Raw genomic sequence first — 574,870 nt, forward strand, 5'->3', positions numbered from 1 at the left:
ATTGTGCCGCTCTGGGGTATTTCTGAGACCACTGCTTCTCATTCTTCCCAGAGGAGAGGGCTCACCCACTAGAGCCCACCTGAATGCCAGTCCCTGACCCTGATACAAAGGGCTGTCTGGAAGGCAGGAAATGCTGGAGGACACAAGGGGCCTGGAATCCTGTCCCCAGGAAGCTTCAGGAGCCCTTGAGCTGGGGTGTTTGAGACATAAAGTGGGGGCACAGTTTTGAATTGAGAGGGTAGGAGGTGACTGTAGCAAGTTCAGCATCAATGGGTAGAGGCAGAGCCTTAGGCCTGTGCCTACATGACCCTGGTGGCAGAGGCCGGAAAAGTCAGCAGAGCAAGCTGAGAGGCCTGTGCGCGCTCTCTCTCTCTCTCTCTCTCTCTCTCTCTCTCTCTCTCTCTCTCTCTCTCTCTCTCTCTCTCTCTCTCTCTCTCTCCTTCCTCCGCTCTATAGTTCAAGCCTGAAGCTGGCCTCCTGGGTCAGACCCCAGAGGGTGCTATTGGTTGTTTCTCCAACCTGGTGAGGCCTGGGTTCTGGAGGGTGCTGTCTTTACCTGGTCCACTAGTTATCTTTCCGGGAGCTTGTCAAACCTTGTTTCTGAAAGGTGAGTCAAAAGAGGGGGAGGTGTCTATCGGAGATCTCAGTTTCCAAGGTAGTGCCTGGGCTGAATGAAGCAGGCTTCCTATGGCTAAGGTGACATTTAAAAGTATGTGGAGACATTCCTGGCTAGGTACTGAATGGGGGAGGAGGGAGGAGTTGCCCACTGCCCCCTCCCGGTGCAGATTCCACGTCAATTTCCCAGCGAGGAGCTGTGCTCTGGGTCCAGCCTGGCGTGGCCAGGACAAGTATTTCTACTCCAAGTGCCGGTCACCACTGGCAGCAACTGTCAAGCCCACACACCAGAGCGAAGCGACAGTGGCGTGCACGCTTGCGCGCGACTGTGTCCGTGGCTGCGACTGGCAGGCGGCCGCGCGTGCGCGTGGGTACGCGTGGCGAGGACCCACGTGGGTCACCCAAACAAAGACGGTGCCGCGTGATCGGACCCGCGCGCGCACGAACCCGGCAGGGCGGGCAAGGAGGCGCGGGGCGGGGCGGGGCGGCGGCTGCGCAGGCCCGGCCGGGGGCGCGCAGACTCCGCGCAGCAGGACGTGAGCGCGCGACGCGGCGCCGCCTCCGCGCTCGTGGCCGGCACCCGCGGGGCCGCGTAGTCCCCGCTCCCCGGCGCCGCTAGGCTCCCGGGAGGGCGGCAGGTGCAGCGGGGCCGGGTGGCCGGCCAGGGGGGCACCGCAGCGGCGGGTGGATGAGAGTTGGCCCCGATCTCCCCGCAGGGTAAGCGGCGCGCACGCGGACTCCTACACAGACCTAGGCGACGCTGGCCAAGCTCTGTCCCGGCCGCCGGGCCGCGTCCCTATCTGTACGCTGTGCTGCTCTCACTCGGTGGCCCACAGCGGCGACCCTCCCTTCGCGGACGGGCGCGGGCTCGCTCGGCATACACGCCTCCGGGGCGCGTGTCACGGCCACCCTTCGCGCGCACCTCGGGCACTGTGCGGGTCAGGGTCCTGCTGGGTGAGAGGAGGGGCCCAAACTACTGTGTGTGGGAGTCATTAGATGGGTCACCATGCCTAGGCCGCTAGCGGGGGACAGGATGAGGGCGCAGCAATTGTCGTCCTACTGACCCACTCTTGTGGGGGTGGGTGAACTGGAAAGGGGGAGGGCTCTCCAAGCCGGTGTGGCCCAAGAGATGACCTGGGGGAAAAGTTGTGGACGCTTGCTCCCTTTCCTACGCTCTGCTTTCTGTGTGGCTTTTCCCCTTTTCTTTTGGACATTAGCCTGTGGGATCTGGGGGGACAGTTGGTACCTGGCTGGAGCTTAGGCCTGCGTGTTTATTACAACCGCTAAGGTGGGGTTCTGTGTGGGGGTCCCCAGCCTATGTCCTCACTTGTCCACAGCGGGTCTGGCACCTCCGAAGGTTTAAGAGGGGCCAGTCTGGGTGTTGGTTCCCTTATCCTTCCCTACCTGTGGCCCAGCAGTAGGGTGAGGAGCAGGCTTCCAGGACTAGAGACAAGCCGGTACACCTCGGAGCTTCCCCGTTTCCAGAGGTAGGAGATTCAGTATGGGGGAGACTTTTTAAGGGAACGTTCTCTTCCCTCCTTGCCTCTGTAGATTAGAGACAAATTCAAGTTCTAAGGTCCTAAACTCAGCCCTCCACAGTCTCACTGACGCCCAGCTAGGCTGAGGGATTTGCTTTAGGGTCAGACCCAAGAGGAGGGTCATGGTCTGTGTTCTGTAGGGCTTGAAATAAAGGACAGTTGGAAGCTCCCTTTTCTTATATACCTGCTCTGTGGCATTGGGCAAGGCAGGGAGCATCCCCTACCTCAGTTTCCCCATCTGTGATGAAGAAGAAGATAAGAGGATTAATGGTACGATATAGGTTCCATGCTGGCCAGACACACCCTAGGTTAGGAGTCAGGTCAGGCTGTCCTGCCCTTTGCCTCTCCAGTGACCTTAGTGGACCTGCAGATATCTGAGGAATCTTCTCTCATTCTGCCACCGCCTAACCTGTTCCCAGGCCCGTTTGGGGACACACAGCCTGGCGCTGTGAGGGTTTTATTATCCCTGCCCCATGCTAGGATGAAACCACAACCTACAGATACTCTCTGGGACACCCCAACTTGGGGGTCTCAGTCAGTATGCCTGCTCCTCCCTCCTTCTCACGCCACTTCTGGAGGTTGGAATCCCCTACCTTTGCTGCGATACTAAATACTGAACTCCCAGGGAGAATGGGCTAGGTACCAATGACTGGGGGGTTGGATGCCCAGAACCACATACTTCGTGGACCGTCATTTCCCTGCTCTTCTTGTTTTTCCTCAGCTGTCCTGGCTGATGGGAGGGAGCGTGGCTGTCCTCAGTGGTCCCAGTGATGTGTTCATGCTAGGATTTATATCTCTCAAAGCCGTCCGGGACAGTCTCAGAGTTGAGGTCTGTTTCTACACAGCCTGGGCACCTCTTTAGCCTGTGCCTCCTACCCAGGCAGCCAGAGGGGCTTTGCAGGGGTGCCTCTCCTAGGGAAGGACCAGTGGTCTCTCTCTCCAAACCTCCTGGGCGTCTCTGTTATCTGTTACCCTGGCTTACCCGGACTGGCGCCAGCAGTCAGAGCGGTTGCCAGTGCCAGCAGCGATGGCCTCTGCTGCCCTCATTCTTGCTGGGCTTCACCTTCACCACCTAGAAAGAGGAGACTCAGACCTGTTTCCTGAATCAACATTTCCGCCTCACAGTAGAGAGTGCTCGCACAATGGAAACAGTGCCATTGAAGGCCCTGGGATGCTCTTGGTAGTGCTGGCATGGCCTCAGCATAGCTCCGTAAGGAGAGCACAACAGGGAAGTCACAGATGTTTAGAAACACCAGCTCCAGCTGTGCCACATCTGGACAGAAGCAGAATCCATGTCTGGAGAACCAGAAAGGCTCAGTGTTCTGATATGGGATCCTTGTTGGCTCTTGTGCTACGTGGTGTCCCTTCCTTCTCTGGGGACAATATGTGGAAGCCCCATCCAGTTGCCCATGCTCTGGTAGGGTTTCTCTCTAGAAGCCTGACCAACTGAGTCTTTTACAGGATTGGGGGTATTTAATCTGGGGTGAAGTATTTCCAGCCAGAGGCTCATGTTTGGTGGCCATCCTTACTTGGGGAGCTGGGCAGGTTCTCCTTCTGAACAGCCTTGTCCCCTCCCCTCTGGTGTTTGGAATTCTTTTTGTTTCAGGATGGGGACACTTAGTGTCTGTGGTGGCAACACCTGTTAGTGGGGATCCTTGTCACTGGTGTATGGTTGGGTCACCTTTTCTGAGTCCCTGCATTCTTCACACAAAGTGGACTGCGAGGGGACAGGCAGCCCTGTTAGCAGCAAGAAGCGTGCCTGTGGCCCACTGGTGTAGGGACAGCTGCTGACAGCTTTGCAGTGGATCAAGGGAGTCCTCCGTGGAGAGCCGGTAATCATGAATCCAGGGAGATAAGATGGGAGCCTGTGAACAGAGTCACAGGTGAATGCAGATGAACTTACTCTGAGGTAGATCTTCTTTCCCTGGCCTCAGGTGGCCATTTCCAGGGAGGCCGACACCCCAGAGCACCCCAGGGCAGTTTGACCATAAATGTAGGTTCTGGAAGGTTTGGTATATGAGTCCTGCGAACTATCTGGGGGCTGTGGTGATGCCATAGTGGCTCTGGGGTTGCTTTGGGCAGAACTAGAAAGCAGTGCTTAGAAAGGGGGAGAAAGTCCAAGTCTTCCTCAGCCAGCTGTGGGGAGGAGGCCTGCAGGGAGGAGGCCTGGATTCCATGTGCAGCCCAGCCCAGGTGGGTGGGCCTGAGGCAGCTGTACCTGGCCTGAGTCTGTGGCTGGTGGAGAAATGTCCAATAAAGCAAAAGAACAGATGTGACAGACTAGAGTTTTCTGGGGTGTCTGCGTGTGGCCAGTACTGAAGGCCTGGGAGGGGACTTTAGGCTGTAAGTCACCACTAATAACATTTGACATCGAAAAGCCATTGTTAAGACTGTTTGGTGTTTGAGTTATAACCAGGGTTGTGATTCTACTTAAGCCTGTGATTAAAGTCCCCTGTGGTTCTACAGGAAGACAGGAAGTATTGGCCTATCTGAGAAAAAAAACAGTAGCAGGAGACAGACGCGGCACTGCGTGTCTCCCGGAGTCATCTCACCCCCCCCCCCGCACTTATGCTATGATCACCAGGTGAGGAAACTGAGGCACAGAGAGGTAGGGGCACAGCTTGCTCAAGTGCTGGTGTGGTAGGTCTGTAGCAGAGCTCGGATGTGAGCTTGTATGGTGGCTTGTGGCAGAGCGGCTCCCGGGCCCCATGGTAATCCTGTAAAGCTGAGTTTAGAGGGGTCATGTGGCATTCAAGGCACGCGGCAGTGTCTCTCACAGGGCCTGTTCTCTCACACGACGTTCTCGTGGTTTGTGTCTGTGGCTCCTGAAGCTCGGGCTGTGGTGGGCTCCATCTCACAATAAGGGTTCCTCCAATACAGAGACGTTTGGGGCTTTCCCCAAGATACAAGACTTTGCCTTTTTTCCTGTTTGCCTCCCATGTAGAAAGTGGGCTTTTCAAAGCCAGGGTCTCTCCACACTCATGGAGCGCCATGTTCCTTGTGTTCGACAGCCTCTAGTGAGCTGTCATGGCACTGAGTGACCATTGCACTCTGCCTTCCCTGGGACATTTGGCAGTTCATACCGAAGGGACCCCAGCTTTAGGGTCCATCCGTAGTTGAGCCAGGAGGGACCAAGCGCTTTGACAGCTGCTGCAGGGAGGGAACAAGACCAGGAGAGAGTTTGTTCTTTTTAAGTCTTTGTTAAGTGTAATTCACACACCACACTACCCACCCTTTACAGATACAATTTACTGCTTTTTAAACCGTTCATAATCTCGTCAACCATCACCACAATCTAGAGGATGTTTCCAGAATGAGGCAAGGACCGGATAGCTGATACCCCACTGCCTCTTTCCGTAGCTGAGGCCACAACCATGCTAGGTTAGCTATGGGTTTGCCTTCTCTGGATTCTTCATGTACCTGTAATCACAGGGCAGGCGGACTTTGTGTCAGCTTTCCTTGTTCATTGTGGATGTGTCGTGGTGGCAGTTGTGCCTGTTGCGATGCGACCCTCCCAACTCTCCCCACCCCTTCTAGCCCCTCTCCATCCCTCCAGCCCCTTCAACCCCCCCCCCCGTCCTCCAATCCCGCTGACCATGGTTCACTTGTTACTGATTGGAGACCAGTGTCTTACATTTATTTACGTTTGTATTTGTGGGTACATTCATGTGAAGGCCAGAGGACAACTTTTGGGAGTTACTTCTCTTTTTCTACCATGTGGGTCTCCATCCTAGGGATGGAACGCAGGCCATTAGGGATAGGTGGCCACTTGACCATCAGCCTCTCACATGGTTATTGATGAAGTCCTTTGCTTGACAGGTTGTCTTCATTTTTGCCTCCTGTCCTTGTTTTGGTCCCAGAACCCCATCTGGGTCCCACATATGTCTGGTTGTCACATCTCCTTAGACTCCTCTTGACTGTGACTGTGACCAAATGGAGACATTTGGTAGGCTGCAGGGCCCTGCGTTGAGAATCCTCTTTTGAAATGTAGATGTTTTTGTCATGATGAGTCTGGGGAGACTGATGGCTTGAGAAGGGCAGCATTCTCAGTACCTTTCAGTGTGACTCATTGCTGTTGGTGTACCCCTGGCCTAGGTATATTTGTCAAGAGGCCTCTGTGTCAAGGCCCTCCCTGCCACACTCTTTGGAAAGAATTCACCGTGTATTCCACCACTGAGGAACGAAAGGGGCTCTGTGCTTCCCCCTTAAGGACCAAGGACTTGCGTTATTTGGAATTCGGTGTAGATTTGGCAATTGTCTCTTCTTCATTTAGCCGCTTATTAAGCATTGATTTCTGTTCGTGCCGATTTGTACTTTACAGTTTACCGTGCAATTCCACTTGATTCATTTCCTTGCTGCTCTTTTAGTTGCCCCTGGGTCCTGTAGACACCGCATCTCTGTGTGAGCCTGAACACGTCACCGCTGTTTGGCCCACAGGCTGCTCCAGGTTCAGCCCTAGAGTCTGCCCATTCTATAGGGAGCCCAGGTTCCTTCCCCGGAGACCAGTATCAGAAACCCAGATATGGGGGCAGTGGTTGCTACTGGGGTTTGGTTGCTTTTAGGCCCTTTCAAATAGAAGAACAGGAAGTGCATGTGTGAACTCTGACTCCTGTGTAGCTGCATTGGTCAATGAACACATCCATGCATGGCCATGTGCATATATAACAAGGCATGACCAGCTCCAGTCTGATCACCCCATGGATCGTTCTGGTCTCTTCTCCTTGTAGATAATACCATTCCATTTCAGCATCGTGGAGTTAGGCTCTTTCTCCCTTAGCCCCTCATGCGCTTAATCCTTCAACATCAGTACTCACAGGCAGGATCGGAGCTGTTACCTTGCAGCGTTTAGAGAGAGTTGCCAACCCAGACCTTTCCCAACCCATGCAGTGGGTATGCACTTTGGGCCTGCAGAGCTTAGAGAGGGGCAACCGTCTCTCTGGAGATGCTTCTGTGACTGGTTCTATGATAGGAGGGAGAGACAAGGAGAAGCTGTGGATGGGGACTTCCCTGCTGTGCTCAACAGCCTGACTGTGGGATGGGCACAGATTGGGACGTTCCTTTGAACGTGAGAGTGGGGCTTCACTTTCGAAGGAATCCCGATAGTTAGGCAGGGAGGAGGAAGGCTGCCGGCTGACTGCTTGGAAGCTTCGAGATCTTTGACTTTCAATCCTGGCTGGGTCTGTCTCCTCTCTGCCTCTGAACTTGCCACTTCAGTAGGGAGGAGTCTTTGAATGGTTCTCTGAGCACACAAGGCACACCTCCTTGCCATTCGGGGAAGTGCCACACATGCGCTGTTGCCACTCGTGGCGGGAAAAGGAAACAAAGTGGGCATTCAGCCTTTGCTGACTTGGGCTTTTGCTTGGTTCCATTTCTTTATAGTGGACTCGATGGTAGTCACTGGCCTGTCCCAGCTGGCTGTTCAGGTCATCAGCTGCTGGTGCCTGTGGCAGGGTAGGGGGTGTGCACACACAGAACTGTTTTAGACAGCAATTGTGTAGGTTGGAAGTGTGCTAGGTTCAGGCTGAACGGATGGGCAGGTATGGGGGACAGGTCCCAACAGGAGAAGTCTGGACAGTACCTCTATTTCACATTGCTGTCCCCTTGAACCGAAGAGAGACAGGATACTCAAAAGACTCTGGGCTAGGCTCAATGACAATCTTCAATGGTTGGGATTCTATTTTCTGTGCCATGTAGGCTGAGCCCTGTGTGTCCAGGATTAGATGCCACCCAATCCCTGTTGGACATGAGGTGATAGAGGGGATTCGCTGTGTGTGTGTATGTGTGTGTGTGTGTGTGTGTGTGAGAGAGAGAGAGAGAGAGAGAGAGAGAGAGAGAGAGAGAGATCTGTACTGTCTATACTTGTAGGGAGGGGCGTGTACACTGCTATCTATACATACTGACATCTGGTTTTTTTTTTTTTTTGGATCTTAGAAGGATGTTTTTTTCTCCCACTGTTGAATACTGATATAGGGAGAGAGTTTCTGGTTTCATTTTAATAAGCCCTGGCTCAAAAGATCCTAGCTTCATCTATATACCCAGCCTTTTCTCTGTCCATGCTTATCAAGGACCTGCTCCGTGCTGGACACTAGACAGTGCTGAATGTCCCCCCACTGAAGGGTAGCATGCCTACGTGTTGCCTGAGAAATGAACTGGTAAGCGTGGCTGTTTTAGTGAAGGTCTGTGGTCCTTCGTGGTAACCTGGTTGTCCTACCCTGCAAGCCAGGCAGGTTGCCAGGGTCTGTAGATGGACACTTGAGATGGGACCCATGATGTCAGGAAGGAACACTCCGGATAGTCCATTGAGTTAACGGTCTAAGGACAGGGTGGAGAGGTGGCTCAGTGTTAAAGAGCACTTGCTGTTCTAGCAGAGGACCAGGGTTCAGTTCCCAGCATCCACATGGTAGCTCACAACTGTCTGTCACTCCAGTTCCAGTGGACCTGATGCCCTCTTTTGACCTCTATGGGTACCAGGCATGCATGTAGTGCACACACATGCATGCAGGCAAAACACTCATACACATACAATAAAAATAAATAAATCTTGAAAGAAAGAAACCTCAAACCCCCCCCCCCCTTTTTGTTGTTTCTGATTTTTTGAGTCAGGATTTCTCTGTGTAGCTTTGGAGCCTGTCCTGGAACTCACTCTGTAGATCAGGCTGGCCTTGAACTCACAGAGATCCACCTGCCTCTGCCTCCTGAGTGCTGGGATTAAAGGTGTGCGCCACCAACTCCTGGTGAAACCTCAAGTTCTTTAAAAAAAGGCAGATAACTAGATAACTTCTGTGTCCACAGAAGGCTGAGGCAGGGGGACTGTGAGCTCAAAGTCAGGCTTCACAGGGAGACCCTGTCTCGAAACAAAATCAAAAGAGCCACAAATGTAGCTCAGCAGTATGGCCGTCACTCAGCTTGCATGAGGCTCTGTGGTTCAATACTCAGTACAGACTAAAAATAAATGAATAAATAAAGACATCCACTTCTGTGTTTCAGAACCCATTCTGTTTTCAGGAGAGGCCCACTACAGCTCGCTGTCCAAGGAGTGCCTGCAAAGCCACAGCTGGTAGGGGGTTCTTGGCTTGCTCTGTGCCCATTCTTTTGTTTTCCATAGACTTCTAGCAGGATGGATTAATCCATGCCCTGGCGAAGTTTTCAGTTAAGTACAGGACCCTTCTGGGTTTTGATGAGCCGGGGACTTGGGGAAGGGACCCTGAGCTAGAGGAGATGATTTTATTTCTTCCCTAGCCACTGCTGGGCATAGAAGGAGGTGTATGAGTCACTTCCCAAGTCTGAGAAGTGGAACCTGAGGTTTGAGTGTGTGTGGGCATGGGTGGGAGGTTGGCTGGAAGCCCAGCTGTCCAGAGTGACACCCCTCAGCATAGAAGAAAGCTACACTGTCTGTGCCCTGGAGAGCCTCAGAATATGCCTTTTTGGGGTCCTTTTTCAGCTGGTATCTGTAGTTTGCCCCTTCTTCACCCATTTTACCCAGAGGGAACGGTCAGGGGTCTGATCAAAGAAGGGAGAAGGTCATGTGTCATTTCCCAAGACAATCCTGAGAGGTGTCCAAGGATGAGTGCTGGTGGTGGTGGGGGCTGGAAATGGGGGTGGGATTGAGTTGGAGGTCAGAGGTGGTGTGATCTCAAAGAACGTGTAACAAGCGTTCTTCGTAGATCCTGGATCAAGAAGGGAGGTGACATTTTGCTCAACAGCTTGCTGAAGAGTGCAGGGGTGTGTGAATCACTTCAGAAAGCATTTCCGTCAGAAGGTTTAAATACAGTTGAGAAGGGGGGAGGGTGTGGAAGGAGAGAGGGAGAGTGAAGAGTGGAAGGGAGGGACTCGCAGGTGCTGGAGGTGGAACTCAGAGGAATGCATACGTTAGTGTCTGCTGTTGGTCTTCGGGGCCACTGCCCAACGGTGGGAGCGGCCCACGTGCTACGTTACCACACACATAGTTGTCTTTGTAGAAAGGAAATGAAACATGAGTCAGCCGCCCGCAGCACCAGGGTGGAGCCCTGGGAGGATGGCCTGGATGGCTTCCTACACCCCCTCCCCACCCTGCTGGGAACCCCGCTCCCCTCTGGATTGGAGGCAGATGGCAAGGGACAAGGGCATAGTCGGGGTGGGGGGCGCCAAGGGCAGAGAAGGAACTGAAGTGGGTGGTATCCAAGCTGCTGGATTCAGGAGGTCAGGCTGTGTCAGGTTTGGGCCGGGCCATCTGAGCGTTGCTCTCTGTGCTGGTCTTCGAGAATTGTACCTCGTGGAGTGGATGGCCCGGGGACTAGATGGGATTCCCTAGGAGAGGCAGGCCCTGTCATCCAGGTCTGCCAGTTCTAAATCTGCATAGGACGACGAGTGCCAACAGGTGCCAGGGGCTCGGGAGGCCCAAAGGCCAGCTCCCTGAGAGGAAGGCAAGCACTCCAGCCTCTTGAGACCAGCAAAGCTGTGTGGATGAGGGGAAGACTGGCTGACTCCCAGCATAGCCACGGGTGGGTGCTCTGTGTATATTGATGTATTGGGGTGGGGCAGGGTGGGATGCTGATAGGCAGGAAAGGGGGAGCTGGGCCCTGGCCAACTACTTTCTGGGCTTTTAAAATCCCCAGCTGACCTCCTGCAGCCACATAGCCGGCTCTGCACTTTAGGACTGGCATCTACAGATGGGCCTGGGCATTGGGGTCCTCAAAGCTCTTAAGTTGCTCTTTATTCCTCTGGCCTCCTGCCTAACCTGCTGCAGGTATTCCAGCTCTGGGCCTCTCCCTTCTCCTGACCCAGGGATACCATAGTGACACTTCCCTTAGCCCTACATTCCTGTCACTTGGGCTAGGCCTTGGTAGTCCCATGAGGTGTGGGGAAAGCATTGAATTGGGTGAGTCTGGGTGGTAGTTGTTGGCCCTGACTGACTAGTGTCCAAGCCCTCTGCCCTAAGCCATGCCATAGTGGTGGGACTCGGAGCAAGTGGCTGGGCCTCCCGGAGCGTCTCTCACTTTTTGTCCGGAGTGAGGCCAGTGACCACAGAGTGCTTGCAGGTGCTGAGACGTCATGCCGAAAGGGCCCACCCAAGCAGTGTCAGCTGTGAGACTGAGTAGAGCCTGGGTCTGCATGCTGGTGGTCCATAGCCATCCAGGGCAGCTGCTGGGTAGAGCAAGGTGCCCGCGACGGTGCTATAGAGGGGAGCCTTTCCACAGTATGGGACCTTCTTCGCAGCTACCAAAGCCATGAAACCACCATAAAAGGAGAGTTCTGGATGCTGGGGAGCTCTGGATAGCAGAATCTCTGCCCTAGGTAGCCCAAGGGCAGATGGCAATATGGGAGCTGGGTTGATTGGGCCCAGGGAGAGATACCTGAGGCTGTCCAAGGCAGAGTGAGTGGACCATTCTTTTATAGTAACACCTGCAGCGGGGCAGGGGTGCATCAGGAAGGCTGCCGTCCCCCTACAATAACCTCAAAAGGTACCATGTAGTCTCCACAGTGCAGATGAGGAAGTGGGTATCAGAGAGGTCCCACCTTGCCTTTTGGCAGGGGCCACTCTCTTGCCATCCTGTTACCCACCTGGTTTATGTATTTCCAAAGCTCAGCCCTGTCTTTGCTCTTGTTCTTGGGCATAGGCCTTGAGGAGTAGTCATCAAGTCTTTCAACAACCCTCTCTCCTCAGTCTTCTGGGTGACCCCCCCACACCATATGCACCTCTGAAGGTCCCCTTGTATCTTCCTGAACCTCTTCTTTCCCCTCCCTTCCCCTGGAGAACCTTTTAGCAGACAATGTCTGTATGGTTGTCAGCTGGTCACATAATCTCCCATTCCTTCTTGGGACCTTCCCACCGCTTATTACATACAGCACGATATGTTTGATAGGGATGCCACCGTCTTGTGGATTCTGTGCTGTAGGACTGGTTTAGAGAGGTCAGGTTCCTTCCCCAAAGCCAGATAGCCAGAAAACTGTGAGGCCAGTAGCTCCGAAGCTAGTGTGCGCCCCCACTGCTGACCTGAGTGGCTGAGCCAGAGGCTGGTGTAGACCCAAGGCTGTCATAGACCTTACCAGTGTATGTCACCACTGCTGACCTGAGTGGCTGAGCCAGAGGCTGGTGTAGACCCAAGGCTGTCATAGACCTTACCAGTGTGCACCCCCACTGCTGACCTGAGTGGCTGAGCCAGAGGTTGGTGTAGACCCAAGGCTGTCATAGCCCTTACCAGTGTGTGTCCCCACTGCTGACCTGAGTGGCTGAGCCAGAGGTTGGTGTAGACCCAAGGCTGTCATAGACCTTACCAGTGTGTGTCCCCTCTGCTGACCTGAGTGGCTGAGCCAGAGGCTGATGTAGACCCAAGGCTGTCATATACCTTACTTTGGAGGAGAGGAGGGTTTCTGGGAGATGCTCAGCCACCAGTTCTGGATGCTACCACTGACATGACCTGGGGTAAAAGGACTTTACTGATTTAAACCTGAATTCACTGACCTTCCCAGCACAGTCAGACTGTTGTGAGTTGTGTCCCCACAGAAAGGCCATCCCCACCCCTCACCGTGAGCTAGGCACAGTCAGAAGCATCAGGTGACATTGATAGGCTATCAGGGCTAGCCCTAATCTGAGGACTGGACAGTTTGCCACTCTCTTGCCCATTGCAGTAGGCACCACAAAGGCAGGTACCTCCTCCCCTGAGCCCAGCAGTTGGCTGAGGGCCTGGGACAGACATTGAGGACACTGTAATGTCTGAGGAGAGCCCATTGGTGCCCGTTGCCTGAGTACAAATCCTGTCCCCAGGGCCTGGCTCAGCAGGCCACCGGGGCTTGTCTTGGCTGTGCAACAGGTATGGCGCAGTCTCTGTAGGATCCTGTTGCCAGGGGATGGAGGCCAGCTTCCCCTGTCAAACCCCATCCCCAATCGCTTACTTAATTGACAAATAAGTATTGTTCCTTTAAGGTAGGCGAGGGTGTATTTTTTTTTCTTTTGTAATTGAGTATTTAATAGTAGGATTGAAAATAGTCCAGGGTTTTGCTGCACTGACTCAGAAAATTCAGCGGCTACACTGGGGTCTTGCTCATTCATCGTGGGATTGGCGGGTGTGTAGGCCTGGGGGTGGAGGCGGGGGGGGGGGGGCCTTAGCTCCCTACGCTTGTCAAGGCATGCCTCCCCCCGCCCCCCCCCGCAAGGGACTTAGGGTCCAGCGGTTTACATGGATGCTGTAATTGGTTTTTGCTTCCAGGATGCACCAGGCTGCAGGAGGGGCTGCTGGCTTCCTGCCTGTTGCCACCTCTTCCTGACACGGGAGTTAGTTCTGCTGTGTGGAGTGTGAAGGATTTTAGCAGCAAAATGAACTTGTTGTGACCTATTTATCAAGTATCTCAGAATCACTTACATGAATATTTTGTCCTAAATTCCGTGTAATTAGAAGATAGAAACCCCTGCTCGGCCATTATTTTGGTTCACCAACATAACCTAAATTAGAGCCATCTCTGCATGTGTTTTCAAAAGAGGAAAGCGTTTGAATAACGACATGAAAGGAATTGATTTTATCTACCGTGCTCCCAAATGCCAGAGAATAATGGAGTTGCTTAAGTAACATGGATGCTTGTTACCTCTGTTCGATTTGTTGGTGTTTTCCCTTTACCAGTAACAGAAAGGGAATAAACTGGAGTGTAGGAACTCTGACTTCAGGGACCCAAGATTTCTCATTGGATCCTCACCAGTGTGTTCTTTGTCCCAAGACCTTGAGCAAGAACACCTCCCTTCCTGGAATGCCCTCCCGGCAGACGGCCTCCCGTCTCCACCGCAGTTGAGAGTGAGGGAATATGGTGTGGAAAGGGATGTGTGGTTCTTTCTGCTGTTTTCAGGGGCCTCACACTTGTGGGCCTACCCCATGTGAGGGCAGGTGGCGACTCCTTCCCTACCCTCTGAGGGGTGCCCACAGGGCAGTTGTAGGTGCATCCACCTAGAGTTGCCTAGAGTGGTAGGGCGGGTCTTTAAGAAAGAGATCTGGGTTCGGGGAGAGGGCCCAGTGGGTCAGATGCTTGTCATGCATATGTGAGGATGGAGTTTGGACCCCCAGCACCCACATAAATCGGAGAGGGAATGTAGCCCGCTGGAATTCCAGTGTGCAGGAGGCAGAGACAGGACCTTGAGCAAGCTGGGTGGGGTAGACTAGCCAAATCAGTGAGCTCTGGGTCCACTTGAGCAGCTGAAGGAGACGCCTAGAGTCAAACTCTGGCCTCCATATGCACAGGTACATACCACAGCTTGTCTGGAGAGCCTGGCACCTGCCTGGTCAGCTTTCCTCCCACGTGGCTGGCCCCACTTCCTGGTCCTTCCTACTGGAGAGAGGCAAACATAGTCTTATCAGACAGGGCTGGTTGGGTGGAGGAAGGAGAAGAACCAGGACAGGTGTAGAAAAGCATGCAGGTGGAGGGGCCAGGCATGTATAGGCATGCTTGGGGTGTATGGCTTGAGGCATAAGTGGGCAGGTGAGGGGTCAGAGGGAGGCTTCTAGGTCTTCTGGGGCTCCAGGCAGAGGAAGAGTTATTCTCTGGGTCAGGAGAGACCACGCGGGCAGCTCTAGGCAGGGCAAAGTTAGACAAAGGGCAGTCAGTGCTGATGGGACAAGAGGCCTGGGGCTGGAGATGGAGGCTGTGGCTCTTCTGGTCCCTCATGAGGCAGCATCTCCTGGAAAAAGTAGAGACCCCCTGCAAATGCAAAGGCATAAGCAACCAGGCTGGGAGGGAGTAAGCAGGCTCCCAGGCTCCCAGGGTCTCTACTTCGATCCTCTTGTAGTCTGATGATGTGTGTACACACCACACAACAAACCTTTTGGTGTGGATCCAGCTCCCAGCTCCTTTCTCTTGTGCCCACCTGCTATAGATCACACAGCCAGGGAGCAGAGGAGTGAGAGATGCAGGGTTCTATACTTCCCCATAAGGCCCCAGGCCCAGAAGATGTCCTCTTCCCTGTGTCAGAGTGACACCAGCTCATGGGAGAACCACACTCTGCCGCCAGCCCCTGGAGCAGTCCAGAGGTGATTCGGGCGTGCAGTATCAGCCAGCAGAGCAGGTTTTAGCCTACTTGCTTTCCCCTCTTCCCACTCTGGATTTCTGCTTTGTGACTCTCTTTAATGCAACATGAGATGGGAACACTGCCCCTCCCCCTGCCTCTTGGACACCTGCATGGCCGGTCATGTAGAACACTATGTTGTCAGTGTAACAACCATCATCTTCAGACAGCTGGGGACAACTTGCAAGAGACCCCCGAGATAGGGCCTGTTGACTGTTGGCATTCCCTTATAGAAGGGAGCAAGGAGAGCCATTGGACCCTAATCTGAGATCCCAGCCACTCCTGCACGTCCCAGCCAATGTTGCGTATGATTTTTCCCTGGTTACAGGTGGCCTTGTTGTGGTCTGGGAAGGGACTTTAGTATATTGGGAATAGAAAGCTAACTCCAGGGGATCCCACCTATGCAGCTGTGGGGAAGTCACTATCCATGCTGAGGTAAGACTTTCCAATGTGCGGCTGTTTGGGGGTGACCCATGGCCTGTTGGTGAGACAATAAACTCATTGGTTCATTAAGTTAGACATTGGTGGAGTGGTACTTTGGTCTGTCATTAGTGCCGTATCTGGGGGGAGCAGACATTTGATTATGTCTTCCCTAGAAAAGTCTACCCAATAACCCTTTCTTAGCAACCATGGCAGGCTGTGTACCTGGAAAAATGAGGTGACACCTGCTATTCGGGCCAATGGCCCTTAGAGACACTGGATTCTCAAGAGTGGAGAATTATGGATTCTGAGAGGAAAGGGGGGGCTTCTGATTGAGGCAGCCCAGCCCTTGTGGGGCATCAGCCTCTGCGCAGCCATGGGGGACACCTCTTCCTGCCCCTCCCAGAGTCCCCTCCCAGCATTGAGGGGAATAGCTGTGTCCTGAGGCCAAGACAGAAACGTCTAGAGAATCACAAAGCCTGTACCGCATATCAGGTGACACAGACACATGGCTCTTTAGGGACCCATGGCTAGTGCATTCTGGGTTCTCCAGGTTCCTGGCCTTCAATTCCTCACCCTTTCACTACCCCGACAACCGCACTGCTCATCCAGGGGGTGGCGAAGGTGGACATTAGGAGTGGGCCGGAGCTGGCTGAAGGGTGTACAGAGAGCTCATCCTGTCCCGGCGATAGTTCTGCTGACTTGCACCTTGAGGTGACTTGCTGCCCTCATCATCGTGGCCCCAGGTTGGCACCTTGAGCGGAAGTCAGAGGCCACTAGTCTGAAGTTTCTCTCCACGCCTGTGCCTGGACTGATGACGAGGACATGATACCCTGGTTCAGCTCCGTGCCTCCTCCTCTGAGGAGGGACTTGAGCTGTGCTTTGGAAGCCCAGGGAGCAGAGTTAGCTGGTTAGGTGGCATTTCCGAGTCAGACATCAGTTTCTGCAGATATGCATGTGGCCTGATGACAGGTGTCACCCTTTGGAGTAGGTCCATTGGCATAGGACCATGTGAAGCCTGACAGAGTTTCGTGCCCATCCCCTCTGGGAGCGGAGGCGGGTGCCTTTGTGTACAGCCCAGCTTTTTGCTCTTCCAGTTCATCTAACTGGTGGGCAGGACTTTTTTTTTTTAACCTTTGAAATTGAGAGGTGAGGCTCCACAGAGCTGTTCCTTTAGCACCCTGGGACCTTTCCCTCATGGTGCCCCACCACCTCTTCTTTGAGTTTCCTTGCCTCACATTTGACTCAGCTGCTGTCCGGCTGGTGGAAGACCAGGAGCCTCCCTTCTCTGCATTTCTCATGAACCTGTTCATCCGGCCCGGCTGGGTCTTCACGCCTGCTTTCTTGAGACCTGCCCTCCTCTGGGACTTAGGGCCAGACGTTTGGGCTCTGGGCACTTGGCCTGGAGGGCAGTGAAGTGGCTGTGCTGCGGGAGCAGGAGCCGTCTCTGCCGGATAAAGAGAGACGGCCCCAGTCTGGTGCCAGGTGTGGCCTTGGAGCTGTGGTGTGACTATGGACCGAGACATGCCAGCCAGGAGGCAGGACCATGTTACAGTTGGATTTTCATGCTTCAGAGCTTGGGTTTTCCCAGAGGGAAAACAGTCTTAAAACCCCGAGGCCTGTGGACTTGAGACAATGTGGTGAGTTTGGGAGCTTGCGGAGGTCTCTCCTCCTCTGCCTTCCCCCTTTCTTTTCAGCCTTTTTTTTTTTTTTTTTTTTTTTTTTTGAGTAGTTTTCATTAGGACAAAATAAATGCACTTTTTTAAAATCTGAAATTACTGAATATGACAAGTTCACTTGAGAGGCAAATTTTGTTCTGCTCCAACTGTTGTTTGGCACCTGTCTCTACCTGTAGAATTTGCCTTTTGAAGCAGAGAGTGGTCTGTTGTGGTCAGATGTGTTTATTTATTTGGTTCTTCCCTTTAGTTTACTAAGGTTTGACTGTGGTAGCATTTTTCTGGTAGATGTGAATGACTCATAAGATGTTTGGGGTTCTCTTGTTGCTGTGAAAAGTGGGGCCAGGGGATAAGGTTGTTGGAGGGAGGGGAAATGGGGATGGGTGGGGAGAAAATAGAGTGGAGGTGGGGTGGTAATGGTGGAGGGAGGTGCCACTGGGCTCTAATTATAGAAGGTTCAGGACTGGTCTAGGTAGTCCTGGCCTGGATCTATGAGCTAGCTGCTCTTTCTTTCTTTTTTTAAATTAATTTTTTAATTTTTATTTTATGTGCTTTGGTGTTTTGCCATGGGTGTTGAGTCCCCTGGAACTGGAGTTACAGACAGTTGTGAGCTTCCATGTGGATGCTGGGAATTGAACCTGGGTTCTCTGGAAGAGCAGCCAGTGCTCTTAACTGCTGAGCCATCTCTCCAGCCCTGAGCTGCTCCTTCATCTTTCCTTTGGAACTCTGCAACACTGTATAGCTTCAGATTTGCCAGCTGCTGGGTCTTGGTTTATGGATGCTCTGGGTATGGGGTGAGGTTCCTTGTAGGAACCCATCCCAAAAGCATAGGATAGGAGACCCTATGGTGATATGGCCTTGGTGCAGCGCTGAGCTCACAGAGAGCAGGATTACTTGAGATGGAAACAGGAGCTGAAAGTCAAGGCCACAGCTGTGTGGACTCAGGAGATCTTGAAGCATCAACCCTTGCCAGCTCTCAGGCTGAATTCAGGCTGGGCCTGAGGGAGGAGTGAATGAGCCAGGGGAGGTGTGCGTGGAAAATGCTGGGGACAGGAAATGGGGAAGGTCAGGCTGTGGACTTGGCATTCACCGAGGTGGTGTGAGGTCAGGTCAGCGTGGTCCAACACCTTAGGAGAATCCAGAGCATACAAGCAATAGACCCTTAGAGATCCGTGCCCGTAGGAGTACAGGGCAGGTCTTTCCCCTGTTGAGCTGTGTTGAGTTGCACGGGAGTGGGCCTCAGTTCACTGGGAGCTGTGCACTGTGGGATACCGATGCAGAGCTGGCTCTTGACTTTTCTATCTAGACATTCACATTGTTAAAGAATTAATATCGCCCCAGCACTTGGGAGGCAGAGGCAGGCAGATCTCTGTGAGTTCGAGGCCAGCCTGGTCTACAAGAGCTAGTTCAAGGACAGGCTCTAAAACTACAGTGAAACCCTGTCTCGAAAAACCAAAAAAAAAAAAAAAAAAAAAAAAAAAGGATTAATATTGCCTAGCGCGGGATTGCCTGACAACTCAAATTTAACCAATGAACTCTGTTCTGTTCTTTGACATAAGACTGCGCCTTGGGGAAGGTGGGAGCATTTCACCCATCAGTCCCTTGCTGTGAGATAGCCCGACCTATCGCTGGGTTGCTCCATCCTGGCTTTGGCTGGAAAGAGGTGTGGATGGATGTCTGATAGGCCTTGTTGGGAAGGGATTCCCCATGCAGGGGGGCGGGGCTGGGTTTCTCCTTGCCTCCCCAACTGTGTCTGGCCACCAATGAGCTTTCTCTCCGTAGCCTGGACTGTGCTTGGAAAACTTGCTGCTTATGACATGAATGTCACTGAAGCCCTGACAGAAGAGCAGATTGTTTAAGGAGAGACTGTCTCCTGTGGCTATCCTTCACCTTTGTGTTTAGAATCCACATGTGACAGGAATGGGAGCTAAAGCTGATCTCGATACAAGACGCCAAAGACTTTCACTCCACACATACCAAAGGAAAGGCCAAGGGCCAAAGAACTGCCAGGCTCAGGACAGGTGGGGACCTTACATCCCATAAACCCCACGAAGAGTTTATCTAATTTTTTTTTGTTATTATAAAAACTCAGGAGTCAGAAGTAAAAATTCATCAGAGAAGCATCCAGTGACTTCCTTCCCCTCTCGACTTCCTCTGATTCAAAAGGGCCTGCGAATCTTTCTAAGCTCCTCCTTACTACTTTATGTGTCTCTCTATGTGTATCCTGGGTCCTCCAAAACCTCTGTGGTTAATTCTGGTCAGCTAGTTGCTAAACCCGCTCCTTGATTCAAGGTTAAACTTTATTAACAGTCAGAGTGTCACTGTCACTGTGCAATCAAATATCCTGCAACATTCCCCCATTTTTATCTAAATAAAAAGGAAAGGTTTTTAACTATATACAATAAGAACAGTTATCGGATAAAAATCATATTCATCATGTCCAGTCTATTTGTATTTAGCAAATTTGGGAAAAGTACTCTATTATCTATCTTATCTTGGTGAGTTCAGAATTTTATACCTAAGCCACATTCTATCATAACTTGTATTAATAATCTAAAAAATATTTTAGACTTAAAGCATATTCTTAGATAAATAACTTAAACTTTTATATTTCTCAAACTTATATACTTTACATCTCTTTTGAAAGTTTCTTTTCTAAATTAGTAACAAGGAAAACCATAACTATCTCATCTTTAACCCCTTTAGAGACCCGAGAAGGATATAATGTCACTTGAGTAAATAGGAAGTGCAGATCAAACAACTTCTAAAACTCTAGAAACAACAGAGACATCTGACTGCTTGGATAGTCAACCGAGTTTCCTCTGCAAAGTTGGGGCATCCATCTTTGGCCTACAGGCCTAGAATATCTGATAGACTTTTCTGCGAAGCAGGAATTTTGAGGACTGTCATAACTTGTCTTGGTAAAGTTCAGCAGTCACCTGCTTTTATGTCCTGCTTGTTCAATTTGGACAGCATACTGTCAGCATTCAAGGTAAGAGCAGTTTCTTGCCCAGTGGATAACTTTGCCACAGTGAACTCCATATGGAGGTTCTTTGATGCCCATCATCCTTTTTTTTTTTTTTTAAGTAAATTGGTTCTTCCAGGAGCAGACGTGTCTGACTGTCATAAAAAGCCTTATTTTATTAAAATATCTTAAATGCTATATTCTGTAGGTCTTCGGAGTATTTGAAGACCATCTATCTATGTAGTGATGAGGTGAGCATGGCCCTGCTATCTTTACCCGAAATAATTACACAGAAACTGTATTCATTTAAAGCACTGCCTGGCCTATTATCTCTAGCCTCTTCTTGGCTAATTCTCATTTTCTAATAAATCTGTGTATTACCACATGACTGTGGCTTACCAGCAAGATTCTAGCCTACGTCCGTCTTGGGCCAGAGAGTCATGGCGTCTGCCTCACTGCCTTCTTCCTCCCAGCATTCTGTTCTGTCTACTCCGCCTACCTAATTTTCTGTCCTATCAAAAGGCCAAGGCAGTTTCTTTATTTAACCAATGAAATCAACACAAAACAGAAGACCCTCCTACATCATATCTATCTAAAATATATCTCTCTTTTACCTTGAAAACATACCTAACATAGCCACAAATTTGATTTTTATAGATGACTAACTACTAACCTACATTTCTTAATTATCCGAAATAATTTGTCATAATAATTTTCAAGAAAAATAGAACTTTATATTACATTGTTTAATGTGATGCGTAGGTGCAATACCTGAAACAAGAGTAGAAACATATACAGTACAATAAAACTAACCTTAAATTTGTATCAATATACAAAAATACCTTAAACAAGAGTGGAAACATATATACAGAATAGCAAAAGTAACCTTAAATTTGTATCAGTATACAAAAATTCATACCAATGTAAAATATTTGAAACCAGTAGTTGCTTTTTTTTTTTTTAGTTTAAAAGTAGACTCAGTAATTCACCTTTCTTCCCCTATTATTCCTATATCCCCCTTTTCCTTTCAGAAGATCCCTGAATCTAATCTTTGTTAGTTTCCTCCCTGAGCATGACCATTAACAATTTGCAACCAACTTCCTTAAATGATGATAAACATCTATAACCCACCACATGGCGAAAAACACCCTCCCTACCTTTTAGGAATGTGGGCGTCATGTTCTTAAAATTACTTCCTGTTGTCTGAGGGACGATGACATCTTTGGGGAACTCTGAGGAAATTGTGATCATGGTCAAGTTCTGGGGGAGCTAGCTGTTGTCTAGTCTTGGTGTGATGGGAAAATGTAGTGCTTATCTGAAGTCCGGGCTGGGGTAGTCTCTTAGGCTGGATGGCCATATGGAGAGTTTATCTAAGTTTTTTTATTATTAATAAAACGTGGGAGTCAGATATCAGGATTAAAAACCTCAATGAAGATGAAGTTGGGTTACTGAAGCCCCGGAGGTATCCCAGCTATGTCTTCTTCCCTTTCCAGCAGCCCTTATGCACAGTGACCACAGGTCAGGACAGGGAGGAGCCCTAGCCCTGACGCTTTCTCTACCCCCTTAAGTTTCCATCCTGGTACCACCTGTTTTTGCCCAAGCCACCTGCTAGCCTTCAGGCTAACACCCACCTTTCCTTGGCCTCGCCCCTGGGTGCCAACTTCTCCCAAGCTCTGCCTATCAGTCTGTGCTCTGGACAGTGATCACACTGTGAAGTTTATACAAGGAGCCAACCGCCAGCCTTTACTCTGACTCTTGGGTCCTCTGCAAGGTACATGAGGCAGACTAGAGGTCCTGATATCTTAGTAACTTAGAGATGGATCGGGATATTCTGGCTGTGACTGGAAAGGAGATGGTTGCCCTAGGTGGCCCTGTGACAGGAATGGTGTTCTTGGTCTCCTTTGCCTTCCTACTCTAAAGTGAGACCCTCCTCACACTGGCTCCTCTCCCAGATTATCCTTGTGGGACCCGCTTTAGCCTTCCAAAACCTAGGTGGCGGGTCAGAGGCCACTGGTGAGCTGTCCAGTGGTTGTCTAGTATCTCTCTGGGAGGCCTCTGAGGCTACTTTCCACCCCTCCTGCCTCCCACTCCTTCCTGCTTGGGCTCCACCTTGGCCTTGGTTCCCTTACAGCCTTCAGGGGCTGAGGATATTCCAGGGCTGTGTTTATGTGGCTTGTGTTTGTGGCTACCTCTTGTACCAGAAATTACTTCAAAATATTTATTAACTTATTGAAGAATGTCCACAACAGCCCCATTACATGTTGGCATACACAACACATGTTCACTTACAAAAATGATGAGGAAGACAGTGAAGAGGGGCACCAGCATCGCTGTAGCTCTCCTCAGGGTCCCCTGTGATGGGCAGGGGGAATATGGCCATGCTCGCCTCTGAGGGTGTTTTGCTATGGACAGAGGTATACGGGCACCTCAGCCCCTGTTGTCGTTCTCTTGCACCTGAACTCAGAAATTAGCTTGCTGGGTCACTGGGGCTTTCAGTCTTACAGGGATCTCCTTCCTGATGCTTTCCATGGACCCCTGTGGTTGTGACACACACACACACACACACACACACACACACACACACCACTTACCGTGCCTCACACCTGGGCTCACACCTTGGCTTGGCCCCAGAGGAGTTCTAGAGCAGCAAGGCCAGATTCTATCTTCTGCCTCATGATAACTGTGACTTCCTTCCCCAAATCCTCTCTATTCATTTCTTTAAAATAGTGCATGCCATGTCTGAAGACAGAGAAGAGGAGCCAGGAACACTGCTGCCGTGGGCTTCACTGAGGCATGGCCTGAGAAGTACCAAGCAGGAACTTGTCTCCAGCAGGTTGTAGTTGGCATTGGATTGTTGATGGCTGGATGGCATGATTACTTATGGCTAATTCCTGCTGCCTCTACTGCCCCATGGAATCTGGTTGAGCCTCCCAGATGAACTCTGAGCTGCCTGCTGGGTTCTGTGTCCACCACCTATGTTCCGTTTTGTTTCTTGAATCTTTTTTTTTCCACTTTGGTGCCTGCCTGGAACTAGCTCTTGTAGACCAGGCTGGCCTCGAACTCAGAGCAATCTGCTTGCCTCTGCCCCCTGAGTGCTGAGATTAAAGGCGTGCACCACCACCGCCCAACCCTGTTTCCTGAATCTTGACCACTGCCTTCTCTCCTCTATGGGACACAGGTCACTTGGGGGAACCGTTGCCTTCTTTCTTCTGAGTCATAGGTCACCTGGGGGAACCACTGCCATTTCTCCTCTGTGGGTCACAGGTCACTTGGGGCCCCATGCTGTGCTTGGAATGAGATGATCCTTGACAGAAGTTGCCTCTGCCATTTCCTCTCTGGTTTGTTTTGGGAAGAGGACCCTGGCCATTCCCTTCCCTGCACATCCACCAGCTGGCTCTTTCCCTCGGTGGTGTGGCCTTCTGTAGGGTGGCCCTCCTTGGCTGTCACTGGCTAACCGTCATCCAGGACCACTCTTCTCCTCACTGAGCCCTCTCACCTCGCCCTCACCCCAGCAGCAGAACTCAAGTGTGCTTAAAGCACATGCCTGTACTCCTGGCATTCTGGAGGCTGTGGCAGAAGGATTGCTGCAAGTTTGAAGCTAACCTGGTTTGAAGCTAACCTGGGCACAGAGTGAATTATAGGTAAGCCTGGACTCCAGCATGAGAAGGGCAATTTAAAACAAACGAACGAAGGAACGAACCAACAGCACGCCTAGCATAGCAGGCACCCAGAAGCCCTACTAGGCGGTTGTCTGCAGTGCTCCTGAGCGGTGGCCCTCACGCACCTCATTTGTCTTTTCTGGCTGGCCGGGAGCCGCCCCTGCAGTCTAGCTCTCCCTGGAACAACGTCTTCCTGCCACCTTGCCCTCAGGCCACCAGAAGACTCTGCCTTAAAGCCAGCACCGATTGCATCACGCAGGCTTTAGCTGTGCGGGCTGTAGGTGTCAGGCGTACCTGCAGGGCTTTGTAGCTCGCTTTTCAGTTTTTCTCCTATTTGTGGGACTTGAGTTTTAAAGCAGAGACCACAAGTGAAGGGTGCGAGGGGGTCCCCGGCTGCCAGGCAGGTGGGACTTGTCTCCTTGCCGCGTGTTGTTTTAGACATATAATGTTTGGTAGCAGTTACGCCGGCAGTGCTGGGCCTGTACTTATCAGGGCTTGGTCTGCGTGTGGGTCTAAGCCCCACTGTGTCTCAGGCTGCCATGGCCTCTGGCTACAGCTGAGCCAAGTTGAGAAAAGCAGGAGGAGCTGGAGGGGAAGCTCATTTGGTGGCTCACAGGTTGTTTACCTGGGAAGCTGTTTAAGGCTGGAGTTGGTTCAGTTAGGGACTCACTGGACTAGCTCTCAACTCTACCTGGCTACCCACCCACCTGATGCTAGCTAGCCCTTATTGATAAGTACTTAGAAAATCCCCAGTTGTGGGTTTCTCCACCACTGCAGTTGAGTCCAGCTGAATTAATGAACAGAGCAAAGCAACTCCAAAGATAGGAGAGAAATCACATGACAGGTCTAGAATCTGGGTCTTTTTTTAAGCTAATTTATTTATTATATATGCACATGTCATATATAAGGCTCCAGTTCTTATTATAGATGGCTGAGGGCCATCATGTGGTTGCTGGGAATTGAACTCAGGACCTCTAGAAGAGCCAGTGCTCTTAACCTCTGAGCCATCTCTCCAACCCTAGAGTCTGGGTCTTTAATACCCTGTAGGCATGATCTTGAGCAGCTATAGGGGAGGAGCCACCGCTTGGTGGGCTTTCTCAAAGGGGCAGAGCTTGAGGGGGAGCTTCCAACTCAACACTTGTGTCTGGTTGTATATGGGAGACATGAGCAAACTTCTGTTCACCTCAGATACAGGCATGGACGGTAGATCAAAGAAATGATCTAGCGTAGTGAACCAGTGAATTTATTGGGGTTACTTACAGGAGCAGGGGAGACTCAAAGGCATTTGCACCATCAAAAAGCCCACCCTAGCATGGTGATGACTCAGAAAAGCTACCACGCTGGGAGTTCCCTGCATAGCGCAGACAGCTTGGCCAGTTGGAAAGTCTCCACTGCCCAGAAAGTGCCGCTTATATCACCTCCGGGAGGGGCCTTGTGAGTCTTTTAACTTTTTGAACTGTGTAAGTTTCATTAGCTTTGGGTCTCACCAACCTCCCTCCTCCCTGAGGTCTTACTGTTCATAGATACATTGGTCTGGGACAGAGGTGTATATATCTACCTGCATCCCGCCTGGTTTTGTAAATGTTTATCGACAGGTTTTTACCTGTTGGCACTGTGACAGGTAATTGGGCAGGGGCTAGATGGCCCCCATCCCACCTGGCACTGGGCTTCGCACAGCACCATCTGTGAAGCCCTGTGAGTGCAGAGAGCTGCACGCTTTCAGATCAAGGGTGGTGCTACCGTCTGCTTTCTGGAATGTGGGCCAGGGAAGGGAGGCAGGCTATATCCAGGAACTGTAGAAGGTGTCTCCTCCAGATGTCTCCTTGGTTCCATCCTCCCTGTTCCTGGTTGCTTGGAGGATGACTGGAATTGGTAAAAGAATGCTTCGCTAGTGAGGAATTCTTGCATAGGTTTCCTGCCACCGAGTGTTGTCACTTATGTAATAGGGATTTTTGCTTAATTACCTGCTGAAATGCAGGTTTTCCCGTGAGCTGTGTTTTCTTAAATGAACCCGTGTGTGGCTGCTCTGTTAGGTTCCCACTGAGTTGTCTCCAAGGCCCAGGGACCTGTGGTGGACGTGTCAGTGGAGGGCTATACTGGGAAGAATGTCTGGGCTTGGAGCTCTGGAGTGTGTTGGGATCAACTTATATTGCTGCTGAAGGACCTCTTACCCTGCCTGCCTTCTCAAGCCTCAGTTTCCCCATCTGTCAGTTGGATTAGCAGTAGCAACCGTCAGTGTGGCGACCAGGACTAAAGGAGATCTAATGTATGTGGGGTGGTGGGGGGAGATGGATGGTTGGGGAACTTGTTCTTGTCAACTGAGAATGGGGCCAACGGTGAGATGCTGGCCCTCAGGCAAGGGGGCAGACGTCCTGGAATGACTGTATTTGTCAGCGACATTCCGACCGTAGCTGCTTTGCCAAAGTTGCAAAGAGGGTTGCGTTCTCTGAAAACTGGAAGAAAGCTCCCCACTTGGAGTCAGACCACTTGGTTTCAGGGACTATGGGGGTCTGGGGGAGGTGAGAACAGTGCTGGGATTTCTAAATATGCCATCATCCCCACTGCCTGGCTCAGCCACAGGACTTCTGTCTGGGCTCTGTGCAGTGAGCTTGGAGTGTTTAATTTGGGGCTCATAGTTTCAGAGGGTTAGCCGTGACCATCATGGCTGAGACCACAGCAGCAAGCAGGCAGGATGGCATTGAAGCAGTAGCTGAGGGCTTACATCTTGATCCACAGGCAGAGAGCACTAACTGGGAATGGTGTATGGTTTGGTTTTTGTTGTTGTTATTTAACTTTTATTTTTTTAAGACAGGGTCTCACTATGTAACTCTGGCTGTCCTAGAACTCACTATGTAAGTGAAACTGGCCTCAAATTCACAGAGATCCCAAGTACTGGGGTAAAAGGCATGCACACCACGCCCATATGGTTTGGGCATTTGAAATCTCAAAGCCTGCCCATGTTACACTTTCTCCAACAAGGCCAGCTTAACATTCAGGTCCCGGAGTCGGGTGCGTTTACCGGACCATGGGATGAATCTAGAGTACAGGAGGTGGCTTCCAGATGCACCTTGAGCCTGGGCAGACCTGAAACCCATTAGGTATGAGGCAGCATCCCAAACCTGGTGCTGGAATGACAGTGGCCAGGAGCAGGTGGAGGTGTGTGGACAGGATCTTGGGTAATACCCTAGAGGGGCACTGGCTTCAGGGATGCATGTTGGTTTAGGGAAATGTGCTGGTTAGTAGCTTTGTGTGCATGTTGGTTCTTGTGTCTGTCATCGTCAGGGCAGCCAGCAAGCCATAGGTAGGGTTGGGATGTGGATTAGAATCTGTCTTGCCTATTGATCCTTGACCCCATTTACCATGCAAAGTCTCAGAACCCTCTGTTGCTCCACCCTCTCCTTTCCAGTTGCTTCATGACCTTTTCTTGGAGAGAAATATTACTTGCCTCAGATAGGCCACCAGTGATAAGACAGAATAACAGTTCTGCCAAAGTCCAACCTGGTGAGCCAATGAGTTTACTGGGCTTACTTAAGCATATGGGAGAAGGGTTACTGCCTACAAGAGTGTGGGTGACCTCGAAATAGCTACGCCACCCAAAAGTGAGCTTGAAGCTTGAACACAAGCAGAGTCATTATGTACTTGGCCTTGTTTGCTTTATGTGCATGAGTGTTTGTCTGCATGTATGTCGGTCTGTGCACCGCATTCATCCCGTGCCTCTAGAAACCAGAAGAGGGTGCTGGATCCTCTAGGGGCTGGAGTTTACAGATGGTTGTGAGCTGCCATGTGGGTGCTGGGAATTGAGTCCAGAATAGATGACAGTTTCTCCATAACTGCATAAAAGGAGTCTCCCTTTCAATTAGGCTTTGTACTCTCTATATGCTTACTCTTACCTCCCAAGACCAAAGGACCACCTGCAGCTTGGGCTGAATTACTTGTAGCTAGGGGAGGAGGGAGTTGCTGGAATCTGAGACAAGGCTCTAGGGACCCTCTCCACCCTCTTCTGTGAGGGAAGATCTTTGCAAGTCATCTCAGATACTCTGCTGACAACGGTAATGGCTGTTTTGGTGAGGGGCCGGTGTTTTACACGGCTGACTGATGTGATTGTCTGACCATGGGAAGTCTAACCCCCTTCATGTTCTCGAGGCTTAGGGGCCACCTTCCCAAGAAGACAGAGCTTTGGCTGAGGGCCAGGTGGCCCAGTCTTGCTCTGCAGCTGGCAGCCCCTGGGATTGTTACGCAGGAGCAAGGGTTAGCGTCCAGTGGGAAAGAAGATGTGGTTCATCCCAGGATCTGTGGGAGAGCTACCAGATAAGGAGGGCTGAAGAGTGTGGACGAGCCTCAGCTTGTGGGCCGTGGGTTATAGATCTGTGTATCCAAACTCAGACTCTGAATTCAGAGCGGAGCTTCGGCTGGAGGAAGGTGAGCCAGAGCTGCTCTCAGGCCAAGTGCTGAGACTGGCAGCTGCTTTTATTTTCTTAGTCCTGAGCTTGGAAAGGGAAATAAAGCCCTTTGTGGTTCCCAAGTCCGGGGTTCTCAGACACTGCCTCCTTTGTGTGTCTGGAAGCCATTCAGGGCTTGCCAGAGCAGTGTGTGGTAACACTCCAGGGCTCACTGTGGGTTTGGGCAGCTGGCAGTGTGCCACCCAAGCTGGAGGAGCCTAGAGAGCACCCACTGTCCTTCCCTGCTAGGGCCTGCAGATCCTAGATCATCAAAACCTTTGGTGCCAAGCCTAGCTCTCAGGCTGGCGACTACATGCTTCCTTGAAACATGCCCCTTATAGTTGTAGCTGGGGGTGTGTTTAAACACGCCTCCTTCCAGATAGAATGCAGGAATGGCCCAGCTGATGGCATGGCAGAGTGCACTCTGAGCATGTGTCACTTCCTTGAGGAAGTCTGTGACTTATGGAGGGGCATTGAACTCCAGGAGGCATCTGCTCATTTGAGGCTGCCTTGTCTTGACAGAAAGGCACACGCCCCTCCAGGTCAGTCAGTCAAGACGGAGTCTGGTGCAGATTTGGGAGAAGTCTGAGGAGGGATGGAGAGGCCACCTGAGAACCTAGTGGCACCAAAGGAGCCAACAAAGGAAGTGCCCATCTCAGGAAGTGCCACTTCACTACACAGAATTTGACAGGACGAAGGGTACGGGTGTGAGGGAGCTAGCTGCAAGGAGGGCTGGGGTGCACGTGGGGGGTGTGGGGTACGTGTGGGGGATGTGGGATATGCAGGGATCCTATGGATTCATAAGAGGGTCCTGCCGTAGGGAGAATTACTAGGCTATAGGCCAAAGAGTCACTTCCTTCCATGGTGGTCAGTTGTACACAGTGAGGTTTGGAGGGGCCTGTGGAGGATACATGGCAGCTGGAATCAGGGTAGCAGGGGAGACTTGAGCACAGTGTTGGCTTGGTGGGCAATGCTTCCTTCTGCCCGTTGCATCAACACCCAGCCTTGGAGGGTGGGCAGCCCCAGGTAGCCTTGGTTCAGCCTTCCTCCTGTGTGAGCCAGGTGATGTGTGTAGTTGAACAGTGGCCTCCAAGTTCATGTCATCTGGAAACAGGGCCTTTGCAGCTGTCACTGAGGTGCGGTCACCCTGGGGTGGTGTTCCAGCTAGCAGGGGATGCCAGTGTGGGGGTGGCAGATGTCCCTGAGAAGGTCAGAAGGGACCTGTCTCTGGTGACTTGAGTTTTGGTCCTTTGCCACTGAAGCCTGAAGAGTTCATCTTTTTGAGGGAACTAAGAGGCACCAAAAGGGGAGCAGTGGGGCTGGGAAGAGGCCCTCCGATTCTCCTTACTTGGGGAGAGTCTACACGTCCTGGTTCTCCCTTCAGTACCTGTGTGAACAGCTCAGCAGGACCCCAGGTGTGGAGCTGAGCAGGTGGCTGGGAGCCTGAGCTCCCATGGGTAGCCTGCCTGCCGTGCCTTCTTTTGGGTGGTGGCAGGCTGGATGGGCACCTTTGTCTCCTTTCCTCATTTGCTTGCTGCAGCTTAGTGAAGAAGTTGACCCTAGTTCCAAGGAACTCCGGAGTCTCAGTCCGGGGAACCCTCTTGAGGGAGCCCTCAGGGAGCCAAGAACTCCATGTAAAAACATGCTTCCTGCCTTCTTCAGCCTCTAGGTAGCCCGTGTCCACCCAGGCGCGTACCCTCCTGCATCCATGGCAGTCTCCCCCCATCCCCCTTCTCTGCATCCTCTAGCAGCAGAAACAGGGTTGGGCATTCCCAGAACAAAAGGAGGTCAGTGGCTTTGCTCTCCATCTTCCTTTCACTTTATTTTTATTTGTGTGTGCACCCATATGCTTGTCATGTACCCACACATGTGCAGAAGCCAGAGGAGGACATCAGATTTCCTCTATCACACTCTACCTTAGTTCCTTGAGACAAGGTCTGTCATTAATACTAGAGTTAGGCTGGCAAGCCCCAGTGTGCCTCCTGTCCCCAGTCCCCACAGCACCAGGGTTATGGGTGTGTGCGTGCCTGGGCTTGCCTTTTTACATGAGTGCTTGGAATTCGAACTCGGGTCCTCATGCTTGTTAGCAAGCCCACTTACACACTGGGTTCTCTCCCCAGCCCCTGATCTTAGTTTTCTCAATTAAAGCCATAGGCACCAAAGTTCCTGGGAGTGGGCTGGGGTGCTGGTGTTCACTGAGGGAAGGTGGTTGGAGTTTTACAAGGCAAAGCCTTCTAGGATAGATGGATATAGTTCATGTCTCCGAATGCACCCTTAAAAGTACTTAGTGTGGCGTGTGCATCTTACCATAGTAAATAAACCGCTGGAGCAAAGACATTGGAAGGCACTGCAGGGCATTGGAGAGAGACTCGCTGAAGACACTCTGAGCCAGCACCCTGGTGAAGTTGTGTGTCTTCCCATACCTGTTTGCACAGTGACCACAGGGCTGTGGCTCTTTGCAACTGCTGTCCTGTATGAGGCCACAGTAGATGCCATCTGTTCTGAGCATGGCTGGTAGCAAGCGAGGGTGATACAGTGAGTCTTTCCGCACACAAGGTGGCTCGCTCGTTGTCTTTGTGGCGGGATCAGATCCCACAAGGAGGACCACTGACTTTGTGGACATCTGTGCCCTAGGATCCCGAATCACTTGCAGTATTAGTGTGTGTTGGTTTCCTGTTCGGTAACTCAGCCAGTTTCTGTGCGAGCTAGGAAGTGGTCCCCCCCACCCCGCCCAAGTTTAGTCACGCAGCCCTGGAAAATGTGAATCTCTCACTCAGGTCGGCTGCCTGCGTCCCCTACTGCAGTGTGGATGCTTTCACTTTTAAATGTTTGAGCTTTTTATGGTTTTGTTTTTTACATTTGTCTAGCAGCCTATGCCTTTTTACTTTGTAAATTTTTCAGTCTCTTTAAAAAACTTTTAGACTTATTTATTTTATATTTTGTATAAGAGTGTTTTGTCTGCATGCATGTGTGTGCACCATAAAATTTTTAGACTTATTTATTTTATATTTTGTATAAGAGTGTTTTGTCTGCATGCCCACATGCATGTGTGTGCACCATGTGCATGCCTGGTGTCTGCAGAGGTCAGAAGAGAATACCTGATCCCTTGAAACTGGAGTTCCAGATGGTTGTGAGCCACCATGTGTGTGCTGGAAACTGGTCCCCTAGAAGAGCCGCCCATGCTCTTAACTCTGCTGAACCATCTGTCCAGCCCCTCCTCTCCATCCCTCAATGTAGACCATTATCTCCTCTCTGGTAGCTTGCTGTATATGTTTTTGAGTTTAATATCCCTTTGGTCCCCCCCGAAATCCATAGTTCCGGTATGTGTTATGTTTCCATATGGCTGGCGTGTGCTTCCATCCTGAGTGACTGCTTGCCCCACCCACCACACTGTCTACTGCTGGGTGTAGGTTAAATTCCATTCCGCTGGGGGTCTGCTTGCACTCAGAGGCCCTCAGGCCCTCTGACAGGCTGTTGGTCTCCCCTGTTCTGCAGTTCAGAGCAGAATAAATTATTTTTTCTTTCCTTCTCCCCCACTTCTTTTGATTTGTTTCCTGACAGAATCTCACGTAGTCCAGATTGGCCTCGAACTTGCTGTGTAGCAGAGGATGACTTTGAGTTTCTGATCCTCCTGCCTCCGTCTCCCAAATGCCAGGACGACAGGCAGGTAGCTCCACAGTGCTGGGGATTGAACCCACGGTTCCATCCATGCTAGGCAAGTGTTCTGACAACTGAGCTATTTCTCGCTGACCTCCAGAGCAATATCTGATCCATTCTGACCGAGGTCTTACGGGTTCCTCCATTGGCGAGTCTAGCTGTAGGCTAAGGAGAGCAGGAGCCTTGGGGGCAGGCAGGCTTGTCTGTTGCAAGTCTGTGTCCAGGCTGTGATTTGCCTGTCCACTGAGGGCTTCCGTGCTGCTGCCCCAAACAGGAAGTTCTTCCCGCCTTGCTGCACTGAGTCCACCCAGTTCACTCCCCCGGTTTTCCTTGCGTGAAAACAATCCTGTGGTTGACTGGGCCCAGGCCCAGGCCTGGGGTCAGGCCCTCAGCATGTGTCATCTTGAATTCCCAGAATACTTTGGCCTGGTCAGGATTATTTCTGTTTCAGAGACAAACGTCTCTGCTCGGAAAGGAGGTGACAGTGGAGCAGGTTGGAGCCCAGGTGTTTCACTGTGCTGCACCCTGGGGCCCCAGGGCTCTTGAAGATGCCAGGGTGGGGGTCTGTGGATCCTGACCTATAGCTCTAGACCTGGAGCTGCATGACTGGAACTGGGCCCTCCCCTGCTTAGTCAGCCCTGTTATGGGCCCGGGAATGAAGCCAGCTGGACACTGGGGGAAAACAGCCCTTCCCCCTACCTCCTGGGGATTTTGAGGGTTGCTATGGCTCTCTTGGTCCAGTTAGGATAGAGGGGCGGAGAGCATGCCTCCAGGGGGGTGTCCATCATTTGGTTCATATTCTCTGTTAATTTACATGAACTTTGTATATGGCACACAGCATGTAATGTGACATGGTACCAGGCCTTTGCCTAACTTCTAAGTCCATTTCTGGGAGGGCTTTGTTGTGGGAGCTGAGTCTCCAAGACCAAGCCAGTATTTGATGGAGAGGGGGGAAAGTTGGAAAGACAAAAGAATGGATGGATTCTGTCCCTGCCCATTTTTCTGCAGGGTATCTTTGGAGGCAGAGGTGATGCTCCAGCCCAGCCTTGGTGCTGTTCCAGGCAGTATGTAACCAGTTTCCAATCTTAACTCAGCATTTTGGAGAGTGGTCAACCTTTTCATTCCCAGCTCTCTTTGTCCCTATACCCTTAAGCCTGTCACACTGTGTTGACCCAGCCTAGACCCTCCCTGTGGCCAGGAGGGTTCCCCTGACAGCCTGGGCTTTCTTCTGCTCTGTTAGGACTTTGCACGGCAAGAACCTCAGCAGCTGGCCATGTCGTCTGTGATTGGATGGTGACTGGTCTGGTGATATGTGCCCATTCATTGTAGAGCTAGGTGCTTACCGTCAGCCTCAATATAGAGCTGGAACCAAACATGGCAGGGGCAAGGGGCAGCGGGCAGCCACTGACGTTGCTCCATTCTCTTGCAGGGAACCCTCCCGTCATGTCCAGGTGAGGCCGAGGAGCGCCGTGCTGAACATGCTCAGGAGGCTGGATAGGATCAGGTTCAGAGGCCACAAGAGAGAGGACTTCCTTGACCTAGCCGAGTCCCCAAATGCCTCGGACACCGAGTGTGGAGACGAGATCCCTCTGAAGACACCACGGCCCTCACCCAGGGACAGTGAGGAGCTCAGGGACCCTGTGAGTATGTGCCAGTCCCTGAGTCTTGCATCCCTTGATGTGGACAGCAAGGACAGTATGCCCAGTTCATAGGTGGCCAGGCTGAGTATGGACATGTGAAGGTTCATGCCTGAGCAGGCAGTTTAGACATACACAGAGGCCCAATCCTCTGTCCCCTGGTGCCTGTGTCCTTCAACACGCAGAGTCAGCTGGGACAGGTCCTTATCTCGGTGGGACTTCTGTACCAAGTTTTGTCTAGACACTGCATTGCTTTGTCTTGTTTGTTGGTTTTTCTGGGTGTTGGGGAAGCTTCTCACATAAACACAATGTTGTAGCCTGGCTTGACCCCTTCAGGAACATTGGTGTGGGGATAGGACAGAGTGAGGCTGGTCTAGAAGCTGCTGGCACCCTGCTTGTCTGTCCATGCCAGGATGTGTGTCACTGACCCAGCCACTGGCTGAGCCCTCATTAGCCCACACAGTGGCCAGTGGCAAGGAGCCTTTTGTCCAGGCATCAGATATCACTGGAGAGCCTTAGCCAGGGCGAAGCTTTGGTGTGAACAAACCAAGGGCCCCTGCCTTCCAGAGCTTGTATTTCATGGGTGTCAGGCTGGGGAGTGTAGAGTCTAGCTGGGCCAGTGAGAACCTTGCCGTCTTTCCTCTGGACAGGTCTCTTCAGTCTCAGACTGGCTGTGGTGTGCACATCGACTCAGCCCCCCTCCCTACTACCTCAGAATCCTGAATGTACTTGATGACCATTGGTTTTCCCTCTCGGCCCTGAGCCTGGTACTCTTTCCAGATGTGGCTGCGATCACCGGCCTTCCCCTAGCTCCTATATTATTAATGCTTCATAATAGGATGGTGGCTGTGTACTGCTCCTGGCCAGATTAATAATTTACTAGTGCTGCCTCCTAAGAGCCTGGCTGTGTGCCCTATGCTGCCTGGCCAGGTGGGTGGGGTCATTTGCCTTCCTATTTAACCTCCTGGTGTATTAGACTGGTGCTGTTCCCAGAGTTCAAAGGCCATAGCTAGCCCTTCAGCTTTTGGTCTAGGGGAGGGCCATGCATCTAGCTTGCAAAAAGCCATGCGCCTTTTGCAGGTGACATACAGAGCGATAGAGGACAGAAATCTATATCTTGTCCAGTGCTGGTATGGAATTGTGCAAGTTACAAGTCTGGGTGAGATGAAAGTCTTTGGGCTGAGCATCTCAGGGATGCTCAAGAATTGCCCTGCACCTACACACACGTGTGCACACACACAAATTCACAAGCATGCATACACATGTATACACACATGCATACACACATACACAGAAATATACACAAGCACACATGTACATGTACATGTACATATGTACACAGACATATACACTCACACGTACACACATGCATGCATACCTGAGTGCCTACACACACACACACACACACACACACACACACATGATACAAGATTCATACAAGATTCAGCAGCCAAAGGAACCCATTCAGAGGCTACTCTGGCTGTCCATCTGTGTGTCTAACCAGGATTGTGTAGTAGACTATAGAAGTAGGACCGGTCCTGGGTCCGTCTACTGAGCATGTGCATGAGGTGGCATGGAGAGAAGAGGGTAGTATGTGGAGAGCCACCCCATGTGACAGGCTCACTTGGCCACTTGGCAGCTACAGGGGCTAGCTAGACTGCAGTTAGAGTTTCGTTTTATGCAGACCACAGGTGCTCTTACCCTATGTGGCCTACCTGTGATGTCTGGCCGTCCCTGGACCTCCTGCTGGTGACATAGCTAGGCATGGGGCTAACAGAGATTCTGAGGCCATGGCAAGCCCATGGCTACATGCCATGTGACCCTCATGGCACACATGGGCTTGGTAGTTAGGTAGGGAGTGGCACATTCTTTTAGGCCAGGTTTTTGTGGCAACTTTGGGCGACATTGGTTTGTATTGGGATACCTGGTGAGTGAGTGGACAGGGCAGGTAGGGTGTGACCTTAAAATTTCCATATCATACCTTGCTTATCACAGGGGAAAGGTTCCTGGTGTGTTTTTGTCTCCAGGGGTGCCATGGTGGGTGAGTTGGCCTTAGGCAGAAGGGAGCTGGCTCAGAAGGCGCAGGTTCTGTGCTGACTAGAGAAATGGGAGGAGAGATTGCAGGATTTGGGGGGGTCTTAACTAGAGACAACATCTGGATTTAGGGGCTACTGAAAGGGACAGTGCTGAAGCTAGTTATTTTAGGGTAACTAGCTTGGAAGTATAGTTTGGAGAATGTGGGCTCCTAAGGGAGGCAGAAGAACAAGAAGGGACATGCCAGGGCGCTGTGCTAGTTGGATGGGCCATCTTTGATGTGTAGGAAACTCCCTGTGTGACACGAAGGTCCTGGGAGAGGTGTTGATTTGGGAGGTAGGCTTGGCATCCTGGGCTGCAGCTGAGAGCAGCTACTGCAGAGGTCTTGGCAAGGTCAGACCTGGGACCTAGGCTCTTGTGCCTTCCAGGATTAGGGAGCCTGTGGGGAAACTGCTCCAGGGACCTAGATGCCAGGAATCTGGGAAATCCCTGTATGGCTTCAGCCCTAGCTCAGGGCATTGTGCAGAGTGCCAGCTCACTGGTTGTAGAGGGACCAGGTGATGCTGTTTGGCCTTCACCCACCACTCAGTACCCAGAGTTTTAAAAAGGGACGTGTTGGTGTTTGTTCTGGGCATGCTTTGAGGCTTAAGTGAGCTTGGTAACTAGTTGAATCATTGTTACCATGCAGGTAGGCGTTAGCACCCATAAACGAGTGGCTCAGAGGCTCCTCCCAGGCCAGGTTCTTTTTAGGGCCTTGGTCTTATAATAAGGCCTCTCCAGGGACTCCAGGTCAGGGTGCAGTGGTAAATAGTCTTCCACACCTATGTTACTCCTTCTTGGGGGTGCAATAACCCTTTGCCTTCTATAGCCTTCTGGAGAGATTGGGAGCCCAGGCAGCAGCACAGAGGCCTCAGTGGTTGGTTGATTTAATGCCCTCAAAGGAGCACCCTTGGAGCATTACGGGGGCCATTGTATGAATTCGAGTCAACAGTCTCTAGTGTACACTTTATATTGTGTAGCCCAAGAGGGACTGTGTGTGCTTTAATGGTTACTGATAGATTTCCCAGCCTTAGTTCTTCCTACTGCCAGTCTGCTACATCTCTGTAGCTTGGCATATTAAAAAAAATTAGTGGGGTGGTGGTGGTGCACACCTTTAATTCCAGCACTCGGGAGACAGAGATAGATGGATCTCTGTGAGTTCGAGGCCAGCCTGGTCTACAAGAGCTAGTTCCAGGACAGGCTCCAAAGCTACAGAGAAACTCTGTCTCAAGAAAAAAAATTTTCCCTGGGCAAGGTGGTTTATGTTTTTATTCCCAGAACATGGAGAAGTAGAGGCAGACAGATCTCCATGACTTCAAGAACTGTCTGTATACATCTGTCTACCTGTCTATCTGTCCGTCTGTCCATCCATCCATCCATCATCTATCTATCTATCTATCTATCTATCTATCTATCTATCTATCTATTTATCATCTATCTATCTATCTATCTATCTATCATCTATCTATCTATCTGTCTGTCTATCTATCTATCTATCTATCTATCTATCATCTGTGTGTTCTCTTGTGCTTGTCATGGCGTGTGTATAGAGATCAGAGTACAATTTGTGGGAGTTGATTCTTCTACCATAGGATTCAAACTCAGACTTGGCTGCAAGTGCCTTTACCTAATGAGCTGTTTCACTGGCCCGGTGTTTCCTATTCTGTACATTTTCCTGTAAAATGTCTGGCACAGAGTGTGGCCATTGGTATCTGGCTTTCTTGCCTCTTTGTGACTGAACTGGGTCCTGTGGTTTGGTCTGGGAGTATAGCTCAGTGATGGAGTGGTTGCCTAGCATGTGCAAGAGCCTGAATTCAGCCCCAAGTGTATCTATATGCCTAATCTTCTGGAGTGGTGGCATGTATCTAATTCCAGCACTCAGGAAACCAAAGCAGGAAGATTACCACAAGGCCAGCCCAGGTCATATGGCAAGTACTGGGCCAGCTGTAGCTACATAACAAGACTCTATCTCAAAAACAAAACACAATAACAAACCCCTAAAATAAATAAAATAAGCCACAGGGTTTGGATGGACTGTGCTTGCTTATCCATGCACACACTGGTAGACATTAGGTTTGTTTCCACTTTGGCGCTCTGACAAACAACAGAACACCTGGGAATATAGTTTCTCACATCTGTTTGCATCTGGAGTCGCTGGGTCTTGTGGAGGCCCTGTGCTTCTGAGGGACTACTGTACTGTTTTTCCCAGGTGACAAGGCCATTTTCCATTCCCATGTGTGGGGGTCTGTGGATTCCCCCGGTTGAGGTGGCCCAGATGCCCCATTCACCCGCGCTCCGTGGAGCTCTCTACGGGATGTTGAGCTGCCTCACTTAGCAGGCATTCAAGCTCCCACTGTGGAATCTGTTTCTGCTTCTAGTGACCTCCCCACTGAAGGACACTGGTGCTATGCAATTTGCAGTATTGCTTGGTCTGTGAGTCACATGTCCTCATAGGCCACATCCCACTCCTATGAGAGAGTGACGGGGCCTCCAATGGCTGCTGAGAGCTGCCCTCCTACAGGTAGTACAGTTCTTCCCTATGACTGGCAGAGAGGCCCATGCTCCCTCACCCCCACCGTGGGTTCCCTCCAACTCCAGTGTCTGCTAAATCAGGCAAAAATGACATCTCAGCTTGCCTGACTTCTTATCATGAGAGAGATGATCATCTTTATACTCACTTTATTATGTAAATTTACAGTGGTTTTGTCATGGCCCCAGTTCATGTCCAGGCCCCTGGTTTCCAGGTCACAGTTACTCCTCCTGAGTCTAAGAAAGGGACAGCTAGGGAACCATGATGCCTACAGAAGGATTCAGCTCAGAACTTCGGCACAGTGCCCTGGAGGCTTGTCATCCCTGTTGGACACCTTGGTCACTTGGCCAGGCCCCTTAGGCCTAGTTTCACTGCTGCTGGGGTCAGGGGACTCCCCTGAGCTGTGGCCTCTTCTGCATGGAGGCCCCTCGAATTCACAAGCTGAATGGAAACCCTGAGACCTGGGTGTCGGGATACCCATTCAGGGATGTAAATGGGTGCATCCAAGTGGAACTAGCCATCTAGAGATGAACTGGCTGCTCTTGGCAGGAGATTGCTGAGCTCATCAGGTTGGCCATTCTGTCCCTGCCCCCTCTGCCTTCTCTGCCAGCCTCCGCACCTGCTGCCTGCCTGTTGTGTGGCCACCCTGCTCCCTTCCAGGTTCCTCTCCAAGCTTCCTTCTTGCTCTCATCACTTGGGGTCCACCCTTCCTAGCCTGGCATGCTGAGAATAGAGTGGCATCATTGAGTCTGGTTTCCTGAACTTTGAAAGCTGGTATTACCTGTAGACTCCGTAGCTGTGCCAGCCAGGGATCTGGAGTTGGCTCTGCTGCTAGAGGACTGGCACATACAATCAGGATGTCTGTGCTAGGTGGTGCTTGCTTCTTGTTCATGGGGTCTTCTCTGCTATGTAACTCATAACAATTACCTAACAGCTGGGTATCTCCTGGCAGGGCCTCATTTGTCCTGCATGGGCTGTGCCCATACCTATGGCCTGGCTCCCCTAGGACTCCTGCTGCAGGGCCCCTTGATAAATGTGGCAGCAGACAGGCCTGCCAAGCCCAACACAGTACTCCCGCTGTAAGCCTGCTGGTGCTGTGAGCAGAGCTAGTGAAATATTTAACAGTTTCCTTGTAGGCGAGATCAGACCGCAGTCAGAACATGGGGCATTTCTTAGCGATGAGGCGGGAACAAGGCTGCAGAGTTCCTGGGCTGCTGGATCCCATTTCAATTCAGCATTGATGACCTCCTTCCTAAGACAGGACTTGTCTTAACATGCTGGGGGCAGGGAGGCTAGGCGTGACTCAGACACACAGAGAATGAGGAGAACTTAAGAGAAGGTGCATAGACAAGAGGGCCGGAGAAGAGATGGAGACAAAGAAATCAGGGTGCACATGCTAGCACCAGCCCGGGTAGAAACTCTGAGGGAACGTTTAATTGTTTCCCATTCAGGAGGTGGGTGAAGCCATGAGAGATCAAGAGGGGGCAGAGTTAGGAATTAGGTGCCTACCAGGACCATTGGTCGTGTGGCCCAGAGCTGGGTTAAAGATGAGCACATCGGGGCTGGAGAGATGGCTCAGAGGTTAAGAGCATTGCCTGTTCTTCCAAAGGTCCTGAGTTCAGTTCCCAGCAACCACATGGTGGTTCACAACCATCAATAATGGGGTCTGGTGCCCTCTTTTGGCCTGCAGGCATACACACAGACAGAACGTTGTATACACAATAAATAAATAAATAAATAATTTTTTTTTAGAAAAAAGATGAGCACATTGCATGTGTCCTGAAGTTTGCATTTGAGATTGTGTGATTATCCCTTCACGGACACCTTATTACCCATCTGCCTTTGATGTGTCAGGGGCTACTTGAGAAGATCAGAACTAAAGACAGGCAGCCATGTGGGGTTTTGACTGCCGGTCTCATAGCCTGTGTGTATGGAGTCCTACACACAGAGCACTGCAAAGTCTCATTGGACTCTCCTGGCTCAGTATGTCTAGTCTGGCATTGACTGGGTCTGAGCCACCTCTGGACAGATGTCTGCATGGTGTTTCTGGGCTGGGGGTCTTCCCACCTGATGGTGAGCTTTCTCGGGATCCACTATTATGTGACATAGAACACAGGTAGGGGTGCATGTCTTCTTTGGGAGCTTTCCTGGGCAGGGGTTTTAGAGTGCTGGGATACTCATGAGCTCCTAGCTCTTCTAGAAAAGGTGCCTCTTGGCTGGATTTATTGTACAATAAAATTGACCTGGGGAGTGACAGCCAGAAGACCCCCTTGGGTAGACCACACAGCAGAAGTTACTGTGCCTTCAGCCACCCCAAGCTTTCACCATGCCACTATACCAAGGGACCAAGTCCATATCCCCATAAATGTGTCTTAATAGGCAGACAGCTGGAAGTGCAGTCCAGATGCCCTGGCAGGGTACCCATCAACTGGAAGGACTTTTTTGCAGAGCCTCTGGTCTCTGCCTGCCCTTTCATCCTATGGCCCCCAAAAGGTACACATATCCACGGTGCTCCCCCAGCTGGCTTGTCTATACACATGTCCTGTTGCCTAGGAGAGGTTTGGGGGCCCAGCAAGCTGGTCAGGTCCCCTCTGTTGCTTGCCGGGCTCTAGTGGGCCATTTTTGCCATGTCAATAGCAGGGTGCAGCTGTAAGATGACCACATGAGTTCCCACTGTGGCCTGGGGGGCTGTGCAGTGTGATGGGTGGGGTGCTTTCTTTCCCTATGGTCAGCAGGAGGCATAGCTGTGTCCAGTGTCAATGGCATCGGCAGTGGGAGCTGTGACTACAGCCAGTCCTTAGTCAGTGGGACAGGAGAGTGATAGAATTTGCTCTCTGGGGAGCCAACAGGAAGGGCCTGGTGTGGAGTATGCTCATCTTGGCTCCTCATAGGACCCATTTAGAAGCTGTTTTCCCCTCTGATCTGCTCAGTGTGGAATAGACACCTTTGGGATACCATTAAGAGATCTGTTCTGTTTGAGTCATTGTGTACTCCAAGCACCAGGACAGTGGCATTTTTTTTCCCTCTGTAGAACCACAGTCAGTACTGCTATCATCGCGAGGCTTAGTGCTGGCTGGGGATGATGATACACACTCAGGAGGTGGAGGCAGGAGGATCATGAATTTGAGGCTAGTCTGGACTGTATTATGAGACCATCTCAAAAACAAAATAACATTTAACATTAAAATGACATTTAACACTTTATTTAGTGTTTTAAACCCTTTTCATTTTTAATGGTTATGTGTGATGCGCATGTTTGAGGGTGTAGATGTGTGTGTGGTGTGTGTGTGTGTGTGTGTGTGTGTGTGTGTGTGTGAGTGAGTGAGTGCATGTGCACACGTGTGCATGTGATGGCACAAGGTTGATGTCAGGAATCATCCTCCATTGCTGCGCTGCATTCACTAAGGCAGAATCTCTCAATCAAACCCAGAGCTCAGTGATGGTGACTCTTGCTAACCCATCTGCTCTGCCTTCTTAGGCTGGCATTACAAGTAGGCTACCATGCCCACCTGGGATTTATGTAGGCTCTGGGGATCCAAACTCTGATCTTCATCCTTGTGTGGCAAGTGTCTTGACCGCTGAACAGTATCCCTATCACGTAGGGTTTGATGTTTATGTGTGTTCTTTCTTAAGACCTCGCTTTTGTCAGGTCTGAGGAGATCCACACTGTCTGAGACCCTGAGGTGAGCGGGTGTGCTGGCACACAGTTGTAGAGCCCGTGCCTCTTTGTCCCATATGTTCAGAAAGATGCTCTTGGGGCCCTAGGGCCACTGTATTGACTGTAATGTGCTCTTCCTTGTGATCCATCTGCACTAAAGCACCAGAGGTTGCGACTGCCATCCCAAGGCTCTGGGGCCCCCTAAAACCAACTGGGATCAAGCAAGGCTGCTTTCGTGTGGCTCTCTGAACTCTTGGTGTTTTTCTTCCAGGCTGGCCCAGGGACCCTCATCATGGCAGCAGGTGTCCAGGACTTTAGCAGGACAGAGTTCGATCGGCTGAATGAGATCAAGGGTCATCTGGAAATCGCGTTACTGGAAAAGCACTTTCTTCGTGAGTACAAGAAAGTCCTTATGGGGGATGGGTCACTGCTGAGTGAAGGCCAAACCGGGAGTGCTATGATATGGCCATGGGGCAGGTGTGGGTGGGGGCAGGCATGTGTGAACATAGGTGTGTGGGGGCATAGGTGTGAACATAGGCTGTGTGGGCATAGGTGTGAACATAGATGTATGAGGAGATAAGTGTGAACATAGGCTGTGTGGGCATAGGTGTGAACATAGGTGTATGGGGGATAGGTGTAAACATAGGCATGTGAGGGGATAGGTGTGAACATAGGCTGTGTGGGCATAGGTGTGAACATAGATGTATGAGGAGATAAGTGTGAACATAGGCTGTGTGGGCATAGGTGTGAACATAGGTGTATGAGGGGATAGGTGTGAACATAGGTTGTTGTGGGCATAGGCATGAACATAGGTATATCGGGGATAGGTGTAAACATAGGCATGTGAGGGGATAGGTGTGAACATAGGTGTGTGTGCAGATAGGCTTGGACAGAGATAGACATGGACTTGGCCGTCCCCACACGATACTTCCCTTCTGAACATGTGACTATTGCCTGTTGCCTCACAAAAGCCAACCCTGGCCCATGCTTTGCAGGTGGGATGAGGGAGCATCAGGAGTCTGGGAAAGGAGGGGCCTATCCATGAACTCGGTTGGTTTCCATGACTCAGTTTACTCAGACTTTTCAGAGCTCCTTTGAGGAATCTGAAGCCATCTGTCCTGTTATGCACTGGGTCTGCGGGAGGATCTTGGGACCCTTCCCCTCATGGCTCCTGCTGGCCTGGTTCTGATCTGTGAAGTAAGGAGAAGGTGGTTTTGGCAGAACAGGAGCATTTGGAGTCACCACCCAATAGCATCGCACGTTTGGTCTTTCTCTTGACTTCCGTGTCCTCCTGGCGAGGAAACTGAGGCACAGATGACTGAGTCATCCTACCACATGGTGGGAGTAGTAAGAACTTAAACCAGCCTGGCTAGCTCCAGAGCCCGTGCTCATGGCCCCGATGTGTGATAGTGTTGTCACGATTGACGCTCTGCAGGAGCCGAGGCTTCTGAGAAGCCAGTACAGGAAGAGAGTGCCAGTCCTGCATGCCCAGAGCTGGTCACTGAGAATCTGGAGCAAGTCCAGGCCAATGCCAGGGTGTAGGGCTGCCTGAGCACTTGCCCCACTGTGGAAGAGTTTGAAAGTGCAGGGTGGAACCAGCCAGACCCCCATGGGGATGAGGCAGTGGGGAATTCTAAGGGCAATGGATCATGAGGAAAAATGTCTGAAAGTGTGTCCTTTGCCGTTCCCCTGTAGGACAGCATGGTTGGTATCCTAGGACCGTTCCCACAATCCTTTTCTCAGATTTGCCCAAGGAGCTAGCTCATCCTGTTCCTTGGTCACTCCTAAGGTGTGGTGTGGCATTTACCCTGACAGTGTGGGGACAGCTCTGGGCAGGTTTGTTGTTATTGTTTTAATGAAAGATTTTGAATATACATAGAATCAGAGTAGAGCATGTCAGAGACGCCTGTTGACTCTTACACCTGCTTCTGCAGAAGCAGATTCTAAGCCAGGCTGGCTGTCGCCCCTCCTTCCCTGGGCGTGTTGGGCGAATCCCAGCCAGCACTGTATCGCTTCATCTGTAAATATTTTAGTAGATAGCTCAATATGTTTTAATGACAAAAGCTGAGAGACCAAGATGGCAAGGAGAACGGCAGACAGCTTTCCTTGATTGCAGCCGGGACCGACTGGAGCTCGGATTTCCCCGATAGATAGGCTCATGATTTCTGACAACTTTGAATTGATACTCGTCAGGGTCCGTGGGTGGGAACGGCTGGTGTATCTCCTCAGTCTTTTGGTGCCTTCTCTCTCTGTTCCTGCCTTCACCCCGGGTGGCTAGCTCACCAAAGCTGGAACTCCCCCCTTGACTCAGTGAATAGTGTCCTGTGGACTCCCCATGTCTTCTGTCCCTCCTCCACAGTGGTGGCTGTGACTGGTTTTGGGGGGCAGACCTTGATGGTATTGCTCTGTGTTGCCCTGAGGCGTGCTGTTCCTGAGGTCACAGCAATTGCTAACTGCTGTAGCTGAAGGGACTCTTGCCAGCCAGAGCACAGCAAACATGGCTCTGGCAGGCTTTGTCCTTCTCCCTAATTCCCTCTGCCTTGCTAAAAACCATTAGATTACATTCCTAAAGCTAGTCACTAAGGTGTAGTCCCTTATTTGGCCACTTCCTCCTTCTTAACTGACTACAAAGGTTCACCTATAAAAGTATTGAAGTCCAGCAATCAGAAGCCTCCTTTGGCTCACCTAACTAATATGCCCTCTTAGAATTAAGCTCCTCACCCCAACGTGGGATTTCTCCCTTTACCTTTATAAACTGTTATTTGCCTATGGGTCACTCATGTCTCCTCTCATTCCAGAGGCAGTCCTTTGTCGTCCCCCTCTCCAGTACGAACACCCCTGGTCCTCTCTCCCTTGTTCCCTTCCCCTTCTCCCTCCTCCTCTATTTCCTGTCTTTGTCTCTTTCTACCTGCCCTTTGTCTCTCTAGGGCAATTAGATGTCCTTTGTGCTGAGAGCTTGGTCTTGGGGTGTCCTGAGAGAATACCAGTCCGTTCAGTCAGTCCATCAGAGTGCTCACACTGGTCATTTTGTACATCTGTTGTTCTTGTTCCATTGATTAACCAGTGCGTTTCTGAAAACAAGTTTCTCTTTGCTCTCTGGTTGCCTTGAGGTGTGGTTCACGTGGGAAAAGCTAGATACATGGATTTCCCTGCCTTGTGTCACAGTTTTGAATATGAATAGAACATTTCGCCTGAGACCAGAGGGGTGCCTGCTTTAGAACTGTGTCATCGGGAGCCCGGGGAACAAATTGTGATCATGACCTGTGTATGCGATTATAGTCCTGCCTCTGGGCTGTAGACGCCTCAGCCTTGACTTTTCGGCCTGCTCACAGTAGGACAAGATGTTCGAGCCCCCTCACAAACACTTCTCGCCCTGCTGCTGGCATGAACCATCTTTCAAGGCAGTTCTGGCTCTTTTCAGTGGAAGTCATCCTTAGAGGACAACTGATGGTTGCAGGATGCTCACCATAGCTGCAGCCTTCATGCCTTGACCATTACAGTCACCAGGGCTTGGGAAGTTTGAGTCCAGACTCTGAAGGAGCAGACCTCTAGGACTCCGGGGTGGCTTTTGGACCTCAGGGAGTCTTTACTGTGTCTTCCACTCATGACAGTTGGTTCTCAGAGGCAGGCAGCACCACCTTACTCAGTTGTTTCATCTGACGATGACATATGCAGGTCTCAGGAGCGCTCAGGAGGTAGAGGCAGGAGAACCATAGGATTGGAGGGCCATCCTGGGATACAGAGCTAAAGACTGTCATAACAAACACCAAAATCTACAAACACCCTAGTGTGGCGGTACACACCTTTAATGCCAGCTCTCAGGAAGCAGAGGTGGCTGTGAGTTAGAGGCCAGCCAGAACTACACAATGAGAGCCTGTCTCAAAAATAAACAAAATGCCAGGGTCACCGCCAAGCTTGGGACCACTGAGCCAGTCTGTGTTGGGTTATGCTGGTTTTGCCCCCATGAGGAAATCTCACTACAGAATTATCAGTTCCTCCATTGGAATGCCACTTGCAAGGTTCCTCCCACTTCATGCATGGTCCTGCCATCAAGGAGAGCAGGGCCAGCTTCATTTGTTCCTCCCACACCCAATGTTTATGGAGATGGCCTTTGTTTTGCTTGAATTTATTTTGACTTTATTTCAGACTTGGAGGAAAGTTTCAAAAATAGCACAAAGCCTTTCCACGTGCTCTTCATGCGGTTATTTCCTTTCCTCAAAGGGCAGCTCTTTGCTGCATGTATTTGTCAGTGGTTCTTAGCTGTCAAGCCCCCCTTCCCACCATCTAGCTGTCTATACGTTTATATATACACGTGTGTGCGCCCACCCATTTGTTTACCTCCCACCCACGTGTCCATCCACCTCTCATCTGTCTGTCCATCCTCCCACATATCCATCCATATCTCTTGCTTCTGTTTACCCATCTCTCCACCCACACGTCCGTCCATCTCCCTCCGCCTTTCCATCCATATACCTACACATCTATCCATCTCCTCCTTACCCATTAGTTCTCCCACCTACACATCCATCCATCTCTTACCCAGTCACACATCTATCCACCCACATCCATCTCTTGCCCACCCACCCACCCACCGATCCATCTCTCATCCACCTACCCATCCATCCATTCATCCATCTGCCCGGCTATTTATATGTTTTTTTTTTTTTTTCTGAGCTGCCTGATGGTCTGTTTCATATGCAGTGCCTCTGAGTTTCAAATAGTCTGCCGTGTTCCCTAAGAGCAAGGCTATTCTCTTCTCTAGCCACAGTGTGCAGTGATCAAAGTCAGGAAATAATGTTGCTATGCCATTATCTGGTGTGAGCCTCACCATTGTCTTATTAATGTTCTTTATAACAAAAGAAAGTTCTGGTCACGAGTAGCCTCTCGAGGCTCCTTTTCTCGGCCTTTGTTTCCTGATCCAGGCATTTTTCGAGGCATGAGGGTCAGTTGCCCATAGAATGGGCTCGGGTTTAGATGTCAGCTGTTGCTTAATAGAGACTCGGGTCATGTGGTTTTTGCCTTGAATGTCACAGACATGATGGTGTTTCTTCAGTGCCGGTCAGGAGGGACAAGATATCATCTCATCTCATTCTGCAATGCCAAGAGTTCCTTGTCAAATTAAATTCTTATATCTATCTAAAATTACTGCGCTGAGGGTGTAGCTCAGGGGCAGAAGGCTTGCCAAGCATGCTCAAGGGAGGCTCTGGGTCCCTTCTGCAGTGCTGGGGGAGGGTGGAAACACTCAGTCAAATTAAATAAATAAAAAGAAAATGTTTACAGTGGCATAAGTCTGTGGTCCTAGCACTAGGGAGGCTGAGCCAGGAGGTCCTCTGAGCCCTGGAATCCAACGCCACCCCGGGTAACGCAGTGAGACCCAATCTCAAAAGCAGGCAACACTGAATGGCTTACCTGGCTGCATTATCAAGTTATATCCAGAGAACTTGGGTCCCCTCCCATCCTCTCTGGAGTTCCAATTGTCTTCTACGCTACTAGCTCCTTTACTGGTTTTTGTGTTTGGTCACACCTTCCCCTGTAGATAAATGTTAGCACACTCATACTTTGTGCACACTTGTGTTCTGTTCTGGCAGTCACTCTAGGCTGGTACCAGAGATAATCTCTGGTCTGTTTTCTGTCTGTGTCTCTAGTCAGGGTGTGACTAATCTGGTGGCTTGTTGGTGACTGATTATACCATCCTGAGCCTTCTGTACTGGGTGTTAGTAAGATGCAGCTCTTCCCATCGGCACCTTGTGGATGGGGTGGGACCTATTTTTATACCCCAGGCTTGATGTCTTGGGAGTGGTGGGTGCCGAATGACTGAAGAAATCACAGGAAAGCCTGGCAGAGGTGGAGTTTTCACAGAGAAGCCTGTGCCTCCTCCCAACATGGCATCCATCACATTTCCCAGGGTAATACAGTGCTATATAGAGTCTGGAGACACACAAATGTGTTTCGGTTGTTACTCAGCCTATACAGCGTGTGCTGGCCTGGTTATTCCTGTTCCTCTTGGTCTGCAGGGGAAATACCGTGTGCAGGGTGGAGAGAGCTGTAGACTGGCCTTGAGACTTAAGCTTCCATCTCTTGTTTCCTCCTTTCCCTAGCAGCTCAGCTCGAGCTGTTTAGGGCCTTGGGTCTAACCATAAGTGCCTAAGTGATTAGTGTTCAAGTTCTATTTAACTCTCGGCTGTACTCTCTCTCTGACAACAGGCTTTCTTCACCGAGGAGAAAAATAGCCCAAGTGCACAATAGGTTTCTTCAGTGATTAAATATTGAAGGGTACAGATGTTCCCAGGAGGAAGTGACATGCGATGGAGAAGGTACAATGAAATGTACCTTAGCTACAGCCCAGGGCAGGGGCCTGAGCTTGTTAAAGACCTAAGTGACTGAACGGTGTCCATTTGCAGCGAGCCTGAGATGCGGTGCACCGGATTGTCACTTGTTGGACACAAAGGCGTCTCTTCCAGGGCTTCTGTAACTGAGTGTTTATTGTATTTATCGATCTCTCGCTGCATGCAGGCTCTGGGAAGTGGAATTCGCCGTTGTAAAGCCTGCACACAGCCTCCACCCCAGAGCAACTCGCATGGACTTGGATTTGGGGGGAGGGCTGGGGGGGAGTGCTTCAGGCCTTTCAGGGGCCTCCTGGTTTGGGGGCTGGGCTGCAGAGCTTCTGAGTTGATACCTCCCTGGGGTCGCTTCTGCTGACACCTCCCTGATCAGGCTCCAGGACATTCCCCTAGGGGCTTTGTCTCCCAGTCACTGCCACCTGTACAGTATAGTAAGTGGGTTCCCATGGAGGCAGCCAGTGGATAGCAGTGATTCCTGAAGCATGTGACTCGGAGGGAGGGGGCCTTTGCTCCATAGCCCTTGATATTCCTGGCAGCCCCCTTCCTGCTCAACAAATGGCGGCCAGAGTGACTGACTCCTGCCTGACTTAACAGAGGAAGCTGGTTGGGAGGCAGGTGGTGGCTATTTACCCTTCAGGGCATGGATCTTGCACACAGGGAGGTCTGGGGTGGCTGATCCTAGTGATTAGAGGTGAGCAACCTGCTTCACTGTCTGTCAGTCTTGTGAAAGCAGAAGGCCCGGGAGCTGTGTGAGTGCCACCAGTGTTTTGAAGAGTTGAGGCAGCTTTGAAGCCAGCTAGAGACAGAGCTAGTATATCCCTGACAAACGTGCCTGGGCCCACTCCTCCAGACCTGGGCCTGCAGGTATTAGCTGGTGGGGGGGAGGGGGGGCTGGCCTCCTACCTCTACCTCCTGTAAGGTAAGTGTTGTGGATCTCAAAGATAAGCCCCAGGGACAGAGCCTGGATGGGTCTGCATCTGTCCCTAGTGTGGAGTGGAGTGGAGCCGAGCCAGCTGGGAAGAAGTCAGGGGTGAAATGGGGACAGAAGACTGAGATGAGCTAGACACAGCCCTATACACATTTTTCCAGGGAAAAAGATGAAATTGACCTCTAAGGAAAAAATTAAAGATCTGACCTATTAGGTCCAACAGTTTCATATTTTTGTCTGTGGGCATGACTTAGTGCTTTTTTAACATATATGATCCTAGAATCTATACCCAGTATCATAGTGGGGAGGACCCCAAAACCTATGCTTTTCTAGATCATTTCTGTTGCCCAGTAAAATATACTCTGAAGTTGAGATAATTGACCCTAAGACTTCTCATTGCCCAGGATAGAACTTTTTTAGTACAGAGGCTAAGCCACTCACCAAACTCCTGGCTTCTGTCTGTAGCTCATATTTCAGAGGAAAAATTCAAATACCTTGTTGCCATTCCTAGGGCTAGGGCTCGGGCTCGGGCTCCTGCAATATTGGGGCGAGATGGTGAAGTCATATGTGCTCATCTGTTGTGTCATGGTGAGGGCTCCCTGTCCCAGGTCTAGCGGGGTGCTTTGGGCAGTGACAATTGATGTTCATAGGGGTGTTCTATCAGGAGCCACTGTCTATCTCTGTGACCTCTTTTTGGACTCCCACTCCATGAGCACAGTGTCAGCTCCCAAGGTTATGAGAGGGTCATCCTATCCTTCTCTGGATGGCATGAACAAGGGGGTCCCGTGTTTGCATTGAGAGAGAAGTCACTTGGGCTAGCAACCTTCTATCCTTTGCTGCTCCCAGTGGTCCCCTGTGGGGAGCCTCATCTGGCATGAGGGGTGTGTGGTTTAGCCCCATGGGAGGTAGCTGTTCACATTGGCATCCACCAACCAGACTTTATAGGAGGTAGAGAAGGCAGCTGCTCCTCCTCTGTATGGTCCAGAGCCTGGCAACTGCAGGGTGCTCAGTACACATCTGGGTGCCTGGTTGGGTGACTCAGCAGATCTCTGGCTGTATCAACCAGTGCTGAGCACATGGATGGAATGGTGGATAATGGGATGAGTGAATAGCTGGATGGAGGTGCTGCCCCACCCCCAGGCATACCTTTCTGCACATCCTAGGGAGCCTTACTAGCACCTCCCAAAGCCATTTTCCAGTGGTGTTTGGTCCCAGGCATAGTTTCACTTTACTGCCTTGGCTCCCCAGCATGGATACCCAACCAGAGCCTCTGGGGCTCATCTCCCCTTGCTGGTGATGGGAAAGCCCTCCCTGACCTCCTGCCCATACTAAGCAGAAATCCGGATCTAGCAATGAACTTGATGTTCTGAGAAAGTTTGGCTGCTGGTGCATGGTTGGTGGGACGTATCCACAGGATGTGGAGTGGATGGAGCAGACACCTAAATAAAATTGTGTATATGGAATTGTGTATATTTAAGTACCACAGGCGTGCCTGGAACCCATGGAGGCCAGCAGAGGGTATTAGATTCCCCAAACTGGAGTTACAGATGGCTGTGAGCCACCATGTATTTACTGGGACTCAAATCTGGGTCCTCTGGAGTAGCAGCCAGTGCTCTTAGGCATTGAGTCATCTCTCCAGCCTTTGCCCTTCACCTTTCAGACCTTAGGGCAGACACTTTTGAATATTCACATCTCAGCCCAGGTCTAGCCAGGTCCTCCAGGTCCAACTCTTGAGCATCAGAGGCAGTCTGCCACCTCAGTCCCCCATCTCATACTGAAGGGCAGTTATGGGTGGGTCTGGAAGCCAGCCATTCTGAGCAGTAGCTCTTCCTAGAATCACATTTCTTTATTATTATTATTATTATTATTATTATTATTATTATTATTATTTTGCATCCAGGAAGAATAAAAAAACCTCAGGGCACCACCCTAATCCCATAACTGACTCCCTCCACTCAGTAACACGCCAAGCCCAAGCAGCCTGTCATGTTAGAATGTGAAACATCCAGAACTTGGCCGCATGCTGCCTGACTGCAGGAACATTAAGCTTGGCGTTGACAGTTCATCATGCAGTAAATACCACCTCCGTGCAGAGCAGTGGACAACGCAGTGATGGTAAGCGCTAGGAAAACACGCAGGTTGTGGTGGACACAGAGAGCAAGACATCCCTGAGTGGAGTGGCCTCGGGGAGAGAAGAGCTTCCCACAGCTGCTTCTCTGGGGCTCATGGCGAAGGGATGCCCTGAGCTTGGGAGGTGACTTGTACCCGGTCCGTTGTGGGAGGATAAGGCACCGTCTTTTAGAAAGATCCGTCAGGATAACTGGAAGTGTAAATTGGGAACAGTCTGTTCAGGTGCCCAGGTGTGCAGCCCAGCCTGCCCAGATACAGCTTTCTCTTTCCCTCTGGGTAGCTTCTCCTCTCTGTGTGTGCTCCAGCTGGGTGGGAAGAGATATTTTATTTAAGGCTTATCATTTTTTTTTTTTTTTACCTCTGGCTGAGGCTGGAGCTGTTGCATCTTGTGCCAAAGGGACTCCTGCTTGAGAGATCTGCTTTTACAGTTTTAAAAATAGCTTTGAAGTTGTTTTTCTTCCCTGTGGGCCAGGAGCCATGGAGGCTGTGCAGCCTGGGCAGGCTGTGACCATGGGCTGAATTGAGTATCTCCTCTATGTCCCCTTGAATCAGCACGCTAAGAGGGAAGGCATAGGTTTCTTTGAGGTCAGCAGTCCATAAATTACCTGCCCTTTGCCTTCTAGACCCTGGGGAGACCACAGTCTGGACGAAGTGGGTGGACAGGTGGCCCAGCTGTGCCAGGCTCCCATAGTCAGCTGTGCTCTGAGCGGCATACTTTACTGTATCAGGTCCCTCTGACTTCAGGGGCTCACACTCTTAAATTCACTTTGCCTCTTTGCTTTGGCGATGTCTGGCAGTCTCCACATGAGGTTGGGTAGGTGGATCGGAATGTCTCTTCCTTCCTAGGGTCCCTGAAGGTTGCTATCACAGATGACCTGGCATTTTTAGACCCATGTAGATGTAAGGGTGTACCTCGACACAGAAAGAGTCCCCTGGCTTTCTCTCTCCTCCACATGTGTTTTATGCGGGTGGGAATTGAGAGTGGCTCTTGTCCCCCAGGGACTGTCCCTGTTCCCTCTGGTCCACTGCACCCAAGTCATCTTGCTTGTCTTCCTGGTAACTGGGTTGCTGGTTTGCTTGCATGGCTGTTGTGTGAGTAGAAGTCTAGAATTGGGACTTCTAAATTGTGACACTGAACCCTTCTTTTGAGATACACCCTTGGAACTTAGAAATTTTGTGGACTGACTCATCCTCAGCAGCTGTTCTCACTCCCCAGTCTTCTTCAGGCTCCATGGCTATCTCTGCAGCCTGGGTCATTCAGGGGCCCTGAGAAGGAAGTGCCTGGAGTTGGTTATGGCCAGTACTGGGCATGTAAGAAAAGATGGACCCCGGGCTAGGAGCTGTGCCACACCATTGGTGGCATGCGATAGGCCGTCTCACAGCCATGCAGCATTGACTCTGTGGTCTAATGTGCTAGGCTGTGGCTTTTGCCTAAATCCTCACTTGTGACTTAGACACAGGCCCTGTATGGCTTCTTTGCTTGACTGAGCCTTTGCGAGCCCTCTGTGGAAACTGAGGGACAGGACAGTCAGCCACAGCCTGGCCTCTGAGTTTGTATGCATCTCTGTCCTTGGACAGGGGCGTAGGAGAACAGGTGTCTTCCTATTTTACAGCTCAGGGTTGTGTGAGCATATTTTAGGATGGCATACCCGTTGCCGCTGGTGATGCCCTGTTCATTGGATTCTTTCATTACTGGGTGTTGAGAGGATCTATGTAAGCATTCATTGCCTGAACCGCCTTGGAAGGTTACTGGGGAGTCCTGCCTCTGTGTTTGGGGACATAATTGGAGACGACAAGAGAGTTAAGATGGGAGGACTTTTCCAGTTGTGGGGAGTCCCTGCACCCAGGAAGGCCATTATGCCCACCAAAGGAGGGCTTCTTGTTTTGGGATGTTCAGAATGGCTCGAGGCTAGAAAGTCCTCTGTGGGCCTCTGTCTACTGGGGAGTCCTTTGCCCTGTATCATTATCTCAGGGGAGAACATGGTAGCTAGAATCTCAATTTCCCCAAGAGAATTCAATTCCTCATCCCTGGAACCTGTGCATGTGACGATTCCTTGGCAAATGTGACTGAGTTGTCAGCCTGAGATGTGAAGACCCAAGATTCTCTATGGGTGCAGAGCAATCACAAGGAGGAAGCTGGGGGTCAGGCAGAGTTGGGTCAGCATGAAGTCACTGCTCTTTGGGAATCACCAGCCAAGCAGAGCGTGTTCCTCTGGAAGGCAGAAATGATGGGATATATATGATCAGTCTTTCCACCAGCCTCCAGATGGACTGGCCCATAGACGCTTCTGTTCTAGCCCAGAACACCTGTTTGATCTCCTGACCTTTCAACCTGTAAGATAGTGTCCGCTGTGCTAAGTCAGAATGTAATATTAACAGCCACAGGGAATGAATACTCAGATATTCAAGGGGCTCCATTATCCCATCCCTCATACTATGGGAGAGCTTCATCTCCCCCCCCCCCGCCCACTAAAGGATCAGGGGCCACATGGTCTCCATGATTTGTCATGGATGGGTCCAGCATTGTTGAACTCTAAACAGTGGCGGGGGGGGGGGGGGGTGATAGTAGAGCTGAGTGAACCCCAGAGTCGTGGCAGTGACAGACTTACAGTATTGGGTATAAATAAAAGCGGGACCGCTAACAGGCCTCCATCAGAATTCCAAGGCAGAGACCCTGAGGACGGAGGCTGGCTGCCATGGCCGTCATGGACCCACACGACTCCATTCCATGGGGAGGCTGGGCCAGGATGGCCTTACAGGCAGCCAGCTCAGCGCTTTCTGCTTGGCAGGCAGTCAGCCTTCCCCTGCACCTCCTCTAAGGGAGGAGCAGGAGAAACGATGACTGGGTGTATATTGCCTTTGTTCTGTGGAACGACGGCCGGGCACTGTGCTGCCTCTGACCTAAATGTGTCACCGTGGGGTGGAAGCTGGCCCACATTACCAGACACCGGGCCTCGGCATTTAAGTTGCAGAGAGAGGCCTTTGTAGGGAGCCATTAGCCGAGGAAGGACGTGTTCATGGAAAGAAAGGCTCAGAAATCCAGCTCATTCTACATGCTTAGCTCTCTGCACCACCGGGAAAAGGTGCAAAAGCCTCTGGAGCTCTGCCAGGAACAGACAGGCTGACTTGCTAAATTGGCAAGGGCTGCAGTGTACCTGCCCCTGCAGCTGAGCCTCTAATGGCTGGGGAGGGCAGCTGATGTGGGGAGCTGGGCTACAGAGGCACAGCTAGAAGAAGCAGTTGTCTGTCCAATTGCAGGACTGAGCTTTCTGCCCCTGGGGTTCTGGGAGGCTAGAGGTATTTGTCAGGGATACACTAAGGTCCTCAGCTCCTCTAAGGGGCTGCACACATGTCCTCCCACACTGGCAAGAATGTCCCGTGCATCCCCCTCACCTCGGGAAGGGATCTTGGGATCTGTCTCAGCAATGCTAATGGCTGCCCTTGGCTGATCATCTGCCGTGAGTGGAACATGGTGACGAGCCTTCATCATTTAGTGACACTGGGAAGACACAGACCTTCAGGGGAGGCCAATTAAGGAAAGCCCAATTTCCTGTTCCTGGCTGAGCAGCCTGCAGTGGAGGGAGGGAGGGAGGGAGGGAGGGAGGGAGGGAGGGAGGGAGGGAGGGAGAGAAGGGAGGGAGGGAGGGAGGCAGGCAGGAAGGGAGGGAGGGAGAGAGAGAGAGAGAGAGAGAGAGAGAGAGAGAGAGAGAGAGAGAGAGAGAGAGAGGCTTTGATCTTCACATGAGCTGGGATCCAGAGGCCACAGGGTGGTGAAGGTGGCGGGGCATCAGGTGACCAGGCAGGAAAGTATCAACCCCCCAATCTCAGCCCTCCCCCCTCAGTCTCCCCCACCCAGCAATGCCAGCCATGTAAGGTTTCCCAGATCTGCTATCCTGTGCTGGAAGCATCATCTGTATAGAAACAGAGGTGGGAGGTAGAGGTGTTCCAGGAAGAGTCTGCTCACACATCTGGTTCTCTTAATTGTTTTTTTTAAGATTCAGTTATCATTTTTATATGTGCATGTACGTCAACTTGACATAAGCTAAAATCATCTAAGAGGATGGAAACTTAATTAAGAAAAATGCCTCCGTGATATCAGCTGTAGGGCATTTTCTTAATTAGTTATTGATGAGGAAGGACCCAGCCCATTGTAGGTGGTGCCATCCCTAGGCTGGTGACCCTGTGTTCTATAAGATAGCAGGCTGAGCAAGCCCATAAGCAGCACCCCTCCATGGCCTCTGCATACACTCCTGCCTCCAAGTTCCAGGCCTGTTTGAGTTCCTGTTCTGCCTTCCTTCAGGGATGGACTGTGATGTGGAAGTGTAAGCCGTTGCTTTTGGCTATAGTATTTCATCACAGCAGTAGGAGTACGTGTGTGCCCGTGTGAGCTTATGCACACCACGTGAGTGCTGGTGCCCAGAGGCCACAGGGCATCTTCCTCCCTGGGACTGGAGTTACAGGTGGCTGTGAGCTCTCTGATGTGGATGCTGGGACCAGAACCCGGGTCCTATACAAGAGCAGTAAGTACTCTTAACTGCTGGCCCATCTCCCCAACATTCTCACCCCCTCCCCTTTTAAAAAAGATTTATTTTTATACTTGTTTCTTGAGCTGGCCATGTGCAGTTCTTGACTGCCCGATTGCCTGCCCTGAGTTGGTTGAGCCAGGTAGATTTCTACCTTGGGGAGAAAGCTCATTGGTCCATTCAGTGGAGGCTAGTAGATGGTTGGTCTATCCACCTGTCATTCAGTGTGCCCCAGTATCTCTTCTGCTGTATCTATCCCAGGCAGCAGGAGAGGCCAGGCAGCTGAGAGTTGGGTCCTGTGGAGGAAGTCTCCTGGCCTGTTCATCTCAAGTGATCATACAAACTCTATGTTGCTAAGAGACCCAAACTCTCTTAGCTTTCATCCATCTCTGTGACCCTCTCAGGGAAGGGGCTAGACCAACATAGTCTCCCCTTGCATTATAGGCAAGGCTCTGCCTACTAGGGGTCCAGGCAGACAAGGGCTAGCATCTAGGCCTACCCACTGGGCCTATTCATATGCCTGAGGCTGCTCTCCAGGACCCACCTAGATGTGTGCTCTGGGCAGCATATCCTCCCCAGTTAGTGTCCCTGGAACTCTGACAGAGGCTAAGGCATAGGAACTCAGTGAGTGTCTACCACTGAAGCTGTGTGTAGCTCGGTCCTCACAGCTGCACCAAGAGGCAAGGGGGGATTGAGGCAGCCTTTTCCTACAGTCAGGATTAGCTTTGGGATGGGTAGGGTGCCCTATGAAACCTAGGGCTTATGGGCTGAGAACCCCCCAAAAGCCCAGAGCCCTCTTCTGCCTCTGTGAGCAACAAGTGTCATGGACAAGACTCTTAGCACTCCAATTCTTCTATGTCAGTGTCCGCAGGAATCTCAGTACAAGACCAGGGTCAGCATGCTTGACGTCTAGAGCCCTGGCAGTGCTGTATACATGTGCCCTTCGAGTGATCAGGGCCTTGGCCCTTGTGGAATTCACATCATCCCCCACTCTCCATCACTGCCCTCTTCTAGGCCCTGGCCAGTCAGTCCAGCATGTGTATCCCTGTAACCAAATCACCTGTTTACGTTGCTAGGCTCTCACTGAGTTGTCTGTCCCCACCTATCATCCCTTTACTGTGTCCTTGACATATTGAGCTGGCTGGGCCCTGCAACTGAAGACAGTGGTAGTAGGGTCCTCCCTCTAGAATCTTCTGGGATAGCGGGGTGGAGTCAGAAAAGCCTGTGAATGGGTTGGAGATAGGCACGTGTCTTGAGTCCTGCTCTTAGGAAGGCTGTTCTTGCTGTGTTCTTCTCAAAGGCTTCTCCAGGTGGTCTCTGGCAAACTTCACCCAGAACCCCAAGGAGTGTCACAGCCTCCCTTCCCTAAAGTATTACCTTGCCTGGTCAAGTTAAGGGAGAGTGTGCAAATGTCTCTCTACATGTGTGACAGATCATGGAATGCTGTGGATGCCTATTGAGCAAGCACACCTTAGGACTCTGCTCCTGGTTCCATCCTGCACTGTGTCTTTGCTCTGTAGGGCAAGGTCAGCAGGCTGAAGGAACCTCTGTCCCTCTGTAACTAAGCTCTACCCTCTCTGCTCCTAGATGGCTGTTTCTGTTCCTATGTCCCTTTCTGCTAGGATTCAAGACTGCCCAGAGCAGGGCCAAAGGCTATCACTCAGGACTCCCTCCTGGGGGACCAAGCACAAAAAGTAGTCTATTGAGAGAGATGGTTCTTCACCCCCAGAATCTGGCTGCATTGAACTGAGTGATTCTGGGTGTGACCTAAGAAGAGGGATGATGGGATGCTGACTAGGACCCCTCTTCTCATGCCAGTATAGAAAAATGGAGGGGGTCAAACCTGCACAGTTGTGGGTTGTGCCGTGAGCGAGTTCTCATGTACTCAGAACAAAAGGCAATTCTGCCGCGACTTTGACCTTAGATTTGACCTCTGCAGTTTGAGGCCATTACCCTCCTCAGCTCCTGGCTTCCTTTACCCTCTGAGCTGCCAGGTTTTCTGCCCAACACCCCTCCCCCAGCCATCTGCAGTCTAGCCCCTTAGTTTCATGCAGGGCTTGATTCTGATCTGACCTTCAGGAGGGTCTTTCCAGGGGTACCCCACCCCCTTCCCAGACCTCTTGCTACCCCCAGGCTCCTCTGCATCGAGGTAGCTTGAGGCTTACTTGCCTCTGTTCTGCTGCTGGCACCTGCTGGCACCTTCTGGAGCCTGAAGCCTTTCTGGCACTGTTGGGTTAACCCAGTCACATGGTGGTGTGTGCCCCAGGGTGTCCAGGGTGGTGATGGCTGGGCTAACTGGCTTGTACTTTGCACCATTATTGAGCGAGGAGGGGCCAGAGAGCTGCAAACATCCTCGGGGACAGCAGAATGGAACCAGAGCACACCTGCCTACTGAGCACTCAGCAAACCTCAAGTGCTCCAGCCCCTTTCAGAGTCGGAACCCACCTGCTGTTTGTGAGGTGGGCAGTGTTGTCAGAGGGAACAGTGAGCAGAAGGGCTCATCACTCGGCTCTTCGCTCCACAGAGGAGGAGCTCCGGAAGCTTCGAGAAGAGACCAACTCAGAGATGCTGCGGCAGGAGCTCGATCGGGAGCGACAGCGCCGGATTGAGCTGGAACAGAAAATACAGGAGGTGCTGAAGGCCAGGTGACCCCCACATTCATCTTTTCCTACTACTGTAACGATATTCCTGAAGCTCGGAAAAAGAGAGGTGGATTTAGCTCATAGTTTCAGAGTTTGAAGAATACGGTGCTGGCATTGGTTCAGTCCTGGTGGGGACTCAAGGTGCATGATGGGAGAGTATCTAGGAGAGAGGTAACATCCTGCTGGAGGCTGGGCAGAGTCAAATACATTTAATGACCCTTTGGTGAGAACTGACTAATTCAAGGTCCCAGAGAACTCCATTAATCCCTTCCCAGGGCTGCTCCTTCTATCAGGCTCTACCTTTGAAAGGTCCCCCAACCCCTCCTCCATCAGGCCATGACCCTTTGAAAGAGAAGCAACAATTTAAGCCACAACATTCACCCACTCCTTGGTGGGCAGAGCTTCCTGGACCCTCAACTCACATCCCTGACATGGCCATGGGCCAGGAGTGGTGGGAACTAGGCCATCTGAGAAGTCTTGTTCTTGATCACTGAAGGAGAGCAAGGTGAGTTGTATTGCTGGCCTGCTCTGACTTCCCAGGTTTGAGTTCTGCCTAAGCCAGTCCAAGCCACATTATGGAAAAGTATCTTTCTGGGAGGTGGGGATCAACACAGCTAGCACCAGCCAGGCCTTTGTAGAGAGCTGTGACCCAAGAGGTTCTAAAGACACCAGACCACTGGTTGTCCCCTCCAGTCTTGGCTACAAGATGCTCCCTGACCTGCGGACCCTCTCCGACCCTCTTACTTAGCCCCAAAGGGCTGGCTGAGACTCTTGGCCTCTTCTGGGGATACCCTGACCCTGCTCTGTGTTTTCCTGTACTCATTGCCCTTCCCCAGCAGCTGCTGCAGCCCTGCTCAAGCCCTGTGGCCCACACAGAGGCCTCACTGCTTCTGAAGCTCCAATGCAGGGGTCCTGCACACCCTGCCCCCTCCAGCACCTCACTGCATACGACTCTGTAGAGCTGCCCACCGAGATCACACCCTCATCTTCACAGGCTCACCCTGTGGGTGATGTTGCCACTTCAGCTTCTGCAAGTGATGTTTATAGGTGACAGCTTTTCCTTGGATAAGTCCTCTGAGCACTTGGTCCCCTGGGCACCCACAGTCTCCTTACTCATTCACTCTACTGGCCACCCTCACGAGTGTAGCCTCTGCTTCGACTGCCTCTAGCAGGAGGCTTTTCCGCACAGAGCATCGCACAGGTGACAGTACCGAACTATAGACTCTGGGTCCCTCTGCACAGCAGCCATAGTGCCACCTGGAAGATAAGGTTGGGGACCCAGGACCCCAGCTTTCCCAACTTGGCATTCACCACCCTTACCCCACTGTACTCTCAAGCCCTGTCCCTGTTCCTGCTAGGCCATAGTGAATGACTCTCGGGAGTTTGGGACACACACTCCTGTTTCTGGAATACCCCAACTGGACCATGCTTGTCCATGGGGACTGAGTGTCTGCCTCGTTGGGATTTTGCCCATTGAGTATGAATTACACTGGTCACAGTATTCGCAGCTCAGTTTCAAGTGCCAGGCTCCTGCATGGTCACATCCACTTCCTTCCGGGCCTTAGGTAGTCCACAGTAGCTGCTCTGAGAAGCCCAGGTCTTGGGAAGTGAAGCAGCCTATTCCCTGTCCTGCTATTCTTGGTGACAATTCATATGCTTTATAGCATACGCTGTTAGTCAGGCTACCCTGTCCCCCAGCCGAGACCCCTGTGGCCTGTTTAGAGTTTACCGGGGTCAGGCTCACCATGGGACCTGTTTGGGGAGGAGGATCCTTCCTACCTTACCTTTTAGCCCTGGCTACAAGACCAGTGTTCCCCACACCAGAGGTCTCAGCTAGAATTCTCCTGGGATGAACACTGACCTTAGAGATTCAGAAGTTAAATAATGTCTTCTTATACATAAGATGCCTTTTCCCATGCTGCCTCCCCAGCTTCCCATGAAGGCCAGACTACCCCTGGTGGTCCTACCAGGAGCACTCAGCTATAGGCTGACCCTGCCCCTGCTACCATCCCAGCAGCCTCACCTGTTGCTGAAGTTCAGTTCCATGCGGTGTTGCTTCATGTGTTTGCACTCATAAACTTCGCCTTTCTCCTGTTTCAGGTCGGAGGAGCAGCCGGCACAGCCTCAGCAGCCGCCGAAGGGACAGAGCCAGGCCAGCAATGGCACAGGCACAGGTAGGCCCCTGGGAAGGAATGGTTCTCTCCCCAGCCAGGCCTCGCCCATGTGGGAATCTCCTGCCGTCAAAATGGGGTTAGCGTCTCTCACTGTGAGCTTGTGAGTCATCACACAGGCTCAGGTCACTCCAAAGTGATCTCATTTCCTCGCACAAATGTGTCTAGTTTGGCGTGGCCTCCCGAGGGGCACCAGAAGGCACACTGGTTATACAACGCCAACTTGGTGACCTGTTCTCTGTGACTGGTCATTGCATGTGGGTACTGAATGGACTCTGGCAGGCCATGGCAAGGAATGCCCTGACCTCTCAGGTAGGGAGCAAGCCTTTTCTCTTCCCCTGGCTTCCTGCCTTAGTGCCCACATCATCTTGACACTCATTTCATATTCTAAAGCTGTCCTTCAGAGGAGCCGGGAACTCCATTCTCTGTGCAGTTCTCGTGGGCCCTGGCTGCATCTTCACCGACCGTGTCCCTTCAGTCACAAGGCTCCCCTCCCTGTGCCAGTAAGCCTGGCATAAACCATGGCTTAGCTCATTGGCTTCAGGCTGCCTGCATCAGGAAGAGGCCTCTCCTAAGGTTCTCCCAGATCCAGCCTCACTGCACCCACTGGCCGCTGGCCCCAGTGCAGGTTTGGCAGTTGCATTCCCTGGGACATGGCCTCCTTGGACCATCTGGAGCATCCCTGGCCAGTTCCCAGGCCTAGATGCAGAACCCTTAGCTTGTGATTCTTGGTTACCAAGTGAGAAGCAGCACAAGAGACCCTTAGTGCTTGGTGATAGTGAGGATTAAGGAGCGTGGGATCAAAAGACCCCAGCTCCTTGGTCCTTTGCAGGGCTGGGGACCCCTTATTCTCTTGTCAAGGTCAGACCTAGTTTTGTTTTGTTTTTCTATTTTTTTAAAAGGTATATTTTTATTTTATGTGTATGAGTGTTTTGCCCACACATATGTCTGTGTACCCTATGAGTGCCTGGTGCCCAAGGAGGCTAGAAGGCATTAGATCACTTGAAACAGTAGTGAGCTGCTGTGCAGGTGCTGGGAATTGAACCTGGGTCCTCTGGAAAAGTAGCTGGTGCTCTTAACCACAAAGCCATCTTTCCAGCCTCCCAAACCTAATCTTGATCAACATAATCTCCAGGCGTGTTGGGCTCTGTGGAGCTATGGCCCTTGGTCACCCTCCAAGACAGGATAGGGAGGATGTGACAAGGGAGAGGGACCACACCCTGACTGTCACATCCAAGATAAATGAAGGAAATTAACCATTGTGTATGTTTGTGCCTCAGGCTGTCCCTGAACCTCAGGTGTCAGAATGAAGCACTTCAGGCCTTTCCCTTCCTAGGAGCTGGCCCTGAGGAGCATGGGAGAAAGCATCCCCTGCCCTGGTTATGGAAGTCCAGCAGGGGTCTCAGCTCTTCCCTCCGTGGGTTGGCTTCAGAACTAGGTGAAGACTACCCCCTTTCAGGCAGTTGACCATGTTCCCTGGATCTGGGATCCACAAACCACATACCCTGTCTAGTTTGTCTTTTTTTTATACAAGGTCTCTCTATGTAGCCCAGGCTGATCCTCCTGCATTAGCCTCCCAAGTACTGAGATTGTAGATGTTCCGTACCATGCCAAGCAAGGATTTACTTCTTTTTTTGTTTTGTTTTGATTTTGATTTTTGAGACAGGGTTTCTCTGTGTTAGTTTTAGAGCCTGTCCTGGAACTCGCTCCATAGACCAGGCTGGCCTCAAACTCACAGAGATCCTCTTGCCTCTGCCTCACAAGTGCTGGTATTAAAGGCATGCATCACCACTGCCTGGCATAGATTTACATTTTTAAATAGGTTTTTTTATGTGTTTAAAGATTTGGAAAAAAACAAAAGGAAGATTATTTCTCAATAAGTGAACCTTCTGTGAGTCCAGTGTCCATAAACAGTCCAATGGAAGCACAGGCTAGCCTGTCTTTTGACTGATCTTTAGACTGCCTTTGGCTTCTAGATGAGCTTGCTTGCCCACCTAGATCTACCGGAAAACCTTGTTGGACTGTAATAGAGCCAAATAAGGCCAAAGGATCCCTGCTGCCTGGGTAGAGCCAGCGGACACACACTTCTGCCCCTGTTGGCCTGTGTTTTGCTACTTCTGTCCAGGCTGAGTGACCTTGTATTTATGTTGACTGTTGTCCACTCGCCCTGGGCCCACAACACACCTGGCATGTTTTCTTAAAGTTTTAATGGGCACATGATATCTGTACCTGTTTGTGGCACCACAGGTGTCTGGTGACCATGCGCCTGCCATTTCCACTCTCTTAAATTATTTCTTAAATTATGGTGGGGCAGCATCCCTTGCAGGCAATTCCACATCTTGTTTTCTTTTGTTTAGTTAGTTAGTTAGTTTATTTTGAGCCAGTGTCTCTCTATATAGTCCTGGCAGTCCTAGAACTCAATTTATAGACCAGGCTGGCCTCAAACTCATATAGATCTGCCTGCCTCTGTTTCCCATGTGCTGGGACTAAAGGCGTGTACCAACTCACCTGGCATCCACATCTTGTTTTCTTTAGTATGCAGTTGGGGGGGCAACAGTGGGCTCAGGCCAGACAGCTTTCTCTCTGACTTTCTCCCATTTGGGTTGTCGTCTGTGGTCTCAGCTGTCCATAATGAAAGTGAGCAAGATACAGCCAATCACTGTGAGCTCATCCCAACCAGCAGCTTGGTCTCTGGGCCCTGTACCCCAATGCACACACTGGCTGGTCTTTAAGACCTGGCGTGGTGAGCCCTCTCAACCACTTCCCAGACGAACCAGAGGTAGACAGGGAGTGTGGGACAGACTGCCACCATGGTCTGACATGATCTTGACATAAGCCCAAGGCTGCTGGAAAAATGAGACCTGGAGGTTTCTGGGGTCCACTGTGAGGATGGAGACATTGTGCTTTTGAGGTCTCTGTGGCCTGGGTGGCTCTGGCCTGCAAGGAGCAGGCCCTTCAAAGGCTTCTCTGGCTGGGTCCCTTCACATCTCGCTCCACAGTGAAACCCTCACTCTAAGCATTTCCCATTTCCCTGCCCAGGTTGACATTTTCTGGGAGGCCACATTCCTGATCCAACCTCAGAAGTTGTGTGGACCCTGCAGTTTGCTCTCTGATCTCTGCTTCTTCCCACAGACCGCCGCAGTCAGGGACTGTCGTCCCGTATACAGAAGTGGTTCTACGAGAGGTTTGGGGAGTATGTGGAAGATTTCCGCTTCCAGCCAGAGGAGAACACGGTGGAGACAGAAGAGCCCCTCAGTGCCCGAAGGTAGGGGCGCCTCACCAAGCCCAAGGAGCTGTGTGCTAGGGCCAGGGTCCTATACCAAACTTAGGTGATCTGGTCAGCATTCCTTCTGAAGTTGCTGCCACGAGCTCCTAGAGGTCCCCCGTGCCCCTCTTTCTGGGGTACCACTTGTGGTTTGTGACAGAAGTCACGTGAGGGTCGTGTGTGTGCGGTGCCCACCATAGGGGCTGGATCCCATGATGGTTCATGGTCCTGGTCAGTATACAGTGGCTCCCCTTACCAGACATTCTCATAGACGCGGGGAAAGGGGAGGGAGGCCTCTGGAGAGTCAGCCCGTCCAAGTGCTCATGAGGTAGACGTGACAGATGGGAGGGCTGGTCTGTTGTGGAGTCACCCCTGCCTTCAGAGGCACGCAGCATTGTCCTCTGTGTCACTGTGCATGCGTCTCCAGGCTCCTGAGGGTCCCAGGTATTTGGACGTCCCCCTTACTGCCCGTGTGCTAGTGGTGCTTGCACAGCGGGACGTCCTGAGTGTGCTGGTGACTCTTCACACTGATCCTTATCTCTCTCCCTCTCTCAGGTTAACTGAAAACATGAGACGATTGAGTAAGTACTGTGGGCTTGGTGTGGAAGGGAGGGGAGAGGGAGGAGTGGGGGAGGGGAGCTGAACAGAACTCTCCAGAAAAACATCTAAGGACAACTCCTCCCCTGTCTTCCCTGAGATGAAAGCTTGTAGTGGCTACGCCTGAGTCATTCTACATTTGGGAGCTGATGGAGAACTGAGCGTGCTCAGCATTTAGGGTAGCGGTTCTCAACCGTTAATGCTGTGACCCTTTAGATACAGTTCCTCACGTTGTGGTGACCCGCCCTCCCAACCACAAAATTATTTTTGCTGCTACTTCATCACTGTAATTTTGCCTCTGTTATGATTGTAAATATTTGTGTTTTCTGGTGGTCTCAGGCGATACCTGTAAAAAGGTCATTTGACACCGAAAGGGGTCATTACCCACAGTTGAGAACCGCTGATTTAGGATAAAATACGGCTCAGTTCTCTGATACTCCTCAGGCCCCACAGAGTGCAGATGACAGCGATCCTCACTGCCTCTTCCCATTCCCTTTTTCCTGCTACTTGGGGACCTATGCTAAGAGCAGGTGGCATCTCCCTATGGGAACCATGGTTAAGGGTCAGGAAGGGCACTAGCATCAGGGACCTCCAGCGGGTTGGGTCTTGCATCACCGAGCTGGTTTTGCTTCTAGCTGGGTGACTCATGTGACCCTGCTCATGTGCTAAGAAGCAGGCCAGCTCTGTGCTGACAGTTGCTGTCTGTTCTGTCCCCCAGAGCGTGGAGCCAAGCCAGTCACTAACTTTGTGAAGAACCTGTCTGCCTTATCCGATTGGTACTCCATCTACACCTCTGCCATCGCCTTCACCGTGAGTGTTCTCACAGGCTGGGGAGGGCCAACAGGATGCCTGAACCAGTCTTCCTCGTGAGGCCCCCAGAGGACAGCCCGCAGGCAAAACTCTCCCTTGGGTTTTGAATGTGCTCAGCCTCAGTTTCTCCATCAGCATTATGGGGGTGTGTAGTGGTCTCAATCTTAGATCAAAGACCCGTGGGGACATAATGACTGCTGTCTCTGCATGGCATGTACCTCATGGCAAAGCCTCTTGGCTCATTGTTGGTTGTGACCAGAGGCTTGGCCACATGGACCCCAGTGGTGGGACCAGGGAGGCTCCTGACAAGGTGTGGTGTCAGAAGGCTGCAGGCAACCCATTCACCTGGTAAGGCCTTCTGGCCAGAAGGAAGCCACAGCCTGGGCACCTTCCAAGGATTCACAGATAGTGCCCTCCTGAGGAGGAGGCCATCTGTAGGGGTTGCCCAGTTAGTCTTACCCCAGGAGGGTCCTAAGACAACCCTAACCTTGGGTCACACCTTCTGGTTCTCTCCCAGGGACTCACTGCCCACCAGGGAGACAGGCACTTTGCACACTCACAGCTGAAGCTATGAGTGAGGGCTCCACCCCATCTGGACCTCAAGGTCCTCTTCCCTGCCACCCTCACAGATGCTCTTGAAGGCTTCCCTGTCTGAGGTCCTCATGCTGTCTCCCTAAGAGATTTACTCTTGTTTAGGCCCACCTTCTGGCTTTCTCTGTCTGAGATTACTCAGGGCCTCGGGCTCCATGTGGCAGCTCACCTGCAGTCCACAGCTGTGGTGAGCCTCATCAGCTGGCAGAACCCACACTGGGGACAGGCGAGACATTTTCACTGGGCCCTGCAGTCCTCTTCTGATCCCTACTCATAAAGGGCAGCCTCCCGTGTACTGCCTGACCTCTCTCTTAAACTGGAAGCAGCCTTCCTGATGGCCCCCATCCCACATGCCCTTGTTCAACAACCTGGATGGATGTTTGGGGATATGGGACTGGTCTCCCTGACTAAGAGTCACCTTATTGCTAGGAAGAAGCAGGCAGGATGCATCTTGTGCTAGACTACTGTTTGGCCGGCCTAACCATGTCCCCGACCTTCCACCCTCTCCTCCTCAGGTGTACATGAATGCTGTGTGGCATGGCTGGGCCATCCCCATGTTCCTGTTCCTAGCAATTTTGAGGTTGTCCCTCAATTACCTCATCGCCAGGTAGGTGAGCCAGGCTGTCGTGTGGCTGCATTGCACATGTCTGTGCTGTGTGCCTGCTTCCCATACTGCTGTATGTAGCCCAGGCTGTGTCATGTACTGCTGTTTGTGGGCAGGCCTCTGAGAGGCTCTGGATACTTTAGTGAGCAGACAGGGGGTGGCTGAGCTACAGTATCACCTCCAACCCCCTCCTCCCTGAGGTGCTGTGTGTTTGGCAAGAAGTTCTCCCCAATCCTGGGGTGGGTGGGTGAAGCTGTAGGGCTCTGCACCCCATAAACATCCTCATGATTCTTGGTCATGAAAAGGAAGCAGGTAAAGCTAGAATTCACAGTGTAAGCAACACACACACACACACACACACACACACACCTGCGTGATGGGTGCTTTACTCCACCAAGGCTGAGGAAGTCCTTCCCTCCGTTATTCTGTGTCCTTACTGAACATCCCTTTTTGGAGAAGCTACATCTGGGATGAACCCTTGCCTGTACTCCTGGGTTGGACTTTTCCTATGCTTGATCTTAGGAGTGAACTTTAGCTTTTTGTCCTGGTTTGTGAAGAGCCCTTGACTCCAGATTTCATCTCAGCCCTCAAAAGATTACAAGTCCACACACCAGTCCACTCCATCCCCTTCTGTGCCTGCTGCAGGGATTTATTTGAAAATGATATTTGTAGGAAACACATTGAAATGCCTTTGAAGGAGTCATAAATGCCCATTAGTCCCCAGCCCCTAATCACCACTAATCCACTAGAAGGTATTGTTGTTAATAAAACTTTATTAACAGACCAGTCAGAGGGCACAATGAGTTCAAACAAAACAGTATGGCTACTTTAGCCAATCACAGTGCTAAACTTCCCCGTATCAGCAATGGCTGCTATTGCATATGCCCCAGCAGAGGGGAACCCAGCGTGGATGATCATGACCAATGAGATCTCAGGCGAGCAGCGCAGCTTCAGGAGTCTCTTCTAGGTAGCCAGCCCTAAAGGGGTAGAGACCCCTACTCTAGCTGGTAACTCAGCTGGAGGCTCGACTTTTGTTCCCCAAAGGTGACAGTGTTTTCATGGTTCGGGTGGCTTCTGTTTTTCAGGGGCTGGCGGATACAATGGAGCATCGTGCCAGAAGTGTCTGAAGCAGTGGTGAGTCATGACAACGAATTGTCCCTTTGTCTTAATTGGTCAGGACTCACAACCTGGGGGCATGACATGGGGAGTCCAGATGATCATTTCTGCCCTGGCCAGCCATGCCAGCCCTAAGTTCCAGGAGGCTACCCGTTCAGACACTCAGCTGTCTCAAGTTTCACTGCCCAGAAGCAGATTGCCCTGTCCACCTGTCCTGGGTGATGTTTTCTCTCTGGAATTGATGCAGGGGCAAACAGGGAGCTACTATAGCCCCCATAAAACCTGCTGGGTGGGGAGGCAGACAGGATGCCACACAAGTAGTCGTGTCTCCATCCTGGGTGCTGGAACGGCTGTCTGGCCCCTGCCTGGTGGGACACCCACACATGCTTGTTAACAAGGCCCTGGGTGCTTTTATACTACAGGGGTTTTAGCTGTGACAGAGTCCGCATGGCCCCTCAAATCTGATTATTGGCAGAAGTTTGCTTTAAAGGGACTGTTGGGCCTGTGGGGCAGAGGGAGCCCACCATGCCTGTGGGCACAAGTGACATTCTGTGGAGTACCCTAGGGAATGGGGTGGTCTTCAAGGAGGCCCTTGGAGGCCCTGGGACTGGGAGACCCTTAGGAGACTCTTATTGGAGCAATAGAACAGTACTTCTCAGCCTTCCTAATGCTGTAATCCTCTTAAACAATTCCTCATGTTGTGGTGACCCCAACCATAAAATTATTTTCATTACTACTTCATAAGTGTAATTTTGCTACTGTTATGAATCGTAATATAAATATTTGATATGCAAGGTATCTGATATGTGATCCCTGTGAAAAGGTCATTCGATATCCCCCCCCAAGGGGTCATGACCCACAGGTTGAGAACTGCTATAATAAAGTGAACTTTACACAGACCTGGGCCTTAGTTTCCCAACCTGTCAAGGAGTGGGTGGGGACAATGCTGACAAGACATAGAGTTGGAATGAGCCAGGGCCTTGGTCTGCCACTGTGTCTGCTCGCCCTCTGGGGCCCCACAACCTGCCTGCCCTCTGCACTGGGGCAAGGCAGCAAGCACAAGGGGAGAATCCCCCCCGAGCCCAGCAGATGTCTTCACACCCAGTCCTCTGACAGTACCTGGGGCCGGGAGCCTTCCTGCTGTTTTGTCAGTAATTTTTCTGAACTGTTAAATTTCAGTGGAAAAATTCTCTCTCCCCTTTGACTGAAGGAACCTGCCAAGGAAGATCTGACCGTGTCTGAGAAGTTCCAGCTGGTACTGGACGTCGCTCAGAAAGCACAGGTACCACTGTTGAGCCTGCCCGTCACCCCGGGAGGGGGGACCCCCTCACATGGCTGCTGTAGGTGGGCCTGAAGTTCCATGCCTGTTCTAGTAGATCAGTCTCACTCTGGTGAGGTGGCAGGGGAACGTGGCTTCCTGATGAACCTCTGACCTGATGTGAATGGAGCCTTTCACCACAGGGGATCAACACCCCTAGAATTCAGGGCTGAGCAGTCTCAGAAGCTGGGCTTAACCAGTCTGTTCTGTTGTTATTTCCAGTGGCCTTAATTTTAGACCAGACAACCCCAGACCTGGGAGTGGTAGTGGCAGGCAGGGTTCTGGCAGGTGTGGGCTGTGTATGTCCCTGGAGCCCTCTGGGTGTGTCTGTGTGACTGACAGGTACTCGGGCTTGTGGTCACTGCAGTTTCTTCTTCATATAGAATCTCTTTGGCAAGATGGCCGACATTCTGGAAAAGATCAAGAAGTAAGTGGCTGTCCCCGCAGCGAGGGTGGTGTGCACCACCCTATCTGACCTCCGTCTTCCTTCCAGCCTGTTCATGTGGGTGCAACCCGAGATCACGCAGAAACTGTATGTCGCTCTGTGGGCCGCCTTCCTGGCTTCTTGCTTCTTCCCCTACCGCCTGGTGGGGCTCGCTGTTGGTAAGGAAGAATACCGCTGTCCTGGGAGATGGTGAGTGGAAATGGGCCAGGGTGCTCACCCGTTGTCCGCATGGCTATATCCCTGCTTTCCCCTCAGGCCTCTATGCTGGCATCAAGTTTTTTCTAATTGACTTCATCTTCAAACGCTGCCCGAGACTTCGAGCCAAGTACGATACGCCCTACATCATCTGGAAGAACCTCCCCACCGACCCCCAGCTCAAGGAGCGTGCCGGTGCCACCGTGTCACGCAGGGTGAGTCCCCCAACCCCCACCGCCCTGAGGAAGGTGCAGGCAGAACTGTGAAGCTGGTGGACCCAGATCACCGGCTCTGTAACTTCTGCTCACTTGAAACCTGGTGTCTCCCAGATCTTACAGCCTTTGAGATAGATGGTGGAAAGTGGTTCTCCCTGTCACCGCCTCCTTCATATGGTCAGGCCCAGCCAGCCCTGGGAGGAGTGGGCTGGGGTACTCTCCTCTGGTCTTAGGCGGGTGGGGTGCCCAGGCCCAGCCAGCCCTGGGAGGAGTGGGCTGGGGTACTCTCCTCTGTTCTTAGGCGGGTGGGGTGCTCAGGCCCAGCAGCACTCTCAGGAATGTGTAAGAAGTTTGTAGAGTTTCCATGGGGTTGTTCCCTCCGGAAGGCATGCCCCAGTGACCTCCCCCCGGAGTGAAGCACTTAGTTGAGTTGGGAGGGTCACATTCTGGGGTCCAGGACAGCATAGATTGTCGGGAACCTCAGATCAGCCATAGGCCAGAGCAGCCAGGCCTGCAGTAGCACTGCTGACTCTCTTCCCACAGGTAGAGGTCACCCAGGACACAGCTTAGCCTTTTGGAACAACTTGAGGGCCTATTCTAGCGCTGGAGTGGCTGGGACAGGGACTTCCTAGGGCTTAAGACCATGTAGCACTAGCTAGGATAAGGCTGGTACATCCCGGGGGAGGCCACGCCCTCCTTTTTCTGCTTGTATCCCTCGGGCCTCATACGTTCCGCTCTTTTTGCTTACCAGTTCACGTCACATGTACCCCCTTTTTTCCTTTGTGATGGTCATGTGTGTGTCTGTTGTTTCCTTTCTGGCCAGCTGTCAGGGCATGACGAGGTACTGTGTCCGCGTGGAAGTCCCTTGTCCTGCTGTGAGCTGGTGCTGTGTCACTGCTGTGTTGTGACTGATTTTCTAGAGTTGTGTGTCCAGGTGACTTATGAAATGTCAATTTCAACTGCTTTAGTGCAGAACCTGTGTTAGGCAACGGTGCCCTTGCGTCTTGTGTGTTGGGGCCCAGGCTTGGGTCCAGCACTGTGGGCCTGGGAAGACTGTGAGCATCTCCAGGGGAAAGCACTCCCCTCCCCCGCAGCCAGCCCAGGCAGCAAGGGGACTCTATCCTCACATTCTCCTGAAGGAACAGAGCCTGTCACTCAGTCAGTTCGCTGCTGGTATGGGCAGGGAGGCCAGTACGTTCCAACACCCGCAGCGGCTCCAGCTGCTTCTCCCCAGAGCCTGATCAGGACTGTGTGCTGTTGGCAGCTACAGACAACCTCATCCCGGAGCTATGTCTCCAGTGCTCCAGCTGGTCTGAGTAAGGATGAAGAAGCCGGCCGCTTTCACAGCACCAAGAAGGGCAATTTCCATGAAATCTTCAACTTGACTGAAAACGAGCGCCCGCTAGCAGGTAAGTGTGCGATGAGTCCATGACCCAACCAGTCACGGAGTAGATGGAAGTACATGGGACAGGGTCTGAGCCCATGCAGAAGGCATGACCTGCCTCAAGGACATGCTGAAGGAAAAGGCCCAGGCTTACTTCCCAGGAAAGGTTCATAGGAGTCGGGTCTTGGGTTGTTCTAGGAATCAGGAAGAGGTATGACACCATATTCCCTGCCCTGTTTTATCAGCATAGATTCAGGTAGACCTTCTTGAAGCAGGAATCCCCAGGGAGTAGGGCTCAATTCTGCCCACCTGCTGGGGAGTCCCATATCATTAGCATCAAGGGACAAGCCTGAAGCCTGTTTCCTATCCAGGCGTGTTCTGGCACTTTGACTTGAGTGTACCACCTGCCGCAGGTATCTCAAAGCAGTCAGCCTTCTGGAAAAGTTTTCAGTAAGTGCCTGAGATGCAGGGTCTCAGGGTTGGCCCCCTTTCTTGAGCATCTTCAAGCTGATATGTGGAAAGCTGCCTAAGGCTTGATTTGGTTACCGTGAAAGGAAGACCCTTCCCTCAGACACTAGGTGATCTCACTCCTGGCAGGCCTCCCTTCCCCCACTATGGACTCTGTGTATATTCACGGTGCTGGGAATGGAACCCAGGGCTTCCCCATGCTGGTTGAGCACTGTGCCCCTATCAGCTCACACTTGGACCTTTTCTGGATGGTCCCTCATGGATGTGGGCACATCTTTAACAAGTCAAGGCACCGACGTAGGTCAAGGCCCAGGTATTTCCAGAAGAAGGAAATTCCAGATCCATTTTCTCCATCAGTGTGTGAGAATGGTTGGCGTTGCTGCCTCATAAACCGAGACCGGAAGATGCCCACGGACTACATCAGGAACGGGGTTCTGTATGTGACAGAGAAGTGAGTGTTGCCATAGGCTGAAGCATGACTGTTGGGGAGGAAGTGGGAGAGGGTCCTCCCCAAATCTCAGACACATGCCCAGGTCCAGCACGCTGGCTTTGCAGTTGCTACAGCCTAGGCTCTGTTCCCCACTCTACCCAACTGTCTAGCCTTCCTGACCCCATTCCTGGACCAGCACCCGCCTCCCTTGGGTTAAAGGGGTCTCTCATCTAGGATGCTCATGTGGGGTCGAGGCTATTCAGATGGCCAAGGGGTATAAGCTCTCAGGAATGGGGTTTTATAGGCCTTTGAGTCCATGACTCCTTGCTGTCTGAGGCCAGGCTAAAGGTATCTTTGGCATTTCTTCCCTAAGTGGGACTACATAGCACCTTGTCCTTGCTACACCTCAGCACCCCCATGGGATTTGAGGACAAACATCCTCATGGGGGCCCTTTTCCATCCTGTCTCCCAAACATGCAGCAGTATCCAAAGCCCCAAGTACCTTTTTACTCACCCTGCCAAAGAGGTTGGCCTGGAGAGCCTGGTGGGGCCTTAGGACACCTCCCTGCAGCTCCTGCTGGAATCTTCTGGCAGAGAAAGGCCTAGATGTAGCACAGAGCAGGCTGTTCAGTTTCTACCAGGTGCTAAGTGTAGTGGGTCACTGTCCATCCCATGGGGCTGTGATGGCAGTCCGGGAGGACCCTCCATAGCAGGAGCCCCTGCGCTCTGGCTGCTATCTCGTGCCTCTGCATTTCTTCCCTGTCTAGTTATCTGTGCTTCGAGAGCTCCAAGTCTGGGTCCTCCAAGAGGAACAAGGTGATCAAGCTGGTGGACATCACAGACATCCAGAAGGTGGGTGTGCACCCATCCCACCACTCTCCCAGCCTGGGGTGGAGAGGTTTGCGGATGATTCCCGGATTGGGGGAGATGCTATCTAGAGACGTCTTTGGGTGCCGCTGCCACCAGTGTTGCACCTTGTCTTCTGGAAGTCTCCGTGCAGAGCCCTGTCAACTTCCTTCTGAGAGAGTTGTGTACCTTGGGCCACAGGGCAGTCTCGCTTCTCCCGCAATCCTGGGAGTCAGCAGCTGGGCCGGACACTGTTACACATACAGAAAAGGGTAACAGTGAGGTTCGCCTGACCCACCCCTGCCTGGAAAAAGGATCTCATGTTGCCCAGGCTGACCTTGAATCAGTTTATTTTGTGCTGCTGGTAATCAAACCCAGGATTCATACATGCTCAGCAAGCATTCTGCCAACTGAGCTGCATCCTAGCCCTTGCTGTGTCGTGAAGGCAGAGTTGGAGAAGTTCTGTCAGACTTCCACCTGTGTCTGAGATTACCCCTACCCCGGTCCCCAGACATTGAGCTCCTGTCACAGGTTCTTATGAGTGAGCACACAGACGTTTGTATCCACAGAGTGAGGCTCAGCAGTTTCCCTAGAGGGTTGGTATGCAGAGTGGGCATTCCTGGAGGGGGCATTCAGGGGGCGTCTTCTCTGGAACAGAAAGAATCTCTTGAGTATGGAGCCAATCAGCTTCCCCAACTGAGGAGCCTGGGTGCAGGCCAGCAGCCTAGATGTGAATAGTCCCAAGTACTAGATGGGGTCTTCTCCCTGTTTCCTTGGTTCAGCCCAGGGCTGTATGGTCACTCCTACAGTCAGGGCCACGATCATCCTAGCCTACCCTTAGGGATCAGCCATGCTCACAGGTGGCTTTCTACAGACTCTCAGCCCCTGGGAGTGTGGGGGGGGGCACCTCAGAATCAAGAGACACAGCCCTTTTAGCTCCTGTGGCTGAGATGTTCAAGTCCTCCACAGGTCTTGGTGTCTGTGTGCCTGGCAGAGGAGAATGCCCTGGGCATGTAGGACACTGGCTTCACCCCTGTCCCTGGGAGAGGCTGGTGGTGATGGCTGTGTTTTCCTTTCAGTATAAAGTCTTGTCCGTCCTCCCTGGCTCCGGCATGGGAATTGCTGTATCAACACCATCAACCCAGAAAGTAAGTGCCTGGCAGATGACCTCACCCCTTCCCCATCTGTCACCAGGAACCTGAGTGAACCTCCCTGGGATGTGGTTTCAGTTTGGGTAGAGGCTCCTTTCTCCCTCAGCATAGGAACCTGCTGCATGGAGTCAGGGTCTAGGAAGGTCTGTTTGGGTAGGCACCGTAGTTATAGGATAGACAGGTTGGTGGGTCCCAGGGGGAATGGATCCTGCATCCTTCCAAGGAGGAAAGGCCGGGTCCTCTTATCGGCTGGAGCCTTCCGGGTGAGAGGAGTATCTGGTCATTTGTCTCTGCCAGGCTGCTGTCCTGATCTGACAGGGTCCATTCTAGCCCCAGCCTGGCTATGAAGTGCTCACGCACCTCCCTCCATTTCTTCCCCTCAGCCCCTGGTGTTTGGTGCCATGGTGCACAGAGACGAAGCCTTTGAGACCATTTTCAGCCAGTACATGAAAATCACGTCTGCAGCAGCCTCTGGTGGTGACAGCTAGTATTGACTCCGAGGTGTTGCTGGAACCCTCGCTAATCATTGGATAGAGGATCAGATGGGATGTCCTCGTGATCTTTGGCAATAATTCTCCTGGACTGTGGCTGGTTATGGTGGTCTGGGTCCTGCAGACCTGAAGGGCTGGGACTCATCTGGATGGTGCCGGGCTGGCCCGTGCTGAGCGCGTGAAGCACCTTCGTGTACACCTGTGGACACAGGTGGGCAGAGGATCCTCTTAACCTGATTGAAGGATGGCACACAAGACACTCGTCCTCAGGCCCTGCTAAGCACAGCTCCTCACTCTCTGTCCTGGCCTGGGTACAGACCCAGCACCTGCCATCCTGAGAGACTCCATGATCCCATGACTCCTGTTCTCCAGAGGCTAGAGGCTTTTTTCCATCAAAGCCATAGCTGGGAGTGGTTGTGACCCCTTCTTGCCAGGATGGTAAGACAGAGAGGAGTGGTGGGGAGGCCCCTCTCCAGTGAAGAAGTGGCCAGTGGCCCTCAGACCCTCCTTCCATGTTGGGCCTGCTGTGGGCACTGTAAGACTTTAGGTAGGGCCTCTCTGGGCTTGGTGTGTTTGGGGTTCCTCCTCCATTTTCGGTGTCTGGGCCTGAGCTGTCACTCATCTGGCCCATCTTGGCTTGACACTCCAGCCAAGAGACCAGGCCAGTAGTTGATGGCCAGCGAGGGTCCAAAATGGCGTGTTGGCAAAAGCACACCTTTTTTAACACTTTGCTCTGCAGTAAGATTTTGAGGGCATTCTCCACTCCAGCTGCTGTTCAGTGAGAACCAGTGGGAGTCTGGCTGGCTTTTGGCCTCCAGGTTCCAGCCTCTCTGAGTAATAGGGTGGGTGGTTCAGGGAGCTGGGCTGAGGGGTTACCAGGGAGAGAGGGGAGGGCCCTGTGCCACAGAAGACAGCTGTGGGAAGAGCCTAGGGGTCGGGGGCCCTAGTTGCCCTGTACCTCTAGCATCTGACAGTATTCCTTCCTTCCTACAAGCTCTGCAAGGCCAGGCAGACCCCGCCCTACCCATGCTTCCTGCCCCAACAAAGGTGGAGACTGCAGGGGTGGGTGATCTTGCAGGCCTGGGCCTCTGAAGGGTGCAATCACCACCCCACCTTTGCATTTTCTGGGTGGATCACTCTGGTTCCTTCAGCTTGTCCTGAGTCCTTCAGGTGTCACTGAGATTGTTTTTTTGAAGAAACAGAAGATTATATTTTTTACAGAGAGCAAGCTGTTTTTCTTATTTTTGTATCATTTTTCAAATGTAATTTTTACCTTTGCGCCAATCCTCATTTGCTGGTGTGGGTGTGAGGCCTGGTGGCTTGGGCTCATGACACCCCATTTCCAGGGGCTTCAGGCCACACACTGGGGTTGGGAAAGGCTTGCCAGGTAGCCAGATCAAGCACACATACCACCCCAAATGTGCAACAAAGGCCACATAGCTCCAGGTACATAGATGGAAGAGTCTAAACATGGAGGCAGGACCCTCCTCCACCCAGAGCTGTGGCTTGGGGCTCTGTAATATTCTCATGCTCTGAAGAGCATGGAGTGCGATAAGTGGCGGGGGGACCTGGTGGCACCCCAACGTGCCAGAGGGGAGGAAGTGTGGCCTATGACTTGTTACTGGAGATGGCTGTATGGCTAATACACACATATGGGTGAACCACACATGGTGGTTAACGCTTTCTGGCAGTGCCCAGGTTGGTGAATACCTGTCACTGGGGTGCCACACAGAGACCTTGAATAGGCTTTTAGGGTGGACCAAGCGGTTTAGTTTGAGTCTCTTTCTCTTGGAAAGAGAGATGAAGACTGGCCCATGGTGGACAGGGCTGGGCCAGGGGCCTGTGCAGGCCCTAAGCTGTTAGAGACACAGGGGTTTGTACTGGATTGTGTGATCTGAGCAGATATTTAATTTCTGACTAATCACTGACCTAGAATGTTCAATTTTGTATGTCTGAAGCTTGAGTCTGTTTTGGATCTGTACATAATTGTTATTGGTGTAACTTTTGTTCTACAAAAGGATCATATTCTATAAAGAACTGATAGGAAAAAAATCACTTTTTTTTAAAAGAAAAATCTTGTTTAGATACAAAGTCTTGTATAAATTATAATTTTTATTTAATAAACCCAAAATGCTCTAAGCTAAGGCTTGGGAGGCCTCTGTTTTTTTGGCAAAATGTATAGGTGTTGGTTGTTAGAGCAACTGAGTCCTCGTGGCTACCACTGCAGCAGGGTTCAGCACAAAAACACCTGGGAGAATGAAGGCATGGGGCCTTGGTAGTGGGTGCTGTTTGCTCTACTGCACTCCCTGGTATGAGGGATACTAGGAACAGAAGATAGTCCCTGGGTCCCAGAAGACAGTCCAGAGGAGAGGTGACTCGTCTGGGTGATGCGAGGGGGTGTCTGGACCAAGCAATGCCTTGGGGTTGCGGTATAAGCCTTGGCCCTGTTGAGTGGTGGTCTCTGCCAGCCTGGGGTCCTGAGCAAAAAGGTCTCTGGCAACGCTATGACTTTATTGATTCAGATGCTGACATAGGACACAGGGATATGAGGAAACCTGAGAGTCAAACCTGGAAAGGCATACTGATGGTGCCTGTCCCCACCCCATCCCAAATGAGCTTCCAGTAAGCAGGAGCTGCCAAGACCTCTTTGGAAGGGGACTAGGACCAGTTGCTCAGGAATGTGGCCATAGGAGGTTGGACATTTGCATGTTATGTCCATTCACCCATACATCATCCATCTACTGACCCATCTTTATATCCATCCACCCATCCAGCCTTCCATCCACATCTGTGTCATCCACCCATCCATCCATCCATCCATCCATCCATCCATCCACCCACCCACCCACCCACCCACCCATCCACCCATCCATCCATCCAATTTCTGTCACTTCATCCATAGCTTACGCTGGCTTTGATACTGGGATACAGCACAGTCAAAGTTCCCTGGGAACTTGTCAAATAGATACCCTCAGCTCTCCTGAGAACACACCTACTGTGACTGTCCAGTCACTCTTCACTCGCCCTCCCTGCCCCTCTGCGGTCGTCCTTCCTGCACCCGTGGCGCAGCCTCTCAACTGTAAGGCACCGCCATGCCTGGTCCTGGTTGAGTCCCTCATCTGGTTTCCTTAGGCCAAGTGGAATAGGTGAGGGCGCATGGATGCAGACCCACACATGTGCCACCATGGCTGTATGGAGACAGGTACCCATGCTCAACCTGGCACAGCTGCTGCATGAGCACAGCTGGGTCACCAAGGCTGAGGCACGAAGCCACACCTGGGGCATTTCTTTCAGGCAAATGGCAGAACCTCCTATCTAAAATCTACTGAGGCTCATCCCAGGCAGGGACTCCTCCGAGGCTAGAATGGCAGCAGAGTGACCCATGCTGGGGTGAGGGACGGCCAGATCTCTCAGGGAGAGCACAGTCACTCAGCCTCTTAGCGAGGCTTCTCTGAACTGTTTCCTTAACATTTGTTTTGAAAATAAGAACTTGTGGGGAAAAAAGGAGGGAAAACCGCCAAATTCTGCCCAAAGTTAACTTTATTTTTTTTGTCATCTCGAACATATCAGATCAAATATGCCTTGCTGATCTTGAAGCCAGCAAGATCAGGAAGCATATTGGGCCATCCTCATGCCAGAGCTCCCGGTTCAAGAGATTGTACACGGACTGAAGTAGCTGCGGGGAAGACAGCTGCTCCCCACCCCCGCTGCTTCATTTTCATAAACAAGAAGTTGCTGCATATGACTGCTGCCTAATTGTTGTGCACCAGTGGGCCACAGAGGGAATTAGAATATGGACCAGGCCCAGGCCCCTACAGGATCCTAAATTGCCACTGTCCAATCTTTACTCCTGGCTTGTTTATTTTTTGTTTGTTTTTCTTTCTCTCTCTCTCTCCTAAAATACCTAAGGCCTGGGGTTGGGCTATTGCATCTAAAAAGCATCATGGAGACCATAGCCTACTGCTTGGGAATGTGGGGGGGCTCCCTCCCATCCTGTGTACAAGTGTCAAGGGTTGTAAGTGTCTTGACACTTATGATGCTCCATGATAGTGCCAAAGTTAGATTCTGAACATGGCCTGCAGTGCTGAGCACCAACAAAATATCCTCTACCTGGATCCCCTCCTCCAGAGCTGGCAGTGGCAGGGGTGGACCAGGGCGTGGGCAGCGTGTAACAAGGCCAATGGAGACCTGAATCCTTGCGAGAGAGTTCCTGAGCCAGGAGCACCCACAGGTGCCTCAGGACCTGAGCCCCTCTAGAATGGACAGTGGGGTGGCCACCCCAGTGTCTGCTCTACACTGCTTCAGGGCTACCTACCTACTTCAAAGAGCTGCTAGTCTCACACCTTTGGGTCATGCCTATCCAGGAAGAGACCTGGATAGAAATTGCTAGGTGCATTTCCTCTCTACCCAGCTTTCCACTCGACCATCGGTCATTAACTAGCACCACTACACGATTACCTTTACCATGGTCCCTAAACATGGCCGCCTTTACAGCTGCCCTTTTGTCTGGATGGGACTGAACACTAAACAGAGAATTTCATGTATGGCTTCAAAACAGAAGCCCACGCCAAAGCACCTAGAAACGGGCAGCCTGCAGAACTCTGTAGTGACTGACTAATAGGACCTGCATGAGATGCATTCTTTCCCCAGTACAGAACCTAAAACCTACTCTTGTAACAGTCAGTGCCCCTCCCCCTTCGCAATCCAAGTTTATGCTGCGTATTCTTCTCAGATGCATCCATTTGGAGACACAGCACAGGCCACAGTGTGTGGCTGAGAAGCTCCTGGGTCAGGAATGCCTTCAAAGGAAACTTGTCATGAGCCCAGGGCTTCAGCCAGAGCAGCTAGAAGTCCCCTTGTGGAGACAAAGCAAACAGCCAAGACATGGATTATATACCCTTCTGATAGACAAGGAGCAAACTGTTGATAAGTACATGGAATAGAACCCACAGTGAGGGAAGAAATGGATGTGGACCCTGGAAATAGACACAGGGCTTGCACCAAAGTACCTGGGGGCGACCTGGGATAACGGCCACTCCACTGTTGACACTCAGGTTGAGGGTGGTATAAAATCCCCAACGTACCTTCTGTGCATGCCAGTTGCCCTCTGCCCACCCCCTACCCACCAGAGCCCAGCTGTGACGAGTGCTTTGTTTCCAAATGGAACCTCCTTTTGGCCAGTGATTGACAGACTGCTCTGGCCAGAGTGTGTGGGCTACCAGGGCTGACAGAACGAAACTTCCAGTGGGTACTTTGCTGGATTGTCTCACAGGATGCAGCTGTGGCGGCAGCAGATGTGGGGAATCCTGAGGATGAGACGTCACCCTGGGTGTCTTCTTGCAGTGATGTGGCCCCGCTCTGGAGGTGCAGCTGTGCAGGGGACCTCACTGTGTTGAGTTATGGTTGTGGCATACGACAGGGGCCACATAGCAACATCCTGATCAGAAATGGAGGTGTCAAGTGAAGGCAAAGAGAGCCATCTACTTTCCCAAACCTGGTCACGAACAACTCCAGAGAAAGTCTCACAAAGGGCTCAGAGTGACCGGGTTATTACCCGTGTGTCCAGATGGTGTAACCTGATTCCTGGCAAGTATTCATATTATAATGTCCCTAAAATTATTGCAGTATAGCCACTAAAGGGCTGTCTTGAAGTTTGCGTGGTCAGCGTGGCTAAAATCTAGCAAGCCACGCGCCAAACCAACAAGTGCCTTTGCTGAGAACAAGATATGTGAAAAGCGACTCAAATGCACATAGAACCGAGGTGAGGGTGCCAGGTATGGATATAGAATTGTTGACAAAGCTGTCTTTTCTAAAACCAAGATTTACCTATCAAAAATAAATTTCTAAGTTTAAATGGATGTATCAACATAATTGGTCTGTCGAATTTTTCTTAAGTAGTTTTCACACTCCCCAAGCTCAAGGCAGACGGCTTCTCAGGTTTGGGATTCTTGCTTAGGACTGTTCTTCGATTCCCCGAGCAAAGAGGCGCACCAGCTGGCAGTGGACCCTGCAGAGATAAACAGCTGTATTTAAACTGCACATGTTCCATCGTTCACAGCCGACCTGAGCCCCTCACCTCCCAGAATCCTACGGTTCTACCTTAGTCTCTGAATGTGCACAACCACACTAAATCAATAGCCTGTTTTCAAAAGACAGCTTGCTTTATTCTCCCCATGGAGAAAGACTTCACTTGCTCTCTTCTCTTGGGTTCTATCCCAATACCACATGTTGGGGAAGAAATGCCCCCCACCAGCAAGAGTGGGCATGCAAGCAAGCCTCCCCCAGCCTACTCATAGCTTGGATGCTGGGCACTCAGGCCTAGTCTATGAGTTACAGGGGTAACCTGTGTTCTGAAGCTCGGCTAAGAGTGACTCTGAGCTCCCCTTGGGAACCTAGGTGACTGAATGGGCGAAGTCACTCAGAGCCAGTCACCTGGCTCTGGCCTCTTGCACTTACTGGCCACTCTAGACTTCTGAGGTCCCCAAGGCTGTATGACCTCTCCAGGCCCCTCTGAGACTCCACCTCCCTCTTTTTCTCATAGCCTCGGGATACTCTTCCCAATACCTCAGGCTCCTGCCTGGTGTTTCTTATCTCTACCTTGTACACCTATCCTTGACCATGAAGGCAAGATACTTTGTGAGGGAACTGAGGAGATCCAGGACTTAGGAAGTACCCATGAAGCTAGTTACTTTTTGTTATTTTTCTAACTGGGGTGTGTGTGTGTAAATATGACAGACAGAGACCGAGACCAGGGGCAGAATGCAGAGTATAGGAGAGAAAGAAATAAGAACAGAGGAGCCTGAAAACCCCACGGATATGCCTGTAAAACCCAGCACCACAGAGTCAGCCCTGCCCCATGCAACCTTCAGATCCCGCAGCTTCCACACCCGGCATAAGGCCCTGGGGAAGCAACGCCTCCTGTCTTCTGCCACAAACCACAGCGAGCTCTAGCCGGTGTCTGGCATCCTGCCCGCGTACCTGACCTCGATGGCAGGGCTGTGCAGGATCTCCCCGTCACAGTTCCAGGAGCTCCTAGAGGGCGAGCAGCTGCACGTGGGGTTGTCCGTGCAGATCTGCCCAAATCCCTGCTTCCCGTTCTCCTTCAGGTCGCCGTCCTCGTCGTCCACGTGCTTCGATATGAACTGGAACTTCTTGACTCGATAAACTTCGACAAAAGTGAAGTCAAACTGCCAAGGTAAACATGGTGGGGGCGCCAGCCCATCAGTGAGACCAACCTGCCCAGCCACCAGTCCTCCCAGTGTGACATCTTACTGACAGTATGTACACTGCCCTCCCAGGAGCGTCCGACAACTGCTGATACCTCTGACATCTCAAATCTGAGGCTAGAGAGATGGCGCAGGGGCTAAGGGCCCATACTGCTTTTGGAAAAAAAAGCCAAGTTTGGATCCCAGCTCCCACATCAGGTGGCTCACAGCTGCTTGCAACTTCAGCTCCAGGGGGTCCAATGTTTCTGATCTCTACAGGTAACTGAACTCACATGCTTATACCCACACACGGATAAACAAACAAACAAATACACAAACACACACACACGCGCGCGCGCACACACACACACACACACACACACACTATTTAAAAATCCTCTACAGATATGAGTACTCTAAAGAACCATATAATTCACTAGTGGTGATTTGTAGAAGTCTCTATTTTTAAAAATGAATTATTTAATCATGTTTGTGGGGTTGCTTACATATATGTCTATGCATGATGTGCCTGCCTGGTGCCCATGAAGGCCAGAAGATATTGGGTACCTTAGAACTGGAGTTACAGACAACTGAGAGCCATAATGTGGGTACTGGGAATTGAACCCGGGTCCTCTGCAAGGACTACCAGTGCTCTTAACTGCTAAGCCCCCCTCTCCAGGCCCTAGATTTATATTTTGAAATGAAATTTACATGAAGGAACTGGTAAGGTTGACATGTATGAAATGCACATCCAAAGATGATCTTTCCTTGCAGTTAACAACAGATCTTACCAACTAGCGGGGGGTGGGGGCAGGGATTGCCCAAATGTCAATGACCTTGGGGCAAGAGTACACCTCACCTGATCGTCCTCGTTGGTGTGCCGGACAAGGAATCTCAGGAAGTTGAACCTAGAGCACTTCCGGATGAGGATGAGGTCAGAAGATCCATCTCCCAGATGGGCAGCCGGGGACATGCCCCCAGGGCTCCGGGGACACGCACAGGACATGTTGGTGGCATTGATAGCCAGGAACTTCCCACATACCACTTGCCACTCTTCCACTTCCTCTGTGGTAGACAGTGGATGGGCACCACGGTTAATGTGGTGCAGAGGCAGAGGCACAGCGGCAAGGGACTGTACTGCTCTCCCTCTTGCTCTGGTTCTTGGCTTTCATTCTGACCTGACTACATACCATGGAACTACCCACTCACCTCAGGACCCCAGCAGGTCTTGTGGGAGCAGATCATTTCCCTACTCCCTGTAAGAGCGCTTATGGACAGCAGTTTAACAAGAGTGAGTAGGCTGTTGTGGAATATTATTTTAACTGGACAAAGATGTGTTATATTTGCTTATGCTGCATTTGTTTGGTGATGTAAGGATGTGGGTTTAATTATGTCAAGATGTGTTGCGTTTGTTTCACTTTGCTTGTCTAAGGCACCTGATTGGTTTTTTAATAAGCCGGATAGTCAATAGGTAGGCAGGAGAGATATAAGCAGGGCTGGCAGGCAGAGAAAATAAACAGAAGTCTATGTGAGATGGGGGAGGAGGAAGAGGAGGAGGAGGGGGGGGAGGAGGAGGAGAAGAAGAAGAAGAAGAAGAGGAGGAGGAGGAGGAGGAGAAGAGAACAAGGGAGAAAAAGAGGGGCACACCAGGGCCAGAAACCAGGCAGCAGCCAGCCAGACCCAAGAAGCAGTGAAAGTAAGACAGACAGAGGAAGAAAGGTAAAAAGCCCCGAGGCAAAAGGTAGGTGAAGAGAAGCAGGTTAATTAAGTTAAAAGAGGTAGCCAGAGACATGCCGAAGCTAGGCTGAGCATTCATAACTAATAATAAGTCTCTGTGTCATGGTTTGGGAGCTGGTTGGTGTCCGCAAAGAAAAAGCCTGGTAGAGCAGACCTCTGCGGGGGTTAATCTGGCCTGCCATCTCTCTGTATATGACTTATATAGGCTAAGAATGGTTGCCACAGATTTAAAGAACAGCAGCTCGCATGTGAATACTCCATAAAACTCCAATCTCAGAGGCCATAGGCAGTGCTATGGGCAGGTGACACACCCACTTATCCACATACAGTAGCTGCCATTCTTCAGGATCGGGGTGTAACCAAGTCCTTGTAACTAGAGCAGAAGGCCTTCATTCAGCCAAGCCCAAACAGGGTACCTGCCAATCCATATTCCATAGCAGCTAGAATGGCATGCCTTGGCTCTGGTCAGCCTTGTGACAGCAATCGAAGGCCTTGCCACGAATATCTAGGTGTCCTAGCATCTCCAAAGCTGCAATGACTCGCTGCTGCCTAGAGCTAGAGCTAAAACTAACACAACATAACTAGGAAATGCAGGAGATAAGGCGGACAGCCAGAAGAAGTCATGCCCTGAGAGCCACACTCAAGACTACACTCGCAAATTACCAGCATTCTCCAGGCCGTACAGGGCTTTCTTCTGTTCTTCTTCCAGCTGCTGCTTGCTCTGCCTGCACACGAAGCACCTGGAAGACAGCGTGGTCACTGTGCCTCTAGTGCATGATTGTACATTTCAACAACGGAGCCCCTGGTCCCCACACACAGAAAAGCATTTAAACTCTTTGCAGATAATGAAAAGGATCAAGTTTCAAAGGCGTCAACAGCAATTCTTCAGCAGACTACTATTGAACTCTCAAGATTAGTCCTAAATTCACACCCATTAATCAGCAGTTTCCTTCTCCAAGGCTTGCAGACATCTCTTGAGACTTATTAACTGCCTAGCTTGGGATGCATCAATGGTGACGTGAAAAATCTACCAAGCATCCTTAGAGTGAAAACCCCCTTTCTTCGGGTAACAAGTGTGAGGAGCCTATGCTCCGGGCAGTAAGTAACTCAGAGCTGAGCCACTGACTCAGTGCAAAGTTCTCATCTGGGTGTGGTGTGGTCAGCCTACTCTTGAACCTACACCTTGAGTCTGCACCATTGCAAGGACATAGCTGCTGTGCACATCTCCAGGATGGAACTGTTGAGCCAGCTCTTCTGGAAGCACTGGTGAACTGGGAAGCCCTACACAAACCTGTGAAACTTAGGGGCTTCCCTCTGTGTTTAGAAAGTCCTTCTGCATCCCTGTCCTACCAGAAACAGGATCCCAAACAGCCCTGCACACGTCAAGTCATTTACAATGGGAAACCACGTGGAAATGCACCTGCTTACCCGGCCCGGCAAGGTTTCTTGTCCCGTGGAGATCCCACTGTGTGCTGGGCTGGGAGGAAGGACACTGTCCCTTCATAGTATTGATGAGAGAGAAAGGCCTTCAACCCTGGGAAGAAGAGCAATAAAGAACCATGTGTCACTGCCTGGTTACGAGGGTCCTTATTTATACACTACCACCACCACCACCAAGAGGACCAGGGTCTGGGGAGGTGGCTCAGCTGACAAGAGCACTGGCTGTCCTTCAATAGGACCCAGGTTGGATTCCCAGAACCCACATGGTGGCTCACAACCATATGTAATTTCAGTTCCAGGGGATCTGACGCCTCTTTTGACCTCCATAGGCACCAGACATGTACACAATGCTCAGACACACAAACTAATAATTTCTTTAAAAAGGAAAGACTCCTAGGAAGCTGACCAGGGGTTAGGAGGGACCTTGCATGCGACATTGCTACTGTACCAGAAGGAGATGCAGATTCTGCCCTCTCCACCATGGCCCAAGGAGCAGCACCACAGCAAAGCTGCCGGTGAGAGGTGTGGTCAGAGTTTTAGCCACATATCCAGGTGGCCTTTAAGTTGCCAAAGCAGGGTCCTTGGCAGCAGTGACCTTGCATGAACTCAGTGGTGTGTCCTGTGTGACCTGACGGCTCAGGGTCTCTACCACCTTCATCAATGTAGTCAGCAATGCCCCTGCCTCCTGTGTGCTTAACCCCTGCCAGAGTTGTTATCATCCACAACATTAGGGGTCTCCTGGGTGACCTTAGGACCAAGGTCAGGGTGGTACCGCCTGCCTCCTAAAGGGCCTGCTGTGCCCTGCTATCAATGGTGCCAGTGGCATGGTGCATGTTAGGATGGGCAAGGCTAGAAGGGTGGACCGCTGGGCCTCTGATAGCAGAGAGTGGGCAGAAGGCATGGGACTAGCTGGGCTTGCTGTGGTCCCACACGACCTCTTTGTCTAGTTTATGTGTGTTGGGATGTGATGCTAGCCTTGAGGCATTCACCCCAGCTAACCCCTAGTACACCAAACCCTTCCATTCCACACGGGGGCCAGGCTCCACTTTGTCGTAGCCTCACCTACAAGGCCACAAGCATCTGTCCCCCGGGGAGGAGGGTCCTGGTTCCTTCCACCTTCTTCTGGGTGGCCCTTCAGGTGCTAGTCCCCTATGCCAGGTTCTAGGTCCAAAAGCACGCAAGGGGAACTCTGTGGAGAATGGCTCCAGATCATGGGCTTCTGCTGCCTCTGTCTGCACGCTGGCACTTACCTTCTCTTTCCACTTACTCCCGGTGGGCCCCAGGAGATGTCTAGTGTCCAGCACCCTGGAGGAGCGGACCCACAGTGAGTAGTCCGATAGTTGTGTATGGTGTGCAACACTGAGCTCTAATAGGTCACTGGGGACAGTTGTCTCGTCACAATCAGAAGCCTCTTTCTGAACCCTAGCTTCCCAGCTCAGCTGCAGTTGGCCAGTCCTGGCATGTCCGAGAGTCTAGGAGGGAATTCTCCATTTCACACCTTGCTCTCCTCCATAAAGCTCCCAGATGCCCAGTACAGTGGATATTTTCCACTTCACAGCAGCCAAACACCAATGTCAACGGGTGTGTGCTAACACCCTCAAGTGGCTGGGAAAGGACTGTAATGTGGTAGGGACAAAGACCAGAGCTGCTCCGCCTGAGAGGAAGGATGGGGCTCCTCAGATGTGTTCTGAGAGGACCAAGAAATGAAGGCACTGGCCTGAGGCTCTGGACCATCAGCAGTTCCCCATTCCAGCAGAGGGGGGCAAGCACAGTACCTCAATGTGGACATAGTCACTGTTTGCTCGGCAGCCAGAGCCCTTTTCTTCTGGAAGGGCTGGCTATATGTTGTGCCTCTGCCACCCCACAGTGTCCTCTCATGTGAAAAGGGGTGGGTTCTGGTGCTCAGAGTCATTAAACTTTACACAGTTTTGCCAATGGCAAACTGTACAGAACAGGGTCCAGGCTCGGGAAATGCACTAAACACAGGAAAGGGATTCACCTAGCCCACCAGAAAGCCATGCCCTGCATTTCACATTTTGTCCCTTAAGTTCCTCTCCTTGGCATTTTAAACCTGATGGGGGAGGGAAGAGGACCCACCCACTACCTGAAACCAGCAGGTGGTAACTTTTGGTGTAGCCTGAAGCTGACCTGCATTTCTTGTTCATCGTAGCTTGGTGATCAGAGGGGACATGGCTATTACCGAGGGCTCTATCTGCATTCCTGGGGCACTGTTTCGGGTCTGCCCCATCTCAGATGTACTTTGGGAAGGCCCTGATCTGGGCTCTAGCAAGCCTCCTGGGGACACTGATGCCTCCCTCCTCTGAGACCCACTGACCTGCAGGAAGAGTGTCACCAGACCTCAGCAAGTCATTTAAGCATACTGCCTACTGTCTCAACTGTGAAATGGGGACTGAGTCTCTGCTGCACAATAGGAGGGCAAGGGAGGACGGAGAAGACCTGTCTCGTCCTCCCCCTCCCTGCTGGTGTGCCACTGAAGCAGATGCAGACCTGAGACCTCTCCTGTCCTGGTCAGGCGCATGTTCTCACAGATGTTGCTGAACATGGCTGGCTGATGGCCGCTACTGTAGAAAGAAGCTCGGGAAGACGGTGCTATGGCGGAAGGGAAGGAAGGGAACCTGCGCCTGGAGGGCAGATGCTCAGGGCTGCTGCACTGCTTCACAGAGGAGCTTCCTCCCACTTCACCTGCTATGCTCAGGGCGACCGTAAAAATAACCTTTTCCAGCTAGGCAGTGGTTGTGTGCCTTTAATCTCAGCACTCGGGAGGCAGAGGCAGGCAAATCTCTGAGTTCGAGGCCAGCCTGGTCTACAAGAGCTAGTTCCAGGACAGACTCCAAAACTACAAAGAAACCCTGTCTCAAAAAAACAAAACAAAACAAAAAAATCTTTTCCTGTGAAAACATCTACCTTGATCTCTTGGGTTAATACCACGTCCATGACTGAGCTCCAAATCCACAGGCCTGCCTCAGTCTAGTTCTGACACATGCTGGGACTCTGAGGGGGACAGGATCTGGGTCACAACAGCCAGGGTCATGTCCCCATCTGGAAAGCAAGGCTCCCCCAGTCTGTCCCTGGGGGCGCTGTACGAATTAGCTCCATGTCCGTGGACACGCATACCTGAGAAGTCGTATCTGACGAGGCCCATCCACCGCTTCTTTTCACTGTCCTTGATCAGGTCCCCGTAGAAGCCGTAGCCCAGCAGGGACACCGAGTACCGCAGCAGAGTGCTGTTGTGGTGCACGGAGGACACGTCTATGGCCAGCGAGTCCCCTGTGGGAGAGGAGAGCGGTAAAGGAACCCTGTCCCCCATTTGACCTCCTCTGCCCTGCCTCTGCATATACAGGAGGTGCCTGCCTGTTGCAAACATAAGAAACAGAACTCGTTCAGTGTAGCAACCGGGGTGACAACACTCAGATACGACAATGGTTATCTGACTGTGACATCTGTCACACCACTGCACGCAGCAGGGTAGATCTGGCTGATCTGGCTGGTTAGGTGGGTGTCCCCTTCCTCCTACATTGCTTCATCAGATCCCTCCCAGAGCTGCTCACTCAGTCAGAGAGGATGACCTTCCTGGATAGAGGAAGAGCATTCTTGGGCCCAGGGTATGTGCTGGAACCTCTAAAGGAGTTCTCCAGTGACAAAATTTGGCCCCTGTTTCCAAGCAAAGGTCTGAGAACTGTTCTGAAGGGCGGACAGGATGCGTCCAGGAGGGACGTCCATGGCACCAACAGAGGAAAGTAGGCTTGAGGTTGAAAACAGGTACGCAGCACTTCAAACACAAAGTCTGCCAAGTGTGGTGGCGCACGCGCCTGCAATCCCAGCACCCAGGAGACTGAGGCAGGGGATTGCGAATTTGAGGCCAATCTAGACAATATAGAAAAGGCTTGTCTTGAGAAAAAAAATAAATAGAAGTTACACTTGGGAAGCAGAGGCAGGCAGATCCCTGAGAGTTTGAGGCCAGTCTGGTCAGCGTAGTAAGTACCAGCCAGCTGGCGGTACATAATGAGACCCTGTCTCAAAGAACAGCCAAACCAACAATAAGATCCCAAGTGGTTACTTTGAAATACAGCATTTCCGTGACTGCAAGTAAGACAAGACCCTGTAAAGAGTGATGGGGTGGGCAGAACCACCGGCCATTTCTCAGAAACCGCAGAGCTCCTCCCCCTCCTGTGGGGTTTCTCACCTGGGACTGGAGCAGGGGCTGGGTGTCTGTCACTCACCCTGGAGCCTTGCAGGTGTTTCACAATGGGGATTAGCCCTGGTAGCCAGTTAAGAGAGGAGAGCAAGGGAGAATCTGAGGCAGCAGGGCCACAATACATTAGCAGGGGCCTGGGGTCTGTGCATGGGACACCCACATGTATAAGACAGGACTTGGGGTGCAGAGTCAGCTCAGTGGTTAAGAGTACTTGCTGTTGAGAAAGACCTTGGTTCAATTTCCAGCACCTACATGGAGGCTCACCATCGCCTCAGGCAGCCTCACACATATAGTACACAGATGTACACACAGGCAAAACACTCATACACATAAAATAAAATAAAATAAAATAAAATAAAATACAAAAACCTAGGAGAAAAGCCTGGACTCACCAACAATGATGTGCAGAGCCGACGTCTCTGCATCGTTTGTGCCCACTGTTGAGTAACACACACAATCTGTGGACCCTGCAAAGAGGACAGGAAAGCCCTTAGTGCTAATGGAACTGTCCAAAACTGTAACTGACTTCCAGCCAGCTGATTCTGTCCTTCTCTGACCCTGGAACAGCTGGAGAGTAAAAAGAATCCACTCAAAAAAATGAAGGTTGAAAATACTAAAAACGGCCTTCTGGTAATGTTGCATGGCTCTGTAAAGTGGCCTGCAGCATATCCAGACACAGAGACCACCCTGAACCCTCTTGCAGCTTCTAAGAGATGTCGGCAATGCAAACAGTCACTTCCCTCTCTTGTAAAGCTCTGAAAGGTATGTGGCCCCTCCCACCTCTCTGTAGCTGCCAGCAGTGCCTCACAGCCTCCCCTAGCCCTTAAGAACAAAGGGAGTCCTACACAGAGCACCATTATGGGGAAGTACATGGCAGACAAAGTGAACTGTGAAGGTCTTAGTTCTTGTTGTCAACCTGGCACAACCTACACAACCTGGAAAGAGGGACTACCTCAATCAGATTGACCTGTGGCCATGTCTGGGAGGACTCGGTCCACTGTGGGTGGCATCACCCCTAGGCAGATGGACCTGGGCTGTATAAGAAGCTAGTTAGCAGCGCTCATGGTTTCTGCTTCCGTTCCTGCTTGAGTGAGCACCTGCTCTGACTTTCCGTAGTGATGGGCTGTGACCTGGAAGAGCAGATGAACAAGCCCTTTCCTGCCTTAGCTACTTCTGGTGATAGTGTTTTACCATAGTACAGAGAATTAGCTAGAGCCAGAGCCTGAGATGACCCCAGCTTTGCTGGAGCACCCTCTCTTCTGCTGGGAGCACAGGGGAGGGAGTCGCATCCCAGGCCCCTGGCACCACCTTCCTTGCTCAGCCTAACCAGTGCTAACCCGGGGTAACCGTGACTGTACTCTCCTTGACTTCGAGGACAAAGGTGTCCAGCAGCTCTTGTCCACCGCGACCACCCCCATCCCTGTTGCATTGTCCTGCAGTCCCCACTGTGACGTCAAGCAAGAGTCTGCTGCCTGCCTGCCTGCCAGCCTGCTGCTCAGCACAGGAGCTGTCACCTGACTGCAACAGTTGTGCAGAAGTCAGAGCTGAGCTGGCACCATTCTACCAAAGAAAATCATTTTGTGCTTTAACGAAGTGAAAGAAACATCAGGCTTTTGAACCAGCTGGATCCTGTGGAGGTGACACGAAGCCATTGCTTCAGATCTCATCCCTAGGACAGGCGGTTCACACGTCCGCTTGCTGTGCCTCTGTGAAGAGGCTGGATGTGGCTACAAAGGCTTTCATTCACCACCCTACTGACACGGCCAGGCACGACCTTGGCATTACAGGTCAGGCTGAAAAATAAAAGATGTCTGCTCACAGTAACACTTGGATCCCCTGCACACTGGATGGTGACAGTTCTCTGACTGCTTAGTCTACAGGCCAGCAGCCAACTGGAGCTCACAGTCCTGGTGGCACAGGAAAGATCCAGTTTTGGACACGGACCCTGCTAAGCAGAGGTCAGCTCCCCGAGCTTCTTGAATAACATCACACGTTATTCATGTGGCAACTTCCATAGAATCAGGAGCTTTGCTGTGATCCCATAGGTCACTCTAATGGCCACGGGATGACTTTTAAGGGACCTGCTAACAGTAAGGGCTCTCATCTTTGACTAGGAAACTAACTGGCCTTCAGGGTTTCTCAGCAGCTTGCCTTCATCTCAGAGGACTGGGTATTTGGCGAGCATGCTCATCAAGCCTGCCGATGAAGCTCCTCCCTCAGGTACAGGAAATGTCCCTTCAAAGCTTTTCCCCAATCTCCCGAGCTCTCAATCCACTCGAGGTAAAAGTCAAGATCATCACACTGTGTTTTCTAAGAACTAGGAACTTTCTAAAAAGGCATTTAACACAACAAGCCAGACAGACACCCTCAGGACACAGTCTAGCCCCCACGCTTTCCTCCCATAGTGAGAGAAGCCCTGTCCTGGGTTCTGCCACTGCCTCCCCACCTGGGTCCCCTCCCGAGGTCTCAGGACTCCTGGGCAGATTCCTTCAGCCTTCACCAACCCCAGATCCCAGCTCTCAGGTCAGTTAGAAGCCATGTCTAACAAACAGCCACCCCCAAATCCTGTCTCTGTCTCCAGGTGCCAGGTACCTCCTGACTCCAGGCTAACAGCCCACTGACCCCCAGCTGTTGGCAGGGACTGTCCTGTGTGCTGCTGGACTCTCAGGGCACTGGGATAAGGGTCTTCCCAGACACACAGTCATGGTTTTTTCTACTATTCATACCTTATCTCACAGAAAGGAGTGTAGTAATGAGAAATTATAAAAATCACTTAAAAAACAAACAAACAGGAAAACAGGGTCTAATGTCACCTAGGCTGATCTACTATGTAACAGAGGGTAATCTCGAACTCCTGACCCTCTTCTCTGCCTCCTGATTGTGGAATCACAATTTAAATGAAGGATGAACCAGGAATGATATCTCCCTACTTGAAGCGTAATCCTAAGGAAGCTTTACTAATGAAGGGGGTGGGGGTATGGCCTTATGAGCGGAGATGCCTGTGGCTGTTCGTGGAGATATCCTCCTAACGACAACCATGAAGAGAAAGTCATATATGTGCCATACCTGCAGGAATGATGCCAATCCTGAGGGTGCTGGGCACCAGCACGGCTCTGGGGTGATTGGGGTCAATGCCAGCACTTTGTTGCGTCCTCCCAATCACCCCGTGCAGCACCTCGCTGAACATGCCATCCCCGCCGACACACACGATGCTGCAGGAGGAACACAGGTCTGTCAAGCCCACTAGTCCTCTGCTTGGAGCATCTGGGAGCCTCAAGCATGGGGACAGCTTGTAAGACTGGCCTGTCAGATACCTGGAAACTGGGTTCCTGAACCACTCCCTATTTGATGAGGTCCTGCCAACCTGTTTATTATGCTTTTTCAAACTACACGCTTCTTTACAGACCCTGGCTTCCCTGATAGAGATGTAACATTTTGGTGGTTTCTAAGCAGAGGATATATGTGCGCCCAGCCCTGGTCAGCCATCATCCAAAACTTATGGTTTGGGGGCTCAGTGATCAAGAGCATGTACTGTTCTTCCAGAGGACGTAGGTTCAATTCCCAGAACCCACATGGCAGCTCATAATTTTGTTCTTAAAAACTTAGTAGCTGGGCAGCTGTGCGTAGCTGCGCGGAGACTCGCGAAACACGTGTGACCAGGGCAGCGAGTGAGCACACGTGAACATGCAGCGGCAAATGGCGGCGGCAGCTTAACGGCACAGACACAAAAATAGGCATAAAGCTTTATTAAAGGAGAGACAGGGAGAGAGAGAGAGAGAGAGAGAGAGAGAGAGAGAGAGAGAGAGAGAGAGAGAGAATGAGAGAGAGAGAAGGGGGAAGCAGAGAAGTGGGGAGAGAGGCAGAGGTGAAGCTGCCTCTCTGAGAGGAAGATGGAAAAGAGAGCAAGCTCAGGCCGGAAGCTGAAGATCAGCCTGCCTCAGCGGATGGGGAGGGAATGGGTGTAGCTTGTCTCTTAAACGGACAGGGACCAAAACCATAACACATAACTGTCTACAAATCCAATTCCAGGGAATCTGATCCCCTCTTCTGCCCTCCATGAACTAGGCGCAAACATGGTGCACACACTTACATATATGTAAGCAAACCACCATACATATAAAATAAATAATTAAAAAATAAAACGAAACTATAGCTTGACCTGGGATAGCTTAGTGGCAAAGCACTTGCCCAACACACAAACACCCTGGTTTAGCGCCCAGTGCTGCAAAAAAAGTAGAGATCAAAAGTTAAAAAGCAGAGTATTGAGATGCAAGCTTGCTGGGCATGACTACAACCCAAGTGGAGGAGCATTTCCACCACATGCCTCCTAGACAGGGGATGGCATGCAGTGTCCTCTTCTCTCGATCCAGTTGGTGGCCTTGCTGTGCCCAGCAGTGGGCCTCAGATGAGAGGGGAACAGCTCCTGCTCCTGGTGTCAACCCCCAGCTCGGGGCCCATCTTGGGAACTCAGAAAACGGGAGCAGAGGGGAGCGAGTGGAAGCCACTGCGATAAGTGGGGCCAGGGAAGCTGAGGGGAGAAGAGGGTGTGGGCAGGGCAGGCGTTTACAGTGTGCTGTCAGTGTGGAGGATGGCTAGAGTGGCATGAAGAAGTGTGTGCATGTGTGTGGAGGGCACGTGTCCTGCGACGCTCACAGATCAAGGCAACCCAAGAGCTCCCACAGGGTAGGTCAGGGATAGGAAAGCAGGTGTAACTCACCCATCATAGCCGTCAGTGTTGATCTCATACAAGGTCTCCTTGGCTTGATTGGCATGCTCGGTAACTGTGGGGAAAATATTACACGGGACTGTTCATCTTCACATCTTAGAACTCGTGTTTAAGCTAATTGCCAACTGACGCTATTTTATGAGAGGAAGTCCCACCTCAGACTCGCCTCACCCCTCTTACAAAAGAGTAAGGAGTGTGACAGCCTCTGTGGGAACCAGCCATCTTAGGGTCCGTTCTGCCGGCCGCCCTTTGCACTTGTCAACGTGGATTTATTTTTAACGTATGTGCATGTGTGTCTTCCTACAATTATGTATGAGGACCATGTGTAAGTGGTACTGACAGAAGAGGTCAGTGAATCCCTCCAGAAAAGTGTTACAGGTAGGTTCTGAGCTGCTATGTGGGTGCTGGGAATTGAACCCTGGTCCTCTGCAAGAGCAGCCAGTGCTCTAACCACTGAGTCATCTCTCCAGTCCCAGCAAATGATTTGACAGCCATTAGAATAAGTGCAGCCTCTGTTACACTTATTCCTTAATATACAAGTTACTTTAAACTTCTTAGAATACTCCAGAATGTAAGAAGATAAGGCAGGGGCAGCTGGCGAGATGGCTTGGAGGTTAAGAGCACTGGCTGCTCTTCCAGAGGTTCTGGGTTCAATTCCCAGCAACAACAAGGTGGCTCACAACCATTCTTAATCTATAAGAAGGTGCCCTCTCCTGACATGTAGGCAGAGCACTGTATACATAATAAATATACCTTTTAAAAAACGAAGATAAGGCTAGCTCACAGTCCTTGTACTTAGTGTGATAAAGCAAAATTGTTAGTGAAATTTACTGCTCACAATCTTTTTTTGTTTTGTTTTTGTTTTTCAAGACTGGGTTTCTCTGTGTGACATCTCTGGCTCTATAGACCATGCTGCCTTGAATTCACAGAGATCCACCAGCCTCTGCCTCCCAAGTGCTGAGATTAAAGGTAGGTGCCACCTAGCTATCATAATTTTTCGTGGTTCAGAATCCTCTGAAAAGACCCCTTTAAGCTGCTGTCTACTGTTCCTCTGGATTTACCAGTATTCCATGTTTGCATCTCCTGTTGGGGGCATCTGCATTGTTTCTAGCATCCTGCTACCGTGAAGCATGCTGGGACACCCGAGGGCCTCAGTCTTGGTGTGTATCTGACTGTGCTCAGACTTGGGGAACGTAGGATATTGGGATAACCTTTTCATTTTTTAGACTTTTGAATTGTATTGCTAATTAGTTTTTTCTGGATGCAGAGTCTTATTGGGAGACCAGGCTGGCCTCCAACACCCAGTCCTTCTGCTTCAGCCTCCTGAGTGCTGGGCTCACAGCTAGCGCCAGCTGCACTAAGTGTCTTGCTAACAGGGTTATATCAAGCCCCTGAAGGCCAGCAGGAGCAGTGGACCATGTATGCCTCCTGCTCTGAAGCCAGCACCGCACTGACAGAGTGTGATGACATGGTGTTAGGTCAGGTTGTGTAAAGTGACCCATGCTGTGACATTCTGGGACAGCCATTGCTCCTATCTTTTCCTGTAAGGACTTCCTACCCTCGAACTCTGTTCTTTAATCTCCTTGCTGTTCCTGTGAGCACTTGACCGGCTGAGTACATTAAGTGCATTATTTCTTTTACATTCTTCCAACCAAGAGTATAAAAACTGCAACTGAATTTGAAACGATCAGTTAGGGCTAAGTCCCCTCCAGTGGTGACATGTGAGTCCCTCTCAGGCTGGCCTCTGCACACTTGTCCTGGTGCCCAATACACTTACTGATGATTTCGGTGGTGATGGAAGCCAAGGTGAACAGAGGTGCCACTTTTTTTTCATAGATGCGCTTGCCCTGCCCTTTCCCTCCAAAAGGGTTGATAAATACCAGCAAGTGCTTTGGTCTCGAAGCTGCAAAACAACATCCATACCAGTCAATGGCCAATCGCAATGGGTGCAAGAAATTCAAACTCAATTAGTGCGCTGCTGGTGAAAAGCAAATGGGTTCTGACAAAGAATTCTTGGTCATCAAAGGAGAAAGGCGACCAGCTACTGAGATGAGGGTGGGGCTGTGCACACATGTGGGGCATAAGCAAGGTCGCTGTCCTGGCCAAATCTCATGGGCATGAGCATAGATGCCTGCGTCTGCCCATGGGAAGGACGAGGCTTTTGAAAACAAGAATGAGATGGGAATAGAGAGGAGCAGGAAGAAAGGAAGACAGACACACAGACAGATGAAACAACTGGATGGACGATGGGAAGGGAGGCTCCCACAGCATCCTAGACCTGGCTTCAGCCCTTCCCTCAGTTCCGGCCAGTTGCCTTGGTGTTATGGAATATTGTTATTACTATGGAAAGATGTGTTCCATTTGCTAATGCTGCAGAATATTTCTTTAACCATGTGAAGGTGTGCTGCATTTCTTTATACTGCATAAAAACATTCCGGGCTAGCCTGGGGTACATGAGATCTACTCTCAAAATAAACAGGTAAACACAGACAAATGCAAAAGGAAGAAACTTAAAATATGTCTGCTTCATATTTTATCATTTCTAAGTGTCTCAGAAAAGCCAGGTACAGGGCCAAAGAGATGGTTCAATAAACTTTTCACTGTGTATACATGAGGCCCTGAGCTCTGATTCTCTGCACCCACAGAAAAGCCAAGTAAAGTACCAAGCATGGTGGTACATGCCTTTAATCCAAGCACTTGGGAGGCACAAGCAGATAGATCTCTGAGTCTAACCTGGCTACTATCTATAGTGAGTTCCAGGACTGGTCTACTATCTATAGTGAGTTCCATGACAGCTTGGTCTATTAACTTTAGACCAGGACAGCCTGGTCTACTATCTACAGTGAGTTCCAGGCTAGCCTGGTCTACTATCTACAGTAAGTTCCAGGACAGAATAGCCAGGGCTATGTAGAGAAACCCTGTCTCAAAACACAAAAGACAAAACAAAGCAAAAAAGCCAGGTGGGGTCCCAGAGTTGGAAAGGCAGAAGGATGGCTGGGGCCGGCCGGCTGGCCAGTCAGTCAAATCATTAGAGAGCGACAGAGGAAGAACCCTGATCTGAAGTCAGCCTCTCCTCCACACACGTGCACACACACATAGATAAATGCCTTCCTACTAAGAATTCTCGGACTTAAACAGTTTCTCCACTGAAGTCCCTCAAACAACTTAAGAAACCCAGTCTCCGTCGTGTGTGACCCTTTCCAAGGGACAGGAAGAGAAGTATTTCTGAGTGATTCCTAAGGAGTCACTGTGCCCTCTGAGAGAAGTCAGACAGGGATGTTACAGAAAGGAAGCCACAAGTCTACTGCTCCCGGAACCTAGATGAGAACCCCTAAATGAGGCATCAGGAAGTCAGATGCAGTGACACAGAATGGGGGTGAAGGTCACAGGCAAGATGGCTGCTCCAGCGGGACAAGCATTCATAACCAGACCCTTAGCATGTTTTACTAGCAGTCCTTAAACCCTGTGACCAAACAAACGTCAAACAAGGCCAACTCAGAAAACTAGGTTTCTTAGACAGAATTCCTCAGTGTGATGAAGCTGATGGAGCCTGTGCTCCCTGTGGTATATCCATCCCCAAAGTCAGGACTGAGACATCAGCGTTCGCTGTCACACTGGGCAGCTTGTGTGAAAAGGAACAGGAGAGAGGTTATCGATGACAGCCTTAGAACTAATAAGTAGGTATGACAAGGAGAATCATGAACTTCTATTGATTATCTATACACAGGCAATAAAAAGAAAGGAAGGGAGGAGAAAAAAGGGAGAGAGAGGAAGGAAGAAGGGAAGGAGGGAGGGAGGGAAGAAGGGAGGGAGGGAGAGAGGGAGGGAGAGAGGGAGGAAGGGAGGGAGGGAGGGAGAGAGGGAGGGAGAGAGGGAGGAAGGGAGGGAGGGAGGAGGGAGGGAGATCAATCTGTCAGCCAGATGTGGTCCTTCATTCCTATAATCCTAACACTTAAGAGGCTGAGGCAGGAAGATAATAAATTTGAAACCACCTTGAACTACAGAGTGAGGACACTCGCCAGAGAACACACAACTGGCGTAAGAAAATATATGAAAATATTTCTCAAGCATCAGAGAAATGTAGATTAATACCATAATATAAAGCAACTAATCCCTGCCACACAGGCTTCCGAGCCAGTGGAAGGGACTCAATGGTGGGTGTGTGAAGAGGGACTTGGTAGTGCCCACAGTCCAGTCCTCAGCACACTCTAGAGAGATGCCACAGGCACACAGTGTCACATGCAGGGATGGTCTCTCCACTGTTATCCAGGCTGGCCCAGAGGAAGTCATGAAGATGGGCCTTGGCAGGGAACGACTATACCATCAGGGCCGTGGGTGGTGAGCAGCCACAAGAATGAACAACCACAGCCACCCAGGATAAAGGGACGTGGTTTGCATTCGCGGTGTCCTTCTCAAAGCCAGGTACAAAACAGCTGATGTTTGATGCCGTTCCATTTGAACTTATGAAGCAGGAAAACAAACAAACAAACAAAAGCAAGTCTAGTTGTTTAGAGGTCATGGCCACGGTGACCTCCGGAAAGAAGTGGGGCCTGGGGACTGACTGACTGTCCTGCCAGCCCTGAGTGTTGTTACATATGCTGAGAGTGAAAACACACTCAGAACACAACCACTTCTCTGGCTTATCCCAATAAAACCAGGGATTAATGGGTGGCCATTAAGAGCTTGCAGAAGACTGGGGTTCAGCTCCCAGCACCCACGTAGCTCAGTTCCAGAGGATCCAACACTTTTTTCTGGCCACCATGGGCACTGTGCACAAATGTTATGCACACATAAATGGAGTCCAAGTGCTCATATACATAAAATAAAAATAAAAAATTGAAAATGCTTTAAGGGGTTAGGGTTGACGAGATGGCTTAGAGCACTCGCTGCTCGTGCAGAGGACCTGGCTGCAGTCCCCAGCACTGACATGGTGGCTCACAACTCCAAATCTGGGTGAGGGGGGAGGTCCGACACTTTCTTCTGACCTCCTTGAGCACCAGGCATGCACATGGTGTACATGCCTACAAGCAGGCAAAACGTTCACACACACAAAATAAAGTGTGAAAAGAATTGTAACTACACTGAACACCTGGGGAGATGGTGCACTCAGTAAAGAGCTTTCAAAGCGGGCACCAGGAGCAGTTCAATTGCCAGCATCCACGGTCATAGTTGGTACACACCCATGCAAACCCATGGGTGCTGAGGAGAGGAGACAAGCAGACCCCTGAGGGCCAGCCAGCCTAGCCTACCTATTCGATGAGTGTCAAGGCCCGAGAGACACTGTCTCAAAATACAAACTGGAATATGCCTGAGGAATGACGCCTCAGAGGGGTTGTCCTCTGGCCTCCATAACGACATGTGTCCACACATACTGATACAGAGACAGACAGACTGACAGACAGACAGACAGGCACATGTGTGCAAGAAACAACAGAGCTCGAAGCTAAAAGTAGAGCAGCCGAGAGCAGAGACTGCTGCTGTTTGCTGGCTGTGTGTGTGTGTGGGGGGGGGTCCTGTGAGCTATAGAGAAGTAATAAATCTTCAGCATTCCAGGGGAGTCTGAGCCTGCAGGATCAGCCTCCATGACTCAGTCTCATGGAAACCAGACTTGGTGGGAGGTGGGCCAAGCAGGGAGTAAGGGTAGAGTGGGGTGGGGGTGGGGTGTGTGGGTATGGTGAGGGAGAAGAGTCTGGAGGCCAGTGGAGAAAGTTGAAGAAACTGAGGCAGCACAGAAGGTAGTAGCCACGGGACAGATACTTGAGGTGATCTTAAAAAGGGCAAAAAGTGGGGAACTCCAGTTCCAGGGAAAAAAACAGAATTCAGCAAAACAGTTCTGAGGCTACAGAGATGATGGCTCAGAGGTTAAGAGCACTAGCTGCACTTCCTAGAGGTCCTGAGTTCAATTCCCAGTAACCACAAGGTGACTCACAGCCATCTGTAATGAGATCTGGTGCCCTCTTCTGGCCTGTAAGCAGACATGCAGGCAGAAAACTATACATAATAAAATAAATCTTTAAAAAAAAAAAAACAGAAAAAAGATAAACAGTTCTAATCACCCTCAGGTATCGAGAGATGTGCTTCATGAACAGGTCTGGGAGTTGAGCAGTTTCAAATACCTTATAACCCAATTCTCCCCTCTCCTCTCCTCTCCTCTCCTCTCCTCTCCTCTCCTCTCCTCTCCTCTCCTCTCCTCTCCTCTCCCTCACCCCCTTTTATTATATTATGTACGTGTGGAAATAAGAGGAGACAACTTAAAGGAACTGGTCGTCTCTTTCTGGTTTATAGGCTCTGAAGAAGGAAGTGAGGTTGTCAGGCTTGGTGGCGAGTGGCCGGTCTGGAACTTGAAATCCCCCTGCCTACCTCCCAGGGGCTGGAATCACAGGCATGTGTCTTTAATTATTTGCTTTTAATTTTTTTATTCGTTTTTTATTCCTTTATTTAGTGTGAGCTTGCGCGTGTGCTCAAGAGGTAGCACACTCGAGTGCACACGTGGAATGTGTGGAGGTCAGAGCACAGCTTGAAGGATTTAGTCCTCTCCTTCCACCACAGAGGTCCTGGGAATTGAACTCTGGTCCTGTGTGTTGGGAGTAAGTGCCTTTATCCACTGAGCCATCTCACTGGACCTATAATATACTTTTTAAAAAATGCTTATGTACAATATTGAACCTATAGAATAGGTTTTGGGTTTTGGGGTTTTTTTGTTTTTTTTTTTTGTTTGTTTGTTTGTTGGTTTGTTTTTTGGTTTGGTTTTCCAAGACAGTTTTTCTGTAGCTTTGGAGCCTGTCCTGGAATTAGCTCTTATAGACCAGGCTGGCCTCGAACTCAGAGAGATCCGCCTGCCTCTGCCTCCCGAGTGCTGGAATTAAAGGTGTGCGCCACCACTGCCTGGCTGAATAGTTTTAACCTTTGTACATGAGGTTATAACATGACCCAGTGTTACAGGTGCAAAAAGAACAGGATGCCATGTTCAAGGTGACAGAGAAATAGTCCCTTAGCACAAGCTAATCAGGCAGTGGGCTCTGCTCATTTCAGAGGTCACACTCCCAGAAGGCAAGAGGTAGTTCCCCCACATCCTGCCCACGCCTCATTTGTACCCGGAATGTATTTGCCTCCACTCTGCTTATAGAGAAAGAAACTGAGGCTTTGGGGCCTGAGGGATTTGTCTTCCGTTCCCCTGCTCATAAGCAGGGGCTGCGCGTCTACTCCAGCTACAGCGTCTACACACTTCCACTCCTCCACTGTGGCCCTCTACCTCACAAACATAAAAACAAACCAAAGGGAGCCATCACGTCCACCTGGGTCAGGTCACTGAGTCCCGCGTGCCACCACAGCTGTGCTGCCTGGCAACAAATCCGAAAGCTCGCGCACGTACTCAGGCTCTCCAGCAGTTCACGAAGGGTGTGCAGCCACAGGTGACACAGCTGCTCGTCGGCACTCCAGAAGGTCACCTGTGCCGCCTTCCAGCGGTGATGGCGCGCTCGCTTCACACAGTGGACTGCACAGAAACCAACTCAGGTTAGCAGGGCCGACAGCCACGGCAGTGAGACCTGGCGGGGCTGTGCAAGCTGCAGGGCTCTAGGTGTCCCTGGTCTCCCACTGTCATCTCACGGCAGGAGTGCCGGGATCACCAAGCAACCACCTTGGGGAGTTCAGCTGGGCCCCCTTGCAAAAGATCCGCCCCCTCCTCCCTCCGCAGCTGGGCTAGTTGAGAGTTTACACCCGCTTTACAGAGGCTCAGATTAGGGCTAGAGGTTCTCATCTGATTACCCAGCTGCACTCTACCACCTGGCAGTGCAGCCCGAGGCCAGGGGGTGGGGCTAGAATATATAGAGGCAGGGACATTACAGCTGGGCTCCCTTTACGTGGCAAGAGGGAAGTCCTCCTGGGCTGGGTGAGGTTTTCCAAGGCACAGCCTACTGGGGGAGAGGTACCCACACCCCTGTAAGTTACCCCTCACTTATGTTCTGTAAAGAATCTCAATAAAGTTATTGGTTCCCTCAGAGTGACCTTTGGTGCTAAGTTGCCTGTGTTTGTCCTTGGGATCTCGGGAGGAGGGAGAATTTTAGCAACACATGGCAATCGCTTTACATTCTGAGCCATCTCCCCAGCCCAGAAAGTAGATGTAAACAGTCGCTATCAGAAAGTCTATGGGACTGGAAAGATGGCTCAGTGGTTAAGAGCACTAGCTGCTCTTCCAAAGGTCCTGAGTTCAATTCCCAGCAACCACATGGTAGCTCACAACCCTCTGTAATGAGATCTGGTATACAGGCTTACATGCAGACAGAACACTATATATGTAATTAATAAGTACATCTTTAAAAGAAAAATAAAGTCTATGAAGATAAGCCAATCACTGACCTGACAAGCACCATTCGCTGTTGTCTACATGGAGCTAAAGTGGGGCCTGGCAGGCGCCGAGGCTCCCTCACCTGTGAACGCGAACGGGTTTTCCATTTTCTGCCATCGGCCACTAGAGGACTGCTTCTCGTGAACATGTGTTTCCTCAACCGCGATGATCTCCGACACCGGCACGGAGCAGGCATCTGCAAAGATACCACACTTAGATCCAAGGACCCATCATTAGAGCTACAAAGACAGAGACCTGCAACTCCAAAGGCTGCAGATGCGCATTTCTCTTCTCATTAGACACCCAAACAGAAAGGAAGGCTAGGGCTGGGGAGACGGTTCGGCGGGTCAGAGTGCCTGCCTCCAAGCTTGAGGATCTGAGCTGGATCCCTGGGACCCGCATGGGTGGAAGGAAAAAACTAACTTCTTCAAGTTGTCCTCTGGAAACCACATGCACACCACGGCACCAGCCGACCTCCTGTCACTCCGAGCTAAGTAACAAGAGGCAGCTTGATGTCATCAAAAAAGAGGTACAAGCTGTGACTTTTCACAGGGTCTGCTCAGCATTTAAGCCACAATGCTGGGGGGGTCTCCTCAGTCATTTAAGTGCTGATCTCTTTGAGTCAGCCATTGTACTGTATGTGACATGTGCTCTGGACATGTTCTCTGTTCTGATGGGCAGAAACTGGCTTAGAAACCCAAGTGGAATGGGAGACATATAATACAGGGCCACCAAGTATTTGTGAGTCAGGGTCCAGCCTGTGGAGAAGGGTTCTGTGGAGAGACTGGAGTCTGATTGGAAGCAGAAGACAAGACAGGATGACTTGGATGGGCCCAGACAGAGCAGGGGGTCTCAACCTGTGGGTCTCAACCTTTTGGGGGGTTGCACATCAGATATCCTGCATGTCAGATATTTACATTACAATTCATAAGAGTAGCAAAATTATAGCTATGAAGTAGCAATGAAATAATATTATGGTTGGGGGGACATCACGACATGAGGAACTGTATTAAGGGGTCACAGCATTAGGACCACTGGCCAAGAGGATGACAGCTCCAGACAACCTTTGTGTTTCATCCTGTTGTTTTGAGATACATAGGGTCTCACTCTGCATGCCAGGTTAGCCACGGCTTCTCAATCCTCCCAGCTCAGTCTCCTGGGTGCTGGGATTACAGGTATGCTCCAGCATGCCTGGTACCAAACAATCTCTCAAGCCCAGAAGCCCAGAGAGAGGCCGACTGACCCAAACTTGTTTCAAGCACGCTGCAATTATCTGGCTTGGATCAAAAGGAAATTCTAGGCTGGGCACGCAGCCGTGGGAAATAACAGGCTCTGACAGAAGCTATGGGCTGAAGTAGTGTGGTCAGGAAAATAGAGAAGATTATAGACAGCGACGCCCTCTTTGAACACAGGCTGGACTCCAGGATGCTTCTTTATGAATCCCTCTGTGTTTTTGTACAGAAGAATGTTGCTTGCTATGGCTGGCTCCCTCGGTTGGCTCTGAACCCTGCAGCCTAGCTAAAACCCTTCCATCTCTGCAACAGCTAAATTAGCAAACCGTGTTGGGTAGGGCCTTGATCCTTTTGTGTTAGTCTTCAAGCTGTTGCCGTGGAAACTGGGTCATCAGGACCTGGGGAGGTGCAACCTGACCTGTGAAAGGATGGCAGTCCTGTCCTAGAGTCCTCAGAGGCATACACTCTAAGGAGGGACTGAGCTGAGCAGAATCAAGCCCGGTGCTGTGTGGAGCCTGCTGTGCCAAGCCGGGTCTGGAGCCACCTTCAGCTAGCTACTCAGGCAGCTGCTTCCTGGGGTTCTGATTCTTCCACCAGTGTGTCTCCAAAATTCAGTTTTTACCTGCTTCTGATTCTGCCCTCCCTCCTGACCCCTGCCCACCACATATGTGTGCATGCACGTGCGCGCGCGCGCGCGCACACACACACACACACACACACACAGCCCCTCACCACGCCATACAGGTGAGTGCTGCTGTTCAGGGCAGCCCTTGTGGCAGATATATCTTTCTTCCACAGCTAACCCACCTTCTGCATCTCTGGAGGAGTTAGCTTGGCCCTCATAGAGCGCCCTCCAAAGCTTGCACCGCTTGTAACCTTGCACTCAATTCCCTGGACCACCTGACTTCCGACTGTCTACCTCCTGTGACGTCAACCAGGCTCACAACAGGCCCCCAGGCGTAGGAACAGAACAGCAGCGAGGCAGTGACCAACCCTTCGCTGAAACTGCCTGTGCTTGGAGTCTCAGATCACTGAGAGCAGACCCCAAGGGTCTCCCCATGCCTCTACCTCACAACGGTGACTGTCCATAAGAAAAAGGTGATAGAAGTCACAACGGCTAAGCACAAGAGTGGAGTAAGATAAGCTTCCAATATTCAGAGGACTGAGAGGCAGGCGATGGCCATGTATTCCATCACGAAACAAAAGGTACCAGCTACCCACTGGACAACTCACTTTAAAGAGTGACCATGAGCCAAGCAGTGTTGGCACATGGCTTTAATCCCAGCACTCCAGAAGCGAAGGCAGGTGGATTTCTGAGGCCAACCTGGTCTACAGAGTAAATTCTAGGACAACCAGAAACCCTGTCTCAAAACAAAACAACAACAACAAAAAGTGTCGACAAGCCGTGCTTCGTCAACACATTCAGAGGCTTCAGAAGGAAGAAGGGGGCAGTGTCCTAACGTGTCACATGCTCTGCTGGCCAGACCCCAGAGGCCATGCTGCACCAGGGACACCACAAAGCCACGCAGCCCACATGCATTCCATAGATGCTGCGGCACACAGGCTACACCACGGCTCATGTGATATTGGCACTGTCCCTTTGTAGGAACAAAGCTCCAAAAACAGCATTGCTCAGGCACCCATGAGCATAACCCAAGGGTGGACTGGGAGGCAAAAATTAAAGAACTAGGGTAAGTCACATGAGGTGTCAGGAGGGACAAGCCCCGCGGGGAGGGGCTGGGGAGGTCTTGTGGTCAGGCGGGTGGCCCAGGCGGTTCTGGGAGCTGCAATAGGAAGAGCAGAGACAAAGGCATTGAGGGACAAGGAGCAGGGGATGCAGGGACAAAGGGATTCGGGCCTAAGAGACAGTAGCATCACCCTGCTGGGAACTGGGCTAAGTTGAAAGAAGGTAAGGGGTTAGACACTGTCGGTCATAAAAGGACAGTTCAATGCCAGGTTACTTCGGAAAACTGGTCTAGCCACGGAGCTCTGCCTCCTGCACCCCTGTGTAGCAGGCAAGGCCACCTCTGCACATGATGTCATGTTACAGGAAACCGATACTGTCACAGAGCTCAATGGGACAACTGAGTGAAGGCACTGGAGGAGACGGCAGGCGGTCCCCTCAGGGCAGCCTGCCCCTCCGACACACGCTCTGCTCTGCAGTCTAGACCATAGGGAAGGTGTCCACACACCCGGATGGCCTTGTGGACACCTGATGACATCAGCCACAGCAACTGATAGCGCACGGGGAACATTGGCAAATGACTGACTGAGAAATGGGAATCCCGGGTCCCTTCTGTTCCTATATGTAGGCCCATGTTTTTCTACATGGTATAACAGACAAGTTCTAGGGCCATGGTTAGTTTCCAAGGAGCAGCTATCCTGCCAGACCACCGGTGGCTACCTAACAAAAGGCTCAGGATGAACTGCTCCTTCTCTTTGTTATTATGTAGATCTCCTGGGATGAGCTGTGGATGCCAAGCTGGTGTGACTGTATTCCTGCATTCCCAGAAAGAGAATATTAATGAGCTCCCACCTTAGTTTACCTGGAGGAATAAATGGTGTTTGAATAATAAACACGGGTGATCTTTCAGGAATGAATGAAGCCTGAGACTCCCTTCCGATTTGCTGTGTAAACTGTCTCATTTTTTTCCCACGACTCCACATGGGTCCATTGAGGGAAAAGTAAGTTTTATGTTGGGGCATCGGACCCCGACACGTATAGAGTGCTAATATTTCTCTGGTGGGTGATCTCATACACTGCCAGCAAGGTCAGAAGGTCCACAGAGACTTGAGATGAGAAGCGCAGTTTCCCCAGACTTGGCGGCCCTCAGGCCTGTGTGACACTGGCACTGGTAACAGGCTGCCCTGCAAGGATCTTTTGCTATGAAGGAAAAGGAACAAGAGAGCCAGGGCTAGGCCTAGCTCATCTGGCCCAAGGATGGAGTCCTGTGCTGTCCAGGCAGCAGCTGGGATGCGCCCACAGCTGCTAATACTCTCATGCCTCTATGGTCCATGCTCGGAGCTTGCCAGGCAGCTTCTGTGCTGAGTGGAGTTACTCCAGGGTCCACAGGAGAGCATGGATGCCAATCATTAAACGAGTCCCCTTCCCTTTATAAAGGAATGGCCTGCTATCACTCTGGGCCAAATGTGCTCGATCACTACAAAGGATATTAAACTCCTTTCCAGGGTCCGACAGTCAAACTCAGGGCCAGCCTTAGCGCAGGAGCTGAGTGTCTGAGACACAATCTGATTGACAGATGCTCTGGTCCACAGCCCTCAGGACCAAACCCCCGTTAAGCAGTTCCTACCTGGCCCCACCTCGGTACCACAGTGCCCAGCTAATCCTGTCACTCACTCTGCTGGTCCCACACCTGACCTGGGGACACACAGTGCTGTTCCTGGGGCCCCCATCATTCAGAGAAGTGGCCCTGTTTGTGAGGCTGTCATCCTGAGAACATGAAAGTAGGGCCCCAACCTGTTATAGCGACAGAGCCATTTCACCCTAACCCGGTGCCCAAACACTACCCCGATGAAGCAAGCACCCACAAGGGTCCTTGCCTACCGCATCTGGAACTTTGGATGTATCCCCATCAGCCTGGCCAGTCCTGGGCCCAGCCTTGAACTCCTTATTACCAGCAGTGATTTTCAAATCCTCCACCACACTTGACCAGAGAGCCTAGTCAAAACGATGAGGTCCCCCCCTTGAGTGTCACCTCCTTGCAGATGGCATGAGGACATAAGCCCTTAAACATCACTATCTCATTCGAGCCAGAGCAAGTTTCAGCTCCTGGCACTATCTTTTAAGAAATCTACTAAGCACCCTTTTCTTTCAGCATCTAAGAGGTTAGAGTGCCACCTGCCTCCTCCCACCTCCGCTGCACAGGCCAGGTGAGCTTTGGCCCCTTCCAGTCATCCTTGCCTCATGATCCCTCCACCACTCCAGCTTCTCACCAGCCCACCCACCACAGCAGCGACACAAAGCAGGGTGAGGAAGATTGCCTTCAAGGGGTCTGAGGAGACAGTTCAGTAGACAGAGTGCTTGCTGTAGGAGCATAAGGACTCAAGTTCGATCCCCAGCACTTACTTAAAAAGCCAGTTAGTGTGGCATATACTTGTAACTCCAGGGCTCGGGGTGGGTGGGTAGAGGCTGGAAGACCCACGGGGTTCACTAGCCAGCCAGTCTAGTCCCAGCTCCCAGGAAGAGACACTGTCTCAAAATAAAATGGGGAGGGGGAGCTGGAGAGATGGCTCAGCGGTTAAGAGCATTGACTGCTCTCGCAGAGGACCTGGATTCAATTTCCAGCACCTACTTGGCAGTTCAAAACTTATCTGTATGTATAGTTCCAGGAGATCCAACACCTTCTTTTGGCCTCTATGGGCATCAGGAACCCATGGTACACATACATACATTCAGTCAAAACACTCACGCACAGAAAATAAATACAAAATTTTTTATTTTAAAAAAAGATTGGAGAGTGAATGGGGAAGATGCTTTATGTCAATCCCTGGTCTCTACAGATGCACACGTAACTTCACACACGTTTCCCTCACATGCACACACGAATGCAGACAGCACACACACCCGAACCCCCATGCATACACACACAGAGTCTTTGTTTTCCAAAACACTACTCCAGTTGGGAAGAGGAGCAAATGGCTCGAAGGTCTGGTCTCTGTTTAGGAAGGAGGTAGGCTTGTGCTTATGAGGACACTCTTCTAGATAGCACACCAGGGCGGGCCATTTTACCCGGCCTGGCACATCTTACAAATCTGTAGGTAGTTTGCATGTGTTTGGAGTTCAGTTCAGCAACGTTAGAACGGTCTGCCCTGGTCCCAGAGCTGTTCTATCTCTTTCCTGCCTAGTTCTTCCACCATGATGAAAGGAGCCTCTGCCTGTGACACAAGCTGGGCCCTTTCTCATTTCTAGACAGCAGAGCTAAACCTGAATGCACCTTCGTTCACTTTTTCCATTCACCACTCATCTTCTGACAGTAAAACAACGCTGGGGAGTTGGAGAGATGGCTCAGTGGTTAAGAATACTGACTGCTCTTCCAGAGGACCCGGGTTCAATTCCCAGCACCCACATGGCAGCTCACAACTGTCTTGTTAACTCCATTTCCAGGGGACCCAACAACCATGGCACACCACCAATGCACATAAAATAAAAATTAATTAATTAATTAATTAAAAAACAAGCAAGGCAAGGAGGTGGTGGTGTACACCTTTAATCCCAGCACTCGGGAGGCAGAGGCAGGAGGATCTCTGTGAGTTCAAGGCACAGAGTGAGTTCCAGGACAGCCAAGGTTACACAGAGAAATCCTGTATTGAAAAACAAACAAAGAAAAATTAAAAAAAAAATACTGATTCAAATAAGAAAATGTCATAAGTTCAACACTGTTCCTGTTCAATAAATCTTCCCAAACATGGACTGCAAATCTGTAAGTGAATCTTGGCTAAAACTCTGAATACTTTTGCTGACAATGGACAAATTCTCCTGCCCTTCTGTTCGGGCTGGGGTGACTCATGTGGGTGTGCAGCCCGCCCTGTTACATAGGCCATCGCATTCCAGAAAAGAGTCAGCTGCCCTGGGCAGGGGAGGCTGGCCTGCTGGTTCTTGTCATAGGGGGAATTTGCCAGTGTCTTCTCCACAGCCCGCTGCAGTATTTGCAGTCACCAGCTTGCCTCGTGGAGCGTACAGGCACCAGCTTCTCGCACTTGCTGGTCTGTTCTGTCTGTGTGCACCACGGTCACAGTGAGCTATGACAGAAAGCAGTGTCCTGGATGCCCATCGGTTTCTCACACGCCTCAAGGGCAACAAGATTCATCAGTGATCCACCCAGGTGTGCAACACATCTAAGCCCACACATATCAGACAAGGGCCAAGATAATGGGAATAAGCCACTTAGTAGGGCTGCCCATGGCCACCTGGGACGCCCAGGGCATAGAGATCAAGACAACAAACTGGATTCAGTGGCACACACCTGGAATCCCAGCCTGGGGAACTGGAGACAAGAGGATGAGAAGTTTGTCATCAAAGTCACAACTACTGCCAGTGAGATCTGCTGTGAGTGGGAGAAGAGGAGCCGGAACAAGAGAGCTGCACCCCTAGTGCCCTCTAGCAAAGGTCATACAAAGGCTGAGGCTACCTCCCCACAGAAAACATGTGTGAAGTAGCTCTAAGCACCTTGGCCTGCATGCACCCCTGACACCTGAGCAACAAGGGCGTCCAAGAGAGCTGGATGGGGACCAGGTCTCACTACCCTGCAATTAGACGGCAGTCAAATTTCCCTGGCAACAGGCCACTCCACTGCATTTGCCCCGTGAATACCTGACCTCCATTGAAACTGTGGGTAAGTACTCTGCACACAGGCCTCAGGGAATGCAGACGTACCACACAGGTCCGGCCTCTCTGAGTAACAATTCTCTTTTGAGAGTGGCCAGTCTGTCTGATCCCTTCCTGCTGGGCTTTTCCACGCTGATGCAAACTCCGCCTGTTGCATCATCAAGAGAGCTGACAACAGACAACAAAGGGACCTAGACACAGGAGTCACCAAATGGAAGCTCTGAGGTGGCTGTGGGCCTCCCGCCTGCTGAGGCACGCCTGAAGTCTTTGAGTCAGGTGCACAGAGGCAAGCTCTCAGGAGAGAGCCAATACAGAGCGGAAAAGCTTTGTGTCTGAAGCTAAAGCTGTGAGCTGAGCTCGGCGGGACAGAATATGGAACAATGAGGAGAGGCGGGTCCAAGAACTGGGTCAGTAGGAACAGTCTCTTCGGAAAACACAGGCACCTTTGACTCCTGAGATGGACTAACTGGCTGTGCTCTTCCCTTGCTCTTCCCTCTTGGCTATCAGATATGGAACCCACAGAAGGTTCAGAGAGGCAGAGGGACAAGGCAGCTGCCCAGGGTTTGAGGGCAGGAAAGGGACCCATGATTTCCTTTTGAACCAAACAGCTCTGATCTGGAGTGGAAGAAACCAGCCAGAAATGTCAGTGTGTACAGGCAAGAATGTCACCACGTGCCAGGCAGGGCGTGGCGTGGCAGCACATGCCTTTAATTCCAGCACTCAGGAGGTAGAGGCAGGTGGATCTCTGTGAGTTCGAGGCCAGCCAAGGTGGTTGGTTACACAGAGAAACCCTATCTCAAGAAAGAAAGAAAAGAAGGTCAATACAAGCCAGCCCCCTACAGCCACAGGGCAGGGCAGGGGTGTCCTCTCAGGACAGGCAGAGCCATGAACGAGAACCACCATGCCCCACTGAAAAGGCTAGCCCTCCCTTTCCAATCAAGCCAGCTGTGCTGTGCTTCAAGATGTAAGCACCTAAGAAGGGAAGCTAGAAACACTGTAATCATACCCACTCATACAAAGAAAGCAGGGGTTGTTGTGGGAGCTTGACCCGTTCAGTCAATGACATTTGAAGGTTACCTAACATGGGCATGGCTTTCTCTGCTACGGGAAAGGATAAGAATGGAGGTGGGGATGGGGGTGAGAGGGTGGAGGGCTTCTTCCGTGCCAGTCAGTGAACTGGTTCAGAGCTTTCTCCATCCTTCCATGGTGGATGAAGAGGCAGGGGCTTCGCTTCTCCCACTGTATCTGTGAGTGTGTGTGTTCCCTATTTCATTCCTTAATAAATAAGTTTTCTTCTGAAGCATCCATGGATTTCTCGCAATAGGAGTAGGCATGCTAATACCAGATAGACTTCAAACCAAAGAAACTCCAGAGATGGAGGGCCCATTGTATAAAGAAGAGATGTGGCAAGTCTCTGTGTGTGCATTAAAAACAGCTGTAGAATGTGGATGGTGAAAACCAGTAGAACTGATGGAGAAATAAATAAAATTCTAGCTGTCCCCCACACACAACAACAGAACACTGGAGTGGAAAGCAGAGAGCAGTGTGCAGAACTCAGCGTTGCCGTCACGCTTCAAGGACAAGGACAGTCCTCTAAAGGCGGTGAGGTACATCCTTCCTGAGAGCTAGCAAAACATACACCAAAACTGATACAATCTAGAAGTCTTGATCGGGTTCATTTTCTCGGCCACTTAAAGATTTAAAAGTCAGGAAAACCTTCAAGCAGAACAGGCAACAGCAGAGAAACCTCAAGCACCCTAGACAGAATCAGCAGTGGAAGGTCAGCAATTACTGGGGGTGGAGACACACACACACAACAGATACACACAGAGAAACACCCTCTGCTGCCCCAAATCCAATCTCTTCTCCAGGGCTGGGGTTTTAAAGCCTTTGAAGGGTTTTCCTCCCCTACTTTAGGCTTGGTCTGTTTGAAGAAAGCCGGGCTAGTTGGTTGGCCCAGAACTATTGGGCAGGCGATGTGTCCTGAGCAGGCCTTGAACTTGTTGAGCCGGTCTGTAAGCAGGAGGCCTTCTGCTGTGAGACAAAAGCCTATAGAGTGTTTTGTTTTGTTTTGTTTTAAGCTGCAGACTTTGGTTTCAAGTCAGGAGGGTGAGGAAGAAGCTAGTCATTTTGGAAATCCTTCACTTTTATTACCCAGCCATGGCCCCTCTCCCTAGCTGTCAGCCCAACAGAGTCTACCTCCTAGTCTGTCGAAACCATCTATCTAACCAGGAGACCTCAAAATATATTTCAACTATCTACCTTCCCAGGAGTCCCTGAGTTGTATAGTGTTATCCCCTCCCCTAGCAAAACACCCATCATGGCATCAGCTGTGGCTGCTGGCAAGAATCCATCTGCTATTTCCTCAGAGAAGGAGGGGTGGGGGAGGGTCACTGGAGCCATCCCAGCGATTCCAGCCATTTATATACAATTTCGCCCTAATTGGGGGTGGGGGGTGCTAGAGTGTATAGACTGGGGAAGGCAAGGGGAAGAAGGGGAAGGGAGCCATTATCCATGCTGGGTACAGACCTTCCAGAATGGCTCCTTTGGGGGATCACCCACACTCCTGCCATCTGTCACCTATGCCTTGTAAGTAAGCCTAACAGACTTATTGGTTCTCCAGGGTGAACTTTGGTGGAGTGGACTTGTTTGTAATTAGGGCCTTATGAGGTGGAGGGGCGACATTGCTTCATTCCCCTCAGGACAAAAATACTTGCAGCACCCCAGCAGGCAGACCAGGGAAGACTCTGGCCCTGTGTGTCCTTGCATCTTGATTGTAAACATTGACTGATTTAAATCTATGAACCCAACTGGTCTGAAAGAGGTGTTACGGGGGCTTAAGGCTCCGCCACTACTACTGTTCCTCGGAGGGGCTGAGTCCAGCTTGCCTCCCGCTTGCAGACACCTGCCACAGCTAGAAGGGAACCCCAAGCAGCAATTTTTCTAGGCATCAGTTGTTGGATTTTTTGTTTTTTAGGCTAAATTGTTTCTAGCCGTCTGGATTCAGTGCTTTTACAATTTTACAAGACAGCATGCTGTTAGCCCTTCTTTGCTAAAAAGAAAAGAAAAGAAAAAAAAAAAAAAGACAGGGCAGGGATGGCAGCCTACAGCCAACAGTTCAATTCAGGCTGCTGGCTGCCTTTGCAAATAAAGCTTTAATGGCACACAACCATGACCCTTTGTTGATATAGTGTCTGTGGCTGAGTAAGTAACTGGATGGCCCACGAAGCCAAAGAAGCTTCTGTTATTCCCATTTAGACAATGCTTGCCTTAATGTCACACTTTATTTTTATTGCACAGGGTCTCACAGCTGGTCCCCGGGGGGCCTGGCTCTTTCAAGCCTCTTAGCCTCAGAGAGCTGGGGTCACACCCACTTGCTAACTTGTTTTAGATTACCAAAACGTAAGCACGCAGTCAGAATGATTATAGGTTATGTAATTCAAGGACTGCTAATAGGCTGGTCAGCTCTCAAGAGTCACGGAACCACCAGCAGAGGCGGCTGTGTGGATGCTCCCTCCCAGCCTCGGCCTGACTAGACGTCTCCAATCCAAAGGTCTCCCACAGTCACTGCACTGATCTGGAAGGAGACTGTTTCCCACATGGGCTGACATTATTAGCATTTATCTCCTGTGCAGATTCAGAGGAAATGCATGTCATTGACTTTATGTAAACTGTCTGTTTCTGTTGCTTCTGACCTCATAAAGGGACATGACTGGAGTCTGCACAGCTCTGTTCAGTCGACACCTTATAGGCAGCAATGTACCCCAACATCCTTCCTGCCAGGGCAGTGAAAGGGTTTGCACAACCCTTCAGCCTCCTCATACCTGGCTGGCCTCCAACCCACATTCCTCTAGGGCATGGTTCTCAACCTTTCTAACACTGTGACCCTTTAAGACAGTTCCTCATGCTGTAGTGACCTCCTCACACACACCATAAAATTATTTCAGTGCTACTTTATAACTGTAATTATGCTACTGTTATGAATCGTAAAAAAATATCTGATATGCCGGGCGGTGGTGGCGCACGCCTTTAATCCCAGCACTCGGGAGGCAGAGGCAGGCGGATCTCTGAGTTCGAGGCCAGCCTGGTCTACAAGAGCTAGTTCCAGGACAGGCTCTAGAAACTACAGGGGAACCCTGTCTCGAAAAAACAAAAAAAAAAAATATATCTGATATGCAGGATATCTGATATGTGATCCCTGTGAAAGGGTTGTTTGGCACCTCCCCCCCCAAGGGGTCTCGACCTCTGCTTTAGAGGGAAGGAAAGGTGGGTGGACAACACAGGCACAAAACCCCCTCCTCCCTCTCCTGCTTCTCATCCATGATGACCTCTGTAACCCTACCATGGCAACACTGGGGCAACCTCTGCATCTCCCATCCTGATGAGAGAGCATCGGGGACCAAGTCAGGGGCCAAACCCCCTGGTAGAAGAAGGGCCTGAAGTCTGACTCCACTGCTGAGCAAGGATAGTGAGCTGTCCTTCACATTGCGTCTACTCAGAGGATGGAGGGGCCCTGAGGAGTGAGGAGGCAGGCAGAAGTGGACTCTGGCACGGAGCCTGCCCCAGAGAAGGACAGAGATGAAAGGAACACACCACAAAAGACAACACACACACACACACACACACACACACACAATGCCTAGTAGAGGAAAAGCCCCCTGAAGGGCAAAGCCCATTCTGAATCCTGAAGGACTCTGGGCTGGAGCGAGAGGAAGGCTGACTTGGGAAAACACCTTGGTTAGAGAGGACCACGAGTGAGAAGAGCCAGGGACCCCAGTGTGTCACCCATGGCTCGGCTCTGCTGCAGAGCAGGTGTTGGGGGAGGTGAGCTAAGGTCGGGGCTGTCATAGAAGACGGTGCATGGCATGCAGCCTTGGCAGGTGGGCAGCTGTGGTTACACAGAGGGGTGTCAAACATCCGCAGCACAGACAAGCCAGCAGGACTAACCTGGCAGAATTGTTTCTTCAAGCTTCCCACCCTGATGTCTGGGGTTCATCTATCATAGGAGCGCCCCAAGGGGGGGGGGGGGGATAGAGAACAGAATGTAAAGGATCCAAGGCCAAGGTCAGAGGTCGGAGGACAATGAACTTGTAGGCAGCAGCTGTCTGAACCGTTTTGTGGCCAAAAGAACAGAACTGGACTCGGTGAAAACAGAGAGGAGGTGTGAGACCAGGGAAAACTGACACACAGAGAGCCCAACACAAAAGCAGCCAGCTCACGGGCCTCTGTGTGGTGTGAAATGGTGGCTGTCTCCAGTTTGACAGTTGGAACCAAATCTTAAGAGAGCAGAGGCAGCTCTTTCCTGTAGCTGGCAACATGGAGGCCACATGACGCCTGGAGTCACTGTAAGAGGCTAAACCAACAAGAGTGTCAAAGCTCTGGCAGCCTTCCTCATGTCCCCAGATGGGTAGACGCAGTCAAGCTGTCCAAACATAACGGACTTGCTCCTATGATGAGAACTGGCTCCACACACTAGGCGCTTCCACACCACAGCACCTGTGCCAACAGTACTGGGGGTGGGCTCCATGACCAAGATTTATGGGGCCCACAGAAAACACTGGCAGGTCTAGCCACTTAGAGTGTGGCCTACCATGTCCTTCAAGACCTACAGGGGCTGAAAAATGGAAGAAAAGGTCCAAGATGAGGGTCTCAAGCTAACAGCTCAGGGGCAGATCTGGACAGAAGCACTGGACAGGTGGCAGCTGCCAAAGAAAAGGACTAAAGGATCGGTGTTAAAAAAATTGCTGGAGAGAAGGAGAGGGCTGACAAGATTGAGGGCAGGTTGGGGAAATGTAAAGGAAAAATATCAGCAAGGTCTCAACAAACACAGACATTGTATCTTTTTTTTTTTTTTTTTTTTTTTTTTTTTGGTTTTTCGAGACAGGGTTTCCCTGTAGTTTCTAGAGCCTGTCCTGGAACTAGCTCTTGTAGACCAGGCTGGCCTCGAACTCAGAGATCCGCCTGCCTCTGCCTCCCGAGTGCTGGGATTAAAGGTGTGCGCCACCACCGCCCGGCCAGACATTGTATCTTCAAGAGTAAGGAGCACCCTACAAAATAATGTTTGGTTTCCTTAGAATACATAGTCAAAAATGGAATTGAGGGCGTGGACAGTGGAGTGTGCTTTGTTAGCAAAGCAGGCACTTAGCATGTGTGAGGCCCTAGGTTCCACCTTCAGCACTGAGAAAGGAAGAAACAATTAGATGCTGAGTCAAAGAAAATAATTTTCCTATTTTCAAGCTATTGAGATTGCTTTCCCAAAACAGCAGAGCAGTTACTGCTCTGGTCCTCTCACTGGGGTTCCTGAAGCACCTGCAGCAGGGATGCTCTGCAGCTCAACCTCCCAGTCCACAGACTGGGGACAGCATCCCTGTGGCATCCTCTCAGGTGCATGGCCTCCACTCAGGCCTCTGTTTCCATGAATGGCATCTATCTGCCAATCATCTATTCATTTATCTTTCATTTATCATCTACCCACCTATCAATAATCTATTGTTTACTTGTCTATCAATAACTTAATTATCTATCAGTTATCTTTTTATTAATATGTCTATCAATTATCTACCATCTATCTTTCTACCATATCTCTATTGATAATTTATCAGTCACCTAGATGTCTATCATCTACTCTTTCAATATTTTTGTTTATGTCTTTGTCTTTCAATATTTTTGGAGACAAGATCTCACTATGTAACCCCAGGTGGCTTTGAACTCATGTCCTCCTGCCTCCATCTCTCAAGTGCTGGGATTATAGGTGTGCATTTCCATGCCTGGCTCCACTTTCCTTCCAATTTCATTTTGTTTTGAAACAGGGCCTCACTGTAGAGTCCAAGTTGGCCCCGGTGGTCATCCCTTTCCCTCCCAAGTGCTAGGATTATAGATATGTACCTGATTATGGATATGAGACCTGACTTTAATTTTCACGGATGCTTAAAGCTTTTTAACTTTTTAAGCTTTGCCATCATTTTTATTGCGGGCACACACATACACACACCTTTTTCTTAGTTTTGGTATCTTACCGAAGTTTTTTGTTTATATGATTGGTCGGTTGGTTTTTCAAAACAGGGTTTCTCTGTGTGTAGTCCTGGCTGTCCTGGAACTCACTCTGTAGACCAGATTGGCCTTGAACTCAGAGATCTGCCTCCCGAGTGCTGGGATTAAAGGCGTGCGCCACCACTGCCTGACATCTTACAGTGTTCATGTAGTCACATAGTTTAGCCTTTCCTGTTTCCATTTAGGCTAGGAAGGCCTGCCCCCATCCACAGCATCTTGGGTTTCTTGTAAGAATTTGTTTTATACAATCATCTGGAATCCCTCTTACTAACTTTAAGAAACTCCCTCCAAATAGTCATTTACAAGGGTATTAGCGAGCCCAATAGGGTTCATGCCTCTACTTCCAGAATTTGGGAGGCTGATGGCTGTAAAGTAAGACCTAATCTCAAAACAGCAACAACAAAAGTGTAGTAGTGACTTTTCACATAATAAAACAAATTTATAAAAAAAAAAACATATCTCGACACAGTCCTTTTCCTACATCTGGCTTGATTCTACTTGTTCCTTTAAAGTTGCACACAAGAGAAAGGAAAGCAGATGACCCCAAAGGATCCCAGAATGCTTACTCACACAGACAGCCAAAGACAGAAACAAGTCCAAGAAGTCGGCAACATGTAAACTATGTGTATGCATGCATGTGAACACACACACACACACACACACAAACTATTTAAGCCAAAAGAAGTAATTACAGTTATGGAGCCAGGCAGTGGTGGTATGTGCCTTTAATCCCAGCACTCGGGAGGCAAAGGCAGGCAGATCTTTGTGAGTTCAAGGCCAGCCTGGTCTACAAAGTGAATTCCAGTATACAGCCAGGACTGCTACACAGAGAAACCCTGTCTTGAAAAAAAGCAAAAATAAAGCCAGGCAGTGGTGGTGCACTTCTTTAATCCCAGCACTTGAGAGGCAGAGGCAGGTGGATCTCTGTGAGTTCGAGCCAGCCTGTTCTACAAGAGTTAGTGCCAGAACAGGCCCCAAAGCTACAGAGAAACCTTGTATCGAAAAACTAAAATAATAATAATAATAATAATAAGTTAATTAATTAAATGAAAAATAAAACCAGTAAGGAGAGATGGGAGCTGTGTGTGATTGTGTTTCTATTAACCACTTGCAGAGTGAAAGCCATCCCTTGGAGACAGCTGGGCAGAGAGCTACCTCAGAACAGCACAGGGGGAGGAAGAGGTTCTGGGCTGCGGCTCCTGTGCCCTATCTTGGCTGTGTTTACACAGGTGCAGAGTTATCAAAACACGTCGAACTGTGCCCTTAAAATATGAGGATTTTATTGCAGGAGAGGCAGATCTCGGTGAAGCTGCTCTTTTAGAAAATACCCTTGTTTCACAACAGTAAGATAATATGGAAAACAGGCTGCAGTTATTTACCTAGCTCCCCCCCATACCACCCCCCCCCGTCTCGTGCGTATTTGCATACGCAATCACACCGAGCATTAAGTGCTTTGTATGCATGATAGTAATTTTTCTGCTTTCTAGATTTTTTTACAAGATTTATTTTTTTCTTCCAAAATTATGTCTGTGTGTGGGAGAGTCAATGCAGCTGAGAACAGGCGCCCACTGAAGCTAGAAGCACTGGATCCCGCTGGCGCTGTAGTTACAGGTGGTTGTGAGCTACCTAGATGTGGTTTCTAGGAATCAAACTCAGGTGCCCTGCAAGAGCAGTACACACTCCTAACTAATGAGCCATGTCTCCAGTCCCTGCTTTCAAGGTTTTATTAAATCAGCACTTTTTTTTTTTTTTTGAAAGCGGGAGCTGCTGACCCATCCTAGGGCCTGGTATCTGCTAGGCAAGCACTCTACAGTCCCATGACTTATTTGATGGTGGTGATGAAGATGTAGGCAAAGACAGCAGTGACTTGCCCATGAACTCACTGCGGCACCCAAGTGGAGGCTGGCAGAGGCTGGTAGGAGATAAGGGAGGTTTTCCCTGCAAAGGGGGAGCCCAGGCAGTGGTCCCAATGTCGCCCTTGAGCCCTCAGCACACACAGACACACAGCCCCTACCAATGCAGACTTGATAGTGTGCCTTACTGCAGCCCTGGGGGAGGGGAAGCCCAGACATCACTCCAGGCTGCCTCAAGTTCAACTAGTGACCCACTTGGAGAAACCCCCCCTCATTTCCTGTTTTTAGTCTGCCCCACTTCCGCACAGGCACAGGCTGCGGTCTGAAGAAGTGCTTGCTGGCTCAGCTTCCTCCCGTGTGATCTCCCCCTCCCAAGATTGGGTCCTTATCTCTGTTGCTGGGCACTTGGCAGCGCGCTGTGTGACACCCGCCCCAGAGAGAGTGTGTGCCTGGGTTCAGAGGCTGCTCCTGCTGTGCGCCAGGCACCTAGGGAACAAACCTTCCAGTTCTCATGTCTAAAGCAGGAGAGAATGAAGGAATAAACGAAAATGCTCAGCAGGGCGCACAGCGTCCCTGAGGGCTATCCTGGAGTTCCAGGGCTGCCAGCCTCTCACGGGTCCTACAATCTGTTTTTGCACAATCCTTTGCCCACGGTTCCCGGCCCAGGCAATTCAGGTGTGTCCAGACACACCTGGGGGAGTGGCAGGTTGAAAGTGCCACTGGCTAACTGAATTAAATGTGCCATGACCTGCTCATAGCCCTGCTCTCCTGACTCCAGAGACTTCAAACTCACCTTACTCTATAAAGTAGGCCTAATTCTTTGGGGAGTTAAAAACGGGAAGGGGGGTGTTGGGAGGAGGCATTTTGGCTCTCCCTTCCCCTCTCCCTCCTAAACTAGAGTTTGCCAACTTGTTTTTATATTCACATATAGGTGGAGAGTACCAGGGAAGGGGAAGCGAGCAGGGTACTTTCTGGGGCAGGCTACCAACTGGTCCCTCACAGCCAGTCCTAGAGTGGACGGGGCTGTTGAGCTGCTTTCAGATGGCTCTGGATGAGCCTACACAAAAGTCGCTACACACTTCACAGGGATGACGCAATACTAACTCCACAGAGCTGGCCAGCTGGGGAAGCCACCTGCCAGCAAAAACAAGTCGGCTAAAAGTAGATGCTGCCAGCAAACCAAACCTAGAATGTGAGCACCAAAAACCACAACTGTGCCAACGTTGACAACAGGCAGTGGAGGATGTCCCACCCCACAGCTCATGAAGGGAGGCGGGCCATGTCCGTGCCTTGTGCCTTCCTGGCCTCCCAGCCCCCAAAGAGGCAGGGCTGTCTTGTGGAATTGAGTTTGCTCAGCTTCAAGTCCCAGCTGGGCCAGTAGAACTCCACCTCGGAGCCCATTTGGTATGCACAGCACAGAGCAGGGACCAGCAGCTCCCACACACCGAGCACGAGCACGCAAAGCCACAGCATTCTTATCTGAGCCTAGACTCTAGGCCCTGGAGGGTTACCTGGAATTCAGAACAGTGGTAAAGTCAGAGAACAAGAAAGAAGTGGCTCTGAGAGGCAGCGCCAGGGGCACCTAGGAAGACTTCAGGGTAAGCATGTCCCAGGCACTGGGCCACAGAAAGGGACTTAGAAGACAATGCTGCTTTGATCCCAAGGCCAGAAGCCAGGTTAGTCACCAGTCTGAGGTCACCTTAGCCCTACCTACCTTCAGCTAAGTCTGCAGAGCCTTGCGGCACAACGTCAGAGTACTTACAGCTACCCACAGGATACCAAAAAGCCATTCTGGGTTGAATGAGTGAATGAATGATTGACACCCCAAACTCAGAATGTCCAGCAGGGAGTCCTGACTCCCACCACTCCCACTCTCAACGATTTATTAATAGAAAAATCCATGCATCTCCCACAGGTACTTTTGAAATGTGACAGGCAATCCCCCTACACTCAACCCTGTCTACCTCCACCATCTCCACCCAGACTGGGTCCACTGCCCTTCCACTCTGCTCTGTCTCTCCTCTCTTTGTCCCCCCAGAAGAGATCACCAAGTCTTTGTAAAAAGTTAAGCTGGATCCCACCTTGCAGGGGTTCCCTTTACCCCCACAATAAAGGCCAGTGCTCACCTCAGCCTGCCAGGCCGCAGGAGTCCTAGACCCTATTCTTCAGCTGTTCCCCCATCCACCTTGACCCTGACACACCCAAGTCTTAAGGTTCTTCCTGCCTCCTTCAGCCCCCCTCCCCCACCATGGTACAGCAGCACTCTGGGCAAATGCCACCATATAAGTGAGGCCTGCTTAGCCCACCCTGTACTGGTCAGAGACTATCCTCGAGACCTAATTCTCAGGATCCAAGTCTATCAGACACATTTGTCCCCATGTGTCCCTCTGTGCCTCCTTAAACGGAAAATGCGCCCTCTCCATTGCACCAGAGATTTCATATGTGCTGAGCCCAGGCTAAGATCCCGAGGCCCATCCTTAGCAGGCAGGGCACACAAGAAAGCTTGCCGGCCACGTTTGCTGTTTGTTGGTAGAGCCTGTGTTTAGCAAACCCCAGGCCTTGGATTCCATCGTCCCCAGCAAAGAAAAAGGGAGAGAGAAAACAAACTAAAGTTGGGCTCGGTGGCATCGGTGATCTCAGTCTGAGGCTGACCTGAACCATATAAGGAAAACCAAAAACAAACAAAAAGCAATGAATGAATGAAACTGAATACAGCCACAAGTCCACCCCTGGGGGCCCCCACCCCTGGTGCCCACACACAATCTTTTGTAATCCTCCATTTAAGGAGGACTGAATGACATCTTTATAAACCTCTGCCAGTCAAACAAACCTGCAGCAAAGTCTGGAGAGAGAGGTTCCAGTGTCCTTGTACCACCATCTCAGCCACTGCGGGTGGATTGCATCTTTTTCATGTTTACCTAAGCTACTCTTCTATCAGTCCTGAGGGCCTCTGAGCAGGGTGCATACCCCAACAGAAAGTCAGTCAGAGAGAGCCCCTTGCTCAACTATCTAATCACAGGAAGTCCCTGTCAGGGCTCCTCTGGGCTTCTCCTGTACTTAGGTTCACTGTATTAAAGGAAGGGGGAATAAGACACTAGTCCTGTCCAGGTGTGCCTGAGCATCCCGACGACAGCACCAGCAACAGACTTCCCCTGGGATCCCATGGATGCGCTGGGGGTTGCGGACGCCCGCTCTTCCCCTCCCCCTCCAGCACCTCCAGAGGCTTTGTCATCCCAGTTCCTGGAATGTCTGGGCCCTCAGCGCCGGGACGGTTCCCCGCCAGCGGCCGCGGAATTCTCAGACCGCTCGGCACCAGGGCCCTGCACCTCGAATCCCCCGCGCTTCGGGTGCCCTGGCCACCTCTCCCAGTGCCCCAGGTCTCTTCCTCCCTACCGTGTCCACCCAACCCCGGCCTTCCCAAAGCGCTCCGCCTGCGCAGGCCCCGGAGTGGATGCAGCGCCGGCCCCACCAGCCCCGGACCGCCACACTTACCAGCATCGGGCGCGGAGGGCTCGGTCCCCGGGCTCCGCCACCAGCGTAGCAGCGCCCGCGCGGGCTCCAGGCTGACGGCGCAGCGCTCCTGCTTCACCCACAGCACCGACTGCAGCGGCTCCGCCGCCCCCATCGCGCCCATCGCCGCCGGCGCGGCCTCGTCCGCCGGGCGCGGGGCGCGCGGACGCCGGGGGGCGCGGGACCGTTAGCGGCCCCTGCAGTCAGCCCGGCAGTGTCGCGGGGAGGCGGCGCTGCGTCACCCGGTACGCAGAGAGGGCGGCGGGGACCCGGGGCGGGGTGTGGGGACCCGGGAGGAGGCGACCAGAGTGAGGACTCGAGACGCTGGACTTGGGACCAGAGAAGGAGCAGGAGCCTAAGCTGGGGAGTAGAGAAGGGCGAAGAAGAAACGTGAGGAGTCAAAGGAGGGGACTGAGGGGCCTGAGTGTGGGGAGGGCGGTCGAAGCGGCCGGGTGCGCTGAACGTCGCGAGGCTGTGGCTCTCGCTGCTCCTGGGCGCTGCTGGGTCTGTACGCGCGACGGGCGGGGGAGGGCTGTATTGACAGGCGGAGTCCCCAGCAGCGCAGAATTGCTGCCCAGGAGGTCGTGTGCTGGCGGTGGGAGGCCTTGGAATTGCCTACGTGCGCCCACGAGCGATGTGACCTTGGGCATCCGTCTCTTTTTAGGTCCTGGTCTCCTGGCGGCTGGGAAGAGTCCTGCAGGCTGGCCCCAGCAGGGAAGGGAAGGCGAGAGGACAAGGAGTAAGAGGGCTACCTTCCAAGGGCGTGGAAGCTGAATCTGTGGATGGATGTGGGTCTACAGCCACCAGAGAGACAGGGGGATGGAGTCTTCGTGTCAGTCACCTGACTCTTCCCTCCCTAACAGGCCCAAGGAACCTGAGTTGCTATTCCTGATGCAGCTTAACAAGGGACAAACTGCCTTGGGGAGGTTCTTCCTGGACTCCTCCTTTCCCCCAGCTAAAGGGTCCCAAGGTACAGCAGGGCAGTATTCAGCACTGCCCTCAATGCTTGTCCACCCCTGTCTGTGAAAATTCCATCGGCATATGGGCTTGTCCCTGACTGTCTCCAGTGTCTAAAATAGTCCCTACACATAATGTTATTAATCAAATATTGGTTACATGATGGCATCTATTCGCATGTGACCAGTGAAGAGTCTGCTTAGATGACGTGACAAAGCCAAGCCTCACTGCAGGGTCAGCCTTCAAGAAGGCTGGAGAGCCACCTTCCTCCCCCTCAGGTTGCCTGCTGCTGCAGACTGAAGCATAGCTAGCCAAGGCCACTTTGCTTCACTGCTGTGCCTGGTACCAGTTGTCAGTGCCCTGTGTCCATCTGCAGGGCAGTAACAGCCATGAATCACCTGCTTCCTGAAAGCCCAGCCCAGTTCTAGGCTCCAGGACAGCCCTGCAGTGTTGTTTAGGCCCAGGCAGAATCCTAGCCCCACCCTTGAAAGCAAGCTGGGCCTGATCAAGCTCAGTGGTTGTAGCAAGGGTTGCTCCAGCTCTTTCTTTCCACAGCTGTTGTGAGGAGGCTTGGAGAATGGACAGGAAACTTCTTCAGAAGCCTGGTGTCATTGCTAGGTAAATGATGCCACCACTGTCACACGTAAGGGAAGGCCAGGGCAGAAGGGGCTAAGGACTCTAGAATCCTGGCCTCTTCTTCTAGACTTCCTGACCCTTCACATTTAATCATGCAGTGGTTTATTTATTTTTGATGTTACTGGTTTTTTGGGGTTTTTTTTGTTTGTTTTTCGAGACAGGTTTTCCCTGTAGTTTCTAGAGCTTGTCCTGGAACTAGCTCTTGTAGACCAGGCTGGCCTCGAACTCAGAGATCCGCCTGCCTCTGCCTCCCAAGTGCTGGGATTAAAGGCGTGCGCCACCACCGCCCAGCTTGGTTTTTGTTTTTTAGAGACAGGATTTCTCTGTATAACAGCCATGGCTGTCCTGGAACTCATTTTGTAGACCAGACTGGCCTCAAACTCACAGAGACCCGCCTGCCTCTGCCTCCCCAGTGCTGAGATTAAAAGGTGTGCGCCACCGTGCCCGGAAAATCATTCAGTGTTTTTATAAATGTCCACACTGACCTCAGAATTCTGTAGCCAGACAGAGTTCCCAAGAGGACTTAACCTCAGCCTAGCCCTACAGGAGCTCCTTCTAGGAAGACACAGCCACGCGGACCACAGAGAGCTAGAGAACCTGAAGAGGGTTCCCTTTGTGGACTTACAGCCCACTAGTGAGACCCGGGGTTCCCCAGTGGCTGCTGTGGGCTGAAGTGTACCCTCTATTCGAATTCTGAAGCGCCGTGTTTGTGTGCCATAGATAATGACTTATTTGAAGACAGGACCTTTAAAGAGGCAATTAAATGAGGTTTTTAGGGGATGGGACAATAGCTTAGTCTCTGGACAGAGGGCTGCACTTAACCTCCAAACACATACACCCACATATGTGCACTTACACACATGTGAACACACATACGAACATGTGTACAAACAAGCTAAACCATTAGGGTGGGTTTAATCCAGTTTGAGTGGTGTGCTTAGTACAGGGGAGATTTGAACACAGAGGCCAGGGCTGTGTACACAGAACACGAACTATTAAAAGTACTAGAGGAATGGCCAACTGCAGGCCTCAGGAGATATCAGATATCAGGAGTTGGAACCTTGGTCTTAGCCTTCCAGCCCCTGTGACCCAGAATCAGGAAGCAGTGGCAGGTGTTGAACCTGGTGGCTCTGTAGTGGCCCTGGCCAACTAGTTTATTACACTGCCAGCCTGGGTAGCTGCAGGTCCAGGACTGGCTGGGGAGCCTCGGCCTGTGGGAGGACAGCCTAAAGAGGGCTGTGTTCTGGGAAGACAGGAACGGAATGAACGTATGAATGGGCTCTGACCCTCCAGGCTGTGGGCTATAATGAGCACAACCCTGGGGGTGGAAGGAAGGAGGCTGCTGTGTTCGGAGCAGCTGTTAGGACCCCGTTGCCTGTGAATTCCCTGGGGCTCATCAGTTTTTGGGTGTGAAAGCAGATGATAGAGCAGCTGAGGAGGCTTGGAGACACCCACACAGCCTGGCTCAGCCCTGGGTAGTGGGTCTCTACACTGGGATACACAGCCAGCTCCCCTGTTGGCTTCCCAAGCTCCCTGGCTCCCCTCTTCCCTGACTGGTAATATTCTTCCTTTGCTGGGCCCTGATCCAAACACCTTCTTACGTGTCTATTTGGGAAGTTCTTACCCACAGCCACTTCGTCACAGAACTTTGTCTATGCCTGGCTCGCCATAGCCAGTGATGCCCCAGCTGGCTTCAGGTTTAGAGGGGTCCTGGGTAACTAGGAAGACAAGGGACATAGGCTCAGCCCAAGGAGCCTGGGACGCTCCTGAGCCAGACACTTCCTGCCCCCAGGCCCCTGTCATAAGAGCAGTCTACAATTGGAAACATTCAACTTTTGACCTGATCCGCTGGGTCGTGTAAATCTGGGCACCGGACCAGCTGTGGCCAGCACCCTCTCCTGGGGGTGTTCTCTCTCACACATGGGCTGCCTGGTTCCTGAGGTCCTGTTCAGTCCCACACATTGCCTCTAAACATGAGTGTCCCTCCCACTGGGTCACCGCAGAAGGAATCTTCCGAATCTTCCGCCACCTGCAGCACCTTCCAATTTAGTCCTTTCTGGGCTCTGAGCCCCTCCCTTCCCAGGAGCCCCTGCTCTTGTTTACACTAGGGCCTGACTGCTTATCTTCCCAAGCTTCCTCCCTGATGAAGTCAGCAGCAGGACTGATTGACTTCAGAGACTGGAACACTGCTGGGTGGGGCCAGGGGGATCTGGCAGGTCCTACCCGCAGGCTGCCAGGAACAGCTGCCCTCTATCCTCCACCCTTGAGGAAGAGCCTGTCAAGCATTACCTGTCAACGTGGACTGCCTGGAAGGCACTCAGAAGCTCAGTGTTTGAGAGGCAGGCTCATGATTCACAAAATGCACAACTCTAACCTGCCCTCGGGACCCAGACAATGACTGGAAACACCCATTATCTATTCCATTCTACAGATGGGCAGTGGAGGCTCAAGAAACCGAAATGACCCACTCAAGTTCACAGGAGAGCAGTTAGATGGGCAGGTAATCCCCACACCTCAGAGCTGAAATGAGAAGTTAGGAAGTGGCATAGCCGAGGTCATTGTTGTCAGTGGACAATGCTTGCTCCTTGGGCATCTCACTGGAAAAGCCAGTCCACCTTTAAGGGCAGGTAGGACAGGAATATTCTGGCAGAAGCCTCCTCTACCATGTTAAAAAAAAAAAAAATCAAGACTTGAACTGAAGAGCAGGTGGCCCTCATTGTGGCAGAGCCAGGTAAATCTGAACTGGAAAGGCTTTGGGGTAGATCTGGCCAGAATAATCCTGAACTGGAGACTGAGATGGGGCTGCTTACTCCTCTGGACAGTTGGGGGAGCACCTTGCCTAAGACAGGGGGTGGTGGGCTCAAAGACCAGACTTTGGTTTGCTTTGGGTCTGAAAATTCCCAAGGCCTGTAGGGGTGACCAGTCCTGGGCAGGGACAGGAACTGGATACTCTGCTTAGCTGAAGCTCATGTGATCCCCAAGGGTGCCAGGTCCCTAGGCAAGGCAACAGCTTTGTGAGCTTAAGGGCTGAGCCCAGGATTATGAAGCAAGAAAGAGATCGGGGAAGAAACACAGCTGTAAGATTCAGAGCCTGGCTTCCATTGCCAACGGTCTGTTGACCACTGTCTGCCTTCCTTTCCAGATGTGAGGCTGCCCGGGATGCCAGGCCCTCCCTGCATTCCTTTACCATATGGGCAGCTGCCCAGGATGCCAGCCCCCAAGGAAGGAGGCTTACTCTGTGGTAGCCTCTCTTGGGAAAAAACACCACTTCTTGAAAAGTGAACTCCAGACAGCTCAGGTGGGAGAAAGAGTCCCCTCCCTGTTTATCTCTGGAGCTGGAGGAAAGATAGTCAGCCTTGTGGACCCACAACTTCTGGTCATGTCAGGGGGAGGTCATGACAAAGGGGGCTGGCAGAAAACATTCAGGGAGGGAACAGAATCTGTGCCTCCCTCTCCCAGGTTTCAGTAAGGGATACAATGTAGCCTTGAGTTGTTCCAGAGAGTAAGAGCTGCCACAATGATCAGCTTTAGGAGTTGGGTGAAAATCACCCACCAAAGCGCCCATCCAGTGGCCACCGTGATCCTCCATGAGCCAACTGAGTGGCCTTGACACATTGGGAATTGCTTGGGTAGCCTCAAACTGTTGGGGACCTTGATCTGACGGGAGAGGGGGAGGACCCAGTGGTCATTGGTATACCTTGGTTGGTGCTCAGAGGGGCAGGGAGACCTTCTTCAGTCTGTGTTTGTTTGGCTTGTCTTTTCAAGAGATGGCACAAGGGGGAAACTGCCTTCAGACAAACCCAGAGCCTTTTCAGAGAGATAACACAAGCCGTGTCCAGGCAACAAGCTTTGTCACACGGAGTGTAAAGTATTGGATCCAACCCCAAATCAAAACCAAAAGAAATTTTAAAATTTTAAAAAGAAAAGAAAAAGATCAGTAGAAAACGCTGCTGGACTCAGCACTCATGGATGACAAAGAGGATGTTGTGGCCCCCAAGAAAAGCCACACTAAAAACACTGCTGGCCAGCGTTGGCAGAGGATGGATGACAGCAAAGATAGACGGGAAGATGGGGGACAAACTCTACCACCCTTGGCAGTCTGCCAGAAAACTGAGAGGTGGGGCAATGAGGAAACCTGAATTCACAGGAAGGTGAGAATAATGCTGACCGAGTGAGATCACACACATGTACACACACACGCATGCACACACACGCACACACACATGCACACACGCGCAAACACACACATACACGAGAATAATGCTGACCGAGTGAGATTACACACACGCGCGCACACACACACACACACGCATGCACACACACGCACGCACGTGCACACACACGCATACACATGCATACACACGCGCACACACATACACGAGAATAATGCTGACCGAGTGAGATCTCACACACGCATGCACACGCACACACACACACACGCACACACACTGCAGCTTCAGGAGTCAGTTCTCTTCTATTGTGTGGATCATGGGGATCAAGCTCGGGTCATCAGGTGTGGCACTTTTGCCTGCTGAACTGCTTTGCTGGTCCAGTAACCTTTTTTTTTTTCTCTTCCCCCAGCCACTTCCCTATTAGTCTTCCTCCCAGGGCTGTCACTTCTGACGTCCTCCATCAGCCCATGTCACTCAGCTCTGTGTAAGCCAGGCACTATGGTTTCTGCAGAGAGCAGAGATTTGCCTGTCAAAAGGTGACAGAGCTGTGAAGCTCCAATCACGTGTTGTTAGTTAGGGACAAAGACCTTGTGACTAGCTTGGCTGAGCTTTCGAGAGAAGACAGAAAAACCACACTTTAATGAGTGACTCTAAAATAGCAATGGATTTGGTTCTAAAGTGGAAAGTTTCGTGGCATGGGCTGGGACATCCGGAGAGCAGTCCGTGACTGCCGGATTAGCACCACAGAGTTAAGCTAGGCTTAAAAGGTCATTATCCAGTGGCAGAGATGGATGAGCACACACTAGTGATGTGTGTAAAGGCTCAGACAGGAAGCAAGCACGCAGAAACCCGAGAGAGATGCTGCTGGCAGCGTGTGGAAGACATGTGAGATGCAGACAACAGGACTGCAGAGCATATACTGGGCTCCTTCCACCTCCGAGAGTCAGCAGGGAAAACCTCTTACGGCCGCCTCCAAATCCAAGGTACCCAGCTCCCCCTGGAGACATAGGCCCCATGGGGGAGCTGCAGCCTGGTGCCATTGGCAGGGGGTCATCAGGGATTAGGAAGGTACCAGGGTCAGAGAGACATACAGAAGAGCCCCATCTTGCAACCCACTTCTGTTTTGGTTGCCAATTGAATGAACTGTGACTCGTGTTCCTGGTAATTCACTCGGTGAAGGCTCACGGTGGTCAAGACTTTCATCACAGAAGAAAAAGCTTCATTTCCCATAAAGTGATGGAGGAGGGTCATCTGTCTATGTGTTACTTTCATTGGTTAATAAAGAAACTGCCTTGGCTTTTTGATAAGGCAGGATTTAGATAGGTGGAGTAGACAGAACAGAATGCTGGGAAGAAGGGAAGTTAGTCAGTCGCCATGCCTCTCCTCTCCGAGACAGTCGCCATGAAGCGGGTGGGATGAAAAGCAGGTCTGCTCGTCTCATCACTACAATAAAGGGCCCCTGTACCCCAAAACTGCCACTCTACCCTCTGCCCTGTACCTGTGGTGGGGACTTCTGTCTGGCCTTGCCCGTTCTAGATTTTTCATAAAGTAGAATCTGATTCTATTCCTCCTCCAACACCATACTGAGAACAGAATAAGCCTTGCACACACTAGACAAATGTTTTACCCCAGGGTTACACTTCCGGTCCCACTAAGTGGCCTTTTGCCTGACTCCTTTCATTTAGGTTGCCAGTGTACTGATGCCATAAAATGCTGAGGCCAAAGAATTTCATTCCTTCACTCAGGGTCTCACACTGTAAACCAGACTGACCTGACGCTCACTAGCTAGGCTCCGATTCGCAGCAAACCTCCCGCTTCAGCCTCCTCAGTGCTGGCATGTGCCACCACGCCTGGCATGTGCCACCACGCCTGGCATGTGCCACCACGCCTGGCTGAGACCTAATGATTTGTGAACAACAGGAATTCATCATTCTCGCAGTCTGGAGTCCAGTCAGTCAAAAGTCAAAGTGTTGGCAGGTTCAGCATCCAGTGAAGGACTTTTCCCTCAGACAGGGCAGAGGGTCAGAAGGGCTCAAGGGGCGAATGTTTTGTCCTTACCTGGGGAAGGAACAGGGGAGCAGAGAAGCCCTAAGCCAGTTCCCTCCAGCTCTCAGGGCCACCCATTCACTCTCAAGGGACATCCACTTACAAGTGTCACAACTTCTTCTTTGACGTCCCTGTTTCCACGCCACCGCACAGGGGACTTGGTTTCAGCATCGAACGTCATGTTTTCAAGGCCCACCCACATTTTCTGTCTCCACTTCACCCTTCTGGCTGAAGAGTGTTCTATCATGGCTGTGCTGTGTTTGCTCATTCATCGACTGGTGGACAGTCTGGTTGTTTACAATCTTTGGCTGTAGGAAGGAGGCTGCCATGGACAGTCAGGGATGAATTTTTGCGGGAAGGGGTCTCAGTCTCGTGGGATACACCTGAGGAGTGGGATTGTTTTGTCGTCTGACTCTCTGTGTTCAACTGTTTGAGGAAGCGTAGGCCGGTTTTCCAATGCAACCTCACTGCCTGGTTCCAGCCTTTAGATGTCTGCATTGTTGCTTATGTGTCCCTGTTGGCTGTAGCCATCTGTGAAAAAAAAAAAAGCAGCTGTGCCTCCCACTGACCCTTCTGCAAGGCTAATTAACTGATTGGAACTCCAGTGATTGTGGGCAGGTTGGAACGTTACAGGTTTAGGGCCTGATAGCAACTATCTTGGGCTATCTTTAGCCCTCTATACAGCCATTCCTTGCCCACCTCTGGGTCGAACCTAATATTCTAAGACAAACAGATAAAAGCCTTTTGGAACCTGGCAGATGTCTAGCTTCCACCAACTCCAAAGCCATCAGGCAGCGTCTGAGCCCATAGCCGAGATTCCTCTGCTTTGTGGCAACCGTCTCTCTGATGTCTCCACCAGCGTATTTGGAAAGCACCTTCATATATGACTCTCCATCCTGTGACTGTAAAAACTTCATGAATCTACTTCATACCGGAATATGGAGTTGGGAGCAGCCGAAGCCTGTGTTCCTGGGCCATGGTCACTCAAATTTAGCTTTGGAATCATCTATCTCCTATCCTTTAAGGAGAGAGTTGATTTTGCATCGACATATCCTAATTGGTGTAAATTGCCTCTCTGTGGGGGTTCGCTTGGCTTATCAGTGAGAAAACAGATCTGAACTGTGTCCCTTACACATTTTACCTCTCCTTTGAGCTCCTGTTTATCTATCCTCTTCCCCTGGTCCAACAGCTGCCTCTCTGTCATGCTCCTCCCGCCCCCCACCCCCACCCCCATTTAATTCTCAGCACTGGGAAAAGCAAAACAAAAACAGGTGGTCTCTGCTTCAGCTACAGATTGGTGTATCCTAGACCAATCAGGGCAGTGGTGATGGACATAAACGGATGTGGATCCAGGGTAATGTGTGCAGTGAGTGATTGACAAGGTGTGGGCAATAAGGGTCTGGGTCCCACCCCTGCCTGGTTTCATATCTGGGTGGGCAGGTACCTGCCATTGCGAGACAGGAAGTGTTCCAAGGAGCCAGTGGAGCTGTGTGTCTGGGCCGGAGGTCTTACTGAGACCGCTTAGTGAACATGTGACAGTCCTGATGTCTAGGACAGTCCTGATGTCTACCTACTGTGCCAACTTCATTACAGTTGCCACCCCAGGCTCTCAGAAGAAGCTCTGTGGGTGACTAGGTGCCTTGCCACCCACTGCACATAAGGACAACTGGCACAAGAGGGGATCCTGGAGGGACACTATGGCCCCAGTAGGACAGCAAGGAGGATAGCAGGGGGCATGGGTGATGTGGGATTCCCCTCTGTATGCTGTGAGTACCACTGGTTAATAAAGAAACTGTCTTGGGCCTGCACAGGGAATAGAAGTAGGCTGGGGGAAAACTAAACTGAATGCTTGGAGAAGGAAGGCCGAGTCAGGAGGAGACATGTCTCCCCACCAGAGACAGATGCCGGAACTTTACCCAATAAGCCACAGCCTCGTGGCAATACACAGATTAATAGAAATGGGTTAAATTAATATGTAAGGCTTAGCCAATAGGCTAACATCTAGCTAGAGCTAATGGGTCAAGCAAGGTTTTAAATAATAATACAGTTTCTGCGTGATTATTTCGGGGCTGAGCAACCTGGGACAAACAAGCAGCCCTCTTACAACAAATTGACACCCACATGGCCAACTAAAATCCACTTTAAACCTGAGAGGGCCTTTCAGCTGTGTGTGTGTTAGTGATGAGAATCTGCGCTCATTCCCAAAAGCCTCAGCTTATAAAATAAGCTTCTCTGCTTATAAAATGACAGCCAGCTCACAGATCCAAGTGGGCAAAGATTCTAACTCAAACCCAGGCTCTGCCTGGCAGTGGCTGAGTACCCTCATCGGGTGTGGCAGGGCTGTCTGCAGCACGGAGGAATGCTTCCACTCACGAGATGCCAGGAGTGACTCCTGGAATGAAAGGATAACATCCCCCCCCAGACATTGCCAAATGCACCCCAGAAGAACCTTGCTTCCATGCTCTGTAAATATGGTCACTAGAAACCACCATGTAGGATGCCATGCTGCTGCCCAGTGTGGCCAATACAAAGCAACTGATAAAACATAGAGCTCACTAGATGAACCCATAAAATGAGAGCCCAGGGTTTAGGGCACACAGTGGAGACATTTGGGGGTCATGCAATCATGATTTCCCAAGCCTGGTGTTTGGGGATAATAGAAAGGCCTCAGATTTGACTGCCAGATTGAGCCGGCAGTTTTGGACACTTGCAAGTCCCTTTAACTACCTGGAGTGGGGTGGGGTGGGGGGTGGGTGGGGTAGGACAAGCTTGCTGATACTGAAATGAGGAGCAATCAAAGGACCAAGAGGCTAGTATGTTTGGGGGCCTGGAGAGTGAACTTCTAAGATGTCAGGAGTTCTGACTGGGGAGAGACACATGAGGACAGTTTGGACTGGCTAGGGAGGCCATTCCTCTTGCCTTGCTGGGACATCCCTGGCTTCCTCATTTCAAATCCTACATCCAATACTCAGGAAACTTTTCTGCAGTCGCTCCTGCTATTCGGATTCCAGGTTCCACACTCTCCCTTGGAGATGAAGCTTGCCTGCTGGCCCAGCTACTCCTAGTCTCCTCATCAGCCTCCTTTCAGGCACACCAGGCTGGTGACCTCATTTAGGTATTGAGCAGAAATAGAACAGCAGCCCTAATTAGCTCAGCAGCAGGACTTGCAAATGGGCCACAGCCTCTGACGTTCCAGGATGGGGAAAATTCCATTCACTTGTCCTCCATTGGTGGGCCAGAGTGTGAGGTCCCTTCCCCTGGGGACACATCAAAAACTGTGCCATTGCTCATGAGGCCATTGAGGGTGGGGAGGCACAGCCCTCAGAGATGCTGATTCCGCGGGTTTGGGATTGGATCAGGGGAGAACCTGCATATTTCATGTCACCCTCAGTGACACGATCATCCCAGCTGGTTTTTGAATTAGGCAGTACAATACAGTGGGACCCTACCCTGTGTCACCAGAGGGCGGGGGCCCAAAGCACTTGTTTACAGCTCCCACCTCAAAGGACAGCTGAGGGGTCAGTGTCTGAGTGGCACTCGCCCCAGCGTGGGGCACAGGGCTGCCACTGTAGCCAGCCTCTTCTGCTGTCTACTCAAAACAGTGGCCTCTGTCACGGGTGGGCAGACGGTACAAGAGGTCCCTGACTGGAACCTAAGGGACTTGTGTGATTCAGCTGGGTAATGCTTTCTTTTCTCTTTGTCTTTTTTCCCTGAGAGCAGAGAAAGGGATCCAGGGATCCAGCAGGTCTCTCTGGGTCCTACGTGCTGACCGTGGGGCCTGGGCTATGTTCCCACGTTCAGACTGAAGCTTGGCTCTCAGTGAGCAGAACCCAGGCTGTGGGGCTCCCTGTGTGTAACTGTTTCTGGGCAGTCAGAATGTAGATCAGTCTATGTTGGGGATTCCCTTCTGGCACACTGCCAGTTAGAGCCCCAGAAACCATCCCAGGAACCAGGGCTGAGAGGAGAGATTCAGGAAGTCCCCCGTCCATCTGTACCTTCACATCCTTCCCCGTCCTGTGGCCACCACTCTCTCTGCCTTGCCCCTCTCTCTTTTGTCTTGGCTCCCTGTGGGGAGGAGGGTGCTCACTTTGGCTAGAGTGGAGGGGCAGGGATAGGGTGTGCTCAGCATTAAGCAATCACAATGCCCTGGGCTTCATCTCCACCACTGTGAAAATAAAGGAACAAATTAATAATTAACTAATTGCTTAAAATAAAAACAAAGGAGTAGCTGGGAAGATGGTTCAGTTGTTAAAGGGACAGCCACAAAAACATGAGGATTCAGGTTCAATGCCCAGAACCCACTGAAAAAGGGTTGGGTGAGGTAGTGTGTACTTTTAATTCCAGAGCTGGGCAGGTAGAGACCAGAGGATCCCTGGGGTTTGCTTGTCAGCCAGATTCAGACTCTAGGTTCAGTGAAAGGCTGTGTCGTGTCAAAAGAGACTGAGGTACGCACCTGACATCAACTTTTGTGCTCTATATCCACCCTCTGCCACTTGAGCACACACGTGTAAATGTACACACACATGCACTCACGTGCGCAGAGTAGAGAACTCCAGGCATAACCTCGGCTAGGACTGTAGAGCTAGTTCCTATCTTCCTTGAATGATTCACTGGGCTCTAGGACTTAGCTTGCCAGATGCAAGGAGTACAGTTCAGGATGGAGCAATAGAAGTCCCCACCATCTGTGACTCTCAAGGGCATCTGGTCATATCCTTGGGCCCCAGTCACTTAGTTAAGGCTGTTTGTTGTGTACGTTTTGTGACAATTCTGGCAGCAACATGTGTAGGTAGAGGCAAGGCTCAAGTACATACAGCTTGCTTTGTCTCCTGCCTAAACTTGTACAGAAAGAAGCCCACCCTCTTCCTCTCTAGAAAAGGAAACAGCCTGAAGCAAGCAGGACAGTGTGTCTGTGATGGTGGCCATAGGGAGACATTAGAAAGAGACCTATTTTCCAGGCTAACATCATCCCATGGGGTCAGCAGTCTCTGCATCAGGACAGCAAGGACGGCTGCAGCCAGGGCAGGAGCCCTTGGTGGCCGTTCAGCTTTCCATCCCACAGTAAGGAAGTGGGACTCAGCTTGGCATAGTGCCACCTAATCAGCCATGGACTTGAGGAGGAATTGTGGGGTTTTTGGAGCTCTCGCTCTCAGCAGATCTCAGAATCAGTCTTTGGGAGAGAATTGTTTGCCGAGTTGCCTTTGTGCTAACTAAATCCCGGCCCCTGTGCTGGCAGGAGATTGCTTCTCACCAGGGCAACTCGACACCAACTACAAATAATGGACCAAGAGGCAAAGACACTGCCTGCACCAGTTTTTGGAAGTGATGGGTAGGTGCCAATGCAAGATTGCAGTCAACAATCTAAAGAGCAAGATGGCAACACCAGAACCTAGTGGTCCTACAACAGGAAAACTTGAACAATATAACCCAGAAGTGGAAGAAAATGAATGACCTTAAATATAGCTTTATGAAGATGACAGGGACCCTTAAAGAGGAAATGAAAAATTCCCTTAAAGAAATGGAGGAAAAGATGAACAAAAAAATTGAAAGAAATCAATAAATCTTTTAAAGAAAACCAAGAAAACTAAGAAAAAAACAGTCCAATAGGTGAAGTAAACAGTTCAAGACTTGAAAACTGAAATAGAGGCAATAAAGAAAAACATAAACCGAGGGAATTCTGGAAATAAAAAATCTGGGTAAATGAACAGGAACTACAGATGCTAGCATAACCAACAGAATATGGAAGAGAAACTCAGGAGTTAAAGATATGATAGAGGAAATAGATTTATCAGTCAAAGAAAATATTAAATCCAAAAGACTCTTAACACAAACATCCAGGAAATCGCTTCTTTGATCTCTACCTATGAGGTATGCGAGGTGGAGCTGGTTTCTTCTTTTATAGATAGCGTGGGAAGGCTCAGCGAGAGGGTGGCTAGGACATACTTAGGTTCCATGGAGCTTGGGTCGTCTAAGAGGTAGCTCTGGGACCTCAGAGATGCTGCAGAAAGATACTGCCAAGTCAACAGGCACAGAAGGAAACAGAAGCTAGGGTTGGATGCCCTGTGGCTGTGGGACTCCAGGGGGCTCAGCAACAAGCTGAAAGGGTCCTGAAGTCAATACGGAGAAGACTGGGGAGAGGGAGAAAAAGAGAGACCCTACGAGAGGTCTGAACCTCACAGCCGAGTTCTCCCATAGGCGCTGGAATGAGTCATGCTCCTCTAAAGGATAATGGGCAGCCATAGTGGGGAGGGATCCCTAGAGAAGGCTAATAGGAGTCAGGGTCCTCTTCCTTGGCTGGCAAAATCCCTGCTGTGCCATGGGCAGGACACTTGGCCAGTGACTGACGAGAGTGAAACAGAGAAATAAGGAAGTGGGTAGGGCATGCTCTCAAGCCCGGTTCCTACTCTGTCCCCGTGCCCTCCCTGGCCTGTGAAAGCCAGATTCTACTTCTGACAGCCCTTAGGAATAAACCCTGAGCTGAGAGCACAAAGGGGCAGTCTGGGTTAAGGGACTATCCAGTTGCTCAGCTGGGGCTTTAAACAAGAGGAAGCCAGCTGTGACTCAGCTTTTTTTCCCCCTTTTCCTCCCCGCTCCGGATTCCAGTTCTTCCTCCCCGAGCCTAGATCTCGACAGAAGGTCTGTGGCATGGGCAGGGCAGAAACCATAATCCCCATTTACAAGTGGGAGAGGTGAGACTCAGGCTACTTCCCCACTACCTCCCAACACCACCATACTGTCCCGGGAAAGGACTAAGGTTGGCAATGTGACCCAGCCCTGAAGCTAAGCCCATTCTTCTCAGCATACACCTCGGCCCAGAGTAACCCAAACACTTGGCTCTGCCCTCCCCTCCCTCCCCCCTGCGGTAAAGTAGCTGGTAGGATCAGGAAGGACCAGGAGTGTCCAGGTCTTTAGGACGAGGCTTCCGTGGCCTATAGCCTTCTGGGACAAGGGTCTAAATTCGTTCTAGTTTATTTGATGAGCATGTTCTCAACATCCAGTCTGCTGCTAGTGAAGAAGTGGTTGGTGGCAGTGTGGGGAGGGTTGTCACCGGCTGGGCTATTGGCATAACCAGAAGAGCAGGAATAGAGCAAGGAGTTGGGTTTCAGACATAGGCTGTTCGAGATGCAGAATGGGCAAAGAGGCTCGTAGACAGCATGGCAGCTTCTACTGCAGGGGCCCAGTCCCTGGCTGGAGACTACTCCTTTGCCTGCCATAGCTAGCTAGGCTTCTGCCCTCTGCTGGCCAATGCCCTCCATACAGGGCTTGGCATACAAAGTGGACATGCTTAGCAGTAAGTTCTCCAACCCCCAACCCTCCTGCTGCCCTGTGAGGGCTAGGGGAGGGCAGAAAAGCTGGTTAGGGGAAGAACTGGGTCCCATGTAGGCATCGCAGTCCTGCTCCCATGGGGCTGCTTGACACCATCTAGGCGTGTCATCTCCAACATGATATTTTCTCATTGAGCCACCCCACCCCAAGTGTCCCAAGACACCTATTCTTTCTACTTAAGGCCCTTTGCTGGCAGGCGGCTCTTGGCCCAAGCCCTTGTCTTACAGCAAGGGAGGGCTAACTGTACGTGCTACCCTTGGGCAGGCTTGTGGTGGTAGAAGCTGGATATATCCTGCCTGGAAGCTTGCTCTCTCCTCCAGGACTGGAGATGTGAGGACCACAGTGGCTCCCAGATGTGAAGGGTCGGGGAAGTGGGAAGTCATGGAAAGCTGAAGGTGAAGCCTGCCCAGGCGTCTCCTTCGGTGTCACCAGGCAGCCTTTGGTGTCTCCTCCCAACTGCACTGTGTGTCATCTTTCCCAGGGTCGCTGCCACAGGGGTGGCATGATTTCCTGTGATTAAGAAGAGCAAAGCGATGGGCTCAGGAAGAGTTGGATCCAGGCTGTAAAACCTTCACGGGATGCTTTCTTTTTTTACTTGCTGTGTTTGTGTGCAGCTTTGTTCCGGGTAGACATTCTCTTCTACACAGCAAGGAACCCGTGGTCCCCAGCACCCTGAGCCTCCCATCTGAAAGCTGTTGCGTTTGGGGGCAACTCCTAGTTGTCACTGCTCCTCCAGATGCCACTCTGCAGAGCAGGAGCCAGCGAGAATGGGACAACACTAACGGGTAGCAGGGGGTGTTCACCAGAGCCAGAGGTGTAGTTCCAGGGGCTTCTCTGCTGCCAGGGGACTTTTTCTGACTTATCTGTCCAATTGTGTTATACTCATCCTGAAAGTCCCCTGGTAGTCTCAACTTGTTCAGTGTACCAGATAAGGTCCCCCAGAATCCCTGTTCTGGACCCTCCTTGTTTTATAGTAAGACAATTTAAATATCTCACTAACAGAAAGTAGACTGTCAGGCATCTCAAAGGATGGGACTATTCAAACCCCACTTGCAGAAAACACTGAGAACAAACTTCATCTGGAACGGGAGATGCTGACATGAAGAAATTATAATGGGCTGGAGAGATGGTTCAGCAGTTAAGAGCACTGGCTGCTCTTCCAGAGGACTCAGGTTGGATTTTCAGCACCCACATAGTGGTTCACGTGGTCTGTAACTCCAGCTCCCTGGGAATCCAATGCCCTCTTCTGGCCTCTCCGGGTACTGCATTTATATGGTGCACAGACATACATACTGGCAAAAGACCCACACACATACTATAAAATAAATTTAAATCTAAAAAGAAAGAAAGGAAGGCAAGCATAAACTTTTTTTTTCAAGACATCGTTTCTCTGTGTAACCCTGGCTGTCCTGGAACTCGTGCTGTAGACTAGGCTGACCTCGAAGTCGGAGATCCATCTGCCTCTGCTTCCCGAGGGCTGGGATTAAAAGCATGAGTCACCACCTTCTGACTGAAATTATAAATTTTACTGTGTGAAAGGCATGACTGTTTTCCCCTACGGGAAAGCTTCATATGAGTAAATCGAGTGATTGTGCAAGACAAGCCTTGTAAGATATTTCTTAGTCTGGCAATATATACAACATATCCACGTCCCTAGCTAACTTCCAACCCAGGGGACCATTGTTAGCACCAGAGTACTTTGCAAAGGTGGATTTGAATGGCCATCCATCTCCTACAAAGCCCTGTATTTTAGAGGACTTGGGCGATGAAGAAGGGTTGCCCCTACTCTGTGTCCAAGGTGAGTCATCTAAGCCAATCAAAGTAGGGCTGTACCTCTTCACAGAGTGATTGCTTTAGGGGTGTCAAGTTCAGTCAGCCTTCAACATCTTCCCGCCGCAATTATCAGATGCTCCGTCCATCTGTTTTACATAAAAGAGCATGGCTAAGGGCATGGCTTACTCAGTAAAGCGGTCACTGCAAAAGGATGAGGACCTGAGTTCAGATCCCCAGCACTCATGTAAAAGCTGGGCATGGTGGCCCACATCTGTAACCCAAGGGCTGGGGAGGTAATGGCAGGGGGATCCTAGGTGTTTGCTGGCCAGACTAGCCAAATCAGTGTGTTCTAGGTTGAGAGTTCCTGTCTCAGAAAATAAGGCGGAGAGGGACCGAATAAGATATTTGATACATGTATGTGCACACATGTGATGAGCACCCACATGTATGTGTGCACATGTACACAGAATACAGTATTTGCACAGAGCCTGCACAAACTTTTCCAAGAACTTTAATCATTTCTAGATTATATAACACCCAATACAATGCAAACCTATGTAGATACGTGCCATACTGTACTACTTAGGGAATAATAATAACAACAAAAATCAGATGTGGAACCCACAGAGACAGAGTAACAACTGGCATCTAAGCTGAAGCCAGGCAGTGCAGGGCATTCACCTGGGCGCCATGCTTGGCTTAGGACCGGATTCATCACTTCAAGGCAAGCTTTTGCAGGTGCCAAATGAGAATGCCTGCAGCGCTGCTGGCTACTGGCAGCCATCCTATGATAAGGAGGGAAGTCAGTTTGCAGTTTCGTTATCACAGGAAGGAGGTCAAAGGCAAGAACACAGCCCGCAAGTGGACCTGCAGCCTGGGCTGGCTGTGTCCAAAGCCTGTCTTATTCCCGGTTTTCTCATTACGCAACCAGCAACTTCCCGTAATTGTTTAAGTCAGTGCATGTTTTGTTCATCTGGAAACATCTTAACTAATACCATGGACTTCTAGAATCTTCTTGGTCTACATATAAAACGCCACTCGACAAAAGTTGGAAATAGGCATTTTCAAATATAGTATACTATAAATGACTTTTATTTTTTCCAGTGCTGGGGATTGAACCTAGGTCTTCAAATATACTCAGCTCCTGCTCAGTCACTGAACTACATCCCAGGCCTCTTTTTACTTTTTATTTTGAGACAGTGTCGAATAAACTTGCTTAGAATGGTCTTGAACTCATTCTACAACCCTGGCATGTCTTGTATCTAGGATCCTCCTATTCCATCTTCCTGAGTGCTGAGACTATCTTAACTCCAATGCCTGGCTTAAACAATTTACTTTGTAAAACACAAACAAACAAACAAATATTTGTGCCATCGTCTTGACCGTTGTTACACTGCACTGAGTCAGTAGCTGTGTGTGTCACACAGTTCACTTAACAGTTAGTCATCTGACTGTGAGTTTTCAGTATTCAGTAGTGGTACAGATGACACCCGAAGATGTGTGTTTATTTGTTCAACTCTTTAGGGTAAATGTCTAGAAGTTGAGGTGCAAAAAGTTTGTACAGTGGTAAGGTTCTGAACTCATCCAGTTTGTCAAATGACACTTTAGAAATGTGACCCTGGTTACATTCCCAGTGACTGTGTGCTGATTCTCAGTGGTCATACAGCTATGCCATGGCGTGTGTGTGTGTGTGTGTGTGTGTGTTACTGAGGATTGTTTGTTTAGAGAAAGGGTGTCACTATGTAGCCCTGGCTGTCCTGGAACTCATTATGTAGATCAGGCTGGTCTTGAACTCACAGAGATCCACTTGCCTTTGAGTGCTGGGATTAAATAGGTGTGCACCACCACACCTATTCTGTGACTTTGGCTTGCACCTAGGCTCTCAAGCTAGGTGGGTATAACTTTGTCTTGAGTTATACCCACAGTATAACTTTCATTATTTAAGCTTTAAACTTTTGAGACAGGGTCTTGCTAAGTAGCCCAGGCTGGCCTTGAACCTACAATCCTCTTGCCTCAGCCTCCTGGGAAGCTAGGTTTAAAGGTTTGTGCCACCATACCTGACCACACATCATTCTTTCTCATCTTTGTCAATCTCAAGATGAACTCTATTTCATGTATTTTCTATTTATTTATTTTTAAGTTTCATTTTCTTTCTGAGACATGGTCTCACTTTGTAGCCCACACTGGTCTTGAACTCATTCTGCAACCCTGGCATGCCTTGCATCTAGGTTCCTCCCATCCCACCTTCCTGAGTGCTGAGACTATCTTAACTCCTAGGCCTGGCTTAAAACAATTTCCTTTGTAAAACAAAGGCAGTCCTTGAACTCAGGCTCCTCCTGTTTCTGCTTCCTGGGTGCTGACGTTACAGGTGTGTGCCATATGCCCAGCTTTTATTTGCTAAGAATTTGTATTTCTGGCTTGAATATCTTGCTTGTTTAGCACAAGTCTTAAAATGCATACTTAATTATAAACATCGCATCTGTTTCCTGCTGGGACTCTTTGACCTTCTTACTTACAAGATTTGTGTATATTAACTTCTCTTCAGACGTGGAACATAAATTTTTTTTTCTACCCAGTTGTATTTTTGACAGACCTTTGACACACTGACCAGTCTTCCTTACATGCTTCCTGGCTTTGTTATAGTGAATAGAACACCCAATTTAAGGGGGGAAGAATTGATCTTGACTCATGGTTTGAGATGGTATGGTAAGATTGGCCCTAGACTGATTGCGTGTAGGCAACTAGGAAGTGGAGAGAGCTCAGACCAGGCTAGATCCATAAAGTCCATTCCCAGTGACATGCTTCCCTAAAGCCACCAGCAGCTGGGAGCCAAGGATGCACACACACGAGCCTGTGGGGTGGGGGGCGTATCACTTCCAAACTGTAACATCCTGCTTACCGGGCAGCAGCCGCAGAAGTCTGCCAGCTCCTATGGAGAAAATGCAGGTGCGTAAGTCTCTGAGGGACCTTGGGTGACTTTCCATCTTGCTTGCAATTTTGAGCAGAATGTACAGAGGATACAACAGCCAGAGATAAAGAAGAACTGTTTGAGCATCCCAAGCTTTGTCACAGGTCGACCAGATCTGCCAGGAAAGCTGTGCCCACTCGTGCAATAGTGGCAAGACTGTTATGGGATGGTCAGCCACTTTTAAAATTAGACTCGAGGCCTGCTGCACGGGAGGAAATTCATGCCTGGTACTGTAAACACGGTCAAAGGTCCATGGCTAGGGAGGTCATAGGCCCTAGGGAAAACCTACTACTGCTCTTTTGCTAAATGGACATGTTGTCAAACTGCCTTCTAAATTTTTATGTTTATCACCTTGTTCAGAGAAGCCACTCTGCCAAACTACTCCAAGTGCTGAGAATAAGTGACTATTGAGTACTCAGCCCTAAAGGAGACATCTGTGTTCATCCATTGTCATGGGAGCGAGGGAAGAAAGGATGCCGGAGCTGGAGAATGAGAATGAGCGCCGTATAATGGACAAGAGGTGGCCATTACACTCAGGAAGTCACAGCAGTTATGCTTACCCACACAAGGTCAAAGCCAGGCAACATTGCCGCATGCATGGGATGGGTGCTCATAAAGTTTTACCCTAGCTGAGGAACTACTAACAAAGGAAGGCTGTTGGGAGGGGTTGTCATTTTTCTTTGGGAGTGTGGTTGCTGATAGGTTTCCCATGATCTAGTGGACGACCTGTGATGGTCTGAATGAGAAATGTCCCTCATGGGCTCATGTATTTGAAGACTTAATTCTCAGTTGGAGGTGCAGGCATGCTGGGGAAAACATGTCACTGTGGGTCGGCAGTGGGGCCTTTGAGGGTTTATAGCCTTGGCCACTTCCTGTTCACTGCTTTCTGCATTCAGTTGAAGATATGATCTCTCGGCCCTGGCTTCCTGCTGCTATACCTCCTCCACCATGGTGGACTCTATTCCACTGGAACCATGAGCTGAAATAAACCCTGTCTTCTGTAAGTGCGTTTGGACATGATGCTTTGTCGCAGCAACAAAAGGCAACTAACACATGGTCCTATACCCATGTGCATGCAGGCGGCACTAACTGGACTCAGTGAGCTGCAGGAATAGTAAAGAGGACATGAAGGTAGGTGGGGGACGGGAGGACCCGTGAAGGGAGTAGGAAGGAATTGGAGTGGGTGAGATTAAGATGTACCACATACAGGTGTGAAGCTATCAAAGAATAAATAAAACAATGAGAGAAAGAGGAGAGAGGCACTGAGAGAGGGGGTCAGAGAGAGCGAGCGCAAGGACGAGAAAGAGAGCAAGAGGAGAGAGCTCACAGGGAGAAAGTACAGAGGTGGAGGGGCAGGAGTCATGGGTCATCATCTGTCTTGGCCTGTCTCCAAACCATAAGCTACCTCTATCCTTTTCCAATTACACAAACCATAAAGTCCATTTATGGTATAAGCCAGTCAGGGCTGTACTTTTCCTCCCAAGGACCACCACCTCAGCTCAGGCTGACTTTGGTGGCAATAAATAAGATACTGCTAGAGACTCACCCTGGAGTATGGAAAAGGGTGAATGGAGTCAGGGACAGGTGCAGTGAGAAGAGCCTGTCTCTCACTGTAGGGGACTGAGGACCTTTGCGATGTCCTGAATCTTTGTAATGATCTGATAATGGCCCCAAAGGTATCCATGGTCTAATCCTGGGATCACGGGTGTTCCTATCAGGGATTGAAGGCAGTTTTCAAGAGTGATAAAACTAAGAGCCAAGAGCCGGGGTTGTCTTGGTATTAGTATTGTCCTTGTATGGAGACGAGAAGATACAGGGACAGCTGCAGAGGTGGAGAGAGAGGAAGGGGCAAGGGACACAGGCTGCTCCAGAAGCTGAAAACAAAGCGAAGCAAAACAAAACAAAAACCCCATCAACTGACCAACCAAACACTTGCTGACACCCCCACTTTGTCCCCTTGAGTTGTGACATTTAACTCTGACCTCTAGTGCTGCAAGAAGGCGTGTGTCACACTCAACTAGAAGACCTTTGGGAAGGAGAACAATGCAGGCGCCACAGCATCTCTACCTCAGTGTGAATTCTAAGAGCTGGGTGAGAAAGCCGCTCCAGGACCCTCTGCAGGAAGGCCTTGCCATGTGGAATGTACTAGCTTATTCTCAAGAGCCACCCGAGACAGGGGTGCCATGAGCCAGAACTGACCCATGAAAAACTGGAAGAGGCAGGAAATGCAGCTTTGCTGAAAGAAGTCATTTTTGCCCCTCCTAGGGGCTCTGCAGAGGCAAGGACATATATGAGCAAGCGCAAAGAACACAGCCTCCCCGCTCAGTCTCAGGACCTGACTTAGTTTGTTTTTTATCTATTGCCGTGCTAAAGACCCTGACTAAAAGCAGCTTTGGGAAGAAAGGGTTCATTTCACCTTACAGATCATAGTCCGTCATGAAGGCAAGCCAGACCAGCAACATGAGGCCGGAGCCAGAAAGAAGGAAGTGAGGCAGAGGCCATGGAGGAGTGCTGCTTCCTGGCTGGCTCTCCATGGCTGGCTCAGCCTGCTTTCTTTTACAATCGAAGACCATTTGCCCAGGGTTGACACTGTCCACAGTGGTCTGGGGCCTCTCACACCAATCATTAATCAAAAGAAGGCCCCCTAGACTTGCCTACAGGCCAATCAGATGAAGGTAATTCCTCTATCGAGATTCCTCTCCTCAGGTTTGTCTAAGTTTTGTCAAGATGACAAAACCCAACCAACAACCAACAACCAACCCACCCACCCATCTACCCACCCACCCACCCACCAACCAACCAACCAAATAACTAGTCAGTACAGGACCCAAGCTGGCTGCCCAGAAGAGAATTCTGCTTTGGAAAATTGGAAGCAACCCTGAAGGGCAGAGTCCTTCCCCCTGACATTTGGCTTGTGGGATAAGAGAGAAGAAAGAGAGAAGAGCCCAAGGAAGACAGCGGTGAACACACAAGTTCTTACAAGCACACGAGGAAGTGTGGCTTTCCCCAGAAGGCAGCTGGCCTCTCTGCAGTCTTGTGTAGAGGGAGGCCACATTGAGACCAGATTCCAAGGCCATGAGGATGCGAGAAGGGGAGCTGGAGGCTCCTGGCTTCTGCATTCTCCCAAGCCTCATGGTACTCCTTGTCCTGGGAACCCTTGCTGGGTGCACTGTCTTCCTTTTCTATGATAGTCACACTAATATCCCCATTGCCCAGCTAACACTGATCCTTCCTCTTCAAACTAAACCCTACTTGAATTGGGCTTTCAAAGTCACTGCTGAGAAAGTTACTTTTGAAAGCATTCCCTTCAGTTCCTGCGGGTAAGAAAGTAGAATGGGGATAAAACACAACCTTTTTAAACTTTTTTTTAAGACAGGGTTTTTCTGTATAGCCCTGGCTATCCTGGAACTCACTCTGTAGACTAGGCTGGTCTCTAACTCAGAGATCTGACCGCCTCTGCCTCCCCAGGGCTGGGATTAAAGGAGTGAGCCACCATGCCCAGTTTGTCTTTCTGTCTTCTTTCCTTTTCTCTATCTCTCCTTCCTTTCTTCCTTCCTTCCTTCCTCCCTTCCTCCCTCATTTCCTTTTTTTTCTTCTTCGTCTTTGCCCCTTTCTATCCCTTTCTGCTTGGGACACAGGTATGGGTACATGACAGAGCTGTGGCACACGTTATGAACGTAAGCTAGCCAATCTGGGCTCCAAGACTTCTGCCTTGTCTCAGAAAGGAGTGGGGGAGGCTTTCCATGGGAGCATTGCTAGAGAGGCACCCAGGAAGCAGGTAAGAGACTGAGGAGTGCAGCTGTGGGCAATGAGAGGCTTAGCTGCAATGCAGTCCTGGCAGTGGCCTCAGCTGATCCAGAATGCGACAGCCTGGGACTGGGAGAGCCCTTTGGAGCTGGCCTGAACTGGGGCAGAGGGTTGGGCTTCCGTCTTTTCACTCGGCCCCGTTATGGAGTGCAGGCTGAGGCAGCTCCTTTCAGGCCTCTTCCTGGCCACAGGCTCTGCTCTAAGCCTGTTGCTAACAGCTTAGGATACAAGTGCTCCATTCGACAATGAGGGGTCTGGTGTGCACACAGCATCCCCTCTGTCACTGCACAGCAGCTCAGCCACCAGAGGCCCTCTGTTTCCATGGATGGGGAGGAGACTTGTTTTGTCACTGGGTGACACAGTTGGTCAGGTGTTCTGATATTTTCATTTGAGAATGTGGTCGGGTAACAGCATGTGGGTACACAGAAAAGGGGTACTTGGTGGCTAAAGGGGAAAGTAAGATGGGTGTGCCAATCAGAGAGATGGCCTGAATCAATGGAAGCTGCTGTGGAGTGGCTGTGGCTTGTGTCCCTCTGCTACTCATCTGTGACTGACTCAAAAGGCTGGGCTCTTCCAGCATGTCCCGGCTCAGCAGACACCCTCCGTTTAACTTGTGAGATTTGCTGCTGTGCTTCATCAGCATGGCACAGACTGCTATGGTTTGATGGCAGCCATTCGTCCATTCAACAGGTTTAAGTGGAAACACACACACACCCAGTTTGGAGACTGCATATCCCAGAATCACTTGCACCTCTATGGTAGTTTTGAGATGATTGATTTATTGGCATGGACTCTGAGGGCTTCAGTGTTATCTGATCTACCCATGAGAGTCTCAGTGTAGCCTTGTACTGAACCAAAACACTGACTTTAAATGAAGAGGTGATGGCACTGAGGCCCTAACTATTGGCTCTGTGGCACATTGTAGCGGGGCTCACCTCAAGGAGGCAGGTAAATGATACCTTGGTTCCTGAGTAGTAAACTTGGCAGTGGAAGCCAGGAGAAGAGGTAGGAGTGGCCTCCCTTGTTGTCATTATATTGGTTAGTTTTTGTCAATATGACAAACTAGGAAGAGGGAATCTCAATATGGAGGAATTGCATTCATCAGGTTGACCAGCAGACTAGTCTGTGGACTATTTTTCTGATTAGTGAGTACAGATGAGAGAGGGTGCAGCCCATTGTGTGTGCTGCCACCCCAGGGTTGGTGGTCCTAGGCTGAATAAAAAAGGCAGGTTGAGTGAGCAATGGAAAACAAACCAGGAAGCAGTGTTCCTCCATGGTCTCTGCTTCAACTCCTGCCTTGGTTTCCCTCCACCGTGAACTGACTGGGACATGTAAGCTGAACTCCCTCCACCATGGACTGACTGGGCCGTGTAAGCCAAACCTCCCTCTATCATGGACTGATTGGGACATGTAAGCCAAATCAACCTTTTCTTCCCCAAGTTGCCTTTTGGTCATGATGTTCACCACAGCGATAGAAAGCAAACTAGGGCAGAAATCACCGAAACGTGTGTCTGTCTTCACTGTTCTGGCAGTCTTGAATCCTGAAGGACACAGTGCATTCGCTTCCTGAAGGGAGTCAGGAAGTCTCATAAACTTTTCAGTTACAGATGCTGCTTGCTGAAACCAGGCTCACTGTCAAGCCACCAGAAGGCCAGGAAGAGAGTAACTGTCTTGTCGTGAGGTATCAGGGATGCTAACACATGGGGAGGGAAAGGTGAGGCCTAGCTCTTTTGTGACACTGAGGAAAAGAACATTCTCGCACCCAACTCTGAAGGCCATGGGACAAGCACGGAACTACTCCTGAGAAGGGCCTGGTGACAAGGGGCTCTGGAAACTCAGGATGGAAATGTGGGTCACTCCACCAGATGAGCCGCCTGCAATAGAGGTGCTGATTCAACAGAGGGGTGGGGTGGGAGCACTCATCTGGGGTAATAATAGTGGTGGCAACGAGGGCCTGCTCCTTACTAAAGTGGGTCAACTGGAATCCTGCAAACACTCCTCCCAATGGCTGAGCTTGTTGGAGGTCAAGAGGGGTTGTCATAGATGCTGTGCAGAGCCCATTTTAGGACCCTCAATGCTAGAATGCTGATTACTGATGGCTCATGGATGAAGCCCTCCTTGGGAACTGTCCTTAGCTGAAGGACCCTTCTTCTCCAGATGATATGCCCCTTTCTTTGGGCAAGCCACTTCCAATGACCATCTATGTGCTCTATCGACTGCTGTCAATGTAGACCATCCCTTCTGTTTGGTGGTGTTGTGAGGATTCCATCACAGAAGACTACTCAAGACATGGTTTAAGTCAATAGAAAAGTCTTTATTAGCCAGCTGGCAATTACACTGGGTGTTCAGAATTCTCCCACAAGCACAAAATCCATACCCTGGGTTGACATACTTCAGCTCAATTAGCCAGAGGCAGAACCACAGAAGCCAAAAAGCAAAAGACTTTCCCAGAGCTATGGGCTCTGATAGATTAGGTATTTTTGTTTTGGCAGGTGGTACTGTCTGCATGCTGAGTTTTATGGTAGTGTTGAGGACTTTTACAGTGCCTCCATTGCAGCTGGTCATAGCTCAGCCTTTCTTCTCCAAAAAGCCATCTGCATGCCAGGATCGGTCCCCCCATCTTCCTCTCATGGAATACAGCAAACCCCAGCTATTCTGAGACATTTGTTACCACGAGTTCAGATTCTTCTCTTAAGCAATGACAGTCCTTACATTTTTGTTCTGTCTCGCCTATTCAATTTCAACCTTAAGCAATGGTCACAAGAGTTCCAGTGTGAGCATCCTCCCTTTCCCTAAGCCTCTCAGCAAACCCTGCCCACTCTTGGCTGCATTATTTGAATTTGCCTTCCTTACCCCTAAGTTCAAAACAGCCCAGTGCATAACGGGGTGGGAGCTCAAATGGTCATAAATGTGTAAAAATCATACAGACTGCAACAAACACCTGAATGTAGTTTGTCTTAAGAGAGCACGCACAACAGCACAAGAAAACCTATGAATTTTCTCATTACCGTTGCAACACCCAGAGGCAAACATTTCCCTGAATTTGGCTTTCAGCATTCTCATGCTTTTAAAAAATGGTATTAATAAAACACAATACTACTAAATGGTATTGTGCCATATGATCCATTATAGACTTTTCTCTCAACAGTGAGAAATTAATGTTGATGTATGTAAAAGCAATTTATTTTTTATTACCACGGAGTATTTTACCAGGGAACTGATTTGTCAACTCTCCTGCAGATGACATTTTGATTGCTTTTTTTCCCATCCTCCACCTCCACTGGGCAAGAAGATGCAATGAACCTTCTTTTCTTTGCACAGCTGGGTGCTCTGCTCCAGGGTACATACCCCGAGGGAAACTGCTGAGTTGCAGAATATCTTTATCAGCTAGAACTTTCTAAATGGCCAAAGTTATTGAATGCATTTGATCCCCTCCTGCAGGCCATAAAAGCTTGTCTTTGTTTACAAACCCACATCAGTCTTGGCATTCAGTTTTTTTTTAACCAATCTTTTCCTTGTCAGACAGTATATTGTTGCTTTTGATTTGCACACCTAAAAACCAGTGAACGTGAGCCGCTGATGGCTGCCACGCAACAGCTGTGTCTCACCTACAGTCCCAGATATGTAAGGGGTGGAGTGGGGGGGTCCTCCCAGGAACCCTGTTTCTAACAGACCTTGGAATTTGAGAGATCTGGCAAAGCTAGATTAATAACCATTTCCTAGCAAATCCTAGAGTGTTCCCTGAAAGAAAACTTTAGTGGCTCAGAGCTATAACCCCAGCTTTTCAAGAGGCTGAGGCAGGAGAGTGGAAATGAAAAGTTGGGTGTGCTTACTTCAGAGATTATCATGGCCTTTGCTAAAGGATGACACACAAACTGCTGTGTTCCTGTGTTTGTGCATGTGCACATGCATGTGCACACGTATGTGCAGGCTGAAGTCAGTAGTCAACATCAGGTCTTCCACAACAGGATCAGGAGACCAGCCTGAGGAACAGCCAGGCTCTGCCCTTCTCCCCACACAGATTTCTTACCGCAGGAATGTGGACATCTGACTTGTCTGACTCTTGCACGGGTCCAGTGCTGACTCCACACTGCTATCCCTTTTCAACCTATCCTTCTACATTCTCCCTTTGAGTCCCACATACGCCCTTCCTGTAGCCATTACTGAAGATTCCCTACCTCAGCTGTGTCTTTGTAACTGTCAGTCATGACACTGCTGTCCTCGATCACCAAGGTTTGGCCCTGGCTTCTTTACCAACCCGCTTCATCTATGAACATGTGTTCTCTAACACAGAACCTGATTTATAGACTTGGCCCAAACCAGTCATCAACTTATACGGCAGACCAATGTCATCTCAATGTCACTCCCTGCCCACAAGACAGCATATCGGAAAGCCTGGGGGGTGGGGGTGGGGGGAGTGCGGTGGCAATGACTGGACTTAAGGTGACACTTGCACACCCAATCCGTCACTAACAGCTGTTGAGTCCCACTGTGGTCTTTCTCGGCTTTCCGTTTCTTTCTGCTCTTGTGCTTCCTCCCAGCCCTGCTGGCTCCTTTCTTTTTAAATATTAGTATAAATCAGATTGAACTGGAGAGAACCCAGTCTTTGGTGTTGCCCAAAGGGGTTCCCCGGAGGCTACTGGGATCCCATCTCTGGGAAGATCTCACGATGAGGTTAGAAAGAGATCCCTGGAGTCTTTTTTTTTTTTTCTCTTAAGTCAGGGTCTATGTAGACCAGGCTGACTTTGAACTCACTGAAATCTTCCTGTCTCTGGCTCCCAATTGCTGGAATTAAAGGTGTGTACCGCTATGCCTGGCCCCAGTGGCCCGCTAGAACTTCACCAGGGGAGGAGTCTAAGACTTTTCCCTCTCAGTACTGGGAACAGAACCCAAGGCACTGCACATGTTAGGTAAGCACCATTCCACTTCGTTTCCAGTCTCTTATATGTTAATTCTATTGATAGAGGGCCTGACCATTATAGCCCGAGTTGATTTTGAACTTAAGGATGCTTAACTTGCAGCCTCTGGTGGCCGGGATAATACACCTATGCTCAGGCTCATCTATTTTAAAAACATGAAACATTAGGCTGGTGAGACAGCTCATAGGGTAGTGCTTGTGGTATAAACAAAGACTTGAGTTGGGATTCTTAGCATTCATATAAAAGCCTGGTGTGTTCTAGAACCTTAATGCTGGGTGGGCAGAGAAAGGGAGATCCCTAGAATAGTCTAGGCAAATGATACTGCCAGGTGTAGAGAGAAAATTCGTTGTAGGTGGAGACCGCTTGTTTGTTTCCTGGCCACCCAGACCCGAAATAATCACACAGAAACTATATTAATTAAACACTGCTTGGCCTATTACTTACGCATATTTGCTAGCTAGCTCTTATATCTTACATGAACACATTTCTATTATTCTAGGAGCAAGATTCCAGCGGGCTTCCCCTGGTTGTCTTTCTCCTCCGGACTAGGCGTCTCTTTGACTCCACTTACTCTCTCTCTATCTACATCTCTGTTCAGATTTTCTGCCTGACTTTACTCTGTTAAGCCATTGGCTGAAAGCAGCTTCTTTATTAACCAATGGCAATAAAACATATTAACAGCATACAGAGGGGAATCCCCTTTCCTGTCTAATTAAAAAGGGAAGTTTTAACTTTTACATGTAACAAAACATGAGAAAGATAAGTTGGCAAGCAATAGTGGAAGACATCTGATGTAGACTATCAGTTTCTGTTTACACATGTATTTTTAACTTTTACATGTAACAAAACATGAGAAAGATAAGTTGGCAAGCAATAGTGGAAGACATCTGATGTAGACTATCAGTTTCTGTTTACACATGTATGTGCACATGTACAAACACGAAGGAACACAGCAGTTTGTGTGTCGTCCTTTTACAGAGGCAATGATAATCTCTGAAGTGAGCACACCCAACTTTTCATTTCCACTCTCCTGTCTCAGCCTCTTGAGAAGCTGGGGTTATAGCTCTGAGCCACTAAAGTTTTCTTTCAGGGAACACTCTAGGATATGCTAGGAAATGGTTATTAACCTAGCTTTGCCAGATCTCTCAAATTCCAAGGTCTGCTAGATACAGGGTTCCTGGGAGGACCTGAAGCTATGCTCTAAAGGTTGTGTCCAAAGGGATCACACAGGATCTGTTGACATTGTCCCTGGTGTTTTCTGCCTGTGTCAAACGGGATCCCTGAAGAGCCCTGTGGTTGTCATCAGGCAGCAAACATTCACAGTGTACTATTTCAGGTCCTGAGGCCATCACTGTGCAGGAAATGAAAAAAGGAATAGGTGCCACTCCTTTGTGTGAAGTAAAAGCAGAGTCAGGTAGATGTCGCAGTTTATAAGAAGGTGCGGGAGGCTTCAAAGAATTGGTACAAAGTTGAGAGCTACAGAGTGCAGTGCTGAGTCATTCATTCTGCTCTGAGTACCGAGAATGAGTCTGGCACATGCCTGGGCTAATGTATACAAAAGACTTTAGTGGAATTTCTTGCATCCATCAGGTGCTGATTTAGCACCACTTGCCAGGATGTTTAGAGGTCCGGGTCTCTGCGAATATAGCCAGAGCCTGGGTTAAACAGGGAGACCGCAAAAGGAGAAAAAGGGTGGTAGAGTGCTTGTTTAGCATACAGGAGACCTTAACTATCACCCCTAACAGGGTGCATGCGGGAGGGGGTGGCGTTAAAAGACACCAGGCAGTTGGCACTACCATTGCTACACTAAAGCTCCGGCCTGACATGTCAGCCTCTCACCCCTCAGCCTTGATTCTAAGACCATAGAAATGTAACACCAATCACATAAGTACTTTCAAGCTTTCTGGTAGCTATGTTCCACAGCAAAAAGAAACGTAAAAGTAAATTTAAAAATATATTCTGCGGAACCCAATATATATAAATTATCATTCAATAGGAAATTAGAAAATTATATTTCCATGCTAAGATTTTGGATATTGGATGTATCTCACAATTAAAGCATACTTTACTTCGGACTTAGTTTGAGGGGCACGAGCACCGGCAAGATGACTGATTCCTCATGCCTTCGTGCCTATTCGTTCTTCAGCTGAATCCAGGCGGATGTGCCCCATCGCCTCTGATGTGCTCCGGTGGTAGTTGCTTCCTTCACTTCACCGTGTCGGTGTTTACTGATCTCGGGTCAATGCTAGTCGGCTGCGAGCAAACAATGGCAGGCTCGGACGCCAGACACACGCGGCTCCGGAGTTCACGGCCGGCCGCCCTCGGGGTCGGTGGCCGGGATCCAGCAACCTCAGCCATTGCCGCAAAGCCGGATAGCTCCCAGCGCAGCAGCCGGAGCACACGCAAACCGAAGGCTCCGCTCGCATGACTGCGCAACTTCCACGCGCACTTCCCAGCGTCGCCTTTTCACGGCATCAATGAGCGCAGCAGCCGCGGCGAAGGCGGGACTTCCGGAAGCGCCGAGTCACAACTTCCGGACGGAGGCGGAAGCGCCTCTCGGGTCTACGCTCGGGAGTCCTGGTATCGCCGTGGGGCCACCGGGGCACCGGAGAGGGCTTCCGGGGGTGGACCGGCAGCGCTCGGGTGTCAGGGTTGCGAATCTGAGGGATGAGGAGGGACCATGGCCAGCGACGGGGCCAGGAAGCAGTTCTGGAAGCGCAGCAACAGCAAGGTCCCGGGCAGGTGGGTGTGACGGGGAGGGCCGGGTCAGGGTCAGGGGTCAGAGGTCAGGTGGCTGTGCTGTCCTGTTGGACTGCTGGTGGAGTAGGGGTCTGAGGAGGGGAACCTGGGCTCCGAGGAAACTGGGGCGATGTGAGGGGCTCGGGGGATGGGGTCGGCAGTGGGGGCGTGGGGTCTGGGAGGTGACAGTGGCCGCACCTAGGAGCGAGGAGGACGAGGAACTGACCCCAAGTGTCTCCAGAGCCTGACAGGTTCTCTTCTGCGAAACTCCTTGGCTCCCTGGGGAAGGTGGAAGGAACTGACGCGGGTCATGCCCTGGAGAGTTTGGTGGAGTCAGGAAACTGGCCGGGGAGAGGCAGCTTCTGCCGGGGATGTTGGTCTCTGCAGGGTGTTTGGTGATTTTGACCACTTGATTGGCTTTCTTGTCTCTGGCGGGCTGATGCTTTTGCTTTGAGCGAGGAAGTCCCTTGTGAATTTGTATGTTCCCACCTTCTGGCTCTAGACTCCAATCTTCTGTCAGCAGCAGGAAACAAATATCTGGGTGCAGTCTGGAAGCTATAGAGCTCCAAAGTCCTTCTGCGATTGGTTATGGCCTGACGCCTCTCTAGGTCTTAGGGAATGAAGACACAGTGCACAGAAAATACCTAAGATCAAGTCAGCCACTGACTAGACCGTGTTTCAGACAAACACATTCAAGATTTCAAACGTAGTTTATTTTGTTCCCAAACCAAAGCCTGAGATACTGAAACTTAAGATTCTGACGTTAGCCATCCTTTCAGCCCTTACGATTTTGACATTGAAGTAACTTAAATAGAGCCATTCAGTAGCAAAGAGAATGGGCTGTGCTCCTGTACTTCATAAGAGACGCCATTGTGTGAGTGTTAAAATTGTAAACTTTGACATTCATTGCGTTCAGCCATAAAATGTACTTTCAGAGTGGTTGGGAGGTAGCCGGAGTTACTGATTGAAGGGCCACAGTGATCGGGAGAAGGAGGAAGTCCTGAGAAGTGCCCAGACACTATTTTTTTTTTAACCGTACCAGGACCAGACTTGAACAGTTAAGAACTATTATACAAACCGATGTCCCATAGTTTGAGACAAGTGGAAGATACTGGGATAATAGTGAGTAGGAGGGCCTGCTGTCACAGGGACAAACATGAAGAGCCTAGTGTCTATATAAAAAGAGCCACGTGGCAGTGTGACTTTTGCCTTTACATCTTGAGGCTTTGGTTCTCCTTAAGTGTGAACTAATTCACACTTAACTGAGAGTCAACTGAGATATAAAAACAATGGAGTTACTGTGTGGAGTTATAGAAGCCAATGAACTATAACTTTCCATCAAAGACGTGTGTGTGTGCGTGCCCGTGCGTGCGTGTGTGCGTGTGTGTGTGTGTGTGTTTTGAGATAGGGTCTCTTTCATACTACAGGCTGGCCTTGATCTTCCGACCCTCCTGTGTCAGTCTCCTGGTATACATGTCACTACACCTGGCATGGTAGTTTGTCATATGTTAAATAGTGTTGTCCCTTATACTTGTACAGATGGAACTATGACGGTGACCATGCTTGGAAGTAAGGGTCTTTGTAGATGTTCTGAGCTAAGATGAAGTCATACTTCCATTGGGTATCCCTGATTCAGTCTCTGGTTCCCATAAGAAGGTGGAACTTTAGATACAGAGAGAGACAGAAGTAAGGAAGATGACCCTGCCAAGGCGAAAGCAGAGTTTGGAGTGATGTATTTACAAGTCAAAGCCAGGGAAGGCTGGCAGCCAGCAGAAGCTAGAAGTGGTGGGAAACAGCCCTCACTGACTGCATAGTCTGCTAACACCTTGGTTTCACGACCCAAAAGAGAACGCATTTCTACCTCTTTAAGCTCCTATCTTTATGGTTGTTTGTCATAGGAAACTAATACAGTCCCAGTCTTTTCAGTGTGTCCCCATATTACCAAAGGCAGATTTCTTTCCACCTGGCTTTCTTGCCAAGCTGCCTCATATCATGTACTTTTTAATTTTTTTAAAGATTTATTTATGTTTTATATATACAGTGTTCTGTCTGCATGTATGCCTGCATAACAGAAGAGGGCACCAGGTCTCATTACAGATGGTTGTGAGCCACCATGTGGTTGCTGGGGATTGAACTCAGGACCTCTGGAAGAGCAGCCAGTGCTCTTAATTTCTGAGCCTTGTACTTTTTTTTCCTTCTGTTTTTTTTCAAGACAGGGTTTCTCTGTGGCTTTGGCGCCTGTCCTGGAACTAGCTCTTGTAGACCAGGCTGGCCTCAAACTCACAAGGATCCGCCTGCTTCTGCCTCCTGAGTGCTGGGATTAAAAGCGTGCACCACCACCACCCAGCAATATCATATACTTTTGAGAACAGCTCCCATGTTACAGAATTGATGGGGAATCTTGTGACTTGCTAGAGGCTGCTGTGAGGACAGGGCAGGGGAGAGGCTGGACCCTGCAGAGAACCTGTGCAGCCTCCCCTGTGGCAGTGTCCCTGTTTTGGGTGGCAGTCTGAAAGTCTCCCAGAAGGAGAGTGTGTAGAGGTGTGCCCCGTTTCTTCTTGAATGCACACGCTCTGGGTTTTCACCTGTGTGGTGCAGTGCTGGCAGAGCTAGGCCAGGATCCCGGGTGTCGCCTGCTCTTTCAGTGGGCCTTGTGTTTATTGTCTGCCGCCAGGGAAGCCCTGAGGAGAAGCCCCAGGAGACACAGAATCTTCCCTCAGAGTTCCAGACAGTGAAGGGAGCTCTGCGGATGCAGATGGTGGATGGGGTTCCAGCAAAGACTTGCTGCTCCACCAGTGTTTTGTCTGCCAGGGATTTGTCATTTGCAAAACGTGGCTTTGTCCTCTAAGGGACACTTACCAAGGCAGGTTGGGTTTAAAACCCCTTGGCTGCTTCTGTAGAAATGCTTGTCACACACAGGCGTTTTCTTGTGCTGTCTCTCACCTTTCTAACCTGGCCGCTGCTCAGCTTTTTAGCCCCATCTACTGCTCATTCTCTTTCTGTGCCCCTAGCAGTGCATGATGGGCTTCGACTTTCGGGTCTTCCGCATCCTGTGTGGTACTCGCTTTCCATTTTCATGCTCATGTAGCTGACTGGAATGTTCCTTCCCTCCTTTTCCTCTCCACACTTCATCTGCAGCCTGCTTCCTTGATGCCTTGCTGGTTCCTCTGCAGTTGGGACTCAGGCACCTTTTCACATACTGGCTTCTTCACTAGGCCACAGCTCTGCCTGTTTAGGAAGTAACATTCCCCCCCCCCCACCCCCGTCTTCATTGTTAAAGACTGAAGAATAGTGGCTGATCCCAGCTGTCTTTCACATTAGCCTGGAGTGAGAACAAGATTTGGCCAAGAGAGCTGCATGAGAGATGGTCTTCCTGTAAGAGCTTCTGATATTTGTACTTTCTGGTCTTTGGATGTGTGTTTGAGCGAGCCTTTTTTAGAATTTCCTTTTCTGGATGAGCTCACATACAGAAAGACTATACTTTCTACCAGGATGCTAGGGAGCTGAATGGGTTTTAGCATCTCTTCCTGTGATCTGTGTGATAGTCTCCAATGTATGCCATTCCTGGAGCTATTTGTTTCTGTATCTGTAGTGGGAGGGGGGCTACATTGATCAGGTGGCCATGGGAGCCAAGGGAAAATTTGCTTGATCTGTGTCTTGGTTAGTTTGCTTCAGTTGCTACAGCAAAGCACTATGACCGAAATGCAAGCTGGGGAGGAAAGTGTTTATTTGGCTTATACTTCTATATCACTGTTCATCATTGGAGGAAGTCAGGAATTCAAACGAGGCAGGAACCTGCAGGCACAAGCTGATGTAGAGGCCATGAAAGGGTGCTGCTTACTGGCTTGCTCACTATGGCTTGCTGAGCCTGCTTTCTTATAGAACCCAGTATCAACAGCACTGGGTGTCACCACCCACAATGGGCTGGGCCCTGCCCCTTTAATTACTAATTAAGAAAATGCCCTACAAGCTGGAGTTGGTCATACATTCCTCTAATCCCAGCTGTGAGTTCAAGGACCGCCTGGTGTACAAATGGAGTTCCAGGACAGCCAGGGCTGTCACACAGAGAAACCCAGCTTTGAAAAACAAACAAATGCCCTACAGCCAAATCTTATAGACACATTTTCTTAATTGAGGTTTCCTTTCAAATAACTTTGCTTGTGTGCAAGTGACATAAAACTGTCTAACACACCTAGCTCCATTATTTCAGGTTAAAGAGAGAGATACACAGAGATAGAAATCTCTTTGACTACCTGAGAGCATGGTAAGTTATTCATCCAGTTAATTTCTACTTAACTCATGCTACTTGCCAGCTACAATAGTGATCTCTGTTGGTGCTCCGCCCATAGAGAGCTGACAATTGAAAGGTGGTGACCGCCATCAAAGCTCTGCAGGGAAGAAGGGTGGATAGCTTAGAGCCAGGTGTGGCGGGAGGGTCTCAGGGTGGAACAGTGACCAGGGACCGCTCCCTGAGAGGTGCCTTCTGAGTACAGATCTCTCTCCTCCACCGAGCTGCTGTGAGAGGACAGAGCAAGGAGCCAAGGTGGCCGAGGCCGATGGGATGACAGGGTTATATGGTCAAAGCAAGATGCGGACTATTCCTCTTTCGTTCTGAGTGGGTGGAGAGCCTTCGGAGGACCTGAGTACCTGTGTGATGGGGAGCCCTCTGTGAAATAGGGTTGCTTTAATGAAGAGAGACACAGAGGCTCCAGGTAGGAGGCTCTGGGACACTTTCAGGTAAGGAACCGGAGTGGTGGTTATTTCACTGGGAAAGGCGGTAGGCAGGTGATAAGAATCAGAAGGCCTGGGTCCTTGCCTCTTATGAGCCATTGGCTCAGTTGACTCCTAAAGGACTTTTTGTTTTCTGCCATCATCACTGTTGGAATTCCTGCCACACTAACTTTAAATGCCAAGACCCCGCTCCCCACCCCCCCCACACACATTGGGTTTGCGAACAGAGGCAGCCTTTCAGTGTGGAGCTGAGGCTTAATGTTTTAGCGTGGTTCTGCTTGACTCTGAGCCCTGTTACAGTAGGGAATGCATGTTGCTGGGGTAGGCGAGGGATGGTATTTGGAAGGGCAGTGTTGGCAAGAAACTATGACGAGGTCCTGCATTCTTGGGTCAGGCCAGGGCAGAGGCGCAGCCTCAGTGCTGTGTCCGGAGAGTTTTCAGCCCCTACTGTTGGAACCCTGAGGAGTGTGAGCAAATGAACTGCTCAATAGACCTGTTTCAGGCCCAGCTGAAGTGGGAGGAGGGCTGGGGATAATGGAGCCATTCAGATGTGTATGAGCACCTTTGACATGCTGGACTGGCAGATACAGCCCATGGAGGCAGCAGGAGAAGGGCCCGTACACATGTGAATATGCATGCTGACTGAAGTTCTGTGAAGGTCATAACTTGGACATGTTGGCAGAATTCCAGCATCCTACAAGGGGAAATGATCACATCCCTTCTGAGGACATTCTGTCTAACTTGGGACCTGGAAGTGGTGAAGGAGTCAGGCTGTCCCTCTGAGGTGCAGGGTGGGCTGCAGGGGACACCAGTGTCTGGGAAGGGATCAGAGTAGCTCAAGCATACCAGGCTGTAAAGGCATTTGAGGCATTTGAAGCCATGGAGAAGATCTGGGTTTGAATACAGAGTCTTGAGAGTAAGCAGGGCATGGTGGACAACAGTACTGCTCAGCCTCGCAGAGGAAGCCGGCAGGAAGCGAGGACAAGGGTAGAGGCTGTTGGAGAGGAGTGGACAGGGTCAAGGCTCTGAAAGATGGAACTTGCACATTCCCTGATGGCCTGGATGTTGGGTAGGCAAGATCAACAGTATGTGGCTTAGTGCATGATCTCAAAGGTCTGTGTCCCCATCTCTAGAACCTGTGAATCAGCCGCGTTACCTGACAGAGGGATTCAACATGGTCAATCAGTTGGCCTTGACTGCGGGTTAGTTCTGGCCTATGTGGTGGGCCCAGTGTAACCACGTGAACTCTTAAAAATGGGTGGAGAGAATCAGCGAAAGTGAAACTTGATTCGCAGCTGTTAGCCTTGAACAGGGAGGATGGGGCCAGATGCCAAGGAAGGTGGTGTGGTCTTGAGGAGCCTGGAGCACTGTATTGCTGAGAATGGGAATGTTGGTCCTCTAACAACAAGAATCTGAATTCTGCCCATAGCTAGGATTAGCAGGAAATGGTTCTCGCCTTGAGCTTCCAGTATAGAATGCTGCTGGCTCGCATCTAGACTGTAGTCTGCTGACACCCAGGGCCACGTTCTGACTCCTATTCTCTGTATGGAACATGCTGAGGATATCTGTGGGGAGGAATTTCAGGTGTCCCCCATCACCTCCCTCTGCAGAGTCCTGCTCTTGACTGTGGGCTGGATTATTCTGGTCAGCCTTCAAAGTTGCTGGGTAGCTGCTGCAAAATGCTTTTATATTTCCAGGTGCTGGAAGTGAGCAGCACAATTCCTGTCATGTGTGCTGCTCGTCTGGCCCTGGTGTTAAACAAGCCATGATTCTCTTGTCCTTGTGTCCCTGTGTTCTTAGAGCTCTGTCTCTTGACTTGTGGCTTTGAAATGCTATGTACCTGGTTGGTCCCCACTCTCCTGTTTCTCAGCATCTGGGAAACCCTGGAGTTTGCATCCCCATGGGGAAGCCATGGAGAGTCCATAGGGACTGTGTTCAGGGGAGCGGGTTTCTCTCGACGTCCCTGTTGATATGTGGAGGGTTGTCTTTGTGACTGGGGGCTGTGGAAGCACTAGCAGGTGGTTCTACTGTGTATGTAATTTTTTTCCCTACCCCTCAGTAAGAACTTCATCTTGCCATGTCAAATGTTTCATTTCATCAGCAACATTTTGAAAATAAATGTGAGTCATATTTTCCCCTGCATAGTTAATATAGCAAATTGATACTGGAATTAATTTTAAATGAAGACAAAAATAAAAAAAAAAAATCCCTTGTGCTAGGGTGTTGCTCACAGGTAGAAGAACATTTGCCTGGCTTGGCATATGTGAGACCCTGGACTCTCTCCACTATTCGCAGCAACAAAAGCCTGGTAATGTTTTGATTTGGTGTTATTTGATTATTTGATTTTTATGTAGTTTATAAACCACAAGGATAGCATATGGATTCTCAGCTCCCTGCTGTGTCAGGGAAAAAGAGGGGTAATGGCAGAATGTGGACAGTGAGACTTGTTCTGCTCTCTTCCCCAGATCTCCGTGCTGCAGCAGGACGAAGCTGGGCCAGAGGATGATCTTCCTTTTCCTGCAGCCTAGTTCCCTGTCCCTGTCCCCCTTCACCTCCCAGTCATTCTGTGACAGGGTCTGGCATCAGGGACCAAGCTTTCTGCCAGCTTTAGAGGGGCTGCAAGGACTGCACACAAAAGTGGATGTGGGAAATATCTCTTAGCCTCAGGAGCAGTGGTGGTTGACCATGTCCTTCTTCTAGTGTGGAATCTAGGGGTGGATCCCTAAAGTCCATTCTTAGAGCATGGCCATGCTATGCCTGTGCTGGTGGCAGGGGCCTGGGATTGTTTACTGACTGCTTATCTTGGTCCAGTCCTCATAGTGGTTGGTGGGGGAGGGGTCTGTGGTTTTCCCCTTTACAGTTGAAGCCAACTAAACAAGCCAAGTCACTTGCTCAGAACTGTTTGGTTTGAACTGGAGGAGTTTCTGTCTGCTCTGTGCCCGACTGTCACAGCACATCTCTTCTCATCCCCACCTCATCCCCTAGCTGTGCATCTCTCGGAAAGCTGACTCACCCCAGCCCACTGGAACTGGTGCTTCCAGGGGTAGCTTGGACTTCCACCAGCTTCTCAGAGCCTTCAGGGTATGCTGGGCTCTTTTGAGCCCAGGGAGCACTGAGCCCCTGAGCTGCCAGGCAGCATTTGACTGTGTTTCTGGGGTTGCCAAATTAGCCAAGCAGCTTCTTCCAGGCTCATCCTGGTGTTCACGTTAGAGCTAATAGGCAGAGATATCACAGGGTCCAAGAGAGTGGAACCACTGTCCTACCCATTCCTGTGGCTTGTGCTAGGGACTTCTGCTATGAGTAAGTACCCCAGCCTTTCTGTTCTCCCTTTCTGAAGTGCTGTTTCCTCATTTCTTGGGATTGTGTGGAAGTCTCCCCCTGCCCCATCCCTCCTAGCCCTGAATGTCACAACAGGGCACAGCTGTGGATTCTATCATGTGCTGTGCATCAGGGCCGAGGATGATGATGGGACTGCAGAGACAGTGCGGCTGAGCCTGGCCTTGCAGCGAGTCCCTCGCATACGCTGCGGTGAGGAAGCTGAGCCCTGGCCCCAGGCTGCTGGTCCTCTGTGAGCTGGCTGGACCCTCATGGGTATGTACATTCAACTAGAGCCCTTCTCTACCTCCTGGAAGCATTGGTTCTGTCCCACAGCCCCTCCTGGATGTACTTGCGTATTCTAGGATTCACCCTTTGCCATGCACCTCAGCCATGATGTATGCACAGGACTTGCCCATCGTGCCCTGGCTGCTACCCCTTTCTCTACATTCACACTGTGCCTGCCTAGGCAGCTGTGCACTAGGCAGACCTCAGTGACAGAGGTCCAGAAGCTATGTGTCTGCTTGTTGCCTTATATATGTTGCTGTGCTGGTATGAAGAGGCATCTTTCTTTGAACATTTCTATTCCAGGGCCATACGAATGATGTTGATCCCTGTCATCTGAATAGAGATGAGCTCTCACAGGGTGTTGAGGGGTGCTGACTGTGGACATATGGTGTGCAAGTGGAAAGGCAAAAGACCAGATACTGGATAAGGGCAAGTGCTTTGGTGGACCTTAGCGTCAGGGACAGCTGCCTTTACCAGTCAGGGGAGCTGTCTTCTTGTTGGAACCCGTGATCTTGTCACTGAATTCCTCCTTCACTGTTACTTGTGCTATGTTCGAATGGATTGTCCACCTCATGAAAGTAGCCCAATAACAGGGATGTCGTTTGTTTATTGCTCCCTTTGGGACTAACATTGGGTGCTGCTAGTATGTGGTATTTGATGAACGATTTCAGTGAGCTGGTCCATGCAGAGCAGACAGTATTTATGGTGCCTCTCAAGTGAAGGCCAAGCTGGGGAACTTGGTACTTGGTGTTTTCTTTCCTGACTAGTAAAGACTGCTTTGTCCAAAGCCCTATGGCATGCACCTCAGGGCCTTTTTTCTCTTCAGTGTCTCCAGCCTGTCTTGTCCCACCTTAGCTCCCTAGAGGTACCTCTGATTCTTGGGCTATATTATCACTTTCTGCCCATCCTTGCCCTCTCATTTCTCCTTCTCAAGCTGACCCCCCCATCTCAAGACAGGGTTTCTCTGTGTAATTCTGTCTTGGAACTTGCTCTGTAGAACAGACTGGTCTCTAACTCAGAGACCCACCTGCCTCTGCCTCCTGAATGCTGGATTAAAGGTGTGTGCCACCACTGTCTGGCTTTCTTATCTATATTTGTCTGTCTGTCTTGTCCATCCATCCATCCATCCATCCATCCATCCATCCATCCATCCATCCATCCATCCGTGTAACAGCCTTGCCTGTCTTGGAACTCTCTTTGTAGACCAGGCTGGTCTCAAGTTTTCAGAGATCCACCTGCCTCTGCCTCCTGAGTGCTGGGATTAAAGGTGTGTGCCACTACTGCCTTGTTTTTTTCTTTTTTTGAGCTGACATTTTAATGAAGTTTCCTTGTGCTGAAAAAGAGAAACCTTATCCATCCTGCTAGCGGCTGTGAGGCATCTGCATCAGGGCATTATTTCTTGAGCATCTCTTCTGCTGTCCTTCTCTGGCTCACCCTGTGATCTACTTCCCTCTGTGTGATTTGCCCTGCTTCCATTGGAGAGCTGTGCTGTGGAACAGGGTAGCCACTTGTGGCCTCAGTGATATACTTCTGTCCTGGGGGAGCCCTTCTTGCCTGCTTTGTTCTGGGATCATCAAGCTATATACAGGGTGGACAATGGAGCATGACTAATGGCCCCTCAGTGCATTCTGGTAACTAAGGAGTGTGTTTTAAGTATCTTTTTCTGCTTTGCCGAGCGGTGTGTGTGTGTGTGTGTGTGTGTGTGTGTGTGTGTGTAGATATAAAGTTTCTGTTCTTTTCATGTGAAGTACCCTGATTTTTTTTTCTTTTTGGCCTGTGGTAACAGCATCGTAGCTTATTCCTCCTTCCATTGTTATAGCGATAACATTTGCATACCATACAGTCCACCCATCTAAAATGTCCAGCATGTAAGCAAGTTGTGTGTGGTGCTTTTGTGCATGCAGGTAGGTAGACCACCACACATCTGGGAGGCATAGAGGACAAAGTCTGGGAAGCTGGCTTCCTTCCACCTGGTAGGTTTTGAGATTCAAGCTCAAGTCTACTTCTGTGGTAAACATTTTCCTTACTCAGGGAGCCATCTAGGCAGCCCAGATGTTCAGGATTTTAGAATGTGTATTTAGAATTATCTAATATGACCACAACTAATTTTAGAATACTTTCATTGCAGAAAGAGAAACCATATCTCATTATGCCTTACTTTCCACCCCATTCCCTGGACACCAGTAAGACACTCCATCTCTGTGGTGACCCTCTAGACATTTTACATGCTGTAATCGTACAGCCCTCTCCGTGTATCCCAGACTGTGTTTGACCTGCCACTCTCCTGCCTCAGCCTCGTGAGTCCTGTTTGACCTCCTTTTCGCTTTGCATATTTTTAGGCTTGTCTATGCTACAGTGTAGTGGGGAGCTGTGGGCCTGCTTTTCGTCCTGCCCGGATCCCACATGGTTAGCTTATGCCCCGAAATAACAACACACAAACTGTATTCATTTAAATACTGTCTGGCCCATTATTTTCAGCCTCTTACTCACATCTTGACTAATGCATATCGAATAATCTGTGTAACACCACAAAGTGGTGTCTTACCAGGAAAGATTCAGCATGTCTGACCTGATGGCTGGCTTCATTGCATCTGGCATCTCTGAGGAGAGGCACGGCAGTCTCTCTCACTTAGGAGAGGCGTGGCATCTGACTGAGCCATCTACCTCACTTCCTTCTTCCTGTTCTGTCTACTCCACCCACCTAAGGGCTGGCCAAGGCAGTTTCTTTATTAATGAATGAAATCAACACAAACAGAAGACTCTCCCACATCATTTCCCCTTTTTCTGTTTAAACAAAAAAAGAAGGCTTTGACTTTAACATAGCAAAATTACATTTAACAAAACAGTTATCAAGTAAGAATTACAGTTACAATATTTATATCTACTTTATCTTTTATCATAACTAAGGAAAACTATAACTATCTATCTATTCTTTAACTCCATCGAAGACTCCAGAAGGATATAATATTACCTAAGTAAATGAGAAGTAAGCAACTTACAAAACTCTAGAAATCACAGAGACATCTTGCTGCCTGGACAGTCACCCAAAGTTCCTCAGTACCGTTGGGGCATCCATCTTCGGCCTACAGGCCCATAGTATCCAGCAGACTTTTCCATGAAGCAGGAAATTTCAAAGTCAGTTCAGTCACTATCTGCTGTGTCCTGCAGAATGTCTCGCAGACTCTTTCATAAATCAGAAATCCCAAAGAATCATCTCACCTTTAGGCAAGTTCAGCAGTCCTCTCTCTGCTGGTTCTTTGTGTTCAGTTTATGCAACAGTCCAGGCAAGAGCAGTTTCTTGCCCAAATGGCTGTCAAACTCCATAAGGATCCTCTTTGATGCCCATCTTCCTCTTGAAGTAGATTGGTGCTGCCAGGAGCTGATGTGTCTCATTGTCATGAAAAGCCTTAAGTTATTAAAACATTTAAGTGGAATATTCTGTAGTCTTTGAAAAGATATTAGGAATGCCTATCTAACTGAAATATATCTCTATATATCTAGAAAATCTAACATGACACAAGCTTTACTATTATTGATGACTATCCATTAACAACCTATATACATTACATTTTTAAAATGAACTACACAAAAAAAATAAAATGAACTACACAATCACAATACATTAATCAGTATCAGAAATACATATACATATAACAAAATAGACCTTAAATTTCTATCAATAAGGCAAAATTTATACCAATGTAAATTATTCATATCTGTATCATCTCCCCCTTTAAATGTAAAAGAACATTTATAAACAATATTTGGGAACATGGGCGCAGTTATTTCTCTCCAAACTGCTTCCTGCTGAATGGGGATGCTGTTAATCAGATCTTTCATGTTGTAACCTGTGTGCCAGGTTCATCTCAGTCATCATTTGGGTGAAGTAATTTTTTGAGGGTGTTCATAGCAACCTTTCAGGAGGTCGTGGTCTATCATACCATATTGGGATAGAAGCAATCCAATGGGTCTCATTTTCTGTAAAAATAAAAGAAGAATCTCTTTTCCAAAGTATCATATCCTTAGATACAAATTCTGAAGTCAAGGTATTTTCAAAATATCTTTCTTGGATTAGTTCAGCAGCATTTATAAACAAATATCTTTTAGCATCTGTTGCTTCTTCCTCAGCATTCAAACAATTCAAAGAGAGCATAATAGCATATAGTATCAAGATTTTCTGTGTATTTTCCATCTTTGTGTGGCTTTATTTTAACCTCTATTTCTTTTATTTTTACTTTTACTTTTTGAAACAGGTTCTATGTATATCTTTGTCCTGGAATAACTCTGTAGACCAGGCTGTCCTTGAACTCGTAGAGATCAGTCTGCCTCTGCCTCCCCAGTGCAGGGATTAAAGGTGTGTGTTACAACACCTTGAACTCACAGAGATCTCTGTCTCTGCCTCCCAGGCACTGGGATTAAAGGTGTGTGCTACCACACCTTGAAGTCACAGAGGTCAATCTACCTCGGCCTCCCAAGTGCTGGGATTAAAGGTGTGTGCCACCACACCCAAATTACTCTTTTTCTTTTTTACTTTTAAGAACTTTAACCTTTAGCCTACATATATTTTCAACACATTGTAAACCATTTTGAAGTTTTCTTCAACACTGAATCTTTCTTTTACTGTATATCTCTCTTTTTGTGACCACATGAGTCTTTAATTTACCCACCAATATTGGTAGAACTAAAGCCGTAACTTTGGCGGCTGGATCCAGCCCATGCCTTAGCTTTCTAGCCTCATGGCAGAGGTACCCGCAGGAGCCATGTTTATCGCCACAACTCTATGGCATTTCAAGGTCCCTGCCAGCAAACAAGCTGCAACAGTGTCAAACAGCAATCAAAAGCTCCATAGTCAGGATCTCCTGCTTGAAAGAGTCAGCGTTTGCCCTGGCAGGATGGCCCAGAAAGCCAGCATTTTAAAACAGCGCAACTTTTTTCCTGCTACAGCTGAAAACTGAAAAGCTTTTCATCAACACCATTTAAGTGTTTTGTGGCAGGACCTCTTAATGAGCTGCAGGGTTTTGCAGCTGAAGCTGAGTCAGGAAGCCTCTCTTAGATGAGAGCGCTTGCTCAGACCCGAGAAATTGCTATTATCAGGAAAACATGCTTTACTCTAGTCTTTCCCAAGCTTTCTCAGGCTTTCTGTGGATTCAGTTATCCACGTTGGGCGCCATTCTGTAGTGGGGAGCTGCGGGCCTGCTTTTCGTCCTGCCCAGATCCCACATGGTTAGCTTATGCCCCGAAATAACAACACACAAAACTATATTCATTTAAATACTGTCTGGCCCATTATTTTTAGCCTCTTACTCACATCTTGACTAATGCATATCGAATAATCTGTGTAACACCACAAAGTGGTGTCTTACCAGGAAAGATTCAGCATGTCTGACCTGATGGCTGGCTTCATCGCATCTGGCATCTCTGAGGAGAGGCGTGGCATCTGACTGAGCCATCTACCTCACTTCCTTCTTCCTGTTCTGTCTACTCCACACACCTAAGGGCTGGCCAAGGCAGTTTCTTTATTAATGAATGAAATCAACACAAACAGAAGACTCTCCCACATCACTACAGCATGGGACAGTTGAGGTGTTCCTCCATTTATAGTGGGGTCACATCCTGGCACCTCCTCTATTGTAAGCTGAGAGTGCACATAGCACTGCAGCCTGCCAGACCTAGTCTCGGGGGGTAGTGCACTGTGCAGCATCACAATTTCCAGAAACTGTGGCTCACTGCTGCTGCCCAGTATTGAGAAAAAGTATGGTATCACACACATATTGTGAGCCCGGGAAAGACCACAGTTAAAATGTTGTATGTAAGCCGAGTGGTGGTGGCACACACTTTTAATCTCAGCACTCAGGAGGCAGAGGCAGGAGGATCTCTGTGAGTTTGAGACCAGCCTGGTCTACAAGAGCTAGTTCCAGGACATGCTCCAAAGACTACAGAGAAACCCTGTCTTGAAAAACCAAAAAAAAAAGTTGTATTTTCTGTTGAGTATGTATTACTTTTACACCGTTGTGAAATGTGGAAATTGTGTTGAGCCATTATAAGTTGGGGACCATTTGTAAGTTCTTCACTCTCTGCCTGAGGCAGGGTGTGGCTGTGTAGCACAGGATGACCTTGAACTAAGATCCCCCTACCTTAGCTTCCTGAGTGCTGGGATTCCAGGTATGCAGCACATACCTGGTGTCATTGTTTTATGATTTAATATTCCCTCATGTGAATAAGCCACTGTCATTCCCTGTTCACCAGGTGATAGACTTTGGATCCTTTCTACCTGCTGACTGCTTGTCAAGCTGGGCTTTCTTTTCTCCAGCTCTTTGTGACCTGCATCCCCGAGAACTCTGAACTTTGACCCTTCCTGCTCAGTGAGTCAGCCCCTTAAGAGAGTCTGTCTCGTGTGACCCTAGAGTCTCATTCATTAGAAGACGAGTTAGAGACAGAAAAGAACTGCACAGATTACTATAGCACAAAGTGCACATGAGTCTCCTCCAGCCCAAGAAGAAGCATTACACACAGTGGAGGTTGCTGGGTTCCCTCCTTGCACGCAGTTCCTTCTCCCTGGTTCTAGACAGCCACTGTTCTGAGTTACACCTTCATTCTCATACATGCTGTACCAACTGCTTTTATGACAGCTTGACAAAAGCCAGAGGCATTTTGAAAGAGGGAACCTCAATCGAGAAAATTTCCCCAAGCCTGTGGTGCATTTTCTTGATTGATAATTGATGTGGGAGGGCCCAGCTTACTGTGGGCAGTGCCATCCCTGGGCTGCAAGAAGAAAGAAGTCTAAGCAAGCCGTGAGGAACAAACCAATAAGCGCTGTGCCTCCATGGCCTCTACATCAGTTCCTGTCTCCAGGTTCCTGCCCTGTTTGATTTCCTTCCCTCACTGCCCTCAGTGATGGACTGTTACTTGGAAGCAAAAGATGAAATAAATCATTTTCTCCCTAAGTTACTTTTGGTTATGGTGTTTATCACAATAATAGAAAAGTAGTGGAGACACACGTGGTAGGAATCTTTGCAGTCCTGTTCACGTGCAAAAATGCAAGTGTTTTGCATAAACACAGTTAACTATTGATCAATTAATTGATCTCCTCTTGTTCACTGTGGTTAGTTTCTGCATCTTTCTGTGGTGGCTGGTACCTAATATGTGTATACACGCACATACTTTGCTTTCTGTGTATTTGTTCCTTCGTTGATAATGAGCACCTTGGAGACAGAGCCTGGAGCACTTCTGGGCAAGTGCTTTATCACTGACTCAGCATCTGGGTGTATGTGTGCTGGGGGTGTGGCTCAGTGGTAGAGTGCTGACAGAGCACACAGGAAACCCTAACTCGGATGCCCAACCCTGCTACAAGTTTTTGTTTTTTCTTTTTAGTATCACAAGCTTTGCCCGCTTCTTTCCTTACATATTTTCACAGCATTTTCTGTGTCTTTGTGCCAGGATGAAGCATTCTGTCACGTATCCTTTTCATGACGAGTCCCCAGTGTTCTGGGTTAGTACAGAGTTTTAAAAGATGTTTAATTTGTTCAAAAGCACATTTGTGTACTTTCTTGGGGAGTGGTTGGGGTCATCCCGCAATGCACCTCTGCAGCACATCCCCAGCCATGAATGTTCCTTACAGAAGGGTTTCCTTATCTGAGGTAAGTATGCATGTCACTTGCCACTGCTTTTCAGTGGCTTCGGTGAAGTCTCTTTTTCTTTTTTAGCAATACTAGACCAAATAAATGCAATTTTAATAAGGTAAAAATGAGGTTCCTTTAAGTCTGAGCTTGAACTTTGTTGGAACATTTTTTACTCAATAAACACAAGTGCTTTGCCTATGAAGAATTAATGAGTTTCCCGCTCTGCTGGGAGGGAAAGGCCTGAAGTCTTTGATAACGTTGTAGAGACTTTTATGAAAATGACATGCAAATAGTGCCCTGCAGGCCAAGCTGCCTACTGTTTTGAATATGAATATATGGGGAGGGGGATAAGAAGAAGCATGTGAGCGTTGGCTTCAAGATAGATTGGCAGTGGTGACAGGTGCTCCGTGTGGGCTACTACCACTGTGGCTGCCTTGGCCACAGCATGTGCTTTGTTTCTGTGTGGATGCCAGGTTTCATACTGGCAGCCACACACTGCCACCGCTGCACACTTTCACCCTGTGAAAATTCTCATGTCAGTTTGGTTCCCAGGATGGGGAACTAAAGTACAGAGAGTTGACTTGCCTCAAGCTTTACCAGCCTTACCGGCCAGTAAGTGTTGGTTCTGGAATTGGAACCTGGGACAGTTTGACTCTTCATCCTGAAGGTTTTGGGGAAGGACACTCCAAGTTGTATGTGATCTCAATTGCTATGTATCTCTTTTCTCCCTTGACATACAACACATAGCTGATTCTCTAGGGGTCTGTAGTCAGAAATTCATGTAGTGCACAGGGCTGTGGGGACTTGATTCTTGTTCCAGGATGTTCTGGGAGGACTCGAAGGTTGGGACTGAAATAAAGCTCTTCACTTTCTTGTCTTACTGTGATCAGTGGCTGCTATAGGTTGCCAGTTTGTGATGGGTCAGTTGAGATGGGTATTCGTGGGCACTTCTTGTAACTAGTTTGGGTTTCCTTGTAGAGTATTGTCTGGAGTTGAAGAGAGTCAGGTGGAAGCTGTGGTGTATTAGTTAAGGTTCAGCAAGAATGTTAGTTCTCCCCTTTCATATTCCGTGTGCCTGTGGTCACCCCTTTCAAATTCATGTAACTGGACTTACCCACTAGAAGTGCAAATCTTCCTCCATGGCTCTTCACTTTTCCACTGCGGCAAGGTCTGTCAATCATCCATAAATGGATGGTGTGGTACCACTGGTCCTGCTAGCCAGCCTGCTCTGGGTTTCCTCTGTCTCTGCCTCCTGAGGTTGGAATTACAGGTGAGCTGCCATGTTCACTTACCCGTCTGCTATTTAACTGGGTCCTGGGGTCCAAACTCCTATCCTTTTCCTCGCTTGCATGGCAAGCACTTTAGCCATGAGCCATCTCTTCAGCCCCATCTGTCAGGAATTTTCTGCCTGCCACTATTTTACGTGAGATACCTTTTCAAGGGAAAACCAAGACCGGATTTAATGTGAGCCCATGCTGTGTTCCCACAGTAATTATTATCACAGGGTATTGTAACATTAGGCTGCCAGCTTGGATTGGCACAGTGTAAGAACCCTAACACTTGGACTAGATGATATTGTACCTATTTTTGCCTCTCTTCTGTCTGGTCATATAGTTGCTATCCAAAAAGTGTTTGTTAAATTCCACTAACATTTTTAGGTTACAAAAGCACTTGATATAATTAAGAGATTGTGCTATGGGCCTACAAGGCTGACAACAGACTGCCGTATTTTAGCTTGTCTTAAAGCTGTCCTTAAGCCAGTGAGGAGAGGTTAGACAATATAAGCAGTGGTGTTGGGCAGATTGATTTTTACACGTTTTCTGCTCAAGTGTGTAAGGAGAAAGTGACGGCTGTACTGGAAAGGGTAATATACTCCCAGGTTCTGGACGAGGACATCTTTGGTAGATTGCTATTTTGGCCATACTGCATGAAAGAAGGAGTTCTCATTTTGCAGATCAGTAAGAGGGTGAACTCTTGTTAGCAGATGGACACAGGATATGAAGAGTTTACATGAAGAAAAGGCACCCGTCAACAATATCTGAGGCACGAAGCCAGCGTGGAGATTGCTTCCCTTCTGTCCAGTTAGTGGTGTCTGGCCATCTGCCAGGCCTTGCTGGGGGAAAGGGAACTACTTGACTGTCCTTTGGCAGTGTGACCAACCTCTTTAAGTGCGTGCCTTATGTCCAGGGCATTCCCACTGCAAGAATTTGTCCTCCGGAGGTTATCAAGTGGTGTGTAGGCATTCCTCTCCAGAGGTGTTATTGCTGTCCTTGGGACCACAAACAGTTTTAAATCAGTCTGTGTTTTGCAGTCAGCCTTGGGTAAACTCATTCTGTTGTAGCCATATGGCAGCACAGTGTGAAATTAGAAGTGATACTGTCCAGGGAGGTGGCACAGGCCAGAGATGAGGTAATCGGCGCTCATTCTATTCCTGTGGTGTTTAAAGCGTTTACTGTAGAAATAATTAAGATTTACAGGGAGTTGCAGAGGGATGTGTAGGGAAGTCTATACACTCTCAACCTCATAGTAGGCTTTTAAATTTGCATATGCTACTTCTAGTCTCTGCATATCAAGTCACACATGTGAAGGTAAATGATTTAAGTAAAATGAAGAAAGCGAAGAAGTAATAATATGGGAAAATATTTCACAGCCTATTTCAGAATCAGGAAGGTAGGATAATTTTTAAAAAGATTTATTTTTATTATTTTAAATAATCGTATTACATTTTATTGACTTTTGTGTGTGTGTGTGTGTGTGTGTGTGTGTGTGTGTGTATGAGCCATAGCATGCAGGTAGAATCAGAGGTCAGCTTGTAGGAATTTTCCTCCCACTGTGTGGGTCCTGGGGATTGAACTCAGTTCGACATGATTAGGGGCAAGTAGTTTTATCCACTGATGTGTTTTAGTGATACTAATTTTCTTTCTTTTTTAACTTTTAATTATGTTTATGTTGTGACTATGTAGGGATGTGTGCGTAGGAGTGCAGGTGCCCGTGGAGGCCAGAAAAAGGCATCTGGTTCTTTGGGGATGGAGATATAGGTAGCTTTAAGATACTTGATGTGGATGCTTATTGAACTTGGGTCCTCTGCAAGAATTGTATGTCCTCTTACCTGATGATCCATCTCTCCAACCCTAGGATTTAATATAAAAAATGTTTTCTAAGCTTTTTCTTATAGTAAATGGGAATTAGCACAGAGACCAAGATCAGCATTGGGCAATGTGCAGAGAGTGGGTGAGAGACTTTGGAGCACTCAGTCCTAAATGGGATGTCCTTATCAAGCCCCTCCCCTCAAGGCTCAGGGATCTGTGCGGAAGAGGAGGTAGAAGGATTGTGAGAGCCAGAGGGGACAGCCTCTTCCAGACACAGCAGGACTCCGCACATGAACTCCCAGACACTGTGACAGCAGGAACAAGACCTGACAAAATCCTAGCACTGAGACAAGGGCACTTGGACCTAACCGAGAAACTGTTTGCTGCTGCTGCTGCTGCTGCTGCTGCTGCTGCTGCTGCTGCTACCTGCTAGGGAAGAGCCAATCTGCCTTCTCCAGTGGAGGCTGCCTGGCTGTATCAGCCACGCTCCAGGGCAGGCCCCATGCTCAGGAGCATTTGGCCCACACAAAATGGACTCCATCTTTTTTGTGTTCTTTTTGTTTTGTTTTGTTTTTTGTCTTGTTGTTTTGATTTTTCCTGTTCTTTGAGAGGGAGGTGGCAAGGAACTGGGGGAGGGGAAGAATAGGATCAAAGTATATTGTATGAAAAAGGTTAAAAGATAAAAACACCTTTTAACTCACTTCAGAAATACTACATTTATTTTCATGCATATGTCAGAGCTTAATGGAGATTGGAGAACAACTTTGGGACTCAGTTTGCTCCTTTCACCGTGTAGATGATTAAACCCAGGGATTGAACCCAGGTTGTCCAGCTTGGCAGAAGGTGCTTTTACCAGCTGAGTCCTGTGTGGTCCCAGAATTTCATTAAAACACAAAACAAAACATGTATGTGTTTACCTGAATTGGTCTTCATGTTTCTCTTTGTACACTTCTTTCCTCACCAGGGTCTTGTGTCAAAACCCCAGAGTGTCATGTCTGCCTTGGGACTGTACCAGTTGGGATGTCAGATGACAGTGGCTGGGATTAATAGGGATTCGTTTGCTTACTGTACCCGGAAGTGAAAGGAGGTGGTTAGCTTGGAGCCCTCACACACTGCAGCCATCACAGACAGTTTTCAGAGGTGCCTTCACTCTCGGGACAGAGATACCCAGGCCTCACCTCACCTCTGTTCTGGGACATGCCTGAATGCGAGAAGCCGAGGTCCAAGGGTGCTGGCTGAGCCTGTCTGGTTTTGTTGGAAAAGTTACAGCCTTCACTTCTTTCTAAATCGCTTACACAATTTTTGTCTATAGTTGGGTAATCAGACAGAGCAGCGCCTGGTAGAAATTCCCAGTGACGTTCCCTTGTGAGGTCAGGTTCTGCTTGTAAAACACATTTGCCAGCAGTTGCTCAGGGACCCTAGTGTTGGCAGGGGTCTGAGAGGGCTCCTGGAGAGCCAGGCGTCCTGATCTCAGAAAGGGCCTGAATGTCTGGCCTGTTTGTGGCGGTGGGGCCTGTGTGGCGCCATTCCTCATTGGATTGGCACTTAGCCTGGGTGGCTAGATGTGTAGTTGGTAGAATGTGGCTTCTCTTGGGCTTGTGGCCTAGGAACTGGCGCCTTCCTTGATTCAGTCAGTGTTGGGCTCTCAGTAGAGCTGGGGGAAAGAAAAGCTAATTTTTTGTTTCCCTGTTTTCCTAGCATCCAGCATGTGTATGGAGCCCAGCACCCACCCTTTGACCCACTGTTACACGGCACGTAAGTGGCAGTCAGTGTCTTGCTTGTGCCAACTCATTGGCGTTTCTGAGGGAGGGGAAATGTTCTCTCAGTCAGCAGATGGCTCGTTCACTTGCTTTGTGAGAAATTGCTGTCTGTGCATCGTTTATCCTGTAGCTGGGCAGTGGGATATGGGGGCTGCAGGTCAAAGTACCTTGTAGAGGGTAGAGAGCTGGCACTCCTGGCTTGAGGACAGTATGCCTCCAGACTGTCCTCACAGCTCATGTGAATTCCCCCTCTGTGCTGTACTCTCTCTGTCTTGGGCTTGGCTCCTCCAACTCTTGGGCTCGATGCAGTGCTGGTAGGGCCCTGCAGGCTGTACGTGTCTGTCATTTTTCCTCCCTTATACTGAGGCCAATGGGATGTGTAGTCATGCTTGGAGGGAACTCCTTGAAATCATCTCTCTGTGTATATGCAAAGGCCCTGTTCTCTGCAGGGTCCTCTTGCCCTGGCCCACTCTGCTGCTGCTCTGGAGCTGGGCTGAGATGGAGGGAGTGGGAGAATGTGCTCTCTGGCTTTGGCACATTGCCCTGTACTTCTCTGCTGTTCAGAGCTCTCTTCTGAAATGTCCCCCTGCCCATCGTGCGGCCTGCGCAGTGCCAAGTCCTCTTTTGATGCCTGCACAGTGTGCTTTTCTTGGCACCCTCATCTAGACAAATTGTACTCTCACTGGGATTCTTTTTTGGCTGAATGTGCACAGTAAAGATGCCTTTGCTTTGTAGCTTGCTCAAGTCCACGCCCAAGGTGCCCACCACCCCAGTGAAGGCCAAGAAGGTCAGCACCTTCCAGGAGTTTGAGAGCAATACCAGTGATGCTTGGGATGCGGGCGAAGATGATGATGAGCTCCTGGCTATGGCAACGGAGAGCCTGAACTCTGAGGTGGTCATGGAGACAGCTCACCGTGTCCTGCGCAACCACAGCCAGAGGCAGAGCCAGCCCTCACAGAAGGAGATGCCAGAGCCGGAGCCTCAGCCCATAGCAGAGCCTCCTGTAGCTCCGAGTGGTGACCTCCGCCTGGTGAAGTCTGTCAGTGAGAGCCACACTCCTTGTCCTTCAGGTAGAGATGAAGGGATAGTAGAGCCAAGGATGGATTGGACTGGAATAAGGGGGGCTCTGTGTCTATTTGCAGCAGGACTCTGGGCCATGAGAGCCTATTAGGGCATCTTTCATGTGTCTGTGGTACTCTCAGACCCAGCAAACAACCTCATTGCCCATGGGATCTGATGTGCTTTTCTTTCTTTCTGGAGCTGAGGGCGTCTTTCCTACAAATGAAATGTTAAGGCTCACGGCTTGTCTACGGGCCCAAGAGAGGGCCATGGAGCAGCACAGGAGATGTGAGATCACAGGCTCCTTCAGAAAGGAGCAAAGAGCCCCCAAGCATGTGTCTCCTGGGTAAGGGTGCTTTCCTCTCATTTACAGAGGAGAGAGCAGATCCACAGTAGCCTAAAGCTATCCTGCTAGATTCCAAAAGGGGCTTTGTACCTAGTCTGGTTTTCAGAACTGCCTGCTGGGAGCTGATGTGCTAAGATGTTAGTTTCTTCAGGCGAGAAGCTGCCTTTATTTCATTTGTAACGAATTTAGAATCGCTGAGCTTACCCAGGAACTGCAGTGGCTTTTGAGTTCTGAGAGTTCCACCTCCTGTCTGCTCAGTCTGGGTAGGAGGCCCTCCCGTGGTGGTGTCCAAGGGATGGCTCACTGCTGTACTTGCGAGTCATGGATACAACTTCTCAAGCCCCCACAGAGGTTAGAGCATCTAGGGCACTGTTATCGCCAGCGATGGCCCTCAGCACATAGATGTAGGAGCTGACAGTGGGCAGGACTATATTGTATCTGGCTGGGGGTCCTGACCAGAAGAAAACTCAGATCCAAACATATGTCACATTGTGGCAGCCTCCTTGGCACAAGTAAAGCAACTAGTTCTCTGATTGTCATGTTACTGGAGAAGTGGCTGTGATCTCATTGCTGTGTCCTATGCAAATTGTAGGTTGAGCATTCTGTGTTTGCTTTCTAGGAGAGGTGTTCTTTTTTTTTGAGCACTTAATAGCATGCTGGGGGTGTTCACTGTGTGGCTAGTCTCTTTGACGATGAACTCTTTAAACACCTTAGGCTTTTAGGAGGGAATTGTGTTGTCTCTCTTTACAGCTGTGGTACCAAGAAGACCCTGAACTGCTCACGAGGTGGGCCTGGGGTGTTAAACCCAGGGTCAGTGGTTCCAGGTCCTTGCTGCTAGTGCTGGCTACTGCAGAGACCAGGGGTTCTCGCCCAGAGATCCTGCCCCCAGGGGACATGTGGCGGTATCTTGGGTAGTGTGTTTGAGCTGGAGCAGGGTGTGTTTGTCACTGAACATGGTAGGTGTGGTAGGGATGCTGCTCAAATGTCTACAGTGCCCTGGTGTGACTGAATATCCCTCTGACCACTCCCTTGGGTGAGGCCAGGGAGTCCTGTGCTGGAGTTGGTGGGACTTCTGCCAGGATTGGTTACATTGGTCCTGGGAGCTTCAGGAATGTGTGGAGAAGATGTGGTCCCCTTTCCCTGCTCAGGGCTTGGCCTGTTACCTGTGGACTGTTGATACTTCCTTATATGAAGAAGGAATGTGAAGGCCACTGGATCCCTAACCCAGCCAGGTTCTAGCCACTCCCTCCTGTGCCTCCCAGATAGCTGTGTGTGATTCTGCCTCCATAACGTCTTCTTGTGACCTCTGTCTTGGTCAGTGTTCTCTTGCTGTGAAGAGATGCCATGGCCACAGCAACTCCTATTTATAAAAGAAAGTGTTTAACTCAGGCTTTCTCCCATTCCTGGCAGGCGACATGCAGGCAGACATGGTGCTGGAGAAGTAGCTGAGAGTTCTCTGTCTGGATCGCAGGCTGCAGGAAGAGAGAGACACTAGGCCTGCCTTGAGCATTTGAAACTCCAAAGGCCATCTCCAGAGGCATCTTACACCAGGGCCACAGCTACTCCCAAAAGGCCATACCTCCTACCAAAAGGCCACACCTCCTAATCCCTGTCAAGTAGTTCCACTCCCTAAAATGACCAAGTGTTTAAATATATGAGCCTATGCGGGCCATTCCTACTTAAATCATCTCAGCCTTTTATGGTAGAATATATAGATAATGCAGGATCTCTGGGATGTACTGGCAAGTCTAGCTAAATCAGTGAGCTTCCTACCCAGTGAAAGACCCTGTCTCCAAAAATGGGGTCTTGAGGGAGACACCTTGCTTCTAAATGCAAGTATACATATGTGCACAGACTCTCCCCAGGCCATTCTGCTCTTGAATTCCAGTGCCTGTTCTCGCTGATGGGTGGGGGTTTGTTCTGGATGTTCCCTGCAGGTAAAGGTAGTAGCAGAGGTCCTCAGGTTAACACTTGGACCAGATTCTTCCCAGGAGCTTTACTCTTGCTCCTGGGTTGCCTGTATGGCCTCTTATCCTGACTAGGGAGTGGAGCAGCATGGATGCAGGCACAGGTGGGGTTCTTGACCCCATCATCTGTAGTGCCTAAAGTAGACACCAGCGTGTTGAATTTAGATCTTACCTGTGGCTTGTTTTTGACCGTACACTGGTTTCAGTCTTCTGAAAGTTGAGGCTGCTGGGTGGGAGTTAGAGCTAGCCGTCAGAGGAGTGCTCTGGGCTTTCCCGGCTGTCAGGATGCGCTCAGATGCAGGTGTGTCTGTTTTACTGGTGAATAGCACGGTCAGTGAGTTATGTTTCATGCTGCTGACGGGAGAGGAAAGCTGTGGCCTGACCGTGTTCACAGAGGGCCAGTGAGTGCTGTGGTGAGCATGCAGCCACATGGATGAAGGAAGAAGGTGTGTTTAGGAGGTTAGAGGCTTCTGCTAACCTTACCCTCTGTTCTTCTACCTTTTCTAGAAAGCACCAGCGATCCAGTCCCTCTGCAACGGTCCCAGTCTCTCCCCCACTCAGCTACAGTTTCACTGAGTGGCACATCTGACCCAAATGCACTTGGTGGCCCAGCGCTGAGTAACAGAGAGGCCTCTCGGCTGGACAAGTTCAAACAGCTGCTTGCTGGCCCCAATACAGACCTCGGTGAGTCCCTGAGGGTGGCTTGTTTGTTTCTTACAAGACCAAAGGTGTCACTCCAGGTTGCACGCACGCCGTGTTTTCATGACATTTAGTCTCTAATACGCTGGTAGTTATCTTCCTTTAGCCGTGTTTGCTAACATATTCCTGAACCAGTTTCCTAATATGTGCTTTTTTGTGTGTGTGTAGTTTTTCAAGATAGGGTTTTTCTTTGTAGCCCTGGCTGTTCTGGAATTCGCTCTCTAGAAATCCATCTGCCTCTGCCTCTTGCGTGCTGGGATTAAAGGTGCAGGTAAACACCACCCGGCCTTCCTTTTTAACTAATGCTGCAGAATACTTTTCCTACTGTGGTCCTCGAGGAGCCCCTAGAGGCTGGGCAGGTAGCGATCTGTACTCCATAGGCTATGGTTTGTCAGTGACTTCTGGGGAGAGGGGGAGGTGACTACCATCCTGAACTACTGACTTTGACTTTGCAGATGTGGGCTATGGGTGATATGAGTGTGGCAGGAAAGGCCCAGGTGGGCACTGGGGAGAGAGGACGGTTATCAGGGTGAATCTTTGTGATTTGTCTGGTCCCTTTAGTACCTGTGTAGACACTGGATTGGCTTCCAAGTCACTTGTGGTGGAATTGTCATCTGATTATTTGTTCTTTCATTTCCACAGCCTGTATTTGATGAGTGAACTCAACGATAGGTGTTTCCTAGGTGCTTGAATTTTCTGAGGGCCAGGAGGTGGTCTTGCTTGAGATACTCATAGCAAGGAAAGAAAAATTTGAACAGGTAGTATGCTAGAGAAGCACTTTGAGGGCTGAGAGCCCGGAGGTGCAATGCCCAGTTTGCCCAGGAGGTGGCGAGTGGGGCACACTGATCCATGCTTTTGGGAAACTGTAGGGAGGATGTCTTGACTGGAACAGGGCAACCTTAGGTCTGTACAGTGGACTTTTTTTCTTAGATTAATAACTTTTTTGGTTTTTATTTTTGAGGTGAGGTCTCTTTATATGGCTGTGGCTGTCCTAGAACTCACTATGTAGATTAGGCTGACCTTGAACTCAGATAGATTTGTCTGCCTCTGCTTTCTGAGTGCTGGGATTGAAGGCCTGTACCACCATGAATATCTTATAGTATGTCCAAGCACAACAGGATGAAGATTGAAAGTAGGCCTCGGTGGCCTGTGGACATTGCTTCAAACATTTTTTATGTAATTTCATACTTAGGAAAAGTCTCAAGGATAGTACAAACAACTTCTGTACACAGTGTCACCCAGTTTTACCAATTGTTTGCATTTTGCCCATTCCCCATTCTCTGTGCTGTGTGTTTGCAGAACCAATTGAGAGTCAGTTGGAGACTTCCTTCCATTTACTCCCGAGGGCTTTGCTGTGTACTTCCTAAGAGCACAGGCTGTCAGTTTAAAGAGGTGTAGCCCTGACACAGTGCTGTTTTCCTTGTTGTGAGGATGCGCAGTGTGTGTTCACATTTACCAGTGCTCATTGTATCTCCTGTTTCCTTGTCCACAGTTCAGAGCTCAGTGGCGCCTTCCCCTCTGCTCTAATGTCTCCATGAACCTGAATGCTAGTTCCCCTTCCTTGTGTGCTTTGCCCCTGACACATTGAAGGTGTGCAGAGTTATCTGTCTCTGTGTGTCAGAATCTTCCTTGTGCTTGGGTCTGGGAGCATGATGCTCAGCAGGGGCATCTCTTTGGGATGTGTGTCCTTCTCACCCTTTCCTCCTCTCTGGGAACCTAAGCAGCCGTCTGTAGAGGGATGCCTTGGGCATTTATGCAGGACTTTTTCTTCATCCACACCCCACTTTTTAAATTTATATGTATTTACGGAGTAGCACATAGAGAGCCAGATGCCACTCTTTGGGTGTCCCACAGTTTATTTCACAAGCCCTTTACTGATGGGCATGGAGGATACCCCCGATTTTCCATAATAACAGCCTAGGACCTTGTACAGATGAGGCAAGAGCTCTTGAAGACATCTGCTACTTTGTTGACGGTGACCAGAGAGCAGTTCTCACCTGGGGTGGGGAAGAGACCACAGATAGGGTGGCTTTAGGTTTGACATAGAGCTAGGTAGGTAGATGTTCCTGTCACCAAACTAGGAAATCAGGATTGCTCATAAGAAAGGAGCAGAATCCCCCCTGGTTGAAGCTGGAACCATATTTCTACCTTTCTAGCACACCATGCACCCATGTTTTGCTGTACAGGGGTTGTTAGCTGCTCAGGTTCTGTGCTGGAGCCTAACGGATGTGTAGGGAGGAGGTGGATCCCACTGTGTTTATGGGAGGAGGCTCTGGAGTTAGCAGTCTGGGTTGAGACCTTGAGCAGGCTTGGTAACTTGAGATCCTGGTTCTTAGTGTCCTTGCTCATCTACAAGATGTGCCTGGAGCTGGACTGAGATGATGCATAGGCCACTAGAGTGCTGGCCACAGGTAATGCCCATGGGCAGCCTAGTGTTGTTCTGTAGGCTTTCTATTCTGGTTATCGCAGTATGGCCACTTGTGGTCCATGATGCATCAGAGTTGTTTCCAGACATTTTCCTGGTTATGTCCACTGGTTTACAGCCACAGGCAGGTGGCCAGGAGATAGCTGATAAAAACGGGTTTACCTGATGACAGTCTTGATCTGGTTCAGCTCTGGGCAGCAGCTAGTGTCTTCTTGTGGGTCTTGTCACTAGAGAAGCATTAGAAATCAAATTAAACTTGCAATAAAGCTTCCAGAGTTAGAGAGTCAGTGTGAGCATGTGTGGGTGAAAGGTTAGATATAAAAATCAAGCTCTTTGTCAGGTTGCTGTGATTATTATGGTTTTCTTATTCCTTTTTCTTTAAGAATTCTGTTTGAATCTTTGAAGCCAAAAAGTAAAAGCCATTTACTTTCAAAGATAAACAATTACTGGATTTGTATTTAGTGGCAAGAGAAACATAGCCAGTAAATTACCTGTTTTCCTAAGGCCTTTAAGGTAGCTCTGAGGACAGTGGAATACATTATCCTCCCATTACATAAAAACCAAAGTGGTAAATATTTGTTGAAGTTGGAGAAGCAAATCGCTGATGTGCAAAGGGCCAGCAGAAATGGCTCTACCTGCTGCAGGTCTGTGCCAGCATCCGCTGCTCTTTGTTTAGCTTATGCTCTGTTAGGAGCCCAGGGATGAAAGTAGCAAACAGAACTTAACAGCTCACTCCCCTCCTAGCATCACTCAGTATTTACCCACACAAAGACTGCCTGCGCTGAAGCCTGAGGAAAGGACACTTGGAGGCATTCGTGTTCATACGTGTGTCTGCCGAGCAGGAGCACCATCAAAATGTGCAGAGTATGCCGTTTCCTGAGGGCTGCTGAGTGACTGCACACAGCAGTAGAGCCTCTGTGGGCAGACTCGGTGTAGAGCTCACTGAGGGGCACCAGAGAGCGGTCAGCCAGCAGAACAGAAGGTGTCTCTTTTCCTCTGAGGAGTGAGCCAGGCACACAGCCATGGTCGCTAGTACCTAGGTATAGCCACTCTGGGTTTGAAGATGGAGAATGTGCCTGGATAGACAGAAGGAAGGCATAAATGAACTATGGGGTCATGTTCCCTGGAAGCATGGCCTTGAGCAGATGTTCCCGAGTGCCTTTGACTTGAGGGCCACATTACAGGGCCTATGGTGGTGAGTTCACTCCCAGCATGGGTGCTGGCTGTACCCCTACTCTCTGTGTGACCAACTCACTAAGTGTCTCACCTCAGGGTGGAAAGGAAATCCAGCCTACCTTCCAGAGTTCCTGAGAGGGCAGAAGGTAATTGATGTTTCAGTCATAGGGGAGAAACAGGGATCCAGGCCAACATTAGCCCTGCCCTTCAAGATCTTGCATTCTACTCTGGGGCAGACAGACAGACAGACAGACAGACACATACCCACACTGAATAGCACACTGGTCAGCAGGTGGTAAGCATGTCTTGGGATGAGGTAGTGTTGAGGGATAATGAAGATGCTGCTGGCGAGTAAGTGGTCATCAAAGACCTTTTGAAATGAGTGTGTTTCTGCTGAGCCCTGTGTGCAGAGAGGCTGAGTATGAGGAAGGCCTTCCAGGGAGAGGAGCCAGGGTGCAGAGGTCCTGTGGGGGAGAGCTTCAGCTGTTTGAGGATGGGAAGAAGGTACTGAGGCCGAGGGAGGTGGAGGGAGAGAGGCGCGTAGAGCAGAAGCACTTGGACTCCAGGGCTCTGAGGGCCAGGAGGAGGCACTCAGCTTTTGCTCGAGTGCCCTCTGGACTCAGGCTTGGAAGGAAGCACCCTGAGAGTTTCTATGGTGGCTAGTGGCCTTGAACTAGGTGGGTTTCTGGGCGTTTGGAGGGGAAGGAGAGGGAAGATGGTAACTGGGGGAAGGGAGCCAAGGGTTTTGGGATTGGACCTGGTGGGGTGATCAGTTTCAAGTACTATCTGGTGAGCCCAATGGATGTTCCTGATTGACCGTGAATGAGGCTGGGTGGACCCGGAGGAGAGGGCCACAGCATCTAGCTTGGAGCAAATGGTGTCCCAGACAGCACTTTTCTAGAAGGGTCATTTCATCAGTGGAGCAAACCATGGCCCTTTGATGCCGCTGAAAGCTGCAAACCAGTGCATGGTGCCTCAGGATAGTCTCTGTCCAACTCCACTGCACCCCCTGCCTACCCAGAGCCGTGGGCTCACTGCTCAGGGGACTGCATCTGAGGCAGCCCTTCACTGAGTGGAGCAGGGCAGGATAAGGCCAGGTTGGTTTTGGGCTCTATTTCTAGCCTTCAGTTTCTCTCATTTTTGGTTAATGTAGGCAGCTGTTGTGTGATGTTTTACTCTTTTGACTTTTTGAGGGACCCAGCTCCCCCCAAAAATCGTACACAGAGGCTTATTCTTAGTTATGAATGCCTGGCCCTAGCTTGGCTTGTCTCTTGCCAGCTTTTCTTAAATTATCCTGACTACCTTTTGCCTCTGGGCTTTTTATCTTTCTTTATTTCTGTATACCTTTCTTTACTTCTTTCTCCATGGCTTGCTGTGTAGCTGGCCCCTGGTGTCCTCCTCCCCCTCTTTTCTCCTATTTATACTCTTTGCCTGCCAGCCCTGCCTGTCCTTGCTCCTGTCTCACTATTGGCCATTCAGTTCTTTATTAGGACCATCAGGTGTTTTAGATAGGCAGAGTAACACAGTTTCACAGAGTTAAACAAATACAGATAAACAAAAATCACACTCTTAAAATAATAAAATAATATTCTCCAACAGACAGCAATATTCTTATTGCTCTTCAGAGACCAGAAGAAGTGATTTTCTCTCCTGTGGGTCTTTTTGGAGTAGTTGACGTCTGGTCTAGAACAGGCTTGCTATGAGCTTTGATGGCTTGGAAGAGCTATTCACGTCTCAGGCAGCTGACCAGCCAGTGTCCAGTGCTCCCCTCTAGAAGCCAGAGCCACATAATAGCAGTATGTCCCTAGTTGGGTTGTGTTGAGTGTTAGAGAAGGGTGTGTGTGTGTGTGTGTGTGTGTGTGTCTTTGTTTAACATGTTTACTGAAGGTATGTGAGAGAGACAAAGCAAGCACTAGCTAATTCACTCTTGCTCCAGATCTCATCAGGAAGGGCCGTTTTGAGCTACTGACATGCAGTGATCTGGCATATAGAAGACAAAATCCCCATGTTTTGACTTGGCTTCCTTTCACCTGCCTCTTCGTATATCAATGTAACGTGAGGGCCTGTTTTTTTTGGGTTTCTGTCCTGCCCAGTTCCCACAGTTGGTAAATCCCAAATAAAATCACACAGAGGTCTACATAAGTTATAAACTGATTGGCCCATTAGCTCAGGCTTCGTATTAGCTCTTATAACTTATATTAACCCATTATCCTTATCTATGTTAGCCACATGGCCTAGTACCTTTTTCAGCAGGGCAGGTCACATTTTCCTTCTTCCGTGTCTGGGCAGGACTGGGGAGGAATGGGCTTCCTCCTTCCCAGAATTCTCCTGTTCTCATTGCCCTACCTCTACTTCCTGTCTGTTTGTACTGCCTATACTTCCTGCCTGGCTACTGGCCAATCAGTGTTTTTTTTTTTTTTAAACATAATTGACAAAATACAAAATTGACAGAATACATACCACATCAAGAGCACCAAGCAACACTCAGTTGCTGGTAAATAGTTGTTATGTGTATAGTCCACCTGTATAGGACTGCCTGCCTGTACAGGTCACCTGTACCATACTGCCTGTCTACCACGGGGTTGGTTCGCATGTCAGGCAAGGGGCTGGAGATTGAAACACACACACACACACACATACACACACACACACACACACACACACAGAGAGAGAGAGAGAGAGAGAGAGAGAGAGAGAGAGAGAGAGACAGAGAGAGAGAGACAGAGAGAGAGAGAGACAGAGAGAGGAGTCATCCTTGAAACAAGAATGCCCCCTTTATTGTGTTCCAGGGCAGCTTATATAGGGCTCTCCTTGACTAATGGTTGCACACTAGCTCTTGGGACTTTTTCAGCTGCAAGCCTACCAGAAACCGCCCCCCCTCCTGTATCAGGAACTCATGAGGGTCTCATGCCCAGAGCAAGCACAGGAAAACAAGGTGTTTACTCTGGCAGGCAAGGGGTCACAGAAAATTCAAGGTCTGAGGGTCCGCAGTCCCCAAGAGAATCCCTTGTTCCTTTCTCTCAGCAATATTGTCTAAATGCCCATCATTTGTCTGCCTCTAATAGTATTAGAGTTTGTGTCTGTCTACTTTACAGACTGGGCCTCCTGCAGTCTGTGCCTCTGAGCCTCATGTCCTTATAGTCTAGTGGTCTGTGACAGGAGTATGTGTGGAATAGTCTAAGAAAGTGCCAGTGAAGTAACTGGAGTCATTGCTGTCAGTTTGTCTCCTGCTCAGTGTTTTTAGTGGTTACCAGTATTTCTGGCTCATCAGTTAACATAGACTGCTTTGTGTTACGGGATGCCAGAGAAGAGGGTTTTCAGTACATAGCATGAGAGGAGTCCCAGGAAAACAGGCCTTTACATATATGGCACTGTGTTTCTCTTGGAGGTTCTGGAGATTGGGAGTTGTTGGCATTGGTACAGAGGATCTCAGCTACAAGTCTCTTGTCATCCCATTTATGTTCACAAGGTGGCGATCATTATCCTTTGGTCTGTAGCCTTGAATCAGGGAGGTTTTAGTTATTCAATGTATTTTGTTGACATAGATTCATCGTACACAATGATGGTTTCATAAAGTTGTTTTCACATAAGTACCACTCCCTTCCTTTCCCTCTTATTCCATTCCTTTTCCAAGACAGTCTGACATCTACTGTCACAATGCCGTATGCATATGACTTCATGTATCTATGTGAGATCTGGAATTCACAAATGAAAGCCAATGGCAAAGTTCCCCCACGCATTGACTTGTATTACTTACTGTGACCCTCAGATGTTGACGGACTCTGTACGGATTTGGTAGTCTGGCTGTCGCTAGCACTGCCGTAACAAATGCAGGTGTGCAGTCTCTGAGGTGTGCTGACGTAGAGTCCTGGAGGTCGTCACCCTAGAGCGATTAGCAGATTACACTGTGGTTCTAGTGTCATTTTTCTTTGAGTGATTTTCAGAGTGACTGAACAAGTTACATTCCGCCTCCCCTTCACCATCACCAGCATTCATTGCTATCTTAATGACAGCCACTCTGACTAGGATGAAGAACATCACTGCTATTTAGTTTGTATTTCCCTCATTACTAACGCTTTTGAACTTTGGTTCTCATGTTTATTGGCCAGTACTTAATCTTTTTGAGGACTATTTTACTAGCCCATTTGTTGGTGGCTTGCTTGGCATTTTGGTGCTCAGTCTGTTTAGATCTTTATCTGTCTTAGATGCCATTTTTCTGGCACATGTGTACTTGCAAGGATTTCACTCAGGTTTTGCCTTTGCTGTGCAAACTTTACAATTTTGTGTGCTCCAACTGACCAGGCCTTATTCCCTGAGCTGCTAGAGTCCTGTTGAGAAAGTCCTTGCCTTTGTCTTCTTGCCTTTGCTTCCCCATGTCTACCTCTAACAGTTTCTGAATTTCAGGTCTTACGTTAAGGTCTTTGATCCCTTTTGAACTGATTCCTGCTTCATTCTTTTCCATGTGAATTCTTCATTTCCCCAGCACTGTTTGTTGAAGAGGCTGCCTTTTCTCTGGCATACATTTTTGGCATCTTTATGAAAAATCCTGTGGCCATTGAGTTGGTTTCTGGATTTTCTCTTGTTTTCATTGACCTTTGTGGCAGCCTTACAGTTTTTCTTACCACGGCTCTGTAGTGCATCCTGAAGTGAGGTGTGCTGAGGTCTTTGGCGTTGCTTTTCTTGTCCAGAATTACTTTGGCCTTCTGTGGTCTTTCACATCTATATGCACGTTAGTATTGTTTTCTCCTGTTTCTATAAAGACTTTGCAATTGTGATGGGGACTGCACTAACATTTAACATCTTCATTGTAGAGACTTTTCATTTCTTTGGCTAAGTTTATTCAAATATATTTTATTGTTCCGAAGGTATTGTGAATGGAGTTAATATTTTGATTTCTTTCTTAGATCTTCTTTACAGTATGCTCATTTATGGCATATGGGAAGGCTGCTGATTTTTATAAGTTGGTTTTGTACCCTGATTTGCTGAAAGTGTTTATCAGTTTTAAGAGTTTCCTGTTGGAGTCTATAGGGCTCTTATGTATCAAGTCGTGTGGTCTGCAAGTAAGGATAATCTGACCTTCCCCCCTTTCGTAGCTGTCTTATTCCTCTGTCTTACTGTCCTTTAGTGCGGTTTTAAGCAGTGTACTGCATGAGAGGAGTGGGGACACTTTGTCTTGCTCCTGGTCTAGTGGAGACTTAGTGAGTCTTTCTCCATTTTTCATGATGTTGGCTTTGCGTGTCATAAATACCCTTTATTATGCTGAGAATCAACTCCCTTAATTCCTAGTCTCTTCAGGGCATTTGTCATAGAGGGTGCTAGACTTTGTCAAAGGTGTCTTCTGCATCTATTGCAATGACTATCGATTTCTGTCCTAGAATCTATTTATGTGATGTTTTATATTTATTGATATGTATGTGTTAAACCATCCCTGCATTGCTGAAATGAAACCAAACTGATCAGAATCAATGCTTGTTCTGGCTAATTTATGTCAACATGCCACAGGTTCTGAGAGGAGGGAACCACAATTGAGAAAATGCCTTCATAAGGTTGGACTGTAGACAAGCCTGTATAGCATTTTCTTAATTAGTGATTGGTCAGGGGTGGGCTGGTGGTCCTGGGTTCTGTAAGAAAGCAGCCTGAGCAAGCCATGGAGAACAAGCCAATAAGCAACACTCCACAGTGGCCTCTGCATTAGCTTCTGTCTTCAGGTTCTCACCCTGTTTGAGTTCCTGTCCTCCATTCCTTCAGTGATGGACTATGGATGTGGAAGCATAAGCCAAATAAACCCTTTCTTCCCCAGCTTGCGTTTGGTCATGGTGCTTCTTCATAGTGATAGTAACCCAGACTAAGCCTTCCTTCCTTTTTGTGTGTGTGCCCTTCATCTGGTTTTGATAGAAGGTAATATTTGATTTTGGAGTTAAAATGAGTTTGGAGGCATTCCTCTTTCTTATTTTATGGAATAATTTGAGTAAGATTGCTGTCTTTAAAGGCCTGGTAGGATTCTACAGTGAATCCATCTGTGCCTGAATGTATTGTTTTGGTTGGGGGATTTTTAATTACTGTATCATTCTTGTTGCTCGTTACATATCTGTTTACATTCTTTATCTTATCTCAGTTTAACTTTGGTAGGTAACATGCCTTTAGAAAGATGTCCATTTATTTTAGATTTTCCTAGTTCAGTATTCTGTTTTGTATTTTAAAAAAGTCTTTTACCTTTAATCCCAGCACTCAGGAGACAGAAGTAGGTGAATCTCTGTAGATTCGAGACCATCCTGGTCTACAGAATGAGTTCCAAGACAGCCAGGGCTGCACAGAGAAATCCTGTCATGAAAAATACTTTAAAAAATTAAAAAGGAATTTAAATATTTGTGTGTGTGTTTGTGTTCATGTGCATGTCACAAGAGGTCAGCATTCTCTTCTAACTTGGGTTCTAGGGATTGAGTCCCAGACTGTCAGGCTTGGCTGCAGGTACCTTTATCTTGTGAGCCATCTCTTTAGTGTTTAGTGGAATGTGTTTTGAAGATATGTTCTTATGGTTTTTGTGAACTTTTGTTAGTATCTGTTGTAATCTTTTCCTTTTCATCTCTAATTTTATTTGTTTCTTGTATTTCTTTTGGTTAGTTTGGCTAAGGGTTTGTTGAACTTGCTTATTTTTTTTTTTCAAAGCCAACTCTTCATCTCATTGATTCTTTGACTTTTTTTTTTAGGTTCCCATTTCATTAATTTCTGCCCTGGTAGATTGCCCTTATTTTCTTACAGCTGCTGCTTGAGTTTGGCTGCTTGTTGGTGATTGGGCTGCTGTGTAGAGCTTTTATGTTGAAGCATGCTCCTTCTGTTTCTAGTTTCTTCAGGGTTTGTATCTTAGAAGGATGATGAATGTTGTTGAAGGCCTTTTCTGCATCAATTGAGATGATTATGTGATTTCTGTCCTTGAGTCTATTTATGTGGTGTTTTCCATATATTGATTTGTGGATGTTGACCTGTCTTTACATCCTTGGAACAAGGCCAACTTGATCACAGTGAACAATCTTTTAGATGCATTATTGAGTTGATTTTGTCAATATTTTAGCTTTGTCAGTGTTCTTTATCTAATCTCAGTTTAATTTAGGTAGGTAACATACCTTTAGGAAGTTACCCATTTCTTAAAAAAAACTGTAGTGTGAAGCGGCGGGGCTGCGTCCCGCCACCCGCCGCTGGCTAGCTTTACACCCGAAATAATTACACGGAAACTGTATTCTTTTAAAACACTGCCTGGCCCATAGTTTCAGCCTCTTATTGGTTAACTCTCACATCTTCCTTTAACCCATATTTATTAATCTGGGTAGCACCTCGAGGTGGATCGCTTACCAGGAGAGATCTTAACCTCTGTCCATCTCGGAGAGCAGCAGCATGGAGCCTCACCACGTGACTCCCTGAAGCGTCTCCCCCACTCTACTTCCTTGTTCCCACAATTCTGTTCTGTCTACTCCACCTACCTAATTTTCTGTTCTTAAAGGGCCAAGGCAGTTTTCTTTATTAATTAACCAATGAAAGAAACATAGACAGATAACTCTCCTCCATCATTTCCCCTTTTTCTGTTTAAACAAAAAAGAAAGGCTTCAACTTTAACATAGCAAAATTACATATAACAAAACAGTTAACAAGCAAGTATTACAGTTACAATATTTAAATCTATTTTATCTTTTATCATAACTAAGGAAAGCTATAACTATCTATTTATTTTTTAACTCCATCAAAGCCCGGCTAGCTCAGTCGGTAGAGCATGAGACTCTTAATCTCAGGGTCGTGGGTTCGAGCCCCACGTTGGGCGCCAATCTGTAGTGTGAAGCGGCGGGGCTGCGTCCCGCCACCCGCCGCTGGCTAGCTTTACACCCGAAATAATTACACGGAAACTGTATTCTTTTAAAACACTGCCTGGCCCATAGTTTCAGCCTCTTATTGGTTAACTCTCACATCTTCCTTTAACCCATATTTATTAATCTGGGTAGCACCTCGAGGTGGATCGCTTACCAGGAGAGATCTTAACCTGTGTCCATCTCGGAGAGCAGCAGCATGGAGCCTCACCACGCGACTCCCTGAAGCGTCTCCCCCACTCTACTTCCTTGTTCCCACAATTCTGTTCTGTCTACTCCACCTACCTAATTTTCTGTTCTTAAAGGGCCAAGGCAGTTTTCTTTATTAATTAACCAATAAAAGAAACATAGACAGATAACTCTCCTCCATCAAAAAACCTTCCACTTTAGTGTTTGGTTGAAAGCATAAACTCAACCCCTAACATCCTTATTCAAAAAGTCTGGGATGTTTGGTTGGAAGCCCCAGGCCCCTGACATCCAGTTTGGAATGTTGGGTGGAAAGTTCCAGCCCCCACCCCTGGGAGTTGCCTCAGTCCAAACTCCACTTCCCAGAAAGCCTGCCAAATGGTGACCTCTCCCTAGAGAGGGTCAAGACCACTCCCACAAGCTATTTAAACCGCCCCCCCCCCCCCCCGCCAAAAGAAGAACACATGGTCTTTCAGACTCTCCTTCCCTCTTTCTGTGTTTTCTCTGAGGGCCACTGGGTAATGCTGGCATCCATTAAACCTGGGCTTTTTCTAATTCTGTTTGATTTGGTCTGATTTGTTTATTGTGTTGGCGGAGAGGCTTATCGGGCCGCAAAAACTTTACATTTAGTATTTTTATTTTGTATTTGTTTGCTTGTTTTCAAGACAGGATTTCTCTGTGTAAACAGCTCTGACTGTCCTGGAACTCACTCTATAGACCAGGCTGACCTCAGATGCACAGAAGTCCACCTGCTTATGAGGGCTGGAATTAAAGACATGGGTAACCGCCACCCGGGTTTATTTGATATTTTTTAAAAAACATTTTATTATGTGTGTATGTACATATATATGCCTGCCACAAGAGCAGAAATTCTGATTTCATGTTCATTCACGAAGCTGCTCTTCAAATTTTCTTTTTTTGTGTGTCTTCTGGTGCTAGCAGGATGGCACTGGCTTCATGGAGGAGTTTTGTAGTGTTCCTTCTTCCTCCTTTGCTCAGTAGCAGGAGAAGTATGGGTGGAAGTTCTTTTTGAAAGGTCTGATAGAGCTCAGCGGTGAATCCCCCTGACTTTGGGTTTTATTTATAGTCCTGAGTCTTTTCCTCCTGCTTTGGTCTCACTGTTTATTGAAGATTCATTTAAGTTGTTTATATCTGCTGGGTGTGATTTTTGATAGGCCATATGTGCCTATAGCTACATTTTCTAATTTATTGGAATAGAGGATTTCCAAGTATGACCTGATGACCTAATTTGGTTCATTGGTGTGTGTCAATTTAATGACTCCTTTGTCGTTTCTAATTTTACTAATTTGTGCCTTCTTACTCTCTTGGTTTGTTTATCTAATGGTTTGTTAGTCTTGTTTATCTTTTCAAAAAGCCAACTCTGTCATTGGTAGTATTTTTTATTTCTGTCTTATTGATTTTTTTCCCTCATCTTTATTATTTCTTTCTGTCTACTGTGTTTGGGTTTGTTCTTACTTTCCTAAGTTCTTTAAATTATTTTAATTTTGTATGTATGAGTCTTTTACCTGCATTCTTTTTTTTTTTTTTTTCAAGACAGGGTTTCTCTGCAGCTTTTTTAGAGCCTGTCCTGGAACTAGCTCTTGTAGACCAGGCTGGCCTCGAACTCACAGAGATCCGCCTGCTTCTGCCTCCCGAGTGCTGGGATTAAAGGCGTGCGCCACCACCGCCCGGCTTTATCTGCATTCTTGTGTGACTACCATGTACATGCCTGGGGCCCATGGAGGCCAGAGGGTCTATTGGCACTGGAGTTACAAACACTTGTGAGTTGCCATGTGGATGTTGGGAATTGAATCCATGTCCTCTGGAAGAGTAGAAAGTGCTCTTAACCACTGAGTCATCTATCTACCCACTTGTTTTTCTCTTTCTTTTGAGACAGGGCTTCTCTGTGTAACAGCCCTAGCTGTCCTGGAACTAACTCTGTAGACCAGGCTGGCCTGGAACTCACAGAGATCACCTGCCTCTGCCTCCTGAGTGCTGGGATTGAAGGCGTGTGGTACCACTGCCTGGCAGCCACTTGTTTTTCTAAGTTTTTAACATATATCATTAAGTTATTTATTTGTGATACCTGTGGTTTTTTAAAATAGCTATAAATATCCCACTTGGAATTACTTTCACTGCAGCCCATATTACATGTTGTGTTTTCATCTTTCAATTGTAGGAATTTAAAGATTGCTCTTCTGATTTTAGTGATAAGTGTGTGTCAGTCTCCATGAATGCCAATGCTTTTTGCAGTTTCTCTTGCTGTTGATTTCTGCTCTGTAGTTCATTGTGATCACATAGACTGTAAGAAATTATTTCAGTTTTCTTGATCCAGTCTACAGTCTATTTTCACAGATAGTCTGTCTTCCACTTGATTTGTTTTATTGGTGAGGTCTTCCCTGAGGTTTTTTTTTTCTTTTTTCAATTTATTTTTTCTTCAGTATTTGTTTTAGTGAATTCATCCTTCATTTGCCATATTGACATTCTTATTTCATTCAGCTGTTTGTTTTTATTATTTTGAATCCATTCGGGAATTCGTGTCCTCTTTGAGTTTGCCAGCATTCTTAAAACCATTCCTTTGAATTCTTTGATTTCTTCTTCTTCTTCTTCTTCTTCTTCTTCTTCTTCTTCTTCTTCTTCTTCTTCTTCTTCTTCTTCTTCTTCTCCTTCTCCTTCTCCTCCTCCTCCTCCTCCTCCTCCTCCTCTTCTTCCTCCTCTTCCTTCTCCTCCTCCTCCTCCTCCTCCTTCTCCTTCTTCTCCTCCTCTTCTTCCTTCTTTTCCTTCTCCTCCTCCTCCTTCTTCTTCTTCCTTCTCCCCCTCCTCCTCCTCCTTCTTCTTCTTCTCCTTCTCCTTCTCCTCCTTCTCCTTCTCCTTCTCCTTCTCCTTCTCCTTCTCCTCCTTCTCCTTCTCCTCCTCCTCCTCCTCCTCCTCCTCCTCCTCCTCCTCCTCCTCCTCCTCCTCCTCCTCCTCCTCTTCCTCCTCCATGTTCATTGGTGTTTTGCCATGTAAAATGGCACCGTTCTCCCAGTGGTAAAACGCTGTGGTTCACGGGTCACTCGGGGCAGCAGATCCCAGGCAGGTAGCCGTGTGGTGGGTGAGAGACAGACATGGATAGGCATGCCATGCAGAGAAAGTGGGTATATATTTAGTGGGTTATGGAGGTGAAAGGGAAAGGAGGCAGGGGAGAAGGGAGGAGAGCAGAGAGAGAGAGAGAGAGAGAGAGAAGGGGAGAGAGGGGGGAGGGTTGAAGGGGAGAAGTGGGGAGAAGGGAGCATGGCAGAAGCTGCCTCTTAGGGAGAGAGACACGGAAAGGAAGGACTCGCAGGCTGGAAGCAGAAGGAAGATCTGCTTGCCTCAGGACAGACCATTACACCATGGGTGTCTGGTCCCCTGGAACTGGAGTTACAGACAGTTGTGAGCTGCAATGTGGGTGAACCCAGGTCCTCTTAACCTCTGAGCCACCTCTCTAGCTGATTCTTAGCTGAGGACTATTGTGGAATTAAGGAGTCTGTTGCCTTGATTTTCTGCATTGATTTGCACATCTGGGATTTGGTTGTTGGTTCAATTTTTTTTTTTTTTTTTTAATTTCTTGATGGTGCTGGAGAGCAAACAGGGCCTCCCTGCTAAGCTGCGCGCCCAGTCCCAGGCTTCCATTTAATTACCTTCGTGCTTCCAGTTGAAGTTTGCAGGCAGGTCTGGGGGACTTGCTTATACTCCTGAGGGGCCACCCTCCCCCTGTGCTCTTCAAGCCTGTTTGACCAGACTGGTGTGTATGCAGTGCCTCAGTGCAGAGAATGAGGTTGCCCATGGTGTTGCTTTCTGCCTCGGACAGCAGGGGTCAGCCTTCCCTTAGGAGTTTTCTAGGCCTAGCAAGGGAGTCACTTAGGAGTATTCTTCCCTGTTCCTGTTTCCCTCAGTTTGCTGAGTGGTCCTGCTTTCCCAAGACTCTGCTGTGGCCCCGCCCACACTGGGCTATGTTTGTGCTGGGTGTTTTCTTGTTACCAGTGCTGTCTTAGTTGAGCACAATTGCAGGGTGTCCCATGGCTCTATGGTTCTTTGGATCTCACTTTCTGAGTGGGTGGAGGGGTCCTCACTGAGTTTCAGGACAGGCCAGCTTCTGTGAGGCGGTCATATGACTCTGTTTTGGCTCTCATCTCCCAGTGGGTGCAGGGTGGGTTGGAAAGTGATCACGTAGAATTTTCTGGCAAAGTGATTAGTTTTTAGATTCTCTTGGAATCTGCTACCTCCTTGCCCTGGTGATAGGTGATGGTGTAGTTTATAGTGTTGTATGTTTCCAGTGTGTTTGCTCACAGGGGTTTTTGTTCCTTTTTCCTAGCCCCATCAGGGGAAGGGTGCTCTCCTCTTTTCCTGCTGCAGACCAGCACAGTCTGTTTACGTAAACCAGATTTTCAGTATTTCTGTGTATATCTAATCCCCACAGTCTTCTGTGTACTGTGTTGCTCTCCTTACCTGACTGTGAAGGCTCAGGTCCAGTATTTCCCTCAGATTCATAGGGACATAAGAGAGTGCTGCCTGTCCTACTCTGCCATCCCTACTCCTTAAGAGTAGAGGAAAACAGGGTCTGAGCCAAGTCATGGACGTTCCAGCTGTCAGGAGTGATGTTGGTGATGCTGCTGCTGGTGAGGATCAAGTGTTGATGGTAATGATAGTGAAGAAGAGAATGAAGAAGATGACAGCAGTGCTGCTGCTGCTGCTGACATTGATGTCGGTGACAGTGCTGATGACAGTGCTGGTGGTGACAGTGCTGATGGTGACAGTGCTGATGACAGTGCTGATGACAGTGCTGATAGTGCTGATGGTGACAGTGCTGGTGACAGTGCTGGTGGTGACAGTACTGATGGTGACAGTGCTGATGACAGTGCTGATGGTGACAGTGCTGATGGTGACAGTGCTGATGGTGACAGTGCTGATGGTGACAGTGCTGATGACAGTACTGATGACAGTGCTGATGGTGACAGTGCTGATGACAGTACTGATGACAGTGCTGATGGTGACAGTGCTGGTGGTGACAGTGCTGGTGGTGACAGTGCTGGTGGTGACAGTGCTGGTGGTGACAGTGCTGGTGGTGGCAGTGCTGATGACAGTGCTGATGACAGTGCTGATGGTGACAGTGCTGATGGTGACAGTGCTGATGGTGACAGTGCTGATGGTGACAGTGCTGATGACAGTACTGATGACAGTGCTGGTGGTGACAGTGCTGGTGGTGACAGTGCTGGTGGTGGCAGTGCTGATGACAGTGCTGATGACAGTGCTGATGGTGACAGTGCTGATGGTGACAGTGCTGATGGTGACAGTGCTGATGGTGACAGTGCTGATGACAGTACTGATGACAGTGCTGATGGTGACAGTGCTGATGGTGACAGTGCTGATGGTGACAGTGCTGATGACAGTGCTGATGACAGTACTGATGACAGTGCTGATGGTGACAGTGCTGGTGGTGACAGTGCTGGTGGTGACAGTGCTGGTGGTGACAGTGCTGGTGGTGGCAGTGCTGGTGGTGACAGTGCTGGTGGTGACAGTGCTGATGACAGTGCTGATGACAGTGCTGATGGTGACAGTGCTGATGGTGACAGTGCTGATGACAGTGCTGATGACAGTGCTGATGGTGACAGTGCTGATGGTGACAGTGCTGATGACAGTGCTGATGACAGTGCTGATGATGACAGTGCTGATGGTGACAGTGCTGATGGTGACAGTGCTGGTGGTGACAGTGCTGGTGGTGACAGTGCTGGTGGTGACAGTGCTGGTGGTGGCAGTGCTGGTGGTGACAGTGCTGATGACAGTACTGATGACAGTGCTGATGGTGACAGTGCTGATGGTGACAGTGCTGGTGGTGACAGTGCTGGTGGTGGCAGTGCTGGTGGTGGCAGTGCTGATGGTGGCAGTGCTGATGGTGGCAGTGCTGGTGGTGACAGTGCTGGTGGTGACAGTGATGGTGGTGGCAGTGCTGATGGTGACAGGGCTGGTGATGACAGGGCTTAATGGTGAGTGTGTGCCTGCATGTGTATGTGTGCCTCTGTTATATATAGGAAGGTCAGGAGTGTCTGCCCAGTTCCATTGTGTGGGTGTGATGTCCAGGAGAGGCTTTCTGGCAAAGTCTTAGACTATGCCGAATGGTCTCAGAGGGAAAGCATTCACAGTGCCAGATATTTGAAAGAGATTGTTTTTAGTTGAAGTTTGCAGTGTCCAGGTGGAACTTACTTATACTCCTGAGGTACCGCCCCTCCCCATGTGCTGTCCAAGCCTGTTTGACCAGATTGGTGGTTGACAGAGACAGAGCTAGAAAGAGAGCAAGGATGGAGTGAGGAGAGTTCTGGGGTTACAGAGAGGGAGGAAGAGAGAGCAAGGAAAGAACTAGAGGTAGAGAGAGGGAAGAGGAGGGAAGGAAGAGAGAGCTAGAGTTAGTGATAGAGGGAAATGGGAGGGTGGAAAAGAAGGGGCGAGGGAGAATGGGAAGAGCTAGAATTAGGGAGGGGAAAGGAGAGAGAGCAAGAGCTAGGGCGTAGTGGGGGAGAGGGGATAGAGAGATAAGAGAGGAAAGCAGGGGTGCAAGGATGGAGGAGGGAGGAAATGGAGGAGAGAAGTGGAGGAGGTATAGGAGAGTCAGAGAAAGGAGGGGAGGTAGAAATTGAAGGGAGAGAGAGAGGTGGGGAGGGAGGAGAGAGACAGGGACAGAGAAGAGAGGGAGCCCAGTTAGTGCTAGCAGGTACAAGTGAGTTCCACATGGAGGGGCCAGCACTGTCACAGTGAGGCCACCTTTATGACTTCATCTGGCCCCAGCCTCCCCTTCATGGACCCTGTGTGTAAGTACTATAGTCACCGTGGGAGTTGGGCCTCACTGTGTGCACTTTGAAGGATGCACTTTAATCTACAGCAGCTCAGATCTCCTTTATGATGTTACCCATGTATTTGTTTTAGGTTCTTAGGAATAAATAGATTATAGAAAAGTGTGAAATTGTAACTTTCAGTTCCTGCACACTGGCTCTTAGCATCTTGGGGGACAGGGTGGCATGGGTACTGAGTATGGGCACAGGTCCTAGCTGTACCATGCTGCACACTGACAGGGTGGTCTCGGCATGCTCTGCTTCTTAAAAGCCCCTTAGAGCCTCAGTTCTATCACCCGCAGAACGGGCGGTGGTACTCGCCTGCAGCTCCTAGAGGTTAATGAGGCCCCCTCGGGGAGTGGTTAGTGAGGAACCCTGTGCAGTCACCCGTCTGTCTGTTTTATGCACTCCCCTCCTGAATTTTCCCAGGGACGGTGGGGGGATGCTGTGATTTGCTGTCGGCCCCCCCCCCCCCCGCTAATGTTCTGTCATGAGTCTTTCCATGTTGTCATTTTCTCCATAGCCATCACTTAAGAACTTAAAAATGGAATTTTTATGTTTATATGTTTACTTGTGTGAGTTCATGTACACTGTGTGAATACAGAGGCCCAAGGAGACCAGAAGAGGGTGCCAGATCCCCAGGACCTGTAGTTACAGATGTTTGTGAGCCACCATGTAAGTGCTGAGACGTGAGCCCAGGTCCACTGCAGGAACAGCCAGTGCACTGAACTGCTGAGCCATCATTCCAGCTCCGATAGCTGTCATTTTTAATGGCTGTACAATGTTTTAAAAACGATACTTATTTAAAATTATTAAAATTGCATATCTGTCTGAAGCAATATTATATTTATATGCTTAATCAAGAACTTGACATGCTTAGTGGTCTTCTGAATCGTGACTTAAAAGTCCAGTAACAGGAATGCTGTTCACTGACGTTCTGGAGGGGAAGGGAGGAGGGACGGGCTGGGAATAGTCAGGGCCTGCCACAGAGTCTGGGGACTGGGGATGTTTCCTTTTACTTTTGATTCCCTAATTATTCTAATTGAAAAGCTGCATTGCAATACAGAGCTAGAGAATTGAAGTGCTCCCGAAGGGCCCCCACAGTGACTGCTCTCCCTCCGCCATCCACAATACCTGTGTCTTGTCTCTTCGCAGAGGAGGTGTGGCTAAGCACACTTCGTGCCCTCCTACTCTTTTAAAGAGACAAATGACAGCACGTCGGTGTGATGTACTTATTCTTTCCTTAGAAATAAATGCCGGATGCTGGGAGCCTGAGGACAGGAGGCACCCCACATCCACTTTCCATCATCCCTCCCTCTGCTCACCAGTGTCAAAACGCCACAAGAGCAATCAGTGCATGAGAGAAATACTCTGTTTTCAAAGTTGATGCAACATTAAAATAACACACAACAGGTCATCTTAGGGCAGACAGCTACCCCCCACCCCATACCCAGTGGCCACCTCCTTGAGTGACTTTCTTACAGAAGATTGGCAGCTGCTCTCTCACCTGAGAAGGCTTCTGTAAAATTAGTTTCTATAACAATACAATTGAGCACTTCTTACTTTTTGGTTTTTCATGACAGAGTTTCTCTGTGTAATAGCCTTAGATGTTCTGAAACTAGCTCCTGTAGACCAGGCTGGTCTCGAACTCACAGAGATTCGTCTGCATCTGCCTCCCGAGTGCTGGGATTAAAGGTGTGCACCACCACCCAGCATGACTTCTCATTCTTACTCTTGAATGAAGAGAGGGTCCTTGCAGGTGCTCCCCAGGGTCACGGTGCTCCCCAGGGTCACAGTGCTCTCTTGTTAAGGATCCAGTTACCTCTTTGTTAGTGGTTTGTCGGATCTTTTCTTTCTTATGTAGGGACTGTGGGAACCATGGGGTGCCAGTCACTTATACCACTGACACCTAGGATGACAAGAGACTCAGGGTAGCATTGCACAGCACTAAAATCAGAAGTAGAAACTGGGCATAGTCTACTTGCTCTTCCCTTTGTGGTGGGCAGATGGGTCTTCCTGGAGCATTTTGATGCTCAGCCTGGTACGCCTCCATCTGTATTAGTCACTCTTCCTCCTGCTGTGACAGAATACCCATGAAAGCAGCCTATGGAAGGAAGGGTTTCTTGAGAGCTCAGTCCGTCATGGTCGGGGCACATGGTGGCAGTAAAATGAGGCAGCTGGTCACTTTGCATCTATTAGGAAGCAGAGAACGATGCTGGTACTTAAATTGGCTTCCCCCTTTTCCCCTTTTTATTCCATCTGGGGCCCCAGACCATGGGATGTGTTGTCCAAGTTCAGGATGGGTTTTAGTTAGTCTCTGGGACCACCTTCACAGACATAGCCCAAGATGTGTCTCCTTTGTGATTCCTCATCCAGGTAGCTCCCAAAATGAACCACTATAACCTCCTTTCCAGTTGGCACCTGCAACCCTCCGAGGTAGTTGCTGTAGTTCACATCTTATTAAGATCAGGTTCTTGGGTAGAAATGGGGACTGAAGCCATACCTCTCTGATGCAGAGTCCCTGCATGTGCTACTCTATCAGGCCACCTCTTACTCAGGATTTGGGGCTTAGTGGGAAGACTAAGCATTCTGAGTAAGCCTGGAGTGTAGCTTGTTCACTTGATTTGTGTTGTTTGTGGCCACTGTAACATTGCCTAGTGTTCCCAAGTCCATTGTACCAATTGTAGCAATTCCAGTTTTTAGCTGTTAAAAAGCCATAGTTGGGGGCTTTTTTGGATGGCTCAGAAGTTAAGAACACTTGCTGGTCTTCTAGAGGACTTGTGTTTGAATCCCAGTACCCATGTGGTGGCTCACCACTATCTATAATTACAGTTCCAGGGGATCCAGCTCTCTTTTTTCGGCTTTCTCAGGCATTGCCTGCATGTGGTACACAGGCATTCATGCAGGCAAAATACCCGCATACATAAACTAAAAATAAATAACTCTTAGGAAGAAAAGGCATAGTCGAGAGTGGCTTCACACAGTGTGAGAGCAGGGTTCTTGTCAGGCTCCCTGAACATACCACTGTAGCAGCTATGTGCTGGGCAGAGAGGCGTCTGGGTACTCAAGTGAGCTTGTTTTGCCAGATACTAGGGAGAACTAAGGCTTCTGTGAAAGGCTTTGGTGTCTGGTACTGTGTTGCAAGGCTGGCTGGCTGGAGGGGAGGAGGTGCTGGCCGGATGGGGGCTAGGTGGTATTGTTGTTGAACATGCCAGAAGAAGGCACAGGCTCACCCTGCTTCAATCACTATTCATACGTAAAGTAGCTGCTTGCCCAGGCCTGACCTGAGCTGGAAGGTGATGTGCACACTGAGTGTGTTTCTTGAGGCTGGTGTTCGTGGGTGAATTTCTTGTCTTATGAGCATGATGACAGTGGCTGGAAAATAGGACAAGGCCATTCCCGTGGGGAAGCTGCTTAGGAAAAGGGGGCAGGGGAGGTAGATATCCCAGGGAACAGAGGAGGAAGTAGCCTGGTGGTTTAGAGCTGTGTGCAAGTATGGTGGTGTGCATGGAACCAGTCATTCCTAGTCTCAGGGTCACCCCATTGGTAGAGCAGCCCTTGAGACCAGGTGGTCTTAGCTGACCAGTTTGTGTGGTGCTGGTTCTTTGACAAAAGCCACGGGCAGTGCTCAAAGTGCGGGTGACTGTGGGCCAAGCGTTTGATTCTGAGGGAGCTGGTGTGCCACAAAGAAGCTACTGGAGGTGCAGGGAGGTGCTGACATTTTTCCAGCTCTGCCGCTGTAGCTCAGACCCCCTCACCACTGATACCATGCTTTGTCCCAGTTCTCTGACAGTGACTTAAGGACTTGGTGGAGATAGTTGTGGAGATCGGAAAGTCTCCCAAACTTGGACTTTGTTCTGGAGTTATCTAGGAGCCATGGGATATTTGTGGGTAGGGGAGTAGATGATCAGAACTGTGCTTGGGGGAGGTTAATCAGGCTTTTGTCCCTTTGTGATAGTCCTGCTGCAAGACTGGAAGTAGCAACATGAGGGTGTCACTTTGAAATAAAGCAGCAAGTGAATTAGTTGGGCTCAGAACCACAGCTGTTTGGAACTCCCTCTGTGCCATTTTTGGGTCTGGTGGAAGCTGCTCTCCCCGCCACTGCCTCCTCCTGCCTGCTTTCTCCCTGGCACCAGTCCTTTCTTCTCTGCACACCCTATGGTCACAGCAGGCTCAAGTATAATGAGGCTGTTTGGAGTTGGCTGGTGGCAGAGAGAACTTGGGAGCTGTTCATGAATCATGGGGATCACAAGCCCCAGATGGGACGCTGGCACTTGAACCATACAGGCCCCAGGGCTCACACATGCTGACTACTTAGCCCTGGGGTCTCCTCAGCCCCAGTTCCCAGCTAACTCAAGGGGCCAGCTACTGGCTGTCATTTTGGTGGCTGCCAGGCCTTTGTCTGGTTCTCTGGAATCATTTAGAAATGGATTTCAGGGACTGAGGAGGTGAGGAAATTGTGGCAGGCTTACTGTAATCTGAGGTGACTTTCAATTGGAGGTGTGGGCAAGCTGCTCCAACTTTGGGATGACTTTCCTGAACTTAATGACTTGTCAAATGTGAGGATTGTTACTCCATTTCCTTTGACCCCTCCAAATCCTAGCTGGTCTGTTTGGAGATAACCCTGTGCTTTCTTCATTTTTTTCCCTTTAGATACTTACCAGTCATTTTCTGGTGAGTGTGGGTGTATGGTCTTGCACCTTACAGATTACTTCTTGTGTCCAAGCTGCCCCTGGTGACACATGTGGCCTATTGTCCATTCCCTGTAGTCTTAGTGCAGGGCACTGGCTGTCATTGCTTCTGTCCTCGCTCTAAGGCCCTTCCAGCACAGACCATTAACTGTACAGCAGAACCCTGTCCTTTCTCCCATTTGTTCATGGTTATTTCCTGAATAAATGTCTATGGGATTAGTAAGACACGCACTTCCTTTGTGTGCCAGTTCTCTCAGAAGCTATTAAAACGCTCCTAGTTTTCTATGCTTGAAAACCATCTCCATTACCTAAAGCAAGTAGTAAAGTATAACAGCTACTTAGCAAAGCCATTCTGGTTCTCAATGTGTATGCAGCATTTAATTTATGGTTCTGTCATAGGAGAATTTAAAGTTTCTTTGGTTAGTATGGCTGACTTTTTTTTTCTGAGAGAGAAATCTTATTTTCATCTTCATTTTTTTCTTCATTTTCTTGGGATGGAGGAAAATGCTTCTATTGAGAGTGGAAATCACTTCATTCCGTTATAGTATGCCCTGGGCTCCCAGGAGGCTGGGTATTAGGGATGTAGAGCGCTTCCTGAGGCCGGAAGACAGGTGCGTTGTAAGTGACCTCTGCAGAGCCATAAAGGAAGAGACACGTCCAGGTACATGTCCGGTTCTGGGAACACCTTGAGGGTCTTGGCTGGGAGTGTGACCTGTTGCCAGGATGGCTGCATATATGGTGTCTGTGCTGGGTGGCTACTATTACCAGGTGAGCTACCATCCTCACCTGACTTGAATGAACTTTACCTTGGCCCAAGTTGAGCCCCATCATGACTTGGGTTGAGCTCCACCTTGACCAGGGACTGGAGCAGGTTAGGGGTACCTCCTGGGCCAGAATGAGATCTGAACATGTACAGGTTGGAAAGGTGACGTGACTTGGGTGTCTGTGTAGAGAGGCCAGACGTGGGAACTGGCTTGAGGCTCTTAGCAGAGCCACGATGCTTTATACCTCTGAGCAGCTTTTGCACACGTGGAAGATATTCTGTCTTCTTTCACCAACTGCTGGTACTGCTCCTGCACCAGCTGTTTCTTCTGGAATATTTACTTATCTTTGCTATGACCTTGCACCTCAGTTTCCACACCTGGTTCCCCTTTGCCAGCCTCTCCCTCCCCCAATATTTGGCAGCACTGAAGATGGAACCAGGTAGGCACTCCACTACTGAGTTAACCCTCCAGCCCTTCTTTTATATCTTATTGGAGACAGCACCTCTCTTTGTTTTCTAGGTCAGCCTTGAACTTGAACCCTTGGACCTCAGCCTCACAAGTGATTGGTTTATTTTAGATAACACCCAACTAAAACTAACCTTTGGTCTTTAAATTTAGCCAACACTGAACACACCAACAAGAAATACGTTAGTATTCGATTTTTTTTAGTGCTTACTGTAATCTGGGGCAGTGCAAAGTATTTTATATGCATTTCTACATTACTTCTTACTACACCCTGTTTAAGATGGGAGACTGGGCCAGATGGGTAACAACCTGGGCCAAGGATTTAGATGTGCCTGAGGCTTCTGGGTGTGATCTTGCTTGAGTTCTGTAGCCTTAGAAGGAAAGAAAGAGACTCCTGTAGCTTACTAAGGATGGCCTCTGAGGCTGCCCTGTGTCCTGTCCAATTGGATGTGCCTTTGTAGCCCGTCTTCCTTCCTTCCATGATCTTGGTGTTTTTTACTTAATGGTGCTTCCTGTGGCACTGATATTTTTTGAAAATATGATTGTCAGTGCCTTTGCAATATGCTTAAAACAGCCCTTTCTTTGTTCACTGATAGACTGAAGTTTCTTAAGTCAGCTTACATGGAGACAAGTTGCTTCCAGTATAGCTTGTGGTTACTGCCCTGCCAGGCACACTCTCAAACAGAGTCTGAGGCCGTCCCTGCTTCCTAGAGTGAGTCCTCAAGGGGACTTGCTGTTAAATGGAGGCTTGTTGACAGTCACTTGCTTTCTTATGTGGTAGTGCTCGACCCTGCGGCTCCCTGGCGATCCTGGGGAGGTTGATAACAGCTGTTGACTTGTTGCTCTCTGCCCTTGCACCTCATCTCTGTCAGTGCTCTGAATTGAGGGTGCACAGCAATTTATCTGGACTCTGCTGCTGTGTCCCTTAGTGCTTGTGAGCCTTTCTCCGTGTGACTTTCACTGAGGCTTTCTGCACAGCATTTTCTGGACTCTTCAAAGGTCAGTAGGCAGTTTTAACAAGATTGCAGCCAATTCTCATTTGAATTAATTTATTTACTCTTCACTAATTGATTCATCTGTTTGCTCATTGACTTGTCCCCTCATTTATTTGGAAATATTTCTTAGGCTCCTGCCTGGTTCAGGGTGCTGAGGATGGAGAGATGTGCTTGTGAGCTGGGAGCCTGCCCTGAAGCTGCTGTGCTGGGAGCCACTAGGGAGTCACCACAGAGTCCCTGCTGTGTGGGTGGCAGTACAGGAAGGCTCAGCCTTCTGAGGCTTCCATAGGCGATGGGGGAGGGAGAAAGTTGAGGGTCATAGGGAATGGTGCAGCCTGCAGAGTGCATACACCACTGTGAGTTCTAGGGATAGATCCTGGGGAGGGCTCTATGGATGGGAAGGTAGTTTGGATTTATCCTGCAGGTGGTGACCTTTCCCTCTTTACAGTTCCTCAACACTGCCTTCCTTTACCCGGGCGTGGTGTCAGACCTGTCATTTTAGCACTTAAAGCCCAGACAGAAGGTTCACAAGCTTTGGGCTAGCCTGGGCTATAATAGTGGAATCCTGTTTCAAAAAACAAACAAAACACATTAAAATAGACCACCACCACTACAGACAGTCTTACTTAGTCCCGGGACAGGACAGGGGCTTGGAGTTGGGGTCCTTGTCTTGCTCTTTGTCCCTCATGATCTGGTGTTAGAGAAGGCATTGTCCTGTACTTGTGTTCTGCTCATCTGGTTTTTCTTGCCCAGTGCCTCTCTTGGCTGCTGCTCCTATTTGTCTTCTTTCATTTTTCTCCTCCCTCAGAGCTGCCTTCTGTGCACCCGACCCCCAGCTCTCTCTAGCTTCCCCTCCTTCTCCTGCTGTATGGCTCAGAAAGTGTCTAGGAGGGATTGGGGCCAGGGCACACCCCTTAGCCCTGCTTTCTAACTACTTGGTGATATCTGGTAGATAAGCTCTGCTCTGGGTGGGGTTTGCTCTCCCTTCATCTCAGTCAGATTGTGGTGTGAGAAATTTACAATCTCCCTGAATGTAGAGGGAGGGAGGCCATTGCTTTCCATTGAGACCAGGAAGCCTCTGAGGAGGACCCAGAGGAAAATAGCTCCAAGACAAGCTGCTTGAGGACTGTGTTGAGTCAATAGTGTCAGGCTTCTGTGGGTCCAGTGGTGTCAGGCCTTGGTTGTGAGCAACACTGGGAGGTGGGAGCATGTGCCTAGCTTCATGGGCTGTATAGGGGGAGTCAGAGAGAGCATGGCTCCTCCGTGTCTCTAGAGTGGCATGGCCAGCACTGTCATGGGTGAGCTGAGGAAGAAGATGAGTTGGTTAGAGTGGGCTTGGCAGGCATGGGGCCCTGGAGCTCTGGTAGGGTTCAAGTCAACTGGTGAAGGGATGCTGGGCACATGGGAAAATTGTCTCTTTTCCACCTCAGAATCATGGGTGGAATCCGAACTCTAGAGTGACTTGAAAGGACTGTCAGCACCAGGACCAGTGCTCTTTGGGACACCAAGTAGAAAGGCCTGAGGTGCACTGCTCAGCATGCAGACTGCCTGTGGCAGAGGCATGCTGACATCCTGGCCGAGGTACCTGCAGCCTTGTGCTGAGGACATGGTGCCTCTGGTAATAGTGCTTGGTAAATGTTGACCGTGCCACTGAGTTGCTTCTTGTGGCTGCTTCTCTCTCCTGGGCTCAGCTTAGCTCACCCAGTTCCCTTGCTGTCGAAGGTCTTGGTGCTGTTCCACAATTGGATGCACTTGGGGATTTTGGCAGGGGCCCTCTCCTACCTGATGGCAAAGCCATCATTAGCACAAAAGGAGGGGATGGCATGGGACAGCATGGTAATGAGGGTAGTCCTGCCCCAGGTAAGATGGTGCCTCCTATATATGTGCCATGCGGAATCCCATTTATTTATTCCTATAATTTTAAATTTATTCTTCTCTCATACATTGCACCCCAATTACAGTTTCCCTCCCCTCACTTTTCCCAGTAATGTGGAGTCTTCTAACCATGTTTAGGAAGGGCCTACCTAGAAGCAGGGAGATTTGTTTTAACGTTTTATTAATTAACCCAGTAAATAAAATACCATCATGTGAAATTAGCATAGGAAGCATTCCAGGCAGCTTGCAGTCTTCTTTTTGTATCCTGTCTGTGGAGCCTAGTATGTGTTTCACGTGTAGGGGACATCTCTGGCCCATGTTTTAGGTGGCATCTGTATTGGACAACACAGGACTGGAGTTGGGTGGGTCAAGTGTCTTCTTATGCAGGTGACTTGGTTGGGCTTCCTCCTGAAGTGATGCTTAAGCTTTGGTCGGAGTGCTGGGGAGTCAGCCTTGTGGTTATTTGGGGCAGAGCAGACATGAGAGGAGCTCACTGTGCTGACAGGCTCTGCGAAGAAGTCTACCATGGCTGCAGTGCAGTGTGGGAAAGTTGTGGAGGGAGGCTGTGTAGCTGTCAGGGTTGAGCCACTTGATGAGGGTGTGGGGAGGTTTGCTATCAGGCTGGCTGTCGCGGAGGTTCTAACCATTGTCAGGAGGAGGGCTGAATTTCCTGAAAGTGCTGCTGACTTTTTCACGAAGGTACAATGGTTTCTGAGGAGGGTGCTATGAGGTCAAGGGACAGTGGGGTAAGGAGTGGGCTGTGGAAGGCATTTGGAAGCATGGCAGCCCTGTGGGAGTCTCTCAGAGCTCTAGAGAAGGGACCTGCTATGGATTGGATGTGGGTGGGGAATTGGAGGAGACTCCTTGAGAGTGACTGCCAGTCTGTGGCTGCATGTCGGCCAGTCAGTGTGGCTACTCAATGAAATGGACTCGAGGAGTAGGTTTGGGGAAAAGATCACTTGGTTGGGGTCATATAGAGTTTGGGAAATCAGTGGGGCATCTGAGGTTCAATGGAGGATTAGGTGGGGGGCATAATGGCTTGTCTACAGGACGGGTACCCCAGAGTTCCATCTTTTTCTGCACAGCACTCTTCTTACCCTTGTGTTAACCTCCTTAGGTTACTGTATAGTTCTGTGTTACAAAAATTGGTAGTACTCATGTCTTCCTTTAAAATAAGGCTTCTGTGTATGATGTGGGTCTTACTGAAGTCTGGGGTGTCAAGGACAGCTGTCCTTACAGAAGCTGAGCTGCTTTGTGGTTCCCAACTGTTCCTCTCCCTTTGCTGTTGGTTGCAGAGAGTGCTGGCCTCTCCATTGATAGGAATTATGTGAATCGCAGTGAATGGTTTTCAATAGAATGGCCCTCACATACATATTAACTATGTAATATGAGAAAATATTTTTCAAGCAGAAGTTCGTCTAGGCTGTGAGGCTGTCACTGTTCTTTGTACAATTAATAATAACTCTCCTCTCTCCGCATGATTAGATGCCCTTCTGCAAGCAAACATTTAATAACCACACAGAGCCACCGCTGCAGCTTATAGCGACACCCCCTATTGTTGTGCATTTGTTTTGTCCTCAAGTTTCCCTGCCAGACACTGCCTTCAGCATCCTGGTGCCTGCATCTCTGCTCTGATTGTTTTCCTGGGATAATTGCTACATAGAAACTCGTCGCTTTAAAGGACACCCATTTTTTTTTTTTTTAGTTTTCTTTTTTTAAATTGATTTTTATTGAGCTCTACATTTTTCTCTGCTCCCTTCCCTGCCTCTCCCCTCCCTTTTAACCCTCTCCCAAGGTCCCCATGCTTCTAATTTACTCAGGAGATCTTGTCTTTTTCTACTTCCCATGTAGATTAGATCCATGTATGTCTCTCTTAGGGTCCTCATAGTTGTCTAGGTTTCCTGGGATTGTGATTTGTAGGCTGGTTTTCTTTCCTTTATGTTTAAAAACCACTTATGAATGAGTACATATGATAATTGTCTTTCTGGGTGTGGGTTACCTCACTCAAAATGATGTTTTCTAGCTCCATCCATTTGCCTGCAAATTTTCAAGATGTCGTTATTTTTTCTGCTGTGTAGTACTCCATTGTGTAAATGTACCACATTTTCCTTATCCATTCTTCGGTCTACGGGCATTTAGGTTGTTTCCAGGTTCTGGCTATGACAAACAATGCTGCTATGAACATAGCTGAGCATATGTCCTTGTGGAATGATTGAGCATCCTTTGGATATATACCCAAAAAGGGTATTGCTGGGTCTTGAGGAAGGTTGTTTCCTAATTTTCTGAGAAATTGCCACACTGACATCCAAGGGGTTGTACCAGCTTGCATTCCCACCAGCATTGGAGGAGTGTTCCTTTTATCCTGCATCCTCCTCCAGCATAAGTTGTCATCAGTGTTTTTGATCTTGTTCATTCTTACGGGTGTAAGATGGAATCTCAGAGTTGTTTTGATTTGCATTTCTCTGATGACTAAGGATGTTGAACATTTATTTCCTTAAGTATCTTTTAGCCATTTTAGATTCCTCTGTTGAGAGTTCTCTGTTTAGGTCTGAACTTCATTTTTTTTATTGGATTATTTGTTCTTTTGATGATCAATTTCTTGAGTTCTTTGTATATTTTGGAGATTATACCTCTCTCTGATGTGGGGTTGGTGAAAATCTTTTCCCATTCTGTAGACTGTTGTTTTGTCTTGTTGACTGAGGACATCCATGTTTTAAGACTTTACCATGTCTTTTTGCTTACACAAATTTCTCCATTTGTCATTCGTTTTCCCAATTGATTAATACTATTATATTATCATTGCCATTATTATATTTGAGGTCAGGCTGGCCCTGAATACACACCCTTCCTGTGTCTTAGTTTCTTTTTCTGTTGCTGTGATAAAATGTCCTGACAAAGAGTATTTTAGGGAGAAAGCATTTGTTTCAGCTCACATTTGAAGGAAAGTCAAGACAGTAGGAGCTTGAAGTGCCTGGTCACATTGCATCCAAAATAGAAACAGAAGGAGGAATGCTAGCTTGTATTCATCTTGCTGTGTACATTTTATATAGTAGGATCCCTGCCCAGGGAATGGTCTCATCTGTAGGTAAGACTTCGCACATCCACTAATGTATTGAAGATAGTCTCCCTCAGACATCACCAAGTGGTTCCAGATTCTGTCAAGTTGACAGTTAACACCATCACATTCTGCCTCAGCCTCTTGGGTGCTCAGATTGTAGTGCCTGGCATGGACTGACCATGGAGCCACACCCTTGTTTCGTCTACTGTCTTGTAAGAGGGCATCCCAGTAGAGCTCAGCTCTCATTAGGTGAAAAGTGAATTGATGCCTGAGAACCACGAGCAGTTGGACTCCTGCGAGTGATTTCAGGAGAAGCCCCTGGAGTGGGGGTCCCTAGAACAGAACTGTTCCAGTGTGGCTCAGCACAGTAGGCATTTATCTCTCACAGTGATCCTGGAATGCTGTTACACCCGGTTAACATTAGAGAGCAGGAGAGAGGAGTCAGACCCAACAGAGCAGCCCAAGATTCCCCACTCTTGGGTACCACATACACAAGGGAAGAGTGACGCCTCAGTTGTCACATCTGTTTCACTGACCCTGACTCCAGGGTCCTGTGTCTCTCCCTACTGTTCCTCTGTGTCTCACCCCACACCAAGGTGAGTAGTGACTGGAATGTGCCATCAGGAAGCCCAAAGGTTTGCTTGTAGCTTAGGTTGGTCCATTTTAAAAAGACTTAGCTTCAGACCATACATTTACATAAATGCTTGGGTTGATTCCTGCTGCCTCTCAGCCACCCTTTCTGGAAAGAAAGGCTTGGCCCAAGTCCGACTCTGCCCTTTGAGAGCCACGGCCTGTTGTAGGTGTTGTTTTCTGCAGCGAGGTTAATGAGCACCCTTCACCTTGCAGAGTTGCTGGGAAGCTTAAGTGAGATCAATGTTGCTAGCACACAGAGTGCTGGCCTGGAAATCTGCTCAGTGATTGTGAAGTCTGTACATTTTGATTTTTGAAAAATTAAAATGGTAATCAATGTCATCGTAGCACTGAAGCTGTGCAGTAATAAAGCACCCATGGCTATGGAGCTCCAGGAAGGCCCAGCAGACGCCCGCCCCGCTGACTGATTTCTCCAGCTTGCTGGCTGCTCTATGCTGTGAATAGCTTGAAAACGGCTCCAGAGTGTGCAGTCATTTCCGAGTCAGTTTCCTCAAGTTAGTAGGTGTGTGGCTCTGCCTCCCTGCAGCTTCTCTTGCTTAGAAGTTTTTAATACTTTGTAGCTGTCACACAGGCTCCCCAGCAGCTGCTGTCATGTGCAAGAGGTGGAGCTATCAGTTGTCCTTGCCATCTCTCCACATTGGCCTTCCTCGGAGGCTGCTTCTTCAGGATGTTTCTGGGAGAGGCTGTAGCAAGAGCCCGAAGCTTCTGGCTCTCACCCAAGGTGACTGGGCTGTTGGTTGAGAGCCTGGTCCAGAGTTATCACTTGTTGCATTGCCACCTGTCACACTGACAACCTCTTCCCATGGACAGGAGGCTGTGTAAACCAGCTGTGGGGCCTTGTTAGCTGTGGAGGGGGAGCCTGGGTGTCCCCTGTGTTCATCTGATTCCAGAGTAGAACTCAGGCCTGCCATGTGCAGGATGGTTCCTGGCTCATGGTTAGCATCTAGTTGTTGAATAAATAAGTGAAAGCATGAATCCAGTTCCAGCTTTCATTTTTTTAATTTTTTATTTTAAAGATAGATTAGCTCACTGTAAAATCTTTTTTCTTTCTTCCTTTTTCTTTCTTTCTTTCTTTTTTTTTCATTTGCCAGAAAGCCGTCAACAGAGACTCTTGCCTCTGTTGGGGTGTAGAGTTGATTGACATGCTTCTTTGTGCCTGGAAAGCAAATTATGTTAAAATGTTCTTCACAGTCTATTTATAAGCTTCACAGTTCAGCAGTACCACTTGGTTATAATCTGTGTCCTACAGTGTTCCTGGTGCACAGGCTGCTGTCTCGTAGGTGAGTGCAGCATGGGTGCTAATGAGCACAGCCTCAGGACAGAGAACTGTGGCCTGCTTCCTCTGCAGGGCATGACCTTTTCACTATGAGTGAACGTTATGTTTAAGTGTGAGTACTTCGCTTACCTTGCCCATCCTTAAGATGTTGTGAATCCTCAGTTCCTTTCTCATGGGATATAATTTGTGTATGTGTGTGTCCACACACAGGCACACCTGTGTGGAGGCCAGAGGTGAACCTCCGGTGTTATTTCTCAGGAGACAGGGTCTCTTATTAACATGGTTCTTTCCAAGTAGGTTGGGCTGGCTGGGCGGTGAGTACCAGGGATTTATTTGCCTGTCTCTAGTTTCCCAGTGCTGGATTACAAATCAGTGCTACCATGCCCTCCTCTTTACATAGGGTTGGGAGTTGAACTCAGGTTCTCAGGCTTGCAAGGTAAGCACTTTACTGATGGAGCTATTTTCCCAGCTCTTGTTTTTTTTTTTTATGTTGAAAAAGTGTATATTTAGAATTAGCCGGCAGGACTCAGTTTAGATGATTCCAATTTTGTTGGCAACATCCAGAGCATCATAATCAGGAGCCAACCGGACATACGCCTTCTTCTCTCCGTCGGGCCTTATGAGGGTGTTGACTTTGGCCACATCGATGTCGGAGAGTTTCTTCACAGCCTGTTTGATCTGGTGCTTGTTGGCCTTGACGTCCACAATGAACACAAGTGTGTTGTTGTCTTCTATCTTCTTCATGGCTGACTCGGTGGTCGGGGGAATTTGATGATGGCATAGTGGTCAAGCTTGTTCCTCCTGGGCGCGCTCTTCCGGGGGTATTTAGGCTGCCTTCGTAGCCGCAGGGTCTTGGGCCGCCGAAAGGTGGGCGATGTGCGAATCTTCTTCTTTTTGTGGCTGTGGACGCCTTTCAGCACTGCCTTCTTGGCTTTCAAGGCCTTCGCTTTAGCTTCTGCTTTGGGAGGGGCAGGAGCTTCCTTCTTCGCTTTCGGCGCCATCTTGACGAAAAGGGTTGCCTACTCTCTTTCCCAGCTCTTGGTTTTTTAAGATAGGGTCTTACTTTGTAGCCCAAGCTGTCCTGAAAGTCATTTGGTAATAGGTAAGCCTACATTGGCCCAAACGTAAGCCTTGCCTGCCTCATCCTTCTCAGTTGTGATTTTAGGCGTGTGCCCCTGTGTCCAATTTTAGACCCATATTTTCAGTATATACCAAATGATACTTGGTAAGTGATACTTTGAACCATAGAGGTCTGGCTGCTAGTAAGGACAGCTAGTCATTATAGGAGATGCCCTGCCCAGATGGTGTCTCTTCTATTTGCACACACTCCTTGGCTTGCTTGATCATTGAGTGGGTTCTTTTGAGGGTGACCAACTTGACTATTCTCTCTCATAGAGGTACCTAGAATGGCTGGTACTTTCTATTGAGGAGCAGTGAGGTTTCTTTCAGAGTTTCTTGCCCTGATTTCAAGGAAGGGAAGACAAAGCCATAATCCTGTTTGTGAATTGGAAGGTGCAGACTTGAACCACACAAGGACATGACACCCCACGGCCCTGGAGCCACACTCTCCTTCTTGTACTTTCCCAGAAGAGTCTCTGTGCCTTTCCCACTTGGGGCCTTCTGTTGGTCGCTTAAGGCATTTAGAAGTCTGGTGACAAGGGTTTTTTGGAACACTTTGTGTCTTGTAGCAGCAGAGGCCTTGTGGCCAGTTCCACATTTATTCAGCATGGGCGCTCCCTCAGACTAATAACATGTAAATCTGTGGGAGCTAAGATGAGAGACTGGGACATACCTGAAGAAAGACAATGGAGTGGAAGTGGAGGCAGGAAGACATTTTTATTTCTTAAGTGTTTGTTGTCTTCTTAGGTGCTTTTGTTCTGGCTGATGGTCTCTGGGCTTTAAGTGGCTCTGCATTTTACTCTCTAACCCATGGTTGCTCCTTGAGTCCACATACCTTTGGCCTTGAGCCTCTGTGGATAGTGTTTTCCTGCCTGTCTCTCTTGGCTGGGACAGTATCACATAAGTCTGTTGTCTCAGCTCCTGCCTTATAGCCTTTGCTAGGCCTTGTCTCTGTGTTCAAAGTGAAGTGCAAACTCCTTACCCCAGGGCAGGAGGCCAGACCTCCCTTCCTCTGACCTTCACATAGCCTTTGGCTCATTTTTGGCCGCTCTTTAGTCCTCAGCTCCTCTCTATCTTCTATTTGAATGGGCTGTACATACACAAACACCTGCACATACCCCTCCCTCACTTAGAGTGCGTTTCCTATGTGTTAAGCGTGTCCCAAGTGCCTCACGTATCTTTTTTTCCTGCTTGATGCAGCCTCCCTGTCTCAGACAAGGAACTTGAGGCCTTGACGTTGTAAGCAGACTCCCAGGTCACAGGACCAGGGTTAGCATCTTACCAGCAGTGACCCCCCAGCCTCGAGCCTCTTTGTTTTTGCCTATGTTTCTGGACTCTTCTCCTGTGCTGGCTAATAACTGTCAGTTTGCAGGACAAGCTTCCATCACACCTGTAAGCACATTCCTATGATAAGTTTTCGTTTCTTCCTAATTTTTTAAATTATATTTTAAAACCTACAATATAGTTTGATTGCAGCTTCCCTCTTTCCCCAGCCACTCTCAGAGCTGTAGGTTACTTGAGGTAGGCAGACTCTTTTCTGTTTGTGGGAGGCACCATTCCCTGGGCCGAGGTCCTGGACTGTGGAAGTATAGGAAGCAAGCTGAGCACAAGCATTCATTGTGATCCGCTTCTTGATTGTGGGTACAGTGTGACCAACTGACCCAAGGCTTCTGCCACCAGGATGGACTCTGACCTCAAACTGGGAGCCAAATAAACCTTCCCCTCTCTTAAGTGCTCTGTCCCAGTATTCCACCACCACAAGAAAAATAACTGAGATGTTGACATTGTCACGCTCATGCCTCCTCTCGCTGGTATCTAATAATTAATCAACGAGTTAATTAATTTTGGCCTTCTCCCATCCCAGCAAGTCGTTTGTGCTGTCATGTCGCACATGCTCATAGGTGCATGCGGCCTGGCTTGTGAGCTCCCAAGGGTATCGCTGTTTCTTACATCCCACTGTCCCTGGTGCATAGAGAGAGCTTCACAGTGAACTTGAACATCCTGTGTGGAATCTCACCTTCCTGGTGCCTGAAGATTTGGGGAGGACTGTCCTGTTGTAGCTCCATTGTTTTCTGTGGGCTATGAAGTCAACTCTGGTTTTACCGCTGAGACACAAGTCTTAACAGACTTACCAGCATGGAGTGGATCCGTCTACTTAACATTGCTGCCAAATTAATGCTGCATCTGGAAGGCCAGAAGAAGGCCACTTAAGAGAATCTCCCTGCATAATTTATGAAACACTGAGTCATAAAATAAGCATTTACAATGGCCTGTTTGCCCAAGGTAGAGAATGGTAATTCAGCCATTATTCATTGAGATGGGACAGTGGCGTTCTATGCCTCCCAAAGGTCTCTTGGCTTGTAGTGTCCTCAGTAGGTTTCTGAGGTCATCCTAGCCTCTCTTTCTAAAATGGTCTCTTTTCCTGTTTGAATACCAGAGCTTTGGGGTTGAGTGTTATGTGACAGGTTTTTAGGAGAACCAAGTATGTTAGTGTTTTTGAACAGTGGAAATGTTATGGAAAAAGCAAACCAACAAAGCAAACCCCATACCAGGCAGATCCAGACACTGTGCGTGAACAGAGCGGGAGGCACAAAGGAAAATTAGGCAGACTCTTATCCCTGGTGCTGCCAGTTGGTGGAGAGGCCGGCAGTGCAGCTGCCAGTGAGAATGCAGGCCTTGGGAGAGCCAGCAGGCAGTGGGGCTGAGCATGGAGTTAGGGCGTCAGGAGTGCTTCCCCAGAGGCAGGAGTGTGTGTGGATGCTGGAGAGGCACTCAGAGCCAGCAGAGTTGTGGGCAACTTCTTTGGGAAGGTCCTTGGTTGCCAGCTCCAAGATGCTCATCTCTTGTCGCTTCTGTTTGTTCCCAGTTGCTGACAATTAACTCAAGTCTCCCAAGACTGCAGGGCCACATTTTCCTTGGTTGACAGCAGTTGTTCTACCTGGGAGGAGCAGGGCTCCTTGGAGTCTCCAAAGGTCTGTGGACAGCTCTGTGTGTCTTCTCACTCTGGGCTCAAGTTTGAAGCTGAAGGCCTGGTCTGAGACTGTGTCTCATGGCAGAGGGTAGAAGCAAGGGGATGGTGGAGACTCCCAGTGCCTCTCAAAGCCTTGCCAGGACACCGTGTTTGTCATCACCACCTTCTTTCTGCTACCCAGTGGCCCCCAGCCAAGACCAGCATCAGCAGATGAGAATGCATAATCCTTTTATAGTGAGGCCTGTCCTTCATGACAGGGATGAGGCTACCACCCGGCCTGTCTAAAAGACTGTAATCTCTAAGTGATAATTTCCAGAAAGTTCATTTTGGTATAGTGGTGAGCCAGGTAGTAAGTGCTGAGAATGGAGCAGTGTGTGGTATAGGAGGAGATGCTGAGTGGTCTATGGTGAGAGTCAATAGGATTTGGAAGCTGTTACGTGGGGAACTGCATGGTCAGTAGAGAGTTCATACTTTTGGGTTTAGCATCAAAGTAGATGTCATGGAAGAGGGCATGAGAGGTGGGACAGATTGGACATGCTCAAGGCATTTAGTGCTGGACACTTGGATTCGCGGTAGCATGAGATATTCTAGTGGGTACTGTGTATACTGACATACCTCCCAATGGTAACCTGACACTTGCAGGATCCTGGCCTGGAGGGTCAGTGCTGGACATTGCTCCAGGCTCTCATTTGATGGGCAGTAACTCTCTGTAAGGACTTTATTTTACCACTACTTTGTTTAATAGTTGAGAGAACTGAAGCTCATGAAGGTCAAGAACCTTGGCCCAAGGTCACCCAGGAGTTGTGCCTGCATCTAACCCCCCCTCCAGTCTTGAAGTGCACGTCCCTTCAGTGGGTGGTATCACTTCTCAAGCAGGCCCACTCCCAGTGTCCTTCAGTTCAGGATTATGAATGCTAGATAATGAAATTTTGTTTTGTGCAGTGTTTTTGTGTAGTTTCTAAAGGGGAGTTTACACCCAAGGTCTGATTGAAAAAGTAATTAGTATTCAGATTAGGGCTTTTCAAACAATTCCCTGATATTTGAGCATCAACAAAGGAACAAAGCACACTGTCTGTGGTCTCTGATTTACAGCTGCCCGTGCCCAACGGCTCTGGACAGAAGGCTATAAATAAAATTAAAATAAATGGAAACAATGCACCTATAAATTGTGTAGCAGGAACCTCCAATTGCCTTTTAGAGGAAATCCCCAATAAAATGCTGTTTGGCAATCCATTTGAGGGAGAAGGGGCCGTCCATCATCCTGGCAAAGTCAGTGAAGTGAAGGACAGGCTAACTCGCTGGAATATTTTAAGTATGAAAATTAGCTGATTCCACGGAAACTCACTCCTTGGTGTTAGCTGTGTTAGAAGGTCCTCTTTTTCTTTTTTCTCTTGTTATTAGTGCTATTTTTTTCCCCAGGTGGAATAAAGCTGTCAGTTGAAACTGTAGATTTTATTTTTATTTCAGAGTAAAATCCTGAGCTTTTGGTTGTAGAAAGTGGTGGTGGCCTAGAGGGCTTGGGTTTTGGCAGAAGGTGCATTCCAATGCAGCTTGTATAAATGAGCCTGTGCTCATGGTGGCACCAGAGACCGGGGATAGAGGCGGGTAGGCGGTAAGATGATGGCGTGAGGTGTGATGGTAGAGGAGTCTCCTTGTTTGCCTTAGAGCTTGTGTGTGTAGGGGCTGGAGTGCTGGCTCAGTGATTAAGAACACTTGTTCTTGCAGAAGACCCGAGTTTGGTTCCCAGCACTTTTATTGGGAGACTCTCAACTGCCAATAACTCCAGGTGCAGGGATCTGACTCCCCCTTCTGGCCTCTGTGGGCTCTGCACTCACACGCTCAATTCATACTCAGACATATGAGTACATATAACTGAAAAAAGAAAGAAAAAAGAAATCTTGTGTTCTTAGTTTTTATGATTTATGGAAAAAGATACATTCTTCTAAAATGTTCTGAATTTTAATAAAACATTTTAATACCTTATGGAAAGATTGACTTGAGAAAGATGCGTTCATCAAGACTGCTGCAGTTGATGAGAGTGATTTTGTTAACCTAGATCTAAAGTCATCAGAAAGCTTTTTCACTGGATGGAGACTTTGACAAGCCAGCACGTTACTGCTTCTTTCCTTCAGCTCCCAGTACATCCTGTGTGGTGTGATGCAGGGAGGAATGGGGCAGAGGCAAAGAATGGAAGATGTCTGTGTTTAAATGGGGCCTGAGGAGAACGAACAAAGCCTCATGCAATTTGAGATCTTCTCACACAGAGGATGGGCCCTGCTGCTCGCTGGCATGTGCTGGTTGGGAAGCCTAGCCTCCATGCTGTTTGGAGCTGTCTGGTTAATAGAAGATAATCTGCTTTACGGCCTGGTTTATAGTGTGATGAGTAGGCTCTGATCTGCATTTTCTCGGATTAAAGGGTAATTGTGACTCTTAACTCAGCCATGCTCATGGGACATGTTCGCATTGATGGCCACAGGTCAGGTTCTATCTTAAGGTACTTGACTTGTTGGTTAGTAGCCTCTCAGGAAGACCAGTCATGGGACAACCTGAAGTTGAGTCAAAGCGCTCACTGGCCTTAAAAGGTTGGAAACTAGAGGTTAGCATGGACCAGCTCCTCACAACAAGCACAGCGTCGTTCTACTTTGTCTCATGCATAGCTGTGCTATATTACCTGTCCCAGCCCCAAAGGACTGGAGAGGTGAAGGGGCCCACACCAGTGAGCAAGGCAGTGCTGAAATCTGGGCAGACTGACAAGGAGGGAGAGGTGGTGGTGGGGATCTAAGCTTTGGTGGGTGGAGGCATCAGGGAAGGGTGTTTAAGTGGGGTGGAGGTGTGAAGAGTCTAGTGAAGGAGCAGCTGCCTCTAGCCTGTTGGTTCTGACCATCTCTCTTCATGGGTAAGCCAGGGGACAAGGGTTTCTAGTGGGGGAGCTGGGTCTTCATCCCCTCAGTCTGACCCCTGGGTAGGTTCAGCCCCGGCAAAGGACATCAGACACAAAGCTCACATCTAGATTAAGGAGCATGAGCACAGTCTGCTGACCAAATAAAAGAGAGACCCGAGGGTGTGAGGAAATGACAGAGTAAATGGCATAGGACTGTGACATTGCAAGGTGGGAATCAGGATGTTTGACTCTCATTGCACAGAGGAGACCTTTGTGCTAGTGTGTGAGTCTAGTGGGGAAATCTCAGCACTTGGAGCAATAAATAAAAAATGCGCATTGAAGAAGGGAAGAACCCAAGATATTGTGACCCCAAAGCCTACACTGCCCAATGCAATGAGACACTCCTTCAGCTTTTGAGTTCTGTTTTCTTATTTTTAAAAACATTTTTAAAAATTTAGTATACACATACATGCATATGAGTGTGTTCTGTGGTGTGTGTGTATAGATCAGAGTAGGTTCTCTCTTTCCACCACTTAATCCTGGGGATTGAACTTAGGTTGTTGGACTCCTTTGCCTGCTGAGCTGTCTGGCTGACCCTCGGCTTTGATTTCTTCTCAGAAGGGAAAGTGAAAATGCCTGGAGAAGGGCTAGCTACATGGGCGCCTGTGTTTGCTTCTTCCTCACTAACCTAGAGCACCGAAGGAATCGTGTGGCTGATCTGGGGACAAGGAAAAGAGAATTTTAAGGAAGACACTATTACAACAATCAAATGCCTATAACAGGGGAAAAGATCAGGGCTCCCCAGTGATTGGAACTCAGCAAAGGATTGTGTTTGTAGTAATTGCCTAGAGGACATCCCCAAGAGACCTGCCTTTGAGTCTTAAGGATGTATCATTTGCCGACACTGCCATCTAGCCCACGTGTACTTCCAACAGTCCCTGTAAGCAAGTGTCCTAGGACGTTGTCTTTCCATTTTCTGTATACAGCACATAGGCATTGCAGATGGTGTATGAGCACACAGGCAACTAGCTCTGACTTCACTGGCTTGGGAGACAGAACTTGATTTTGAACACTTAGAAAGACTGCCTTAGGGGTAATAAACAGGAACATCTTAGAGCCTGTGCAGTGCAGGCACCAGGGAGCTATTTCTCCTTTTAGACTTCCCTGGCAGAAGGGGCTACAAGTAGAATGTGTTTTCTCTTACAAGTCAGTGTCCCCTTGTGCTGCTGAGTCTTTGTCAAGTTGATACCAACTATATTCACCTGGTAAGAGGAACCCTCAATTTAGGAATTACCTTCATCAGATTTTCCTGTAGTAAGTATATGGAACATTTTCTTGATTAATGATTGAGGTAGGAGGGCCCAGGTACTGGATTGTACAAGAAAGGAGGCTGAACAAGTCATGGGGAGCAAACAGTGTTCCTCTGGGATTCCTGTTTATGCTCCTGCTTGAGTTCCTGCTCTGACTTCCTAAATCATAGACTGTGATCAGGACATGCAAGGCAACAAACCCTTTCCTCCCCAAGTTGTTTTTGGTCAGAGTGACAGAAGGCCAACTAGGAAACCGGAGGAGAACTTTCTCCTAAAGCTAGTCAGCAAAACTGTATAAAAATAGCAACATAAGATGGCAAGGAAAACAAAGAGAAAAGATTAAGGAAACACAACCAAAGAAAGGTCATGCATGTTCTAGTTACATATCCCAAAGAAATAGAGGCCTACATGAAGGATTCAATTGTTTTATGGGAGTTGAGTGAACGGGGAACAAGAATTCACGAACAGCCGACATAGAAAACAAGGCAGGAACAAAGTGAGCTATTTGACAGAAGGACAGAAGCCACAAGCAAACTGAAATTCTGTAGCTAAAGAATATGACTGAACAAAAAAGTGCACCAGAACCTTCAGCAGTAGACTCTTCCTAGCAGAAGGAAGAGCCAGCAAACTCGGAGACAGGTCAGGAGAAAAAGAATGGCTAGTGAAGCCGGCACTGGGGCTCAGGGGCCTGCTGAATGAACCCGTCTACACACAGAGGAGTTCCAGAAGGAGAAGAGCCACAGAGGCAGAACTTTGTTTAAAGATGCTCACTGAAAACTTCCAGGCTGAGGAGAGACACCGAAACTCAAGCCCGTTGGACTTCACCACATCATTAAAATCCAGAGGAGTTTGAAAGCAGAAGCCAAACGAAGAGAGCTTTATAAGACCCACCAGAAGATTCCCAACAGAAACCCTGACCTGAGACAGGATTATATATTCAAAATATCCAGTGAAAAATCAAGTTGCTAGCCCAGGCTACTCCACCCTGACAAAGTTGTCTTTCAGAGATGGAGGTAAGACCAGGGTTTTCTCAGACAAAGGAAAGCAGAGGAAGTCATCACTCCTGGGCCTGCTTTTAAAAACGAATGCTATAGGGAGTTCCCCTTAAGTCAGTAATGTGAGCGTAGAGGAAGCTAGCTCACTGGTAAAGTTCACCTTCAGATCCAGATAAACTCCCTTGTGGTATAGATTGCCTTTAAGCCTAGTGGAACACTAAAAGACAAAGTAATTGAAGGGTCTAAAGGACTGGAAAGGAATTATGGGACCCAGCCCCTTCCCCTTACTAATGTCAGCTCCCTGGCCATGAGGTGAATTGCTTACATTAAGAAACATGATCTCAGCCTGGCATGGTAGTGCATGCCTTTAATCCTAGCACCTGGGAGACAGAGGCAGGCAGATCTCTGAGTAGGAGAACAGTTTTATCTTCATAGAGAATTCCAGGACAGCCAGGACTGTTACATAGAGAAACCCTGTCTTGAAAGAAAACTACGAAAAAAGAATCATGATCTCAAGTAAACAGATGAACTTTGTATTTTAAGGAAAGAGAGAAGAAAAAACAACTAAGTTCAAAGACTAGGAAGAAATAGAATATACACTTGAAAAAGCAATAGCCAAACTAAGATTACACACACACACACACACACACACACACACACACACACACATTTTGGCTAGACTGACTAGGTTGAGGAGGGGAATGCAAATAAAATTATAGATGAAGAGGAATCGTTACAGCTTATACCACATATACCAGGGATGATGTGATACCACAGTGAATAGGTAGACATTAGATAATAAGAGGAGGGGTTGATTTCTAGAATATACAGCTTCCATGGAGCATAGGAAGTAGGATAAGTAAATAAACAAGCAGTGAGATGGAGAGTTACTCAGGAGTCACAGACTCCCAGCAAATAGCCCCAGACTAGGCGACTATACTAGTGAGTTCTCCCCTTCCTAAATTCCTCTAAAAAATGTAAGTGAGGGGAGCAGTTCTACTCTTGTGTTAGAAGATACAACCTGATGAAAATGCCGGAGAAGAGCACTATGAGACAGGAAAACTGCTGACATCATTCCCGATGAACACTGATACATGCATATCCTCGGAGTCCTAAGAAACTGCATTCAGCAGTACAGTGACAATATCTAACCCCATGATCAGCACACACATGTCATCAAATGCGGTAAGTTTTAGTAGCAGAATGAGGGGGAAATTAGCATAGGACCACCTCAATAGATGCTAAAAAAGTCAGTGTCTTTGCATAATAAATAACTCATTTAATTAAGTATAGAAGTGCACATTAATTTAGCAAGGGGACCGCTCGCCCCAGCGCGCAATGCCTGCTGGGGGCCGGCTGCTGCGGCCAAGATGTCGCTGATCAAGAATTTAGCAAGGGGCTATACAGGACAAGACCACTGTTAGCCCCATACGTGATGATAAAAAAGAAAAGCCTTTCCTCTAGACAGTGATTCTCAACCTGTGGGTTGTGACCCCTTTGCAAATTGAATGGCCCTTTCACAGGGGAGGAGGTCATATATAAGATATTCTTCATATCAAATATTTATATTATGATTCCTGTCAACAAAATTACGGTTATGAAGTAGCAAAAATTTTATGATTGGGGTCACCATAACATGAGAAACTGTCTTAAAGGTTTGTAGCATTAGACAGGTTGAGAGCCATGCTCTAAGATCAGGAACAAGACAAGGATCCACCAGTACTGCTCAACGCAGTATGGAAGCTCTAGCCGGGCAGAAAGCAATGGAAAACAAACAAACAAACAAACAAACAAACAAAGCTTCAACCAAACCCAAGGTCTCTAATCAGAAAGGAAGAAGTAAAATCAAATGGTATATGTGTCTATCCATCTCTAACTAGCCATCACTTGGGGATGCATTTCAAAGTGAGTTGTATATGTTAGTTTATCCCTCTATGTAATATACATGCCATTGGCTAGATATAGATTTTCTGGAGGAGATAAGCATTACACATGGAACACCCAAATCTCTAGTACAATAATTGCTGGAGTTTGCATCAGAAACTGTGTTGTGTGTGTGTGTGTGTGTGTGTGTGTGTGTGTGTGTGTGTATTGAGCCTAGAAGGCCATCACTTTAGGAAGTCCTCTCTTGCAGTGTGCAGACTGTGCAAGCAGAATCCATGAGTATCCTTGGTAGATGGGTGTGGAAAGGAGGGATGAATGCCCTCACAAGCATAGTTGTAGAGAAGCGTGCATAGGCTGTGGAGTATGGATGAAATCTGTGTACTAACAAGACAGAGGAAGCTGGGCGGTGGTGGCACATGCCTTTAATTCCAGCACTCAGGAGGCAGAGTTTGAGGCCTGCCTGGTCTACAGAGTGAGTTTCAGGAGCCAAGGGTACATAGAGAAACCGTGTCTCATAAAACAAGACAAAGCAAAAACCAAAAACTGCCAAAAATAAAGAACCAAAAACAAAAAAAGAGAAGGCAGAGGAAGGAGGTAGAGCAGCGGCACTTAGATTCCTGATCCACTGGACCTAGGTGTGCCTGTGGTTCCTACTACACTCTGTGAGCCAAGGCACTTGGCTGGAGTGCACTCTGTCCCACTTGGGGATATGAGTTTCAGTGTATACTTATCTCAGTTCTTCACCTTTGATCCAGTTCTTAAGCTCTCTAGGCTTTCTCTTCCTTGCTTAGAACATTGTCTACTGAGGTGTTGTGACTAATGGGCCCAGCTTGTTCTGTTACTTCTCACGATGACGAGCCGAAGACAGCAGTTTCTCTTCTCTGTGCTTCATCATCCTCTCATGTCAGATGGGAATAATGGTGCCACAGCTGGTTAGATAAGTTAAAGAGTAGGTAGTGTGTTAGTGGCGATAGCCTTGGTTAGTTGTGTTATGAGCAGTTGTGCTGCTCACTGGCTGGTTGAGTTGGGAACAGGTGGTGTGGCAGTGGCAATGTCCTTGGTTAGTCATGCCAAATAGTCAGTGTCTGAGATGCTGCTGATGTCGCTGACTGGCTGGACTCCTAGCAGCCTCCCACTGCAGGAAGTCCTCAGGGCGACTCTTACTCAGTGCTGTGCTTGGTATATGCAGTGCTTTAGCTCCTTCTGTGGCTGTGGGTGTAACTGTGAAGTTCTCATCATGAGGATGGAGCTGGGCGTGGTGGCGCACACCTTTACTCCCAACACATGGAAGGTAGAGGCATCTGTCAGTTAGAGGCTAGCCCGGTCTACTGAGGGAGTAGGCACAATATGGTTGCCCCATGGTGCTTTTTAAGCTACTTAACTTGGGTGTTGAGTGATAAGGACACTTGACTTTTTTCTCCCCTCTCTGAAGTGCTGGGCTACAAGACCTATACTTGTACATGTTAAGCAAGCATTTTGCCCCAGAGCTATGTCCCCAGTCCTGTGTTTTATGTGAGTGTGTATGTATGTATGTGTGTACGTATGTATTTATGTATATGTGTGTGTGTGTTTGTATGTATTCTTCTCTCATATATTATATCCTGGCAACAGTTTTCCCCTCCCTCATTCCCTCCCAGGCTCTCTCCCCTACTTTCCATCTCCCCGTGTTTTACAGTGTAACTGTGAGGCTGCTTTATGTACTCAGCCTCTGCTGTTACTGAGCCACCCAGGCTGCCTTTGGTATCTGCACACTGGAGTACAATGTGGCCCCAGGATGCCTTTGGTGGAACAAGCTGCTTTTGGAATCGCTTGTTCTGTGCTTGTCCTCTAGGGACTTTTGGAATGCTCTGAGAGGAGGGCTGTAGGGTTCATTATCTGTTTTGAGGTGATTAGGCAAACAGGGCTGTGTTACCTCCTGCTTCTCTGGGATGACAAAGGTCAACTTTCTTTCCTATTAATGACAGTGAGTTGTATCCGTGAAACTAATTCTCCTGCGAATGGACACGGACAAGTAGCAGCGAATTACATCCTATGTTCTCACATGATCTTCAAGGGCAGCTGCTTTCAACTGATCACACAACAGATGCCAGTGCCATACTGTGGTGGGCTGGAATGCATTTGGGAGGGCGTCAAGAAGTCTCAGGCCAGAAGCATGTGGCGTTCAGTAAGACATGATTCCATAATCTCTCTTTGGCCTATCACTTGCAAAGGAGAAGAGTCCTGAGCTAGGTGGAGGGCAGGGTGTGGTGGGTGCGGGGGCTGGACTCTTATTTGTGCTCTGGGGTCCTCTGAGGAAGGGTCCCTCTGAGAATTGTCTCCTTTCTGCATCTCACTGTCATAGGACCTCCCACAGCTGTGCTTCCTGGGTACGCTGACTGCCTGCAGACCCCAAGTGCTCGCCCTCTTGCTCTGCTCCCGTCCTCTCTGGTTTGGAGAGGTGTGTGTGTGTGCACAGCTGTAGTGAGGTGACTGCTGGAGTCTGTGTGGCCCCTTCCGCTTTGTGTGTGCACCTGCAAGGCCTCATAAACACCTCCTCTGTACCAGGGAACACAGGCACAGGACTAAGGCCTGAGATGGAGATGGGATGGGCAAATTGTAAAGGTGGTTGGATCTGAGAAGTGGGAGAGCTGATGGCTGGTTGGGGTAGACAGTCTAGGCATACAGTCCAGGTGGGATGCACAGGCCGAAGCTTCTAGGTAGTTCCTAAACAGGATTGGCTTGAGTTGGGTCTTCCATGTGGGCCCCTTTAGGGTCTGTAGCCAGTCCTATGCTTGAGTGTGACAGTCTCTGCCCCTCCCCCCCAGGTACTGCAGCAGCAGCGGATGGGCAGAACTGCATGCTGGACTGTGGGCTGGAACATATTCTGAGCTTGTGGCCCTGTCTTGATTCTTGAATGGAAAATGTCAGGAGCATTTTGGGGAGAAATGGTCACAGCAAGCCTTGTCCAGGTGTTATCCAGGGGTTCCTTCTGCGGCTCGGTCTTAAGTTCTTGTTGCTTCTGTTCCAGAACTCCAGAGAAGTCAGCTCTGTCTAGTTGGCAGCCTAGGGCACTGTCTGCAGGCCTAGTCACCTGTGTCAGGAGAGTTACTGTGTTGAGAGGAGAGCCATCATTAATTTGCTGATTAGTGAAGAAAAGACCCAAACAGTGGGATATTGAGGCTTTTAATCAATTGTTTCCAGATAAATACCCAACTTTCTCTCATCTCAGCTGATTAGATCCCATCTTTATGTTGCCGACTGACGGATGTCTGCGCTCAGGCGCTGGCTTGTGTCTAACTGAGTCTCAGTCATGTACATGTATTCTGAATAAGCCTTTTGTTCCATTGAGAAGATTAAGGGCAGTATTTGGTTGGGAAAATTTTAATGAAGCACCTAACAGGGCTATTATTCATTTTTGAAACAAGTTGCTCTGGTTACCATAGAGACATTAAACCTTTTATTAAATGTTTTCCTTTCAGCCTTGAGTAAGTTTTTGGGAAATGCTGGTGGGGGAGCTGCAGATCCACGGACTCGACATCTGGAAGGGATTTTCTGGCTCTGCTGAGTTAAATCATTCAGGGAATTTATGTTATAGGAACATAAAGCTTATAAATCTAGTTTATCATATCTATCATTTAATTGTTCATGCAAGCCAGCTCTTCATGTAGCGATTTACAGTAATCTCAGTGAAATAACAGTTTTGTGTCACAAATGAATAATGCATGCAAAGAAATTGTTGAGCTCCTTAAAATCATTATGCTCAAAATATTAGGCTCTTATTTGAAAGTGATAGAATGATGATCATGTCGACGTGGCAGGCCGGGGACTTCGGAGTGGGTCGTCGTCATCGAGTTGGGCTTCAGCTTCAGGGAGGAAGTGGTGCAGAGGCATCTCCAGGATGACCTAGTGTCTTGCCGCAGTTCCTGCCTGCAGCAGCCAGCTGGGAGCTGGCAGTAGCGTAGGGCCTCTGGGAAGACCGGGTGTTGGCTCAGGGGAAGAAATTCAGTGTTTAAAGGAAGAGAGGCTTCTTAGAATCCATCTGTCTGAGACAAGAAGTGGGTGCTATGTTGCCATTAGTGCTGTTGCCAGGCAAAATCTGAGGAGTTTGCCACTGAGGGTCTGCTGCTGGGCGCCTTGCTCTTGCCTTTCCAGTTATGTCTTTCCCGGCAGCACACATATGCCACATGTAAGCATCGCTGTTAGACACTGAGGTGAACGGCAGCCTCTGCTGTGATGTTCCGTGGGGAGGATGATTCTTGTTAGCAGCGACTGCCCATTTGCGTGTGTGCTTACCACTGGGCGTTGGCAGCTTCCTTGTCAGAGCACTAGATCTTTGCGTGGCTACACTAAGAAATGTGGATAATATAGTTCCTTGGGCCCTAGGGGGCCCTGGTGTGAGAAGGGAGGCAGCTCCTCACCAGAAGGAGGTGCCGTCTGCTTCTCAGGAAGCGTAGTTTCCAGAACGAGAGTGCCATCAGTCATCCTCGGAAGGTCTGTGTCTCCTTTACCTTCCTTCATGCCTTAAAAAATGTCTGCGTTATGAAAAATTTCAAACACACACAAAGGTCAGGAGAACATGCAATGAAGCCAGGACGCCTGTCCCCAACATCCAGCAGCTGGCAGGTTGCTGCTACGGTCGGCTCATCTGTCCCCCTTTTTTCCTTTTCTTTTCCTTTGCTGGAGTATTTCAAAGCAAATCCCAGACATCATGTCATTTCACCTTCCTGTACTTCAGTATGCATTAAAAAATTTTCTGTGCCTCCTGCTATTTTCAGAACACGGTGCTATCAGGAGCCCCTCAGACAGGCCTCCTTCAGTGGGGACTTGTGGGGACGCAGCATGCCAGACCTGGGCCTTCAAAGCTTCTGCCTTCCTTACAGTCAGGAACGCATGACCTCTAGCTGACTGGGACTGGGGCTAAGGACTCCGGTTGAAAAAGACCTTTTAGAAGAAATCACACTCAGTTTCTGAGGCCCCACTTAAGCGGCCTGATGACCTCGGGGCATCTGCTGTGTTCTGAGGCATTAGTTTGAAGAAGAGATGTTGCTTGGGAGCTCAGGAGGCAGGCTGACCTGTGCTGGGGTATCCTCAGTCCCGCAGTCTCATCATGGGTCCTGGCTGGGGGACTGACTGGGTGTGTCTTGTGTCTGGTTTCACCTGCCGTGACTGTTTTAATTTTCTTCATGTCTTCTATCTCTCACTCCCTACCATGTGCATACTCCCCTTGATCTCAGGCTGTCCTCCCTACCATGTGCACACTCCTCTTGATCTCAGGCTGTCCTCCCTACCACGTGCAGACTCCTCTTGATCTCAGGCTGTCCTCCCTACCATGTGCACACTCCCCTTGATCTCAGGTTGTCCTCCCTACCATGTGCACACTCCCCTTGATCTCAGGCTGTCCTCCCTACCACGTGCAGACTCCCCTTGATCTCAGGTTATCCTTGCCAGGTTTTAGAGTTTTTATTATAAGGTAAACACATTCACCTTGTTCTCGTGCCTACCAGGCACCGTGGTTCACTGGAGACAACTGCCTCCCACATTCCTAGGAGAGAAAATAGCATTTGTAGTGAAAAAGTTTCAGTTCCAAGTTGACATTTGTAATGAAAACATCTAAAAAGCACGTTCATGGTCAGTTCTGAGGTACCTTGGGAAATAGTTTAAATTCTGCTGGGTGGGGTGGAGAATGCCTGTTAGTGTGTGCTTACTCACAGGTGTGGGTGTCTGTACAGAAAACACCAAATGGGAGCCTCCCTAGGTACCTCCTCAGTGGCAGGCCTTCTTCCTGGGTGACAGTCTTGTTCTAGAGAGAGCTTATTTGTTATTTGAAGGATGGCTTTGTCATTGAGGGCTTTGCTCATTAGAAGTGGCTAGATACATTTCCTGTTTTCAGGGCCTCTAGCATTTTCACTCCCCAGACAGAGTCGAAGAGGGATGTGGCAGGAACTCTTGAAGTATCCCCATGGAGATTAGGGTCTGTCTCACCCTGCAGGTGTCGTCTCAGGCTCGCTGCTTTCCGTCAGGGACCCTGAGAACCGAGGGACGCTGTTGTGGAGAGGCAGTGCTTGTGTAGCTAACTGGAGTTGACTCTAGGCCCACCCATAAATTGGCCTGTGACTACCTGCAGTGGTGTTTAAAGTAGGCTGCATGTGAATTTTAAGTGATGCCTAATTGAGACAGTTGCTTCAGAGCAGGCCATGGGATCCTATAGCTGAGGGGCAACCTGGGCTCAGGGTAGCTAACCACTAATTTGCAGGCTCTCTGCAGTACTGCAGACAGCAGGCCATGATGGGCTCTTTGCTAGATGTTTATCACTTCTTTCCCTGTGACAAGGGCTTTTGGTTACCATAGCTAGAGCTGTAAGATGATGTTTATGCTATTTCTCTATATTACTTTTTTATTATATACTATTTCTGCTGCAAATAGTCATAAATATGCTTACAGTTTTGACTGCATTATGACACGTTGCTGTAAGTAGTCTCACGTATACTTTGGGTTACAAGGCTGAGCAATTCATATTCTTCTTATGGCATTTCTCCTGGTGTGTGTTAGTTCCTGGTAACAGTGTCTGATTCCTTTTTTCTGAACTGAAGGACTTTCCCCATGTGACTTCCTAAATCCCATAATGCTGAGTTGTGGAAGAGACCTTGTGTGGACTATCTTTGCACCTCATTCTGTTTGATCCTTCTTAGGGTGCTGTCTTCAGGTCTTAGAGTTACCCTCCCAGCATCTGTTCACACTGCTTATCTTAACGTCTCAGGTGTGCCAGGGTAGATATGAAATGGGAAACTCTCTCTTCCATTATGGACTCTGCCCTGTGGCCTGGGCCTGGCTGCTTAAGCCAATGTCTGTTTCCATGGGGCAATGGCAGATGGTGCTGTCACTTACTATACCACCCAATGTTGGTGGTAACCTGCCCCTGATATCTGCCAACAGACTTCTCTGGGCATGTTTCTGTGGGTCAGTATTTCTCTGAAATTCTAGACTGAGCAGTAGAGGCAGTAGGCCTGCCCCTTTCATGCCAGGGTCTGTGGCCTCACATCTCATTACTTCCTGGGATCCTGCCTGGTGTTGATTAAGACATGGTCACTGACATCTTTATTAGGGAACAGCTAACCCAGGTCATTTGTCCACCTTGCCTTTCTCTCACCTGAAAGGATTGTCAAGAGATCCTGGGTAGTGGGCAGTAGCCCACTCTACTCCTCACTGTTCTCTTAGATTCATAACACCTGTGGTTATCTGCTTAAGACCAATACACACCACTAGCTGAATTGTACACTTTAAATTGGCGTTATGCAAGTTACATAGCAATGAAAGAGTTTAAAGTGTGTACCTGTTGGCTCTTGTCATGGGCTGTGTCTGAGGAGGTTTCTGTCTGTCGCATGGGAGGGATGGTATTAAATGGTAAGCTCAGGGATGGAAGACTGGTAATAGTTTCAGTGTGTTGCCACCTGATGTTACCTCACCGTTCAGACCTGGCAGGTATCTCTTATGGGCTTCTCTAGTGTCCCTGTGTTGGTCCTAGAGTTCTTCTGTTACCCCAACTGTTTGTATGTGAAGGCTGTCTCGCTTAGGCTGAGTTCGAGCCAGCACAGGAGGACCGCCCTAAACTGGCTGCTTTGCCTCTGAGGCAAAATGAGTCTTCTTTCATGGATTTGGATGTGAGTAGATTAGAACATTGATCAGAAGGCCACAACTCAGCTCAGAGGGGGGCATGATGGCAGCTGGGGAGGAGACACAAGTAGGCTCAGATGTGTCAGAGTTTGTTGCTGTTGGCTGGGGAGAGAAGGGAGTCAGGTGGGATGAGGTCATTGCTTAGCGTAGAGCAGTCTCTGGTTTTAGACCCTTCCTTTGTGCATGTTTTTCCTACCTGATATCAAGTTATAGAAATGAATACTTGAAAGAGACAGTGCTAACAAGCTGATAGGAACTTCCCAGAGTCCCTCATTTTGCGTATTCAGTGTTGGAAGTGCAGGAGAGCCTTGCTCTGTTGGGCTGGCCTTGTCTCACTGTGTTGGGCTCCATGGATGCAGCATCCCCCTCTCCATAGGCCAAGGGTACAGTCAGGGGTCAGATGTGCTTCCTGTACATTGTCCTTCGCTGTTTGCAGAAATAATGTGTGTGCCGTGTGGGCTGGCATTTCTGGCTGGCCTGGCCTGCCCAAGATGAGGAGGAGGTAGAAAAGACAAGGTGCTGAGGCCCTTTGGAGGCTCCATTTTCTTGCAGGGTCCTCTGGGAAAGACAGCTCTGCTTCCCCTGGCCCAGGGCCCAGGCAGCTGCTTCTGCACATCTTTGGCTTGGTTCTTTTGGGGTGATGCTAAGCTCTCACTATTCATTTTCTTGAGGCTTAGCAGTTTTTTTTTTTGCCCAGGTGTGCTGGAGAGCTAAGTGGGAGCTGGAGCCAAGGAGTCAGTTAAGTCAGTCTCCTGCTTCAGAGATAAAGACACTCCCCTCAAGAGGACCATGGATTCCAGCAGACACCAGTGAGTTCTCACTGGAGACCAGAAGTGCTCCCCCAGCTCATCGTCTGCTCTCCGGGCAGTGTTTCTCAGTCTCTTTGTATGCCCTCTGAGGGCCTTTCCTCTTATTCCGCATTCTTGAAAAGCTTTCTTCTAGCTATCTGTGACATGTCTTCTAGGTGTCCCCCACCCTCTGAATGTCCCTGTCATGGTTCCGTTCTCTTCTACCACATTTACTAAAGTGAATCTCTTGACTTTTATTTAGAAACCTCTGTTGATTCTGAGCCAACATTTTCCCACTCTTGAGCTTTGCTCCTCATACCCCACCTTCTGACTTCTGCTTCTCTTCTGACTCACTCCATCTGAAATGAACCCATTGCAGCATAGAGATCATGGACTTGGGTTGAGAGTCGGTGTAGAGCCCTTTCCTCATCTGTACAGTGGGATGGGAACTGTCCTGCAGGGTGCCATGTCATCACTGGGATGATGCCTGCCATTGGCACCATGCCATGGCAGTGTTCACCATGTTAGACTTTCCACCATAGGGACAGATACTCTAGAAAACAACTTAGGGAAGTAGTTATATGTGTTCATGGTTGACTGTTGCACTGAGTTTGCGAACAACATGGCGGTTGAAGCCTGTGGTTATTGGGAAGCAGAGCGGACAGGCAGCCAGAGCAAGGCATGTGTTTTCCTTCTCCAGCATGCACCCCTAGTGACCTACTTCTTCCGCTCAGAAATGCCACCATGTGATGACCCTTTCACTAGAGTGATCCGCTGATTAGGGCAACACCCGTCACTTCCCAAGGCCCACCAGCACCGCACACACCCCCTGCATATGAATCTGCGGGGACTTTTCACATCCAACTGCGTTAGTAGAGGCTCAGGCCTTCCTTCTCTCCATAGGTTCTTGTTTTGTAGTAGCCTAGGTTACAAATCCTCCTGCCTCAGCCTCCCGGATGCTGGAATTAAAGGCGTGTGCTAGCACACCTAGCACTGGCCGTCTTCTTGACCGACTGTTTAGATTTAAGTGTTACTAGTATTTAGGAAAAGCCTGATGGCCTTTGTCAACCATTCCCATGCTTATTATAGTGACAGCCAACCTGGCCCCGTTCTTTCACAGTGCCTGTGTTGGCCCATTGTTCTTTCTGCTTCCCCACGGTCCTGCCTTTGTTCAGAGTTCTTCTCTGTGTCAGCCTGGAGTGACTTCCAGTCAGTACCCTCAGCTTTTTTCTCCCTGTTCATTCCCTGTCCTTGAAGGAGGGGAGTCACACTGAGACCCGATCTTTCTCCGCAGCTTTCATAGTCACCTTTTGCTTCCAGACTGCAGATTCCTGTGAATATTAGCTATTAAGGTTGTGTTTAGATAATAGAAGGCTCTGAGGACACCGTGACAAGAGGGACACAAGAGCAGGAGTTAGCATCTGTTTTCTTCCCCCATTTTCCATGGTCCCAGTGTTACAAGGAAGCCTTATTTTTGTGCCCGCTAGAGTACCCTGTGATGCCTCCACACAGGCTGAGCACTGACCCAAGTGCTTCAGTTTCTGGTTACCTCTTGTCCTGACATGATCACGCACCATACCTCCTTGTTGACTTTGAATAGTGTGTCACATGGTTACCTACCTACAGGTGTGAACGGTGACCTTCCTAGGTCAGAGGCTCCTTGGCATACCTGGAGCCCTGTGGTGGTTTGAATGAAAGTGGCTCCTGATGTGGGAGGTCCTTCTGTATATGTGTTGCTTTTATTGGCTGACAAATAAAGATGTTTCAGCCAATGGTTTAGCAGAATAAAGCCAGGTGGGAAATCTGAACAGAGAGAGTGAGTAGGTGGAGTCAGAGAAACACCATGTAGCCACTAAAGGAGTAACATGCTGTACCAGTAAGCCACAGCCTTGTGGCAATACAAGACTAATAGAAATGGGTTAATCTAATAGTTAGAGCTAACCAATAAGAAGCCTAAGACATTGGCTAAACAATTATAACTGATAATAAGCCTCAGAGTGGTTATTTCATAAGCAGCTGTGGGAACTAACAAGCAGACCCAGTGTGTAAAGAGAAACCAGTCCAGTGGAACCAGGTGAGACCTTCTGTCTACTGGCTCCCATAGGGTCATAGGGAATGGCATTATTAGGAGGGGTGGCCTTGTTGCAGGAAGTGTGTCACTGGGGGCAGACTTTAAGTTTTCAAATGCTCAAGCAAGGCCCAGTGTCACTCTCTCTTCCTGCTGTCTCCTGATTTGGATGTAGAGCTATTAGCTCCTTTTCCAGAACCATGTCTACCTTCATGCCTCCATACTTCCTGCCGTGACAGTAGTGGACTAAGCCTTTTAACCTGTAAGCCAGCCCCAATTAAATGTTTTCCTTTATAAAAGTTGCTGTCCTTATGGTGTCCCTTTATAACAAGAGAAACCCTAACTGAGACAAGCCCCGATTTCTTACCTGTTTCATCAGCCCACATCCTCATGGATGATATGTGAGTGGGGTACACATAGGCTTGGAAGCGGGTCACCTAATACTTGTACAAATGGAAGTGGGCAGAAGGCCCAGGGCTCCAGAGAGAAAGGAATGTTCACTTCAGCATGGGGGAACAGGAGGCCTAAGGCCCCTGAGAGGATGGGGTACTCACTTCAGCACTGCTTCCACTAGGATCATTGTGGAGTCTACAGGATGACTTTCTGGGCTCAGGAGTAGACCTCTGGGTGGGAACCTGGGACAGACTGTTTTAGACAGATGTATGCTGATGCTGTCCTGAGCCAGAGTCTGTCCAGTGATTTATGGACTGGTGGGTGGGGACTCTGGCCAGTTCCTGGCTGCTCCAGCTGTCTCCTTGCCACCCGAGCTGGCTCTCAGAGCGTCACAGGTGACATCGATTGCAGAGAATGAAGGAATATGTTGCTCTGCCTTTGTAATGATATTGAGTACTTATCTGAAGTTAATTGGCTTATCATCGACAAGGTTGTCTCTGGTCTTCAAGTGTAACCAGCTTCCTGCTGGTGGACCCTTCAGGCACATGTGACATCCAGGGATGTGCTCCTGGTCTTTCAGCTACAGAAGGAAAGCAGTCAGAGGGAATCCCTCTAGAGTGCTTGGGCACACCTCTGTCCTCCCATAGTTGTCTAGGGCTCTGGACTGAGGGCCTTCTGCAGATGGTGGTGTTAGGATGCTCAAATGCATGGGAGCTGGAGTGAACAGGTATGAATGGGCTGGAGTCCTGACCCTTTGCACCAACAGGAAGTAAGCAGTGTTTAGGAGCCTGTATCCTGCCTTGTGTATGATGGCATCAGTACAAGGGAGTGACCAGCCACCAGGTGCTGTTGTCAGCAGGTGGTCCACCTCAGTGGGGTAAGACTAAGTATAGCTCTCGGTTCTTGCCCTCCTCCCCCCTTCCTACATACACAAATATTATAATACAGGATATTATGCGCTGAAATTCTAGGAGGCTCAGGGTTTGTCTTCAATGGGTCTTACTGGAAAGCACAAATGGGAGTCTCAAGCTCCTAATTTGTTTGTAAGGATTTAGATTTTTAGCATGAAATAGCAGTAGCCTTTCCTTTAATTAAATGCTATGCAGCATTGGCTGTGAGATCAATGTATTGAAGGGAAAACCAGTGTAATTAGACCTTGTGAAGTGACTAACAGGTGATTAGGGCTCTTGCAGTCTGGGAAGAGGAAGCTGGTTCACAAGGCGCCCATTAGTTGCACTTTGCGTTTCCCTACTGTGGTCTTTGGAAGGCTCTCAGAGTTTCTCCTTAATCATCTTGGGTGTGTTTTCAGATATCCCTTGAGTAGCAGCTTTCACTTAGGATCTTTACGATAAAGAACACCCCTTCAAAATAGAAGTTTCACCTATATAGATCTCTAGGTCAGGCCAAATGGGAGGCCTGGAGATCACAGTATCAAATAGAAAAAACTCTGATTCTGCATTATAATATTTGCATGTGTGTATGTGGGACAGAGGGAGGGGAGGGGAGGTGGGGAGAAGAGAGGAAGGGAAAGAACTGAGAGAGAAACATCTCTTTCCTAAATGTGTAAGCAGCGTTGTGATGGATGTTAAGTGCTTGTTTGCACTGTGCATGATTTCAGAGTCCTAGGAACAAAGCTTCCTGCCCAGGAGTGGGACAATTTTAGATGAACTGGTGTGCGGGTTAGAGGAGCCTTCCACAGAGGTCCACTCAGTGTCACCTGCACCTGCCCTTCACTTGCTGAAGGGTGGAGTGCTCCTTGAGCTCCTCTTGGAACTCTGTACTAGCTGCTCATCGTGTGGCTAGTCCCATCCAGATTCAGATGGCTCTGTCCCCTGTGCAGGGGAAGCCCTCCTGTCTGGATCGAAAGCTGCTTGTCAGAGCCTGGCCTTGTACCCTCTGTTGCAAAGCTTCCATCTTCCAGATCCACCTTCCTGAGAAGGTGGTGTGGCTTGAAGGCTAGATCCCATGCCAGAGAATCTTCGGTTTCTCTAGCGTGTGCAGAGCTGTGCAGCCACTGTAGTCAATCTCCGAACATTCACCACTTCCCCAAGGGGCTGTGTACCTGTGTCATTCCCCACTGTCCCACCTCTTCTTCCCTCAGCTAGGCAGCCACTGCTGGTCTGAATTTGCCTATTGTGAGCATTTTTATGAATGGAACCATAAGCAAATGGCCTTTGCAGACTGGCTTCTTTCACCTAGCACATTGTTTCCAATGGTTTGAATGTATCTTCCAAAGGTTCCTGTGTTAAATGCTTGGTTCCCTCAGCCTGTGGTACTTTTGGGGGAGGGTGTCACCGAACAATTAAGAGATGGTACCTACTGGATCTCATGGTCAGTGGAAGTTATGCCCTCCAAGAGAATATGAGGATTCCAGCTCTTTCCTTTTCCTCTCTCTCAGCCTGGCTGTGAGGCGAACAATTCTGTCATGACCTGCTGCTTTGTTACAGGGTCCAAAGTGACAAGGCCAACAAACCATGGCCTGAAATTGTTAGCTTAAGCCATGGTGACCTTTTTCGCTAAGGAGCTGGTCATCTTGGTGGTTGCCACAGTGGAAAGCTGACCCATGTGGTATGCAGGCTGCAGTCTGTGTATCCATTCATCCTCTGATGGACGTTTGGATGTTTCTGCTTTATGTCCAGTGAATAGCACTGCTGAGAGCATTCAAATGTACATTTCTGTAAGATTTGTTTTCAGCGCTCTTGGATAGGTATTGAGGGTGTCTAATGTGTTGAGGAATGGCAGACTGTTTCCTATTGTGCCATTTTTTTTTTTTTTTTACTCACCAGCAGTGTGTGAGGCTTCTGAATTTGCTGAATTTGGAAATTTTAGCTATTGCGTGTGAAGTGGCTCCTCCTGTCAGTGTGATTTTGAGTGTCTCTTCATTTGCTTTTTTGGCTGTCTATGTGTTTCCGTGGATAAATGCCTCTTCATATTCTTTTCATTTTCGATTGGGTTGCGTGTCTTTCCACTATTGACACCCATGGTGTTTGCTTTATTATTTTCTTTTCAGTACTGGGGTCACAGCTCACACTTTTTGCTTGCTGGCACACTCCATCCCATAGCGCCTGGGCAGCTCTTCTCCAAGGTCCTGACATTTAGTTGTACTCTGGGTTCAGGTTGGCCACTGTGAGGATGGGACTGTAGTCCAACAGGTTGGGGCAGCAGGGACGGTGGCTTTGGGCCAGCAGGTCGCAGGTCATGTGGCACTGCTTCCTGGTCCAACAGCTGTGTGTTGTTTGGGTAGCACCAAGCTGGGTCCAGTGCCACAGGTTGGTGTTCAGCAGTCAGAGCAGGCACTCCTGTGGTGTTCTCGCCAGGACTCCTTCTAGATGCCTCCTTCACTGATTCAGAAGAAGAGCAACAGGGAGGAAGCTCTTAGCAAGGACACTAGAGGGACAGGTTTCCAGGGCTTGCAAGAGATGGCCTTAGCATCCTTGATGACAGGCTGAGGAGAGGCAGGGCACCCAGAAGAAGTGACACAGGAACTGTTTTCCCATGTGCCTCCAAAACACTTTGGTTCAGTAGGATTGCTCCCTACTGCTCAGGTGTATTCTCTCTGTACATTATTAAAAAGTTATTGGAACTGTTCAAAGCAGAAAAACATCAACTAGAACAATAGCAGAGGACAGAAGAAAACTTCTTGGAGCACCTGCCTCGCACATGCCAGCAAGTAGGACAGGCTGGCATGCTTCTAGAGATTTCACCTGAGTCACCATGGTTTGTGACAGTAAGCAGTGTCCCTGCTGTTGTCTGTCCTCCGCAGAGGAGGAGCCTTTTTGTGGGCGGCTTTTTGTGGGTTAGGTGTCTCCCACATTTATGGACCAGTGTTGCAGGAGTTCTGCCATCCAGGGTCACAGAGTCTGAAAGACTACAGAGCTAACAGTCCAGGCTGGGCCGATCTCCAAAGTGACAGGGAAGGCATTCGAAGATGTCACTGAAGGTGGCACTTCAAAGGTGAACCAGGCTTTTCCAAGAAGAGAAAACAGATACATGTCAATATAGTATATTTGATGGTTAATATTGTCAATTTGATGGGATCTAGAATACCTAGAGGACAGACCTCTGGGTGTGCTCAAGAACAAGTGTTTAGACAGATTACTGAGGTGGGGAGACCACCTAAACGGGGGGGGGCATCAGTCTATTCATGGGCTGGGGTCCCAAACTGAATAAAAAGGAGAAAGTGAGCTGAGCCCCAGCATTTTTCTCTTTCTGCCTCCTGACTCAGTGTAACCAGCATGGCATTCTCCTGCCGTTGTGCTTTCCCTGTCATGATGGACACTGCCCTCTCTGTGAGCCAGAGCCCAGCCATCCTTCCGTACACTTCCGTACACTTTGCCAGAGATGGTTACAGTAATGACTACAGTGTGTTGTTGTGCTGCTTAGTTTAGTGTTAGCTTGACACAGGCTAGAGTAATTTGAGAGACAGGAACCTCAGCTGAGAAAATGCCTCTGTAAGATCCAACCGTGGGCAGCGCTGTATAGCATTTTCTTAATTAATGATTAATATGAGAGGGCCAGTCCATTGTGGGTGGTGTCTCTCCTGTGCTGGTGATCCTGGGTTCTATAAGAAAGCAGGCTGAGCAGTAAGCAGTACCCCTCCACGGCCTCTGCATCAGCTTCTGCCTCCAGGTTCCTGCCCTGCCTTCCACTGATTGTAGTAGGATCGGCAGGCCTCTTCCCGCCACCCGGCTAGCTTTACCCGAAATAATTACATGGAAACTGTATTCTTTTAAATACTGCTTGGCCCATTAGTTTCAGCCTCTTATTGGCTAATTCTCGCATCTTGCTTTAACCCATATTTAGTAATCTGTGTAGCACCATGAGGTGGTGGCTTACCAGGAGAGATCTTAACCTGCGGTTTTCTCGGAGAGGAGAGGCATGGCGACTGCCTGAGGCATCTGCCAGACTCTGCTTTCTTTCTCCCACAATTCTGTTCTGTCTACTCCGCCTACCTAATTTTCTGTCCTATTAAAGGGCCAAGGCAGTTTCTTTATTAACCAATGAAAGTAACACATAGATAGATGACCCTCCTCCATCAACTGATGATGAGCAGTGATGTGAAAGCCTAAGTCAAATCAACCCTTTCCTCCAACTTGCTTTTGGCCATGGTGTTTCATCGGAGGAATAGTAACCCTAAGACAGTGACTAAGTGGTATAGGTAGATGTCTTTCTTCATGCTTGGTTCTGTGGATGACCTTGTTTGATCCACAGCCATCCAAGCATTGAGGCTAATGGCACCCAGGATGAACTGGTATAGTAGGTTTCTGGGCAGCTAGACTCTGGTACTTTTATCATTGTATTTATTGTAGTTATGATTGATCTGAGCCCCATAGTGGAATTTTAAAACTGTTCCTGGAACCAAAGGAGCCATGCCATGTATTTTTCCGTGATGTGAGACGTTCAGCACTGTAGTGGGTTTCCAGGCTTGTCTCCTGCTTTCTGTCACTACCCCCTCTCTGCCCCTTTGCGTCACTCTCCTGGGCCAAGTAGTGGCCCGTCTCCCCTGGAAAGCCTTTTCTAGGCCATAGCTGCCTTTCCCTGGACACTGTGTCCACTTCTCCCCACCAGGTCCCAGTTCCACCTGAGCCTGCCTGAGGGACATCTGCCAGAAGGGTTACCCAGAAACCTTCTACAGTTCATCCTGGGGTACCACTAACTTCAGTGACAAAAATTCTTTGAGGATGTTAGCAATCTATGGCTATAACACCCTGAACATGCTGATCTCATCTGAAAATCTTAGCAAATTGACTTTTGCTTAACTTTAGGGTAATAAGTGCTGAAGGATCAGCTTCTGTGTTGCAGACAGAACACTAGGCCAGTGTGTGGGCAGCCATGCTTGGATGGGCATTAGTGTGTGCTGAGCTAAGGCTTGAGAAAAGGGCAGTGAGCAGGGACTGGTTTTCCAGTTGCTCTGGGTGTGGCTGAAACAGTTCCCAGGCTACCATGTAGTAGGGAAAGTTAAATTAATCTGCTGGCATCTTACTGCATTGAGAAATTGGGAATGAGAGTTTGGGAGGTTGAGGCAGATGACAGGAGTCCAGTGCTGGAGAGGAGGAAGCCAGTGTGAGGAAAAGAACACCAGATACCTGTAGAGGACACCTCAGGGTCCCTGGTCTAAGCAGAGAGTCCAGAGCTGTAGGGAACTGAGTGTTGGAGAGAGGAAATACAGAGCCTGGTCAGGAGCCTGTGCCTCCAGCCCTCTGGAGGAGATCATGCTGACTGGCATAGACCTGGTGCTATTATTATATAGGCATTGATTGATACCAGCACATTAAGTATTCAACACGGTAACCAGCATGCAGTGAGACATGAACATGTGACTCACAGGCAGATGAAAAGCCAGGGATTAGAAGAAACAGACTCCCAAGTCAACAATAAAACATTGACGCACCCAGTAAGAGATGGGTAGATGTCAGCGCTTCACAGAAGGTTCAGAAGTGGCCCCGGCATGAGAGTCTGCACAGCGCTCAGGGTGATCAGTCATCACAGAACTGATTAACTCACAGCAGATGCTGATTAACACTCCTGTAACGGCTCAAATGGAAAAGACCAATCATGCTGAATCTTGACCAGGATATTCAGACTCTGGAACTTTGGTCTGTTGTTGGGGGATATGCAATACAGTACAGCACCTTGGAGAACCTTCTTAGGGAAAACTGCTTCCTGGAGAGGGGGCAGGTGCTCATGACACTGCCCTACGGAGCCAGGTTGTCTCCACAGAGGAGGGAAGTGAGTGATGCTGGACACTGTCAGGAGCTGTGTAGATCTGACAGGACTTGGCTGGGCCTGGATAGCTGCAGTTTGCCTCACACACGGCTGGTGCGAATGTAAATTAATACAGCCCCTGTGGATCAGTATGGAAATTCCTCGAAAAATTAAGTGGAACTAGCATGTTGCCCAGCCATACCTGAGTATGAACCTGAAGGCATCTACATCAGCTTACCACAGATAACTGCAAGTCCATGTCCACTGTAGCCCTGTTCACAGTACCCTAGATGCCCATTGACATGCCCATGAATGATGCAGAAAACTTAGGATGGACCCATGGTGGAGTTTGATCAGCATGAATGTTTCTAAGAAAGGGCAATTTGGGGGAAGATAAGGGAGACCAGCAGGGAGGGGGCGAGGTCAGAAGAGGGCAATGTAGGGGTACTGTGGTCAGAGACCATGAAGTGCTTACAGGAGAACATAAAAACATACCATATTGTGTAGTGAATGTGTGTTAATTATAAAAGGCTGGGGATGAGGTGCCTGAGCTACGGAAGTTTGCTATTCTGCAGAGACTGGTAGGGCCTCTCTATAATGGGAGTCTTCTACTGGCCTGACTAGTGCCCCAGCCCTCCCAACACCAGCTGTGCTGTGCTCTGTTCTGTCCTTCACATCTGCTTAGGTGGGCTTATTCTGTGTCCACACAAACAGGGATCTGGTCTTCCTGGTGGCAGTTTTGTGTTCCTCAGTGCAGAGTCCCGTCTCTACCAATGGACACATTGCTTGCTTCTGGTAGTTTGCTCATAGCATTCTCTGCTATGAAGTCCTCGGACATAGCCTTTACTTGGTCTTGGAAACAAAACCATAGGCTTCCTCAGTAAAGTGGCTGCTCAGAGGTTTTAAAAAATCGGATCCAGTAAAAATTACCCCAGTCTGTACTTAGAGCAAACTGTCAGCGAGCAGCTCTGTGCCCAGTCTTTTCAATATTGGATGTCGTGGTTCATTTACAATTTAGACCAACCTTATTTTAGGGGATTTCTTATTTAAATGTGTAGTGCTTTGGTCACATCACAGATTTTCTACCTTGCTTTTTTGTAGTCACAGCCATGTGTTGTGGGAATCTTCATGTTTTCTGTGGGCAGTTTGTCTTTTAACTTGTGTATGAGTAGTGTGAGACTTTTTATACGCTGCAAAAACCTGTCAATTCTGCCACCAGCTGTTTGAATAATCGACTTCTTTACATTGTATAGTTACATCCCAACTTGTATACTTAGTTTATTAATCCTTTCATTTGTAGTTTCTGAGAGTCATGTTTTGGAAGGCCTTTCCCCGTGCAGTATAGCAGAAGATTCTGTTTTCGTCTTGCGCTTTAGTCCTGCCTTTTACACACAGACACAGCCAGGCTGCCCTCATTCAGATTTGTTATCATTCGGACTTAGTTTTCTGGTAAGTCACAGAATCTCGTCTAGAAATGGGCACAGGGTTGTGTGAATGTTGTTTTATCGTTTTATCACATCTCAGTGTTCATGTGTTCACAGGTTTGATTTTTCCTGCCTTGCGGGTCTCTTCCCTTTGTCTCTCATAGAAGGTCTCATCTTCATGTCTGTAATTCTGTCATAGATGACCTTAACTATTGCTGCAAATCTCTTCACAAGCTTTAGTTTTTAAGAAGATTTTATTTTTAAAGACTTACTTTTATCATTTTAAATTATGTGTAGGTATCTGTCTGCATGTGGGTTTGTGCATGCGAGTGCTGGTGGCCAGAGGGACCAGAGGCATCAGATTCTCTGGAGCTGGAGTTCCAGATGGTTGTGAGCCACTTGATGCGGATACTGGGAAATGAACTTGACTCCTCTGGAGAAGCAACATTAACCACTGAGCCGTCTCTCCAGCCCCACAGTTTTTATTTATTGTATGGTGTGTGGTATGCATGTCTTGCATGTCTGTGCACATGTGCATAGAGGCCAGAGGTTGATGTCATATTTTTTTCCTCAAAGGCTCAGGCCCAGGGATCTTCCTGGCTAGCACTCTGGGCCAGCATGCTGGGAATCCAACGCATGCTACTATATAGGTACATGGGTGGTTGGATTGGAATTTGGGTCCTGAGACTTGTGTGGCAATCACTTTATAGACAGCCATCTCCTAGCCCCACATTATTCTCTTTGAGAATTTTACTGGCTCTCTTAGAGCCTTGCTCTTCTAGATGAGCTTGCAAAATTTTCGGATACATCCAGCAGAGCCCATTGCAATTTTAATTCTCTTTGTATTAAAATTACCTTTTTTTTGTGACAATTGATAACTATTTTTCAGTCTGAAACCCACTTATCTATCCAACCTGGTTTGACTTGTCTTGTTCTTTTTTTTTTTTTTTTTTTTTTTTTGGTTTTTCGAGACAGGGTTTCTTTGTAGTTTCTAGAGCCTGTCCTGGAACTAGCTCTTGTAGACCAGGCTGGCCTCGAACTCAGAGATCCGCCTGCCTCTGCCTCCCGAGTGCTGGGATTAAAGGCGTGCGCCACCACCGCCCGGCCGACTTGTCTTGTTCTTATTTAGCATCTCTCTCTCTGGTCCTTGCTTTTCTTTCTTGTTGCCCTGTAGGCTGAGCTTCCTCAGTCTCCTGTGTCCACTCTTGGTCCTGTAGCCTGTTGTCCACACAAGGCCAGGCTCACATGAGCCGTTTGTGGTTTAGAATACTACTCTTGTTGACTCAGCTTTTGTCAGTTGTCCTGTTCTGTAAGGAACCTGCTTGATCTCTGGATGTAACGTTCCCTGCTTAGGTTCGTAGCTCTTCTAGGCCTTTCTTTTGAGTGGTTATGGCTTGATGTTTGCTTTGGCTGGGAGATGATCCCTTCCCAGTGCTGGGCATGGAGGCCACATTTGCTCTTGCTCTTGGCCATGATTTCTTTACCTCTGGCTTCCTGCCTAGCCCAGAGGAAGTATACGTTAAACCTTGCTGAACCTGGTACCTCCCTCTCTCCATGCTCATCTCTGAGGGAAGCCTGCCAGTTAGTTTCCTCACCTGGCCTGCACGGGTTTTAGGCTCACATTCTTCACAGTTTTTACTTCCCTATTACATAGGGAAAAGCTATTGGTTCTGGCAAGTTTGTGTACTGCCCATCCTGCTTAGTATGGACCTGTATCTCCTGCTTGGTTCTTGCTTTTTCTTCTCTAGTTGGCTGTAGGTTGCGCTGGTTGGTGCTTATAATGATCCTTAGTCTCATGTCTAACTAGCACACTGTCAGAGGGAGAAAGACGGTTGCTTCCAAGGATTCCTCAAGAGTGAGACCTTCTTTGCGTTCTGAGCTGTTGTGCTATTCTCCCAGTGTCTAAGATGGAACGCTAGCCCCTTTGCACATTGACCATGGGGAGGGGGCTTAGCTCTGCTTCATCTGAGTGGGGTCTGCTTGACTGGCTGCTCACCACACCTTAGCATTTCAGTGTTGCTGTCGGGAATTACGGGTACTCTGCTCAGGTGGCATTCTGCTAGGGAGGCAAAGTATGTTTGGGACATCTGTCATCACAGAGTGTGGCTTTTTCCCATTAGTACCTTCTTCACACCCATCCCTGCACCCTTGGGTGAATCCTTCAGATACATTACTGTGTTTGTGCCTGTTAAGACTGTCTTTGGGATCTCTGTCTGTATTTATAAGTGGTATTTGACTGTGCTGCAAAGTCTTTAAGAATAGGAGTTAATACAGTGAGAAGAACCTGGTATTAAAGGGCAAGTTACTTAACCTCTGTGAAACCAGTTCTCATGCTTGGACAGGGCTCATAGGCCTGATTAATCCAAGCTGCTTTGAGGAGCCAGTGAGACAATGTATGCAAAGCTCTTTTTAAACACTGAGCTTTGACAAAACGAGAACTTTATCTCATGCTGTATATTCATGATTCTTGACTTGGAACTTTTTTTTTTAAATGTGGCGATGGGGTCAGAGAACATTAACCAAGTATGTTTTCTCAGTGCTTTCTTCATAAACCTCAGCCAGAAACCAGCGCTGCAAGGAGGGAGAGATACTGTGAGCCTGGTTAGCAAACACGGTTATTAGCATTTGGATATTAGGCCCCCATTCTTCATGGCATCCATGGGGAGATGGGGGGAGATTTGATGTTTTCTGAGGTCTTTGTGAATGCAGGTTATTGCTGTTACAGTCACCCAATTACTCTCTACTTATTTTACTTAGACTTTAGTAATTGGAAAAAGATTAGATGTCAGGACTTTGCATTTTGTTGATTATATTACCAAAGTCTTCTCTGTAATCACTTCTCTTATTCCTGGTATTAATCATGAGCTCTGAGCTGTTAGAAGAGTCTAATAGTAGATTTCTAATGGAAGCAAAGGAAGCAATTGGCTTTGTCTTGCTGGAGTTGGAGTGCATGGATGTCCCTGCGCACCTACATGAGCCCTCTAGTCACTCAGGAGATCAATGACAGGCAGAACCAGGGCCCACTGTCCTTCCCTACTATGTCATGTACTTACTGCCTTGGCTGTAGGCCCCTCTCTCTTTGGTCAGTCCTTCTCTGGTTCTGCTCCTTGGTGGTATTTGTAAAGACATCCAGGCCTTGTGTTTGTCCACTGTGAAGCCCTCTTATCCTAGCTGTGTATCTTATGGCTCACCTTTGTCAATGCTGTGTAAAGACAAATTCACTTCCCAGAAACTGGTGCTGAGAAGACGTCTTGGATGGGCATTAAGAAGCAGCAAGTGGGATGGAGTGGGAGGGAGAAGAGAATCAGCTAAGTTGTCCAAATGGAGACTTAGCTTTGTGAGTTCAAGGGGACATAGAGATAGTGGGAGGGGAGGAAGCTGGTACCCTGGATGCTACTGCTTCAGAGAGGAAGGGCCTCCCTGTCCCAAGGTGGCATCAGAGATACCTGGCTACCCTTGACAGAAATGTCTTATCTAAGACATACAAAAACAGACAATGCTCTGTTTTGCTTTAATAGAATGGTAACTCATTGAGGACAGTCACTCTCTGAAATCTTACAATTTAGGCTTACTTTGGTTCCATTTGTGGGGCTCCCTGGCCCCCAGGGACACTGATGGAATATGGTAAGATGCTTTAGAACCATTTGTGACCTTGATTTTCTCTGTTCTGTTTTTTTTTTTTTCTTCCAATAGAGGAATTACGGAAGCTGAGTTGGTCTGGAATCCCAAAGCCAGTTCGTCCAATCACATGGAAGCTTCTCTCAGTAAGTCTGTATGCCAGTGCTCAGCCTAGCCATGTCCTCCTGCATGTACCGTGGTCTGGTACCTGGCTGGAAGAGCATGGCCTGCTGGCCACCTTGTCTGTCTTGGCTGCATAATGACATAGGACTTTGCTGTGGCTGAAATGGCATTGTCTAGTTTTTGTTTAATTTCAAGGTTGGTTTAGCAAGTCTGGCAGAAAGTGAGGACAAGCAACAGCTCGTGACAGCTGTGTTAGTTCCCTCCAACTTCCACCAGTAAAGAATCACTGTATGCAGACTTGTGACTTGGGATCTTAGAGCACAGAAGAACACACAGCTCAGAGGAAATGGGTATGTGCGAGCAAAGAAGTGTTGGTAATGCTGTTATTGAATAAGAACAAGAGGAGGAGAACAAAGAGAAAGAAGAGAAAGAACAAGAAGAGAAGAAAGAGGAAGAAGAGAGGAAAGAAGATGAGGAGGAAGAGGAAGAAGGAGGAAGGACAGGAAAAGGAAGAGGACAAGGAGGTGTGGGGCAGGAGATTTTGGAAATAGTCTGTGTGATGGAGAGTAGGGGCCAGTGCCCAGATCCAAGCTGCCAATCCAAATGTCCTTCTGGAAAAGTTCAGTGGTTGTTGATGGCTGTTTTCATCAACGTAACCCTGGCTTAAGAATGGAAGCGAGCATACTTTATTGACAGCTTTCTTTTCTTTTACTTTTGTTTTAATTTTTGAAGATCAATCATGGGGAACTCTAGGCCCCTACTCTAAATTGAGTCTGACTTTCAGTGTTTAAGAGACTTTTGTGCTAATGAGTCACAATAAATTTTCACTTTCGCACCTTGTAATCCTAAATGCAGGTGCAGCTCTGAACAGCGAATATTTATTGATTAAATATCTCTTGCAATTAAGGCTAGACTCGCTGTGATCCCTTGTGCTCTCTTTTGTGGTTTTCAAGTGTTTATAACCACATTTCTAAATGCCCTGTAAGAGAGGTTACACATTCATGATTGGTTTGTAAGAGGTTATGATGTAAATGCCTGGAAGGCCCCATGTCATGGTCTTGCTTTTCATCAAGCATGGACTGATCTAGGTGAAAAGTTTCATGAGAGGCTCTTGCTCCTGCTCTTTCCTTCCCTTCTGCTCCTGTGCAAATCATAGCTGCACTGCCTTGAACTGCCTACTGTGTAGTGGTTGCCATGTCTATAATACAGAGCATCAGAGGAACAACAGGGGTTGGGGTAGGGTGAGTGGTAGGCAGTTTCACCCTGTTGGTGTCGACCTGGGAGTAGGTACACAGGAGTGCTGGCAGTGTAAACCAAAGAAAATCTGTAGGGACCTGTCTAGAAACAGTAAAGGCTATAGAGACTCTGGGGTGACTTGTAGGAAAATAGCTCTCAAAGGGAGTGGCATTATTAGGAGGTGTGGCCTTGTTGGAGGAAGTGTGTCACTGTGGGAGTGGGCTTTGAAGTCTGTTTTTCTCAAGCTTCTCTCATTATGACTGTTCAGTTGACTTCCTGTTGCCTGCAAGATGTAAGACTCTCAGCTTCAGCACCATGTCTGCCTGCACACCACTATGTTCCCCACCATGATGATAATGAATTGAACCTCTGAAACTGTGAGTCTCCTCAATTTAATGTTTTCCTTATAAGAGTTACCATGGTCATGGTGTCTCTTCATAGCAGTAAAAACCCTAACTAAGGCAGACCCAGATGCCTCTAGGAAGAGGTCAGGGGCTCAGACATGCAGCAGGATAAGTCCAGCACAGTTTGGCATAGTATACCTGTGAGGTATTCAGGGCTTGAGTGTCAGCCAAGAGGAGGGTTGGGATGGTATGATGGAGTAGCCAGTTCCTAGGGTTGGTTTTGAAAGGGGGAAGCTTTACTCTGTGTTTCTAAGGCATCACAAGTGCACAGGTGGGCAGGAGGGTTAGGGCAGGAGGGCTAGACCTGAATTGACAGATGAGAAGGTAAATGCCAGGTTAGTGAGCAGAACTGTGCTTTGCTAAGGGGTAGTTTCAGGGGAGTATAAATAGTAGAGATGCCAGGCAAGGGTCATTGGCGTGGATACATGTTCATTCAGCACCTCTGGAGGATGTCAGTATTACTTGGATGAGGGAGTTGGGAAGGTCATAAGGCTAACAGGTGCATTAGGGATGTGGCAGGTTAGCATCATAGACTAGGCAAGTGCTCCTGTTACCTCTGTAGGAAGTAAGGGAGGAGGGCCAGGGACCAGGAGACCATGTGTATAGTTGACACCGAGGTAACATGGACCTTATCCTGAAGGACTTGAGCTGGGGTATGCAGCTGTTTCTGGAAGGAGAGTAACTGTAGTTGTATTATTTTACTCTTTGCTCTTTACTCTTTGGGGGGCCTGCCACCCAGCTTCCAGATAATCACACTGGGACTTTTTCTTTCTTATGAATGCCTGGCCTTAGCTTGGCTTCTTTCTAGCCAGTTTTTTCTTAAATTATTCTATCTATCTTTTGTCTCTGGGCTTTTACCTTTCTCTAGTCTATATACCTTTCTTTTCTTCTTATTTCATGGCTTGCTGTATATCTGGCCCCTGATGCCTTCTCTCCTCCTTTTACCTCTCTTCCTTCTTTTTGTTCTTTCCTTCTGTTTATTCTCTCTGTCAGTCCCACCTATCCCTCTCCTGCCCCAGTGTTGGCCATTCATCTCTTTATTAGACCAATCACGTGTTTTGGACAGGCAAAGTAACAGCTTCACAGAGTTAAAAAAATGCAACATGTAAGATGCACCACATCTTTGCATCATTAAACAAATGTTCCACATCATAAACAGATATAGCACGTCTTAAATTAATATTCTACAAGAAATAACTAGAAAATCATTGGTGAGTCCATCTAGTTATTTTCTGGAGACGAATTAAACTCTGTCTCAAGCACTGTGTTTGGTGCTTAAAAAGGTCAGGGTAAGCCTGAGACTATATCCTAGCTCTCCTAGGTTCTGCACAACACAGAGAGAATACTTATCCTTCTGTTACTATACAGCACAGGCCTGATGCTGACTGCACAGAAAAGGAGCCATTTTCCTGGGACCTCATTCCTCTGCTTCATTTGCTCTTTATTGAATGCTTGCTGAGTGTAGGACAAGGCCTACTCAGATTTCCTTAGAAGCTGAGTTGTGTTCTCCCAGAGAATGAGCCAGGTGACTGTCACCAAATACTTCTGCATGGTGTCTGGTGGTGATGAGGTGCCTTCCAGGGCATCAGGGAAGCTGGGAGGTGTTCAAGTTGAGGAGGTTCAGTTGGGAAGGGCTGGGAAGGAGTCAGTGGTCAAAGCTACATTGTATGGAGGGAGTCTGGTCACTAGAGCAGGCAGAGAGACTGGCTTTTCTGCAGGGCATACACATGGTTTCTTAGTTTGAGGTTCTATTGCTATGAAAAGATGCCATGACCATGGTAATGCTTAGAAAGGAAAACATTTAATAGGGGCTGGCGTACAGTTTCAGAGGTTTAGTCCATTATCATCATGGCGGGACATGGAAGTACAGGCAGACATGGTACTGCAGAAGAAGCTGTCAACACTGCATAGCTTGAGCATAGGAGATCTCAGAGCCTGCTCCCATAGTGACACACTCATCCAACAAGACCACACCTACTCTGACAAGGCCACACCTCTTAATAGTGCCTCTCCCTATGGGCCAAGCATTCAAAAACATGAATCTATGGGTGTCATACCTATTCAAACCACCCCACATGGGCAGTGACTTTTCTGAGCATTTGAACAATCCAGGTTGGACAAAGGTATCACATATGCATTGAACCTGGTGTCCTGTGAGTCAGAGTGTCCATGGAGTACCTGACTGTAGATAGCAGGAGCAGGACATGGTCAGTGAGTATGGTCTCCTGACCTGGTTGTGTTTTACTGTCACAGGGGACTGGGCAGTGCTGATGCCCAGGCTTGGTAGTATATCCAGGTTGGACCCCAATGTTATAGGACTCAAAGCAGTGTGGAAGACAGGACCAGGATGCTCATGAACCAGTTGGGAAGTTGGTCTCTGGAACTGACCCAATGAGGATAGTTGCCCAGTGGACCTGAGACACTTGGACTATGAGGCTGACCTAGGTGGTGGGTGAGTAGGGACGAGTTCAAGGTCTGGCACATAGTGACCTTTCTCCATCATATACATGGTTTGTCATTAGCACAAGTCTAGTGTTCATGGACGAGAGGAAATTCTGCTCTAGAGAAGTCTGGGTATGTGGCTCTTGTTCTGAAGAAGTAGCAGAGTGCTGAGCCAGAGCACCCATTAAACAGCAGTGATAATATTTTACTTTTAAATTACATACAAGCAGCATAGGACCTTTTTCAAAATTGATCCCGAAGAGAATCATATTTTTGGCTTTTTTTAAAAAAAGTAACTATTTCAGAAAGTGAACAAAAACTAATTAAACATTGAACATTTATGCTACAGAGTATATTGGCTAAAAATGACAATGAGGCTCCAGTATCAATGTATCTCCTTTCAGTGTGTTGCGGTCGGTTTGCATATGAACACAGTGGGAGGGAACACATTGATTTTTGTGTCACCAGGACAGTTTGGATTTAAGTATCTGCATGCATTGTTTTACATTTATGATTAGTGTTTTTATAGCATGCTAATACAGCAATTAAGTCTTCTGTAGTTCTGTCATTTAAAATTCATTGCATACTTGAATGTATTTCATTTGCATAATTTCTAGTCTTGCTTAATTATCAAGAGGCCTCCACTTGCACATGTGTTTTTTTCCTGTAGGAAGGGACTGGCAGGAGAATGGGTGGGCCTTTTATGATGGCATTCTTGCCTTTTAGAATTTCTGTTTTATTAAGTTTATATTCTGGGAGCAGGAAACTTCCTGAGATTGCTCATTCTGTTCCCTAAAGATGCTGTCAGCATTTGTGTGTAGCTGTCTACATTCCCTGCTGACCATCCTGGTGACTCCACTGTCTAGGATTGCAGATGGGGCCTGGGCCCTTCACTCTGGCTGTTGGATGAGGCACCAAGCCTTTCATCTGCTAGGCTCTTCTTTGGTCTTTGCCCAGTCTGGACTTACTTCCTGCACACCTCCAGACTCTGTCTAGTTTTCCATCCTCTACTGCCACAGTCAAACCACGCCAGGAAACTGTGCTAACTTGGTCTCTCCCCGAGACTCGAGGACAATTTCACGCTTCTTTGGGTTGTATTGTGTCAACACCATCCATCCATCCATCCATCCATCCATCCATCCATCCATCCATCCATCCATCCATCCATCCATCCATTTGCTGAATGTCTGTTATGGGGGAACAATGTTCTAAGCCCTTGCGCTATCTGTGAGCTGAAAGTACATTGGGTAGGAGAAGTTGGCAGAGGTGATTGATGGGTGATGGGCAGGGTAAGAGAGAGGTCTGGGTGCTGTTTATGTATGTGGTCCTTGTGGGCCTCACTGAGAGAGGATGTTTGAGCTAGGATTTGAGAGAGGGCTGTGCAGGTGTTTGGGGACGTAGTCTGGTTCTGACTGTTTCAGTGCCATGTTGGGTACATTGTAGACCATATAGTCAGTCCCCTTAATCCCTAGAGTGGGTTGGCATGAGTGATGACGAGGGATGACTGCTCAGTAGCAGAAGCTGAGACAACAGAGGGAGAATGGAGACCATAGAGGGTGTGGCATTGTGAAAGGGTTGCCACTGGCCACAGACAATCTGAGTGGCAGTTATCAGATTTGATCCCTAGGTGCCAACTGGGTCAGTGTTGTAGACCTACTTCACCCGCACAGCCCTGCTTTTCTGCGCTAAAGCAAGCAAGGAATTGGTGTGCGCCGCATGCAGCCGTGTTCTTTGCAGGCTTTATTCACAGACTGGTAAGTTAAGAGTGCCTGGCCTGTGATTGGAGCTGGTGGGCCTCAGAAGAGGAAATAGTGAGTTCAGAGGGAGACCCTGAGGCAGGGAGGTGTGATGTGTGAGGCATGTTTAGCTGCTTAGAAGGCAGAGAATCTGTCACATTGGGAAGTAGGAGCATGTGTGCTCTGGCTGGGGAGGAGGCAAGGCCAGGCGGGGCCCAGGCAACCTGGAATCATATCCTGAGTCTGAGGGGCCGTTGTGGTAAAGTGGTTTTGGGAGTTTGAGTGGCTGTTATGGTAAAGTGTTCTGTTCCGGTCTCTGAAGCCTTAATGCAGAGATAAGTGTTATCAGGACAGAGAGTGGAGGAAGATGGGCATGTATCTCTCACATGGACAGCTCTCTGCAATCTGGTTTCTCCCCAGAGTCACCTTGTTGACAGAGGACACAGGTGTTGCTGTGTGTGAGAGAAGGTCTCAGTGTGGACTGTCCTTAGGTTCTCTGTGAGTTGGGGTCAGCTGGCACCTCTGATGTGGTGGGAAGGCTTTAACTCAAGTCTGACATTATATCCCTGTGGCTCTGACCATGACCCTGAGGTTTGTCAAGTCTGTCTCCCTATCTGAAAGCAAAAACATTGACTACCTCTAAATGGCTAGGACTAAAGTAGCCCTGAGTTGTCCTGTACATGGTGGGGCCTGTAAGTGCAGGCTGCTCATTTGTTTCTGGATGCCTAGACCCAACATAATTGCACAGAAACTGTATTAATTGCAATACTATTTGGCCAATAGCTTAAGTGTATTTCTAGCTAGCTGTTACATCTTAAATTAACCCATTTCTATTATTTTATATTTTATTACAAGGCTTGTGGTTTACCCACGAGTTTCCAGCATGTCTTTCTCCTGTGGTGGCCACATGATGTCTCTCTGACTCTGCCTACTCTCTTTTATTTCTTTTCCAGTCTAACTATATTCTGTTAAGCCACTGGGCAAAAACAGCTTCTTTATTAACCAATGGCAAAATAACATATTCATAGCATACATATCACCTCCCCTTTTCTGTCTAAATATAAAGGAAGGTTTTAACTTTAACATGGCATGATTATATATAACAAAACAGCTATCAAGCAAGAATTATAGATACAATATTTATATCTACCTTATCTTTTATCATAACTAAGAAAACTATAATTATAACTATCTATTTGTTAACTCCATCAAAGACTCCAGAAGGACATAATATTACCTAAGTTAATAGTAAGTGCAGTGTTAGCAACTTCCAAAACTCTAGAATTGACAGAGACACCTTGCTGCCTGGACAGTCACCCAAAATTCTTCTGTAACATTGGGGCACCCATCTTCAGCCCATAGTATCTGGCATACTTTTCCATGAAGCAGGAAATTTCAAAGACAGTTCCACTTATATTGGTAGTTTGTCAGTCACATTCTTCTGTGTCCTGCAAAATGTCTGGCAATTTCTTTCATGAGTAGGAACCCTGAAGGACTGTCTCACATTCTTTAGGCAAGTCATTTTTCTGTGGGTTCTGCATGTCCAATTCATACAGCATAACATCAAGCAGTCCAGGCAAAAGCAGTTTCTTGCCCAAACGGCTGACAAACTCCATAATGAGCCTCGTCGATGTCCATCATCCTCTTGAAGTAGATTGGTGCTGCCAGGAGCAGACGTGTCTCATTGTCATGAAAATGTTCTTAAAACATTTTAAATGCCATATTTTGAAGGACTTTGAAAGATTTGAAGAATCCCTATCCAATCTAAAATATATCTTTGTAGTTTTAGAAAGCAACTAAAATGATTACAAGTTTGACTATTATAGATGACTATTAACCAGTATTTCTTAATTATACATTATATTTTTAAATGAACTGCACAAACACAATACTTTAAACAAGAGCAGAAATACATATAACAAAATAGACTTTAAATTTGTATCAAGATCCATACCAATTCATAATATTCATCTCTATATCATATTTCCCCTTTAAATGTAAACAAACATTTATAAACAATCATTTAGGGAATTTGGGTATTGTTCTCTCCAAATTGCTTCCTGCTTTTTGGTGGATGAAGTAATTTTAGGGGCTTATGGAGACCTTTCAGGGATCTTTCAGGGGGTCTTCTTCCATCGAGCCACATTAGTCTGGAAGGAATCCACAGGTTCTCATCCTTTGTGGAAACAAAAGCAGAACCTCTTTTCCAAAGCAACATATCCTTAGACCCAAATTTTGAAGTCAAGATACCTTTAAAGTATATATGTTGGTTTGGCTTAGCAATCTGTACAATGAAATGTCTTTCTGAACTTAGTTCATTCACAGTCAAAAATTTAAAGAAAACACAATAATATACATAATCCAGACCCTTTGTGTATATTCCATCTTTAGATGGCTTATTTCTCTTTATTCCTTTAATCTATGACGGTCTGTACTCTGTCTTTTAAAAGACTTTGATTTATTTTTAAAGCAATTTGCTTCTTTTTATAACTGTCTATATTCTTCCCTCCCCCCCTCAAGCCTACATACATTTATCCAACACTGTGACCCCTTTAGAATTTTTTCCATTTGAATTTGTCTTTATTGCCTGCCTATCTATAATTATTTTTTGACCAGAAGTGCTTTTTTTTCTTTAAAATGCTAATTGGGTATGACTAGTACCAACTCCGTGGTCTTGCCTGCTTGCTCTACTCTCTGGAGGAGGCCTATTCACTGCCTCTGAGAGCCATGCACATTGCCCCAGTTCCTGGGTGGCAGGGGGTCTATGTTGTTACCATTACACAATTTGTTACATATTGCTCGCAGATCCCCTTTGAGCCGCTCAGCCTCCTGAAAGAGCCAGAGCTGTTGGTGTAACTAGCACGAACCAGGAAGTCCTCATTTGGAAAATGCATGTTTTATTTTGCTACTAATGCTGAATCAGGAAGACTTGGCTTAAAGGAGCTGTGGCTCCCCTGTTTGCCATCAGCAAATAGAGCTTATCTGAAAAAAAAAAAAATGCAGCTACTAAGAAGTTGTGTTTTGCTCCTGTTTTTGTGGGTCTAAAAGTATTTTTCTTTTTGGTAAGATTTTTTTTTTAAGTCTAATATGGATCCATGCCCCAGACAGTGGGTGCCATTCTGTAAGCAGAGGCTGCTTACTTGTTTCCTTGCCACCCAGACTCGAAATAATCGCACAGAAACTATATTATTTTAAACACTGCTTGGCCAGTAGCTTATGCTTATTTCTAACTAGCTCTTCTATCTTAAGTTAACCCATTTTTATTATTTTATATTTTACCATGAGGCTTGTGGTTTACCAGCCAGGTTCCAGTGTGTCTGTCTCCTGCGGCAGCTACATGGTGTCTGAGGCCACCTACTCTCTATATATCTTTTCCAGCCTGGCTATATTCTGTTAAGCTTTTGGACAAAAGTAGCTTCTTTATTAACCAATGGCAATAAAACATATTCATAGCATAGCATACAGAGGGGAATCCCACATCAGGGGCTGCACCTTCCTTAGAGACCCTGTGGATGGGCAGTTATCAGACAAAGAAGATGTATTTTAGGAAGTTGTTGTTCTCTAAGTTTGTATGAACTGGAACTGAGATAGCTACAAGGAGAGAGGAAGTATGGACAAAAGCCTACTGCCTGGATGGGTTGTCTCTGGGGAAGCTTTTAACTGGATGAAGAAATATCTGTCTATACCCTCACCCTTGTAATTTTGTGCCTTTAGCTCAGAGACAGGCCTGTGTCCCTGGCAGTAAGAGCTCTGTTGGGATGTTCACAGGTGTTACCAGGTGGGTGACATTCAGGTTAGTCTGGTCCTGTTGGCGAAACAGCTGGTATGTGAGGCAGACTGCATTGGAGTCGTAGTAGTCTCCTTTCTGTAGGGAAGAGAAGGGAAGGCTGCTGCTTGTGCTTTCTTGTCGGCAGAGTGCTGTGAGCCTTTCCCTCGAAAGCTATCAAGTGAGCATTTTCCAGTTTGTTTCCCTGTGAGTTGTGTTTGACGTGTGTAACAGGGCTGCGTGAGTGTGTCATTGGTCACCTCCTGTGGGCTCTTTGGGAATAAGCATTGGAATTGGGGAGTTCATGTTAGGAAATAACCAGATGTTGTGTGTTTCCACTTGATGATTGGAAATAGTGACTATGTTAGAAATGGGACGGGCTGTGTAGATGTGTGTAGACACATGGTGTGGCTGTGCTGCCTTCTTGATGGTGTCTCAGCAGGGGCTGGCAGGCGTTCTTGTAAGGCTTCATAGTCAGTATGTCAGCGCATGGATCACATGCAGCCATGGAGTTCTGTGGGCGCTGTTACAGAGCAGCCACACATTATTCAACACGCAGGCACAGTGTGTCCCAACAAGATATCAAAGATATCAGTTACAGAAGCAGGCAGGTTTGAGTTCAGCTGGTGGCTTCTTTTGTCAAGTGGCAGTTAATCACAGTGAGAATGTGATTGTGATTTTATATGTCTGTCTATCTATCTATCTATCTATCTATCTATCTATCTATCTATCTATCTATCTATCTATCTATCTATCTATCTATCTATCTTCTGTGTTTTTAGAGACAGGGTCTCACTATGTAGTTCTGGGTCTCCTGGAATTTTCTTTGAAGATCAGGCTGGCCTCAGACTCACAAAACTCCGCCTTCCAAATGCTGAAGTTAAAGGCGTGCGCAGCTATGCCTGGCTGTGATTTTAAAGTGCAGCATATAAGCCTAAATGTTGGGCAGTGGGTGTCTTCCTGAAAGGATCCATTGTTGTAGCACAACTAATAAAAACCCAGATACAGATATTGGGGTTCAACCTGAAGACAAGAAAAGCAAAGCAGGCAGCTACTGGCTACCTCAGTCCGAAATGGCGATCCTGCCTCCAGGAATCCTCAGAGTGAGACTGAGCCTCCAACCTGTCCCCTATCATCTCTCTAATGCTGGGATTAAAGGCGTGCATCACTGCTGCCGAGTTTCTGTGGCAAACTAGTGTGGCTACCAGGACTAAAAGCGTGAGCCACCACTGCCTGGTCTGTAAGGTTTATCAGTGTGGTTGTTTTACTCTCTAATCTTCAGGCTTTATTTATTAAAATGCAAATGAAATATCACTACAAACTATACATCAGTAACTGGGGCTTTCTCCAAGTGAGAGGCTGCTCTTTATCACAGGACAGCCTCACCAGGGCACAGCAGCACCACTCCACAGCGAGGACAAGGATGTTTCCCACAGGCCTCAGCTGCAGACCTGGGAGGAGGCAGTGACCTGACTGGAAAATGGACTGCATCTGTGCTTGTCCCTCAACATTGCCCCTTGCTGTGCCACCCACAGCTCCCTGGGAAATACAGATTCTGGTTCGGATAGATGGCTGCAGAGAAGTCGAATGACCAATGTGAAGCTTTGGTTGGAGCAAGCACATACTGGCAAGGCTGGAGAACAGCTTGTACCTCACCACTGTGGTCGACACACACACACACACACACACACACACACACACACACATTGCATATAATCACCTTGATTCATAGAAGCAATAAAGAAAAGCTCTGGGCTTTGGGTTTCTTCTTGACCTCTGAGCCTCAAGGTCTCTGTGGCCAGAGGAATGATGTACCCATCTAGTGTGCCTCAGTCAGTGCTGGCTGGAGTTGAAATGGTGTTACCTGTTTGGAAAAGATCTGACAGTTTCTTAGAAACTTCTGTCTACATTCTGATGCAGCATCTGTCCTTGCTATTCAGCCCTGAGAAATCTGAGATGTGTGCTTCCAAAGTCTGCAGGCATACCCATTGAGCTTTGTTCATTTGTAAGTAGCTTACCCAAAGTGTGTGTCCTAACATGCCATGCAGCCTCATACCCAAAGGTGGCTGATCTCAGAAGACAGTGTACACAAAATCCTAGGTTCTAAGTGAGTCTGTTTTTGGAGAGTCTCAAGCCCAGTCATCCCTAGGAAGAAACTAGCACTTCTAGGGTACAGGTGGGATGGTGGGAATGGGTTGCAGAGGACACCATCATTTTGGGCAATGGAAAGTTCTTTCTGTCTTTCAGAGAACAATAGTCAACCTGAAGCTCTACTTGAGGCCACAGGTCTATGCTTAAAATTGACAAAGTTTCAAAATGATATCTTATGTATCATATCATAAGATTAATTTAAAATGTAGAACAAGAAATCAAATAAGAAGCCACATAAAATGTCAAGCTCTTTATGGTTGCTGGAGCAACCTACTCCTTTCTGGACATGTGTCCATTTTATGTATTGCATAGTGTCAGAAGCCCCAGGGGCTTCAAAGAGTAGATGCACAATTACCTACACAGCAGCTTTGATCACATAAATGCAATGTGTGTGTATGTGTGCATGGTATGAGTGTGAGACCAGACAGGCTCCCAGTTCCTTGTGGACATGAGCCCTGTGGAGAGGGCTTTTAGCATCTCCATACCATGTGTTAGGAAAGCGTACAGTCCAGGTGTCATCAGATGACTTTTGGTGGATGCGAGTGATGATTTAGACCTGGTTGACGACACTGGTGGGGGTTCTGGTGCTGTGTGCTGTCCTGCCGCTTTGTTCTGTCTGGGCAGCTTTTTCATAATGTCCTCTCTTCTGTGTTAGGTAGGTTTCCATATGCCTGGGTCATTCTGGAAGTGACCGCTTGTTCTTCACGCTCCTGATGCACAGTAACCATGGATGCCTGTGTTTCTTTTGCTCCTCCAGGGTTATCTTCCTGCCAACGTTGACCGGAGACCAGCCACACTGCAGAGAAAGCAAAAGGAATACTTTGCTTTCATTGAGCATTATTACAACTCGAGGAATGATGAAGTTCACCAGGACACATATCGCCAGGTATGTGTGGGGCTTTCTTTTTCCCATGTATCACTCAATACTGGGATTTGGAGCTGGTTTGTAGGGAATGTTTCATCTATCAGGAACCTGATAGGCTTGCAGATTTATATTTTCTAACAATAAACATTTGAAAGCAATTAATGGCAATTTGCTACCAGCAGCAACATCTGGCTTATTTGAGTTCCTTCTCAGAGGTAAAGCATGAGACTCGAGTCAGGTTACAAAACAGATGCTGAGCTCTGTTAGTGACGACCTTCATCTGCCTTGGGTGATGGTGGGCATGTGGTGCCTTGGCCTGTTCCTGGTACTCTCTAGCCTGCTTTTGAGAGGTGGCACCTTGACCTGTGACTGGCATTCTACAGCCTCTTTCTGGAGGGTGGCGCCTTAGCCTGTGCCTGGCATTCTATACCATGCTTCTGGAGGGTGGTACCTAGGCTTGTGGCTGGCACTCTGTAACCTGCTTCTGTAGGATTATAGCTTCCCAAACTATTGCCTTCCTGAATTTGATTATCATATATTTACTGGCCCCTGAAGGTTTATGTCCAGATCACATGCATCTAGTTAGAGATAGCATTTGCATGGTTTGGCTTTCTCTCTATAGGTTAGTCTTGCTAACACTTGTAGCCTTTCTCCTATTTTCCTATTTTCCTATTTTGGCTTGCAATTGATGAGGCAGGCCAGAGGTAGGATATGGGGTATGATGGATGTGCTGTCCTATCTGCATAAGAAATACATTGCCCATGGCTCTTGTATAAGTTGATCCTTGCTGGTAGTGGGCATAGAGGCAGGTCCATCTTCCATGAGTCTAGTGTACAGTGTGGCTCTCTCCACAGGACTGTCACTGAAGGGAGCATTGTACCGAGGGTGGCTCTCCAACCGGTGGATCTTGGCATCCTTATCCCTCACCCATGCCTGGGTTCCTGCATGTGGCCCTCCTGAGTCTTTGACCTTGCTTAACCTTGCTGGTCTATGTGGGTGTCCCTCAGCAGGCTGCTCGTGGACTTTCCTTCTGTGTGCTCTCTGTGTATTTGAATTGCAAATTTATCTTGCCTTGTTCCCCTGTGCTGAGGACCCAGATTCTGACTGTCACCAGGAACCCTTTGAAGGACACAGAGGGCAGGCCTTTTCTAGGTGAGGAGGTTGAATCCAATGGCTTACTGTTGGCCACAGGCCAGCTAGTGTTAGAGTGAAGTGGTGACCCCAGTTACTAGATGTTAGCTGCTTCTCTGCACATGGACAAGATAGAGAGAAATTGTGAGCCCCCTTTGGGTTAAATGGCTCATCTGCAGGCTGTTGCTCTGGACTCCCAGAGTGATGCTAGTGCTGCTGGGATGGGGTGCCCTCCTGGGATGTGGAGCCAGCCTGGGATGCCGGCTGTGCTCAGAATGCTCCTGTTGGGTCACCTCTTGGACCCTGCCCACGGGAGGTGTCTACTGAAGTTCTGGCAAACAGTGGCAAGACTCTCATGTCAGGTGGTGCTCAGGCAGGAATCTGCTGACACCAGCAGAGACATTCAAATGCTTCCTGTAAGGTGTTCTAGATTCCTCATGGACATTGTGCAACAGAGGGAAATATGGCCTGTGTTCCAGATAGTCTTGCACAGCTGAAACCCTAGGCTCTGTCTGTGCCCTTGAATCATGCTCAGTGTTGGGCTGAAAACCAATGTTTACTGATTGCTGTGGCTTATGTTACTGTGGAGCTGAGAGTCCACTCTATTCCTAACCATTCAGCATGCCTTTCACCTGAGGACAGTTGAGCCTTGCTCAGTTGGAGTGTGCTTCTGGGTTCTTCCTATGGAGGAGCCTTGTGACAGTCCTCAGAGCAGGTTAAGGGCAAGTAGCATTTGTCATCCAGGACTTCTCTCATCCTATAAGATAAACATATGTCTCTGCATCTGCAGATCCACATCGACATCCCTCGGATGAGCCCCGAAGCGCTGATTCTTCAGCCCAAGGTGACGGAGGTAAGAGGAGCGCTGGCCGGGGAGTCTCTGCTGATGTCTGTCTCTCTGTGTGACTGTTGCTCACTGCACTTGAGGGGCCTGATCCAGGAGCCCCCGAAGTCCATAATTAGTGGACATGTGAACCACTGATTGTTTTCAGAATGTTATTCTTGTATAACGATTCATGCAAAAGAATATATGTAATATGTGTATGAGTATTTATAACAGAAACTTATGTCCTTGAATTTAGGAGCTAGAATCCCTCCAGTGCTGACCAACTGCCTCTGTGAGCTTGAAGCTGGTAGCATAGAAGCTATTTCTCCATGCTCAGGGTTCTGCTACTCAAGCTTCCTTTCCTCCCCCACCCCCATAAAAAGGAGTAGACTATCCGTCTTTGACTTATATTTGCCATACTTTGTGGCTTCAGCACTAAGGAAGCAGTGTGGTGTTTTTGTTGAGTCTGGAGCTGTGTGTACCATTCTTTGTGCAATTCAGTCTCTGTAACTCCTATTTTCTTCTGTTGTGTAGAGGTCAGGATGCATGTCTGGACACCTCCTAATGTTATGCTGTTGGGACAGTGTTGCTAGAATCCTAATGTCCATTTATGCACGTGTACCTCTGTGAAAATTTCTGAGGCTTTCATGCTAACATCAACATGCTTCCTGGAGGGGTCTGCAGATGATGCTCACCTATAGTGCTGGAAGTCTGGATTTCCACTCCTGGGCAGTTCTTGGAGCATGGCCAGGCTCCCGAGCTCTGTGCATCTGGTGGATATTCTTATCGTGCTCCTGGCTTCACGTTCCCTGGCTAAAGGGCATCTGTGCATATAGAGATGGGTGTCTTTTGTGCCCTGTTCTGGGAAATGCTTGTGACTGTCTATACCACCACCCCTTTTCTTTTTTTCACCCATTAAAAAGAATAAGTTTGTGATCTTTATACATTTGGGATTCTAATTTTTGACAGTTACTTGATGGGCTATGCTTAGCCTTGCTGAGCCCCCTTAGGTTATTATGGGATGCTTACTTTAAGAAATCTTTTCCCTCAACATCTGTCTTGTAAGTCTTCTCTCATCTTCTCATCTGAAAGTTTTTCTTTCCCTGCCATTTGTGTAATTTGTAGCTGATAGCAGCACCTGCAGGAGGCAGTCAGTGGGGACGGTGCAGGAACTTGGTCTCGTCACTGCAGTGTTCTGTCTGTGCCCCATTCGCAGGCGTCCATGAGGACCCTAGTCCCTCCCCTTACTCTTCTGAGTTGACTGGGTGATTTTAGTCTTTACTCATTCATGTTATTTTCAGAATCACCTTGACAGTTTTATTTTTAAAGTCTGTTTGATTTCTGAACGGAATCTAGTCCTATTTTTATTTGTTATTTTGAGATTAGGTCTGTCTAAGTTGCCCACGGTAGCCTTGAACTCTCTCTTGCACATTCCCTGAATTTCACATCCTCTTGGCCTTATCCCACCAAGTATCTGAGATTGTAGGCCTGGGCCAGCAGACCAAGGGAAACCTTTATAAAAGTCCTTGTACATGTTTATTAGATTTATTCCTAACCTTTATATTTTTGTTACTAAAGTAAGTGGTATCGCTTTAAAGTAGACTTACTATCTGAAATACTTTGTTTTTCATCTTTATTTTCCCCCAGTAAATGCATTCTGAACCGTGGACATCTCTTGCCTGCTCAGTAAAGCTACTCAAAAATTCTAACATTGCTGAAATAAAAGGGCTCGTAGATTGTGGGGCATAGAAGGGGAAATGAGTTTCCACAGGAGCGCCGCTCCGAGGCCCTTCTCTCTGATTGCCCTTCTCAGTACTGTGCTCACAGAGTCTGGAAACAAGGCTAATGCACCTCTCCTTTACTTAAGGTTTTCTTTAAAAATGGAAAATAGACTTTGGCTTGTCTTTGTGTGATTCTATTTTTACCCTACAACTTGGCACATTGCTTATAGAGCTGGCCTGTGACCTCTGGTCTCACTTGTGGTCCAGAGTCTCCGCCATTGCTCTGTGTTCAGGCGTTGGCCCTCTTGTTTTGCAGCCTCTCCCTGACTGAGAGTTTTACTCAGCCCCGAGACTCCTCCAGAGCTATGAGGTGTGTATTTAGCAGTTGGCAGGGCTGAGCAGGAATTGTGCAGCCTGTAGGACAGGCAGACCTCTGGGGGAGGAGGGCAGACTATCCAGGCTGCCAAGGGTGGCTGTGGATAATTTGAGTGTGACTGCGTTGGGGAATATGACATGAGGAGCAGGGGCTTGAGGAGAAACACTGAAAGGTGGGTCTTGTGTTGGCCAGTTTTCAGGAGCCAATTAGATTTCTGGCACCTCTGAAGTTGGGCTATATCCATGGTGACAGCAAATCTATTGACATGGTAGCTTCATGAGATAGAAGTTGATTAGCGTCCTCAGAGCTAGTTGTTTGTCGGACGGCTGGTTGCCACTGTGCACTTGACTTTAACCTCAGAGTCCAAGCAGCTGCTTGGTGCTCTTGCTCACATTTGCATCCCACTAGCAGGGACTTAATAAGACACAGATAGGAAGAGCAGGCACATCCCTTTGAAGTCATATGAGTTGGCAGTGTGGTACTGCTTGTGCCCAGTGACTTAGTTTGGTGACATGGAGTTACTTCACTGGACAGAGATGGGAAAATGAAGCAGCGTCCTGAGAACAGAATTTCACATGGCAGCTTGGTGGGGCTCAGGGGTGTTTTCTGAAATCAGGCTTATTTTTTCTCCTCAAAACTCCAGTATTGATACTTGAAAGAAAAGTTAGCCACCTTTCACTCTTGGTTCCTGCCCATTTTGTTGAATGAAGTCCATCTAAGATGACCTGTGGCACTCAACTATTGCGGCTAGACCTGTGTGTTTGTTGAAGATCCGTATTCAAGTGCAGATGTTGGCAAGTTCAGTATTTGCGCAGGGGCCTTTCCTCCACAGCCGTCCTGTTGTCTGTCCTTCTTAGAGCAGCCAGAGTAAGAAAAAGTAAGAGACTGCTCCCAGGTTGCTGCTGGGACACGATGCCTTGTTACACCTGAACAGACCCAGTGTAGTGAACCACATAGGCCGGGAAACCCAAGCTTTGACCCGCAACTCTGAGTGGACCTAGGAACTTCCTGTGACTGGGAAAGAAGGGATGTTTTTCGAACTCAGGTCTCAGTGGAGCATCAGCCTCTTCTGTCAGACATCGAATGTTTTATGAGTTGGGGTGGCAGTATGCCTAGGTCCAGATCCTGGTCCCCATATGCCTCGTGTGCTTGGGGTGGGGGTGGAGGCTGGGGACAGGTGCTGTTCTCTGCTCTGTAGCCGCTGTTGCTGGTGCACCTGTGCTTGCCAGGTGACTGAAAGGACTCTGGGGCCTGGCAGCAGCCCCCTGTTCCCTCCTTGTCATGACTGTGCTGCAGTGTCCCTGCCCTCATCTGATGTTTACTGTCCTCGTCACCAGGAGCTGTGCTGAGATGCTGAGTGGGAGCCACCTTGCTGTTACTCTGTCCTTGGTCTGCAGGCTCTGCCAGGGAGAAGCTGCCCGCCCTTCTCCCTGCGCCCTGATTCTTCGTACAGGTTTTCCTCCCCCCTACTGTGCATTTAGAGCAAGGATAGCAACACTGGCATTCCCACAGCCTGGCAGTGCTGAGGCTGATGTGTCTCCCACATCTGTTTTGCTCCTTGTCACTTTACTTGATGTCTCAGTTATGGTTCTGTTGCTATGAGGAGACGCCGTGACCAACTCAACTTATTGAAGAAAGCATTTACTTGGGGGCTTGCGTACAGTTTCAACAGGGTGAGTCCACGATCATTGTGGTGGAGAACATGGCAGTAGACAGGCAGGCATGGTGCTGGAGCAGTGGCTGAGAGCTGACATCTGATCAAAAGTTGCAAGCAGAGAGAGAGGTGAGACTGAGCCTGATGTGGGCTTTTGAAACCTCAGAGCCCACCCCTAGTGACACACTTCCCTAGTGACACCCCTTCTTCAACAAAGTCACATGTCCTAGTTCTTCTCAAACAGTCCCCAACTGGGAACTACACATTCAAATATATGAGCCATTCTTGTTCAAACCACTACACTTGGTATCATGGTTCCTTTTTTTATTTTTTATTTTTATTTTTAATTCACAAATGGGGCCACAGTTTAAGAGTCCAGGAAATTTTACTTGCTATTGAATCAGTCCATCAAACTTTTCTGGTGTCTGTCAGATAAGAGTTGGTCTATCAATCATTCCTCTTCTTGATTTTTATGGCAAAAACATCAGAGCAGAAGACTGGCTGCCTTTAACATATATGCCCAAGTTAAAGAAACCTAAGATTTAATTTAATTTTTAATTTCAAGTCCCCACTGTCAGGCCCAAGACAGAGAATGGTGTTGGTGTCTTTGAAGTTCCTTCTTTTTCCGCAAGCTCCTCTATATGATATAAGTAACCCCTGGGATAATGGTGGCTCTCTAGTTCTTTGTCATGACTTTGCCATGTGACATATGTATGGACTGCTACTCATTATGGTAGGCATTGATAGATGGTCCTAGCAGTGTGCTCATGTGTAGTGCTCCTTGGGCAGCACACCCCTGAGCATGCCTGTCCTTTATAGTAGTAGATGTTGACAGATGGTGTTAGCTAGTGTGTTTCATAAGGGTGTTTTTGTTCATACATAAAGTACTTTAAATGGATTTACCTGACTATTACATATCTATGTGTCCCCTATTCCCTAATGGTGTCATTTTAAAAAAGCTAATCATACAATATAATGGATTTCATTAAAACATTTTACACATGCATGTACTTTGCTTGTGTTCCTGCCATTAATTATCCTTTCTTCTGCCTTGCTCACTTGCCACTTGTTCCTTTCCTGAAACCTAAGTAGTCTTTTCTAGTTCTCTCTCCTTCTCCTTCCTTCTCTCTTTCCCTCTCCCCCTCTTCCTCCCCCCTCATGTATACACACATACACGAACACATACACTCAGACCATATTCTGCATATAAGAGAAACATAATAATCATCCAAATCTAGTTTATTTCACTTAACATGATGCACTTCAGTTCCATCCATTTTCCTGTAGATGGCAGAATTTCATCTTTTATAGCTGAATAAAACTTGATTATCTACATTCACCACATATACCACATTTTCTTTCTTTCTCTCATTTTTTTTTTTTATTTTTCAAGACAGGGTTTCTTTCTGTAGCTTTGCAGACCAGGCTGGCTTTGAACTCACAGAGATCCACCTGCCTCTGCCTTCTGAGTGCTGGGATTAAAGGCATGTGCCACCACTGCCTAGCTACCACATTTTCTTTATCCATTCATTTGTTAATGGATTTGGCTGTTGTGCATAGCCTTGCATAACCATACTTAATTCTCTCCAGCTAAATACCCAGAAATGGTGTAGGAAGATCATATGGCAGTTCTGTTTTGGGTGTGTTAAGGACTCGCTATACTGATTTCCTAGGGGCTGCACCTGTTTACATTCCCCCAGCTGTGGGGTAAGGTGTCTCCTTCCCACTAGTGTTAGTTATTGTTTGAAGGATGGCCTCTCGTTTTGGAGTGAGATAGGCTTTCAATGAAGTTTGGATTTGTTATTTCCCTTATAGCTAAGGCTGCTGAAAACTTGTTAATGTATTAATTGACTCTATGTATTTCCCTTTTAGAGACTTGTGTGGTCAGTTCATTTGCCTGTCTATTGATGGGATGAGGTTTCGGTGTTCAGCTTTTTGTGGTTTTGGTAGATTCTAGATATCAACCGCCTGTCAGATGACAAATTGCTCCCTCCATTCTGCATGCCGTCTCTGCACTCTTGTCTCATACAATCTCATCTGTCAGTTCTTGCTGGAGTTTCCCAGACCACTGAAGTCCTATTCCTATCTTTTCCTCTCAGCTTCAAAGTTTGAGGTCTTATTAAAGTCCGTCATCTGTTTTGAATTGATTTTTGAGAGATAGAATCTAAGTCATTTTCCTCTAGTGGTTTAGAAAAGGCTGTGTTTCCTTCAGTGTATGCTTTGGCACCTATGGAAAGTCAGGTGTAGCTGTGAGCTTGTTTCTGTGTCTTGGGTTCCATTCCCTTGGTCTGGGTGTCTGCTGTTGTTTCTTACTGTGTTTCTGTAGTGTATTTTGGCTCAGGTATTGTGATGGCTCCATCATTGTTCCTTTGCTTCTGGCTTGTCCTTCTACATGTGCATTTCTGAAACGTTTCCTATGTGGAGAGCCAGTTGTGGCCCTGGCTACCAGCAACCACCTGTTTGCTGTCTGTCAGGATTTCCAATGTGCTGGGACTCCTTCACCTGGCCTTGGCTCCCTTGGTTGTCTGTCTTCTTTGTTCTGACTTGCCCTTGATTATTGCTGCCTTGAGTCTTGAGGGCTAGGTCCAGGCCACCTACGCCTGGTTCTGTTCCTTGATTGTGTCTACCTTTCCTTGTGTGTTAAGGTCAGCTGGCTAGGCGTTGTAGACTTTCACAACTTGAGTTGCATCTGTTGATTAGTTTGGAGGGAACTAGTATTTTTTTATGTGTGTGTGTGTTTACTTAGTCTTTGCCTTTATTTTTAAAAGATTAATTTTTATTTTATATATATGCATATTTACCTACACCACGTACATGCAGAAGCCTGATGAGGCTGGAAGAGGATGGCAGATCTCTTGGACCTAGAATTATCTACAATTGTCAGCTACCATGTGGGTCCTCTGGAAGAGCAGCAAGTACTCTTACCCACTGAGCTATCTCTCTAGCTCCCCTTGTCTTTATATTTAAAAAAAGTTTCTTACACTTTTCTTATTTTTTATTTACTTATTCATTTGATGTATAAATGTGTTTTGCATGCATCTGTGTCTGTGCACCATGTGTATGCCTGTGTTCATAGAGGCCAGACGATGGTGTGAGATCATCTTGGCTCTGGAGTTTCAGATGACTGTGAGTTGCCAGGTCCTCTGAGAGCAGCTGCTGCTCTCCTTACTGGAATCATTTCTTCAGCCTCACTGCTCTTTAACTTGAGAGTTGTACCTTGACAGCCTGTGAAATGTGCTCAGACACAGTCTTACAGTATCTTTTAAAAATTCAATTTCATTGTCTTACTGTTTTACTGTCAATATATAGAGTGTTAATACTAGGGTTAATGCCATTGCCAATGTAGAAAGTGCTAGGGACACAGTGCAGTTGGAATCTTGATTCACAGTGTGTCCCTCATGCGACAATATGGTTGTCTTTTTGAGACACACTTCAGGCTTGTTATAGGCTTTTACTTTTTAAAGATTTATTTATATTTTGTTTATGTGTGTGTCTGTGTGAATTGATGCCATGTGTGTTCAGGTGCCCATGGAGGTCAGAAGAGGACATCAGACTCCTTGGAATTGGAGTTAGAGGCTTTTGTGACGTGCCTGACATGGGTGCTGGAAACCGAACTTGGTCCTCTGCAGGAGTAACAGCTCCTGTAGTCCCGAGCTGGCTCTCCAGACCATCAGTGTATTCTCCACCTCTGTTTAGTTTCATTCAGCAGGTGTTAGGACTGGCTTTTCTCCGTAGTATTCTGTGCTGTTGGAGTTTAAAGTATGAGAGCCCCACAGGTCTTCCTGGCATGGGCTGTTCCCCTCTCAGAGAGACTTTGGTGGTAGTGTGTGCTGTGGTGGCAGGATTTATTTTTTTAATTTATTTTATTTTAATTAATTAATTTTTACATTTCTGACACCAGGTTTGATATGGAATCTTGAGCAAAGTGACATTTTTTTGTTGGGCCTCATGAGTCCTGAGCATGAGGCCCAGTGTAACTTCCTAAGCCTAACTTGAGTTTGGTGAGGCCTAGTATAACTTCTTGAGCCTAGCTCGAGTTTGGAGACCTGTCTCTGGCTACTCAACCTAGTCCTGCCTCTGCCCAGCCACTGCTAATGTGGCAGAATATCATTGGCCTTAAGGTTCTGCCTCGGTCCATCCCAGACTTCTACACCCCCATCAAAACCCTATATAAGTCCCTGCTTGATACCATTAACTGAGATCCTGCTATGACAGACTCCTGACTCAGTGGGTTGTGTTTCTCTCTGGTGGCCAAATGGGGGAGGGCGGCTGCTGGGCCGGCCGTTCAACACTTACCATCCTGCTCATCCCCAGGGAAAGGTCTGGCCTGTCCGGCTTTGCCCCTGCTCTTTCTGCCAGAGAACCCAGCAACATTTCACGGACCCTCTGTTTCCCTTTTAGTGTGCAGAACATCTTGGTTCCCTCATGTGTGTTGAGTGGCTACGTTTGGTTCTGCATAGGAAGCATATGGTGGATGTTTGATAAGACGTATCAAGTAAGGACAGGTGTGCTCAGACTCTCTGTGTGTGCACGCGCGCGCCTATACGTGAACATGTGTATTTGAATGTGTTTGTATACATGTGTATGCATGCATGCATGCTCACCCATGTAGTTTGTATTGAGGCAAGGGGTTGCTGTTTGCATATCTTTCTCTGTTGCTTCTTCACTGTATGTTTTGAGACAGAGCTTCACTGAATCTGGAGCCTATGCTAGGGGTCTATCCATCTCTCTCCCTCTCCCCTCCCAGTGCTGAAGTTCTACTCATGCTCCTCATAGCTCAACTTCTTTTATGTGGGTGCTGGAATTCTTAACTCAGGGCCCCATGCCTACATAGCAGGAACTTAACCTACTGAGCCATATCCCCAGCTTGGCCACTTGATTTCTTCAGACATGGGGTAACGTGTGATAGTGAGCATTTCATTATTAAGTTTAAGAAAAGAGCCTTTAGGAAGAGTTCAGAGTTTGTGCTACTTTTGATGCAGTCCTCTTCTAGCAGACATGGTCATCAAGAATGGTGAACAGACTCTAAGAACTAATAATGTCTTTGAGTGTCCATGGTCAAGGCCTCTCAGACCAGTATATTTATAGTAGGCACATCCATGGAGCAAGGGTCTCTCTTTGTTATGCCCTTTGGTGAATCATGCTTCTCCACATCTCCAGCATGAGTTAATGTCCTGTGCCTCATATGACTTACTTGTATATGCTCTTTGCTGACCCTGCCTCCACTGACATTCCTGTTAGTATGAGCACATTGCTTCTACCCTTCTGTTCAAATTGCTCAAAAATCCAAGTTTTTTTTTTTTCATGAAGTTGTGTGCTCTATGAAGAATGACCCCACTCCCCAGAACACTTTCAGATGATATGGCAAAAGATTTTCAGGAATTGTTAAGTGACTGTGGAATCAGGACTGGTTTTTCCGCTCCAGCCACCGCCCATTGACTGGAAGTGAGCTTTAGCTTCTTCTCTAGCTGCCTGTTTCTGTTCTGTTCCGTGTGGTTCTGAGTAAGCTAGGTCTTTGAGATCATCGAGACAGGTCTGGTAGCATCAGACTTGGACAGCTGAGCTGACTGAGAGCTTGCCTTTGCTCATAAGAAACTGGAATATTTCTGGATTTTTCTGAGGAGTGCAGCCTGCTCTTTCAGGTACAAGACTGGCGAGGTGTGCTAGGTCACTAGTAGCCGGCAGAGGCCTCATTTGAGTCCCTCAGGGGCACTGTTGGCTGTCTGTAGAGGAACTGGAGGGTACTGGCCTTCCAATTGCAAGTTGGGCTCATCTGTCCTCAACACACACTCTGTGCTCTTAGTGCCTGTGTTCCCCCAGGAGGGTGCTGCACCTTACTCTTGGGTGGTCCTGATAGACCTTGAGTCCCTCTGACAGAGGCTGGTGCTTAGAGCCTAAGTCTTAGAGCCCAGGCCAACTCAGGTCTTTATCCCTGACCTTCTCAGGCCTTTCATGATGTGTGGAGGTCAGGGCACAGCATGTGTCCTGTTGCCTCTGTGGGTGTGAACAGATGGAACTCTCCTTCTGGTTGGCTGTGGCAGTCCCCTGTGCACTGAGGACCTGTACTGTGATTTGTTAGTGTGGATTTGTGTGTGCATGTGTCCCAGGTCAGCATTGACTTTCTTTCCTTGGTTGCCTTCATTTTTATATTTTCGGTCCAGTGTGTCTCACTAACCTTGATGCTCTTAGATTTGGCGAGGCAGGCTGGACAGTGAGCTCCAGAGATTTGCCACCTGTCTCTGCCTCTAAGATTGGGATTATAGCCAGCTCTGACTTTTCATATGTATTCTTGGAATCCTACCTGAGGTCCTTATGCTACAGGGTAGCACTTTGTGCCTGTGCTGTCTTCCCAGCCTCTGAGCTTGTTTTTACTTTATTTTAGTTGTGTAGTGGCGCTAGTGATTGTATGCAGGACCCTCACCCATGCTAGGCAAGTGCTTGGTTAGCGAGCTGTGCCCCAGCCTCTGAACTTGTTTAAATATTCATTTCTCTCTAGGAAACTGTTGACTGATGGAAAATGTATATGAATCTATATGCATGAGTGTGTCACTCATTCAGCAAATATTGAGCTGGCGCCTGCTGTGCTACAGGTGGTGCTTGCATGTTATTTACTTGAGCAGCGGGTGATGGTGTACTGGTGTGGGAGTGGGGCTGGCTTTCAAGGCTCATTTTGCACTGGTAAGCTCCATGTCTTGGGATCAGAGGCTGTGCTTGTGTGGGCTCTAGGCCTCTCCTCTGTAAGTCATGGGTTGATGTGTTTTGGGGCTCTAGACTACCAAGCCCAGTCATACATAGGGGTACAGGTGATGTAGGAAGGTCCTGATGTCCCAGAGTGTGCTGGCTCTTCAAGATTTGGTGTGCTTAGAGGGTCAGTGAGCATTCTTTCACTGCTGTTACTTTACCGCTTGCCTGTTTGAGGTCTGGGCAGAGAAGTAAGACCTGGCCTTGGCTGGCTTTGGAGCCCAGTACTAAGCAGGAGCCACCAGTGAATGACAGTGGAAGGATGGGAGACCAGAGAGGCAAAAAGTAGGATGTGACTGGCTCTTCCATAGAAAAGGTGGGCAGGGAGCAGACAGTGCAGAAAGGAATGCTTGGACTGGTCTCAAATACCAGCAATTAGTTTATCTAGAAGCAAGGAGAAGCCCTTAGGGCTGTGGGGACTGAGATGGTAACCTCCTGGGTTCTCAGGACGCTACAGAATGTGGATGCTGGCTAGAAGAGGCTTTTGGTTTGGGGAGAGCAGGCACTATGCTTATGGATCAACAGTAGGTCTTTAAGCCTTGGCGGGGATGTACATACATATGTGTGGGTGGCCTGGGTGGTGTGATTCTGGTGTACCTTGATAAGATTAATCTTAAGAGTGAAGATGGAGGAGAGTGAGTGGGTTGAAAGATGACATCGAAGATGTCGAAGGTGAGTGTCCTGAGGAAGAAGGAAGCCAGGGTAATTATTACATTTGTGGCTCAGGAAGCTGGGTGCCTAAATGTGTCTTCTTGGATGGAGATAACTTTCTAGGAAATTAAGAAATCTATTTACCTTGTGGAGACGTGGATACATGTACATGCGCATGAGAAATGGATACATGCATGTATGCTACATCCCTCCTTCCCTCTCTTCCTTCTACCTCCTCCCACTTCCCACTTACCTGCCCACCCATCTATCTCTAAGAAAAGAGCCATTGTTTACCAAGCCCTGCTCTGTTCTACATCCCTGTGGTCTGCTGGTCTCCAGGGAGCAGAGAACCTAGTGCTAATGGTGGGGAAGGACTGAACTCCGGGATTGGTAAAGTACTATGGTGCTGTGAACCAATAAAAGTTAAGATCATTGGACTTTTGCAAAGAAACTGGAATTGATATCTGTCTATGTTTTGTGCCTTAGTATTGGAGACAGTGAGAAATATTGATGGCATATATTTTAAGTAAATTTTTACTATGTTCATTTCTTGCTTTACTGCCAATTCCATTTTCTTTCAGATTTTCGAAAGGATCTTGTTTATATGGGCTATCCGACACCCTGCCAGTGGATACGTTCAGGGGATAAACGACCTGGTCACTCCGTTCTTCGTGGTCTTCATTTGCGAGTACATAGGTAGGCGCACACCACAACACTGTGCCTCCTGGATGCCCAGTGTGAGCTTCAGTGGATCTGCCCTGTTCTCTGCACAGTTATATCAGTGCTGAAAATGCCTCTCAGCATCACAATACTAATGAGTGATAGTTGTGCTAGTCAGGGCTCTGTGGAAGGACAGATCTTATAGATTCAATCAGTCTGTCTGTCTGTCATCCATCCATGATTTATTAGAATTGTTTTTAGGTTGTGGTCTAACTAGTCCCAAAATGGCTCTCTACCAGTGGAAGGCCCAAGAATCCAGTAGTTTTTTAGTCCCTAAGGCTGATGTCTCAACTGGTCTTCAGTATGTGGTGGAATCCTGAAGTAGGCCAGTGAAGGAATGTACTTGCTAGAAAGAATTAGAGCAAGCAGGCAAAGAGCAAAAGCTTCCTTCTTCCATGTCCTTTATATAGGCTGCCAGCAGAAGGAGTAGCCCAGACAGCCTGTAAGTTTTAGTTAATTCCAGATGTAGTCAAGTTGACAACCAAGAATAGCCATTACAATCATAGAGAGGGACAGTCTTATCCTTGAGGCCAGCTTTAAAGAAACACTTTGAAATCCACACTCAGCCACTGCAGATATGCTCACAACTGACAATACCCCATCAAAAATACTAAAGTGGAGAAATGAGTCTATTTGGGTTTTCCTAGTGGCCCTCAGCTCACTGACTTTCAGGGCTTCATTTCAATGGGTAAGGCTAATGTGATAAGAGTATTTAGTGATTTGTGTCTAAGCTGTGAGCCAGGCATGCTTTTGTTGACTTTTCAGAATTTTCTAATTCTGACATCAGTAGCATTGCTTTATGAGAAGAATTACATGAAAATTGTTAACTGTGTGACGGGTAGACTGTACCATTACTCTGAGTCCTGTATCTTTGAAAAAAAATTAGAGCTTGCTTTGTATGTGTGTGTAGGTAGGTTGGGTGGCAGGTAGGGAGGTAGGTAGATACATGCCCCAGCATGCCTGTGGAGGCCAGAGGGCAATTTGTGGAAGTCTTTTCTCTCCTTCCCCCATGTGGGTATTGGGGACTGGACCCAGGTTTTTAGGCTTGGCAGCAAGCCTCTTTGTCCACTGAGGCCTCTTGCCTGCTCATGCGTCCTTTTCTTTCATTTGCATTAGAGTAGCAAACTGTAAAATGATATTACTTGCTCTGAGCACTTCTAAGTTTATAAAAAGGCTGATTAGTGATGTGTACACTTTCTGATTCATTTGTGAAAACAAATTGAGTACAAAGGTGAGGCCATTCTTCAGCTTGAGCATTGCATTTAAAATTGACACTGTTTGTTCCCCGAGCCCACTCCTCATCTGGCGCTGACTTGTTTTTATGTAGCTATGGACTGGAGCATTTCAGCTCTCATTCTGCTTTAGATCCTTCCTTTTGTGGCCATCTGGAGAGATGGGATCACTCAAGGACAGGTCACCCCGGGGATGAAAATACATCCAGTGAGCTGACTGTATCATAGGTCATTGCTAAGCAACGAGGGAGAGCCACTGCTTACTCCCTAGCATCTCTGTCCTCCCCTGCCACATCTGAGAGATAACAAGGGTACTCCTGATGGCCCTTAGAGCAGTAGGGCCTCTGTCTATGGCCCTCAGTTAATGGAGAAGTTCAATCACAATGCTTAGAGGACTGATGGTCCAGGTTAAATGGAGCATTTGATTAATGTGGTAAATATGTTTGCTTAACTGCTTTACTACTGACTTATGTAAGACCCAAGCATTTCTTAATGCATTTCCTGATTATTAGCAGACAGGGTGAATGGTGAAGACCATGGTGTTAATTGTCCAGGAGAAACAATGATTGGAAGAGGTAGGGACTATGCTCTGAGTCAGTTCTGAACTGGGTGCAAACACATCCCTACTTGAACACACACACACACACACACACACACACACACACACACGCATGTATGTATGCACTTGGACATACATATGTACAGATACAAATGAACATACACACATATGAACTTATGTATACACACTAAATAAATAAGTTAAAGCTATTTTTTTTAAACCAGACAGTGGAGGTGCATTCCTTTAATCCCAGTATTTGGGAGGCAGAGACAGGCAGATCTCTAAGTTCAAGGCCAGTGTAGTTTACAGAGTGAGTTTCAGGATAGCCAGGATTACAGAGAAAAAAATATTTTAATTTACAGGATGTAGAGAAATAGCCCAGTGTGGAGAAGAAACTGGGCCCGAGAAAGATGAATTGGTGACCATAGCAGGAGCATAGTTGGAGAGCTTTAGAGAGATGGACTGGTCTCACAGAGAATGTTCTGAACTGTTGTTGGCCGGAGATTGAGGATGACCCAGATTTGCAGACCTGGGTAGGCACTCCTGCAGGCTCCGAGAAAAGGAATGTGCATGGGCTGTGTCAGAAGTTTTGAGAACAGGAAATCACTGCTCTGGACCAGCCCTGAGAAGAGCAGGTCTTAGGGGCAAGGACGGGGGAGGCTCTACATCACCTTCAAGGAAAGAGGATAGGGGTCATAGAGAATGGGCCCAGGTGGGAGACAGGCAAGCAGGTGAACCCTTTGGCTACTATGACTCAGTTTATATGAGCCCTCCTGGGTGTCTGCATTTTCCTTGAACTTAGGACTGTCTCGTGGCTGTGTCATGTTGCAGAGTAGGAGTTTGGCAAATTCATCTGGATTGTATCCCTATGATGTTTCTCTGTTGTGCAGTTAAGAGCCAGACTGTTAAATCCATGTAAGAGAGTGTTGCCACTTTTGGGAAGTACAGATAATGGGGAAAGGAGAGGTGGGAACCCTCGACCTCCCCTTGTTGGTTTACTCTTCTGGGATTCCATCCTCTAGTTGCTGAGGGGTCACTTGGGTTCCTGGGACACAGTAAAGGTTAGCAGATGGGAGGAGGGCAGTTATGAAGCCTGTGGTCACTTGTGGGTGACAGCGATTTTGGTGCTCCCTCTGAGTCCTCTTCTGCACACCTGTATTTGTGCAGTTGGCAGCACACTGTGTTCTTACTGCTTTTCTTGCATGACTGTAACATATGCTTCCTCTATTGTATTGAGACATCTTTCTGAGCCTCATCCCTGCCTCCTGCATGTGGTTGTCAGCGAGATAACGTCATGTAATTCATGAGCTCATCCTGCTGGGATTGGATTTTTTAAAGCTCCCCCCCAATATAATTTTTAAGTAAATCCTGTACTTTTCAAACAGCCACTATCATATTCTGTCCAAGAATGTTAAATTTGGCTTAAAATTAAGAAACATTATTCCATCATCTAGAATCACACATTTTCAGCAGAGTATGTATTTTAGTTTAAATAAATATTTTGAGCATAGGGAAAAAAACAACAAAGATGCATTCCCCCCACGCATCTCCGCTATTTCAATTTAGAAACAATTTTGACCAGGCACTTTGGGCTGATACCTCAGGGTAATTGAATGTTCGTTGGCTGCACAGGAAGAATGACGATGGCTGTTCTTCTCGATGAAGACTATCTCACAGTGGATTCTTGCTCAGGAGGTTTAATCTCAGGTTGATTTGATTCTGTATGTCATCTTCCCATAAATTACTCTGAAAGCAAACATGGCAGGGGACTGGAACAAACAATGCATTTTCCTATGAGCATTAAGAATGTTTATTTCTGTGTTTCCTGTGTAAGTCAGAACTTCAGAAGTACAGCTTGCTCTTAACATTGCTTTCTGGAGAGGATGTTCCTGACCATGGTTGACGTAGGTGGAGCTGCTGGGCTGTACCCAGTTTGCTGGCACAGGAAGCACATTTTACTGGACAGCTGGACACTAGCTGGTTGCCCTCCAGTTTGTGTTACCACAGAAGTCAGGCTCTGAGGAACCGTGAGAGGATGAAGTGCTGTTCGAATCTCATTCAGAGTCAGATTTAGCAGTGTGCTATGTGTGGGCCTCACTCTTACCTCACTGTGCGTGTGGGGTGGAGCCTGGACGGCAGCTACATTCATCTGCCCGGCTTCCTGCAGTGGGGAAACGCTGCTGCCATCCACAGGTTGTTTCCAAGCCTGCAGATGCAAAATCCAGAGTGCTGTGTACAGTGCAGTTCCTATGGCAGCTGTCATCCAGGAGGAAGTGGAGACGGTGTGAGTGGCCTAGAGTGACTGACACAGCTGTCCTGGCTTGCAGAGTCCCAGTGCCTATAAATTTACAAGCATTTTCAAAATGCCAGAGCAGGGCACTTCTGCTGACACATTGGAAAACAAATCCGGTCACAGTGTGGCCACATGGGCCGGGAGATGTCACTGGGAGGTGCGGAGTTTTCTTAGGTCTTGTCAGGGCACTGTTGTACATGGTAGCCATGTTGTTGTGTGTGCATATTCCAGGATTGTTTTCTTTTTACTATTCTAGTATTTGCAAAGCCATCCAACATTTGAAAAGAAATGTTTAAAAATTGGTTATGTAATTAATAGTTATACTAATGGGTAGAGAAACTCAGCGGAAGACCAGTGAAGGTTTGGAAGATGGAGAACCAGTGAGGATCATCCACTTCTCAGCCGTCTGCTGGTCACTGTGCCCGGCAGCACAAAGGACATGCTCATTTCCAGGGCACAGGGCGCTTGCTCCATGCTAGACAGGTGCTAACACTGAGAGGAACCTCGTGAATCAGGCATGCTGTGTTCTAGACTGTAGCATCAGAATGGAAATCAGTGACCATCTGAAAAAACTGGAAATTTTAGAACTCAAAACGGGCATGAGGAGCCCCTGTGAGACGAAGAAGGTAAACATGAAGCACAGAACCTGCAGGTGCAGGCGGGTTAGAGCCAGTGGAGACCCCTAGTAACTGACTGCACTAAGAAGTGCTCTCAAGCTGTTGAAGTTGATTGCTGACACTGGAATAACAAACAGAAGACGGGGAGGGGTGTGCCAGAATAGAAGAGAAATAAATGAAATGTAGAGCAGAAGAGAGGAAGTCTGCATTGAGCGGGTTGGAGGAAGGGAGGAAGGGAAAGAGGGAGACACTCAAGCATTTGACACCGATAATTTCAGAAATGCAGAGCACCAAGGGATTTCATGAGTAACCCACTAAATAAGTACAGAACGGAGGGATTTCACAGAAGGCACTGGTTTCCAGGCTGTGCTAACTGATTCTGTATATCCAGGCAGGCTGATGGTCAGACACCAGTGTGGTTGCTGCAGATGTGAAATTGTGAGTGACATTTAAATGAGTTGCCTTTGAGTTGAGCAGACAACCCCCAATGTATAAGTGCGCCTCCTCCTAGTCACTTGAAGGCAGTGACCAGAAAGCGTGGCACCCGGAGGAAGCAGGGATTCCTTACATGTGTAGCCTGTGGTTGAGTTGCTAGATTTTGGTCTGCCCTACTTACCTGCAGATTTCAGATTTGCTGTTCTCCACAGTCCTGTGGGCCAGTTCCTGGAAATTAGTTTCTTCCCCTCCCTCCACGTGTTTATAGGTATAATATAGATCTATATCTTATGCATGTATGAGATTGGATTAGTAATATCTAAAACAGCTCCATAATGCCCAGGCCACATGTGTGAAAAGAGTTAATGTGACTGCACCCTGAAGTTTTTCCAACGGAAGAGGGAGGAACATTTTTATACTCATCATGCAGGGTCATTGTTGCCCCAGGAGCAGAACCAGATGGGAGACCCTGCAGGAAGAAAACTACACGCTGAGATTCCTTAACAAATGCTAGCAAGCCAGGTGTAGCAAAGTGGATAAAGGGATTCTGTATTGTGAGAAGTAGAATTTACTCCATGACTTCAAGAATGCTTTAGTGTATGAAAATCAATATAATATCCTTTATCTACAGATTAAAGACTAAAACCAAGTGATTATGCCATTTAATATAGAAAAAAATATTGACAAAACCCAATGTTGCCTAACCCTTTTGAGATAAAAACATTTACAAATGAGTGCTAAAAGGAATTGCCATATTAGGACAGCTAGATAGCATCATGGAAAGGAGTAAAGCGTTGCCTGGCTCTCACGTGACATTAAGTGAACCACAGACCCATGTCTAAGAGTTCTCGAGAAGCCAGGCATGGTGGTGCACATCTTTAATGCCAGAACTCAGGGGTTCAAGGCCAGCCTCAGCTACATAGTGATATCCTGGTTCAAAAATTTAAAAAGAAAAAGGGTTTATGAGATGATGGAGAAGAGAAACCAGGTATCATGACCTGGGTTAGACCATCTTTTCTCAGATACCATGCCAGAAGCAAAAGAGACAAAAGCAAAACCCAGGCTTCCTCAAATGAAAACGTTTGTATTGTAAATGGCTCCCTTAAGTGTAAGACCACAAACCTAAGAATGGGGAAGTGTATGCAAATTATAAGTATGCTGAAATATCTGGTGTGTACAGAGACCCTTATAACTCGGTAAGATGATGTGCTTCAAAGAGGGCAAAGGTTTTTAGTGGACATTTCTCCAGAGACGATACGCGAACGGCCAATAAAAACGCATGGAAATATTCACTATCGTTAGTCACCAGGGAAGACAATGTGAGCCAGTTCTTCCTACCCCCATAGACAGGATGGCAGTAACAAGTGCTGTGGTCTGAATGTGTACTGCCCCCCGCCCCCCAGCTCACGTGCTTGGGCACTTGCTCCCAGCTGCTGGTACTGTTATGGACCCCTTATGATGTGGAGTACGTCTAAAGGAAGTGGTCACCCATGTCAGGCTTTGAAATTTTGTGTCTCCACCCCTCCCCACCCTCATCTGATGTCTGCTTTCTGACCGGTACAATGTGACCAGCAAGCTCGCCCTCCTGCCACAATGTCTCCCATGCCATACTGCTCTGCACTTAGACTTAGCCAGGACAAACCCCTTTGTTTCTTCTTGCCAGGCACTGGGTCCCAGCAACAGAAATGTGGGTGTGGGGATTGCCTGGGAATGAGTACAGGGTTTTTTTCTGGAGGTGTAACATGTTACATTAGATGGTGATTGCGATTGTTTAATTTAGTATGTATAGTAAGGATACCTTTAAACGGCTGAATTGTGTGGTATTTGGATTGTATCTCAAGAATAAGATGGAGCACCTCATTTGCGAGGAGACAGTGTGGTGTTGCAGTTTCGTGCTGACTGACACATGCATAGCCTTTCCCTTTTCCTGTTGCTGATAATTCATGCATCGTTTGAGTAAGCGTATTCTCGGTTGCAGTTCTACTATTTTTCATTATAGCATCAGAGGCACCAAGAATGACTGACTCATTCTTGGAAGAGGTGCCACTGAATCAACGTCTGCTGCCAGTTTTTACATCTTGACAGCATTTACTGGGCAGTAAGTACACTGTAAAGATGATGGAATACATATTTTCATCAGTTCTGTGAGGGGCTTCCATTTCCCCTTGTCTTTGCTGTGATCTAACATGATTGGCTGGAGAGAGCTCATCTCTCTCTCTCTCTCTCTCTCTCTCTCTCTCTCTCTCTCTCTCTCTCTCTCTCTCTCTCTCTCTCTCTCTGTGTGTGTGTGTGTGTGTGTGTGTGTGCACATGCATAGCAAAACAGTAGGGGGTTTGGAACCTCGTGGCTGCAGTCGCTTGTGTGGCAAGCGAGCATCTCACTGACAGTCTTTTGGGTGTGGCACATGAGTACTGTGCTCACGGAAGGCAGAAGAAGGGTGGCCAGTGTGGGCAGCTTTGTAGTGATGTGGCCTCAGTCTCAGTTGCATTGTGTATCTCTGATGGATGTCTCTGGAAAGGAAGCTAGGGTGGTCCTTCTTAGGAAGATGTCTGTCCTCAGGCTTGATCTTGACCTGTACTTGCAGAGGTTTCATGGCCTGTCTCCTGGACCTGACTTGGAGCCTATAGTGACTACCCAGGAGCTGCTAACAGCTTCACCTGAGGTGTGGCCTTGCTTGCTGCTTCCCCATGTGCTGTGTGTTGTTTGTGTTGGGTCATAGACATTCCACTGAGTTATGAGGGCCTTTTGCTGTGTTCACTTTATGTTTTAACTGACAACCTGAGAAGACATATGTCTGCCAGCATACTGATAAATTATTATGGAATTCTTACTCTGGTGTTATAAGGCTTCGTTTCTGGCTTATGTACGCAGCCATTTGTGAGATTATTGAAGGTGTAAGTGCTCTGCTAGTTGGATGGAGCCTTAACTGCCGTTATTAATGAGCTCACTTTGTCAGATGCTGTGCTAAGTGCTTAATTACTCTGTAGCCTGGATCCGTGAAAGCCTGGGCCATGCACCCCCTTCCTAGTTGAACACGTGGGGCACCATGAGCTCTTGCAACTTCCCGAGGCTGCTGAGATACATTGAGCCCTGGTGTGGCCTGAGGGTGGGGGAACTCAAGCTTCAGTTACCTCAGTGGGACACAGGACGGGAAGCACATCGAACGGGACCGACATTTCTGGCGTGACTTTTTATTTTATAGCACTCCTAGGCTGGAATCACAACTGTCTGTGGGGTTTGTGCAGTACTCCTTGCTACACCAGAAGTGTCTTCTTCACGCTCAGTTCAGAGGGAGCCCTTCCTTCCTCCTCTCCAAGGCAGCATTCTCTGTGAAGGCTTGAAGTGGCTGAACCTGGGAGGGCATCTGAGAGAGGAGCTGCCTGCTGGACTTTGTATGGGTACCAGCAATTCTTTCCAGGCCTGACGTCTTCCTTTTCCAGGAGGTACTGAGCACATGGTTTGAAGCTTGCTTTGTGTCTTCCCTCTTGTTCTCGTATTTGGGAGCAATGTTGGTAAGCAGTGCTTGGTGGCAGCCCTTGTCTTTTGCTACCTGTGTTTCTTTCCTACAAACATGTGTTTTCTGTTTCAACAAAGTGGAAGTAAAGTTCCTAACAAAAAAGCAAACTAGCAAAATCTTACGTGAACTCCCGACTCTGGCCATTTTTGAAGTCTATCAAAGTGGGGTCATTTTCTTTTAAAAATTCATTTTTTTCACAACTTTATACACACATAAAATGTTCTTTGATCCAAGTTCCCCCACTTATCTTCTTCATTTCCTTCCACCACCAAATTCCTTCTTCCTATTTCCTGATTTTCTGTGTGCACGTGTATGTATGTGTATGTGTGTGTGTATGTGGGTGTTTGTGTATATATGCATACTATTGCATTTAGTTAGGGTTACCTGCATGAGCATGGATTGGGGTTTTTCTACTTGAGCAAGGGCAGTGTAGCAGTAGGTGTACCCCTGAGAGATATGACTTCTCCTTCTCAGCAACCATCAGTTACCCATAGTTCTTTAGGGAGGCTTAGGTCTTATAAGACTCTGTTTCATACAGCAGGGAAGGTGGGTGAGCCTCGTGAAATTCTTCTTCCATCCGTGGCATAAAACTGCAAGTTCTGTGGAGGCCGGTGCTGCTGCTGTGAATTCCTGGGCACAATCCCTCCGTGTCCAGAAGGCAGCACCTCACAGTTCCTCTCTGATCCTCCCAGTCTTTTATTCTTTTTGTTCCCTTTCTCATGTTCCCTGAGACTTGGAAGAGGTGATACTGGTGTCTCGTTTAGAACTATGAACTCAAGCATCCCCTGTTCTTAGCACACTGATACTTATAGTTCTCTGATTTGCTCTGTTCAAAGTTAGTGTAAAGCAAATCTATGGATATAAACATAACTATTTAAAAGGCAGCTTGACAACACATTTAGCAACACAATAATAGCAGAGCCCATGGCCTCCTAGCTATGGGTTTCTGATCTGGATTACAGTACCAGGAATGGACCCTTCCTTTGTAGTGGGCCTCAGGTCTAGTCAGAAGGCAGTTGTTCCCTTGTAGCTGTCTTACCACTACTGCACAAGTGGACACATCTGGCTACATTTCTCTGTGCCTTGAACTAAAGTATGTGGTGCTTTTCAGCAATAGGGTCTTCTCATTTATTTCTGGTGAGCAACCAAGAACAATGACAATTGCTTTTATTGTTCTAGGGGCTTCTGGGGTCTTTCTTATTAACAGCTATTAAGGAGATGCCCCACAAAGTACTAGGAATTTTGTTTTTGACATCTCCCATGAGTGCTGTCTAGAGCCCTAGAATGCTCTTCATGGAAAAGTGTAGGGACATATTCTCTGGCCAAGGTAGGTTCAGTGTTTCCTCTTCTTTAGAGGGTAAAAGAAGAGCAGCAAATTCCTGGAAGTGGTATTTATGATGGCCTTTTAACTTTTAAAGAGAGGGAGGGAGGGATGAAAGGAGGGAGGGAGGGAGGGAGAGAGAGAGAGAGAGAGAGAGAGAGAGAGAGAGAGAGAGAGAGAGAGAGAGAGAGAATATGAATGTGTGTGTGTGTGTGTGTGTGTGTGTGTGTGTGTATGCACAAGGCCAGAAGTAGGCATTGGGTGTTGAGAGACCTTTCACTGAACATAGAGCCCACTGGTTTGGCTTGACTGGTCATCCAGAAAGCCCCTCGAATCCTCTGTCTGTGTTGTCTGAGCACTGAGATTACAGGAATAATCTGTCATGCCAGCTTTATTTTTATTTTTTTTATTTTTTATTTTTTGTTTTTTCGAGACAGGGTTTCCCTGTAGTTTCTAGAGCCTGTCCTGGAACTAGCTCTTGTAGACCAGGCTGGCTTCGAACTCAGAGATCCGCCTGCCTCTGCCTCCCGAATGCTTGGATTAAAGGCGTGCACCACCACCGCCCAGCTCATGCCCAACTTTTTACATGGGTGCAAGAAATTAAACTAAGTACTTTATTGACTGAACCATTTTTTTAAATCTCCGTCCCCCCTACTTTATTTTTTCCCAATGTTGTCTGTCTCCATAGGTAGTCTGTTTTCATTACTAATCATATATTCCCAAATATAGTTTAAAGGAATTAAAATAGTAGAGGATTACCAAGTAAAAGTTGCACTAGGGTCCTGTATGTGAACGGAGCCTTCTCCTGTGAGCCTGAGTTCTTGTTTTGTCGCCCTGTGATTGCATCATCTTCCAGGAGGGTGTAAAGGAAATCTGGAGACAACATTTGAAGTTTGCCTCCCCAGGTTCCAGCGAAAGAATTATTTTTTGAGCCACAATGGCAGAGATACAAGTTGGCAGAGGATGGGGCTTTGCCATTATGAAGCAAATCAGATGCGGCAGCAGACTGCCAGCAGCTCTCCTGACATGGTGTTGGCACGCTGATTGTGGGGGCAGATTCTGACTGCAGCCTCAGGTAATGGTGTCTTTAGCAAGTGGACAGACTCTCAAGGGTATGTAGGGAGGACATCTTTTCACCCTGTTACTCACTGGAAGGACTCTGTGCTTCTCAGCTTTTCTTCACTGTTGCCAAATACCTGGATCATAACTTGCAGTAAGAAAGGTCTATGTAGGTTTATTGTTTTGCAGGCCCAAGGTCAAGGTTACCAGGCTGTGTTGCTGTGTGCTTGTGGTGGGGCAGCACACGATTGTGGCATGTGCATGTGTGGTGACACAGACCCATCACTCTGTATGATGGGCTGGGTTCCCTGACTCCATCGGAAGCACTCCCCCAATGACCTAGGGACCTCCCATGGTGCCTTGCCTCTGAAAGGATCTACTACTTACTAGTGACTTCTCCCTTACACATGGATGGTTGGGGGACAGTCACTATGCAATGTCCAGCAGGTGGTAGTTAGAGCAAGACTGCAGATGCTCTTCTTTTTTGGAAGACACAACATTCTTTCCTTTTTAAATGGTGTTTTCAGATCAAACAGATCATCTACCATTTATAGATGATTAACTGCTAAAAGGAGGGGGGATGCAGAGATGAAAATGCCCACTGCTCACATCTGTTCATAAATCTAAAGGTGAAAATCTTGTGCATTATAGAGAAAAGAAGATGGGCATTGTCTGCAAATTCATAAGCCATCAAAAATATTTAAAAAGTATTACGCTGAGACAATGGAAATATAAAAAACAAAGCCCTATCTCCACCAAAGACACATTTGCCATTTTGGAGTTATGATTCCATCTCAGCAGTTGAGTGAATGAGGAACCCTATGTAAGTAGGGTGTGTCCACACTGAATTTGGAATATCCCATCAGGATTTGCAATTCTGAAATGGTCCAGGTTTAGTCAGGATGGTTGCTGAGCAATTTCAGTCCCTGTGCATCCATGGAGATTGGCTCCTGGACCCCTGTGGACAGTGCAATCTGCAGATGCTCGCATCTGTATATGTATGCATAGTATTTGCATGCAGCCTTCACCTCCTTCCATAGACTTTAAACAGTCTCTAGATGACTCATCATACCCTGCATGTTAATGTATGTAAACAGTTGTTTTCCTGCATTGATCAGGGACTAATGACATGAAAATGGCTGTGCCTGTTCTGTACAGACACAGATTTTGAGCTGAGATTTTAAGAATCCTTAAATGTGGGTCTCATGAATATGGAGGGCCATGGTTCTTGTTCTCTAGGACAGTGAGTGGCAGAGGGCTTGGTTCATTTTCCCGAATTCCCGGGAGATGTCTCTCAGGTAGTCTTACAGCCCAGAGTGCTTGGTCCTGTCGATGGGGCAGATGCAGGCTTTCCCAATGGGCTTGTAACATTTAAGTGTGGAGCAGGTATTGGCTGTGCCGATTGCCAGTTGATTTTCAAATTTGAAAATAGGTGCTGTGGTAAATGAGTGCCCTGGTTAGTTTTTGTCAACTTGACATAAGCCTAGACATACCTGGGAAGAGGGAACATCAAGATTGGTCTGTGGGGCATTTTCTTGATTATGATTGATGTGGGAAAGAGCCCAGTCCACTGTGGATGTACTGTCCCTGGGCAGGTGGTCCTACACCTTGTAAGAAAGGCAGCTGAGCCAAGCCAGGGGTACAAACCAATAAGCAGTATTCTTCCATGGTCTTTGCTTCAGTTCCTGCCTCCAGGTTCCTGCCTTGGTTTCCATCAATGATGGACTGTAACCTTTAAGCTGGATTAAAGTCTTTCCTCTCAAGTTGCTTTTGGTCAGTGTTTTATCATAGCATTGAAAGCAAACTGGGCCAATGAGTGTACAAATCCTGGATGCAAACCCCTGTGCTGCTCACTGTAGGAAGAAAAAGAAGGTCTTACACTTACCATGCACCACAGACACACCTTCCTGTTGTGACAGGTGCTGTGCCTCACATTTTACATATATTCTTTTTAATCTTAAAAGCCAATCCTGTATCACATCAGGGAAATTGATGCCTGTGAAGTTCAGGGACATGGTTGGGGTGTATTGCACCCTTTTTTCCAGTTGAGGCCACAAGGATGTCATAGATCTTTCCTTCTCTTCTTGGGCTTAGGGAGTCTGACAGGACCTAGCAGGGACCTGCCTGCTGCTCACCTTCAGGCACCAGTAATGGAGCCGTCTTGTTTTCTGTCTTATTTTTGTTTTGTGTAGTTTCTCATTCTGAATGATGGATGAGGAAGGCATGTCTGTCTGCGAGTGAAGAGCTTTGCTTTATGTGGGCCTCTTCCTCACTCCCAAAGGCCCAACCTTAGCCATGGCCATCTGTTTCTCCAGGGAAGGCTCAGTGAGTCTCTTGTGGGTAATTAGAAGTGGCTACTTTAGACACACTTTCATAGCTGCTTAGCTATGCCAGTGTTGTCAGATGTTTGAGGTTTTGCTTCAGTAATAAGAATTGAACAGTATTCAAGAAGGATTCAAACTGCATTAATATTTAAGAGTCTTTCTAGATCCAGAAAGTGCCTGTGAACCCCTCCTGAATGTAATGTATACAGCACATGTCAATTAGGAAGAGAGACGATGTGCGCTTGGCTCCCTGTCTGCTGAGGCTCCCTCCGCTGCATCCCAGGATGCGCCTCTTGCTGGAACATGCAGATTGCCAGCCTCCCAAAGGGATTCTCATGGAAAAACAGGCTTTCCATTACTTTGCTGTTCCTAGTAGATCTGTGTCCCAAATAGGAAGGAAAATCAATTTAATTACTTATGAAACTTTTCCTTCAGGGTGAATGAATTATGGGGAAAAAATGAAGTGTCTGTCTATCATCAGTAACTTTATTTCAGGCCGAGGATGAGAGATATTAATTTGCTCTGAAGACTAGGTGTGGGGCCGCTAGTGAAAATAGAGAAAGCGTGCCAAGGTGTGCGCGTACTTATGGCTGCAAAGCAGAAAAGCTTCCCTGCTGAGACGTCCTGGAAATGAGCTTGAGGACCCCTGGCAGCTAAGATGGCGCTGAACAGAAGCCACAGGCCTGTGCAGGTGTCAGAGTGGGAGAATCGTGAAGGAGGAGAGAGCTAATTGCAATTAATGTAATTAGGAGGGGAGAGATGTTTTCTAGGGGGAACCGCATGCTTCACTTCTGGCGGCTGCTCCCAGCCTTCCTGTGGTATCCATCTCCCAGTAATTAATGACCCCATCTCCCATTGGAAGCCACGAGGTGCTGGGCTGGGCTGGAGTGTGTTGGCACTCCTTAGCTGGGTCAGGAGACAGCTCTGAGTTTCCTTCCTACGTGGCGTGGCTTTGTAGTGTGGTCATCTCTGTAGGAGCAGAATTTAGAAACCGAGGCAGGGAGAGAGGTGGTTTTTAGCTGGTGCTTTAAATGTCCAGCTGTGAAGGCCAACGTGTTGCTAGATGTCCAGGGTGGAGCACCAGGGATGCTGACTGAAGAGATGAGCCACCTTCCTTCAGGGACACAGTCCCATCCTCCTGCCATCGTCACAGTCTTACTTTACCTCCCCAAAGGCCATCTTGCCCCTTCTGGGCCCCCTTCCCAGCTCCTGGCAACCACTCATCTTTTGTCACTTCTCTGTGACGTTTGTCTTTCATTGTGTGACCTTGTCTGATTGGCTGCTTTCATGCATGTATGTTTCTGGACCCATTCCTCAGTGGGCAGGTACTGGGCTATTTTCAGCTTTGGCAACTGGGAGCATCATACCATTTTTGCACAGATGCAATTTCAATTCTTGGAGTGGAATAACTGGTCACATGGGAGTTCTGTTTTTAACTAAACCCTTGTGCCATTTTACAGTCCTTTTGGTAACATTATTTTCTTGTCAGCTTTTGTTATATTTTTCATTTTAGCTATTCTAGTAGATACAAAGTGCTATTTAGTTGTAGTTTTAATTTGTATTTAATTTGTTGACCAATAATATTGAGTATGTTTTATGTGTTTATTATTTTTACATGTCAGTTATGTTTGATAATTTTATAATTCATTTAGAAACTTTTAATTTTAAATGCACATTTTTTTTAAGAGAGGGTCTCATATGGTAGCTTGGACTGCCCTGGGACTTGCTACTTAGTTCAAGCTGGCCTTGAATTCTTGGTAGTTCTCCCATTTTGGCTTTCCCAAGGCAAAGCCACCAGCACTGGTAACATACTGTTATTTTAATAAACTTTTCACTTTTATACTTAGGCTTTTCCATCTGTTATAACTGATTTTGAATTGTCATAGAATTTTCTGCAGTGAAGAAATTTGGAATCCTGCAGATAGGACCGAGAGGTGCAGTCCCACAGAAGCACTGTGGGGCATGGCTGTCCTCACTGTTGTGATTTAAGTTGCAGCGCTTTTGGCTTGTGCAAGCTATTGCCTGCCCTTCACCATCTCCTGTCCACCTGTCTATCCGTCTGTCTGTCTGTTGCACATCCTGGTTTTCTGTGAGTGCTAGCTCTGGCCCTGGCTGGTGTGATTTTTCCTTCCTTGGCAGGGTTGTGTTCTAGAGATGGGAGAGTCTCCTGCCCCCGCTGTGCTTATCTGCTTGGCAGTTGGCAGTCCTTTTGGGAGAACCTGCTGTCCCTATGCTTTGTGTTGCTCACTTGGGGGACCTGTTTGTTGAGTTCTTTCTTCTCCAGAGAGATGCAGAAAAATTGCCAGGGCTTTTAGAATCCTGCTCGCACCTGATAAACGTGTCTTTTAATGCCAGCTGTGAATGAGAGAAGGATGCTCTTTGTACACTTGCATAAATGAGGTGTTCTGAGCTGTGCTGTGTTGTCTAGGAAACATGCCTTTGGAGGTCCACAAGGACAGAGGGTTGCAGCATTAGAGATGAACAAGAGAGATTGACAGAACAAACTGAGTACAAAACAGCCTGCATGCCATCAAATGAGACAGTTTAGGCGAACAAGAAACAAGCACTCATTTCTGCTCAACCAGTCCAAGTTTTCACTTTAGCTGTTAAAGTGACAAGATGTGACCCTCTCTCTTTCTCCCTTTGCTAGTTCTGCCCCAGAGCAGGGCTTTGCTAGCAGACACTGGCTGTTGCTTCATGAACTCCCAGGTGCTCAACAGTAAAGACTCATGTTAGCATGTGATTGAAGCTCTGAGTATGAGACCTAATCCCTTTGGTTTCCCATGGGTCTGGCCTGCATAGGACAGGACTCCCTCGTCAGCAGAGAATGGTGCCTGCTAGGATTTCTGCATCTTGTTGCCAACAGCCCACTGTCTTCCTGTTCTTCTTCCTTGGTGTCCTGTGCTCTGCAGTGGTAGTTTCAACTTTCCTTAGCTTGGGACACTTTGTGCAGGCACAATAGTCTTTGACCCAGGAGAAGGAAGTTGCAACTTCTTAAGAAAAAAGGAATGACATAGTTCAGAGCCTGAGGCTGTGCGCTTTTCTATTGTGTGTGTCACTTTACTCTTGTGGCTCTGCTATACTGATACTTGCAGTTATGTGTTAGCACACTAAGAAACCTGAAAGGTATGCCACATGCTCTGTGCAAATCCAGCCATCTGTGCTGGGGCAGCAGAATAAGCAGAGGGCAGACTGCAGCAGGAAGGAGGCGTTCCTGCCTCTTAGATACCCGTAAGATGTGTGGCTTCTCTGATGACTTTCGAGCACTGTCTTTGGAACTGACCCTCAGGCAGCTGTAGCTTCAAGGGACATTCAGATAGTGGCATAGCCATGAGGAGCATGACAGGATACACTCATCACTCTGGAGGCAGGGGTTGTGATTGACAGAGGAGGCTTGTGAGTCATCCTCTCATTTCCAGAAAAGGAAACTTACCCCGGGAGGGCTGGTTTTCTAGATCATCCAGAATGGAGGTGACAGCTGAAGGAGGGAGTCAAGCTACTCTTGACTTTGGGCCACCCAGAGAGGAGGTAAGGAGGCAGAGGAAGCACACTTGCCTTCTTGTGCTGTGCTTGCTGTGGTGTGGATGTGGGTTGGGCGAGTAGGTTGTTTCCCATGTTTCAAGTGGCCTGGGGAGTTCCTGACAGGTGTTACTTATTTTGTGATAGAACATAGAATTATTTCTTGGAGGTATCTGATTTTTTTGTGCCACATCTCTCTTGTGCCATACATACTTACTGCATCCCTCTGCACTCAAGAAACTTTTATTCTTCTGGTGGTATTAAATATATATTTTAAAATATATCATGTTAGAATGTCTTATAAGAGAGTGAATGAGGAAGAAGAAGGGGTTAGTGAGGTGAAGAAGGTGATGATGTGTGGTCGGGTTGATCTGGAGCTAGTCTGTGGTTCACTGCAGGTGGGCTCTGGGTGTGTGAGCAAGCCCTTCACCATAGATGATGTGGGATTGCCCTCTGTATGCTGTGAATATGATTGGTTAATGTATAAAAAAAACTGGCTTGCCCTGATAGGGTAGAGTAGAGCTAGGCAGGGAAAACTAAACTGGATTCTGGGAGAAAGAAGGCGGAGTCAAGGAGAAGCCATGTAGCCCCACTGGAGACAGATGCTGGAACTTTACCTGGTAAGTGACAGCCTGGTGGTGATACACAGATTAATGGAGATGGGTTAATTTATGAGGTGGCCAGAAATATGCTTAAGCTATTGGCCAAAAAGTATTGCAAATAATACGGTTTCTGTGTGATTATTTTGGGGCCGAGTAGCTGGGAACAAACAAGCGGCCTACTACAACACATAGAGAAGTCTGTACAGAGCAGGGGGAGACCAGGCCTCACAATAATGAGGAGGGGCAGAGGCCTCTGTGGCTGGAGCAAGTCCGGCAGGGGAGGCTTTGCTCTGTACTTGGGCAAGACGCTTCCCCCCATTCACAGGCAGAGAAAGCAGTAGCAGGACCCTGGTCAGTGTAACCTCATTTATGAAGGGTCATCTTGGGAATGCTCTGAGACTAGAGTAGAGGAGAAGCTTGCCAGACTTGGAGAGATGGGTTAGGCCACTGTGCTAATCTAGGTGGGAAGCCAGTGATGGTGGCCAGGAGGAAGGGATCCACGAGGAAGGTGGTGACGTGTGCTTAGGTTGAGCTGGAGCCAAAAGATTCAGTGATGGGTGGAAGAGTAGGAGGGAGGGATGGGGACCACAAGAAAGAGGGTAGGAAGGAGAAGGAGGCTGAGGAGGTGATTTCACAGATACGCCTCACTCACAGGAAGAGAGGATTGGCCTTTCTGAGAGAGCTGTGGGTTTTGGAAGACTTAGATGCGCTGTGTCCTGACCCTGTAGTGTTGCTTTTCTATTGAATGACACATGAGGGCTGTTGATCCGGTCACCCTTCTTCCTGGTGTTTGTATCCGCTGTGATGTGTAGGCCTGTCTTCCAGGCAACCAACTGGAGGCTTGAGGCTTCCCAACTCTTTTCCTGCCCAAGGTCAGAGCTAATTAGTTGCCTATGTCCAGGCTGGCTGGTCATCATTTCTAGTTTGGACATAATGATGTTAGGGAGTTCTGAGGACCCACAGAGAAGGGTGATGGTGGCATGTGGATTGCAAACCTTTCCGAGAAGAGATGAATGATAAGTGGGGGTCATACTCCTGAAGGAGAGAAAAGGAAGAAGGGTGGGCCTTTCCTTGTGCCTTCTATGTGCTCATGTGCGTAAACCAGAGAACCAGAACAACAGAAGCGGTGGGGTTCACCCAGGCTGCAAAGAGACGTCATTGGTCTTCATTAGAGAACACATGTTTTTGTACTCCCTGTAAGATACAGGCATGGCATTGTAGAGACATGGGGCAAGTCTGCATCTGTATCCATGTGTGCATGGATGCACCTGTGTGTATTTGTGGGGAAAAGCCACCCACAGTTTCCCAGCCTTTATCTGTCTGCCTGCCTTTGTGTCTCCTGTGGACTCAACCTCTGCCGAACACAGACAGTGCCAGCAGCTTCTCTGCTCAGGGAAGTTAATGACTGAGAGTGTGAGTGCTGGGAAGTCTTTGAAATAAAGTTATGTCCATTGTGATTACAGCTCTGATGGTATTTATATTTAAATCATTATTGCAGCAATAATGTACCAGTTTGCCCATAAAATATAGAACCACTTTGGAAGAAAAGTCTCTGTACCAGTGCATTTCTGAGGCTGAGCTACATGGTCTAACTTTGGGCCTTTGCAATTGGTTGCATGATTCATGTATTATGTATTTCCAAAGAGTAATGAAGGCTGTGCAGTTTTGCCTAGGGCACTGAGTATTGAAAATATACAGCCAGTCCAGTGGTGCTGAAGGGCAGATTGGAAGTCTACATTGACAAGGCTGTCTTTCATTCCAGGTGGGGTGCCACCGCCTTCCATGCCTTGGAGTTTGATTTGGTGATAATGCATCATTAGAGACAAGTCCTCGTGCCAGCCATCCAGCTACAGTGAGGCAGGAAGTGGACAAGTATCTCAGCAGTGACGGATGGCTTTTTTTCCTTCAGATCCATACAAAATTCATAAACATGATTTATAACCAATGAAGTTTAAGCTGCTTGAAGCAGAAGGTTCAAATGCACAGCTCTATGGTGCAGGCAATGTCTGTCTTTTGATTTTGTCCCCAGTCATGATTGTCTGGTGAAAGCACACTCTGCCACAGGCACAGGACAGACAGTTCTACTCACTGCTGTTGCCTCCCTGGAGTTACGTTTTGGAGCAGTTGTGGTAAGGGTAGGAGTCAGCCAGAGGAGGCAGTTCATTATTCCTGAGAACAAGATGAGCCACATGGCCAAGGCAGGGATGTTTCTATAGGACAGGCGTGGCCCTGTATGCTCTGTGAGTGAGCTCTGTCTGAGCTCACTTGTGACCATTTGCCCTGAAGTCATTGTGCTCTTCTGTGGCCTGTCCTTTTGTCTTTGAAAGCTTTCTCCTTCTGGCTGCAGGCCAGTGAGTTCTCCTGGCCTCCTCTGCAGTCCCCTTCTTCGCTATTGTCTCTGACTCCTTGTTCTACTGTTTGCGAGTCTCCCGCTGTCTGGAATTGGTTCTCTCAGGGTTCTTTATCTGTCCTCGGCTCCAGCGTGCTGTGTGTGTAGAAGCCCACAAGTACTTTATAGCTGCGTTTTGACCTTCAGAAGCTAAGCCACATATCTCAGTTGTGTTTTTCTGGACCCATGACATGTCTTCATCACTCTTGGTCAGGGATGCTGGTGTGCAGGAAAGAGACCTGGTGTTTGTTACTCTTCTAGTCCAACCTCCACCTGAGCTTCCCTCCCTGCCTTAGCTGGCTCCTGGCCAGTTCCTACAGACACAGGTCACATACCCTGAGGTCAGGAGATAGGCTTATGCTCTTCTCTGATTGCTGCATCCACCCAGTAGGCTGAGATAGCAAAGACCCTTGTTGTCTCTAGTCCCTTGCACCTCAGGCTCATGTCCCGAGTCTCTGCCTCTACAGTTTCCCTTCTGTCTTCTACATATGAACCAGCTCCATAGCTCTGCCTCCCTGATACCATGTCACTGGACACCAGAGACACCACTTCTGGTTTGACCATACTCTGCCTCTGCCCTGACTTTTTTTTCCCAGTGCTTGTTGTATTTGTTGTCTTTTCCTCAAAATTGAGGTCCTTGGTTGCCTGTGTCTGCTGCAGCTCCTGCTATGGGTTGCAAGCAGCCACTCAGGACCTCATTGACTGAATTGGAGCGTGGACAGTCACCAGCCCTGAACACTGTTAAGCACTAATATTTTCTACAGTGAAGTGGGTGTCTGCCCATTGGGATCTAATGGGAGATAATGCTATGTAATTTATATAACCATGTCATAACAGATTTTGTATAAATTAGCAAAATATCTCAAAATGCTAAATGCAGGTGAAATGGAAATGACTGAATCCCAGATAAAATCATTTCTGAATATCTTAGGAGAAATTTTGAACAGCTTTGGTAGTGAAGGGGTTACCCTTGGTAGTATTTTATTGAACCACAAATTGTTATTTATAACCCATGTCAGGAGCAATTAAACTGATTGATGATTAAGAAAGTTTAATAGTTGAATAATAAGATGCAGTTCTTGACAGCTATTTTTTCTCATTCTGGAAGCATATTTTATGAGTCTAATAACAGTGTTGAGGATGGGCTGTATAGCATGTTGTGGTGTAATTATGTGGTGGTAATATAATATTCAGTCTAGTGTTACGTGGTCTATTATGTACAAAAAATTAAAATACCAATTATGATTTTTTGATTTATTATTGAAGTGGTTTATTAATTTTGGCTTACCTAAAATTTACATCTGGTAGCCTTGCTGCTGGCTTTCTTTGCTCTGGCTTTCGTGCCAGTGCTGGTTTTCCTGATGAATAACTTCTTTGGTTGGTGGGGAAGATATGTGGCTCAAAAATGGCTTGAGAAATAAGTACTGATGTTATGAAGTAGGAGATACAAACGAGTAGCAGCTAAAAGCACGCTCTAGCTTCTGAACAGCGTTTGTATGTGGAGAGAAGAGGTTTGACTCCCTAATTGCAGGGAATATGGTGCAAGCAGTTGAAACATTTGGCTGTGCTTCAGCAGCAAACAGCTGCAGTTGCTGTGCAGTTTCTCCAAGGTGTTTCGCGCATGTTTAGAAAGGCTGGTGCCCGTGTAGGGGTATCTGTCTAGCTGCTTTCCTGACAGGCCTTTGCTCAGAGCAGCCAAGGAGCCAGGGATGAGTCTGCTACCCTTCCTAGCAGTATGGCACAACCAGTTCACTCCTGGTAGCAGGAGTTTTTCTTTGTCATAGTTTGTATTCACTGTTCCTTTGAGTGTCAGCCTGGAATGCTTGTTGTCTGTTTCCTTTTGATGTTCTGTGGCTCCTTAGCCCTTTGATCTGACCTGTTTTGTTTGGTCTTCTCAGCATTCCTTTTCCCAGTATCCCTGAAAGCTGCCTCCATTTTCATCAGCAGGCTCCTGTTGACTTCTGCCTAAAACATGATTCTGATTTCTTGTACTGGGGGATTGTACAAAGATACAGGCTTGCTCTTGGCTCAAGCTCCTGGGAGATTGAGAATCACACAGAGGGATTGCCTACTAATGATGAATTGGGGAAAGGCCACAAGTCCATGCTGTCCCTCCAATTTAAGGAAGTATCTTTTTCTGCCTCCAACAGAGGAGCCTCTGAGTCTGTTTGAATTCTGGTGCCGACATGCTGTGTATTGCTGTCAAATCTTAGAGTGAGTCACGGTGTCGGACCCAATTTAGAAATTGCTTTATCCTTTGCATCCTTTTGATGCTTGACTCAAAGACCCTCAAACTGACCTAAAGTGGACAGGTCCAGGCTGTCCAGCTTGTCAACACCACCTGAGCACAGCACAGAACAAAAAGATTTCCACTCAACTTTTAAGGGAACATATTTTCTTAAAGATGAGAAATGAAAGCCTTTGGCCAGGCTTCCTGTCACAAAGAGCCTTTCATGAAACCTCCTGAAGAATACAGATGCAAGCTGAGCATTACCTGCCCGAAATTCTGGAGTCAGAGGTTTAGATGTCAGTGCTCAGAGTGTGTAGTCTTTTTACAGATGTTACAGATTGGACATCCCTCAATGAAAACCCAAAGACCAAGGTGCTCTGGAGTTAAATATTGATTGCTGTTATGATACTCTGAAGTCTCAGGTCCAGGAGCCCCTTAAATTTGGAGGCTGTGGGGTCTTCACCCTTGGCTTTTAGATAACTTGCATTCATTCTGATAGTTCACCTTTTGTCGTAGGTAACAAGTGTTGACCCTCATTTCTTAACTGCTTTTGAATAAACACAGATATTCGTTATACTAATTTATGACCATCTTGGTTTTGAAAACCAACTGAAAATGGATGTCAAGGATATTTCCAAGTTCTCCTAAAATTGTGCCCTAGATTCATTGTGAATTTCCACCGTGGACACCTAGGTTCCTTCCCATGGCCACCAACATGACATTGAATGAGTCATCCTTAGAGCTAACACTCATCTGGAACAAGCACAGAGGCTTCAGTATTCAGGCTCCTGACTCAGTCATATGTCCTAATTTCTATGTGGTTTGAGGTTTTCCAGGCTCACACCCCAAATTCTGCATTTCATGATCTCAACACAAACACAATGAGGAGGCAGAAACCTCTATGTAATTGGGTTGATAAAGACCACATTCTCCATAGTTCCTCTCTCAGTGGCTTTGTGCTCGCCCCAGGAAATTGAGATACCAAGTTCTGATGTGTGTTAGTAGCAGGCCTTCTAAGGACTCATTGTGGGTATTCAGGGTTGGGAGGTAGGGTAAATCCTATTGATTCTTCTCTCCTTCTGTCTTTCTCCTCTTCCTTTTCTTTTTAAAATAATGTCTTGTCATGTAGCCTAGGCCAGACTAAAATTCACTGTGTCGCCCAGGATGACCTCAAACTTTTGATCCTTCCATCTCAGCCTCAAGTACTGGAATTTCTGTTGGGCACCAGCATGCATGGCCACTAGTGTCCATCTAAGTGACAGAGGTGACCGTGGAGGTTGTATGTCAAACAGTATTGTGATTGTGGATTGTGATGGATTATTTTGTAAAAGAGGCTGGTAGGACAGTTTCACACTTGTGTGTTGATACAGCATTCCTGAGCCCTTTGAGATGCTGAGCTGGGCCAGTGTGGTGTGGCAGGAGAACACTGTTCAAATGAGACACAGATGTAAAACCTGGCTAGGGGGAGCCTCTGGCGGTGGAAAATACAAATATGTAGATGTACTTATTAATGCTAATATTTTATTTACTTGTGTAAAGGGATGAAAGGAAGGTATCAGGGTTGAGGAGCAGTCTTCAAGGTAGTCTTTTTTACTCCCTGCTAGTTTCCTGTAAATCTGAGCATGCCCCTTCCAGTCTGTGTCAGGACCCTCAGCATGTCCTTCCTCAGCATGCCTTCCACCTGCCACCTGCGGTTGAGGTGATCATGATGTGGGATGTCTTTCTGTTGCTGTGAATATATTTTATTACCATTGGTTAATAAAGAAGCTGATTTGGCCAATAACCATGCAGAGTTGAGCAAGACAAAAAAAAATCCAAGCAGAGATACATGGAAAAAGAAGGCAGAGTCTGGGAGATGCCAGCAAGCAGCCATAGGAGAAGGAAGATGTGAGGTAACAAGCCATGATCCTCATGGTAAAATATAGATGAATAGAAATGGGTTAATTTTAGTTGTAAGAGCTAGTTAATAATAAGCCTGAGCTAATGGTTCAGACAGTTTGTAATTAATAGTAAGCCTCTGAGTGGATATTTTAAAAGTGGCTGTGGGACTGGTTGGGTTGAGATTTTAGGATTTTAGGAAATCCTTCTCAGTGTGCTTTACATTTGTGTAGAAAAGTTGTCTCATGGGACATTCCTTCTAATAGTGGGACGTAGGGCCAGAAAGTTGGCTCAGTGGTTTAAAGCATTTGCTGTTATTACAGAGAACCTGGGTTTGGTTCCCAGCACCCCAAGCACTCATTCAGTGCATATATACATGCAGGCACCCATACATACACATAAAACCTAAAAAGAATAGTAATATATGTGATCTGATGTCTACCTCCCAAAGAAAGGATGTGGCTGATCAACTGAGATTAACTCCTTGAAGGATTGTGCAGCAGCTTCTGAGATGGTTGTACTTTAGGTGATAGACTTTTGGCGAATTTCCCCTTGTATGTAGTATTTTGAGTTACTCAAATTTCTTCTGTGGCTGAGTGTTCAAAAAGTGCCCAGTCATTTTACCGCATGAAGAATTTGGACCTGCCCCACAGGCTCTTGCATGCTAGTGCTTGTGATGATCAGTGTTACTTTTCAGTGGGACAGAATCTAGAGTCCCCTGGGGGATGGGCCTCTGGGAGTGCCCATGAAGGATTATCTTGATCATATTAACTGAGGCAGGAAGAGCTGCCCATTGAGGCTGGTACCATTCTCTGGCAGGGAATCCTGAACCACATATGAGTGGAGAAAGGGAGCCGAGCACCACACACTCACTGTGTTCTTCCGACTGGAGGCAGTGTGACCAGCTGCTGCAGCTCCTGCTGCCTTGATTTTTCCACCATGGTTGACAATACTGTGAAGCCTCCTGCTAACCTGTGCTCTGAGACTCTCTCCCAGAGACCTTAGTGGATTTGTTAACCTCTCCCCAGCAAACTCTCCTTTCTTGTCTTTGTAGGGCTTAGGAATATGTTTGGAGCTGTCCTTGTAGGTTCTGAAAGTCAGCTTCTCATTCCTGGATTGGGCAGGCACTATTTTAGCTGAATCCCTGTGTGGGTGAGCGGTACATCTTATGGATCAGTTGGTTTTGCTTCATGGCTTTAGCTGAGTTCTTTGCTGCACGGTTGTTTCAGGGTGTTTTCTTTATTCTCAGGTGGCCTACTGTCATGTATTTCTTACTGAGAAATAACTCTTTGTGGATTATTGTTATGAGCCATTGGCCCGTAATAAATTTGTTGGACTTTCCCTCTTACAACCACTTATGAGTTTTTACATGATACAGTAGCTCTGTTTATCCGGCTGCCTTCCTGACCTGCCCCTGAGGGGGTGTGTGGTAAGCTGCACAGCTTCTCCAAAGCCTGCACCACATTCTTGTTTGTATGGAATGAAACAAGCAAGGTCCCTAAACAACCCACCGAGGAGACTTTTCGTCCAGTGGAAGACTCCCTGGTGTGGAATGAACCAAACCTTCTTGGTGTTAACTGACCAAGGATTCAGGACTCAGGGTTGCCCATCAGGGATCCTGCCTTCTTTGGTCCTTTAGTTCCGCTGCTGCTTTATTCGCAGTCTGAACCAGAGCTGTTTTGCTGGCTGACATGAAGACCTGATAATCTATCGTAGGTTATTTTTGAGTTAATTAGATAAAGATATAAGTCAGTTTAATAGACTAATTTATGATCAGTTTGTATTCTTAGTGGGTTCATTCTCTATAGGTTCCCACTGCTAAGAGGTGGGTGTCGGTGCAGTCTCCTAATTGGAATACAGCATCAGAAAGCAGGTCTTAGCTGGAAGTCCTAGATACCTTTCCTCATTAAGGAATAACAAGGGACCCAAATCTCTTAATGCCATACACAGGCAGGCATCCTGTGAGGTGATGGAGTGCTGAGCCTGCTCTCATTGCACACATTGTGGCCTAATGACCCATGAGGTCCATGGATTTTTCTGCCGTCCTATGGTGTGTGGCAGGGAGAGCAGGGTGGGAGGTTGAAAGCCTCCTCCACTGGAATAGTTAGGATCTTCAGGGGACGCACAAGCACCTTGCTTTCCTGAGAAGCCACACCTATAATTTTCAAAAGCAACCTCAGCTTTTTAACAATCGCAGCTTTTGTGAGGGTTTCAAAATAGCAAAATTGTTCTCCATCTCCTGAGAGAACTGAGTCTTCTTCAGGAGAGGAGGTGGCTCTGGCAACTTACGGGCATGCTGGGAAGCATGTTTGCTTCCTTCGGTTTGAGTAAGTTACTTTTTATTGTAGTGTTTGTGCTGTCATCGGCATACGCAAATTAGAGTTTTCATACGCTGCCTTCAGTTCAGTAATAGCCTGAATGTTTCTGGAGCTGAGGAGCTGGGCTGGTGCTTAGTTCTTATTCTTCAAGGAATAGTCTTTCTCATTATGTTTGTAATTATCCATTCCTCCTAGACCACAGGCTCTTTTAAGGAAGTCTGTTCATTCCTTTGTCATGCATTTAATGAGCTTCTGCTTGGTGCTTGGTACTGCTCTAGGTGCTAGACACATAGGCCTTGAAGTATTCTTCTGTGTCGAGGGTCAGTGGCAGGAAGGTTAAAAACAGAGATGGGAGATAGTGCTTCCTGCCTGTGTGGTGTGGGACCACTGCAAGCTATGTTCTATCCTTTGTAGTGGGGATTGTGACTGTGGAATTGACCTGTTCCCTTGCACACCTGCTGGCTGTAGTGGGCCGTGCTCATCTGTGCTGCAGTGGGCACTGCCCTGCCTTTGCCCACCTCAGGAGCACTGTATCTTTCTCTGGCCTGTCTTACACCATGTCTCTCTGATGACAGGGATCTACATGGGTCAGCTCAGAGCCTAGTGTCTGGGTTCTCCAAGTCTCAGCCCTCACCCACCTCAATATCACCTTCCCTAGCACCATGATCTTAATGTGGGCAGGCATACACTCTGGACAAGCAAGGGCTCCTACACTCTGTCTCTGTCTTACTTGCTTCCTCCTTCCAGCTTCCTTATTGGCTAGCATCCCTATAATGAGCAGCCAATACATGCTCAGTCCAGAGGACAGTGAAGGAACAGTGCACCACTCTTCTTTTAGACGTTAAGGCTTCTCTTGTCCCTTCCTTCCTAACCCAGTTTCTTGCTAGTGCTTCAAGCTTACGATAGAACCAGTTACTGCTTTGCAAATAGTTTCCCTATAAACAAAAATGCCCACTCTGGTGGTGGTATGAAGCTAAGTCCAGGCAGATTAAAAGAGTGCTTTAAAAAGTTTCGATTTTAAAGAACAAAAGTGACATCACAGGCCCAGGAGGTGCCTTTCACTGTGTGCTTTGTGCTTACATCCTTGTAGCATTCTGTATCACAGATTCACCCACTTTCTGTGTCTTGGTTTCCTGCTTGTCCATTTTGTGAGATTGTTCTGGCCTCTGCAGGGCATGTGGAGGGGGGATGGGAGCAGAATTGTGCTGCCTTGGGAAGGGGTGCTGATTCTCACCACCTGGAACTCCAGGTCACTGAACAGTCGTGGATATGGGCTGGCTCACCCACCTCACCCTTGTCTTGTGGTTCTTGTTGTTCACAGCCTGCCCTCTAACCATAGGCTTGTGCTATGGCCCTCACGGGTAGTGGCTGAAGTTTTCAGCTGTGGAGTAGAGTGGGAACTGTGGCTGTGGTTTATTCTCCAACCTTGAATTGAACATTATTTATATTAGAATTAAACATTCTCACTGAAGAACCAATTTGATCACAGTGTTAGTTGTTTTTGCTGAACCAGAACTTTGTGAATTTATAGTGTGGAGTGGTGGCACTACCCTTACCAAAGCAGGACCCTTTCTTCATGACAGAACCCGAATCTCTGTAATTAAGTGGTAAAATCTCCATCACCGAAGTGTCAGGGTTTCAAATTTAAAATTCCCAAGTTGGGAAATGTGAAGATTAGATCCATAGAGCAATTCCAGCTTGCTTATAAAGAACAGAATATTTTTGATTACCAGTTAAGCTCCTAATTATGTGAAGAGGTTTATTGCAGGGTTTGTGCAGCATAGGTGATTAGTGTCGTCATGACAACAGCCTCTCCCTCCTTCCTGCCTCCAGGAGCTTGCTCTCTGCCAGGTGCTGGCTCTTTACCTGCAGCCTGGCATACCAGACATCTGTACCAGTGTTGAATGATCCTTTGACAGGAGGGGAGACATATAAACTGGAATCATTTTCCCCTTTTTCAGTCACTACCCTCTGTCACCCGAATTGATATGAGGGAGAGCCTAGCTCCAGTCACTGCTTCATTTTACCAGGTAAAGTTCAGGTGCTCAGGTACCCTGACCATTCCAAATCCAGACGTTGTTCCTGGAGTCAGTGGAGACCTGTGGAGAAAGGGAGGCCTACTCACCCAGGAGACCCTAACTTGGGGTCATGTCATGACCTTAGTTTTTTGCCTGAGTGACAACCCATGTGCTGAATGTTTTACCGACAGTTTCTAGTCACTAAGTCCTATGTTTTAAGTTGTAGTTGTTTAAGTGGGTTCAGTCAGCTCTGGTCAGATCTCCTCCACTCAGTGCCCAACTAGAGGCCACGGTGTGACAGAGAGGCAGGAGAAATGTGGAGGGAGCACCCAGGATTCATGTCAGGCTCTGACCCTTCCTCATCCCTGTCCTGAGTGTCACTTCCCTTCAGGTTCTGGTCTGTGCCCTCATAGGTGCTCTCCCATTAGATGGGTTGAGTGTGTGCAAACAGACTCCAGCACAAACTCAGAATAAAGACTCAGTGGCCAGCAGTTAACACATGTTGTTACTGCTGGTCCTCCATCCTTGCCCTCATCACTGGACTGTTCTCCATTTTGAGCCTGTCTTTCCCAGTGCTCCTCTTTGTTTCTGGGTGTGGGAAGATGGATGGAAAATTCTGATCTTTGCTTCTCTAACATAGCTTTTGGATACTTCAAAGCAGCATTTAAATACCTGTGTGCTTGCCTCCTGTCCAAGTGTCTTGATTGTTCCTTCTATCTCTCCATCTCCTCACCACCCACCACTTCCCACCAATTTCCCTCCTCTGCAGCTGTCTACCCACACTTCCATGCAGACTTGGGGATGGTTAGGGTTCCTCCAGTGCTGTGCCCCCTTATAGCACTGCCCCTGCCCACTGAATGCCAGCAGTTTTCTTCACCTAATCATTCCAGCCACAGGTGTCCTGCACACATCCCCATCAGTCACGTTGCCCTTGGCAGCTGGGAAGGATGCACTGTTCTGACGGCTCCAGCAGCATCACTTCTCCTATTCCTTATGAGCCTTTGCCTGTCATTCTTCCCTGGACCCCTGTGCAGAGGAGGAAGAGGGGCCCAGCTTGTTGTGTGCCCTGTGAGCTGTGGGCCCCCTGGTGATGCCTGCAGGGTAAATGGAGCTGTTGACAACATGAGGTTGTTTTCAGATTGACTTTGTATCTAGTAACATAGCAAGTGTTTTCAAAGCAGCTCATTTAACTCATCCCCAAAGCCTTTCCCATGATCTAAGGAGTTAGGTCACCCTGAATCTAATGTTTGTGCTTCCTTTTGACATACTGTTCCCTCGGTGTCCTCTTGGAGCCACAGAACTTTGTCCTGGCTGACTAGACACTTCTCTGCTTCCTTCAGGTTCCCAGAGGTTGCGTGCCCCGTTAACTGCCCGACTTTGGAGGGGTCTTTGTTCCCATGGTATAGGGCTCAGGGTCTGGGTCCTGCGTGGATAAGATGCTGAGATTGTGGGGAGAAGAGTGGCACACCCCAGAGCAGGGTCGTACTTGCGTGTTTCCATTCCAGTTTATAATTAAGTGGAAGAGCAAGAACTGGATTCCTGTCAGATTTCAGATGAAAAAATTTAATAATTCGTTAGTTCTGAGTCAACCTCGGAGAGTCCCTAAAGTGCTCAGCCCTGGGTCCAGTCCTGGGCTAAGGTTGTGTTTAACCTCCCTCTCCGAGACCAGGGGTGCACTGTGCATCACTTACCTTCCACCACAGCCATCTGCTTCTAAATAGCATGTGAAGTAGTGTGTGGATGGTCCAGGGAGGAAATAGTGCTCACTGAGCACTAAGGACAGTCTTGACCCTGTGCTGGGCCAGCATCTGGCTAGTGCATTTTCACTTGGGCTCTTCCCTCCAGCTGATGACTGTCCAGGTCAGCTTTCCTACCCTGTCTTTACCTTTGTGTTGATAGTGTTTCCTTCTGAAATATGTTTCTTCCTTAGAACCCTAGGGTTGCTTGCCTTTTGTTATCTGTCACCGTAACTGGAATGTATTTTCCCACTGATGTGATGGTGACATCTCCACATGGGTAGGAACGCTGCAACTGGGGTGTTTGCTGGTTGGAGAGCTAAACTCTTCTGCATCAGTTCAGGCTTCCTAGCTGTGGACATTCTCCTGATAGTCCACTCAGCCCCCATCCATGAGGCTTCCCTGCTGGCTCCCACTCTAGTTACCTTCAGCTTGACCTTTTGTCTTCCTTCCCTGTGACAGCACACTCTGTGCAGAGAGTGACTTCTGGAGCTAGATGTCTTGACTGAGAGGACTCATCCACCCTGTGTTTGTCCTCTGCCTGCTTCTTAGAGTCACTAGGTCAGCATATTAGCTCCCAGTAGATGGAAGGGGACTCAGGTCAGCTGGTCTTACCTATGGTGCTACCCAAGCCAAGTCTCCTGGGATGGTCATCATCCTCTTTTCTTTGGGGGTGACCTCTCCAGGTGGTATTGGCAGTCTGCACTGGGTTCTGAATCTGTACCCACAGCCTGGATCTTCCAAAGTGCCTGTGTCTCCATCCTTGTCTATCTATCGTGTGTGTGCCTGCCATGGGGTCCAGAGTATTCATCTTATTCTAACAGTGAGGGCAAGTCTGATTCTCTTGGCGTTTAGAAGACAAATCGGCAGAGGGCTTCTTGGAGTTAAATGCCATTACTTCATTACATTGACGAGTAACAAATGACCTGCTATGAGAAATGACGCCCAGAATAGGCTGCTGACATTTCCTTGGATAAAATAATAAGCTGGCTAAACAGACAAAGAAATATTAAGGCCTCTGCCCACCCCATGCAGAGCCCATTCCATATAGGCCCAGGCTGTGCTTGCCCAGTTGCTTCTGTGAACGCGCAGTCTGAGAGGGCTCTTCTCACTGTTTCCCTCTTATTATGCCCAAGGAGATGTCCCTGTTTTTGGAAGGCCCTTGACAAACAATTTGTCAATGGAAAACATTTCAAAAGATGTCCTCAGACTGTGATTGTTGGTTCAATGCCCCAAAACTGGAAAATAAAATCAGACCTGCTCCTAGTATGGGAATCAGTTCTGCTGAAGCCATTTTCCCGGGGAGCAGAAGGCAGTTCACACCACATCTGCGTTCTTGACTTTTCCCGGTTAGCTCAGCAGAAAGGGAAGCAGTGGGGCTGGGCTGGATGTGAGGTAGGCCTGTTGGGTTCCCCCATTGCTGCCTTGCAGTGAGAACATCTGTCACCTGAGAGAGGTGATAACTTCTGCCTCTGTAGCCTGAGAGACTCTCAGAATCACAGAGGGGCTGTATCAGACGGTCTGGTCTGTCCAGATCAAATTCTGGCCTCCTGGGCCAGCAGGGTTCCCAGATCAGATGTTTTCAAGAATTGGGCTTCTGAGGACAGGCCATAGAGGAGGATTCTTGTATTGCTGCAGGCCAGTAGGGGACAGAGCTGCCAGAGAATGTGGCCATCACAAGGCAACTCAGGAGGGTCAGGTGAGGTGCTACAGCTTTGCCTGTAAATCTGACCTGTATCCAAGGGAAGGGGAAAGTTGACAATCAAGTCTGTCTCTTAGGGTGGTGAATCCATTGGATCGAGCATGACAGGAGTAGTCACTGACCCTTGTTCTTTCTGCCACCTGGGCTGTTCTGACCCCTGAATATGTATTATCCTTTAATGAATTAGCTTCTTGGGGGACATGCCTTTCCTACTTAGCTCTGTGCCCAGTGCTGGGGCTGAAACAATAGTTCCCATATAGAGTACCATCAACCCAGCTACCTATTACTTCCAGCACCCCATAATTGAGACAGTCACCCCTGTTTGATCAGCCACATACAAGAGAGAAGTCCTGTACAGTCCCCACATGCAGGTACCCAGAAGACACACCAGTGAAAGAGTCTAGGCAAGGCCACAAGGAGTCGGCTCCTCTCTATACGGCATCCAGAATAAGCACGGCTGCAGACAGGAATTTGGTGGGTGCTGCCAAGAATTTGGAGGAGGGCAGAAAGGGGATGACTCCTGAAGGGTACAGGGAATCTTACTGGGGTAAGGAAAATGCTCTGGAGTTCATGGAGGTGATCTCACAGGCTCTTTACACAGAACGACATGTGCTTGCAGTATATAAATGTGGTGAAGGTCCTTTATTTACACCTTTAGAAAGTAGATTTCATGGTATGAATTATGTCACAGTTTTTTAAAAAAAAGCCATAAACCCAAGCAGTGCTGTGAAAAGAGCTGGGGCACTAGCACCATTACTGCATAAGTGTCTTACAGACCCAGTATCACTGCAGGTGAGCTGGGAACTGGTGGTCACTGATGTACTTGACCAAAGAGCTGGGTCCTGCTGGTTGTGTGTAGGCCTGTTACCATCTCCATACTCTGTAAGTCAGCACAAAGAGCCTGCTTGTAATCTTCTACTCAGGGGCCCTGATGTGACAACTCCTTTCTCCATTACCTTTCTGGTCTCTGTTGAACACGAAGAACCAGGAAGGCAGTGTTCCCATCCTTATATGTGCCGGGCGCCATGCAGATGCTGGTGAGGAAGTCATCACTAAGGATGGTCAGGAGGCTGGTGGGCTGGGGCCCAGGCCCTTTGTGGGGAGCCATTGTGAAGATGGTCTGAAGTGATGGCTGAGGATGTCTGGGAGACTGCAGACTTGAGCCAGGTCTGTTGTGGCTGCGACTGAGGGCTTCCTGAATTCAGCCTCTCCTCTTCTGCACCACTGTTTGCATGCCACAGGCTGTTAGAGACCCCGGCAGTGGGAGCAGCGGTGACGGTTACCTGAGTGGGTCAGTCTGAAGCACAGAGAGGGATGGGAAAAGGATGAATTCTGGATAATTGTTAGCAGTTTTGCTAGCATTGCTGGACTTTGCTTAAACTTTCTAAATGTGTCTGGGTTAAAATGCTTCTTTCTTAAAGAACATTTTCTTTATAAAGATGCACATGTGTTTGAAAATAAAATGAAAATAAAATGATAAATGGATGGTCAATTTTTAAAATGTTTATGTGCATTTTCCAGGGTGATTGTCCTTCTAAGGGTCTAAATTGAGTTTGCTCAAATATCTGATGAAACATTCCAATTAGGCATCTCTCTCCTCGGCTTTCAGAAGGAAATGATTTCTGAGCACCATTGTCTTCTTTGAAGCTCATCTGGGCCTCTGCCTTCTCGGGTATTAGACACTAGCACAGAAGTTTTTACCTAGAGCAGTTTGGAAAGCTCTACCTTAGAAACAGTAGTCTAGAGGAATTATTACTGAGTGAAAATGTAAATTTATTAGAAGCAGAGTTTTTAAAACTCTGTTCGAGCAACTTTCAGATCTTTTAGGGCTTAGCAATATATGGTCGGTTTTCTCTTTTTAGAATATGAGATGTCTGAGCAGTAATAATTTATAATATATTAATTATGCTAATTAATCGGAGTGGATTCAGAATATTAATTATCTGCAACTAATTAGGTATTAAAATTGAGAACCATTAAGTGATGAGGTGTGAGGCTCATGAGCCATTTATTCAATGTGATGAAAAGCGTGGTGGAGGGAGGCTGGCGTGCATGTGCATGGTTGTGGTCTTTGTTTGTTTATTTCACATGGTTGATTGCTTCTTGTATCTTCCATGCTTGTTCTGTACAGACCAGGAGGACGTGGATGAGGTCGATGTCTCCAGTGTGCCTGCAGAGGTGCTTCGCAACATTGAGGCTGACACCTACTGGTGCATGAGCAAGCTGCTGGATGGCATTCAGGTGAGCCTTGGGCTCCGGAGGCTCAGGAAACACTAGCCCAAGTGGAGGGAGGCCGCTGGGCTACTCTCCACACACTGGCTTCTGAATTGAATTCTGAAAAAGCAGGTAGCCTTTCTCTATGTGGAGTCTTCCTCCCCAAGGTCACAAGACATGAGATGGGTCATACGTGCTCCTGGTTCTGGGAATAGCCATTGTGTCCTGCCAAGTATTTCAATAGGAAGGTGTGTGTGGAGTCTGATCCCCATGCTCTGGTCTCACCATTGCTTATGCTTGTATACTCTAGCCTTCAGCACCACTGTGGGCACTGGGCCATAAGTTCTTGGCCAACTACTAGGCACCTATCCCTTTAAGGGGCTCTAGTCTGTACCTGCTAGACCTATGAGCAGCCCATAGTCCTTCTTTGGTGGCATGGGTTGCTCTCACTGTGCCTGGTTCATGGGGAGACACCAGCTATTAGAGTCCTGGGTACCTGGGCACCGTGGTGGGGACATTGTTGGTCTCCACAGAAGCAAGGGTTAGTGACTGGGATGTTGACAGAAAAGCCCTATGACAGATTGATTTTATGTAATTAGTGTTTTTTTTTTTTTTGTTTTTTTTTTTTTGTGTGTATGTGTTGAAACCTGCACAGTGCCCAGAAAGTACTTTGTTGGCTGATAGGATGGGGACAGGAGCTGGATGACTTGTGGAGCAATGGTGAAGCAGGCACACCAGTCCTTAGCCCTGTGGAGTGTTTGGGTTGGTCTTGGCTCGTAATACCTTTTCTAGGTACCTGCTTTGCACCTGGCACTGTGTTTTGCCCTTGAGCAAGGCATGAGGCATGCCTAGAGGACCACACTGCGGACTGGAGCACAGGTGTGGCACACAGAAGTGGCAGCAGCCTCCCAGGACTGAGTGTGGCAAAACGAGATGCCACAGGTCACTGTTGACAGAGGAAGGGGAAGGCTAGAGTCGGGTTTAACTGTCATGAGGGACCAAATTCCCAAGATTCTTATCTGGGAGCCACTCGTAGAAGTTATACATGAAGGCCATAGCCTGTACCGTGCTAGCTAAAGTGGCATCTTAGCCCCCGGGGCATCAGGAAGCCAGCTGAGCCACCGTAGCCCTCATCTTTCTGAGTAGGTGTTTCTGCTGAAGTGGTCTCAGCTTATTTACGGGACCTGAAGGTCAAATAAAGCTTCAGAAAATGTGTGGCTTAGACCCTGAGGCTTAATCCAAAGGGATCAGCCAAGTGGTTTGTGAAGGAGGTCTGGGTTTGCAGTGCTTTTCATACCTGAGGTGGATGGGGAGCAATTAGCATCCACTTGTCTAACTGAAGAGCGGAGACCTCTTCTTTGCTGCTGATCCAGATGGCCCTTGACTTATTTTGTTTCTTGTAAAGACAAATGTGCCCACTGGAGACATGTTTTGGCCCAAACATCAATTCATCACTTCTCTCTTTTGTTAATGTTTTCATATTTTTTACTCCTTCAGAATTTAGCCTTTCCCTGCTAAGAGAAGGGATTGAACTATAATGTAAAGCTTATAAATTATCACTGTCGCGTCTCTGATTGTGAGTGATGGGACTTGTGCCATTTAAACCCAAGATTATCTGGCTTCTGTTTGTAAATAAGATGGCTGTACAACGAGATCAATGCTGCCCTTTCAGTTTTCACCTGGGCTTTGTTGTCGGGCAAAGGGTTTATTGACAGGACTGACAAGCAGAAGGCACAACACTCCTCTGGCGCCTTTGTTTACAGCACGTTTGCAGCTCGGTGGTAGCTATCTGTCTTCTCCTCATGCGGCTAGGATTGATTCCACATGAGCCTCGTGTGAGCTGTTCTGCCATTAGGGATTTGGGAACTTGACTGTATTTCTTATGGCCAAGGCAATCCCAAGAGACTGGAGACTTTGGGACCCTTTTGTACAAGAGCCAGTGTCGTTTTAGGTTAGCCTGTGAGGGTATAAGCTTGGTTAAAATACAGGCTTGAAGCTGGGCAGTGATAGCACATACCTTTAACCTCCAAACTTAGGAGGCAGAGGCAGGCAGATCTCTTTGAGTTCGAGGCTAGCCTGATCTACAAGAGCTAGTTTCAGGACAGATTCCAAAGCTACAGCAAAACCTTGTCTTGAAAAAAAAAATTACAGGCTTGAATGAACCTTTACTATCCTCCAAGGGCCTGCATGACCCTGTCCCTTACCAGTGGTGGCTTGTCTCTTCACCCACTTGCCACTCCAGGTCACACCTCTCTCTCCTCCATTCTTTGTTCTGCTGGAATTCTCCCCTGTGCCATGGTCTGGGTTGGAGGCCCTCCAAAAACAATCTTATTTTGTTGAACGCAAATGTTCCTATCTGGCCTTTACCCATGTCTTCAGCGTTTCTATAAGGTTAAGCTGACTTATCAAGGTGTGTTAGCCATCCACACACTTTCTATGCGTCTTCCAGGGGCTCATGACTCCACACTAGGAACCAAACTAGGGCCACAGGCTTTGTGGTTAATAGGCAGTGACTTAAGGGAAGAAAACAGGAGTTGGGTGTATCTCCTACAGTAGGACCCTGAACCTTGTACCAGACCCTGTGCACCAGGTGGATGCTCAGGGAGACAGGGCAGCCTCAGATTATACAGCCCGTGAAGGAGCCCATGTCTGGATCCCCATGGCTCCCAGGCTTCTGCTGTGCTCACGTAGGTAAAGTGAATTCTTTTACAGAGCAGATTCTAGAGCAGTGGTTCTCAACCTTCTTAATGCTGCCACACTTTAATACAGCTCCTCATGTTGTGGTGAGCCCCACCATAAAATTATTTCATTACTACTTTGGAACTGTAATTTTGCTACTGTTATAAATCATACTGTAAATATTTTTTGGAGATAGGGGTTGCCACCCACAGGTTGAGATCAAGAGGGTAGAAAACTGCAACTGTGTTTTGTTTGGTTTTGGACACACTGGATAGCTGTAGCTATGTTTGGTTTATTATGGTCCTCAGTTGGAGATTCTGTGCCTACTAAGTTTTTGTGTCTTTTGTTTGTTTATTTTTTTTGTTTTTTGTTTTTTGAGACAGGCTTTCTTCTCTATGTGAACAGTCCTGGCTGTCCTGGAACTCACTCTGTAGACCAGGCTGGCCTCCAGCTCAGAGATCCGCCTGCCTCTGCCTCCCCAGTGCTGGGATTAAAGGTGTGTACCACCATCGTCTAGTCCACTAAGTTTTTGCAATTGATCTGCTAACTATTAATTCCTCCAAAGTGTGATGAGCATGCCTGTGCAGGTGCTAAGGGTCCCTAAGGTGGGTATGACAAGCACCGCCCTTCTGGCCCAGATCTGAAGCCCAGGGGCTTGTTGGGAGACAGGATAGCAGTGGGGGTGAGCAGAGAGTATTGGCCCAAGAGGATATCAAACTTTGGAGAAACTGCTTCCACTGCAGTTGCCTGGAGATGCTGGTGATTGTGTACAGAATACATGTGACTTGCTTTAGTGGCTTGTTAGTAGCAAGGGCAGTCCTCCAGAAAGAAAGTATGCTGGTCTGCTAGAAGCCAGCCAGTACACTTGAGGAGAGTCTGAAGATGCACTGTGGCCTTGGTTTTCCTGCCCCAGAATGTTTCAAGTAAGAGAAAAGCCCACCACGCCCTGGGAGATGTGAGTGGCAGGCATGTGCAGAGCAGAGCTGTCCCGTGCCCCCATGCTTCAGTGTCAGAGGTTTCCCATGTTGATTAGACAATCACCAGTCACATTCCTTAGTATCTTTTTTTCCAGCTCAGCTCCACAGTAGTGAATGATAATCTTCCAAAATTCAGGTTCTCTACTTGGAAGTTCAAATGTTGTTATTGGTAGCAATCACCATCTAGTGTCTGAAGTGATAGAATAACTGTTCATTTTTGTGAAAATAACTGGTAAGTCCCAGGTTTGCATAGCCATTTTGCCTTTGAAGGTGATGATTCTTGAAGGTGGTATGGTATCCTTTATAGTTCTCAGCTACAGTAGCCGTGTGGAGCTTTCCTGGAGGATAGCTCAGCTGCCTTCATACACAAGGCTTTTCCTGCCCTCCATCCTGCCTCAAAATGTTAGAAAGGTGCTTCTTCCAGACAGAGTTGAACACTGTCAGTAGTAAAATTAGACTTGATTTTAATGTAGAAGTTAAGATGACCACTTCATGAGGGTGTTCTTCAGCAAGACTGCCTTTTTGTTTCAAGTCACAGGGCTTTGGGAATGCACTGAACGCCACCAAGGGTGGATGGTGCTGCCTGGATTCTTCCCTGTGCTCTGGTGTGCACTCACCCTGCTGTGTGCTTCAGTGCAAATCTCATCACAGTGAAAAAAGGTCTTTTGTGTTCCTATATTGTTAGGACATCAGCTTTGGTCTATCAGAAAAACTTGAAAGTGTCTCGGGAACCCCAGCAGTTGGCTAGTGATTGAAGGCTTTTGCATGAGACCTGTGCTTTCTCATCCAAGACACATGGCTTCTCTCACTGAGAAGCTCCGAGAGAGAGAGAGAGAGAGAGAGAGAGAGAGAGAGAGAGAGAGAGAGAGAGAGAGAGAGAGAGAGAGAGAGAGAGAGAGAGAGAGGGAGAGAGAGAGAGAACGAAGTGATCTGGATCAGGTTCCTGACAGAGAGGACTCGGGGATGTGAAGATAAAGAGGAAACAGAAGTTTGCAGTCAGGTGATCTTGCTTAAGCTGATGGCTCATGCCACCACCACCACCAGACTTATTGAGAAGGGTATCACCTTTTATACTGTTTGCAGGGGAAAATGGGACAGAGTAAGCAGGAAGCTATCATACAATGGGCTAAATAAAGCCAGCAGGAAGCTAATCCGGCAATGTTGTACAAGGAGAACACATGACATCTCAGTCATCATAGACTGAGCACACAGCAGTCTTGGCACTGAGAACCACAGCAGGGGCGGTGGGAGAGTGGAGTTTCTAGAATTTGAAGTCACAGGTCCCCCGAGACCCTGGCCCCAGGCCATTACTGGCCTTGCCAAGCATGCTTCTGGGTTTATGCAAGGAACTACATTCCTTCTCCATACACCAAGGTCTTAGGGAAAGCTTTGGGTCAGCCTGGCTCCCAACAACAGAGCAGGCTGTGAGCCTATGTGGCAGGGAGCTCCAGCATCACTGTCGTCAGGGATGGGAGCCCTAGTACACTGACTGAGCGGGCCATAGTACGCCTAGGTTTAAAATGTGATGGGTGGAGGCACAGTTTGCAACCAGAATACAACTCCGACGACTCTGAACAAACTAAATGGAACTTCCAGCAGCCAGATTATAGTCATCACATTCTGCAACCCATTAGGCACAACCAGAGAGGATTCGGGGACTGAATGAGGATCTGAGGAAATGAAGGGGTGGGAGCAAACCCAGACAGAATCTCTGGGGGGAAGGTAGCACTGAGAAGATGATGACTGAGCAGTTGATATTTGTTTTGTTTTATTTAGGAAGTTACAGTTTGTGTATCCCAACCTTGGCCTTGGAATCTAAGTCCTTCTTGCCTAGAGTCAATAAGTAAAACTAATCTCAAGAGAGGAATCAAGTCAAACATGCAGATGTGAGGCGAAAGGTATGGAACACAAACCGGAAGAGGGACCCTCAGAGGAAGGGTAGGTGGTAGCCTACAAACTGAAAATGGAGGTGGAAGTAGATGAGAAACATCAGAGGGAGGAGCAAGTGGGAAGTCATGCTTGATGTTATGAAGAAAGAAACTGCCAGATAGATGGATTGAAAACTAGGAGCCAGCTGTGCACTGCTTAAGACAGTCATGCCAAGCATGATGGTACAGAATGATAGGCCCCCAGGTGTAGTGAGGAGGAGCTGCGGGCCCACGTTCCAGCTGCTCCCCTCCTGGCCGCCTGGCTAGCTTATGCCCCCAAATAACAACACATAAACTGTATTCATTTAAACACTGCCTTGCTCATTAGTTTCAGCCTCTTATTAGCTAACTCTAACATCTTGCTTCAACCCATATTTAGTAATGTGTGTAGCACCGGGAAAGATTCAGCATGTCTGACCTGGTGGCTGGCTCCATGGCGTCTGTCCCAGAGAGGAGAGGCATGGCAATTGCCTGAAGCGTCTTGCCTCACTCCCAACATCCTGTTCTGTCTACTCCACCCACCTATGTTCTGACCTATCAGGCCAAGCAGTTTCTTTATTAATTAACCAATGAAATCATCAGATAGATAGAAGACACACCTACATCACCCAGGCACCTACCACCTAGACTGTATCATATTGAGATTTTGGACTCTTGCTACTGCTCAATTGCCCCTCAGGAGTCAGTGTGAAAGGATGAGAACTTACTGTGGGCGTGTGTGCTGGAGATATTGCACCCTGCTTGAGAGCTTTTCTTAGGTGGTTCACAGTCACCTTTAACTCTAACTCCAGGGCATCCCATGGCCTTTTTTGGCCTCCGTGCCCCCCCCCCCGCCCATATTGAAACAATAACAACAACAACAACAACAACAACATGAAAGCTGGGCACGATGACCTACACTTTTAATCCCTGCATTTAAGAAGCAGAGTTCAAGGCAAGCCTGGTCTACATAGTGAGTTCCAGGTCAGTGAGGGTAACATAGTGAGACTGACTAAAAGAACAAAATCCAAACCAAAACACAAACAAACACACAAAAATGGTGAAAGTACAAGGAGTTTAACTGGGAAGAGGGAGGACATCTCAGAAGTGTGTGTTGGGGGGCAGGTAATGCAGTGTATGCATTGTAACAAAACCTATTGTTGTGTATAATTAATAAATGCTAGTGAAAAACTAAAATTTCTACCATGAGGGGCATTTGTACTGCACAGTGTTAGGCTGGGCCAGTGGACAGCTTGAGTCCTGGGGTTAGCCAGAGCACAAACTCTCTTAGCTCTCATAGATGTATGTGAGAATGGCTGCCTCAGACACTGCCAAGGGACAATAGAGATAACAGTCTGGGGAGTGATCTGCAGGCTTAGGGGAATGTTCTGGACTATGCTCAGGCCTTCTGTGTGGACTTACCTGACTGAACTGGTTGTGGTACTCATGCTGGTAGGAAATGCTGAGTTGCCAGAGGCAGGAAGGTCTTGAGTTTGAAGCCAGCTTGGGCTACACCTTTGTGGTGAGGCATTAGATCCTAGTTCCAGATAGAATCCTAACACCACCTCAGGAAGGAGCTTTGTAGAAAGAGTCTGGGCTTGCAGTCAACAGATGCTTGCACCCAGGAGACCCGGTCTGTGATTGTGATGCATGGCGTTGCCTTAAGAAATGAATGAGGCTATAAGAAAAGAGCCTGGTGGTGAAGCACTCGCTAGCTCTGGCTCCCTGTGGTCATCTGAAATGTAACTGAGGCCTTCTGGGTCTCCTGCCAGCTAACACAGCAGACCTATGTTTGAGGCCTATGCAGGGGCACTTGTTTTTGCCCCTATGTCCCAGCAAGAGGCGTAGAGTTAAAAAAGAAATTCTGGGCCTAGTTTCTTCAGTTGCACTATAGTTTTCTATTTGTGTTTTGAAATAGGATATTTCCCTATAGCCCAGGCTAGCCTGGAACTTGTGACCTTCCTGCCCCAGCTCTGTTTCTGACACACACGCTGTTAATGCTGTTAAGTGTCTATGGCTTCCTTTTGGCGATGACTTCTGGTGTAGACTGAGGAAATATGTATGAAGGGTTTCTGCTGGGTTGGTTCTTCACAGTGGACTGTGTGGAGACAGGCGGCTGGCTTCAGGTCTGATGAAGCTGTTTTGAACGTTAGTTTTCTGGGGTGGGGGTGCAGGCTGGGGATTGGCCTCCACGGAGTCTCAGCCCTTTGTGGTTGTGGTGTCCAAGGTCTGGGTGCAGGTTGAAGTTCTGGGCTGCGGGCATCCTTCTGTGGCTCTTAGGGGATTATTCTTGTGCTTTTGCCAGTCTGTTCATTTCCCTAACAGCTCTCATGCCAGGGTTTGTCGGCTGGCCATTACTTCCTGAATTACAGCTCCACACTCGCCTACCCTGAAGTCATACTATTACTCTTGGACTCATTACTTAGCAGGACAGCTTCTCTGAGGAGAAGAGAACCGTTGCCTTTTATAATTAGTCATTTACATTTCCTTTCCTTGGGGAGGAATTATTCAATCTGAGAACTGGTTGGTGGCCTAGTGGAATAGGAATGAGAGGGAAAGTGGCTCCATTATCCTGGAACTTGTTGGTGAGAAGGCCACCAGAGAAGGCTGGTGCCTGAAGTGGGCACTGTTGTCCTGGTGCAGGTGGTGACCTTCAAGTAGAGCTGTGGTGACCCTCAGGAATGCGCTCAGACCGCTGGCACTTCCCAGGTCGTAGTCCCAGGGAGCTGACTCCTGCTTACTTAGTTCAAAGGAAGGAGAACTAGGGAGCATCACTGTGCTTGGGCTCTGAGCTGGCCTTTGTGGACACTGGGGAGAGCTGTCTGCAGGAGACCCTATTGACTTGGGAGTGAGCAGATGGACAGTACCTGCCAACTTACAGATGGGGAATGCAGACCTCACTCACATACCCACTGAGGCCGGCTCTGTGTGCTGAAGAGTCAAGATGTGATGGTAGAGTTTTGCCTAATAAAATAGAGGTATATTAAACTGACAAAGTCCTTCTGTAACTTGGCTGCAAAGATTCATTAAGAATGAGCAGTGAGCAATTTAAAGGCGAAATTAAATTCTTTTAAAATGGCATTGAGAAACATAAAAATCCACATTCCTGCCTGAACAAAAAAGGTGCTCCTTTAAGTCACCTAGCTGCCCCTTGCCTGAAAATGGTCAGTCCACCTGCCGTGGAGAAGTCAGGGAGTCTCTGTGCTGGCTGCTGTGCCGTTTCTGAGAATGCACAGCATGTGCATTCTCACTGACACACTCAGTGAGTCCTTACCCAGGAGTGCCTGGAGCTCTGTGTACAAGGATGGTGAGTTTGCACAAGAAAAAGGTGAAGTTCTTCACAAAACCGACTCTACCACATTGGGTACTCACCAACCCTGCTGTAAACCCTGCCGATTCTGAGGTCAGAGTGCTGTTTCTTCAACATTATGCTTCCTCCTTGCCCTTCATTTGTGCTTCACAGTAATGCTGCCTAAGACATGGATCCCGAGAGCCCTCTCTCCCAGTCCTGGCACATTGGCTCATTTTCCAGAAATCTCTAGGTTTTGATAAAATCATTTTGACGGTTATGTATTATTTTCTGTATCCTGAGACAACATAGAGTATTCCTGAGACAACATAGAGTTTGCAACATAGAGTTTCCCAGTTCATCTATTTTTTTTTATAATTTTCATTGTTTTTTGTTATTGTTGTTCATATGTTACTAAATTTATTTCTGATCGGGGGTTTTCAATACTGCTTTACATAGTATATATCTGTTGATATTTTTTTCCTCTACTGTATATATGATAACAACTGGGTTTCAAAACTGACATGGGTTTCCAGTCATTATTTCTGTACATCAGATTGTTCTCAAGTTTCCAGTTTGTGTTCATGGTACTGTTAGGCCTGGATTTCAGTCAGGGCAGGGTGTGAACTGTTCGTCTGCTTACCTAGGTTTAGAGGACATGAAGTCTGGCCACCGGTGAATGCTGGAGCCTTATTCACCCAGAGTTTGGCTGTCAGTAACTTTCTGCTCTGTACTTCTAGTTTGGGGGACTGATTTGCAGAGTTTGGGTGGGAGGAGTAACAAGAGTAGCAGGCATTAATTTAGTAGGGTCTTGTGTTTTCTGTTCATTTATAGCTCCATCTTTTCTAAACCGACTCTAGGAACTTTTGAAATGAACCAGGTGATTTCTTTCTTCTTCTTTTTAAAAATAGTCCCCCTTTTCTATTTATATAAAACAGAGTTGCATCATTTCCTCAACCCCCTCCCATGTTACACCCTTACTCCTTTTCAAATTCATGGCCTCTTATTCTTTACTTATTATTGGTGTGTGTGTGTGTGTGTGTCCGTGTCCATATAGTATTACTTATATGTATGTTTTTAGGGCTGATTACTTGGTCTTGGTCATCCAGTCAGGGTGCTCATCTATGGAGAAGGCTAACTCTCCCTCTCTAAGCAGTCTTTAATTGCCTTCAGCTCTTCCTCTCAGAGTGGGGCCACATGGGCTTTCTCTCATTCACACTGGCGTGTCAGCTGGTGTTATCGTTTGGGTCTTGTTGAGGGAGCTGTAGTGGTAGGATTTCATGGGTAGCTTCACTGTCATATCTAGAAGACACAATGTCGCAGAAGTCTCTCCGGGTCCTCTGGCTCTTGCAGTCTTTGAGCCGTAGGTGTAGGGTTGTGTTGTAGATGTAGCAGTTGGTGCTGGGCTTCACAGTCAGCTTTCTAGATTTTAAGTGGTGGTAGCTTTTTGTGATTATTTCTATTTGCTGAGAAAAGACAGTTTTTTGATGAGGGGTGAGAGCTGCTCTTATCTGAAGTTCTGGGAGTCTAGGGTCATACTCCCAGCAGAGAGAATGTGTGATCTTCCATGTGGGAGACGTCTGTGGCATTGCTAGGTCACATTGCTTGATGTGCTGCCCAAGTCTCCCATCCTCCTGGTGCTGTTTGCTAGCCCTGGGGTCCTGAGGACTTTGAAGGTTTCCAGCTGTGGAAGGCACACCTCTTTCCTCTTTAGCTTTGCCAGACTCACTTACATAACTTGAATCTTAGTGTTAGATGTGCATTCGGGGGCCACTGTGCTGTTTTGGCAGGTAGGTATGTTCAGTTGTCTCCTGTTATAACACAGCTTGCTTCTGGTCATGGTCCCATCATGAGTCCATTTTTGTGTGATGTTACCAAACACTTGCATCTCCTCTGGTTGGGTTGGACCTCTTCTGTTCCCTCACTCCTGACTACTGCGTGTGTGTTATTGAAAGTGCTCCTCTTGTAGACAACTTGTACTTGGCATTGGGTTTCTTGCATCATGATGTTCAATGGAAGGAACTGTATGGCTGGGGTTGCTAAAAGTAATGAAATCCTTCCCTCCCTTCATCCTTCCCTCCCTTCCTCCCTTCTTTTCCTTCTTCCTTCTCTCTCTTTCTTTCTCTTTTTTTGAGACTATGTAGCTTTGGTTGTTCTGGAACTTACTATTTAGACCAGGCTGGTCTTGAACTCAGAGATCCACCTGCCTCTGTCTCCCAAATGCTAGGATTAAAGATATGTGCCCCCATGCCTGATATCTAGTAATAAAATTCTTATTTTTTATTTTATTTTCTATTTTCTTTTTAATGGCTGTTTTAGAGCAACTTCAGATAAAAGGTAACGCTGGGGAGTTCCCATGAAGTCTCCCCCCCCTCCCCAGCCATACTTCCCCTATAGGACTGTTTGCATTAGTGTAGCATACTTGTGACTGACAGGCCAATATCAGTACGTCATGATCAACTCAATCTCATGGTTTATTTAGGCTCACCCACAATGCTGTAAACCCCGGGTTTGGCAGATGCCTAACAGCATGTGCTGTCCATTAGTCCTCAGTAGTCAGTCCGTGTTCCACCTGTTTATCCTCCTTGCCTTCCACTGGAACCGGGTCTCCATGGCTTTGCCTTTGTCACAATGTTACATGGTTGGAAGGGTAGCCTTTCCAGACTGGCTGTGCACTGCTGTTGTTTTGTCTCTGATCCACAGCTGTCCTTTACCCAGTGGCAGTTCTGTTTTGACCACTCTGCACTGTCTTCCTGGGCCCTGTGCTGCAGTTCCATGCTGCTCCTTGTCCTGTGCTGGACATGAGCCTGGGGAGTGTTTCTGCAGTGGTCTGCAGAAGGAGATTGCTGCCTTGCTGTGCCTGGCAGGACCCCTCAGTGATAGACCCTGTCCTGTGGTCTACAGGCTGGGTGCAGGAAGGTGGAGAATGTACTTGGAGTAGATGTTATGGTAGGTTCCATTTGATGCAGTTGCTCACCCCTCACCCTGTGCCCATATGAGGGGTCATTCTGCCTTCTTATCATAGGTGAGAAGCAGGAGGGAGTTGAGCTGGCAGGTGGGAAAACAAGGAGTTAGGCAAGGCGCCATGTGTTTTCAGGAACTGGTCTATGCTGACTGCACTCTGAGAGGCTTGCCCCAGCCCCGTCCTTGTCCCTGTCCTTCCCATCTCTTCTCTGAGACTGTAATGGAGACATTGAGGGTATTGCTTTAACCAGTGCTTCTAAGCTTGGAGGGACAGCTAATGTGATGGATGACATAATCACGATTCAGAATGAGTTCAGCTGCCTGGAATACCAGCCCAGAACCAATCAAATGCGCACACTAATAGGAATAAATGTAAAATCCTGCATTCAAGTTCAAAAACCCAGTCAGTATAGGTCAGTGGGAAACAGCTGGGACAGTTGGGTCGACTGCGTCCTCAGTAGGAAGCTCTGTTATCATTTTGTCTCTATTATGGCCGCTGTCTTGTAACTGATAGTCCTCACCCTCTTTGGTCCCTCTCTGTTATTTCTACACTGCACAATCAGGGATCTTTCCAAAGTATGAATTTTGTAGCCATGACAGTGGGCTGCTGCCCTTTCCCCTGGCTGATGTCACTGGGCAGCTGTGCCTTTTTCTCACCATCTGCTTGTAGCTACTTCAGAATGGCCTTTTTCCACTGCCTGCCTTGCCCTCACTTCCCCTTTCCTGAATATGCCATTGTCCCTAGGGACCTTGGGGCCCCTCTGTGCTCTGATCTCCACTTCTAGCTTTACTTAGAACCTTGTCTCGTTCAGCCCACCCTCACATCCTCACAGTGGCACACCTAGCAAGGCCTTGTGCTATACTCCAGGGCCAGCACCCACCGTGGTCTTGCCTTTCATGTCGCTTCTTGTCTATATGTTTTGTTTCCAGTTTGGCACAGCTGGAACTTTCTAAGTGAAGCATTTCCCATGTCATGTGTGTGCGCATGTGTGTTTGTGCGTGTGTGTTGAGAGGAGCTGTTGGGTGAGCCCAGGGTCTGTCTAGCTTTGTTAGTGTAGGATGGCAGTCAGCAGGACACCCAGTAGGCCTTTCCTTCTCTGTGCCATCTCATGCAGCCCAGCTCTGCCGCTCTCAGCACCAGTGATTGCCATCTTGGAGCACTCCGTGTGGACTTTACAGCTGCTACCAGAGCTCACAGAGCCTGGACTCAAGGCAGAGTTCAAGCCATGGAACCAGTCTAGACATAGCCATAGGGCCATCCCCAGCTGGATTGCCCTGCACCTCCATTAAGATGGGCTTTTCTCTCTGAAGTTCTGCCCACCTTGTGTTAGACCAGTCAGAATGTTGCGGTTCTTGTCTTCTGCCTCAGACCAGAGTGCCAAGGCCTTCTCATTAGCCTCAGAGATCTTTTCAAAGTAGGGTCGTTCCTCCCTCTTCCTCTTTTTCCCCTTACAGACTGGTGTCCTTCTGAAAAATCGTTTTCCCTCCCTGAGCTTTGGGCAGACTGAGGAGTAAAACAAGACAGTGGTGGTGGGAGCCAGGGCTCCACTCTTGTCGAACAAGGGCTTGAGTGTTTCTCTAGTGTGGAAGCCAAATACCTGACTAAATCCAGTATTGCCAGGCTGCTGTCTCTAGCCAGAACTGATGAGCGCGGGATGAGCCCACAGCGCCTCTGTCCTCCCTTAAAGCAGTGATTAGTCTCCTGGGGCGGGCTCTCACCATGTGAAGTATCCCTCAGGTGTGGTGGGAGGTAGGGGATATGTCATCCCCTACTTTCTTCAACTACTTCGGAGTGCTGTCAGGTTTGAGTGCTGCCATTTATCATGCCATCTTGTACTTGAAAGCTTTTCCCCGCTCTGCTGAGTTCATTTCTGAGACTTCCAAGCAGGCCAACATGGCAGGGTGTTCATTCCCATCACATAGATGTTGAGATACAAACCTAGAGAGACCAACTACTTGTGGATATCACACATCTCCTAAATATTAGCTAAGGTTCTGTTCCAGGTCTCTCTCACTTAAAGCTCCCTCTCCCAGGCTGTGCTGCCCACCCCCAGTCTACATGAGCCCACCCAAGCTCACCCACATGGCTGAGAATCGTCACCTCTCACTTCTCATGCAGTGACTGTATTGTTAGCACTTGGATTGCTGCACTGTCAGCACATTTGATGTTTCTCATTGGCTCCCTGGTGGGCCTGGTGCTTGCTGTCCAGATGCCCAGCGAGGTGGTCATTCCAGCAGATGGTTCTGCTCAATGAGCCAGACATGTGGGTGCTGGTTTGTTCAATTTAAATGTAAATATTCAACATTAGCAGATAGAAATTTTCCATGAAGCGTTCCCGGGAACTGTGTGTGTCCTCTGACATCAGATGGGGGTGAGATCTGATGGTGCTGTGCTCTGTTGGTCTTAGACAGAGTGTCGCCCTGTATCTGTTTCTCAAGAGGCAGCCTAGCAGTGTGTACTTGGTTTGTTTTATAAAGTTGTTTTGCATTATAAACTTTCTTTCAGTGCTTTTTCTTTTTGGCGTATCTGGGTTATTGGAGGGGAGTGGCACTCATGTGTGTGTTCACCCATGTGTGAGCATGCATTGGTGTAGGTTTAGGCCTGGAATTGATATCAGCTGTCTTATTCAATCTCACTTCATTTTTTGAGGTACAGCCTCTTGGGTGAATCCAGAGCTCTCCAGTTCTTGCTAGTCTAGCTAGCTAATGTGATCTAGGGATGGCCTGTCTGTCTCTTCCAAGTGCTGGGGTCACAGGTAGCCTCAATAGCTACTTGGCTTTTGTATGGGTCCTAGGTATCTGAATGTAAGGTCTCAAAGCCTCCCTAGCCACATGTTTTATTTTATGTATATATCATATGCATTATTATTATTCTTTTTAGGACAACTACACCTTTGCCCAGCCTGGGATTCAAAAGAAAGTGAAGATGCTGGAAGAACTTGTGAGCCGGATTGACGGTGAGTCAGCTCCAGAGAAGCCCTTCCCTAAGGCAGGAGAGTGCTAGAAGGAAGGCTAGGGAGGTGGCCCTGCTCCTCAGCTCTACCAGCTTGTTCTCATTTGGCTGGTGGTACCTCGGCCTGCTAGCTCTCACCCAAGTGCATCCTTAACAGGAGAAGATGCTGTTCTGCTCCTCCATTCTGGGCTCCAGTCAGGACTTCGTAGAGAAGGAGACGCCCATGCTCCTGGCAGCCAGCCTCCCTCCTGGGTCAGCTCCAGTTTCTCGTCTGGGCAACAGGGTGGCTGCTGATGGCTCTCCTTTGCCTTGCCTCTCCTGCCTGTGTATATCATTTGCTATCAAGGAGGATAGAATAATTTCTCCATGGAATCCAATTAATTACCAAGTCCAGAAAGAACATCTTCAATATTATAGAAAAATTATAGTGTGTGCTCGGGCAATTTTAGATTATGCTTTCATGTTTAAGTGAGGCCTTTGAAATACTTTTTACCTTCGTCCTTAAAATAATTCCCCTTGCGATGTGCTGAATGTCATATTGCAATAGCAGAATTTAATTAAATGAAAGTTGAGAGATAATGCTTGCCCATTCCAAGCAGAGCCTCCTGATAGTTTGTTAAATTAATGAGCAGAACATTAACAAAGTGATGCCAAGCAGAACCAGGCCTATGTATATATGTGACACCAGCCAGTCAGCACTGAGCTGCAGAAGATGCTCCCTGCTTCCTAGAGTCCCCAGTGAGTCAGGCAAGTCCCTTCGCCAAGGTGCAGAGCACTGTTGAGATGCGGTCCTGGCTGTGTGCCTTTTGTATGTGCAGGCTCCACCCCGTCTTCCCCTCGCTGCTACCGAGGAAGGAGAAAATTGTCACAGCCCTCTTCATAGGAAGACACTTGGTTTGGGAAATGACTGAGTGGCATTATAAACTAGAGCCAAAAAATTCTAAACTGCGTTGTGTTCTTTGATTGAGCCTGGGAGTCGGTTCTGTCTGATGGTTATTACCTCATTTCCATATTATGAAGTCCCATGCACTTCTAGCGATGCTTTATTGGATTCAGTGTGTTTAGCTGCTTTTCAACCTCTCTCCAAAGTGCTGCTCTTTCTTCCGTCAGTGTACCCTGTGCGTTTATTCTGCACTCACGTTGCGCTTTTGCTCAGCTCTGGTTGAAGTTTTTTTCCTACCAGCGATTTCACAAGTGTCCCTGGCCTCATTTAGTTCTTTGAAATACTATTTGCAGGAGCTGTGAGTTACACATTTCTAGCAGGTTCTTCTTTTCCTTCTGTGCCCCTTAGAAGGCTTATTTTATATTTTCCATGAGCCTTAAGTTGTGGCCAGGGCTGGTTTGCTCCAGCGCTGCAGTTGGGGAAATGCTTGAATTGATTTTTTTTTTTTCTGGTGCTGTGGTTCAGAAGGAGGCACACTACAGATTTACATTGTGATTGTTCAGAAGAGCAGCAGCGACTACCGCAGAGCTGCCCGCCTGCGCTCTGGGTGAAGTGCGTCTTTATTTCTAGTGAGGATCAGCTCCTTACAGCACAGGATGGTGTCTGCTATCCCAGGGCAGGCTGTGCAACCTGTTTGTTTCTGTTCTCATGACAAAAGCTCTGAAAATGTGTGTAACTACCTCATCATAAGGACACTGGACTGTGCGAGCAGGAAATGTTAGTCCTCGGCTCCTCCAGCCCTGGCTGGGAGCCTTCTCCTCGCCTGCCTCCACCAGTGTTTGGAGAAACTCCAAGGCTGCGGCTCTAGTAGCCTCACTGTAAACCTTCATTAATGGCAGGGTGTACTATGTAGAAAAACATTCTAATCTGTTGTCTGAGTTCTGCATTTCTAGGGAAGGTCAGTGTTTATTTCAGTAAGCATTGATTCCTTGGTGAGGGGGAAGTTCTTGTAGGGCTGCTGAAGAATGGGGTTCATGCTCTGTCCCAGATGGGTGGTATGTCTCTGCGGACAGGTTGGGAACCCGGGAGTGGCGGAGTGTGAGGCTGTGGGCACGGGGGAGAAGAGATAGGGAACCAGAGAAGGGAGGAAGGCAGGCGCTGGAGGGTGGTGGCTGTTGAAGATGGCTGCTGTCATTATTTTCTGTGGTAAGGAGTAGGTCAAGAATTTTCCAGAGACACTTTAAAGAAGTTTCCCATTTTGAGTCATGCTTCTCCAGCATGGCTGAACCCCTTCCGAAGGTGCATGGGACCATGAAGGTGCACAGGTGAAGAAGGGTCACATGACAGAGGCAGAGCAGGAAGCAGGCAACAGCCTTTGAGATGGCACTGGAGCTGGGGAGCAGAGGCTGTCTCTGGAGTGGGCAGATGGCCTCTGTGACATCCATGGAAGCCCTGTGGAATGGCAACTAGCCTTTGGAGTTGGGACTTCAGAGAAGGTGAAATGGGAGGAGCTTTTACCATAGTAGATTCCTGCTGACAACAATTAAAAAGGCAGATGTAATGTTTCCAAAAAATGTTTCCAAGAAATGAAATGAAAAGGAACAGAAAAAAATTAAGAAAGAAAAGAAGCTCAGTGGCTTTCGAGAGAAGGGATGCTGTCAGAAATACAAGGGTTACTGAACCTTCCTGGTGGGCCCCAGTGAGATCAGTGCCAAAGTCACTGCTGTCTGGTAGGCATGCCCACTTCCAGGGCAAGTGGTCCCAGGGACCTTCTGCCAGCCTTGTGGGATGCTAGTTGGACTCTGACCTACTCAAGATAGGGGTCTTTGGGCATGGTGCCTCTTCCTAGAATGCTAGAATGATGACACACCAGGGTGTGTATGTTCGTGTGTGTGTGTGTGTGTGTGTGTGGTGCCACACCAGGGTGTGTATGTTCGTGTGTGAGGGTAGTGACACACCAGGGTGTGTATGTTTGTGTGGGGGAGCGTGGGGAGTCACGGGGGGGGATGGAGGGTCACAGCCCTCACATCACCCCAGCCTAGCTTCAAGCCATGGAGGACTGGTCTTGTTGGGATCTCTGTTTTTGGAGATTCTGTGCTGGAGTTCTTCAGAAGCCCTGTGACATAAAGAACTAAATCTTTTCTGGGGAAGCCCCCCTGCCCCGAGCATAAGTTCTCACTGCATTCTGTTTTCAAATGATGGCCTGTACACAATCAGAGACGATCCATACACAAGACTCCTGCAGTGGGAGTAAGTAGCTAAAAGAGCCAGGTCCATTAAGTGGGGTGCTTTTGCTGATCTGTGGGCACATGCAGTAGAACTGCTATTCTTATTATGAATGAAAGAAAGAATCATGAATATATCTTTAGAGAACAGAAAACTATACAGTTTTTCAGAAGTTTGAAAAATGCCCAGCCATGCAAACCCGGTAACCTAAGTCTGATCCCTGGAACTCACATAAAAGTGAAAGGAGAGAACAAAGTCCACGGAGGTGCTCTTTGACCTCCGCATATATGCCATGCTACACTCCGTCTCTTTCTCTCCATCTTTCCCTCTCTCCTTTCTTCCCTCTCTCCCTCCACACCTCTCTCTCTTTCTCCTCCCCATAATAATATGATACTGAAAACCAACTAAATGAAGAGCTTGGTGACAACACACGAGAGGTAGGCCGCAGAGCAGCCAGAGCAAAGATCAGAGAAGCCCCAGTGAAGCAGAGAGAATCCTGAACATGAAGTGCAGTAAGGTAGAGATGTAGAACATGAACTCAAAACTCCATAGGAAGGGAGGACAGAGGTTAGTAATCTGAAGAAACAATGGCACCCACTTTCAGAGTCAAGAGGCCAGTGGATCCTGGATGGAATTAACAGAGAAAACTGCGCAATACATCACAATGGATTTAATTAAACCAACCACAGAGAGAAGCTTTGTGTGTTAGAAAACTCTCACAATGTATATTTAGACATCCTCAATCTCGTGATCCTCCTGCCTCAGGCTTCTGAGTGCTGGAATGAGTCACCAGAAACTGTTTAAGCCATCACAGAAGGAAGATCCTCATCAGGGATAGCTGTTCATCGGGAATGGTCTTAATAATACATCAGACCATGTTGTTGGTCTGCTGAAAGGTTTCCTGTGGGTCTGCGGTCAGCAAATGTACCCTTTAAGGTGGAAATGCCAGTCTGTGTGAACCCGGATTCTTTCACACTGGCCCAGGACACTGTAAATATGATGGAAGGTGAATAAACACATACGGTAACTGCCTGGGTGGTACAAGCAGGAGAATGGTCCCTGGGAGTTTTAGACTCAATGCAGAGAGAACTTAGTACCATGTCCAACCTATAGGGAGCGGCAGGCTGTTAATCAGAAGTCTGCAGACAAACCAGATAGCACTACTTCAAGAAAGGCAACATCTCTTTCTCTGTCTAGAGGGTCAGTCAGATCACTGCCTCCCTTCCCCCCCTCGCCAGGGCATTGGAAATGATTTTAGAGTTACCATCTGAGAGCAGCTATATCCATAGCAGAAGCTGGCTTCCAATCCTCACTTGCCCCTTACCCTTGTGGGAACCACAGCCCTTGGGCATACAAGCATGCAGCCCCCATGCACACTAATTGCACACTTTCTTGCCCTAGTGTTGAAGGAGCAGCTTCTGGGAAAGGAGTTTCTTCTGGGCCAGGCTTCCTTGACAGACCACCTCCCTTGGCAAAAATGGGTTTCACTTGGGCCATCCGGATTGCTGGGAGGTGGGTATAAGAGGAGACTGCCACATAGTGCCCGCTGGGCTGCGGGCACTTTACGAACAGGTACGGCCTTTAGGAGGTGGGCAGGCACCCCAATGGGCTCAAAACAGCACCCAAATTCTTTTTCCTTTTTGTATCACTTCTTGATCTGCTCTGAGACACGGTGCTTGTTTCTCTGTTGGGAGAAGCAGGTAGAACCTGCAGCTGGACTGTACTTCCAGTCCTCCATGCCACCAGTGGTGGACATGGCAGATTGCATGTTTGGGAAGGGTTGTGTGTGAAAGCATTTATTCCGAGAAATACAGACCCCATGCTCTTTCCCTGCAGAGCCACCACCATCAGACAGCTACTTACTGTGCTAGTGTGGTTTAAAAATCTTTACCATCTGCTGGGAACACCGGTGACCCGGGAATGCTGCTGTGCAGTCCCCTTGGACTCCACTGTTGCCTGCAGAACTTGAGAGGATGAGGATCCATGTTCAGGACCATGTGTGACCAGGACTAAAGCCCTCAGGCCAGCCTAGATAGCCTACTGGGATGTGCACACTCTGGTGTTTGCTTGGGACGTGGTACCATCTGTGGTACATGTGCTCAAGGCCTGCAACTCTAGTGGCACCCCTCACTCTGTGACTCCTCTCACCCCCACATGTGCCTGCTGCCACCGCCTCCTTCCTCTCGACTGTCTGTCAGCAGTGACTCCTCCTCTTCTAGTGGCCTCTGTTGATTTTTGCCTGACTCAGCACTGCCTGCTTCTCTAAGAAGGTGAGCTGGGACTCCTCTGTGGAGTTCACGAGTACATGACCATATACCTGAATTGTACTGATTAGCGTGGTGGCCAAATTCCAAGTGGTTGAGTGCTGAAGTCCACATCACCCTTAGAAGCTAGAGTATGGCCTAGGCCTTGGGAGTCACAGAGCCTGCAGCTCAGCAGCTCAGAGCAGTTATCCTCATGCAGCCTTACTGTGGTGGGCTGGGGGCTCTGACCTGCTGCTCTTCACTCTGATTCAGGCTGATGGTAGCAACTGTCACACATGTACTTGGCGAGTGCCTGAGACAGGAGGAAGGGGCTGAGAAGCATGTATGAGCTCCTGGTGTGTCCAGAGAGCTGGTAACACAAAGCCCATTTCCATTTTAATTGGGCAGCCCAGGGCATTTGGCTGCAGTAGTGGCAGGGGACAGCCCAAACTGAGAGGGCAGTCCTGAGCACAGCTAACAGACACTACAGTCACCAGCTCAGAAAGGACATTAGAGAGTTTTATAAGCTTCAGTCCCATCCAAACTTGAATCCATTTCACAAACATCTAGAACATTGAAGTCATGAAAGGTTAAGGGCTTCAGGAAGAATAATTAAACCCTACAAAGCTTATAGCCACAGGACTTAAATGACTAAAAGCTTCATGTGTCTTACAGTGGCTTCTGTCCATATTCCAGTTAGGTGTGCATCACAGAGCTCCGGAGAAAGCAGGATTAGAATGCTGTCTGCTCTACTTTGTCCTGCCTTTCTTGTTGTTCAAATTTATTTAGGAGTTTGCTGGCTACAAAAGATACCATGTGTGTTCACTGTCCACCTCGTCTGAGTTATTGAAGCCCTTTTATATGTAATAGCCCTCTGCTCCAACCATTAAGTAATTTCACATTTCAGTGATAGGTGTCTGTTAGACTTCTGCCTCCCAGTGGAATCAGCCCAAGGAAGGCATCCTGTGTTTTTTGCCCACATTGCATCTGGAATGCATATGTGTATTTGAAAGTGAGAATTTACATTTTTGCAGCAAATCGTAATGACCCCTTGCACATATTGTCATTAACATCCATTATATCTGAGATCACATGGCCTGGATTGCTGCCAAGATAGAATTGCCAGACATGAGCAGGCTTCCAGCCCTTGCCTCCCAAAGGCTGTGACCAGAACACCTCTGGGGAGTCCTGGGCCAGTGCCCACTCCAGGTTTTGTCCTCACATCATGTCTCATGGTGGCACAGATGTAACCTTTGCTGTGTCTTCTGACATGTGAGACAGAGAGCTTGCTCTGTTTTAGAAATGGCTCGAGCATGTGCAGCTTCCGCAGTGCCTGAAGAGACGCTGCTCATGCCCAGTCAAGAAGACCCGGATCGTATCACAAGAGCGAGTTAACAGAGGAGATGGAGTGTTGGTCATTCAGGGAGGCATTGGTACCATCTCCAAGAAGCCTGTTTCTGGAAGGCACAGGGACTGTATGAGGTGACTTCAGGGAGTAGGGAAGAGGCAGGAACTACAAGAGCTCTTTTGCTCTCCCTAGACCCTGGGTCTACTGGGCTTTGCCCCCGAGAGGTTGGAGGGAGCCTAAGGTAGAGAGAAACTGCTGGGCCTGGCGGTTGGATGGGACTGGGGCTGGGAAACTCCGGTGAATCGGGCAGAGCAAAGGTTGTTGAGGAAGGTCAGCCAGAGATGCTACTGCAGTGCTGGTAGATGCATTTGCCATCATTCAGAGGCTGCAGGAGAATGGACTTTTTGGTTTTTCTTTTGTTTTTGCAGTGGCCATGGATGTTGGCCCCTGTGCTCTAACAGTATGTCACTGAAGTCTGCAGGTATACTTGGTTGCTGCCTAGGGTGAGGGCCTTGGCTGGTTATCCATTGTTATAGAGGTTCTGTGTTCCCCTGAACCTGATGACATTGGCCTGCTACTGAGTTGCACCTCTAGAATCATGGCACAGTGACTGCCCTGCCCTCCTTTGTCCTTCTTTCTCCCCAGCTTGAGGCTGGCCAGACCTAGGGCTGCTTGTTCCCATCACAGGAGTGCTCAGGGCGCACACAGGGTCTCTGTGCCTGTCCCCTCCTTGTCTGAAGCCATTGCGGACCTTATCGCTACTTCCTAGCAGTCAGATGTCTTTTCTCATCACTGTGACTAAATGCCTGATGAAGCAGCTTACAAAAAGGATTTATTTTGCCTCATTAAAAAAGATTTACTATTTTTTTTACATGCATTGGTGTTTTGCTTACATATATGTCTATGTGAGGATGTTAGATACCCTGGAACTGGAGTTATAGATAGTTGTGAGCTGCCATGTGGGTGTTGGAAATTGAGCTCAGGTCCTCTAGAAGAGCAGCCAATGCTCTTAACCATCGAGCCATCTCTTCAGCCCCTTGCCTTACGTTTTTATGGCAGGGAGTGCATGGTGGCATTCATGATGGCAGTACTGTGACTTCCAGAAGTGAGCACATGTGAAGATGGGGGTGACAGGAACAGAAAATGGTCGAAGACTAAACCGGGATGGCCTAGTGCAGGCCGTGGGAGAAGCTACTGTTGGGGTGCTAGCAGGATGCCTTACACACTCGCCTCAGCACAGGGTCCCAGGTGCGGCTCCTGGGTGACCAGTATAGAGGAGGCCACAGGTGGAAGCTGGCGAGGGGCCTGTGGCCAATAATTTTTTCCCAATATTGCCTCTGTTCCCTTAAGGAAGAACACACTAGAACTCATTACTGAGCCGTAGTCCTACCTCTGCGTGTTAAATGGCTTTATCTCCGTGTACATTTTCCCTTTTTTGGGTTTTTAATTCCAGTTAAATGTGATTTTAATGAAATTTCTCTGAAAGCTGTCGTGACTACATTGTAAGGTTAAAATTGACTTATTCTTTCAAGATAGGATTCAGTTATAGCTAGTAAACTAGATTCAGTTTTATTACCAGCCAAGTGAAAATATTTTTATTACTCTGACAAGGTAAGCAGTCGGAGAGCAGAGACTAAATCAGCGGTGTGGCTCAGGCCAGGCAGGCCTTACTATGACTGCCTCTTGCCACACTGCAGTGCCTCTCCAATGTGCAGCCTCACTAGGCCTCAGAATAGCTGATTCCAAACAGGAAACAATGATGGTGTTTCATTTGAGGTATGCAGACAAGCTGATTGACAAGCACACGTGTAAATGTAGTGCGCTTGGGACCATGTCACAACTTGGGGCTATTCCCTTGGGCAGAGGAAGCGCTGTGTGTAGTGTGCAGCATAGGCCTAGCTCAGCTACTTCCCCAGGAACATGCCACAGTATCCGGAACTAGGCAAGAGCCAGTCTTCAGTGCTTGCTTATATTCTTCTGAGGACTGTATCCCTGTTGCCTGATTGTTATGCCCTGTATACCCATTTTCTTACAGACCCCTGGGGTCTCTTGGCTTTCCCCCTAAATGGATAACATGCTGGGTAGAGTGGCATGCCTTTCTGCCTACAGAGTCTTGATCTGTGGGGACAGTGATATTTGTCACCCACTGCTATTAGGATAACCAGATGCTCTGTTCCTTTGGAACAACTCTGCTCTCAGCCAGTTCTTGGACTTCCTGGCCTTCCTCATTCAGAAAGCCTAGAACCAGCCCCATGTTGGAATGTTATTTTTAGCTTGCTCTTCTGCCAGCTTTTGCTTCAAGCCTCTGATCCTAGGGCACATTTTCAGTCCACATGGTTGTCTTGGAATTTGACATCAGGCCAGCAGGCCATCTTTTCCATCCCCATTCTTAAAGTGGTATTCTGGAAGAGCAGCCTGTCTATCCCTGGGGTCCTCCCTCACCCTCCACTTCCTTGTGGTTTTTAGGTCCTGCCACCCCTTCTTTTTTCCTTCCCAGCATGGCCTCATCTTCAGGGCTTTTCCCTAACAAGCTGTGAGGGCTTTGTTAACACCAAGAGTCAGTTTGTTGTCCCACTTGTAGAATGGGGACACCCCATGAATCCTGGCCTTCTGGTTATCTGCCCATACACATATCCCCGGCAGGATAGAAGGATTTTTTTTTTTAATTTTCCTTCACTTTTTAAGCCTCATACTGATGGGCAGCTGTCTTGTGACCACAGAGGAGGTTCTGTCCTACATTAGAATGGTAACAATTGCTCTGAGAGCCCTTTCCCCAGGCCACACTCAGCATAGCTGTAAAAGAGTGCTGTTAGGAGTAGAGACCCCCAGCACATCTCTGCTCCCCACATGGCCAATTTCACGGCTGTGGGAAAGCCAAACTGCTTCAGTTACTGCAAGGTAGGAAGGCAGGACCAGCACTCCACAGAGACACAGGCCGCTGTCCCTTGGCCCTGATTCTTCACTACCCCCACCTCTCTCTCCTCACCACTGAAAGGTTCTGGGACAGGGAAGCAGAACCAACATGGGTGCCAAGTGTGGAGTATTTACCACCTGCAAGTGGCAATGGCCACCTTGGGCAATGAAGTACAATGAAGCCGGGTGAGCTCTGGACCAGATGATGGTGTCTCTGTGGCCCCCATGCTGAGATTGATGTTTCAGGTTTATTGCTGAGTTTAGATGAGTTAATTACATTGTAAGCAGAGACTTCCTAGTGCAGTGATTCGCCTGACCTTAGGTAGAAAAGTGTTGGCCTGAATGTAGGACATCAGACCCACTTTTGAAATGAGCTCCAGCATCCTTCCTGTTTATGCTGCTGGAGAGGGTCCATGTGTTTGTCTTTTTCATGGTAAAGGACTGGAGGTCTTCCCCCCCACCCCCGCCAGTTAAGTAGTTACATCAGCCAGGGCCTGTGGCACACAAGTCTGGAGACCACACCTTTTACTTTAGTCTCCCATTCAGAGGTGGACTTATGATGGGCCCTCTATACTCTAGTCCCTGGTGGGCTCAACTTCCAGCTCACCTGTGTCCTCTGTACTCACCTGCTTTTTCTCTGTAGTCATGCATCCCCATCACTGCATGGGTTCCTGCCTCACTCTGCTATACCCAGTCTCTACATCTTAAGACCTTAGGGGCTGTTGACAACAGGGCTAAGCCAGACTGTATGAGGGGATTTCTTTCATGGGTCCAGTCAGGGTAAGGGCATGGGAATACTAATGTATGGGTGGAATGTAGGCTGTACCTAATTTGATTTGCATAGGTGTAGTTGGAATTTTCTTTGGACCACCAACCAGCTCCCAAATAAGACATGGAGACTTATTAATTATGAATGCACAGTCTTACTTGGGCTTGTCCAATGCTGCAGCTCATTTCAAAAGTGGGTCTGATGTCCTACATTCAGGCCAACACTTTTCTACCTAAGGTCAGGCGAATCACTGCACTAGGAAGTCTCTGCTTACAATGTAATTAACTTAATTTTAACTTAATTTAATCTGTTTCTATTTGTCTACATTTTGCCTAGGATTTTTTTCCTTTCATTCATTTTGTCTGTTTTACTTTCCTGCTTTCTCCATATGCCTGTCTGGCCCTTGGTGTCTCCCTGGCGTCTCTTTTGCTTTCTTCCCTTTTTCTTTTCTGAACCTAAATTCCTCCCCCTCTTTCTTACTTTCCCTGCTTAGAAGCCCTCCCTACACCTCCTCCCTCGCTATTGGCTGTCTAGCTTTTTATTAGATCAGTCAGGTGCTAAACAAATATTTTGCAACATTAACAAATCCTTATATAGTTATATATCCTTATATAGTTAAACAGATATTCTGCAACATTTCCCCTTTTTTGTTTAAATAAAAAGAAAGGCTTTAGTTTTTAACATAGTAAGACTATATACAGTAAGAAGAATTATCAAGTAAGAATTATATTTACAATATCCAGTTCATTTGAATTTGGCAAATTCAGAGAAAATACTCCATTATCTATCCTATCTTGTTGAGTCCAAAGTTTTGTACCTAATTTACTTTCTATCCTAACTTGTATTACCAATCCCAAAATTATCTTTTTAGACCTTAAAACATTTTCTTAGATAAACAATTTAAGCTTTTATGTTTCTCAACCTTAAACTTTATATCTTTTATGTAAGCTTCTTTTCTGAATTTGATAACAAAGAAAACTATAAGTATTTAATTGTCAATTCCATCCAAGATCCAAGAAGGATATATTACCTGAGTATACAGGAAATACAGAGCAAGCAACTTTCAAAACTATAGAAATGACAAAGACATTTGGCTTCCTGGACAGTCATCCAAGAGCCATCTGCAACATTAGGGCATCTATCTTTGGCCTACAGGCCTAGAATATCTGACAGATTTTTCTGTGAAGCAGGAATTTTGATGACTGTCCTACCTTGTCTTGGCGAATTTGGAGGTCTTTTTCCTTTGTGTCCTTGTTCAGTTTTGTGTCCTTGTTCAGTTTTGTGTCCTTCTTGTTCAGTTTGTACAGCATACTGTCAGTAGTTGAGACAAGGGCAGTGTCTTGCTCAAATGGCTAACTTTTCCACAGTGATAGCAAACTCCATATGGAGGTTCTTTGATGCCTATCATCCTTTTATAAAGTTGTTTGGTGATGCCAGAAGCAGATATGTCTCACTGTCATAAAAAGCCTTAGGTTATTAAACATCAGAAATATCATATTCTGTAGGTCTCTGAAGTGTTTGAAGATTACCTTTCTATGTAAAATAAATGTTTAACCTTGAAAAAAAACTAACATGACTATAAGTTTGTTATAGATGACTAACTACTAATTTGTATTTCTTAATTATTCTAAACACTTTTAATAATAACTTTTAAGGACTAAGACTTTATATTAAAATTTTAAATGAGCTATATAGGTACAATACCTTAAGTAAGAGTATCAACATATATGATATAACAAAATAACCTTAAATTTACATCACATACAATAATCCACACTGATGTAAAAATATTTGAGATGAATGGCTGTCTTTTTATCCTATGTTCCCAAATTCCTACTAAATTATGAAAAACATCCATAACCCACCGAATGACCAAAAAATGCACATCCTACCTGTTGGGAATGCAGGTGTTGTTTTCTCTAGTGTGCATCCTTGTTGTCTGCGGGTCTCTGAAAAAAATTGAGATAATAGTCAAATTCTAAGGAAACTAGCTATAATATTTGTTGTCCAGTCTATGTGTAATGGGAAACTGCAAGGCTTATCTGAAGTACTGGCTAGAATAGTCTGTGGGGTTGGACCATCTCAGCAGCCTCAAAAGTTGTTTTGAATCCAGAACTATGAGCAAACTGTTACAGAGGCACTCCGAAAGGCTAGATTACCTGAGCCACCCATTTTCACTGGTGCCTGGTCCCCTTGCTCTGAAAACACACAAACTTTCAAAGGTAACATACATATCTGCATTAATAAGTATGGACTGTGTGTTGTACACAAGCCAGCCAAAGAGGATTTTTTGTTTGTTTTATGTTTGAGCAGGCAAAAGACATTAGTCAACTCTATAAGTTTGTTTGAACTGTATAACTAAATCTCTATCCATGCCATATGAAGGGATAGTATGTAATAATGAGTCATGAGGACTCTGTAACCAACAAGATTCATCATGGCTCATTCAATCTCAGAGCTATTCCCAAGTCCAGGGATCAGCGTATACATCACCTGTCTTGTAGTTTTTCTAGGATTAATTATTTCTATATGTCTGTAGCCAAGATTTCAGGGGTCTCCCCCAACCAAATCTGGTCTCTATTAATTTTGAACAAACCCACAGCCTTTTATTTCCTGTGAAAAAGAAAAGAATAACCTCTTCCCCAATGCAATACATTTTCTGATTTCCCTTTTAATGTTAAGATACTCCCAAAGTATCTAGACTAGTTTAATTCAGCAGTTCCATTTACAATCCCATGTCTTCCAGCAGCTGCCATTTGCTCATCAGCATCTAAAAAATTCAAAGTCAACAAAGCAGCATACAGAATCTAGGCTCCCTGTATAGATCGCATGTTGATATGCTTTATTCTTTTTATAGCACACTACTCTTTCTTTAAAGACTTTATGTAATTATTTTAAAACTATTTTTTCCTATGACCGTCTATACCCATTTTCTTTTCTTTCTTAAGCACGTACTCGTACTGTAACCTGTTTAAAGTTTTTTTTTTTTCCAGTCTGGATCTGTTTTACTGTGCACTTGTAGCATTCTCTGACAGTGTGAGCCAAACCTTAAACTGCTAAGTGGCGGCTAGGCCCTCTGTTGGTTGGCTCCACCTGTCTCTTGTGGGTCCTTAAGAGCTGAGCCTTAAGCCTGCATCATGGCAGAGAGCTGCATTTAACAGGGAGATGCTTTTACCCAAGGACTGTTTTAACTTCCCACCTCTAGGAAGTTGGTGCCTGCACTGTGGCAGGTGTTTTTTACTCAGCTTACTCCTTCTACTTAGTGTGTTGGATGTTCAAGTGCTCTGATTCACAGCAGCTCCTCTTAAAGAAGCTGAATGTATTTGTTTTTTCATTGTTCTCAGGCCCTGTGTGGAAATTTGGGCTCCATATTGGACACCATTTGTAGTTGGCATTTTCTTTGGGCCACCAAACAGCTCCCAAATAAAGACACGGAGACTTATTATTAATTACGAAAAGTCTTAGCTTAAACTTTTCCCACTAACTCAATTTAATCTGTTTCTATCTACATTTTTGCCTCAGGGCTTTTTACCTTTCATTCTGTATGTCCTGCTTTCCTGCTTCTTTAGTGTCTGGCTGGCTAGTCTCTGGTGTCTCTCTGCTACCTCTTTTTCTTTCTCCCCTTTTTCTTTTCTGAGTCTAAATTCCTCCTTTTACTTACTCTCTCTGCCTGGAAGCCCTGCCTATACCTCCTCCCTTGCTATTGGTTGTTTAGCTTTTTATTAGATGAGTCAGGTGCCTTAGGCAGGCAAGGTAAAAGAGCAACACATTTTTACAAAATTAAACAAATGCAACACATCTCTGCATAGTTAAGCAAATATTCTGCAACTCATAGGTATCCCTAGAACAATCAGCATACCTACCTTCCACACCAAATGCCCCTCCTCATTTCCAGAAAACCTGTTTGAGCTGGAACCTGTAATTCCCTGCACACTGATCCTGCTCTCGTGGTTTTCTTTTCCTTCCTCTGAGAAGACAGAATTCAGGAGGGATCAGGATTTATCTTGGGACTGCATGTACCCCATCATTCTGTCTAAGTAAAGTTTGTCACCCAGTGTCCATGTATGCTGTGTTCAACAGGTGGACAGTCACTTGTGGGTGGCTAAGAAGCAGGGACTCACTGTACAGGAAACTGCAGCAGTACTGGTACCTGCTACAAGGACTCAGGGTTGTTTCTTCTGGAGGCTTGGTTACTCCTTCCTCATGCCTCTATATGGTAGATCCTGCACTGGATGCTTCTGTACAGAATGTTGAGAACAGCTGATGGCTGTGGAAGACAGTTCTTTGTTGCCTACTGTTCTTGATAGATAGAGGCTTTCTCCTTGCTTTCCATTTGCTCACAAGAGTTTTAACTTAGGGTTCTTGCTCCAATAGATAGGGGCCATAGGTCATTCTCATTTATGATTTGAAGCTCTGTCTCTCTACCACCTTCCAAGGGTGCTCTCCACCGAGTGGAGGTGATTTTAGCGTGGGTCAGGGATGGCAAGTGCATTTCCTGTGATGGCTTATGCCATGTGAAGGTGGGGGACAGGGTACACTTCTAGTGTGAGAAGAGTCAGGTGTAGTATGGTGTTCAAAGACTGTGGCCAGGGGGCTTTGGCATGTCTAGTCTGTCAGCTCTGGAGTTAGACCCAGATTTCACACATTTCCTGAGAGGTGTGGCTTGGAGGCCAAGACTTATTTTCCTTGGGGGAAATTTCCCTTGTCACCAGGAAGGCCAGGGCAGGTAAGCCCCTAGACAGAAAAGGAGCTAGAGCTATCTGCCATTGGTGCCAGTGACAGACGCTACATGATTTTCGGCACTAGGACAGGAAGATCTTTCTTTTCTATCAGAATTAGGCACCTGTCCCTCTTAGGCCTTTGACTGTGATAATGACCATGAGTGAAGCTGCCCTTGAAATGACATCTTTAGCAAACTCTCAGATATACATTTATTTATATAAAACCAGAGCTTAGATGCTTTTGACTTGCTGACCACTTGCTGCTGGGATGGTCAGCTTTGTGGATGCTGACTCAACTCTTTGGTGGCTTTGGGGACTGATGTCAAACACTGAGGCTGCCCAAGAATAACTATGCTGTAAGGTTATACTCCTAGAGGCTGGGATGCAGTGAATAGGTCTGTTATGTGTCCCAGTATCTCTGGCGATCTTGAGTTTCAGGTCCCGTGGCTAGGTCTGGGTGTTGCTGCCATGCCTTCACAGAAGGGTCTGCCCATTGAAGCTCTGAGTTATACAGAAGGTAAATAGTGATATTCAGATCCTGCTTGGGGCTTCCGTGTGGGCATTCATTACATGGCACTTTGAAAATGCCCTACTCCTCCCTCCTCATCAGCCTTGGTCTTTTTCTCTCTGACTTACCCTGCACTTGCTGGTCTGTCCACCTGCTGTCTGACCCTCCTGCTGACAAGGAGATCTTTTCCTATGTCTTGTTCCTTGGGTCCTAAACCTGGAAAGGAGGCCAGAGTCTCATAGTGAAGTACCACGCTGCTTACCAAGGCCAGCAGTGGTTACAGATGTCCCTTCTAAATGAGCCATGCTCCAGGCACTGGACTTTGTGGGATGCAGGGAAGCTAGGAGCAGGGAAGGCTGTGATGTGTCTGCTGAATCTGAAAGGTGAGCGGACACTGACAGCAGGCGTGGGGAGGATATGGGTCTGGGATGCAGCTCAGCCAGGTTTGCAGTAGCTGTGCTCTCAGCTGGCTGGTTCAGCAGCAGTGAGTGTATCTGGAGAACTTGGCTGCTTCAGCCTCACTGCGGCTGTGTCAGGGCTGACTCTGGGGAGCCGACCTGTCATGTGTCTGAGGCTTTTATGCTTGTTTGTCTAGCAGTTTCTCTGTGTCTTCCTCAGTTTGATTAGGGTCTTCACCTGCCATTTGGAGCTGTCAGTCTGGCAGAATGGGCCTGATCCTCTCTCACTTACAGTCTTGGGTTTCCTCTGAGCTGGACTCTAGTGAGTCAAGCCCCTTCTTTTGTGCCGTGCTACAGTGGGGAGCAGGTATGAAGTGGATGTAATGGACAGACCCTAAGGAGGTCCCCTAGAGCTATGCCATGCCTACTGGTATTCCTGTCTCCATGTAATCAGCCTTTCTGTGGTTCTGGTGACACCTGTGTCTTGATGGCGGTGCAGGTGGGTCTCTGTCTTATCACAGCTGAGGTTCTACCCTGCAGAGTGGTGCTAGGCATGGTCCTTGCTCCTGACATGAGCAGCTGGTTGGAGAAGCTCACAAAGTAATGACCTGCAGGTGGCCTCAACTAGTAGGCATCACAGAGCTTTGGTTTTGGATCATAGAGCTGTAAGCAAGTGGATCTCAACAATTACTTCATTTAGTGAAGCTGGAACAGAGTCTTTTCCAGGCTAGCCCCTGAATGAAAACTCATCTCTGTTTGCAGATTTGTGAAGCCCCACTTCAAAACTGGACCACAAAGACTGTATTAATCATCAGTTTGTGTTGTTTGTAGCTATATTTCTGGCGATTGTGTCTCTGGGCACCATGGGGAGGGACCTAAGAGGACCCCAGTGATCTCTGTGTTCAGACAGCAGTCTGAGGGAGAGCTGAGGCTGAGAGGAAGGGCAGCACAGAAGAGACTGAGTCCCGTGTGGGATTGAGTCTGTTCCTGAAAGCCTGAGCAGAAGGGTTTGCCTTAGCACCAAGGGGCACCAAGGGGACAAGCCCAGGCACTCCTCTGCCCAAAGCCACAAAGGAAGGCAATTAAAGTACCCCAGGTGAAAACTGAAAAGCAAGAATTAGAAGACAAAATTTTAGCGCCCAACAAACACAGAGTCCCAGCACCACCTCCCAAGGGCACTGCCAGGCATGGCAGGGATGGTAGTGATGGTACAGGGAACTATTGTGAGCCGGAAGTCCATAAGAACTGAACCCTAGCCTGCACAGGGTTCCCTGAGACAGTGACCCACGAGAGTTGGGCTAGTTAAGACAGTGACACTGAGACAATAGCGGAACAGAGATCATGCCAAGCAGAGATGGAAGACGTCAGAATGGTCCCTAAGCAGAGATGGAAGACGTCAGAATGGTCCCTCCTGAGTTTATGGAGATGAAGACTTCAGTGAAACAAATGTAAGACACACTGTGTGGGATTATGGGAGATTAGACTCTGGAGAAACTCCACGAGCCCATGGGCACAGCAGCCGGGTCTGTACAGAATGAGTGAACAAGGAGAAAGACAATGGAAATGGCACCCGTGGTCTCACAGAAGGTTCTGGCAGCTTATGTGCCTGTGATTGGTGCGAACTCTTGGGAAACAGGAAGAAATGTACTGGCTTATTGGCAAACATTTAGAAGCTGTTAAGTCCAGAGAATCATAGAGGCAAGTGGAAACTGAGCAAGAGATGCAAGACAGTCAAACCAAGTCACCTCACAGGAACAGTGCCTACAGCCACTGAGAAAGAAAACACGAAAGGGAGCCGGAAAAGTGTCAGGGCCATGGCAGACGGCTTAGGAGCATCTCAGGCAGCAGCAGAGCCACATGCCCAACCCACTGAAAGGAGAACTCCAAAGTTGCTAGCTAAAAATAGGCATTCCCAGAAATTGAGGCCAAATCAACATTTTTTTAGATAAAAGTTAAGAGAACCCCAAAGAGATCAGGAAGAACTAGAAAGTTAAAACAGAAAGCTGATAGTGGGAGATGGAGGAGAACCAAGAGAGCATAAAGACCATGCTGTCAGGAGGAAAAGACTGGTGTCCGAGGTCTGAGGTCATGCATGCTAGGTTGTGTGACGTACACAAGGTGAACTGACAAGGCACCTAGACTGTATGGTGACAAGATCGCTGAGCTGTGTGACACAGGAAGCAAAGTGGAATCATCCAGATGATGGGGGTGTACTACAGAAAGATAAGAAGAGTGTATAAGGTAAGCCAAGAATGATGGGACAAATGGAGCACCAAGAGGAATACCCCAGGGTCCCGCTTAGCATGTTGAGAAGTGCACACTGATGGCCTTGCATGCCAGTCAAAAGGCAAATCTGTCAGACTGGACTAAAAAGTAGGATCTATCTATGTGATTCATGGGAGAAGTCCCTCTTAAAGACAAAGACACATGATTTAAAGTAATATGATGCTCACACCACTCTAAAAAACGTGAAAGTCCCTGTCACAGTGAAACAGAGTTAAGAATGTAGACTATAAATTTTCATATAGTATAATCATATGTGTACTTGAATCTGTGCTATATAAACCTTTATATATAATACATAAAACATTTTATAAAAAGATCATCTTATAAGAGCAAAAATTGGTCACCTGCCCCTACTACCAAGTATTACTGCATGTATTGAGTTTCAAAATATTCAGAAGAACATTCCAAAGTTTAAGAAGAAATGGTTGATTTGTGTTAAAGTTGCAGATTTTGTTCACTTCTTCTCAGACAGTAGAACAGGGTGACAGAGAACTAGTAAGGGCCCAGAGCATCTGAACAACACTCTCGGTAAACTGCTTGATTTAGAGAGCACCTTAAGATTGTGTCCCTCACCACACCCATGTGCATGGCAGATGTCTTAGAGGATTTAAGGAATATGAGGTATGCTATCTGAGAACAATGAGCTGTTGTAGAGATCTCTGAGATATCTGAGAGATGCCCCATGATTTCTAAAGCAACCCATATACCTGTAAGTAACCCAGTGACCATAGGAGATATCAACAAAGGATGCAAGGAGGTATTTCGAAGTGAATGGTCAGAATATTCAGACATACAGAGGTAGAGAATTTATTGAACACACACAAAGCAGTGCATAGAGGGAAACACATAGTACCAGATACCTGGTCCTGAAGGAAACCCGAGTTATCAAATCAGGGTCCTCAGCTCCTGCCCTAGGGAACTGGGGTGGGGAGTCAGATGGAGTGAATCCCAAAGTTTGGTTAGGAAGAATCAATACATGAATGCTTATAGCCAACTGATTGGGGGAAAGAAGCAGATGGGACAGCCACCACTGTGCAGGTCCCCTAACTACGAACATAGGGGCTGTTGCTTACATTTTGACAATATGTTTGACAATGTTATGAAGCAAGTATCTTTTTCTAAAAACAGAATTACACAGCTGACCCTTGAAGAAGTGGATGTTTTGAATATGCCCACATTTGTGAGAGCAAGTGAGTTGGAGTTTGAATCTTCCTTCAGTGAAGATTGTAGGCACACATGCTTTTCCTGGGAAATATCCAGTAGAGTCTAGCTGATTCTACCTGGGCTTCTGGTAGACTAAACAGGGGAACACGCGTCACAGTTCACTCTGTAAAGTTGGTGTTCCTCTTCTCAAACCAAAGGTGTTTTTAAAGAAAGTACAGACCAGTGTCCTCTGAGAACATAGGTGGGAAAATCTTGAACAGAACTTTTAGCAAATCTAATCCAACACTGTATTAAAAGAATAATATATCACTGTGACATGTGCTGTATCCTCGAATACACGGTTGATTTAACTGTTGAAAAAACCTCTGATATAGTCCATTATGTTAAAATATCAAAAAAGGACAGAGCCATAAAATTATCTCAGTGTGTGCTGGAGAAGCGCTTGACAAAGCCTAGTGTTTGTTCTTAATGAGAGCCCCCAGTAACCTGGGAGTGGAGGGGAATGTCCTAACTCTGGCAGAGAGCTTCAGCAAAAGTCGGCAGCTGAACTCATACAGGCGAGGCGAGTCTGAATGCTTTGTCCAGGCCTGTTCATTCTCACTGTTTCTATTCAGCATGCATACAGGGAGTTCAGCCAGGACACACAGACAAAACTAGCAAATGGAAGCACACACGGTGTGCAAATGGCCCTCAGATTGGAAAAGGAAAAACGAAACCCCTTCATCTCTTGAAAGCTTATGGAAGCAGTAAAAGAACTAACTAGAACCTGCAAGAGAGTTTCGCAAGGCTTCAGGAGACAACGCCAACACACAGAAATAGGATTTTAACATAATAGCAACAAGAAATCAGCAATTGAGTAGGCTGCAAAGATAGCTCAGTTGGTGGGTCTGATATAAAATTTCAGGAATACTTGATGCAATCATCTTGAACATGAAAGCTACAAAGTGCAGCCTAGAGAAATCAGAAGACCCAGTCATAGACTTAAATACTCAGGTGTTAAATACATTTTCCTCTAATTAACCACACATTCAACTTCCCAGTTAAGGTCTCAGCCTGCTTTCCTGCAGAAAAGGCAAGCTGATCTTTCTGTTTACGGGCAAACACAGAGTCCCTGGCCTTCCTAGACATATCCAACAAGAACAACATACCAGGCCTAGCTTTGGCTGAGTTCAAGAATGGTGATCAAGGCCGTGTTTTATTGACACTGAAGTAAAGAGCACTGGGATGGTAGAGTGTTTGGAAAGAGCCACACATATGGGCAGTTGGCTTCCTCTAAGGTGGGGAAGAAATTCAGTGGCAGAACACACATACTATGTAAAGGAACTTGCACCGTGTCTTTGCCAAGTTAAAAAGTGAATGGGAATGAATGAGACACTTCAAACCTCGGGTTCTGTGGCTTGCAGGAACACATCTTTTGTGCTGTGAAGCTAGGTATTAGAGTTGATTTCTCAGAAAGCCACCCAAACAGGGAGCATTAAGGAGATTTGGACAAATATCAAAATTAAAAATTGCTCTTCAGATGCTTCCATCCAGAGTGAGCATAGCTGCCCTCCAAATGCTGCAGCCCCTGTTTGGACCTTTACGGTGTCATCTTTTGAGAGTCGTATGGACAAGGCCCAGGGAGATTGCTCTTTTGGTAAGGTGCCTGTCATGTAGGCATGAAAACCCGAGTTCATATCCCCCTCCCCCAAGTAAAAAAAGTGGGTGTGCCAGTGCGTGACTTTAATCCCAGATATGGAGAAGTAGAGAGAGGCAGATCTCTGGGGTTCACTGGCCACCCACCCTAGTTGAACTGGTGAGCTCCAGGTTTTACGAGATACCCAGTTTCAAAAAATAAGGTGGAGATGTGGAGAGGTGGCATGTGCGCCTTTAATCCCAGCAGTTGGGAGGCAGAGGCAGGGGGATCTCTATGAGTTCTAGGTCAGCCTGGTCTACAGAGTAAGTTCCTGAAAAAAAGCCAAAACAAACAAACAAAAAGAAGAGATAGAGTGATTGAGGATATAACCTTATAGTGACCTTTGACTTCTATATGTGCAAAATTCATCAGTATGTGAAACAATCTGAATGGGGCTGTCTTCCAGCTGCCCTGTCCTCTGCTCCCTCTCCGCTGCAGTCTTCACTGCTCTGGCATGGAGAGTGCAGTCAGACCTCCTGAGCGCTGGCCCTCCAGGAAACTCATGCTGCCTTTTCTAGCTGAATCCGATTGGTAGTTGCTTTCTAGTGTGGTGACAGCCCTGTCTTGGAGGGACTTATCGAGATGCTTATGAGCACATCTGTGAAGCAAGAGTGATCTAATACCTCGTTGCCTCAGCTCTGTGTAGCTCCAGAAGAACCTGTATTTTAGATTATGTTACTGTCAAAAAATAGACCTTAATGCCTCTCCAGAGATTAGAAGATTGTGTGCTGTGGTGTCAGATACATCCTGATGCTATGCAGTGTGCCAGGAAGCTTAATTATATTCTGAGCTCATGCTCACTGGGATCCCAAGAGTGGGAGGTATTGTCTCCTTCCTGCAAGTCCCAGGACCGAGTATGCTGTGGCCCGTTTCTGGGACTGAATTGACCACTTCAGGCTTGCCTGCCTTGAAACATTGTGCCTTCTGGTTCTGACTGCTCTCACCAACAGTGGTGAACACGTAAGAAGACAGCAGTTTTATGCTTGGTTGGCCATGTTAAAATGACTCTTGGAAGACTTGTTTTGAAGGAATGCGTTTATCCTCTATCCTAAGGTCTGTTGGGGATATCTGCCCATTGGGCCATTTGATGGTGGCAAGTATCTTTACTCTCTGCATGCCTAACCTGGTGTCTATCATACTCCTGATGTTATCCACCTAGAATTAGAGTCAGAGTTTACAAGTCATGGATGAAGTCACATGACCACCCTCCTCCCAGATGACAGCCACTTTGTGGTACCCAGGCCATGTGCATTTCTTTTTCTTTTCTTTCTTTTTTTTTTTTTTTTTTTGGTTTTTCGAGACAGGGTTTCCCTGTGGTTTCTAGAGCCTGTCCTGGAACTAGCTCTTGTAGACCAGGCTGGCCTCGAACTCAGAGATCCGCCTGCCTCTGCCTCCCGAGTGCTGGGATTAAAGGCGTGCGCCACAACCGCCCGGCCCATGTGCATTTCTTACGGATTGCCTCAGAATTCATCAGTATCCTCAGCTCTAAGGCTGGATAGCTCTTTGGAGTGGCTCATAAGATCCAGGAAGCACACATTCACAGCTACAGTCTACTGTGGGGGCATGGGCCAGGGGGATTAACCCAACGAAGAGATGCATAGGGTAGAGGTGTGGTTCTGCGGAGCTTCATCCCCCTCCCTGTGGTATCAGGATCACCACCTCTCCATTGTATCACAGTTCTGGCCTCCTAGGAGACTCCACAAAGTTGGCTGCTGAGAGCTCTGAGTTGTGGGCGTGGCAAGTGCATTTTGGGTGCACCCTCCAGCTCCTCCTCTCCAGGGAACAACAAAGCTTCCGGTTTTACATGGCCAGCCCCATCCGGGAACTCTCTAGTACCCACCAGGAACCATGCTGGTATAACAGAGACCTTGCAAGGTTTTCAGGGTGTCCTGTTAGGACCAGGCAAAGGGTCTGTTGAAACTCATCACAGAGTAGGTGGCAGCTTCTGAGAGATTGCAGATGCACCTCTGGGAAGCCAGCTTTCCTGCTCTGCTGCTTCTGAGGGACAGAAGCCCTTCCAGCCTCTCTGGTCCTGGGATCAGCTGAGATTCAGAGCTCTTGGCTCAGGAGCAGCAGCAAGGATGTTGGGATTTCTTTCTTTGCCTGATCAGCACATTTCTGAAAATGGTGTTAAAATTTTCTAAATAAATCTCACTTCCTATTGATTTCCATTACAATTTCTGAGGAAAAGAATTTGTTTTTCCTGAGGAGGTTATCTGACCATTGTTAGAGTGTAGTGTGTTTTTGGAAGCGTTGGAGCTCATATGTGGCAGTACAGCTCACATGTGCTCACAGGCACTGCCCAGCATTCTCATTTTCCTGAACCAGATTATCTTATGAGCCAGACGAAGCCTGGCTCATGCTTTAGGGCTGGCCCAGCTGCCCTTTCAGTCCATCCTTGGGGCCTTGCTCCTCTCTTCTACCCTTTTAGGCCAGGAGGGAGTGAGAACCAACACCCCTTCCTGGGCTGGAGCCCTGAGCTGGTAAGATGTACTCCTGTTTACTGTTGGTAGGTAGACCACTTTGCTTAGGCCTGGTCCCCAGAGCCCTGGTATGCACAACCCTGATCTCTTGTGTCCTGGTCTCCATAGCCCTGGTTTGCCCAGCCCTGGCCTGTGTGCTGCCAGAGCCCTTACTTCCTATCGGCCACCTGTGTTGACTCTTCTCCCACTTCCAGCCCTCCTGTCATTTTTCTGAGCACACTCTGCCAGAGGTTGATTCACTGGCATTGCTGAGAAGAAGCTTTTCTGGTCATTTGGGGGTTGGGGGGTTGCTGCTGTCATCACCTCTAGTGTGTCTTTGGGCTTCCTCTCTGGCTCTTGGTTCAGCCCCTCATCCTGTCACAGCAGGTCCCCAGGTTCTCTGGCTGGCAGGTATACTGGGTGCAGCACCCATTTGGGACCTGACTTTTCATGCTGTAGAGAAGCAACTTCTCCATTGCAGAGGCTCTGTGTTGACTTTCGGTTGCTCTTGCTTCTGTTCTTTTTTTATCCTCCTAACTGATGAGAGGATTGGAATCTTTCCTTTTAATCAAAACCCATTCAAGCCAGACCCAACAAAAGTGGGCGGTGTTCATTCTGCCCTCAGCTCAGCATGGGATTAAAAGATTTCTTTGTCAGGTATCTAAAAGTGGGCCATTGTGTGTGCTCTTTGTGCAAATAAATCTTTGCCTGGTCCCTTGTCAATATTCTAACCTGTAGTGGGAGCTCCAGGATGCTGTGTGCTTGCATAATTTGCCCGCATTTTCAGTCCAGAAGACTAAATGTTTTTGGTGGAATTTCAGCCCATGGGCCCACTATTGAACACAGAGGAGAGCACTCTGCAGGCTGTGGCTACTGTCCCTTCTGATAGACTTTACAGTTGTGCACCTTGCCCTGCCACACAGGACATGTTGGCTTGAAAGATGGTAGTAATTATATCTGCCCACTTGTTCATTATGCTTGAACCCTGATTACCAGTGAAATGGAAATTCTGGTTTTGGAATTATTGCTGACCAGATGAGATTCCTGTGTCAATGAGAGAGCGTGTGCTCACGGCCACTTATGAAATAGGAGAAATGAGTCATTTCAGCACACATTGGCAGCTCTAATGTATGGAAGTCGAAAGTCATGCCTAGAGTTTAGTGGTCCGTCTTACACCATGTTCAAAATAGGAGTCCCTCCCTGAGACTCATTATGCACATTAGGAGCTGGCTGAAAGAGCTGGTGGCTGGTCCTCTTTATCATTCGTTACCTGTTCCCCGAGTAGCATGCAGTCAGTGAAAAATGGCAACTTTCCTGTGAACAAGGACACTGCCCAGGTAGCTCCAGGGTGGACATTCCATCTGCTGGAGTCAGTGGTTCCACATGGCAGTGTATAGGACACCCAGCAGAACACTGGCCGTAGACCCTCACAGAATTCCTCATGGTCTCATGTTGTGCTGTTTGCCTTTTAGCAAACCCAGGTGTTTAAGGTCCCATGCTGAGCAGAAGTGAAGGCCAAGTGCTCAGAAGCCTGGTGACATGGGCAGCTGAGAGGCTCCAGACTTGTTCTGCTTGACTCTTGGAGGAGAGGAGCAGCCTACCCTCCAGTGGCTTGGTTTCAAAGGCAGCCCTGGTGTGGAAGGCCCCTTTTGTATTCTTGCTGTAGACTGATGCACAGCAGGCCTCCCCCTGTAGGGTTGACCTGTGTCCTATGTGGTTATCGCTGTCAGTGTTGTCATCCTGCAGGCTGGTGCTCTACAAAGGGAGGCAACCATACCTGGGGCCTGTCATGCACTCCTGGTAGAACCTGCCCCTTACCAAGTCAGCCTACCTGGGGGGTGGGGGCTGCAGCTTGCTGGTCCCTTGAATAGGGCAGGAAGGGTTGATTTTTCCATTCTTCTGCTAGGTTACTCCAATGAGAGATAGTCCAGAAATAGGTGTTTAATTTTTCAGAGCCATTTCTGCCCAGTTTGTCTTAGAAAGGTGCTGCCTACTTCTGGGTTGCATGTTAGAACTGTTTGTTTTCCAGATCCTAAGAGTCTGACATTCCCTGTGGGTAGGCTGCTGATACTAAACGCAGAATGTGGCCAGCATAGTGGGCTGTGCTTGTTTTCTCCACTTTACCCTTTCTGAGCTCTAGCATCAGCTGTTCCTTAACACAGAGAGTCTCCAAAGAGACCCTCCCTGCCCTTAGGAAATCTGGGTCTAGCCATGAAGACCTGATAGTTACTTGTGGGCACCCAGCGAGTCCATCTGAGGATGATGGAGTGGCTGCTGACCTCTGTGCTGTTGTCTCCAGGACAGCCGAAGAGCTGCTAACTAGTGAGACCGGCTGTAGCCTGAAAACAGTGGATCACTGTGACTGGAAGGGGCCAGTGGAACCAGGGCACCTGCTCTCATTGCCTGTTCTTTCCTCCCCAGTGCTGCCCCCATCCCTGGGCCTCCCCAAGCAGCCACCTGCATATCCATGAAAGCTCGTTCCTCGTGCTCCTGTGTGGAAAGAACCTTGTTGAGTAAATTCAGTCATTTTCTAAACTGCTGGTTTGCAAGTGTTCATCAGATTTGAATTTCACATCAACTGCAGCGCCCTGCTTCAGTGCGCTGGGCCACAGCCGAGGCTGCTGCTGTCCCAGCAGGATGTGTCCTTGGGGAACTGCACTGGTTGCTGGCATGAAGAGTCACTTGGGCCCTTGGATCTTTCTGTCAGTGTAGTTTAGTAACTACAGCTAATTTCAGGCTTGAAGTCATTTTTTACCTATTCAGAATTTGGAAGTCTAGTAGTCCTGTTAGGACAGGCCTGTGCCATACATCTTTAGTAAGCAGAATCCAGACAAACTCCTTTGTGCAAGCTGAGCATCCATAGTGAGTGGCACCAACTGGCAGAGCTATGACACAGGCAGCCCCACTGCCCAGCAGTATGGTAGGGTCTCTCTCTGCTGTGTGTGGGACCCGGGTTCTTAGATCTTTTCCTGCAGAAGCAGCATGTGGCATATATACAGGGACCGCAAGGTCTTTCTGCTTTTTAGTCCAAGAGCCCTTTTCTCGGGTCATAGGGCCATCACCCTACCCAGGGTCCTTTTCTGGGGGTCTCAGAGCCATCACCTCTTTTAGGATCCTTTTCTGGGGGGTCTCAGAGCCATCATTCCTCTTCCTGAACTCTGTCCTTAAAGTTGTAGGGCAGTTGCTTTCTTAGTGTGTGCTTGCTCCAGCCTCCGTGAAGACTGGAGGGAACATTCCACTTTCATCAGCTCCACTCTATGCGCCACCTTGTTTCTACTCAGCTTGGATTGCCTTCTACTTCCCGGCATTAACAGTGGCTTTATCCCTGAGCTTTCTCCACCAGACCAACCTCTATTAGTCTGTTTGGTGATACTATAATGAAATACTGGAACCTGCTTATTTATAAGAAAAAGAGGTTAATTTAGCTCAGCTCCAGAAATTCAAGCACAAGGCACTGGCATCCATTCATCTCCGATGAGAACAGGTGGCATCACAGTGGTGATAAATTGTGAGACAGACAGCTCACTCTGCAGAACAGGAGCCAAAGAGGACAGAAAGCGACCAGGCTTTTCTTTTGTAACAGCCCTCTTGTGAGAACAACCAGGATGCCATGAGACCTACATTAGTCCCTTCTGAGAGCAGTTCCTTAACATAAGGACTCCTCCAAGGCTATAGTTCTTAAAGGTTTCACTGCCTCTTCCACTACGTACAAGGACCCAGCCTCCCGCACATGGACCCCGAGGGTTCAAAGCACCACCAAACTGTGACTCAGCCCCATGAGCATCATGTCCCAGCCTGCGTTCTGGTCAGCTAAGGATAGCAGTGAGCAGAGAGTGCAGGAACTGCCTTAGCGCAGAGGCCTTGCTTTTCTGGGGCCAGCTCATCATAACCTCTTGTGGGCCTGACTGCCTCCCAGTCACAGCAGCCTGGCTAAGTGTGTCCATTCTTACACTGACATGCAAGGGTCATTTGTGAGATACAGGCCAGATGCAGGACAGGGTTTCTCCTTCAGTGTTTGGGAAAGTCTTGCTTCTGAGGCATAGCCAGTAGCTAGCTGGTAGGGGTCTGTGGCCGCTAGTTTTATATCAGCTTGATACAAACTAGAGTTTTCTAAATAGAGAGAACCTCAATTGAGAAACTGCCTCCATAAGATCTGGCTCTAAGGCATTTTCTTAGTTAGTGATTGATGGGGGAGGGCCCAGCCTGTTGTGGGTGGTTATCCCTGTGCTGGTGGTCCTAGGTTGTGTAAGAAAGCAGGCTAAGCAAGCCATGGGGAACGAGCCAGTAAGCAGGACCCCTCTATGGTCTCTGTATCGATGATGAACTGGGAGTGAAATATACCCTTCTCTCCTTGTGTTGCTGTTGTTCATGATGTCCTATCTCAACAGTAGTAACTCAAACTAAGACAGGATCCATGCTTTGGCGACAGTTTGGTGGAGCCTGGTTCTTTGGGAGGCCTAGTTGTTTTTAGTACTTCAGCCTGCACCTAGAGGCTGCCTGGTCAGCACAGGGACAGGTCTGCTAGGTGTGGGTGCAGATGGGATGATACCTGGGTGAGGATGGAGTCTAGGAGCTTGATGGCCCAGTTCTTCATCTGTTTTAACCCCTTCACCCTAGAGAGTGGCACTCACCTCTGGAGCCATGTGCTTCTTAATTTGTGTTCCCCATGCATATGGGTTCTCTTCTCTTTCTGGGTATTGGGGTGTAAAGACCCCCAAATGTGCACATGCACCTGACACAGCTGTTACTCTTTGGATCATCATCATTACCATCGTTGTCACCCTCATTATTCTCTTTTTAAAAAAAATTACTCATTTTTATGTGTGTGGGTACTTTGTATGAGTGTGCACCATGTGTGTGCCCGGTGCCCCCGTAGGTCAGAAAAGGATATGGGGTTGTGGAACTGGCACTGGAATGACTGTGAACTGCCATCTGGGTGCTGGACATTGAACCCAGATCCTCTGTAAGAGCAATGAGTGCTCTTAATATCTGAGTTATCTCTCCAGCCCCTTATCTATTTTCTTCTTGAAGGGAGGACTGTGGAGTCCTTTAGAACTGGTTCTTTTGCCCTGAGGCTCCCCTGACAGCCTGTGCTTGTATTGTGCAGAGCGAGTTCACCGCCATCTGGATGGGCACGAAGTGCGATACCTGCAGTTTGCCTTCCGCTGGATGAACAACCTGCTGATGAGGGAACTGCCCCTGCGCTGCACCATCCGCCTGTGGGACACCTACCAGGTGAGCCTCCACCCCACGGCCCTGTCCCCGCCCTGCATCCTCCTGTACTCTATTCCCTGCAGAGTACCCTCTCCATGCAACAAGATCTTTAAAACGTCTAGCACTGGTGTTCCTGTCACCTGACGATGTAGAACAGAAAGAGGACTTTATAATGTTCTCCTCGTCACCTGATTGCGCACCAGCTGGTTGGCCAGTCTCCCCACTGGCAATTTACATTTTAAGCAGAGTCAAACTGTAAGTGTGGCCGAGTAATCATGTACCTTCTGTGTATATCCGAGCAACTCTTCCAGAAACTTCACACTCGGGAGGGACTCACACGTTGTCTGTGTTTTGAGTTACTTACAATAAAGATTTAAAGAAATCCTCAGACAGATGCAGCCCAATATGAAATTTTCCACTCTTCACCAATTTTGATGAAATTCATGTCTTCAGGAGATTGAGTTTTCCGGAAGAAGCCACCTTGGCTCCCTTGAGTGTCCACTGCTTATTCTAGCCTCTTTTTATTTTGTGTATGAGGCCTGCTGAAGCTGACCTGTGCTGTGGGGGTGGGTACTGCCTTTCAGCAGCAGCTGTAGGCACCATGGCCCGGGGTGAGGCACTGGATCTCCCCAGAGGGCAAGGAAAGAAGCACCAGGTTGGTTTTCTTCCTTACAGCAGAAGAGTCAAGTCCTCTCTGCTGTGAGAGCCCTTCGTGGGCTGTGTGCCAGGGCTTTGCCAAGGGGGCACTGCAATGGTGCTGGGGGCAGGGCTAGAAGACAGGGCTCCACGTGGCAGGTGTCAGCACAAGGAGGCATGTGTCCAGGCTTTGGATGGGCTCAGCATAAGAACATTGCACATGGGCACACAGAGCTTGGTGGAGGTAGGGCCCTTGCTCAGCAAGGCTAAGTCTTTAGGGTGTCTTTGGTTTAGCAGCTCACAGGACAGTGGGCGCTCATCTTTCCCACAGACAAGGGTGCTGTGTCTACTATCTCTGCCTGAGCTTGGAACCCTCTTGGATGATAATGTCACCCTTTGTTCTAGATGCTGGTGGTGCGTTGTGTTCCCCATACTGGATATGTGGGGTTTGTGGATGTCTGTTTTGTTTTTTCCCTAATACTTACTAGGATGGTTAGTTAGGTCAACTTGACAGGCTCTAGAATTACCTAGATGTTAGCCTCTGGGTCTGCTGGTGGGAGTATTTACATTAGGTTAGCCTCTGGGCAAGTCTATGAGGACATATATAGGTTAGGTTGAGGTTGGAAGACTTATCCCAACTGACAGACTAATTGAAAAGGAGACAGTGATCTGAGCCCTGGCATCCACTGCTCTCTGCTTCCTGACCACAGATGCCATGTGACTAGCTGCCTCCCACTCCTGCCAATGAGACTTCCCCAGCCTGGTAGCCTGTCCCCTTGAACCGTGAGCCAGAGCAAACCCTGCTTTTGTCGGGTGTTTCACTGAAGCAATGAGACAAGTGCTAATATGCACACGATATCAAAATCGCCCTACTGTGTGCTCTGCTGCCTGTGTTCTGGGGTGCCGTCACAGAGGCATGTGTGATAATGTTCTGTGGGCTGTGTCGTTGGTTGCTTTTGATGGCAGAGCATGCTCTTGATTCGTAGGTTTTCTATCCAGGACTTGGCAACTGTAGAATTCTCATTTAGTAATATTAACTGGGAAATAAAGCCTTACCTGGAGCTGCTTGGCTAAAGTAGCTGTCAGTCGAATGCATCGATTGGCTCTCTGCTGGCTGACAGGAAACAAAACCTAATATCCTGTAAATTGCAAATGCTCTCATTCCTGTGATTGCTTAGGCCATTCATGACCCAGGCCCTGCTCATTAAGCTCAGAGTTCCTTGTAATTCTGTCCCATTATGAATAAGGCAGGAATTGAGTCAATCACACCTCAGCAGACAGAAGACGGATCAGCTCGCCAGTGTCCAGTGCTGTTTCCCTGAAGTGCTCAGGTGTCATTCAGTCTTTGAGTATACTCATGACCTATTCATTGCATTAATTTTCCTGCAATTTAATTTTGTACAAATCAACTCATTTGTACCATGAGCTCATTCTTGAACTGACCTGACCCTGGTCATAAGCCTTTTCCCTATCTTAAAAATCAGGATGTTCCCATTTTCCAGGCCTGAGTAGCTATGGGATTGTACTGCCTTTTCTGGCACTGGGATCACACAGTCATCCTCAGATGAAAGTTGAGTAGTCATTCTCTGTATCTGGGCTTTTATTGGCTGGATCATCCTTACAGTGTGGCTTAAGATCCTCTTGGGACACAGGTCACGGAAAAGGCTGTTGATAAGAACCCTGCCTCAGGCCCTGGATGAGACTGTGGCTAGGAAATGGATGAACTGTTTTAGGATGCCACAAGCATGGGCATGTAGACGTGTGTCCTCTCAGGGTTTCCTGCAGTCTATCTCAGCAGCTGGCACCAACCAGGAGCTTTTTGCCCCATGAAAGTCTCTTTTGAGGTGTTCCATAGAGCATGGATCCAGGCTTGCCAGAAGCACCACCCCCTCAGATTAAGCCCTTTACGTAGAGCAACTCTGGAATTTGTCCCTTGGGTGCTGGGCTGCAACTACGGAGTTCAGTTAACCCAGCCCCAGGCCATTGTCCTTGCCAGCCCAGCCAGTCCAGCCAGCCCATCTTGTCCTTGTTTTACTTTTCCATGCTCCGCAGACTGCTCTTCCATGTGGGGGACACATAGCTTTCTGCCTGCACAAAAGGCGGTGCATTGGGATAGTCATTTGCTGAAGACTGTCCTGTTCTGCTGCTCCGACTGTGTCTTCTTGCACCTGCCCCTTTCTCACATCTTAGGTGAAGTATCCCATCTTATTTATTGTCCTCACTGCCACTTTCACCATTCCATGGATGGGAAGGCTGCTGGAGTCAGGGCTTCTGTGCACTTAGCACATGTCCAGGTACTCTTAGGAAAGAGTCTTGGGGATCCATGAGCCATCCAGTTCACACATATTAGTCAATCCTTTCCTGAGTCTCCGGTCCTGGGGATTACTGTAGACAGGGCTCATGTGCCAGTGTAAGAGCCTGGCCACAAACCAGATGCTCTTGTCTCAGGTGTTAGGAACAATGCTGTAGAAGACCTCCAGAGCCAGGCAGGTCTCATGGGAAGGTGGCCAACCGTGAACTGTGTGGTTAAGTTACTATAGGATATCTGTGAAGAACATTTCATGTTGCAGGAGCTTGGTGAAGATGGAGCTGATGAAGCAAGCATTCTGGGGAGGGGGTGAGGTCAGTACCTAGACAGAATTGCTAGAAAGGCTTTAAGGGATGGGGGGTCACTCACATTTGGACATTAGTCGTGTGGTGGTAGTAAGCAATGGTGGGATATATAGAGCGGGTCCCACCCAGAGCCAGAACCTTGGTCATCTCAATGTGCTTCTGTGTGCCAGCCTCTTTGTACAAAGGCTGTACTAAGGTGTTGGAATGAGTCTAGGTGTGCAGGAAGCTTCTAGAATGGTCCCTTCTTTGGTGTGGACTAGGCTTGAGGACTAGATAGAGAACACACTTCGTAGTTGAGACTTCCCAGTTTGCATTGACACTGACTTATGATAAGTTGCTCCTTAGAGCCTTCTACAGGGTGAAGAATTGTGTTCCTAGCCACCTGGAACCCTAGACCACGACCAACCATGTGAGTGGACTAGAAGACAGAGCCATCTCTGAGAGACTCGTAGCCCTTGCTGACACCTCCACTGTAGCTATGAAAAGCCCTGTAAACTGAATGTCAGATTCCTGGTCCTGGGAAGTGTGGAGTCACCATTGCTTATGCTACAGAGTTTGTGTGATTCACAGAGCTCTGCCCCAGATAGCAGTTCTTGAAGGAAATGGTTTTGGCAGAGGTTGCGCTGGGGTGTAGGAGGTGGAAGACTCTCAGAAGACACTTCACAGTGGGTTCAGCCTGTCAGCATTAGCCCATGAAGTTGGTTTAAGTTCTTTCCAGTGGTGTTCTGAGCTCCTAGGAGTCATGTCTGCTGTTGACATCCACCCATCCCTGTCTTCCCACTGTCATCTATAACATGACACCTGTTCTGTGGAGAGCCTGTATGAGGACATGGCACAACATCATGTTATCTGAGGAAGCACTCCTACCCAGCAGCTCACAGCTGGCCTGGGAAGGGTATACATGACAGAATCAGCCACGCATGTTGCAATGACCTAGGTGGGCACTGGCAGCTTGGGCAGATACCTCATCTGTCTAGGTAGTTGAGAGGAGAGAGTGGGGTACTAAGGATAAGGAACTTGTGCTCAGTCTGCCACACAGAGTAGGCCCAATGAGGTGACTGTGCTGGGTTGTAGTGGGCCAGTAGTGCATTTCATGGCAAGCACAGCTGGTTTGGCCTGAGACATGACCAAGTATGGCTTTGTCAGACAGAACACCTTGGGTCCAGGGTTGAGGACAGGCTCCTAACCTGCTATATCCTTTGCTGTGCCCAGTGGACAGCCATCATGATCCCTGGACCTTCTGGGTGCCTCAGCACTGATTCTGTGACTCAGGTGGCATTGGAACTGATGGATTGGGTTAATCTAATAAGCCTGAGGAAGCAGGTCTCCTTACAACACACTTTTTCATAAGTCCATTAAGATTTGAGAGTGCAGGCTCTTCATGTCTTCCCACCTACAGGAAGCAAGCATACATCACTGTCAGTCTGGTGAGGATTTAGAAACAGAACACTCAGCAAGAATGGGCTCAATGCTGTTATGTTTGCAGGGAGGAACTAGAGAGGGTGAGCCTACCCCTTGAGAACAGCAGTAGCAGCCTGCCCTGTGTCCTGGGAAACAAGAGGCCAGCTTCATCTCAATTGGCAGTTGAGTGAAGTAATTTTTTGAGAGTGTTCACAGCAACCTTTCAGGAGGGCGTGGTCTATCATACCATATTGGGATAGAAGCAGTCCACAGGGTCTCATCCTCTGTGAAAATAAAAGAAGAACTTTTCTAAAGCATCATAACCTTAGATCCAAATTCTGAAGTCAAGGTATTTTCAAAATATCTATCTTGGATTAGTTCAGCAGCATTTATAAACAAATATCTTTTAGCAGCTGTTGCTCCTTCCTCAGCATTCAAACAATTCAAAGAGAGCATAACAGCATACAGTATCAAGATTCTCTGTGTATTTTCCATCTTTGTATGGCTTTATTTTAACCTCTATTTCGTTTATTTTTACTTTTATTTTTTGAGACAGGTTCTCTGTATATCTTTGTCCTGGAATAACTCTGTAGACCAGGCTGTCCTTGAACTTTCAGAGATCCATCTATCTCTGCCTCCCAGGCACTGGGATTAAAGGCGTGTGCTACCACACCTTGAAGTCACAGAGGTCAATCTACCTCTGCCTCCCAAGTGTTGAGATTAAAGGTGTGTACTACCACATCAAACTACTTCCTTTTTTTTTTTTTTTTACTTTTAAGAACTTTAACTTTTAGCCTGCATATATTTTTAACACACTGGAAACCATTTAGAGCTTTTCTTTGTCTTTGAATCTCTCCTTACTGTATATCTCTCTTTTTCTGACCACACGAGTCTTTAATTTACCAAGCAATATAGGTAGAATTAAAGCCATGGCTTTGACAGCTAGATCCAGCCCATTTCTTAGCTTTCTGAGATTTCAGCCTCTTGGCTGAGATACTGGCTGTAGCCATGTTTATTGCCACAACTCTATAGCATTTCAAGGTCCCTGCCAGCAAGCAAGCTGCAGCATTCTGCTCACAGACCACACTCAGACTGCCTGCCTGAAAGAGTCAGAGTTTGCCCTGGCAGGACAGCCCAGAAAGCTGGCATTTTAAAATGGCGCAGTTTTTTTCCTGCTATGGCTGAAAACCGAAAAACATGCGTTCAGCTTTTCATCAACACCATTTAAGTGTTTCATGGCAGGACCTCTTAAAATAGCTGGAGGGTTTTGCAGCTAAAGCTGAGTCAAGAAGCCTCTCTTAGATGAGAGCGCTTGCTTACCTCTAACAAGCAGGGCCAAACCCGAGAAATTGCTGCTACCAAGAAAACATGCTTTACTCTATTCTTTCCTAACCTTTCTCAAGCTTTCTGTGGATTCAGTTATCCATGTGGGCACTATTCTGTAGTGAGGAGCAGCGGGCCACGTTCCCGCCCGGCTCCCAGCCGCCTGGCTAGCTTATGCCCCAAAATAAAAACACACAAACCGTATTCATTTAAACACTGCCTGGTCCATTAGTTCCAGCCTCTTATTGTCTAATTCTCACATCTTGATTAATGCATTTCTAATAATCTTTGTAGCACCATGAAGTGGTGTCTTACCAGGAAAAAGTCAGCATGTCTGACCTGGTGGCTGGCTTCATGGTGACTGTCTCAGAGAGGAGAGGCATGGCATCAGACTAACTTCCCTTCTTCCCAGCATTAGGTTCTGTCTACTCCACCTATCTAAATCCTGCCCTATCAAAAAGCTAAGGCAGTTTATTTATTAACCAACGAGAGTCCTCCATCAGTGGAGTGTAATAGAGCCCAGACACTGGGGAAAGAGACCCCCTGTTGAATAGATCTGAGCAGTGCCAGTTACTGTGTGGGGCCACTCTGGTGTACTCCCCCCATGAGCAGTGTATTAGCTGTGGTAAGTCACCTTACTAACCTCGCTGAAGCAGCCTCCTGGCATTGAAACAGGGTCCCTTGTGTTGTCCCAGGCATAGGACACAGTTGATGGAATGGGAACCTGAGAACTCTCTCATACTGTCAGGAGAAAATGAAGTCCTGGGAATGTTGAACCATAGGGAGTTGTTGCTGTGAGGGGAGTGCTTCTCCATTTTAGGATGAGGAAACTGAGGCTCTTTGCAAAGACCCTGGCATATTCTCACTCACCTTAAAAGTGCTAAAACCTGATGTTTGGTCCGAGGTCGCCTGAGAAGTAGCCACTTCTACAGAATCTGTCAGCTCTGCAGAACTGCTTGGTGATAGTGGAATCCCAGCATGGCCAGCACCTGGCTGAGAGGAGAGAAGCTGGGGGCACAGGGGGGTGCTGCTTGGAGAAAGAGGAAAGTGTTGGCAGGACGTACAGCCGATGCTGAAGCGTCACCCCACATGTGGGAGATGGCAGTTACCACTGTAGCAGGCTCACCAAGCTGACTGCCACCATGAGCAAGCACCATGTCATTGGTTGTGGACATCATTGGGATTGTAGAGATGCAATTTTTCCCTGGTCTGTGCTATACCCAGCTTTACTCTTCTCTGGGCCATGTTTCCCTGGAAGTCTTTACCCTCCTGCCTCTCAGCATCTGCTTCTGGCCCTCCACTCCACTTCTTTTCTGGCACAGCCAAGGGTTTTCCAGTGGCAGCTCATTGCCATTCCTACAGTGTGGCTCCCCTTCCTGCACAGGCCCGCTGGAGTCTGGTATTCATTTCCCTTCTCGGATGTGATAACAAGAGAATGGCGCTTTGCCGCTGATTGAAGTCAAGTAGCGGGGCCAGCAGCAGGATCTGGGAGATGGCTGATGAGAACTGTGGTTGGGAACAAATAGCCCTGACACATCAGAGCAGTGCAGAGAGGGCAGTGGCCTGGCAGTGGCCTTGGAGTCTCTTCTTCTCCTCCATCATCGCCCTGTACAGGCCCACTAGTGTTGGGCATAGCCCAGGGGTGTATATGCTCTGTTAGGGCTTTGGGGGTCAGGACCAGTTCTCTCTTCTCACTCTTAAAACACTGCTGTGGCTCAGGAGTCTCAGAAGGCGCATAGGAGTCAGGGTAGGTGTACTGCAGGTGGCATGGCTACAGTGGAGCAGCTGATCCAGCACAGGTGCTCGCCCTGCTGGAGCTCTGCTCGCCCAGCTCCCATCACTCTTGGGACTTTGTCTTTGTCTCCAACACCATGTGACTTCATACACAGGAGGAACTATGGGAGTTTCCAGGCCACCAGGCTAGAGGAGCCACTTGGAGCCAGGAATTGCCCTAGGAAAAAGGTCAGAGGATGGTTGGTGGGGGAAACCATCTGTGGTAGTAACTGTGACAATATGTACAGCCTTTTTCCTTACAACGACTGAATTCAGAACCTTGGGACAGGGTTGTAACACCGTGGTAAAATGTTTGCTGAGTGTGTACAAGGCCATGGTTCAGTCCCTAGCACTGTGGGGTGGGGAGTACTTAGAAGATACACCCAGATAGGATATTTATTTTTCTCGGCATTCATAATGCCAGAGCCGGGATCTGGGATCACTTAGGCATGGAGTATAGAAGTCTAGTAGTTAGAAAGATTCCTTCCATACTACAGAAGGGCCATCAGAAAGGGAGGCAGTGGAACAGGCCCCAGGAGTTGGGGAGAGTGGCCCTAGACAGGTGGATCCATGTGAGGTTACTTAGAAGTCCTGTTGTGGGTCAAGAGGTTTGGGGGATAAGGTGGAAGCTCTTAGCATAGGTGTTACTCAGCCCACAGAATGCACACTCACCCATGGTCTGATCAGGGCTCTTAACTAACTAGTGATGAGTGCTACGGAGTGTGGCTGAGCTACATGTGAACGTTAGCAGGCCTTCCCATGGTCAGGTTGAGCAAGGGTGCCTCTGGCTTGAGCGAACTAGATCTGTGGCTAGAAGGAACTGGCCCCCTTTCCTGGGGATCCAAGGATCTGGAGAAGCCCCACTGGATCAGGACTGGGGCAGCTATGCTGTGACTGTTGGTGTTCTGTTTCTGTATGTGCTTGTCAGGTTCGCTTATCACTGAAGCCAAGCTGTTCAAAGCCAGTCATTCTGTGTTTCCACTGAGTGGAGCAGGCCCTACTAACTTCCGTGAAACTGCTAAGGGCTGCTTTCTCCTTAGGAGAAAGTTGCTGAAAGTTCACCAGGCAAATAATTACCAAATGACAGAGCAGAGAAGTGCTGTCATAAAGGGCAAGTGTGTGAGTTGGAGCTGGGTCAGCACGTGAACCCTTGGGAGCTCTCTACTGTGCAGGTGTGGATCATGCCTGGCCTCTCCTATTGGTGCCTGGCCTTCCAGGTCTCTGTGTCAACAGATGCAAAGACTGTCATTTCCATTAACTTTAAGAGTCTCTGTCTACCCACTTCAAATCCATTTTGCAGTCCCTGAAGGACATTCAGGTCTCTTAAAAAAATTCTGAGATTTCGTGACTGTGAACTAGAAGAGAGGTTGCTCCTATGCTAATGTCCTCCATGAAGATGCTCGGAAGCTGTTTTTGTGGTAATAGAGGAATGAAGGCTCCCTCCCAGATGTTCCTCATGTCCTCAGCCCTTCTCCAACTTCCCTCAGTTCTTCTGCCTTGTGTATGGTCCTTTCTTTCTTGTCTCTGTGTTTATTCTTGGGGTCCTTAGGGTGTTTCCCTTCTTGCATTCAACCCCAGGCACCCCAGGCCCTAAGCAGTATGTTGTCTATACCTTGGCGCCCTCACCCACTGCCCAGGTATTGGGTGGTGTCAAAGCCCTTATTCAGCCTTTCAATAAAGACCATTGTCCACTGGTGGTCTTTGAATTTTATCTCTTCTAGAACATTGGATAAGCATGGACTTGTGGCCTGTCCCTTTCTTGGTCTGGATTCTTCTCATCCCTCTTGAGTTTGCCAGTCCTTTTGTGTTGTCAGGAGTGGGCATCTTCACTGCACAGAGTCCATTCATTATGATGCTGCTCAGAATTGCTGGGCCATTGCCTTCCAACCTTAGTCTAGACAACACTTTGACAGGGTCCCTCATGCCCCTACTGGTCCCCAAAGGGAACTGGTGTAGCTTCTTCCCTGGTGTCACCTGGGTGCTGCTGCAGATGCAGTGCTCAGTGCCAGGTCCTTGTGACCCTGTGTTCTGTCTTAACAAGTACCAGGGCTTTCTTCTCAGGCATGAGGACTGCTGACCTTGGGGTGTTTTGCCACCCACACAGGACATCCAGAACCAACTACGTGGCCATGTAGGCACAGAGTGGGACAGGGTTTTCTTTGTTCTAACTGACTTTCATGTTTCTTTATTTCCAAGTAGTTCCTGGTGCTCCCCAGAGCATGTCGCCATGGTTCTGTTGGTAGAGTGAGGTCGGTGTGGTGATAGATGTTCATCATGACCTGATGGAAAGCGGTGCTCGGTAGTTCCTGTGAGGTGGGGTGGAGAGAGGGACCGAAAGGTCCCTTGGCAGCACTGGTTCCTGGTCTCAAATGAAGCTGTTTTTCTTCCTGTTCCACCACTCTTTCTGGGTGATAGGCACCATCAGATGCCAGCACTTGCCCCTCTGTTACAGACTCAGTGTTGATCTCAACTGTAGTTGCACACTGAATTCCAAGTGCTCCGTTAGGCCGGTGCCCTGGTTTCTGACCCCTGCTACCCAACACTCTCAGCGTTCTTCTCATTTCCACATCCAAACCTAGGGTCACCCACTTTGCTGTCAGTTCCCCCAAGGTGGGCATTAAAGAGTAACCCTCTCTTGCTTCAGTGCTCACTCAGCTGCTTCTCACCAGCAGAACCCAACTCAGGACCAGGCAGTTCATGCCATCATTTCCAAAGATACAGTCCATATCCCATAATCCCCAAGTCTAAACTCTTGAATGATCAAAGACCTGGAAATGCAATTCTAGAAAAATTCAAACATTCTTCCTAAAGACATATTTTAAGAAAGTGATTTATTTGAAAAACATAAAAGCACGACATAACTCTTCATAGGCTAGTTTACATAACAGAATAGAATACAACATATTTGCAAGTTTTAATATTCGGGAAGAGTACAGCAGTGTTGTAGTTTAGAGGCACAGCCAGTGAACCCTAGTCATAGAGACTGGCCAGAAAGCCAAGTGTTGCAAGCATATTGCTGGGTGGTAATTGCATATGGGCAGCTTTGTTTTTGAGGCCTTCTGAGCTACCATGGTGGATCACCTTAAACATATTTGTGAAGTGGGTCAGACCATCACAAGAGCCGTCACCAAAGAGCCAAGATCTTGAGAAGTTCTATCTTTGAAAATGCAGACTTTCTTGTGACACATTTCTAAGCTGAGGTGTGTGTTTTGGCCACACTCATGGCTTTTCCCTTCTCCAGAGTCCAGCTGCCTCCCCTCTTCTCTTACCCTTATATAGCCCCTCCCAGGGGATTGCAACTTTTAAGATTTCAACCATGGACTTTTCATTTCTCAGTGCTGTGATTTTTCAGGCATGTAGACTTTAGGGATTTTAGCTATAGAGATTTGGATCTTTAGCAATTTCAGCATTCAGTGTTAGATCATTGTGGCGGATGTGTGCCTTTTTTGGAGTCTGGTCAGCACTGAGGCCAGATTGACACAGGGTGGTTGGTGGCTGTGCAGTGGTTCCTAGAGCCAGAAAGGCCTCTCTGCCCCCATCTTCTCCACAGAGTACCAGCTCAGGCAGCCCTCAAGTCACCTGGATTAGGCTCTGTTCTGTCACCCCACACTTCTGCTAAGTGGCTTCAGACCACAGCTGCTGTTTGGTCACATTTGTGCAGTTTGTTCAGGCTCAGCAGGGACTGCATGGCAGGTGACCGGCCCGGTGCCCAAGTCCTCCCTGACTATGGCTCACCCACATAGCAGACAGAGTGCTGAGTTGGGTCAGCATGGGCCCTGGAGGGCTGAGGCTGGAGCTTGTTTTTCTCCACTGGGCATCTGGGTGCCCAAGTGTCCACAGCATGATAGCTGAATTCTGAGAAGGCTCACCTAAGTGCCTGTCTTAATGGCCGCACCTTGGAAATCACTAGGGCATCACTTCTAGTGGACTTTGAGGAATTCCATGACCAAGGGGACATAAACTCTAAGTTATAATATGTCGGTGCCAGGTTCTGAAAGAGCATGGGGGAAGGGGAGGCTTCTTATAGCAGTGCTCATGTTCTGCCCTGTGTGATGGCCATTCTCTCCACTCCCCCTGCTGGAAGACCTCCCTGTCTTCAGTTGTACCAACTCAGAGCTGGGGCATGCGGCATGCCATGCATTTGCCCTCTGAGATCATAAGCAGTGGAACTCTGGGAGGATGGATGATGGCCCCTTGGCACTATGCTCGCACCCCACCTAGTGCCATCCACATGGTGGATCATGCACTGTTGCTTCAGAGCAGTTTTGCAGCAATTGGTGGTGGCTCTTGCCCCTTGGTGGAGTGGGATGTCAGAATCTCAGCAGAAACCACACTTTTGACATTCTTAAAGGCAGAGCTGAGAGAGCAGATTGCAGAGTTACTGGGGGCTCCAACCTGATCTAAGCTACTTTCCACAGTCTTCCCATGTCTTAGTCATTGTTATGTTGCTGTGAAGAGACACCACAGCCACAGAAACTCTTATAAAAGAAGACATTTAATTGAGGCTTTCTTACAGTTTCAGAGATTTGTCCTCTGTTATCATGGTGAGGATTTTGGTGGCACACAGGCAGACATGGTACTAGGGAAGTAGTCGAGAGTTCTACAACCAGAACCACAGGCAGCAGGAAGAAAGAGACATTGGGCCTGGCATGGACTTTTGAAACCTCAAAGCCCATCCCCAGTGACACACTGCCTCCAACAAGAACGGTCTCCATGCGCTCTGGGGTTCTGATCACCTGTTTCAGGTGTTGTGGGTGCTGGCACTCTGTGTGGGATTACGGCAGGTGCATGTGGGTAAAGGGCAGCAGCTCCTGTCCTGATTGTAGTCTCCCAACCGAGGGTGCAGGGATGCGACCATCTGGGCCGTTCCTTCACATCACCGAGGAGTTGGAGCTGATGAGGTAAAATGACTTTTCCCTGAAGCTGTCATTCTGAGCTAAGCCAACCCAAGTTGCTCCCTTCAGTTTGTGCTTGGTCCAGAGGGCTACAAGCCTATTTGAACACCCCATTTTTGTCAGTCTTAGAAGCCTCTGGGGACCCCAAGTGAACAGAATTATATCATTTCCTTCACACCAGGCAGGATTGTATACTTCTCCTCATGCCAGGCAGAAGGCATACCATGAGTCTGGACCAGTCTCTGCTCCAGGAGCAAAGCCCATCAGAGGGGCCTGCTGGCCCAGCCCCCAGCAGGTCCAGAGAGAGGTCTGCACAATAAGCAAGGACTCCCTTGCCACAGCCCTGTCTGTTCAGTCACCACCAACAAAGCCAGCAGCTGCACACAAAGGCAGATCTAAATATGAATTAAGTCTAAGTTATTAAAAAAGTATTGCAAGTTTTTTTTATTCCTTGAATATTGAAAATGGGAATACATATGCAAATGCAATTTAATCAGCTCCACTCTAACCTTTGAGCATTCAGCTGAGAAGTGCTTTGTGATCAGGGAAGCCTCCCTCTGGGGAAAAGGGTTCCAGCCAGGGCAGAGTCAAAGCCCCTTCCCCCACATCCAGCCAGTGACCTCCAACCAGCTCTGTCCTTGGCTCAGAGACTCCAGCCACTGTTTAGTGTTTCTGCCCTGCTTCTGCTGACTAACTCTGATGGGTGCTTGTTGAAGACATGACACTAGAAGCAGTGACAGACAAGCTCAGACCCTAACTCTTTTGGTGTGTTGACACAATGACCTGGTCCCATGCAGAGTCCTGTTTGTATGATGTGGCAATGTACCACCTCACCAGAGCCAGCTCCTTTTTAGGATGGCATGGATAGGAGGCCAGTGGGGCCACTTACCCCTTGAGTCTGTGGTCATGGTTGTCAGCTGCTTTCTCCATCCTGTTTCTACCAGGATGTTTGCTTGGCACCTTACCTTCTGGCACACAGTCCTCACACTGAGATCTGTCCTTTCTCCCTGGCGTGTCAGTACCTAGGCTTGGGAAGTCATGTTCACACAACACACATGCTCTCGTAAACGTTGGGGTATTATAGAGAGGTCACAGTGTCACAGAGCATGGACATGGAAGGGAAGTGACATCGCAGAAGGCAGCCTGCAGTAGGCAGTAGGGATGAACTGACTGGTTGTGGTCCAGGGCCTGACGCCATGTGCTTCCTACCACATTTTTCAGGAGTTGGGGATAGCTACGAGCATGGTCTTAGGTAGAATGTGGTACCCTCCTAGCCACACCCCAGGAATGGGACAATATCCTGACTGGGAATACCCATGCCAGTGAATCAGGTTCCTGGGGTTGCATTGCAAGTATAATAGACTGGGCTAATGAATATAGACATTTGGCTCCCTCAAAACTGCAAAGCCAGAGGCCTGCAAGGTGTGATGGGGCCATTCCTTCTACAGATCTAGTGAATCTGGAGAGGTGTTTCAGTGGCTAAGAGCACTTGCTGTGCTAGCCTAAGGACCCGAGTTCAGGTCCCACTAAACAGCCACATATGCCTATAACCTCAGTGCCATCAGGAAACAGAGAGAGGAGGATTGCTGGAGCTTGTTGGCCTAGCCAAAAACAAACAAATAAACAACAAAGAACAAAAAACAGTTTTGTAAAGGTTAGCAGGAAGATCCTCCCAGGCACCCTGGCTACTAGTAGCATCCCTGTCTTGAGTGTCACATGCCCTCCTGTGTCTGTGTCTGTATCGCTTCTTCTTGGAACGGAGCCATTGGAATGGAGCACTGCTGTCCGTACTCCACCCCTCCCGCCCGCCCCAGTGGAGCATGACCGCCTCTTAGATCTGCAGAGACCTTGTTTCCTAACACAGTCACTTTCAGAGCACCCCTTGGTGTCACTTCTGGGACACAGGTCGAGACACACGAACATTTCCAGCCCAAGGGCTGCTCTGGATGTCTTACGAGGCCACTGCTACACAGGGCCCTTTGCTTGCTGCAGTTGCTGCCACCCCTGAGCAGTTGTGCCACCAGCCCCACGGCCGTAGCTCCTGCTGGGCAGGTTTGTCCCTTGTGTTAGTAACACAGAATTTGGAAGTTTAAATACCCATGGAAGCCAGCCCAGATGGAGGTCTGCCGCTGAGTGTGGCTAATGCCAGGAAGGACTCAGTGGCACCCTCTCACCTTCTCACCTGATGATGCTTCATTTAAGTACAGGGTGGCAGTTTGGCTTCAGGAAAACAGCGTTCCTTTCCTTGTTGTTATGAATGTACTGTTGCTAATAAACCTGTGTAGCTTGAGGGGCCTGGACTGCCCCTGGCCAGTAGAGCAGAGTCGTGTGTAACCCCTGCTTCAGTTCCTGGCAGGGGTCTGTAGCCTCCATCACTGTGAGCACAAAGCCAGACTCCAGGAGCACCCGTGTCCTTAAACTCAGAGTGGCCCTGCAGCCATCTTCTGTCTTCTCTCCTTGGGACTGGCCATCAGGGCATCAAGAATGTGTTTCTTTTAATCAAATTTCACAACTAGTAGGTGTTAACTCTAGACCCCATGACTTCTTTTCTGCAGTTGACAGTATCTCTTTGAGAAATGTACTGCACAGTAGTTTGCCTGCAGTACACAGGCCCGTTGCTGAAGGATTTATCAACTCTGCAAAGGGGAACAGTGGTGATGGTGATTTAAATCTGTCTGGGTTCTGTACTATCAGTGAAGGGTCGGGTTCCCTCACCAGCTATGGCACTGCACACGGTCCTGCTCAGCTGCAGCCATCTTTTCCAGAGCAGGTACCCAGGTCCTCTCCAGGGCCTGCTGTGAGGCTGGGATGCCACTGGGCTGGATCCCTGTCCTGCACTCACCGGTCCTCTGCTGGAGTGGGAGTCTCAGATTAAGCATTTTGTGGAGGAATCACGACTGTAGGTGAGAAGAAGAGGGTCTAAGGCTCGGGGATCAGAACAGCCAGCTGCTGGGGCCAGTGAGAAACTGTGAGGTTAAACAATCACCAGCTCTCTGCTCTCCCCACCTCTGTCTCCTCACAGTGAGGGAGGGCAGAGAAGGGCATCACTGGACCTATGCTCCCGGAACCTGGTCCTCCTGTGTGGACTCAGCTCCCCGGGGCCTGGTTGTTCTGTTCTGTGGTGCCTGGAGGCAGAGATTGCAAATATTCTGTGTTTTATTCTGAGCTAATGTGTTCTGGTCCTCAAGTGAGGAGATGAAGGGAGGGTTCTTTGGCAGCTTTCCAACTTCTCTACATTCCTCAGGCAACCCTCATGCTTGGCTATTCGTGGTGCTCTTACAAAGGCCCATCTGGGATAAAAGTCGAGGCCTGTACATGGGCATGTTGAATTTGGGCATGTCTTAGGGACATGCCCTGTGAGTGTTGGACTTATGGATCCAGGGAAAAGCTCTGATCCGTGAGCCACTCTGAGATGTGCCTTAGTTTGCAGTGGGCAGGCTCACAGAAAGGAATGTGCCGGTTGAGGACAGTTAGAGGTGACTGACCATGAGACTCCTCCCTGTTGCAGTGCTCCAGCAGAAGAACTGAGCCACTGATGCTTTAGTAAATCAAATCACACACAAAAGGACTCAGGAGCTGGTTGTTTTGCTACAAAGGATCCCAAGCTCTCAAAATGGCAAAACCAGCTAACATTTATAGAGAGAGATGCTAAGCAGGGTGTAGGTTACCAGAATGAGAGAGTCAGCAGGTGAGGAGGGCATATATGTGTCTGCCCAGGAGTTCTGTAGGTGGCACAGCCCTGAGTGTTTTGCACAGATGTGGCAGAGACTGGGAAGTGTGTCCGGAAGATGTCCTGCTCACAGCCTTGTTGTGGAAGCAGAGCATGGGTGTGGTACAACAGTGTTCACCTGTCACTCAGGTGCTGCAAGTCAGCACCCAGAACCTTGGGAGGCCAGAACTCCTGGGGCAGCCGGCTTCTTTGGAATGTGTCCATCCTCACATCACAGAGCAGATGCATTTCTTGGTCTCTCTGTCCAGCTGTGTTCCTCCTCTGAGGGGTCTAGAACTTCAGCTTTCATCCCTCTATCTTTTCTAAAGGCTTTAGTTCTTCTGTCTGGACAGTCAACTTCCGTCTGAGTGTGCTGGCACTATTAAGAAGGGGGCCCCTGGTCTTCCCACCCTCAGCAGCACTCCCCATGCACGTCTACTTGAACTCCAAATGACATCAGCACACAGCCAGTGAAGGCACCTGTGGCAAAGTCACCGTGTGCTGAGAGCTGCCAAAGGCCATCACACCCTGTCTCCCCTTGCGAGTTATTAGTGTCAGGCAGAAAAGTATGAAGCCAGATAGATGCTAACGCCCAAGAAGGGACATGGTGTCTTATATTGTAACTCAGAAGAACAGATAAAACATAGCAAGCATGTGGAAGTGCACACACGCACGCACACACACCTGTGCCTTGCAGCATTTGACCAGTTATGCTCTGTCAAGGCTCATCTCCCCGCTCTGCCTAGGACCACAGACAGGCATCTACAAGTATTGCCATAGAGCTCACACTCGTCCACCTGTCCATCCACCTGTCCATTCACCTGTCCATCCACCTGTTCACATGCTCACATTTGATGCTTTGTATGTTTCTTACTAGTGCTATCTGTGGAATATGGGAAGACCAGTGAGAATGTGAGGATGACCCTTGGCCTAAGAGGAATCTTCAGTGGAGTGGGGTTGGCAGGCAGATTCTCCCTGATCAGGCCCTGTGAAAGTGTGAGACAAGGCACTGTGATCAGTTGTCTGCTCTGGGGCATTGCTGACATGGGGCCAGGTAGCCCTTCTCCATGTCTTCTAACTAGGGAGAGGAGCCAACTTCCCATTGTTCTTCCTTTTATCTCTGCCATCATGGCGGGGCACAGAGCAAGCAGCCACTAGAGAGCAGTTGCCATCAAAGGAAACTGTGTTTCCTCTTTATTTTATTTTTGATCAAAGACCTTTCCTTTCTGTTAACCCTGGCTGCCTGTAACACTGAACCTTTCCTGCCTCAGCTTCTTGAGTGTTGGGATAATAGCTGTGTGTCACCATCCCTAGCAAGCTGCGTGTTTTTCTGCAGTTTCTATAGCAGTGGTTGCGTAGGAAGTTGTACCCTCAGAAGACCGAGCTGGCTCCTGCGCTGTGGACTTTGTTGTGTTCCCATGCCTACTTCATGTGAGACGATCCTCAGTCATCTCAGCATGTGGCCTGTGCTGTGCCGCATTCGCATGCCTGTGGCGTCTCCACTACTCGGGGGCCATGAGCTCTGGTGGGTGCTCTATTCATGGACTCATGTTGCAGTAAGAGGCGATAATTGATGAGTATCTGTGGGGATGGATATGATTGTGTCCTCTTTAATGAGCTAACAATTTCAGCCTGAAATCTCAGCAGTGCTATTGTTTGGAATAAGAGGAGACATGCAAATGAGTCCGGGTGCAGACTGTGGTAGAACAATGCTGCAGCCTCTTTATTGGGCCCATTAATTAATTCCCCATCAGCCAGTTTTCCTGGGAATGAACTGGAAAAATAATTAAAATGATACATGAGGTAAGGAGTTTAGAAATTCAAAAGGTGAAGGCAAGAATTAGTTTAATACATAATTAGACATATTATTTGTGACTATACATTTTTTTAACGTGGTTCACTGAGGCAGTTGGCCCTATTTTTAGTCTTGGATACTTAATAAATACCATTTGGGGCTGTTTTTCAACTCATAAAGGCTCATAAATTCTCTTAATAACATTAAGTGGCTAATTATATTGTGCATTGTTAAAATAACTCCTATTGCAAAATCTAATAATACAACAAAAGTTACAAAAACAAGTTTTTGGAGGAGTTAATTTGACTAACTTACCAAGCTTCAGCAAGAACTCACAGGTGCTCATGCATTTTGTCCCAAATCTGATCAGATGATGAATCTTGACAGCCAGTTTCCTTGTGACCAGAGTGGTTGAATGGAAAGTTGCCACGAGACAAGGCTGTGTCACCTGCATGGCACTCTAGGAAGCAGCGTGATCCTCAGGGGACCTTGGTTCATCTTGGGTCTCAATTCTATACTAGACCACCTTAGTGCCCACATCAGGATAGTTAGGCAGTGGCTGGCACATCTCTGTGTTGTGTAGATGTGCTTTATTGCACATGGCTGGCCACTCTACGTGACCAGAGCTTCCCTCACTGTCTATTCTTTGCTCATGAGATGGGGGCTTGCATTGCCCTCAGATGGTCCAGGAGCTGTATTTCTGGGAGACTTAATGCCTACACATTTGTTGAGGAATCACTATTAAAGTAACACGCCCACTTGTAAGTATTTGAGCTTAATACTTGTGCACTTTAAAATATTTTACACAGAACTAACTTTCTTTCTATCTTCCTTCCTCCCTCCCTTTCTTCCTAACTCCCTTTTTAAGTGTGGCTGGACTTGAATGTTCAGTCTTCCTGCCTTCTAGGTATGTGGATGATAGATGTGAGCCACCACACCCGATCCACTTTGAAATCTTTAGTGGACAACTTGAAAGTCATTAAAGGACATAGTAAACCCTACAGCAATTTGAACTTGTTACAAGCCTTGTGTTCTGTCAATGGCTACAATCACACTGTGCCCCGGAACCTCATGAGGAACACAACCTGGAACCCCATTTCTCATTAGTGCTGCAGAAACTTAGGAAGGAGATTTTATAGCTCTGAGATGGAGAGGGGCCAGAAGCACCCAGGAGGCCCTGTGGCTGAGTCCTTCTGTGCCCTTCCCCCAACACTGGGACCTGGAGCTCCTACAACAGTGTGGCCTTTGCTCTTACACTGGTCTATCTATTATGGGTGGGCTGAACCCCATTTTTCGGCTATTTTCTTTTGCCACTGGCGTTGAAAACACAAAACCTGTAGCTCAATCTGAAAGAAAGGACCTAGCCATGCTGTTTCCTTCATTCATTCAAATGAAACACTGCCCATCAGTCATCCTACGATTTGATCTGTCAATACAGAAACACTTGCTAATGTTTTATAGCTGTGGGTTGTTGAGGTTCTGGGAAAGAGCAACAGGAACGAGCCAGTCCTAATAAATAAAAGTTATTTCCTCATTTGAATTTTGGCGTCCAGAGAGTCAATATGAGGCAGACATCAATCTTCTCTTTCTTGAAGCAGAGTGAAGATTTCTCGTTGTGCGTCATCCTGTTCATGATGATAAAGTGCGCATTGGGTCTGGCCAGGCTCAGGCATGGTGTCTCTGGAGTCGCTCTGCCTGTTTGTATTGCAAATCACATGCTTGGTTTAATGTCGGAAACAGACCTATGTTCCCTTGGTCTGTGAGTATTATAGAAAATGTCACGTTTTTAAGGAGGGCCAGTATTCCATGGATAATTTGCCTGTGGAGGGCCAACCATGACAGAGGCAATGGCTAGGAGCTTGTTTAGTTTCTTTTAGGATTATGAAGGGAAAAGAGAGAGATGAGCAGAACTTGAAGAACCTTGTGTAATCCAGAGCTATGTGGGTTGGGGCAAGGCTGCCCAGATGCCTGGAGGTTGGTTCATACTAGCCGCAGGCCCTGACTTCTCCCTGGGGCTACTCTACCTGATTCTCTGTATCTTCTACTTGATGTTCAGCAGTATGGGCCTGGTTGTTCCTCTGTGGCTGGGAGTAGTGGTCCAGGTCTGATTAGCCAGGGGCCTGGTCTGCAGTGCACATATGACAGATTTGAGATCCGGGTACTCCTGCTTCTAATGTTAGAACTCTGTCTGCTCTGTACTCTATCAGCTTCTGCCACTCCCACAACTGAGGGCATCCTCTAAGCAGAGATTGTGCCTGGCTCGACCTTACTCAGCATGGGATCTGGTGTGCTGGCATCTTTAAGGGATGGGCAGAACGTAGAAGGAGCCCAGCACTACCTGGTGTCATATGGAGTATGTTTGTGAAAATGTGGCCCATGTTTGGATGGAACACAATAGGGCCCTGTCCTCTGGCCATTCCTCTCATGGTGGGGCCTTCAGTCCTAGTATGCTTTAAGGGAGAGCCTGCCTGAGTCATTTCTGGGCTGCAGACAGTTGGGTAATTGGCCCCATGCCCCTGTGTGAAGGGCAGACTGTGCCAAACAGGATTTTGGCTCTGGGGTCCAACCTGAATGTAAAACTGCAAAGTTTTGAATTTATTAAAGGCTTTCTTTGGGGCTGGAATATGCAGTAGATTTTCTATCCCTCTCAATTCTCTCTTAAAATTTAACACTGCCATAAAAATGATGGATAACAAATTATTCCAGGGAAAATGATACTGAAAGACTCTTCTAACTGTGGAGGCAGAAGTGTAGACTGGGCAAAGAAATACATATGACCCAGAAAACTCAGAGAAAACAGGAGAGCATGCACTCCCAGAAACTACATCTGTACAATGATAGAGGCTGAGGCAAACAACTATTGTTATTCATGTTCTTGAAGTATGGAATCTGTTCTGAGCTGCTGGCATTTTTATGAATGCAGTAACACCGTGCCTTCTGGATGTTCATCACCCAACATTCCCTATTGGGAACACTGCAGCATCCCAGGCAAGGAGGAAGAGAAACCCAACCCCACAAATGTTATGCACAAAATGCCCTCACTCACACAGGAGCACCGAGACTCCTCACAGGTCTCCCCAGAGCTCTGCAAGCCAATCAGTGCTGGAAGCTATAGGTTAGAACCGTGAAGTCACAAGAGACCTGCCACCCAGATTCAGGTAATGGTTCAGGGATAGGCCCGACAAGCAGATGTCAAAGCAGGACACGGGGAGGGAAGAAGTTTTGAAATTAGACATAGGTACTTGTTCCGTGAAGACTGAGTTCAGCAGTGTTGGTGCAATAGCCTTGTATGGGCCCCATACCCTACCATGCTAGTTTGCTGTTGAAATCCTGACTGGCACTCCTATTTCATAGCCATGTGATGGTGATATGACAATGTTTGTGTCCCATCCCCAGTTCTCCTCTGGCAGCTGGCCACAGCAGTCCCTGTCTTAGAAGGACATAGATTGACCAGCTAGCTGAGATGGCTCAGAGGAGTCTGTAGACTTGTCTTCTCCCTAGCATGTGTCACCACATCCAGCAGGGCAATTTAGGAGAAAGCACTGGCCAGCATCCGTACTTCCTGGTTACGAGTGTCACCATGGCAACTCTAGCAATGCTGAAAACTGGCACTGTGTTAGTGCTGAGTCTTAATTCTCACTAGGCAACTCCTATTTCTTTTCTCTGGATAGGAACAGGCTTATTGGTGAAATCTGTCTGCCATTGCTCCTAAGTTATGTCTACTCAAGTGAATAATTTGCTTTTCTGTGTAGGTTTTAGGAAAATAGACCCATAACTGTTGCAGTGCCCCCCCCCCCATCATGCACACTGACCTGTGTAGTTGATGGTGTCTCAACACCAGTGAACAGTCCTTAGTTCTGTTCTCTGTTGGTCACCAGGGGGCAGGGCTCATGCCATGTGGAGGCCATCACATCACCTTCCAGATAGTTCCTGTGCTAACCAGATGAAGCTCGGTTGCTGAACTCCAAGGAGTTCTTAGAGCCTGGCCTGTTGATACTGCCATGAATTTCGAATAAATCAAAGCCATCTTGAAGCTCAAAATGGCTCACACAGAAAGTATGGCAGGCACACTTCGTGCAGTCCTCACTCAGCACACTGGTTTTGAACCATTTTTTCCCTGTGTACAGCCGTGATTGGGGCTCCTCTCTGTGCCTGGTTGCCCAAGACTACTCTTCTATCCTCTCAACCATGCCTGGGGGTAGAAACAGGAATATGGGACATTTTTCACCTTCTGTAAATAAGTATGGTGCTCAGTCATTGTACTGAAGGAAACCTACTACTCAGTAGAATGCTTTCTGCTGCTTCCTCTGGCTGAGTGTTTGACTTCTGCTGGAATACCTGTGGTGACAGTAGGAATTGTTTTCACCATGCTGCCACTTTAATTCTGACCCACACAACTGGGAAATGTCTTCTGTGTTTACCCCAAATCCTCTCTATGTGTCAGAACTTTCTGTTTTGGAGCTCCATGTCCCCATCTGGAGCCATTGTCTGTGGTTGATCAAGAATATCAGGACTGATCCGGGCTGTGTTGGCACACGCCTTTAATCCAGAGGGGAGGCAGAGACAGAAAGATTTCTGTGAGTTCGAGGCCAGTCTGGTCTACAAGAATTAGTTCCGGCCGGGCGGTGGTGGCGCACGCCTTTAATCCCAGCACTCGGGAGGCAGAGGCAGGCGGATCTCTGAGTTCGAGGCCAGCCTGGTCTACAAGAGCTAGCTCCAGGACAGGCTCTAGAAACTACAGGGAAACCCTGTCTCGAAAAACCAAAAAAAAAAAAAAAAAAGAATTAGTTCCGGGACAGGCTCCAAAACTACAGAGAAACCCTGTTTTTGAAAAACAAAAACAAAAACAAAACAAAACCAAAAAAGAATACCAGGAGTGTAAGGACTAGCAAGAGTGGGTAGGAGAGTGACGAGAATGTTTAGTCACTGTGAGGCTGACTGTGGAGAACCCCCCGCATCTTACACATGCACATTGGAGCAGGATTAAACTTCATGGGGCTGTTCTTGCAGAGTGAGATGCAGCATGGGCAGACCTTGCTGTAAAGAAAGATTGAAGTTCCTAGAATGTTGTGAAATGGCAACTTCTCATTAGAGTCAAACACGAGCCCTAAAAGCATTCATAAACATAATTTTATAGTAGTTCAAGGGAAAAGAAACTAATAAGTGACAGTATATCCCATAAGGCTTAGCTTCGTCATGACCAATGGTGAGCTCAGATGGGCCACATCCAAGTTGTTCAAAAGCCCAGAGCAAATGCTAACTATATAAAATGGGTGTACATATCAGCAGACAAGAGAAAATGGAAAACCACCAGAGTGTTTAAAAATATCTATTTATGTTTCTGTGTCTGTGTGTGGGTACACGCATGTGAATGTCAATGCCTGTGGTGACCAGAGGAAGTATTGGATCCTCTGGAGCTGCAGCTACAGGTAATTGTGAGCTGTCCAATATGCGTGCCAGGAACTGAACTTGGGACCTTTGTGAGAGCAATGTGGTGGTTTGAAGGAATATGACCCCCAAAAGGAGTGGCACTATTAGGAGGTGTGGCCCTATTGGAGTAGGCGTTGCCTTGTTGGAGGAAGTGTGTCATTGTAGGAGTGGGCTTTGAGGTCTCCTATGCTCAAGCTATGCCTACTGAGATTACTTCATGTTGCCTGTGTAGGATATAGAACATTCATGTCCTTTTCCAGCACCATGTCTGCCTGCACACCATCATGTCCCACCATAATGGTAATGGACTGAACCTGTGAAAATCGAAGCCACCCCAATTAAATGTTTTCCTTTATAAGAGTTGCCATGGTCATGGTGTCTCTTCACAACAATTGAAACTCTTACTAAGATAAGTAGTATGTGCTCTTAGTCACTAAGCCATTTCTCTAGCCCCAAGACATATTTGTTTTAAATCCAAAAATGGACAGGGAGTATAGGTAGCAAAAGGAATTGGGAAGAGACGGAACATCAAAAACAAGTTAAGATGTACTACTGCTTAACCCTCGTACAGCAGTGATGTTAAGTGTAAGTGGGCTACATACCCAGAAAGACATCAGATCCAGTCTTGGGCTGCACTTTCATGTGCTGATGTGGGAGGAGAGAGACGATCCTGCAAGTGCTAGTCAGAGGAATGCTGGTTATGTCACTGTCAGGTGACAGAGCCCCCAGGCTGCCCATGTGAAAAAAAGACTTATTTTTAATGGTGACAGGCTCTGCTAACCCCACAGATATATTAAAAGAACACCTGAAGCCGGGCAGTGGTGGCACACGCCTTTAATCCCAGCACTCGGGAGGCAGAGGCAGGCAGATCTCTGTGAGTTCAAGGACAGTCTGGTCTACAAGAGCTAGTTCCAGGACAGACTCCAAAGCTACAGAGAAACCCTGCCTTGAAAAACCAAAGAGAGAGAGATAGATAAAGAGAGAGTGAGAGAAAGGGAGAGAGGCGGGGGGGAAGAAGAACACCTGAAAGTAGAAAAATAAAACTAGAGACTGACTGACCAGTAGGATGGGTAGGCCAAAATTCAGTAGACAGGTCTGGTATTTAAGTGAATCCTCAGGTGGCTTGCAGAGCTCACTAGTGGCAGGGCATTCTGTGTCCATCAGTGCAGGTCTGTGCAGCGTCTTTCCAAGGGTCCAGTGCCAGCCACTAAGTTGCTCTATTTCTTGGGTCATCAAAATCTATAGTTTGAAAGGATTGAAATCACACAAAGTTTATCTGGCTACAAGAGAATATTATTGAAAACCAGCCAGAGATATTTTTAGATAGTCCCTAAATTCTGATAAAATGGTCTGGCGTCACATATCTGGAATAGTCTATGAGTCAAGTAAGTGAAAGGAAAATGAGGAGACCTTTCAGTTGAATAGATAGTTAAGATAGGATGCACCTAAGTCTGCGGCCTCAACTGACTCAGCACTGACCGAGCTCCTGTGTGCTTTTAGGTATGTGTGTTCAAAAAGAGTTAAAATGGGTAATTTAACTTTACCTTTAGTGGCTGGGGAGAGAAGAAGAAATTAAACTCCAAGGAATTAGAAGGAAGGAAATAATAGAGGGCAGAACTCAGTGGAACAGAACCAGGTGATCAATAGGAAATAACAAAAATCAAAAGATTAATAACGTTGAAATCAAAGTCTATAGCTAGGCCATCAGGGATGGAGAAGGTAAGCAGTGCCAGGAATGGAAGAGAGAAAATGGCTTGGAACCCCCCCCCCCAAATTAAAAAGATAACAACGGGATATCACATCTGAAGGCCATCATCATGGTATTTATCATTAAGAGCTCTTCCAAAGATCACGACACAATCAGGTGACTTCATTGGGGACTTCTCAGATCTCTTTCAGAAAGTAGAGGAAGATGGGGCTTTTCCTGCCTCTTCCTATCAGTCAGCATAACTCAGACACCAAAAGAGACAAGGACATTACAAGAAAATTAGAAACCAACATCTCTCATTAACACTGATGCCAAAATCCCCAAGAAAGCATTAGCAAATTGGATCTCCTAATGTATCAAAGTGGCACTACATCACAACTGTGTGGGATTTACCCCAGACATGCCAGGTTCACTCACCAGTCAAAAATGTATCAATGTAATTGGTCACATTAATGGAATAAAGGAAGAAACCTTATGGTTATGTCAGTAGACCTAGAAAAAGCATTTGACAAAATTCCATGCCCACTCATGTAAAAACTATGACTAATGTAGACATAAAGGAATCTTCCTGTGTACAGGACAGTGAGGGAGTTGCAGGATTATTTCTGGTGGAGTCAAATGCTTTTCCCCCTAAACATGTCTGTTTCTGCTACTTTCCTTCAGTATTGTCCTGGAGGCCAGGCAGCCATATGGCCAGACAGCCAGATAGTCTCAAAAGCACATTGCAAAGCATGCGTAGTGACAGGGCATGAGTTCAGCATTGTTGATGGCATATTTAGAAAATTGTAAAGAATTTGCCAAAAGTGACATGGGATACAAGTCAATGTATAAGACATGATTGGATTTTTGTATATTAGAAATTAATTGGAAAATAAAAATTTAAAGCCAAATACTATCAGTTACATGGAAATCCATAAAAATATGTAGAGAGAAATTCAACTGAAATCACTCCAGATCTTCCAACTAAACTCTGCCTCATGCTGCTGTCATTGAAGCTGACCTAAATACATCATGTTGATGAGTAAAAACTTAATACGAGTGCCTTTCAAACTGATCTGTAGAGCTGGTGGCATTCCAAATTCATATCAATACTTTTGGTAGAAATTGGTAGGATTAGTCTAAAATGTCTACAGAGTTGTGGAGGATCTAAGATACTATCATCCATGAAGACCTGGGGAAGAGAACTCATCATCCTCTTGGTTTCAAGGCTGTGCCCAGAGCTGCCATGCTGAGACAGTGTGTGCTGGCGTGAGGAGGTGGCAAGTGGAGAGACAAGAGTCCAGCATAATAATCAGGAGAGAGACCATGAGGATGTATTTACAATATGGATGTGGCAGAGGATCCCTAAAGCCCAATATTAGCAAGGTAAATACCTGATTTAACAACGAACAAAGCATTCAGATACTTCATAAAAGATGGCTGGCTGGCCAGTGAACACTTGAAAAACTACAAGACATTGTTAGTCATCTGGGAAATCAGCTGAAACCTCTCTGATGTGTGGTTGTGCACACTCAGTACAGCAGTTGAGGGAGGGACAACCCGAATCATCAGCAGAGGTCTCCAGCATGCCTGGTGGGTATATGGTGGGTATGCTGCCATGTTAGGAAATGGAATTTCTCAGAAAACCACACACACACACACACACACACACACACACACACACACACACACAACTCAGCAGCTCTATTCTTCAGGGTTTAGACAAGAAACACATGTTCATGTCCACAAAACAGGGCTCCTGTTCCCAGAATTCATGCCTTCTAAGTCTTAAATGCATATCAGGCTGAGAGGGTCTCTGCAGACCTTACAGAGTTCCCCAGCAGCCAAGCGGGGTCTCCTTCATTGTACTGGCCAAGGGAGCCACGAACAGAAACCATTAGCATGATTAGGACCTTCTGACACTGACAGAACCATCAGGGTGATAGGACTCAAAACATGTTCTCTGGATGGGGCCAGGGCTCCCACTGACAGGACATATTCTCCACCTTGACAGGGAACCAGACCCCACAGGTGGTTTCTTTCTGCAAAACCCATCAAACAGCATGCTCAGATCTCAGTGTTTTAAATTATACATTAAAAAAGTCAAGAAAACTCTTCAAAGTACTGGCTAGAGATGCTAATCAGAAAAAAAAAGTTAAGACCCAAAGCTGGTGGGTGAGACTTGGAGGTTTACTTTTCAAACTGTAGGGACTCAAGGTTGTGTGTTGGGAAACCTGCCTAGGCTCTGGGGCAGAGGAGTGTGCATTGTTCACCTCAGGCACTAGAGCTGAGGAGACTACTCTGACCAACACCATTGGTCTAGAGGGCTCCAGCCTCAAAGTCACCTAAGTGGGGAGGGAGCAGCCTTGCTGTGTCCCCAGACTTTAGGGAGCATTCTGACCCCTTCAGTGAGGGGGGAGTTTATGTAGTGTGCGTCCATGCATGCACACACACTTGTGGGTTCAGGACTCTGTTTTGGAGTGAAGGCAAAGAGAACAAGGATAGGAACATCAAGTAGTGAGAATTGTCTCTCTCTCTCTCTCTCTCTCTCTCTCTCTCTCTCTCTCTCTCTCTCTCTCTCTCTCTCTCTCTCTCTCTCTCTCTCTCTCACACACACACACACACACACACACACACACTGCCTGTCTCTGCCTTCCAAGGATGGAGCACCATACCTACACAGCATTTCCCATGGATTCTGGGACTCCAATTCCAGTCCTTACACTCTTATGGCAAATGCTTTAACCACTGGGCCATCTGTGCACCTCATATGCTAAAACCCCCAACACTTATGAATTACCTAATGTGTTTAACCAAATCATGTTCTAAAGCCCATAAAATTATAGAGTCACTGATGTTCATGTGTTAAGTTTTTCTAAAAAGTAAAATAGTTTAAAAATGCTGTCTTCAACCCTTCTATTGGGTAAATATTTTTCCTGTAATCTTTGATTGTCACTTCTGTGCCAGCTTCCTGCTTAGCAGTTATTCTCCCTTTAAAGGATAGAGAAGGGTTGGGAACACAATGCTGGGCAAAGCTTTCCAAATCAGACTTGAGCGGGATCAAAAGTGGAGTGCTAAACTCAGTTGTAAGAGTGACTGCTTCAGGAAGATGGTATTAAGTTAAAGAAAGCCTTTTTAGTCTTTTTTTTCTTCCTTTTTTTAAATGATAGCAAAACCCTGTTGAATACATATGTTGTAAGTCTGAAGATAAGCCGTGTAGCTGGGATCTAAGCCGTCAGTACTGCAGATGGAGAGTTCAGGCACTTTCCCTTCAGCTTGTGAACTATCAAATTATACAAGGGCCCAAGCAATGCAGTGCTTCTGGCTGAGCTAATATTGTTCACCAGCAGTCTAGAGAAGAACAACTAGCTAGACTCTGTTTAGAAGGAATTGCACTGATGCTCACATCCACACATACAGGTACATGAGTTATCTGCTTGTGCCTCGTGTGCACTGTTGAGTCTGTAGTGCAAACTAAACTCAGCCATATGAGATCATGTGTCCAGATTAAGATTGCCAAGTGCTTTATGTCCCTTCATGGATGCTGCATGCATTTGCTGCCAGGAGGTAGTGGTGCATACCTTTAACCCCAGCACTTGGGAGGCAGGGGCAGGTGGATCTCTGAGTTGGAGGTGAGCCTGGTCTATAGAGTGAATTCCAGGGCAGCTAGGGCTGCACAGAGAAACCCTGTTTTGGGGAAGAAATTGTCAAGTGAGAATGCATAGGTCACTCTAGAAAGTAACACGTTTCCATTCTCACTCGTTGGCCCAGAGTCAGCCCCTAAGTTAAGCTGGTAAGAACATGATATATCGCATCTCTAGGCTAGTATACTCTAGAGTTGTTTTCATTATCAGAGAGGAGAAATGGCACAGAACTTTCCAATATAGACCCCGATTCCAGTCCACTCTCTTCTCCATGTGGACTGTCCCCTGTGGGTGACAGGACTGTAGATGTGCCTGGCCAGTGAGCTCTGTAGTGCTCTTTACTGGGAAAAGCAAGGCATGTGTACGAGATTCCATCACTTATCTGTGAGTGGTTAGCAGACTGTGAGCATGCTCACATACTGCTGTGTCCTTGTATTTCACACAAAATGGAATGCCAGTGAAGGAAAAAGCTAGGACCCAACGAAGAGACCATATAAATGGAGTGGTTCCCAGTGCAAGAGACAGGAGGGAGGCCCATTTCTCAGTACGCCTTGCTCTTTACTGTTCACTTTGGGATCATGGATTACTTTATTATTAAACCAAATGACACCAAGTTAATAAATCTGTCCTTGAAAACCAGAGTAACACTGAATTAAAAAAAAAAAGCCAAAATCCCATCAAGTGTATGATGTAATCACCCACAGAGAATGTGGATCAAATAGACTTTGAAGCAGTCTGAGTGTACAGTCCTTGTAGAAGATATCTTAGGCAAGAAAATTAAGAGCACTATTCAATAAACATAGTCGCAGTAGTAATATTAGTGTTGTTTCGAAACTGTTTACACTGATTGAAATGCATATTTACATATGTATATTAGGGCAAAACAAATAAGTAATTATGATAATGCTATAGGAACTAAGATTTTTAATATCAGAAGAAGAGAATCAAGCATGAATTCAAAGAATTAAAATCTCTATAATCTTAAATATGAATTAAGACTCGTTTTGAAATTATGATGTATTTTTCCTTTAAAAATGAAATCATATTACCTAGTTCTTTATACAAAATCAGTTTCCAGAAGGAATGTAGGCAAGGAATAGTCCTGTGTCAGCCCTCCACAACGTCCTGCGAGAAGGGGCTAGGGTTTCTTAGAGAGGTCTGGTTCAGAATGCCCAAATGAGCCTGGAACACTATCCATAAAAAAAACAAACAAACAGGGTCTCTGATAGACCCCTAGGCCTGTCAGCACCCTGATTGAAAGGGGCATTAGGAGTTCTTCTCATTGCCATTCACTGGGGTAGTGTAGAGATCTATGCATTCAGTGTAATTTCTAAAGAACACTTAGCCGTCCTTTGGAGGCAGCTAAGTCACCAGCTGGTGAGCAAGAGGAAAGTTTTGGGCATGCATTTTGCTCTCTTAGTGACCGGGCAGCTTTGCAAGGGGCACACTTCCTCCAGGGAGAAATGCAGGTGTAGGTGCAGAGTGGGTGGAAGACCTGCAGTGTGACTCTAAGGAACCAACGGGCCAGGATAGTGCTCACCAGCCCCTCAGAAGCCAGCCAGGGGAACCTGGCGATGGATGGTACTGCCTGGCTGCTCCAGGCCCAGATCTTGCTGGGAGCTGCATGATGAACGGTTGTGTGTGGCAGACCTGGGCCTGCTGCTCCATCATCATATCCTAAGAAGGAGACCACAGACATTTCTGTCTCCTGATGGGGTAAAATGGGCTAAATACCTCAGTGTCAACCTAGCCATTTGATTTGAGTCTGGTTTCCAGGAAGTGCCAGGGAAGAAGGACAGATGAGACACCCACTTTGAGAATGACCCTTTCAAGACTAGTAGAGTGAACAGTCCCTCCCAGCAAAGGACTGGTTCTCAAAGAAAACAATGCTGAGGCATAGGAGAGGGGGTCCTGAGATTGGCGTCTGAGGCGCAAGACCAACTGTACAATGTTCAATACAGCAAGGCCATGCATTTGAAGCTCATCAGAGCAGGGCAGCAGTGAGCAGGCATCTGAAGGCCCACTAGGGCACCCTGAGGAAACAGACATTTTAGGGGGGGGGGAAATCTGTCTTCTTTTAGAAAGAGTTCTTGGCTCTAAAAGAAGCAGTTTATGATGAAGCCTGACGCCCAGGGTGGCTGTAGAATGATCCAGTGGTGTGTGGCTGGAGTGGGGTTGGTGGAGCCCAGGTCCTCATGCCCCCCAGCATGAATGGGTGATTTTTCACATGGCACTTCTTCCCTTGGGGAAATTTTGAAAAGACTTGTTTGAAAATGCTTTTAAGAACTTGACCATGTTCAGGGCTGAGCCCTCCTGGTGTTAGTTTGCATAGCCACTGTTTGCTTCATAAAGAAGCGTCCCTGAAGAGCTGAGAGCTGCACTAGTCTACAGGTATAAACATAAGTATTTAAAAGGTAACTTGATACTATGCCCCTTTAGCAAAACAACCTTAATTGGACTTATGACCCCCTCAACTGGCTCTAGGCCCGGTTCACAGAAAGGTGTAAGTTCCTTACATTGGGGCCTTAAGTCCAGATCAGAAAGCTGTTCGGGTTATTTTTAAAAAGGTGATTCTGGTGACATAAAATTGTGAGGGAAATGGGGATGTCTAAGAAAAGTTAGGCAGAGGAGTAGATATGGTAGAATACATTGTATTTATTTATGAAGTCACACATGTGCACACACATGTACACACGCACACACATGCACATACGCACACACATGCACGCATACACACACATGAACACCCACACTACAGATCTCCCTTCCTCACCCCAGCACTCATGCACTTGCAAGTACTAATAGGCCTGACCTGATCAAATGCATGCATGAAGTCTGCAGGTGGTGAGTGGCCATAGCAGCCACAGGCTGAACCTGGGCATGAGGTCAGCTTACCTGACTGGAAACCCCACTCTCCTTGCTCTGGCTTTCATTGGGCTGCAGGTCTCCTGTCTCCTCTCATCAGGAACTCTTCTCTTGGTCTACTTCCTGCTAAATCTGCAGTTCCCTGGGGAAGGTCTGTTAGGTGATCCCTTTTGTTGAAATTGGTTTCAAAGCAATAAAAGGCACATCCACAGCCCAATTTGCAGGGGGACAGGTGCCAGTGTTTGTTCAAGGCTGGTGGTCCAGGCCATTTAAGTGCTCAGCCATCAGTGATGGTCAGGGGTCAGGGATCAGAGTGGCTCAGCGGGGAGCTACCAATTAGTAAATGATGTGGAAGTTAGCACAGCTTTCCCTCATTCTCTCATTATCTTTTCATTTGTGAATCCCCACTGAGAGCAGAGGTGCAGGGTGCAGAGGAGACCCATAAGAGGAGAAGGAAGGGCCTCTTCTAGAAGCTTGTAGCTCAGCAAGTGGTTCTTCATCTCTGCTCTGGGTGGGAGTCATCTCATCTCAGGAACTTGTTACAAATGAAGGTTCCTAGGCCACCGCCAAGAGCTCTGTTTGTCTGACTCTAAGAAAGAAATACCTGCTGGCCCATCCTTACACTCTCCATGCTCAGAGCTGGGCATGAAGGCCACAGGCCACATGAGGTCCAATCACTGACCCTAGCAGTTCCCAGCCTGAGGTCATTTTAGGGACACTGGTTGTTCCCATCTGACTGTCAGGTTTACCTCATCTTGTTTACTTCCACATTGCTATCTCCTCCTACAACTTCCAGTAGCTAAGTGCTTATGGGGAGCCCCTGCCAGCAACATAGAAACCCTACTTATCAGCCTGCATGAATGTCTTCATTGCCTCATTATAACAAATGATTGGCTAGATCCCCTCTCCAGGCTGATGTGGAGCCCACAGGTGAATGACCAGGCAGTGTCGCCTGAGCTTCAGGTGGTTCTTGCTGTTGACATGCCATGAAAGAGACACACATGTGGTCAAGCTGGGGCTCATACTAGAGGTGTCTCTTGGAGGATGGATTGGCTGTGGTTCTTTTCTGATGATCTAGAGCAGTGGTTCTCAACTTGTGGGTCGTGACCACCTTGGTGGTTGAACGAGCCTTTCAAAGGGGCCGTATATCAGATATCCCACATATCAGAGATTTACATTATGATTCATAACTAGCAAAATTACAGTTATGAAGTAGCAACAAAAATGATTTTATGGCTTGGGGGTCACCACAGCATGAGGAACTATGTTAAAGGGTTGTAACATTAGGAAAGTTGAGAAGTACTGGTCTAGATAGAGCCTTGGAATGCAGGCCTTGTGGCCTAGTTTTCATGCTATCCATGGCCTCAGGGTTAATCTGGTTAATTCTGCCTTTCTCCAGCTGAGAAAACCTATGCTGAATTTTCACATTGCTGCTCATTCCGATATGCATGCAGACCACTGTTAGCTTCACCATTCTCAGCCAGCAGTTTGGAGCACAGAGTTGGTTTTGCTTTTGTTTCTTTGAAACAGTGTCAGTGTATATCCTAGACTGGCCTAGAACTCACTAACTTTAAACTCATTACAATCCTCCTGCCTCAACCTTTACATTCTGGGATTACAGTTCTGAGCCGCTGCACTGACTGAGACAGGGTTTTGTGCTATGCATGTAGACAGACAGCCTTATAATTAATGCTCACCAGGGTTTGCAATGGGGGACAAGAAATGGCTGTGCTGTTGTGTAGGTGAGGATGGGCCTGAGGCAGGGACAGTGACTTGTCCTGAAGGGTAGAAGCTGTCTCTGGGGGCCTGTCTGGCTTCAGTGGCCCTGTGCTCCCACAGAGTAGAAGGCCTTGGGAATTCCTGCATCTGGGGAGCACTAGACAGACACGGTGGCAGGAATCCCCAGGGGAAAGCCAGGGAACAGTGTGCTAGCCACAGTGTCCTTGAGTGATTGGGGGAGGGGGGATAAAGCTCCCTGAGCACAGGACAAGAGTATCATTGCGAGAGCCCAAGGAATCTCAACAGACAAAGACCTTAAGGGATAGATGGAGGGCAGAAGGGGCTTCCCAGCTTTGAGAATAGGGGCCAGTCCTTGGAGAAAGTAGGTGGGGAACCCTGAGCAGAGAACTGGAGTGATGGCGTCCAGCAGGCATGGCAGGCCCACGACAACATTGATGCCTAGTGGGTGCAGGCTGCTCCGTTTAGGTGATGCTCGTACGTGCATGCCTCCCACGGGGACAGCCCAGCCCCTCACAGGCCTGACCACAGAACTACAGCTCCCTTGCTCATTTCCTGCCTGCTTGCCCTTTGGGCTAAAGTTGGCTTTGCACTGAGGCTTTGAGTTACTAACTGGTGTGATGTCATTTCTTTCTTCAAAGTAAAATTAATCAGGGCCCACAGCAGGATCTTTTCCTTTGAGTTTGCTAGGAACGTCCTTGACAAAAATTTAAAAGCAGTGGAGTTTTTCAGGTTGGAGAGGGTGTCACGAGTTCCTGCATGGCAGCACCAATGGACTAGGCAAGTGGCACGATGTCTTCTAAAAATGCTGAGCTGTGAGACAGTCCTGGGGTGGTGAGATCTGGGATGTGCCAGGGGAGCGTGGTGCATTAATTCTTCTTTCCTAAGGTGCTGTCCCCTACGGTCTCTCAGTGTTTGTATAATTCATGGAGTTTTGACCCAGCAGCGTTAAAAGGGTACCTTTGATTTCCTCCATCAAGGAGGCAACATTTGCAGGCAGCGTGCTTCATGTGATGTAAGGCTTAGTAGTAATAGACAGCCCTGTGACCCCACACTCTCTTATGTTGTCTTCCCTGAGTGTTGGGGGGGGGGTGGTCATGCATCCCTGTTGAGATCCTTGCTTGGATGGATATGTACATCAAGGCCACCCTTTTTCTACGGTTCTTGGCTGGCTTTTGCTGGGGTGCATTTGTCTACCGGGGGTAGTTCCTTTTCCACAGGGCCAGAAGCAGATCCTATAGCTGGAGTTTGGGGTACTCAAGGTTGCTCCCTGCTTCCCATGATCTCTAGATTCTTCTAGACAGTCTCCTAGACCTGGTCAGTGCCTTCTGAGTCACCAGCCACATAGGAAGTGGAGCTCTCGAGGGAGTGCTGATTTCAATTGAATATTAAAGGAACCTGGGGGGACATAGCACTGGAAAGCACCTTCAAAATCGCAATCAGACCTGGACCTGCCTGGCCCCTGACTGTGATGATGAATTTATATTTCAGCTTGCTGATCCATCATGCTCAGATATTTAGACAAGCAGTATTCCAGAAGTTTGTGAGTATTTTTGGAGTGAGATTAACACTTAAACTAGGTGACTTTATATAAAGCAGATGGCTCCATATCATATAGGGGGACTTATCCACTCAGTGAAGGCCAGAATAGATTGGAGACTGACCTTATGAGCAAGAAGGAAATGCTAGGATATGGCCTTTGGCCTTAACCTGCTTTCTCTGGTTGCCTGGCTGCATGTGTCACCTTCCTCAGTTCAGCTCCTAGCATGAACATGTGTGCATGGACGAATACACACACACACACACACACACACACACACACACACACACACACACACACAGTTGGCTTTGTTTCTCTGGAGAACCCTCATCAATACATTAACTGAAGGATCAATGTCAATTAAGAATTTACAAATCCTGACAGTATTATTCCCTGCATTCTGATTCCCACTGGCTTTCAAAGACTGGCTTCAGTCCGCGATTCCTTATGTATTGAAGGCGCTAACCAGAGTCCCAGGAGCTGGTGCAGACCATGAGGGTCATCTCCTTCCCCTAGGCCTCCTTCCTGAGATTGCAGAGATGTGAGTCTGCCTTGTGATATACAGATGTGGTAGCCTGTGACCTTTGTCATTTAAGCAACTGGAATGCTCTCAGACATGGACAGACACCTGCCAATAAGTATCTGGCCAGAGCTAATGCAGGTTGGCGTGGAGTTGATAGATCGGTCACTTTGAAGCTGGCTCATTTGTGCTCTAGGATTTGGCCGCATAATGAAGTGTGATTTACAGTTCTCATTACTGGCCTATGTACCAAACACAGGGATATCGGTGTGAATTTTAAAAGGGCCGTGCTCTGCATTACCGGTAGGTAATTGTGTCATGAAGTGGCCTGCTGATGAATATTTCAAAGGAAATCATGGCCCAGCGTTTGCCTGTACAGCTGAAGTTGGTGTGTTTGAATCAGAGCGAAGACTAGGAAATAGCTCCCTTCATTTGAATGGTCAGAAATACCTATGTGTAAATACATGTGCACTGGGGAAATCTCCCAGTACCAGAAGGCTATTCAGTTTTTCATTGCCAAAAATTATAAGTAAAATTTAATGATGTAATTAAAGGTGAAAAATTGTTCCTTTTACTTACTTGCTATTAAAAAAAAACTTAAGAAGATTGTAGGTGGGTTTTTTTTTTACCTTATTTACCACATTTTTAAAAAGTATATGCCATATGTAATTTGTATTTAGTTAATCTGTAGTCACCTTTAAATTTCATTTTATTTTATAAACCAAATAGAAACTGCCAGGAAGCTGGTATGCCGCTTTAGGGCAGTCTGGTGTCACTACTATCAGGGTTTACCTTCTCCCTTCCTCTAGTAACTGATGGAGGGCAGTTGCTAATGGACAAGTGTGATGATTTGAAAGAAAATGGCTCACAGAGGGAGTTGCACTATCAGGAGGTGTGGCTTTGTTGGAGTAAGTAAGGCCTTGTTGGAGGAAGTGTGGGCTTTGAGGTCTCCTATGCTTAAGCCACACCCATTGACACAGCTCACTTCCTACTGCCTGTGGCTCCAGAGATAGAACTCTTAGCTCCTTCTCCAGCACCATGTCTGCCATGCTTCCTGCCTTGATGATAATGCATTGAACCTCTGAACCTAAAAGCCACCCCAATTAAATGTTTTCTTTATAAGAATGGTCATGGTCATGGTGTCTCTCCACAGCAGTAGAAACCCTAACTAAGGTGACAAGAGTAGCTGACTGACATGAGTCTGGACATCAGTAGCTGATGAGCAAGAGTAACTTCTCTATGAGCTTTTGCATTCCCTTGGGTGTCTCTGTAATCCAGGATGCAGGGTACTGACACCAGAGGCAGTTTCTCAAAGAACAAGTGTGTAGAAGTCCCACAGTGCAGGGCCAGAGCAGAATGTGCCCAGAAGAAGAGAAGCCACTGGGAACATTTCCACAGTGCTCATCTGCCAGAACAAAGGCACTGGGCAGGGCTCCAAGGTTATTATGGCCAGGTTGTGAGGAGATGAGGTTGTGGAGCCTGCTTGGCAGGGCAGGAAGCTGGCCAGTCTGCTTCTCTGTCTTCATGTCCTGTGGTCCTCAGGCCTGAGATACCCAGATGAGGGGACCCTACAAATAGGTAAGACTGTTGATGACTAGGCAAGACCATGCAAAATTTTCCCTGGTGTTTTTCTTAATTATGAAAAGTGTTTAATATACATAAAAGTCTAGGTGATAATTCAACAAATGCCCATGTACTTAATACCCAGGATATCAAATCTAAAAGAGATTTTTTTAAAAAATTCCTGCCTTAGGTCTTTTGTTTAGTTACTTAGAAATTAAATTTTACATGTACTGCAAAGTCTTTTGCCTTCCTCTCTATAGTGAAATGCCTTGAAATTGGCTTTTATATTCCCTTTGTAAACTGTTAGTCTATTAATCAAATATATATATACCCATAAACAATTTAGTACTACACTGGATACACACTCCATTAATAGCATCGCGCTTAAACATCATTCGCAGCATGTTTAATGCAACCTTGTGTTGCTAGTGTTGGTCCATCATGATGCATTTGGCTTGTTGCTCCTGTACTTCAGTTCCTCGCTTGCTGGAGAGGTTGGGCTCTGACTGTTCCTCAGTCACACAGCCAGTACTTCCTGAGTATCTTGCAACTACAAATAACTCAGCTTGACCTCTGACCTTGTACCCATCCCCACTGCTGACCTTGTACTTATCTTCACATGCCCTTACCCTAGAGAACTTGAGGAATCATATTTCATTTTTTACAGGGTTGGTGGGATTTTTAAGTTGGCATAGTCATTATGGAAAACAGTATGCAGACTCCTAATATTAGAGATAGAAGTGACATATGATCTATGATCCCGCTCTGGGGATCAGTCTGAAGGAGGTGAAGTCAGTCCTGAGGGACGTCTGCACTCAGGGTCCTTGAAACATTATTCCCAACAGCCAAGACAGGAAAGGTCCTGCATGCCCATTCTCAACAAGTGATGGTATGCAAAATTGCATGTGATTCTAGCCATGTGTGGCATGCAGTGATAGGCCTATTCTGTATATCAGTGTGTAACATATATGTACATTAAATGTGTGGGTATTACCCAGGGAGGAGATCTTGCCTTTACAGTACCTTGGAAGACCCTGCACTAGGCTATACACAGAAAGACAGCTGCATGGTCTTACTAGTATGTGGCTGCATGAGGTTACTAGTATGTGGCTGCATGGTCTCACTAGTACGTAGCTGCATGATCTCACTAGTATGTGGAAGCTAAACCAGTAGAGCTCACAGTTGCACAGAACAGGATGGTGGTTGCCAGGGCCTGGGGTGGAGGATGGGGAGAGCTGAAAGGGTGCAGAGCTTTAGTTATCCAGGACCAGTAAACTCTGACCTGGAGAACACAGCCTGTTGACTTCCTTACAATTCTATATAGAGACTCCTAGCTTGCTGATAAGGTGTTTCTGAAGAAGTTTTGTCATATACACAGGTAATTGCAGGGTGACAGCTGTGCTGATGAACTTGATTGTGGTGACTCAGCTCACACAGAGCCATGCCCATTGAACAGCTTAACTGTACTCAGTTTCTTCTTGACACTTATTCCTGCTAAAGTTCAGAGACGCAGGATCACCTATCGATGAAGACACTTGGGAGACTCCAGAGTCTGATATAGCTGCATGGGCTGAGGCTTTCTTAGTGGTCCTTTCTCAGTGCACCAGGCTCTGCCAGACCTGTCTGTCTCTTCTGGAGGACTCAGGATTGCTAAGAGTGACTCTGGATGACTGAGGAAGACCATGCCAAAGGAAGGGTGCTGCTGCTCCAGGTGTAAGCAAGTTAGGAGGGCCCTCTACCAGCAGACCTCTCTTCAAAGGGCCAGTGGGGCAGTGAGTGCGTTCAAAAGCAGCCATGACTCACTGTAGCCATCTTTTCACCCTAATGTCCATGCTTCACCTCCGTATTGTGCAACAGAGTAAGCCTGTTCCTCCATCCCACATCTCTAGGCTGGATCAGATGAGTCATTGTTGTCTGTCACCCTCACCAGCATCTCTTCCCCATGGAGTGATGTGTAGACTCCATGAACCTCTGCACTCTGTGCTTTTTGTCCCTGGTAGCTGACTGTGTGTGGACCAGGTGGCTCTGGGAGGCCTGTAGGTGTGGGAGCAGTGGTTACTGCATTGACTTTCAGAGTTCACACACGGTAGAGCCAAAGTCACAACTAGAGATGGACTGAAGAGGAATTCCTTCCTCACACACATTCCCAGTCTGGGAGAATTTCTAGAGCAAACATCCCCTCCGCCCATTTTAGGCTTTCACACAGTCACATTGCAAGGTCACGGCAGAGGAGGAAGTCCAGCCCTCACAAAGCCAGGACTCCTGAGACTGAGCATGGGTTGCCAAGGCTGGAGAGTATTAGAATATGGAGCTGGCTCTCTGTGATCTTAGTAGGTGGCTAGGAGCAAGAAGGGCCTAGACAAGGTGTGTCTATTCTTACTTCCAGAGACATATAGGAAGCATTGGGGGTTTCCAGGGAGGCTTGAGAGCCTCTGGATGGAGGAACCAGGGCAGGTTGTTCCAGGGAAGGAGCTGCGACAGAGCTCCAGGTCAATATTCAGCCCCATCCTTGGTGTAAAAATAAGTTTGTTTGTTTGTTTGTTTGTTTGTTTTAAAAAAGGATGGTGTAGGTATTGTCACATCATAGCAGATGTCAGGGTCACTGTTCATACCGGGACTTTTGTGCACTGCACACCGTGAGGCTGCAACCCTACAGCCCTGGAGTGGGATCCTGGCTGAGACACCCAAGCTATTCCTAAGGGCCTGCCCAGCTAGGGTGTTGGATGTATACTCTCATCATGAGGACAGTGAGCCTGAGGCCGGGATTCAGGGGGCCTGGGCTGAAGGACGGGGCCATAAACCATAGTGTAGATGGTGGGTGGGCAGGTGCTGACAGCCACAAATGGGGCTGCCATTGCAGGGAAGTGATTGGGACTATATAGTAGAGAGGTTAAAGCCCAGCTAGGTGGCTTCTAAAGCTTGTGCTTAGCCCCTCTCTGCTGTCACGGACTAGTCCTGGCTTGTCCTCAGTGCTTCACTAGCCCCTGTCAGGGAGGAGCTCTTTTCTCAGAATGGTGGGCGGCAGAATGATGGCCAGTCTCTGGGCAGACCAAAAGAACTTCATCTAAATTAGCTCTGGGCTTCTGTGAGGCAGCACATGAGCCCAGCAGGATATTTCAAACATCATTCCTTCTTAAAGCTCAGGAGCCTCTCCTGGCCCTGGCAGACTCACTGCTGAGGAGTTCCAGCTGCTGTTTCCTTAGCTAGTGGTAAGACAGGGTAATGCTGGAATGATCTGGAATAAAGCCTGTTCTTTGGCTGTTATTGAGCATAGGGGTGTGAATGAGATGTCTCCACATTCTCAGGTATTTGAGCACTTGGTCCCCAGTTGGTGGTGCTTTGGGGAAGGTTTAGGAGGCGCAGCCTTGGCTGGAGGAAGTATGTCACTGGACTAGAAGTATATAGCCTCTCTTTACTTTTGCTTGCTCTCTCTACTTCCTTTATGCTTGTAGTTGAGCATATGAGCTCTCTGGGCTCTCTGAGCCTTCTGCACAGGACACAGTGTCTGCCTCCTTGCTGCCATGCCTCCCACCATGATAAAAAACTCTTATCCCTCTCGAACCATAAGCCTCACTAAATTTTTTCCTCCACAGTCGCTTTTAGTCTTGGTGTTTAATCATAGCAACAGACTAACACAGCACATAAGAGCCATGGACCTTGAGTTGTCCTGCAGTGAACCTGTGAAGTGTTTCCTCTGAAGACTAGAGCACAAAGACACTGGTGCCTCCCCTACAGGGAGGGTGCTCTACTAAGACTGGTAGACACTGGCCACCAGCACCGTTCATGGGGTGGCCTTGGCCCTCCTCCTTCTGGCCACACCTCTGCTCTCTGCCTGGCCTGTGGGAGCCTTCTGCATGAGGGTCCAGACGCCCGTGTGAGCACAGCGGAGGTTGTGCCAAGGTGTTCCACTCTGGACACACCATGGTTGTAAGCCAGCACGTTCTAAGGTTTGACTACCAAGGTTTGTTCTTCAGGCCTCTGAGGCTTTAGTTACAGGGGAATGGAAGCAGGGTAGGTTCATCATTGGGGACCATTGGAGAGGGATCCCTGAAATATAGAGGTTTGGGTGGGTAGCTGGGGATCCTTTAATCTAACAAGGTGCAGGAATTACATAATTATTTCTAGCTGACATGACAACCCAGCAAGTGCCTCATCCTCCCTCCCCATTCAGAAATTTCTACATATGTGACAGTGTTTTCTGATTTCTGGATTTCTGCTGGGAAAGCTGGGCATCCTTAGCACCCTTACAGTTTTGTTGGTACCTGGGCTAAGGGAGGCAGTCTTGCCCCACCCATGAAATTTCTGGATAAAACAGGATCACAGTTGTCCAGGGGCTCATAGGACAATTCTTCCTGTCCTCCTTTTTGTCCCTCCCGTTTCTTCTTCCATGGAGCCTAGAGCCTGGGAAATTGAGTTAGGCCTGGTGGTCATGGCTATAGACAGGGAAGTCAGAGAGGATACAGAAGCAGTGGAAGGATTGGACCAAGGTCAGACCCTCCCAGAAGCCTGTGGTCCTGCTGTCCAGCATGACCACATTGAAATGGCCTATACTGTATTTCTGTAGGGTTTGAACAAGGGGATCCTGGAAGCCACAACCTTTTTGGCTGGGGTAGGGCTTGTTGGCCTGACCTTTGTCCTGAATGGTGCCAAGTATGTGGATGAAGCAGACTGAGCAGGCCTGGCCTTTGGTGTGTCTTAGACTGCTGCTGCCTCCCCCACTGTGCAATACCCTTTATGGGATGCTGGTATGAATCATCTGGGTTAAGCTTCATTAAAGCAGAGGTCCATTTTCCATTTATGATGGGAATTTTTTATTTATCAAATTGTTACTCTAATATAATTTACTAAGTGACTGAAGACAAATAATCCACTTAGACCAAGCCGTAAAATTCCATTTGTCTACAGCGCCTGCTTCTGCAGAAGTGCAGCCCATGCCTTGTTCAAATCTCAGCTGAAGACAGTGTGGGCTGCAAGATTCACAGCCCAACTCTTGAGTTCCTAGTGGGGTTGGCCTGGAGGATGTCTGCAGCCCACTTGAACTTTCTCCAGTTAATAAAAGGCTGACTAGTGAATTAAGAGTGTGACCAAGTTTCTATAGAAAATCTATCAATCTGGAATATCCCCAGCATGAGCCTCTGGTCCTCTCAGTGTTTGCAATGCTGAGTTAGGGAACATTCCTCCAATCCTTAAAGATCAGGTCACCGTTAGTGTTTATTTGAAAGGGAAACAAATGCCTGTTTCTTTAGACACTGCACAGTGTCTTGTTCGCTAATGCTGCCTGTCAGCCATAGGGGGCTCACAGGGGAGCCAGAACTTTGGAGGAATGGAATTTCATTCTGTCTCTAATCCTACTATTGGGTTTGGGGGCAGGGAATACAAAGAAAAGGGGGGCCCAGAAATTCCAGAATGGGTGGTACAGAAAACTAGAGGACCAAAGTGAGTGACCACCAATGATGACAGTGTGGGAAACAGAGGCAGACGTGGTTAGGACTCAGGAGAAGAGGTGGGGTTCAGCTGATAGAAAGAGGGAATAGGCCTCTCTGGCAGAGCACAGGTTTGTGCAGTGCTTCCCCTTTGAGCCAGCTGAGCCAGCAGCCCTGTGCAATGCTGGCAGGCTGCAGGTCTGGTGCCCTGGAAGAAGCAGGAGAAGGTTGAAGGTCAGGGATGTCAGATAAGAGGCTAGCAGTAACTGTGATATCCTGGTCCTCTGTGGTAAAGATGACATGATAGGAGCCCCCCTCGTTTAGAGGAGACATCCCAGTCATTCTGTGGAGAGTGGTAAGGTTGCTGGATACAAGTCTAATGGCAGCTCACTGCACTTACTCAGCTGCTATCAGTTTCTGCATAGAAAGAGATTTTATGTGCTGTTGGTGCCATGACATGCTACAAGACTAGCAGGATCCAGTGCAGCTCTTCCAAGAAGTCCATCTGAAGGAAATAAGATGGCAGAGACAAAATCCATGAGGTCCCCCTGTCCCAGAATGCACCACAGGTTCTGGTGTGGTTCTCACAAACAGAAACAGCACTTCAGAGACCAGACATCTGGGGGAGCTCTGTTGAGAGACTTGAAATACTGGCTGCAAAGCTGCATTGCCCAGATGTCTGTCACCTACTTTTAATGAGCCAACTGCTGTACCTGGACACTGCAGATAGCAGGTGCTAGACTTTCCCTTCTTTTCTTTGGCTGTGAAGTTCATGAAAAAGAGAAGGGTCCATCCACCCACACTTTCTAACCATTGTCCTTCATTCAGGTGGGTTTGGGGCTCCAGATCACATGGTAATTGCCTGGAAAAGTCTCCTTTGACAATCTAGTTTAAGTAGCCTGGGTTAGAGTCTCGTAAAGAACCAGCAAAAATAAAGGCATTTTGAAATCAAGCTTTGGGGGATCCCAACAGGCTCATGTTCCAACGAAGGAAGTCACAGTCGCAGGCCTCAGAAGACAGCTTCTGAGAGGGGTCTGCAGGGAGGAACCTGAGATGTACCCTGAATATGTTTGGTCTGCTGGAGATGGAACAAGAAAGATACTAAATGGAAGGAGAAGGAAAGGGAACTGTCAGTGTTCTGGACTGAAAATATTCAGATTCAAATTTAATGAACGGATTAAACAGTAATCATAGCACAAGGCACCTGCGAGATCCCTCAGTAGATAAGGGTGCTTGCCACCAAGCCTAGTGATCTGAGTTTGATCCCCAGAACTCACATGGTGGAAGGAAAGGAAGGACTCCCACAGGCAGTTTTCTGACCCCCATGTGCTGTGGCATACATGTGCATGTGGTACATGAGTGCACAAAGAGGCAGATACACTTAGTAACACAAGGTTTAAAAGGAATTGTAACATAGGAGAGGTTAGTGAGTAGGAATAAAGATTTAAAGAAAATACTTTTCCTAGAGGAATGTAGAATATAAAAGAAAGAGGTGTTAGAATGGAAATCAGCCTCACCAACATCTGAGAAAATGCAGAGACCATCAGAGGGACAGGTGAATTCTTGATGTGAACTTAATGAATCGGATCATGGTTTCCTCTTACCAGAGCTGCCCCCTAGATTCCAAAAGATAAGACATCTCTGACAAAATAACCATAAAAAAGGAACTGCAAAGGACCAAAGACCAAGAAGGTTCTAGAAAGCAGCCAGAGATTTCCTGGAGTGGAATAACAAGTAGGTTGAGAGCATTAAATATCTGAAGCTAGAATACAGTGTAATGAACTATTTAGCACTGGGCAGTGTAGAATTGCCCAGAGGATGAGAGTAGAGTAACGACACAAACCGTGGGACAGGACCACAGTCAAAAGCTCACACGTTAAAGAAAAGTCAGGATCTTGGGTTTCATGAAAGCTGATGACTGGGAGGGTCTGATCCAAGAAGACATGATGAGAAAGAAAGGGCAGATCCCTGAGCAAATCAAAGCAAGTGCAGATCCAGAAAGCAGCACAAAGGGCACCCTAGTTTCTAGGGCAAATAACCAGGGTGGCACCAGAACACCAGTGTGAAGCTGGGGAAGGCAAGAGTAATGTGTCTTGGCTATGACCACAATGGAGATAGTGCTAATTTCTTAATTTGTTTGGGATTAAAATAAGGATAATGATTTATTTTCTTTTACTGAACATCTAGTGTACGCGCATGCGTTTGTGCCACAGTGCACATGAGATGGGGTCAGAGAACTTGTAGGAGTCTGTTTTCTCCTTCCCAGTGTGGAGCCCAGTGATCTCTTTCAGGTTATTAGGCAGGTGACAGTCACCTTTACCCCCTATGTCATCTTGCAGACCCCACTTTAGACCATCAAGTTAAGTTTGTCTGCTAAAATAGGGCTGCTGTTCAGATAACAGCAGAAACTTAGTAATTTCTAGATCAATTAGAAGTAGACACTGGAATAATGAATAAAGACAAGTTAGTTCACTACAGCAAGGAAAAAAGAAGTGAGGGTGTGAAACCACCAGCAGGCTGAGATTTCAAGGGTGCAGACTAACCAGAGAGTTTCAGTCATGATTGGTTGGGATCAAGTACTGAATTGGAGGCCTTGACTGCATTTGGAAAGACCTGTCACTATAGAGACTTAGGGATGAAAAAAATCCCCAAAAACAAAGCACATGTTCTGGAAGTTGGCCAGCAGCCAACATAAGGAAGCAGAATTGGAAGATTTCAGGACAGTGTTTTCAGTGTCACCACTGTATGACACTTTTAGGGAATATCTGACAAACATTGCTGTTGACCTGAATCTTTAAAAGCTATAAAATACTGCTGAAGATAAAGAAGACCTAAGTAAATGATAGGTCAGATGACTAGGGGTTCTAAGACGGGCATGTGTGCACATATAGACACACTCAGACATAGCCAGGTACACAGGTAAGCCCACAGACATACACAGACATACATACACACAGAGAGAGAGAAGCACACAAAGACATGCATAGAGATGCACACTCAGACACACAAAGAGAAGCATATGCACACATATACACAGAGATAAACACACAGAGAGAAGCACACACAGATATGCATGCAGATACACACACAGACACACAGAGAGGAGTGTATACAGAGACATGCATGAGGACACTCAGATGCACACACATAGGCTGACCTTTTCTGCAGCCACTGATAAACTGACAGTGCAGCTGATGTGAGTGTGGAGATGGGGCCAGCAGAACTCTAGAGAAGGGAAAAATGAAAACCGGGTGGCCTCAGCCTTAACTTATGGGGGTGGGCATAGACTTCTGAAATTGCTGAAGTATTGTTCACGTTTATGTACACAAGTGCCCCCTCAGTTTCTTCTCACTTGTGAAAAAGCAACTGGCAATGGACCAGAGACCTAAACAGAAAATGTAATATTCTAATAGAAGCAAGCCCTTTGTGCCTTTGTATTGGGGAAGATTTCTTAGATGTGACAAATGAATAGATGGAACCTCTATCAGAATTTAAGACATATTTCCCCACAGTCACCGTCTGAAGTGTGGAAAGTCAAGCTCTAATCTGAGAAGTACATGTTCTCAGCAGAGGCTTACCAGAGATTTACCATGTAGAATATAAGAAAACAATTTGTAAAACACAAGAGTAGAGAACATTGAGAAAAATCTCCGAAAACCAATGGATGTTGGGTGACATGAGGGCTGCTTGGTCACTGGTCATTTGGGAAAGTGTGGATAGGCACCCGGGAGCCACAGTGAGACACTACTACTGCAGGCTGTCAGAAACCCATGCCGGCTATGATGGGATGGAACATGAAGTCTTGTTCACTGCTGCTCGGAACATAAAGTGGTAGAGCCTCTTTGGAAAGTAGCTTGATAGCATGAGTCTATAGGGAAACTAGTGCATTTGTGCACACAGCTCTGCTTCATAGTCCTGAGCTGGAAGCAGCTCAGTGTCTCTAGATTGATGAATGGATAGACTGTGGGGTGCCCATTCAGGGGAACATACCTCAGCATTTGCAGGGAATAAATAGACAAACTGTGGTGTGCTCATTTGGGGAAACACACCTTAGCATTTGTAGGGAATAGATAGACAAGCTAACATGTGCCTATGCAGGGGAAACACACCTCAGCATTTGCAGAATAAACAGACAAACTGTGGTGTGCTTATCCAGGGAAACATGCTTCAATATTTGCAGGAATAGATAGACAAGCTGTGGCATGCCTGTTCAGGAGAATACACCTCAGCATTTGCAGGGATAAACTGTGGTGTGCCCGTTCAGGGGAACCTCCCTCAACATTTGCCAGGAATGGACCAACAAGCTGATCTGATGGTTCAGGGATAAACTAAGTGTGATGTGCCATAGAGGGAATGTTCTGTGGAATTTGCAGAGAATGAATGCATGGAATACCAAGGAAAAATTTCAGAATAGTAGCTCTAAGTGAAGGACAGTAGGAAGAACAGTACACATAGTACAGTAGCACCTCTGTACAAGTGTCAGATATTAACTGGTGTGCATTGAGGAATAGCTCAGTGGTTAACTGGAGACTGAGAGGACTTATAAATGGCCACAAGGACACATATGGGGTGACAGACATGTGCACTACCCTAACTGTGATGATGTTTTCACAGGGTCACACACAGCAGAACGTAGCTAATTATAAAATAGATGACGCAGCACACATTGATAGATGGTCACAGATGTGTCTTCCTGTCCTATTGCTCCCCTAAGTCAGAGACTTATGTAGTGGATTGCTTGAGATAAAGGGGGTGATATGTGTTGACAATGATAGTGAAGAAACTTTGAATCTGTATGTACCCAATAACATAACCTCCAATATAGAAAACAAATTTGGTAGAACTATAAGGAGAAAATCTACCATTGTCATATAAATTTTTAATAATCCTTATTTTCTAGTAGATTGTATGCAGACTAAAACCCACTAAGACGAATTAACACTTTGAGTTACTTTTCTTTAATGGACATAATTGAACTGCTGCCTCCAGGAGCTCCAGTCATGTGTTTACAAACAGCAGACATTTGTGGTGTGACTTTTTCTGTGGAGATGTAAAGAAACATCTACTCATTCCACATAGAGAGGACACCAGCAAAGAAAGGACCCACCCAGGTCCAGGTTGGAGAATCAGGGAGTCTATTCTGTCTACTTATAGAATATTGGCCCATCCATGTGGGTCACTCAATGACAGCTCAGTCATGTCAGCTGTGTCAGAGCCAGGCCTGTGGCCTCGGTGTTCAAGCCCTGTCCTCCAAGTATGCTACCTCATAAAACATTTTGGAAGATGTGTTCTATCCCAAACTCAATTCCAAATTACCTTCAAAGACCTGGAGTCCTTTAAGTCCCATTTTCTAAGAATTCGATTAAGTCACAGTCAATAACTCAAAAGCTAAAGGGACAGAAATGAACCATGCATTCACAGATCTGAAAATATGTACTGGTAAATCAGGTATGATTCAAAAAAGACATCATAAAAGCCAGTGGCACGTTCTTAGACATTGGGATAATAAAAGCTCATTAAGTCTTGGAGTGCAGCTGAAGTGGGGCTTCTAAGGGTGACTGACAGGCTTGCACTGCTTGCTTGTATCAGAAATGAAGGAAAGCGAGACACTAATGAGCCTGCAGCCATCTCCCTTAACTTAGAAAAGGAACTGAAAAAGAAAGTGCTCTATTTCTGTATGTGTTTGAGAATGCCCACAACAAACTACAGGAAGGAAATAATCAAGATAACAGGAGAGCTTAATACAATACCCATCATCAGAGTCTGAAGTTGACTGATTGGTTGGTTGGTTGATTGATTGATTGATTGATTGATTGATTTTAGAAAACGACTGGATTTTAGAAAACTCCAGCATGGTTAACAACTTAGATGGAGGAAAAGGCAACTGGAAGTAGAATTAAGAATTAAGAATTCTGATAGCTCCAAACAGCAGTGGGATGCTGAGGCAGAGGATTATAAGCTCTGGGTCAGCCTGGGCTACTTAGTGAGAGCCTGCCTAAAAAAATGAAGGGGGAGGACACATTTCCAAATAGGGTATTACTGTAAATGCACAGAAATATAGATGAGAAATTTTTGGAAAAATAAGAGTATAAAAACTCTGAGAAGTCTGAATTGTTTTGTAACCATATAGAAATTAATTCTGGGGTGTAGTTCTGCTCTCAGAGAAGTCATCAGCCCCGCCCACCACCCAGGGGCTGTCTCTCAGGAATCGGAAGGAAGCATCCTAAAGCTGTGTACACTCTTCTGAGAAAGGAAAAGGGGAGAGAGGCAAACAGCCTAGCGCTTAAACTCTACAAAGACAGTTAGAGGAAACGAGAATTGCCTCTTGCCTGTTGAGTGCAGTCAGGACATAGACAGGATTAAAAGCTGGAGTTTGTCGTTACCGGATACAGTTTACCCTGGGAATGCAAGGTGGTTCAGTCAAAGGAACCATGACTCTCAAGGCGTCTTCCCATTACCAGATGAGTTTATCATCTCGGCGGTTGCAGAAGTCATCTGTGACTGTGATAAGAGCTCTCTTCAGCCTGGAGCTGGAAGAGACTTTCCTAACTGCTGTGATGTCAGGCCTCAGCAGACATCCTTCCCTGTGATGAAATGGTGGCAGCCGGTCCCCTCACAGGCAAGAAGTAGAGCAAGGGACTGTGCAAGTCACACTAACACAGCGCTGGGCAGGCAGTGCAGGGAGACGAAGAAGCAATGCCCACCTGTAGGACTGAGAGTGGGCAGCCTGCTCTGCTAGTGGCCTGCATGTCACTAAGACCACTGGCCACCTCCCCACTCTTCCTAGTTGGATTCTCTGTAGCATGGGGCCTCTGGCATCCCTGGGGCTCCCTGACGCCTGTCAGTGTGCTTCTGGTCTGGACCACTGGTTACCTCCTTGTGCACCCTACTCTAAGTCTCAGGAGAGTCACAGCTATCTCATCAAGGGTGCTCTGCTTCAGCTGCAAAGCCTCTTGTCTTAGACAGTGGCAAATCCATGCTAGTTAAAGCCCTTCCTCTTTTCCTTAGACCTTGAATACATCACATGTAACAGTATTTTGTGGGCTCACCTTTTACCCTGGATCTAGAAGTTCCACTCTGGTTACAAGCTCTTGCTCCTCTTTGGTGTGCAGCACTAACACTTGCCAGTTTTACGATGAATGTGCCCCGCTTATCTTGAGCTCTGCCTCTCCACCTTCCGTGCCCTGTGCCATGTTCTCAGTGGGACTTCAGTGAAGCCTTTGAAGTGTCTCTTCTATCCTCAGAGCTTCCCGGGCTCATGAGAGCACCTGGTGCCTGGGACCCGCAGGTCTGTCCTCCACAAGCTCCCCTGCACTGCCAGCCATGCTGTCTGCCATAATGCTGCTGAGCCACCCCAGTGCTTCGGGGCTGTCACTGGCATTGTCTGACTTCAGGATGTTGGTGTTTCTCTGTGTGTCTTGCCTGGGGTACTCTCCTTGGTTCTTTGCTTGAGTTCCTCTTTAGTTGACCGAGCACTGTATAGAAATTAGGGTCAGTCCCTAAGTTGTGTAGAGACACCCCTCTTGTTATCCCACCTTCTCCCTTGCTGTATTTTCTCCATAGCATGTCACCTTCTGATGCACTGCATACTTTCATTACTTAATATACCAATAACAGTGACTGCATAGGCTGTGTAGACATAGCAGAACCATGAAGCTAACAAACTGAGCCCTAAGCTTGGGACCCCTAGTTGGAGTAGTTTGTGGTGTGGCCTTGGAGCCACATAGGAGTTGCAGGGGGTGAAGAAAGGAGAGCCTCCAGAAAGGAGCTGGGAGGGCCCAATGAGGTGGTCTGGGCAGTTTGACAGGCCTCCAAGGGTGGCAACAGTATGAGATGATAAGAACAGAGGGAAGGGTGCATTTGACTGTACTGAGAGAGTCATGAGGGTGGGAATTCAGGCAGATGCCACCAGACTTCCTGTCCTGCCAGCTGCATTCCCTATTAATGCCCACAGTACAACTTCCTGCTCCACAGCTTGTTTCGTGTCCCACTTGACCTGGTTCCTCAACTTTCAGATTTGCTTTCTCCTCTGGGAAGTGGGGGCTACTCTCCAAGGCTCAGGTGTAGGATGGCCATTTGCCAAATCTACTGACACTATTCCTGGCTGTCATCCGTGAATCCGTGAGTTACTGTTTTTGGCAATGTTGAAAGCCCAAGCTGGGACCCTGTTTGCCAGAGTGTTGGTTTTAAAATGGCTCTTATGGTAACGGGTTGGGCATGCTGCAGTCTAGTCTCTGAGTAACAGTGAGCTCTCTCCATAGCCCTGACTAGAGAGCCCACCAGGACGGCTTCACCAGTTGGCTGCTGTCTCCCCACACTGAGTGGCTCTCTCCATGTTTTTTCTCTTTCAGTCTGAACCCGAGGGCTTTTCTCATTTCCACTTGTATGTTTGTGCTGCTTTCCTCGTGAGATGGCGGAGAGAAATTCTAGAAGAAAGAGATTTCCAAGTAAGTAACTGCTCTTCAGAAGAGCCCCAGTTATGCCTTCTGCTGAAAGAAAGGTTTATTAAGTTCTCGTTCACGGCTGATTTGTGGAGGAGCTGTGAGGAGCGCTAGTTGCCTTCACCACTGACCTCCTGCTGCTGGGAAGTGCCTCCTGCTGAGACACAGAGCCGGTGGTGGCATTGGCCAGTGTGGTGGGAACTGGGCCTGGGCCGGCTTCATAAGCCCTCACCTAGACTCCCTGAGCCATGTGTCATCACCAGTGTGACATTGGAAGGCCTGGTGTAACCTCCAGCTCCCAGGGCCTTTATCTCAGCCCCTGTGATGTGCTAGAGGCTGTTTGGGATAAGAAACCACACAGCCCAAACTCCCATCTCATCAGTCACCTGGTGGCTGTGTGACTTGGGATACATCACTTAACCTCTCTGTGCAAGTTTTCTTACCAGCTTAACAGAGAGCCCAGTTGTCAGAGGCTTTGTTGGGCATACATCCTGCCAGCTTTGTGTTCCATCCAGGAAACTGCGTGTGTCCAGATCCCCACATCCTGGACTACCTGAGTGCCCCAAGAAGTGGCCCAAGTATTATGAGTACTGTTGACCCTTTCTAGGTGCTTTCTGCTATTGCTAAGATGTCAGAGTCCTTAAATCCATCTCAGAGGACTAGTGGTGAAAGGCTTTGCTGGGCAGGGTGGGGTGATTTAGGGTGCAGCAAAGAAGACACCAACATTGAAGGGACAGGACTCTGCACTATCTGTGGTCACTGTCTTCCACCTCACTCCCTTGGTCACCCAGCTCTTGATAGGCTAGGAGGCCCTGCAGTTCCAAGTTCCCAGTATGACAGTTCAGGGGAACTCGGCAGTCTTGTTCCTCAATCCTAAGCTTCTTAGATGACTCTGAGCTCCCTGCTTCCCATCTGATAACTGTTGGAGGTGTTGGTAAAGTCCTGCATAGTCACACAGAGTCCTGCTCAGACCTCAGGGGTGACAGTTGGTTTTAGTGTCCATTTGCCACAACTTAGAATGACCTAAGTAGGGAGCCTCACCCGCAAAACTGCCCTGATGGCCTCAACTGATGTGTGAAGACCCTCTCTGGGTGAGGCTGGCACTTTCTGTCAGTATCTCAAATAAGAAGGGCCCAGTAGAAGAAAGGCCTGTGGACAGGTGAGGGTGTAGGTTAGGGGAAGGAGCTTCCAGTAGGACCTTTGGCTTGGCAGGCAGAGACCAGCCTGCCCACCAGTCCGTAGTGTTTTAAGTTCATGGGACATGAGGCTGTCCTCCTAAGTTGCTGCCCTTGTCATTTCAGAGCTCAGTTGTCTCGTGGGGTGCTCAGTGTGCTGACTGGGGTCCTCGGCTGCACAGCACTCCAGGCTCCCTCATCTAGCCTTGTGGACATGGTTTATGAGTGGTTGAGATGTGTTGGCTCCCTGCCTCACTAGGCATATGCAAGGTTGCTGGCCTACCTGGCCCTTCTTGCTGCATTCTGAGAACATAGAGGCTCTAGGGAACATGGCTTGTCCTGTCACCAAGTGATTTGGAGTAAACTCCTTGAATGCTCAGCTGTCTCCCATAGTACACTTGTTTGTCCTCAGAAGCTCTGGGAAGCAGGGCTGGCTGTACAGGCACCTGTATGACTTAACTGCCTGTTTATGGAGGAGAGAAGGGCCTGCTTTCCTGATTTCCTGGTGTACAGTGGCCACTCAGTGTGCTGGCCGGGACGTTACGTTCCCACTGGACAATATGCACTCCTGGCCTGACCAGGAGCCACTGAGAACTTGTCCCAGACTCACATTGCTGCCCATCTTCCTGAGGGCCAGAGGTCTCAGCTGAGCTAACCTGTCAGGTTACTGCCACCTTGAATCTGGCCTCTCAAGCTGGGCAACAGTGTCTAAGAAGGCTCAAGGCAGACTGCAACACCTTCCAGGCTAGGCCAGCCTAGGGTCATAGGATACATGGGTATGTATCCTATGAGAACTCATGTTATACACAGCCATGTGTTTAGAAGAGGTATCCCCCCTATCCTACAGCAATATTTCTACAGCCTTCTGGAAAGACCCTAGACCACATGTGCTCAGCACAGGCTGCCCCAGAGTTCTTTCATGAGCCACCTTCAGCAAAGGGCTGTCAGTCCTCTCCTTACATACTGGCTCAGACTAGATCGGAACACTGGTCACAGGCTCTTGGGTGCAGCCTTTATCTTGTGAGTCTATGCAGTGAAGTGTCATGTGTGCATGTGGTCAGCAGTACCTATGCCCCTTGAGAGGTAATCAAAAGCTACGTGCAGCTACTAGCCACTGGGAGTGACTGGGGCCACTGTGGCTATGTGTGTGATAGACAGGACACATGGCATCCTGACAGGCTGCTGGAATGGCATCCCCTGCTCTTGCTCAGTCTGCATGATTTTCAGCACTCTCTTGTTTAAGAGATGTATTTATTTGCTGTTTGGCTGGAGCTGTGCTGTTACGATTATTGGGTTCACCTTGAGAGTCTGAGCACAGTGTGTTGCTGGTCTCCTCTGAGGGTGTTGTCCTCCTCCTCTCCACCTCCTCACACAGCCAGTACAGGGTGTGGGTGCTGCCTGGAAGCCAGCCCTGCAAACCTGCAGTTTGGGTGTGGATGGCGAGGGCAGGGAGCCACAGGGTAGATTTTCTTCTGTGCTAGAATAAAGTGGCGCTTTGATGTCCTGGAGGCTGGAAAGAGTGTGTGTCATGAACCCAGTGTGTGTTGTGGAGAACTGAATTAAATTAAATGAAGAACCCTGGGGTGCTGGTGAGCTCAAGAGATTGTGCTTGCCACTGTGACATTTTAGGAAATGTTTCTGCCCTGTGGATAGGGTGGGGTGAGCCTCTGGCAGTGGGGTGTTCCTGGCAATGGTTTCCACAGCTTCTGCTTTGTTCACTAAGATTTGCCGTGTAGGTAGTAATGTGTTGCTGCCTGTCATTTCCATAGGAGCAGGGTACTTGAGGAGGAGGCACACCCAAGGCAAGGCAGGGACTAGCCTATAGGCTAGAACAGAGAGGTGGCAGCTGGGGTGCTGCCCATGGACTGGTTCTGTAACTGTTGGACCAACTTGGGAGAGTGGGACAGGCAGGAATTCAGGCTATGCACTGGGCCTTTGGGCTCTGAGTAGAGGCACCTCTCTGAGGGAGTGTGTGTGGCTAGATATACAAGGATCTGTATACTTTGTGAAGGTGCCCTCCTACAGGCAGTCACCTCCCTTGCCCTCTCTATCTCTGGTGCCCCTCAGTACATTACCCATGATGCCCATAGGCTCTGCACAGTGAGTGTCTGACTATGGTCTCTCCACAAGCTACATTATCTCTTGCCAGCAAGGGAGGTTCTGTGTTCCTGTGTGTCCTTCTTTAGCCAGGTTTCTAAGGGGTCTTTCAGGTGAAAGAAGCTCCAGGGTGTAGAATGTCTTGTATCCCCTTGGGACTACTTGTCACTCGTTGCTTCCTCTGTTTTCTGTGGGATTGTTTTACAATAAGTGACCTTGGGAATGAGGGGAAGGAAACCTGTGCCTTCCTTCAGTACCTGCTGTTCCCCCCACCCCAGGAACAGCAAATAAAAACAAACTCCAAAGGGCTGGCTGTAGTGTGATACAAAATTAGAAGGCTTGAATGGACTGCACAGCTGAGACACGGACCATGCAGAACCCCACGCAAGACTGCTGATACCTCCTCGGGAGGCATGGTTTGCACACCATGACCCACAGTGCTAGCGCTGGGGCTCTGGATTCTGGCTTTTCTGGCTTTGGGACTGCATTAAGTGCAATGTTGTAAAATGTGCTTTGTGTCTTGTATTATTAACTGACTTCTGAGATTTCTAGCCAGGGTTTTAGCCTGAGGTTTTGACTACAGTCCATCCAAGTCACCCTCTGATCCTCCCTGCCTCTAGAGCCTGGCACAATTGTGCTTAGCCCAGACAGTGTTGGCTGTGTCTTACCAACCTCCAGAAACAGCTGGCCCAGAGGAGTAGTAAGCAATATGCTGGTGAGCTTCCCCTGTGGAAAGAATAGGACCTTTATTCTCAGTCTTAAAGACAGAAGCTCTATAGAAACAAGAGGTGACAGCCACCTACAGTGTTGTTTTAGATGAAGTCTGGAGGACAGTCGTTGTCTTTCTGTGGACCCGAGCTGCTGAGGAGCCTACAGGCTTGGTGGTCTGTGAACAACTCTTGTAGATAAACACACCACTGTGCCTTGTTATTGCATGGCCACCAGCGTCACTGTGAAAAGAGACATATGTGTGCCCATGGTGAGACTCAGCAAGGGACAGGATGAGGGACAGCAGCCTATTTCTGGAAGCCATGTTCCATGTCAAAGCCTTCCTGGGTAGTCCATGTTCCTCGTGGCACTAGAAGGATTGCAGGACCTAGCCAGACTGTAGGGAATGACCTGGTACCTCCTCTTGCTCTCATCTGGGTCTCAAGTAGATACCAGAGGCATCTGTGGCTGCTCATTGAAAACTAGATAGGACAGGTAAGGGCAGTTCTGGGTGTGGACTCCAGGCTGTGTGTTGTCCCTTGTCCCCTCAATCTCCATCCATGTTTTTCTACATGTGCTCAGTAATAACTCCCATAATCCTGCTTGGCCCAGGTTCATGGAGGGTAGCTCAAGCTGGAAGTAGCTTGGCAGTGAGGGGTCTCTTCTTCTTGAAGCAGCATGGGACACTCTGAAATGGGAACCTGGATTGGAGACAGAGTAGAGAAATGAGATCAGGCAATGAGAAGTGGTAGGAGAGAGGACAGAATAGCACTGCCATTATGGATGGGTCTGGTGACTGCTATCCTGTAAAAGGGCTGCGGGCTTTGGGGACAGGAGAGAGGGAAGGCAGACAGGGAAATCCCCTTGACCCAGAACAAGAAACATTGAGGTTCAGCAGGGGAGGGTGAACAGACAGACACACTAGAAAGAGGACTAGGGATACCCCACAGCAAAGGCATGTGGGAGGCTACAGCAGTGAGGCTGACAGAAGAGCCTGCTGGGACAAGATGGGGAACAAATGAAGGAGCTACAGGGCAGAAGAGAGTAACATTTCCAGGGAGAGCCAGTGGGTAGAAGAGGCAGGTAAATTATGAAGAGCCTGGAGACCACAGTGGAAGGACAGGGACTTCACCATGAACAGAAGCTGGGCAATGGCCACTCAAGTGTGAAAAGAAAACATCTTTTGTACGGTTTTACACAGTTACCATGGGGCGAGTCAATGTGGATCTTAGGTGGTTCATGCATAAATTCTGCATTGGCGTTGCCACCTCAGCTTACAGTCCAGAAGCATCTCTGAGATGGATGGCAGTCAAACAGCCTTGATGGTATAGGACCTCATGCCTTTCTGTGGTGCCACGTAGTAACCATGGATGTACCACCATGGAAGTCATGATCTGCACTTTCCCACCTCTGTGAAACATCCAGAAGAGTCCAGCAGAGATGTAGGAGGAAACCAAGTCCTGTATCGTCTGGATAAAATGATGTCACTGGAAGTCTGATAGAGAGGGATGAGAAGCTAAAGGCTCCTGTTGTGGTATGGTCACAGGGCGTCCTCTGCCCTCTAACACCAGGTAAGAAACTCTGGTGTTTGCCACGTGTGTGAGAGTAGTCCAGGTATGCTGGCACAAGACACGGCCTGCTCCTTACGGTTAGCACCCACAGAGTAGGTCAAAAGCTGTATTCCCAGGTGCTGTGTTTCCCACATACTGCTGATAGGCTGTTCTGACGGTAAGCTAAAGGCAGAGTCATGGGGTCTCCTACAAGGTACAGTAGCTCTTCCCAAGTGTAAGAGAAAGAAAACAACTGACTGCTCAGTAAGTAGAAGTAGCCATACTTTCTTAGCGTGCTGAGAGATGCCTTCATTCCTAGGGAGTGATGGAAACAGGAGTGCACATCCTATCTGTAGGGTGAGGAGGCAGCGTGGGAAGGCTTGCTTCCCCCAGTCTAAACTGTGGCTATTTCAGACCCGTGAACTCTCCAGGGTAGCCCAGCAGTAGAATCAGCCTGTGCCCTGAAGGCACATGTTTCTTCCTACTGTGACCCATCCCCTGTACACATGGGGCCAGCAGAAGCAGGCCTAGCAAAGGGAAGTCAGAGACCCTTCCCCTGAAGTGGGAACCTAGAATCCTGCCTGGGAACCAGGAAGCACAGGCAGCCCTGGGCTCCAGGGTCTTGCTTGTCTGAGTAGCTGAGTGGGAGTCCCTCCCAGCACCACTTGCTGAAGCTCACTCCACACACATTTACATTACTTTTGTGACACTTGATACTATAATATTGGTTTGTAACTGACGAGATCCCCAGGGGAAAGAATCTCCCAAGATTATTCTGAGCACGTCCAGACAACCTAAATGTTTGTCTGAAGCAGCACAAATTAAAGGGCAGGTGAGACTCAGAAATTGCTTTTTTTTTTTTTTTTTTTTGGTTGTTCTCAGCTGGGACTAAAGCCCACCCTGTGTCCTTAATATACAAAGAATTCATACACAGAACTAATGAAAAGGAAATGTCCTCATGGAAAATGGATGAAAACACTCAGAGCGGTCAGACATGCCACTGAAGAATTATGCAACTGTTAAGAAAATGCGAAGTATCTTTCAGTCATTAATACAGCACCAAAAATGAGCACAGGTGATGCCTGTTGGCAAATAGCACCTTGTGACATGGAGATCAGCAGGTGTGTAGTGGAGCAGGCTGTGCCCTGCGCCTCCTGGAGACATCCCAGAAGTTCAAGTCCCCGGCTGACCTCTGCCCCAGTACTAGCCTCTGATCCGGGGAGAACAGGTCAATAGCAGTCTGAAGGGCCAGAGGCACATCTCCAAACCACATGAATCGCTGTTTGGAATACTTTGTAACTACCCAAACCTGGTCTTAAATAACCTTTGTGGATTTAGGTATGCTGGGCGTATTTCTGTGGAGAAACCTGGCCCAGAATTGCATTCCTCCACACAGGACCAGCAGTGCAAAGATGATCCCAGGTTGGCTTGTGTTTAAAGCACAGAGAAGACTGAACAGAACAAGCCCCAGTGTGAGCGATGATCACTTTGGGTTATGGTGTCCAGATGATCTCGTTCTCTTGTCTGGCCTTCCCCTTCTTCTGGCTGTGTGCATAGTTGTGGCTTTCTAACCAGGGCAGTGTCCACTTTCAGGCCAGCCCCTGCTCTGTGAGTTCATGGCTCAGGGCAGGTACCGAGGGATGCTGGGCTCTGAGCCTACATCCTTTCTCGGATGCAGTGCAGAAGTCAGACATGTGGACATATGCACAGAATTTACTGATGGAGCTAAGGTAAGGCATATGCCCATCTTCTGGGGACCTTGATGTTCACAGATGCCTGTGTATAGTGACACACAGGAATGTGGTTCTGTCTGAACCACAGGAGATACTGGGAGGTATGGGGGGAGGGCAGAGATCACACAGAGGCAGAAGAGAATGTCGCAGTTCCCCCACAGAGCCCAAGCTGCATGAAGTATTGGGGCAGCTGGCCCTTCTCTCTGGTAGCCACTGTAGGAAGCTTCTGGGACTATTGTCCCAATGTCCCTTCTGCAGACTAGAGAATTTCAAGAAGTCACTTCTGAGAAATGGATGTGGGATCTTCATACAAATTAATCAAACCTTAACAAATCACCTTCCAGTCCCCTCTCTGGACCACACCCAGGAGCCCAGTTCTTCTTTGGGACCTCCCCAAGGACCCCCCTCCCACCCGGGGTTCCATTCCTGAATCATTAGCTTTCTTAAGTGCCCAGACCTTATGCAGAGGAAGCTGCGGAAAGAAGCCACTGGAAAGACTCTAGAAGCAGCATTCACTTCTCTCTGTGTGTGACCTCTGCCCCTACCCCACTCTCACCCTGCCTCCCGGTCTCTCCCCTCTGATTCGGGAGAATCAAATTCTGTAGTCATTATATACAGTCAAGGTCGATGATGTGTGTTGGTTCTGGCAGACCTGCATCTTCATAGCCTTGCTCACAAGACCTTCCAGTGTCTCTGTGGATGGGCCACTGCTGCCCTTGTCCTCAGGCCTAGCCCAGCTAGTTATTCATAGGTCCTGTCCTGCCTCCTAGGCCATCTAGTGGACTTGAGATAGCATATGGTCTTCTGTCCAGTAGCTAACTGGACATGTGAATAGGCACTGCAGGCTAATGGTTTTATACAGGTTGATGTCTCACCCAATGTACCCTTGAAGCAGCAAATGTCACAAAATGCCAAACTAAAGATCAGTTGTCTTCTTCATTGTTTCTAGACATTTTAAGGACAAAATTGGTCGATTGAAAAGGGATCTTGGAAGTGGATTGTTATTTCTTCCTTTGCTCTGGCAGGTAGCTGTAAAGTGGAGCGTGGGGGTGGGTAGAGCAGCCTGTGGTGCTCTGTGGATAAGGCTCCTGTGCTGTAGTGTGAGTGTGTCGTGCTGTCTGGCTGGTGCATTATAGTGTAATAAGTGTTGCTGTGTAGGACTTGTATGTGCTGTTGTGTGGCGCTGTTGCTCTGGAGTGTAACTGGTGTGTTGCTGTGCAGGGCTTGCGTTCTGTAGTTTGGATGTGTTACTGTATGCACTTGGTACACTGCAGTGTGGTCAGTATGTTGCTGTATGGGGTTCATGTGCTGTCGTGTGGGTGTGTTGCTGTGGGGCTCGTGTATTATGGTGTGGGTTGTGTTGCTGTGGGGCTCGTGTATTATGGTGTGGGTGTGTTGCCATGAGACTTATATGCTGTAGTGTGGGTGTGTTGCCTGGTGTTTTAGCTACTTCAGCTTCTTGAACAGGACCTTGGGGCCCAGCCCCCCTGGCCTGCCGTGTCCTGATGGTATATAGTGAAATGCATGAGGAGCACTGCCCTTACCAACTGGCCTTGTACTAGATCAGTTGTGGATACTTCCTGGGCTCAGACAAATCTGCAGAGAGAGGACAGATTTCTAGACCACAGGGGAGGGCAGGAGCACTGGAATGACTGGACTCTGCTGGCAGGTGGGCTTTGGTCTGCAGCGAGGCCAGCAGACTGAAAGTGAGATGGAGCAGTGATGATGATGATGGTCAGGAGGAAGGGCTATCGGGGAGCTAAGGGGCAGCAGGCCTTCCCTGAGTTGGGTAGCACACAAGGGCACATATGAGTGTGTGGGCTGGGCAGGCTACAGCAGATCCTGCGTGCACCCAGGCTGCAGACATCAGGCCCTGCATGTCTGGGACCCTGCATGTCGGGGTGTGTGAACTGGACATTCTGCATACAGCAGACCTTGCATGCACCCAGGCTTGCTCCATGGAGCCATCTAACTTCTCTGTCTACCACTTGCTCACTGGTGGACCACCAGGGTCTGGGGACGTGCAGATGATGATACAGCAACAAAGGTGGGAGTCAGGCACTGTAGTGTCCTCCAGAATGAGAGGGCCACGGTCCTGAGGGGACAACATGTCCTGGAGAGGCTGTGGGCACAGCCTTCAGGAGAGCAAGGAGCAGTTGGTAAAGGCTGGAGCTCTGAGCAGACCCTGCAGCCTGCGGTGTGGCTGGTGAGGCAGCTGGGTAGGAGCTGTGTTGAAGGAGGCAGAGGGATGTACAGAACAGAACTGTAGGAACTGGGTCGAGATGTGGGGGAGCAGTGGCCACAGACTGAGGGGACAGGCTGCTCCAGTCCCATGGCATAGTAGAGAGATGGGTTTGGGTTCAGATGATCACTCTCTAAGAGGAGCCAGTGAGTCACAGGGTGCTGAGTTTTAGGCCCCACAGCAGATAAGTCAGGGTCCAGAGTAGAACAGAGCTGTGACTGATGATTCCCAGCTGAGCAGCTGTAGGAGTGTGGGGGCAGGGAAAGGGCCAGAGTGACCAACCACAGGGCCTGCTGAAGAGAAGGTTCAGGCCAAGCCCTAGGTATAGTAGAGGGCTGGAGATATTTGTGCTCAGGGAGAGAGCCTGAAGACAGGTAAGGGGAGACAGTGAGAAATTTTTGCCTGAGCTGTCCACCTCTCACAGGAGATCCAGGCTCATTCCTTGTACTTAGAGCCATTCCCCAGAGCTTGCCATCCCAAACTTACTTTATACTTACGGGGCAGGCTTTCACAGAGGATGGGCAGGCTGAGTGTGGTCATATGTTCCCCCCCCCCCCGCCCCCTTGTTCTGCCTTCCAGTGCCCTGTGCCTGTGTAGAATGTTTGTTTCCTGGTCTGCACATTCAAGTACAGGCAGTAATTTTCCTTTCAGACCTCAGAAGATGTGCCCTCCTTATTAAGCCCTACTGCTCATTATGGTAATGGCAGCAGGCATTGAAGATCCAAGCCCTTTCTTCGTGAAGTGTGCTGTGGGCTACAAAGTTGAATAGCAACTTTCTTATCAGAAGAAGTGATTAAAGGCTGAAGATGAGGTGTGAGGAAAGATGAAAGGAGCAGATTGTGGGCCCAGTGGCTTACAGCGTCTTAAGTCCAAGAAGAGTAATGAGCGCTTCTTTCCTGTGGCTCAGCTGATGCAGGGAAAACACGGGCCACACCACAAGAATACCTTTCCTGCTACTGCAGGATGCCACTTGTGAGGATGCTTGAGGGCTTGTGGGTGGTCTGTACCAGGCTTCACTGCCCTGACCAGAGCAAGCTGGCTTTGTCTCATGCTAGCTGCAGGAGGGTACGCCATCAAAGAGCAGAGCCTCGGGAGCAGTGCTAGGAAGTCGTGGCCTGGGGGTTGCTGCCCCAAAGAGTGGCAGCACTGATACTGGGGGTTCCTTTTTCCTGCCTGTATGCTGGTCCACAGAGAGAGGCAGGATAGTGGGAGGATGTTCTGCTATGTCTGTATTTCTAATCTGAGAAGAAGGGACTCAGTCAGCAGCTTCTTTATGAACATTCACACACACACACACACACACACACACAGTGCCTATGTTGATATATAGACAAGTGAATGAATACATGCATTCACATGGAGTACACATACATATATGCTACAACCATATGTATCCATATAGTGACAGAGTGTGTGTGTGTGTGTGTGTGTATCAGCAGATAAGTATGCACACATACAAAGGCATGTATCCTCAAGCATGCATGCACACCCTTAGTATTTCTTAGGAAACAGGTATGGAAAATGTTGCTGTTCCTTTTCTTTTAAACAACAAACCCTTTCTTTTTACAAATGGGAAATTCTTGCTGAAATAGTCATAAAGAAAACTGCTTGCCTGTCTAGAATTTGTTTGAATTCCCTTTGGCACAATGACCCCCTGTGCTTTTGTTATTTAGTTATTATGTCTTCGAGAGACATTTGGCTTTCACAGGTGGCCAGTTTACACTTTCTTTGTTCATAAGGGAAGGTGACATGCTTGTGTATGGGAAAGAAGAACCTCTGTTTTGTGACCCTTTACCCAAATGCCATGTGGCAGTGGCTACGTGCTCTCTAGAGCCTTGGGAGCACTTGGGGCCACAGAGTGTAGACCACCCATGGGCAGGGCTGGTTGAGGTACCTACCTTCTTGGAAGTACCTGGTGACCTTTCTTTTTGGGACATACAGTCTTCACCTTTGACCTGAGTTACCTACCTATCTTTCCCCACCTAGATTATCTTCCTCATTTCCTCAGTTTCTCACTTTTTTCTAGAGGGCAGTACCCTGGGAAGAGGCACACCAAATGGCTGATTGAAGGAGGAGCTGCCTGTTTCCATTCCAGTCCCCAAGTTTCTACCCCATCCCCACCCCACACTACCCCAACCCTCACAACAGGGTTCATGCACCTCTCTGTAGCCACCTACCATGGAGAGGTGTGAGGGTTGTTAGTACAGGCTTACTGCGGTTGCTTCCCCTTTAAGAAACGAACCCACCAGCAGTTCTCAGAGAAAGAAGTGGAAGTCTAGCCGCTGCAGAAAATCAATTTGAGTCCCGTGACTCTGCTTAGACACACCTACATATTTTATTAAGTCATCTCTCTGTGTTGGATTTTACCTCCTCTGCGGGATGAGCAGCTTCAACTTCAGCCCACATGGCCTGGCCATGGCTGGGTTCATGGTCAGCACAGACACTTGAAACATATGAGGTATTGTTCAGGGTGGTCAGGTGTCAGTGCACCTCCGAACACATGGGAAAGCTCAGTGCTTCCAGAGTCACGATTGCCAGCAGGTATAGTCGGTGAGGAAGTGTGAACATAGCCTCAAAGACCAAGACCGTCCGTGTATGTTTTGTGCCTGTGTCTCTGTATGGGCTGTCCGCTGAAGAGGCTGGGCTCTTGTTTCCTATATCTACTTACCAGGGCTGTCCTACCCCCTCTTAGATATAACCATGTCACTAGGTCCAGTCACTGAGTGTTTCAATGTGTAATGTGTCACAGCTTGAGGTGAATAACAGTGAAAGTTTGAAGACTGTCTTAGGGTTTTATTGCTGTGAAGAAACACCATGACCATGGCAACTCTTACAAAGAAAACATTTAATTGGGTCTGGCTTACAGTTCAGAGATTTAGTATATTATTGTCTTGATGGGAAGCATGGTGGTGTGCAGGCAGATATGGTGCTAGAGAGGTAGCTGAGAATTCTACATCTGGATCTGTAGGCAGCAGGATATGACAGTGCCACACTGGGCCTGGCTTGAGCATCTGAGACCTTAAAGCCCACCCCCAAGGTCACACTTCCTCCAACAACACCACACCTGCTCCATAAAGGCCACACCTCTTAACAGTGTCATTCCCTATGAGCCTGTGGGGGCCATTTCCTTTCAAACCACTACAGAGACTGTCAACTATTTAGCCTCATTGGCCTTAATGAAAAAAATCCCAAGATCTTCAGGATGTGCCCGGTCTCCATGATGTAGGCAGTTTTGCCCCACCATTCCCTCCCACCATGGTTTTTCTGCCTTGCCTTCAGTCCTGAAAGCCATGGAGTTAGTGCACCAGGATCTGAAGCTGAGCCAGATGTGCCTTTTGTCTTTAGTTATTTTTCTCAGGTGTCTTGTCACAGTGATGAAAAGTTGGCTGGCATGGACAGTTGGTACAAGCAGGGCTGTGATTATGGAAAGGATGGAAGCCTTTGGGAACTGGCTTGCAGGAGGGCTTTGGAGAAGTCTGGAGAGGTAGACTAGAGGTGCTTTAAGCAGAGCTTAGTGGGTCATATGAGGCCAGGAATGTGGAGAGTAAAGACTTCTCATTGGGTTCTGATGGGAAGGGAGACTCTGTTGGAAGGGAAAGCCAAGGCCATTTGTGTTATAATGTGGTAGGGAACTTGTCTGCATTTTATCCGTGCCTGGAGACTTTGCTTAAAGCTGAATTTGGAAGAAATTTAAGACCACTAAACTTGCAGGCTTTCGTGTAGGCATTGCTGGTTGTTTCTAGTTAGATTTGCAGTGGGGATGATAAAAACAGAGGAGAAGGGTGTGTAAAACCTAGTAACTTTCCCAGAAGAGAGGTATATGTAAAGTCAAGAGTGAGAAACCTGCTGGCTAAAGGGATTAGTGACATCAGAAAGAAACCAAGTATTTTGCACAAGGGCAGTAGGAAAGCTGCCTTTAGGGCATCTTGGGGATGGCAGGATGCTTCCTATGGCACTAACGAGTATAAAAGTATAAATACATTAAAAAGACTTTCTTTTGAGAAGTCCAAGCCATCCTGGCACATTGTACACACAGGGCCACCTTGGAAGATTCATTTCAGTGTTCTGAGAAGCCCGGGTGTGCAGGCTATTGCAGCTGTGGTCTTAGGAGCCCTGGCTGCTGCTTGACATCACTGCAGACCTTAGTACCTCGTGTGCTGCTGACTTTCCAGGCATGATGAATGCAAGCAGAGGCTTCCACTCAGGTTTTAAATGAAATATTGGGTGTAAAGGCAAGATACAGCAACAGCACCCCCCACATCAAATAGCAACAGCATCCCCCCCACATTCCATAGGGCAATAGCATCATCTCCCTACATCAAAGGACAACAATATTTCTACACACACACACACACACACACACACACACACACACACACACACACACATCATAGGACAACAGCATTGTCCCCCTACACCAAAGGGCAGCAGCATCATCTTCCTACACCAAAGAGCAACAACTTCATCCCTCTACCCAGAGGACAATAGCATCATCCCCTACACCAAAGGGCACCAGCATCTCCCCGTCACACCAAAGGGCGGCAGTATCATACCCCCACAGCAAAGGGTACCAGAGTCTCTCCCCCACACCAAAGGCAACAGTATCATCCCCCTACACCAAAGAGCAACAGCATCTCCCCCCTACACCAAAGGGTGATGGTATCATCCCCCCCACACCAAAGGGTGGCAGTATTATTTACCCACCCCAAAGGACAACAGCATCATCCCCCCCCTACACCAAAGGGTGGCAGTATTATTCATCCACACCAAAGGGTGGCATGTGAAGCTGTGATACCGACATTGTTAGATACAGTGAAGATTCAAGGCAACTGGAGATGCAGGAGTATGGAGTGTCTGCCAAGGAAAGCTTCAGATAGTGAACGGAGCCATGCAAGGAGAAAAGTTGTGGTCTGTAGCTAGCAGAGCTAGTGCAGGGCTTCCAGGCTCTTTAGAGCTCCTAGCCTGCCACTGGGACCCTGAGTGCAGATTTGTAACCTCAGGGTTTGTTTGCACTGCTGGGTTTCAGCCCTCTTCTCTCTCTTCTTTCTTTGCCCCATCTCTTGCTTTTGGGGTGGAGGTGTATATGCTGTGTCACTGTGTGTTAGAGTTACAGCTCTAGCCATTTGAGTTATATAGAGACTCAGCTAAGAATTCACCTTGAGTCTCAGAGAAAACTTTACCTGGTACAAGCTGAGCTTGAACCATTGAGGATTCCTGGTGATGGACTCAATGTACCTTTCAGTTTGAAATGGATGTGAACCTTTAGGACCAAGGTGGAATGTTACAGCTTAGAAACGAAGTACCCCCACCTTTCCCCCTGTTCTCACCTTGGATAGCGCATGGAACTTGTGGGTTCCCACTCCACTGCTACATTGCTATTTAAAAGGGTGTCTGTGTTGGGGTGGTTACTCAGAATGTGGAGATACTCAGCATGAGTGTAGCACATCACCAGGATCCAGCTTCTGGTTGCATTTCACTTTGAGCCAAGCCCTTGACCTCCGCATGGTAGAAATCAGTTTAGGTTGGGATTTCAACCCAACCTGTGCGAGAAGGTGGCTGTTAATGACCTTATGTCATTGTGAATTTTCTTAAGACTTAGAAATAATAAATACCAAAATGGAAATCAGCACATTTGGTTGATATCTGTAAAAAGCATATAATCTATATATTCTGTTGTACATTCATGCAGCGGATGTACTTAAACACAAATTGTAGGTTAGAACTGGTCACGTCACAACAGCTCCAGATGTGCACAGGATTGTAGCCAGTTTTAAATTACTTACAGCCAAATTATAAAAACATTACCTTGTCCTTAAAAGAAAAAAAAATGTTCACTGCAGAGTTTGGCTGTGTTTTAGTTCCTTAGGATAAAATTCTGGTATAGGGATGTAGTGGCTTGAATAAGAATGGGAATTTCAAGACAGCCTAGCATCGACTGTGCTGTGTGGTTATTAGTAGTCACTCTTATACAGATCTACAATAAACAGGTGCAAATGGGGTAAGGAGAAATACAAAATGTACAGTGTGAGGAGAAAGAGCATCAGGAAAGATGATGCTGGAGCCAAGTCTTGTGCTCAAGGGGATTAAAATGCGTTAGGGAAACCTGATGCCAAATGGAACAAAAGGAATGATAACCTCAGAGCAAGACCCAGCCCACCGAAGCTCCGCCTGTGAAAAGGAAAAGGAAAGCAGTGATGGGGACCATCAGCAACTGAAAGCTGGTGCAGCTGTAACTGAAAGAGGGAGCCGAGTTCCAGCCCCAGCAAGCAGCAGCACCGGGCAGCTTCTGCCGTGTTCTGGCCTCATGGTTCTAGCTTTAAAGTCAAGGATATAAAAAAGGGGTTGTGGAATCTCCCTTCACAGCTAAGGGAAACCATTGAGGTCAGGCCTGTGTCAGGGATGTGTCCCTGCATGGATGCCTAGAGAGGCCTTTACATGAAACTTTGAAGGTAAATCCTGAATTGTGTTGGAGATCCCAAGATGTTGGAGATGCCGAGCCATGGTGTACCTGCCAAGGAGAATTGCTAACAGGGTGTGGAACCAGCCCAAGAGAGAAGTGTAGTTAACAGAGCTAAAAGAAGTTGGCAGTCTGAAGAGTGCTTCCACATCAGACATGGAGATGTATGATGTTTGCCCTGCTGGTTTTTGGTCTTGCTTTTGTCCAGAGTTTCTTCATTATGCTCCATTTTCTCCCCTTTGGAATGATAATGTATATTCTGTGCCATTGTATGTTGGAAGTATGTGATCTGCATTTTGATTTTGTAGGGGTTATAATTAAGAGAATGCCTTGAGTCTTAGAAGAGACTTTGGACTTTGAAGCAGTATTGAGATTGAAAGTTTATAGGGACTTTTGAAGTTGGATTGGATACAGTTTTGCATTGTGATATGGCTACAAGCCTATGGGAGTGATTGAATGTGGTGGTTTAGATAAGATGGTCCCCAAGGGACAAGGGCCATACCAGCTGTTTCTCATCCATGCAGGGGTCTCAGAGCCTGCACTTGCTATGATGCCAAGGATCTGTCACATGTGTGATAGGTTGGGCCGTGAGTCCTGGTTTTAATATCTACTCCCAGGTTCCTCTGAAAGGCTAGGCACAGGTGTGCATTGCTTAGTGATAATGCACATTTAACACCATCAACAGGTGATTCCATCATTGTGTGAACTCCACACTTTGTGGTTGCACAGACAGAGATGATTATGACATCACTGAGTAGTATAATCTCATGGCAACATTGTCCTGTATGTTGTCATCACTAACTGACATATTGTGTAGTTTGGTTGTAACTTCAGTGCCCCAATAGAACTGAAAATCTTAGGAAGTGACTGTGGCTGTGTGGAGTAGCTTAGGGAACAGTCTTCCTTGGTAAGAGAGTGTGGCTGTTCAGAGTAGCTTAGAGAACAGTCCTCCTTGGAAGTGATATGCTTATGTAGAGTAGCCTGGGGTCAGTCATTCCTGGGAAGTGACTGTGTCTTTATAGAATACCTTAGGGACAGCCTTTCTATGAAAGGGACTGTGGCTGTGTGTAGTAGCTTAGAAGACAGCTCTCTAAGAGCATGGCAGGCCCCTGTGTGCAGTGCTTCACTGTGGTCCCTGGGCCTCCATCTGGAACTATGGCGTGCGGCTGGCAGGTGGCTGTAGGGCAGTGGGGCTTCAGCCATACCACCTGGAACCTGGCGTGTGCCTGTGACATTGTGGGCTTGTGGATGGGTCATGTTTCATACAGCAGCAGCCTTGACCAACTGGAGTTCTCCTGGTCCTGTGTATGCTTGCAGGCCTTCATGGCCTTCCATGGGTGGGTTCCTCAGATAGGTATGTTTTCCTTCCTACTCCCTTTTGTGAATGAGCTCTTCTCGTGTGGGGTGAAGTTGGTATCTGGATCTCAGGACCCTTTACCATGGGCATCTCCAGGTACTTCTGAAGGGCCAGCTCAAGTCTGCATCAAAGGAAATGTGCCCATAGGTGACATGGAAAGCAGCTGAATGTTCAAGACTTTGCCAGCATCACTCACTCATTTGCCTGTGAATTAATCTTGCCATTAAAAAATTATTCACACCATTCAAATCCTTAATTAAAAACCCTTATTAGCTTATTAATGGTGTTTGATATCTAAGGCAGATGAACTTGGGGAAGCTAACCTGTTTGGTCCTCGAAGAAATGTAATTACAACTTGGGCGTTATTAAGATGTCCCCTCTCTGCTGTCTCATGTCCTATTTTGCTTCCTTTTTTTGGACACTGAAAGAAATCTCCCTTGAAAATACAAATGACTCTGCCACAGAGAAGCACTGTTGGAGTGCTGGTGGGCCTGCAAACCCCTGATGTCCTTGCAGGTTAGGTGATGAAGCAGGACTCACTCAGAACCCACTGAAAACATTCGGAGGATTTGGCCAACCTTAGTAGACACAGGCATTGACCTGAAAGGCTGAGAAAGAGAGGGCCTAACATTCTTAGGTCACCTGAGTGAAAAGCAGCTGGAAGAAGCTGGCTCTGGTGTGCAGTGTCTCCCTACTCTGCATCGCTTGCTTGGTTGGCAAGCCCCCGGGCTTCTTGGCGGAGAGCTGCTGGTACTGTGTGGTCGCTGTCCTTATGCTCACTTAGCCACATCTAGAGAGTGAGTGCAGGCTGGGAGACAGCCTCCTGGACTTTGCTGGGGTGGGGCAGCTAGCACCAAAGGGGCTGGCCATGCAGTAGAGTCCCCCAACTGGCACTTCAGACTGGGTTAATTCCAGCCAGGGATTGTGTCCCCTAGCACCTCCATTAATCCATCTGCTGACTTGCTGATCTTACCTACTCAGGCCTATGGCTGCCTGCTGCTTTGGTGGCTAGACCCAGACAGAGCCTGCTTACCATCTAAGCTGGCATTATAGGAATCACTGCTGCCTCCTCCCAGTGACTCTGAGATCCTGTTGGATTCAACTCTTCTGTCCTCCATCCTGGGAGAAAGGAACCTTGTCTCTATGGATGCCACACAAGGCCAGCTTTCATGGAATTGGCCACCAGTGAGCATCTTGGCAGGCTATAGGGAGAGCAAACCAGAAACCAAGCCCAGTGACCATAAAGTGAATTTGGTGAGAACAGGAAGACAGCCACCATGGCTGAGTCAAGGATATGTTGTAATCAGCACGGGGCAGTGCCAGTCCCACATGGAGGGCACTGAAGCTGCCAGGGTCAGGAAGCTGGGTTCCAGAGCTAGGTTGGTTATGGCAATCTGTGTCCTTAGGTCTGGCTACGGTCTGGTGGCTATCGGAGAGAAGTAAGGACTCCTGCAGCTCAACTTCAGGAATGTGCTTCATCTCTAGCTTGCTGAGAGCTCCAAGTGTCCAGAGCAGATGCAGTCTAAAGCATAGGAGGGGGAGTAAGGGGAAAGCACTTGGAGACTCAACAGGTGGTTCCCATTGTATGACTAGTCCCTAGGGCCTGTCCACTGAGTGTCATCTCTGCATCAGGCATGCCCTAGGCCCATGTGGTATGATCTCACATATGAGGATTGCTCTGGCTGGATGGATGGGCAAGGAGCATTTTGGGGGTGGCACTTGTTGGTTGGAGTTGGCAAATTCTCACTATGAGCCACGGAAGAGGTAGTGGGTAGCTTTGAGAGTCTCAGATCTGCACTATCCAAGTGGAAATGGCATGGTGACATGAAAGACACGCAGACACAGGTGTCAGTGCCAGGCTTCTTCCACTGAGGTCCCTTGAGCATCCTCTTCTACTGCCTTCCCCTCCCCTCCTCTCCTGGGCCTCCATGACCTGGTTAATGGACTTGACTGCTTGGTACTAGCTACTGTGCCTCCTGCCTGTCGCTTGTGTGTCCCTTGTGGTAGGGTCTTTTCCTCCCTGGGTTATAGCCCTCATAGTATCCAGCACAATACTTTGACCAAAACTGTAGGAAACTGAAATGTCAGTTGGCTGTTCATAGTTTGTCTGGAAATTGGGGTATATCTGGGGAGTGAAATACTCTCTGCTTTGGCTTTGCTAGGGGAGGCTTAGTTCAGTGGTAAGGGAAATGTGGGGTGCCAGACTGAATACACATGGCTTTACTTCCCAAGCTTTAGACAAGTTTAGGTCCTTGTGGGACCCTAAACATCTGTTTACCTGCTGTCCCCCTTGGAACTGGGCAATCCTAAGAAGGATGAGCAGGCCCCTGATGATGCTACTGGTACCCAGGTCACAGAAGCCCTATGTGACATGAGCTGTTGACACCCAGATTAGTGGCTGTAAATGGTACACATGCCCTCTGTCTGAATCCCTGCAGACCTGTCCTATCCGGTGACTAGTGTTGCTAAGCAACCACTACTAGAGCATGGGTAGAGCAGGGAGTGAACACTTATCATGGGGTCCTTGTTAATCTTCACCCGTGTCTAGCACAAAAGGAAAGAATGAAATTAAATGAAATAGGAGGAAGGTGCTGAGGGAGTCTTTGGAATTTCTCACCATCCACCTCCCATCCAAGAGGCCCTTGATTTGTATGGCATGCTCATTTTGTTACCCTAATTGGTTTGAGGATTTTCATGGCAAATATGAAAGGATTTCTCAATTCAACTTTGGGGTGTTTGGTTTTTGATATAAAGCACACAGAAGAAGTTGCATTGATCTTTTAATTCCTCATGCAAAGAAAAACTATTTGCTCTTGTCATGTTTAGTGTGTAAGATTCTCAGTGTGGTTGGCACAGCAGTGGGTTCATCAGACCTGACATTGAGCCTCAGGCCCTTCACAGAAAGAGCCGACTTCCTGCCACATTCCCATTTTCCATCCTCCATTGGGGCAACTTTTACAGGCTCTGTGATATCTGCCAGCATCCTAAAGCTGGGTCCTGCTTCTCTCCATGGCTTCTTCACTGTAGCTACCTCAGAGTTATAATATCTGTGCTGGACAGACTGCAGCCCAGTGCCTCTGGGATACTTACCTGGGGTAAAGAACATTTGTACAAAGCCCAAGATGAAGTGGGCAGGGAGGCCCTTGGGTCCTGGCTGAAGGTGGGTTGCACAAACTCAGAGGGACTAGAACACTGCCTGTTCTGACAGGGACTGAGTCCTGCCACTGCTTCCCTGAGCCCGCCAGAGCTAAGTGCTTTCCTCGTAAGGCTAGAGTTTCCATCTGCGGGTGAGGTGTGCTGACATCCCTCTTAGGGGAGTCAAGACTGTCTTGGAGCATAATTGCCCATGGCTTGTCTCCACCATGATCACTTGTCTATCACCCAATGAGCCCTTTAGTCTCCCTGTAGTTCAGATGCTTAGGGGGATCACCAGATAGAGAAAGCCCAGCGGTCACCTTGTCCCTTGTCAAGGAAAACTTTCTTGCAGTTACAGCTTATCAAACAAGTAGACCCAAACCTCAGTTTTCAGTTTGCCTCGTGTACCAGCTGAGGAAGCATGGTCCGAGGCCCTCAGGGGAGCAGGTGAAGAAGCGGTGGTGATGAACAGCAGATTTTGTGGAGAAGCTTTGGAACCGTGTCTTCAGCTCCCAGCCCTGTTCCCAGTCTACCATGCTGGTTTTCTTCCCCAAGATGTATGAGCAGGTTTGGCCAAGGCTTGTCCTTTGAGTGCCTCCTCTGGCCTTCTGAGTGTCCATCTGGCATCCATATGCTTCCAGTGCTGTGTTGGCCACAGACTTCTGGAACGAGTTACCCTGGGAGCCTGTAAACAGCAAACAGGTGCTTCTCAAAGTCTGAAGACTAGATGTCCATGATAGAGCTCTGGGTTCTGGGAGGCCAGGCTTTCTTCTTGTGTCCTCAGTTGGCAGAAGAGACACGGTGTCTTTTGAGTCTTTTATTAGATCACTAATCCCATGAAGACCCCTGTAACCTCGGTCCTTTTCCTGTTCTCATATTCAGATCATAGTGAGACAGAAGGGAAAAGGCCTGGCACTCCCGAGGGTGTTTTTAGGATGGCCAGAGATGCTTGTTGCCATCCTGAGCCCCCATCTCCATGACCTAGCTGACAGTCACCACCACTCTACATCCTGAGGGTACAGCTTAGTGGCCCTGCCACACCTCAGGACAGGGTAGAGGTATGACAGGAATCAGGATTGGGACCATGCTGCCTGAAATGCTGTACACTGGCCATAGTCACCACCACTGCTAACTTATGCAGCGACTGAGACAACCACTACCACCACTGCCATCACCACCACTTCTGCAGATACTGTGGTGACCACAGCTACCACTTCTGCTGCCACAGACCTGATGGTGGTTGTAGTGGCCTTCAAGGCTTGCCAAAGAATGTGAGTACCTCCATCTTAGGACAGCTGAGTGCATGCATACCAACCCGCTGTGCACATGCAGATCAAAACAGCATGTACAGGCGTGGAGGTGGTGCAGACCTGGTACGCAAGCAGAGAACTGTCATTAGGAGCACAGTGGTCTGAGCAGGTGCCAACCAGCCCACCTCAGCCTCTGTAGGCTTCACTCTTCAGTTCTCAAGGAGCCTGTTAGAGAGCTCCATCCCCTTGTGCTACAGTGTATCTAAGGGCTCCATCCCTTTTGCTACAGTGTATCTAAGGGCTCCATCCCCTTGTGCTACAGTGTATCTAAGGGCTCCATCCCCTTGTGCTACAGTGTATCTAAGGGCTCCATCCCCTTGTGCTACAGTGTATCTAAGGGCTCCATCCCCTTGTGCTACAGTGTATCTAAGGGCTCCATCCCCTTGTGCTACATTGTAAGCCTTGGGATAGTACTGCTTAACCTCTTATGCCTTCTATCCTGACTGAAATGGCAGCACTGAGAGCCAAGAGCAAGTAACACAACAGGGAGTGCCATCAGCCCTTTTGTGAGGTCTGACTGAATTGAGAACCTTCCTCCCTGGGGTGACACTGGATACCTTGTTCATCATAAACTCAATCAACCCTTCCAAGTTTTTGGATTACGGCCAGCCTTCATGGTTGGCCCAGCCTAGACTAGAGCCCTTTGACTTGTTTGTTGCATGACTGTGTTTACTTATCCATCACTATTTCACTTGGGTACAGTGACCTGAAGCCTCTGAAGACAGGTTACCATAACTGCGTGTTTAAGACAGAGTTTGCCCCTGGCACGAGCCACAAATACCATGGTAGTCACAGCTCTCATTGCCTCATGAGTCAGAATTTACTTTGGTTTCCGGAGTACTTCCTGGCTGAGTTGGTCCTAGATCCACTTTGCTCAGGATGACCAGTTGCCTGGGGAAGCTGATCAGAGTGGCCCCACGGGGTACTGGACTCTGTCCAGCTTCTTCACACAGGATGTCACCTCCCCTCTCGCATGTACAGTACAGGATACAAGGGCTTCCCACTGTCTGGATGAAAGGAGGCACCTGTCCTGGGGCATGTTGGGCATGCCATTGGTCTACAGTGACATCCTCTTAGCAAGGGAAGGTGAGAGAGGTAAGCTGTACTTCCCCTCACCCATCCTGTCTTACTGAAAGAGCCCTGTCCTTGGTACTGATTATGTCTCCAGATAATCCTTTATAATAAGCCTAATTCCTGGCGTATACGAAAAGCAGCCTGTGAACCTGTCACAGAGTCAAATGATTTGACATCCCCTCTTCCATTATCACTCCGGATTGGAATCTCGCTCTAAGTATCCATCTATGATTCTGCCTGTGCTCCCCGCCACATTAGCATCTTTTATAATCATTATCTGATGACATTGTCACTGTGGAAACTGGTGTCTAGGAACAGCAATAATACCCCAAATGAAGCTTGGCAATTTTTTAAAGCAGTTTCTCCTCGCTGGGCACAGTGGACATCACTTGGAGCAGAAATTGAGCTGTATGTATTTAGAAATCAATTGAAAAGATCACATCCCTCAGCTCTGGATGTGACTGCCAAATCCGTCTGTTCTTTCTAGGGCAGCACTGCTTGCTCCACTTATTTTCAGATGGATCTCATCAGTTGTGAAAAACGGTTCATGACTGAGCCCAATTCAGGAAACAAGGCTTGTTTATCTACAAGCTTCCTTTGTTGGGCCCCTGCTGGCCCTGGAAGCCTGTGTGGGGCCATATACACACTCCCTGCCTACTTGCACAAGCAGCTTAGAACAGGTATGCAGTCCAAGAGGACCTGGACCTTAGGCTCCAGAGCTAGGGCCTTCAGCTGTGATCCTCCTTGGCACACTTGGATGGGATGACTTTGCCTTTCTTTCTTTCTCTTTCTCATTTCCCAAAGCAGCTGCCCCAAGAGTCACTAGTGTGTATAATACCTAAGTATCTTCTTGTGTGGAGCTCAGTGTACTGTGTATGGATGTGTGTTTTTAATCATTATGGAGGTAGAATGGCCTCTATTTGAAGGCTCAAAAGTAGTTACTTGGCCAGGGTCACACAGCTGGCATCTGGCTTTGTTAGCCTAGGTTCCCTAGGAAATCCTGGGCAGCATGCCAGGCACCTCAATTCTGTAAGAAATTGGATTTTTACCAATTGTCTGTTTCAAAGAGCTTGGTTTCCTAGGAAGGGAGAGCAAGAAGGAAATGGCTAATAACTTGGTTTAAAAATTATAGTTTTATCTATTGGATTCTACTAGTTCTAGCAGGGCTTATCCCATTGATATTTTAAAGCCATAACTAAATTCTTACTTTTCCAAACTCATCTGTTGTGCTTTTTGTGTATTGTTTTGCCATTAATGATGCTGATAGAGCGTTAATGACTTCAGCCTCCTGCATGCTCAGCCTTCTGCCAGTCTGGTAATGTGTTCCTATACCTGCTGCTGCTGGGCCTGGTGGCGTCATGCAGAGGTTGGCTCCTCCTAGAACTGGCTGGCTTTTACATTCCCAGTGGGAAGATTAGGGCTGTAGAGCCCAGATTGTTTACTTTCTCTCATCCACCCATATGCCCAGCTATCCACCTACTCACTCCCCGCATTCACTCACATACCACTCCACCGCCCATCCGTCTTCTCGCCCACTCACACACCGTCATCCTTCTCATAACCCATCCTTCCACTTAGCTGCACACCAGTCCTCCACTCAGCATCCATTTGGACAGCACTCTCCTAGGGACTTAGTGGGACAGGCACTTTTAGAGCCAAACTCTATGTCAAAGGACCTTCAAATAGGCATTTACTTTATTTTCAGCTAAAGCATTTTTATGAAAACTGAGAATTCCTGGAATTCTTGTCTACCATTTTAACTTTCTACACGTGTGTGTCATGACCTTGAGCTAAGTGTATCCCCAAATGTGTCTACCCTCTCTCCATCTTATTTCTGATACGCTGAGCAGGCTCAGAAATATATTTCTTAACTGCAAATGCTCACAAATGGGCAGCCCCTATATGAATGTGTTTTGACCCCCTAAATGAAGTTTAGATGCTTCCTTTGTTGGAGGAGGCTTTGCTTGAGAAACAACTCTCTTTACCTGTTGCCTCTCGTAAATCTCCATCCTTTCATCTTGACCCTGCATGTGTGACTTTAACTCACCCAGGTGTGAGCCCATTTTGTTCCCCATGCCACATCCTGTGCCTTTGCATCTGGGCACGTGGAGACAAGGATGAGGGACATACTGTAGAAATACTGAGAATCACACAGCTTCCCAGAGGAGTGTGCCCCTACTCAGCCTCGACTTTGACAGGATCCCTGGCTTCTCAGGCAGGGTGGCCATCCAGGTGTGCCAGGACCCCAGAGCCAGCACTGCCCCGCCCCTCTGAGCTCAAGCCCTGCCTCTGAGGAGCAGACATGCAGGTCTACAAATTGATAGAGCCCTGAAAGCAGTGTTTGCACTCATGAGTCTATAAATCTCAGGCTGGGGTACTTGGCAGTGACCCTTTAACATTCTTGAAAACAAAAGGAAAGTGTCCTAACAGCAGAGGATTTACAGCCTGCATTTTACTGGAACCAGGAAGTGAAAAACCCTGCAGTCCAAGCTACTTAATTAGTTTTGAACGGCTTCCAGGAATAAGCTTGCATTTTAAGTATCACCATCAGTGCCATTGCACACCTTCAGTGCAGCACAGCCTGGAATGGCTTACAGAGCCAAGCCCTGGGAAGAGCGGAGTCCTCCCAGCAGGTGGCCCTGCCTAGACTCCCTGGGGACCTCTATACATGTGCACTGTGGTACCATTCAGGAGGAACCTGCCCAATACTGGTCTCTAGAGCCCTGCCTAGGACATTTCAGACATAGGACAAGAGGCTTGGTTCAGCCCTTCCCTTATAGAGACAGGGAAAACTGGAAAGCTCACCTCTTGCCTGAACCCCTTCTCTTTCCTCTACTAGTGGTGCCTGGATCCACTGCACATTATCTTCACTACCTGCCCGGGCTAACACCTCAAGGTAACTGGTTTCACCTGCTTTAGGGAATCAAAGGCCAGATAGTTCCCACACACCCAACTAAGAACCTTTCCAGCGTATCATACCTTCGGCTTCTTTAAGAAAAAACTGACCTCCCTCACACCCACTTCTCGAGCCTGGTCTTCATTCTCCACTGATTCAGCCCCTGGGGTGCTTGCGCCTTTTCAGTACACTCTTCATTCCCAGGGCTCTGGACTCTGAGGCTGTGTCTGGCCAGCGAGCTCAGTTCCCATGGAAGGACTCTTTGTTGGCCCAAGCCAAGAGAGTAGAGGAGATGGCGAGGGTGTTTCTGCAAACCCCTGAGAAGCTGCCAGCTCCACATCTTAGCTCCAGCCTCGTCTGGAGCCTGGGAGGGAGGTGGTGCTGAAGTTGTGGGACTGGGTGGTAGATCTGATGCTTGCCTGGGGTCCTCTGACAAATAGCCACACTGCCTGCCCCACAAACCGCGGTGCCCAGGAAAGCTGGGGGAGATCAGGGAACTCTTGAACCTTCTGACATTGTGGAAGTTCTGATTATAGTGGAAGCAGGTTCGAGTGGACGGATGCCAGAGTCTCTCTGCCATCCAGATAACTACACCCCTCACCTGCCAGTGTATCCCATGCTAGAGTCCTAAGCTGGCTTTACACTCTTTGCCCCCAAGCACTCTCGAAACAAAATGGCTGTCACAATCCTCTGCTCAGTCTGTATGTCCCTGGCTCCTTTGTCTTTGCCTCAGCAGCACCTCCTCTTCATGTCTCTTCACCGTACCTCACTGGGCCATCTGCCACTGTGAGCCCTGTTTCACCTGTGTCTTCTCCTATCCAGTGCAGCTTTCCCACCTGCCCCATCCCCTGTGGCCTGCATCTCTGCTCTAGAGCAGCCTAGGTCTGGTCAGGCTGAGAAACCCTCAGAAACCCTCAGGCTGCTGGCCCAGCGTGTTTTCTGAATGAAGATGAGGAGGTGTGGACTCATTGCATGTGACAGATGTCCCACAGTGCATGGTTGCAGCCAGAGCCCCATCTGCTCCTAGCTACTACACTCAGTGTCAGAACAGCCTTGGCCCCAGTCCCTGCTTCCATGAGAAGACCTCTGCTTCCCAGCATGCATAGGCCTCTTCTGTCCAGATCTAGAATTGGTCACTGAGTCACAGACTATATATCAGAGGAAACATCTGGCCGCTTGCTCCACTGCCCAGCCAGAATCAATTCCTGTCTGAGAGGTAATCCGATTTGATTATCTCTGAACTATTACAGAAAGGCGGAGGTGCTGGACACCCTGGCTAGAGATTAAGAGGCCCCGCTGGTGGGGACGACATGGAAGATAACATCTGTGTCTGCCTGGCCCAAGAGGCTGTGGGCCAGTCCTTCTCATCTGTGGAATGAGGCTTCTAGTTTTCCTAGGAACTCGTCATCAGTTTTACCGTGGTCCCAAGGGCCTGGCCTCACAGAGACGGATGTGGCAGTCGTCACCGATTACTGGCCTTTCCACTCTTAGGCAGGCCAGGCTGCCTGCTCCTAGACAGTCAGGGAGGCGCATAGGGTCCATATGCCCATGCGCTACCTGGAAAGCTCCTCTTCTCAGACACCTGTCTATGGAAGGCACGCATACATGACTATTAAGTGGGCGTGGCCATGAAGGCCACAGGATTTGGAGGACTTCTCTCAGTAAGAAAATATGAAACACGAATACAAAATTGAGGGAGCAGGTTAGCCTTGCTTAGGAAAAGAAGTCAGAACCAGATTATAGGCTTTTAAAAGGTCAGCAAATACTATATACCAAAAAAAGGAAATAACTTCATGTCTGTACTAGTAGAATCTTTTATTGTTTTTTTCCATTAGCGTGTGTTAGTTGGATGAAGAGGGTGTTTCATTATGACATTGTCATAAACGTACTTTGATTGTCTTCACTTCTCCATTGCTTTACCTAGCCCCCTTCCTTTGTGTGTCCCTTCTACCCCCATATCCCTTTTTATAAACTGTCATGTGCCTTTTCTCCTCCTAGATTCCACATAGAATAGAAAATGCTCACTTTGATTTTTGACACTGTTATCGCAACCAAATCTAGATTTCTGTAGGAGGCATCCTCCAGGAACACCTGGGAGGGGATATCTAAATTAGGTTTCTTAGCCTCTGGGCACACCTGGGAGGTTTTTTTTTTTTTTTTTTTTTTTTTTTTGTCATTTGGGGAAGACCCATTTTCTGGCTTGGGATCCTGGATGGAATAAACAGAGAAAGTGGACTGAGTACCAACATCCATCACTCTCTGCTTCTTGACTGTGGATGCAGAGTTACTGGCTGCTTCAAGCTTCGGCTCTCATCACAGGTGATGAGCCAAGATAAACTCTCCTTAAGTCCCTTTTGTTAGGGTATTTTTACTGCAGCAACATGAAGAATAACTAATACATTTGCCTTTCTGAGCCTGATTTATTTCACTTAACGTGATGATCTCTAGCTCTATTTTCCTGCAAATAAATTAGTTTCATTCTTCAAGGCTGGACAAAACTCCACTGTGTGTGCACACAGCACTTTTTTTGTTTTTAATCCCCCCATCCACCTACAGGCACATGGCTGGTTCTCCTATGTGGTTACTGTGTATCACTGTGTAAGTGGATGGTGATTACTCTCAGTGTCCCCAGAGGTGGTGTAGCTGAGTCACACTGTAGGCCTGTTCTCACCCAACCACAGATCCTTTCCAGCATCTGCTGTTTGTCTTGTAATAAGAAGCTTTTCTGACTGGGCTGAGATGGAATCTCAACGTGGTTGATTTGCATTTGCTTGGTGGCTAAAGAGGAACATTTTTTTGGTGGGGGGGGGTGCCCTGGGAACCGAGGTCTTGAGCATGCTCAGTAATCACTCTGCACTAAGGTGCAGCCCCAGCTTCCTTGAGCCTGGGCAGGTCTTCATGTGAAAAGTGTGTTCAGTTAGTTGCCCACTTACTGATCGGATTGTTTTCCTTGGTGAAGTTCTGTATTGAGTATTAATCCTCTGTTGGCTGAATGTCTGCAGGGCCTCCTTGTGTTGTATGGTCGTCTTTGAAGTGCGGAGTTGCGTTAATTCAATGCAGTCCAGTTTTCACTGTTGCTGTCATTTTCTGAGCTAGTGGAGTCCGTCTCAGAAAGCCCTTGCGCACATCTGGATTTTCACGTGCTCCCAGCTTTCCATTAGTGACTCGGGTCTTATGTTAAGGTCTTTGATCCACTTTGAGCTAATTTTTGTACGAGTATCTCCTTAAATAAAAAGAAAGGTTACAAAGCAGTGGCACCTCCGCTACACCTTCCCATCTGTTACCCTCTCTGTCCATTACCCTCCTCCTGTCCATTGTGCTCCCTGTGCCCACTTGGTGCTCAAGACCGTCACTGTTGTCAACATTTGTGGGCTGTCCACTGCGGGGGAGGAACACTGGTGGAGCGAAACACTGTTCACCTTCATAGGGCACTGCTTTGTGTCCTTGAGTCTTAAGGAAAAGCTAGGACAGGTCAGTGGACATCCATGCTGGCTGCTTTGACCAGTGTGTATCCTCGAGTCTGAGGGAAAGGCTAAAGCTGCGGTCTTTCATGCTAGCGCCCTTGACCAGCAGTTGCTCTGATAGGCGTCTGGAGGTTGTAGGGTGGCTGGTGAGACTCTGGTTGAGGACCTCCTCTTGTAGGGACCTCTTTGCAGAACCACCCTCTTGCCTTCCTGTAAAACCAGCTGGGCACATCAACGGGCAGATGTGGCTTCTGACTCCAAATGGCTCAGCAGGGAGCAGTGCCCTTGGGGCTAGGAAGAAGGGGAGCAGAGCTACACCTGGGGTCTGGCCCTCATTAAGTACTCGACTCCATTCCTGAGGACCCTGGTGGACTGATGAGCCCTTGCCTCGGGTAGGAGAGCGAGTCCATGAGGGGCAGTATGGATCTGGAGCCACCTCAGCTGTGTTAGGGGCTGATGCTGCAGCCAGTAGTTTCTTCTTCCCAGGGGCTCAGCAGGGGAAGGATGCTGAAGGACTGCCAACCTGAGGGAGCCCTGCAACACTCATTAAAGGTGAGAAGTACTTCTCTCAGCAAAGCCAGAATCAATAGGGAGAGCCCCTCTTTGTCCTCTGTGGCAGCAAGTGGGGTTCCCTTGAGTGCCCCCTAAAAGGTGAGAACCCACCACAGGGCCACGATCTACTGAAGATCTGCCAGGAGGAGGTTGTTCCCAATCTAGAGATCTTTCTGCAAACACTTGAGAGAGATTTGAAACAAATACAGGCAGAAAGGGACAGCATATGGCATGAGAGCAAAAGAACAATTAGATTTAATAGAAATCTTTTTAAAAAAACATGGCTGTAAACAGTTTATAGATTGTGTATGAGACCCTAGACAATGAGTGAGTTCCAGTATCACCTTTCCTCTGGGCAGTGCTGCACCCTGGCCTTGACAGGAAAACCCAGAGGAAGTGGGGGATGGCAAGAAACATAGTTCTCCCAGGGCCTCTTTCCCATGGTGCCTCTTCCTTTTCATGTGGTACCTTACTCAGGCTCACTGTCCCAACTTCTCCCCCAGACTCTCTCTTCATACTTACACTTCCAAGTTCTTTCTTCCAGTCTTCCTCTTCTGAACTCCCTCCCTCCTTCCCTCTTTCCTCCCTCCCTCCTCCCCCCCCCCATCTCTCTTTAGCTCACTCTCCCCATCTCACTCTTCCAGGCTAACTCTTAGTGTTCGCGCTCAGCCTGTCTCCCAGGGCCTCACTGCCTGCTTCACTTCCCATCCATCTCATGTGCCAACGCCTGATGATCCTTCTCAGCTTGCCTCCTGCCAGCAGTAGCCTTCCAGGGAGCTCCTGGTGTAGCTGCTAGGGGCGCAAGAGCAGATCAAGTGCAGAGGAGCTGGGTCAGACTTCCCCTTCCTGCTCATGATCAGTATCTAATCTCCAGTCGCACCAAAGCTTGGGGCATGTGATACTAGGGGTCTCTCTCTTAGAGATGCATGCGGGACCAATGCTGACAGGCATGCCTGGTGACCTTTCCATGATCTGGTAATGACATACTTGGTCTCTGTGATGGCACAGTCTCGGAGCTTGCAGGGGTGTACTTGTGGCCCAGGCCTCATTAGCAAAAAAACTGGTATGGCACACAAGCTTCTGGATCACGGTGTGTCATGTGGCTTCCATTTGTCTCCCTCATATGATTTTCCCCAAGTTCTAAAAATAGGAATTTAATTAGACATTTAGCAAAATACAACCCAGTATTTATCCCTAGAGTTGGCTGCATCGTTCGTTCTGCAGAAGCAAATACCCCTGCACCTGCAGCAGTGCACCTGAGCACACAGTGGGGCGGCACTTGGAACGCACAGTGGGTTAGCACCCTGGCAGCTGCCTGTGCCTAGGTGTCCTACAGGTGGGCTGGGTGGGGAAGCGACAGAGTGAGGTTGGTACAAGCTGCAGGTGTTCATGGTGGAGGCTCAAGAAGGAAAGGTCTAGAGGGAGAAACCCTGGAGGCAGGGCACCTGAGAAGATCTGCGTGCTCTGGGCATTTGATCCTTTGAGGGTTTAATGATTCTTGAAGTGTCCTAATGGTGTGACTTGCCTGTGACCACTGCTGATGCTATCTCCTAGATAAAGGCTGTGCAACACACCTGTCTGCTGCCGTTCTCTCCAGACTCAGATGAGCCCACCAGGTGCCTCCAGGAGGTCCATGACAGAAACCGCAGAACCCTTCCTCAGGGCACTGAGGACTGTCTGCACGCTCAAGGGCAGTCAGAGCCTTGAGCATGTCTTGTCTTCTCTGCATAGTCTTCTCCACTGGTGCATTCTCTAAGCCTGTTCTTAGAGTAAGAGAAAGCCAAAGAAAGGACCTCATACCTTATAGGGCTGTGCAGGCCCCCGAGACTAGCAAGACTGGGGCTCTATGGCACTGACAATGCCCTATGCCTTGCAAGCAGGTGGACAGGCTCCATTGCCAGCACTGGGAAACCTGAGTACTTATCTAGTGGAACTAAAGCAGGAGAACTCAGAGCTATCAGAATCAAACCTCCCACTTACAAATTGCTCTTTCTAAACCCTTCGGGGGCGAAAGGGTTCAGGCCAGGACTCTGCCTGCATGCCAGCCTGTGCCAGGATTGTCCCTTCCATCCAAAATACTTACTGCATCATCACTTTCCTGCCTTAGTATTGCTCACCAATACTAAGCTGGATGCCCTGCACCTTCGACCCCTGCTCATCCTCGTGCCTGCTTACCCAGGCCTTTCCTCCTGACAAGTTTGTATTCCTTAGCTGGCTCTCACACAGATTGCCCATTTGCTGGACAAACTAACAGGCCAGCCCAGGTTGACCTCTGAGAAACAGTGAGCGGGCATCAGTACTGACCTCCAGGCCTCTGTCTGATCTCTTACCCACTGCCTGCCCTGGCCTGAGGCAGGCCCTTCTTTTGGACCCTTGTATGCAATACCCTGCCTCCTCTGCACCCAAAAGCTCCCATGTGTAACATTCCCTTAGGACCAGGTAGAAGACCAGCCTTACTCCACCTGTGTCTCTCTTCTTTGGCGGGCAATTCACAGATGTGAGCAATAGCGATGGTTATGTGCACAAGTACATGGTGCCTACGAGTATGAGTATGCCCATTCTCCCAGCATACACAGAGAGATCCTAAGCTCAGGAATGATGCCCGGGCTCAGAATGCCAGCGTATCTTTATGTGGACAAGGTACTGCAGAGCAGCCTGTCTCACCCAGGGCTCGTGCCCGCACTAGTGCCTGTTCCTTAACACAGCCTGTGCACTGCAGCTCCTGCTTCAGCTGAGGAGAGGAGGCGCTAATACACCTGTCTGGTCTTCACATGTACTTACACAGCAAGTCAGGCTGTGGGGGCTGGGCTCTCATTCTCAATAAATTGTTGATCGAACTGAGGAGATTTCTGTGATGCCTAGCACCTGGTGCTCTGGTCAGTAAGGGATTTTGTACCCACTCCCCACATTTTCAAGGGAGACAGGTCATGGCTCTTCAGATGCACTATCGTGGAAACTGACCTTTCCAGACCTCAGCCACCCCGTGTGTCTTTCCACCTGGCTTCCCCGACAGCAGAAAATCAATGTGAGAACTCAAGACTTGGATGACTCCAGAAATTGAAGAACTTTTACAAAGTATATTACAAGGAAAATGCCATTTTGCTTCTGAACCTGTGAACTCAACTCTGTAACAGTCAGTAATATGCACCTTGAAAACAGTCTTCAGTGTTGGGCCATTTCTGGGAAGGGAGCTTGAAGCCAGCTCTCTCTTGACCCTTTCTGAAGGGCAGGGCCTCCATCCTTTGGCTGGAATCCTGGTTGACCAGGGGGCACTGAGCTGTGCTGGCTGCTGGGTTTTGCTAGCTTTCTGGGTTGTGGTAGATGCTAGGCCTGGCTTCTCCCTGTGCTTGAGGATTTTCTGGAATGTCATTTCCCTAAAGTCTTTCTGACTTCTGCAGTCACAGAAAGCCATACCTATAAGGTCCCATCTTGCCCTGGGGTTAAAAAGGATCCTTGATAAGCAAGGAACAGAGGGCTGAACCTTGGGTACATTCAAAAGGAATGAGATACCCTGTCCCGAGTGTAGGTGTCATAGCACATGTCACACAGAATCCAGGTGCCATGACCCAGTGGCTTCTCTCCTGCTGCTCATTTGCAGGCTGCCTGGACTCTGAGTGGTTCCAGCTTCCTCTCAGCCCTGTGATACAGGGGGCTGAGCTGCCTGAAACTCTGGCCTTTCTGCCTGCTGTGTAACAGTTGCACATTGGGTTCCTTAGGGCTGTGATGGGGCAATGCTCACCCACAGCCCCTGAGTATGTCCAATAAGCTGAATCTGCTCCTTGTTCTCATTTTAGTCAGAGACTTGGTACTTCTACCTGGCACTCTGAGAGCAAAGTGTTTCTCATGGCCGGCCCGAGTTCTCTCTGTCATATCCAAAGCAGAGCTGTGGGGACACGTTCAGTCTGATGAAAAGGCACCATTTGAGGGCCTCTGGTAGAGTGTGGGTAGACGCGTCTTGAGATAAATGAGTAGAAATGTGACCAGTACAGACAGGACATATGGCCAGCACGGGCTGGTCAAGCCTAGGCCTTGTTAAGCCCAGGACTATGTTCTCCCTGTGCCTTCCACTCCCTGCTGCTGAAGCAAGCAGGACATCCAGTGAGCCTCTACATTCTTGTTCTGCTACCAAGATGCCCCATGGGCATGATGGCAGGGCTAGTTGACCAGATCAAGTCCATGCACTGCCTGAGACACCCCAGAATAGATGCCTTCTGTCTCTATGTAGTGCAGTAGAGTCAGGCCTTACTTGCTGGACTTTGGTGGCTAGTGGACCTGCAGATGCCCTCTGTGCCTCCCAGTCAACTTGCCGATAGCTGAGAGCTGCCACTGCCTGTGAGCCTGGAATCAGACTGGGGAGTGACAGCTCCTCTTAGAAAGGCCCAGGGTGTCAGGCCCAAAGCTAGTGTTGCCAGCCCTTCTGTCCACTGTGTGTCTGCCTCCCTGTGATAGCTCTGAGATTAGGAGCTGGCAGAGACCTCACAGAGGCCCTCTGCACAGGCGTGCTCTCTAGGGATCCTGGTGTGAGGGCAGCGAGTCTGCCGCCTTGTAGATAAGAGTGGAGGCGTGGGCTCCTTCCCTGTGATTACATCCTGCTTAAGCCCTACCACCTCCCAAGTGATGCCTCAGGACCACACGACCCCACATCCTGGTCCCAGGTGCCGCTGAAGTCTGCTAGGGATGAAGCAGACTCTAATCTCAGTGCTTCAATGTGAACATTCTCTGTATGTTGATCAGAAGCCTCAGCCATGCTGGGAGATGAAAGGGAAGCCAGCTCGGTTGGAGCCTTTGTGCCAGCCCGTTGTCACCACCAAATGCTGTTTTTCTCTTTAGAATTCCTTTTAGGAGAAAAAAATAATTACAAGGACAATCCATGTCCCCATGCTGTGGTGGGCTCTTCAGAGTTCGGCTCTGTTGGGGCATCACTTCCTCTTTCTACCCTTAGTGGGCTGTCAGCCAGTCGCCACCGGTCAGTCCCAGCTGGCTGTCACTCTCCTATTTTTAGTCCTGGTCTGGACCCAAAGTTGACAACATCCTTAAACTAATAAGTGGATTGTCAAAGAAGTCAGCTGTCAAAGCTGGAGTTGAGCCCATGGGATGGCCTGAGAGTGAGGCAGGAAAGGACTTCAGGGCCAGAGTCCACTATGAACAGGCCCTGTGGGGCAAATAGTGGTAACATAGCGCCCTTCAGCTCCTCTTGCAGACCTGCGGCTAGCTAGGACTCAGCTAGGACTCAGGACACTCAAGGCAGTGAAAGTCTGCACTGCACAGTTGGCAGTGAAGTCACCCCACTCTGAGTTGTGGATTCTGTTGGAAAGCAGAGATCCCTAGACAGATGAATTTAGACCACCAACAAAGTGTCTACCACAGAGACATTGTGTGGGCCAGCAGTCTGCCCTTGGTCCCTTCCCTGTCACTGCCTGTCAGATTAAGTTCTGTATGCTTTTGGTTTGCTGGCTGATAGCCACTGAGTACCCTATGAGGTAAGAGGCAGAACCTCTGCAGCTCTTCCTGTGCTTGGGAATGGATAAGTGACAGGGAACTTACTGAGTGTGGCCTCCCTCCCTCTGGCCAGCACCTAGCGTGAGATGGGGCTTTGGCCCTCCTGACCTAACCTCCTAACCTTGGAGAAGCAGTCATGGTTCCTGTACCACAGAAAAGGCCTGTTCTACATATGCCTGAGCTGAGGCCATGCAGGAAGTCCCAGACAGGTTTGACCAAGGCTCCTGGCTTCTAAGTTCATGGACCATATAGATGGTGGTAAACACCCAGGAGGCCCTGGTGGTCAAGCTCAAGAAACCTTGTGGCTGCCAGGATGCTGAGCAGTGAGAAGGCAGCCCTCCTTCAGGGCATGTGACTTGAGCCCCTCAACCTGTGCAGTGGAGAGTTTGCCTAGTCCTGCTGGCGAGGAGACACTGCCAGGAACCACTCTGACGGACGAAATACTTGGCTTGCCTTTGAAAATGGAAACCATGTTTTGAATACTCTCCACTGCAAAAATACAACCCTTAGAAAACAGCATTTATAAAAAGGGAGCCACAGGATAGCTCTTCCCACCCCAAGCCCAGCTCTTCAAAGGAGGGACCATTTCCTGCTGTTCTGCCTCTGTTGGCATAAAAAGGGCCACGAGTGCCTGTGTAGCCCTCATCGCCTCACTCGCTCTCACGAAATAGGATATCTTCAGGCCTCTTGAGAACATATTTTTAAACTCCTAGATAAACACCCTATTGTATGGCTGTGCCAAGGCTTTTTGTACACTAGCAGGGGTAGTCTTTTTCTTTAACATTTTATTACTAAAGAAATTTAAATATGGAAAAATGAAAGGCATGGTTGAATGAGTACCATTTTGCTTTGGCAAGCAGACAGATTTATTCAGCTGCTTGGTTACTAGTCAGGCTTGAGCAGATGATGAGCTAGCTAGTGAGCTCTCAAGACCAGCATCTTCACCAGTCCTCACACCCCACAGGACTGCGCTCAGAATCACATAGGAGATTGAAGAGGTGCACACCTAAGTGCCACTGTGAGGATGCTTTCAAAAATAGTTAACTGAGGGGAGACCCACCGTCGATATGGGCAGCAACATCCCATGGGCTCATAGGGGAAAAGAAGGGCCAGCGCAGCCCTCTCCCTGCTTCCTGACCACCAAAGTGAGGGCTGCCTTGTTCTGCTGCACCCTCCCTCCATGGTGGACCAAGGCCTCTGAAACCCTGAGGAGAACCAACCTTCCCTCTATTGAGTGTCTCAGTTGTTTACAGCAGCAAGAGAAGTGAGGGAGTCTGCATGCACACTCGCAGTCCTGGGGCCTGGGCCACCCCAGCAAAGTCCACGCGCATTCCCTGCTGTCAGCCAGTGCCAGGTGCTCTCCATTTCTCCCCAGATTTGGGGGTGTGTACGTTATGTGTAATGTGATGTACCTTGGGTACGTCATTGACATGGAACTTTCCAAGCAAGGGAGGCCAGCTGACCACAAATTCCAGGAATCTTGCCTCCCCAGATTCTAAGCACGCACCACATGTCCCATGTTCTTATTGTTGCTTTTAACATGCCTGCTAGGGATCCAGCTCAGACTCTCGTGCTTGGGCAATGGGCACTTCACCCACCGAACCATCGCCCTACTCCAGATCTGTTTTCCACAACTGTTCTTGCCAGCAAAATGGACTCACACATTGTAGGTTTGTGCCAGACTTGTGGGTGGCCAGTGATGTTTCCAGAATGTCATCTCAGTCCATTGATGAGAGCATCTCTTCACTGGCTTAAAGCCCACGTGGCCCCATGTGTCTGTAAATCTTCTTTTCCTGCCCTTTGCCCATTTGTTTCAGAGTGTTTGTGTCATGTCCCCCTCCCCCCACATACTTCTGCTTTACACATGTGCCTAACACAAGAAGACGTTTCAGGCTGACTGTGGGCACAGCCCCTGCAATCCAGTGTGGATGGATGCAAATGTCCTGTCTTCCTGCCTTCTGCTTGAAGTCTTTGGCTTCTCAAGCTCAAGGTTTGCAGAGATTTTAGAGGCTTGGACCAGGATGGGGATGAGGGAGCCAGGAACAACTGTCTGAGACACAGACCGCCTAAGGAGGGCCGAGAGTGTGACAGTTCCGGTCCCAGAGCCAGGAGCAGGCAGGCCTCTGCCCTGACCTTTGCTCCATCTTCTCGAGGATACCAGATTCTGTTTCCTGCTCAGTAAAGGGGTTGTGTGAAGGTTCACATAGCCAGGGCTGTAGTATTGAAGACATGGAGCGGGACAGCACCTCAACAAAACCTGTATGTAATGCTTCATGTGTGTCTTATTTATCCTCAACTCTGCCCTCCCTGAGGAGGGGACCATGGTTGGTGGCCATCGACTGCCACAGGCAACTAGGAAACTGCGGGTTCCAGGGGGCACTTCCTCTGTGTGACTGGTCCTGTTTGGAGGAATCCTTCGTCTTCACTTGTATATCAGGGTGGCCCTCAAAGGGACAGTGTGTGGTGCTGATTGTTCCCTGCTACCTTCAAAGTGGATGCAGACAGGCTGCAGGATTCTGTTCCAGGTGTACCTTCCGCACACTCCCTCTCCCCACTGCTTCCAACCATCTTCCAGCCTCTCCATGCCTTGGTTTCCTCTTCTTAAAAGACTGACAAGTTGGAAGAAAGGAGTCAAGAATCCATCTCCCAGGAGATCCTGTGCTCTGCCCTAGATGTCCCCAGTGATGGCCTAGGTGGCACCTGGCCTTCTTTCTAAGCAGAGGTCAGGTGGGCTTTTTGCAGTACCTCCAGCCCTTGAGGTTTCTAGCCAAGGCACAGAGCTGAGCTGCGCTGGATGGGAGATGGGTTAAACCAATTAACCCCACTGCCCGCCTCGTGTGTGAGGGTGGAGGCCCTTCCTTCATCTTTCTCAGTTAGGGAAGAAAGCAATGAGAAGAGACAAGCAGGCCCTTTAGCCCTGTCCTGATTAACTTATTCATCTTTGTGTGTTAGCAATTTGTAAACCTCAGGCCTGAGTAGCTTTAAGTAGACCTGTGTGTTCTCTACAGCACAGGAGTTGCTGCTGAGCTTGGCCTCCACGCCTCACGGTCTTTCTGAGCACAGGGCCTCAGGAGTGCCAGGAGGCAGCGTGACTCAGGGCAGATCATTCACATAATTATCTTTGTTTTCCCAGATTCGGTTTCTATATATGGTCCAGGCTAGCCTTGAACTTGGATTCCTTCCACTTCAGCCTTCAAGTGCTAGAATACAAACATGCGCTAACATGCCTGGTGCCACTTAAGAGCTGTAAAGGGAAGGAGGGACAAGAGAAGGTGGGTGATGGCTGTCAGCTTGACTACATTTGGAATTAACTACAACCCAAGCAGCTGGGTATACCTGTGATGTTTCCCCTTAATTAAACATCTGAAGTAGAAAGACCCACTCTTAATCTGGGTCTTTTGAGGTTGGAAGATCCATCTTTAATCTGGGTCACACCTTCTGCTGGCAGCCTATATAAAGGACATGGGAGAAGAAAGCTTGCTCTCTGCTTACTTGCTCTTGTTAGCAAGTCTGTTCTTTCACTGACATAGCCTCCTAAGTCTCAGATACATATACATACACACATACATATATATATATATAGATAGAGAGAGAGAGAGAGAGAGAGAGAATATGAGAATATGTTATATGTAGATAGAATGTGCGTGTATGTATGCACAATATATATGTATATTTCTGGTCCTCTAGAAAACCCTGACTAATACAATGTGACAGCCAGACTTCCCTCTGTGCAGACACTGGCTCTAACTCTGTGCATGGTGTGAAAGCAGAAGTGGGGTAACCAGGAGAAGGAAAGGGACCAAGAGAAGGGATTGTGAGAGCAGTGGAGGAGAATAAGAGTGAGGTACAGTGATCTGTATGTATGAGAATGTGGCAATGAAACCCGTTTTATATGCTAACTAAAAATTTTAATGTAAGGAAGTTTAACAAAACCCTTTTTTTAGTTCAGCAAAGCAAAAATGCTCTCATTTTAACCCGTACTCCATATAGAATTATTGAAGAAAATCATTGCCTTTTTTTGTCTGTACCCTCCATCCAAAATGTATCCAGGCTCTGACAGCAGTACATATCAGCTGGTCACCCCATTTCAGATATGCCGTGGACCATAGCAGCCAGCTGGGCACACTGCTCAGTTGTACCCACTGGCTTCTGCTAAGCTTAATCTCTACTCTTGACTTTGTCACTGCAGGACTGGCCCAGCGGTAGGGTACAGTCCTCTGTGCACCTGGGAAACCCCAGGGAATGGATGATATACCCTTCTTACCCTGTTTGCTAGAGGGCAGGGTGATGCCCCACATCACCCAGGCTTTCTCCCTGTCCCCATGAATAGAGAGCCTCTGGCCATGCAGGGAAACTGTCTGAGGTCCAGTGTGGAGCAGACATACGTCTCTCCAGCAGTGAAGCCACCCGTTGACAAACTAGACCTTCCACTTAGCTTTTCTTATTGCGTGTAATTTTGAGACGGTTAGAAAGTGCAGACAGGTGTTTTTGTTTTGTTTTGTTTAAAAAGAGCCCACCTTATCCCCTCACCAATCACATCAGATCCCAATCACATAGGCCTGTGAATCCACGTGGCCACGCAGGTAACCTGCAGGCACACTTGCAGCATACTCCCCATCTACAGACTTAACAGTGTCCCAGAGAATGGAGGCCAAGTGTGCCCGGGAGTTCACATAGCGCCTGCCTCATCATGACACTGGCAGCAAGCTGCTCTGTGACCGGTGTGGCTGACCACATGGCTTCAACCATTGTCCCAGCACTTTGCTCTTAGAGGGCCTGTGTGTCTGTGGAGGCCCTGGGCTTGTTCCTCTCTGTCCAGCCCTCATGCTGGGAGCATCCATCTGGAAGGTGCAGTGCCGGGCCCTGCATCCTAACCCTGCCTATGCCCTGGCTCAGTCCTTGACCTTCTGCAGGTGACCACACCCCGAAGCAGAGACTAGATCTTCCCTGCTTGTTCTCTACCCTCCGTTTCCCTCCCCAGTTTGTCCCAATGCACCCTGACTAGAGTCCAGTGGATCCTGGGTATGTGCTGACAGCTGTTACCAGCATATTTCTGCAGGGTGCAAGGCAGGGCCACATTGATGGTACCTTTCAGGGTTGGGCACATTTTGGCTTTTATATAAGAAATCTTGTGTCTTGGAGCTTAGTGTTCATGCCCCTAGTGCTAGCAGGTAGTGGCCCTCTTCAGCCAAGTCAAGTGTATATGTCATCCATGCGGAAGAGTCATATGAATTTCCACCGAGCCAAGTTAGGCCATGTACAAGAGCACTTGACAGAACACTGCCCTTGTGTGATCTGAGCGCACCTGCCCTGACGGTATGATGTGGTTTTCCCAGGACGCAGGCAGGGGTGGAGGTGGGAGAGCTTTGTTTTATTCACTTAGCAGTTCAAGCCCCAGTTAGCCCTTTGGAAACACTTTTAATTAAATACAGTTTGTTTTTGCACCTTAGCTGGGATTCCAAGAACAGATTTAACTAGGTTGAAGGACACCACCTTCTGCCTCTCCATAGCCTCAGGAGCACCAGGTATGGTACAGGCATGCAGGGCAGCCATCTCTTAAGATTGCCAACCCTGGCAGGTGTGCAGGTACAGTGGCTCCCTGGGGTTGTGGATTCCTGCCCACAGCAGGGTTGGAGCCCTCGATGGCAGTTCCTTCCCACAGAACCTCCTCACCCCTGCTGCATCCAGTGCCCCCCCCCAAGTAGGAAAGCAAGGTGCTACTCTCCTCCATCCTTGAATGTTCTGCCAAACTTGTCTTGATTGCTTGTCTGCCAGTTAGGGAGATGACTAACCTGATAAAGTATTGTCGAGCATCCAAGTTCGACCCCCACAACCCATGTGAAAAGCTAAGTACCATGGCATATGCTTGTAATCCCAGCATCAAGGAGGCAGACACAGGTGCATCCCTAGGACTTGCTGGCTAGCCAGCCTACCCTAATCCTGGGATGAGCTCTGGGTCTCACTGAGGTGACTAGCTCCTGAGGAACAGCACCCAAGATTGTCTTCTGGGCTCCACATGCATGTGTACATATGTATTATCTGTCTGTCTTTATTTGTCCATCTGTTTCTCTATCTATCCATCTATCTCTCTGCCTCCCCCACATACACAACCTGTCTGTTCACTGACTCATCATTGCCCCTAGACAAGGAACTTACTCAGCAGCAGGTCTCTTCTTTCGAGGCTAGCGCTGCTGCACAGCGCCTGCTGTCTCTGGGATGCTGGTCACCTCCCTAGTGACAGTTGGGCTATTAACCAGCTGCTGCCACTGAGCCTTTTGCTCCAAGCATTCTGGGACACTGTGCACACACTAGGCAACCAACAGGGGAGGTTCCCAGCACTGTCTCCACTTTACAGATGAGAAACAGAGACAAAAGAGGTATGAGGCTTACCCAGGGTCACACAGCAACAAAGACAGGAGTGGGATTTGGCCCTGGCTGCTCAGCACTTGTAAGCAGTGACTCCATATACTGTCTGGTCCCTATACCCAGTGACCACCAAGGGCCGTGCACCAAGTTTTCTCAGAGGACACATGGAGCTGCTCATGGTGGAGAGAAGGCACATCTCCATGACAGCATCAGGGACGTGATTGTGGGGTTGGTGTGGTCAGAGCCAGAGCTTGAACAAAAATCCATGATATCTGACCCCAGGATCCTTCTCTTCCACCGCTGCCTCAGCATTGGATCCTAAAAGAAACCAAGAATGTGATCCGGTCAGCACATTGTTCTTTTGGAAGGACCTGTGTGTAAGAGTGACCCCCCCCCCCCCCGTGCATACAACACTGCAGAGCACTGACTCTGAATAGCTAAACTCTTTGTCAAGGAGCAAACAGAACCACAATCTCTCTTCTTAGCATTCGGTGCCTCATCTCTCGGCGCCTCTCCAGGGGCCAGACATGGCAGCGAGACTGTCAAAGAGGGTACCCTTTAGCACTGCATACAGAGTAGGCTGAAGCAGCCCAGCTTGTGGGGCTTGATCTACCATCTTCCAAAGCAACCGTGCCTGAGGGGAAACACTGTTCACCCTGCTGTCAGGGAGTACCCCGACTAGGCTGCTAGGTAGAACAGAAACTGTCTGCATCTGCATTGTCCTGTGAAGGGGCCGTAGTGTCCAAGATGTGGTCCAGTCGTCCCCTTGGCCAAGGCCACTGCTGGGGCTCCAAGCCCATTCCTCCGGGATGTCCGCCTGGGTTGCATCCTGGGCATTGGTGTCCACCTAGAGTTCTTCCAGTGACCACGCCCACAGCATGCGCTCAGGGCTGAGAAGCACTGACCCACAGGGCTTGTAGTGGCTTCTGTCACTTTTGCCTCTCACTGACCACAGTCCCCATAGGAGCCCGCCTTTGTTATTTGAAAGACAAGGCTAGCCAAGAAAAGCAGGTGTGGAACACCCCACTGTACCTGCTCAGTGGCTTTCGAAAGTGGCAGTGTCCTTGAGTTGCTTCAGTGGCAGTGGCAGAGGAGGGTTCTCCCTTTATTTTCACAGCCACCAGTCTGGCCATAGCACTGGCTTTGTTCTGGGGTTAGGGGAAGGGTCAAGTGCCACCTACAGAGTTCTAGCCTCGGCTCCATGGAGGGACATACCCGGTCACCATAGCTGTGCAATACAGAGCTGTCCCCTGCCAGCTACTGCCCCTGTAGCATCCCAGCAATGGCTTCGTGAATCATTGCTTGCCTCATGTACCGTGTGAGTGACGGACAGCAGCCTCTAATAAATGCACCATGTTTCCCAGAGAAGAGACAACGCTGCCTGCTGCAACAGGAAGACAAGCCTTTTTAAAAACGAAATCTGTATTTAAGGCCGTGTTTGTCTGTGTTCTTTGCCTGCCTTAAAGGTCACGCGGATAGATTTTTCCTTCTTTAGCAGTGCAGGCCGTGAAGAGCCGGGCATTTCCATTCTCCCTCCATCCAGTGAACCTGGGGGACTAAATTAGATTCTGAAATTGAGTGTGCAGTGGAGTCGGTAAGTTACCGTAATGGGAGGGTATTGCTTCTCACCTTGCAAGTAGCGAGGTCATGATAATATGAAGCGAAGTGGATTAAAAATAAAACCAAAGGTATTTATTTATGACCTGCTCAGAATTGGATTGGCATCCGTGTAAGTTGCATCTAATGGTTGAAGACAGTAGATTGATGTTGATGTATCCCTGAGGACATGCTGCCAGAGAGACCTGCTCCATGAATTCAATTTAAAGGCCCACAGAAAGTATCCAAAATGCAAAGGGAATAGGGGTGGGGGAGCAACAGTAAACGGCGGTTGAAGAATGTCTTGGCACGTGGCTCTCATATAGGGTGTGCTCCGTGTGTCTGCTGGAAGTTCTCTCCTAAGTTGGAGGTGATGAGGGAAGTCTGCTCTGATCAGCCAGATCCACCACTGTAGCCTTTCCTGGTTCTACCCATACTGACAGTGCTGTCCTGAGTCCACATTAATGGACAGCTCAGGCACCTCCCTGCTATCTAAGTAGGGTTCTGGAAACTTGGTGGGCCAGAGTCCAGCAGCTGCCATAGTTTGGGAACCAGCCCCTGCTGGGCTGTGCTTTCTTGAAGCCAGCTGCTCTCTGTCTCTTGTCAGCTGTCTAGAGCTGGGATGGGATGGCTTTAGGACCCAAGTCCTGTAGAGCTGTTATCTGCAGGGCCATTGGAAAGGAGTGTGCTGCTCCCTGGAGGTGGTGGCCTAGCTCACACCCATTCATCTTGGGAGACTCCTGTCTGGGAAACTGTTGTAACCATACAGACTTCTTAGGCCCATGTCAGTTTAATTCCTACAAGTACTGTAGTCTCTCTCCCGAGACCTGTCCTGTCCTAGGTGAAGTCTTCAGAGACTCTGTGAGTCATCATCTGATAGGAGAGGCCTGGCTGTTGACGCCATGATGTATGGAGGTCACTTGCGTCTTACCATGGGTGCCCCCAAGGCCCTGTGGGATTTCCCTCCCGTCACTGGCCTCAGATGCTGTTAGTAACTCAGTCTCAGCATTGTCTATCCTGCTTCCCTGTTCTTAGCTCTCAGATATCCCCCGAGCCTGTGGGGATACCCCCACATTCCCCCTCTAAGACATGGCCCGGTGCAGACCTGGGATGCTAGATGAAGCAGAGGAGCTGCAGCATGGAAATCCCAAAGCAGAGCTTCTCATCCCTGATGCCAGCAGAACTGAGTGTGTACTCAGCCTGTACTCTGTGTGTGCACTGTGTGACGTGTATGTCCAGTGTGTTCATTGTGTGCCTCCCTGGTGCCAGACATGTATCCTATGGTCTATGTGTCATCCCAATGGCTGGCAGGCCAGGCCTGCTACTCTTTTTATAAAGGAGGTCACCTTCTAGGGTGACATGAATGATTGTTCCTAGTTGACTCTCTTATTGTTCAGCCCCCAGTGTCAGAACTTGTTCCCTTTGGTCTTGGAGAAGAGCGAGGGGGGGGGGGGGGCAGGTGGTTCTTTTGTGGGGCTTCTGTGCTGACTCTGCCTATGGTATAAACATATTGCTGAGACCTGAGGTGGTCACCAAACACACAAGGAAGTGTATGGAGAATTGGTGTGTTACTCTCTGGTTACAGAGAAGCTTTGGGCTCTTAGAATTCTCCTGCAGCCTGGCCTATGGTGCCTTCTTGGCCATGGAGACCAAGGATGCTGTGTCTCTGGAGTATAAAAGGGTTTAGAGAATGGGTCACAACTGCAGTGCTGAGAAGATGCACTGTGTGGCTTCTCAGATGCTGAGCGGGGGACACATAAGACTATAGAGGACATAGTCTGACTGGGTGGGGTTGAAGGATGAGTGAGTGGGAGGGACCACAACAGCTGAGGGCACTGCCCCATGCTTTCTTCTGCTACTGACTGAGTTCTCCCAGGTGCCTGCTGCTGGGATCTGGCCTGCAGCCCTGGACCCTCCCTAACTGTCTGTCTTTCCTCCAGGAGTTGCTGCTCTTTCTCCAGAACCTGCCGACTGCCCGCTGGGATGACCAGGACGTCAGCCTGCTGCTGGCCGAGGCCTACCGCCTCAAGTTTGCCTTTGCAGATGCCCCGAATCACTACAAGAAGTGAGCGTGGGGCCCATGGCAGTGGCCTCACCCTGGGGGTGGCATCCTTTCCCTACCTGAATGGATGCTGGCCTCAAGGTTGGTTCTTTCCTGGTGTGGCCTCGCAGAATGGGCCTCAGCATGGTCCAGAGTTGGCAGCCTCAGTTTGATGAGATACCAAAGAGAGTCCGGGAGAGAATCCTAGCTTCAGAAGCTCAATGTGGCCAGGAGTGTCCCTCACCCTGGCCCTTCTTTGCCAAATGCCCACCCTTGGGCCCCTAGCCCAGACAGCCAAGAGGAAGTTTCCCTCATAGGGTCTGCTCTGTGGATGCCAGGCAGAGGTGGGCAGCCATCTCAGGCCTGCTCTGAAATGTACAAGTCTGTTCTATGAGTGAAAGAGCGAAGTCCAGACAAAAGCTGATCACGACTGGGGCTAAGCACACAGAGCCTCCAGTGGCTGCCATGTTCAGACCTGGTTTAAACAGGCCTAGAAGGCTGGGAGACAAGAAGAGGCCTCTCACTGGCACCTTACTCTGTTTTTAATTACCCCACTACTTATCCTGGCAGGGAGGTGGTCAAAGAATCTCCAGGGAGGCAGGAGTCTTTGTCAGTCATGGGCCCACACTTGGCCATGACAGGGCAGAAATGAGTGGCCCTGCAGTCCCAGCCTCTGGGGAGGTTCTTCCCATCATCTGCATAGGAACAACCAGGAGCTGCTGGGCTGGGATCCCTTCCTACCCTGCTGCCCTTTCAGGATCCACTGGTTTGGAGACGTTGCCCTGGCTGCTCCAGGGCCCTCAGACTGGCTTCCCACATGTGCTCGTAGGCGTGCCCCAGGCTGCCTGGCCTCTGTGATGTGGGATCCCCAGGGACTACCAGGCCACCCATAGGACAAGAGCTTCGGACTCCTAGAGCAGGCTCCTGTCCTCAGTTACCCACCGTGGCCCACTCTGACCTGTCCCTCCCTCAGGAGCAGCGTACCACTGCCCAGGCACTAGGACACTGTCCAGAGGCTGTGGGGGATGATACAGGGAAGATGTGTGTCTGCTTCTGTTCAGATTATCCTGGGTCAGATAGGGCATGACATCAGCAGCGCTGGGTAGGCAGTCCATGTCAGTAGAGGGACATGCTCCCTCAGACCAGTGCCTATCCTGGGTGAGGGGCCCCCAGCTATGAGGAAAACTGCCTCCTTTGTGGCTCTGTGAGGAAGCACCATCCTTCCTGACCCTCCCATGGTGCAGATTGCCCCTCAGACAGAAGGAAGAACTGCTCCATGGTGGGTTGTTTTTATGATACGACAAGGACCCATGCGGTTAACTTAAGCCCTGAATGTATTTTAATGTGTGCATATGCTTGACTGGGTGTAAGGGACGCTGGCGACAGTCCTGCGTCTGAGCCAAGCAGAATGTGTGCTTTGAATGTGATGTGTTGGAAACAGAAAATAAAGATGCTTCATATGGCCCGTGGTCTTTACATTTTTTATCCCATTTATTTGGGGAGCTAGTGTGTCTATGCCATGGCTGAGGTGTGGAGGTCAGAGCACAACTTGCTGGAGTCTCTTCTCTTCTGCTATGTGGGTATCAGGGATCAAACTCAAGATGGTCGGCTTGATGGCTTACCCTGACTCGATCACTCTTCAAGGCCCGGGCCCCAACACTGGGCCCTGTGCTCTAGGCCGTGCCTTCGTCACAGCAGTACTGTGGCCTCGACATACTTGGGACAGAGGAAGGAGTACTTGTCCAGATGGCCTCCGGAAGCCACTTGCCTGCGGTTCGGGTGGGACACAGACCTGGTCTTGATCCTCTGAAGCCAGGATTTGATGCTCCCAGGACCCAGCAGAATAAGTGTCAAGGTCCAGCACAGACAGACCCTCCATCAGGCTCTGGACAAGAGGCAGATCTCCAAGTTTCCTTTGTAAAAAGCCTGCACCGAGTCGACCCTGGAATCTGGGTCCCTCTTCCATACTCCTAGGAACTCAGGGCATGTCATCCCACCTGCGGCCAGGCGTAAGACTCCAGCCCTGGTCAAACAGCTTCCACATACTCTCTTTTACTACCATGAATGATGCTCAGTTACTACTTGAGGTCTTCCCTGCTGACACTGGTACCTGAGTCCCAGGGTTCCTAGATAAGACCCCACCCTGAGTGGTACCCAGGAATACCCAGTCCACAGAAAAGACCCTACCTGCTGAGCTCTACTGCTGTTAAATGCCTGAAGTAACCCCCTGGGGCAGTCAGACCTCGGGCAAGGGCTGCTGTGTTGGGTAGCGGTTTTGCTGGGGTGACTTGATCATGTGGGAGCACTCATACAAGTCTTACATGGCCTTGTACCGAGTGCACCCGGACAGCCTCCAGATGTGTGTCACCCTGGGCCAGCAGCTCTGGGCAGCCCCAGAGATCTGCCTGCCCTATCCTGGGGGTGTTTGCAGGGACAGAAAGCCCCCCTCCTGGAATCTTCCTACCCTCTCTTCTGTGCCCTGGCCCAGCCATGCTTCCCTCCAGTGTGACACTCAGCTCACGAGGACCAGGCCACACAGGTCTGCTCCCATGTAACATGGAGGCCTTCCAGATCCACTCTGCAGCCCCTGCCCTGGGAGATCCTTAGCAGGGAATAATTTCAGGGGCACACAGATGAATGAGCCTTTGGGTCCATTCATTGACAGGTTGAGACTGATTAATGTCTCCCACCAAAGAAAAGTGTGAGCCAGATGGTTTTCCTGCTGGATTCTACCAAGCATTTCAAGAGCCAAGAGCCAACACCAGCCTTCCTAATTTTTTTTTTTTTTTTTCAAAAACCCCAAAAGGGAGGGGAAGTTTCCAAACTCCATTTACAAAACCAGCATTCAGTCTCCTCGGTACAAAAACTAGACAAGGACTTTCTAAGACAATTAAACTGCAGGCCAAGGTCCTTGAGCAAAAGTCAAAAGACAAACAGACGTCCTCAGGAAAATCCTAGCAAGCTGAATTCACAACACACAGAGACAGTCCATGAGAACCAAGGAGAATTTATTCCTTGCATGCAAAGATGGTTCAGTTTAAGCCTGCCGGTAAATGTGGTGCGCCTGATTAACAATAAAAAAGTCATGTGATCAAGTCTTACAGTAAGAGTAGTTGACAAAATTCAATATTCTTTCATTTTTAAAAAAAGATCCAAGCTGAGCATGGTGAGGTACCTCTTTAATCCCACAACTCAGGAGGCAGAGGCAGGTGATCTCTGAGTTCGAGACCAACCTGGTCTACAGAGCAAGTTCCAGGATAACCAAGGCCTCACAGAGAAACCTGTCTTAAACAAACAAACAAACAATTACTCAAACTAGGTATAGAGGAATTGTGGAATATTTGTTTACACTGTAAAGATGTGTCACTGCCTAAGGCGCCTTCTATTGGTTTAATAAAGAGCTGAATGGCCAATGGCTAGGCAGGAGAGGTTAGGTGGGACTTCCGGGCAGAGAGAGGAACTCAGAGCGCTAGAATCTAGGTACGGAGGAGATGCCAGAGAGACATGGAACAAATCAGACATCTGGTTACAGAGGACAGGTAACCAAGCTGTGTAGCAGAACATAGATGAACAGAAACAGGTTAATTTAAGGTATAAGAGAGCTAGGTGGGGCAAGCCCAAGCAAAAGGCCAAGCTTTCATAATGAGCAATAAGTCCCCGTGTCTTCATTTGTAAGCCGGCAGACGACAAAAAAAAAAAAAAAAAAACCCACAACTCCCTCCAAGGAATTACATGCAGTGTTGATAGAATAGACTTCTGCATAGGGAAGGCCCTGTGTGAGAACTCCACACTGAAAACTGATTCCACAGTGGAAAGCTGAAGCCCTTTTTTTTAAGACCTGGAATGAGACAAGGAAGGGCTGTCTGTTCTCACTGCTTCTGCTGGGCAAAGCACTGGAAGTATTCAGTACCACTCTGGTGGTACTCAGCCCAGTACTGGAAGTCCTGCCTGGACAAGGCCATAAGGAAGAGAATGAAAAGGGAGAAAGAAGAAATGAGCCCATCCCCATTTGCTGAGAGAGAAATTAGACCTGGCAGATGAGGCCATAGCACACCTGTGTGAGAACAGCAAGCTCTGAGGAAGAACTCAATAGAGCTGTCCCGTTTACAATGGTTACAATAAAACAAAATACAGCATACAATAGAAATAAATAAAATCAAGAAGGTAAGAAATGTAGATCCTAAAGGCTAAAGCATGGATGAAAGAAACTGACAAGGGCACAGCTACACCAAAAGATGCCTCGTGTCCGTGGACTGAAGAGCCAAGACTGACGACATCTTCATTTACTGACTGCGGTTAAATCCCTGCCACAGTCCCAACTCACAGCCCAAAGAAAGAAAACAACCCCTGAAATTCATTTGGCATGTAAAACTCAGCCTGTTCAATGAGCTGAGAGCAAAGCTTGAGGCATCATACTGTCTGGTGCCAACTATACTGCAAAGACATGGGCCTTAATGCAGCTTGATGTATAACAGCTTTCTCTAGAGGAACAGAACTGATAGAATGAATGAATGAGAGTGTGTGTGTGTGTGTGTGTGTGTGTATGTGCGCGCGCGTGCATGTGTGTGTGTGTGTGTGTGTGTGTGTGTGTGTGTGTGTGTGTGTATGGGGGGACATTAATTATACCGGCTTACAGGGTATGATCGGGCTAGTCCAACAATGGCTGTCTAACAACAAAAATTCCAAGAATTCAGTAGTTGTTCATTCCACAAGGCTGGATGTCTCGGCTGGTCTTCAGGATGTGTGGGAATCCTAAAGAGGTAAACTCTAATGCCAGTGAAGGAATGGACTTGCCAGAGAGAGCTAGGGCATGCAGGCAAAGAGAGCAAGCTTTCTTCTTCCATACCCTTTATGTAGGCTGCCGGCAGAAAGTGTGGCTCAGATTTAAGATGGATCTTCCCACTTCAAAAGATTTGGATTTAAGGTGGGTCTTCCCATGCCAAGTGATTTAATTAGGAAAAATCCCTCACAAGTGTACCAATTGCTTGGGTTTCAGTTAATACTGGATGGTAGTCAAGATGACAACCAAGAATGGCCCTGGCAGATACAACACACTGCCTGGCCAAACAGAACAAAGAACTTAGAAGTGGAGCTGTGCACAGAAAGTGAGTTATTCTTTGAAGAAAAAGGTGAGTGCTCAAAGGAATGCCAGTGAACAGGTTGATCTATGAAAATTACAGACCTTCCCAATGCCCTGATGGAGAGCCGATGGCTGTTTTTATAGTTGGGGTCAGTGACAAAGGGTTGAACCCCATGGCAACAGGAAAACCAGTGTGAAGACAGACCCGAATAGGAGGAACCCCTGGGTGGCAAGGCCTGCCTGACTGGAAAAACTCAGGGAATGAAGGCAATAGCCAAGCTGGGTGAGCATGTTCTCAACCGAGAGGACACTGAAATTCCTTAGAATAATTTTTTTTTTAATTTACTTAATGTGTGAGCACACCTGCCATGGAACGTGGAAAGGAGAGGACAGCTTACAGGGGTCAGTTCTCACCTTCTACCAAGTGGGGGCCCACGGATGGAACTCGAGTTGTCAGGTTCCTTTACCTGCTTGGCCCCCTCAACTGCCCAGAATTCCTTAGCACATACAGTTATTGGCAATCAATAAAAGTGAATAGAGCCCAGACCGTTGACCTTCAGGAAGAAAAGCAGTATTGGTGCCTATAACATGATCATGTCTCTAATCATTTAAGAAATGGTGGTGGGGGAATCCATGCTGAGATGTCTGTGCCCATCAGTGCCTGACTTCTGACCGGAGATATCTGGACCCACCACCTGACCTGGGAAATCTGTGTCCATTGGTACCTGCCTCCTGGCCTTGGGCTACATTTGGGCTTGTTTGTTACACAGCAGTAGAAAACCAAACCGCTCTCAGTCTCTATGCTACACGAAGCTTCTGCTAAAATAAAGCTTGCTCTCTGCTTCAACACTGCCAAGGTTGTCACAGCTGAAGAGGGTGTGACCGCACTGCAGCACCCTGCAGATTATCACCAAGTATGCAGCAAGAGACCAGAGCTGAAGTGGACAGACAAAGCAGGTCTAGACCTGAAGGGTTTCTCTTCACAAGCATCCATAGCACACCCTAACTGCCAATCACACTTCAGTCTGCCTGTGCCTTCATTGTATACATGGAGGGTACAATATACACTTTTATAAAACCATTTATTTGTCAAGGTGTGTGTTTGCAATGCCCGCGTAGAAGTCAAAGGACAACTTGCAGGAGCTGTCTCTTTCCGTTATGTGGGTCCCAGGGATGGCACTTAGGTCAGCAGCCTTGACTCCAGGCTCCTCTTCCCGCTGAACCATCCCACTTGCCCTCAGTATCTACTCGTATGACCAACTTCTTTGGGTTCCCTTCTGACTTGTGGGATCATTGCCCATGCTTTCCCATTGCCGAGTGGCTTGATACTGTGACTTTATGAGAGAGCCCAGTCACTCCGTGATACTGTATAAGGAGAGCACAGTTAGTCTGGTGAGCATCTGGGATGTTTCTAGTTGGAGCTGTTATAAACGGTGCTGCTCACAACATCTGCGCGCCTATCTCCTGGAGGGCCAGCACCCACTGTTGGGCTGAGCATTCATTGAGAAGTGGAATTGCAGGGCCAGATGGTGGCTATCTGTCACAGTAATAGGTACTGACAAATAGCACATAGCAAGGTGTGGGACTCTTGCTCCCCACTTTCCCTGGAGATGGGTGGTTAACCTGGCTGCCGCAGGGTGGGCTGTACAACCACCTTGCCTATTCATGACTCAGTGTACCTCTCTGGTCCCTCTTTGTCCTTCCTTCTGCAGCTCAGACAGAGACCTCTTGCGACATCTGGATGTGTTGATGCCAGAGGCGCCACCTTCAATCATTAAAATTCTTTAAAACTTGACTCTAATGGCTGCCTATAGCCAGTTGCATTCATTAGCATAATCCATTTACTCCCTTATTATAAGGAAAGTGGCTTCGTTTTCTTTTTACATTGCCTGTGTGGCTGTGAGGAACTTTGTGGGTTCCCAGGACTCTTCCACAGAGCTGCAGCAGTGGGGTCCCTTAGTCCTTACTACCGTAAGCCTGAGCCAGTGAACCACACCCTGGTCCCACCTACACTCCAACTCCACTCTCTCCCCACCGTACTTCCACCCTCAATTCTACCTCTGCCCCATACCCATGCCCACCCATCCCACCCTCCTTTCCACCCCACCCCCAGCTTCCTTCCCTATCCTACCGTCACCCTCATCCCCACCTGACCCCTCTCCTACCTCCCGCTCCCCTGCCCCACCCTCCCATAGGTTATTAGAGAACTGCATATTTTAACAGTGAGGTTCCCCTACATCTGTTAAAAGGGTCCAAGTTCACATCACTGGCAGAGCTGGTAAGGATGTGGTGCCTCCAACATGCTCTTTCACCACAGGCAGGAAGACCATGTTGTGCAGCTACATTAGCCATAGTTTGGTGGTGTCTCCCAAACTGAACACAGTCTTAGTACAAAGAACTCCACAGTGTGCTCCATGAGCAGTCAGTTGACTTGGGCGCTTAATGGTCAGTGCAAACCCACAGGTGGCTGTTTAGTTATAATTGCCAAAGGTAAAGGCACCGAGATATTTTTTTTAAGAAGTGGCCTTGCCAGTATGGGACATCCCTACCGTGGCATTATCTTCAGGGGTTGTGGGAAATGAGCTCAGAAATCACAATGGCAAATGGGGAACTCATGCACACTGAACAAAGCCAGTTCTGGAAAAGGTCAAACTATGGGCACCTAGGAAATCAGTGGTGGCCACAGGTCAGAGCAGAGGGATGAGCATGCACACAGAGGGTCTCCAGCAGGGAGATCATTCTGTACCTGTAATGGAGGGGGTGTCAATTTTTTTCCCAAAGCCATAGGCCACCAAGAGTGAGCCCAAGGTACAGGATGGACTTTGAGTTGTAGAAACATGCTGATCTAGGTTGCTCTACCAAGTCTTCCTTATACTGTTTTGACACTGATATAGGGAATCCCCATAGGGCGTGGGGAGGAGGATTGAGAATGACATATTTTTGCGGAATTGTGTTACAATCCCTGAATCACTCTAAGAACTGTAATCGATTAGCTGGAGAAAGCACAGGTGTGTCTGAGTGACTACGAGAGCCCAGTTGTAGCCCATGCCCCCTGTGAGGTCACTAAACAGAACGCAGTTTGCAAATGGGATGAGAGTAAATATTTCTGAACATACAGCAACCGCCAGTGAATGCAAAGTCAAGCGCATAGCGAATCGTGGGGGGCTTCTGCAGCCCTGGCTCATTTGCGTCTTTCAGCCTCACTGCAGCCTCAGTTCTGAATGCCCAGTGTGAGCCTCTTACGCTTTGCGTGACACATGCATGGCACTCAGTGCCAGCCAACACTGCCCGGGCTCAGAGTTGAGGCTGTCGTACACTGTGAAGTGAAGAGTCCAGAGCTTTCTGCTCTTACATGGTCCAAGTCGAGAGAACAGAGCCCTCACGTTTCCTACTGGCACTCCTCAGAGCGTGTCAGAGTTAATCCAGCAGTGGGTTATATTACGTCTGAATGGCAGAGCTTTAAAATTCCTGCTTCCATTGTGGACTAGAGTCATTAAAATGAAAACCATTAGATAAATTTTGGCTTGGAATTAAGACAGAATTTCCAACAATTCTAAAATGGCCCTAAAGATACACCTGCCATTTTGATCTATATATTTGTGTGAAGTGGTGTTCTCAGCATTGACAATCGCAAAATCAAAATATGATCAACTCTACAAAAATCTTAAAGATACTCTGTATCCTGCAGTAAAAAAAAATTCAGCCAAGATCTAATCAATCTTTATGTAAAAATAAACGTATCCATCTCATTAGCATACAGATCTGCTTTAGTCTTCAGTAACTGGCAAAATTATATGTCTATTCAAGAGTTGTTCCAAAATAAAATTCTTGTGATTTATTATTGGTAAATGTTTTATTTGTACACCTATGTTTTTATATCATTTGTCTTGGTTTCTTTTCCACTGCTGTGATAAATTCTTCTGCCAGAAGTAACTTAGGGGAGAAAGGGTTTATTCTGGTTTGCCGTTTCAGAGAGATCTGCCCATTATGGTGAGAGAGTCATGACATCAGGCGCAGGAGGCCGACTGGCTATATTCAGGAAACAGAGAGTGAACAGGAAGTGGGGCTCAGATATAAAGCCTGAAGGGCTGCCCCCAGAGACCCATGTCCAGGGATTCACCTCTTCCCTGAAGGGAGGGGCTCCTCCTCCTAAAGGCCCACAACCTTTCCTAACCACTCTACCACCTGGCACATGAGCCTGTATTTGTGTTCTGAGTCATGCACAGATCTCTCTGGCACAAAGACTAAGAGGAGAAAGAGAAGGAGAAGGAGGAGGAGGAATAAGAAAAAGAAGAGGAGGAAGAGAAAAGAAGGAAGGAGAAAGAAGAGGAAGAGAAGAAAGAAAAAGGAGAAAAGGAAGAAGGAAGAGGAGGAAGAGAGGAGGAGGAGGAGTAAGGAGGAGGAAAAGAAGGAAAAAGAAGAAAAGGAGGAAGAGGAGAAGGATGTAGAAGGAGAAAGGAGAAAGAAGAAAAGCCCAGAGTTAGAAAACTTGTTGACGTGAAAGGAGATACACATTCCAAAAGCTGACCCAAGAAGAAACTGAAAACTCTGAACATCGATAAATCAAAAAACAACTTGGAGTGTTGTCTGCAGTCTTCCCTGCAGCTCACACGGCATTCTGTGCCAATGCCATCCGTGGTCAGAGTCTAGGAACACAGTGGTTTATGAGACAGAGCTCCAGCACGGCAGCTGGTTACACAGCCTGGCTGCCCCTGACCAGACTACATGTGATATTTGTCATGTGTGATCATGGAGTTGGACCTTATAGTCTGGTGGTGGTTGGCTTTTGACTGCTGAGCCTGAAGGACCCTGAAAAATGGTTAGTTCCTGCTCTAGGAATTTTATTCATTTTGAGTCTTCAGTTCCTGGCCCCTGTTGGGCTAGTGCAGCTTCTGTGTCAGTGGCCAGGTGAGGCAGCCAGGCAGGTGGAGGCCGTGCACATTCCCTTCCTGTGGTTTCTGACTGGATTCCAGTCTGGAGGAAGAAAGCCTCTCTCCCCTCATTGGCTTAGTTCATTAAAAGCCTGTGAGCATGGCCTGTCCGCTTAGTGACCCAAACTCAGAATAGATTTTATTCTAAACAAATAAAAGAATGCGGTGGAGGGCTCCCTGAATTTGGATGGAGGTAGAAGGGCCTGGTTGACCAGATGGGTGGAGGCGGGGAGGCCAGTGAAGAGGGCCAATGAGGGTGAGACTGTGGACGGAGGGACAAGTTGGGGGGAGGGAGGGCATCCTGGGCTGAGGGACGGCCAGTGGGCAGTGGGAAGCAGCCATGGAAATGTGGACCAGAGGAGGACTTCCAGAACTGAAGATGAAGTGTTGGCCGAGGTGGGTGGTGGAATGCAAAGATGGTTCCTCGTGGGACAAGACAGGAACAGGCACCCTCAGAGACAGCTCAGAACCCACCGGACAGAGAGTAGAGCAAGCCTGGGCTCCAGGTCTACAGAGGCCACCCTTCCGGTCTCCCTCTCTCTCCTCCTCTTCCTTTTCTGTGATGTCTAATCTCATTGTCAACTGGATTGGATCTGGAATCAACTAAAAGACAGCCCTCTGGGTACACCTGTGAGGGACTCTCTGTACTCCATTAACTGAAGTGGGGAGACTCACCTTGAATGTAGTCAGCTCCCTTAGCAGCAGTCCAGATATGAGGAGTTTAGATAGGAAGGGGTTTCTTTCCTGCTCTTTGCATGCTTGCCTTCCTGTTGTGCTGGTGAGTTCATCTACCCTGTTGCTGCCTCTGCCCCTGCTGCCATCCTTCGCTGCCATGAGAATAGCCCAGTTTCTTTGACTTTCCAAAATTGAATTAAGAACAGTGACTTTCCACAAAACTCCCAGGCCTTCAGGCAGGAGTCGGACTCCTATGGCAGTGAGCCTTATTTACTGAGAAGCTACTGGGTTCTCAGCCTCTCCAGTGTGTGGGTGGCCATCACTGAACGGGCATGGTGCAAAGCACCCATTTTAATACGATTTCACTCTGTTCTAGAACACCCTGACCAGCACCTCCCCTTCTGCATTTGCTAGGCAATGCTCACCTCCCTACCACGCTGCCCTACTCTGAGAGCAGGCAGTGCCTCTCCCTCTCTTGTTTCCAGAAAGAGTGGAGTCAGACACATGGCCAGTCCTGTCCTGCCGATAGTTGGAAGATGGAGTAATGAAGTTCAGAGAGGCTAATGAGCATGCCCAGGGTTCATATCCAGGGAGGTCAAGGCTGTCTGACTCCTGACTCCTGCTTCATGTCAACTTCAGGGTGTCCCTGACATACCTCAGATGGTCACCCTTCTCCGTACGCCACAGCTAAAGCCAAGGTCCTCTAGGCCCTGTCTCGGTGATCTTCTGGGGAGGCTTCACTTTGCCTAGCAAGTGGCTGAGCCTGGCCTGGTAAGGTGGAGGCTGATGGTGGTAGACTTGCGTGGCGTTTATTGAACACTTAGCATCTTCTGGGCACTGCTCTTTGGAGTAATCAGTGACCCTGGAATGAGGGAATCAGAATCTTGAAGCCATTCCAGTAGTGTTGGAAGCCTTGAGGTGGACATGGTGCAGTTTGGCCATGATGCTCTGGGGGGGGGGGGGAATCATGCTGGAGGAGTATATACTTCTGGTCCCCACTCCAGGACAATCTAAATGACTTCTTAGAGGCCGGCATTCTTGTGTGGTCATTGCCTGGGAATGTTAATGAAGATTGGGGATCTGGGGACAGCTGCTGCTGACCTGGCTATTAAAAATAATTGGCCACCCATAACACGGAGGAAAAATGTGTTCACTCTCAGTTTGGCTGGGAAATGTGAGTTATTCTCATGTTGCCATGGAAACCAAGATGAGTTGGGACCATCTCTCAGCTATTTAAATCCATGAGTCCAGTGAAGACTGCTGGGTACTCTCCTGAGAGAGGTGGGAAGGTTGAATAGATAGAAGGGGGACAGAAGGACAAGGGAAAGAGGAGCCTCTGCATAGAAAACAGATATGGCCCCCACAGCCATCTTGAACCCTTCATTCTCTCCCAGGTCCATTGACAGCAGCCTGGAGAGGGGATGGGGCAATTCAGGGCAAGTGGAACACAACCGTGTCATGCTCACTGAAGAACCCATGTGCGCCTGGGGACTCTCTGGGGACTCTGATTCTTCCTTTAAGGTCCAATGATGTCTTCAGCTCTGTGTCTGCCTGCCAGCATCATGAGAGCTTTAGGGGACCAGTTCTGAGATCTCTGTGCTCAGGCCTTCCCTCTCTCTACCCTTCCAATAGAGGCGTCATCTTGAAGGAACCACGTGTCCCCACTCAGCCCATCTTGGCCCTCCTTGCTGTACCTGCCTGTGCATAGCACTGACTGAAGATAGAGCCTCCAGGGTCTCTGTTCTCTGTTGGTTTCAGTGCCTTCGGAGATGGCACCAGGGCTTGGGTTGTCCCAGTGGCTTTGGTCTTAAGGACTTAGGGACTGGGATAGAAGTGAGGTTTGTTTGGGAGCTGCTGTGTCCTGTATCTCTGGACAGCATCTTCTGCCCAGTACCCTCCCTTCATCCCTATGGTCTCTGAGCCACCATGCTCCTTCCCAGGAACCCTCCTCATGCCAGTTACTGGCCACTCTGCAGAGGTCTCTCCCCATACACTCCTTCTGCCAGGAATGCCTGTTTGGAAGACCATAAGAAAGAACTCACCCCACTAAAGCTCAGCAAGCCCACGTGCCTGTTCTAGCACAGCCCTGAACATGGTACCCCATGCCTCCTTATAGAGCTATACCCACAGCTGGGACCTTACCTGTGGCAGGGACAGGACCCAATCACTGGTGGCTCTTCTGTAGGGAAACAGAGCCAGCAGCATGACTGTGGGACAATGATGACAAGAGAGTTGTGCCTAAAGACTGCTCAGAGAGGGGTCTGTACCTTCTGTGACAGGGAAGGTAGAAGTCCAAGGAAGCTTCTAGATCACCCCTGAGCAGATAGCTTCAAGGGGCCTGGGTCCGATGTGGAGGTCAAAGAGAGCCACGACAGGGGAGATGGCATGCGGGGTATGGCCTCAGGAGGGGAATGGGACATAGAGCTGCTGCCTAGCTCCCTGGAAGTCCTCCACCCACCCATCGCCATCCCCTCTCCCCAGGACCCTCTGGAGACCATTTACTGCCTTTCTTTTGAGTTTCAAATAATTTGCTTAGCAATGTCTCTGGTGTTCTGCTAATGGTGACAGCAAGAAGGAAAAATGATCAACCTTAGAATCACAACTTGAAATCGAGCTGTTTTCGAGAACGCTGTCTCCAATTAGAGGCGGTTTAGAAGACACCAAACACATCTGTCACTGGATCTGCCGGGGAGGAGGGTGACAGTTCCTGGGGGAGAGGCCATGCTGCAGCTGAGCCTGTGGGGCTGAGACAAAGGTGGTGGCGACATCCTGTGTCTGTCATCTGCTTTCTCCAGGATTCTCTCGATGATCCAGGAACGTCCTGCAATACGGAAAACTGGGTGGCAGGTCAGGCAAGTTCCCCCAGACACCCCCAGATTCTGCTTCCGTGAGTGGGGTGTCCCCATTGAAGCGTGGCGGTCGGCAAAGATTGGAAATAACCAAAATAGCCTTTTTAAAATGAATCAGTTTTAATAAAGGGAGCAAGTGGGGAGCAAGTGGGGAGCAAGTGGGATACACTTACAGAGCCAAGATTCCAACCCAGCAGAGAACCAAGCGGAAGAAGAAGGGGCGGGCCTACCCCAAACCTGGTTCTTTTAAAGGTATGTTTTGTCCCTGGAGCGGCCACGCCCCTCAGACAAGGGATTGGTCAGCCACCCCAACACCCCATGGCAATGTCACTGAGTCCGGCCTTCAGGTTAGGACCCTTACAACAAATCCCCTGGCCCCTGGAGCTACACTTTCTGCCCAGGCCATGCATCTGGCTGTAGTCTCCAGGACAGGGGTCATACAGGCTGTATTTCTTCTTCTAGCTGGGCATGTCCCCAGTGCTATGTCTTTGATGCCAGCTCCAGTTCTGCACACACCCCATCTTCTAGTCAAGGAAGCCAAGGGTCAGAGCTCAGACCTGTATCCAGGCCTGTGGAGCTGGTGGGGCAGAGTGGAATTTGAATCCAGAGTTGATGCTCTTCCTACAACAGGTCCCTCACTGGTCCTCACAGGGACTCTACATTTAAAGATGGCAGGGTGAGGACTGGAGGGGTGTCTGATCACAGTCAAGGTCACATGACCAGCTTGACAGAGGATTGTGGTGGGTGGGTGAATGGGAACACCAGAGGGTAGGTTGGATGAGCTCTTAAAAGTATCCACACAGAGGGTCAAAGCTTGGAGGCCTGCCCCGATCTCTGAGCTGGTCCTGGCCCAGAGCAGCCACCAGAGCTCCATGGCTGAACTCAAGGCGCACAGATCCTGAAAGATTTCCATCGATTTTCCAAATTAATGTTTTAGTTCTCCGCGTCTCGGGAGCCGTAATGAAGTGTCACCAGGAACGCGAGGACGAAGCGGATGAATAAAACGTCTTTTATAGTGTCATTACACTTGGATAATAAGATTTACTCGTCAACTTCAACTGTAATAACGTAATAATTTATTTGGTGACCTAATGAAGACATGTGGCCGAGGTTCTGAAGATAATAACTGCTCTGCAAAGGTTAGCACCTGCCTGCCATTCCAAGTCACCACCTTTGGAGCTGGACCGAAGGAGGACAGCACAGGCTCCTTCTGGCAATTTGGGTACAGCAGGCAGGTCCAGCCTGGGGCAGAGCCCACCCTTGGTTAATGGGTCCCGGCTTCTCCAGCTCTTTGGATCAAAGCAATTTATTCAGTTGCTTGTGTGTGGGCCCTGTGGCCAGCACTGATCTAAGGAGACATGGGTTTTCATCCTGACATCTGGGCCCCTGGACATAGGCCAAGTGCACCCTGGCATTTGGGGTTAGATGGATGTCGCATGAGAAGCCCACCGGCCATTCTTTCTCCTGTCTGTGGCTGCAATCATTCCAATGAGCAAGATGAACCCTTTCTTCCCTTGGTTCCTATGGTATTGTACCATAGCAACAGGAAGCAAATTAGAACAGACTGCAAGGTTCAATGGTACAAGCCTCTGTAGCTCGTCCCCACCACATTCCCTCCTGTTCCCTGACTCTGGCCACACGATCTCAGTACCTCTAGCTGCATGGCCTCTGCCCCAGCTCTTCTTCCTTTCTAACTGTCTCCTTCAGATTCTTAGGGGCTCCTTTTCATTGCTCAGACTCAGCTCAGACTTCCCTGGCGCCTCCGCCATGGTCACCATGTCATTTCAATTTCCCCTGGGCTCCCTGTAGCTGCAGAGAGTAGTTTACCCATTGCTGACTTGATAGGCTGACTTCTTGGCTCCTGCCTTCTTCCTTGTCTGACCCTTGGCTGTGGAGGGCCTATACTGAGCCAAAGGCAGGGATCATACGACCACGGGTATCACGGACCCTACTGATGGCTGGCCCAGGCCCCACTGCCACCTTACAATGTCACCCTCATAACTTGAAGGAGCTCCTACAATGTGAGCCTCTGGCTCCATCCAGGGCCTCAGTGAGGCCATGGCCACACCTGGAGCTGAGTCGACAGCTGTGTACACCATTGTATCCATCCTGGGATGCTGACTTTCGCTACTGGTTCACTCAACACCAGCTGACTCTGATGTCCCGGTTCCAAGTTCTACCAGCTGCTTTAAATGTTGGAAAGCCCCAGGGTGGGGAATCACATGTATGGATTTTCTACCATTAAATCTTCAATAGCTGAATGGGAAAAGCCTGTTCTGCTCCTTGGGGAAACCGAGGCAGCAAACATAGAGTGGAACCACCATGGTTATAGCCAAGGGGGTCTTCCTCACTGAGCACAAGAAGAATGTCACTGTGCTCCCTGTAGTCCCCTCCCCCCACTGACAAGTAACCCAGTGCTTGCAGTGACAGCAGCGTCCTACCCATGATGGCTCACAAGCTTCAAGTCTTTTGGTGCAAAGTTCAAGGCCACTCAGCAGTTGGGATAAAATGTACCTGTGAATGGCCGCGTGGTCCAGGATTGACCCCTACAGAAGGTCCAGGGCCACCATACCCCGTGGATCCCTCTGCTCGAGGCTGTCCTTAATGATGGAGTGGCTCAGGAAGATGGCCCAGTTGTCAGTTGGTTACTGCTGTGCGGGGATTGAGAAAGTGCCAGTTTCCCCCTGTTTATTTTATAGGCTGCCATTAAGCCGAATGCTTTGCTGTCGCGTTCATTAGGCATCTGGTCAATGACTCTGGGACTTGTCTTTGGGGAGGCCAGTCTCATGCTCATTAATGCCTGTTCTCCAGGCTGGCCCAGCAGTATTTCCTTGGACTCTGGAGGGGACAAGCTGCTGACCCTGGATGGTGGCATCCTCCAAAGAGCTGGGACTTCAGCACGGGATGGGGCTGTGACCTCTCACTGGGGGATTTCAAATCCCTTCACATGGATAATCTTACAGAAGTCATGTGGGGGTCATACATTTAAGGCCTCAGTGATCGCTTCCTGAAGCAGATGGTCCCATGAAATACGGGGACATCTGCAGGTTAGAACATTAGCGAGGAGCACAAGTTGAGGGTCAGACTAAGGGGACAGAGCAAATGTTTCCACCGACTCAGGTTCAGTCCCTCGCAACCATATGTCAGCCGAAAACCACCTGTACTTCCAGTTCCTGGGAATCTGTTGCCTTCTGCTGACCTCGGCTGACCTCTTCTGACCTCTGCTGACCTCCACAAGCACTTATACATGCAGCAAAGCACTCATACACATAAAATGCTTAAAGAAATCTTAAAAATCCAAAATGAAATAGTAGCGAAATGACCGGCTGTGTGCCTTCAACCGATTGCATCTGCTCTCTGGGCCTCAAATCCTCATTGATTCTTTGGGGGTGGGGGCGGGGAAATGCTGGTACTTGTCAGATTGGGGAGAGATCAAGATGAATAAGGCTTGTCAGATGGTATGCCTTGAGTTGCTAATGGCCACATCTTCTCCAGGTGAGCTGGTCCTGGGGTTTGCCACCTGGGGTCAAGATGAAGGAAATATTATTGGGGGTGATATACTGGGTGGGTACTGGGATGGAGTGTAGTTGGTATGTGTGGGGTGATGCATGCTGTGTAGATGTTGTGTGTGGTGCATGTATGGTGGTGTATGTCATGTGTTATATATGCATCACATATATTTGGTGTGTATAGTGTGTATGTATGTCGTGAATGCAAACATGTATGTGATGTATGACGTAGGAGGGAGGTGCGTTGTGTGTGTTTACATATGTGGTGTTATGTGGTACAATAGGCAGGTATGTGGCATGCTGTGTATGTATGTGTAGTCTGTGTGGGGTGTGCGGTATAGAGGGCATGTGTGGTATATGGTGAATGGTGTGTGTGTGTGTGTCAACATGTCAACATGTGTGTGTGTCAACGTGTTTTGTGTAGCAATTTCCTCCAAGTTAAAGCATTCCATCTTAGAGACTCAGCAAGTTCTCCTGACTCAGGAAATTTGGAAGGGAGGCTCCGGAAGTGAATAACTCAGAAGCTTCAGGGTTTCACCAAAACCGGACACATTAGGCGCCGTCTCCCTGTGAATATATGAGCAGGAAGGATTTTCTAGGAAGCTCAGACACTGAGCTGCCTGGGAGGAGCAGAGACCAGCTGGGCTGCCTGGGAGGAGCAGAGACTGAGCTGCCTGGGAGGAGTGGAGACCAGCTGGGCTGCCTGGGAGGAGCAGAGACCAACTGAGCTGCCTGGAAAGGACACTGTCTCACCTGTTGAAGCACCTGCAGCCCGTGCAGTGCTCTCTAGGTTTCCAGACTTCATGAGCTGTCCCCATGCTGGAGTGGCCTTTGGTGACACAGCGGTCCTTGAGTCATTTCTGTTCCTATAAGTAACCTCTCACCCATATTCCCCATACCCTCCGCCAAACCTCAAATCATCACCAAGTTGGACTCAGATGGAATCCTTACACAGGTCTGCTGTCAGTTCTCTTAACAGGAGGGAAGGGCTTTGCTCGCCTTTCCTCAGGAACAGTGTCACACAGCAATGTATGTGTGGGGACATGTGTGTCTGGGGACTATGAGTTCTCAGTGAAGACCTACAAGGGGGTTCACAGTGTGCTGAACTCGGTACAATGTCCTTTCTGAGTTCCTAGCCAAGGGCAGATCCTGTAGGCCTCAGTTCTGCCTCTGAGGCTGCCACTCAGTACCCAGCTTCTGGGTGAGGTGATGGAGATCCAGAGGTAAAGGACACACGGATGCTGAGTGTGCTGCCAGGATTCAAACACAGCGTTCCTCGTTTCTGCCCTATGTGGTGACTCATTCAGTGCGTGTTGGATCACTCGTTACTGAAGGTAAGCCGGTCTCTGTGCCTGATACATGCGTTTATGAATTATATGCAGGGAAGTACACTTGGAGGTTTTTATAGTAGATGGGAAATGCTGAGATAAAGATGAAATAACCTGTTGTTAAAATAATTGTAGAGTGTTCTGTTGATGGGTCTTACATCACACTCTTCCACTCGATTACCAGGGTTTCACCTGGTTCTATTTGTTCCGTGCAGCATAGTGTGTTTAGCACCAAGTGCTTCACGTGGTTTTTGCTCTCAGAGTTATCGCCCCTGAACCCCCGCAACATTAACCAGCTCCCAGCTCCCTGCAACCTTCCCCTGCGGGCTGCTTCCTCAGGTTCTGAGGCTTTACAGTCATCGCTGTTCCCTGAGAGGAATGAAGGTGTTTGTCTCCATCTCTGGGGACTGGCAGCTGTTTAAATGGTATCACTCATTCAATTCCCAGTTAAGCTGTGTGCCCTGCCTCTGGACTGCTCTGGATCAGGAGAGCCCGGTAGGGAGCAGGTGCCAGCATGAGTCACCAGGGACAGCACTGTGGATACCTGAGGTCCCTCTGGGAGGGGAACGGGGGTGATTTCTGTGGTATCTGGAGCTGAATTTTGGGAGTATGAAACCTCTCCTCCTGACTGTCCCCAACCTAAAGACCACCAACCAGGCCTACGAGCCCACAGAGCAGGTACCTGACCTGAGAGGAAGCGTCCTTGTCTGGGGCACTGAGGTACGGACTGCTGGGCTGAATGCAGTGACTACCAACACGTGTGTCTTACTTTTTGTCGCCTAATGTGAGCCTAGACATTCCTGAGAAGAGGGACTCTCAATGATGCATTGCTTCCATTAGACTGACCCCTGGGCATGCCTGTGGGCATGGTTTGTCATTGTTAATTGATGAATGAGGGCCCAGACTGCTGGGGTGGCACTATTCCCTGATAGATATGCCTGGGCCATATAAGAAAGGTAGTTGGATAAGCCATGGGGAGCAAGCCAGTGATCAGCCTTCCACTAGGATCTCTGCTTCAGTTCCTGCCTCCACATTCCTGCCTGGAGCCCCTGCCCTAACTTCCCTCAGTGATAGACTGTGACTTGCGTGTGTTAAGATGAAATGAGCTCCCCCGCCGTGTGGTGCTTTGGGCCCTGGTGTTTATCACAGCAATGGAAAGCAAACTAGGACACAGTGGGGTGATAGAGTTGAGGCGGCTTTCCAAGCAGAGGGAGGTGGCCTGGAAATCATTGCACCTCTAAATAAGTCTGCTTCTGACAGCTTTCTCTCCTCTAAACATTGCAATGCCTTCCCAAAGGATTGAGACGAACCCCTTCTTCCTCTACCAGAGTCACAGCATGGTGCTGGTGTAGAGCTGAGATGTTCCAATGTGTCTGTGTGTCTCTACCAACTGCCTTGAGCAGTGGGTCTCAACCTTCCTATGGCTGCGACCCACTAATACAGTTCCTCATGTTGTGAACTCCAACCATAAAATTACTTTTGTTGCTATTTCATGACTGCAATTTTGCTCCTGCTATGAATCATAATGTAAATATTTGTGTTTTCTGATGGTCTTGGGTGACCCCCTGAAAGGGTATTTTGACCTCCAAAGGGGTCATGACCCACAGGTTGAGAACCACTTACAGCATTCTCTTAGTGCCAAGCAGTTATTCCTGGCTGCGAGTCCTGTGCCCCTCATTCCTATAAGACTTCAGGCCACAGCATGTGTGTCTTTGCTCATGGTCACACCTGTGGTCCCCAGCTCAGGCTCCGTGATGTTCCAGCAGCTTACTTTGGGCTTGGGACCTGGCAGAAAGGGCCAACCAATGGAACAGGCATAGGATTCTCTTTTTCCAGCTCTCCCACCCCACCCAGAGAGCAGACAGGCCTGATTGTCGACCTCATGTTGGGCTATAGTCCTGGCGGGCAGAGCTAGGTTTATAAGAGCTAGGTGTATGTGGGGTGAGTGAGCTCACCATCAGTGGGCAGCTGAGGTGAGGAGTGTAATGCTCTCTGATGAGCTTAAACCCCAGCACCTGGTTTCTTTCTATTTTTTAAGTTTATTTTTTCCTTTGAATTAGTATGTAATTGGATGTATTTATGTGGTGTATGTGGTATTTCACATCATGTATGCTATGTGCAATGGTCAGGCCAGTGTCATTCACAATTCTACCTCCTTCTCTTCTCTCCTCCTCCCTTCTTATTCTTCTGTTCTTATTGTCCCTCCCCCTTCCTCTTCCTTCTTCCTGTTCATCCCCTTCATCCTTCCTGTTCCCCTCCTTCCTTCTTCCTGTTCATCCCCTTCCTCCTTTCTGTTCCTCCCCTTCCTTCTTCCCACATCTCCCCCTTCCTCCTTTTTTACTTTCTCTTCTTTCCTCTGCCTCCTACTCCCCCTCCTTCCCTTTCTCTTTTTCTTCTTAATTCTCCCCTTTTGTGAGGTAGCACCTCATTGTCGCTCAGGCTGACCCTGAGCTTGCTAAGTAGTTGAGGATGTCCCTGAACTATGACCCTCCTGCCTCTACCTCCCATGTACTAGGGTCACGGGCATACATTACTTTACTCAGCCCTCATTGCTTCTCTATGTTTAGAGACTCAAAACTCTGCTTCTACATATGCTACATGTAACGTTCCATGTAGTGGTGCATGTGTAGTATCTTGTATGTAAGATGTTATCATGAGCTAGAGTCACACTGTACCATGAACACGACAGTTATGTCTCTGGCTGTGTGTCTAGCCTTCCAGCAATCTTTTCCCCTAACCCACTTTTCCTAGCCTCTAGTAATATAACTATCTTGTTATTTTCTGCATCAAGACCAACTTTTAAAGACTCTGTATTTAGGGGCAAGCATGCAGTATTTGCTTTTCTGTGTCCAGTTTATTTCGCTTAGTATAATGGCTCTGGCTCATCCACGGTGCTTCGAACTACAGGATTATATATTTTAAAATACTTTGAGTTTTCATGCCTGACTATATTGTACTTACATCATTTCTACCCTTCCTTCTTCTCCCTTCAACTCCTTCCATGTCTTGTCCATTCCCTCTTGAATTCACAACTTTTTTCCCTAATTATTGTTGATATATATAACCTACTGAGTCAACTCAATGTTTTACATATGTACCTGTATTGAGGGCTGACATATCAGGGGGCTTGTCTCCTGAGAAACCCGATTCCACCACCAGCAGTCGTTGGTTACCTGTAGCTCTTCATCTAGGGGTGGGGCCTTGTGAATATGTCACCCTTCCGCAGTGACATGTCAACACTGTGGTCATCACTCAGGTCTTGTGCAGGCAGCCATATTGTTGAGTTGACAAGGGTATGGCTTCCCTGTCACGTTTTGAAGATACTGTCTCACAGCAAGCATCCTGGTCCTCTGGCTCTTACAATCGTTCTGCCCCCCTCTTCTGAAACGTTGGGGCCGGGCACCCTGTGGTCACTTATTCTCTGCATCTTGGCAAGTTGTGGATTTCTATAACGGTATCCATCTGCTACAAAAAGAAACTTCTTTGAAGAAGATTGAGAGCTACACTAGTCTATGGGCATAGGGCATCTAGGATGCAGATAGAAACCATATTGATTTAGGAAAATGGCAGTATTAGATTCTCCATTAACAACTGCGACCTCTCCAGCCACAGGTTCCTGGCTAGGTTTACAGGAACAGACATAACTTCCCTCCTATCGAGCAATTCTGAAGTCCAATTAGATAGTTCTAAGGCACAGGTGTTGCTACTGTATCGTTGGTGATATTTTCCCAGGACGATGGTTACTGTGGTTCACAGGCTTTTCAGCTGAGCAGGACTATTGATTTCTTTTTCTCTCCTGGCAGCTTGCATAGCACCTTCCAATACAATGAAGGATGGCCTTTGGGTTCTTTTTATGGCTGAACAATATTACTTTGTGTGTACAAACACCGCCTTTCCTCTCCCTCCTCCTCTCTGTCTTTTCCTTTTGCCATGCTGGGGAATGAGCTCAGGGGTCTGCACATAGGAGGCAAGCCAGTACCACTGGTCTGCATCCTCAGTCCTTCTGCATTTTGTGTACTCATCCACCGAGGACCCCCTCCACTGGTCTCGCCTCTCAATCACCGTGAGGACTTTTGGAATAAACATGGATGTGCTGGTGTCCCGTTGTCATGCTGACACTGGTTGCTTCACACAGCAAAGGGGCTACTCAGAATCCATTCTCTAAGCTGCAGGCCCACATCATGTATCTGAAACCCCCTCCCGCCTCCTGTATGAACAATATGAGCTTGACGCTTGGTCCCAGCTGGTTGATTCTGGTGGGGTAGGAACTGACTGAAGCTCATCTGATTAGAGTCTTCCCCCAGAGGCTCTGGACCTGGAACTGAGCAGGAAGAAGCCAAACTTTCCCTGAGGGCCCACGGAAGAAGCAGATTTGTGGAGTAAGTGCCCTTATGACCAAGACTTGCTGGTGGCTCTCAAGAGCAGAAAAAGATGATTGTCTCTGGGAGGAGAAAGATGGGGACCTTTGGTGTTATAGTCCTCAATTGCATTTGTCCCTGAGAGCCAACTCTAGTGTTTTCCATGGGTTCTGTGAGTCAGTGCAGCCTCCTTTCAAAGTGTCCAGTTTTCGTTAAGCTGGGTGAACTGGGTTTCTGCTCCAAGAGACCAAAATAACCCTAACTAATAAAATATTAAAACGTATATTCTTATCAACTTCAAGCATTGTGCGGCTGCCACAAATTGCCACTCAAATATGATGAGACATTTGGCACAATTTTGTCACAAGCATTTGGAGTTTACTTTGCAGAGTATCTCCAAGTTTCTTTTACATTATGCCAATTACTTTAAGAACATTATGTCTTGTCTATTTGGGGAATTATTTCCTAACAACGGCATTAAACCTCATTTTCTCAGTAATTACTTGGACTTAGCCATAACTTTTAATGATCTATTTGCTCACCATTGTTTTCTATGCTAATTCTATCCCCTTCTTATTTTGCTTTCATTCTGCTGAATTGCCCCCCACGGTTATTTTTTCTGTCTGACAGAGCAATGTACAGTCGCTTTCCGGTCCAAGTTCATTTTGCCCCCAGGATGGGTCTGTGTTTGTCTGGAGACAGAATTGTGCTTTTGAGTCCTGCCACCTTGAAACACTGGTGCAGTGCGCAGGCGTTATTGGTTCAGATGCCACACAAGGATGGCCAGTGGGAACCAGATTTTTTTCTTTCATTCTAAGCCAAGCCCTTTTTATTTTGTTTTATTTTACTTTGAAATCTTAAAGAAATTGTTAAACCCTGAGTCAGAGTTTTCAGCCACGTCTATGTGGATGTGTGTCACTTTTCCAAGTCTCCTCGTTAGGATGCTGTGACCCAAGGTCTTGAGATACACTTCATTTCAAGGGCTATTTTCTTTGCTTAATTTTTAAAATCGATTATTGTCTCCATTCCATCCCACCCCTGCCTTGCACCCCACTGGAATGTGGCTCTTCTGGATCTGGAGTCAGTGTCTCCTAACCTCATGCTCCTAACTCCCATCTTTTTCTCTCCTCAGTATTCTCAGTGACTTCAGTGATGTTGCCGAATTCCTCAGTTGGGGGTCCAGCTGTGCCAGCCATAGCTCCTATTATTTTAATAACTACATTTTCTTTTCTTTCTTTTTTCTAAAAGGTTTCTAAAAAGATTTGTGTGTATGTGCATGTGTGCGTGTGTGCATGTGTGTGTGCATGCATGTGTGTGTGTGTATGTGTGTGTGTGTGTGTGTGTGTGTGTGTGATTGACATGTATGGGTGCCTGCAGAGGTCTGAAGAGGGAGTCAGATCCCTTGGAGCTGGAGTTAGAGGTGGCTGTGAGACTCCCGATGTGGGTGCTGGAGACTGAACTTGGGTCCCCTGCAAGAGCAGCAATCGATTGCTCATAACCACTAAGCCGTCTCTCCAGCCCCCAATGACTGGGTTTTCAGTATCAAAGACTTACTTCTTGCTCTTTAATCCTGTACTTGAAACATCGCAGCTGGTTTGTTTTTTATGGATACGATATTCTTTTGAGTCTCTCTGGGGATGCTAATCAGAAATTTCAGATTCTCCCCCATTTCCTGCATTAATCCGGCTCCGTGGAGGAATAGTGACCCGCTGGGTCATTTTGAAGATGTGGCTGCAGCATTTGGATGCCCTGTGGCACTTCCAGCTGTCTGGGTGAATGTGTTTCTCTCTGGTGGCATAGCTTGCGGAAGCCTGGGAGGGAGCAGCCACAAGTCTTATCTTTTTTCTTCAACTTTGATAGATGTTTCTGGAAAGAACCACAGCATTAATAGCTCTGGCTTTGTGGCCCGATGGCCTCTGTCATTAGTCCCCCATGCCACTGAACACAGGGAGATATTCAGTTAGTGCCAGTAGCCCAGCCTGGTATAAATATGACTATCAAAACTGAACCTCATTCTTGGTCCAAAAGTGAGGCTTGCAACTCTGCTCTGACTCCCATGGGTGCCTGTTGGTTCATTCCCTTCTTGGTGAATCTCACTGGGTGTGAGCAGGCAGTCACAGCAGGAGTTGCCAGGGCCTCCACTATTTGGTTCAACTCTGTTCCATCTCAGCTTCCTACATGGCCTTTGCTCCATCTACCATGACTCCCTAGATGGTCCCTCTAAGCCACGACCTACCTGTGTCTCTAGCGGAGTCCGCCAGTTGAGGCTGTTTCCCAGGGCCTTCCTGGGCTGCCTGGCCTGTGCTCTTGGGATTTCCAGTTTGCCCACTCACCCTTTTCCCAGCTCCATGTTGAGGCCCACATCTGATATCATCGAGTGGGTTGCGATGGGACAAGAGCTGAGCTGAGACCCCTGTCCATCTGGAAGTTTCCTGAAGTTTGTGCCTCTCCTCACCTAGATGCAGCTCCAGGGAGGCATGTTTTGTGAGTCCTAGACTGGGTTCATGGGGATGCCTCAGTGACTTGACAGGTCCCCAGGGTAATGTTGGCATCCCCATACAGGGAGTGGGGAACAATCATGGCCTCCTCTTGAGAGTTCTCTTGTGTGGTATACATGCGTTATTCAGCTCTCTAGGGGAAAGAAACCAATACAATATGTGCCTTTGTACGTATATTTACATTTTACACAAACACACACGTGCACACACATTCTAAAGGGGAATTTGTCACATTGGCTTCCTTGGCATTCTCTGGGTGTTGTAACAATGGCCATCTGCACACTGGAGAGGCTGAGGACCCAGTAGCTGCTCACTTAGCACCGTGGCTAACCCGGTAGCACTCAGGACTACAGAGCACTCGGGAGTCCCAGTCCCACACTGGGGCCTTCACAGAAGAGCTGGGTTCTGATGCTAGCGATGGGGGCTGCAGCAGCAGTAGGGCAGATGCAGTCACCGGCTAGGAGTGAAGGCCAATGGGCAGCGCTGTCCTGTCCTTAGACCTCTTCACAGCTGGGCTGTCACGGGCAGATGCCATCTACTCTGGGGGCAAGGCCCTGCCATAGTTAATCTTTTCTGGAAACACCCTCACAGGACCTTCCTGAGACAGGTCCCTTACTTGATTCCAAATCCATCATGATGACAACCAGTACTGACCATTGCAGCATGCAGAGAGCTGGCCTGGGTCTACAGATGTCAGTACTACAGACAGCATTGTACCTGCGGGGCAGTGTCTTGATCCAGTGGGTTTTTGCATGTATTTTAGTAGTTGGTCGGGAGCGGGGTCCTTGTTCCCCTCCAATCCCAAAACTCTCTTTTCAATTCTCTTCTGCTTGTGTGCCAGGAAAGACCTGACATGTTTTATGTGGTATTTTGTTGTTGTTTCTCAGCTTGAACTTCCTCTAGGATTGGGCCAAATATTTAACATATTTAGGAGAACTGACCTGTTTATGATGTTGGGACTCTCCATAATATATCATGTTCTCTGCATACATTCATATTTTCTCAGTGAAACTCATAATATTTTTCCCTGCCACAAGGACTGACTTTTTAACTACAGTGATTTCTAGGTCTACTATGCTTTCTCTCTATTGCTATTTTGAGCAAACTGCTCTATTTTTTCCCACTGTGGACATTAACTGGCCATTGCTCTTATATATGCTATTATAGAGGAGAAGCATAGATTTTTTTAATATTTATTTACAATCGAGTCATATAGCTAAATTTTCAGTTGTGTATTGCTTTAAGATAATTTCTATTGGGTTATTTGGAGATTTATAGATGTCTTCTTGGTAAGCATGATGCCAGCACCTCTTTTTTTTAAAACAATAATAACAATTTGTGTTTGTTTGTTTGTTTGTTTTAGACCAGGTTGGCCTTGAATGCAAAGAGATCCGCCTGTCTCTGCCCCTTGAGTACTAGAATCAAGGGCAGGTGATACCACACCTGGCTTTAATTGCTTTTCTTGGGGCTATGATAAAATATTCAATAAAACAGCTTAACTACAAAGAGGCTTATTTTAACCCTGGGGTTAGGCAGTCCATCATGATGGGGAAGGCATAGTGGCAAGGGCATGAGGCAGCTGGTCACATGGCATCTGCAGTTGGGAAGCAGAGAGAGACGGGTGCTGGCACTCAGTTTGCTTTCCCCTTTTTATTAAACCTGGAACCCCAGCCTAGGGAATGGTGCTGCCCACAATCAGATTGGGTCTTTCCCCCTCAGTCAGCTTTGCAGACTCACCTGGGGGTCTGGTACATCACAACCTGCCTTAGTTTGGGGTTTTATTGCTGTGAAGAGTCACCATATACAGGGACATTTCAGTTGTATTTTAGTAAATAAAACTTGCCTGGAGATCTGATCAGCCTTACAGACCAGGTAATGGTAACGCACCTTTAATCCCAGAAGCCACACTAGTTTGCCATAGAAAGTGAGTGGTGCATGCCTTTAATCCCAGAACTAGAGAAGACTATAAAATGGGAGGAAACAGCTCTTAGACATAGTCTCATTCTGAGATTCCTGAAGGCGGGATCACCATTTTGGACTGAGGTCAAGGTAAGAGCCAGTGACTGGCTGCTTTGCTTTTGGGTCTTCAAGTTGAACCCCATAGGGGTACCTCAATGGTTGACATTAGGAAGAGGGTGTCCTGTTGGTCCATTTGGAGGGTCCTAATCTTTCAGAGTGTGTGTCTGACTTCGCAGCAGCTGCCATCCCAGAGACCCTGGGGTGAAGCAGATTGGGTGACTGTGTGAGAAACGGGGATCCTGGTGTTAGCGTGAGCGTTGATGACTCAGTAGAGAGGGTGGCATAGTTCGTTTTAAAACCTTCTCCAGGCATCAGCCTAGAGAAGCCAAAAATGGTCCAAACCCTACCTGGCACAAAGCTGTGGTTTTTATATTCCCAACTGCATCTCCCTTCTCCCTTGAATTCCTCCTCATCTGGGTTCTACAGGGAGGTATACTTTCCCAGTGTCGAGCATAGCCCCCTCTCAGATTCCCTGTCCTATTGGTTCAGGACCACAGAGCTTTACTTACTGCATATCCCGGGGCTCAAGATTTCCCCCTTTTCTGCCTGGTGGACTCAGTCATGTAGCAGAGGGTGACCTTTCAACTCCAGAGTAAACTGGGAACTCCTGGACGAGCAGGTACCAGCGGCCAGCGAGGGAATCTCAGGGTCCCCTGCTTACCAGCGGTTCTCTCACGAGCACTAAGTGTACCTCGTGCTGAAGATGACCGGAACGATATATCTAATATGATGGGTAAGCACTGTCGGCTCACACCTTGGGGCTGGACTTGTGACTATCTGTTGCCTATGCTGTGAGGTCCCTTGCGAAGAGTCATGGCAGTTTCACGACATCCACACCACTCAGCATCTCTCCCCTCCTGCATGGTCCCTTCTCCCTAGCACGAGGCAGGCCCGTTTCTGTCTACCTTCTACTCTCTGGCCTGGGGTATTGCTTATGACCCCCAGCCTTTTAGGACTCTCTGCCTGAGGACTTGTATGTAGAGTGTCTACTTCCTCACGGCTCTGTTCCAGGCTGGGTCTGGGGACAAAGCTCAAGTTCTGCACACTGCCGCAGTCCAATGAAAAGGAGGGACTTTTGGCACGCCCTGTGAACAAGTGAGATCGGCCTGTGGTTTCTCGACTATTCCACAGCTAAGGTTTTGTTTCAGGGCTAAGTGCTGTTATCAGACAAGCGAGGGACCCACTGCAATGGTCTGGAGCGATTTGTCTGGCACTAGAGATATGTTATTTGAAGCTGGCTAAGCCAGAAACAGCGGGGAGGTGTTTAAATTACATTTGCATTTTTCTTTGCTTTGTTTTTAAGCATGGAGTTTGTCTAGGGTTTTTAGAATTTTGATTTTCCAGGGAAATGCTCCATTTCGTCGAGAATTCATAACTTTATTACGCAACATCAGACCTACACAGAGAACCCTTATAATTTATGCATTTTTGTGTTTTATGCTTTGAGTTACATTTCCCAGAGATTTGTCTGTTTCCTCACAGGCAAACAAAACTCCAGGTGAGACATATTGGTTTACTGGAACATTCTCTTGGTTATCTAACACAAAAATCTCTAAATTTTCCTGCTTGTTTCTTTGTTTGCTATGAGATATATCTCGCTTTTTTTCCCTCTAATTTCCATCCTGTAGAAAGACCTTAATATACTTGCCAAGTAATAGAGGAGTAGATTTGGGACATAAATGCAATGGGATATTACAGAGTCTTGGTAAGGAAGAAAATTGTGTCCCAGACTACAACATGGATCAGTGTTGAGGATGCTATACTGAGTAAGATAAACCAGTCATATAAGGAGGCATAGCCTGAACATCCATTGTTGGTGATGTCATACTCTCAGGTCCAGGTTGTATGGTGGCTGCTGGGACCTGTATGCTGTTGGTGATGTCGAACTGTCAGGCCCAGTCTGTATGGTGGTTGCTGGGATCTGTAGGATGGAAAACAGGTATAAATTTTCAGTTCTGGAGATACACTTCTACAATGTGAATGTCCAACTCCCATGTGAATTCCTGAAAACACCAATGTTTGTAAAAGGCACAATGATGCCTGCATTGTAGACAATCAATATAAGTTAGTAATGAAAAGAAAAGCTCGAAGCAGGGAGATGGCTCAATGGGTAAAAAGTGTGACACACAAGCCTAAGGACACATGTTTGATCCCTGGAACCCTCCTTAAAAAGCCAAATATAGTACTTTATGTTAACAGAGAGAATGGAGAACCCTGGTACCATGGCCACTTGTAACCCCAGCCCTGGAGCTGAAGAGGGATCGCTGGGACTTACTGGTCACCCACATTAGCCTAATTGTCAAGCTCCAAGCCAATGAAAGACCTTGCCTCAAAAAAGAAAGCAACGACACCACCAACAAAAAGCAACATGGACAAGACCTGAAGAACGAGGTCCAAGATTGACCTCTGACTTCCACACACCCTCACGTATGTGCACAGGCTGTTCCACACACAAGTACGCTTATGTGCTCAGGAGCCTCCTATCCCACATCATTCTGGGGCTTGAGCAGAACCAAATATTTGCTGTCAAGAAAGATTGTATAGGTTGGGGAGATGGTTCCGTGGATAAGGTGTTTGTTGCACAAGCATGAGGGCCAGAGTTCAAATCCCCAGCACAAACATAAAAACCCAAGTGTGGTGGTATGTGCTGTGCTCCTAGCATTTGAGAGGTAGGGACGGGGTTCTGGGGGACTTGTTGGTCAATCAGTCTAGCCAAATTGGTATGCTCCAGGTTTAGTGAGAGAGCCAGTCTCAAAAACTAATGTAGGAAGAGATAGAAGACAGCATTGACCTCAGTTAGAGATATTTGATGACAGCTACTCCCTGAGCTTCCAGCTACTCCCTGAGCTTCCTGAATGTTTCTGTTTGTTTTTGTTTTGTTGTGGCTGATGTGACAGAACATTTCAATCCTGCCACAGTGTCAGCTAAGCGACATCATTGTGCGGACAATCACTCAGTTTAAGGGGAAAAAAGAATGGAATCTTTTAGACATCGATGTGATAAAAGCTTTAAAAGCCCCAAATTGTTTGTTACAGTATTTCAGAGCAGAAGTGGAAGAGGTAGTAAAGCATCTCTTGAGCTAGTGCAGCCAGTGTTCTCTGCTTCTGTGCAGGAGGCTTCTCCGTCCTGATGGAGAGCCGGTGAGGAACAGGGTCGCTCCAGCAAGGAAAGCACAGAGGTCATGGCAAGCAACCCAGTACACCTTTAAAAATTTATATTTGTTTTTAATGTTTTTGTTGAGCTATATATTTTTATCCAGTTCCCTTCCTTCCTCTCCTATCCCCTTGTACTCTCCCCATGGTCCCCATGCTCCCAATTTATTTAGAAGATCCTATCTTTTTCTACTTCCTATGTACATTGGATCCATGTATGCCTTTCTTAGGGTCCTCATTGTTGTCTAGGTTCTCTGGGACTGTGAATTATAGGCTGGTTTTCTTCGCTTTATGTCTAAGAGCCACTTATGAGCAAGTACATACGATGTCTTTATGGGTCTGGGTTACCTTACTCAGTATAATGTTTTCTAAATCCATCTATTTGCCTGCAAATTTCAAGATGTCATTATTTTTTTCTGCTGTATATTACTCCATAGTGTAAATGTACCAAATTTTCCTTATCCATTCTTCAGTTGAGGGGCATTTGGGTTGTTTCTGGGTCCTGGCTATGACAAATAATACTGCTATGAACGTAGTTGAGCACATGTCCTTGTGGTAGGATTGAGCATCCTTTGGATATATACCCAAAAGTGGTATTGCTGGGTCTTGAGGAAGGTTGTTTCTTAATTTTCTGAGAAATCATCATACTGATATCCAAAGGGGCTGTACCAGCTTGAACTCCTACCAGCAATGCAGGAGTGTTCCCTTTATCCTACAACCTCTCCATCATAAGTTGTCATCAGTATTTTTGATCTTGGCCATTCTTACAGGTGTAAGATGGAATCACAGAGTTGTTTTGATTTGCATTTCTCTGATGACTAAGGATGTTGAGCATTTCCTTAAGCGTCTTTCAGCCATTTTAGATTCCTCTGTTGAAAGTTCTCTGTTTAGGTCTTGTTGACCATGTCCTTTGCTTTATAGAAGATTCTCAGTTTTAGGAGGTCCCATTTATTAATTGTTTCTCTCAGTGTCTGTGCTACTGGGGTTATAGTTAGGAAGTGATCTCCTGTGCCAGTGCATTCAAGTGTAATTCCCACTTTCTCTCTATGAGGTTCAGTGTGGTTGGTTTTACGTTGAAGTCTTTGATCCATTTGTACTTGAGTTCTATGCATGGCGATAGATATGGATCTATATTCACTTGTACATGTTGATATTCAGTTATGCTAGCATCATTTGTTGAATATACTTTTTTTCTTCCATTTGATATTTTTCTTTTTGTTGAAAATCAACTATTCATAGGTGTGTGGATTAATATCTGGGTCTTTGATTTGGTTCCATTGGTCCTCCGGTCTATTTTTATGCCAATACCAGAGAAACATCACCCTCCACAATAGCCACAAATAGCATAAAATATCTGAGTAACTCTAACCAAACAAATAGAAGACTTGTATAACAAGAACTTTAAATCTTTGAAGAAAGAAATTGAAGAAGATACCAGAAAATGGAAAGATCTCCCATTCTCTTGGGTATGTAGAATAAACATAGTAAAAATGGCAATCTTACCCAAAGCAAGATACAGATTCAATGCAGTGCCTATCAAAATCCCAGTAAAATTCTTCACAAACCTCAGAAGAACTGTACTCAACTTCATATGGAAAAGCAAAAACCAGGAAAGCCAAAATAATCCTGTACAATGAAGGAACTTCTGGAGGCATCACAGTCCCTGACTTCAAACTCTACTACAGAGCTACAGTACTGGAAACCCAGTCCACTTTAAGGGAAAGGGGAGGCACCGCTTCTCCACAGGGCAACCTAGAATTAGGTGTTAGATGCAGTGGTGCAGGGCAGAGCCTCCTGGCCAGCAGAGATGAAGGGTCCCCATGGAACACGCTCTCTTCTGAGGGTTGGAATCCACTCTGTCATGTAATTGTTACTATATGGGGTTAGTCTCACATCTTCCTATGACATGTGAAATAGGGTATCGCCCCCCTCCTCCCAGGGTCATTGTGGATTGAATGGCTGTGTGTACAAAGGTGTCAACACCACCCATAAGGTACCGGTGCATCCTGCTCCCCTCCAGCCAGGGGATGCATTAGCTCTGCTGTGGTCTTCCTTTGCAGGGTGTGAGTACCCACTGGAAAAGAGGACTATCCTGGGACTTCCTCTTGTTAGGTTACAGTTCCCCTGCATGTGTTTCAACTCAGAATGTATGAATACTGTCTTGAAGTCATCTTCCCAGGAATGGGACTCGTGTATGGGGCTGGAACATAATGATAGTTCTGATGTGGACAGAGTCATGGGACTAATGGCCAGGGCTGGACTGACACAGGGGTTTCTGTGAGAAAGGTATCTGGGGATCAAGACAAGGAGAGAGTCAAGGCTCTGTGCTCCTGCACCTGGCTGTCCCTCTTAGCAATGGCTGGTGACATTGTCCTCCCTGGGGCCTCCACTGTCTTTACTGTAAGGGTCATCAGGAAAGAAAGTAGAGTCAGATTTTCCTGAAAAGGAAAGTGTGAAAAGATGCTGCCTCATCTTTGCCTTTCACCCCGAGACTTGGGCACTGAAGAATATCTTTAGCAATGTGAGGCTAACTCGTATGGAGCTGAGAAAACCAGGATTTTGACCTTTAGACCCACTAAATGGAATTCCCAAATGGTCACAACCATACTCAAATGTTTTTAAGAAAAGAAGAAATCTAAGATGTAAGTGCAATGCCCCCAAAAGCATAGCAGCTGTGTCAAAGACAAACACACACCCAGGCCACACACAGACAGCTTTAAACACTTTTGGTGTTTATAGTCTCCCACACTAATAACTATGAATCTCCCACAAATGCATTCATCCATCAGCCACCGATGTATCTGCTCACTCATCCATTTGGGAATATACCATCCATCCACAGATCCCATAGTTCACCCTCTTATCTGCTCCCTAAATCCTCCCATTAACCCACCTACCCACCCATTCTTTTACAACTATGCCCATCTGCCACCCAGGCATCTATCACTCTGTATCCACAAAGTCTGTACATGTACTTATCTGTCCGTCCATCCATCCACCCACCCATCCATCCTTCCATCTATCAGTCTGTCCATCTATTTATCCATCCATTTATCCATCCATCCATCCAGCATCTATATCCACCTATCTGCCAGTTACTCACCCATCATGCATACATTCTCAAGCCATTGACTATTGACCTTTTCCTGGCCATTCTTTTATGATGAGCTCTGAGACTCAGAGATGGAGATACTCTGGTTTTCACCCTGGAATTTCTTTGGAGAACCATCTAGAAACATTATCAAAATGTATTATAGTAGCAGGAGTAGGAGGGCTTCCCAGAAGAGGTACCTGCTGTAGCCTGGGCCTTAAGAAATGACTGTATGGCATGAGCAGAGAGGGTAGAGAGGTCTCCTTGTTAGAGGGACCAAGTATCACATTGTGTGTTGTGTGTGGCCAGGAACCACTATGGGAAAGGGTAACCATAAAACTACTACAAAGGTCACAAATCAGGTGCAGGACCTGGGGGAATCCCTGAATTTCAGGGTGAGATATTTGGGTTTTAAAATAACAGGGAGCCCTAAGTTCCTAAATACAGGCATGGGCTCACCACACCTGACTTGTAGAAATCACCAGGGAGGGGCCATGTGGAGGATGGACTGGAGGCGAGCCTGGAGGTTTCCGCAAAGGTCCAGTGAGAGCTGGTGGTTTGGGGACACAATAGTGAAGATCCCAAGTCCACGGCATGTTAGGAAGATGCACCTGGCACAGCCTGTGAGCATATGGGTCAGGGAGTTGCCATGGTAACATCAGACGATTCCTACCTGAACAGGGTTGGCAGGGAGTGGGCCAAATTGCCTTGGACTTTATGGGCATAAAGGCGGTTCTGTGGAGCCCAAATGAATATTGCTGATGAGTTACGTGCCACCACTTTCCTCTGAGCGACACTTTGCTCAGGAAAGACACCGTCGGGTCAGGGGTGAGCAGAGCTGAAGCAGCCTTTTCATCCTGAGGGTGGGCCCGGGCGGCGCTGAGTTCGTTAGGCTGCTCAGGTCAATTACACCAGCGAGACGAATGGCCTCTCATAACTCTGCGGCAAAGCAGTCACTTGGCAGAGGCCTGTGACAGGGCATGGAGAAGCTGCACTCTGCGATAACACAGGAAGGTCCCATTCACACTGAAGCATAGCCAGAGGTCAAGGAGCCACGGGGGGTTCCAAAGCACCCCTGCCACTTGGTCACTTGACGGCTGAACAAACCGGGGCCAGAATGATGCTGATGGTGATTATGGTGATGGTTGTATTGGGTATGGTGATGGTGATAATAGTGATGGTGCTGATGGAGATGGTGATGATGCTGGTGGTGCTGATGGTGGTGATGCTGGTGGTGCTGATGGTGGTATGGAGATAATGATGATGAGTGAAGAGATGATGAATATAGTGGTGGTGATGATAGTGATGGTGGCGGTTATTATGTAATTGGTGATGGTGATAATGACAGTGGAATTATAATGGTGATTATGATGGTGGAGATATTTGTGATGATGGTGGTGGTAATGGTGATCTTGGTGGTGATGGTAATATTGGTGGTGGTGATAATGGTGTAATTGTGATGGTGGTAGTGGTGATGATGGTGGTAGTGTTGATGATAATGGTAGTGGTGGCTGTAATTACTAAGACATATTTTTCTTACTATGTGATAGCTACTATTCTAGACTACTAAGTTGGCTCAATTAATTCTCATCAGAGCCCTGGAGACATTATCATGGATAGTTTATGTGTGGGAAACCTGAGGCACAGGGTGGCTGATCAGCTTGGCTTGTGTCACACAGCCCATCCTCAGAGCAGAGTGAGGGCTAGGTATCAGCTTTCTTACCATCCACAAGTCTATAAGGTGAAGGCCAAGAGTACAGAAGTGGGCTGCTCCCTCTGAGTGGAGATGCAGAGAATCTGATCCCTGATGGGAGTCAGGCTCATAGCCTAGATGGCATGGAAGGACAGGAGGAGAATGCAGAGACCACTCATAGCTTAGATGGCATGGGAAGAAAGGAGGAGGATGCAGAGGCCTCTTGGAAGATGCTGTGGTTCTTCTATTCAGCACAGTTCCTAGCTGATAGCCAGGAATATTTATTCACTCCATGTCTCCACGTAGAGGGACAATTTTGATGTAACACTTTTGAGTCTGGAAGAAACAGCTTGCTCTTCAAAACCAACCCAGCAGCTTTAAATAGCCAACTCGGCTGACCTGGCCCTTACCAGATCTCAAACTGGCTCATCTGGGAAGGGCCTACTTGAGGACCCTAATGGGTTGGAAGGGAAGTTTTTGGAGTCAGTTGCTGTGTGACCTTGGGAAGACCAATTGCCTGCTCAGGGTTGGGCTCTTCACTTAGAAGGTGAAGTTGTCTTAAGGATGAGGAGAGATGGAAGGTAAGGGTCTTTGGATAACGGGCATGAGATCGAGGTTGCTTGAGCAGACCCTGCCCACTACCCATTCCATCTTTCCCATAGGAACCTCCCACCCCACAGCCCAAGGTGCCAGTGGCAATGGCACTGGCCTGGCTTCTCCCTCTGCCCTCAGTGCAGATGTCAATCGGTCTATGGTCTGTAGATGCCCGTTAAGGCTCGCCCTCTCCCACCAAGGAAGCCAGCTTTCCAATGTAGTATCATTAGAGTCCTGCTGGGCACATGTCTGCCCTCTTCCCCCATGTAGACACTGCTACAGGAAGGTCAGGGACAGGTCATCCTTATGGGTTCCCAGCACGGGCTTAGACTCAAACAATGTTTGTTGAATGAATAAGCAATGTTGCGGAGATGAGTCTTCAGTACATTGAGGCTGGGGCACTTTCTGCTGCTCTTAGGGTGCCTGATCTTCCTTGGGTAGCATCAGCCGGAGGGTTTGCGGGTTCTGGGGTTCCCCGTGAGAGAGTTTGCTGCTCCCTAGGGTAAGTGCCTGCTGGGGTCTGGGCTCCACCACCCACCCTCACCCCGCCCTCTATTCTCAGCTGCAGTTGCCATAATCCCTCCGCATCTTGCCACTCATCTAATGGGGTGTTCTTTGTTCTGGGTGGCTTCCTGTATGGGGGGCACATAACTCTATCTTCTGGTTACTTTATGGTAGGCTCTTCAAAAGGAAACAGTCAGGCCCCTGCTTGTCCCTTTGCTTCTATCCTTCTTCCCCAGATGTCCCACCCCTACCCTTTCAAGCAGCAACTAAACACAAATCCATTTTCTCTAAAGGAAAAAAAATCCCAACAATAATGGCTGGAGTGGAGAAACCATGACTGGATGTGAGAAGTTGGTGTTAGGAGCTGGGCTCTGCTCTTTGGGGAGTGTGAGGCAAGTTTCCTGCCAGATGGTATGGCAGTTCACACCGGCAGGGATCAGTGCCTGGAGGAATCTTGGCTGTAGAACAAAGTTATGTGATGGACAGCGAGTGGGTCCTGGCAGCAAACACGGGTTGTGCATTGAGCTGGGGTGCTGATGGTATGAACTGGCCATGACTAGTCTCAGGACTCCAGAAGAGAGTCTTGGGGTCCTGGCTACAGGCAGAAGGGATAGCTTTTAGTCATCACAAGGACATAAGTAGGGTCCCCGCTCAACTTTCCCTTTTGCCCAGCCAAGAAAGAAGTTGAAGGTCAAATAACAGCTGAAATCCATGACCTGCTGTTGACCTTGAATTCACCCTGGATAGGGATGACTGCCTGTTAACCTGGGTTGGTCATGGCACTGCTTCTTTTGGCCTGATTCCAGCTATACACATTTTAGGGGTGGGAAGAATTCACCCAGTAATCATCTACTCAAAAGTCTGATGGCAACAGTTCTTCAACTCATGTATCTGAAGCCTGTGAAATGCTAGGTGATGACTCAGCACTGAGCATTGAAGCCCAGCAGGGCTGATGATGTCATCATGTGCTCAAAGCCCTGAGCATGGCAAGGCCATTTTATATGTCAGAGGAGATGGGTATGTGTGTTGGGGTAGGAAGGGATATAGGACTCCAGTCCAGCTCTTGAAGTCTGCCCTCTGGATTCTAATCTGGAGAGACCCTTTAGAGAAGTCGCTCCTTTGTTTGTAGTGACCCCTGCTTATAGGAGAACACAACGATGCAAGCATGGTCCAAGACACCCACCTTGACCTCTGTAGAGTGCGTGGGAAGGAGATGTTTTATGGGCTCTTGTAGGAGAGTCTGCTTTGTCCCTGACCCTACATTGGGAAGTCACTGTCCTGCTCCCACACATACTTATTGTCTCTACTTTTCTTTGTCTGATATATCTTTATTTTGTTTTTAATTAAAAGTTTATCTTTGCTAACTTATTATTATCTGTGATTCCAGTTCCAGGGGATCTGATGCATGCATCAACCATGCAAATGGTGCACATACAATATGCAAGCAAAACACTTACACATGTAAAAAATAAAAAATTTAAAAATGTTTCTTTGCTTGATATAGAATTGGCAGTTGACCATATGTTCCAGCATTCAAAAAACACACCCTCCATCATCTTCTTGCTGCCATTGTTGCCTATAAAGTCTGCCGTCATTCTCCATGCCCTTTCAGGTGCTTTTCTTAAAACATTTAAAAATTGCATTTATTTATTTATCTGTGTATATGTGCACATGCATGTGGAAGTCAGAGGTCAACTTTGGATAGTTATTTCCCTATCCTATAGGTCCCAGGGACTGAATTCAGGTTAATTTGTTACCTTGATTATTGGTTACATTTTCACCCAAAGTTCCATTGTGCTAGGCTATCTCTTCAGCTGAGCTCACTTTGTATTTGGTTTCCAGGGTAGCAAGGGAGAGGGAGGGTCCTTGTCCTTCTGAAATCCTAAGGCTGTGGGTTCTGGGCATGAGGTCATTGCTCAATTTCCTTCAACTCCAGCTTCATGTTCTCTTTCATCTGCCCCTGGGGGCTAGCCTCTGTGACCTTACAGGGAGTGTGCTGGTGGAGGGACAGCTCTGGAGATGTCAGGCTGCTTATGGATTCAGTAGTTTTGTGAATGGAAATGACATCCCATCCATCTCCACCTCCGGGAGGGGCCTGGAATCTGAAATGCAGCTATTGCCAGACCCCAAGATCTCTCTCTCTCTCTCTCTCTCTCTCTCTCTCTCTCTCTCTCTCTCTCTCTCTCTCTCTGTCTCCCTCTCTGTTCTATCTCTCTCCTCCCTGCCTTGTCTCTTTCTCAGACCCTCTTTCATAGGGGTCGTTTACCTGTAAGCTGTACTTCATCTGTTGCTTAGGCTCACAGGACTTTAACAGTTGCCTGGTGTCCCTTGGTCTTGCACCTCTTTGCTGGTGGCTCTCATATTTCACCTGCTATAGTTTGTCTACCGGATGTCTCCCAAGGGCCCTGGTGCTTAGTCCCCAGAGTGGCGGTGGAAGCTCTAAGAGGTAGGGCCCAGTGGGAAGCCGTCAGACCACTGTCGGGGTATCCTAAAGACAATTGTGCTGGCCCCTTCCTCTTTCTGCCTTTTAGCTTGCTGGTTTGGAGGAGCAGTTTGCTCTGCCTTGAATACCTCCACGGTATATTGTTTTGCCACGGCCCAATGTGACGAGACCAGCCTCTTAAACCCTGAGCCCAAATGAGTCTTCTCTCCATGCATTCGTTTTCTTAGGTATCTGTGATATGCCAAGCTGTTGTCTCACATGGCAAGGCTCCCACGTGGTCATTGCCCTGATACAAAGGCAGGCTGCATGCTCTGTCTGTGCCTGCTGGTACACTGGGAAACTGGTTTGGTTAGATGTGTTTGGGGGCACGCACAGGTGACACTGTGATGTGCATGATGTTTTCTGCTGTCATGGTGAGTGGCCATCACTGTCTCCTGTCCTCAAGGCAGATCTCCACTGCATACAACCTGGGTGTAGGTGAGCATGGGGGGAGATGTCACTCAAGGGACATTTTGGGCAAGCACAGAACTGAGCATCTCTGGGCTGCTGGGAGTGCTGGACCACATACCACTCAGCCTGTGATTTGAGGAACATATTTCCCAGCCCAGCAGGTGGCAGAGGGAATCCAGTACTTCCTCAGCAAGCCCAAGATCCTGACAGGACACAGCCCAGGCTTCTGGAGAAGGAAGCACAGCCCCACTGGAGGGGTAGTTTTGACAAAGGTTTTTATCTCGCCCGGTCCTGTAGCCGTTTAGTCCCAAAGAAACACACAGAGGTCTACATTAATCATAAACTAGTTGGCTTATTAGCTCAGGCTTTTTATTAACTCTCATATCCTACATTAACCCACAATTTTTGTTTGTGTCAGCCTGTACTTTTGTCTGTGTGGCTTGGTACCTTTTATTCGCGAGACGTTTTTTCTTGCTTTTTCTGCATCTGGGTTATGACTGTAGACTCAGCTTCTCTTCTTTTTAGAATTTTTTTGTTTAGGTTGCCCTGCCTATACTTCCTGTCTGGTCACCCCACCTATACTTTCTTTTTGGCTACTGGCCAAACAGTGTTTTATTAAAACAATATAATATAGGTGACAGGGTACAAGACCATTGTTCCACAGTAGGATAACCCTAGCAAGGCCTTCAGGACACACACCCGCAAAGAATATATATCTAAGGTGAAGGTGTCACCAGGATACCAAGCACTCCAGCTATATTCGAGACTGATCAGAGGCAGGTCATGAGAGTTACTTGTGTGGAACATTTCAGAAGTGAAAGAACCAGGGGTGTCCTGGAGAGCATAGTCCTTAGTTCCTAGAGGGCTCTGGATCCAAGGACAGTCACTAAGGGGGCAGCAGATCAAAATGAGAGAAGTCACTTAGAAGGACAGATGCCATCTAGGAGAAGAGAGATCACTTAGGAGGGTGGCAGTTACCTATGAGGGCAGGTGTTAGAGAGGGAGTCATCAAGAGAGGAGGCCACCCAAGCAGGAAGCATTGTGGCCAGGCTTTGGACTGGGGAACTGGTAAGGTTAGCACTATACCACCAAGATCATCCCATGCTTGAAAAACACCATGCTTCCAAGTGTTTAGCCTTCAGATCTGCAGGTGAGATTAAGCATTTAATAATGCTTCCCACCTTGAACCAAGGGCTCTATCCCAGTGTGGGATACTGAGGCATCCATCCCAATGTGGGATACTGCAGCATCCATCCCAATGTGCCTACATCTCCTGTCAGTCCTCAATGGGGAATATCACATCTTTTTTTTTCTGAAAAAAAGATTTATATGTATGTGTGTGTGCCTGTATGAGTTTAAGAGCACCAAGTGTGTGCAAGTGCCCATAGTGGCCAAAAAGTGACAGATCCCCAAGAGCTCATGTTACACACACTTGTGAGATGCCTGATGGGGATGATTGGAAATGAGCTGAGGTTCTCTGCAAGGGTAGTAAACACCTTTAACTACCGAGCCATCTCTTCAGCCCTGTAAGTCACTTCATTTGAGGTTGTCAGGCTGTATTTGGGTTTCCAACATGGACAAGGGTGCCCCAGTAGAGCCACAGCTTCAGCCCACTCCAGAGGAAAAAAATTGTCAAGGGTTTGGGAGCCTGGAAGGGAATAACACCTGCCACCATACCTTAGATCTGAGTGCTTTTCCAGCAGGAAGAGGTCAGTGTGGGTGGGCAGTGGGAAGGAACTCAGCTTCGCCATTTTCTTCATTGCATTGGGCAAGGTAGTTATCTCTGTCTTCTAGTTCCTCCCTTGATAAGTGGACCAATCAGACCCTTGGTAGGGTTCAGAATGAGGATCCAGGCCTCTGCAGCAGCTACCGTCTCTCCTGTATTGCTCTTATCCCACTGTGTGATAGGATGATGCCTTCTTTTAATTCTGTGATACCATTAGGTGTTCTGGGCTGCTTGGGAGGAGGGCGCAGGGAGTCTCGCTTGACTCTCCCTTACAGATAAGAAGACTGACGGGACTATATCCAGCTTGTGACAGAACCTGACAGTGCCTGCTTCTTGTGAACAATGTGTGGGTGATGGGGCAACCATGAGCTGGGATCTGAGTCTCAGAGGCAGAAGAAGGAGAAAGTTGGTCCTGCCCCTCAGGAGCTGGTGAGATGATATCCTGAGCTGCACACCCAGGAAGGGAGGTTTCCCAAAGAAACACTGGCAGGCTTTGCTCATCAGCCAAGTTCGGATTGGACTGGGTGACCTTTTTGCAGAAGATGGGGTCACCAGCTGCTTTGGCATCCATCATGGCAAAAGAATGAGTACAAAGCCAGGTCACCAGGGAAATGGGGCTCTCTGAACAGCTAGAATAGATACGTGCCTGGGGTCCTACTTGAGAGGATGCTTGGACCAGCTGGTCAGCCTTCTGCCAGCTGCTGTCAACTGCAAGATGGAAGGAAGCTCAGGCAGAGCCAAAGAGAGTCTGAAAGGGCCCTGGGAGAAAAGATTCTGGAAGAGCAGGCATGGAGGTGGGGAGATCTTTTTTTCTCTTTCTGCACTGGTTCTCAGAGGTGATTTATTTCCAAAGAAGTGGGTTTGAGGGATGAGGTGTACCAAATGGGAAGGCAGCAAGGATACCGCAATCTGGACCATCCTGGACTTCCAAATAGCCTGTGCTCTGAATAGACCTTTTGTTCTGTGTGGCTGCGTTGAAGGCGGGGAACCAGTAGTGGATGCCCAGAAAGGGCTGTGACTAAGTGTCTATTATAAGTGGAGCATTTTAATCAAAAAATCCATGTAATTTATTTGAATAAAAATGTGCGCTCTTTACAATCCTGCTGTTTCCCTAGCCTTCCATATTAATAGTTCATTAATACTTCAGGAATGGTGACTGTCGTCTTAGAAAACAAATACAAAGGCAGAGAAGGACATTTGTGGCTGTCTAGGCTTAAAAACAATTGTCACAGCACTAGAGAGATGGCTCAGTCCATTAAGTAGTTTCTGTGCAAGCATCAGGACCTGAGTTCAGTCCCCAGAAACCTTGTAAAAAGCTGGGCATTGGTGTGACCTCTTGTGATTCAAACATGGGGGTGGTAGAGGCAGAAGGATCCCTGAGGTTTGCTGGGTAGCCTGCCTAGCTGAATCAGCAATTCCTAGGCCCCAGTAGGAGATTCTGTCTTAGAAAAAAACAAAGGTGCATGGGGCTTGAGGAATGACACCCAAGGGTCACCTTTGGCTTCCACATACAATAATGCATGCATGTGGGTACACCTGAACATGAACACACACAGCACATATGTACACTTACAGGGATAAACATAATGGCCATAGGGTAAGAAAGGTTTAGGCTCACAAAACACTTGACCCTGGATACCAGCTTCAGGCATGAAGAGGTCGGGGGAGTTGCTCAAGGGTTACTGGACTCAGATATGGAGTCATGGCTAAAGCCCCAGACTCGGTACACGGAGCCATGACTAAGGGTGCACACTGTGACCTATGGGGGTGCCTAAATGGACTTCAGTTTGGAGTCTTGTGTGTGCTCAGCTGTCCCCTGCAGGTCTTCCTTAGGCAGGGAATCTGGGAAAGGGCTCTGGGATGGGCCATGTTCCTACGGCTTGGGTATGGGAAGGCATTCAGGAAAGCCTTTGCCTCCTGATTGCTGTGCTGTGATGCCCTCCGCCCCTCCTGTGAGATACTGTGCTTCCCAGGGGAAAGAAGCCTATTCTTGAGTCTGACTCCACTCATCTGTCAATGGTGGCTTTCCTGGATCCAACATTTGTGAAAAATGGGATTCTGGACTAAACTTCCCACCTCCTAGCCTCAGTTTTCTCAGTACAAACCAAGGTGAGCAGCCAGATGCATGAACTCTGCCCCAGGACCAGGGTTGGGCTTATGAGGCATGTATTAGTCTCCACCAGCCTGTATCTCCAGAGAGCCATGGTGTACCACACATGGGCACCAGTGACTCATGGCCTTGCTTTGTATATAGAGTCAAACCCTCCCTCTCTGTGTTCATCATGCCTCTGACTGTGCCAGGAAGAGGCTCTGAGGTGGGTAGGAATGTGGGTGAGGGCCAGTGTCAGGGTCAGGTTAGATGGAGGGCCTACCCTGTTTTCAGTACCATGGACAGGACCAGATACTCAGCAGCCATTCCTTGGGTATGGTGAGTTCATGACTAATGAATGGATAGGACCCAGCCTGGGCCTTCTAGACCCGCCAGAACAGAGGATGAGCCAGAGATAGACAGCCTCTGTGAAGTGTGTGGTCAATGCACAGAGCTGGAAGTACTGGGACAAGAAGAGGTCACTGGTTGGGCCACTTCCTGGGTGTCCTTGGAAAGAAATGACTAAGGGTCCACCTTGGAGACTGGGAGGTCTGAGACCAGACTAGGACAACGCTGGCTGGCCCGCAGCATCTGCGCCCTCCTGCACATGTGGTGACGGCTCCTCGGATCTCCCAGCAGTCTGCCTGGATGAGTCCCCAGGGTGCTCTCTCTGTCTGTATCTCTCATCTGACAGACCCTGGCAGGAGGCCGGCTCACAGACAGATGTGCAGACAGATATATTTTGTTGCTGTTGATAAGGTATCCAGGGAAGACAGCTCCAGTGTGCAGGGCAGGAGGTCAGACAGAGGGGAAGATGAAAGGCCACCTCCCGCTGTGTCTGCCAAGCCCAGCTGAGCTGCAACACTATAGTCTTACCATGTCTGCTGGCAGCCCTGAGTCCTGTTCCCTCCCTCTTGGTACCAGTGCTGAGAGGGTGTTTGGTCTGGGTTTCTTTTGGCACAGTGACAATGTGTTACCTTGCATGGACAAGGCAGAGCAGGTGGAGATGGGAATTGGGTCTTCTCCCATCTCCTTCCTTGAGTCTTGGACAAGGCCGGCCTTTCCCTGTACTTTCCTGAAGTCAGGGCCTCTCAGGATCTGGGGAATGGACTAAACAAGCACAGTGTAAAGACCTGGACTATATTTAGTGTGAGGACATTGTCTTCATTTCTCAAAGCAGCTCCTTTGCACAATCTCCATTACTAAGAAAGTATATAATGGTGTCAGGGTCCCAGGAGGCTGCTGTGCCACAGAGGCCTCAGATTCAGGGATGAAGGAGACAGCTGAGTTGGGACAATGCAGGTACCAAGTGAGGAAACCTGTCCCTTGAGGGCAGAGTCACTAGTCACTGTCTCTGTTTTGAGTTCACAGAGCTGGGTAGTACACCCTATAAGATGGGAACTTCTCAACTCTGTATTTCTCTCATCAAGACCTCATAGACCAACATAGGACCATACAGACTCTTACCTTATGCCTGCACATGGAGGGGACAGCTGGTTGTCATGAGCTCCTTGACACTCTGGTGAGATGTTTGCATAAACTGTATATATTACAGACTATGGAGCTAGGCAGAAAGGAACCCTGGGATCCTAAGACATACTAAGGACAACTAGTCCTGTGGCAGTTAAATCTCATCATAATCTCAGAATCCCAGCACTTAGGCTATGGTCACCGCCCTGTGTGGCCATCCAGCACAGATGGAGTTATCAAAAGAGAGACACAAGGCTCTTCCCTTATGTCCCCTACTTCCAAAGTGGTGTCTATCGCAGCTACTCTTGATAGCCAGCTTAAGGTTCTGCTGTTTAGATGAAGTATTGCTGCCTGAGTGCATGCAGGTCAGCCAGAAGAGGCCTGGGTTTGGTCAACATGTGTGAGCATTCTCACATGCCTGTGTACCAGTCTCACCAGGAGTAGGAGGGACAAGCTAATGAGTTTCATCAAATTAGGCTATCAGGCTGCAATCCACCATGCCATCTTGGCTCTGTCCAGCTGAGATATAAATTTATATTTTTAAGAATCGAATCTAAGCAGGCAGTGGGCTAGTGGAGCCCTGGAGAGAGGCACAGATGAAAGTACCCAGTGTCCCTTTGGAAAAAGACAGCTGTCTGTGGGAAGACAGCATGGTCAGGCAGGGCAGCCTTTTGCTGGACTTCCTTCAAGGTAACCTGGCTAGAGAGGGGTCTTGCCCAGCAAGGGCAGCTGTATTAACAGCTGTATTAACAGTCATGCAAGGTATAAGGGCCAGATTATCTTGGCAGGATACAGGTTCTCATTTAATAGCCACCCATCCCCAATGACCTCTATGCTAGTCAGATTTCTCTAGAAGAATAGAACAAACATGGTGTGTGTGTGTGTGTGTGTGTGTGTGTGTGTGTGTGTGTGACACTCACTCACACACATACACACATCATAAAAGATTTGGGAGGAGTTGCTTAAATGATAAAGGCTGGATTGCCTCCAAATGGCCATCTATGGTTTCTCAATCCAAGCAGCTGAACACCTCAGGAGAGCTAATCCGGGGCTGAAGGGCAGAGGTTCCCTGTGCTAACAGGCTGAAGAAGCTGGATTCTAGTGTCCTTAGACAATGAAACTAGCAATGGACACACATGCTCAGAAACAAAGGGAGCTCATAAGAGCTGGTATGCTGTCTTTATTCACACTCTAAACATGGATAAACGCAGCCAGTAACAACCATGCCACAACTGTAATGCAGTTCTATCTTGAGGTGTCCTCTAGCAAACAAACCAATCCATTCTGGGGGCTAGGGAGGTAGCTCAGAGCCTAAGAGCACTTACTGTTTCTGTAAAGAAGTGGGCTTTGGTTCCTAGTATGCAGGTTGGGCAGCTTTTAACCAGCTGGAACTCCAGATCCATCGGATCTTATTTCTCTTCTGGCCTCTGGGTGTATCTATACATACATGGTACATGGGTATGTGCACACACACCCTCCTTAAAAAGAACCAAACCCCAAATTATTTCACTTTTAGAAATCCATCCTGTCTCATATTCTTAGGACCTGAGCAGAGTGTACTCAAATATTAGCCAGCATGTAGCATGAATGGTGTCTAGAACAGTTCCCCACAGAGCTTTGGATCTGTCTATAAACTCCACATTACTGTCATTATTCCAGTCTTCTGAGCTCCCCCAGAATCACTCACTGAGTTCTGTTTACAGCATCCTAGGGCATCTCTGGCCAATGGTCTCAAACTTTTCCAAATTCTTCATGGAAACTCATTTCTAAGCTAGAAGTGTGTCTTTCTAAAATGCATTGATTAAAAGTTCATGTAGGCTCATGAATCATATTTTATAAAAATTTAAAATCATACTAAAACACATGAATCTAAAAATGCTACAGATGCAGGACAGAGATAGACCCTGGAGGAAAATGACGTGTGTGCGTATGTGTGTGTGTGTGCACATGTGTGTGCACAGGCATGTGATAGGTGGTGTGAACTGTTAACTTCCCAGAACCTAGGATTATCTGGCAGACTATCTACCTGTGAATCAGGTTGTAAAGGTCTCAGTTACGGTTCCAGCGCCATGACAGTCCATTTCCTGCCATGATGATCATGGACTGCCCTCTGAAACTGTAATCACGTTCCCAATTAAATGCTTTTTCTTTTAAGAGTTGCATTGGTTATGGTGTCTCTTCAGAGTAGTAGAGCAGTAACTAAGACAGAAACTGATACCAGGGACTAGGGTATTACTATGATAGTATTGCTGTGACCAGCCTGACCATACTGTTGTTTGGAAGAATTTGAACTTTGGGAATTTAGACTTAAGAGGGGCTTAATGTTCTTAGAATGAACATGGAAGACAGTGGTGCTGAGGGTAATGTGGACTGTAGGGCCCCAGCTCCAGAGGTTTTAGGGGGGACTAGTGTTATCAGCTGGCTTAGAGACCATTCGTGGAATGTTTCTGCAAAGACTGTGACTGCTTTTTGCCCTTGTCCTAAAAATCTGTCTGAGGTAAAATAGAAGAGTTTTGGACTAATGTCATTGGCAGAGGAGACTTCCCGACAGCCTCGTATTGACTGTGTCATGTGGTTATTAGTGATCGCTCTTATGTAGATCAATAATGAAAAGAAGCAAGCTGGACAAAGAGAAATTTAAGAATGTACAATGTGAGGAGCAAAAGGACACCAGGAAAGATGGTGTTGGAGCCAAGTCTTGTGCTAAAGGAGATAAAAAGTCGAAAGAAAATCCTGATGCTAAGTGGAATAAAGGGAGTGGTGCTCTCAGGGCAAGACCCTACCCAGTAAATCCTGCAAGCTTTGAAAGGAAAGGCCTGAGGTATTTCACATACTTAAAGTTTATGCAAGTCTAATTCAAGGAGAGGGCCAGGTTTCAGCCCAAGCAAGCAGAAAAACTTGGCAGCCTTAATCACAAGGCTTTAGAGACAAGGGTACAAGAAAGGGGCTGTGGACTCACCTCTGTGGTTCACCAGCTAGAGATGGAATGTGGAGGCTTGAATGAGATTGGCCCCATAGGTTTATATTTCAATGCTTAGTCATCATGGAGTAGAACTGTTTGGGAAGGATTAGGCGGTGTAGCCTTATTGGAGTGGCCGTGGCCTTGTTGAAGGAAGTGTATCACTGGGAGTAGGCTTTGTAGTTTCAAAAGCCAAAAGCTGGCCGAGTCTCTCCATCTGCCTGCTGCCTGTGAATCAGGGTGTCAGGCTCTCAGCTACGGCTCCAGCACCATGCCTGGCTGCTTTCTGCCATAATGAGTGTGAAATAACCCTCTAAAACTATACACAAGCCTCCAACTAAGTGTTTTCTTTTACAAGTGTTGCCTTGGTCATGGCATCTTTCACCACAGTAGAACAGTAGCCAAGGCAGAAGTCCTGGAATAAGAGTGATTTAGGAACAATAGCATTAGAAGACCAACTGACTGCTCCGTGTGTACACAAGTGACACATATTGGGTGAAAGCAGATGTGATATAAGTGACCCTGGGACTCTAGAGGTTCTGGTGCCATGGAAGAGGTAGGGCTACTCACCCAAGACCACCTGACTGGGAACTGGGTATTTCTGTATTGTGTATTGTATAATTGTAATGTATAATTGTGTATTTTTGTGCTACTATTGATGATGGCTAGTTTTAATTGTCAAATCAACATGATCTAGAAAGATGAAAGTCTTAGTGGGGCATTGTCTAGATGAGATTGGCTTTGGCATGCCTGTGGGGAATTATCTTGGATGATGGGTGATGTAGGTGTGTCTTCTATCTATCTGATGATTTCATTGGATAATTAATAAAGAAACTGCCTGGCCCATTTGATAGACCGCCCCTTAGGTGGGTGGAGTAGACAGAACAGGAAGAGGAAGTGAGGTAGAAGGATCAGCAAGATGCCACGCCTCTCCTAAGTTAGGCAGACTGCCGTGCCTCTCCTCAGAGAGAGAAGCCAGACGCGATGAAGCTCCAGCCCAAGATGGACGTACGCTAGAATCTACCTGGTAAGGCACCACTTTGTGGTGCTATACAGATTATTAGAAATGGGTTACAGCAAGATGTGAGTAAGAGGCTGAAACTAAGGGCCAGGCAGTGTTTAAAAGAATACAGTTTCCATGTAATTATTTCAGGTAAAGCTAACCAAGAGGGAGCCGGGCGGGACGAAAAGCAAGCCTGCCCGCCGAGCTCCACACTACAGAATGGCACCCAACGTGGATAACTGAATCCATAGAAAACCTGAGAAAGCTTGGGAAAGAATAGAGTAAAGCATGTTTTCTTGGTAGCAGCAATTTCTCGGATCTGAGCAAGCGCTCTCATCTAAGAGAGGCTTCCTGACTCAGCTTTAGCTGCAAAACCCTGCAGCTCTTTTAAGAGGTCCTGCTACGAAACACTTAAATGGCGTTGATAAAAGCTGACTGCATGCTTGTTTGTTTTCAGCCATAGCAGGAAAAAAGTTGTGCTGTTTTAAAATGCTGGCGTTCTGGTCTGTACTGCCAGGACAAACTCTGACTCTTTCAAGCAGGGGGTCCTGATTGTTGTTTGACACTGTTGCAGCTTGCTTGCTGGCAGGGACCTTGAAATGCCATAGAGTTGTGGCGATAAACATGGCTCCTGAGCGTACCTCCGCCATGAGGCTAGAAAGCTAAGGCATGGGCTGGATCCAGCCGCCAAAGTTACGGCTTTAGTTCTACCGATTTTGGTGGGTAAATTAGAGACTCATGTAGTCAGAAAGAGAGATATACAGTAAAAGAAAAATTCAAAGTTGAAGAAAATGTCTAAGTGGTTTACACTGTGTTAAAAATATATGCAGGCTAAAGGTTAAAGTTCTTAAAAAAAAAAAAGGAAGTAGTTTGTTGTGGTGGTACACACCTTTAATCCCAACACTTGGGAGGCAGAGGTAGATTGACCTCTGTGACTTCAAGGTGTGGCAGCACACACCTTTAATCCCAATGCCTGGGAGGCAGAGACAGACAGATCTCTGTGAGTTCAAGGTGTGGTAGCATACGCCTTTAATCCCAGCACTTGGGAAGCAGAGGCAAGTGGATCTCTGAGAGTTCAAGGACAGCCTGGTCTACAGAGTTATTCCAGGACAAAGATAGACAGAGAACCTGTCTCAAAAAGTAAAAGTAAAAATAAACGAAATAGAGGTTAAAACAAAGCTGCACAAAGATGGAAAATACAAGGAGAATCTTGATACTGTATACTATTATGCTCTCTTTGAATTGTTTGAATGCTGAGGAAGGAGCAACAGCTGCTAAAAGATATTTGTTTATAAATGCTGCTGAACTAATCCAAGATAGATATTTTGAAAATACTTTGACTTCAGAATTTGGATCTAAGGATATGATACTTTGGAAAAGAGATTATTTTATTTTTACAGAAAATGAGACCCTATGGATTGCTTCTATCCCAATATGGTATGATAGACCACGCCCTCCTGAAAGGTTGCTGTGAACACCTTCAGAAAATTACTTCACCCAACTGATGACTGAGATGAACCTGGCACACAGGTTACGCCATGAAAGATCTGATTAACAGCGCCCCCATTCAGCATGAAGCAGTTTGGAGAGAAATAACTGCGCCCATATTCCCAAATATTGTTTATAAGTGTTCTTTTACATTTAAAGGGGGATATGATATAGATATGAATAATTTACATTGATATGGATTTTGCTTTAGTGATTTAAATTTAAGGTCAATTTTGTTCTATGTATATGTATTTCTGATACTGATTAAGGTATTGTGATTGTGTAGTTCATTTTAAAAATGTAATGTATATAGGTTGTTAATGGATAGTCAATAATAGTAAAGCTTATAGTCATGTTAGTTAGATTTTCTAGATATATAGAGATATATTTTAGTTAGATAGGCATTCCTAATATCTTTCAAAGACTACAGAATATTCCACTTAAATGTTTTAATAACTTAGGGCTTTTCATGACAATGAGACTTGCCTGCTCCTGGCAGCACCATCTATTTCAAGAAGATGATGGGCATCAAAGAGGCTCCTTATGGAGTTTGATAGCCATTGGGCAAGAAACTGCTCTTGCTTGGACTGTTGCATAAACTGGACACAGAGAAGCCACAGAGAGGACTGCTGAACTTGCCTAAATGTGAGATGATTCTTTGGGGTTCCTGACTCATGAAAGAGTCTGTGAGACATTCTGCAGGACACAGTAGATACTGACTGAACTGCCTTTGAAATTTCCTGCTTCATGGAAATGTCTCTGGATACTATGGGCCTGTAGGCTGAAGATGGATGCCCCAACAGTACAAAGGAACTTTGGGTGACTGTCAAGGCAGCGAGATGTCTTTGTCATTTCTAGAGTTTTGTAAGTTGCTTATTTCTTATTTACTTAGGTAATATTATATCCTTCTGGAGTCTTTGATGGAGTTGAAGAATGGATAGATAAAGTTTTCCTTTGTTATGATAAAAGATAAAATGGATATAATATTGTAACTAATTCTTACATGATAACTGTTTTGTTATATGTAATTTTACTTTGTTAAAGTGAAAGCTTTTCTTTTTTGTTTAAACAGAAAAAGGGGAAATGATGTAGGTGTGTCTTCTATCTATCTGATGATTTCATTGGATAATTAATAAAGAAACTGCCTGGCCCATTTGATAGACCGCCCCTTAGGTGGGTGGAGTAGACAGAGCAGGAAGAGGAAGTGAGGTAGAAGGATCAGCAAGATGCCACGCCTCTCCTAAGTTAGGCAGACTGCCGTGCCTCTCCTCAGAGAGAGAAGCCAGACGCGATGAAGCTCCAGCCCAAGATGGACGTACGCTAGAATCTACCTGGTAAGGCACCACTTTGTGGTGCTATACAGATTATTAGATATGGGTTAGTCAAGATGTGAGTAAGAGGCTGGAAGTAATGGGCCAGGCAGTATTTAAAAGAATACAATTTGTGTGTTGTTATTTCGGGTTTTAAGCTAGCCGGTGGCCGGGAGCTGGGCAGGATGAAAAGCAGGCCTGCCCACAGCTCATCACTACAGATGGGAGTAATGGTAAAAGTAAAATGCTGCAGGTCCCCAAGGAGCATAGCATCAGAAATGCTACAGGTCCCCCAGTAGCAGCAGTGGGCAGCAGGCCATGAGACCATGCCATAGTTCCCTGAGCAGCAGAAAGTAGCGGGCAGGGAGCCACGCAGCAGGTGAGACACAGACATGGATAGGCACGCCATGCAGTGTGAAGTTAGATATTTATTTAGTGGGTTATGGAAGGGAAGGGGAGAAAGGAGAAAAGCAGAGAGAGGCAGAAAGAGAAAGAGAAACACACAGAGAGAAACAGAAACAGAAGGGGGAATGGGAGAAGTAGGAAGAAAGGAGAGACAGAAGCTGCCTCTTTGAGAGAGAGAGAGAGAGAGATGGAAAGGAAAGGACTCAGGCTGGAAGCTGAAGATCAACTTGCCCTGGTGGATGGGGGAGTGGCTTGTATTTTAAAGGGACAGAGCAGACCATTACATTCCTATCTATTTTTTATAATAAAAAGGCAGAATTTTGGGCACAACAGGTTAAAGGAATTGGGGCAGTGGATTCTCAAAACTGCTTCCTGCTTATTTATGGGCATCGTCTTAGAGGGGAACCTGAGAAAGCTGGGTGCTGGTCACATCCTGGCATAGCTGGTCTGTTTGTTCCTGTTTGGTGTTTGTGGTATGGAAATGTCTGGTGTCTCATACCTATTTAAGGTATTGGCAGAACAGAGAACAAGTTTAGAAAAAAAATTTAGGACCAGGGAATTGAGGGAGGTGTGGTGTATCTGACCTGTTTAAGGTGTATCCCTCAGTTTAGCTCCCTGGAACTCACAAGAATCCTTTGGGTTTATGAAAGCATAAGTTTTAAACAGCAGCATTATTTATATTAGAATGACTGTGACAGATGCTTTTGTATAATGAAAAGTATTTTTTAAGCTATGGAAGGCAGCATGAGAGAATTTTGTTAACTTGTATTTGTTCTCACACCTTTATAACTTGCAGGTACACACCTTAATAACTTGTATTTGTATTTTACTGAAAATTGTTTGGTGAGGTTGTCCTTTTAAACTGACAAAACCTCTCTGCTGTCAAACTGTATCAGAGATCTTTAAGAAGGATGAAATTTTAGTTGAGTTACTGATTAAAAATGACAGAGAACTTACTTGGTTGTTCTCACCTAGAGCTATTCTTCAGGTTCCTCCAAGTTCACTGAAGGTTGTATTTGCCTTTTACTGTTTAGCAAAGGGCCTGCCAGGTTCCAGAAGATCCTGTGGGCTAAGAAAACTCTAGGAAGATAAGCCTACCTTGACCTGAGCAGTTGGGCTGTTGATTCCAGTGATTCTGTCCACTGTCTGGAGATCTTTGGTTTAGATGAAAGGCAGTTTTGCCCTATGGTCAGTGCTTGGCAGTTGAAACAAATTGTAGATGGATGTTGTTCTGTGCCCATTTGTCTTCTGTCTTCTTTGGAGGAAGTAAAGTGCGGCTGCTAGGAGCTAACCTGTCTCTTTTTGTTATGAAAAAGTCTTTTAATAATTAAATATTTAAATGCCATATTCCCCAGATCTCTGAGTAGTTCAGGGCTGTTTATCAGGTTTAACTACAGTGTAGAATCCGTCTGGAGAGCTGGATCTGAGCTTGACTGTACTGGCTCTTAACAGGTAAGATTTACACTCATAAAAAGACAAAAAACCTGCTTGCAGTAGAAGGTTAATGGCAGAACTGACAATAGTAGAGAAATTGGGGTTTATAAAAAGTATGTTTGTAAGAGACTTAAAAGTACATACTAGTTTAAAACATGAGATTTATTGTTTTTGTCTGAAATGAGATGCAATGAACAGACAGTTGTAACATTTAACAGTAAACATAGGTGCATTTAAGTTACATGTATGAACACACACAGAGTGAACAGGAATCAGAAGTGGATGCTCTTGGTGGGCCCTACCAATGGCATGCCACTGTACAAAACACACATGCAACACTGGGGAACCAGACAGAGAATTCCTCAGTAAAGATGGCAGAACTTGGTCACCTGACCTGGCTCTCAATTAAGATGGCAGTGAAGTTACCTGACCTCAGTTAAGATGGTAGTAGGGTCACCTAACCTCAGTTAAGATGGTGGTAAGGTCACCTGACTTCAGTCAAAATGGCAGCAGTCACATGTTGTATGGAAAAGCCACTCAGTTAAGATGGTGGTGAAGTCACCTGGCCTCAGTTAAGATTATAATAAGGTCACCTGACCTCAGTCAAGATGGCAGTAGTCACATGTTATATGGAAAAGTCACAATTTTTGAGCTGCAGGGATTTTAAGTTTAATAATAAGAGAGACCTAGAGGTGTGATCTGCCCTGTCACTGAGCTGCCATACCACAAGCCACGGTGGGGAGCAAAAGGCTGGAAGTAAAAACAGCCACCTCATAGATATGACCAATCTTGTTTGCAGCAGTAGCAGTAGCAGGGACAGTTTGAGGAAACTCCTTCCATTTGTCTGTGCACTGACAGTAGTTAGAAAGCTCCCATAGAATATTGAGATCAAAGGTGCCATTAGGTGGCTACTTTAAATTGTTATGTAAATTGTAAGGAGGGCATTCTTTGAACAAAGATGGACAAGTGTGGGAATCTGTAAGTAGGGCATTAAGGCCTGGGGTTTTAGGGCCTCTAAAAGGCATCCATCCCAGGGGTAGGCTGGATTGACAGACATGGATGACTTGCTACCCGTAGCTGAAACCATAAAAACCTTGAAAATGGTGACACCACAATGCCTTTAGGAAGACATCTCTCCTCTATAGGTGGGGTGTAAATCAGTGGCAGACACCACAGACTTATAGGAGAATATTCTTTGCCTATAGGCAGGGTACGACTTGGAAGCCAGAGAGGCCAGAGGCCTTTCACGGCAGGGAAAAGAAGAAAAGAAAATAAAAATAAAAGAAAAAAGGAGGAAGAAAAATCTGAGGGACCCTGGGTCCCCAGTTGCAGGAGGACTGACCACAGGTCATCCAAATACGATTTTAGCTAAGAGAAGCAATGCAGAGAAGAATGTCAGTGAAGGGTTCAACTGTAGCCGTTAAGGGTTAGGGGCTGTCCTCCATTTCTAGGAATACCAGAAGATTGTTAGAAGCTCAGTGGTCAATTCCTTGGGTTCAGAGAAACTGTTAAGCTGACCAAAATGGGGGAACTCACCAACTGAAGCCAGTGGTATGCGTAGAAACTGCACTCAGGCAGATGGAACGAGAGCTGTTGTAAAGAACCCTGGTTCCCGAGCCCAGGCTTCCACATGTCCTCAGTTGGCCCATGGGCAGGCCAGAAAGAATGTGGAGATCCTGGCTGAGTCACAACACCAATATAATGGTAAAAGTAAAATGCTGCAGGTCTCCGAGTGGTGTGAGTCGGTAGTAGGTAATGCGACCACAAGGCAGGTCCCCGAGCAGTGGCAGGTAGTGGGCAGGGAACCATGTGGTGGGTGAGAGACAGAGACATGGATAGGCACGCCATGCAGAGTGAAGCTGGATATTTATTTAGTGGGTTATGGAAGGGGGAAGGGCGGAGAGAGAGACAGAGAAAGAGAGAGAAAAAAACAGAAACAGAAGGGGGATGAGGAGAAGTGGAGAGAAAGGAGGGACAGAAGCTGCCTCTTTGAGAGAAAGACAGAAAGGAAAGGACTTGGGCTGGAAGCTGAAGTTCAGCTTGCCTCGGCAGACAGGGGAGGGAGTGGACATGGCTTGTCTCTTAAAGGGACAGAGCAGACCATTACAATGGGAAGACCCATCCACTGTGAGTGAGTGGCAGGCACCTTTCCCTGGCCAGAGGGATCCAGAACTGTGCCCAATTGGAGAGGCTGAGCTGAGCACTGGCTTGTGCACTTGTTCATTGTTCTGTTTTCTGACTGTGGTGTGTGTGACCGGCTGCTTCCAGCTACTGCTCCTGTGCCTTCTCCAGTGTGCTGTGGCCTGGAACTGGGAGCCCAAACAACCCTTCTCTCCCCCTAAGTTGCCTTTCAGGACATTTTATCACAGTAACTGGGAAAGAAACCAAAATATGATCAAGTTTTAAAAATATCGCTCATGCTGGGCAGTGGTGGCGCACGCCTTTAATCCCAGCACTTTGGAGGCAGAGGCAGGATCTCTGTGAGTTCGAGGCTAGCCTGGTCTACAGAGCAAGTTCCAAGACAGGCTCTATAGCTACTGAGAAATCCTGTATCACACCCCCCCCCAAAAAAAAGAAGAAAAGAAAAAAATCACTGATAACACTTTCCTGATGTAGCCAGGACCCTTCCTTCCTTTGTGCATCTTCCCCCAATATCTGCCATTATTAGGGCCCTTTCATTTGTTATTTGTATTTATACATTGAGCAAATTCAGCACAACATTCATAAAGCATCTGTGCAGTAGTGAGATGAACCTTTGCTAACCATCCCACAGGAATGGTGACCTTCAGGACATGGTGTGACCTGTGTAGATACTGACTTCTTTCCTGCCAAAAGACCATGGTCAGATGAGTTCTGCAGTTACTGGTTCCTTGCCACAAGTGTCTGGATGCCTAGGAAACTCTCACGTGGAGTGCAGGTTGCTGTGAGTCCAGGTTGCTCTTTTTACTTGGTGTCATTGGACCATAACAAAATGGGCTGGAATGACACATGGTTGCTTTAGCTTGTGTTCATATTCACTTAATGAAGCTGAATTTTCTCAGATGTTCCTGTTGTCTCTGATTAATGTTTCTAAAATGCATGTCATCTCTCTCTCTCTCTCTCCTTCCCTCGGGAGTGCTGGGGACTTCACAGTTGTTTATCTGTACCCAGAATTCAGGGACTCCTTTCCTCATGCCCTTATGTTCTGTGTGAGCCTCTCCCTCTGCTGTTGGTTTCTCATCATGGCCTCTGAAGCACCTACCCTCCTTCCTCTAGTCATGTTCATGAAACCTTCCTTGACTCTCCCAGATCTCCCTTGTGATCAGAGTCCCTGTGTCCCAGAGGCAGCTTATCTATATCCTTCTGCTCTGGACTGAGCTCTCTAAATAAACTGACTTGTTCCTTCTGGTCCCATCTATCACCTGGGGCAATTCTCATTTCATCTGCCCTTGCAGTCCTGCTGAGGCAGATAGCCAAGGTTTTGCCTGACTCCTGGCCTTTCGGGAGCAGTTGGTCCAGTGTCTACCTTTCTTGGTGTTCAGAGGCCAGGTTGGTGGCCCTACTCAGCTGCTGGAGCTGTTCCATTGAGCTCACCATCAGTCCCCAAATTCTGGGTTCTCCGCCAGCTATCAGGTAGTCTGTTCAGTTCAGGCTGTCGCTGCTGGGCTTTCCTGAGGACAGAAGCCGTGCATGTCCTCTTGTTCAGTCTGTCTCCTCACGCTGGCCCAGTGCCAAGGACAGAGCGCATGCTCAGCGAGTCAGTGCACATGACATTGAGAAACTTCGATCTTGGCAGTTGAGGTGGAAGGGGTTGCTCTCCCTCCTCTCCCCACCTTCGTCTCGATCTGAGGATCTGCTCTCAGACTTGGCAGATCTGAACGGAGGAGGTGACTTTGATAGACCTTGAAGAATTCTACCAGCTGGTCCTGGAGACTGAGAAGCATGGCGGAGAGGAGGGGTTGCATTTCAGAGCCTTGGAGGAGGAAGGCTGCTGGACACATAGGTAGAAACCCTCTGTTCCTGCCAGCTCTCTCCTCAGCAGCCAGAGAAGGTGCTCAGGCTTCCCATAAGGGATAAGCGTAAGCAGAGAGGGCCTCAGAGATGCCCAGCTTCTCTGCTTCCTCCCAACTATGCCACACCCACTGTGGGCGTTCAGGAGGGAGGCTGAATACATGTCACCCGTGTGTCCCTACCCCAGGCTTCATATTCTGCCTCTGGAGAGTTAAACCTAGAACCCAGTTCCTGGAGACCAGGACAGAAGACATTTTTCGCCAAGGTCCATCTATCACAGTTCACATCTTACTGAAGTGTTCTTGTCCTCTCAGAGGGCTCATTTCCATCTGTGTCACAAATGGAGCCACCCTCAAGGGGCTGAGTGAGTAGACACTGTGCAAAGTGAAGGGTCTCACAGGTTGGCAGTGACTCACACTGCTTGTGGTAGGGACATCATATGACCTTGAGTGTAACAAACTGTCAGAGAGCTGGGGGAGGGGCTGTGTATGTGAGGTGGGGAGGGGGAGAGAAAGAGGGAAGAGGAGGGAGGAAGAGACAGGAAAAGAGGGAGTGAGAGAGGAAGAAAGAGAGAGAAGGGAAGGGAGAGAGAGAGGGAGAAAGGGAGGGAAAGAGGGAGAGAGGGAGGAAGACAGAGAGGGAGAGAGAGAGGGAGAGAGGGAGGGAGACAGAGAGGAAGAGAGAGAGAGGGAGAGAGAGAGAGGGAGACAGAGAGGAGAGAGGGAAAGAGAGAGAGGGAAAGAGAGGGAGGGAAAGAGAGGGAGAGAGAGGAAGAGAAAGGGAAAGAGAGGGAGAGAGGGAGGGAGAAAGAGAGGGAGACAGAGGAAAAGAGAGGAAGAGAGAGAGGGAGAGAGAGGGAGAGAGGGAGGGAGAGAGGGAGAGAGAGAGAGAGAGAGGGAGAGAGAGGGAGAGAGAGAGGGAGACAGAGAGGAGAGAGGGAAAGAGAGAGAGGGAAAGAGAGAGAGGGAAAGAGAGGGAGAGAGGGAGGGAGAAAGAGGGAGACAGAGGAAAAGAGAGGAAGAGAGAGAGGGAGAGAGAGGGAGAGAGAGAGGGAGAGAGAGAGGGAGAGAGGGAGGGAGAGAGGGAGGGAGAGAGAGGGAGAGAGAGAGGGAGACAGAGAGGAGAGAGGGAAAGAGAGAGAGGGAAAGAGAGGGAGGGAGAGAGAGGAAGAGAAAGGGAAAGAGAGGGAGAGAGGGAGGGAGAAAGAGAGGGAGACAGAGGAAAAGAGAGGAAGAGAGAGGGAGAGAGAGAGAGAGAGAGGGAGAGAGGGAGGGAGAGAGGGAGGGAGAGAGAGGGAGAGAGGGAGGAAGAGAGAGACGGAGAGAGAGAGGGAGAGAGAGGGAGAGAGAGAGGGAGAGAGAGGGAGAGAAAGGGAAAGAGAGGGAGAGAGGGAGGGAGACAGAGAGGAAAAGAGAGGGAGAAAGAGAGGGAGACAGAGGAAAAGAGAGGGAGAGAGAGGGAGAGGGAGAGAGAGGGAGAGAGGGAGGGAGACAGAGAGGGAGAGAGGGAGGACGAGAGAGAGGGAGAGAGGGAGGACGAGAGAGAGGGAGAGAGGGAGACAGAGAGGAAGAGAGAGAGGGAGAGAGAGAGGGAGAGAGAGAGGGAGAGAGAGGAAGAGAGAGAGGGAGAGAGAGTGAGAGAGAGTGAGAGAGAGAAAGGGAGAGAGAGGGAGGGGAGAGGAAGAGAGAGAGAGGGAGAGAGAGAGAGGAAGAGAGAGGGAACAAAAGCAGGGAAAACATGGTGGCAGACTGTCAGTCAGCCCTAGAACACAGAACTCTCAGAGCTTCAAGGAGCCCTCAGCACCCAGGTGGTTTCTCTGTAGCCAGCTCCTCCGTTCCCCTCACCCATCTGTCTTGCTGGATGTGGAATTACACTATGATAATATTTCAGAACTAGTTGTGTCAAAGGCCATTCCAGCCTTGGATGGGAGCAAACTGTTCATGGCGGTCCTCTCTTGGTGGATCAGGGACTGGGTGCTGAGGCTGAATCCCCCTGCTCTCCAGGCCTTGGCACCTCATGAAGCTCACTGGGTATCTGCTAAGTCAGGGAGCAACCTGTTTCCATTTTTAATTTAATTATCGATTACTTCTGCCTTGATAGCAGTGAAGCTTCTGTGAAATGCAATTACTGCCTTCTACCTGAGGCTTTGATCGGCTAATGATGTCTCCAAAAGCACCCTGCATTCATCCTGCTTTTAATTAAACTAGCCTGCTAGGGAGGGAGCCAGCCATCCTCCCATGTGCAGGCTTTGGCCTCGCCTGGGGGAGACTGTTCCTTTGTCCCCTAGCCACAGGCTGTGGGGTCCCAGACTCTGCTAGGGATCCCAGAACCTGGAGGGCATTGATGAGCCATGATGCCATCCTGGAACTGCAACCCCAATGAGACAAGTAAGCTTAAGGGGCCCGTCTTTGTCCCTCAAAATAAGGCCAAGTGTCGCCAAACAAATGTGAAGTTCTTACCAAGTTTTCACTGTAGTGTGCACAAGTCAGAGGTTCCCTTTGGAAGCCGGGCAGATACAGGACCAGGCTGAGGCAAGGGCCCAGCTGGGTCAGAGTTGAACTCTTTGTCATTTGGTAGCATGCTCTGGAGGAGAGGCACCTGTCTCTCTGCCTTTTTTCCTTTTTTTTTTTTTTTTGTCTGTACCAGGAGGATGACAGACAGGGCTGTAGCTTCTTAGCTGCAGCCTTGGTGACAGGTAGGCTTCCCATTACTGCTGCTTCTTCCTACTGCAGTTGGGGAAGATCATATAGCATGCAACACAATTCCTAGCATTTCCTGTGGGGTCCAGAGTAAATACTCCCCAATCAAATTTATTTTAGAAGCTAAGCATGACTATTCAAACCAAGAAAGAAAGTAGAGCCAAGATTCCAGGCTGTCTTGTGGGACATCAGGACAGGTTTTTTTTTCCAAGTAACTTATGAAAAAATCTGTCTTCTTTTGTTCACTTTAGACTTTGGAATGGAAAAAAAGGAATCGTATTCTTGGGAGGTCAAGGAAGGAGACCAGTCTGAGCTACATGGTGAATTCTAGGGTAGCCTGGGATATGGAGTGAGACCTTGTTATTTTTGTTATTGTGTGGTGTTGGGAATTGAACCCCAAGGCTCACAGATGCTAGGCAAGGCTAGGCTACCCTATTGTGTTTGCCTATCCTTAAGTCACCCAAATATTTTACCTTTTTTTAGGTATGCGTGTATGCATGTTTGCATATGTACAGGTACATACCATCATGTCCACGTGCCATGGTGTGCATGTGTGGAGGGCCGAGGACAACTTTGTATGTTGCTTCTCACCTTCATCTTTTTTGAGGCAGGATCTCTTGTTGACCACTGGGTACAGTGCCGGCTCAACAGCTTCCCATCCTGTCTCCACTTCCCAGCTTGCTGAAGGAGCACTGGGATTGTAAATATACTATGTCCAACTTTACAGGGTTCTGGGGATCTGAACTCGGGTCCTCATGCTTGTGAGTGCTGAGTACTTTTCTGCTAAGCCATCTCCCCAGCACCCAGTGTTAGCCTTTCGATGCCACATTTTCCTTATGGGCACTCATGTTGAACCATATTGGCTATTAAGAAGTAGAAGCATGGTGTGGTGGCTCACGTCTGTAATCTCAGCACTCAGAATGTCGAGCAGGAGGGTCAGGGTTTCAAAGTCACCCTTGACTACATAGTGAGTTTGAGGCCAGTCTGTGCTACATGAGACCTCTCAAAAAACAGAACAGCATGGAAGACTGCAGTGGGAATGGCAGTAGAGGGGGTTCTCTATTTCCTCCCTGTTACATATAAACCCTGTGCAGACTTTGAAAGTTGGCATGCCATAACCCCATTCCCAAACCTGCATGATCTCATTTTCTGAGACCCTAGGGGTAGAATTCTAATCAAAGTTCCAGACACACAGTGTGTGCTTTGCAGGCATGTGTGCTGATGTGCTCAGCCTGAGCACATGTGGCTAGGGTACCATCTTCCACAGGATGAGGAGCTGCAGAGATGTCTAGAGCCTCTGTCTAGAGCACGCCGGTGTGGGATGGAGGAGAAGGCCACAGGCCTAAGGAAGGGCCCCACCAGGAAGAGGTGCCTTCAGAAGACTTCTGGTGGAGACAGAGAGCCCAGTGGGCTGCTGATCGCTCAAAGAGGCTTCAGAAGGGGATCAAACACAGCTAAATATTGCCTTTTAGATGCCAGGTTTGTGTGTTTTAAATATTGCTGACAGCCTGGGTTGGTAATGATGTTGTAAACCAACTGGTCTTACACTGTCAGTGAGTGTGGAGATTGTTCCAATCAGTGCAGGGTTGTTTTTTTTTTTTTTTTAATGGATAATATCTTGGTGTCTGTCAAAGCTGAGCATATGTGTGTATGCATTCTTCATCTCTGTAGTCCCACTTCCAGATCCTGGTTCCCCTAGAGTCGTGGCTGCAGTCTATGGAGCCGTGTGCTCTCTCACCCGTGATCTCCACCAGAACAGCTGTGTTGTTTGTGATCCCCAGAGCCTGGAAACTGCTGATAAGCTTGTTGGCAGGGGAGTTGGTCCTCGTGTACAACCATATTCATCCTGTGAGGCACTGAACAGATGCTAGGACAAGAATCAGGTAAACTCATATTGGAATGCCATGGTGTGCTCTCAGTGTTCCTACCTTTGAGCTGAGGGGTTGCCTCTCCTCTGTTCCTTGGGGTCACCCAAAGAGCGTTTGACACAGGGCTTGGCATATGAAGAGATCAAGAGACACAGGCTTTTCTCATAAGCTGAGAGGCAAGCCCATCTGAAAAGTCATTGCCATTATTCTAGCTTTGGTTCTGTTGCTGTGATAAACACCATGATCAAAAGCAACTTGGGAGGGGGAAGGGTTTATTTTGTCTTTCAGTCCATCACTAAGGGAAGTCAGAACGGGTCTCAGCAGAACCAAAGGCAGGGACCTCAGATGAATGCTGCTTCCTGACTTGTTCTCTATGGTTCCTTCCAGAACCACTTGCCCAAGGGGGGCACTGCCCACAATGGGCTGGACCCTCCTGCATAGCCATCAATCAAGAAAAAAGCCCATAGGCTTTTTCACATGGAGGCAATTTCAGAGTTGAAGTTTCCTGTTCCCAGCTGACTCCAGTGCAGCCATGTTGGATTGTCTCCTTGGTTCCACTGTTTTCTGTTAGGGAGTTGCCAGGAGAGGCAGGCAGAGCCAGACAAAGCATAGATAGATAGGTCCAAACTGGGGTCAGCTGCCAGCTCTGTGAGTTCTTGTTAAACCATTACCTCAACTCTGGCTTCATATCAAACAGACAGCTTAAGATAAATTCTGCTGCAGTAACAGCATCCCTGAAAGTTCTTGCTCACAAGACACTCTCATCATGGTAGCTTTGGCTCTTCATCTGGGCCCTGGACTGTGAAGCACACTCTCCCTGGAGCAATGTTAACAACAGGAGAAAAGAAGAAAGAATCTCTAATGACTTAACACCCTTCCTTTCTCACCCTGTGGTCAAGGAGACTCTTGACCAAACTTCACTCGGGCAGGTAATCCCCCACCCAGTGGGCAAGATGGAAATGCTGCAGTAGCACACTGATACACAGCAACATGAGCAAAAGTGAGTGTTAGCCCCTTCCTGAATGGCCAAGGGAAGACCCAGTGACATACAACAATCACCCAATGACTCTGCCTTGCCAGGAAGCCCTGGAGGTGGCAACAAGTGTTCTTTCTCTCTTCCCCTTCTTCTGCCTTTAAGGGTCTGTGGCAACTTCTGTCAGATCCACAGATTCAGATGAACGAGGACAAGATCTGTCTTTGAGGCTTCTTGTGATCTTGGTTTGGGTGAAAATAGACAATTCTTTCCCACCCTCCAATTCCCAAATAACCACCCAGAGACTTAATATTACTTGTAAATGCTTGGTCAGTGACTCAGGGTTATTACTATTTAGCTCTTACACTTAGATTAACCCATAATTCTTATCTAGGTTTAGTCATGTGGGTTGGCATCTTTTCTCAGTATGGCACTCTCATCTTGATTCTCTGCATTTGCTGATGACTCTCTGACTCCACAGTTCCTCTTCACAGAATCTTTAGTCTGGTTACTCTGCCTAAACCTCCTGCCTGGCTACTGGCCAATCAGCATTTTATTAAACCAATTCAAGTGACAAATCTTTACAGTGTACAAGAGGATTATTCCACAGCAGGTGAGGATTTAAAAACCTTCATGTAGTGTTATTTTGATTCTAAATGTGTGTGTGTGTGTGTGTGTGTGTGTGTATGTATGTGGAATGGTTTATTTCTTTTGACTCTGGGCTACAAGTTTAGGGGAAGATATCTGGATTGACCTGGCTGGGGCAGTGCCCCTGGATGGAGCCTCAACCTATAAGGGTCAAATCATTACCATACCTCATTCTAATGCCTTCTGCAGCCACTGCCTCCTCTTTTTTCTAAAGTTCTAGCACTTCCCCTCTGGGGCTCTGCTCTGTTCTTCTGTAAGAGGCAGAGGGAAGACCCTTGTATGACTTCCTCCCATGCTAGCATCTCCTGTCTCCAGGTGCAAACCCGAGTTCCTGCCTGTAGGTGTGCTGTCCCTTCAGGCCTTTCCCATTTTCCATCCTGGGCACCCTCCATTGCAGATCTTTCTTCCTGGTCATCGTGCTCTCCTTCTTTTTATTCAGTGTGGATCTGAATCCTGTTTGCTCTTAAGACCAGCCATGGTGTGATAGTTTCAAAGAAAATGGCTCCCAAAGGGAGTGGCACTATTAGGAGATATAGCCTTGTTGGAGGAAGTGTGTCACTGTGGGAGTGGGCTGTGAGGTCTTTTTTCTTAAGCTTCCTTCCCTCAGTGTGACAGTCAATTTCCTGTTGCCTCTGAGTCAAGATGTGGTACTCTCAGCTCCAGCCGGTTCCCTGCTATGTTCCCCACCATGATGATAATGGACTGAGCCTCTGAAACTGTAAGCAAGCCCCCTTAATTAAATGTTTTTATTTATATTTATTTATTGTCATAGACATGGTGTCTATTCACAGTAATAAAAAACCAAACCTGGATACATTGCAATCTCTGGGAAGCGTCCTTGGATAGTTTCTGCCTGGCCAAGGTCTCCCATGGCCCAGGACATCTTTTACTTTGTGTGTTGTTAGAATGCTTGCCTCCAGTCAGGCGGTTGCATAGTGGACCACTAGGGTGTCTAGTAGTAATTCATCATTTGTCCAAATTCATCCGTGCTCGGGGAGTGACTGATTTGTTCCTGGGACTCAGCAGACCTGAGCAGAGAGGCAGCCTTCAGTGCTTCCTCTCCAGCAGAGAAGGGACTGCTAGCTACTGGCCCATGCAGCCTCTCCCAGTGTGCTCGGTGGTGTTGGCAGATGCTGCCCAAACACAGATATAATTTCTGTTTTGTTACCATATCTGCTTGTAAAAATAACCTCCATTCTGATGTGCTCACGAGCTGAAGATTTAAGATAAAATTAATCTGCCAGCTCAGAAGCCGAGTAACTCAAGGTGGAGATGAAGCCACTTAATCAGTGGTGGCAGGAGGAGGTCTCTGTGTCTGCTAGGCGTGGTGACTCTCCCTGCCACTCCATGTGTTTGCTGTTGTCCTTAAAGTCACCGCCGCTCTGAATTCCAGATGTGTCCAACCTGTGGCTGCATGCAGCTGTGGATGGCTACGAATCAGCCCCATATGAAATTATAAACTCACTTAAACACCATGAGAGACTTGAGGGGTGTATATGGCTTTTTGGAATCTTGCTGTGCAGTTTGGAGTGCAGATTTTATAGACAACAACATCATATCATGATGCCAGAAGTTTGGCTATTACTGATGGGATTTCAGATACTGTCAGGGAGCCTGCAAGCAGGCAAGTTTGACACCTCCGTTTTATAGTTCTGCAAAACCAGCCTTTCAAAGGAAGCCCACCCTTTAGTTGTCTTGATGAGGTGACAAAAATATTCTCACCCAGAGGGGCTTAGTTATGACAAGAACATCAAACTGGGCAGCTGGGAAGGAGTAGAAAGAGAGAAGAGGCCTGGACATGGTTTCTAGACACCTGGGTCACCTTAGGCCGCTGTGTCCCCATGGCCTGAGTTGATGGGAGTTCAGTGGCCTTGAAACTTTAAAGTCCCTTCCTGCATGACTTGTGGCTCTCATGGAATAGTCAGGAATGAGTCTATTTAATTTCATTGGGGGCTGTGGTGTTGGCAGACAAGTCTTTGTCCCCATGCCCCCCAGTTGGTAACACATAGGAGGGAAGGAATGGTGTGAACAGGCCATGGCCAGGGCTCTAGCCAAGCAGGAATGTACACAACTTTAGCAGGGTGATGTGTGAGCCCACACTGACTGAGAGCTCACCCAGAACTTACCTCAGGTCTTGGACCTTATCATGGGTCTTGGTACTTTGAGGAGTCCCGTGTCCGGAGTGGGCTCCATGGCTCCTGTGTCTTCTTGGGTAGGTGATGGGTGTCAGGAGAGCCTAGGAGTTGCTAGGAGAAGCTCATTTTTACTGCTGGAGCCCATGTATGTCCATTTGCCTTTGGTGCCCAGGGTTGTGAGATAGGCTCAGCAGGGCTCTTCAGAGGAGGCTTTGGGATGGGGCTGGGTGTGTGAATGCATCTTTCAGAACAGTCTGGGAGCACCCATTGGCAAAGGCTGTGCCCACACTTTCCTGATGGAGGTGCTGGATCCTGGGCAGGGAAGGCCTGCTGTCTTTGTCTGTAGACTTCTAGTCTCTCTCTCTCTCTCTCTCTCTCTCTCTCTCTCTCTCTCTCTCTCTCTCTCTCTCTCTCTCTCTCTCTCATTCGTGCACATGCGCAGGTACAGAAGTGTGTGGAAGAGTGAAGAACTGAGGCTGATGTAGAGTCTTCCTTGATCCCTCTCCACATTAGTCACAAGCCAAAATCTGTCCCTAGAACCAGTGACTGCGGATGTGGTTAGTCTGGCCAGCCAGTGTGTTCTGGGGGAACATCTGTCCCCGTCCTCCTGAGTGCCATGGTTGTAGGTAGCTGCCATGTATACCTGATGCTGGACTTTCACCCGCATGCTTGTGTAGCGAGTGTTTTCTCCACCGAACCACCATCCAGCCTCTACTCTCTTCATCTTGAGAAGCCACGGCAGCAGCCTCCAGCCTCCTCCACCCTTGCTTTGTTCTGGGTCTCCTGCCATGGAAACACATACTGTATAGGTTACACTCCTGTGTCCCCGTGGCCTCAGGGAATTATCAGGGACCCCAGCTGATCCCCCAAAGTAGCCTGGACATTGTTATAGTTGTTCTGTGTAGCTCATTTCTTTTCAGAATATAATTCATCTCTTTGGGACTCAGAATTCTCAGCTCTTACATTTTGGGTAGGGCTGACCCCATACCTAGCTGCAGCTCAGGGTGAACACAACACCCTGCACTTTCCATTAGAGTTAAAAGTCATTGGCTCAGAGGTGAGCACAGGTCTGGAAAGCCAATCAGAGTTTACAGTCATTGCCAATGCTCAGGGGATGGCATATGACTCGAGCCAGGCCAATCAGGGACTTCCCTGAAACATTTTGATGAAATCATTAAGGAGACAGGCTTCAAAACGTTAGTGTTGGCCCTCATTTATTAGATGTGGTCACTGGGTGAGGTACTCGCCCCCAGTGATTTAAGCCCTTCTGAGTGCTGTACCTGATCATGAGTCTGTCTGCCTCCATGAAAGATGAGAAACTCAAGGCTCAGAGAGGTGGTGGCACTGGAGAGGGCCCAGACAATGTTTTGCACAGCTGGGATGCGATTTAAAATCTGTCTGCCTCCCTGTGGCATTCAGATATGTTTAGTAAGGGGCGTGTGTCAACGTACAAATGGGAAAGGTAGGGGCCATGCACACGTAGAATCTTCAGTAGCTGCTTCTGGAATCTTAAGGACTCTCTCAGGCCATCTCGGGCCATCTCCAGATGTCGGTCCTGAGAAGCGAGTGGGGATCCTCCATGCTGTTCATATCCTGGTAATTTGCGAGAGTGAGAAACTAGAGCCTGCCTAAATGTCCTCTAATGAGAAGATGATTAAGTAAATTATGCAGCCAAAGATGCTTACAATGAGTTTGTAATAACACAGAGGGAGCGTCTAGCATATTAAGTGGGAAAAACAAGATAGAAATTATCTTGGGGGACCGATCTCAATCATGGAAAATTACAGATGGAAAGACAGACATGCTCCGAAAGGCTATAATATATGCAGTCTTCAGTGCTTCCCCCCCCCCGGGTCGTGAGTTAGATCCTTGCTCTTTAGTCTTCGTCTCCGAATTTCCCAAAATGGGAAAGCACTGTGTTTAGAATCGATAGGAAGGAAAACCTGTTATTAACAATTCTGGTAGGGGAAATGTCAACAGGCTCTCCTCTCCCGGCAGAGCTGATGCACAGTCAAGCCCTGTCTCGGAGACAGGCGCTCCAGCCCGCAGAACAGGCTCTTGTTTGTCTCTTCCCATGCTGCCTCATCCTGCGTGTGTGACCCTTCTGACCCCTGCGCGAGGCAAACCCTTCTTGTATCTCTACTTTTCTTCCATTTTATTATATACTATTTTTGGTGTCTTGCATTCAAAAGAATGGGAAAAAATCCTGTGACCACTCTGTAGAGAAAAGTAACAATGTCTTCCTACACAGCCACCAACCCTGTGGGAAATAGAATGTTCTAGAAGTGTAGAATCCATTAATTCCCTTTCCTAATTCCATCTCCCTCCTTCCCTGCCACTACCCTGCCCCAACTCTCACATTTGTGAGGCTTTGGGCAAAAGTATAAACACGGACCCGCCTACTATACTTTCCAATATTTATGAATTATAATTCAAGCCAATGAACTGTTTCCATGCTTTCTGTCTTGACAAATATACCTTTGTAAGAACAGCATGGAAAAATGCACAAGTTATCCTTTTGATAACCGAAAACTGGAAACATATCTAAGCAAATGGAGTTTGATTATTATTGCATTTGCCTGTGTGGGCTGTTGACAGACCAAGATGAATGATAAAACGAAATAATGCATAAGCGACAAATTATTGTATGCATATTACATAGTTTATTTTTCTTCCCCAAAATCCAATGATATCACTAGTTAAACTATTATAATAAATTTTTTACATAATTGCCTTTCATTGACAACAGGGACACATCCCACATTCCCTCCCTGAGTTACTGTGGTTCTGAGACAATTTCAAAAGTTAACCTTGCAGCTGAAAAGGTGACTTAAGGGTTAAGAGACAGGACATTCTAGCCACACCCATTCCGATGGTCCAGCAGGGATTGAATGTGGTTCATGGCTTGTTTATGTCAATAAAGCTTTATTGGAATATATCCATGTCCATCCATTTATGTATCATGGATGCCATACTCACTGTACAATGACAGAGTTGCATATTATGGTAGAGACCATGTGACCTATGTGAAATGGGTGTGGCTTCTCATCCGGGTGTGGTTGCCTCCTTGCTGTGTGACAGGGTCAGAGTCAACCTCTCTGAGTACCAGCAGAAACAAGAAGGCCTGGCTCAATGCCTTCTACCTTTTCACACAACAGCACCCCAAAAGGCCCTGTGGTGGTAGGCATGGGGTGGGTTGGTTACATCAGTGTGTGTAATATAATTAATAACAACCCAGAGACAGATATTGGGGTTTCATCTTGAAGGTCAGAAAAGCAAAACAACCAGCTTTTGGCTCTTACTTCTGCCTCAGTCTGAAATGGTGATTCTGCCTCTGGGAATCTTAGAATGAGACTCAGTGTGAGAGCTGTCTCCTCCCATCTTAGATTCCTCTCTAGGGCTGGGATCAAAGGCGTGCACCACCACCACCCAGTTTCTATGGCAACTAGTGTGTCTGCTGGGATTAAAGGTGTGTGTCCCCACTGCCTGGTCTGTAAGGCTGACCAGTGTGGCTGTTTCACTCTCTGATTGTCAGGCAAGCTTTATTGATTAAAAATACAAATGAAATACACTACCAGTGTGGGAGATGGATACAAGACCTCAGTGGAGCATTGCAGTTAGTGTCTTGCCCACGGAAGCACGCATGGCACCCATTCACTCAGAACAGTGTCCCGGAACTGAAGACTACTAAAGACTTGTGTCTGCAAGCCCGGTCCTCTCCTCCACCACAGCCACTCTCCCCACTTCCTAAAGTAACCAACCCTGAGAATTCTCTTTCCCACCGCGAGGACTCCTGTGGGCGGTACACTGTGAAATAGACTTTTCTAGACTAGCAAGTGTGTGTGTGTGAGGGGGGTCTTCCAAGGAGAGGAGTCTATCTGGAGTGGCAGAGGATCCCCAGAACCTTCTGGATGCCAGACACTGTCTCCATGGGATGCTGAGCAGTGGCCACAGCCTCCAGGATCACAGCTATTGGCTCCCTGATCAGTATTCACAGCCTCCCTAATGTGTGTGTGTGTGTGTGTGTGTGTGTTTGCGTGCGCGTGTGTGTGCCTGTGTGTTCGTGCACACGAGCTTTGTTCTTCTTTGTTCCCAGCCTTCCACAGTGCCTGATTGCATATGTAAATATGCTCTGGTTATTTTCTGCTCTCTTATCTTCCTGCAGCTTTAATTTTCTTATTCTTTTCTTCCAAAGAAGACTGAAAGCCAGTTTCAGTAAAGAAATCCCTCATGAAGGAAATGATATCATGTTTGGTATTTGAGTCACCTCGAGTCAATTAGGGATCAACAGGATTAATTATCCTTCCTGGCTGAAAACAGGAAGTGGGAACCTAGAGAATTGGGCATCCTTAACCCTCAGTGGGGAGAGACAAGGCTTTGACAGACATAGGTGGCCCAGATCCAGAAGTGTGGCACCATTTCAGTGCTAAGTAGCCTAGGGCGATCTACAGCTAATCTGCAAGGACCCTCAAAACTCCACCATCACAATAAAGTGTGTGTGTGTGTTGTGTGTATATGTGGTGTATATGTGTGTGTGTGGTGCGTGTGTATTATGTGGTATGTGCTGTTCGTGTGTGTGTGTGTGTGTGTGTGTGTGTGGTGTGGTGTTTGTGGTGTGTGTGTGGTATATGGTGTGTGTGTGTGTGTGTGTGTATGTGGTGTGTGTACGTATGTGTGGGTGTATGTGTGTGTGTGTGTATAAGCAAGGGGTTGATATCGGGTGTCTTCCTCAATTCCTCTCCACTATATTTTTTGAGACAGAGTCTGTCACTGCTCGGGTGATAATAAATTTGGTGAGACTGGCTGGCCAGTGAACCCCAGACACTCTCCTGCTTCCTTCTTTCCAGGGCTGGGATTACAGCTGCAGAAAACAGTTTATATATATGGATATTGGAGCCTAAACACAGGTCCTCATGCTTGAGGGGCAAGCCTTTGACTAACTCAGATGTCTCTTCAGCTCCAAAATAAATACCTTTTAATAATTTTAAATACCAAAATGAATGCCCAAATCCATGATGAACTAAATATCTAAGTTCAAATACAAACAGATTACTCTATGCTATTATCTATCAGGCAACAGGCATAAAGTTTCTGATGATTTAAGCTCCCAGGACATATCTACTCTGTGTAGCTCTCTGATGGCTGACCAATGACCGAAAGTAGGTACTTGGCCAAGATAGGGTTGACCAGCTTACCTGGCTCCTTCTGCATGGGTTTGGGTCCCAGCCATCTCCAGGTGTGGTGTGAGCCACTTCCCTCTGGTGTTAGGCTTTTCCAAGACAGCTGTCTGCTGGTGGTGTCCCCTTGATAGTTAGGTTCTCCTAGAGGGGTATGCGTCCCAGACTGAAATGTACCCTCCTACAAAACCAAGTGGCCCAACTCAGGCTTTGCCCTCTCACCATGGCGATCAGGCTTTCAGAGCTGGTTGTCACGGGTGAGTGCCCCTGTGGCACAGGTGCTAAGGTCTGTGGTAAGGAGCATGTCTCAGGGCATGCTCCCAGCATCAGGCCTTCTAAAACAGCTCGGAGACCTTTGTTCTTGTGACCTATTGGGTGGGGAACGTTCACTAAAGGGGGCAGCTCATTTGATGCATAAACAGAAAAACTACAAGCTACAGGGCTCTGGGTGGCAAGGGCTGCCCCCTGACCCCATGGGTCTCTAGTGGAGACTCTGAGACTGGAGCACAGACACCCCCATTGGAGCTCTTAAAGAAGGCCTTCATTTCATGAACAGCCCTGGACCTGTATGATTAAATGAATCCGGGGGACCTCCGTGCTGCCGTTAGCTGATGCCCCTGGATTTAGGCAAGGAGGGTACTATGTCGTCTGACTCGCCACCAGCCACCAAGAGCTCGCCATCTACCATGATGCCCCAGAGCCCTGCACTGACTTTCTCATTTAGCTGTGCAGAATGGCAAAGTACATTTTGTGGCCATAGCCATGTGGACTCAGAGAAGCTTGCCCCAATGATAAGTGCTGGGACGCTTTGAACCCGTGTTGTCTGCATTTCAGGTTCAAGACTGAACAGTTTGTCCCTGGGGTGATGCTGAAGGAGGTATCTCGGGAGCAAACACACCCCTCACGGCATAAGCCTACTGTTGTTTATTCTCTCAATACCACCCCGGAATGTTCTGGAACATTCTCTGTAGATGTCAGCAGGCAAGATGGGAGCTGAAAGGTGCCAGTTCTCTGTCCTTCCTGTGCCATAACTTCTCGTGTGCATCTGGGAGGAGAACAGATCCTATCTTGTAAGGTCTGTGTCCATGCTTGGGCCTCCTGGGAGCTCAGTAAGGGGGAGCTACTGTGATGTCCTGTTCTGATGGAGGATGGTCATCTGTCTATGTGTTACACTGTTCATTTGTGGTGTTCCTAAATAAAGTGACAGAGTCCTCTCAGAACCCAGAACTGCGAATGAGCATCTCCTGAAACATCCATTAGTCAGTTTCTTTTTGATTGGAGACAAATAAAATACAGAAAGTATTTCCTTTTTTTGCCCTGGCTGCCAGGAAACTCCGCACTAGATTTTGGCAGTCTCAGAGCTGATATCTTGGCATTTGGGTTTGGATGCTTCAGAAAATTTCCACGAAGACTTGTTCTGTGTTAGACTTAGCTCTGAGCCCCTTCCCCAAGTCCCTGTTTACTGCGACTTAGTCCTGATAGCATTCGGTGATGGCAGAATAGGCGAGTGGCCATGGAGAGACAGCACTCTGGTGGAGAGCAGGCAGGCACGGCCAAGGCACCGTGGCGGCCTTGTGTTGGTCTTTACTCGCCTCTAAATCAACTTTAGAAGTCTCTGAAGTAGCAGGAAGAGGGGAGAAAAGGCTTAAAAAGACAAAGTGTATTACAGGAAAGCCGTGGTTTCATGGCTGTTTGTCACTGTGAGTGCAATGCATTAACAGAGGGCTGTAATAAGAAGAGCTACTAAAAAATGATTTATTGATACTTTAGTCCTGTTAAAACAGGTTAATGCCAATACAATTAGCTCCAGATCAAGGAAATCCCTTCAGGGCAAAGTTGAAAAAAACAGCGTTCGATGCTATTCCATCTTGACTGGGGAAGGGGCTGGGACTTCGCCTCAGTGAGGAGGGGTTGGGAATGGTGTCATAACAGCCCCTGCCTCACCATAGCCTGGGAGGGGGGTGGGGGGCTCCACTGCCTGGACTCTGAGGCTGGATCCAGAGAGTCCAAACTAGTTCTAAGAAATGGTCAGTTTATCTGGACGGCATGCAGGGTTGGCTATTTCATGGATGGGCGACTCCTGAGTAATTGGGACACTATCGAACCATTGTTGTGCTGGGAAAATGGACAAAGGAGAAAAGATGAGTCCCAGGAGACTGTTGGGAGGATAAGGATGCTCTTGGCTAAAGCTACACGGGCCGATCAGGGTCTGGCCTTGGCCACATCTCTGACCTCTGAGTTTACCATGGCTTATCGTGGCTGTGTGGCGAATATTACCTGTGACCTCTGCCAGTGCATGGGGGTCCTTGGCTGGCTCATGCCACTTGCCTGACTCCTGCACACTGGGGAGCTAGCTCAGTCTTCAGTATCCTCAGGCTGGTTATCAGCAGGAGCTAGATGGCACTCGCTGTCCCTATCTCTGTTCCCAGGGTCCTGGAGAGGTCTTTTCCCTGGGAAAAGTCCCCGGGAATGACCCTAGGTTAACCTGCCTAGGACCTATGTGGCTGTCAGAATCAGGACCCTTGAAGATGTTTGTATTCTAATTCCCTGAGCCCAGGGATGAGGGTTCTGATTAGCCTTAATTGTCACCTTGACACAGCCTCAGCCCCTTTGAGAGAGGACTCCTCAATTGAGGAATTGCTGAGATTAGGTTAGTTTGTGGACACATCTGTGACGACGGTCAGTCTCTGTTATTAACTGAGGTGGGAGGGCTCGGCCCTCTGTAGGCAGCACCATTCTTTGGGCAGGAGGCCCTGGCCTGTGTAGAAAAGGTACCAGAGCATGAGCCAGTGAGTGAGACGGAGTGAGCTAGCCAGCAAGTTGTGTTCCTCCATGGTTCCTGCCTTGAGTTCCTGCCCTGACTTTCCTCAGTGAGGTATCATGACTTGAAAATACAACTCAAATAAACTCTTTCCTCCCCTCAGTTGCCTTTGGTCATGGTGTCCGTTATAGCAATGGGAAAGTCGACACACACGATGGAAGGGTCTCTGGGGATGTGGCTAATTAAGGGTGTTGGCTCAGAGACCATTCTGGGGGTGTTGGATGAGTTACCCTAATCTTCAGAGTCCTCAGGATGAAAGAGGAGGTTCAGGGCTGAGAATCAGACCTGTGCAGGTGTGCGAGATTCCAGTGGTGAAGGCTGAATCCTATGAGGAAAGTGGGCTGGGAGACCAGGAACGCGGGCATCTCCAGAAGCAGGAAGAGAAGCATGTTTCTCGGGGCCTCAGAAGGAGCGTAGCCCTGTCGGTAATGCCCCGATTTTAGCTTAATGAGTCCTCCTCAGCTTTGGGTCTTTCTGTGGGTGGGAACAAAGGGTCCCTGGGATCCCAAGCTGGGGGTGCTTAGGAGCGTCCCGGGCAAAGGAGGGGAAGGCAGAGATGGGAGGAAGGTTGTGTTTGGAAGCTGACTAAGGGCTGTGATTGGTGAGGCTTTAAGGTGGGGTCATGCTGGGGTGGAGGGGGCAGGATTCCTACCCCATGGTGCATCCAGAAAGCTTTCTACCACCCCTTTTGGGCAAAGTGAGGGTGTCTCAAGGCTTAGCAAGAGGGAGACTGTGTGGCTGGGTAGGGTTTCCTAGCTGTTCCCTGCCCCTTCACAGGCTATCAAAGCTTCAAGGATCTGAAAACCCCTGACCCTGAAATTCGCTGACCTTTCCTTTACCCAGCGGGGAAACTGAGTCCCTTATTGATGAACTAAGAGTGGAGAGCAGACCCCTGGCTCTTAGATCTGGCTGTTTTCCATCTCCTGTTACACGGTCTTATGGAACCTTCATGAGGTATCTCAGATAGGAAGTCTGGGGAGCAAGACACAAATATCCTGGGATAGCTTGCTGGTCCTTAGCCCACTCTCCATGAAACCCTGGCCCCCATCTCTCTCCAGATGGCATCCTCTGCTTTGCTGAGGAGTGTCTAGGCGACAACTGTGTGATGTCTGTCTGGTGCCTTCTCTCGTGTTCTGTCCTCAGCTACACAGTGCCAGATTCCAGAGCCCGGGTGGATTCAGTTGCTGCTCGTCAGTTCCTAGTTCTTGGGAGAGGGGCACAGCGTGAGCCACATACACTCCTTATCTTATTAGTCTTCTCTAGAAGGAAGTCAGGTTGGCTACCAGTGGATAGAATGGCTGTTACTAATCCAACAGCTGTAGAGTCCTTGCAACCTGACTCGCTTGTGCAGGGGACAGGGGAACAGCAGGTACTTGTGAATCAATGGCAGAGTAGGGAGAGGCTACTGCAGCAGCCCAGACCGCCAACTTTGCGGGGTCCTTCTCACTTTCCACTGAAGGATGGGCACCCCCCTGGATGCATTTCCCTGAAGCATGCCCCTGTATTTCCTTACTGTGGTGGCTGTGCTGCCGCAGGCCATGGAAGCTGGACACTGTGGCCAGTTTTCTGCTCTTACCTGAACCCCAGCATACCAGTTCCAGTGCTTACCGGGTCTGACTTGTTCCATTCTTTCCTGTCGGAGATGAACATGAAGAGAAAATGGCTCCTTAGTCCGGGGACATGGTGACCCACTGGGGAAGCTGCCTGTTTTCCGTGTGGCTGGAAAGAGAGGCTCTTTCCATTTCTGGGGCCTGTCGTGCTGGGTGCCCTGAGGACAGCCGCCTCTTTCCCAGGAAAATGACACATCACAGTACTTTGTGAACCTTCTCCATTTCTCATCTCAGCCCTTAATAGCCTCGCCTGCACCGAAGGCCTTGATGTGACCAAACAGCTATTACTTTTGCCTTGGACGACTCATCCTCCCAGCTCCTCCAAGGCCCAGCAGATTTCAGGCATCTCCTTGCCAGTGGCTTCAAGAGTCTCATGTTAGCAAGCAACACCTGGCTTTGTGGAAGACATGGGGACCCCCGAATGGAGATGCATCCCTAGGAGCTGACTGAGGTAGAGCACCGGATATTGAGAAACTCAGAATCAGAACCTGGAGGCCAGAAGGTCATTTCTAACTCTGGACACTCCTGGCCTGGGTCATCTGTCTCACATACATGTACATGTGTGGACTCCAGAACAGGGGACTTAGCTGAGAGGGAGACTAAGAGCACATAGGTGTCCTCTGGGGACAGTGTGGCATCTTTCCAATCCACAGAAAAATCATCTGTGTTTGCCTGGAATGGATGTCCTCTGGAGCATTTAGGATGTGGGGGGGGGGGGGGGGGGGGGGAGGGGGGGAGACAATGTGTCCACGAAGCGGAGGAGGATTTGCATGAGTGATGTGCAGCTGTGTTGGGTGTTCCCATCCTCATGCTGCCATGTGCATTGTGTTTCATGGTGATTCATGGTCCCGAAAGCTGCAATGGATTTAAGGGTCATGGTACTTGGTTCTGAAACCAAGCAATGGCCTCTCCTCACTATCTGAACATCCTGGGTGAAGTTGGGGCTCCACTGCTTCCATGGGGCTTCCTTGAGATAGCGGTGGCCTCCAGAGCCCAGAGACATAGGCAGCTGGTTTTGAGTTCCCCTACTCCGGTCCTGGAGTATGCATCACCAACTCCCCAGGCAGGAGACAGTCACCATGGAGGCAAAGGGTACCAGACAAATGCATAGGTGCTCAGTGGGAGGCTTGCCTGAGATCCCTGCTGACCAAGGACCTTCAACATACAGGTTTGTGTTTCTGCTGGAAAGTCCCATGTAGGAGGGCCTAAAGGGCCAATATTGTCACTAGGAAGTCATGTGGTATGACCAACCTGGTCCGTTGGCTGTTGTAAGATCCAGGAACTGTTGGACCTGGTGAGTAGCAGGACCATCAGGATTACAGGGGAAGGAAAGTACCCTGCCTGGGGCCTCTAACATTTCCTATGGATCAATTTCCCATTAGTCTGCCCATCATCCATATATCTATCCATCTATCCATCCATCATCCATCCATCATCCATCCATCCACCCATCCATCCATCCATCATCCATCCACCATCCATCCATCCATCCATCCATCATCCATCCACCATCCATCCATCATCCATTCATCCATCCATCCATCCATCCATCCATCCATCATCCATCCACCATCCATCCACCATCTATCCATCATCCATTCATCCATTCATCCATTTATCCAGCCATCCATCTTCTCATTCATCTATTCCCTCATCTGTTCCCCCATCTGCCCATCTACCCTCCCATCCACTTATCTATTCACCCATCCTATCTACCATCCATTTGTCCCCCACACTCACCTCTCTTTCCACCACTGGAAACAACCTGGGTCTCAGGACAGAGCAGCTGTACCACTGACCAGGCTCTTAGTATTTTTGCCTAGGAGACCATATTCTTGGCAAAGCCCTGTCGTGGCAAGGCTACATTTTCCTGACATAATAAGGTCTTGGACCACAAATATGGACAGCCAGAATCTATGAGACCCATGAGGGAGGCTGGGGGGTGCTGGCTTTCTGATAGCAGTGCTGATCTTGGAGCCGGAGAATATCCTGGCTGGGCTGCAACGTGGTTCACTGTGGCTTCTTTCTCCCCTGGGGCCTTTGCCATATGACCCCTCCTGACCTTCCACAGATCCCCTTCTTTGCAGACCTTAACCCAGCTCCTGTTGTGCCCTGTTGTGTTGAAATGCACATTCTAGGAGCCTCTGCCCTGTGTTGAGCATCTTGCAACTCATGACAAGGGGAGAAACATGATGATACCCAGGAGAGAAAGCAAGCACACAGGGATGTCCCATGGGACCCAGTGCTTGTGAGGATACCTTGGAGGAGGATGCTGGAAAGGCCGAGGTGGAGGGAATCCCCCTGATTAGGTGTGAGGGGAGACCAGGAGCAAACAGATACTGGGAGAAGTTGTTTCAACTCAGGGGTTTATAGGGAAAAGGCCGAGAACTATCTGGGAATGTCAGCCCACCCTAGGACCCGATTTCTGAGGCTAGCCTAATGTGCCAGAGGTGACTCTACCATCCAGCCTACATACCCAACAGGCTACATACCTCAAAAGGGACTTGCTGTTCTGTGCTCACTGGCCCAGGTGGGTCCCACCGTGTACTAAGGGAGCAAGAGACAGTGTCCAGGACCATGACATCAGCTCTGGAAGCCTGGTGGAGCAGAGGCCAGACACCCTCCCAGCATGCGTGGGTCTAAGTAGGTTTAGGTCTGGGCGACATCAGTGTTGGAGCTAGGGGGTGGAGAACAGCTTTGTTCTGATGTCCCATGTCCCCAGTGACAGACAGTGAGATGTGTGAAAGCATAGCCTGGCTTCCCAGGCTACAGGGCTTCTACTTAGAAAAGAAACAGCCCAGCCAGTCCCTACTGCTTCTGGATCCATGTGGCCATGCCTTACCGTCCATATGAGGGGAACCTGGCCATGGAGGAAAGTCATCGGGTGAGTCTGTCTGTGCCTCTTGTAGGCAAATACTCTGACAATAGCAGTGACTGACTTAAGCAAATGTGTCACTTGTGTGCTGGCAGTGACACATGAGAGCAATTTTAATACAGAACACAGAGGTAAATGTGAGTGCTGCCTTCCCCATTAATTCTTATTATTGATACCAGAGAATCTGTCTCCATCTTCTGCTCTAGGATTAACCAGAGCTGTGTCCCTCCCTCCCTCCCTCCCTCCCTCCCTCCCACCCTCCCTCCCTCCCTCCTTCTCTCCTTTTCTCCTTCTCTTCCTCCCTTCTTCCCTTCTTTCCTCCTCCCCTCCCTCCCTCCTTTCCTCCTCCCTCTCTCTTTCCTTTCTTTCCCCATCTTTCCACAACCCTTCCTTTTCTTGCTTCCTTCTCTTTGACAGAATTTTATTTTATGGCCCAGGCTGAAGTAACAATCTTCCAGCCCCAGGAAAACACCTTGAAGAAGGTGGTTCCTCCTGGGCCTCAGGATTAGGTGCCTTCAGCAGGGGGGCAGTATACTATAGAGGAGGTCCTACTGCAGAGGGGACAGAGGTGTGGTCCTGATGCTGTCCACTTGTGAAGGGAAGCTGGGGACACAGCTGTGCAGGGTCTCAGGTAACAGAGGATTCCCCTCACATGCTCTTGGTGGCCTCATTCTTAATATGAACGGAAACCCTGGAACTCAGGAGGGTTCAGGTCAGCTTTTAGGACAAGAGATATGGCCACAGGATGAGGAGGGGTGGCCTGACAGCCCAAGGTCAGGAAGCTGTAAGAGCCCCCTCAGAGGCCCCAAGGTCAGGAGGTTCAGGTAGAAGCAGAGAGAGATTTAGTACCCCTAAACTGGTGGGATTAGGAGGGAGAGAAGCCTGAGCAGAGGAACCATGACGCCATCATTCCCATGGTGAGCATGGTGGGCACTCAGTGAGACTACCTCTGGGTCCCTGTTCCTTAAGTCCAGGGATGGCTGGTGCTCTGTTGTCTCAGGGACACTTCTCTCCTAAGCCCTAAGCCCTGAGACCTCTCTGGGTCCTGAGATGCAGAGAGTGGCACAACCCAGCTCTGCAGAAGTGCTCTTGCCCGTGGAGTGAGTGGCAGCCGCCTAAGTGCTCTCTACCTCTGGAGCATGGCTCCAGAGAACTCATCTGAAATAGATATTTCCATTGCCAGAGGGATTTATTGACGAAACTGGCCATCTATTAACATTATCTGGGGACTCTGCTCTGCGGAGAATAGACACTATAAATCTTAGTTGTGTGGAAACTTGGGAGCTAGGAGCCTTTAGTGGACGGCAGATAGAAACTCCAATGAGTTCAGACCTGTTTATTTTACTTAGAGGGAAAGAACATTCTGTACCCAGCCAGGCAGGAAATGGCTTTTGGGGACGGCCACTTAGCCTAGCTGCTGGCCCTGAAACTGTGGGAGTAATCGCTGCCTGCAATTAGAGCAGGTGGCTAAGAGAACCATATTTTGTAATCAGTGATGGAAGCCTCTGGAACTTGAGGCCTGAAGCTTAGAGCAGGTATCCCAGGGCCTGCTGGGAAGGAAGGCCCACATGGCAAGCTGTAAGCTCGGGTTCCAGTGTCTGGTGATGAGGTCCTTGTGTCTAGTTACCTATGGCGTGTTAGTGGTCCTGGAATAGGTCTCTATTGAACCTCTTTTCTCTCGCCATCCCCCTGATGTTGATGGTTGATGATGTGATTCTCACCCAGGACCCTCTGTTGCTCAGTCTTCACACACACAAAAAACCAAGCAACCCAGCTACCTAGCTTGTCTCCCAGGACATAGGAGAATCGCTGATGTGGCACACCTGAATGTGGGCAGTGAGAACTGAACCTATGCCTTCTGTCCCTGAGGTGCTACAAGTGGCCTTCCCCTCACTGATATGTAGAACGGAGCACAGTGCATGAGCACGGGTACCACTGCTGGTCACCCTGGCTAGGTTCCCACCTCTGTGCCTTAGCTTAGCCTTCCTACAAAGTGGACGGAATATGGGTTCCAATCTGTGGTCAGTGTGATATCCCGTCTTTCTTTTGCTGTGGCATGGGGGAGGAATTCCAGGACCTCAGTGCGGGTGCTCTGTCATCAAGCCGTACCCCTAGCTGGGTGGGATTCAACAATGGGTTTTGTCTTAATTCCCCAGAATGTTGTCAACCCCCCAAACTTCGTGGTTCTCACGGTAGAAATTTGTCACTTGCCATTCCTGGCACCTGAGATGTGAAGTCACAGAAGTCTCAGGCTATGCTCCCTATAGGTTCTTGGCAGGGTCTAATTCAACCCTGGTTTTTTTGGGGGGGTTTCAAGACAGGGTTTCTCTGTAGTTTTGGAGCCTGTCCTGGCACTAGCTCTTGTAGACCAGACTGACCTCAAGCTCACAGAGATCCGCCTACCTCTGCCTCCCGAGCACGAGGATTAAAGGCATGTGCCACCAGTGCCCAGCTTAGCCCTGGTTTTCTGAGTTTTTTTTGACACAGTGGCTTGGCTATCATTAATGTCTTTTGGTATATAGACACACTGTTCTAATCTCAGACCTTCAGTGGCTCTGCAGTGATATCCTAGGATGTGGGTACATACTCGAAGATCAGCCAGGTTCTGTATGGGCTTTACTCTTCCCCAGAAAGAACTGGGGCCTGCTCTCAGGGCTACCCACTTGTATGTCCGTCACTTCATGGACCTTTGTGTCTAGAGTCTAATGTGCTCTGGGATGTCCACTTAGGTGAGCAGGTCCTGATACAGGATGGCGCCATCCCTGTGGAAAGTGGCTGGAGGGGACCTCAGTTCACTTACAAGTACACAGGATCCTACTTGAACCTAAGAGTTCCATTTGGTCTTCCATACCTGCTCTGGAGGGAGAGCAGTGATCTTGTCTGGTCACATGCTTAGCCCAGAACCAGCTTGTGGCTTCTCTGGTCATTTCCACAGAGCTTCTTGGAAGACTTCTATCAAACCTTCGTGTGTCAGGCAATTTCCTTGGTGGTAATGTCAAGAGTCCATCCTTTTGGAAATATTAAGCAAAGATCTTTTTAACCCTTGAGAAGTGCCAGAAGATTTGAGCAAAACCAGGATTTGCTTTATCCCTCAGTACTGGGACTGTCCTTTGCCCTTTTCCCTCTTGGCAGGCAGACAGTAAGACAGACATCAGAAGGCAGGGGAGTGAGCTGCTCATGGAGCCTCAGTTTCCCCATCACAGGGAGCTAGGCCTTCCCTTTCTGAAATCTCAAGGTCACTCTCCAGTCTGTTTTCCTCCTTGTGAGAAATGGATGTGCCCTTTCCCGGGTAAGGGGTGAGTCAGAGAAAGGCAGCAATAATTAATATTGATGATTCTTCAAATGTTAAAACTTAGAATTAAGTTTAAAAAAAAAGGACAGGGTCACATGTAACCAATTAAACAGTGACTTGTCCGTGGCCTCATGCCCACTTTGGGGGCAGAACAGTCCTCATTCGGCTCTGCCAATTAATCTCACCTCACCTTCTTTGCTGTGAGCTGAGCTGTCTGCAAATTGAAGGGAAAGGAGACACCGGCCAGTCGCAGACATATAGACCATCTCCCGTTGTGCAAATACCAGGGAGGAGGAAGCGCCGATCAATTTGCAGGGCCGAGACTGCAGACGGTCCTGCGAGGAGAGATGGCTGCGCAGTGCCTGGGTGCGGGTGTGAGAAATAATGAAGGCAAGATGAAAGTACGCGGGCATTTGAGATGAAGCCCAGCGGGTTACGAGGGTTCAGGATGAATTTAAAAATGCAGAGATTGCAAGGCCATGGACTAATTATCTGCCTAGGATGGGCTGGAGGAGGCTATGTCTACCCGCTCCACATGGCCAGGTGGGAAGCTGAAGAGGTGCCCGCTGGGGACATTGGTTTGGCAGAGCGGGTGACTGTCTGGGTCATGATCTCCTGCACCCAGTCTTGTAGCTGCAAGCCCAGCATAAGACATTCTTCCTTAGGAGTCAAGTTTAGACACTGGTAGGTTTGTGCAGGAGCTGGCCTGCAGGGATGAGTGGGGAAGAACGTCTTGGTGTGCAAATTCCAGAACCTTCCCTGCATCAGCACCACCCTTCACATGAGGACTTCACCCCTGTGACCAGGCTATAATGATCCTAAACCCATGTCCATGTCAAAGGTGCAAAACAGATACTGGGTCACTAGCTGGCTGTTGGCAGAAGCAAGGGTACATCTGGCTCCTGACCTCTGGGCAGCGTGCTGGCTGCTGTAAATAGCAAAACAGTTAAGTCACCATAGAAGGATGTAGCCTGAGTTGGGGGGATTGGTTACTTGGAATACTGGGGTACTTATAAGAAACTGGATCTTGGATGTCTGGAATATTTGTTCACAATAGAGGGAGAAAAGCAGTGGCATGTCTGGGAGGTTATAGGGCTGTGTATGATATATTATATGGGACCCGTGACTTCAGTGAGGCCAGAGGAAGGCCTCCTGTACATCTATGAGACAGGACGTCATCCTGGGCCACCTGTAAAGTGTTAGGATTCCAAGACAGTGTGGGCTTTGGGAGTTCTCTCTTGTGTCCTCAGAGCTGGGGTATCTGTGAACAGCCTGGGTAGAGATGCTTGCCCTGTCACAAGCACTGCCCCTTGGGACAGGCTCAGGAGAAGGCTGAGGGGGAGGTCAGCATCAATCAGCTGTTGGTGCATAACTGACACCCTGATCCAGTCCCTCAGAGTGCCTCTCATCTCTGTGTGTTCAGTTAGGCCATAGTGGTTGATCCTGCCTGGGCCATCGGGTCTCATGGGCAGAGGTAGGCCAGCTTGCTTCTGCTCTCTCTGCTTACAGACCCTTCCGCAGATATTCTGGGCAAGGTAGGATGGGATCCCATAAGGACCCTTGAGACAAGTCAGTGCCTGACAATACTTTTGCTAGATTCTTTTGATCAAAGCAAGCCACAGGCTATCCATACACAAAGGGAGGAGTATCTGAGCTACAGGCAAGTTGTGTGTGTGTGTGTGTGGTATGTGCATGCGTGCTTATATGTGCATGCATGCACATGTGTGTTCATGTACACATGCCAGGGTATACCTTGAATGACTTTGGAAACCTCACAGACTGTTCTTGTCCTTGTCAACTGTCCTCAGCAAGTCTTCTGTCTGCAGCTGGCACAGACCATAGCTTCCTAACATCTGGAAGAAGAAAGCAGGGCAGACCCTGGTACTTGGAGGTGCTGGGTCTTTGCCAAGCCCTGAACACACTTGTGCTTTACAAAATCCACTTCTTTCTGAGAATTTAACTTTCTTTTAACTTGGCATAGTGGAAAGCAGGCCTCCCACTCCCAGGTGAGTCTGTGAGTGTACCAATTGCAAACTCATAATTAAAGGGATTTGACAAGAATCAAAGAAGACTGGTCTCCACCAGAGGTTTGGGGAGATAATTACCAGTGTGCATCTGGCCACGATGGGTGTGTGAGTCTGAGGGTGGGGGGTCAGGGAAATCTGGGGCTCTGAAGGGAAGGTGAAGTGAGGACATGCACGCCATGCAGATTTTGTACTTGCGAGTCCGCTGTTGGCATCTGAGGGGTGAAAGTCGGCTTTGCGTCTTTATATCGTTAGCAATACAACTTTCCTCATGCTCCTTCCCTATTGGGAAGGGCCTCTCTGAGCTCAGCTTCTGAGCAGTCTGAGGAAGTGGAAGGAGTTGGTGGATGGATTCATTTGGAATTCTGCGCCTCTCCAGATCAGAGACCGTACAGAGCGTGCAGCTGGGCTCCTCCAGAATGGGCTCCTCCTGCTGGCAGTCATACCTGGCAGATGGCACTGGGGGAGGCCTGGGTCTTCCAGGCTTCCTAGACCACACTTGTCTTAGGTACGCTTTCGTTCTTTAACTTTCTGCTTTTGTTAGTTCTTCTCCCTGAATGTCCCGGAACACTCCCGAAGGTCCTTCCTAGTCTCTCTTCCATCCTTCCGCTCCAGCAACTGCGAGGCCCCAGGACCTGAGTCTGGAAGGCTGATCTCACTCTTGGGACTTGTTGGATCTCTCCTGAGCCTTCAGTCTGGGCTGCTGAAAGGGAGGAGCAGCCCTAATCCAACCTGTGTGAGGAGCTCAGACCAGCGGAGATCTGTGCCTACTCCAAAACTGCTCTGCTGAACCTGACCTGGTTGGCTGAGCTCAGGTGGCTTGCCAACATAAGAACATTTAGCATCAGGACCTCAGGTTTGAGCCTTATGGGTACAAGATGGCACTACTACATGGGTACCAGAGTGCTGGATACAGGGGGCCTGGTAGCCATAGTCAACTTTCCACCTCCTGGGTCTGACGTTGTTGGCTCAGTCCCTGGCCAGGTGTATGACCATGGGTAAAGTGCTTGTGGTCTCGGTGGTAGGATAGCTCTCAGATCAGGCTGCAAGGAAGGAGCCATGTGCACAGGCCAGATATGCCCAGCCTGGCACAGGTTGGCCTCAGCTGTTCTCCTCCTACAACCCCACCATGCAAGCTATCCCTACGATAGCCTGTGGCTGCCTTTCTGAGCCTCGGTTGCCTCATCCCCAGAATTCATTCCAGCTACTGTGATGGAGAGGGTGAAATGGGGCCTCATGGTTCGAAGGGGTGCTAGCCCAGAGTCCCACTCAGTTCAGTCTTCAGAAAGGCCTGATGCCTGCTGGGTGACAAGGCTGCCCTGCTTGGAGGAGTGGGCTTAAGCATCTAGGGCTCACTGATGAGGTGATCAGAACCCCGTCTCTTATTGTATGCCTTGGCTTTCTCTGATCGGCTCCCGAACCCAGAAAGATGGCCAGGTTCAGCCCCCCCCCCCCCATTGTATTGGTTCAAATTCCCCTTCCCTGTGGCTTCCCGCTAAGCTGAGTCACACAGAAGAAAGGTAGGGGTGGGCCAGCTGACAGTTCAGGCCATTCCTCTGTTAGGAGGATGGAGAAGGCTGCCCCACAGGTGGGGCTGGGTGCTGACACAGTGCCAGAGTGGGCACATGAGTAGCTGCTGTCCTGTGGCACGGGTGTCTCTTTTGGATTTCCTGCAAACCATAGTCCACACCACACACATATACTTCATCTGAGGGCAGCAATCCAGGTCCCCAGGACTAAGTTATGATCTGTCCCATAAACTTGATATTGCTGATTTACTAAAATGCTCACTTTTCTAGATATAGTGACATACTTGTTCTGAAAAGCCCAGGAGACAGTGAGGAGCTCAGGGAGAAGGGCGTACGACTCACCATCCACTGACAGGAGTCAGTATTTGCCCAGTCTTCTCCCTTAGAAGGAAAGTCTTGCTTTGCCTTAGTTTTGAGAGCACATGTGCCCTCAGCACATGCATGCACTGTGCTGTGCATCTGAGTTTTGAAAATGTTTCTCTCCATGGCTCAGAGGTTGAGAGCATGCACTGCTCTTCTGGAGGATCCAAGTGTGGTTCCCAGCTCCTGTGTAGGGAGGCTCACATCTAGCTACCTGTAGCTTCAGCTCTGAGAGATCTAATGCCCTCTTCTGGCCTCCATGGGTAATGCACTCATATGCATACACACATAGTTATACACACATACATATAAATAAATTCTTTTTAGAAAAGAAAACTTTCCCTTCTTGGCCCGGAGAGTGTTTGTGTTTTTGTTGTAGTTTCCCTATGTAGTGTACACTAGCCTCGTGCTTGTAATCCTCCTGCCTCAGTACCCTGAGGCTGTCCCCTGGTGCTCACTTGTATGCTGAGCCCTGGGGCTCTGAGAACTCTGTGTTTCTGACCTCACTCTCTTAGAGCCCAGTGCCAGCTGAGTTCCCAGGACTCTGAGCTAGCTCCAGGGACTCCCAGCTCCTTGGCAAAGCCTGGGCCTGACCCCCCCCCCCAACCCAGCTGTGGTAGTCTTGGGGGAAGGGGGCAGACCCCCTGCGAGCCCTCTCCTCCAGCTGAGTGATGCAGCAATTAGACACGGTGTTTATTAATGGCCCCTGGACTGCGCCCCCCCACCCTCCCAAGGCAGATAGATAAACTAAGGCAGGGGACAGAGGCAGAGGGCTAAGTTCTTGTGAACAGGCATTCTCCTGCAGATGTCCTTGCCCAAACTGTCCCTGCTTCCTGCTCTTTCCCCACTTTGTAGGGAGGAAAGATGGGCTAGGCTGGCCTAGGCAACAAGCAAGTTTGAGTGCCTCACTCCAAAACCCCCGCGAAGATGCTGGCCATGAGAGGCACAGAGAGGTTCACATCGCTGTCAGCAGACATAAGACATGAGGGTCCAGAGACATGCAAAGTACAAGGGTGCTAATTGTGTGGCTGAGGGTAGTCTTTGAAATCCGTCAGGTGGAATAGCCCTAGGACAGAGGATGTGACTGTGTCTGGAGACAGGGACTTTACAGAGTTAACTCAGCTAAATGAAGTAATGTGGGCAGACCCCACCCAGCACCATTGATGTTCTTATAGAAGGAGGGGAGCCAGGACCCAGATAGGTACAGATGTTTGAGCTGGAAGCGCACAAGGAGAAGGTAATGTCCAAGGCTAGAAGAAAGGCCTCGGAAGAACCCTGCCCTGCCACACACACCTTGTGCTTGGGTGTGTGGCCTCCCCTGTGAGAAAATGGGTATCTGCTGTCTTGGTCTCCCCAGCCTTGCTCGTGGCTAAGGCAAAGCCCATGTGAACAGCATCTACTGTGGCATTTGGCTCACAGAGGCTTGCTCACTGGCTAGAGGCAACAGAGCTGGCAAGAGGCTGAGATGAGCCGGACACCCATGGTGCTTGTGCATTCCCAGGCATGGTGCCAGGGAGTCAGCGGGTATGTGTGTGGGTGGGTGTGATGAGATGTCCCCAGGGACTGCCTCCATCTGATCTGTGTGGGAGAACGCTCTGCACCCTGCTGACTTTCCAGAATTCTCTTTAGGTCCAAGGACTGATAAGGACCCATCTCTTGGATAGACGATGCTGCGGGAACCTCAGTGGGCCTGACAGGGTCTTGACTTGGACCATAGTGTGCCCAGGGAGTCTGGGACTGGTTCAAGCTGCTTGAGTGAACTGTGATGAGGAGCATCTGTGGGAAGGGGCCACTGCCTCTCCATCCACTTTGAGCCATGTTCCAGTGCCATTGGCCCACAGGGAACTGAGGTGGCCAGATATTCCCGAGGGACCCTGCCTCCTTGTAACAGCAGAGGTAAATGGACCTTGGGTTGTTTCAGACAGCCATGCGCAGGGTGAGCACCTAATGCCGGTAAGCTGACCCTGCTATGTCCATAGTTACTGGGTTCCTGTGGTTAGTAGGGCCCTGGTCTGGAAGATGTAGCTCTGCCCTCATCCAGCTGGGACTTGACATGAGCACCGAAACCCGAAGAGCCCAGTCACCCCAGTGACCACTGCCTGGTCTGTCTTACATCTGCAGTGTGGTTTCTGATGTGTGCCACATAGTCCTTTTGCTCTGCTTAGTGAATTTGCCCTCTGGATGCTGATACAACTAGTCAGGTGATATGTTCCAGTCTCCAGATGAGGAAACAGGCTCAGAAAGACCCTATTACTGTCTGAACATGTAGAAGGAGCGGCGGGGCTGTGTCCTGCCACCTGGCTGCCAGCTAGCTTTACACCTGAAATAATTACACGGAAACTGTATTCTTTTAAAACACTGTCTGGCCCATAGTTTCAACCTCTTATTGGCTAATTTTCACATCTTCCTTTAACCCATATTTAGTAATCTGTGTAGCACCACGAGGTGTGGCTTACCAGGAGAAATCTTAACCTGCGTCCATCTCGGAGAGGAGAAGCATGGCGACTGCCTGAAGTATCTGCTCACTGCCTTCTACCCAGCATTTTGTTCTGTTTACTCCGCCTCGCAGGAAGCTGCATTTTAAAACCGCACAGGTTTTTTCCTGTTACGGCGGCTGAGTCAGGGAAATTTTTTGTGGCACGCCAGCAAACAGCAAAAAGCTGTGTTAAAGTCTGTCTCTCCTTTATTTAAAGCCCTCTCAGGTTTTTAAGTGGATTTAGTCCATCACGTTGGAGCGCCAATCTGTAGAAGGAGCGGCGGGCTGGGTCCCGCCACCCGGCTAGCTTTACCCAAAATAATTACACGGAAACTGTATTCTTTTAAACACTGCCTGGCCCATTAGGTTCAGCCTCTTATTGGTTAATTCTCACATCTTCCTTTAACCCATATTTAGTAATCTGTGTAGCACCATGAGGTGTGGTTTACCAGGAGAGATCTTAACCTGTGTCCATCTCGGAGAGGAGAAGCATGGCCCTGCTCACTATGGCGACTGCCTGAAGTGTCTCCCCTCTCTTTCCCACAATTCTGTTCTGTCTACTCCGCCTACCTAATTTTCTGTCTCTTAAAGGGCCAAGGCAGTTTCTTTATTAATAAATGAAAGTAACACATAGACACTCCTCCATCATGAACACCTGCCAGCGAGGAGTGGGGTTTGCATTAAACACTCCTGCCTGGAGCCCGGCTGCCCAGTCCTTGGGCCACCATTTGAAATCTTCTGAGTACTGCTTTCATCGCCAAGGGCCGTACACTTATCTCTTGGTGACAATGTCCATATGTTTACATTGTGGAATGCTAAGGAAAAAGGACTACATGGTGCAGACATTGCACATTGAATTTAAGCTTCAAAATGAAATCTTTTAAAAAATGAAAATTGGGCTACTGAGGTAGCTTAGCAGGTAGAGGCCTTGTTGCCAGGCCTGATGACCTGAATTCAATGCCTGGGCCCTTGAAATAAGAGGAGAGAATCAACTCCTGCTAGTTGTCCTCTGGTCTCCACATGTGTTGCATGGCATGTACACCCTCTATAAATAAATAAAATATAATAAAAACTAGATTAAAAACGAAAGTCAGATAGTGCACTTGGTGCATGACCTTGTGTTCGAAATGGCCTCGGGAGGCTTCTGCTTCCATCTTTGCATAGTGCTGATGCGAAGCTCTAGCCAGATGCAGATCATGTGACCAAACACCACTTGCTGCCATCCTTCCCACTGGCAACATCACCTCGGGGCTGACCCGGATCCTGGACCCAGCTCTCTCCTCTGAGCCTGGTGGTGTCCTTGTTCTTTCGATTTAATGAGTCATCCTTCTCTTTCATTGACAAATATAATGTTGGGATTTTGTGTGTGTGTGTGTGTGTGTGTGTGTGTGTGTGTGTGATTATGCAAATGGATTTAAATCTAACTGAAATTTTATATCAAATATTTCAAAATAATGATGACAATTCCCTCACCATCCACAGATGTTGCTCCCAGGACTTTAATAATTTTTCTTCTGGCATCAAATTATAACCCTCACTCAACGTCACTGACGAGCTGTCTCAGCTTGTATTTTTCCAGAGATGATGCTTTTGCTTTGAACCCATAAACTACATTGTGAAATGCCTTTGCATTTCTATGTGGTTCTTTCTATTTTCAAATAAATTTGTGTTGGTTTTACAAGTCTGTGCTGTAGGCCCCAGGGAAGGCAATTTCTATGCCCCAGTGAATCCACTAGGCTGAAATTCCCCTGTCTTAGCACCGAATCAGGAGTCAGCCTCACTGCCTGGAGTTTACTTTGCAGAGAGGCCACAGTTTTGAGGTTCTGACCCTGGTCTTTGCAGTTGACTGGAGAAAACCGGGTGCCCAGCAGCTGCCTTACTATCATCTCAGAGCTGAAGGCACACCAGGCCCTGGACCTTGGAATTTTCTGGAAGGAGTTCCCTCCCCATCCCTACAGCTACACTGGTTGTACATTTATTTAGTGCTTGTATGTACTTTACTGACTATCTCCCCAACCCTATACAGCCCTTTTTTTAAGTTGCTTTTATTGAGCAATATATTTTTCTGCTTCCTCCCCTTCTTCCCCCCTCCTCTTCTACCCTCTCCATGATCCCCATGCTCCCAATTTACTCAGGAGATCTTGTCTTTTTCTACTTCCCATTTAGATTAGATCCATGTATGTCTCTCCTAGGGTCTTTTTTTGTTGTCTAGTTCTCTGGGATTGTGAATTGTAGGCTGGTTTTTCTTTGCTTTATGTCTAAAAGTCACTTATGAGTGAGTATATATTATATTTGTGTTGGAGCCCACAAGACTATACAGTAAATGTACAACTAACAGATTCATAAAGGCAGGCCCACAAGTGTACAACTAATGGGGCACCCGTTTTGCAGAGCTGCGGGAACACTTGTCTTTTGGGAAAATCGCTGTCATATCTGTGGAAACCTTGTGAAGCCAAGATTCTTCCCTTCAAAATGGGACTTATCCCCCCAAACACCTTAGCAGTGTGACTCCTGCAGAGGCAATGGAGTGACCTTGTTCCATTCCCCCACACCAGGTTCTGGCCATAACAAATATTTCTCTTATGAACATAGTTGAACACATGACCTTGAGGTATAGTTGAGCTTCCTTTGGAATATATACCCAAAAGTGGTATTACTGGGTCTTGAGGAAGGTTGTTTCCTAATTTTCTGAGAAATTGCCACACTGACGTCCAAAGGGGTTGTACAAGTTTACACTCGCACCAGCAATGCAGGAGTGTTTCCTTTACCCCACAACCTCTCCAGCTTAAGTTATCAATAGTGTTTTTGATCTTGGCCATTTTTACAGGTGTAAGATAGAATCTCTGAGTTGTTTTGATTTGCATTTTTCTGACGGCTAAGGATGTTGAGTATTTCCTTAAGTGTCTTCCAGCCATTTTAGATTCCTCTGTTGAGAGTTCTTTGTTTAGGTTTGTACCTCATTTTTTTATTGGATTATTTGTTTTTTGAGGAGCAATTTCTTGAGTTCTTTGTATATTTTAGAGAACCCCTCTGTCAGATGAGGGGTTGGTGAAGATCTTTTCCCATTCTGTCGGCTGCTGTTTTGTCTTGTTGACCATGTCCTTTGCTTTACAGAAGCTTCTAAGTTTCAGGAGATCCCATTTATTAATTGTTTTTCTCAGTGTCTGTGCTACTAGCATTATATTTAAGAAGTGGTCTCCTGTGCCAATGCATTCAAGTATACTTCCCACTTTCTCTTCTCTGAGGTTCAGTGTGGTTGACTTTATGTTGAGGTCTTTGATCCATTTGGACTTGAGTTTTGTGCATGGAGATAGATATGGATCTATTTTAATTCTTCTACATGTTGATATCCAGTTATGCCAGCACCATTTGTTGAATATGCTTTTTTCCCCATTTTCTATTTTTGTTTCTTTGTCAAAAATCAGGGGTTTGTATGTGTGTGGATTGATATTTACCCCCCCCCCATTTCTTTGAGGGAATTTTTCATTTCCTCTTTAAGAGCTTTAATCTTCTCATAAAGTTATTTTTAGGTCACTTTCCTCTGCTTCATCTATATTGGGGTTTTCAAGAACTGCTGCTGTAGAGTCTCTAGTTTTAGTCAGTGTTCTGTTACTTTTTGTGGTTTTGAGTGTGTTCTTACCTTGTCTACCCATCTTTTCCTCTGATTGATGTAGTTGGGGCCATGTCTTTGGTGATCAGTCTTCCAAGTGCCAGTGGATCCAAGGCTCAGATAGTTGCTCTTTGTGGTATAGTCACCCCAGAGTTCACTCAACATTCCTGGAGATCTCTTGGTGCTCCCAAGGGTTCTCTGCAACTCTGTGGTCATTGGGGCCTGCTCCCACCAAGGTGACTTGCTTGGGCCAGCTCCTACTGAGGTTGCTGCCTGGGGCCTGGTCCCACTGAGGTGGCTGACTTGGGCCTGCTCCATTGGCAGTTGCTCCCTTAGAGGTTGCCGACTGGGGCCTATTCCTGGGAGGATCCTGCAGAGGTTTCTGGCTCGAGCTGCTCAGGTGGAGGGCACTGGCTTGGGCCTGCTTCTGCAGATGTCCCTGGCTCAGGCCTGGTCCTGCAGAAGTCGCTGGCTCGGGCTGGTTGTACATTTTAACAAAAGCACTGGGCACATCTCTGAGTCACTTGGAGAACTCTATCTGCTGAAGTTTGTCTAGGTGGGAGAGGCTCCTTTATGCATTCTTCTTAAGGGATCACATTTGCAGGCTCAAGCAGAAGCCCCTAGAAAATGCTGCTTTCTCCATCTTTGCAGGGTTTTCCACAGGAACTTTGTACTTTCCATACCTGAGAGATGTCTTGGTGGGCAGGACAGATGGGGCAGCTGGGGTAGCTGGGACAAGTGGGGCAACTGGGACAGGAAAGCTCAGAGCTGCAGAGAAGCCTTGTTCTCCCAGAAGTCATGGCAGGATAGAATGAATGACATACATCTTCCCTGAGACAGAAAAGTCACCCCTTTTATGTCTATGAGCATCTATTCTGGACCCATGTTTTGTTGGGTGAACTCCCTGAAAGTCTAAGGCCCACCTACTTCCATCTGACCTCACTTAATCATCCCCCTGCCTAGCTGGGCATCTCTTCCTTCTCTCCCACTGCTCCTGGCTCTCTGAGGCCATCTCTCTTTCTGTTGACCATGATGGCCAGCTGTAGACTGACTGCTCTCGTTCCCAGCTTATCCCAGTTACTTCTCTGTTTCCATGAAAAAAACAAACAAACAAAAAACCAACACTGAGCAAAGCAATATAGGAGAAAGGGGCTTATTTTATCTTACAAATCAAAGTCCATCATGAAGGGAATTCAGAAAGGAACTCAAGGAGGGCAGCAACCTGGAGGCAGGAATTAAAGCAGAGGCCATGGAAGAATGCAGCATCCTGGTTTCCTCTTCATGGCTTACTCTGTTTGGCTTTTATATAATCCAAGGATGGCATTGCTCCCATATCTATCATTAATCAAGAAATCACTCTAGTAATTTGCCTACAGACAAATCTGCAGGGAGAACTTCCTTGATTGAGATTCTCTCATCCCAGATGACCCCAGCTTGTGTCAAATGGACAAAAACCTAACTGGCCCACAGCTGAAGAAGAAATTCTCTCCTGACCTTACAGGAACTCTGGCTAGCACCTCTTTCCGCTATGTGACTCTTCTCCTTGCAAGCTCCCCACCCTATCCCAGTGTCCCCCACAAGAGGAGTTTCAGCATCCGTGCATAGCCAGTTCCAGGATACTCTGCAGATGCCCTGAAGATGCTCAAGTCCCATCTATAAAACAACACGGAAATGTCATGTAAAGCTGTACATGTTATCCTACATAGTTAATTTTGTTTTGAACATTTTAGTCTCTTTTTGTTGCCTAGGGTAGCCTTGAACTATGGAGACTAGGCTGGCCTGAAGTTCGTGGTTCTCCCACCTTGGGCTCCAAAGTGCAGAGATTATAGGTGTGCTCTCCACCCCAGGCTCTTCCCTATGGCTGGTGTTTGGATGAAAACACCTCCACAGGCTCATGTGTTTGAACCCTTGGTCCCCTGGTGGTTGTGGAATTGTTAGGAGACGGAGCCTTGCTAGACGAAGTATGTGACTAAGGGTTTTATAACTGGTCCTACTTCCTGTTCCCTCATTGCTCTGCTTTCTGGCTGCTGGGCCAGCCACATCCTCCTATGGCAAAGAGTGTGCTGGAGATATCCACTTGGAACCGAGTACTCCACAGACACTTAATCTCTGTGCTTTGACAGTGTGCGCCCCAGGGCTCCTTCTCGGGTCCTCCTGCTCGCATAATGGGTAGTTTACTGACTAAGCTATTTCCCCAGCCTGGGTGTGTGGATGTGGATGTGTGAGGGTATATGTGAAAGGGACAGAGTGTATGAGAGAGTATGTACGTATGTGTATATGAGCATGAGTCCACGTGTGTGTTCATGTGAGTGAGAGTGTGTAAGAGGGTGTGTGAGAATGAATTATGTGAATGTGTGAGAGTGTGTGTGTGTGTGTGTGTGTGTGTGTGTGTGTGTGTGTGTGAATCCTGAATCCTGAGAGGCAAAACTCCTCCTACAAGTGTGTGTTTTGTCATTCTGAATTATAGCCCTCTCTGTGGTCTTGCTCTTTTGGGGGGTTGGTGGTGATTTTCTATTGAGTTTCCAGCTTGCTTTTCCTTGACAACCACTGGGTACCACTTCCTGTGTTTCTGACTGGTTGGAGACTCAGGAGTGTCTGCCATAACTTTCTCCTAAATGTGTCTTTAGTTAACTGTAGATTAGAGATCTTGGTCAGTCGTGTGTGCGGTAAATATTTCCTGCTAATATTCTCCCCACCCCCCTTTGACTCTTTCTGACATTTTTAGATGGGCATAGACACTTATTTTTTGTGTGGTCAAACACACCCAACTTTTCCTCTCTGGTTATTGCATTTTGACTCCTGTCCAAAATGTTTTCCCATACAAAGGTCACGAAGATGTCGTCCCCATCATCTTTTAAAAGCTTTAGTGAGTGTTTTGACATTTGAATTTGGAACTGGTTCTGTCTAGAATTAATACTTTGAGTATGAAGGAGTTGCGAATCAAGTTTCATTCCCCTCCCCCCCCCCCAGGTAGATATCTGCTGGTTCCAAGGCCACCTTTCCTCATAGTCATTGCTCCTGAGCCAAGTGTCGTCCACCAATGGCTGTGTTATCTCCTCTTCTCTTTCACTGTATTGGAACCCACCATGTCTTCATTGCAGGGGCTTCGTGATGCTCCATGTGCTGGCAGAGCAAATGGTCTTCAGCTTCATCATTTGCCAATGGTATCTTGTCTTTTGTATTTCCATCCAAATGGTTGAGCCAGAGGCTGAGGAGACAGTTCAGTTGATAGGGTACTTGCCATGAAGACTTGAGTTCAGTTCTCAAAATTCACCACTGTTGTGTTCTTTTAAAAATGCTACAGAGTCCCAGGTGGCAGCTGTAGGCAAGCAGCAAATGCTATGAAGTCCCAAATGGTGGTAGCAGGCCATGTGGTGGCAGACAGCAGGCCCTGCGAGCAGCCAGTCCCAGGCAGAGAAGGCTGCTGGTCTTAGAGCGGTGGCCTGAGCAGTGATGGCGGCCCATGTGGTGGCAGGCAGTGGGCTCTGGGAGCAGCCAGTCCCAGGCAGAGATGGCTGCCGGTCCCCGTGCAGTGGCTGGTCCCAGGCAGGGAGACACATGGCGGGTGGGCAGAAGACAGAGACATGGTGAGGTTGAATATTTATTCAGGGGAGTTATGAAGGGGGAAGGAGAGAGAGAGAGAGAGAGAGAGAGAGAGAGAGAGAGAGAGAGAGAGAGAGAGAGAGAGAGAGAGAGACGGGGAAGCAGAGAAGTGGGGAGAGAGGCAGAAGTGAAGCTGCCTCTCCGAGAGGAAGATGGAAAAGAGAGCAAGCTCAGGCCGGAAGCTGAAGATCAGCCTGCCTCAGTGGATGGGGAGGGAATGGGCATGGTTTGTCTCTTAAAGGGACAGGGACCAAAACCATAACAACCACTGCATAGATTGCCAAGCACAGTGGCACACACTTGAAATTCTAGTGTACAGGAAGATCTCTGGGTCCTCTGCTCTCTCACCAACCAGCCCAGCTGAATTGATAAGTTTCAGACTGTGAGACCCAATTTCAGAAACCAAGGTTGATAGACAGGTGAGGAAGAATGCCTTAGATGGGCCTCCCCATGTATATACACACATTTATATAAGTGTATTAATGAACACACACATGTGCAAACACACACACATACACACACACTCAATCACTCATTCCTGCACACACACGAGCAAAACCTTAGAATTAGCCTATCAAGTCTCACAGAAGTCCCTTGGGGATTCTGGTTTATATTTTGTGGTGTCCACAAATTCAGGAATATGAGCATGCATGTCTGTGTAGGCCAGAGCCTCTAATCACTGCAAATCGCTTCTTCCTGATTTCAAAGCTTCTTCGACACTCTCTACAGTGTTTTATAGTTTCTTCAAGAAAGACCTTTTGTATTTTGTTAGATTAATTTCTTCCTCATATTTTCAGATGGTATTGTAAAATTTTATTTCTTGAGCTTGTCAAGGGGTAATTTGCATACAGTAAATCACACGGAACGCAAACTCCAGAGCAACGGGTTTTGACACCTGTGCACGCTCAAGTCATGAAAGTCTCAATCAAGAAATTTCCCCAGTGCTGTTTCTGGGCCAGTGTCCTGTCCCTCCTGCCGAGGGAACTGCTGTGTGGCTTTCTGTCACAGCAACGAGCTTCACTGTGTTCACAGGACTCACCCTTTAGTGTCTGTCTGCTCTGGTGAACACCTTCGCTGAGCTCATGCCTGCTGTCCCCTTTATCCGTAGTTATTCATCTTTATTGTGTGTTTCATTGGATAAACACGCTGTCATTTGCTTTTGAATTCATCTGCTGATGGTTATTTGGGTAGATCTTAGCTTTGCGCAATCATGAACAATACAGATTCTATAACCGATCTGGGAAAAGGCTCCGTGTGTGTTTGTGTCTTCATTTCCTTGGGCAAACATCTAAAAATACAATTTCTGGCTCATAGGATGGAGTTTGCCTCAACTTTGTAAGGAGATGTAAAGGTTTTGAAAGTGGGGTGTACCCCTGGGGCAAGCTGGCTCTCCCCACACCCTCACATTGGTGGTGGTATGTGGTGAGGAACTTTGACCTCAGCATGGGTGAAGTCACACTGGTTCTTGTCTGGACTTTTCTAGGTCGTAAGGATACTGAGCCTCTTTTCAAAGCGTATGGTGCACTCACGTATATTCTTCAATGGTTAGTCTGGTCAAGCACCCTTTGGTTCTGAAAACTGCTTTATCACATATGAAGTGCATTGCGTCACAGCTAAGTTCAGGTGGATTATTTTGACAGTGAACGCTAGCAGCCACCTTAGTCAAAAGCTGGAATATTTACTCATTCGCACTTGCTCTTGCTGTCTTTAGTCAAGCTCCTAGTCACCTCTAGTCCCATGCAAGTTTGTGCCTAGAGCAAGCTGTGCTCAGCCTGTGGGCTGTGACCCTTTGGGGGTTCAAATGGCCCTTTTACAGAAGTCACCTAAGATCAACTGGAAACATCAAATATTTATATTACGATTCATAACAGTAGCAAAATTACAGTTTACGGAGTAGCGTCAACAATAATTTTCTGGTTGGGGTTGTCACAACAAGAGGAACTTAAAGGGTTTCAGCGTTAGGAGGGGTGGGAACCACTGCTCTAGAGAGTTTCGTATGCTTCAGAATTACTCATCCATCAAATCGCGTGTGTGGATTTCTTTGCTTAGCATGGTGACTGCTTCCTGTGCCGTTGTACGCATGTTGTGGTGGGTTCATTTGCTCTCGTGGTGAAGAATGTTGTGCTATCAATTTATGTCACCCTTTGTGCATCAACCATTCACCCACTGACGGTGGCTTGAGTTGTCCACAGAATTTGGCGGTTAGGAATAAACTGCCCCGAGCATGTGTGGATCTAAGCAAAAAGTAGAAATAAAACTTGGAGCAGGTGAGTGGGTGGCCAGCCGAGGAGAGTCACGCACGATAGCTGTCACATGTCATGAGACGGAGCCCCATCCAGCCCACATTCTCTTCACCCGGGACTATATTTTTACTGTTTAGTTATATAACTGGCATTGGTTATATTAATGGCACTTCTCAGATGACTTGTGACACTTAGGGACTTAGAACATTTTTGTTCCTTTGAGATAAGGTCTCTTGCCCAGTCTAGTCTTGAACTCATGATCCTCCTGCCTCAGGACTCTAGAGTGTGGGGTGAGGGAAAGGGGGTAGGAAGTGGCTAAGGTTACGGCCAGATTCTTTTTCATATTCCATTGACTTTAAAAAAAGAGAGAAGGGACTTATTTTGCCCCGCAGTGTGAGGGTGCATTCTGTTAGGGTGGGGAAGTCACAGGGGAAGAACTTGAGACAGGTGATCACATTGCACCCAGAGTCAGAAAGTGGAGAGGAGTGAATGCTAACTGTTTTGTGTGGACAGAGAAGAGGATATCTGGGCCCCATGTCCCACTAGCATGATGAATTCATTTTCCAAAAATATTCATTTTTTTATTATATTTGTGTGTATGCACACATGAGTGTGGGATCAGATTCCTTGGAGCTGGAGTTACAGGCAGCTGTGAGTCAAGTGGTGTGGATGCTGGGAATTGAACTCCTGTCATCCGGAAGAACAGTATGTGCTCTTAGCATCTTAACAGCTGAGCTACTCTCTAGCCTAAAACGGCTCCTTTTAGAAACATTACATTAGTTAATGTGCTCATGGGCTTGTTTGGCTGCGCTTTTGCTAAACGCCTTTGTAGCTATGTACAGGGAAGTGTTGGTCAGTGGCTTTCTTTTCTTACAGGGTCCCTATCAGGTGTTTGGGTTTATTTTTAATTAAATGTATTTTGATCAATGCATAAAAACATAAAATGCAGACTTCTCCTTCTGCCCCTCCTGCTGATGGGAGAAATTCCTGGAAAACACTGGATTAGGGACAGGGGAACAGTTTGAGAGCCCTCCTCCTGCCGAGCTAGGTCACCTTTCTGAAGTGCCCCCCACCCCAGAAGCATTTAGATAATGACTTAGTCAGGACTGTCCCCTATACTTCCCCCGAAGCACCTCTCTGACTGCTAGAGAGAATGTACAATGCCCAGATCTTCTCCCAAACGATTGTAGTAAACAACCTGCTTTCCGGAGTGCTAGGGAAATGAGGATTTACTCTCTGGATATCAGAGCTGTCTGGGAACAATGAGAAGAACCAAAAGAACTGCAGGGTACTGTGCTGTGGAAGAAGGAAGTCACAAATGCTGGGTAGAAGGAGCCCAGCTGGGACCCTGCAATGACAGCAAGCACAGAGCATGGTCAGACCGCAGCTCAGACCCAAGTTCTGACACTCTTCAGGAGCCATGAGTATCACTCAAAACTCAAAATGGCACCATGAGCACCAAGGAGCAAGGTCAAGAGCACGTGACCTGGATGACCATGTTTATCCAGCTGGGTCACACCTGAGGGGCCCAGAAAGGGCTGAGTAGGTCAGTGTGCTCTAGGATGTCCTATAGAAGGAGAAGCGGGCTGCATCCTGCCACCCAGCTTGCTTTATACCCGAAATAATTACACAGAAACTGTATTCATTTAAACACTGCCTGGCCCATTAGTTTCAGCCTCTTATTGGCTAATTCTCATATCTTGCTTTAACCCATATTTAGTAATCTGTGTAGCACCACGAGTTGGTGTCTTACCGGGAAGGATCTTAGCCTGTGTCCATCTCGGAGAGGAGAGCTATGGCGTCTGCCTGAAGCGTCTGCCTCACTCTGCTTTCTTTCTCCCACAATTCTGTTCTGTCTACTCCGCCTACCTAATTTTCTATCCTATTAAAGGGCCAAGGCAGTTTCTTTATTAACCAATGAAAGTAACACATAGACAGATGACCCTCCTCCATCAATGTCCTTTGTGTCCAAGCCTGAGGTCAAGCAGGGAAGTGCTTCCCCTCACCCCAGAGAGGGCCATAGGATGCATGCTCCCGAAAAGAGCAGAATCCCTGACTCAAGTATCCAGGTTCTTGCTTCCCAGTGCAAAGGATTGCACCATGATTAGGAGCAGAAATAGGGACAGTCTATTAAGACTGAAATGGGAGTAGGTGAGTGGGCAGTGGGGACTCAGCATGGCCCATGAGCCTCGCAACCCTTTATAGGTCTCTAAGGACCTGCTTTCTCCTGGTTGGTAAATCTTAGGCTTTCTTGGGCGTGTTCGGTTTGTTGCACATAGTCCAGGTAGGGAAGGGCTCCCAGACCTCTGCCAACTTCTTCTCCCTTGTTGATTTGAAGCTTTTTCTCTCCAGCCCGGCTAGGCTACTTTCTGACACTACCCCCAGCACCAGATGACACCAGGTTAGTCTGTCTCTGGCTTCACATGGGTAGAGGAGGGAAGCCCTTGGTAATTCAGGGATGATGTCTCTGAAGTGATCAGCCCCCCTGGGCCTTGAAATCCTGGCCCCTTGGTACTTACTTAACCTCAGTGCCGACAGAACCCAGGGAAGCTAAATAAACCCCGGCTTGACTTACTTACTTGGTTAATCTATGTTAAAGCCCTCAGAAGCGATTTATCGATTTGCTTAAAGGGAGATCCCAGGGGAAGAGGCCACCAACTTCGCCAACCATTCCGCCATTCAGCTCGATGATGACAGCGCTCCAGCGTGAGATCCCAAGATAAGGCTTCCACCCTGAAGGAAAACCTATAAAAGCCCATTGTCCTCGAGGAAAGAAAACTGTTTGATGATTCATGATTCTCCAGCAGCTGCTCCCTGACCAGATCGCTTGCTTCCACAGGAGCCAAGTCCAGGAGGCCCTGCAGGTGGCAGTCCAGGGTAAGGCAGCACGCTGGGCAGGTCCCAGGACTTCAGGCAGAGCAAAGAGTTGGCACAGGACTGTTGGCATCTTGGCCTGGGATACAGGCTTCTGAAGGGAGGATAGTTGTCTAGGCCTGAAATGCGTAGGGGTGGTGCTTAGGGTTCATCCAGAGAAATGGAACCAGTGGGATATGTGTAAGTGCATAAAGGATTGTGAGCATGTACACACTTACACACCAACACACACTTATATATCCATACACTTCAGTCTTCAACAGTATTCATGTAACGTTATGTCACCCCGTGACATCACGTTATGAGGAGCACACCAGAGATGACCACTCAGACACAATGTGTGGCCAATTGAAAGTCTCTATTCCAGCCAACTGGGACCACACCCGAGTGTTTGGGGACCTGGGTGTAGCTCTGAGTGCCCAGAGCATGGGGTTTTAAAAGGCAGGAACCACGTCCTAGCATCTCACTCAGCAGCTGCAAGGGACTTTGCAGAAGGAGGCAGTTTGAAGCAAGCAGTTTTAACAGAATCCCAGTTACCTAGGACACCCTGGCCTTTGGTTCCTAGATGAAAACTACGTTGTTTTCCGTGGGGTTTGTCACTAAGATCAGATTCTAGCTAAACCTGGAATGGCGTCAGCAAGAATAGAGGTTGAAGGAACCTCTGCACTTTTTTTTTTTTTTTTTTTTGGTTTTTCGAGACAGGGTTTCTCTGTAGCTTTTGGAGCCTGTCCTGGAACTAGCTCTTGTAGACCAGGCTGGTCTCGAACTCACAGAGATCCGCCTGCCTCTGCCTCCTGAGTGCTGGGATTAAAGGCGTGCGCCACCACCGCCCGGCCACCTCTGCACTTTTTTGCCCCATCACATTCATGGCCATGGTGGTGGTTTGAAAGAAAATGGCTCCCAAAGGGAGTGGCACTATTAGGAGGCGTGGCCTTGTTGGAGGAAGTGGGGGCGGGCTTTGAGGTCTCTTCTCAAGCTTCCCTCAGTGTGACAGTCGGTCAGCTTCCTGTTGCCTGCAAGAAGTACACTCTCAGCTCCAGCATCATGTCTGCCTGCATGCTGCCATGCTCCCCATCGTGATGGCAATGGACTAAACCTCTGAACCTGTAAGCCAGTCACCCTCCTTTAACATTAAATGTTTCCTTTATAAGAGTTGCCGTGGTCATGCTGTCTCTCCACAGCAAGAGAAACCCTAACTAAGGTGGTCATCCTAGTTTGTGTTAGTGTATTTTATGCCGATGATGACACCATTGCCTAACAATGCTTATTAGGACCTAGACCTGATGTGATGTGGCACTCAACTGTGTGTGGGGGTGGGGAGAGGCAGATAAAGGGGACAACTGGCTCATGTGATGGTGGAACTTGGCTGTCTGAATTCTGCAGAGGCCATAAGAGACCAGGAGAGACTTGCAGTTGCATCTGAAGGCCAGTGTGGGTTTGACTTGCTCTTCCTAGGATGGACTCGGTCTTTCTGACTGGGTTGGATGAAGCCTGTCTTGGATGGAGCAACATTTCAGACTTCACTGGTGTGACAAGTGTTCTCATATGTACCCCTTCCAGCAACAACCTGATCTGTAGATGACCAGACATATGGGCATCTTGGTTGCATTATATTAAAAAATGTGGCTGGAACCTTCCTGGGTGAGAAGCAGGAAGCTTGGCCAGGGGCTGGGATACCAGCTGCGTGGGAGTATGTGTGGGTGAATGGTTGGGCAGGAACCAGGCCTGGATTCTCACTCTGGGTCTGGTCCAGGTGGTGGAGACAGAAGCCTAGTAGATCTGTAGGCAACATGGACAATGTGTGTCCACAGAAGGGGATGGGACAGTGGGGTGGGGGTGGACAGACGCCTAGATGCTGTGGCTAGGTGGAATGAAGGGGCTGGTAGCAGGTGTGACACATTCTAGTAGAAGGTAGGACCTTCCAGAAGTCACTAGACTCTGAGCGCTATCTGTCCAGGGGATTGCGTTGCTATTGCTGATGCGGAAGCGGGCTAGTCGCTGAGAGCAGACAACTCTAGGGCTAACTCTGGCCCTCTTGGTGTCCTGTGCTGCCTACTTCTGCTTCCTCCTGCCCTCTGCCATGGTATACCATGAAAGAAGACCCTCACCAAATATAACACCTCCATATCAGACTTCCCAGCCTCCAGGGGATTCTGAGATACAAGTGTCTTTATTAATCACCCAGTCTGTAGCATTCCATCACAACAGGCAAAGACTAGGACCTAGGTCACTGTGGACACCAAGGCGCATTGCCACAATTGTGGGTCTGCAGAGGGAGGTTTTAGCCAGTCTACCCCATGGCTCTACTAGAACACTGGCAAGAAGCCGAACACACAGCCCTTATTGGTGGGATGAAGGTGGATGAAGAGGGGTTAGCACACAGGAGCAGGGGCGCTATCTCCTTGCTACAGAGTCTCTGAGCATCGTTCCCACAGAGGAAGGGGCTGCTAGGTCTTTTCTGTGCAGGCTGGTGGTCCTCCCCCTGAGACACCACCGTCCTCAGGCTTTGCAGCCCAGCTTCTTCCCCAAAGACAGTGCTATTGGGAGGTAAGTAGGAACAGCCTAGAAGCCAGGCTGGAAGCATCTCCGACCTGCTGGGACCCGCCACCTGGGAGCGGCTCTCTTAAATCAATTTGGAAATCTCTTCCATGTAACACAAATGGACTTGTCAAGGGAATAGAAATCGCTGCCAAGTCCCTACCTTGAGCGGGATGAAAAATTAGATGAATCTGCAAAAAGCAGTCAGCAGGAGGCTGCCTCCCCTGCCGCAGAGACTCAAGAGGATGGGCAGTTGGGATGCGGTGTGTTGGGAGCTTTGGAACTGAACAGGAACTTTCTGTCCGGGGCTTCCATGCTTGGGGGGGGGGGGGGCACGGGGAGAGAAACTTTGGTCATGTGACCTGAGGTGCTTAAGCCTGTTGCCTAATGATGGTGTTGTGGTTTAGCACTCCTAGCTGAGCTATGGAACAGGGCCACAACCCTGAATCATTGTGCAGAGTGGGACTGGATGAAGGGCAGCAGGCTAGGTTACTTTTCCTGTGAGCTCCTCAGCCTGGAAGGCAGCATCATCTCCAGGCCCTGCAAGTGGACCTCTGCCTTTGGGTAGCTCATCACATGGGTGCGGTTGGGCAAGCAGGGTGGTTCCTGCTTTCCCTATGCAGCGCTGCTAGCCCTTGCCATGTAGCAAGATTACATACAGTAAGATGATGCTGGGAGAGTACTGGCCAACAAGCCTGAAGCATGGGGTTTATGCCCCCAACACTGGACCAACATGGTAGCACACTCTTGTAACCCTATCGTTCAGGAGATGGAAGTAGGTGGACCAGAAATTCAAGGTCGTCCTCAGTTACATAGTGAGTTTGAGGCTGACCTGGACTACATGGACTAATTTGTGTCATGGACCAGGGGCTGTTTCTCTTGTTAAGCAAAACCATCTTCACAGCATAAGAACACCAATACCAACTGATGATAGGAAAGTCATTTACAAAAGCAGAAACACACTGACTTTTGCTCTGTGCTGCAGAGAACCTGTCAGTCAGGGTTCAGCTGGGTTAAGGGAAACCTTCTAGGTCCTTCCATCAAGAGCGGGTTTTATGCAGGGGACCACAGGCTTACAAAGCTTTGAAAGGAGTAAAGGTTTGGAGTTCCAAGAAGAGTGGAAGCCACAGGAAGCCAGCATTGTAAACCTGATTGTGTGCACAGGCGATATGCAATGCTGCCCTAAGAAGCTTCTGGTAGAACTTATGTAGCCTTCACTGATGCCAAAGCCTCAAAGCATCATCACGCAGTCGGCTTCTGGTCCTGTCGGGCTCCAGATTTCATGGGCAGATTTCACTGCAGAAGCTAATGGGATCTGTGATGAGGAAAGACTGTGGGGAATTCTCCCAGGCTCTGACTCCTGCATGAGAGGGGTATGCCCAGAGATGATGGATGGGGAGACAGGATTAGATGGCAGATGTGTTTACTGGTGTCTGCTCTAGTTTCATTCTGTTGCTGTGACAGACACTCTAATCTAAAGCAGCTTAGGGAGGGGAGAGTTTATTTAGCTCACACTTCCAGATCACAGTCCATCCCTGAGGGATTCACAGCAAGAACTCAAGGTAGGAACTGAAGCAGAAAGCAGTGGGATGCTTCTTGCTGGATTGCTCAAGCTCATGTTTGGTTAATGTTCTTATATGTCCCAGGACCACCTGCCTAGGGAATGAGGCTGCCCGTGGTGGAATGGGCCCTCCCACATCAATCATCAATCAAGACAATCTCTCGCAGGCATGGGCACAGGCCAATCTGATGTAAGCAATTTCTAAATTAAGGTTCCCTCTTTCCAGGTGACTGAAAGCTGTGTTACTTTGACAATAAAAACTGCGGAGCACAGTGTGGTATCTGTGGATAACACCATCAAACCCGTGCTTCCACCAGAGCCAAGATTCACCACAGAATTTTAGCACGTGTGCAAAATGACCCAGGCATGGGCGTTCTTCACAGAACTGCTTGTGACATAAGATGGGAGAACTGTAAACACCCACTACTATAGGACAGTAGAGACAGCAGCAGGAGTGCTCACAGTGAAGTCTCAGCTCTTGAGAGAAATGCTAAGGTAAGGGCAGGAGACAGCGATGGCTCCATTTCCAAGATGCACTGTTGAGTAAATAAAGCAAGACTGCTTATGTGGTGTGTTTCCATGTACATGGAAAGTGAAGATTTGTGTACAGATCAAAAGCACCCAACATAGAAAAACTTACGGAATGCATACAAAATGTTTCCATATTTATGAGAAACAGCAAGTGCTGGCCAGGGCCAGGCAGGAGGGTCACCTTCTCCACCACTGTTTTCCCTGTGTCTGTGTATGATCTAGTTACAAGTAAGCAATAGTTTTTGGCTTGGGGGTTTCTTGCTGTGGTTTAACTTTCAGGGATTTGGGATTTTTTTCTGGGGTTAGTTGGTGATCAAATTCAGGTCCTGGTACCTGTTAGACAAGGATCTAAAGTGAATTATGTCCTTAGATGTTGAGCAAACATTTTTAAATCAATGAAGGATCAGAGACATATAGAAATGATGCTGTGGTGATGATGGAGGAGATGATGAAGGAGGTGATGAGGATGGGGAGAAAGGAGGTGATGGGAGAGGAGGTGAGGAGGAAGGAGGGGGAGGTGATGGAGAAGATGATGAAGGAGTTGATGAGAATGGGAAGGAAGGAGGTGATGGGAGAGGAAGTGAGGAAGAAGGAGGAGGAGGTGATGGAGAAGGAGGTGATGGAGGAGATGATGAAGGAGGTGATGAGGATGGGGAGGAAGAAGGTGATGGGTGAGGAGGTGAGGAGGAAGGACATGATGGGGAAGGGGAGGAGATGATGGGGAAGGAGGTGATAGATGAGATGATGAAGGAGGTGATGAGGAAGGAGAGGAAGGAGGTAATGGGAGAGGAGGTGAGGAGGAAGGGGAGGAAGGAGGTGATGGGAGAGGAGGTGAGGAGGAAGGGGAGGAAGGAGGTGATGGGGAGGGAGGTGATGGAGGAGATGTTGAAGGAGGTGATGAGAATGGGAAGGAAGGAGGTGATGGGAGAGGACGTAAGGAGGAAGGAGGAGGATGTGATGGGAAAGGAGGAGGAGGCGATGGGGAAGGAGGTGATGGAGGAGCTGATGGGAAAGGAGGAAGAGGCAATGGGGAAGGAGGTGATGGAAGAGCTGATGAAGGAGGTGATGGGAGAGGAGGTGAGGAGGAAGGACGTGATGACAAAGGAGGTGATGGAGGAGGTGGTAATGGGAAGAAGATAATGGGGAGGAGGTAATGGAGGCGGCTATAGATTTCTCTGTGGTCTGCTATGGGGCTGGCTAAGCAGTCCCCCAGAGACGCCATCTTCATGCATAGTACTGGAGCTTACAGTCCTCAGGTCAGACAGCAGAAGTAAGGGTGTGAGGTGGAGACGATAAGCACAAGCTGTAGGCCACAGCGTGAACAGAGCCCACAGAGCAGATGGATCCTTCTCTCGCAAGGGCTCTGTCTTGGTGATGTCTCACTGAAGCTGAACCCTTCTCTTTGAACTGAAGTGAGGAGACTAGAGGTGGGTGATGGGGAGAAAAGGAGAGCAGGAGCCTGTCCCTGCCTCCTACCCCTGAGGCAGGCCAGTCTGTGCAGACGATGACTCCTCTATCAAAGGAAAGAGCATCCTTCCTGTCCACATAGCCCCCATGAGAACCCCTGTGGCTCTTGTGGCAGAAACGCATGGGGGATTCTGGGAAGCAGGCCCACTCCCAGCCAACACATCACACAGCTACCGCACTTCATAAAAAGAATAATGTGGTCCCACTTTATATCCACTTGAAAAATACCAAGAGGAGATTCTTAGTGAAGGCAAGAGTTCTATTATTATTATTTTTTTTAAATTGATGCAATCCCAAATTGTGGTTGACAGAATAAATAGGTAGACTTCAGAACAGAAATTTGGGGACACAACCTAGGAACCATGGAGAACTCCACACAGGGTGCTGGATTCCCTAAGGAGAATTGTAACCAGAACTGTTAGTGTATAGGGGGTAAAAGAGTAGAAATAACCTACATAGCCAAAACCTATCAATGATGATGAACAATTCCTCTCTTCTCTCCCCTCCTCCTCCTCCTTCTTAACTTTTCTCTAGGTTTTTGGTTAGCTCATATGAAGTATTTGACACTAAGATTAAGATAATTTGGGGAGGCGTGGAGATGACCTAGTGGGTAAAGTGCTTGGCGTGCAAATGTGAGAACCTAAGTTCGGATCTCCAGAACTGGTTTAAAGCCAGAACTGGTAGCACGCTCTGTAATCTAGCGATCCTATGGAGAGATGGGAGGTAGAGATGGTGGGCTCTGGAGTTCCTGGGCCAGCTATCCAGGCTTCTATAGCCACAAACAAGGTAGAAGATGAGGACCAACAAAAGAGGTTGTACTCTGACCCATACCACACACACACACACACACACACACACACACACACACACACACACACACACACTGCAACAAAACTAAAACCACAAAAACCAGAAACAAACTGAAACAAATGAATAATTTTAATGTCGTTGAATTTACTTTCTCCTATAGACTCTGGGTTTTGTGTTGCACTTAATATGATGGGGTAGTGAGCCCTCACCCGTTATTCTGTGGGCTCCCTTGTTTTCCAGGCTCCCTGGAAGCCTGGGGACCCTTGCCTGGCATTCCTAGACATCTGCTTCCTTCCTTCCCACTTAGCTTAGCCCTGGACTGAGGTGCTATACCCAATCCCCAAGCGCAGCACTCTGAATACTGATGCCCCCTGAGACCTGCTAAGGGCGGTAATTGCTGGGCTTCTTAGTGAGTTGCCCCGTTTATCATTTTAAAGTGACTTGTTTTAAATAATGCATTTTGTACCCAAATAAGGCCTGTCTGGTATTGATTGTTGTCCCTGCATTTTTAAACAATGCATTTACCTTCTGTGCTTTTTATCTTTGACCTCTGTGAGCAGCTTGTTTTCAGCTTATCTCTGTCCCTGGGGTTTCCTTCTTGAATTAGGTAAAGCTTGGGTGGGTTGTCATTGTTTGCACTACCTCTGAATTCATTCTGGGGGCGCTCACACTGCTTCCCCAGGGTTTTGCCTTGATAATCTTCCTTCCTTCCCTCCTCCCTTCCTTCCTTCCCTCCTCCCTTCCTTCCCTCCTTCCTTCCTTCCTTCCTTCCTTCCTTCCTTCCTTCCTTCCTTCCTTCCTTCTTTTTTTTTTTTTATTTGGAAGGTGGGACATTTGCTTCAGTGACTGTCTCTTAAACCCCCCAAGTCTACTTCCTCCTCTGTCGACACCACAGACAGTGAGAGAGGTGTTTGTACCTCGACTTCCCCAGCACCCTGTGTTCTGTCTGCCTTTGTTTTAAAATCTCGGCGTTCACTTTTGCACTTTTTAAAGTTGATTTATGTTCCCATTAATTAATGTCTACATCTATGTAAATATTAAACATCTCTAGACTGCTTTCATATTTGTCAGATTAGGCATGTCCCTGTTGCTTGATAGATCTAATTATGCATCCGCTAATTTGTACACACCAACATAAATGCTTATCACATTGAAGTTAGAATTTTTCTCTGGTTATGACAGCTGTTGAAATCTGTGCCTTATACTATTTCTCAACCCTCCCTGCCCTTTCCCTTCTAGTACTCCAAAGCTAAATATCTCTAAGATGTTCTTGTGTCTAACAGTGGTATCATATCTGCTAAATTAAAGTCCTGTACTGTTTTTAGTATGTGTGTCACAGTCAGGTGTGTGGTCCTAGTCTCCAGTGCCTGACTGGTTTGAGGGTTAGCATTATAGTTACATTTGTTTGACAAGCTCTTTCATTCTCTCTTGCTCCGCCAAGGCTGTCCTCTGGTAGTCTCTTGAGGATTGGTCCCTTCCTTAGGTCTGCTGAGAATGTCTCCTGCACCCTCTTTCTGTAGGGTCTGCTCAGGCATGGGGAATGGTTCTCTACCCCTGTCCTGTCCTGTTCCCTCCCCTCTCCCCTGACTCTGCGTCACTCAGTGATCCTGGCCTATACCTCCACTGGGCTCTGGGCTTCATGACTCAGCCAGACCCTTGATGTTTAAACATCTTAGTCTTTGTTCCCACCTCAGAGCCCTCAGCTGCCTTCTCGCATCTTGTTTACCCTGGTCCTAGGTGTTAGGAATATTTTCCTAACATGAGCTCTCTGCCGATGCAAATTCCCAATCAAGCCAAATCAAAACAAGCCAAATTAAGAAATATCTAAGTTTAATGGGAGTTTCTGTGCTCTGGGGTGGCCCTGAGGGGCCAGAATGCGGACCACCGGGAGGAAGGAAAAGAGACCTCGTGTTCCTCTTTTGGGAGTTCATTTAAATACTCTGCGGGGGAGTGGGGGGGGTGGTCAGGACCTGGCCTGCTGGGATTTGGAGTCCAGAGTGCTAACTCTCAGGGTCAGGGGGCTAGGATAGATGCAAGGGGCTGGGGCCTAAGCTCCCAACTTAACACAGGGCAGAAGCTCCTTCATAAGCCCTGCCAAATGTCAGGTGTGGCGGCTCTGAGTCAGCTTGCCCTCCTGCTCTCTCCTGTAATGAGGGACAGAGTCCTCATAGGGACCCTATCTTCATGTTCACCTTATGGCTATTCACGGGCAGCACCCAAGAGGATCTCTGCCTGTTCGTTAGTCCTCTAAAGCAATATTTAGATTGCCTTCCACAGAAGTCCAGAGAGCAGGGCGCTTTAGTCCGTGGGATGCTTCAAGGATTCTGGGCCTGCTGTGCTCAGAGCAGTGTCAGGAGACGACTCTGCAGGGCTGAGAGCTGTGGGAGCTCCTGCTTTGGGAGGGTCTGTCTAGCAGGCCACACAGACACTTGCTTAGATAACTTAGGATGCTTATAGGGCCATGCCACTGTGAGCTTCCGCATAGGTGTCTAAGGACCAGCACTCTGTTCTAGGTGCCAGGAGAAGCGACTGGGGGGGGGGGTCTTAAGTGAATGCAGATGATGGGGAGGGAAAAGGGGTCTGGCTTGTGGGGAAGAGAGGTGACAGAGCATGAAGGAAAACTTGTGGAACACGGCAGAGGCGGAGCTTGAAGTAGTGGAGGGTGGAAGGTTAAGAGTTCTATCCAGAGGAGTGGGAGGGGAGGCACATGTGACTCATTCTCCTTTCCCCCAATCAGCCCTGGATGCAGACACCATGATCTGGGGATCTCTCAGAGGGCTCCACCCAAAGATGGTGCGACAGGAAAGGCCACAGACTTCATACCAGGTCTGGAAGACTCTCAGAGCCTCCCGTTCTGTGGTAGTGGCGGTGGTGATAAGAGAGATGGCAGCACCGCTTTGTCCTTCACAATGCAGACATCCTTAGCAGGGACAAGCTGATTTACAGCGAGCTTGGACAGAGCAGGAAAGGATACGGCCTCTTTCTCCATCCCTTCGTAGAGGCCCCAGAATATCTGGGGTGGGGTAGGCGTAGAGGAGGTCACACAGGGCTAGCCACTATTGAAAATGAAGGGGGCGGGCCCAGAGAGACACGAACCGGGCTCTCTTTGAGGGAAAGAAATCCATTTCATCACTGCAGAGCTTTGAAATTAATTTATTGCAATTAGAGCGAGAGCCCCGGTTCTGCGCACGTTTGACTTAGCGCTCAGCTCTGCGGCAGTGGCTGCGCAGCAGGAACAAGAACGGGAGGGATCTGTCTGCACTGCTTTTGCCTTTCAGGCAGATGATTTCTCCTTGTTCCAGGCCTACCAGAGTCATACAGGGGGTGGGGAGCCAGGCCAGACTGGGATCCATGCCTGGTCCCTGCACTGACCATGTCTGGCTATGGGCAGCTTTGCCACTGTCCAGGCCTCGATGTCTTCCTAGTCATTTCTTTCCCAGGGACAAGTTCTTCCTCGCGCGTCTCTCCAGCTCTGTAGGCCTGTTAGGTGCTTTTATGATAAAATACCCGATGAAAACAACTTCAGGAAGGAACAGTTTGTTTTCGTTCATGGTTTGAGGGCCAGTCCTTCATGGTGGAGAATGCACAGCGGCAGGCTTTCCAGGCAGCTGCTCATCGCACCTGCAGTCAGGAAGCAGAGAGCCATGAATCCTGGCGCTCAACTCACTTTTTCCTTTTTACATAGCCAGGGACCCAAGCCTACGGAATGGCGCCGCCCATGTCTAGAACGGGCCTTCCTGATTTAGTTATTCTAGTCTGGAAACTTCTTCCCAGGCACATTCAGAGGCTGCGTCTTTCAGGTGAGCCTCTATCCTGTAAAGCTGTCTATACAATTATCACAGCAAGGGTGTCTTCAGTTCATCCATGGACCATACCAGACAAGCATCCTCCCTTTGGGGACAGGCATCATACAGTCACCCTATCATGGTTACAGAACCCTTCCCTGAGTGAGGTGTTGGAAGCACATGGGGAGGTGGGTGCTCAGCTTTCTTAAAGTCTAGAGCACTCACTAAGAAGAGGAGTCTCCTTGGCCTGGTTGGATATCCTGGATGGCTCTAACCAATGACCACACAGTGCAGGCTTTAACAACAGACTTGTCTCTTCCCATAGTCTGAGGCCAGAAGTGTGAGGTGGAGGTATTAGTGGGGCCATGCTCCCCTTGGGGCTTTTGGGGAGGGACTTTTCCACCTCTTCCAGCTCTTTGTGACTCCAGGTGTCCCTGAACTGTGGTCACGTTACTTGTATCTCTGTGTCCATGTTCACATGACTGACTTCTTTTTATGTCTGTGAGTGTCTCCCCCCCCCCCCCCCCCTTCGTAAATTTTGGCTATTAGATTTGGGGTCCAACCTACTTGTTGAGATTAGCTGTCACTGTCAACTTGGCTGGGTTTAGGATCACTGTAGAAACACATTCTACAGGGTCTACCAGGAGGCCTTGCAATGAAGAAAGGCCGGCCCTGCACGTGGGTGGCACCATTTCCTAGGCTGCTGTCTGACTGTGCGAAATGAGCAAGCTGAGCAGCAGCTTCTGACTGCAGATGCAGTGTGACCTCGTGACCTCAAGCTCCCGCGTCTGTGGCTTCTTTATCATCATAGTTGGTGGCCTCAAATCGTGAGCCAAAGGGAGCCTTTACATCTTTAGTAGCTAACACACCTCTCGGTGGTGACTTTGCCTTTCAACCCTTCTCTTTATTACCAAGCAAGGTCATGGTCTGCATTCTGAGGCATACATGGGTTTGGGGTAAACGGCTTTTGCCTCTCCACGGGGTCTTTTCTAACTCTCTACTCTCTGAATTTGGACAGGCTTCTTATTTATTTATTTTGGAACAGAGCAATAGTGTGTGTGTGTGTATTATAAAAAGGATTTATTGAGTTGGTTTATACCACAGAGGCTGGAGAACCAGCTAACTTAGTGGCTACACAGTCCACAAATCTCAGCAGTCCCAATCTGGTGCAGAGGGCCCAGAAACCCTTGGACAGTTGCCAAATTTGAGTCCCTGGTAAAAGGCCAAAGAAGCTGGTGTTTGATGGACGTTTGGTCCTGCGTGCTTTATCTTCCTTGGACTCCCCTTCCTTCCCCTCTCATCTGGGAGTCCCCCTGCTGTAAGGTACAGCTCATGTTGAATGTAGCTATTTTCCTCCTAGTTATTGTCCTGTGTGTCAACTCTGTCCCCACATACACAGGTGTGTCTCACTGGCCCTAAGCATCTCTCGTCTCAAGTCGACTAACCAGCAAGACAACAGACCAAACTGTAGCTCCTCAGTCTCATGAGAGGAACAACTGGGGGTCTGTGAAGCCATTACCCATCTTGAACCCTAGCCTTGTACTCGCCTGGTTATACTAGCTGTTAGCATTCAGGCTTTATGCCAGCCCCTGTCATCTGGCAGGCTGCACAAAGGCAGTACCCTGGCAAGTCCAGGGTCCTATGGCTGTTACCTGTACACAGGTGCAAAAGGTTCCTTTAAGAGACAAGATCCACCCATTCCTGCTCTCTCTTTCTGCTGTTCTTCTGAAGAGGCAAGCCGGTCTCTGCCACCCTCTCCCTCCCCCCCCCCACCGCCTCTCTTCCCTTCTTTCTGCTTCTCTCTTTTCCTCTCTTTCTCTCTTCCTTCCCCTTCCCTCTTCTCTCAATACACTGTTCACCTAAGCTTTGTCTGTCAGGCGAATCTGTCTGTCCTTCCCCACCCTGAGCTCTCACCCACTGCCAAGGTCCCTTTCCCACAGAATCACTGTGCTAGCCTTTCATGAGGTCTTAAGGCTCAGAGTGCCCTTGGGTTGGAACCACATTTCCCACCCCTGTGGAGCAGGCTCTTTGCATCCTGGTGCATCTGCTGAGCACTTACCCATCAGAACTGGTCCCTGAGTATGAACTCTGGGAGGTGGTACCTTATTTCTAGCATCCAGGGAGATTGAGGTGGGATGGAGGACAGCAGAGCAGCTAAAGGGGCCCTCAGGCCCACTGGAGCATCTCTGTGTGGTCCTCTGTGGTCCTCATCAAAGCCTCTCCCATCCCTTCAATGGTGGCTGTGAAGTCATCCCCCCCATTAGTTAAATTTTCCCCATTGATACTTGTAACATGATGGAAACCCTAGAATAGCATCCCAGGGCCTAGGAGCGGCCGCCTGCCATCACTGCGGAAAATAAACCTCCCTCCCTGATAGCAGGCAGTGCCTGCAGTATTTCATAATTGGCGAGATGAAGAGCCCCGGTTTTTTGAGATGTTTGGGAATAACTCAGTTTAAAAAACCACGTCCTAACAACCGGAATGGGCCGATTATTCCAGGATAATCCACTGAGAATCATCGCTGTGCGTGGTAGGGAAATGTGTCTGAATGATTGCCAAAAGTTTGCTGATAGTCTCACGTTCCCACTGCCAGGAGACGCGTTAACGCCCATTTGTTAAAAATGTTTTTGAGGTTTATTTCTAATAGAAGGATTTGTTTCATTTAAGTGTGTCCTCCGAAATGCTTACCGTGACAAGACCATCCATCTGCCCCCTTCTTCTGACTCTGCAGTCTGGAGGTTGCCTGAGGTCTATGGCATCCTAGCCTTGTTGAGGCGAGAGAAAGATGAACCCCAGGCCAGTTGGAGAAGCAGGACACACTCATTCATGGCTCGATCTAGGGGTCGAGCCATCACCCAGCTGTTCCTCCAGAGGGACCACTGTATTCCCGTTGTCTCTGCTTTGAAGCATTGGGGTTACTGTAGGAGCTGATGGGAGTCTTTGTAGATGCAGAGAAGAGCAGGAAAATGAGGAAGGGAGACCCCAGGAGCATCTCGGACCATACCCCAGCATCTCTCTTCCATACAGGCTTTAGGAGAGGAGTAAGGTCAAGGTGCTTCCCATGCTGACAGAGGATCAAGGTCAGGGTACTCCCCATGCTGACAGAGGAACAAGGTCAGGATGCTCCCCTATGGTAGCAGAGGATCAAGGTCGGGTGCTCCCTATAGTGACAGAGGATCAAGGTGAGGGTGCTCCCCATGCTGACTGAAGAGCAAGGTCAGGGTGCTCCCTATGGTCACAGATCCCAGGGATCTTGGCTCAGAATTTGTCTTTCCACTGTAGAAACCTCCTTGTTGAATTCTCTGAGCTATGGGTGCAGGGTGTTGTCTAGAGCAGCCTACCTGTCCAGATGCATCCATCAACACTCCTGTTGGGCAGTAGCGGAAGTGTCCTTAGTGGAAGACTGAGCTCATGGCAGGCAGGGCTGGACAGGTGATGCTGACTCTCCTCTGTAGCCACAGCCCCCGAGTTCTGTCGACTCTGTGCCGAGAAGCAAAGGCTCAGGCTCTCTTCTCCCCCATCCATCCAGCACTGTGGGCTCCAAGCACACAGGGTCTTTGCAGTAGGCAGGGGACAAAGACCCTCTTTCCTGTGCACCAGGGTCTGTGTCCTCTGACCTCTCTCTGTGTTCCTGGATACCACCTCGCTGGGATGTGAGAATGACTTCTGAGTCTAGCGAGGCAGGGAGGTCCCATGCTGCTCTATTGGAGCCTGCTAACATCTCTCCCTGCTGGCTGAGGGATTCCTGCCAGCCCAGTGGTAACAGGTGGAGGCTAGAAGCACCGCTGTAATTAACAGCTTTATCTCAGAGCTCTCTTTGTTCCAGCCTGGAGAGCTTTTCATGCATTCTTCCCAGCAAACAAGAGCCTTCCACTCCAGGAGGGAGATGGTTGGCTAGGGGCCGATAATGCAGAGGAGGAGGCAAGGGTGAGTGGGGTGATACCTGTGGGCCTCAGTCCCTGAGCCCTGTGATTCGAGGTTCATGCACTCCAATCTGAATGAAGAGGGCTAGACGGCTTCTCTGTCTTGGGAAACTGAGTCAGGCTCCACAGTGTACACCAGCCTGACCTGGGCTCTGTCGACATCTGTCAGCCTCTGTGAGTGCCCTTCCTTGATAAAACCTTCCTTTCTTCCAAAGGTGACCATGGAACTGGGGAGAATGAGGTCTTTTGGGGGGAGGGTTCTTAGCCTTACTAATGAGAAAGTTTAAAAATGGACTCTGAAAGAAATTGGGGAGTAATGTTACTAATGTCGGAGAGCAAACCAACAAGGCAGGCAAGCCATAAATCTAAGAGGCTGCCAGGAAGGTGGGCTGCATTGGTGGAGAAAAAGCAATGACTTTGAAGTTAGGCACCAAGGTCAGAGAAACAGCAGGAAAAAGCCCAAATCGTCAGGGCAAGTGCACTCACTGAGGCCAGTCCATGAAAATTAGGTTAAGAGTAGGAAAAACCACACTTATCACCAGGCCATGGGCTCAGAGGACTCCTAGTTTCAGGTTATTGATTCCCAGGATAAAGAACTGATCAGATATGTACACATACAGCCTGGTAAAACTAAATGAACTCTGCAGTGTGTGTGTGTGTGTGTGTGTGTGTGTGTGTGTGTGTGTGTGCATGTGTGTGTATATGTGTAGTGTGTATAGCAATAGTAAAAATGAACAGGTTATGAATTTAAGTAGGAGGGGACATGGGAGGAATTCGAGATAGGAGAGAGAGGGGATATGATGGGACTGTTGTACTCACAGGAAATACAAATAATAAAAGAAGGAGAAATAGAGACAGGATATTAAGAAAGGAAAAGCCACTTTCACAAGCAAGGCAAGTGGGAGGGAGGAGGAACCCAGAAGAAATGGTCCAGGAGTACTTAGTCCTTTCTAGAAGGTTTCTGTAGCACCGTCTTGTAGTGATGGGAGCGGCAGGCTGCATTCCCGCCCGGCTCCCAGCCGCCTGGCTAGCTTATGCCCCGAAATAACAACACACAAACTGTATTCATTTAAACACTGCCTGGCCCATTAGTTTCAGCCTCTTATTAGCTAATTCTCACATCTTGCTTTAACCCATATTTAGTAATGTGTGTTGCACCACGAGGTGGTGGTTTACTGGGAAAGATTCAGCATGTCTGACCTGGCGGCTGGCTCCATGGCGTCTTGTCTCAGAGAGGAGAGGCATGGTGTCTGACTAACTTCCCAGCATTCTGTTCTGTCTACTCCACCCACCTAAGGGCTGGCCTATCAAATGGGCCAAGGCAGTTTCTTTATTAACCAATGAAATCAACACAAACAGAAGACTCTCCCACATCACCATCTCTCCCAAGTTTGCCCATCTTGAACTGTTCTGGAGCATATTCTGTTAGCCAGATGAAGCCTAGATTGGGAAGGGCTCCCAGTGTTCCTCAGAGGAACCGTTTTTTTAATGGAAATTTTAATCATTGAAAAAACAAGCAGGCACTCAAAAAGTTGGAGAAATTCAGCTTTATTTGCACAGTCTTGGACCCAAGCTAATGTTCTATGCAAGTCCTGCAGTGACCCACAGTTTCAGCTTTTATAAGTTAGACCGTGTTAGGTCCAAAGTGGGACCCAAAATGGCATTGCTGCTGACAATATCCTAAATGACGGTGTGGGCTCAGCTCTGGCTAAATGAGGACGAGGTAAATAGAAGGATTGCTACTTAAAGTCAACATTCCTCAGAAATCTTGTGAAGTGGGGTTTCTGCTTGTCAGGAAAAGCCAGTACATCCCTTATCTGTCCCTACAGCCAGCTACTCTCGCAAAGGGCATCTAGTTCCTGATTAACCCAGCCTACCCTAGTTCAAAATTCCCATGCTAGCCTGCAGTCTATTCTGGCCCTGCAAGCCACCTCTGGCAGCCAATTCCCAGGCTGTGCTGGCTGCCCTCTGCCCCCATGCTATCTGCTCACCATAAAACTGGCAAAGATTTCCAGCCAGCTGTTGTTCTCTATGCTAGGAGCCCGACAGTTTGATCCCCCAGTAAACTTTTCTTTCTTTCCACAGAGTAACCTAGTTTGGTAGTTTCACGGCACCCCAACGCTGACAGACCACACTATGGAAACCCCTGTCTTTGTAGCCGTCTAAGACGGCGGTCTTTGAGTTCCATGCCCACTGAGGGAAACTTCCATTATAGTTCCACATGCTTGCTGAAACAACCATCGCAGGGAGCAGTCCAAGCAGGATCTATGGTTTGGCGAGGCAGCTGTGGCAATAGGAAGGGGCTCTACTAAGCTGTCACAACCCCGCACACTTAATTAAAATCTGCAATCATACTGTTCCTACACGATCCTATAGTTTCTAGCCAAGGACTCTTATTAGGCTATCATAACACAATGGGGTATTTTGATTTTGTTAGGTGCATTTCTAAGGGTACAAAATATATATCCCTGGCCCTCTTTAGCCCGAGCATATTCAGTTTGTTGTGTAAAGCCCAGGTGATGAGGGGTTTTGAGTCTTCTTCTGCGAACTGGCCTGAGCATGCTCTATTTGTTCTATGAAGCCCAGGTAAGGAGGGGCTTCCATCTTCCTCTGACGAGTGGTAGCTTTCCTGTGTCAATCATGATGCTTCATCTCTATGCTCCTACCATGGTGTTTACAGGAATGGCTTTGCTCAGACATGCCTGACATCTCTGTCCATTCTGAGATCACCATTGCAATATAGACCACGATGCCCACTTCTGCAAACAGGCTCATGTGACTAAGAGTTTTAACAAAATTTCAGAGCTACCCCTGAACTTGATCGGATCCATCTGAACCCTGTATTTCTATTTGCTTTCTCCTTCATATTTCAAAAGGGTTAGCCATATTTGGCTCGATTTTCATGGAACTCTGCCTCAAAAAGAGCAGGTAGCCTCCTGCTTACCACAGATCTACTATTCCTCTCTATTGTCCTGGCCTTGGGCTAACCGGAGGGCCAGGCTCCACCTGTTCACCTTTATTTGAACTATCCCTGTGAGCAAAGAAAGTGGGTGGGGCACAGAGGGAGCACTGCTTGTGCCAGGGAGAGGGAGGAAGGTGGCTCAGAGGAGTGGGTGCTTCTGGGTAGAGGCCTGGGGCTTCCTGGCACTCTGAGGTCATTAGATACGCTAGGGATGCTGGAGGGTCCCAGGACATGCAATTGTTCAAACACCAGTGCCCACCAGTGTCCTGGGGCAGAGCATACAAGAGTTATTAGGAGTCTGTAGGAACACAGTGGTGGATGGAAGATGGGTGGCCCAGACTTCAAAGCTCTGTGTCCATAGTGCTGACCATGTGATCTCAGAAAGCCATGTGACCTTCCAAAGGCTTGGCATAGGATTAATTCCAAGTGACAGAATCCAGAGTGACACAAGGATAGTCCCCATCTAAGTTCCTCAGAAGGACCACAGAGTTCATCTCTTCCCTCTGTCCTACAGTCTCCTCTTTTTCCTGCATTACAAAGTCTGGGCTCCCCTTGGGTCTCTTGCCATGATAAATGCATCCACAGCTGGTCCAGGCATATTGACCTTGTCTTCTTAAATCATCTACTGCCCCGCTTTGTCCAGACATGGTGTCTGTGTCCCTCCTCCAGGCTCTGGTTCACTTAGTGTCTCACTCCAAGCCTATCCAGATGACTATACCAGGAGCATAATGAGTCCTGAGTCAGGGGGTTGTCACCTGTGCCAAGACACAGAGCCAGGTGCCAGAGGGACTGAGTCTAGATCCTTGTTCCAGGTGCCTATCCTACAGTGTAGGTATGACCATCAGTGAGCATCGGGTAGGGTGGGTGTGCTGTCCCCAGATGTCCCAATCCTAGAGTTCCTGGGCCTGGAAGGGATGATCCTAGTCTTCGCAGTTGCCAAATCCAGAGGCTGGCATTTCTCCATGTACATGGTGCCACTCAGAGATGGATTGGCCCCAAAGCCAGCACACAGAACAAATAAATATTTGTTCCAGAAACCCTTCTGATGTCAGGTTTTATTGTAAGTACATCTGGCGTGTGACAGGCAGATAAATCTTGCCTGTGTTAAGATTCTCCTTGCTTCCAAACCTTGGCCCCACTGCTTATCATTCCAGCGTCATGTAGCTCTGTCACCAAGACATAGCCTTCCCCATTTCAGTTTGTCACTCCGTGAGAACCTAAAACCTGGGAGGCAGCCACCCCACTTTTGTCTCAAAAGGAGCCCTGTCTCTCACCAAGGTGGGCGACTTTGCTTCTGAGGCCCATTTGTTCCTATGGGTTGAGTTGTCCCTAGGCATCGGGAGGGTGGGCTTCCTAAACCGAGCCTAGGGCTTAGACCTCAGGGGATGTCTCTGAGACAGAGATGGGGCCCCTGGGTATGGCAACACCACAGAGTCATCTTCTGGGGATTCTCATTCCCCAGCAGCAGCCGGCAGGCAGCAGCAGTCCACGGAAGGCCCCTGTGGGAAAAGACACTCTGAGTGTTCCTCTCCTTGGGGGAGGGCCACACTGTTTGCTTTGTTTTCCTGTTCTCTGCTGTGGAGCTCGTGGGTATAAGAAGTTTGTTATTGGGAACTCAGGGAGCTGTAGGCCTAGGATGGATAGATAACTTTGGGCTTGGCCATGCCAGAAATTGCAGGAGTGTACATGAAGTGCCCATTGCCGGTAGAGGATCTCATCCTGTTGCTTGGGTTCTGCCCCTTGGAGCTCACATGCAGCTGTCCAGTCCCAGCTCTGCTGGTGTCCAGTGTGGCAACCAAATGCTGGTAAGTGGAACCTGGAGATAGGTAGGCAGGAAGAGGGCTGGCTCTCTCTGGTCTGGGTGCTGGCATTGTTGGTGTAGATGAGGACAGTGTGCCTTATATCGTTGTTGTGATGGGAGTGGCGGGCTGCTTCCTGCCACCTGGCTCCCAGCTGCCGGCTAGCTTTACCCAAAATAATTACATGGAAACTGTATTCTTTTAAACACTGCCTGTCCCATTAGTTTCAGCCTCTTATTGGCTAACTCTCATATCTTGACTAACCCATATTTAGTAATCTGTGTAGCACCACGAGGTGGTGGCTTACCAGGAGAGATCTTAACCTGCGTCTGACTCAGAGAGGAGAGGCATGGCGACTGCCTCACTGCCTTTTTCCTCCAAGCATTCTGTTCTGTTTACTCTGCCTACCTAATTTTCTGTCCTATCAAAGGGCCAAGGCAGTTTCTTTATTAACCAATGAAAGTAACACATAGACAGATGACCCTCCTCCATCATATTGTGGGGATGGATGTTGACTCTTGTACTGCCCAGAAGTGGGATTCTCCACTTTGAGGGTTTGAGGGTTATTTTCATGCCTTTTGGCTTGAGATATTTCTCTGGGGAAGGGGACTCTGATGTCATCTGGAGTGAAGGACTTTGGAAGTTCTGCATGGGGAGCAGCAATTGCTGGAGTACCGTCTGTTTGAAACCCATAAGAAGGTGCTGGAGAAGGAGTATGGTCAACGGGTGAGGGCCAAGTGAGGGTCCTCACTCTAAGCGCACATTGACGTATGGGCAGATCTGACTCTTTAGTTGGCTCTATTTGCATGGTAAAGTTCAACTTAGAGCAGTGAACCGAGTTGTAAGGCTAATGAAATAAGAGGGGTCTGCTGGCACACAGCACCCGTGAGCCCAGCAGCTGGGAGGCAGAGGCAGGAAGAAGCCATCGGGTCAGCATGGTCTATATAGTGAGATTCAGTCCATCCAGGGCTCCATAAATAAGTAGAAAGAAATAAAAAGAAAGAAAGGAAGAAGGAAGAAAAGGAAGAAAGAAAGAGAAAAAGAAAGAGAGAGAGAGAGAGAGAGAGAGAGAGAGAGAGAGAGAGAGAGAGAGAGCAGAGCAGGAGCTGGCAGATCACCACCCATGAGTCAGAATGACTGTGTGGTTTGAAAAGTCTGAAAACAAAGTCTTCTAAGAACACGGTCCTGCCAGTTAACTGAGGGGTCACTGGCTGTTACTTCACGAATTTGGGAGAAGGCATCACCCAGATTCAAAGGACGATACGGACACCTTGTAACTGTCTGCACACTCACCAACCAGGTACAAGCGATGTTAATGTTTTGCTATACTGAATGCTGGCTGCAGACTTTCCTGAATTAATCAAGTTTTAGATAGGATCTTATGTAGCCAGTGTCACAGCTAGTTTTTCTAAACTCGACACAAACCCAGACAAGCCTAGGAAGAGGGAAGCTCGGCTGAGGAATTGCTTCCATCAGTTTGGTCTGTGAGCGAGTCTGTGGACACCAAAATGTGGGGCATTTTCTTAATTGCTGATTGGTGTGGGAGGGCCCAGCCTACTGTAGGTGCTGCCATCCCTGGGCAGGTAGTGCCTGGGAACATAAGAAAGGCTGGGCAAACCAGTAAGCAGAGTTTCTTCATGGCTTCTGCTTCAGGTTTTTCCCTGACCTGCTTGGGTGATGTAAACTGGAAGCCAAACAAACCTCTTTACCCTCAGCTTGCTTTTGGTCAGGGTTGTTTATGAAAGCAAAAGAAAACCAGCTAAAATGCTCAGACTTAATCTCAGTCTTATAGCTTATCATGACGTAGTTATAGGGTAAAAAGGCCAGACAAGGAAATCCACCCTGGTCCTGAAACAAGAGCTAGTAAAAGAAACACACCCTGGATCTGAAATTCAAACAAATGAAAGAAACACTTTAACCCTGAATCCAGAAACCAAGAAACGCACCCTGACTCTGAAACCAGAGCGAAAGAGTACACTTTAGCCTTGGGACCAGAGCCAGTGAAAGAAATACTCCATTGCTCCCAAACTAAAGCCAACAAGCTAAAAAAAGACTGGTGAAAGAAACACAGTTTGGCCCTGAAACCAGAGCCAACTTCACCCCTAGATCAACTGAACATGAAACCAACTAATAAATCCCTGAGCAGGAAACCAACCAATCCCTGAGCACAAAATCTAGCACCCTGACCCTGAACCCAGAGCCAGTGAAAGAAACACACCCTGGATCTGAAACCCAAGTCACTGAAAGAAATAATTAAGCCGGGAACCCAGAACCAAAGAAATCCACCCTGACTCTGAAACCAGAGCCAAAGAAACACACTTTGGCCCTGGAACTAGAGCCAGGGAAGAAATATGCCTTAGTCCTAAATATAGAGCCAAAAAATTAAAAAGGGCCCTGAAACCAGAGCCAGCTCTGCGCCCAACTGACTAAACTAACTAGTCCTGAGCAGGAGAACTAACCAATCCCTGAGCAGAAAATCTTCCTGGAAAAACTCCACCCTTAAGAAGCCCTAGAAAAGCCCCTCTGCCTGTTCAGTTGGGGGCTGTCTTTTCCCACCCCTGTCCGAGGCAGCCCCTCTCCTGGGCTCCTCCTTCCCAAATAAATGACTTCCTTAAAAGAGTTTTGGGTGAAGATCTTTCATTGACAAAGAAAAGAAGAACGTTTGCTGAGACATGCTGAGACTTTTCCTTGGGGGGGGGGGCAGGCTGAGCAGAAAAAAGTAACTTTCTGAGCCGGAAGAGATTGCTACATTTCTTCAGGGGCTTCTGATTGAGCAGAGTAAAGCAGAAGTAACATCTTGGGCCAGAGCTGAGCAGAGCAAAAGAAGTGGATCGCTCTGCTAGGACAGTCCCTTAGGGGACCGGAGTAGAGCTCAGTAAGGGCTCTATCAGAGGAGCAGGATTGCTATGTCCTGCTGGGAGACCATCTCCCAATGCACCCCAGCTCCTGGCACAGCCCGACTTCCAATGAGTCAGGATGCCTTTCCCTCCAGAGCTGTCCTATTGCAGCTCCAGCCTCCAGAGCTGTCTGTCCTATTGCAGCTCCAGCCTCCAGAGCTGTCCTATTGCAGCTCCAGCCTCCAGGGCTGTCCTATTGCAGCTCCAGATCTGTAGCACTCACTTACAGTAGTCAAGGACTATCTTAACTCTCCTGCCTCGTCCTCCCAATATTTAGGGGTATATCACCACACTTGGTTTGTTTTTATATGTATTATTTTTTTCCTTCTTTCATGTGTGTTTGGTGTGTTGGTGTGTATGCACTTTTTGCATGTGTGTCAGTGTGCACATGTGTGCCTGGGCATGTGGAGTCCTGCAGGGTCTTTCATGAAAACCCAGAACTTGCTGTTGCAATTAGTCTCACTAGCCAGCTGGTTCTGGGGAGTCCCTATCTCTGACTTACAGGACTGGAATTGTAATTCCATGCCCTGCCCCTGGCATTTATGTGTGTTTCCGGGAATCTGAACTCTGATCCTCACGCTTATGCAGTAAGTGCCTCAGCAGCTGTACTATCTCTCCAGCCTGTTTGTTACTGAAAGAATTCAAACCATCCTTCATGCCACCTGCCCCTTCCTCTGTGTGCAGATACAAGCACTTGGCATGTCAGGTATCTATGCGATTAGCTCTTTGCTTTGTTCAGGTGCCCACAGACTGTTTAAAAGTGTTTGTCTGCTTGACTTTTATATGGGTGAAAATTTACATCCTTACCCTGTATTAAAAGACTCTGTGGAAGTTACTCAACGTCCTTGCTTCTCCCCCTCTCTGATATATGTGCTCTTCCCACTCGGGGCACACAGACCACTCCCGTTTCACTGCCACATGAGCTTCTATGGATTTGTATTGTTTTGTTTTTAATTATCATTAATGGGCTCTGTGAGTGTCTGTGTGCAGCTATGTGTACATGTATGCAAGTGCCCAGGGAAGCCAGAAAAGGGCATTAGATCCTCTGGAGCTGGAGTTACAGGTGGTTGTGAGCCACAGGATGTGAGTGTGGGTGCTGGGAACTGAACTTAGGTCTTCTGAAAGAGCAACAAGTGCTCTTAACTGCCGAGCCATCATGCCAGCCCAGTCTTGGGGACCATATGGAAATGGAAGGGTTGCATGTTGGCTTGTGTTTGTCAGTTGGTGTACCCAATAATTGCGGCCTGCATGTCCCTGGTCCCCTTTATGTGTGACATCTACTAGCTTCTAGATCCGTGCAGCTGCCCCACAATGTCATGGAGAGAATAGGGAGTTATGCTACATCCCCCAAGGTCACACCAAAGCAAGAAGTCACAGAGCCAAGCTCTGACCACCTGATAGTCAAAATGGCTGGATTAAATAGGGAAGGGAAGTTCAGGGAAGGGGAGCCCAGCCCCTGGGGTGGAGAAGTTTGGGGAGTGAGATATGCCAGCCATAACCTATAATAGATAGGGACTGAGGAATTCTGGGAGAAACTGGCAGCCAGGTCTGCTTTGATAAGTTAAATAGGCACTTCAGCCATTTGTCCCAGGTTTTGAGACTTCACACCAGCCAGAAATACAAAGCCCCTTACAGCTCTGTGCTCTGATAGCCTTACCTGGTGCCTGTGCTTTCCCTGCAGTTAGTGATGGGCAGCCTGCTCCCCTCACCTAGAGGCCACCTAGGCACCCTCTAGCACCTAGCTGTTTGATGGGACCCTAATGCAGGGGTAACACTAAAGGCATTTGGGGGACGTGGTCAGTCACGTTGGCTTCCAGTAAAGAAACAGCCACTTTGAGATTCAGCTGCAGAACTCCTCAGTAGAAAATGAAGTTGCTAGAGATGAAGAAACCCTGCCTTTTGGGGTGCCTGTATTTCCAGCCTAGGCATACCCAGTGGATTTCAAACTTGCCAGTATCCAAGGCCATGTGGGCCCTTCCTTAAATGTACCACACAGATGCCTTACTAGGTTGGGCCATGGAAAACTCTGGGTGAGCACACCGTTTTCAGGGACCTGTCTTTGTATGGTTTCAATACTCCAGGTAGCCATATTCTTCCCTCCATCTAGGACCCTCCATTTAGGACATCCCGAATGCTATCTTTCTATTGAGTAAAACTGTCTTCTTTGGCATGCGTAAGGTCCCAGGTTTAATACCCAGCACTGGGGAACAATATTCCTTTATTTTTTATGTATGCATGTGAGTGTGTGTATGCATATGTGGGTGTGTGTGCATGTTTGCATGGGTGGTGTGTACATGTGCACATATGTATATGTGCATATGTATGTGTGTATGTGTGAATATGTTTGCATGTGATGTATGTGTGTGTGCATGTGTGCTATGTGTATGTGTACATGTGTAGTGTATGTGTGTGTGTGTGTGTGTGTGTGTGTGTGTGTGGTGTACGTGTCTATGGAAATCTCTCCCTGCTTTGAGGTCCTAAAGATGTCCTCCCATGTTCTCTTTAAAGAGGTTTTTAGTTTTCCTTCTGTCCTGGAGTAATTTCCCCAGTCAGTCAAGGTAGACCCGTGTGCTGAGTGAGATAGGGGTACAGTGGCTACTTGTATGTGTGGTCTTTCCCTAGAGCTGAGGACCCTGCTGGCACAGGTCTGGGGTGAGCCCCTGAATTGAGATCAGCTGGACTTTCTGCTTCTGATGGCCTCTTCTGGGGCAGCTGCAGCTAGCTGGAGTTGATGCTGTATTGAAACAATACACCCGGGAAAGGATTCGATGGAGGCCTGCGACTTATAAAGGAGATTTCCTTCCATCATGTAAAGTATGCAGGACTTGTACTGTGATTTGCTCAGAGATATGAGACACTGTTGCTGGACTGGTGACAATGCAGGATCTACCCTGGGATAGATGGCTGCTCTCTGCCACCATTGCTCCTGGCACTGTGGCTGGCATGGCCGCTGGAAACCTGGGGAGTTTCTCTGCATACCCACCGCTGCCTGACTGGCCAGAGGGCTTAGCTTGAACTCACCTTTGAACTTAAATATGTAGGAAAGTCCCCAGCTGGTGCACTGCGGGGCTATCCTGCCGTTTAAATTGGATTTTATTTCTTGAACACTGACATTCATTCTGGCAGCATTTACAGAACAATGTGTTTGTTCTCTACCGATTTTTGGTTTTTGCCTGGCTGTGTGCATGGTGGGTATTGATTGCATCATATGCCTTGTGTCTGAGAACTGTAGTTTATGTTAGGCCCCGGGTCTTGTTAGCTTCCTCTGGAGGGGGCTCATTGCTTTCTAGCTGGAATGAGGGGCCCCGGGGAAGTCAGGCTTGCCACACTCTGCCCTGCACATAGAACAGCTCAAAGCAGAGTGTGGGCACAGTGGGGCTTGGCTACCTCGGCCTCAGGAGTGTGCGTGCGTGTGCGTGTGCGTGTGTGTGTGTGTGTGTGTGTGTGTGTGTCTGCTACTAGTGCTGTCATTCAGCAAGAGGGGCTGCACACTGAAGGGTTGCTTCTCCCCCATTATTATCTCATGGACTCACTTCTCTTCTTTGCAGAGGCCTCCTGTCTTTTTTCTTTTTCTTTTCTTTTTTCTCTTTAAGATAAGGACCACCCCTTATTTTAGCCCAGACTGGCTTAAAATCCACTATGTAGCCCAGACTGTCCCATATGCATGTTGATCCTTCAGCTTCAGTCTCCTGAGTGCTGGGATCATGGGAGTTAGTCACCACTCCAGATTCAACATCTTTGTCTCTAAAGACTTGTAATAAATGGGTATATGTATATGTACCGTTGTCAGTATGTGCACATGAGTGCACATGGCTGCAGAGCTCAGAAGAAGCATCAGATCACTGGAACTAGAGTTCCTAGCATTGTGAGCTACCTTTATATGGTTGCTGGTACCTGGACTCAGGCCTTCTGGGAGATTAACTAGCACTCTCCATCTCTGAGCTGTCTCTCTAGACCTCCTGTGAGTTATGTATGTGATAGAGGACTTACACCCAGGATATGGGAGAGATAATAATAACTCTATAATAAAAAGACAAGTGATCTAATGAAAAACTCACAAAGCGTTATTATTGCAGCTCTTCTGGAGGCTGAGACATGAGGACCTCTAGTCTGAGGCCTGCTCAGGCTACAGAGTGATTTGTCATCAGTCAGGTCATGTAGTGATGTTACAAGGAATTGCTTGTTTATCCTGGCAGCCCAGAACTGAAATAATCACACAGAAACCATATCATTTAAATCACTGCTCAACCCATTAGCTCTAACTTCTTATTGGCTCACTCTTACATATTAATTTAACCCATTTTTATTAATCTGTGTATCACCACATGGCAATGGCTTACCAGCAAAGTTCTGTGTTTATCTCCAGCGGCTCCATGGCTTCTCCCTGACTCCTTCCTTCTTTCTCCCAGCATTCAGTACCATCTTCCCCACCTACCTAAGTTCTGCCCTATCGACAGGCCAAGGCAGTTTCTTTATTCATTAATGGTAATCACAGCATACAGAGGGGACTCCCTCATCATAGTGAGACCTTGTCCTTGAAAATATAGCTAAATGGGAAAGCACTTGCTTAGCATGCCTGAGACCTTGGATTCCATCTCCAGAACCACAAAAATGAGTAAAAACTTGACTAGACACTTTTTCTCAGGCAGATAAATAGTTCGGCACCCCAGAGCATGTTCGGTCACCCACAGTCATCAAGAGAGAGGTAGTTTAAGTCGTGGGGGGTCACTCCCTCAAGCCCTTCAGGGTGGCTGTTGAGCCAAACAAGACTATGGGCATTAAAGAAAATGTGAAGAGGGCAAAACCCTCAGGGGAGGTTGCTTTGCAGGGGTTTAAATGTGGTAGGTTCTTGGATGACTAACCCAGAAGTTTCCCAAACACGAAAACTGTCAATAACACAGAAAGCCTACCGTTTCTTCCTGGAAGTGATGGATGCTCATTACACTGATGGTGTGTGCTCAGTACAACAGACATCTGGAGCACTAAGTCTGAGCGAGGCCCACTAGTTTGTGAATGAAAGTGTGGGACAGCCATACATGGAATATTATTTGGCAATAAAGAGAAATGAAGTAGCCACCTATGCTACATTGTGAGTTCCCTTTGTAAATGATGTGAGGTTAAAAGAAAATTGAACCACAAAAGCCACATAGTCTATGCTTTTGTTTATGTAAAATGTTCAGAGTTGGCTACTCAAAAGGGATAGGAGATGGATATTTGCAGTGAGCTGAGGGGTGGTGGGCTCCTATTCATGGTGGTGAAAATGTTCTAGAATGTATTGTGTTGGTCTACAGCCGAGTGACTCTATGACAAGCCGCTGGATGGCTCACTTTGCCCAAGAGGATTATACACCAGGCAAATTACATCTCCAGTGGGCCAATCATGTGCGCTGTGTGCTTCAGAAATTATACAGATTTTTGTCATCCTCGCGGTTTTCATTACATTAGTGTGAAGCCACGCTCTTGCTGGCCACTCACTTGAATGAAGAGGCAGCCACGCTTGTTGGGGGTTAAAGTGTTGATGGCCTTTCATTGGCTTCTATTCTCTGCCTGCATTTTGAGTTTTATCAAGAGCTGTTTTCATCTCTATTTTTGTGATTATATGTGCTCTTTTATACTCTGCTATCTTTGTGTCTGACAAGAATAGTTTTTTTTTTTTTTTTTAATGTAGACCCGTTACTGCAAAACCCAACTTAGTAATGGTCCCCTATACTACCTGGGGACTATGGTGTGATGTTTTATTTTTCTCTATATTTTATGGAAGATTATTTTTTACTTTCTCCATTTTATTCATATTTTTTCTTTATCCTTGAGAATTTCACATCTATGTACAATGAAATTTAATCATTTCCACCTCCAGTCCCCTTTTCATCTCCCCCACCTATATGGCACCCAGCATGTCCCTTTCTCATCTGCAGTTTAAAGTCACTTCCTGATCTGACACTGCCCTGAATTATGCTTATGACTTCTTTTCCGTAGAATTTTAGATTTGGTTCTTACACTGAGGAGTGAGATTCTGTTGTTCAGTGAGTAAGAATGAGCGCTCATGGCCACACCCTCAAAAAGAAAAAGCCATACATCCGGCAGCTGTCCATGGCCAGTTGTTCCTCGGTGAGAGTTGGTACCTGGGAGCTCGTCCGCCTCTAATGGGACTTTTTGGCCACCTTGATCTCGCGTGGGTCTAGTGCAGGTGACTGCAGCTGCCGGGAGTTCACAACTGCAGCAGCCACGCCATGCACAGCACACAGCAATTCATAGTTTCCTTCTACTTGTCCGGCTCACACATCTTAGTTGAATATACTTTTATTTCATGTTAAAGTTTGAAATTTACTTTTAGAAGTAAATCTCCTGCCTTTGTGATACGGCAGTAGGAGTTTTCCTTCCCCTTTAAAGTGATTTTTGACTGTACACGCAGGAGCTATCCATGGTAAGCGAGAATACATTTTGACAAAGCCCAGCGTCACAGCGTTAAACCATTGCAGTTAAGATAGAGGCAGACGCTGCAGCTTCCATGTCCCTGTTCTGGGTCCCTACTCTCCGTACTCCTGTCCTTCTGTGCTAACACCAGGACCTTCCTCATCTGTGACCATGGGCATTTTCTTATTCATTGTCTCTTCAATCGTCTTGACTAGCCACAGTGTGAAGGAGGTGGGGTGGTACTAGCTGTATTTCAAAAGGACACAGATGGGTTCAAGGGGTTAGTCTGCCCTGGGCCCTAACCTGTGAGAGGCAGAGCAGAAACATGCTTGGACAACATCACATGACGCAGGTTCGTGTGTGTGTATCCCATCAACTGGTCCTGGGATATTGTCTGGGTACTGTTTCACATCTTCTTGAGATGATCATTCATGGGCTTCTTTTCTTTGTTGTACATTGCTGGGCATGGGTCCCAGGGTATCATGCATGTTAAGCAATGCCTAATGCGTTCTACCCTAGCTCTGGTGTCCCTCATGGTCCTGGTGTCCCTGCATGGTCCCATGCATACTCCTGGGCTTCTGGTAGACACCAGCAAGTGACAAATCTTTGATAAAGGTTGCCCGGGAGGAGGCCGATTTTGTGAACCTGGGACAGAGGCTGTGCTGCAATCATGATGCAGGGACCCTGTGTCCCAAGCTGGCCTCTAAGTGGCATCAGCTAAAGGGTAAGTGGAGAAGTCTTCAGGAAGGATGAACGTGAGTGTGTGTGTGTGTGTGTGTGTGTGTGTGTGTGTATGCACCTGTGTGTGCATGTGCAAGATGCCTGTGGGCTCCTTGATCTCTAACAAAGAAGAATTTATAGCTCAGCCACAGTAGTGGGGATGTGAAACCTCTCAACATGTTCACCCTGAAACACTGGTAGCTATTGATTGCCGCTGCCAGGCTGACTGGAGGAGGAGTTGCGTTCCTGATGTACTGATGCTTACGTTTCAATATTTTCTTTAATTACTTAGAAATGACAATGTATGCTGGTTCAGTGATAAATCAGAAGCAATTTAAACAATGTTATCAGGAACCGAAGTGTATACATCCTGTCGTTTTCATCCCAATCAATGGGTCATTGCCTCAAAGGGCTCACAGCATCACCAACACCCAGGGTGTCTGCATCTCCAACACCCAGTATGTCTGCATCACCAACACTCAGTGTTTCTGCATCACCAACACCCAGTGTGTCTGCATCTCCAACACCCAGTATATCTGTATCACTAACACCCAGTGTGCCTGCATCACTAACACCCAGTGTATATGCATCACCAACACCCAGTGTGTCTGCATGGTGCGGGAGAACAATCCTATATCTGTCAATTATGTTTTAAATAAATGCTGATTGGCCATTAGACAGGCAGGATGTATAGGTGGGACAACCAGATAGGAAGTAGAGGTGGGTCAAGGAGAACAGGAGAATTCTGGGAAGCAGGAAGCTCCCTCACCAGTC

At 48.3% G+C, this 574,870-nt stretch overlaps 3 protein-coding genes and 1 non-coding gene across 6 annotated transcripts; 3 read left to right on the top strand and 1 right to left on the bottom strand.

Moving 5' to 3' along the window:
• Window positions 1–1,169: 1,169 nt before the first annotated feature.
• Gramd4 (GRAM domain containing 4) lies at window positions 1,170–76,696 on the top strand. Of its 2 annotated transcripts, XM_038342025.2 has the most exons (19): window positions 1,170–1,332; window positions 33,423–33,633; window positions 42,163–42,283; window positions 58,338–58,458; window positions 60,556–60,629; window positions 63,759–63,891; window positions 64,447–64,472; window positions 65,207–65,298; window positions 66,405–66,496; window positions 67,579–67,627; window positions 68,820–68,891; window positions 69,311–69,354; window positions 69,421–69,530; window positions 69,628–69,782; window positions 71,047–71,191; window positions 71,992–72,085; window positions 72,832–72,916; window positions 73,990–74,058; window positions 74,445–76,696. In XM_038342025.2, exons 1-19 carry the CDS (start codon window positions 1,304–1,306, stop codon window positions 74,547–74,549), a joined length of 1,827 nt encoding a protein of 608 aa, XP_038197953.1. In that variant the 5' UTR covers window positions 1,170–1,303; the 3' UTR covers window positions 74,550–76,696. The 2 variants fall into 2 exon arrangements, with proteins under 2 accessions (XP_038197953.1, XP_038197954.1); XM_038342026.1 differs by lacking the exon at window positions 1,170–1,332 and having other exon boundaries at window positions 33,496–33,633; window positions 58,338–58,444.
• Window positions 76,697–78,074: 1,378 nt separating this feature from the next.
• Cerk (ceramide kinase) lies at window positions 78,075–122,338 on the bottom strand. 2 transcript variants are annotated; one of them, XM_038343617.1, is made up of 13 exons: window positions 122,197–122,338; window positions 102,306–102,419; window positions 101,249–101,371; window positions 95,654–95,779; window positions 93,868–93,931; window positions 92,217–92,362; window positions 89,543–89,617; window positions 88,070–88,222; window positions 84,923–85,028; window positions 84,158–84,234; window positions 82,617–82,822; window positions 81,531–81,739; window positions 78,075–80,559 (listed from the first exon to the last, which is right to left on the bottom strand). In XM_038343617.1, exons 1-13 carry the CDS (start codon window positions 122,336–122,338, stop codon window positions 80,505–80,507), a joined length of 1,596 nt encoding a protein of 531 aa, XP_038199545.1. In that variant the 3' UTR covers window positions 78,075–80,504. The 2 variants fall into 2 exon arrangements, with proteins under 2 accessions (XP_038199545.1, XP_038199544.1); XM_038343616.1 differs by having other exon boundaries at window positions 101,150–101,371; window positions 122,197–122,336.
• Window positions 122,339–153,363: 31,025 nt separating this feature from the next.
• On the top strand, window positions 153,364–446,288 carry Tbc1d22a (TBC1 domain family member 22A). The gene is made up of 13 exons (XM_038342834.2): window positions 153,364–153,557; window positions 174,295–174,351; window positions 175,092–175,426; window positions 178,236–178,412; window positions 244,569–244,639; window positions 257,109–257,237; window positions 259,138–259,200; window positions 270,898–271,012; window positions 304,917–305,026; window positions 319,697–319,772; window positions 348,472–348,599; window positions 399,484–399,579; window positions 444,725–446,288. Exons 1-13 carry the CDS (start codon window positions 153,496–153,498, stop codon window positions 444,851–444,853), a joined length of 1,548 nt encoding a protein of 515 aa, XP_038198762.1. The 5' UTR covers window positions 153,364–153,495; the 3' UTR covers window positions 444,854–446,288.
• Trnak-cuu lies at window positions 189,766–189,838 on the top strand. Its single transcript has one exon. It is a non-coding gene; the product is annotated as a tRNA-Lys (tRNA).
• Window positions 446,289–574,870: the final 128,582 nt, after the last annotated feature.

Source organism: Arvicola amphibius, chromosome 9, assembly GCF_903992535.2.
Source record: "Arvicola amphibius chromosome 9, mArvAmp1.2, whole genome shotgun sequence".
In the NCBI taxonomy this organism is placed as follows: Eukaryota; Metazoa; Chordata; class Mammalia; order Rodentia; family Cricetidae; genus Arvicola; species Arvicola amphibius.

Coding starts and splice junctions, on each gene's coding strand:
- Gramd4 (XM_038342025.2), top strand. CDS start 1,304: ATGAGAGTTGGCCCCGATCTCCCCGCAGG. Junction 60,630..63,758: donor CAGCAATGGCACAGGCACAG/GTAGGCCCCTGG, acceptor TTCTTCCCACAG/ACCGCCGCAGTCAGGGACTG. Junction 67,628..68,819: donor CAGAAGTGTCTGAAGCAGTG/GTGAGTCATGAC, acceptor CTTTGACTGAAG/GAACCTGCCAAGGAAGATCT.
- Cerk (XM_038343616.1), bottom strand. CDS start 122,329: ATGGGGGCGGCGGAGCCGCTGCAGTCGGTGCTGTGGGTGAAGCAGGAG. Junction 93,932..95,653: donor CATCACCACCGAAATCATCA/GTAAGTGTATTG, acceptor TTTTCCCCACAG/TTACCGAGCATGCCAATCAA. Junction 89,618..92,216: donor GATTGGCATCATTCCTGCAG/GTATGGCACATA, acceptor TCCTCTTTGCAG/GGTCCACAGATTGTGTGTGT.
- Tbc1d22a (XM_038342834.2), top strand. CDS start 153,496: ATGGCCAGCGACGGGGCCAGGAAGCAGTTCTGGAAGCGCAGCAACAGC. Junction 244,640..257,108: donor TCACATGGAAGCTTCTCTCA/GTAAGTCTGTAT, acceptor TTGCTCCTCCAG/GGTTATCTTCCTGCCAACGT. Junction 257,238..259,137: donor ACCAGGACACATATCGCCAG/GTATGTGTGGGG, acceptor CTGCATCTGCAG/ATCCACATCGACATCCCTCG.